This window comes from Pantherophis guttatus, chromosome 2 (assembly GCF_059756535.1).
Source record: "Pantherophis guttatus breed Tessera chromosome 2, ASM5975653v1, whole genome shotgun sequence".
In the NCBI taxonomy this organism is placed as follows: Eukaryota; Metazoa; Chordata; class Lepidosauria; order Squamata; family Colubridae; genus Pantherophis; species Pantherophis guttatus.
Genome location: NC_142064.1, coordinates 105,081,969 through 105,608,346, shown reverse-complemented (window position 1 = coordinate 105,608,346; position 526,378 = coordinate 105,081,969). Strand labels below are relative to the sequence as shown.

The 526,378-nt window shown below is 39.7% G+C and overlaps 13 protein-coding genes, 1 long non-coding RNA gene and 1 pseudogene across 30 annotated transcripts; 6 read left to right on the top strand and 9 right to left on the bottom strand.

Moving 5' to 3' along the window:
• Window positions 1–10,212: 10,212 nt before the first annotated feature.
• GPR156 (G protein-coupled receptor 156) lies at window positions 10,213–43,712 on the bottom strand. Its single transcript, XM_087888370.1, has 10 exons — window positions 43,460–43,712; window positions 42,704–42,862; window positions 35,573–35,709; window positions 34,384–34,519; window positions 31,701–31,811; window positions 29,707–29,832; window positions 22,892–22,987; window positions 20,622–20,858; window positions 14,171–14,332; window positions 10,213–11,465 (listed from the first exon to the last, which is right to left on the bottom strand). The coding sequence occupies exons 2-10, from the start codon at window positions 42,836–42,838 to the stop codon at window positions 10,236–10,238; spliced, it is 2,370 nt and encodes a 789-aa protein (XP_087744496.1). The 5' UTR covers window positions 42,839–42,862; window positions 43,460–43,712; the 3' UTR covers window positions 10,213–10,235.
• LOC148115239 (uncharacterized) lies at window positions 36,610–39,320 on the top strand. The gene has a single exon (XM_087888364.1). The coding sequence runs from the start codon at window positions 37,073–37,075 to the stop codon at window positions 38,420–38,422; it is 1,350 nt and encodes a 449-aa protein (XP_087744490.1). The 5' UTR covers window positions 36,610–37,072; the 3' UTR covers window positions 38,423–39,320.
• A 20,441-nt stretch (window positions 43,713–64,153) lies between the features above and the next one.
• Window positions 64,154–79,477, bottom strand: LRRC58 (leucine rich repeat containing 58). The gene is made up of 4 exons (XM_034411145.3): window positions 78,443–79,477; window positions 73,083–73,211; window positions 69,331–69,608; window positions 64,154–67,283 (listed from the first exon to the last, which is right to left on the bottom strand). The coding sequence occupies exons 1-4, from the start codon at window positions 78,904–78,906 to the stop codon at window positions 67,075–67,077; spliced, it is 1,080 nt and encodes a 359-aa protein (XP_034267036.1). The 5' UTR covers window positions 78,907–79,477; the 3' UTR covers window positions 64,154–67,074.
• Window positions 79,478–87,648: 8,171 nt separating this feature from the next.
• On the bottom strand, window positions 87,649–129,165 carry FSTL1 (follistatin like 1). Its single transcript, XM_034411144.3, is given in 12 exon segments — window positions 87,649–89,082; window positions 93,190–93,284; window positions 100,490–100,600; window positions 101,453–101,565; window positions 101,852–101,970; window positions 102,669–102,799; window positions 105,858–105,890; window positions 111,650–111,779; window positions 113,301–113,405; window positions 128,822–128,884; window positions 128,982–129,057; window positions 129,059–129,165. Coding segments are annotated over 12 exon segments (1,113 nt in total). The 5' UTR covers window positions 129,151–129,165; the 3' UTR covers window positions 87,649–89,037.
• A 22,410-nt stretch (window positions 129,166–151,575) lies between these two features.
• NDUFB4 (NADH:ubiquinone oxidoreductase subunit B4) lies at window positions 151,576–156,263 on the top strand. Its single transcript, XM_087888369.1, has 3 exons — window positions 151,576–151,826; window positions 152,363–152,509; window positions 156,112–156,263. The coding sequence occupies exons 1-3, from the start codon at window positions 151,584–151,586 to the stop codon at window positions 156,172–156,174; spliced, it is 453 nt and encodes a 150-aa protein (XP_087744495.1). The 5' UTR covers window positions 151,576–151,583; the 3' UTR covers window positions 156,175–156,263.
• Window positions 156,264–159,426: 3,163 nt separating this feature from the next.
• On the bottom strand, window positions 159,427–205,449 carry HGD (homogentisate 1,2-dioxygenase). The gene is made up of 14 exons (XM_087888365.1): window positions 204,973–205,449; window positions 192,459–192,530; window positions 190,857–190,945; window positions 181,613–181,718; window positions 180,280–180,339; window positions 179,426–179,517; window positions 178,305–178,339; window positions 177,677–177,756; window positions 176,246–176,345; window positions 172,834–172,958; window positions 163,240–163,344; window positions 162,857–162,983; window positions 161,475–161,656; window positions 159,427–159,692 (listed from the first exon to the last, which is right to left on the bottom strand). Exons 1-14 carry the CDS (start codon window positions 205,006–205,008, stop codon window positions 159,567–159,569), a joined length of 1,335 nt encoding a protein of 444 aa, XP_087744491.1. The 5' UTR covers window positions 205,009–205,449; the 3' UTR covers window positions 159,427–159,566.
• Window positions 205,450–206,375: 926 nt separating this feature from the next.
• On the bottom strand, window positions 206,376–228,642 carry RABL3 (RAB, member of RAS oncogene family like 3). 4 transcript variants are annotated; one of them, XM_034411133.3, is made up of 9 exons: window positions 228,487–228,642; window positions 226,213–226,304; window positions 224,421–224,550; window positions 222,041–222,155; window positions 219,970–220,120; window positions 217,519–217,644; window positions 215,964–216,035; window positions 212,499–212,537; window positions 206,376–209,164 (listed from the first exon to the last, which is right to left on the bottom strand). In XM_034411133.3, the coding sequence occupies exons 1-9, from the start codon at window positions 228,530–228,532 to the stop codon at window positions 209,099–209,101; spliced, it is 837 nt and encodes a 278-aa protein (XP_034267024.1). In that variant the 5' UTR covers window positions 228,533–228,642; the 3' UTR covers window positions 206,376–209,098. The 4 variants fall into 4 exon arrangements, with proteins under 4 accessions (XP_034267024.1, XP_034267026.1, XP_034267027.1 ...); XM_034411135.3 differs by lacking the exon at window positions 217,519–217,644 and having other exon boundaries at window positions 228,487–228,636; XM_034411134.3 differs by lacking the exon at window positions 212,499–212,537 and having other exon boundaries at window positions 208,642–209,164.
• Window positions 228,643–228,687: 45 nt separating this feature from the next.
• GTF2E1 (general transcription factor IIE subunit 1) lies at window positions 228,688–243,007 on the top strand. 7 transcript variants are annotated; one of them, XM_034411129.3, is made up of 5 exons: window positions 228,688–228,810; window positions 229,766–230,222; window positions 231,581–231,782; window positions 233,779–234,020; window positions 240,412–243,007. In XM_034411129.3, exons 2-5 carry the CDS (start codon window positions 229,775–229,777, stop codon window positions 240,840–240,842), a joined length of 1,323 nt encoding a protein of 440 aa, XP_034267020.1. In that variant the 5' UTR covers window positions 228,688–228,810; window positions 229,766–229,774; the 3' UTR covers window positions 240,843–243,007. The 7 variants fall into 7 exon arrangements, with proteins under 7 accessions (XP_034267020.1, XP_087744492.1, XP_034267021.1 ...); XM_087888366.1 differs by having other exon boundaries at window positions 228,709–228,810; window positions 229,688–230,222; XM_034411130.3 differs by having other exon boundaries at window positions 228,710–228,867; window positions 229,773–230,222.
• A 4,157-nt stretch (window positions 243,008–247,164) lies between these two features.
• Window positions 247,165–331,231, top strand: STXBP5L (syntaxin binding protein 5L). 4 transcript variants are annotated; one of them, XR_015732762.1, is made up of 27 exons: window positions 247,165–248,955; window positions 253,747–253,844; window positions 255,249–255,330; window positions 257,719–257,819; window positions 272,253–272,387; window positions 280,319–280,382; window positions 284,697–284,780; window positions 287,792–287,915; window positions 289,053–289,131; window positions 289,867–290,021; window positions 293,219–293,291; window positions 296,390–296,537; window positions 297,572–297,639; window positions 301,225–301,265; window positions 302,100–302,314; window positions 303,875–304,041; window positions 305,889–306,014; window positions 315,967–316,118; window positions 316,690–316,758; window positions 319,382–319,552; window positions 319,862–320,101; window positions 321,310–321,664; window positions 322,713–322,878; window positions 325,499–325,610; window positions 326,207–326,265; window positions 328,022–328,236; window positions 329,150–331,231. XR_015732762.1 is itself a non-coding variant. In XM_034411125.3 (26 exons), exons 1-26 carry the CDS (start codon window positions 248,773–248,775, stop codon window positions 329,189–329,191), a joined length of 3,465 nt encoding a protein of 1,154 aa, XP_034267016.1. In that variant the 5' UTR covers window positions 247,165–248,772; the 3' UTR covers window positions 329,192–331,231. The 4 variants fall into 4 exon arrangements, 2 of the variants coding, with proteins under 2 accessions (XP_034267016.1, XP_034267017.1); XR_004590156.3 differs by lacking the exon at window positions 329,150–331,231 and having other exon boundaries at window positions 326,207–326,305; window positions 328,022–328,162; XM_034411125.3 differs by lacking the exon at window positions 326,207–326,265.
• A 2,095-nt stretch (window positions 331,232–333,326) lies between these two features.
• Window positions 333,327–398,737, bottom strand: POLQ (DNA polymerase theta). Its single transcript, XM_034411123.3, has 30 exons — window positions 398,332–398,737; window positions 396,162–396,344; window positions 394,834–394,964; window positions 393,720–393,876; window positions 391,381–391,489; window positions 388,748–388,964; window positions 387,043–387,184; window positions 386,818–386,964; window positions 381,671–381,883; window positions 378,156–378,298; window positions 377,203–377,401; window positions 374,308–374,447; window positions 373,369–373,562; window positions 372,941–373,065; window positions 369,572–369,815; window positions 364,695–367,009; window positions 361,719–361,865; window positions 361,051–361,244; window positions 358,269–358,509; window positions 357,115–357,308; window positions 355,241–355,378; window positions 353,644–353,818; window positions 353,171–353,291; window positions 351,993–352,108; window positions 345,308–345,492; window positions 341,130–341,241; window positions 338,863–338,987; window positions 337,495–337,648; window positions 335,026–335,141; window positions 333,327–334,123 (listed from the first exon to the last, which is right to left on the bottom strand). The coding sequence occupies exons 1-30, from the start codon at window positions 398,609–398,611 to the stop codon at window positions 334,010–334,012; spliced, it is 7,071 nt and encodes a 2,356-aa protein (XP_034267014.2). The 5' UTR covers window positions 398,612–398,737; the 3' UTR covers window positions 333,327–334,009.
• On the top strand, window positions 376,646–382,690 carry LOC117661879 (uncharacterized). Its single transcript, XR_015732763.1, has 4 exons — window positions 376,646–376,850; window positions 377,249–377,417; window positions 379,562–380,395; window positions 381,698–382,690. It is a non-coding gene; the product is annotated as an uncharacterized LOC117661879 (long non-coding RNA).
• A 2,506-nt stretch (window positions 398,738–401,243) lies between the features above and the next one.
• Window positions 401,244–464,021, bottom strand: LOC117661876 (tumor necrosis factor receptor superfamily member 1A-like). 2 transcript variants are annotated; one of them, XM_087888360.1, is made up of 11 exons: window positions 463,930–464,021; window positions 460,006–460,158; window positions 448,189–448,390; window positions 424,101–424,229; window positions 423,094–423,240; window positions 421,408–421,492; window positions 419,937–420,004; window positions 419,665–419,778; window positions 418,095–418,132; window positions 406,674–406,818; window positions 401,247–402,239 (listed from the first exon to the last, which is right to left on the bottom strand). In XM_087888360.1, the coding sequence occupies exons 1-11, from the start codon at window positions 464,005–464,007 to the stop codon at window positions 401,974–401,976; spliced, it is 1,425 nt and encodes a 474-aa protein (XP_087744486.1). In that variant the 5' UTR covers window positions 464,008–464,021; the 3' UTR covers window positions 401,247–401,973. The 2 variants fall into 2 exon arrangements, with proteins under 2 accessions (XP_034267013.1, XP_087744486.1); XM_034411122.3 differs by lacking the exon at window positions 463,930–464,021 and having other exon boundaries at window positions 401,244–402,239; window positions 460,006–460,193.
• CTC1 (CST telomere replication complex component 1) lies at window positions 463,692–487,649 on the top strand. 4 transcript variants are annotated; one of them, XM_034411114.3, is made up of 23 exons: window positions 463,692–464,193; window positions 464,819–465,062; window positions 465,757–465,956; window positions 468,327–468,471; window positions 468,986–469,288; window positions 469,414–469,542; window positions 469,844–470,067; window positions 471,836–472,010; window positions 472,085–472,288; window positions 473,197–473,320; window positions 479,092–479,203; window positions 479,781–480,240; window positions 480,907–480,996; window positions 481,183–481,308; window positions 481,471–481,535; window positions 483,187–483,293; window positions 483,478–483,643; window positions 484,685–484,762; window positions 484,857–485,013; window positions 485,216–485,280; window positions 485,995–486,160; window positions 486,266–486,380; window positions 487,396–487,649. In XM_034411114.3, the coding sequence occupies exons 1-23, from the start codon at window positions 464,120–464,122 to the stop codon at window positions 487,497–487,499; spliced, it is 3,633 nt and encodes a 1,210-aa protein (XP_034267005.2). In that variant the 5' UTR covers window positions 463,692–464,119; the 3' UTR covers window positions 487,500–487,649. The 4 variants fall into 4 exon arrangements, with proteins under 4 accessions (XP_034267005.2, XP_034267008.1, XP_034267007.1 ...); XM_034411117.3 differs by having other exon boundaries at window positions 463,706–464,193; window positions 469,498–469,542; XM_034411116.3 differs by having other exon boundaries at window positions 463,706–464,193; window positions 469,495–469,542.
• An 810-nt stretch (window positions 487,650–488,459) lies between these two features.
• Window positions 488,460–524,448, bottom strand: ATP6V1A (ATPase H+ transporting V1 subunit A). The gene is made up of 15 exons (XM_034411120.3): window positions 524,145–524,448; window positions 514,591–514,689; window positions 512,335–512,463; window positions 511,757–511,971; window positions 505,150–505,287; window positions 504,393–504,544; window positions 503,132–503,294; window positions 501,526–501,634; window positions 500,214–500,336; window positions 499,994–500,108; window positions 499,154–499,217; window positions 497,477–497,680; window positions 495,946–496,040; window positions 492,730–492,901; window positions 488,460–490,139 (listed from the first exon to the last, which is right to left on the bottom strand). Exons 2-15 carry the CDS (start codon window positions 514,670–514,672, stop codon window positions 490,047–490,049), a joined length of 1,854 nt encoding a protein of 617 aa, XP_034267011.1. The 5' UTR covers window positions 514,673–514,689; window positions 524,145–524,448; the 3' UTR covers window positions 488,460–490,046.
• LOC148115236 (uncharacterized) lies at window positions 507,726–509,374 on the bottom strand (annotated as a pseudogene).
• Window positions 524,449–526,378: the final 1,930 nt, after the last annotated feature.

Below are 526,378 nucleotides of genomic sequence, written 5' to 3'. Positions count from 1 at the left end.
GAGAGGAGGGAAGGAGGGGAGAGATAGATATGTCAAAAGGGTTTTGTGGTTCCTGGTGTTTTTTGACAACTGGTTCTCTGCCCTAATGACCAGCTGGGTAGGCATGGCTGGGAGGGGGGTCATGTGACTGGTGGAAGTGAGTGACATCGCATTGGCCACACCCACCCAGGTTTTGTGGCTCCCGGTGTTTTCTTTTCTGTGGGAAACGGGTCCAAATGGCTCTTCGAGTGTTTAAGGTTGCAGACCCCTGGACTAGCCAAACCCAAATCCTGCAGCCATTCTTTATATTTTTTTAGTCTCCAGGCCTTATCATCTTAGTTGCTCTGCTCTTTGAACTTTTCCCAAAGTCTCAACATCATTTTTGTAGTAGTATGGTGACCAAAATTGGTTGCAGTATTCCAGGTGTGGTCTTAAAAGAGTTTTATAAAGTGGTACTAATACTTCACGTGATCTTGAATCTATACCTCTGTTTATACAACCCAGGACTGTATTAGCTTTTTTGGCGGCGGCTGCATGCACACTGCTGGCTCATATTCAAGTGATCATCCACTAGGACTCTTAAGGTCTACTGTTTTTGAGCCAGGTCTCGCCTAATCTGTACAAATATCTTTGATTTTTCCTGACTAAATGTAAAACTTTGCTTTTCTCCACATTAAAATTCATTTGGTTGGATAGGGCCCATTATTCAAGTTTGTCAAGATTTTTTTGAATCCTGAGCTTGTCTTCAGGGGTGTTGGCTATTCTTGCCAGTTTAGTGTCATCTGCAAATTTGATGAGTTCCCCTTCTATTCCCTCACCTAAGTCATCTATGAAGATATTGAAGAGTACTGGGTCTAAAATGGAGACTTGTGGTACCTCACTGCTTACTTCTCTCCATGTATCCACATATCACCTTGTTAGTTTTCAAGTAGAAGATAGGCATATGAGTGCCATGGCTCATAAATCACATATAGCTTGAAGTGTCAGGTAATTACAGTACATCTGGAAAGAATTGGCCATGTTTAGGTAAAGGCTTAGAATGTCTCAATTGCTGCTGGAACTACATCTCGTTACAACCCATACTCGTATGCCGCAGGCTACATTTTTCTTCTGATTCCTTAATCATTTTCTTCATCTTATCTGTATTTCTGCCTTGTCCTTTGAACCCTGATTGGAATGCTCTATTGGTCTCCAGGAATTTTTCATCCTTTACATCATTTTTAGCCATGGTGGTGCACTGGTTAAAATGCAGTATTGCAGACTAACTCTGTTGACTGCCAGAAGTTTGATCCTGACTGGTTCAAGATTGACGCAGCCTTCCAACCTTCCAAGGTTGGTAAAATGAGGACTGAGCTGTTGGGACCAATATGCTGACATTTGCAAACCACTGAGAGAGGGTTGTAAAACACTATGAAGTGGTATTTAAGTCTAAGCACTATTGCTATTGACTAACAATGCTTGCCTTACCTTTTGAAACCAATTCACTGGTAGGATATCTGCTTTAATTCAGACTGAATTGGGTAAGTCTTGCCTTACAAATAAATTGTGGTTGATTGTTTAATTAATTTATGATTTACTTGAATCTGATAAGCAATGACAGACATTAGAAGTCCTTGCAAGATTAGTTATACTATGGAAGACAGGAAGATAACAGTACAAGTTTGGTAGTTGGCAATTTGCTGCTACAGGGAATCAAAAGAAATGTATTGGACCAATTAGCTTGTGAGCACATTGTCTGCCTGGAGCAAGGACGTGACAGAACTATTTCCAAGACTTACCAGGTACAGTGACAGTTTCCCTTCCTGTTAAATTTAAGTGGGAATAATGACATTGCAAAGAACACCCCAACCCTATTACCATAGTCTTTCTTTCTTTGACTTTGAAGAATTTCAAAACTCTGAAGGCCTTGGTAGCTTTTTCACCCATTTTTCCAGTCCAAGGAAGAAAGAAAAGGAAGAATTCTGCAAACTCAGACTATGTAAATAGACTTGATTTCTTAAACCATGCTATCAGATGATACACTGTGGGAGAGTGACTGAATCAAATGAGAACCTATGAATGGAAATGATGGAAGCTCTGAGAGTATCAGTTCAACCAACTCTTAATGTTATAGAAAACATTAAGTAATATTTTTAGATAAAGAAAATGCTTTTGCTGTATTGCCCCAGTGAACAATAGATTTATAAATTCAGAAAGTGGTGTATGCAAACTTGAAAGGTAACAAGTAATTCAACCTTCCATACACAGATCTCGTCTTGAAGGAAATAAACTTAGCACTGTTAACATCATTAGATCTGAATTTAGTTTCTCAGGTAATTTTTAAATACTATGCTTAATTCTTCACATGTATTTTTCTTCACATGCCGGTAGTCCTCAACTTATAACTAAGATGGGGATCAGAATTTCTATTGTTAAGTAAGTTGGTTAAGTGAGTTTCACCTGATTTTAAAACCTTTTGGTGGCAGTACTGATTCTGTAAAAGCTTTCAAAGGGTCTTCTCTGTTCATATGACTAGAGCATTTTCCATTCAGAAAATCTTTCACTAGTTCATAGTCAAGCAATTTGTATTTCTGAGATGCAACAACTTCCTTTCAACAAAAGAAATTTTCTATCAAATGGATAGTTTATTTTTATTAAACACAAAAATAAACAATATACAATTATGAAGAAAAAACTAAAAAAAATAGTAGTTAACATGCTGGTCTAGTAACCAGAAGACTAAGTTCTAATCCCACCTTAGTATGAAAAGCCGGCTGCATGATTGCATCAGTCACTCTTCCTCAGCCCAACCTACCTCACAAGATTGTTGTGAGGAAAATAGAATGTTTGCTGCCTTGAATTATGTAATAAAAACATGATTTAAAAAATATAATTAATATACCAATCCATGTTCCTTCAGTTTGGCAGGAACTCCAGAGAAACAGCAGAGATGGACCCCCTTGAGCTAGCAAGTGCATAATACTTTTCTTTCTGGGTTATTAGGGCTGGGCCAAGATTCAGCATCTGGGGACTTTTGACATCATTGGTCATCATTCGGATAGTTGACCCATTGCCAAGAATACAGGATTCCTAGCAGAGAACACCTAGGGATGGTGTGATTATGTATCCCAATTGTGTATCCACATAATTAATTTTATGCCAAATATATATGTAGATACATCATTATTTCCCGTTATGTCAGATTAGAGAACTCTTACTATCAATTGTTCCAAGTAGCAACACAGCTAAAAACTAAGAGAATTTATAATTCAGTAATGCAATTTGGAAAGCTTGCTAAGTAAAAAATAATTACATACAAATGGTCTCAGCTGGCTGAATAATCCCTTCTACACAGATGTATGTTATACAGGCAAAGAGAAAAAAAGGACCATGTCACTGTCTCCATGTCAATCTTCCATGCTACTAATCATAGACTTCAGCCTGTAATTACATTTTATATAGCCATATCACACTGATGACTCATCCTCATCTTACAAGACGTTACTACTCCAAGATATTTTTCACAACCAAACTAGATACTTGTCCCTGGATTTTTGTTTCCTAAATGAGGAATACTGCACTTGCCTCTGTTAAATTTCACTTTGTTGCTTTCAATGTATTTCTCAAATCTGGTAATTTTGAATTGTATTTCAGTCTTCCATGGTATTAATTCTCCCTTTCAATTTTGTATCTGCAATTTTAATAATTCTGCCCCTTCATCCAAATCTTTAATCAAAAGACTGAAAAGTAGATCTAGAAATGTTCCTTAGGGCCACTCACTTGATACCTGTTTCTATAACTAATCAAGAAAGACTTCTTGATAAACCATGCTGGTTTCTGGTAATTAACACATTGATAATAATTTGAGTTTGCTCACAAACGTGTTTCTTTTCTTCCTTTTGCACAAGCGTTATAAAAAAGCAATAAATGAATGAGTGGATTGATGGATACTAAACTTTTTAGAAGAGGTCTAGCAAATCAGAATTGAAATTGGTATTTTCCTGTGCGCTGCTCCCACTATCCATGCATGGGTTAATCCTTCAGTCTTTGGCAAACAACTGAGTGAAAAGAACAAAGGTTTTTCCCCTTTCCGGTTCCCAAGCCACGCCCTTGATCCCATGATCCCCCAGTCTTCACTCAGTTGTTGGCAAACACTGTAGTGATTTTTGGAGCTCCACAGTTTTCCTAAAGATATAGTGCTTCTGTGGGGTTTCTTTCTCTTTCTCTCTTATTTCTCCTAGTTGTTTTACTTTCCTCTTTCCATTAGGCGATTAGGTTTTGTTTTGTTGATTTTGAACAGCCTGCTTTTCGCGGTTTTTTCCTTGTGGCGTGAATCGCTATTCAGCGACCTCCAGCTGGAAGGGGGGGAGCAGAGCACAGCCACCCACGCGGCTTGCTTGGCTAGCCCCTCATTTTTAAACCACTATCTCTCCCGCCTGCGGTCCTGCCGCCAACGACCCGCATCTCTCCAGCTGGCTAGCGGGCACAGAGGAGCAGCCCGCCTATTTTAAACCGCTCGGCTCACAAGAAACAGTTCCGGGAGCCGAGCGGCTTTGCCTTCATCAGCTGGGCAGCGGATTCGGCAAATCCAGCTGCCCACGCCGCACGGCGCCCCCCCCTCCACCGCTAGAGCGATTCCGCTGGATCGACATCAGGGCGAGGGCGCGAGGCGCAACAGAGAGCTCAGCAGCCTTCCCTGCACTACAGAAAGAACTCTCACCAGGCAGTAGCGCGGCATTTGGTCGGACCCTCGGGCCGCCATTGTGAGTCCGTTGCCTGAGTCGGGCACAGTGGATCGCCTCACCACGTGCCAGCACCATATTGGGGGACCTTCAGGCCGCCATCTTGGCCAGACTCACAAGCCTGTGTCCCCATCAATCAGCAGGAATGGCTACAGAGCCCGCCCCACACCTCCTGGGGGCAATAAATTCTCCTCCTCCCCACCATCTGAGGAGAGAATCCGGGGCAGTTCGAGGCTCTCCTTGGAGAGATTACCCCTCGACTCATGGAGCTGCAGGGCAGGGGGTCTGCCCGAAGAATCCAGCGGCTGCAGCCATGTCTTGCTCCCCTCCGTCCTCAGATATGGAGCTGGAGCTCACCACCACCCCGCGCAAAGAGTCAAAAGGGGGGGAAAAGAAATCAAAGAAAAGGCATGAGAGCTCTGTCAGCAGGGCTGCTTCAGAAGGGTCCCTACCTTTCCAGGATAGGGACGCCTTAAGGAGGCACAATGCACTGGAGCGGCAGTAGGAGAGGGCTCACAAGGCAGCCTCAGCGACCCCATCCAGAGAGCCTGTGCCATTGGAGCCCACACAGGCCCCTCCAAGAGAGGCAGAGCCGGGAATTACAAGCGTGGCCAACATTGCAGTGACCCCAAGAACTCCAGACTTGGGCAGGGCGGGTCGAAGTACACCCCGCTTCGAGGCAGGCTCAGGGGCCGCACCAGGGATTTCAACGACCCCTTCACCAGCTCAGCATCATCGGTCCAGGGAAGCAAGTTCCACGCCATCAAGGGCAAACCCTCAGCCTCAGGGGGGGCCAGGAATGGGAAACCCAATGGATTTTCAGGCCATGTTCTCGGCGGCCCTGTCGTCCTTCTTCACTGCAACCTTGCAGCAGGCGTCTCAAGCACCTGGACAGGCCGCACCAGGCTAGGTGCGGCAACACCAGCTCCAGCCCCATCCTCTACTGGAACAGGGCCAAGGCTCCTCGTCTGAGGAATCAGACCACGCGGAGGAGGGGCCTGAGAAGGTGGAGTTATCAGAGGACGAAGGCCTAGCACCGGACACACCGGCGTTCACAGGGCTTTTTCGCCCGGCCCTATTCAAGTCCCTGCTCCACAAGGCTAGACTCATAACCAACCTGGGAGTGCCAGGGGACGTCACAACAGCCACCCCTTCAATGGTGGGCCCTCACGACGCGCTCTTCAAATCCGCAAAGCCACAAAAGGACTGCATTCCTTGTCCTCAGCTGTTTGCGGATGTGATCCAGAATCCCTAGGGCCAGCCAGCCTCGCTAGCAACACCCAGCAACCTGGATAAGAAACTCTACTGCTCGGCCCCAGAGTTAGAGGACCTTCTGGCGCTCCCTTCAGTAGACCAGCCGGTGGCAGCGTTAGCTTCTAGCTCGTTGATCTCCACTGACCCTCTGGACTCTCTCAAGGCAGAGGAGAAGAGGATGGAGTGGGCTTTCGCAAGGCTCATCAGGCAACGGGCTGGGCAATCAGATCAGCGACGGCAACTTCCTTCTTCAACAGAGCGTCGCTCATTTGGCTCCAGCATCTGCAGGACAGGCTTCCCCCTGAGGACACCAGACTGCATCAAGACCTAAATAAGATAATAGCCGCTACAGAGTACACAGCCGACGCTTCTCTGAACTCAGCCAAATTTGCTTCAAGGGCCCTGGCTTCAATCCTTACAGCCAGGAGACTTTTCTGGCTCCGGCCCTGGAAAGCCGACTTCAAAGCCAAGTGGAAGTTGGCAGCCGCCCCATACAAGGCACCAGAGCTGTTCGGCGCTGCACTAGAGCCCATGCTGGTAGAGGGGAAGGACAAGAGGAAGATCCTCCCATCAACGTACCGGCGCCAGGAACGCAGATACACACCTTACCCGCTCCAACAGCCCTTTCGTGCCGGCGCTGGACCCAGGGGGTCCGTCTCGCATCGCCCCCACTACCAGGGAGGTGATAGATTTCAGGACAGACAGCAGTTCCGAGACCGAGGACGAAACCAACAGCCTAAGCGCAACTTCCGTGGTGCCGGTCCTAAGCCCGCCAGAAGGGGGAAATGACTCCAGGCCACCAGGTCCCATAGGGGGAAGGCTCATCCTCTTCCACCAACACTGGGCCAGTTCAACTTCGGACTCCTGGGTAAGGCATACGACCTCTTCAGGATTATGCATCGAGTTTTCCTGTCAGCCTCCACACCGGTTTGTCCGCTGTCCAACGCCACAATCCTCAGAATTTCAGGGGCTAATGTCGCAGGAAATTGCCCACCTCCTGGCAATCAAGGCCACAGAACCAGTCCCGCACAGCCAGCAGGGCTCAGGCTTCTACCCAACCCTCTTTTTGGTACCCAAGAACTCCGGGGGCTGGAGGGGCATACTGAATCTAAAGCGTTTGAATCTGACTGTCCAATACTGCAGTTCAAGATGCACTCCCTCAAGTCCATCTTACCAGGGGTGAGACAGGGCGACCTCCTCCAGTCGGTCGACCTCCAGGAGGCCTACCTGCACGTACCCATCCATCCAGATCACCGTCAGTTTCTCAGGTTCGAGTACGCGGACCACCACTATCAATACCATGCAATACCATTCAGACTTTCGTCGGCCCCCCACACTTTTACCAAGCTAGTGGCGGTGGTGGCAGCCAGGCTCCGAGCCATACCGATCCGGGTGCTCTGTTATCTGGACGACATTCTGGTTCTATCGTCCACGCCCGGCCAGGCTGCCAGAGACATGAAGACGGTACTGGAGGCATTCCAGGATCACGGCTTCACCATAAACTTCGAAAAGAGTCAGGTCCAGCCGACAACCAGGCTGCTTCACCTGGGGGCGCTAATAGATTCAACCAGCGGCCAGGTATTCCTCTCGCCGGACAGAGTCCAGAGCATCCAAGTTCTGACACAGCAGATCCTGACAAGGAGGAGGGTTGCCCTAATCCACCTCTCATGCCTCCTCAGGAAGATGGTGTCCTGCTTCAGCATCGTACCGTGGGCACGCAGACACTCGAGGCCCCTCCAGTGGTTCCTGCTCCCCTTTCAACAAGCGGGCAGGGCAAACTCCAAGCAGGAGGTACGCCTCACTCTCCAGGTCCGCCGGTCTCTCAGGTGGTGGATATCGCCCTCTCTGCTCAAGGGGTCCAGCTTCCTAGAACCGGACCGGTTGATACTCACTACCGACGCAAGCCTTTGAGGGTGGGGAGCCCACCTCCACAACCTAGTAACACAAGGTCAGTGGTCAAGACGAGAACGACAATGCAGCATCAACCTCCTGGAGCTCCGGGCAATCAGACTGGCACTGCGCGACTTCCAAACAACGGTGCAGGGTCATCACATCTTGATCCTGACCGACAACATCTCCGCCAAGGTGCATGTCAACAGAGAGGGGGGCACAAGATCCCGTACCCTGATGTGAGAGACCGAGGAGCTGTTCAGCTGGGCGGAGAGGCACCTGCTCTCGATCAGGGCAGACCACATATCGGGGGCAACCAACGCCAGAGCGGACTGGCTCAGTCGAGAAACAATAGATCAGGCAGAATGGCAGCTCCACCCTCATCTGTTTCAGCAGCTCGCCTTACGTTTCGGAAGACCGGTGGTGGATCTCTTCGCAACCCGGCCAACGCTCAGCTCCCCCGGTTTATGTCACACTACCCAACACCACAAGCGGAGGACCACGATGCTCTGCGCTGCAGGTGGCCCAAAGGTCTGCTGTATGCATTCCCACCAGTCCTTCTACTCCCACGCCTCATCCGGAAATTACTGGCAGAGGAGGCCGATCTGCTCCTGGTAGCCCCGAACTGGCCCCGGAGACCATGGTACGCCGACCTAGTGGCGCTGTCCGTCGTCCAGCCATGGGTGATTCCCCCACAGCAGCTCGTTCTATGCCAGGGGGCGGTCACGTACCCAGACCCCCAGTGGCTTCAATTAGCCGTCTGGCATTTGAACGGGTCATCTTGAAGAAGGACAACATACCGGACAGCGTCGTTGCCACCATCCAGGCGGCTAGGCGCCTGTCTACGGCACGCATCTATGAGGCATCATGGCAGGCATTTTGTCGCTGGAGCGCCCGCCAGCATATCGATCCAACTTCGGCAGATATTCGAGATATCCTGCGATTCCTACAGGCCGGCCTAGACAAGAGCCTGGCTCCCGCAACCTTACAAAGGCAGACAGCGGCACTGTCGACGGTCATCTCATGCACCCCGTATCAATCACTCTCGCACCACCCACACATTAAGGGGTTCCTGCATGGGGCCTCTAACCTGCGACCACCCACGGTTCACCGCTACCCGTCTTGGGACTTGCCGCTCGTATTGTGGGCTCTGACCGGACCACCATTCGAACCTTTAGACACGGTTCCTCTCAAGCTCCTGTCGTTTAAAGTTACCTTTTTGCTGGCTATCACCTTGGCTAGGAGGGTCTCAGAAATAGCGGCCCTCTCGGTCCGCAAAGATTTGTGCATCTTCCGTGATTCCACGGTGACGCTACGCCTAGATCCGGCCTTCATTCCGAAGGTCAACTCGTGGTTTCACCGGGCCCAGGAACTCATCTTACCGGACTTCTGCCCTTCACCTCGAGACCCCAGAGAGAAGAGGTGGCACACACTGGACGTTCGTCGCGCAATCCACATTTATATCCGTCGGACTGCACCCTTTCACCGCACAGAAGGACTCCTGGTCTCCTTCAACCCGACGTCTATGGGACAGAAGATATCAGCAGCCACCGTCAGCAGACGGATTAAGGCCTGCATCGCCATGGCGTATGACCTGAACGCCAGACCAGCTCCTGGCAAGATACTACCTCATTCTACCCGCAGCGCGGCCACCACGGCAGCATGGGCCACTCAAGCCTCCGTCATTGACATCTGCAGAGCAGCGACTTGGTCGTCCCTCACACCATTCATCCGCCACTACAAGATCGACGCGTACAACTCAGCCGAGGCGTCGTTTGGCCGCAGAGTTCTCCAGAAAGTGCTGACAGACGAGGACTGTGGGGGCAGTCAGCCTCCCGCCCAGGGGGTTTGAGCTTGGGTATATCCCATGCATGGATAGTGGGAGCAGCGCACAGGAAAATGAACGTTGTCTTACCTGAACGTCCCTTTTCTGGGCGCTGCACACACTATCCATAACCTTCCCTTCATGGCTGCCTGCCCAGCCTATAACTAAAACTAGTTCTTTCCTGTTACGTTAAGTTGGTGTTAATAAAGTTGTGTTCAAAAAGTACTTCATGATTTGGTTCCTTGTCTGCTGCGCCTTCGTTCAGACTGGGGGATCATGGGATCAAGGGCATGGCTTGGGAACCGGAAAGGGGAAAAACCTTTGTTCTTTTCACTCAGTTGTTTGCCAAAGACTGAAGGATTAACCCATGCATGGATAGTGTACGCAGCGCCCAGAAAAGGGATGTTCAGGTAAGACAACGTCCATTCTATAGAAAATATGTTACTTGAGCTTCTATGTGATTAATTTTTATAGGCTCAAACAATTCACAGAAGAAGCCATGCTTTTGAGGATATTCTCATTTACTACTGAAAAACAGAAATGTATAGTAAATTCAAATTTTATTTTTATACGTAAGTGGGTTCCAAATCTTCATTGAAATTCACAATTTGTTTAGGTTTGCTGTAAAGTTTTGCATAATTTAACATACTATATTCAGGATCTGTGTCAATCATGCAGCTGTCACTAGAAGAAGAAAGACTGCAATGGCAAATTTCACAAGCCTGTGTGTGATGGCAATAGGTTGTCTCCCCAGAAGAACTGCTGCCAGAATCAAAGTAAAAATGCTGGAAGGGAGACAGGCCTGGAATAGCTCTTGTCAGAAAATCTTTCTGCTGATAATGAAAATTCTTCAAGTTTGTGGGATAAAATGTAGATGCACAGTTCCCTACTAGATGATTGTCTAGCAGCAAGCCATAGTCTTGATTGTATAATGATTCAAACCCACTGTCAGGCTTAGTTTCAAGTGGGTTTTTGAGCACCAATGATGGCAAAGGTGGAGGCTGATGCAAATAATCTCCATCCTTGGTGCATCTTGGTGCTGACCAAGGATATTCTATTAATCTGCTCATTCTTTGCATTCTGTTGGCTGATTTATTCACACCACATTGAATACCGGACGCCATGGAACCAGAAAAGTTGAAGGGGACTTCCTTCTGAATCTCCTTTGGTTGCAACCTTATTCTCCTTTCATAATTGTACTTGGGTCCCCTGGAAGATGGCTGCATTGTAGTAACATGATCCACACTCAGATCCTGAAAGTTTTCTTGAATTCTTTTATTGCTCGCAGAACTTACTTCAGGGCTTTGCTTTTGCTTCAGTGCTGAAAAATGTGGTTGCCTTGCTCCTTTGCTCAGTGTGCTGAAACTGTGTTCATGTAGCCTCTCTCTAGTAAGTAAAGTGCTGGATTGGGAAAACCATTGCTCTTCATCATACTTAGCACCTGAATGCTTCTTATTCACTAGTTTGCACTTAGCAGTAATGTCTAATGACATGTTTTCTTTATTTGTATGTTCTAGGTCATCAATAGACCTTTTTTCACTAAGTAATCCTGCTACATATTGTGAATTTGAGAGGTTAGAATTCTGCCATGGTTTCAGCTCCTGGCTAAGTGAAAAGGGTAGTTTTTCAATTGCCGCTGAAGAAAAATTAGCTGTCGAATGAGAAGGCAATAAAATGGAGGTTGAAAGAAATGGAGAATCAGCAACACTGTGGTTATCCTCTGTAGCCACCAGTCTCATCAACTTCTCCTTAACACCGTTCATTTGTTCTTGAAGATTTGCAATTGCTGTATCTTTCTGTTTTAAATAAACTATGATAAATACTTTAATTTAAATGCACCAAAACACAATTATAGTTCACATAAAATGAATATTTGAAAAAATTAAGACAGGCCTGCTAGGCAAAAGAATGAGCCGGAATAAGTAATAAATGTTATACTTCAACAAAAATTATCATGTTGGCTAATAATGATACACATAATAAATGTACATAACAAACAAGAAACACAGGAGGAGAAAAACAGAATATTGCTTATCAATCTTATATTAAAGGTCTTTGACAAACACAAAGCATTAACATTGTGTGCACTATTTTGTTAATGAAATGCAACTATAAACAAGATACAGTAGTACCTTGATACTCAGTTGGTTCTGGGAGGCTGGATGAGTACCAAAAATGATGAGTACCAAACATTTTTCCCATAAGTAATAATATAGTGAGTCACAAGGCAGATGACATCAACAAGTTCAAGTTTATGCGTTGAATACCAAACAATTAGGACAAAATTTTCACGTCAAAATGCATTGAATACCAAATTTGATGAGTTTCAAAGCAGTTGAGTACCACTGCACTTGTTCATTTTGCCTTTTAACATCAGTCTTCCAAATATTTGGAATATACTGGAGAATGTATTCCTTTCATCTGAACCTAATCTGAAATGCCACAAAATGGACTCTATTACTTCAGACTAAATGGCAAATCAAATGCTAAAATCTCCACTTAATATGTGGGGCTATGATTCCTCTTTATAAAGTGCTTCATTTATTTCATAAGCCACCTAGATTTGCTTGATTAAAGTGACATAAGCATTGATTATGGATACAAAAACCTATCTACTCAATTGTACTTTTTTAAAGGCAACTGGACTTGGTTTTTCCTTGTAAACATTTCGCTTCTCCTCCAAGAAGCTCCTTCAGTTCAGAATTGAAACTGAAGAAGCTTCTTGGAGGAGAAGCGAAACACCTTCAAGGAAAAGGAAAAGTCCAGTTGCCTTTTGAAAAAGCACCTTTGGGACAACCGTGACCTGGATGACTCAGAATCGCCATAGATAATGACTCAATTGTTTTCAGTATTTTTTTTAATTTTAAAAAGATAGGAACATCACACAGCTCACATGTAAGATCAGGTTGTATGGCTTTGGGGATTTCTTCCCACTAAAAATTATTCAATGTTCTTCTGACATGTTGCAACCAAACAAAGCCAAAGCATATTCTAAGAATGGTTCTACTTGTTCAGAACTATCTGTTTTACCTAGGGCTCTATACTTGGAAATGTTGCTGTAAAAAGTACCTTGCTCAGTGGTGAAATCTAAAATTTGTTACTACCGGTTATGTGAGTGTGGCTTGGGGGGGTAATGTGACTGGGTGGGTGTGGCCATTATTTTTTTTTTACTTTTAAAACCATTTTTTGAAAAAAAAATGCTTTCAAAAGGCTCTGACAATCAGGCAACTCAGCTTGGATCGTCAGAGGCATTTAAAAGAAAAAAAGGGATGTTTTTCTTTTTTAAAAGCCTTTGACGATACCAGCTGAGCCGCACGATCATCAGAGGCTTTTTTTTTTTTTACTTTTAAAAGCATTTTTTCGGCAGAAGAGGTAGAAAAAATGCTTTTAAAAGTAAAAAAAAAAAAGCCTCTGATGATTGTGTGGCTCAGCTGGGCAGGAATTTTTGCTACCGGTTCTCTGAACCACCTGCCTCCATCGCTACCGGATCGAGCGATCCGGTCCGAACCAAGAGCATTTCACCCGATTTCACCCCTGATCTTGCTGCTTCCTTTATTCCAAGGATTTTCTATCTTGTTAAGTGAAGATAGTTGGTAAAATTTTCAATGAATTGATTAAATCCCACCTTTAAATCTGCCAGAGAAGTGGCTATATTTAAACCGTTTCCATCATGGGAGCAAAAATCCATGAGAGTAGAGTATTTGCTGAATTCCTCACATACTACTGGAATGACAGTCAATGAACTATTTTTTCAGTATGCAATGAAAATTCCTATAAAAAGCTAACTTCAGTATTGGGAAATATGAATATAGTCCATCTCCATGCAGAGATAGGTGTGCACAGCAGCTGCCTTCTCGCACAATTGTTTATTCAGCAATTTGTATCTATATCCTCTTTGAGATGAGCATGTTCTTTTATGATTTATGATGTTGCAAACATCTAGATAGCAAAGAGATTTTTTAATAATATAGATTCCTGATCACCTGTATATTTTTCTGACCATTCTAAAATGTCTGGCAGGGAAAAAACACACCATGGACTATAATAGTTTCCCTCCCCCCCAAGGTCTGCCATATTTATCACTCCTGTTACTTGCCCCAGCTCCTGTCCACTTAACAGTTCTAAACCATGCAAATGCAAGTAGATAAATAGGTACCACTTTGGTGAAAAGGTAACAGTGTTCCCCTGCACCTTTGGCATATAGCCATGCTGGCCACATGACCACAGAAATGGTCTTCAGACAACTGGCTTCCTCGACCAAGAAACTGAGATGAGCACCATGCCCTAGAGTCTGACATGACTGACAGGGAAACCTTTACCTTTTAAATCAGTTTAATCCATTTTCTTGTTTTTATCCTATTTTATCTTATTTTCAGATCTGAAGCTCAGTTTTAATTCTATGAGATACTTTAATTATGTTCATATAGCATGTGAGAATGGTTGCATAGTGATGAGATGCTGTATTTTCATTCTTTCTACTAATTATGTAAATATTTCCCACCTCTACAAGCTGCTGTATCAAGGTATTTTTTTCCCCGAGCAGCTGGTATATCTCTTCATCACTATACATTGTAGAGTGGAAATTCTTGTTGGAACCTGTAAAATATTTGGCCATGTTGCTGGTATCAATTTCTTGTTTTTCAAAAGTCTTCCACTGTCTGATCTGCTGAACATTACAATAGAATTAGAGCTCAACCTAGTCAGAAGTAAGGATCAAGATAGAGTACAGTAGACAAAAAGTGAAAGCTATGGAGAAGTGGGGGGGCAAGTCTTGAAACTGCTGAGTTGTTTTGTCCTCATAGATAAAGATCTCACTCCCTTGTACACATGCAAACTTTTCACTTGAAAGGCAAGGTTCATTTTCTTTGTCCATGTCTCTGTCTCCCTCCCTCCCTCCCTCTCTCTCATACACACATTTTCTTGGACAAAATATTTTACTGCAGGCCTTTTCACTATTTAAAGAAGGAAGACAACAAAGCATGGAGCAGGTCACTTGGCAGCTATAGCATCAAAATATTTCACAGTAAGAGTACAAAATGTTTGAATCACATATGTGAAATAAACTCTTACAAATACCTGAGAATTCACCCATATTAAACAACCTCCTATCCCAAAGTTTATTGCATTTTACAGACAACGGGCGATAAAGCCAAATATTTAAGACATATTCAGATAAATAGGCCACACTAAAATATATGCACATGAACACTGAAATAAACTGAGGAGAGAGCCCACTGTTTCCATGAGGTTATCTGACAGTGACTTGGAATTGAACTTTCTTGCTGCCAAAGCTCATGTCCTCAATGTCCTCATTTAAATTGAGGACATTGATAAAGCCCCGGCTGGTGGGGCTTTAGATCGAGTCGTGCCTTTGCGGCCTCTGACCCGGTGCCGATCCCATGTGGCTCCATGGTTCACCGAGGAGCTGAGGGAGATGAAGCACCGGAAGACGCCTGGAGAGCGGTTGGAGGGCCAGTCTCGCTGAATCTGACTGAACACTGGTAAGGTCGCATATTAAGACCTACCTAGTGGCGATAAAGGCGGCAAAGTTTAATTACTTTTCCGCTCTTATTGCATCATCAGATAATCGTCCGGCCACTCTGTTCAGGGTGACCCGCTCCCTGTTACATCCGGGAGTGCGGGAGGACCCCCTGGAAGGCAGGGCCGAGGATTTCGGACAATATCTGTATGACAAAATCGCACAGATTCGGGGGGATTTGGACTCTGACTGGGTAGATTCGGGCAGGGTGGCGAGGAATAGTCTTGAGAATGTTATCTGGGAAGAGTTTGACTCTGTGACCCCTGATGACGTGGACAGGACTTTGGGGAGACTTAGTGCAGCCACGTTTGCTGGACCCATATCCCTCCTGGTTAGTACTGGCTTCCCGGGAAGTTACACAAGGCTGGCTCCAGGGAATTATCAACGCTTCGTTGAGTGAGGGTTACTTCCCCACGGCCTTGAAAGAGGCGGTGGTGAGGCCTCTCCTCAAGAAGCCTTCCCTGGACCCGGCAGTCTTAGCAAACTACCATCCCGTCTCCAACCTTCGCTTTGTGGCGAAGGTTGTTGAGAGTGTGGTCGCATGACAGTTTCCACAATACCTGGAGGAAACGTCTTATCTGGATCCATTCCAGTCGGGTTTCAGGCCCGGGTACAGCACGGAAACGACATTGGTCGCATTGGTAGATGATCTCTGGAGGGCTCAGGACAGGGGTTGCTCCTCTGTTCTAGTCCTGTTAGATCTCTCAGCGGCTTTTGATACCATCGACCATGGTATCATGCTGCGCTGGTTGGAAGAGTTGGGGATGGGGGGCACCGTGTTACAATGGTTCTCCTCCTTTCTCTTGGACTGGTCGCAGTTTGTGTTGGCAGGGGGGCAGAGGTCGACCTCGAGACACCTCATATGTGGGGTGCCTCAGGGGTCAGTCCTCTCGCCCCTTTTGTTCAACATCTATGTGAAGCCGCTGGGTGAGATCATCCGTGGCTTCGGGGTGAAGTACCACCAGTACGCTGATGACACCCAGCTGTACATCTGCACCCCGGGCCACCCCAATGATGCCCTTGAAGTGATGTCCCAGTGCCTGGAGGCCGTGCGGATCTCGATGGGGAGGAACAGGCTCAGGCTCAACCCATCCAAGACTGAGTGGCTGTGGTTTCCGGCATCCCAATATAGTCAGTTGACACCATCACTGACTATTGGGGGCAAGTCTTTGGCCCCCTCGGAGAGGGCTCGCAATTTGGGCGTCCTCCTGGATACGCAGCTGTCCTTGGAGGAACATCTAACGGCTGTAGCCAGGGGGGCTTTTTATCAGGTTCGCCTGATCCGCCAGTTGCGGCCCTTCCTAGATCGGGATTCCTTGTGCGCAGTCACTCATGCCCTCGTCACCTCTCACCTGGACTACAGCAATGCTCTCTACATGGGGCTCCCCTTGAAGAGCACCTGGAGGCTCCAACTGGTCCAGAATGCGGCCGCGCAGGTAGTTACAGGAGCTGCATGGTGCTCCCACATAACACCTCTCCTGCGTGAGCTGCACTGGCTCCCAGTGGTCTTCCGGGTGTGCTTCAAGGTGTTGGTTATCACCTTTAAAGAGCTCCATGGCATAGGACCTGGATATCTTCGAGACCGCCTGCTGCTACCAATGGCCTCCCACCGACCTGTGCCCTCCCACAGAGAGGGCCTCCTCAGGGTGCCATCGGCCAAGCAATGTAGACTGGTGGCCCCCAGGGGGAGGGCCTTTTCTGTGGGTGCACCTGCCCTCTGGAATCAGCTGCCCCCAGAGATACGAAGAATCCAAGACAGCGGTGCCTTCCGCCGTGCCCTGAAGACCTTTCTTATTCAGCAAGCCGGGCTGGTTTAACATATTTTTAAATGTTTTTAATAGGTTTGTTATTGTTTTTAATTATGGGGCCAAACGCATATATATCTTTTTAACTGTATTTTAATGTTTGTATTTATGTTTTTACTTTGGCTGTGCACCGCCCTGAGTCCTCCGGGAGAAGGGCAGTATATAAATCTGATAATAAAATAAAATAAATAATAAATAAAATAAATTGTATTTGCATTTTTTTCAGACTAAAAGAGATATTTCACCTTTGGAGAAATCATACTTCAAAAATGGGTAAAATTGGCTTCCAGTTGGTGCCGCCGTCGTCGCCAGACGGTCTTTCAAGACCACCAGCCCCGCCGCCTGTAAAGAGCCGCCTCTACAGCTGAGAGGCGGCTCGAAAAACTCCGTTTCTTTGAGGAAACGTGAGGAGAGCCGGCAAGAGCAGGTAGAGCCCCTGTGAAGTCCCCAGAGTGTCTTTTTTGCCTCTGGGGAGGAAGCAGGATGAGGCTCCCTATCCAGCTCGCCGAAGCTCCGGACTGCGGGGGAACTCTGCATGTAGCAGAGCCAGACGACGCAACCAATGTAATCAGCGAAAGTCAAAAGATCTATTAAAAATAAACAGGGTGAAATCTGGATCCGGAACTCAAAACTGCAAGTATTTATAATAGCCCTGTGATGGAATTTGAGAATGGAGAAAGAGAAGAGTGAAAGTTTAAAATGGCGTCCGGCTTCAGCGGCTTGAAAAAAGCTGAAAGCGAAAGTGGATTTGCCTGGCTGTCTTAGTACGCTACAAAGTATCTTCTCCCTTAGAGACTTGCTTAATTCTGAGAGGACTTTGTGGTAAAGGGAGAGAAGACTTCCTTTTTAAAAAAAGAGTTTCTCTGCGTGGCAGAATGGCTTCAAAGCCAGACAACAAAGCCGGGGGGGGGGGGCTCCCCCACTTATAAGTCACAAGAGCAGTTTTTAAGTTTGCAGATTCAGAGCCAGAGACAGGAGATTGATTTTAAAGATCTGAAGGAATTTATTATTCTGGCTCTGATGAAACAAGATGCGGTTATGGACCAGAAATTTGAAAAATTTCAACAGGAAATTAAGGAGGTGGTTCAAGAAAAGTATGATAAGATGAAGCGAGATATTTTGACAGTTTTGACTGGCTTTTCAGAAGTAATTGTCCAGATTGATAAAAAAGTGGAAGAAATTAGTTTAGAAGTAGAGTCTAAAATGAAGGAAGCTGATTATAAGATTTACAATGTGGATAATAAAATGAAAAGGATTGAAAATGAAGTGACAATGATGCAATTCAAATTTATGGAGTTTGCTATAAGACTGAGGGGGATAAAGGAAAACAATAGAGATTTGAGAAGGATTTGTGCTGATGCTTTGGCTGTGATGCTAAAGGTTAGCCCCGAAGAGGTTTTGTCCAAAATTGACAAGATTTACAGAGTGAATTCTTGGGTGGCAAGGCAAAGGCAATTGCCCAGAGATGTGGTGATATACTTCACAGATAGAAGAATAAGAAATGACGAAATGATTTACAAAGAGCTGCCGCCTAAGATGCTAAAAGACAGAAAGGATTTTGCATTTTTGGTGACTGAACTAAAGAAACATCAAATTCCATTTAGATGGGATGCTCCAATTGGCATAATATTGAGATATCAAGGAGAAAAATATTGATTAAATACTGTTGAAAAAGCGGAAGAATTTTATCTTAATGTTTTTAAAATTGGCCTAACATCTCCATGTACATCTTCAGTATTAGGAATACAGGAGGGTGATAAAGAAAAACAAATCGAACAAGAGATTGAAGTCCAGTGGAAGCAGATGGAGATGGAACCAATGGAAATACAAGGAACTACAAGGGGCTTTTTGGATGAGCCGTTCCCGGATCTTCCTTTAAAGGTTATAGGTGGACCACCTAAAAATACAAGAGAAGTGGCTTTGGATCTTGATTTGATGTCCTACAAATCAATTAAAGACCAGCACATAACTCGATCAGTCTATAAACAAATTCCAGAAAAACAACAACAGCAGAGGTTTAAGCCAGCACAAGGAAAGAAAAGAAGCAGGTTCCACAAAACTAGAAAATTTTAGATCAATATCTCTCTTGAATATGGATTATAAAATTTTTGCAAAATTATTAGCCAACAGATTAATGCCAGTTATTCAAGAACTGATTCATGATTAAGCAGGACTTATAGAAGACAGATATATGAAAGACAATGTGAGGCAAATTATAGATTTATTGGACTATCTTGAGAAGAATAAACAGATCTCTGCAGTGCTGGTGGTCTAGGAGGTGGAGAAGGCCTGTAATTGAGTGAATTGGAACTTTCTATTATAGATTTTAAGAAAGATGGATATCTGTCCGTTGAAGGGAATAGCCATGAGGCAAGAGGATTATGGAACAAGGGCATTGGCAGTTGATCTGGTTGTTACCCTAACATGCTCGATGGAATTAATACTCTAGATGAAAGACTTTATAGAAGATATCATACGGAATATAAATATAAAGTCACTCGGGGGGGGGGGTTATATACAGAAGTATTCTTCAATGATGGGGGCAGATGGCAACTAAAGACATTAAATACGCTGTTGGAAGAAGGATTTGATGTGACTGTTTAGATGTTATAAATTATTATATATGGTGGACCTGCGGGAAAGTGGGTGAAACAAAATTGATATGGTATATGGTGATAGGCTAGGTTACTGATTGTTTAATACTGGAAAAGGGATGTTATGTTTATTATTGAAGAATGGATTTTGAAGGTGGCCAGTGTCGCAGAAATGGTGAAGATATCAGCATACATAAAAGATTGGACCCAAGAGATCTATGTATGAGAGTGGAAGAAATGGATAGATTATGTGCAGAATAAATATTAAACTAGGAAGTACCAGATAACTTTTAGTTGAATGTTGTGTAGAAATGTATAGTACAGGGGATAGAATATTAGAATGTCAGGAAGAAATGTATACTACACAGGGGGTAGAGTAGATGGGCGGTAAAGTATTATATAATGTGATTTGGATTTGGATTTCATCCTGGGGAAGCCAAGAGGGGAGGGGAGGGTAAGGGAGGCTAGGGAGGGGAAGGGGGGGAGGGGAAGGGGGAAAATCTGTATTTGTAAAACTTTTTCAATTAAAAAAAAATGGGTAAAATTATATAAAGGAACAAGAACTAAATTTAAACTAATTAATGCATTTCCCCTATATTTCAATTTTTAAATACATTTTAATGAAATTCTAACATTAAAATTTAAAAAGTGTATAATATGAGGGTTTTTTATTATTCCTCTTATCATTCTACAACTGTCTATATAGTGCTGAAGTAGGCTATGTGGTATGGCACCCAACTATATAAATCCTTGAATCACTACACAGCAAAGCTAAGAAAAGTGTTTTTGCAAGTCCCAGTATGATGAGAGTCCTGTCATGAGCTTACAGGAAGCAGAATACATTTATTATGAGCTGAGGATATACAATTGCATTTTCTTGCCAAGTAAACTATAGTTATCAATGAGATTAACAATTTTTAATTAATTTGTATATTCACTTTATGTCAGGAATTCCATTTATATGCAAGACTCTGGGGAAAGGTAATTTGCAATACTGCTCATCTGCTTTCTTACCTGTGGGATAAAGATCAAACAATTTATTGAAAACATACAGACAAAGATTCCTCCTGAAGTTAATCCATACACCAGATTGTACCACAAGTTGAAAAAACTATTGACCACCAGCATAATTCCAATAAAGAGGAAAATAATGGCTACTGCACTTATGAGTGTCAGGGACTGATTAACTGGTGGGCAACTCAGATTATCTGTTAGACCTGCAAGATAAATTCCATACATCAGTAGGATTCCCTGAAAAATAACAGAGGAAAAGTTTTTTTAGTAGGTTCAAACATGAGTTAAGTCTAAACTTCCATTCTGTTAATGTAATCATACATTGATAAAAAGTTCATAAAATATCCTTACTGCTCACTTGATGCAAAATCAAGACGCTATGATGGAACAATAGCCATAATCTAGTATTCATCCCTGGATAATATTAGGAGGGATAGGCATCCAACTCACCTGTGATGGAGATGATGCTTCCTAGCACCCTATCCTCTTCACTGAAGTCTGCCACATGGAATGACTTCCAGATCACTTTGCAAGATTCTACTTCTGTCTGGTTCATACAAACTGCCCATACAGAGCCAAGACTTATGTAAATTTGAGCCACATTGTGGCAAAATATTGACCAAATTTTCATAAGATCCTGTGTGCAGATCTTCTAACTCTCAATCCCCAAAAAAGAAAGTTGCTATAAGGATGTGTCTCTGCCTTAATCACCTCCAGATAGGCACTTATACGCAGGTTTGGTCAAGTTCACTTCTAGTCTTTCTCCATCAATGCTCTAATCTCTTCATCCCTTTTATTTCCAAGTGTTCCTTATTGACCCAAGAATCCTCTCCAGAGTTATGGAAGGAGCGAAGCCACCCAGGAGCGTTTTCATCTTGCAGTCACAAGGATTAACTATGTGTTTGACAGAACTGACTGCAATTAGCAGAAAAACTCTCCAAATGCCTATCATGACCCTAAAGGGTCTGTGGATTTAATAGAACCTTCCAACTAGCATAGATTCCAGGCAACTATTTGCCTCAGACAAACCAGTGAATGATTTGAATACAGCAATGGACTCTCCATAATATCCTCTATCTTCAAATCACATAATAGATGCTCTAATAAAGGCCAGATCTGGAATAATGCCCAATACATGTGCTTAAGATAAACTAGTTCAAGTCTACGATTGCCATGAATTTCCAGATTATTTTAGAATACTGCTGAATACTCCTGAATGCCACCAAACCTCCCCTATCTTGGCATTCAAAGCAGATATAAACTCAAATGTGAGCAAGCACCAGGTTTTAGTAATACATGTTAGATCCATTTGTTCACTAATATGGACTTGGCATTTACTAGCATCAACCAAAATCCAGGACCTCCAGCAGTCTGGCCACCTGACCCTTGGAATAGGTCAGTGGGTAACTAGCAGCCAACTGAAGGTAGTCTTTTCATTGGAATGACCCATTTTTTCTGGTAAAACAGCATTCATAATGCAAAAATAATAAGATACTCTCCTTCAACAACCATGAGATGTGAAGCAACTCTCCAATTTGATGATGGGACATTGGTATGTTATTTGGGTGATAGAGGGCAGATTGGAAAGGAAATTACACTATGGTCCCATAACTTAATCCTTTTGCATTAAAATGCTATTTTACCAGAAAAAGATGGGTCATTCCAAGAGAAAGGCTACCTTCACTTGGCTGCTGGTTACCTGCTGAACCTATTCCAAGGGCCAGTTGGCCGGACTGCTGGAGGTCCTGGATTTTGGTTGATGGTGGTGAATACCAAGCCCATATTTGTGAACAAAACACAGAGTTTTGTCCCCAAATTTTCATGGTACAATTTGGGGGGCTTTGGTGACCTATTATCCCTCTGCCCTTTTATAAGATACATTATAGTTGAATGAAAAAGGTAGCAATTATTTTACATTTGTTTTATAAAGTTTTAGGATTTACTACAAGTTGCGTTGAATTCAATGTCCTTATAGAAGTAGAGGGAATGAAGACATAAGAAATGTTCCTCATCTTGAGGAAGCAACACAATCATCAATCAGGGTTCCATCTAGCTATCTTCCATGCAACAGGTGAATGCATTTTTCAGAGTTGTGGCTAAGAAATGTGATGTTTTTAAAAATATTTTTTTCAACTTTACATAATGAATGTATGAATATTTGTACAAAAACACTGTCCCTAAATTAAATAAACTTAATCTTTAAAGTATCTAGACATAACAGACAATGAGCTTAAGCTCTTATCAATGAGATACTAGAATAAATAACATACCTTAAATCCCAGAAGAAGAATAAACCAAAATTCAGAATAGAGAGATTTACAGATGTATCCATATCTCAATATGCAACTCAAGCCTTTGTCAGTGACCTGCCGAAGAGTGAAATATATAGCTAAGAATGTCTTAGTTTGCAAAATGTTGAAAATCCTAACACTTTATTTCCATTTTCCTATCATAGAATTTAATTTTAAGATATTATTAAAAGAAAGAAATTAAAAACTTGGAAAGGAACAGAGGTGGGGGTTACTTGGAGAGTGTCAGTAGTAGCTCCTCAATAGCTTGTGCACCAATGTTAAGTGCATTTTTCTGATAAGGTTTCAGAATGTTATGAAAACAGTCTTCTTGAAGAGAACAATTGGGCTTGTTTGAAGGCATGTTTATTTACAGTTTTAATAATGTTGTTTTATATTGGATTTTATGAGTGGCTTTTATAATATTATTTTATTTCATATGTTATAAACTACTTAGAATCAGAAAAGGAAGCAGCATATAAATTTTGGCATAGTAATTAATTTGTCAGCCCAAATTTGTCTAATCCTTTCCTGCTTCCCTTTCAAGTCAATGGACTCCTAGTCATTCTTGTCCTGTTGAATATTGAATTCATCTTGCTTCATGTTTACCTAACAGTTCTGTCTAATCTGAAAATAGCTAATCCCTATTTCACAATGATTCCATTTTTACATGTCTATGTAAACTACAGGCTTTTGTAACAGGTTGTAACATTCTTTTCACTCTTTTCCAAGCAGCTTTCCCATCCTCTTTCATGTTCTTCCATTCATTCTTTTGGATACAAATGTATCTCTTTCTTTCATTCACTCGTTTTTAAATCATAAACTATCAAATCAATTGAGACAACTTTATTTCAGCCACTGATCAACATTTTGTAAAATTGCTGTAAGATGTTACAAAATACTAATGAAAAAGCATAAGTATTTCTAAAATCTTAGAAATGAGTAAAATCTATAAAAATAAATGTATTAATACCATAGCACTATATATGCAGACAATACAATATTAAGAAATCTAAATATTAAAGCTATTTTGTGAATAAAAGATTGACATGTTGTGTACTAAGTACTGAACTACTGAGCATATATTGAGGCAGAGGGCTAGTAGGAGAGAACTTTTATAGCATGTTATAGAATTCTTTCCACTTTAGGCAGAATCTTAGTTTCTGGCTGAACCATCAGGTTGGTTGAAATGCTTGAAATTATTTTCCAGAAAAGGTGCATTTCTATCCTTTGTAGTTTGAAAAAGTTATTCCTAGTTGTCTGTACGTAGGATGTGTAAAAAAATTGATTCTTTTTATTCAGTTTTATAACCCCTTTTAAGATCAAATAGCTGATTCCTGAATGGGACAGTTACTGAATTTGTAACATTTGAAACTTATCATCAGATCTACCATAGCTTGCATGCAGTTCTAGTCTAGGGTTTCTCCCTAAGACAAAAGCTCACAAGGTGCAAATGTGTTAATAATGAACTCCAGAGGTTGCATATCAGAACATTATATTGGCTAATGCTCCTGAAGAGCCCATAGAGCTCAAGGGACCTATCCAAGGCAAGAAGCAGTTGCCTTGCAGTCTCTTCAGGCCATCTAAGCCTAAGAATGGCTGGACCCAATGTCACTGTCCCAAGCCTTTTGATTTCCAAAGAAATCAAAAGAGGATTAAGGCCCACAGGAAGAGACAGTGACAAATGATCCCTATCCAACAACAATCTAATTTTAAAGATGTTAGTAGACTAAAAACATTGTATGAAATTAAATTGTACTAGATAGAACCTTGTATAGTGAACTTCTCACTAGTGCCAAATCTGGCTTTCAAATTGCTTACCAATGTAAAACCAGTGTTAGGATAATCCCAAATAAATTGGGACAGATAATTCTCCAGTTTGTCCCATCCAGAAAGCAATCTATGAGAGGAAAGTTAGACATTTATAATTAAAAACTGAGCCTGACTGGCGCAGCAGACTAATGCTACTGTTAAAGGTAGTATTTAGCTTCCAGCTGCCTGCAATTACTGCGAGTTCAATTCTCGCCAGGCTCAGGGTTGACTCAGTCTTCCATCCTTTCTAAGGTAGGTAAAATGAGGACCCAGATTATGGGAGCAATAAGATGACTTTGTATAAATATACAAAAGTATGAAGGCTATTGCTTAACGCATTCTCCTGAGTCTCCAGGAGAAGGGCGGCATATAAATTTTAAATTTTTTTAAAAAAATTAAATTCAAATTAAAAAAAAAAAAGATTGACTCAGCCTTCCATCCTTTCTAAGGTAGGTAAAATGAGGACCGGTTTGTGGGGGCAATAAGCTGACTTTGTATAAAATATACAAAAGTACGAAGGCTATTGCTTAACGCCTTGTAAGCCGCCCTGAGTCTCCGGAGAATGGCGGCATATAAATCAAACTAAAATAAAATAATAAATAAATAAAATAAAACACTATGCCTGAGTCAACTGACTCTAGAAGCTATTGCTGGGTATTCACATGACTCCAATTATATGATCAGGTTCAAAAGGTTATTTGATATGAGTGTACAGATGTGGCACTTGTAATGGTATTTGGTAATGACTTGGGATACAGGGGAAGAGATTCTGTCTAGGGGATGGTCAGATAAGACAGGGCATAGTCTGCAGTTGTATAATGGGCAGATTAAGAAGCTCAGAAGTTTTCAGGCAGTAAAGGAGATGGCAGGAGATTGGTACTTTCAGGCTTACAAGATTCTGTTATTGCAACCTTACTTTAAAATAGAATTAGTTCATCTAGTCTGTATTTTTAATCTGGTCTATCTGGGACTGACACACCAGAGACAGCATTAACAGAATGCACTTACTAACCTTGTAATTCTGGGGGCTCTAGGAAACCAGATTTCCTGCTTTACTTTCCCTTGGACCAGTTTCATGGCTTGGGCAAGCTCTTCAATTTTAAATAATATCTGTTTATCTTTAATCATCATGCTGTAAGAGATAATCGGTTCCCTTTCAAAAGCACCAAGCAATATTTTCCTTGTGTTGGTGAAACATTTATCTACACTTCCTGGTATCAAGGTCAGAGATAAGGCAGAAGAAACCTGGCAACTGTCCAAGGTAGAGGAAGCATTTTGGAGTGTATGAGCTGATATAATGTTATTTAGAAAGGTTCTCACATTTTGGTATTGTTGGTTTGCTAAAAAAAACAACTGAATCACTGTCTGGCAGTTATAGTTCAATTTAATATGAACAAAGGTCAATGGCTATGAAATAGTTGGCTTAGAAAAAAGAGACAGTCTATGGAAATTCATCTTCCCACAGCTATACTGTTATTACAAAAAGCCAGAACTTACTGTATTTTATTATAGTGTTGTAAACTCATTTAGGTGAGATGGGCGGTATAGAAATTTAATAAATAAATAAGTGTTCATATTGATATATCAGGTTCCTTTTATTATCTGATCTTAAGGGAATACAACATTTGATGTTTACTGGCTGCTTATTAATTAGGGGGTTGGGAATCATTTGTATTTTTCTTGAAAGAATCCTCTAAAGACATCAAAAATTTTCTTCAGATCCTCACTTTTTACAGAAATAATCAAATAGTTACAAGGCAATATATTCTTCAGAATAGCCAGTGTGCAAAGGGTCCATAATTTTCATTACAGAGAAGAAAATTTGACATTTAATCCAATTGCTGGAAGAGTACTTTGTAACTGCTTACTGGAGATTGGCCTCAGTAGAAAACTTTTGAAATGAAGAACTCATTCATCTACAGTTGTTTTGTTGCTTTGACTGGTTTCAAAGCTCCAGAGCTGGTTCTGTGTTGTTGTTTTCCTACCCATAGTGTCAGATGCTTTTCAGTGGCAGGTCAGGAGTTTAAATTTATAAAATAGATAAAAGAAATTCAAATAAGATAAAATAGGATTTCAAGAATAAGAAAACAATAACAGAAGCTGAATAAAATGAATATATCTCCAGAGCTAACTAAAGAAGCTGCTAGTCCAACACCATTTTAGGGAGGGGAAAGCCAACCAATAATACTTTCCACTTCATTCCTTTTCCACATAGATGCCTGGACAGATTTTTGTTTAAATCATGCATTCAAAAGTCCTTTTTCTCATTTACAGTCACAATTCTCATTCATTCTTGGGTCTACAAATGGCATAATGACTTAATTTTTTTGGTATTATCTAGTTTTGTCATAGCATCCATTCATATCTTTTGAGTACTTTTTGGTTCTTTCATTATCATTCACTGGAATACAGCAATGCAACTATGACCAACCAAAAGATTCCTTCTTTCTAACACTCACAAGAACCTAGGTGACACCAATTTATTATTTCAAGCATATGTTTTTTTTTTGTTTTTGTTTTTTTAAATTTGATTTATATGCCGCCCTTCTCCGGAGACTCAGGGCGGCTTACAATGTGTTAAGCAATAGCCTTCATACTTTTGTATATTTTATACAAAGTCAGCTTATTGCCCCCACAAACTGGGTCCTCATTTCACCTACCTTAGAAAGGATGGAAGGCTGAGTCAACCTTGAGCCTTGGAGAGATTCGAACCAGCAGAAATTGCAGGCAGCTGTGTTAATAACAGGGTGCGTATACCACTGTACTATCAAGGCTCTTTTTGTTTAGCTCTTTCGTTCATAATTAAAGCTAAACCTACTCTTTCCTACATGTATTCAACCTCACTCCACAAGACCCGACTACCTACCTTCAGATCTATTATATTCTCTCCCTTTCTTTTAGATCTACAAACACTATTTTTCATTCATACTCCTTATCATTTACTTGCCTTACTATGTGTTAGTGGTTTCTGTAATTTATTATTAAATGCAGAGACAGAAAAACAAAACTAAGTACTGCACCTTTCATTTCAAAATGAAGCATTTTGTATTGTATCTTTTCTAGGCCAATTATCTCTAATAGTTACATAATGTTATTAAAATCATTCATTGGATTTTACAAAACTCAAAACTGGAAAAGGGAAAAAACTTTTTTTTTGGCTTTCTGTCTGCTATTGGAAATCCTCACAAAGAGATTTTGTGATTTACCAATTCTTAGCACAGAAACAGATATCTAAGCGCATTCCTTGGGTTCTTCCTCACTACATTCAAGAATGCAACTAGTCCCTCATCAAGCAAGATCATATGGCTGCTACTGAATTTTTTTGAGCTTGCTTCAAGTAATGCACAGCACAAATTGTTCTTGCAGTTGGAGGGGATTCCCTAGGATTATGCAATAGTGATTACATACCACCAGGTCAGGTTTAACTCTTAGTGATCGCATAGATATTCTCCATGAACTCAGTAATGACAGAAAAATCGATGTAAATATTAAGATCCAGAAAGTTTTCTGGGCATTTTCTTATACAACTGCTTCACAGATTCTAAAATTCCAGCTTAACATTCAAATTATTTTTCTCATGACTCCAATTAATCCTTTGGTTCTGCAAATCTTGGTTTACAACTGAGTGAAACTATATTTCATAATTAATAATTAATTTATTCTGGAGATGTGCAGAGTTTACTATACATATACTATACATATACTATACATTCTATATACTATTCTATACATTCATTTCTAGCAATTGAATTTCTTCACAATCCCAAACTTAAGAATGCAGGGATCATCATTAAAAGTCAGCCTAGTTGGACCTTTCTCCTTGAACATTTGATGGGACAAATTTATATGTTTGCTTCCTGGCACATGTAGAATTTGATGGTTAACTGGTTTTGTAATTGTTCTGGGGAAGGGTATTTTCAAAATAGGGATACTTGATCCAAAAGATCAAGTATCCAAAAGATTCTCATCTCCTATAGTCTGTAGCCCTACCTTTTTCCTGTACTGTTTCAAATGTTTTTCCCCCCTGAGATTAGCAATTATCTACGTGCCTTTTTAAAATCTCAGTGCCTTTTATACTACTTAAAAGAGAATTCTGATGAACTTGTAATTCTGTGAATGGGGTTTCCATGGAGATATAGCAAACCGAGGAAGGTGAATAGACAGGTTTTTGCAATCCAATAAAGATTGCCCACGTATGCTCCAGGCAGCTGTTCCTCATGAAGTTTTCCACAGGTTTGAGCACCAGGAGATAGTGGGATCAGTCACGTTGCTGACAATCACAGTGAAGCTTTTTAAATGCAAGTTTAAGTTCAATCACTTTTGGAAATTGCCTATTGATTATCTTAAAGCTATCAGAGACCTTTGGAACGACAAGTTTGAAAAGTCTTCATCAGATGAATTTATCTTCAACCTTGAACCAAAAAAATTAATTAAGCTTGCGAACGTAAAATAATTTAAAATAAACAACAAAAACCTACATATGTTTTTGATCTAGAAAAGTTATAAATGGATTAAGGGTCCAAATAAATTTGGGATATTTTTAATCTAAAGTTATGGAATTCATAGTAAAAATTAACAACTCCTCCTGCGAAACAGTTTTATTTTGGCTATTTTAGTATTGCAAATTATAACAAAAGTGATGATTTTAGAAACTGAATATCAGAGGTTACTAAAGATTTTAAGCAGAATACAAGCCTGATGTTAGCTAATACATAAAATAAATAAAATGTGGTATATTCTTAACTCTGTGTATGTGTACATGTCTTGCAGATAATTTCTGGTTTGCCTTGTCAATTTTTAACTTGGAAATTATCCATGAATAACTTGCATTAATTCAGAGATGCTCACATACGCATAGGGAGCAGAAATATCCCATTTTTATAGTAACAGACAATGTGTACATTTTCTATCATGATTCAAAACAAGAAGATTAACATTTATTATTTGATATTCAGTCCTCTAATTTTAATCTTTCTCTGTCTTACCTTCACATCTGCATTAAGATTTTGGAGACATTGGACTGGGTCCAAGGAGATCCATATTAAGAGCAGGATAATATCAGCCAGAACTAATAATGATAACATCACCAGCAGCTGAAAATCTTTGATAATCTGCAATGCAAATATTCAATATGCCCATTTCATGAGGTATTCATAATTTCTTTACAAAAAATGTGATATTTTTCTTTAGATTTGACAACTATCAGTCTGATTGTTTCTTTAGTAATTCAGTCTGCTTAAGGACCAATGTAGATTGTTCACCTCTGTGAAGCCCTCCTTCCAAATCCAGTCCCACTCAAGGTCAACAATCTGATGATGCCACTTTCTTTCTGCACAGAATTATAGAAGTTAGAAATATAGAGTGATCTAGCATAGTGGGATAAAATATAATTAACACATACAAAATATAGGATTAATAACAATACCCAAAACTGATGCAAGCATAACTACTCTCTTCCAAGGGAAAATATAAAGTACAGTAATAAAACTTGTTAAGTCAAGCAAGCCTTTGCAAAGGAACAGCAAAGTAAAGGAAAGATTGGAAATTTGCTTAGACAGACTCACAATTATATAGACTAAAGATCAAAACAATATATTTCCAAAATAGACAGAAATGAAACATCAATCTAAAATTAGATTGTAAGAAACAACTGTTGTTGACTTTTGCTGGAAATATTTTTTAAAATAATTTTTATTAAAAATATTACATAGAACATAAAAACCACCACAAACAAATAAAAAGAAAAACCAGTGGGGAAAAACACAGAAGTGCAGAAAGGAAGAACAAAAAGAAATAGGAAGATAAAACTTTGGATTGCCTTTCCAACAAATATAAGCACAATTACTAAATTATCTCTTACTCTATGATCACAAAAGAAAGCTCACTGTTTTCTATTATCCCATTTTTTCTAATCAAAACTACAAATTATAATTGCATTTTTCCACTTTATGTAAAAATTCTATAATAAGGACCGAATCAGTCATGACTTTTGCTGGAAATGTTGATGATAATCACATATATATGAATAAAATGGGGTATAATAAATAAAGATAAATGTAGAAATTAATTCCAATAAGGTTTATCAGACCATAAAGTTGTAAGAGATAAAACAGATGAAACCTAACAAGAGACCATACCACTTAGACATTGAACTAATGTTTTGGGAGTGGGGAGCAAAGGAATCTATTTCTATAAATTAGGTAAATGCTGGCATTTGATGCAGACCGTAAATATTGTCACTGAGGTAAGTTGGTATTCACCACTAATATGCCTCAAAGTCTGATTCAACACAGTGCTAACCAATAGTTTTCCCTCAAGATGACAATAGAAATGTTCTATAGGTATGTTTCACAAGGCATCTTGCTCTCACAAATGCCCGAACTCCTGGACTAACAAACTTTCTCCCCACCTTTCCAAAGAAAATTAAAATAAATTGCTAACAACCTTATTCTTATTCAGTATATTGTGTGTCCATGTATCTGTTCCTTTGTCAACATATAGTAGTATGAACTCTTATTATGGCAGGAAACGATTCTGCTGGGCAAAGCACTATTCTTGCTTCTTTTAGGCTTTCAACCAGGCACCTTTTCTTTTTTGCAACTACTCCAGTTTTGAAGAACACAATAGAGCCTTCCAATTTATGAGGGTGAGCAAAGTAATGGCTTGCTTGAACCAGTGATTGGGAGGAAGGATGAGGCAAAAAATGAATAATAAAACCACAACGTCTAATCATATCTGGTTTCTATGTGTCTAAATAGAAACCATGTAGAATTACAGCCAAATTTATTAATAAAATTGTGTGCATTTCCCCCCATAATAGTTGGGTTGCAGTAGATACTGATCAACTTTGTGCTCAGAAGTATGCTCAAGCAAGAGCAATTTTTAAAAAACCAGCCTGCATGCAAACTTCAGCATGGCAACAACAAGAACTATCACAAAAAAGTCCAGCTTTGCTCCTCTTTCTGTGTGCAAGACTTACCACTCTTTTGTCTGGAACCTTTTGAGTGAATACTCTATATAAACGCCAACTCTTTCCCAGGATAGGGCCCAAAGCCAAGGAACCACTTATGTATAATATACAAATTCTCACCTGTTGGAATGGGAAAGATCCATCAGTAAAGTGTAAAATTACATGGTAGGGGAGATTTGGAATGTTCCTGGATGAGTGATATGCAACCTATTCTAGAAGACACCACACATTTTCAAAAGAGCAAGAGTATACAAACAAAAGAGTATACAAACAGAAGATAACTGACCCAGCAAATTCATAATTAAAGCTCCAAGTTGTTTCTAAAACTCAAGCTGTAACCGCAACTGGATAGACAATAGATACTGTAATCTGTTACAGAAGAAGCCACATTTAAAAACTTGTCTTAAAAACACGTACACTTAAGTATCTACGAGGAAGGGAATGGGGACAAGGGATAAAACAGGAACCATGATGCCTGGGAGTGACCTATTTGCATCAGAACTTAAATATGAGGTGAGGAGCTGCATCATAATTCATAGCTGGCACATATATCTCTATCATCTGACTGCCTGAAAGTTTATTTGGGATGAAGAACCTACTGAACTACATTCACCCAAAGTACTAGGCCCCCATTATTTACAGAACAAAACCAGAATGACTGGATTCACATCAATTATAAATTGTCATTGCAGACTGTAGTGGCTATATTTATGTAACACCAAAACTTAATTTGTTTGGTTGTGGCCTAGTAAATTATCTGAACCTAGCCAATGATTTAGATGACCAGGCATAGGAAATGGCAGTGCTAATATAAACCTGTTTCTCTGATCACTTGCTAGGACAGGAGTTCTCCAACTATGGATTTGAACTCCCTCCCAAGAAACCAGCAACTTCAGCAAAGGGTTACAATTTTTTAAAATCAGATGAGGCTTCCCCAGACAGAGTGGGAATCGATCAACCTAGCTCTGAACTTTGCTCCTTACTTATGCAAATTTGAAATATGCAAATGCTATATTGCAAATTTAGAGAACTGAGATATACAGATTAAGGATTAAAAATAAGTGGTATGTTTGATTCTTGCCCAACCCCATCTCCAAAAAGATCATTAAAAATGAACTGTTCATATATATATATATGAAGATTTAATTTGTGCACCACCTACTGACTATGGCATAAACATACCATTTACTGCTGTGTCCGTTACTTCATCTCATCCCCAATCCACAAGTGGGAGAATCTTACATTCTCCTTTTTGTTTAAAGCCTGAATCTATATAGAATCTGCAGACTTTGTTACCCATTTCTTCAATGGGTGGAGGGGAAGGCTTTCTGCCCTTCTCACAAATGTCTGCACCAAAAAAGTGAGAACAGTTATGGTCATATATTGCCATATATCTACCCACATTGTGGATAGAGTGGACCATTGGTTTGAAAGAGGAGTAAAAGGTAATTTATGTTAACACTGAGCAACCCTATCTCAACAGAGGGGGAAGGATAAGACATCTCCTGTCTACAAAGCTATCCTTTTAGCAGTTCCAAGAAGATTTCACCCCATTTGCACTGTGATACAGATGACCCTGAGGGCACAGATACCCTAGTAGCCTCAAGAGCAGTGGTGGATTGCTACCGGTTCAGTCCAGATCTTGTGAACTGGTAGTAACGGCGGCGGGAGACTCCACCCATCTGCCAGGATGTCATCACAGACACTCTGCGGATGCGCAGAAGCTTCTGTGCATGTGCAGAAGCGCTGTGCGCAAGCGCTCCCATTGCAAACCGGTACAAAGGTAAATGTAACCTACCCCTGCTCAAGAGCTCTCAGGGAGAATGCTAATGACCAGATGACTGCAAAGAAATATGATCCTTCAACCCCCACCCATCTTGTCAGAACTAATCCTTCCATCATCCCCACCATCCAACCAGAACTGATTTCTCTTGGATGAGAAGCGAAACTACTTCTTCCTCCTCAGGGAAAAAAACAGTCCATTTGCCTTTTGAAAAAGCACCTTTGAGACAACTATGATCTAGATAATAGAATTTCCACATTTAGGATTACCATACTTGAGCTGCAACATTGCACATAAACACCAGATGGCAGCAGAAGATACAGAAAACTAAATGGAGCTAAACTGGGAAGGCTTTATTCCCAATTTTGTTATGCCAGAAGAGGCATAACAAAACCTCACTAGTACTCTTCCGGTACAAATATAGAGAAAACACTAGGCAGGCCTGATGAAAATGGGGCTGGGAGAGGAGGGTTCTCTGTATACCCGCAAATGTGGCTCTTTACCCAGTTGGTGTGATTATATGCTGTCAGATAGAAAAGTAAGAAACTACTCAGATTACTATTAAGCATATTTTACAAATGTCTCTCACCTTAACTCAATACACCCAAATTTACTTAGTTTTTGGAAAGGCTTTTTTCTTCTCTTTTTTTCCTTTTTTAAAAAAAAATCTTTTTTTTTTCTTTTTGCATTATGCTTATTGACAGGAACGTGGAATTCTAAATGTTAGAAACTTTAAAAAATGTTTAAAATGCTTTGGAGAGGTTGCTTCTGAAAGGAAAATATTGAAAAATAAAATCTTATTCATTTCCACATATTCCTCTGTATATCAGTAATCTGCTGTGTAACTAGATCACTAAGATCAATACATAATAAATCTCATGATTGTTCTCAAAATGTGCATTCACCCACTTGAATCAGCATCTCTAAGGATGGTCTGCTCAAAGGATTCTGTTTTTCAATTCCAAAGAGATACACACTACCGTAAGTCAAGCTACTCCCCAGGAGACTCACAACATTCAAGTTTGGACTAGACATTTTCACAATCCTGTAGAAGATAAAGGATAACAGAGAGAACATGAGAAAAAGAGTTATTGGAAGAAATAACTGCATTAGACTTTCCTTCCAATATGTACTACAAGAGTTTGTTTCTTGACACACTGTACCTGGATTTCACTACTCTGACTTTTCTTCCTGACTGAAAAAGTATCAGCCAGAACTGAAATGCTCCCTCCTTCCAAGTTAATTACATTTCCTGAAGTATCATCTTAAAAATGACATTTTCTTCCACTAAGAATGGAATTCCCTAATCCCCATCTCTAATTCTGGTGCAGAAGGATCCTATTGTCAGAGGTTTCTAAAGTTGTCAAGAAATTTAGGATAATTAACCATCATACTTAGTAGTTGTTTCTTCAAGCCTGAATTCTTTTAGAGCAACGATGCAAAAACTGTGAATTTTGTGCAGTCTACCAGCACCTCTTTTTCTTCAGCAGCGGTAAGGAGATAACTTTGTCATTCAACACCCAGGCTGTAAGGATACAGGTCAAACCATTGAACACCTGTTGCCACTACTCAGCATTTGGCCTGTGGGATGATTGGCTCATTCTGCTTGCAATGATTTCATATAATAGTTCATTCTGAAACTTTCAAGCCATTTTTTTGTGGGGGGACACTACCTTGGAAATTATTTTCTGCTATATATGTAGTTCAGAAATGTAAGAATTAATGAAATGTACTTATTGTAATATTTTCTCTAGGGAGAATAGGCAGAATAGTACAACTGCCTATATAAGTAAATAAATGAAAAACCCGTTCTTTCCTTAGTTTTAAATTTTCATTAGGTGAGCATTTATTGAAAATTTGGCCCTTAAAACTTCCAAGGCCCATGTATTGCTCTCTCATTGTGTTTGGTAGGTTTGACTTCACTCTCACGAGTGACAATAAGGAATCCACAGTCATGTTTACTTCAGAACCTGAAAGTCTAAAATGTATAGAACTGCTGTAAACAAAAACAAGATTCTTCTCTTGAGAAATTCTTGAATGACAAAGAATCAGAAGATCTTGCCCAGAGAGTAAAAACATAGGACTGACTTGGCCTTACCTATTTTTTCTGAAGCGAATTGTGAAGACGATGAAGAAAAAGCTGAGCAGAATTCCGCTGGTATTAAAGGCCCAGACAATTGCCAAGAGAGCCACTGAAAAGGAAGAGGTGTTCTTACAGCCGGTCTCTGAAAATGGCTGAAGAAAAAGTAAGGTAAAAGGAGTAAGAATTGCTTTGGAAATTTCTCTCCAAAAAAGATAAAGTGGCCTGCCTCATAAGAATTCGCTGTCTTTCACTGTGAATACACTAATATTTAATATCTCATATACCAAGAACAAAGTGCCTTTGTTGTAGTCATTTCTGGATAAGAGAAAAAATATATTTCATTATGAGAAATCCTATATTTTCTACTTTTAAAAATTACCTGTTTTATAACTGAGTCAACAATTCATATTATTTCTATAATACTGGATATGTTTCACGCAACTCTTGCATTTGTTTAGAATGTAGACTAAACATGATGTCATGACACAATTAAGCTAATCCCTAAATTGACCTGGTCAAAAACACTGAGGCAGCATGATTTTAAGTGATTTACAAAACAAAGCATGTTTTGAAGTCTTTAGGGCTTGATTATGGAGAAAATACTGAATATTAATTCTTTATCTCCTTTCCTTACGTAAGAGACCACATGCCTGTGAAGAAATTTAACAAATTCTCAAGACAGCAACATGTAATGCTAAAGGAAGATTTCTGCTGCATCAGTTATTTTATCTAGAAGCAGGAGGTCCAACAGATTTCGGACCTCTCTTGCTGGGAGATTACAATACATAGATGCTCCAAAAACTCCGTATTTGGCCCATGCTGTTTAACAACTTTATCAACAAGAAAAGAGAAAACTGGACTTCCGGTGGCACCGCAAGCGTTGGAAGACATTCCTTTGGAAGCGCCAGCCCCGGATCACGTTAAAACCGCTAGGACAGTGCAAATCAGCTGTCTAGTGGTTTGGATACTTTCCCCTCAGGAAAAGGGGGGGGAAGGTGAGCAGCCGGGCGAAGGTAGAGCTCCCCAAGACCCACAGGAACAATTCTGGGGTTCGAAGGGTGAGAGCTCCCTAGAAGCCTGACAGAGCTCCAGATCTGGGACGCTTGTGCTTTAAGCAGAACAAGACGCCGCAACCACCCCTACAACAATTTCTTAAAAAACATCGATTCAAAAGCAGGCAGAGCAAAGGCAGGAGTGATTATAACCGCAAGTACTAAACTTTAACTCTGATTGAGCTCTACTTCCTTCTGAGATCATTAAGAGGGAGAAAAGAAAAAAGGAAAGGAAGATGGCGCCGTAACTTTGAAGGGGTGTGGAAAAGTGAAAGTTAAGAGGAAAGTGCTCGTTAGCTCTGGCAGCCCGTTCAAAATTAATGGACTTTACTTCAGAAGAATTAAGATTTAAAGATTAAAGAATATAGTACTGACTTTTTACAAAATATAATATTTACAACTAATTGGACTTATTGGACTTGTTGATTTGGCTATGGAAAAAGTGCAATTTGAAATTTAGAAAATGGCTTCAAAGCAAATAAAAACTGGTGCTCCTAAAAGTGCTGGGGGATCACCAGCTTTACCATCTAAAATGCAGTCTTTGCCAGCCCCAGCGGATTCACAAACATTGACACTTGAAGCCCTTCAGGAGGCTTTAAAGGTGCAAGCCTCTGTTTTAGAAGGAAAAATCACATCTGTTCTCCAGGAGAAAATCAAAAACGTGTCTGAGGAGATGGCTGAAATTAAGGAGGTAATTCAAATTCAAAATAAAGAAATAAGAGAATACATTGTTTTGGCGCTTCAGGGTCTGGCAGGCCATACCGAATCGTTGGAGGAAAGGGTGGAAGAAATCAATCAATCCAATGTGAGTTTGGAGAATAAAATGGGTGAGGCTCAAGCCAAGATGGAAAAGGCAGACGCAGAAGTTACAATGATACAATATAGAGAGATGGAGTTTGCCCTGAGGGTAAGAGGTTTGAAAGAAAACAATCAAGAGAACTTGAAAGAGATTTTTGCAGAAGTCTTCACACAGCTAATTGGAGATTCAAAGGTAGAGATTGGATGGCAAATAGACAAAATTTACCGTGTCAATTTATGGCTTGCCAGACAGAGACAATTACCAAGAGATATTGTAATCTACTTCACTACGTGGAAGACACGAAATGAAATTTTACAGGTTTCTTATAAAAACAAATTTCATGTGGCGGGACAGGAGGTTTTAGTACTGAAAGAAATCCCCCCAAAAATGTTGAGAACTAGGAAGGATTATGCCTTCTTGGTCGAAGAACTCAGAAATCGCCAGATAAAGTACAGATGGGAGGCTCCAGCTGGATTAGTGGTGAACTACTCAAGAGAAAGATATCGTCTCAATACAGTTTGGAAGGCAAGAGATTTTTATATCAATGTGCTAAAGGCTGGATGTCCACCGTCTCCAGAAATTAGAAGAAGAAAAGAAGCAGAGGTGGCAAGAAAGGGGGAGGAAGAAGGACTTCAGGCACAAGCTCAAGGAGGGGCCTCGATTACTCAAGAAGATTTATCGCAACTTTCGGGTACTGTTCAAGTTCTGGAATTATTCGAAAAAATAGAAGAACCAAAGGATCAAAGACAGACTCGAGTGGCAACCAAACGAAAAGAAGAGGAATTAAAGATACAGCAAACTCAGTCTACAATCCAAGAAATTACAAATACAGAAGCAGTGGGAGGAGCAAGGCCGAAGAAGAAAATTCAGGAAGATTTTCAGTTGGCTGAAGTTGGCAGCTTCAAGGTGCCAAAAATCGCAACTAGATTTTTAACCTGGAATGTTAATGGCTTAAATTCACCGCAAAAGAGAAAAAAGTATTTCATTATTTTAAACAGTTTAAAAATGATGTAATTTGTTTGCAAGAAACACATATTAGAACAAGAGACCAAAAGTATTTAATAAATGCAAGATTGGGAACACATTTTGTTGCATCTGCTCCAGAGAAGAAAAATGGTATAGTTATATGCTTAAAGAAAGACTTAATGGCTAAATTAATTGAAGCAGATGTTCAAGGAAGATATATAGCAATTGAATTGTTAATAGAAGGGAAGAAAATACTCTTAATTGGAGTATATGCACCTAATCCACAACAAGAAAAATTTTATAAGCTTTTGCATACTAAATTAATACAATGGGATTACAAATCGTGTATATTACTGAGTGATTGGAATGGAGTATTGGATACCCAGAAAGACAAAAAAGGACTCTTGCAAAATACCCAAACGCGTGCTAAATTGCCCAAATCTTTTTTTGATATGATGGATGATATGGAACTGAGAGATATTTGGCAAGAACGGAATGTTGAAGAACAAGATTTTACATTTTTCTCTGACAGGCACCAATTCTTTTCTAGAATTGACTTTATATTAATTACTAATGATTTTTTTCTAGGGTGAAGAAGACGAAGATATGTCCAAGAATTTTAACTGACCATAGTCCGGTCTGGATGGAATTAGAACATGGCAAGGGTCTTAGGAGGTCTTGGAGGTTAAATGAAAATTGATCTAGATATGAGGAAAATGTGAAAGAATGTAAAAAGTTAATGAAAGAATTTTTTGTTATGAATATGTATAAGGGCACACCCATGGAAATGGTTTGGGATGCAAGCAAAGCATATATGAGAGGTATTTTAATATACTTGAACAATACATACAGATGTAGACAGGGATTAAAATGGATGGAGTTAGAAGAGGAAATAAAAAAGAAAGAGCAGGTGTTAATATTGAACCCAGCAGATAAGAAAACAAAAGAAGCAATTACACTATTGCAAGGGCAGTTTAATATGTTGATGGCAGATCAGGTTGCAACTAATTTGCAATATGCTAAACATAATACCTTTTGTAATGCGAACAAACCAGGTAGGTGGTTAGCATATTTGTTAAGGAAAAAACAAAAGTTACGTACTATAGAGAAAATAGAATACAAAGGTAAAGAGGTGTATCAACAAAATATGATTAAAAAAGCATTTTTAGAATTTTATACAAGGTTGTATGCTAGTGATAAAATCCAAGATATAGATATAGATAGATATTTACAGAGGGAGAATATTCCTACAATTACAGATGAGCAAAGGGAAAGATTGAATCAACTGATAACCTCCGAGGAAATTCTCTTGGTAATCAAGCAGTTAAAAGTTGGTAAGGCTCCTGGAACAGATGGTTTGACAGCTGTTTATTACAAAAATTTGCAGTTAGAAATGGTGGAACCACTTAGGAAACTATTTAGTAAAATACAATCCGGAGGAGAAGTACCCCCATCTTGGAGAACAGCCTTTATTTCTTTGATCCCGAAAGAGGATCAAGATCATAGTCAGCCAAAAAATTATAGGCCTATATCGTTACTTAACACAGACTACAAGATTTTTGCTAAAATATTAGCGAATAGGTTAATGTCAATCATGCAACAAATGATTCACAATGATCAATCAGGATTTATAAATGGGAGACAAATGAAAAGCAATGTAAGGCAAATTGTTAATATATTAAGAGTATTTGGGGAAGAATAACCAAGTCCCTGCAGTGCTTATATTTTTGGATGCGGAGAAAGCATTTGATAGATTGAATTGGCATTTTTTACTGAAAATAATACAAAAGATGCAGTTTGGAGAGTATTTTACACAATCCATTAAGGCAATATACCAGAAACAAACAGCACAAATAATAATTAATGGTAGCTTAACAGAAACTTTTAACATTGAAAAGGGGTGTCCCCTGTCTCCATTATTGTTTATTTTGACTTTGGAACTTTTGTTGAATAAAATACGTGAGTCAGACAAAATAAAGGGAATTAAAATTAGGAATTATGATTATAGACTAAGAGCATTTGCAGATGACTTGGTTGTTACTTTAACCCAACCAGTGCAATCAGCTATAGGCTTAATGGATATAATTAATCAATATGGACAAGTATCTGGATTTAAAATAAATACGGGGAAAACAAAGATAATAACTAAAAATATGACTATAAATCAAAAAAATGAATTAGAAAGAGTAACAGGATTTGAAATAGTAAAAAAGGTCAAATATCTAGGGATTTATATTACAATTTCAAATGTAAAATTATATAAGTATAATTATGAACCGTTATGGCAAAAAATTCAGAAAGAGATGGACAACTGGAAAAAACTACAATTGTCTTTGTTGGGAAGAATAGCAGCAGTAAAAATGAATGTTTTGCCTAAATTTTTATTTCTTTTTCAAATGATACCTATACTTAAAAAAGATGCAAATTTGAGGGAATGGCAAAAGGGTATTAATAACTTTGTTTGGGCAGGGAAAAGACCGAGAATAAAATTAAAAATAATGCAAGATATACGTGAAAGAGGAGGTCTTAAAATGCCCAACTTAAGACTATATTATGAAGCAGCAGCCTTATCAGCAATCAGTGACAGGATTAATTTAACAGAAAGAAGAATATTGAATATTGAGGGATATGATTTGATATATGGATGGCATGCCTATTTATTATATGATAAGAAGGTGGATAAGACTTTTAAAAGTCATATATTAAGGAATGCTTTATTGCGTGTCTGGAAAAAGTATCAATTACTTTATTAAATGATAAGATACCTATATGGGCAGTACCCAGACATGCCATAGAGAACATAAGTGCAGAACAAAAACAAGATGTGATTACATATAAAGAGCTTCTTAATATGGAAAGAGGTACGTTACAGTTAAAGTCTTTGAATGTATTAAAAGAAGAAATGATAATTCAAACATGGTTTCAGTATGGACAGTTACAAGCTAGATGGAAAGAGGATCAGAAAATTGGTATTATGCAAAATGATGAAAACTTGGTAAAACAAATCCGAGATCAGAGCCAAATGCATATAAAAAGGTTGTATAACACATTGATAGAATTAGATTCAGAAACGGAGTTAGTTAAAGATTGTATGATAATATGGGCACAAAATATTGAGGAGCCAATAATGATGGAAACGTGGGAAAAAATATAGGTTAGAAATGTAAAATTTACACAAGCCCAAAATTTGAGAGAAAATTTTTACAAAATGTTTTATAGATGGCATTTAGATCCTAAAAAGTTAGCTTGTATGTATCCAAGTTTGCAATCCAAGTGTTGGAGATGTGAGTGTGATGATGCCACGTATTATCATATATGGTGGACATGCAAAAAAATCAAAGCATTTTGGATAAAAATATGGTGGATTACACAAAATATTCTTAAAAAGAAGATAAAGTTTACTCCACAGCTGTTCTTGCTGGGTATAATTACAGATTGTACGGTTATAGAGACTAATTTGATTTTAAATTTAATAACCGCAGCAAGACTTTTGGTGGCGCAGTATTGGAAGAAGGAAGACTTGCCTACTATTGAAGAATGGACACTAAAAGTAATGAACTTAGCAGAGATGGCCAAAATTTCAGCGTATTTGAAGGACCATTCAAATGAAAGATATATTTTGGAATGGAGAAGATGGATTGACTATATTCAAAACAAATATCGGATTAAAAAGTTTCAAATAGTTTATGAATGAATAAAGAGACTTTAGAAAGTATTTAAATTTAGTCATGTAAAAGGGGAGTTAAAAGTACAAGAGGGAGATAGGAGTTTATAGATAGTTAGCATATGTTAGTATATGATTGTTAAATGCTATACCCTGTATTTTGCTCTGGGAAGTTGGGGGTGGGGGATGGTTGGAGAGGGAGGGGGGAGGTGGGATGGGAAAACATTTGTAAAATTTTTAAAAACTTTTTAATAAAAAAAAAGAAAACTGTGTCACATTTCATGCTGCACTTTTCTCTGGATGTTCTTACATTTTACATTGTATGTCTATACAGTATACACTGACTCAACTGTTTGATTTTTGAATTTATTTGAATGATGGTAATGTTTGGTACAGTTTATATAATGCCCATTCTATTCTGTCAAAAATGGCTTGTGCCCGAAGAGGAAAAACTCAAGAGAAAACCATCAGTATTATAACTCCAGAGAGGGCAGCCAATACAGCTGATATTTTCCTGTTATTTTCAGACTACATAGTTTAAAAGCCTGCAAGAACATTTTATTGTTCTATGAGTACTGCAAATTACTTGCACACACAATTTGAATGATCCAATTGAACATTTTGTGTGTGTTTGGCTTTATAGTTCATTATTCATAGATACTTACAATTGTTGAAGTACAGAGATCCTTCAGAATCAGTTGCTGTTTTTCTTGGCTCTCATTGTCAAAGTTATTGTCATATAACTTGGAATAATTGAACTCCATCTCCACACCACATTCTAAGCCTTGATTCAACCACATGATCTGAGCAGTGATTAGTTAGGTCTGGTATAGGAAACAAGGTTAATCTCAAAAACTGAGACTCAGATATATACAGTGACAGCTGAGAATTACTTGACAGAAATTTCTCTATCCTTAAAAGTCCTGAGTTCAGTGATAAGAATCATGAGCAAAATTATTAGACTGTAATGATTTAACTCGGCCTCTCATTTAGTATCTATCTATCTATCTATCTATCTATCTATCTATCATCTATCTATCTATCTATCTATCTATCTATCATCTACTCATAAATTTTAACATATGCATAAGAAAAGATTGAAAATAGCTGAATGAAGTCTTTGTTCACCCACATGGCACACTCACTACTATATCAGACTAGCTATTGTACATATTTATTTTAAAAATCCTGTGTTTTGTAAAGTGTGAAAAGTGAACTACAAATCTCTCTCTCTCTCTCTCTCTCCCTCCCTCTCTCCCTCTCTCTCTCTCTCTCTCTCTCTCTCTCAAACCAATATAGTTGCCCTTAATCTTGACTGTTGTTAATGAGTAAGCAAGCTAGAAATCGTGTAAACATATTTATAAAAATTATTTGACCTAGAATACCATGAGAGAGAGAGGAAAAGAAAATGCTGGCTTTACCTTCTGTAGCTGTACTCACTCCTGGGTTCAGTTACCGGTACATTTGGTCACAGCAGCCCTTGTCTGACATGCGAGGTTCCTCTGGTAACCCTTAATTCTGCTCCCTGCTGCAGACGTGTGTCCTGCAATTGAAGGTCAAGGCAGGAGAGCTCAGGTGGAGGGAAGTGTTTGGCCAAGCCCACTCCTTCTCCCTCTCCTCACCCTGCAGTCATAGAAAGGGTCTCCTGGAAAGCACCAGTCCCAGCCTTTCTCTGGGCAGGGGCATGTAACAAAACTGCAGAACTGTCCCTATTGGTCCCTACAATTACATACCTGACCTTGAGAATGTTGCTTATTATGAGTGTAGATGTGGTATCAGAAATAATCTTTTTTTCCTGCTGTTAATTTGCCCTGACTTGATGTTATGCGAGAATGGAGGTGGGGAAGATATTCAGACAAGGTACTGTAACATGCTAGCAGAAAAAACAAAAGAGAGTGCTGAGTGGTCCAGCATGATCGCTGAAACGAAGTTACGATGAAGAACTATAACCTTGGGAGAAACTGTGTTGCCAATCAACCCAGATTTGCAGGTTTGAAGGAACACGATCTCTGCAACATTGCAAAACTCAGGAAAGACGGGTCTCCGTCATCGGTCAACTCTTTCTTCCATTCTTCTCCACCCAGCCCAATTTCATTTTCTTTAGTTCGCTTGCCTGAAATTTGCTACGATTTCGTGGAACTTTCGCCCGCCTTATAGCAGAATTGCCTCTCTGCATTAGCTTTCTCTTCTAGCAACCTGGCTCCTCTTGCTTTGCGTCTGTCTGATATTGTATTGAATCGATAGAAAACGGAAAGGGCACGAACACCTCTTACTCGTCTTCTTTTTAAATGGGAAAAAATGGGGCGGGGGGGAAACATGCTGGTGGGAGGGGCAAGATTGGATTGAGTCTATTCCTCTCACCCTGCAAATCTGACCAAGCCGGCCAAGCGCAGGCCCGTGGATCTCCTCGCCGGTTCTTCCAGCCCGGGGACTGGAAGACAGGTGCTCCGCATTCCTCGCCTGTCCACCTCGTTCCGTCTGTGAACGAAGCTGCGTGCGCGCTTCGGCCAATCCGATCCGGCGATGATATTGCGGGCAGAGGCATCAATTGAACAAGAGGGGCTTGGCTCAAACTGCTGGGGAGCGGCTGATCGCTTCTTCAGAGGAAACCAATGGCTTCCAATGGGGTCTGGTAGAGTCAAATTGGAACATCAAGCCTGAAGCTGGGTTGCTAATCGAAGAGAAACGAGCAGCTTTAATAATGAATGGGACTTTCTTAGATATGAGTCACTTAGAATCGCGTTTGCCTCTTGTGTATTTTTATGACTAATGGCTGCCCGGTTTAGGCGCCACAAGATTTCTCTCCAAATAAAATGATTGGTTTTGTACATTCTTTCCCATGTGGTGATTCAAATGCCTGAGACGGAATGGGATTCGGAATTAATTAAATCATGCTTTACACCCCTCCATGGGCTCTTTCCTTACAAGACACTTTAGGAGCACATAATATTTAACCATTAAATGTTAAATTAAAAGACACTTGCTCCTGGGGAGGAAAGCTATGGCAAATCTAGACAGCCTACTAAAAAGCAGAGACATCACCCTGCCAAGGCTATGGTGTTCCCAGTTGCAATGTATGGCTGTGAAAGTTGGACATAAGAAAGGCTGAGCACCAAAGAATTGAGGCCTTTGAACTATGGTGCTGGAGAAGACTCCTGTGAGTCCCTTGGACTGCAAGGCGAACCAACCGGTCAGTCCTAGAGGAGATCAACCCTGACTGCTCTTTAGAAGGCCAGGTCCTGAAGATGAAACTCAAATACTTTGGCCACCTAATGAGAAGGAAGGACTCACTGGAGAAGAGCCTAATGCTGGGAAAGATTGAGGGCAAAAGAAGAAGGGGATGACAGAGAATGAGGTGGATGGATGGAGTCACTGAAACAGTAGGTGTGATACCATAACATCAATGTCTGGATTACCTCAAAGTGCTGACACTAGGTCTTTACCATCTCTGGTCTTGATGGGATTGTATTTCCCTAGAAAGAGAAAGTTTAACTGCATCCAGCAAACCCATTTTCCATAATCGTAGTCTATTGCTTCTAGTATTAGCTGAATTGTGAATTGGAATTGCTATTTTAATTAACTCTTATTCAGAGTCGTTGGAATATAAAACAATTTTATTGAAGTTTTGGAAATGCTGGTGGACCTCAACAGGTAAGGATTTCAACTGGAAGCGTCGCAGCGAGACTGACGAACCGCTGCCGAGGGGTCTTCGGACCAGAACTGTCTTGTAGGGATGAGGAAGAAGGAAAGGCACCTCGGAAGACCAAGAGGAACAGGCAAGTTCCTCGAAGGTCAGAGGAAACCATTGTGGCTGTCACGAAGCTGGGGCAACTGGACTAAGCATTCAGCAGGAGTGGTGAATGGAACAGAGTTTTTTGAAGCCGGGTGAGTGACAGCCAACCCATGGCTGAAACAACAATAAGGAAAAAAAAAATTAACTTTAAGACCCCTAGAGATAAAACAGCGGCTAATGAGCACAGGGGGAAGAAAAGAAGATTTTGAAGCGTAATCTTAAAGGGACAAAAACCAATGGAAAATTGACTTTTGAACAAAATTATTTGGAAATAATTTGGAAAATTTTAAATAACTAGAGAAATTGCCCCAAGATTGGTTAAAGGATCGGAAAGAAATAAATAGAACTTTTTTTTTCTCTTTCTTTTTCGAATTTCAAAAAAAACAAAAGAGAATGGACAATAAGCCCTATAACAGAAGTGTTGTATAAATAAAAGGAAAAAAGGAAAAAATAAGTGAGAAGAGCTGTTTCAATTTGGACTGGACTATAAAACTGATTTGATATTTTTAAAGCTAAAAAGAAAAAGAGAAGCTAAGTAAGATTGTTAATGTAGATTGAAACAAAATCGATATTTGTTAGACAATCGGAAATTGTGGATTGCATGAATTTACGAGACAGATCAGGGTGGAATGGGGATCGTTTATACATTCCAGAACTGCTTCGAACTACAGTTTTAAGACGGTGCCATGATGCCAAACCAGCAGGTCATTACGGTTTCCTTAAAACACTTCACCTGATTAGACGTCAATTTTGGTGGCCACGAATGCGTGGTGAAATTGAACGTTACGTTAAATTGTGCCCCACATGCGCGGCAGCAAAACCATGGTCAGGAAAACCACTCGGTCGATTACAATCGGTGGCTGATCCTAGTCGTCCGTGGGAGGAAGTGGTGATTCCTTCAGGAATAAAAAGGAATATTGCAACTTGGTCTTTGTTTTGGAAAATTGTGGACTTTACAGATAACAGCCATGAGAACTTTTGAGGAGGATTTCTTTGTCTGCAAGCAGCTTGACTTTGGGGGAAAAAAAGGAATACAACAGAACTTTTAAAATATTAACTCAAAAAGAATAAAATGGCGCAGGAAATTAGAGAAATTATTAAATCGATGTACTTGTCATGGAAATAAGAGAAATAACTACAATGTTACACGGAGGATTAAAATCTGAGGATACAAAAGCTGAGATGGAGCATATGCAAGCGGACAAGGAAATGAAGATGGACAAGCCAGACATAGAGGCTGAAAATAAAGAAGATAAAGACAATGTGATTAAATATGAAGAAGTAACTGAACATGTGGATAGTAATAATAAAAAGGAGGTTTTTAGAGATTACATTGGGATTAACAATGAAAAAAATAAAGAGGATGGAAAGAGACAAATAAGGAAAGGAGGATGGAACAGAAAGAATATAAAGAACTTAAATGATTACACTGGGATTTTCAGTGAAAAGATAAAAAAGAGAGAAAAAGGGTGGAAAATAACAGGAAATAAATGGCAAAATAGAAGAGTTCAGGACTTTGAAATACAAAATGATAATACTGGGATAAATAGTGGGATAAACAGTGGTGAAACAAAAAAGAGAAAAGAGGGGGAAAAACATGAAATATAAGGCAAAACAGGAGAGATCGGGATTTTAAGGTACAAAAGGAAAAAAGGGGAAAGAAAAAGGAAAAATAAAAAGGGAAAGGGAAAAAAGAAAGAAATTAAAGAGGAATATGATGTATATGACTAGAATTGAAATATGAATTGCAGTAAGAAATAATGTTAAATCATATGATGGTGAAAATGAATTGAAAAATAATTGGAATAATAATTGAAATGTTTTTAATGGTTTACGGTGGTGTGTGTACAAATGATTAAGTGATGATTTGGAATAATACAGGGGGAAAGCTATATGATTAGAGGATAATAGAACGCTTTTAAATTCAACTAAGTTTTTTTTTCTTCTGGTTCATATATAAATGAAAAAGATCTATATAATCAATTGATTTATATTAAAATGTTGGATTGTATTAAGGAAATGTATGTTATAAAATAAATGTGTTTATTATTAATATAAGAATTAAATAACTGTAACACCACATAATTAATTAATTTGATGATGGATATAAAAATTAGATGATAATGGGAAGGGGTTTAATATAGAATAGAAGGGGAAATGGAATTTGGTCAAAATTAGAGATGAAAATGAAGGGTAATATTGGTACAAAATAGATGAAAATAAATGTTATGGCAAAAAAGGAGATGTATAAATTGTAATTTTAGTTGAAAGGACTAAAAATTGTTTAAATTTGTTAACCAGCCGAATACTCTGTTTAGCAAAAATACATTGTATGTTTGTGTGTGTGTTCATGTAAAAAATAAAAAAACTTTACAAAAAAAAATACACACAGGTAAGAGATCACACCCAAATAATGAAATAACATACTTTTATAATCATCCTAACACCCCCCTCAGCTTACACCACATCCTTCCTTTCCAGGCCCATTTGATAGGCCCAGTCTGGTCACATGCTTTCTGACTGCCTATAAACTATCACCCCTAAATGTTTAAAATTGATCAAGCCCTTATTGTCATCCAAGCTTGCTAAGCATTTACCCCCCTCTCATGTCCCACTTCTTTGTTATTCCTTTATTGGTTCCTTTCACAAGAATGGAAAAGAACATTTCTCAAATGAAAGAAACATTCGAGAGAGAAAAACATCAAAGCAGATACATTCTCAGCCTGCCCAAAGTTGGCTTGACTATTTTCTTTGTTCATAGAGGCTTGAGAACAGCTAAAAATGCCACAATGTATTAAATGCTCTCCTGCCAGTCCTGGTCTCAAGGAGAGAGGGGGGGTGGGGGGGGGCGGCTTTTAAGGTTTATAGAAAATTCCATCAACCCATCAATCAAATTATCAGTAAGAAAATTTAAACATGGCTGTAGTGTGGCTATATGTTAAGATACTAACTCTAGGTAATTTGAACAAAGGATAAACATTATGTAAACTATAAAATATAGTATTAAATGGAAAATTACAGCTTATTATGTTATACCCCACAGTTTTCACTCTGTAAATTTGGTAGGCTACTAGAGTCCAGATGGTTTTAGGATGTAGACAAATTTAATAAATGAATGAATGAATGAATGAATGAATGAATGAATGAATAAATAAATAAATAAATATGCACAGTGGTTGTTAATTATATGATTCCAGTATATTGTACTGTCTATCTCTTCCCCCTTCTACAATCAAAATATACTCCCCGCTAGACTCTTCTGATTTGCCCATTCCATTTCTTCCTCTTAAAAAAAAGGTTAATAACATCTCACCAGCTTGCCTATGTTGCCTCTCCTTTGATACTAATACATAATTAAAGTAAATGGCTGTGAATATATTTCTTGACAAACAGGTGTATTAGTGGTGATACTAATAACCCGTTATTACAGACACCTCACTCATCTGTACAAAATTAATTGTCTCTAGTGATCTAGACAACACATTTGAATAGTTTAATATTAAAATTCCTGTAAAATCCCAGATTTGGATCTGTTTTATTTCTTTTTTGGGGGGGATAGGTTTGGGAGATGTAGGATTCCACAAGGTGCAAGAATAATGCTAACAAGTTTGGAATTTGTTGTATCCAATTAAATTCTTGGAGAACATTAAGAGGGATATACTGTAGTTATAATGGATGGAGGGAACATTCTGTCAAGCACAGGAAATAAGAAGTCAAGACATGAATATAAAGGTTTATTGCAAGTTTATGCTCTCTACAAGAATCTGAATTACTAATGGTCAAAGCAAATTGATAGTAGATAAGAGTCAATGGAATTCATGGTGGGCTGAATTTAGATGTTGGTGGATGTGAAGGGACTCAAGACTGATGATGTGTTTGACCCCTCCCTCAGCCTCAGCCTAGTCATGTACAGATTCAGGGCTTTGTTTGCCTTGTTTTTCTCTTACTGGTTATATCCTGTTTCAAACATTCATGAAAGTTAGATTTATTCAGTTATAATTTTTATGCATGTTTACTTTCCAGTTGGTTAAGTTTAGCGCAATTAGATTTTTTTGATAAATATATACAATATCAGAGTTCAGATGTATTGGAGTGTAAATTTTAGTAAATTTTAAAAGAATAAGAGTATTAACGGCAGTAGAATCAATAGGAACTAGTCTTGATGGCTTAGTTACGTTCACTATTCCAGACAGCAACTTGCCTTAAATACCATCTTCTGAGTAATAACAGGAACCTGGATCCTTCCTGTTTTGTGTGCAAGTATTTCAATAATTACTACAGACTTTTGATTTAATCTATGATGGTAGTTGGTTGATTGATTGGTTAAATAATTGAGACATTCACCCATCTCATTTCGATAACTCTGAGCAGGTACTTTAAAAAAGAATCCAAAGAAATGCAACATTACAAAAATATAGCTGATGTCCTTAAAAAACTTGCATCATGCAACTATATAGTGGACTTCACTCATCTTCTAGGGTGGTGGCTATTCCCCCCAGTGTGGTGTTGTCTGCAAATTTGATGAGCTCTCCTTTTATCCCCTCATCTAAACAGATTATGAAGAAGTTGAAGAGTACTGAGCCCAAGACAGAATTTTATGGTACTCTACTGCATGTTTCCATCCATTGAGGACTACACATGGAGTGTGGTTGGTCAGCCAATTGCGAATATATCTGGTGGTGATGTTGTCAATTCCACATTTTTCTATTTTACCAAGAAGTAGATTTAATTTAATTTAATTAATTCAATTTATATGCCGCCCCTCTCCAAAGACTCAGGGCGGCTGTTTGTGTTCAGATTGTGGTCTGCTTTGCCAAATCCCTTATTGAAGTCTAAGTAAGCTATGTCCACAATATTTCCCTGATTCACTGATTTAGTCACTTTGTAAAGAATGCAATAACTTTTGTCTGACATGGTTTTGACAAACCTATGTTGGCTTCTAGGGATGCAGTGGCTCAGTGGCTAAAATGCTGAGCTTGTCAATCAAAAGGTCGGCAGTTCAGCAAATTGAATCCCTAGTGCTGCATAACAGGGTGAGCTCCTGTTACTTGTCCCAGCTTCTGCCAACCTAGCAGTTCGAAAGCACATAAAAATGCAAATAGAAAAATAGGGACCAGCTTTGGTGGGAAGGCAACAGTGTTCTGTGTGCCTTTGGCATTTAGTCATGCCAGCTACATGACCATGGAGATGTCTTCAGACAGCACTGGATCTTCGGCTTTGAAATGGAGATAAGCACCGCCCCCTAGAGTCAGGAACGACTAGCTCATATGTGCGAGGGGAACCTTTACCTTTATGTTTGCTTCTAGTAAACAGCTTTGCTTGTTTCCAAGTGTTCACAGATCCGTTACTTGATTAACTTTTCCAAGATCTTCCCAGGTATTGTTGTCAGGCTGATTGGTTTGTAGTTTCCTGGATTCATTTTTCCCCCCTTTGAAGATTGGAACCTTATCCTCTCTTTTCCAGTTCTGGTAGTTCCCTGGTGCTCCAGGATCTTTGAAAGATATGGTTCAGTGATTCCAAGATAACATCTGCCAGCTTCTTCAGAACTCTGGAATGTAATCCATCTGGTCCTGGTGATTTGAGCTCACCTAGAATGGACAGGTGTTCTCTTACCATTTTCTTGTCTATTTTAACTTGTATTCCTATTCTGTCTTCTGTGGGAGTGCTTTTGATAGGTTGATATATTTTTCCTTTTGTCTAAAGACACATACGAAGAATGAATTAAGCAGTTCTACTTTCTTCCTGCTACCGTCATATTTTTACCATCTTCTCCCAGTTGTGGACCAATCATTTCCTTGACTTTTTTCTTGTTTATTACATGTTGAAAACTCTTCCTTGTTATTTTTGACATTTCTTGCAAATCTTACTTCATTTTGAGCCTTAGCTTTCCTGACTTCCAATCTTCCCTCAGATCTCTCCCCAGTCTTCTTTTCTATAGGCTAACCATACCCAGTTCCTTTAAATATGAGGACCCAGTTTGTGGGGGCAATAAGCTGACTTTGTATAAATATACAAAAGTATGAAAGCTATTGCTTAACGCATTGTAAGATGCCCTGAGTCTCCGGAGAAGGGCGGCATATAAATCAAATTTAAAAAAAATATATGTGCTATATAGGACTTAGTTTCCAAACTTTTCATCATTTTAGCAATTCTCCTTCAAATTTGGAACTCACTTCAGTCTGCCAATGTACTTTTTAGGCTTTGGTGCCCAGAACAGAGCTCACTGTTAATTTACCTGGTAAAAGAGGAATATACATAATTAAAACTTTCTTTGATTTCCATACTATCACCTCCTTCCCAGACTCTGTGAATACCAAAAAGCCTTCATCCAGATCATTAATAAAAACATTGAACAGCCTAGAATTGACGACAAAATCTGTAGTTCTCCACTTAATAAGATTCTCAAAGCTGATTATGAAATCATTTATGAGTACTCTGAGGGATTTCATTCAGCCAGTTATGAATCCATTTGAATTTGTATCATCTAGCCATATTTTACCATTTTAATGAGGATTTCACTGGAATTCATGAAACTCCTCTGATGTTAAGCTAATGACTCTTAAGATATGAAATAAGGTGTGTATGGGTGTCTTTGTGTGTTTTAGTGCCTTTCAGTCAATGCTGACTTTGGCAACTTCCTGGGCTGGTCCCTGCAGTTTTCTTGGCAGCATTTTTGGAAGTGCTGTGCTATTGTCTATGACATACCCTAAGGGTATGGAAACAATGTCTCCTAAATCTGTGTTCAAAATTTCTCTTTCTATAGAATCTATGATATTATTTTTTTAAGATACAACTAAGTGTGCTATACAAATATGAATGTTCCTTCTGGCAGTTTCTAAGATAGAAACTTTATTATTACACTATAAACATTGGTCTGAACAGCAATAATCTTTTCACCAAAAAGCCCATGGATGACTGTAAAAAACCAGCATGGTAAAAATGATTATTTTTCATTGTTGGATAAATATTTTTGATCCATTATCCTAAATAGAATATAAATTAAAAAGACAAAGATATCCTTTGGCATGCAATCTAAGGTATTTTAAAAATTTAAGAAATCAGAAAAGCCACTCAATTTTTTTAAAAGAAAGAGTGATAAGCATTAAGCAAGGCACATTAAAATATTCAGCAAGAAAATTGATTAAAATTTAATTGGAGGGAAATACAAAAACTTTACAAATTGCTTCAGGTATTGTCTCCAAACTTTCTGTACAGATTCTAAGGTGCTAATTTTTAATTTATAAACTCTCCCTCTAGCATTAATGAATAAAGAAATGATTGGAAAAAAACACAGCAAGAGAAATGAGGTCATTAAGGACATTCAGATTTGACATTTTTTTATGCCATGGAAAGAAAGAATCAAAACAAAATCTAAATAATGCTTTAATGAAACTTGCATGCCTGTGGGTGGAGCACATGTACAAACAATACAAATGTACAAACAATATTTTCAATCATAGTTTAGAATAAGATCAATCCATGTAAAAACCAGAAAATTTATATTGCCTAACTTATTATCAAAAATGCCAGATTAAACAAGAATCAATATTAGGTTTTACCTGTATAGGACTGACATGAAATAGTATCAAGATTCCATTAAACACATAAATCATTAATAAATTAACAGGAAAAAATAGAAATATTATACCAATAACATATATAAAATTCAGTTAGATTGTATCTTAATTGGAATCAACATAAATGTCACCAAATAATTTACAAACATTCTAAGTTCTCCAAAATCTTGAATTGGACTGATATAACATAAAACATTTAGAGGAAACTTCTTAGGGCTGAGAGAGACTGGTCCAAAGTCATGCTCTTGTCTTTGTGCCTAATGTAGGACTACAAAGTCACAGCCTCTGTTTAACCATTACACTACTTATGGCCCTTGGTCATATCAAAATGCAGAGTTCCAGACACAAATTATTACTAAAATCTGATAAAAACAATTTAAAATGGAATTGGATAAAATACAATTTAAAATGAAATTGGAATAGAATACGATTTAAAATGAAATTGGAATAAAATACAGTTTAAAATGATAGCTTTGATTAGCCTATAGGCCATATCAAAACACAAGGTGCAAACACATATCGCCAATAAAATCTTATACAAACAGTTTAAAATAAGAGTAGGGTAAAATACAATAGTTATAGGATAAAATACAATAGAATATAAAATAGAATAAAATTACATAAAATTACATTTCGGTGTCACCCTTATAATCTACCCCAATCAGCCCCATGTATGCAGATCTCAACCGAACCATTTTGTTTAAGTACTGTGCTGTGTTATTAAATGTTATTTTCAGGTTCTGGCCACACATAAAGTAAGTTGTTTTGATATGAGGATCCCAATGGGTCATTCGTTTGGTATATGGACCAAGGTACATGTCTCTCATCCCCTTATACAAGCAACAGTCAAATAGGATGTGAGCCAGGTTTTCTACCTCTGCCGCTCCGCAAATGCAGAGACGCTCATTGTAGGGGATAGAATGGAATCTCCCATATCTGACCATTGTGTCAAGCTGCTCGAATCTCGCTCGCGTAAATATCTCCCTAAGATGTTTTGGCAGTTGTAACTTCAAATAGCTGTCTACTTGAAATGTATTTCAAGTTTGTATTTCAAGTTTGTATTTGCTCAGCCATTTCAAGTTACCACCAAATCAGCTCTTGAGATAAGGTTAGGCTGGTATAATTTATTTATAAATCTACCATGCTGGCTTTTGCTATTCTTATTCAAGTGCTCACAAATATGCTGTTCAAGGATATCAAGCTGATAGATCTATAATCATCTATCTTCTCCTCCCCTCCCTCCAGTTGTTAAAGATAGGAACAACAACTGCTCTCCTACAGTCTTGTGGGAACTCACCAGTTTGCCAGCAATTCTTGAAGACTACTGAGAGCAGTTCTGCAATCATTTTGCTAGCTCCTTCAGTACTCGTCTAGAATGTAATTCATCTGGCCCTGGAGACTGAGCTCATTAAAACTTCAGATCGTCAGATTCCATCAGCTGCTGCTATATTACAGTTTATAATGTAAAAGAAAGAAGAAATTATTAAATATATGGGGAACAATCATGTATAAATAACTGTAATTAAACTTATATTGAATTCCTCATATCAAATTTTAACCGGTCATCTTTACTTGTTGGAATACAGCATGGAAATGCTTATGGTAGTTGCTAGACCAAATCAGATATTAATTTAAAAAAAACAAGAGTCTTGTGACACTTCAAGACTAACCAATTTATTATTTATCAGCTTTCATGGATCACATTCCATTTCATCAGGTGCCTGGAGGCTGGTTTTGAAAGGAGAAATAAGAGTCAGAATAAATTATTACTATTAATAGAAATGTGATAGTTTGGTGAGATATATTCTTGCACACTGACGAGCTAGTGGGATTTCTGGTGTTTATATTTTCTAATGAATTCTAGCTCAATTTAATAATGGTATAGGCTTTATAATTATTTTCCTGAAGGATTATTTCCTTAAAAGCAGTAATGGAGCATTGGAAGAATTGGAAGCCAACACACTTGCCAAACATCATATTGATAAAAGCTTCAAATGCCTGAGGTCCAGATATAGAAGGGATATAACTTATTCTTACTATACTCTAATGTGAAATTTGTATTCTTTAAATCCCAATGCTACAACTGCAGATATTAGAAAGTTTCCAATCTAAATAGGGTTCACATTCTATAGAAAAAATAATAATAATAATCAGGGTGCACCCTTCATGTTGTTCTAAAATAATGTGAATAGATTAACTTTTTGTTCTGCTTTGTTCTGAGCAGAACAGACTAATAAATATTTCAATAGATTAGCCACTTAAGGGGATCAGAAAAGAAAATATTACATTTCCTATTAATGAATGAATTAATGGATGATTCAAGTTTGCTATGAGAGGAAGAAAATGTTTTTACTCAACCCTTAGTAAATAAACATTAACAAAATTATTTTGAATAGTGGGTATCAGTATGCATAGATTAAATCAGGAGGAATATTCAAAACACTTTTTGGGAAAATATTTTTCTTTATAATTAATAATATGACAAACATATAATTGGAAGAATTATTTAATTTGAGGAAGTTGATACTGGATAAAGTGTGCAAAATGTATCAATCAAAATAAATATGGGATTAGAACATTAAAAAGTAGCGCTGGGTTTTTTAATTTAACTTAGAATTGATAGTGGTACATAATATTATGTATGGTATGAAATGTGGATAAAGAAAAAGTTTATCCCATTTTCAGAGTATCACATCTTAGGCCTTTAAAACCACAGTAATTTCAGGGAGTTTCAAGACCAATAGAAGAAAATGCTCTGGTACATAATATATAGTTACACAAGGAATTCACTGCAATCAGAAGTGATGATGATCATCAATACAGACAATTATGAAAGAGGACTGAAAAAAAATTAATGGAGGATCTTCATTCTCCTATCCATGATTCAAGCTTCCAAAAGATATATAGTTGGCTACTATATAGTGCAAAATGCTAGCCCAGATAGGTTTTGAGCAGGATTCTTTTTACTTTTGTAAGAGTAACTACTCAAAACATGGGCAACACTAGATTTTAGGCTATATTTTGATTTGAAGGGAGGAATTTACATGACAAGAGTGTGAATGAGTTTCTTTTAAATTCATGCTATTTCATTATGCCATCTATTTTATTGTTATAAAATAAGAAATCTTTCTTATTTTTGAAAACAATTATTGTTTAAACTTTAAGGATATTTCAAATAGAAAAATAGAACCCACGAAATATTTTTGTGAAACTCAAAAGGCAGTTCTCTATTTTGTAAGTTTGGGTTTGTCCTGATGGTTATTTCACTGACCTTTTAAATATAAATTCACAACAGTTTTACAGTGATTCTCCTCCTTTCTCCAGGCGCAGTTTCAATCAGTGCTCATTGATGGGGACAGATCACAGGGCCCTCCTTTGTGAGATCATCTGCTGGTTTGGGCCTGGTATCATCAGAATGCTGATGATATCCAATTTTATCATTTGACTTCAGGCCAGCCAAGTGAGGTGCCTGGAGGTCCTGTGGGTTTGGATGGGAGGAACTCTCCAGCTATCAAGACTGAGTGACTGTAGGGGTTTGGACCACCCAGATCCAAATTTTAGATGGAGTGGCACTTTCTAGGGTCTTCCTGGACTAACAGCTCCTGCTTAATGAGTAGGTGGCAGCTGAAGCCAGGAAGGCCATTTCACAGCTTCATCTATATAATATATATAAGTATAAGCATGAATTGAATACATAAAATAGATACAAATAGAGGAAACATTAGGACAGGGACAGTAGGCACGCTGGTGCTCTTATGTGTGCCCCTTAGAGACCTCTTAGGAATGGGGTGAGGTCAACAGTAGACAGTCTTAGGTTAAAATTTTTGGGGGGTTGGGATGAAACCACAGAGTCAGGTAATGTATTCCAGGCATTGACCACTCTGTTACTGAAGTCATATTTTCAGCAATCGAGTTTGGAGCGGTTCACTTTAAGTTTGTATCTATTGTGTGCTTGTGTATTGTTGTGGTTGAAGCTGAAGTAGTCATTGACAGATAGGACATTGTAGCAGATAATTTTATGAGCTACGCTTAGGTCATACCGAAGATGGCGTAGTTCTAAGTTTTCTAAAGATCCTTGAGACAGTCATTCATGCTCTGTTCACCTCATAATTTGACAGCTACAACATGCTGCACAAGAAGTTGCCCTTGAAGTTCATTCAGAAGCTTCAACTGGTTCAGAATACAGTCGTATAGGCAGTGATGAGCATGTCATAATTCAAGATGCTGATTGCTACATATAAAATCCAACTGGCATAGGACTTGGTTACTTTAGGAACTGCCTGTCTCCCATAGTATCTGCCCAGCATCTGCTGGAAGAATTTCAGGTTCCTTCTACTGTGTTTCCCCGAAAATAAAACCCTGTCTTATATTTTCTTGAACCCCGAAATAAGTGCTTGGTCTTATTTTCGGGGAGGTCTTATTATTTGGGGACGTGTGAAGCAAGATGGTGCTCCTCTTGCTGTCTTACCTGATTTCCTGCTTTGCATTTAAATATTTTTGGGGAGGGCTTATTTTCGGGGGGGAGGCTTATTTTAGTGCATGCGCTCAAAAGCCTGATTGGGCTTATTATCAGGGGATGTCTTATTTTCAGGGAAACAGGGTATTAAATATTGCTATATTTAGGACCCTGGAAGTGTGCCTTCTCTGAAGCAGCACCTGCCCTCTGTGATGAGGTTTCCTCTAATATTGGAATGTATTTTGGTGAGGGTGATTGAATCTCTTTTGGGGTGAGTTCCCATCTATTTTTGTCATTTCTGCCACTGTTATTCTTTTGTTGTTGATGATATGTTACTTCCTTGTTTTTAAATGTTTTGAACAATTTGTAAACTGTCCAGTCACTGGGAATCAGATGACATATACATTTAAATAATAATAAAAATAGTAACTAGCAATATAAATAAAGTCAACCAAATCCTGAGCCAAGCAGCTACAATCCTGCTGGTACCTCCAAAAAAACAAGAGATCAAAAGCATAAAGCAATGCTAATTTAATAGGACAAGTTGTCTTTTTTCTGAGTTCTATCAGAAAAATCATTGCAAAATGTGGTCTGCTCAGACTAGCACACCAATGACACTAGTGCTGCAAAAGTCTTTCCTGGAAGAGTCAGATTTACTAAACTGTAATGCTAGTTCTCTTGACATTTTCCTCTCCCTGCATCTGCCTCCAAATCAGGGATCAGACATATGTTTGAGGTGTTCTAAAAAATCAAATTTTTCTAAAAGTTTGGATTTTACATATTTTTAGAAGTTCAGATTTTTAAATTGGAGGACACTGCATGGAAACTGACTGCAATATTCTGCCAAAGCAAATAGATGACCATTCACAACCAGGCCAATGTCAATAGGAAAATAAACCCAAAGCTGGAAGACATCCAACGAGACCATTGACAAGCCTCTAGCTCACAACCATAAAAGCTGGATTCTCGTAAGGATCATTAGTCATTGCATGAAAAAAGGCAGCTGGCTACAGATTCTTAACTGGGTTTATATCAGGGGTGAAATTAAAAAAATTCTCGTACCGGTTCTGTGGGTGTGGCTTGTTGGGGAAGGTCATGTGCCTGGGTGGGCGTGGCCAACTCAGCATCACTCACATCGAGGGGTTCCCCCCTGGCCCCTCCCCTCCCACTCCTTGTCGCAAATGGCAGGAAAATGGGGAGGGGAATATTCCTGCCTACCATCCTTCCCTCAGTCTGTGCTGAGATTGAGGACTGGATGACAGACAGGAAAATCCCCTTCCCCATTTTCCTGCCTTTCACAAAAATTGCTCCATTCCATCTGCTCCCCCCCACCCCCTCCCTCCTGGGGACTACCTTAAAAGGGACAGGCTGCAGAAGCTCCTTTGTGAATGGAGGGAGAAAAGTTAACATTCTCTCTGCTGCATTTAACATTGAATTCTATGGCAGAGAGAATGATAACTTTTCTCCCTCCATTCACAATGGAACTGATGCTCCCTTTATGGTTCCCTCCTGGCCGCCTCCCTCCTGGAGATTACCTTAAAAGGACAGGCTGCATTCTCTCTGCTGCATTTAACATTGAATTCTGTGGAATATCGAGCGGCCAGAAGAGGTGAGAGGCGACCGGCCGGTCGTGGGTGGGGCCAAGGAGAGGTAATTGCTACCGGTTCAGCGAACTGATGCCCATAATCCCTAGTGGTTCGCCCAAACCGGTACGAACACATCACCTCCACTGCCTCACTGAACTGACAGGGGGTGGAGATATACAGCTGGGTATCATCAGCATATTGCTGATATCCCACCCCGTATCGTCGGATGACTTCACCCAGCAGTTTCATGTAGATGTTAAATAGGAAGGGAGAGAGGACTGAGCCCTGAGGCACCCCGCAAACAAGGGGCATAGGGGTCGACCTCTGTCCTCCTACCAACACTGTGACCGACCAGAGAGATAGGAGGAGAACCACCGCAACACGGTGCCTCCCACTCCCAACTCCCTTAGCCGTCCCAGAAGGATACCATGGTCAATGGTATTGAAAGCTGCTGAGAGGTCAAGTAGCACCAAGATAGAGGAATGACCCCCATCTCGGGCTCACCAGAAATCATCCACCAGCGTGACCAAGGCAGTTTCCGTGCTGTAGCCAGGCCTGAAACCAGCCTGAAAAGGGTCCAGATAATCCGTTTCATCCAATGATCGCAGGAACTGAAGTGCCACCACTTTCTCTACAACCTTTCCCACAAAGAGTAGGTTGGAGACTGGCCGAAAGTTCTTTAATTCTGCTGGGTCCAGGGAAGGCTTCTTGAGGAGGGGCCTTACAACCACTTTAATGGTTGCGGGAAGGACCCCTCCCTCAAGGATGTGTTAATTAAAGCCTGGAGCCAGCCTCGTGTCACCTCCCTGCTGGCCCAAACCAGCCAGGAGGGGGTCCAACAAACAAATGGAGGAACTCATCGCACCTACGGCCTTGTCCACTTCCTCAGGAGACACTGGCTCAAACTCCTCCCACACAATAGTACTAAGACCCGCCCCTGTCATCTCGGTCGATATTGCCCAATCAGAGTCCAGGTTCATCCGAATCTGAGCAACTTTATCCAACAGAAACTGCACAAACTCTTCAGCTATACCCTGCAAGGGATCCTCCGCTCCCCCTACATTAAGGAGGGAGTGAGTCACCCTAAATAGGGCGGCTGGGTGGGAATCAGCGGATGCAATAAGTGCGGAAACATGTGAACATTTTGCCGCCTGTATTGCAACTAAATAAGTCCTAATAAAGGCTCTCAAGAGTGTTCGGTCAGATTCGGATTTACTGGTCCTCCAGCATCGCTCTAGATGTCTCTTCTGGCGCTTCATCTCCTGGAGCTCCTCAGTAAACCAGGAAGCTTTCCTGGATCCACTGCCATTGAGAGGCCGCAAAGGCACAATCCGGTCCAATGCCCCAGACGTCGCCCTATTCCAGGAAGCCATTAGGGCAGCCACTGTGGACAAGGGAGTCAGGTATCTCCCCAAGCTCCTTCTGAAACCCTTCAGGATCCATTAGGCGTCTGGGGTGGAACTACTTAATCGGCTCCGCCTCCCTGCGATGGAGAAGTGGCGTCTTAAAGTCCAACCTCAACAGGAAATGATCTGACCATGACAAGGGAAAAACCTCTATACCCCTTAATTCCAGATCCTGTCTCCACTGCTCCGAGAGAAACACCAGGTCGAATGTGTGTCCCCCTCATGGGTCGGACCCTGAACTACTTGGGTTAGGTCCATGGTTGTCATGGAAGCCATGAACTCCTGAGCCACATCTGAGGATTCGCCAAGTGACGGCAGGTTGAAGTCCCCCAGTACCATAAGCCTGGGGAACTCTACCGCCAACCCGGCTGTTGCCTCTAGCAGCACAGGCAGGGCTGTTGACACGCAGCTGGGAGGCAGGTACGTCAACAAGAAGCCCAACTGAACCCATGAGTCCAACTTCAAGAGGAGAGACTCACACCCAACAATCTCCGGGGCAGGGATCCTGCGAGGACAAAGACTCTTTGGGAACCAGGTTTTGTGTCAACTTCCAAAATGGTGTCAGTTGAAGCCATGCTGACTTGCACTACATTTCTGAGGGAATTGGGGCAGCACGGAGGGGGATGAACCAGAGGGGAGTGAGGGATATGGTGCCTTTACCTAACTAGATTTCTGAGTTGTCCCACTTGGGGGGGGGATTGGGGCAGCACGGAGGGGGATGAACCACAGAGGGGAGTGAGGGATATGGTACCTTTACCTAACTAGATTTAACAGCAGCTGGAACCAGCGTGGGGATCAAAGACATAATGCCAAACATCTGCTGAGACCAGACCGTGGGAGGAGTTCCCAATGATTAACCTGCGTGACATGGAATACTTGGAGGGGGCGGGAAGTTCCAAACTTTCTTATGTCGCTGAAGTGTGGCAGTCCTGCAGAGCAGTGGTGGGTTCCTCCCAGTTCAGCCCAGTTCGGCCGAGCCACTAGCGGTGACGATATGACGTCACTGAACCGGTTCTCTGTTAGGGAGCAGGGCCCTTCCAGCCACCCCCGTGTTATTCTTACCTTTTATTTGGCCCCGCCCCCAATCTATTCGCTACCTCCCGAGTCCCAGCTGATCAACTAGAAGGGAAAAAAAACTGTTTAAACTCTTGCCGTGGGGCTTCAAAGGGCCGCCCTACAGCTGATCAGTGTTAAAAGGCAGTGTGGTGGTAGACCAGTATGCTCGAAAAACAAATGGGTAGACTGGTGCCTCCAAAAACAAATGGGTAGACCGGTACAGCTCTGCAAGCAGTTAAAAGCCTGGTAGACCAGTACCTCTGCTAAATCCTAAATAATTGTCACATGACCAACAAACCATGCCCACAAAATAAGCCACACCCACAGAACCAGTAGTAAAAAAATTTAGAACCCACCTCTGCTGCAGAGTTAGCTTTACTTCACTCAGTGCTGATGCTATGTACTCATTAAAGGGGCTTTTGAGTCTGGTCGGTGCATCAAGAGGCCTGATTTAATCGGATGCATTTCTCGGAACGTTAACACAGTGGAAGTGGCAGGCGAGCACACCAAGCTGCATTTGCGCAAGCAGCTTGCACACACAAAACCATCCCCTCTTCCACCACAGCTGCTGCCACCAGTCCAGAGCTGGAAAGGTTGGGGATCACTGATTTAGCAATAGAAATTCAGTCCAAAGTGTGGTTATAAATTTATGACTAGCTATAAATTATTCCAGAGTTTTGCTAGCATGTCAAGCTAATTAGTCTACCATTTACTCTCCCCCCCCCTTTCCACATTTGCATTTCTCAGTTCTTCAGGCACTATAGTGTCCTCCATGACTGCAGAAAGGCATCCCAAGATGACATCATAAGCGCCTTCAAGTTTCTGTAATTCACAATAGCCAACCTGCCTTGGATTGTTTCCTTTCCTCCTTGTTAGTTGCTCTGCTAGAGACCTTTCTGTCAAAAGCCTGAGGCAAAGGAAGTGTCTCCTCTTCCTGTCCCGTTGCTAACCAAATATAATCTTCTAGAAGTAAATTACCTCTTCATTTTTTGACTGATATAGCCAAAAGGGGACCCTTTGGATCCCTTTAGTTTTTTTGCCAGCCTAAGTTTTCGCTGTTTAGCTATTTTTTGCAGATTATTAGCTGCTTGCTAATATTTCCTATATCAGTTCCTTTTAATTTTCAACTCGTTTCCTAAGCTGCCCTCCATTTTTTCTAATAGGAATGTGTGTGACTGTAATTTCTGTATGTCATTTTGTATAAGATTCCATCTCTCCTGCATTCCTTTTCTTCTGAGGATTTCTGTCTAACATATTGCCTAGAACAGTGATGGCTAAGCTTTTTTTCCTCGGGTGCTGAAAGTGCGCGCACGCGTGTGCCCCCCCCATAATGCAATGCCCCCCCACTCGCAATGCCCGCATGCATGCGACTCCCCTGCTGCCCCCCCCCCCCGTGAATGCATGCGCAACCCCCCCTGCATGCTTGAGACCCACACACATCCCGTTTTGGGCCTAGCAGCCACCCTGAAGTCTCTGGAGGCTGGAAACAGCCTGTTTCCGGATTTCCGGTAGGCTTGTTTTTTGCTCTCCCCAGGCTCCGGAGGCTTTCCTGAACCTTCTGGGAGGACTGAAGGCCGGAAACGGCCTGTTTCCAGATTTCCGGTACTTCCAGGAGGCCTGGTTTTTGCCCTCCCAGACCCTCTGTGTGAGCCCCGTACTTTACCTGGCATCCAAAACATGCCATGTGGAGACTCCTGGGAGGAGAGGAGCAGTGTGGGCAGGGTCAGCTGAAAATCAGTGGAGCTGACCTAGGGCAACAGCTTGCGTGCCAGCAGAGATGGCTCCGCGTGCATGGCATGCGTGCCATAGGTTCACCATCACGAGCCTAGAACTTCTCTAAGGGTATTGAAACCATGTCTTCTAAATCTAATGTGTTCAAAATTTCTCTTTCTATACAATCTATGTTATTATTATTTTTATATACAACTAAGCGTGCTATACAAATATGAATGTTCCTTCTTGGCAGTTTCTAAGATAGAAACTTTATTATTACACTATAAACATTGGTCTGAACAGCAATAATCACCATGACTGTAAAAAAACCAGCATGATAAAAATGATTATTTTTCATTGTTGGATAAATATTTTTGATCCATTATCCTAAATAGAATATAAATTAAAAAGACAAAGATATCCTTTGGCAAGCAATCTAAGGTATTTAAAAAATTTAAGAAATCAGAAAAGCCACTTAATTTTTTTAAAAGAAAGAGTGATAAGCATAAAGCAAGGCACGTTAAAATATTCAGCAAGAAAATTGTTTAAAATTTAATTAGAGGGAAATATAAATATACAAAAACTATACAAATTGCTTCAGGTATTGTCTCCAAACTTTCTGTACAGATTCTAAGGTGCTAATTTTTAATTTATAAATTCTCCCTCTGGCATTAATGGATAAAGAAATGATTGGAAGAAAACACAGCAAGAGAAATGAGGTCATTAAGGACATTCAGATTTGACATTTTTTTATGCCATGGAAAGAATCAAAACAAAATCTAAATAATGCTTTAATGAAAACTTATATGCCTGTGGGTGGAGCATATGTACAAATCATACACATGTACAAACAATATTTTCAATCATAGTTTAGAATAAAATCAATCCATGGAAAAACCAGAAAAATTATATTGCCTAAACTTATTATCAAAAAATGCCAGATTAAACAAGAATCAATATTAGGTTTTACCTGTATAGGACTGACATGAAATAGTATCAAGATTCCATTAAACACATAAATCATTAATAAATTAACAGAAAAAATAGAGATATTATACCTAAGAAAAACAATAAAATTCAGTTAGATTGTATCTTAATTGGAATCAACATAAATGTCACCGAATAATTTACAAACATTCTAAGTTCTCCAAAATCTTGAATTGGGCTGATATAACATAACACAATTAGAGGAAAGAAGTATGAGACTCTCTCTCAAGATGGAAATTGCAGACTGAATGAATATATGCCTACATGCATCAGTTGTAACTATAATGCTAAAATGAAATAATAATCATGTTCAAGTCTGAAAACACTCCCTTTAAAACTATTTCTAAGCCTTAGTGAATGTATAGGAGTTAATTCTAAATTGAGGTTGCAATATTGATTTTATGGAAAAATCAATATGGGTTTTATTGGAAAAATCCAATAAAGGATTTTTCCTTTTGATCATTTTAGTAAATTAGATTATATTAACAAGGGAACATGGGGAAAATATATATTGCTGTTAAAAGCAGCATTTCTTAAATGCATATAAAGACATTCTTTGTAAAACCAGATCATTCTTGTTCTCTAGATGCTAAAGATCTTGCAGTACACTATTGTATTGTGGTTGGCTGAGGTTGGTGGAAACCAGAGTTCAATAACATTTGAATCTAAATATAAATTAATCTGATAGGGGATTCTGGCCCAAGATGCATACCACGTTCACTCTGTAAGATTTCTTTCTATATATACAGTATATATGTATGAAATCAGCCATTGAAATGGCTGGAATGGTTCTGAAATGAGCCATTTCAAAGACTTGTGAGTAAATGATATATATGTATCCATGCAAGTCCACAAACCAATCCTATCAAACAGAAAATCTTTCACTGGAGGCAGAAGCCACAATGGAAAAGCACAAATAGCTGTAGATCCCAATTTCTTTTACAAGTCTTGCAATAATCCCAGTAATAATACTGCATTCCTTTCTCCCTAAAATGCCGGGATCTTTCTGTGTCAGATTCCCTTCTCACTTATACATATAGATTTCTATGTAGCTGAGAGCATTCCAAACGTCATTCAGAAAAGAATCTGTCCATTGCAAAAGTATTACTTTTAATCAGCACTCAACATGTGATTACTATTGATAATATTCATTCAATATGCAAAAGAAATACCGCTTCTGGAAAGACTGAAGACCCCAAACAAACCTGTGAAAAAGAGCATATCTACTGTAAAGAAAGGAGAGTTGTGTGCTGAAAAATGATTGCATAACTTTATCAACACTGTCACTGATAAACCTAGTGATGCCTAATAACAGCAACTCCTCTGTGAATATTTATCTTTTGTAGACACTAGACATATCCCTAAATGTATGAGGTATCTTCAATACTTCAACATGCTTAGAAATGTGAGGCAGGAAATTTGGATCAGAGTCTTGCAAAAAGGCAATGCACATATGATAAAATCTAATGTGAGTATAAATAAGGGAAGAGAGGAAGCATATAATGTAAGTAACTTTGCAGTAAAGAGAACGGAAGAAATAAATGGATTGGTAAAAATCTGATTTTTATACTTATGTTAAACGTATGGCTACATAGATAATTACAAACCCAAGGAAGGCACTAATGATGATAGCATAATACAGACATTGGAAACTTTCCCAATTCTGCTGAACCATAACTTTCAAGAGCACTAGCCATAGGGAGCACTGCAGCAGCCCACTGAATTTAGCCCCTGTGGAAGAAATTGGGACAATTTAACTGGCAAAATAGAGTTTTTCTGTTTGTCAGTCTTTCACCATGCACACATTTCATACACACACCTATTTCAGTTTTTTGTCAAAAAATAGCAAAAGTGCTACCAAAAAAGCAATAATTTTGCTGCTATATATTTGGAGATACAATTTAGGAATGCACTGAAGGACAGAAAAATGGAGCTGGTATAAAAATATGGAAAGGCACATTAATGCTGTTATAGCATAGCATTTGATCATAGGCAGTGAAGCCAAATAAAGAAGGAAGTAACACATTTTGATATTTGTGCATTTTGGAGGAAGTTTGTTAAAAATAAATATATAAAGCCCAAGCACCTTTATGGGAAGACCAATATTCAAGTAGGATAGTTGCTTAACACATTACTAAAGAACTCCCACTCTGTATTCTTACATAAGTATTAGTGTTATCTCAGTGACTAAGATAATCCACTTCAAAGCCAGTATCAAAGATGAAGTTTAAAATATCTCTAACAAGTAACCAATACCAAGAATTCCTGAAACATCTCAAGCTTTAAGAGTATTCTTCCAGACAGCAAGCTGTAAGAAGTCTTTTTACTAATTTCTCCCTAAGGCATTTAGTGGCTTTCTTATGGATGCATTTTCTACAGGTGCATTTTCTGTGAATGATATAACATAGGCAAGCCCATTCCTCAGGACATCAGGCACTTGCTTCTTGTATTATCTCTTCTTCCTATCCCAAAAGAACCTTTTGCATCCTGCGTGCAGCAACAATGGCTTCATCTTCTGAATCAGATTCACTCTGGGAATTAGAACTCTGAGATGCAGAACTGTAAGGAGAAGAACACTCTGGGGAACAAAGGTAGTGCATCAGTGGAACGCGGTACTTCCCACAGAAGTCGACAAATTTTATTTGGCGGACACAGCTGTCAAAATAGACTCCTAAAAAGAGATGAAAGGATGTTCTTAAAATAGAGTTTGCGGTTATTGTATAAACATGGGCATACATCATGTTTCATGGTCTGCTAAACTGAATCAAGTCAATGGCACAGTTGTCTTTCTTGTTTGAGGGGGATCTATGGCTGGCTGGTTGGCTATAAGCTGTCGGCTACCAGCTTTTTAAACGTATCACTAACTTATTTCAATCCAGCTACACCTTTCTTTGAAAGATGCAAAAATTAAATTGCTCATCAATGTTTCAGATTGGATTGAGATATAGAGACTAAAAACCTATCCACTTCTATTTAGAAATAAACACCACTGAGTTCAATGTAAGCAACATGTTTATTGTACAAAAAAAATCAGCAGTTCCATAGCATCTTTTTTGACTAACAAGTTTTATTAAAAGGCATAAGCTTTTAACATGAAGGCACAAGTTACAAAAACATGCCTTTTAATAAAGTCTAGAATCTGACAGTTCTAAGTAACTGGAACACAAATTATAAAAATTGGCATTTTCACCCAGAAATGTTGATAGCCTTATGGCAGGATGATCGTTCTTGAAAGCAAGCCTGGATTTTATTTATACTTTTTAAAGCTTCTCTTCTGCTTTGCTTTTTATCTCTAAAAGTTAACCGGCTGATTAAATGCTGGTTTATTTTAACCCCTGCTGGACTTTATCTGTTGTCCTTTTGCTTTACATTTGATCTTTTTGGCTGTTTTGAATAATTCTTGCTTCCATAAGGAAGTAATGGCATATTTCTGGCTAATGAAAAGTGTTTGGACTTGATTTACATTTATGTGGGATATATATAGGGATTTTGCCTTTTATTAACTTGCAAAAAGTTTGGAGGGGGTTTTTTTATTTTTTTTATCTTGGATCAAAACATTCAAAAATATTCTCCCTGTCTCTCCATATTCTCACTCTGAGGAATATTACTTCAATGTTCTTTGTTCCCTGTCTCTGAGGAGTTTTATCTCTCATTGCTGTTACATGAGAGCATATTGTATCAGATTGCAGACAAGTAAATGTGGCTGGCCTTTGAAAAAAGACTGGTAATATACAAACCCAAGTTGAAAACTTTTTTAAAATATTTGACAAAATAATAATGTTGCAAAAAATGTCCAGATGCAAGTAACTGTAGTTAAAACACCTTCACAAATGGAATTTGATTTAAAAGTGGCAGATTCTGTGAAAGAGACTTACAGACTTAGAAATGACTGAGGGGATTGCACATGCCTTCCTGAAGTTCAGGCCTCCATTCCTTTATAACAGCAGAAAACTAACTGAATGGTAAGTGATCAATTGGTTTCCCCTAAAAACACTGAAGGAGATTGGGAATAGATTTATCATAGTCAGCCCAGAAAACAATTTCATCTGAACTTTTTTGGGAAGGTAGATCGACTTTGGAGAATGGATTTATTATATTAAACTGGATAACAATTGATAAATTGATAAAAGATGGTATTAAGAAACAAACGTGGATATTTGATTCAGGACAAATCATAATTATTTGTTGGAATTATCTGGGATAGATAAGAAGCTGTGGTAAACTTTCTACAAGTTGAATACAATAATAGTTTGTTAACAGAGGGTTTTGAAATTTTACTCGTCTTTTTTGTTGTTCTACCTGTTAACTGTTTTGCCATTAATATGGTAGATAAATGACAGGTTAATAATTTGCAAATAGAATTAGAAGTTTAAAAATGTTTTGGGCCTGTTTTGCAAGGGATGGGAAACTAATATTGTTGCAATATATTTATCAGTGTTCAGCGGGGGGGGGGGGCTAATATGTGTATATGTTTGTGTCTTTTTTTTAATGCAACTTTAAAATGTTTTGTTTTTTGTTTGTTCTTGTTAAAAAATTGAGTTTCATATTTTAACTTTTTTTAATAAAAATAAAAATTACTGAGTTATTTTGATTTTTTAAATTTTAAGCTTAGCACTTAGTAAAAAAAAAACCCATTAAAATGGTTCCCCAAATGTCTGGGGAAAATGCTATTGATTTCTAAACGTAATATTCTCTTAAAAGCAGAGAAAATAATGTACCTCCACATTTAGGATTAGGACAATTGCTGGCCAGACGCAAATATCGAAGGAGATTTCCAGGGAGATCACTAGCAATGTAAGGAATATTGCGAGTTTTGATAGTGCGTCCAGCCAGTTCTTGGAGGCTTGGAGGATTGTAGGTCAATTCACGGACAAACCTCACAACCAAAGGATTCCCACGCAAACTCAATTCTTCAAGCTGAACTAGATTCAGGATCTCCCGAGGAAGATATGTCAGTAAATTATTGTGGAGGCTAAGAGAGCGAAGTGAATGCAACCTGGAAATGAGAGACAGGAAAAATTATAAGACTCTACCATCAGGTATACCAAAATGAGCAACAAACTCTCTTTCAGGATGATAGATATTATCTACCTGTGAATTAAACAATGCACTTCCCTAATATGCATAGTGGAGCTATTATATAACTATGAACGCACAGAATGATTTCTCTGTGGAGTTTACAGTGCTAATATAGAATGTTTCTGCATTTTCTGAACACACTATATTCCTTATTAATTTTTAGAGTAATGAAACTGCTTTTTAAAGTAATTAAAAAACACACTTTTAAAAACTTAGTCATTAAAAAACACGAGTCTAATTTATAATATACCAAAATAGGACCATATACATGGCTCCATAACAAATATATGTACTTTTGAGTGTAATAGATTTAGGGCATTATCCTGATTACACTTATTAAATACTGCAATTTTATCAAAGGAGACAAAGTTGAACAGGCACAATGTATTTGCAAGAAAGTTTCTGTTTTCTTGCTAGTGCCTATTAATTTTAGCATGAAAATCCAGACACTTACCAACATGCTGTTTGACAATCTGGTCAAAAACTTGCCTACTGTAAATGTCAGTATCAGATCTGTAGTTTTCAAATCCTTCTGAAGATGGGTTTGCCTCCTCCAGTGTTCTAGGATTTCATATAACCTTCTGGAGTTCTTAAAGATTACTAAGACTGGTACTGCAACCACTTCTGCAAGTTTGTTCAGTACAGTGCTGTAGAATGTAAGCCAACTGGTCCTGAATTTGTTTAAATTATATGTAATCATCATTTAGCAACCACAATTGGTACCAGCTGCTCTGGCAAGCAATCATTAAATGAGAAATCACATCACTGTGAATATCAGGCACAAGCAACCAGAACCATTTGTGAATAGTCTCAAGCAGAAGCTTTATTTTAATCACCTATGTGATTTTTCCTTTCAAACAGTCAGATAAAGCTTCAGAAATTTTTGGGGAGGTCAGACCTGTGCCGTTTTTTTGAAGTGTAAGGAGTCTAAGCTCAGCAACCTCTTAACCCCTCCTTCCAGTTGGAGTTGGAGATTCCAGCACAATGACTCTGCTTTCCTTTTGCCCATTTCCCACCCTTTAGAATGCTGATGCTGGGATAACTAGCAAGAATGGAATTAATGTTTGTGTTTATGTTTGTTGGAGAAAGGGATTACAAGAGAGTAAGTAGGCTCACAATGCGGAATACACATCAAAATAATTGGCATCCCAGAGCACACTTGGAGCTAGGAGTTGCAAGTGCTCTACCCAAACAGCTGATGTATTTCCCTGCTTACTCTCTTGCTGATGTTTTCCTGTTTACTCTTGTAATTCCTGCTTAATCTTGTAATCCCTTTATCTCCAAACTTTCTGCTCTGCAGGTGGGAGCCACAGGACAATGTATACAGACTGTAATGATAATCGCATGACTGAGGGACACAGTGAAGATCATCAATGTGACACTGGTTGTAATTTTTTTTTTGCACCATGGAAACCAAATGGATACTGAATGAAGCAGTTGGTAAGCAAGTCTAAGGTCTCTTCTTGTTTATCCTAAATTACCCTTCTCTCATTCCCCTGCAGTATAATGACCAGCTAGGGCTCCATTTACCCTCAGAGGGAAAATAGACACAAAATAGGAGAAATTCTGCCTTCTCACCATTATGCATTACTGCTGCACCACTTTCTCTTTAAAAGTACCTTGTTTTACTTTAATGTCTAATGTACATAAAGAACCATTTTTATTATTTCGGGTATCTCTTGCAAGCTTCACCACATACTGAGTTTTAGCCTTTTACAGTTTCTTGACACCATTACCTCTTTGGTTATGTTTTCTTTCTTCCATTTTCTGTAAATTTTGCTTTTCCTCTGAAATATTTGAGAAATTGCATATATACACACTGGTATCTTTGAATTTATCCTGTTTTTCTGTTCCCATTTTCCTGAATACTTTTTTTGAGGAATTCAAACCAATGGATCTGATCCACCTTCCTTTAAAGTTCATTAAAATCCATTTTCGAAGTTCAGTTTTTAGGTGGCCCTTCTCAACTGCTCCTTTAGATATCATGAATTCAAGGAAAACTTTACTTTCAGTATATTTGATTCTGTGTTTTAGCTACATTTTCTTTTTATTCTCATTTGATATCCCCCTGATGAGATGGTGAGATTCCTTTTCAGGTTTTATAAGCCGTATCCTATCTCTTCTCAGCAATCCTTTCTGAAAATAGCAAGAGCCCTTGTCAACTTCCTGTTTGTTTTCCCTATTTGCTTGCTTAGTAAATAATGTGTACAAATTATTCTCCATTACTGCTGATAACGAATCCCACAACATAGTTGCATTATTCACTATTCGCACTATTTGAATTGATAGTTCTATGGAAAATAGGGTGCAAGTAGTCCTTGTTTAATGACCTCTTGTTCAGCAACGTTTCAAAGTTATAACAAACTGAAGGAAACTTATGACTAGTCCTTGAAGTCTGGCCATCCCAGCACCTCCACAGGCATGTAATCATATTCTGGGTGCTTGGCAACTCACTTACATTTATGATGACTCAAGGTCACATGATTGCAACCTTCCTTGAAGTCTTCCCAAAAGTAAATTTGTTGGAGAAGCTGGCAAGGTCACAAGTTGCTTGGGTCTTTCCTACCTACCCACTTCACACAGCCCCTCTGCGCCTGTGCTGCATCTCCCCAGTTACTCACACACCCTCCTGAGTCTTGTTGAACTTATGCTTCATCTCCCCAGCCACTTGCACACCCTTGAACACTCTCCCCAGGTGTTCTGCTACACTCTTGCTATGATTACCTGGCAACTCACACACCTTTCTTACCCGGCAGCAGCCATCTCAAGTCCAGTTGTCCATTTCCATCACATTTGTACCCTCCCTGAGCCTTACTGCACTTGTGCTGCATCTCCATGGCTACCCATACACCCAATCTCCCACTGAAAGTAGACTCTTACCTGCCTGTGGCCTGCTTACAACCCACTTAGGACTTGCAAAGAGGTACTTGCTTAACAAGCCACAATCCTCCTTTAGGGACTGCATGGATTGCCATCACGCTTTACATTATGACAGTATTGCTTACTAATGGAAATTTTGGTCCCAAATGCTGTTGTAACTCAAGCACTATCTGTAATCAGTTTCAGCTCAATTGAAATAGTATATATACCAATATTATAATAGTATATAATTTTCACTAAATCACTAAATCAAATATTACACTATTTGAGCTCACATTAATTGCAACCTACCAGTATTGTTTATAGATCAGTATGTACAATTATTGTACAATTTTCTGATTGTAGTGCTGCAATGAATTACACCTTTTCGGCATTGTGAGATTGTGTTATTATATTGAAGATATTCTCCTTTTCATACAAAAACACTTCAAAAGAAAATATCATCAGTTTTTTACACAACTAAATTTAGGACATAGATATCAGAAAGAGTAACATGGCTAGAAATACTCACTGTGCCAACTGAGGTGGAATACTCTGTATCCTGTTATCACAGAGGACTAGATAATTTAGTGAAGACAGGTTTGCTAACTCTGGTGGAATGGAAGTAATGAAATTTCCTCCAAGATACAAAAATTCTAAACTGAAAGAGAAACGAAAATCAATACCTAAAATTTGCATCCATTTCTGACAGAGTACTGATTCAGCATGTCATTTAGAACATAAATCAGTGGACATCAACCCTTTTATATATATTACAAAATGATTATATTAAAGAAACTTTAATAAACAAATAAACTTGAAAACAAAGTAAGAAGAAATGGTTCATCAGGTTAAGTTTCTCTAGATAAATTCCTTCAATTAAAAAAAATGCTATCAGGAAAATAATAATGATGAAAAATAATTTTTCTCCCTCTCCAAACTCTGATATGTGCCTCCCAAAAAGAATTTCTATCTGCCAGACAGTTGTTGAAACCACTCAGAAAATCAATACTCAGGAAAGTTTTACAAGGTGCTCAAAGCAGTCAGTGTCCGGTAAATGTAAAAGTTATGGAACATGCATTCTGAAGTCAGGAAGTGAACTCAGTCTTTGTATTTGTATTCCAATTTGGATACAAGTACAGGAGCCATAGTTTGCATTATGACACATGGTTTGTCATTCCTTTCCCATCCCTTTGAAGATGCTTGTGCTTAAAGCTGTACTACAGGAACATAGCAGAAGTCTGGATTGATGTATTTCTGATTGATCATAATCCTATTTTAGAGGAGGTTTCAAAGATTTCAAAGACAATAAAATGCCCTGCCAGTTTGCTGAGTGAGATGTGAGATGCCAAGGTGACTTTCATATCTTCTTTGTTTATGTCTGTTGAAGGATTTGGGAGGAGTCATTTGACACCTGATCCAGTAATGCCAGTGGTACATTGACATTGACAATATTGATATCAGGCAAATATGTTTTATTTTCCTCCAGAAATACAAAAGGAAAAAAAGAAAAATAAGTCATGGTTGGGCAAAGCCTATATAAACCCTAAGTGAGGCTAGAGAGCCAACTGCTGTGTTCCTCCTCTAATAAAGCTTATTGGATTTATTTTGAGTTCCATTTAGATTACTCCTTCATCTATTACCAATTGATAACTGGCACGAACCACATTGGCCCACATCAAATTATAAATAAGAAATTGTTTTTATGCCTCTTCAGTATGTGGGAGAAAGAGAACTTTGATCTTGAAGGGATACAGAGTATTTTTTTCCTTATAAGTACATTCTGTCTGCTTATAAGCTCAAGTCAGCACATAAAAACTAACTTGGTGGAAGCAATTGGCACAAGGTTACCTGTTAAATTTCACAAATGAATAGATACTTGGACCTAGATCTCTAAATGCTGCATTAGAGTGTAGTTAACTTTGTGGCAAAGCTTAGCTCTATTAACGATTCTTTATTAATAGTAACAATACTTTAATATTTAAACACATAACCATAATGTTCAGAAATTGTATGCCTCTAAATACACAAAATTAATTACCAGGTAATATTCAGCTTTACAGATTAACAGAGTTGGAAGGGACCTTATAGGTCATCTAGTCCAACCCTCATCCAAGCAGAAGACCCTACACCATTTCTGACAAATAGCAATCCAATCTCTTCTTGAAGGCCTCTAGTGATGAAGCTCCCACAACTTCTGAAGTCAAGTTGTTCCATTGGTTGATAGTTCTCATTGTCAGAAAATTTCTTATTTCTAGGTTGAAATTCTCCTTGATCAGTTTCCATCCATTATTCCTTGTCTGGCCTTTAGATGCCTTGGAAAATAGCTTTACCTAATAGTGGCAGCCCCTCAAATATTGGAACACTGCTATCTTGTCTCCCTTGGTCCTTCTCTTCACTAGACTAGCCATGCCCAGTTCTTTAACCGTTTTTCATGTTTTAGTCTCCAATCCCTAATCATCCTGGTTGCTCTTCTCTGCACTTTTTCTAGAGTCTTAACATCTTTCTTATAGTGTGGTGGCCAAAACGGGATGCAGCATTCTAAGTGTGGTCTTACTAAGGCTTTATAGAGTGGTTTATATATTTAGTATATGGCAAATACATGGACTTATAGTAGTTCAAATGTTAATGTCCAGTCCACCCAGCCATTCAAGGACAAGGTGGTCTACGTTGAAAAAAATCAAACATTGAGCTGATGTAAGCTCTTGATGGACATTTGGACACAATGTGATGGATATTTTGTCAAGGAGCACCACAGTCACACTGGGGGGTAGAGACAAGACCCCACTAAAACAATGAGTCCTGGCAGACACCATGTTGGGTACGGATTCTGTTCAGAGTTGACCAATGCTGGCGAGGAAGGTCAAAAACTGACACCTTTTGTGATGCTAGTTTGCGTCCTCGTGGTGCACTCTGGGTGTGAACCATTCGGAAGTGTGAACCGAATGACTAGCAACAATTGGCAGCCAGATTACATTGAAGAATTGTCAGTTAATGATAGTTTGCAGAACTCCTGGCTCTCTAAATACATGGCAACAAAATGGGCCTTTTCAGGCCTAAAGGACAAGATAGATTGGGGACATTGTCAGAATACAGAGTGGTATTAGTACCTCACTTGATCTTGATTGTATCCCTCTGTTAATGCAATTTAGGATTGTATTGGCTTTTTTGGCTGCCACTGCACACTGCTGGCTCATAGTTAACTGGTTGTCCATGAAGACTCCAAGATCCCTCTCACAGTTACTGCTATTAAGCCTGTACTTTTGATTTTTCTTGCCTAAGTGTAAGACTTTACTTTTCTCTACATTGAATTTCATTTTGTTAGATAGGGCCCAGAGTTAAAGTCTGTCAAGGCTGTTAGCTATTCCCGTCAAGTTAATATCATCTGCAAATTTGATAAGTTCCCCTTCTATTCCCTCATCTAAGTCGTTTATGAAAATATTGAAGGGTACTGGGCCTAAGATGGAACCTTGTGGTACCCCACTGCTTACTTCCCTTCATGTAGATGAGGACCCATTAAAGGACTACTCATTGAGTACGGTTTGTCAACCAGTTATGAATCCATCTGGTGGTGATGCTATCTATCCCACTTTTTTCTAGATTATTAAGAAGTAGGTTTCTTAAATTTGAAGGCAATGCCTGGATTACCTTCATACCAAAATGGAGAATACCAGCAGAAAATTAATAGACGGTGAGAAAAATATACTGACATGTTCATCTGCAAATCAGCTATAAATAATTAAATTCTAAAAGAAAATGGAATTGTGCAAAATATTAAACATATACTTATCAAATATTATTTCTAACATTATTCTAAAATCATTTTCAAGAGGATGTTGTACTATTTTTTCTAACTTTACAGAACCTCTTAAATATATATAGCAAACTGATCATACTAAGAAGGAAGAACATAGGAAACTACAATGAGAGATCAGAAGAGATTAAACAAACTATCCCTGGGTTGAAATATTGGCAAAGGTGACTAGAAAACAAGCTATAGACTAAAATGATGAAAACTGGAACAACTGTATTTGAACTGGAAGCTAGGCTTCCAATTGCACATTTGCACTCTCATTCCTGAGACATGTCCTCCCCTTCACAAAAATTTCTTTTTACTTGAGTGTGTCATGATTCTATGACTAGGACCCTTGAAGAATAAAAATTCCTGAGAATTGATGCACACTCAGATCCATTATACTCCCAAGAATCATTGTTCATGTCCCAGGCTTCTTATGGTCTCTCACTGATATTTCCTATTTTTTGCTTTTCAGTGTAATTAATATGCTTTATTTCCAAAACAGCAGAACAGAGGAAAAAACTTATTGTGACTGAACATTCCTAGCATTATAATATATAAAGCAGATAGTAGGAAGAAAATAAAAATAGATACTGTATAAATTGAGGACTAACCCCCCTCACTGTTTTCATTACAAGGCATCTATATGAACAAAATTAAAATCACAATATTCATTAAATATACAGATAAAGAGAAAATTCAAAATACAATAATAGATTAAACTAAACAAATTTGGTCTAAATTGGCCACAAATACTCTTCCCTGTCTGTTGAAAAAGAATCATTTTCAACCATTACTTCCTGAAGTGAGGCTGTATTTTTTAATTGAAATGTGAAAATATGGAAAAGAGGAAGAAACTTAACTTCTGCATTTCACCAGAGAAAAATTGATTCAAAGTAACAATTTTGTAGATGGCCAAATTGAAATTTCCAAATAAAAAATTTATGAATTTATTTTTAAACTACAATTCTCCTATAACATAAGCCTCCTATGAATAAAGGGACTAAAACAAAGCTCATAATCTAATATTGTATCTTTGTGAGTACGTGTGAATCTATCTAGCTATATCATGGAGCATTAAGTGGTGGTAATGAACCAATCCATTCATAAATGAAAGTAAAATTCAATTCTCAAACTCATCACAAGGACATTTCTGAAACTCTTATATTAAATCATAACTGAAGTCAAAATGAATTAAAGTGTTGAAATTACCTGAAAGATTGCCTATTTCCATACTGTAATGTTTGCTCTACATTCTTTTGTAGATTTTACTACAGATACAAGTTCAGCAGATTGTATAGTTATAGTTAACTAATATAGTTATGAAACAAGCTGCTGCAAGTTGAAAAATACAAAACTTTTTGAATAGCCTGAATGAAAAAAAAATATGAGAAAATCTATTTTTCCATCTAAGCTATTCAAAGAATGTTGTATTTTTTATAAATATTATCTTTGCACCGTTTGATATTTTTTAAAGCCATTCAAATATGTTGTATTAAGTGGCATTCAACCAAAGCTACAAAAACCCAGATGGCTACTAAATGGCCATGAAGGGCAGGGAGAAGTCTCAGCTCTCTGCTGCCAACTATTGGTTACCTATATTTTAGCAGTCCACAAGTAGTCTAATATAGAAGTTCTAAATAACCCAATAATTATAATTTATTAAACTTGTATCCTATCAGTGAAACAAAGAAATTACAACAAAATCAGTAAAAGATAAATATGGCAATGAAGGGAGGCCTCTCCCCCGCCAATAGCATGGTTGAAGAAGCAAATAATAAATTCACTTTTTGTTCAAGAGATTACTGGGAGTTTATGTATAGAACAGTCCCAGATTATCAACACTGAAGGAAAATACCGAATGAGTTGATGCCCCACTTGAAATAACTCGGTAGTATAAAATCACTGAGACCTCCTAAAAGATGCGTGCCTTGACTGAAGCAGAGCTCACAATTCGAGGAGCAGCAAAAAGCCCCGCGTTGTCTATCGTGGTGACTGGTGCACCTCCCACAAAATGCAGCCTAAGCTTTGGCTCGGAAGGTCGCCCGCGGCCGGCTTCCCCGGGGGCTCTTGGCCCCTTTTCCCAGCCGGCTCACCTGCTAAGCTCCTGGATGGCGGGGGGGATGCTCTGGAGCCGGTTGCTCCCCAGGCTGAGGCTCTGGAGGCGGGAGAGGCCCAGGAGCGAGGCGGGGAAGTGCGTGAACCGGTTGCCGCTCAAGTTGAGGACGCGCAAGGACCGGCCCAGGGGGGCGCTGGCCAGGCCCTTCGGGAGGGACCCGCGGCACCCCAACCGGTTGTTCTTTGCCAGCAGCGTGTGCAGATGCGCCAGGTCCAGCAGCTCGGGGCCCAGCACCGACAGCCCCGTCCCGCTCACGTCCAAGACCTCCAGGGCCGGATACCAGCTCCCGAGCCCCGCGGGCAGCTCGCCCGCCGGGGACAGCCATGAAGCGGGGAGCACCAGGCGCCGCGAGGACTGCTCCGCGGCGCCCCTCGGCCGAAGCTCGCCTTCCTCGCCCGCTCTTCGGGCTTCGGCTTCGGCCTGCCCTCCTTCCTCCGCCATCTCGTCAAGACCGAGCCCCGGAATCTGAGTACGACCGCGCTCGTGGGGCCCTGAGTAGCAGAACGTCAAGCCGCGCTTCGGCCGCTTTCTCCTGCAATCGGTCGAGACTTATACAGGTTCCCGGGCTGCTCCCGCAGGAACGGGCTGACCCGCTGACGGAGGGTGTTTCTGGTTCGGCTTTTCCGAGGGGCGCCCTGGAGGTCAGGGGCGCAATGTGCTGTCAGTGACTTCCACGGGCATTTTTCAACCGTAGGTCTTTGGCTGGCGCATCTTCCCCAACCTGCTCGACCTCTTTTTTCCTTGCAGTGTAAATTTGCTGTTCAGTATTTATTCCATTCAGAAACTATTGAATTTTACTTTTTTTGTTTTAGCAAGGTGACTTTTTCATACTGTACAGTTGACAATTTCGCATGGTTTTTTGTGAAAAATACTCCCGTACAGAAACATGGGAAGCCACTTTATACTAAAGAGGGTTAGGGATCCATCTAGCTGGGTGTTGGGTACATAGGCAATGCACCCAATTCAAAGGAACAGTTGTGGGCAGTAGTGAAATCCAAATTTTTTTACTACCGGTTCTGTGGGCGTGGCTTGGTGGGCGTGGCAGGAGAAGGATATTGAAAAATCTCCATTCCCACCCCACTCTGCGGCCAGTCAGAGGTGGTATTTGCCAGTTCTCTGAACTATTCAAAATTTCCGCTACCTGTTCTCCAGAACCTTTCAGAACCTGCTGGATTTCACCCCTGGTTGAGGGCCTTTCCAGGTAAAGCTAGTGAGACTCCAGTGTGAAACACTTGGGGTCTACTGTTAATCAGTACACAGGTACAGTGGTACCTAGCCACTCATCTGGGATTCGTTCCTAGAGATACAACTAGTACTAAAAATGGATATTGAGTAAACCATGTGATCCTTTATTTCAGCCCAAAGGAGTAGTGAGTCATGAGGCAGGTGACGCCAGCCAGTTCTACCTTGAGCGTCAAGTACTGGTAGAAAGATGAACATTGGGAAAAGATTTTTGCTTCAAAACACATTGAGTATTGAATTCGTTGAGATTTGAAGCATTCAAATACCGAGATCTGGCTGTAGTCCCCACCTTATAACCATTCATTTAGCAGCCATTTGAAGTTACAACATCTCTGAAAAAAGTGATGACTGGTTCTTAGGTCCAACACAGCATCTCCACGGTCACATGTTCAAAATTTGGGCACTTGGCAACTGTCATGTATTTATAACAGATGCAGCATGCCAGGGTTACCTGATCATCATTTGCAACTTTCCAGCTAGCTTTGGTCAAGTAAAGTCAGTGAGGTAAGCTGGATTTGCTTAGTGACTATATGATTCACTTAACTGCAGTGATTCACTTAAAAGGCTATTGCTTAAAGCATTGTAAGCCGCCCTAAGTCTCCGGAGAAGGGCGGCATATAAATTGAACCAATAAAAAATAAATAAATAAATAAAAACCATGACAAAAAGGGTGGTAAAATCAGGTGTGTCTTATTCAACAATCGCCTTGCTTAGCCACAGAAATTTTGGTTCCAACTGTGGTCATAAGTTGATGATTACCTGTAGTTTAGAGGCCTCTAACCTTTGGCAGGAATTCCTATGGGAGTTTATTCAGTGCATTAAGCACCCACCAGCAAACAAGCATCCACAAGCAAATATTCAAAATGCTACAAATTTCTGTGTTTGTTCCTGTCTTGATTTTGCATAAAGCAACAAGACCAGATTTCTTACTTATATATAGTAGCAACCAAATTCTGAGAATTTCCATCTCCAGTGTGTATACCAATACTAGTAATATTTATTCAGTAGCTAAAGAACTATAAAGCATAAACAGAATAAAAAAAAGTGACTGTATATTTTGGTTATCATCTGTTTCTAGAAGTGTTATTGGTTAGCTCAGGCCTGTCAAACTAGTGGCCCATGGGCCGAATGCGTCATACACAGGCCATGTCTATCCAGGTTCTGCAAAAAGCATCACAATACGCCATGATACATCAGATGTTGCGATCAAGTTTGACACCCTTGGGTTAGCTCTTTTTAAATAAATGCTTTGCAATGGGAAATAATGGCTCATGATTCCGTTGACAGTTGCAAAACAAAATGGCAGCTCAGAGCTGAAACTCCGAGGCTAGGAGGGAGATGTTTCAACATTTTCAAGAGTGTGGGCGTCAATTAACCATCCACAGACCCCCCTCCCAGCAAGCTGAGGTATTTTCGGCTCAATAGAGCTGTGGATGGAGCCCAAGGATAAAACCCGAGCCAAGCCCGAAGATCAGCTGTTTGTCAGTAAAAAGACTGAGGGCGGTGGGGAGAATGTCAACATCAAAGCCTGGCTGTCATGACCGGGTCAACCACTGAGTCTAATACAGCTGATGAAATGGTTGGCGAGACGGTGGCAACAGCGACTCCGGATAGGGTGTTGATAATGATGCCTGGGCTAATAGGCGCTGCATGTAGCAACACGGCGGCGATGATGTCTATAGCAAGGGGGATTACCACAATGGCGAGGGGAATGGCGCTAATGGCAGCGACGGCGACGGCAACACCAGGAGGCTGCAAGGAAGCCCTCGTTAATAGAGGAGAGGGCAATGCTGCAAAGGCTATAAATGTTAGGATCCCTTCAACCTCAAGGGATCTGTTGCACTCCTCTTTCTTGAAACTCTGAGGACTTATTAAATTAATTGAACTAAGTAGCCTGAGCAAGGTGATGGATAGGGACTGAGGATTACAAACAGGAGATGATGACTTACTCTCCCCCTCAACTGTCCCTCTCTCCTTTATCAGATCTAGATCTATTACGACCACTCAGCGTTAACTTGCAATTCTTAGATCGATCTGCAGCTTTATTTACCACCTATTCCCCAAGATTACCCTGATTATTTAACCCTAAATATTTTGTCCAGTGGCTCTGCCTTACTTTTTTGATCTAATCCTCGGCCATCGCTGGTATCAGGACTGGAGGAGATACAGACATCGAGAGTCTTGGATTATGGGGAGATAGACCACCTTCTCTTTGTTTGTTTCAAATGGTTTGGTCACTGTGAGAGGACGTCCCTTTGAGACCTCTATCCCCACCTCCTTTGGATGGACTTACTACAACCACAAGACTTCCCATCGTCGTGAGAGGGCGATGATGTTCCGATGTATTGACATTTGTAACATACTGGTCTCCCTTTTACATCTATTTCCTCCCTTATTTTAAATTACCTGTCTTAACCATCTCTAACACTCTTAGAAGAAAATGATCCTTCATCTCCTTCAACTCGCTCCTATCTTTGATGTATTCAACTGCGGAGCTCCTTGCACTGCGAGATTCCCCCCTCTCGCATGTCTGGCCCTCTCAGTTATCGAGGGCCGCCCTTGAGGACGGGTTTTGGAACCCTGAGAGGTGGTTTGCAAAAAACCGACGGCTTTGGGGTTTTTTAGATAAATCTTTAAGTTCTATTTTAAGGGGTTCTGGGAGGGATTGTGGGAATGGATCTGGGGGGATCCATAAATCCACTGAAAGGGGTAATGGGTCTGATAATCATGGTGGGGAGGATGGGGACAGAAATCTGACAAGGATGCAGGGGGATGAAGCGATGGGCATTAGCATAGTAAGTGGGAGGGGCAGATATGACGGCTGCAGGGGGCCATATTATGTTTCGGGAGTGCACACTCGTTGTTTACGAGCGATTGCCCACTCCGACCCCCAAAGCACTGCTCGTTTCCCGGGTTGTTCAGAGTCTCAGACCCTGGGTCTACGGCTGATGTTATGTAATGCCAGGTCAGTGGTAAATAAAGCCCCCCTCATTCATGATCTTATTTCAGAGGGGGGTGCTGACCTGGCAGGGATTACGGAGACCTGGTTAGGCCAGGAGGGAGGAGTTCCCCTTGTGGAAATGTGCCCGCCAGGTTTCCATGCATTCCATCAGCCAAGGACTCAGGGAAGGGGTGGGGGAGTGGCAGCAATCATTAGAGAAAGTCTTTGCCCGAGGGAGGCCACTGTTCCTCAGATAGCCGGATGTGAGTCCCTCCTTGTGAAGTGGGGTCGGGGGATTCAGATGGGCCTACTGATTGCGTACCTGGCTCCCTGCCACGTAACAGCGGTCCTGCCTGAGCTGCTCAACATTATAGCCGGGGTGGCGGTGGAAACCCCCAGACTTATTGTTATGGGGGATTTTAACCTGCCATCCACTGGTGAGATGTCGGAGACGGCTCGGGAGTTCATGGCTTCCATGACGGCCATGGACCTGACCCAGGTAGTTCAAGGCCCCACCCACTTGGGGAATCACACTCTGGACTTGATTTTTGTCTCTGATCAGTGGCTGAATGATCTAAGAATAGGGGATATAGACATCAAGCCCTTGTCATGGTCTGATCATTCTCTCCTTCACATGGACTTTCAAGTCACTTCCACCCACCGCAGGGAGACGGAACCAACCAAATGGTTCCGTCCCAGGTGCCTGATGGACCCCGAAAGGTTCCTGACGGAGCTTGGGCCATTTCCTGAGACTCTGGCTCACAACTCGACTGAGGACCTGGTGGTCGCCTGGGACAGGGCGGCTACTGGGGCCTTGGACCGCATTGTGCCTTTGCGGCCTCTGACCCGATGCCGATCTCGTCTAGCTCCTTGGTTTTCCGAGGAGCTGAGAGAGATGAAGTGTCGGAAAAGACGCCTGGAGAGCAATTGGAGGACAAGCCGATCTGAATCTGACAGGTGAGATCTTATATTAAGACCTACCTAGTGGCGATAAGAGCGGTGAAGTCTAGCTACTTCTCCGCTCTTATTGCATCTGCAGAGAACCGCCCAGCTGTGCTGTTTAGGGTGACCCGCTCCCTACTTCAGGTGGGGGTACGGGAAGATCCCTTAAAGGGTCGAGCTGAGGATTTTGTACAATTCCTGCATGATAAAGTCGCTTAGATTCGGGAAGGCCTGGACTCCGATTGGGTAGATCCAGGGGAGGAGACGGGGGCAGGTCTTGAGAGCGTTATCTGGGAAGAGTTTGACTCTGTGGCTCCTGAGGACGTGGACAGGATTCTGGGCAAGCTTAACGCTGCCACATGTTTATTGGACCCGTGTCCCTCCTGGTTGGTACTGGCCTCCCGGGAGGTTACACGAGGCTGGCTCCAGGGGATTATAAATGCTTCTCTGAGTGAGGGTGTCTTTCCCGCCGCCTTGAAAGAGGCGGTTGTGAAGCCCCTCCTCAAGAAGCCTTCCCTGGACCCGGCTATATTATCAAATTATCGTCCAGTCTCCAATCTTCGCTTTGTTGCGAAGGTTGTTGAGAGTGTGGTGGCGCGACAACTACCCCGATACCTGGATGAAGTTGTCTATCTGGATCCATTCCAGTCGGGCTTCAGGTCACGATACAGCACGGAAACAGCATTGGTCGCATTGGTGGATGATCTCTGGAGGGCTCGGGACAGAGGTTGCTCCTCTATCCTGGTCCTATTAGATCTCTCAGGGGCTTTTGATACCATCGACCATGGTATCTTACTGCACCGGCTGGAGGGGTTAGGAATAGGGGGCACCGTGCTTCGGTGGTTCTCCTCCTTCCTCTCTGAACGTTCGCAGTTTGTGTTGGCAGGGGGGCAGAGGTCGACCTCGAGGCACCTTATTTGTGGGGTGCCGCAAGGGTCAGTCCTCTCACCCCTTCTGTTCAACATTTATGTAAAACCGCTAGGCGAGATCATCCATGGTTTTGGGGTGAGTGTTCATCAGTATGCTGATGACACACAGCTATACATTTCCACCCCAGACCACCCCAATGATGCCCTTGCTGTGATGTCCCGTTGCCTGGAGGCCATGCGGATCTGGATGGGGAGAAACAAGCTCAGACTCAACCCCTCCAAGACCGAGTGGCTGTGGCTTCCGGCGTCCCGGTATAGTCAGCTGGTACCATTACTGACAATAGGGGATGAGATCTTGCTCCCCACAGAGAGGGCCCGCAACTTGGGTGTCCTCCTGGATTCACGGTTATCTTTAGAAGATCATTTGACGGCCGTGGCCAGGGGTGCCTTTTATCAGGTTCGCCTGATCCGCCAGTTGCGTCCCTTTCTGGATCGGGACGCCTTGCACACGGTCACTCATGCCCTAGTTACCTCCCGTATGGACTACTGTAATGCTCTCTACATGGGGCTCCCTGTGAAAAGCACCCGGAGGCTCCAACTGGTCCAGAACGTAGCCGCACGGGTGATTATGGGCACAGCTTGTTACGCCCATGTAACACCTGTCCTACAGGAGCTGCACTGGCTCCCGGTGGTCTTCCGGGTGCGATTCAAGGTGTTAGTTATCACCTTTAAAGCGCTCCATGGCTTAGGACCTGGGTACCTACGAGACCGTCTTTTGCCACCAATAGCCTCCCACCGACCAGTTCGTTCTCACAGGGAGGGACTACTCAGGGTACCGTCAGTCAAATTATGTCGACTGGCGACTCCCAGGGGGAGGGCCTTCTCTGTGGGGGCTCCAACCCTTTGGAATGAACTGTCCCCGGAGATACGGAATATCCCTGATCTCCGTGTTTTCCGCCGTGCCCCCAAGACCCTGATGTTCCAACAGGCGGGGCTAAACATACGAACATGTGAATGATTTTTTAAATGTTATCTAATTCTGGGTCTTATTTAATTGACCAAACTAAGTAATAATTTTAATTAGCAATTTTATGATGTTTGTGTGTCTATATTTTTCTTGACTGTACACCGCCTTGAGTCCTACGGGAGAAAGGCGGTATAGAAATATAATAAATAAATAATAAATAAATAAATAAATTTAAAAAGACAGCTGCTGCCCCTCCTGCAGATGCCTATGATGTCATGCTAAGCTAGAAGCTGTTTATCTTGGTGTGCTTGTTGCCCTACAAAAATAGCTTGGCTTTCAGTAGAAGTCTTTCCATAGACAAATATTACATATTTATTTGCATAGATATTTAATTGTATGAAATTTTACCTGAGTCTGAAATGATGCAGTTCAGAGATAGGTTTGGTTTTTCATAGAAAGCTATAATCTAAACCAAACAACCTTGCCTCTAATAGCCAAAATTTGCAAGGATAGAATCAGAAAAGCTGACTCAGAATGAATTAAGACTTGCAACAAATGCAAACAACAACAAAAAAGTTTCAGTATGTAAGGAACAAGAAAAAGGTCAAGGAAATAACTGGTCTACTAATGGGAGACGATGGCAAGAAAGCAACAAGAAGAAAGTGGAACTGCTTAATTTCTTCTTTGCCTCTGTCTTCACCCAAAAGGAAAAAATAGTCCAACCTAACAAAAGCAATACCATGGAGACAGAACAGGAATGCAGATCAAAATAGGCAAGAAATTGGAAAGAAAACACTATCTACTCTAAACAAGTTCAAATTGTCAGGAACAGATGGTTTAATCTGAGGGTTCCGAAGGAGATGTGATCTTGGAATCACTGAATGAAATCTTTCACTACTCCTGGAACATGAGGGAACTGCCAGAGGACTGGAAAACTGTTCCAACCTACAAAAAAGGGGAAAAGTGGAAACTAAAGACCAATCAGCTTGACATCAATACCCAAGAAAATCCTGAAAAAGATAATCAAGCAGTGAATTTGTGAGCATCAAGAAATTAACAAGGTGATTATCAGAAGCCAGCATGCGTTTGTTAAAAAGAGATCACTCCAGACAAACCTTATTGTCTTCTTTGATAAAGTGACTAAATTAATGGATCAGTGAAACATTGTAGATATAGTATACTTAGACTTCAGTAAGGCATTTGAAAAATAGACCATTGTAGAGAACTTCTTGGTAAGATAGAAAAATGTGAGATAGAAAATACCACCACCAGATGAAGTTGCAGTTTAGTGACCAACCACACTCCTTATGTATTCCTGAATGAAACTATTTCTACATGGAAAGAAGCATGTAATGGGGTACCTAAGATTCTGTTTTGGGGCCAGTGGTCTCTAACATCTTCATAAATGAACTAGATGAGCGGATAGAAGGGGAGCTCACCAGATCTGCAGGTGACACCAAGTTGGGGGGAATTGCTAACGCTTTGCTAAGACTTTGGATTCAAGATTCAGTAGGATCTTGATAGACTTGACACTGGGCCCTAGCCAACATGCAGTTCAGTGATGAGGAAAGTAAGGTGCCTGCCCTTAGGCAGGAAAAACCAAATGCAGAAGTACTAAGTAGGCTGTACCTGGCTCAGCAGTAGTAACTGTGAGAGAGATCTAGGTGTCCTAGTGGACCACCAATTAAGCAGGAACTAGCAGTGTGCTGCAGCTGCCAAAAAAGCCAATGCAGTCTAGGCTACATCAATAGAGGGATAACATTTGCTCCAATAGTACATAAAGAGAATTCTATCAAGATATTTAAATCTAATTATGAATAAATTATGAATAAATATTAAGACTTCAAACCACAGCATGCTTACAATGATACAAGTTAATGATCAGACCAAGTTAACGCAAGACTTCAGCACATATACTATTTGGCCATCCAATACGATTGCTTAACTTTTGAGGAAGAATAAACTTTTATTCAAGTAGTTCCCAAGGTAATTCTTTCATAAAGAGAAGGAAATCAAAAACACCTATCGCTAGGTGGACCTTTCTTTGGACTTTACAGTACATATGACCCAGAATGTAATCCTAATGATGAATTTCTTCAACATGATTTAGGACCTTGGAGGTTTTCTAATCCAACCTCCTGCTCAAACTATGCATTTGTACAGAAACAAGAGTCCAATTCCTTTCTTAAGCATATGCAAAAACAACAACAATGCTTTTGATGTTTGTTATAACAAGTGAGGAGACTGGATCTCCTGATTTTATTGCCAAAATTCCTAAACAGATCGATTTTGCATCAAAACATGCAATGCATTTATGATATTGTGCATTCTCCTTTTCTACTTAGGGACTAGTTGTCAAAAACCATCAGATGAGCTCTAAGTCCGCAAACCTCAGGCATATATCTTTCCCTTTGGGAATGACAGCAGCAGTGCCTCAGTATAAAGCACTAGATATGTACATATGTTTCTTGTTGATCTATCTTCCAAACAGCATAGGGAATACTTACTTCATGCTTGACAAACATTACTATTTCCTTCTATTTAATTAATAGGGTTGAGTGAATTCTTGAATAAAGTCAAGAATTGCACCTTTCTCCCATTCCTCACTTCCTTGAAAGAATGATGCTGTGGGAAGCTTAAGAGTATCTCTCTCAAAAACTCTGTTCTGCTCTGTCCATACATGAACCATACCGTTTACAGTGAAAGGTGCAATGGCAAATTTAGAACAGCCATATACAATCTTGGTCCCCTTGGTGCTGCACTGATTTTACTTCCTTGATACATGTAGCTATAATATAAAGCATGAACACAGAAGTACAGCATTTTCCAGAAGCTATAAACAATATAAATCAAAGATACAAAAAGCTCAGTTAAAAATCATTAATTAAAAAGAGTAAGAAGGTGATAAGAAAATATATTGTAGCACCATTGCAAAGAGAGGAGGAAAGAAAATGAGGTCAGTTTGAAACATACGGAGTTCTGTGGCTTCTGGTAGGGATAAAGAGCTTGCTCTATATTTACTAGGGACTCTCAATGATATGCACATTAATCAATGGCAGGGGTAGGGGGGATTCTGCAGGAACTGATTGAAACATAGAAAAAAATGATGGTTGGGTGAAGCACAGAAGAAGAAGGAAGGCTAAATATCAAAATGGAGTGCAGAAAAGTGATATGCCATGGAATATATGCATAGCTATTGCATTTTCTTTATTGGGCTCCTCCAGTTATAGTAATATTTGTGAAAAAGTATTTTAGGCTGCAGCAAGAGAGTCATAGGGCAATGCTCCACCATCAATACAACTTCCACAGAAGACACCATGATCCTAGTTTACAGTGATGCTTCCCCTGAGTTCTAGGAGCTCCAGAACTGGAGTTATTTGCTGTCCTCATTAGTCGCTATCAATTCAACTTCATATCCTTGCTATAGAAGCCATAATATTGGCGGGGAGGTTCTTTTAAATTTCAAAAGAATCCATTTTCCTTTACCTCCCTCCCATTGCTACACAATGTAAATATCTGTGACTGAGCAATAATTTCTAAACATGTTTGCATATTGAAGGAAGATTGGTAGGTGAGACAGGTAACACACTTTGCCTTCTGGTGTGTACCTCTCACATTTCTTTGGTAGTCATTTGCTTGATCTTCTCAGAGGTCTCCTAAGAACAATGAGAGGAAGAAAGAAAACAGGATTTAGCCCTTCTATCTGATATAGCCATCCTCTTCCACAAGCATGCAGCATCAGGAAGGATGAACATGGAACAGTAAGGGAGGAAGGAGACACTCTCACATTCAACTGTATCCACCAAACCAGCCCTGGTAACTAATGATATGACAGATATTGAAGCCAATCACTCTCCTGTCCAAATTAATAATGATTACTAAGGCTTTTCCATTCTGTCAAAATGTGCCATTATAATAATAAAACCTTGACTGAATTTAAATAGTAAATTTGGGACCAAGACACCCAAACTGCTATATCCAGTATTTCTTACCTCTGCACCATCCACCCGCTCCCAAATTATCCCTAGATATTCCAACATCTTTCATGCCCCATTCTTCTCCCTGCTCAAAATGGCATGTTATCCACTAGGGTGACAATGGATACACATACCAGTGTCTCTTATAAATTCTGCACTATTTTGATATAGAGGCAGAATCTGGATCACATGGATTGTTAAAGTTCCCACTGTACACTCAAAGGTGAACATATATTAAAAAACCAGTTGCCAAAAAATGTATTTTTTCTTATGATTAAGAAGTTAACACTCTCCTTTTCCCTGACTAATTTCCAGACACTTCCAAAAAGATTGCAACATTTATAGCAATAGCTTATTGAAGTAATTTGGTTCTTTCATTATGTTATTAAATGTTTCAGGCTTGCCTTGTAATTTTATTTCTTTTCTTTTTTTATTCACAGTACCGTATTAGATGTATTTTAACTTTGGGCTGTAAGTAAAATTGATTAGTATTTTAGGATGTTATTTTTTATCGCAGCCCCAGTTAACTTTGGCTATCTAAGAAAGCTTAACTAAAGCAAACCTAGTTAGAACTTAAATGGGAGGTCACCGAGAAGTTGAAAAAGCTGGCTAGATTGGGAAGTTGAAAAGCATGCTGGATGAATGCATCAGCAATGCACATTTGCATCATAGACAGAAAAGTACACAAATATGTGCAGAATATGTGCAGGATCTGGGATTACTTGAGAAAGTATTTATTTTTCATTTACAGGGTATGGTTCTTCCTGCTACATCTCAAGAGGGCTACTAAGATTTTAAGAGGACTGGATTACTCCTTTATGAGAAAAAGAGGAACGTTAGAGATTTTTTCCCATGTAAAATGCATAAATGGGAACATAACAGAGGCATACAAAATTATGCAATTTGTCTATTTATTTGTATAGGAGGGCAAATGTTAGAAAAAGCATGACATTGCAATGCAAATGATTTGTGTGTGTATATATATATATATAGGTCTTTGGTTATTCAGGTTTTCTCCCATGTAAAATTGGAGGTGTCTTGGCAACATTTCGACGAAGTCTCATTCGTCATCTTCAGGCTGGTGTTCTCGGCTTCGTGCTTCTAGGAGCAATGTGTGTGATCGCAGCTGTTTCTCGAAATCACCAACATCCTCTGCACCAGCAAGCCACCCAAAAGCAACTTACCCAAAGAGGAACAGACAGCACTACTTAACCTGAAAGAAGACACTAGCATAATAATCCTACCAGCAGACAAGGGAAACGCCACGGTGGTTATGAACACATCTGACTACCAAACCAAATTAACCAACCTACTCCAAGACTCCACATACAAACCCCTAAACACAGATCCCACCACCTACCTGGAAAAAACCACTAGATCCAAAATAAAAGCCTCCCCCATCAGCAAAGAGATCCAGCAAAGAATCATTCCCAGAGAGAAATCATCCAGATGCCCTAAGCTCTATGGTCTCCCCAAGATACATAAAGAAGGAATCCCACTTAGACCCATAGTCAGCTCCATAGGCTCACCTCTACAAAATCTAGCCAAATTTCTCGCCAAACAACTACAGCCCTATGCAGAATCCATCAACTCACATGTAAAAAACTCATTCCAGTTCATAGAGATAATAAAGAAACAAAATTTACAGCCCAGTGACCTACTCGTGAGCTTTGATGTCATATCCCTCTTCACCCAAGTGCCAATCAAAGAAGCCTTGACAGCTATCCAAAACAAATATAACCCCCCCAAGCACATCCTAGATCTAACCAACCACTGCCTATCCAACACATACTTCATCTATAACGGACAAAAATACAAACAAATAGAAGGAGCACCCATGGGATTATCCCTCTCACCTGTCATTGCTAACCTCTACATGGAACACTTTAAACCCAAGCTCTAAAAAAATCTGATCACAAACCGAAACTCTGGCTCAGATACGTAGACAACACCTTCATAATCTGGCCACATGGGAAAGAAAAACTGGACAACTTCCTCACACACCTCAACAGCCTACACCCCAAAATACAGTTCACCATGGAAACAGAAGCGAACAACCAACTTCCCTTCCTGGATGTCTTAGTCTACAAAAAATCCAATGGCTCCCTAGGACACACCATCTACCAGAAGAAAACACACACAAACCGCTATCTGCACGCACTCTCACACCACCACCCAGCACAGATCAACTCCGTAGCCAAGACACTCATCTCCAGAACAAAACGCTTAGCTGACGAACAACACCTAAAAACCGAACTACACACTCTCACTAACGTACTAACATCCAATGGATTCCAAAGAAATAAGATCACCAACCTAATCCAAAAAGAAACCCCCACTAAAATCCAAGACAGAGAACAAGAAAATGGCAAAGCCCTCCTCCCATACATAAAAGGCACCACAGACAGAATCAGCAAGATCCTCCACAAACACAACATCAAGACAGCATTCTGCACAAACCGAAAAATAGTCACCATCCTAAGAAACCCCAAAGACAAAATTGAGTTAGAAAATCAAGGAGTATATGAAATCCCTTGCACCGCCTGCCCCATCACATACATCGGACAAACCAACAGAAGAATAAGTGCACGCATTGAAGAACACAAGAACTCAGTTAGAAAAGAGGAACCAATTTCTTCCCTGGTCCAACACCTCAAAGCCGCAGGACATGATATTGACTTTAAAAAGACCAGAACTATCGCCAAAACTGAACACTTCAACAACAGAATGATCAGAGAAGCCATCGAGATAGAAAAATGTCCACACAGCATGAATAAACGAGATGATACCTCCCGCCTGCCAGCCATTTGGAAACCCGCCCTTATTGACAAACAAGTCTCTAACACAAAGAATGACACCAGACCCACACTCACGAGAGCCACACAGGATGTAACCACCACACATCCACGCAGAAAGCGGACTCAAACCCACACTGATGATGAGGCACGACCGCGGACCAGAAGCCAGACCACAGCTGCATCATTAGCCCCTTTAAACCCCTCCAATCCATACATGAAGCAGACTGACACCCACCATAAAGAGGTAGCACGGCCACGAACACGAAGCCAAACAACAGCAACACAGCTCACCAGCTCAAATCCCCCTGCTACTCAGCCTAACCCAAGCACAACCAAGCCCCCACCTAAACAGAACACACACCCATCCAATCAGAGCACAGCCAACCCTCCATCCAATCAGAGCACAGCCAAACCTCCAACCAATCAGAACACACCTCCACCCAATCAGAACACAGCCAAGCTCCCACCCAATCAGTTCACACCCCCACTGGCAGTTAAAAGGAAGAAACAGCTGCGATCACACACATTGCTCCTAGAAGCACGAAGCCGAAGACACCAGCCTGAAGATGACGAATGAGACTTCGTCGAAACGTTGCCAAGAAATCTCCAATTTTACGCGGGAGAAAACCCGAATAACCAAAGACCTACATACAAACACCCGCGAAAACCTCAGAAAACATATATATATATGATTTATGTACTTGCATCCAACATCAAAACACAAGTAAGAGTCTGAAGTTTGCATTGCAATGTCATCGTATATATTTCATCATTTTGAGGTCATCATGGTTGGTACCAAATGCCTGTGTTCACCTGTATGCATGCATTTGTCTCTATCAAATTTCTAGCTGTTTGCCAACATACAGTCCTGGTTTCAGATATATTAGCAACCAACAAATTACAGATTTAAACTATGAGGAATCTCATAGCATTTTAGCAGAATAAATGTACTGAAATACATAAGCTTGTACACATAACTCCTTCTAACCTGATGCTTCTGCAGCTCTTGAACATATCTGGCTAGCTCTTCTTCAGTCAGCTTCTCTTCAGGCTGCTCTTGAAAAGGGATCTTCTGGTTTTTACCTATGAGCAGAAACAGAGTTTATGATATTCAATGCACATTGAGTATGCATGTATTCAACAAAAGACCAATACAGAGATGTAGTGTGTTCTTTCACATTAATAATGGATGTTGGATCTTTTGGCAAAACATAAGGGAGAAATTTGCCATCTTTACCAGTGGATGGGGCAGAGAGAGAGAGAGAGAGAGAGAGAGAGAGAGAGAGAGAGAGAGAGAGAGAGAGGGAGAGAGAGGGAGAGAGGGAGAATCCCAGGTGGTTCACCTGTAGCTTCTGAAGATCTGTTGGAACGATAGGGATCTACAAGGGCAGCCCAAATTTTGGATCAGCACAGTTCTTCCATGTGAAAGGGATCAAGCCCTCCTTTTTGCCTTATTACCCAGCTTTAAAGACCATTCACTATATTTTTGATATTTTCCCTCCAAACCTTCTACTCTGCAGTTATAGCAATAGCAATACAGTAGCACTTAGACTTATATACCACTTCACAGTGCTTTACAGCCCTTTCTAAGTGGTTTACAGAGTCAGCATATTGCCCCTAACAATCTGGGTCCTCATTTTACCGACCTCGGAAGGATGGAAGCAGTGATAGGAATCAGCCGGTTCACACTGGTTCAGCCGAACTTTGTGTGCAGTTTGGCGAACTGGATGAATCACCATGCAGTTTACCACTCCCCCTCCCTGACACTCCTCACCTCGGCCAGCCTCTCCTGAGGCCATTTTGACATCTTGCTGCTCTTTTATCGCACACTGTTTTGCATGCGATATCTGCGCATGCAAAACCCCAAGGCAGCTCTGACAAGGCACTTGGAGGGAGTGGCTGGGGCTACTAAAAAGGCAGCCAAGTGCCTGAAGGACCTCATCTGTTACCAAGAGCCTCAGCTGGTGGCCAGGGAGGCCTCGGCTGGGTTCTTCAGAAGGCAACAGTCTTTGCAGGGGGCCAATCTAGCACCTGGAGCTAGCTCTGCCCTAAGGAGACTGGGGACGTCATTGGGGCTCCAGCGAAGAGGGGCTCAGGTCCGGTCTCCATGTGGCACCATGATCTGATGAACTGCTGCTGGCACTGTGCGGCTACCTGGGTGGCAGGTGGGCACCCCTCACCCCTCCCCTCCCCGCCACTCCTCACCTGGCCTGAGAAGGTAAGGGCAATGGTGGGAGAGGGAGACCAGCAGCTCCAAGCCTGCCATGCTCGACCTGTGGGGGGTACACGGCAAGGCTTGGCTGTCTGTATGGGCAGGCAGGCAAGCAGGAGCCAGCTGGCAGAGGGGTGATGTGAGCGGCACAACCTCATAGCCATAACTCTTCTATGCGCATGCCTAAGATGGCGGTTGTGCCCTGAAGCTCTGCGGAGGGATGGGTGATATCGGGCAGATTTTGGGAGCCCCGGGGCCGCTTTGACCATCTATGGCCACCACCCCGGTAAGCAGAACATTATGCCAGCCAGGAGAGTGTTGTAACACTCTCGAAATCCACGGTGCTGATGGAGGGGCGGCATTGAAGTGCAGCGGCTGCGGCGGCTTTATGGGCGGCGGTGGCAGCAGCAATAACAACTTGCTCGTCGGCTGCTTGTTAGCTGGCCCCCTGAGGCTTCCCAGCGAGAAGATCAGCTGGGGAGCTATGATGCCGGCAATTGAAGTAATGTCGGCTCCGGCAACAGCTGAGGCAGCGCCGGCATCGGCTGCGGCGGCAACAGCATGGGCGTGGGCGTCGCCAGCGTCGGCGGCAGCATGGGCGACTTTCTCTCCGTCAGAGCCGGAAGCCTCACGGGGGCGAGGACAACGCCGGATGGATGCGGGTGCTGGTGTGGGCGGCGCCCGGTCGATTCCTATGGGGGCGCTGACAATGCCATGGACGGCGGTGCAACAGCTGGCCGAGAGGATAGCCGGTGGTCTGGCAGCAGCGACCGACGATGATACCCTTCCAAGGCATGTTTATTGGCCTGAGGAAACGTAGATTGACTTTTCCTGGGCCTAGGATTGGCGTTATTTATCTATCTACCATCTTAACTATCTTGTTCGCTTACCGCATAGAGTGGGGCAACTGGGGATGTACTGAAGGAACTGGTTCAGAACTGCATTTTCATCACCGGTGGGGCCATTTCATCTGCTCCTTGGCCAAGTGGGGCCAACCACCGTGAGAGGGTGGCTATTGGACGCCTACCGGTTGGTCGATATGCCAAGATTCTTACCCACTGTAGTGAGAGGACAGTGGGGACTTATTTGAGACTCTTGAATTTCCAGTTACACCCAGGATTGCTTCCCCCTTTTATACCAGCATGGCAGACTCCCTAGCTATATTTATCACCGTCCCAAAGCTTGGGCCTATACTGGATGTATTTTACAACCGATCTTCTAGCGCTGCGAGACTCCCCCCTCTCGCAGGCCTGGCCCTCCACGTTATCGAGGGCCTATCTTGATGATGGGCTTTGGAACCCCGAGAGATGGCATGCAACGAAGAGGGGGTTGAGGGGTTTTTTAGCTAAATTTTTAAGGAAAATTTTAAGGGGACCCGGGAGGGAGTTGTAAAAGCGGACCTGGGGGGGTCCAGATAGCGACTGAGCGGGATGATGGGTCGATTAGCTGCAGCAGAGGGGTCGCAAAAGGAAAATTAACCGGGGAGCAGCGGGACAACAGGAAGGGCTGTGTAATTGAAATAATGAGTGGGAGGGACAGGTATGATGGGCGCAGGGGGTCATATCAAGTGTCGGGGGTGCGCATGCGCTGTCACCGAGCGATTGCGCACTCCGGCCCCCAATGCGTGACTCCTGTCCTGGGTTGTGCAGAGTCTCAGGCCCAGGGTCCGCGGCTGATGTTGTGTAATGCCAGGTCGGTGGCTAATAAAGCCCCCCTCATTTGTGATCTTATTTTGGAGGGGGGTGCGGACCTGGCAGGTATTACGGAGACCTGGTAGGGCCAAGAGGGGGGGTCCCCCTCGTCGAGATGTGCCCGCCAGGTTTCCGTGCATTTCATCAGCCAAGGGCCCAAGGGAGGGGTGGGGGAGTGGCGGTAATTATTAGGGAAAGTCTTTGTCCGAGGGAGACCACTGTTCCTCAGATAGCCGGATGTGAGTCCCTTTGGGTGAAGTGGGGCCGTGGGGTGCCGATGGGTTTGCTGACTATGTACCTGGCTCCCTGCCACGTGGCAGCAACCCTGCCTGAGCTACTCGTCATTGCCGGGGTGGCGGTTGATACCCCCAGACTTATTGTCATGGGGGATTTCAACCTTCCATCTGCGGGTGAGGTGTCAGAGGTGGCTCGGGAGTTCATGGCTTCCATGACGGCCATGGACCTGACCCAGTTAGTTCAAGGCCCCACTCACATAGGGGGACACACTCTGGACTTGATTTTTATCTCTGGTCAGTGGTTGAATGATCTTGGTAGAGGGGACCTAGATATCAAACCCTTGTCATGGACAGATCATTCGCTCCTCCACTTAGACTTTCCTACCGCCTTCCCCCGCCGCAGGGAGACGGAACCGACCAGAAGGTTCCGTCCCAGGCGCCTGATGGACCCTGAAAGGTTCCTGACGGAGCTTGGGCCGTTTCCTGAGACTCTAACACACGACTCGACTGAAGAGCTGGTGGCCGCCTGGGAAAGGGCGGCCGCTGGAGCTTTGGACCGCGTCATGCCTTTGCGGCCTCTGACCCGATGCTGATCTCAATTGGCTCCTTGGTTCTCTGAGGAGCTGAGAGAGCTGAAGCGTCAGAAAAGACACCTAGAGAGCATTTGGAGGACTAGTCAATCCGATTCTGACCGGACACAGGTGAGGTCTTATACCAAGACCTACCTAGTGGCGATAAAAGCGGCAAAATCTAACCATTTTTCCACTCTTATCGCATCTGCAGAGAACCGCCCAGCCGCCCTGTTCAGGGTGACCCACTCCCTTCTTCGGGGGGGAGTGCAGGAAGATCCCTTGCAGGGTCGTGCGGAGGATTTTGTGCAATTCCTGCATGATAAAGTCGCTCGGATTCGGGATGGCTTGGACTCCGATTGGATGAGTCCACGGGAGGAGACAAGGGCAGGTCTTAAAGAGTGTTATCTGGGAGGAGTTTGATCCTGTGACTCCCGAGGATGTGGACAGGGTTCTGGGTAAGATTAGTGCCACCACGTGTTTATTGGACCCGTGTCCCTCCTGGTTGGTACTGGCCTCCCGGGAGGTTACACGAGGCTGGCTCCAGGGAATTATAAGTGCTTCTCTGAGTGAGGATGCCTTTCCTGCCGCCTTGAAAGAGGCTGTAGTGAGGCCCCTCCTCAAGAAGCCTTCCCTGGACCCGGCTGAATTAGCCAACTATCGTCAAGTCTCCAACCTTCTTTTTTATGGCGAAGGTTGTTGAGAGCGTGGTGGCACGACAACTTCCCCGGCATCTGGATGAAGCTATCTATCTAGACCCGTACCAGTCGAGCTTCAGGCAGGGGTACAGCACAGAAACGGCATTGGTCGCGTTGGTGGATGATCTCTGGAGGGCCCGGGACAGGGGTTGTTCCTCTGTCCTAGTCCTATTAGATCTATCAGCGGCTTTTGATACCATCGACCATGGTATCATGCTGCAGCGGTTGAGGGGGTTAGGAATAGGGGGCACCGTTCTGCGGTGGTTCTCCTCCTTCCTCTCCGACCGCTCGCAGTTTGTGTTGACAGGGGGGCAGAGGTCGACCTCGAGGCGTCTCGCATGGGGAGTGCCGCAAGGGTCGGTCCTCTCGCCCCTCCTGTTCAACATTTATGTGAAGCCGCTGGGCAAGATCATCCGTGGTTTTGGGGTGAAGTGTCATCTGTACGCTGATGATACTCAGCTGTACATCTCCACCCCAGACCACCCCAATGATGCCCTTGATGTGATGTCTCGCTGCCTGGAGGCCGTGCAGGTCTGGATGGGGAGGAACAGGCTCAGACTCAACCCCTCCAAGACCGAGTGGCTGTGGCTTCCGGCGCCCCGATATAGTCAGCAGGTGCCATCGCTGACTATTGGGGGTGAATCTTTACCCCCCACAGAGAGGGCTCGCAATCTGGGTGTCCTCCTGGACACACGGCTGTCTTTAGAAGAGCATATGACGGCCGTGGCCAGGGGGGCCTTTTATCAGGTCCGCCTGATTCACCAGTTGCAGCCCTTTCTGGACCGGGACGCCCTGCGCACGGTCACTCACGCCCTTGTTACCTCCCGGTTGGACTATTGTAATGCTCTCTACATGGGGCTCCCCTTGAAGAGCACTCGGAGGCTCCAACTGGTCCAGAATGCAGCTGTGCGGGTGGTTATGGGCGCAACTCGTTGTGCCCATGTGAAAGCCCTCCTGCGCGAGCTGCACTGGCTCCCAGTGGTCTTCCGGGTGCGATTCAAGGTGTTGGTTACCACCTTTAAAGCACTCCATAGCATAGGACCCGGGTATCTTCGAGACCGTCTTCTGCCACCAATAGCCTCCCACCGGCCAATCCGCTCCCACAGAGAGGGTCTCCTCAGGGTGCCATCGGCCAAGTTATGTCGGCTGGCGACACCCAGGGGGAGGGCCTTCTCTGTGGGAGCCCCAGCCCTGTGGAATGAACTGCCCCCGGAAATATGTAAGATCTCTGACCTCCGGGTGTTTCACTGCGCACTGAAGACCCTGTTGTTCCGCCAGGCTGGCCTATCAACATAATAATTTTAAATTGGGGTATTTTAAATTTCTGGGGTTTTAAATTGAGCCAAATCTATTTAATCATTTTAATTTTTAACTGCTGTTTTGTCTTGTGTTTTTAAATAGGCTGTACACCGCCTTGAGTCCTTCGGGAGAAGGGCGGTATAGAAATAAAATTATTATTATTATTATTATTATTATTATTATTATTATTATTATTATTATTATTATTATTATTGCCGTTGGCCACCCGCATCTGCTGGCAGCTGCGGCAGGTGAAGCCCAGCAGCTGCGGAGAGTCCACGTTCTGGCCAGTCCCCCGGGGACCGTGCCTCTCTCTCCATCTCCTACCTCCATGGGAGACCACGAACCACAGAAAGTGAGGCTCTCCTGGATGGCCACCTCACACATGCGCCTGGCATTGCACTCTCCCAACACAGGGAAGCAGCTCCATGGCGACCTCCGGGAGCTGCAGTGGGAGCAGCTGCTGGCCAGAGAGCAGCTCTGGGAGCAGGAGCCTGCAGCCTCAGCAGGCCAGTGGTGGAAAGGCCCTGGCCCCTTCCCTCACTGCTTTAGGCAGGCTTAGAAAGTCTGCCAGGCTGAGGGAAAGTGCATGTGCCACATGCTGCAAATGCCCCACACTTGGCTTCCCTCCTCCCTCCATCTCTTCAGTGCTCACTCACTTGCTTGCATTCTCCCTCCCCAGACTAGCTTGACACAGGCAGCAGCTCACAATTGCCCTTTGCAAGCCTGCTGTCGATGAAGCTGAGCGCCAGTGGGGGCTGGCTTTTTGCCTAGGTTTGTCCAGCTGTCGGGGGGGAAATGGATGGGGGCCTGGGGAGGAAGCTGTTTCCCCCCCCCCGACAGCGAACAAACCTAGGCAAAAAGCCAGCCCTCACCGGCACCCATGCTTCCCCAACAGCGGGCTTGCAAAGGGCCTGCGTCAAGCTAGTCTGTAATATCAATTTTCCTTTGCTAATCAATAGGAGGCCCAGCAAGTTTGGATTTCTGACTGGACACTCTGATAAAGATAAAGCAATCTTTTCCTTAAATATTGCAAAACCTCTTGTCCCTAATTTTGGCTCCTCCTCTCCAGTAATATTTAACTATTACTTACTGATAACTATGGCTTACAGATTTACTAGATCCTAAACAAACAAGTATCATATTCAATTCTTCAAGGTCTTATGAACCGTCTCAATTATAGATACCCATAAGTGGAAGAAATTCAGCTGTCAGTTGTAGACAGGGGATTGTTTCCTTAATAGACAAATAAATGATCAGTGTGAGACAGTGAATTAAATGAGAAAGCTATGACCCTGGCAAGCTATTCATCAGTTGTGGAATGTATTATTTCTGTTGCCTTCTTTATATCAAATAAGTTCTTTACCCCAGAAAATCAGTTCGTTTGATCAAAAATGGATAATCTGTCTTGATGTGCTATTAGTGAGATCAATATGTTATTCTACCTCTTTTTCTTTAATCTGTAGTATTTTCATTTATTTAGTCAAGCCACTTGTTGAATCAGAACATGTTTTTCTTTGAAAAGTGGGGTGAATCCTTCTAAAATGACTAAATTATCCAATTGCATAGACGATAGACCATACCTTCACAGGTCATGGCGGTGCACACCCAGTTCCCACAAGCACAGACGCAGCGGTTACAGTTCACTTGAGTCTCTGCTCCATCTTCATATGATTCGTCTTCTAAGGCACATTCTAAATAGAAAAAAAAATGCAGTTAATGTACATGGGAAGAAATATAAAGATAAAGGTTTCCCCTATCCACTCATGTCTGACTCTAGAGGACAGTGCTCATCTCTCTTTTTATTCACAATTTGGGGAAGAGTCAGAGCGACTGGATGGAGCTAAGGGTTTACTGGCCAGATGCCTTTCCTGATGCCACACAAACTTCGCAGAATTTTTTTCTTTGCACCCTAGGAGAGAAACATTTGCCATTACCTAGGATTGAATTCTCAACCTTCCAAGTGGGAGGCCAGCATCTTCATCACTAGGCCACCATGTCATTCTATAAGCATATGCAATACATATCTCAAAATGGCAGGGTGGCAATTAATCCCGTTCTGCTTTTGGGTAATTGCACCTTGATTAGAGAATGGATCGTGGCCTTTCCTTGCAAGTATACCTTAAGAAAATAAACCCGAAGATATATTTTCTAAGAAAAACTCATTTATTTGTTATAAAGAAAATAAAACATCTTACTAATCTAATTAGTTACATCTTGGCAAAGCTTTCCCGGCCACCTCTCTTGGCCGGAGAACAAAGAAAGATAGAAGAAAGTGAAAGAATGTGGATATGCGCAGTTAGCTTACTGATAAGAACTTGGCAAGCTATGGTAAGTCTGAAAGTTCAAAAATAAGAGCTCATCTGATAAATACAAAAACGCAGTGACACAAAACTCCAAATTTGGGCAGAAATCCAAATATGTTGCAATTCGTTCAACTACATTTTGAAACAAATGTGCACATATTACTTCTACCCTACTATATTCAACTTTCCCCATTCTTCTAACAACTCCAGGCCCATTTTGTGCAGACACAGAGCTCCTACTTTTTTCTGGTGGATTGAAGGTTGGGTTGAGGCACTTCAGGAATTCATTGAAACTCAGCTTCCAGTCAGCATTTTCATCAGAGAGCTCAATGAGAGCATCTACACAGAGTCCCCTGAAAGACATACAATACACAGTTATCCAATCAAGAAATGACTCCCAAACACATCACAGGAAAGTGTGAATAGTTAATATTTAAATTATAAATTGCCGTCATGTCAGATCACTTCATATGAACCAGACTTTTGGGCTGTCTACATCCTGTGGAAATGGATTTTTCCTGCGGCATACATCTTATTTCTAGTACTCAGGAGAAGCAAATTTCTCAAGAAAGAATTTCATAATTCATTATCTTTTGGAGTCATAGTTATATATTCTGATGTTCTTCTGCCTGAAGCTACCTGAGAAGCTTGTTCGTCTCTTGATTCATATAAGTAGAAATGTTGACAGCTGACTCATTTTGTTCTACAAACTTCAAGAATTCGTTGGAGTCAAGGCGGGAATCTCCATCATCAAAACTCTGTAAAATCACAAAAAAGCATTTAAGAAATGTTAAACTACCTGGAGTTTCCATCAGCTCCCTTTCCCTGAAATAAACTGACAGACTTGATAATCAGTGATTTTTTAACATGTTGGAAAATCTGAGATTTCAGCACTCTGCACTCCCTGTCCACAAGAGTGCGGCCCTGCACACGGACATCCAACTGCATACATCAGCACAATGGCACATTGCTCTTGTTTTTTTTTTTTAATAGCTCAAGCTGTTCTTATTTGTAGTCATACAAGTTTTCACACTCCTTCCAATGTAATACATATTAGTTAATTTATTTATTGTTTATTGGATGGATGTGCTGCTCATCTCATCTGGAGGCGACTTTGGGTGGCTTACAAACAATGCTTTACTGAAATTCAGGCTAAGCTTATTAAACTTCCTTTATCAGAAAGTTAGCATTAAAAGTTTTGATACTCTGAAAAGAGGAAGATCGATTATCCCTTAGTGTCTGTTTTTTTCATTCATTCATTCATTCATTCATTCATTCATTCATTCATTCATTCAATTTCTTTAGCTACCCATCTCAATCAATGTCTCTGGGTGTCTTATAATTCCAAAATATAAAAACAATTAAAATAATAAAAAGCAATTTAAAACAGTAAAAACAATTATTCATGATCCCGTAAGCTACATTAGATGCAGTACTTCAACTACCTCATTCATACCTTGAAGTACTTTTCCAAGATGTCTGTATAGTTGCTGCCTTTGGAGAACCACCCATCAGGAATGATTTCAGCTTCAAGCCACTGGATGACACGACGCCGAAGTTCATCACGATCAGTCTGATAGCAGACCACTATTGAATGGGGAGGCGGGGAGGTAGGACCAAGAATGTAAAGCAGAAGAAACAACAGAGAAGGGGGAAATGGTTTTTTAAAAATGAGGTTATTGAGAACACTTTTATTTTAAACCCTGTGTTTCCAAACATTGTGACCCCCCTAGGGGTTTATGAGCAACTTAAGAGGGTGAAGTTGCAAAAATCTGATCAAGCTTGTATAGGCAAAATTTAAGTGCTGTCCAAACTCACTTGGCGCTTTGAAACCTGCTTTGTCTGTGTAGATTAAAAGTGGAATTATTAAAAGTGACCAATTATACTTCTTGCCTAGCTCTGATCCCCACCCCCCAAATAACCAATTTTTCAAAAGGGCAAGTTTCACAAATTCATTTATCACTTTAGGGATCATAATAGAGCAAAGTTTGAGAATCTCTATTTTAATTTTTAGAAGAAAATGGTTTGGAATATATTTATTTCCCAATATTTGCTTTACTCTTTAGGTGCATGACATATCTGAAAGAAACTACTTTCAGGGGGAAAAAGCCTTTCATTGCCTTAGGGAGGGAGAGGGACTCAACACTTTGCTGAGTCCCTTATGGATTTTCAATTACTTTGGTTTAATAGACAAATGAATTTCTTGGAAGATATTGTGGCAAAGAATGCTAATATGAATTTTAATCTATATACAGAAATAAGATTATTAAAATACTACATCCTATCCTAGTGACTCAACTGAACTAACACATTTAGACTTCTCTCTACAAGTGATCTGAACAATTAATTGTACTTCAGTGCTATGACTGCATCGTATTAGAATGGAAAAAAATTGCTGAAAGAATTAGGGAAAGGGGAGAAGAGAAATATGATTCCCCCACCCCCCTGTCTTCAGGACATTCAATAGTTTTGTTTTAAATTACTCCAAAAATCAGGATCTGAGGATGATGAAGAGACAACTCTTAAGAATGCAGCACTTCCTATTAAAATACCAAAAGATTTTAACAAAGGATTCAAATTCAGTATAAAATGTAAAGTACTGTCCAACATTAAATGGGAAAATGTTAATGTTCAGTTAATATATTCAATAACAACACAGTTTATGATATGTACCACTTAGGCATTTTCAACTTCTCCCAAATTATTGATTGATACTTTACATTTTAAAAAACCTTCCATTCTTTTTCAAAACAACATTTATTCAGACATATTGATTCTTCATTTGCAAGGAGCAGGACATTGCAGGACACTGAATATGATCAGTATGCAACAGGCAGAAATCTGTCACTTGTAGTTGTAGTATTCCACCTATTCAATTTCCATCTATTTCATTTACTACAGTAAAAATAATCTGAGGGAAATATATCTTAATAGATATAATGGTATGTGAGTATGACCTTGAGGGATAAGGGGAAGAGGAAACAATCAAACAAGAGAAGCAGGGGTCCTCAGTGGTTTAATAGTCAGAGAAAAAACTTAGGAAGGACCCATAGTAATGGATCAAGCACTTAAAAGTGGTAGCGGCAAGTTTATACTTTCAGATTTGCAAGGTTCTGTTAATGTAACCTTACAATAAAGTAGGATTAGCTCATCTAGTCATGTTTTCTGTCTGGTTTACCTGGGAGGACTGACAATAGACGATTTGGTTATAGATTCATCCAAGGCAATGGCTAAAGAACTTCTACCTATTTGGGTTCTCTGGTTATATCTTCTTTTCTTCCTATGTGTTCTTCTTTTGAGGGGCTTTGTAAGAGAAAAGCCATCTTAGTCTATGGGCAAAATGTCAAAAAAAACCTAACAGTACTTTCCTAACAAATTTTATTTCTTAAAATTTTAAAAAATGTTTAGATATTAAACAGTTTATGCCTTTAAAAATTGGAATTAGTTGGAAAAGCTGTTGTCAATCTTCTGAATATTAGGAGTGGGGTTTTTTTTAAATGTAGGATCACTTTTCTTTATATTAAATACATTTTGGAATCTGTATGCGAAAAAAAAGACAATAAATAGAGTATCTATTGATAGAGTACAGTATTTTGGAAAGGAAGAGACTCTTCTTGAATGACCAGGGGGAGGGGCTTAAGGAGAACCATGGCTCTTTAGGATTATCACCCTATTGTTAATCCTGGTTCTGTTTCTTATGGCTGCAGTCATGGGTGGGCTTCCCTCGAGCTCAACTGCTTTAATGAACATAAACTGTCACTGCTCATCATCCCTCCCCTTGGGGAATGGATATCCACACTGATGGTCCCTGGAGGCAACTGGATGGTCAAAGCCCCACCCCTTTTTAATGTGCCAGATGCATTGCCTGCATGTCAAAAGGGTGCTGTTTTGGTTACCCAGCCATGCCCCCTGCTTTGAAACCAGTTACTGTTGCCGAGGATGCTCTTCCATCAGATAAATAAAATATTCATAGAGGTTATTACGGTTATCATTATAACTACTGCTGGTATCTTTAGAATGATTGCCTGCCAATTAATTAAAATTTAGGCCACAATCCCTAATCCTAACAAGCCACTCAATCCCTCCATTTCTTACATCTATATTAAATAAATAATTCTGGGCAAAGGAAACCCAAACTCTCTTACTCCTCAATCCTCCGCTTGAGGTTAAAGCTGTATTCCCTGACTAAATTCACAGGACGCACAGGTTAGCCATCACATTTTAGATTGCTGTGTTGTGTAAAATCAGATTTATTATGGCATATAAATCCAGAAAATTGGGTGGAGGAAACCGTTCTTAAAGTTTACATGGATAAGCATACAATACAAACATAACTTCAAATAAAAAATATACACTGCATTCCATTTTTAAACTTTATAAAATGTTAAATGTTTAATGAGGAGCAGAGCGGTAGAATATGATAATCAGAATACGGTAGATGTTTCAGGAAGATAGTTTCAGACCATCTAGGAGCAGACAATCTGCTCTTCAAAACACTTCTCCAAATATCAGGCCCATCTTTCCAAACCCTATTACTGTGTAATATACTGCATTTTTTCTGTGTCATAAAAACTGAACAAATTTAATAATCAGAATGCATAATAAAAATAATAAAAAGTAAAATACATCATATAAATGTATTTACCTGGACTTGCAGCTGAATTCTCAGGCTTCTTCTCTATTAATAGGAAAAGATATGGTCATTTGATCAAAATTTGGATGCTTAGCAACTGACTCATATTTATGACTGTTGCAATGTCCTTGAGTCATGTGATCACCTTTTGCGATCTGACAAGCAAGAGTAATGGGGAAGCCAGATTCGCTTAATAATCATGTTACTAATTTAATAGCTGAAGTGATTGATTTCACTCTTGTGGCAAGAAAGATCATAAAATGGGGCAAATTCACTTAACAACTGTCTCATTTAGCAGCAGAAATTTTGGGCTCAATTGTGGTCATAAGTCAAGGAGTACCTGTAATTCTGCCCCACCCCTTCTAACCAACAGCCCCTTAAATACTTGAGAATAACGTCTCTTTGCAGGCTTTTCTTCTCCAGGCTAAAAATAACACTTCCAAATATTCCATGACATTATTTTCTTCCAGGTGCCTTGTTTAGCAGCTACCTCATTTAGCAACCATTTGCAAATGTGATGGTAAAAAATATTAAAAATCATTGTCCAAACAACATGTACCCTTACAATCCAATTTCATGCACTTGATAACAACACGGTAGTAAGATTGATGCTAGCATATCCATATGAGAAAACTTTATTTGAATTCTCTCTCCCTCTCTCCCTCTCTCTCTCTCTCCATTTTTCATTTAAGACTATTTTGTTTCCAATTTAAGGAACGGATTGTAGTAGCTAAATGAGGAGAAGATGTAATTATATTTTCTAACTGTCATTGAGTTTGTTTACTGAACAGCAGAGGCCCCAGTGTAGAAACCTTTATTGGATCACTTGACTCTTTTAGCTTGACACTGAGCCACCAATGTACAATCACTGGTATCAGTGTTCAACCAGGTATGTCTAACAGTAATTCAGTCCACCCTACATATTTTCAATATTCTCTCTTTTCCTCAGCCGTGCCTTTTAATAAGAAAAGTGAAGAAATCACCACTTGTGTCTCCATTTTCTTCACCTTCTTATCCAGTGTTTCATAATAATGAAGTGCTGCAGTATTTTCTTTATTTTTTTTGTAAATATTTTTTATTTATTTTTTCAAATTTAAACATAAAAACATAACTTTCAAGAGCAAAAATCTCGATCCGGTCATAGATGGTTACCACGCTTACATTCCTTTCACAAGCTCAATTCACAATTTCCATTACATCTTTTATAAATAAACAAAAAGAGGGGGGAAAAAAAGAAGATAAAAAAGAAATTCAAAACTTAAGAAAAAACCAATTTTACCTCAAATTTCACATTTTCATCTATATAAATCCATTATATCTATCCAAAATTAGTTTCAAATTCACTTTCACTCATTTTTACATCTGCATAACAATTCTAAACATATCTTTATTCTTCTTTACCTTATATCTTATACAAGTAATATCAAAATAATTTTTACAATATTCTAACCTAAGTGTTTACCTTACAATTTTATCACCATTTATTCTTAGTTTCAATTCAATACCACTCCATTTTTATTATATTTTATAAAACAACATTTTATCTAATTTTAATCCTTTGACCCTTATCCTCAAATCAGTTTATCTTAGGTTTTTTTTCCCAGTTTACATATTACACAGATTTCTCTCAAAGGCATATTTTATTTACTCCAATTTCTAATATATTTTCCACTATATCTCCCTCTAATATTTAACTATCTTCCATCTTGTTCTATTTGATTAATTCTCAGCTTAATCCCCTCCAAAACACCAACTATTTAGTTGATTTTAGAATAGTTCCTCAATCTCCTCCAACTCTCCTCCTATTTGTTTGACTGTTTCCAGCATTTTGTGGGCTGATTTCCAGCACAGTCTCCTCCTTGACTCCCTCCATTGTTTGGCTGATTTCCAGCATAGTCTCCTCCAACTCTCCTCCTATTTGTTTGGCTGTTTCCAGCATTTTGAATTAATTTCCAACGTATTTCCACCGAGTCTCAAACTCTTATCTAGTTGGTATCCATCCCACACATTTTAACTGTAATATAATTATCTGTTTTATATCATTTTTCCATCCTGCTCTTTCAATTTAAATCTCAGTATATTTCATAATAGTCATCATTTCCAACTTGTATTACCTTAATTCAAGACTAATCACTAGCATCTGTGTATCTTGTATTTTATTCAATCAATCCTTATTCATCAGTTTAACATTTGTTTGCAAATTAAAATTAAAACGCATTACATCAAACAGTACATTTTCTTAAAATTTTCCTGCCTCAAAATATATTCTTCTTTATTATTTTTATCCCCTTGATATCATCCACTATTTTAATAGCCACCTCTTATTTTCTATTTTTATTATTTCACAACCCTTCCTGTTTTTATCCAAAAATCATATATACCTAGGCTTTTAAACTTTATCATATATACATAGGCTTTTAAACTTTACATTTCAGTTAGTCACATTTAGATTTATCCACTTTAATTCTTCCTTTTCTTCCTTTTCCTCTCTGTCCAAAGTGCTCTATTTCAAGGTTCATCAGTTCAAAGTAAAGAATTTCTGTATGTCCCTTTAAAACTTTTAAAATGTCTGATCCAAGCGTAGTGCATCAGCTTCCTGTCTTTGTTAACTACGCCACACCTAGTTTTGTCAGTCTCCATTGTTAAAATCCAAAATGTTCTTTCTTTCTTCTTTCTTCTTTCTTAAAATCATCTGGGACAGAGTAGGAATCTCCAAAATCCTTATATCCAATATTAATTTCAAGTAATCCAAGGTAAAAAGCCAATTAACATGTTTCTTTTCCACCCGGAAAGGGAAATCTCTTTAATCCACTTCTCTGTTTAATCACTGCAGACTCCATGGCTATTTTGTAGTCATCCATCTCTATCTTCATTAGCTTCATTTTCTTTTAGAGGCATTAATTTTCAGGAATATCCATTTCTCCTCTCCACTCCAGTTAAAGGCGCAGTCAAATTTCAGAAATTTATTAATACCAAATCATCCAGTTTAAGTTTACTGCAACAAAATTCAACTTGGGTCTTTTACCCATTTTTTTTCCTTTTCAATCTTTAAGCCCCGCAGTCCAATAGCCGCTTTTAATTTGGGGGTCTTATTTTCCAGTAATTCCAAATAGGTACGTTATTGCCTGGGTTGGTGTCACTCACCCAGCTTCTTGATTTTTGTTCTTTCTTCATCTTCTTCCTCCAGCACAATCCTTGTTCCCGGTTGCCGCAGTTTCAGGGCAGCCACCATGGCTGCCATCCCGCTGCCGCCGGCGTGAAGGAGAAGCCTCCGGCCCCGAGGAACCCGCCCGTTCCTCTCGGCCGCCCAAGGCGTTCCTTCTTGTCCCCCTGTCCCTACAAGACAGGGGAGGTCCGCAGACCTATCGGCGGCAGCTTAGCAGAGGGGATTTGGCAGGGCTCTGCGGAGCTCGCCATTTCCCCGTCTGTGTCCCCGCGGCGCCAACCGGAAGTCCCCTAAGTGCTGCAGTATTTTCAAAAGATTTATCTGATGATATCACATAGAATCATCAAATGAAATGGCCAATATAGAAATTTAATAAATACCATTTTCTTTCACTGTGGGTAGGTAGAAGTGAATTATTTGTCTGTTGCCTTAAAAATTCTTGGGAGCCTTTCCCTTACATTCAGAATGTGAGCTCCAGGAAGGCAGCAAACTGCTCTAAATAGACTGTCAAACTGCTTCCTGCCTCACAACAGTCTTTGGTCGCTATCATTTACTGCCAGAACTTTGGGATAAAGGCAGGCATCCTCCCCTTTGCAGAACTTGTAGAGCAATGTTTCTCAACCCTGGCAACTTGAAGCTATATTGACTTCAACCCCCAGAATTTTGGAAATTGAAATCCATACATCTTCAAGTTACCAAGGTTGAGAAACACTGTTATAGAGTCTTCTTCAGTCCCTAGAACAATGGCATTAATTACCTAATCTGAAGTGTTCTTTTACATTTGACCAAATTCTTTTATACCAGGAATTGTGCTTAGAGAATTGTTAAGAAATTGATACTACTGATATTTCTTTATATTTAATTTCCTTCACAGCTTTTTTATACAACAGCAGAGTGGAGGGGAACACCAGATCTTGGAGGGGAACCTCATTCTAGAGGGTAGGTGCTGCTACAGACATTCTGGGAGATGACATTGTTTAATTGAAGAAGCTCAGAGCACACCAACCCTACAAGATCAAATTGGTCAGGCAGATATACTTTTGTGTGCTTCTTTTTTTTCCTCCAATGTTTTTCTTTATGTATTGGCAAAAATATTTTTAAAAAATTAGATGTATTCTCAATACAGAATACAGAAGACTTTCTAACCCGAACTTTATGGTAGAAAGAAGCTGGATTTTTCTGGAATGGCTTCTTAAACTAACTAATTAAAAATGAGAAAGAACATTGGCTTCTAAAATTGCAAAGTTTTTCTTTCATATGCATTGAAGTCTTCTGTGAGAAATAAATGAGTGAGCTCTTGGTACAAAAGGGAAATAAATTTAACAGAGATCAGATGATATGACTACAATAATTTGAACATAGCAATTAAGCAATGTTGTTTGTTCAAAACAAACAGTACATTACTGTAAAAGTATTCATTCCTGCTTAGAAATCCAGTTGAATGAACCTGGAAACACTGTAGAGAGCACGTGGATTCAATTAGGTGAAGGAATGAATAAAATGCTGCTGATGTCTACTACTGTTTTCCCAAGCCAAGAAGATGTGGCTGATCCTTTTCAAAAGATGATGTCAAGAATTGGGTGACAGAATCACAAAAGGGGCTCGTTTTTCATCAGAATAAAAGCTGCTTGATCAAGGTGACAAAATGCACAGATCTACTAGAAGCCACACTGTGAAGCAAATTGTTCAAAATAAAAGCTAGTAATAATTTGCACCCTAATTTCCAAAAATGTAATATTTATGTTTCATTTCTATTACATTTCTGTTTGAGGCAGCAAGAAAGATCGAACATTGGAAAGACAGAACCATTCTGAATTTATAATGTTTCACCTTGTATTCATGAACTGGTTCTTCATAAATCTAATGAAAAGGTGGATTTTTCTATGTAGTCAAGATTTAAAGATATATTAAAGGTTTACATTTCTTATAGGCTAATGTCTTATTTTCATTTCTTTTTTCTATCCTATCCTTGAATATTGTTTCTTTTTTATATTTATATATATTTACAAAGCAAAACTTTTCTTAATGTTTCCATTATTCAGTGTTATTGAGATGGCAAGAGAACTGTTTCCCATTCCTTTGTGTTAGTTTTCAAATGTTAAATGTCGTCTACTTTTTGTTTTTAGTTTTTGTGGATTTTTTTACATTAAAAAATGTTTTTATTATTTGAATAACATAGGACATCAACAGTAAATGAAAAACTTTTTACATTAGCTTTTTTGCCTTAAATAAAATGTTTCCTTGCATGATGAGATCTTTTTCAAAAATGCATTTAGTCCCATAGAAATAACATTTTACAATAAGCAAATGCACTTTAACAAAACTGTAAACAGCTTAGATGGTCCAAGTGGAACCCAGAACACCCTGTGCTCAAAGTTTAATCAACTTGTTTTATTTACATTCTTGTTCAGGAGCTTGCTCAGTCCTTGCTGGCAGAGTCTTCAAATCTGAAATCCCATATTATACAGTAGCTTGCTTTGCTATGTCCAGCCTCTTTTTTCCCCCAAGACCTTCATCAGCAGAAGTTTGAAACTGATTAATTTTAATTGCATGACAAGATTTAAGATTTGTTGTCCAGGCCTCATAGAATTCAGTTTACCTTAATGGAGCCCAAGGTGCACCCAGGTTTCTTGCTTACCTTTACAATGGCCATCATAGTCCACCTGAATCTTGGAACCAGTGAGGCAAGCATCACGGTGCAGCTCACAGTGGTTCAGGTACGTCTTACCATTGCTGCCACATACTGGCCTCTTGTGGGTTTTACACTTCTATAAAAGAAAAAGCCAGGAAAGAGGTCAAGGAATTCATAAAGGAAAGTCTGAGTTTAATTTTGAAAATTGAGTCCTTATGGAATAACTTGATCAATCTACTTTTTTTAGCATTAGATTCTAATTTGGTAATTTCGTTATCTTGAATGATATGGACTGATTAGATTATAAATGGCACAGAAAAGTCATGTAGGTATTATAAAACTGATTTTGCCTGGATTCAGACAGTGCACTTAACCATAAAATACTTTCCTTGGCTTAACTATTCTTGTATGAAATTGCCCATTGTGGTTTAGAAATGATTACCTTATCTCATTGAAGAACTTTTTAAATATTTTGCATGCTTCAGAACATTTTGACCAAACACCACAAGATTACTAAATGCAGCCAATTCTTCATTTAATATCTTTTATAGATTGCAACCAATTGATTGCATATTTTTATATATTATGCAATTTGAAGGTTTGCACACATGATTTGATTTAAAATTCCCTCCAAACGAATACCTGAGAACAATCATTGGATCTACTTTAATACAGCTGTTTCTTTTATTATGCAGTGGCATGTTTACAGTTAAATTAAATTCTGCTATTAAAATAATATTTTTAAAATTAAGCTGAATTGTTTTTCGGTAACTAATTGCATGAATTTATAATATAAATTATTTATTCCTGAAACAATTTTAATCAAGACAAGTATATAAATACAGTATATACAGTGTAGCCTTTCAACTTGGCATAAGTATGGAAACAATAAGATTGTTCCATGCTACACTCTAATGAAAACCATATTTGAGCATGAAAATTACTTAACTACATCCCCTTACTTTTTGGCAGGAATTCTTTAACCCAATTAAGAATATTGTATATAGTTTTTTTTCTTCACTTGATGGTTTTATAGGAAGATTCTATTTATGGAAAAGGAGGTTCTTGGATAATCTACCCCCCACACACACACCTACAATTCAGACTTAAAAAAACGTTGTTGGAAATTATAGTTCAGCAAATTTGGAGACCCATATGGTCCTAATCCTGCTTTAAAGTCTGCCTAAGCATTTCATGGCAAGGATCTAACTTTGAACCATAGAATTCTTCAGGCTGATTAAGGTTGATGAGAGTCAAGCCCAGACCAATAGAAAACATTAGGTCACCTACTGCTGTCATAGCAACAGTGGCTACTGATTACAATGACATAAATGCTTACACATAGTCAGAAAACTGTTGGGAGTTCTTGGTCATCTCTGAAATTAGTTGTTTGCTTATAAATGTTTTGTTACCAAATATGTGACATCATTAGTGCAAATGAGTATGGTGTTTGATTTCTGTTTATATACAATAGCTTGCCGTGCCTCTTTTGAATGGTATGTAAATCTAGTTTATCTCTATATGTCTACTGATGGCTAAGAAGAGTTTGCAGGACTATATGACTTACAACTGCCACAAGCAAAAAAACCCCAACAAGTTACTCACAGAAAAGTTTATGCTATAAAAGAATTTTTGCTGTTAATAGTCTATATCATACCTCAATGCACAAGCAGGTTGGCTCACTCTTTTCTGTTACAGCACATTCCCGGCCAGCTCCACAAAAAACATTGGCACAGATTTTAGACTTGCTAACTGGCTCTTCCTATAAGACGTTAAAACAAAATACATTGTTGAAAGAACATAATTCAGAAAAAATTGTGCTTTTCAGATAGACTCCCTTATATTATTGGCTATAATAGTTTGGTGTTTTTTCACACGTTTTCTTTAGAACATATAAACTATGTGTAGCAAATAGGTATACAAACCATAAATTGCACTAAATGAGAAGGCTGGCACAGATGAAAATATTTCTCCTTCTGCATTCAAGCAAGATATGAATCAGAGTAGGGATGTCTTAAAAGCAGAAGTTTGCAAAAATAGTGAAACAGTGAGTGGTGTTGATATAAGTAAGTTTGACTTAAAATATTTTCTGTCTTTCTCTTGCTCATTATTTTTTTATCTCATGCTTTATGTAATGCTGCCTACTTCAAAAATAAATAGCATAATAGACATGCATAAATGTGTGTATTCAAGCAATTGCAATCAAACAAATACGAGCGATATATGCCTATGATTTTGTGGTTTTCCACTGATTACCCTCTCCCATGGTTAGTCAAGAATGGAAACTGTCTGATTGTTTTCTACACCCATCTGGCCAATTAACTGAAGCAATCTACAAAGTTTCAGCATTGAAATGTTCACTTTTCTTAAAGATTTTTCTGCATGTCTCATATGCTTCCATTCCTTTCTACAGATCAGCCAAACACAGCTGCAAAACTCATCCCTTGGGAGGAAAGAGACCATGCCCATTCAATCAGAGCAAGTCTCCAGGAGGTTAGGCAATTTGGACATACCAGAATTATAAGGTCAGAGTAGTTGAAATCATTTTAAAAGCAGCAAGAGCCTCCCTAAGTTTCTGGCAATCAAAAAAAAAAGCCTTCCAATTCTGTCAGAAGATTAGAATGCCTTTAATAATACTGCAAATGTGTACAAGACAACTAACAGACATTTTTATGTCTGCCTCAGCTGCATTGAAACTTTTCAGTGATAAAACAGAAATGCCATAAAATAAAAAAGGCATCCTCTATAGTTGCTGGTATAACAGAAGGATGCCTGAGATAATAGTAAACTTGTTTACTGGACTTCTGAAAATGTGTGCAATTTTACACTTCAATTGCATATTTCTGTTTTCAAATTTCAAATTTCCATTCTTCCAAACATAAATGACAATACAGGTTTTGTTTCAGGCTAAGGGGAAAAAAGTTCAGGAGAACCAGCATAATACAATTCTTTTCTTTACTCCAATACTGAAAAGTCTGACTATGAATACTGTATTGCTTTTTCATAAAGCTCTTCACATAGCACCATCAATTACTGATATAATTATACCGTTCTTGATATATTTGTTAAAACAGTCCTCAAGTGAATTCCATTAGAAACCTTCTGGAAAAGATTTCTCTACAGATCAGTTGCTGCAAAATGGCACCCCAAAAATTCTTTGCTATTGCAGGAGGAGACTTAATTTCTGCAATAAAGTCTTTTGCTAATAGAGGCATCAAGTCTGTGCTAGAACTGTATGGTTTAGCTCTTCTTTTCTTTTATTTGAAGCTCTTTTCATCTTAAACATATTTACAGCCTTATCAGCTAGGTTTGCATCAACCTGCTTGGCTTCATCTTGGATGGCACTTTCCAAAAGAACATTTTCCTCCTATTTTTTCCCCACAATCTTCCTTTTTCCAGGCAAAACTTATCCACTATCTTCAATCAGTCCTGTTAACTGGCCCTTGTTTGGTTTTTCCTTCCTGTCTTCTTTGGTTAGCTGTTTCCATTGGACACATTCCATTTTACCAACATGGTGCCAACAACTTAGATTATTCTAGGTGCAGTCTGATGGGTGCAAAACAGATATGGATGTTCAATAAATATTGGTTACTCTACTATTGACAATATAACTGAAGAGTTAAACCCTACAGTTTTATCTGGTGTATTATTATTGAATTCAGTGCTGGCATCAACATAACTGTGGATCAATGCTGTATGTCAAAGCAAGTGTATGTTCTTCTTTGTTATATCCCTAGTATACATAATCATATTTTAAAAATTGTGGGTTTTTAAAGAATAGTTATTGGATAAAAGAAACATTATACAGCACTAGAAGGAGAAATCTATACTCTTGTTTGGTTTGTAAGAATGGATCACTGATGACTTACTAAATTTATAGTACAGCATGTGTAGTAAGGGCAGAAACAGGAGTCCATGCGACTGGCACTAGGGCCTTGTTGAAGACTGTTTATTATTGGTTGAGAATAATCGAGATGGAGGAAGGGGGGTTACCAAAATTAGCGCTAATGGAGCAGATTATCTCAAGTAATAAAAATAACTGGTTATCAAGAGTTCTGAAGCAGGTATCTAGCTCTGGTATCCCTGTAAATTGGCAGCAGTACGACTATAGGCAGATCCGAAATTGGATTGCACAGAGATTTAAGGACATAAGTGCCCAATCGGATATTGCATAGGTGACAGCAGTAAAAGTTTGCCCCTGGTTATCAGCCAATAAACAAATTTTCAAAATAGAAAAATATTTAGCTGTGCCTTTGTTTCCCGTCCTGAGAAGATTCTTTACAAAATTGAGGTTGGACCAACTTGGAACAAATATGCTCTGGGGTAGATATAAGGGTATTCCTGTAAGGGAAAGGGTCTGTCTATGTGGGACGGGGGAAGTCGAAACAACGTCCCACGTAATTTATGATTGCCCCCTATATTCAGACCTGAGGGAACATCAACTGGGCAGGATCTTTTATACCAGCACCCCTAAGTCTAAAGAGCACTTTTTGCGATATTGTTTGTTAGGTTCCAACTTGCAGTTGGTAAAATGGATTGCTAAATTTGTGGTAAAGTTGATGGGAAGGAGGACAAAGTTGGTGCAGCAAAATGCGGTAGATTGTAAGAATGATCACTTGATCTAACAATGTAATTTTAATAGCAGTTAACACTGATTGGGTAGATGCAGGGGCGACATTATAATATTTTAATTATATTTAAATGGTACTTTAAATTATTATATTTTATTTTATTTTAGATCGTATTTTATTCTAATTGTATTTTAATTGCGAGTTATTCCAATCTTACTTAATTTGTTTTACCAAACCTTTGTAATGATTTGTCTTTGTAATTCTGCACTTGATATGGCCCAAAGGGCTAATCAATAAATAAAAACTGAATTACTGAAGTGGCTTTTTTCAGGAGGAAAAGAGGGAGATTTCTGAGCTATATGGTCAGATTATTCTTTTACTGTAATGCAAAGAGCTCCCATTTTTTGTTCATCAATGGTGCTTTCTTCACTCTCACAGCCCTGGCAGTAAAAGCAGATTGGTCTAAGAATCCTACATTATTATGGATATCAACCAATATTTTTCCAGTTTTCTGTCAATATTTTCCTACTATATGACACCCAAATACATTAAGGCTACTCAGCGAATTTTATCTTTGCTATCTACCAGAAATACTTTGAATAAACAGCTCAGGTGAACTAATGAAAAGCTGTTTGCTAACTTGCAAAACAAATTAGAGGCATTTCTTTTTACAATTTTTTTTTTATCTTGGAACTTCTGCAATCAGTTAAACAGTCCAGATTTTTTAATTAGCTATACATATAACAAGAACTAATAAAACATGGTGTTAGGCAAAACTCTGTTCTACCAAGGAACTCTGAAAGGCATTAAGAAATCCCAATAGATATAAGCATAAGTCAGATCTGAGTGCTCAATGGACTACTGGAAGAGTAACCTCTTATACATGCACTTTAGGTTAGGTCCTGTACCAGCTTTCACTGGTACAAAGAATAAAAATGACAATGCAGTGAAGGCATGGTGAACACAGAGCAGAGTTTGGGAGCTATTCTTAACCAGACATATTGTGCAATCTCATGATTTTTGCTTTTATTGTTAGGGTTAGCTTGCTGAATACGCCTACATTTATGGTTTGTAAAGTAAGGTTTATAGATTAGTATAATTGTGGTTTATTCATAAAGCCATCAATGATTTGGTAGAGTGAATCATAACCATTCCCAAATGTAAACAAGCACCCACTATAGCTGGTTTGTCCAAAGGTTTTTTACAGTTATTCATCAGCATAGACAAAGGATAAGAAAAGTTACTGATTTAGACTTTAACTAACTAAAGAAGAAACATGAACATGTTTTCATCAGCAATTTAGGCAGTTTTCCAGAGGGTTCTGCACCAAGGACCATTTTTTTCATAAATGATCCACTATTAGGGAAGAGTAATTAAGTGACTACTGGTATCTGCAGAAAAATTATGCAGCAAATTATTCAGAGTTATGAAAACCAAAGCAGCTTCTGATGAGCTCTAACAAAGTATCTCCAAATTAAAAGAAATGGATCATAAATGGTTTAATAATGTATTATCCCATGACTAATAATGAGAGAGGCAGAATATTAGTTTTGCCTTCTCTATTTCTCAATATTCGGCATTGCCATACTATGAAACTGAGAAGGCTTGTATTAAAAAAAAATATTTAAAAAACGACTCTCAACATAACCATGTCCCCCCCTCCCATATTCATATATTATATATAAATCACACACATTTCCCCCAAAAATAAGACCTATCTAGAAAATAAGCCCTAGCGTGTTTTAACGTGTGCGCCTAATATAAGCCCTACCCCCCAAATAAGCCCAATTTAAGAGCCTGTGCAGCCCGCCGCCTTCCCATTCCATCTGGCTGATCATGGTGCCATGGCCACAAGGCAAAGCGGGGGGTGGAGCTGCTCCATGCACCTCGTACCAATTTACTTCAGGATCCCTGCAGCCAGGCCATCCACGCCCTGACACCTGTCTTGAGGCAGCAGCACCAGCAGCCATCTGCAGCAGCCCATGTGGCTCCCAGACCACTTCTGCTTGCTTGCAGTTGCAATAGAGCAAAAGGCTAAGCAGTGTGCTGGTGCCACAGCCACAAGGCAGGTGTCAGGGTGTGGATGGCCTGTCTGTGTAGGCCCTGAAGTAAGCCATGTGGGGCACATTGGGCAGCTCCATCCACCCCACCTCACTTTATGGCCATGGCACCGGTCCATCGCTCAACTTTCTGCTCTGTTGTGCCACGCGCAAGCAGAAGCAGGCCGGCGGCCATGCAGAGTCCTGCTAGATGGGGCTGCCAGAGCTGCCACTGCGAGGTGGGTGTGGGTGGTTTGGCTGTGGGGACCCTGAGGTAAGCCGGTGTGGGGTGAGTGGGGAAGCTCCCCCCACCTCGCAGCAGCAGCACTGGTGTGTTATGCGGTTTCCGACCCCGCCGTGAGCAAGCAGAAGAAGTGGGCCTCCCATACATGGGGGAAAAATAAGACCCCCCAAAAAATAAGCCCTAGTGCTTATTTTGGGGCCCAAAAGAAAATAACCCGGTCTCATTTTCAGGACAACACGTATACATATATCCATACATACATGTATGTATGTATGTATGTATGTATGAATGAATGAATGAATGAATGAATTGGTCTGAACCTGCAGATGCTAACCAGTAACGGGATTTTGAGCTTGTTTTTTAAAAAGTCACAAAATACTATCCCCGTATGTAGCACTTGGGAAGAGGATAAATAGTTGCATTTATATGAACATATGGGACATATCAGCAAAAGAATACAAATAATTATAATACAGAAACATAAGAATGAACACTACTGAGTTGCCAAGTAGTCTCTTTTCTCCTTTTGACGATAAGAGCAGTTTTTGCCTTTCTCCGGGCATCGAGTAAGCCAATTTGATGTGCAGCAGTGGTTAAGGCATCAGACTACAAACCAGGAGGCTGTGAGTTATAGTCCTGCCTTAGCAGTGGTGGGTTGCCCCCGGTTCGCACCGGTTCTATAGAACCGGTAGTAAAACCGGTGGGAGGCTCCGCCCACCTACCCCGACGTCACCAAAACGCTTCTGCGCATGTACAGAAGAGTGTACGAGAGAGAGAGCGAAGCGAGCGCGCGGCCCCGCTGCAAACCGGTAGTAAAGGTAAGTAGAACCCACCCCTGTGCCTTAGGTACAAAGCCAGCAGGGTAACCTTAGGCCAGTCGCTCTCAGTCTTTGGAAAGAAGCAACGGCAAGGATGCAAAATGGATTAACCCAGACAACATTGATAGAGGAAAGGGAGTACTGGCAACACCAGATTAAATTATTAGATCAAGAGGAATTAGCAAATAAACTAAAGTGGACTAAACAAAATTTTTTTGAAAGGGCGAATAAAACAGGAAAATGGTTGGTTTACCGGCTTAGAAAGGAGCAGGAACAACGGAGAATAGAAGGGCTGAAAGATGTAATTGGGAATTTCCATTGTACTAAGGAAGGCAAGAGAATGGTAGCTCAGGATTTTTTCACACAGCTTTATCAGAAAGGAGAGGAAAATATCTGTGAAATTCGGAAATATTTGGAAAAGACAGACTTGCCTAAAGTCTCGGAAACAATGAAGGAAATTCTTAATGCAGAATTTACGATGGAGGAAGTAGAAACAGTTATGAAAGCACAGGCGAATGGCAAAACCCCGGGTAGAGATGGCCTTCCAGTTGAATTATACAAAATAGTGTTTGACGTGATAGGAAGACACATGACGGATTTATTCAATGCGGTTATGAAAGAGGCTCAGGTTCCAGTATCTTGGACTGAGGCTTATATTTCTATTATCCCAAAAGAAGGAACTGATCTATCTCTTATTAAGAACTATAGGCCAATATCATTACTAAACTCCGATTATAAGATATTTGCGGGGGTTCTTGCAGCTAGCCTTAGCTGCTTCCTTAACCAATTCATTCACTCAGACCAAAACGGCTTCCTTCCTAATAGATATCTACGAGATAATCTTAGAATTATCATGAATACATTAGAATTTTTCGAAAATCGCCCGGATAAACAATTAGCCCTAATTTTTGTTGACGCCCAAAAGGCATTTGACAGAATCAGTTGGGAATTTATGATTTCTCAATTGGAATATATGGAGTTTGGTGGGAATTTTATTTGGGCAATTCGAGCTATCTACCGGGAGCAGACTGCAAGAGTTCTCATAGATGGAGAGGAGACGGAGAGAATTCAAATTCGTAGAGGTACAAGACAGGGATGTCCCCTTTCCCCATTGCTATTTGTATTAACTTTAGAGCCCCTGCTTAGAGAAGTGAGAGGAAACACGGAAGTAAGAGGAATGAAGATTAGGCAGGAGGAAGTTAAAGTTCAGGCTTATGCAGACGATCTTGTATTTATCTTGGATCAACCACTGGACTCGGGCCTGAAATTATTATGCTTGATTAGAGAGTATGGGAAGGTAGCGGGGTTAAAGATGAATGAAGAAAAAGCTAAAATCCTAGTGAAAAATATGACTCAGATGCAAAGGCAACAGCTGGAGCAGTTAATGGGCTTAAGAATAACAAATAAAATTAAGTATCTGGGTATATGGTTGACCGCCAGATGTTCCTCCATAAAGGAGGATAACTATCTTCCTCTTTACAGCCAGATGCTCAGAGACTTAGAAAGATGGAAAAATCTCCAGCTATCAATTTTGGGAAGGGTGGCAACCATTAATATGTGCGTGTTACCCAAATGGTTATTTCTATTCCAAACAGCCCCGGTAAGGTTGAATAAAGAGTTTTTTACAAATTTGGATAGGAGTATATCTAAATTTATCTGGCAGGGAAAGAGGCCGCGGATTAGACTTAAAATGTTACAAGAACCCAAAAATAGAGGAGGATTTGGACTCCCAAATTGGGAGCTCTATCACCAAGCAGCGAACTTGATTTGGGTGAAGGAATGGATGGTCCTACAAAAGAGACGACTTTTGACATTTGAGGGAGCCGGTCTTCAGCATGGCTGGCACTATTTTCTATGGCCGGGAGCATCCGGCCGTCCTAGACACTTTGATGATCACTATTTACGTAGGACGCTTGGGTACACTTGGGAAAAGGTTAGAAGAAGAGTATATACAAAAGTTCCATGTTGGATTTCGGCGCAGGAAGCTCAGGCTTACCCGACATTGTATAAAGGGGAGAAAACCTTGACGTATGAAGGATTCTTGGATGTTCAGGGTAATCCAAAGTCACGAGAATTATTAACTCTTCAAGGATATAAGATAGACTGGTGGTCTTATTCGCAAGTGTACTCCAGGTATAAAAAAGATTTACATAGTGAAGGAATCTACAGTAAAAGACAAGAATTGGATAAGATCTTATTAGAAGGAGGGAAAGGGATATTATCTAAATGTTATGCATATTTATTGTCTCTGCAGATAGGACAGGATGTAGTGAAGGATTGTATGATAGCATGGGGGCGAAATTTTGGATATCCCCTTGACTTCCAGCAATGGGAACAGATTTGGTTGAAAAATATGAAATTAACCATGGCCTCCTCATATAAAGAAAACATATATAAAATGATCTACCGGTGGCATCTACCCCCGGCGAGATTAGCTAAAATGTTTCCCGGGACATCTGCCTGCTGTTGGAAGTGTGGTTACAGCAATGGAACCTATTTTCACCAATGGTGGACCTGCCCGCAGGCGGTTAAATATTGGAAAAAAATACGGCAATGGATTTTGGAAATTACACAGATTAATTTGGAATTAAGACCTGAGATTTTCCTATTGGGGGCAAAACCTTTGAATGTTAAGTCAGATATATGGTTCTTGTTGATTCACATTATCACTGCAGCAAGATTAGCGTATGCGCAGGAGTGGAAAAATCAATACTTACCGATAGATTTGAAAATAATATATAAAATTAATGAGTGTGCGGAATCAGATAGACTAACTAGATTGATCAATGGTAAAAAAGATTCAGAATTTTATAACAGTTGGAAAGTATGGTACGATTGGGTCCAGAAAAGGTGGGATAGAATAGACATATGATGATGTATATATATGATGGCAAATATGTATGTATAAAGGAATGATTTTATACTTATGGACAATGTAATCATATTATACCATGGTGGCAGGATTGTATATTTTATTTGTGTATTAGTGTATAGAATATATTAATAAAAATTATATATTAAAAAAAATAATAAATAAATAAATAAATTAAAAAAAAAAACCTTTACCATAAAATAGGGCTGTATTTCTTGCCATTTCATTTGTTGACTTAGTCCACAGTGATGGCTGCAAAGGGCTGATGGCATAGGAACTGGGTGAAAGTAGATTTGTTTTGTTTGGAAAGAGGCTAGTAGACCCCAGGAAACAAATTATATTGCCAAAATGCTAAAATTCCAAGTTGTGGCATCCCCTCCAGGGACCTCCTATTAAAACTAAACCCATCTCTAAGGCAGTGATGGCGAACCTTTTTGGCACCAAGTGCCGAAAAGGTCGCGCGGAAATGTCGTGTGCATGCGCACCAGGCCCACACTCCAGAAAAGCTGAAATTCCGGGTTCAAGTGGGCATGCCGCATGCGCAAAGGACAGCTGCATGCATGCCAGAAACCCAGAAGACAAACAGGCAAGGCTGTGCGTGCCGGGCGACATGACTTTGTGTGCCACTTTGGGAACGCGTGCCATAGGTTTGCCATCATGGCTCTAAGGCTTAGCTGGAGAGGAAAGGTGCAAGGCCAGCATAGCCCTTGAAAAACTGAAATCATTTCACTATTTTTTCCTACCCTGTATATCCAGCAAATGTTTTATTTATTTCTCATTGATATGACCAGTTAGGGTATATAATGGAAACCATATGTGTATGTGCATTTGTGCACCATATATATATAGACAGACAGAAAGAGTGAGTGACATAACAAAACTGTTTTTGCTATTTATTTTATCAAACAATGTAAAATAATTTCCCAGATATCCTCAACATACCAAGCCAAGATCAGACCACATCTGCATCCATATTGGTTGACCATGATCAAGCTCTGATTTGGTACATTTGGGTCTACGATGTAACTCTGTATTTGTCTTGTTAATGTCAGTAGGTAAATCATTTTCTCTACTCTCATGTCTTCCAAATAACCTGGAATATATAGTCTTTAATTTATACCTAAATTAAGAATTGGCACCCATTTTATAAAATACATCATAAAAGTTTTCAAACCATAATGGTTTGAAAAATGCGGATTAAAGCATATATGTACATATTGACATACATACTTATCAATTACACTATTTCCTTTGAAGGTAGACAATATTGTGCTAAGTACAATAATAGAGAGCCAGTTTGGTGTAATGGTTAAGGTGCTGGGCTAGAAATCAGAAGACTGTGAATTCTAGTCTGGCCTTAGGCATGAAAGCCAGCTCGCAGGGTGGTTGTTATGGGGAAAATAGAAGGAAGAAGGAGGTAGTAGGTACAGTTGAGCTACTTACATAGTAATAAAGGCAAAATAAAAATCTAATAATAAAAATAATGAAAGGCAAAAGATAAAAGAAATGAAAATAAAATCTAATTAAATGTAGTTTACACAGATTACCAATAACTATATCTCTTTCATATCTTTTTATTCTGCAAATCATTCTTGGTTCCATCACAGCCATAAAATCATTTATACATTGCATTTTATTTTTTCTCATCATCTTTTAAGGATCTCACTAACCACCCAATCCTGATTTTTTTCCCTCAACAAATGCTTAACATTTCTCTGTCCATTTCCCCATTTTAGTAAACATTCAACCAAGATATTTGCTCTAGTTTTTCACTGTTTGCATTTGTTCACTGTATTCTTTTTGTCCAAGATAAGTATCTTGGCTTTTAATTTTCAGATACATAATCTATTGTATTACATCAGTGGTGTCAAACTCAAGGGTGTTTAAATCCGGTCCCCGAGGCTGGCCTGGAAATATCAAAGGATTGGCCCACAGTGCCTCTGCTGGCTAAAACAGGCCAGTGCGGGGGCCCTGCAGCCTGTTTTCGGCCTCCACAGCCTCCTGCAGCATTCTGCCAGCTAAAAACGAGCTGTATAGAGACCTCTGAGGTTTTAGCCGGCAGAGGCACCGGTTTTGGCCCGGTTTTGGCCGGCAGAGTGCTGCAGGAGGCCATGGAGTCTCCCCCCCACCCCCTGCCAGCCCATGGAGAACTACAATGCTGATCCAGCCCTCGAAGAAATCCAGTTTGACACCCCTGTATTACATAATCTACCTTCATTTGGATACAGCATTATTTATATACAAAATATCATACATGTTCACATTCACAACATCATAAGTGTTCCTTATACCATATTCATAAATATATTAAACAACAATGGGACATCACACATTATTGTCTTATTCCCTGCTCACTGTTAGAAAGGGAAATATATTTTTAATACTTCCCCCTAGTGAAACTGTATGGTGTTTGTAACAGTTTTCACTAACTTTCAATCTACTTCTGGGTTAATCTTCCTTACGTACATCCACCTTTCGCGGACCTTTCTTTTTCTTTTATAAATAATTTTTATTAAACATATTTCAACGTTTACACCACATTTCCACTTTTTACATCCACCTTTCATTCATTCTGTTGGGAGGAAATTGAATTTGCTTTTCTTGAGTATCACCATTCATTGAATCATAACAGGAAACTATTACCAAATTATACTTTCTTCTTTCATATACACCAAAACAATCTAGATGACACCAAGACATATTTTCTGATACATTTTAGCTCTTTCATTCATAATAAATCTACAATTCCACTTTAATTCAATTATATTACATCCTTCTTCTTTCTCTTAGTTTCACAAACATATCGCATACTGTTTTTCTTTTTTTTTTTCATTTTATTATGTCCTTTACTACATCCTCCTTTTATATTTCAAGTCACATATATTATTATTATAATAATAATTATCTTTTACCAAATTTGTATATCATGGAACTATTATAGCTGATATAAAATAAGCTGTAATAAAACATCTACTCTAGATTACCAATAAATGAGTCCATGAAATACACTATTGTCCACCATAACGTAACATGACTTTGGTTAACCAAGGCTTTTACATACAATAAAATATTTTATTGTATGTAATACTTTAAGTAAAATAAAGAGTATACGCCATTTTCAACCTTAGTTGCTCCCAACCTACATGGAGCCTTTGCTGTTAATAGCAAGGAACAGTTTGTGCATATTTATTCCAGCTTGCTAAAATCCAGACATTCCCCCAAGCATGCTGATGCTATTACATGCAAGCTAGGATTGCTAATCCAGATACCATGTTGCATGCTACTGTTGTATCACTTATATCTAACACCATCCAGGAGGCACAGATTTCCCTGAATACCAGTTCCTTCCACTTATTGTGCATTTCCTCAAAAGTCATTCTTTGGGCTTCCATGCCTTTAGAAAATCAAGTAGTCTGGAACCTAAAGTTCATAGGACTTTCAGTGGATTTGAAATTTTCTTGTTACAGAGGTTTGCCAGATAATACTTTTTGCTAAATTTGTTGATATGAAATCACTGCATGAGGTTGGGCTCTCTAATAACAGGGGCAGGGGCATAAATGTGACCTTTCTATGCACTATTAACTATGTTAACAACACAACTTTCAGAAAGTTGCATTTCTGTCGTATAAAGCTCTGGTCAGCAATATTATATATATTTCAAAGAATGTTGCTGAATCTTTAACAGGCCTGTTAAATATTTTTTAGAAAAGAAAACTGGTAGCTGGTATAGGCAAGCTGCTCACAAAAAAAGACAAAACAAATGGTGCTAGAAGATGCTAGAGACCATTCTAGAAGGCTAGAGGGGAGGTTTATCGGAATGTCTTATAGAAACGGACGTTTCGTGGTTGTTCCTCTTTGGCAGCCATTTTGTTAATGGACAGCACTGTTGTTTCTGCCTAGCCTTTGAGCATAAGTGTCTTGTTTTCAAAATTCCAAATATATGCACTTGCTAGATACTCAGCTTTCTACTTTTACCACCTTCTAAACATGATATATACTGACTATCGCAGAATTATCACCTTTCTGGCTTGTCTCCATCACTGCTCCTTTGCTCCCTCTCATCGTGGCACCATAGCATCCATATTGCTTGCTTTGAGAAATCTTCAGAATAACAGCCAATTAGATGCCATGGTTAGGGGTCAGTTTAGGATTGGAGAGATCTGGGTTCAAATCCAATCCACCTTCAGCTATGGAAACTCATTGAATGACCCTAAGCTAAGGATCACATATCTTACATGGTTTTTGTTGTAGGGATAGATAAAAGGGAGAACCCCAGCTACGTAAGTAGTCTTGAGCTTATGGAGGCGAGGCAGGATATAAATCAAACACATACATACAAACATACATAAATTTAATAAAGGGTGGGAAATTCAGAAAGTTGCAGAAGTTTAGAATACCTGCACTTTTCAATAATTGCTTTGAGGAATCCTTAGAATGTTTTTAAGGTAAACTCCCAAAGCAGGAGATCTCAGAGTGAGGTAAAATTGCTTACACCACTGTAACATAGGCCATCTCTAAGACCACCATATTCAAAGTGAGAAAGAGTTGTTCGGATAAACCAGACAAAAGAAATATTCCTTACAAATGTAACTTTGATCAATATCAAATATAACAGTTCTGCAGTTAATATAAAAGGAAGGGAAAATTGTGTAAAGGACAGCATGGAACTCACCAGAGATTTTTATAATGGATATTTTGATCCTTTGCCTGAAGCAGCTTGAATTTTGTTTGTTTAAAACATTTTCTATGGCAATTATTAAGTGCTTAGTCAATGACTTCACTTTTAGGGAAGCTTTAATTCTGGGAATTCAAGCACTATTTCTGATCCCTATTTCCAAGAGTAATTTATTAATATGCATACAATAAAATAGTGAAGCGGAAATCCATAAGTTTTCAATAAATTTATGCATCTTTATAAGGCCTTCCAGACATTATTCCAGTCATTATAATTTATCTAGTTAATTTCTTAAATTTAATAAGAAATTATTTCTGCAAGCCTAAAATAATCCGTTTTGTTTCCAGACGAGGATGACTCATTTGCTGGGAACATAGAATAAAAACTACTTTTTTTTCATGTTTTTTATTTGGTTGCACTTCTCCCAGAGGGCTTTTCCTTGCATCTCTTTAACATGTAGACTTCTTCACTTTAACAGACTGGGACGGGATGGGTGGGTGGGGAGGAATCCCCTTCCTCAGAATAAATTATATTAAATTGATTCTTCTGATTCAGTCAGGATTCACATAGTTGATTAAAATGATATGGGCCATCTGGATATATGGACACAGATGGCCAGTAGTCAATTATTTCACATTAATTTTAAACTAGCATGCACAACACTTAATAAGAGCTCAACAGCCACTTCTTTTGCTTTTGAAAACATCAAGACAGAGATGAGAGGCTAAACCAGCTTTGTCTGTATTTTAGGGCAATTTTTAGCAGTCATCTACAGAATGCTCATCAAGCATGTAAAAGGAGAGAAATACTATATGTGCTGGCCATTAATTAATTCTAATTAATTCCATGTAAGTATACATATTGGGGAAGGAGAGAGAAAGAGAGATAGAAGGAGACTGAGAGATCTGCCAATGTAGTACTTGGGTATCAGTCATAGAACTCACAGGCAAAAGCTTGATGTTATTGAGAAATTTGATTTGAACTGACTGAATCTCCTATATCACCTTTGGGAGCTTTTAAAATGCCCTGAATACGATGGTACTATATCTGTTGCCCACTCTTAATTCTCTCCTCTTTTTTGTATTTTATTTTCACCTACTTAAATATCTGCCCCTACAGTCTTCTTGAAAGATGGTTCAAGGCATTGCTCCAATTAAAACCAAAACAGTTTTGTGCATTGTTTGAAACATTAATGACAGTTTATAATAATGCCTTTGTAAATTGCTGTATGACTTTTCTACCATTACTTTGCTCTATGTTCATGGTCTAATAGCAAGGTTTAAAATTTAGATGTGGGTGAGGAGGCTGGGAAGCATGCACATTTAGGAGCGTCACAGGACTACATTCTCAAAAGTAGTTTAAGGACAGGAAAAAAGTAATTCAATTTATATTTATATATAATGAATTACATGATCTTCCCTATACAACCATTTCCTCCTTCTGTCATATTAAACATCATATTTGGTGGTGTATTCTGGAGGGGCTCAAGAGCCCAGATATAGTTCCAGAGCTTCAACATTGTGCATCCTTGTCAACTCTGCAATTGTAGGCTTCTTGGAGGAAAAGAAACTTTCTCTCTCTCTCCTCCCCCTCCCCCTCCCCCCTCTCTTTTTTTCTTTCACAAAACCCTCACTGGGTACAACATATTTTCCGTTACAACAAAGCAAAACTTTTTGCTCCACGGAAATGGCAAAACTAGCTATTTCTGTCTCTCTTAGGTGCAGAACCTCTATTTTTCAAGAAGACCCTTTTGTTTCCTCGGGTGAGGGGAGGACGACTCCTCCGCCTCCCAGAGCTGGCAAGAGCAGAGGCTCTGGCCTGAAGCAGGCCGTGCTCTGGAATTCGCCCCGGAGTCTCCCTCCTTTCTTTCCATCCCAGTCCCGATGCCGAATCCTGGGAGGCATCATTCCCCTAACGGCGGCTGCGCCGATAAGCGGCGATCGAGGACGCATCTCTTACCGAAGTCCGGAGCCCCAGGGCGATCCCCGTCACAACGACGAAGATGAAGAGGTGGTTGCACAGCTGCAAGGGAGACAGAGAGAGGAGAGCTTAGAGAAATCCGCTTAGTCCCCTAACCTCAGAGCCAGCCCCCATCTCCACGTCGGCCGAGCCCCCTCACCATCTTGCTGGTCTCGCTTGCGGGACTCGCCAGGATCTCGTCTTCGTCTGGGAAATGAATCCGAGGGTTCTCGGGATGGAAGCGCGGCGCGGCCAGCAGCTCCACCCAGTCGCTCCGGCAGCTTTTTGGCTTGCTTTCCTTCCTTCCCTCTAGCCCGCCCACCATGCATCACAGACCGACAGGGCGGAGGAGGGTCGTCTGTGAAGTTGGCGGAATGCGCGGCTCCCCCAGCGAGTCCAAGCGGGCCGTGGAGACCGATGCTCTGGGCGGAGGAAAAAAGCTTTCGTGCGCAGCAGGAAAGGAAACTGGTTCCATTTCAAACGAGAGCTAATATGAGCTTCCAGTAAAACTTGAAAAAATGTACACGACGTAAATTCATTCATTCATTCGATTTGATTTTATTTGTAACTGCCCTTCTCCTTCACGCCAGTAAAAGAACAGAACGAACACTAGATGCAATACAATAATCCAAACATCTGCCTTGAAAAATAATATCAACCCCTTTGGGACAAGAATAGTTACTCTGGAACACCATCAGTTTAGCTTATAACTTTTTTGCTTGTGCTTGTTTCTGCTTTTTTGCAGCTGCTGCACACTGCTGGCTCATATTTAAGTGATTGTCCACTAGGACTCCAAGATCCTTCTCACAGTTACTTCTATCGATTTGATGTCAAGCCCTTACAGCAATGACCTTCAAGCATTTTGCAGTAGTTCTAGCTGATAGAACTACACAAAATGCTTGACATTAGGCTCCCTTGAAGGTAACTCAGTAACTCAAGGTGGTCTGAAATGTAGCAGTCCAACTGCTGATAGAAAAACAGAAAACAGAATAACAGAGTTGGAAGGGACCTTGGAGGTCTTTTAGTCCAACCCCCTGCTTAGGCAGGAAACCCTACACCACTTCAGACAAATGGTTATCCAATATCTTCTTTAAAACTTCCAGTGTTGGAGCATTCACAACTTCTGAAGGCAAGTTGTTCCATTGATTAATTGTTCTAACTGTCAGGACATTTCTCCTTAGTTCTAGGTTGCTTTTCTCCTTGATTAGTTTCCACTCACTGCTTCTTGTCCTGCCTTCAGGTACTTTGGAGAATAGCTTGACTCCCTCTTCTTTGTGGCAGCTCCTAAGATATTGGAACACTGCTATCATGTCACCCCTAGTCCTTCTTTTCATTAAACTAGACCAGGGGTCTGCAACCTTAAACACTGAAAGAGCCATTTGGACCCGTTTCCCACAGAAAACAAAACACCGGGAGCCACAAAACCCTTCCTGTGCCTGACTATTTCTTGAGCGGCCACGAAACTACCATATGTAGTTGAATTAAACGTTCTGTTTAATTCTGAAACTTTTCTTTTCTTGGATTTATCCAGGGGTTGAAAAGTTCAATAAATCGCATGCCGGCGGATGTCACACATTGGCGGTTGCGACACATATTTTGAGTGACAGGGAGCCGGAGCAGAGGGGTGAAAGAGCCACATGCGGCTCCAGAGCCACAGGTTGCTGACCCCTGAACTAGACATATCTAGTTCCTGCAGCCAATACAATAGGAGGTTGTACAATACAATATAGTAGGTTATATTGATTACCTACCAATAAGCTTCTGCATCAGGCTTTTCAAAGGGTTCATTTGAACCTTTAAAATCCTACATAGCTTGGTCTCTGCATATTAATAGAGTGTATACTGTCTGTGTATTTTCCTGACCAAAGTGATCCAATCCTGTGCTTCCCAAGAGGGGCTGCTCTGAGTCCCCGCACCATGTGAAGATTGGAGATGGGGTCCTGAAGTCACATTATTAAGATATCAGTCCTACATTTTGGAACACTTTGGCCACTAAGGTGATGGTACATTTTTGTATTATCAAAATCTAACTAAGCCAAGACATATATGTCACTCTTCTAGAAATTAGCATCAGTCTTGATTTCAGGGTTGGATACTGTATGTGGGGTGGAACTGGTCCATTGTGATAGCTTATTTGAGAGTAGGCTCACATACCATTATACTTACATTATTAAAAATGTATGATTATCTTTGTGCTAGGTTGTGCCAGGAGTTTTCCTGGTGTACCAGCCACTGTGCTCACCATCTGGATCTTCCTCTGATTCCAGGACCTGGTTGGTTGCCAGTTGGGTATTGGGAGACTTCAACCTTCATATTGTGGTAGCTGGGGATTTACAGTCCAGGAGTTCATGGTTTCCATGGAAACTGGGGACTTGTCATGGTAATCTTGGACTCAGCACATGTAAGTGGTCATGTATTAAACCTCAGTTTTGCATTGGAGCAAATATCCATGTGATTTGGATATGAAAGGTATTGCTACCATTCAGTGGTGAAAACTAAAATTTATTACTACTGGTTCTGTGGGCGTGGCTTGGTGGGGGGAATGTGACTGGGTGTGGCCAATTTTTTTTTTTTTTTACTTTTAAAACCATTTTTTCCACAACCTCTTCAGGGAAGAGGTTGTAAAAAAATGCTTTCAAAAGGCTCTGACGATCCCAGCTGAGTTGCCTGATCGTCAGAGGCTTTTTTTCTTTTAAATGCCTCTGATGATCAGGCAACTCAGCTTGGATCGTCAGAGGCTTTTAAAAGAAAAAAAAGGGGTTTTTTCTTTTAAATGCCTCTGACGATCCAAGCTGAGTTGCCTGATCAGCAGAGGCTTTTTTTTTTACTTTTAAAAGCATTTTTTTGGTGGAAGAGGTTGTAGAAAAAATGCTTTTAAAAGTTAAAAAAAAGCCTCTGATGATTGTGCGGCTCAGCTGGGCATGGGGGGGGGGCAGGGATTTTTGCTAGTGGTTCTCCGAACTACCCGCCTCCATCGCTACCGGATCTGGTGATCCGGTCCAAACCAGGAGCATTTCACCCCTGCTACCATTGTTTTATCTGACACATAAGGAGAAGTAGGGGCAGCCATGACTAGAGGAGCCTTTGCACAGGTTTGCTTTGTGCACAAATTGCACTCTTTCCTGGACCAGAGATGCCACTCACATCTTAGCTACCTCTCAGGTGGATTATCACAATGTGCTCTATATGGAGCTGCCCTTCAAGACAATTTAGGAGCCGTAAATAACTCCTAAATACCCTTGTGTTAGCTGATTCCATACGGCCCCTTGGTTTTCAAATATCTTTTTGGAGATGAACAGCAGAAGCAATTCTTAGAGAATAGGTGGAAAACAAAGAGTGAAAGCCTCTGAAGATGGGTAAGTGCCAATGATTCAGGCTTACTCCATGGTGATAAGAAAGATGGGACATTCTTTCTTCCCTTACTGCATCAATGGGCTGTCATCCAGTGGCCTTACTTAGGGTGGAACCCAGATGTACAAACTTCTCCCTGGCCCCTCTCACTAGTTAGGACAGCATTTTGCAACTAAAGTGATTCAGATTTGCTTGAGTCTTGACTCCATAGGGCATTTACTTGCCAGGTTATCTGGGATTCTTTTTGACCTGTTGCCTCCAAGGAAATGGATAGGGTGTTCTGTAAGATTTCCTCTGCTGTCTGCTTTGTCATGCAGCTGAAGAGGGAGGAGTGTTTCCTGGCTCTGGGATGGGTTATTGCTGACAACCTTGACATTTTTGTCTGTGTAAACCATTGAAATTTGTGATATATGAGGGCAGTATATTGCAGTAAATAAATAAAAGTGAGAACCCACAAAACATTACAGTTTCTGATTTCTTAGTTATATGCTTTACTAATCCTAGCTGAAAGTCTTCACAATTTTAAATGATAAACGGAAAGTAATAGTAAATATATTTAGAAAAGGGATGCCTTTATGGCTACTGAGAAAAGAAAAAGATATTTACAAGAGAATACACTGTCTTTAATACAGATTTATTGGATGACTGACACAAGCAATCATGACTAAGAAGGGAACAGCAATGTTAGAAAACAATGTTGTTGGTGTTTTATTACCATACAGTATTTGAATGGTTCATATCCAAACCACATGAATTCAGCAGTTAATTCCCTGCTTAGAAAAGGGTGGAGAAGTAATTCTCCTAGGAACTGAGACTATGATATCATCTTATTATAATGCAACTCACTCCCCTTTTTTATAAATCTTGTTCACTAGGGGATGGGTAGTACTGTTAATTTCACACACTGATTTGAGCCAATTATGTCATTAATTCTTGATTGCTCCTTCATGCCTCTTCCTAAGCTTGTCTTTTTTGCTCAGGTTAAAATGTCTTACTACTTAATTCATATTTAAGAATTAAAATTGTTTAATTTAAGATAGAATTTGTTGTTTAAAATAGAATGTATTCTCTAGTACTGTGTTTTGTACTAGTGCGTTGAAAAGCAAGTACATCACAAAATGCATCATATATTTTGCATCAAGGCTATAAAAACCTTATTCAATATTATGCTGGCTTTTCATTCAAGTTGGGATTTTGTTTGGACTTATTCTTTCAAGTCAATAATGGGTTTGGGAGGAATACATCTAGAGAACATCTAGACATCAACAGAACAATCCTCTCCAAATACTTCATAGAGATGCCCTTGGTGGAATTACGCAGATTCATCTATATATTATAATCCTTCTCTAAAACCAATATATAATAATTGCAGTATGCAGTTAGAAATCAATAGAAAAGAATATTCATAGATCGGGGTTGAACTGAGGGAGTCCTTGGTGCTCTCTGAAATTGGCTGTTTTCTTGTTACCATTTCATTATCAAGCTAGGTAACATCATCAGTGCTAATTTGGTAATGGAATGTCTGCAAGAAAATACCAAGCTTAGAGAGCACCAAGGATCCTGCAGTAGTTAGGAATCTAAGAAATTTATTATTTAATACTGTTGTCAGGGTTCCAAGGAACACCCCCAACAAAATAAAGCTCTGAATCCTGAGGTTCCTCAAAGTTCCAATTTATTAGAGATGTCATGTTGGCACATCTGAGAAAACCTGAATTTGAAAGCTTCCAGGTTTTCCACACCCAGCTGACAGTTCACAGCCCTGCCCCACACCCACAAGTTCATCACATTGTCCAATCAACTTTTCACACTCAACTGGATACAATCTTTAGGCAGTCTCCATCAGATGGAGGCAAAAGTCCTTGAATATGGAATGTTGTTACGACTAACTTTCTACCGCTCCAACAACAACCCCCTCCCAACTTCCCCAGCTAAAATATGTGGCAGTTAAAAAGCAAAAAAGAAAATTGTCTTCCAAAACTGACAGGCTTCCCCCCCTCAGGAAAGGAATGTATCCTGGAACAAGACTGAAGTCAGGGGTTAACACAATTAGCACATTAACCACTTCTCCCCCCCCCCAGGAGGACCGTTAGGCTTATCAGGGAATTTATCATGAAATTGCCTAACTAAGGTATCTGCCTGAACATCCCAACTCTTCACCCAGATGTCTGCCTGAACATCCCAACTCTTCACCCCTTCACAGACAAGGGGTATCCCTTCCAATGAACCAAATATTGCAGAAGTCCCCTCTGCAATCTAGAGTCCAAAATCTTCTTCACCACATAATGAGTCTTACCCTGCACTACAATCGGCTTGGGGGGAACAGCAGGTTGAGGTCTCAATTTAGATCCCACAGCAGGCTTTAACAGGCTGCAATGGAAAACAGGATGAATTTTTCCCAGTATGCGGGGGAGATTTAACTGTACAGTCACTGGGTTAATCACTTTCACTATGGGGAAGGGACCTAAATATTTCAGTTCTAACTTCTTACTCTTCAAATTCAAACGTATGTATTTGGTGGAAAGATATACACGATCTCCCACCCGAAAGGGGGGGAGTTGGAGAGATCAGTTTGCCTGCTTGCTTTTTGTATGCTTCGGCCGCTTCATTCAGGGCTTTTTTGGTATTCTCCCAGCCTTTCTTTAATGACTCCATCCATTCATTCAGAGTCATGGAAGAAGGCTATTCTCTTGGCAATTCTGGCATAGGGACAAATTCCATGCCACTCGTAATCTGAAAAGGCATCAGTCCCGTACTACTATGCACCGCATTATTGTATGCCACTTCTGTGAAAGGAAGCAAATCAGTCCAATTATCTTGCTGGTAATCCACATAACATCTGATGTATTGTTCCACCATGGCATTAGCGCATTCCGCGGCTCCGTTCGTACTCAGATGGAAAGCAGAGCTAAGCACCTGAGATGACCCAATGGACCTCAGGAACTCCCTCCAGAACTTAGCGGTGAACTGAACACCTCAATCGGAGATCACCCGTCGTGGAACTTCATGCAGCTGGTAGATCTGTTTCACAAACATCTTGGCTAATCTCTTAGCCGAGGGAAGTCCAGAACAAGGAATAAAATGGGCCTGTTTGGAGAACAGGTCTATCACAGTCCATATTTCCGCCACTTTCCAGGATCTCTACTATACAGTCCATAGCTATTTTTTCCCACAGGCGGCTGGGATCAGCTACCTGTTGAACCAAACTGGGAGGCCTCCCCGGTCTTGTCTTATTGCTGGCACATGTGGCACAACTTTTTACATAGTCCTCCACATCAGCTTTCATCTTTGGCCACCAAAACTGCCGTCTAATCAGATGAATCAGATGAAGGGTCTTTAGAAATCCAAAGTGACCAGCCAATTGAGAATCATGGCTACGCTGGAGCACCAGGAGTCTCATGCTGTTGGGGATGTAAATTTTCGAACCTTTCCAAGCTAATCCATCACGGGTCGTCAAAGTGTCTTGATTGTCAGCTAGCCATGGATTAGTAGATAGTGCTGCCTTCAAGTTAGCAGTTAGCTTCCCATCGATGGGGTCAATCTGCCTGCTGGCCTGATTCCGGGTAGTGACTTGCACCGCACTCTGCGTGTCTAGGATGATGGCATGGACGACATCCTCCCTCTGGCTGTCATATTGGGGTTTCCTTGACAGGGTGTCTGCAAGCAGGTTCTTCCCCCCTGGGATGTATTTCAGCTTGAAATCAAACCGCTTGAAGTACTGCGCCCAGCGGGAGAGCCTTCGTGGGGTCTTTAAGGCTTCGAGGTTTTTATGGTCTGACCATACCTCAAAGGGGATCTTGGCTCCCTCTAGGAAGTGCCGCCACAATAGAAGAGCCCAACTAACAGCAAAGGCTTCCTTCTCCCATACTGCCCATCTCCACTCGGTGTTCGTGAGTTTTTTGGACACATATGCACAGGTAAGCAGCCATCCTTGGGGGTCTTCCTGGAGGAGCACTGCTGCCACTGCAACGTCACTGGTGTCAGCCTGGACAATGAACTGCCTATCTGGGTTTGGGTGCTGAAGGATGGACTCCTCTGCAAACCGCTGTTTCAAGCTTTCAAATGCTTTTTGACAGCTTAGCGTCCAGGCTAGAGGCTGCGTCGACCATGGCTTTGTGGGGGAGGGTCCTGTCTTTAGCAGTTCGGTAAGTGGCAGAGCCACTTCCATGAAGATTGGGATGAATTGCCGGTAGAAGTTAGCAAACCCCAGGAAATTTTGCAGCTGTTTCCTGGTGTGAGGGGGCTGTCAGTCAAGTACAGCTCGCCCTTTCCCGGGATCCATCTCTATGCCTTCGTTCGACACTCGGTAGCCTAGGTAGTCCAGAAAAGTTTTGTGAAACTCACATTTGGACAGCTTCGCATAAAGTTTTGCGGCTAACAGTTTCTTTAGTACTTGTTGGACTAGTTTCATATGTTCTTCTGATGTCTCACTGAATATGAGAATGTCGTCCAAGTAGACTAGAACCCCTTTGTATAAATGTTCATGCAGCACTTTGTTAATCAATTGCATGAATACCGCAGGGGCTCCTTGGAGACCAAAGGGCATGACTTTGAATTGGAAGCTACCTAGTGGGCAGCTGAAAGCAGTCTTCCATTCATCCCCTTCCTTTATGCGCACCCTGTAGTAGGCTTCTCTCAAGTCAAGTTTGGTAAACATTTTGCCTTTTGAAAGGTAGTTCAGTAGGTCTTCCATGAGGGGAAGGGGGTAGGTGTTTTCCATGCATATCGCATTTATTCCACAAAAATCCATGCAGAGCCTCATCCCCCCCATCTTTCTTTTCCTTAAACAGCACTGGGGCGGCTACTCTGGATTTTGCAGGTTGGATGAACCCTCAGGCTAGGTTAGTATCGATGTACTTCCTCAGCTCAGCCATCTCTTTTGGGGTCATTGAGTACATCTTTGGTTTAGAGAGTTTGGCCCCAGGCTCAATCTCGATCGCACAGTCAGTGTGGCGATGGGGGGGAAGGATGTTACATTCCTCCTCACTGAATGCTTGAGCCAGGTCCCTGTATTCCTTGGGGACCTGGGGAGTCCCAGATAGGACTTCAATGGCTGTTGTGGCCACCTCTCATTGGTGGGGCCCCTGAGGGCTCGTCTCAGTGGGTTCGGCTTCAGGAAGGACAGATGGCAAGGGGCCCACCTCATCATGACTTTTCGGTAGCAGTCCTCCCATTTGATTGTAGGGGCCCATTTGTCTAGCCAGGTGAGTCCCAGAATGATTGACTCTGCCATTTTTGGGGCTACTACGAATCGAATGAGTTCTGTGTAGATCTCCAGTTCCAATCTGACAACCTCAGTGATCCATGTAGCAGAGGTGCCACCTATTAAGCTCCTGTCTACTTGCTGAAAGCGTATGGGGTGGCTTAAGAGGTGTGTCTTTATGCCTAGCTGCTCAACAATGGGGAAGCTAATTAAGCAATGGGTGCAGCCGGTGTCTATTATTGCTGCTACCTCTCTCCATGCACCCCTGTCTCTGGCACTGTCAGCTTGACTTTGACCGCAAAAGGGTGGATGGTCCCACTTACCATCGGGTTGTCTTCGCCGCTGCTACTGCTGGCCGGCCCAGGCAGCAGGTCTTCGGTTGAGGTCTTTTCACTCTCTCCAGGGGAGGGGAAGTCTCTCTGCTGGGCAATTCTGCTGGCATCCGGGGGCTTTCATGGGTCCCTTCTGCCTCAGGCTGACGTGGCGGGGCGTGGTTGTGGAACCGGCAAAGGTGCCAGACACTCCACAGCTCGATGACCCACTTGTCTGCAACGGTAGCATTTGATCACCCCTGTAGACTGAGCAGGAGGGATTTCAGTAGGGTTTGTCAGAGGATGTCTAGCCAAAGTTCTCCCTGGGGACTTCTCAGCTGAGGGGTTGTGGCGTGAGTGAACTTCTATCAAGAGCTATTGATATGGTATACCAGTCTTGCAGTCACTCTGGCACCTCCCCAGATTCCACAGGCGGTTCTGACTTCTTGATCAATGGCTTCTTTCAAATAATGCAGAAGTATTCTGTCCGGCCAATGTCCAAGGTTCCCCGTGATCCATCTAAAGTCCCATATGAAGTCCTTTATTGGTCTATTTCCTTGACTCATCACCTTTATCTTGGCTTCATTCTCGTTGATTCGGTCTCGGTCTTCGAATCTGGCCCAGAGCACCTCAACAAAACCTTCAGCATCATGTAATTCAGCAACCCCTCATTATGCAGCTGGGCTATCCAGTCAGCAGCATCTCCCTCATTCATCCCCTCTGAGATTGCAGATACTAATTTGCGATCTGTTTCGTATTGCTTTCCATACTGATCTATATGAGTCCATACTCGGCTGAGGAAATAGGCCAGTTTGGTAGGCTTACCATCAAATGTCACTCTAAACCGTGGTGGCGAGATCCTTGCTGGCAGAATCGCCATGGCGACTGGAGATGGGGCAGGGACCTGTTGGGGTGCTGCGGCGGGCAGTGGGGTGAATGCCGGCGGCTGAACTGGAACCTGCGGTGGCGGCACTGCTAGCTGCTGGATCTGACCCCATTGCAGAACTGAGATTGTCAGGGCAAAATGGGCCCATGGTGATCCTGTAAGAGGGGGAGCAGACGGCACTGGCGTCCAGTGGCACTGGCGTCCAGTGGCACTGGACTCACCCCTGGCCAGGACAGAATCCCCAGCCTGGGGGCATAAATTCCGCAGGGGGTAGCATGAAGGCAGGTTGACGAGGGCTGTATATGGGACGACTCCAGGCAATCGTTCTTTCAGTCCCATCTCTGGAGTTGGATCAGGCTGGCAACTTCTCCCAGAATCCATCTCCGTGGACCGAGCGCCTAGGCTTTGCATCATCTCTGCAGCTTCAAGGCCTCGTAACACGCTTTCAGAAGGAGAATACCGGGTCTCAATAAACCTTCCAGTATGTGTTCCCATGGCTCCCTCTGCAATCTCCTTTCTGTTTTCCATCTTCGCTGAGTCTTCGCACAACCCAAGCTTTAGATTGGTGCTGGGGCTCAGCACCCCATTCAGCCCCCTTTCGGGGTGCTGCTTAGATATTTAGGGGATTTGGGTTAATGTCAGGGTTCCAAGGAACACTCCCAACGAAATAAATCTCTGAGGCCTGAGGTTCCTTAAAGTTCCAATTTATTATGTCATGTTGGCATATCTGGGAAAACTCGAATCTGAAAGCTTCCAGGTTTTCCACACCCAGCTGACAGTTCACAGCCCCCCCCCACACCCATAAGTTCATCACATTGTCCAATCAACTCTTCACACTCAACTGGATACAATCTTCAGGCAGTCTCCATCAGACGCAGGCAAAAGTCCTTGAATACGGAATGTTATTATGACTAACTTTTTACCGCTCCAACAACAACCCCCTCCCAACTTCCCCAGCTAAAATATGTGGCAGTTAAGAAGCAAAAAAAAAATTGTCTTCCAAAACTGACAACTGTTTTTGTTATCTATATTAATTTTAAATAAAGCTGTACAAAATAACCTGGAATCTTGGCAAATATAAATGAAACCACTAAAGGCACAGAGATCCTAGGAACCATTTAGAAACTGAGCTCTTCTCAGCACAGAAATTCAAATTAAAGAGTCTCCACATTACCTCTATCATAGTCATTAGAATATTAACTATTATACCCCATTTTGTATCCTCTGAAAATCTGATACATTCTTTTCACTTTCCTTTCTTGATGATATCAGAAATCTTAATATTTCACTCCAAGTATGGATTTCAGTTTTCATTTTTGCTTATCTACCTCATCATTCATCCAACTCAGTAGTTTGCCAATCACAACATTCTATGGTGCTTTACCAAAGATTTGCCAAAGCCAAGCTTTCACAATCTAAGTAAGTAAGTAAGTAAGTAAGTAAGTAAGTAAGGAAGGAAGGAAGGAAGGAAGGAAGGAAGGAAGGAAATCAGTCTCCTAAACCTTGTTAAAGTCATGTTCACTTCCACTAAGCTATTCCATTATTTTCATGCTTCCAGACTAATTGCTTTATTGTTTTAGATGTGGGTTCTCTCACTTGTGCCAATTGTTCATTAGTGTACTTGACAATTCTTTTGCTGCCACCAGACTTTGTACACAATTGTTATTATTTTATAAAATGGGAAACAAAACAGTAGAGATGGACACTTTGATACTTGAGATTGGGGAAGTTAGAAGCTTTAAAATCAGGATGATATTATATATATTGGCAGGACTAACCTGAGCATGGTCGGAATTCACTAGAATAACTTCTCTTAAGAGATTTCCTCAAAACTCTACTCTTTCAAATCAGATTACTCTTTGCTTTTGATATCTACTATAATCAGTAGCAAAGTTAAATTAAAGCTGAATAAGAACCACCCAAGAACTAATGGGTGGAAGGTCTGCAATGAGAGAATTCCTAATTTGAACCAAGGAAGAGGTTGGACTAGACGACTTCCAAGCTCCCTTCCAGCCCTATGATTCTATGATCTAATGGTAGAAAGGAATTCACCTGCAAATAATTGAGTTCCCACGTTTATGGCAAGTCCCGGAGCAAAGTGCTCACACACACCTCCAGCAGCCTCTGGCTGTGAATAGTCCAGCAAAACGCCATTAGCCCGATGGCTTCAAGGCAATGAGTCCAATGAGGCAAAGGAACAAGGAAGCAACAAGACAAGGAGTCCAGCGAACCCCAGACATCGACAACGGCACATGAAACTCCATAAATTCAGTGCTTGTTCCTGACAAGTGTCCCTCCCCATGGTGTCTCCTTAAGTCTCAGTCCCCAGGTGTGCCATGTGAAGAGGGGCAGGGCACTCTCCTCCTGAGTCATCTGGTCGGCCTGTGCTGCTCCCGCCGCCTCTCTACTCTATGTACTCAGGGATAGGAGGGGGCACTCCTTGCTCGTCGCCTGAGCTCCGTCGCTCCTCCTCTCCACTGCCTGCCCTCTCTTCCCCCCTCTCTCAGTCATTCTGCCCCCATTCTTCCCTGCTGGCAAGCCGTCCCAGGCCCGACGGCTGCCTCGTCCTGCTCCTCCCCGCGTTCCTCCGGAGCCAACAAAGCTGCACCCTCGACCTCCATCGGCCCCAGCTCTGGCTCATCCTCCATGGACTCATGCTCCGACAGGGCCATGACAGGTAACCTGACATAGAACAATATTGATGTAAATATTCTAGTAACACCATTAAAATTTGGGTTCAATAAAACATAAAATTGTCAAAGCCTTTTTCTGCACCAAGAAAAGTCACAGCCATTGTTTAATTTTTTATTTAACTTGTCAATAACATTAAAAACATATCTGATATAACTTCTCATACATCCTGCTTGGGTGGGGGGTTGGACTAGATGACCTACATGGTCCCTTCCAACTCTGTTAATCTGTTAATATATCCCTTTATCTAATCAGGATATTTCACTTCAGTCAGTAGTTTATTCTGTTAGCAAGAATTAATTTAAAATGTTTATAATCTATATTCACTATAGGATATACCATAAATCTAAATAACTCTGGATGTTTCAAATCTTGTTTTTTATAAATTAAAGAAATAAAGACTTCTTTCAATGATTTTCATTTTCCTGAATCCCATTCATTGATTGAATTAAGGCTCGACCAGAATATTTACTGTAATATAATGTATAAATACCATTAAATTCTGGAGTCTTATTCAATTAAAACTGCCTCTTAGTTTTATCTTCTATTACGGGTTAAGAATTCTTTTTGTTAATTTGTATATTTTGTGAATAATATTTCTTTCGGATATTCTTCAATCTTTTCTAGATCAGATTTGTGTTTACCATATAATTTGGAATAATTGGCAAATAGCTGTATCATTTTTTTAATTGTAGAAAATTGCTTTCATCCCAAATAGAAGTAAGTATACTTTCATCTGTCTTCTTATGGAACTGATAAACCAGCAATTTGTCTGACTTCATGGGTGGATTAATCAAGGAAAAAATTTCCTTGATACTTCCATCTATTGAGACTGCAGTTAAACCATGGTCTGGGCCACGGAAGAACCAGGGAAGGTGAGGTTCGTAGAACCTGTGAATATCCCACTGATTGAGCACTATCATGTTGCCAATCTTAAGCAATATCCAATCAGGCTAGAAGCCTGATTACAACCAGTTGTGGAGCTGTTTGTTAAATTTGGTCTTATAAAACCAACTTGTCTCCTTGGAACACACCTATCCTGACAGTATAGAAGCCAGATGGCCCCTATAGATTTGTGCATGATTTGAGGCTGGTTAATAACAATACTCTGACCCCACATACACCTTAATGGGACAGATTAATCCAGAGGATGAACAGTTTACAGTCTTAGACCTAAAGGATGCTTTTTTTGCATCCCATTAAATGATGCAAGCCAACAGCTATTCGCCTTTGAGTGGCAGGACTCTGATACCAATCAAATTAGGCAATATACATGGACCAGGTTATCCCAGGGATTTAAAAACAGCCTGGCAAAGGATTTATACTGCCGTATATGGGTGAAAGATGATACCATTTTGCAATATGTGGATGATTTCTTTTTGGGACCCCAAACACGGAATGATTGTCAGGATCTATCAAACTACTTAACTGGTTAGCCACTTATAATTGCAAGATATCTAAAGAAAAAGCCCAATTGGTGGAGCAGAAAGTTAATCCTAGAAATGCAAAGAAACCATGGATGGGTATACAGGCCAAAGGTCCATGTATAATCCAGGGGCCATTTAGGAGGTGGATTTCATGGAGTTACCCTGTAAGCAGACCTTTAAGTATTTGTTGGTATGTGTGTGTACCTTCTCAGGCTAGGTCGAGCCCTTTCCATGTAGGACCATAGAGCTAAGGAAGTGGTGAAACTATTCAATTATTTACTCAAGGAAATTATGCCTAGATTTGGCATCCCCTGAAAGACTGGGTCAGATAACAGGCCCCATTTTGTTGTATAAATAGTACGCATGTACCCTTTCCTTCAAGGACCTGGTGGACAGGAAACCATAATAAGAGATCAATATCTTAAAGATTATTTGGTCCAACTCTCTCTGGTGGTGGAATCTTTATCTCATTATTTACAGGAGAACAGTCTACCCTGCCTCGACCAACCAGTACATAAAATTCATTCAGGGGACTGGGTACTGTGAGATCTTGGACCGCTGGATGCCCCTTGGAGAAGTGGAAGGGACCATTCCAGGCATTGCTAACCACATATACATCAGTGAAGGTTGATGGCCTGAGGTCCTGGACACACCACACAAGGCTTAAGAAAACTTCAGAACCGAACCAGTGGACTGTGACACTGGCATCCTCAGACCCTGATGATCTAGAACTGAGATTTCTGTTTAAAAAAATTAAAAGGACTTAGCTTGTTGAAGGTAGGGTTGGACTGATTGGTGGTTCCCTAGTTCCCAAGGTGGTGACTATGTGGGCAATCACTGAACACCCTCTTGACCAGATCACTAAGAAGCAACATGGACTGGGATCTTTTGACTGTATCCTCAACCAATCATTACGGCCTCTGTATATGTCAACAAAAAACCCATTGCATATGAAGAGCCACTAGCCACAGGCAGTCGCTTAATTTGTATACAAAACATAGCCTTTCTACCCCCATCAAGTATAACCTTTATTACAGTCAAAAGCCCTATTGGACACACTGATGGGAACAGCTAATGCGAGATGCAGGTCTCATATGGTAATTTCCTGTTGACCCTTTTTTGTTACATCAGGCAAAAGGCATGCTATGGAATGGCCACAGTAATACCCTTTTCAATATGGTGCAAACAGTGGCAGCTGCGTTCAACCTCTCCCAATGCTGGCCTTGGAAAATGGTGCCACTGGACCCTAAGTATCTGGCCCTACCACCTAGCTACACTCAAGTGAAAATAAATTGGACTATTACTTCTGAAGTGACCCAGATTAAGGAAGTAGTGCTTCTGAATAGGATGGCTCTTGACTAACTTTTAGCTGCCGAAGGAGGGGTTTGTGGAAAATTTAACTGGACTAATTGTTTGCAAATTGATGACCACCACCAAGTTATTTTATAACTTACCAAAGGCATCCGACAAGTAGCCCACATACCTGTACAAAAATGGGACAACTGGAACTGAGATTGGTTTACTAGCCGATTTCCCAATTTTTCATGGCTGAAATCTCTTTTTTTCTTACTCCTGACTATTTTTTTCATTTTATTTATTTACTTGTTGCGATTGGCAGTGTTTACTCTTATGTTTTCCAAACCCTTAAGAACCAGATACTGGTTATTGGTGAATCTTGGGGAAATAATTTTTTCCCAGATTCAAAGGGGGGAAACGATGGCTCATCTATTAAGAATCAATACACCGCCATCCTAGGAAAGAATAAATACTTAGAGAAATATAACTGTACTATGTGTCCAAATAAAGGAAATGTAACAACACTGCCGTCTATAGGGAAAATAACATGTATACTCAGGTGATACACAACTCCACAGACAAACAGACATGTATGCTAAAAGCAAGGTAGAACTCCAAAAAAGGTGATAGTTCTGTAAAATTTTACTTCCCTATTTCTTGAAAATAACTGTACAGTATAAAAGATTATGCTTCACTATTGTTCAGGGTCTCAGCTCCCTTAGTGGTTAGGATCCTTTTTCTAGAGCGCTTTAATAAAAGTTTTTCCAAAAGTCCGTCTCTCGTGTCTGGGTCTGATTGGCTTTTGCACCAAGCTAATCCATTTTCAGACAACAAAACTGTAGCTGTACATGACTGTTCATGTTTTTTCACTGTCTCTATCAGTGATGTACAAAATGTTCCCTGCATAATGTTACATATCGAAGAGGTGGTTTCTGCTGGTCTCTGCCCAAATGCTGTAAAATGGACATTTCAGATGTGGTCTATGCATCGAACAAAATACAGCTGTGTGATTGTCAGCATGGGTTACTGGCAATTTGGTAATTACCAAATTGGTCAATTTCCAATTTAGTTTACATCCAGCACACACCCAGTCAATCCCTATATCAGAGCAAACACACACAATACTCAGATTAACTAGCAAAAATATAGCTTGATGTTTCTGTATTAAACATTAGCAAACATCAAATTAGTTAAGTGGTAAAACAGGATAAAAAGCAGGGGAAACAGGGCAGGGAGGAGAGAGAGGAAGATGTGAACAATAATCAAGAATTTATACTATATCTTATCTATGACTTTCTCTTTTAAAAGGCACAGAACTTTCAAGAGCCATTGGGAACAAAACTGTGGCTAATTAGCATGAACAGTCCTAAAGGCAAGCATTTGATTGTTCTGATTGTAAACATGAAATGTACCTACCAGTAACAGCAGCAGAATAGAGATGGAAATAGAAGTAGGACATCAGGTACCTCTCCTTTATTCTGCATTACGAAGGAAACACTTTGATGTAAGAAATGATGTATTCAACATAGATCAACAGATTCCTGATTTAGGTATAGATGGTGTAGAGAGGAAGATGACAAAAAAAAACCTTGCAAAGACATCAATAGTGATCATAAATGAATGGAGGCAAGGAAGGAACAGGATACTGGGAACTCTGAAGGCAGATGGATAGGAAGGTAAGATAAGACATACTGGAAACTTAACACTGGCAGCAATTGAGAAGAGGAAGCGAGGGAAAAACTGGGAAAGATGAGGGGCAAGCAGAGTAGTGGAATAGGCTAAGATATAATGGCTTAAAGAAGTAAAGATACTTGGACAGTGTTTTTTCAGCAATTTTAAGGTGGCTGGATTTCCAGAATTCTGCAACAAGATGCTAGCTGGGGAATTCTAGGATTTGAAGCTCACCCATCATAAAGTTGTTGAGATTGAGCAACATTGTACTAGGAAGATTGAAAGGCAGACAGGGAGCTGCTGAGCAGGAACTGCAAACAAGAGGAGGGGGTGATATACACCCCTCTTTCCCCTGTCTAAATTTTGTTTTGTCTGAAATTCAGAACAGTCAAAACATTTTGACTTTTGGTTTTGCTGAACCATAGCTGACCTGAACGAGTTATGCAGAATGAGTTTGCTTTCTTCAGGTTTGAAACCATTTTGTGCACACTGTTAGTTTACATACTAATATTCAGAGTATGGCAATAAGCAAAATGGGTCAAGGTTTTATTACCAAAAATCAGATTTGATTTATTAGGTGAAATGGTGAAACCGGATTTGATGATTCCCCTGACTGAAAAACGAACAGGAAACTACTTGCTCAAAGCAACAGAGGCAACAAAAGCAATATAAAGGGAAAGAAAATGTATTCTATGTTAAAAGATATCTCCCAAATCCGCAAGAAAAAAATCTGCGCAATGATGTCAAGAGCACATGGACTAAAATAAGTGAAAAATATTCAATAAAATACTTGTTTTGCAAAACTTACTAGTACATTCTCAGGACCATGGATCTTTTTGTCCACACTCATAGAACATATAATCATAAGGCAGGAAAGAACCTTGGAAGTCTTCTAGGCCAACCCCCTGCTCAAGGCAGGAGACCTTATAGCAGCGGTTCTCAACCTGGGGCTCGTGACCCCTTTGGGGGTCGAACGGCCATTTCACAGGGGTTGCCAAAGCCCTCTCTCGCCCCCCCACCCCTTCACTCACCCTCACTCTCTGCTCTGTTGGATCACCGGCCGTTCGCTTACCCCGCCCACTCCCAATCTATTGCTGCCTCCAGAGTCCCAGCTGATGGCTAGAGGAAAAAAAAACTGTTCAAATTCTTGCTGCGGGGCTTCAAAGGGCCGCCCTATAGCCAGTGGTGGGATTCTGCCGGTGCCCCGCCCCTCCGCACCACTATTTATTGCCAATAAATAGTGGTGGGTGAGGGGCGGGCAAGTCAGCAATTTAACAAATGGTTCGGTGTTTTTTTGTAATTTTATTGGCCCGCAGAGCTTCAGCATAGGCTAATTAGCCCTTGATTAGATCGGCTCCCGGCTCTCAGCTGATTTGCTCAGGGCTCTGCTGCTTGTTTGCAAAGAGTGCTGGAGCAATTTTTTTCCCCCTAGCTATGCTGAAAAACGAAACTGAAACTGCTTTGCTGTTGCTGCAAGGTTGGAAAATTAGGCAGGCAGATTTCTTTTCTTTTTCCTCACCAAAAAAGGTAGGTGCAAACAATGGGAAATTTAGGGGAAAAGAGGAGAGTTCAAGATTTTAAAACACAAAAGAAAAAAAGCTCTATTTAACTAGGGAATTGTAATAATTGAGATACTATTAGCTGTATATTTCTGAAAGCAGAAATGGTTAAATTGCGGTTTGGAGGAATATATGGGGGAAATTATTTGGTTTATTATTATTGGTAAATATAATTAATTGATTTGTAAGAAATTGGATTGCATGGAAATAATTGGAATATTTATGTTCATATTAATATACAAAAAAGGTAGTTATATAACTAATTGATTTATATTAAAATGTTGAATTTATATTAAACAACTTAATTACATAATTAACCAATGTGAGGATGGATATAAAAATAGATGACAATGGGAAGGGGTATAATATAGAATAGAAGGGAAAAATTGAATTTGATTAAGATTAGAGATGACGATGAAGGGTAATATTGGTTTTTTACAAAAATAGATGAATAAATATGGCAAAAAGGAAATATAGAAATTGTAAATTTAATTGAAATGACTAAACACTGTTTAAATTTGTGAACCGGCCAAATACTCTGTTCAAAGAAAATACATTGTATGTTTGTATGTGTGTTTCTAATTATTGTTATTTATTCATAATTGTTCTCTTTATTCTTTAAAGTTTAACAATTCATTCTTTATCTTAATATCTTTATATTTGTTTGGGGTTGGCTTTCTTCCCTTTCATCTTTTTTATTGTACAGCAATCTTTCTCCTCAAACCTACCACCTCTCTCTTTTCTTTCCTTCTTACTTTCTCTTCCTCCCCCTCTTCTTCTCCTCCCTACTTCCTCTTCCTTTCTCCTTCTCCTCCTCTCTTCCTCCCTCTCTTACCATCCCTTCTACTCTAATTTCCTTTCCCTTCCTTCATCCCTCTATATTGCTGTATCCTTTTATGCATATGGACTACTCAGAGGGCTGAAAAAGTTATTTTTGACTGGTCCTCGCACTTTTGACCAGTCCTCGAACTTACGACTGTCCTCACATTTTATGTTTTTGCCCTATCTTGTCACCATGGTGAAGAGAAGCAGTTGTGAAATGAGTGACACGGTTGCTAAGAATGCTGCACGGGCATAAATGTGAGGATGGTCATAAGTGTGAGGACCAGTCAAAAGTGCGAGGACCTGTCAGAAATGACTTTTTTTCAGCCCTCTAAGTAGTCCCTATACACATAGCCATGGCCATCCGGTCACATGATCAGCTAGCCACGCCTACCCAGTCACATGACCTCCAAGCCACGCCCACAAAATAAGCCACACCCACAGAACCGGTAGTAAAAAAATTTAGAACCCACCCCTAGTTGGGGGTCACCACAACATGAGGAACTGTATTAAAGGGTCGCGGCATTAGGAAGGTTGAGAACCACTGCCTTATAGTCTTATACCATTCCAGTTAAATGGTTGTTCAATCTACTTTTGAAAACTTCCAGTGATGAAATACCCATAACTCCAAGAGGCAAGCTATTCCATTGTTTAGTTGCTCTCACTGTCAGAAAAGTTCTCCTTACTTCTAGGTTGGATTTTTAACAAGCTTTAACAGGTTTCCATCCATTACCTCTTATTCTACCTTCCAGTGCTTTGAAGAATAGATCAACCCCTTTTTCTCTATGACAACTCCTCAAGTACTGTGGAACTGATATCATATCACCCCTAATCCTTCTGTTTGTTAGACTAGACGTACCTACTTCCTGCAACCATTAATCATTAAATAAATGTTTCACAAGAGGATGAATTTTGTGGCATTTGGGCATTGGTGGAATTCAAAATTTTTTACTACCAGTTCTGTGAGCATGGCTTGGTGGGTGTGGTGTGGCTTGGTAGGCGTGACTTGGTGGGTATGGCAGGAGAAGGATACTGCAAAATCCCCATTCCCTCCCCACTCCAGGGGGAAGGATATTGCAAAATCTCCATTCCCATCCCACTCTGGGGCCAGCCAGAGGTGGTATTTGTCAGTTCTCCAAACTACTCAAAATTTCTGCTACCAGTTCTCCAGAATCTGTCAGAACCTGCTGAATTTCACCCCTGCATTTGGGGAATGGTCTAGGCTCAAATTAGTTTTGGAAGGTCAGAATGTTGAAGTCAATATAATTGGTTTAATCTGGAAGAAAATAATTTTCTTTTCCGGGAGCATTTTGTCCCCACAATTGTAAGAGTTATGCATTTCTAGAAAAAAGCAGCTCCTTTCTTACTGTTCTGTACAGACCACCCAAGGAAGAAAGTATCAAATTGCAGATTTTTCAAAGAGACATGAAGTACCAGTAATGGGAAACTTTAACTACCCCAAAATTTGTTGAGAAACAAATTCTGCCACATATGGCTCTTCCATTAATTTCCTGACCTGAAGGAAGGAACAAGAGGATTTGCTATCCGTGACTTGATCCTAATCAGAGAGAAGTTAATTAAACTTTATTAAACTAGGGGGAAGAGATAGAATCCTTAAGCAAAAAATGTGTAGAGCCGTTAGCTTATGGCAAAAACTCAGTTTGGAAGCAATTTTACTAGCTAACAAATTTTATTAAAAGGTGCTAGCAAACTCCTGATAATTTTTTAAATCTTAAGAAATTAATTTAGAACAATGATAACTAACATTCCATGGCAGGAGACATTAATGGGAAAAGGAGTCTAAGGTTCTGGTGACTGTTTGAAATAGCAAATGCTGAAAACCCTGAATCACAAAACATTCCATAAGTTTATGTGAATAACCTAACATGGGTAGTGATTAGTCAGATCAATTAGTTATAGTAGTATTTTCTCTGGTGCTGTCTCTCACAGTAATGGTTCTTTTATTACCATCTTTTTCTCCTACTTAATGGAGAGCTTTGGGTTTTTTGGTCCTTGAGTTTTTTCCGTTAATTTGGAAAACATAGGATAATAGAATTATCTTGGTTGGCAATTGTTTTTCATGTCCAGAGCCTCAAATTGGTCACTTCTGATACTATGAACTTTCTCCTAGTTCATCCACTATTTACTTCTGCAATGTGGGTGCCTTTTCCTACCTGGAGCTTTCCTCATGTCTCACCAGCTCCATTGTAGAAATCTCTTATTATTTTGCTTCTATTCACTCACTCTACTGTGGTTGTGAACTTAGCTGTCTTCTTTTTTTTTCTAATACCCATATCCTACCCTCTATTTTCTATGTTAACAAATGATATATTTTACATTTAGAGGAAAAATTTATTGGAGACATCTCCATGATCTTCCTTGCTGAGCTCCTGTTAGTTTATCTGTTCTCATTCTTCTTGGAAAATGGCTGCCTTGTGTCCAAAGTGAAAAAAGAGTCAATAGGCTGGAAGCAGAGGCTACAGAATATTCCACAGGCTTGTCTATGGAAATTCCCAGTCATCCAGGCCATGGTTATCCCAAAGATGCTTTTTCAAGAGGCAACTGGACTTTGTTTTTTCTCTGAAGACATTTCGCTTTTCAACCAAAAAGCTATTTCAGCTCTGAAAAAACACCTTTGGGACATGCCACAGACTCATTGCTGGTGTGGGATTTAAAGGACCCTCCATTTCTTTCATCACTATGAAATCTCAGAAAGTTCCACTGGCTGCGATCTTAAGAGCAATATCACCATATAGTGGCACAGTAACAGAGGCCATTGCAGGAATGCAAGATTGCAAAGCCAGATCCCTTGGAAATAATCCGAACTAGTATCATTATTTGCCAACTTGGTACGTAAGATTAGAGTGCCTTGCCTTTTGTATTGTTTAACAATGTTTGACATTTATCTTGTTGCCCCCATCCAAGAACCCTCGCATTGCTTGAGATACCCAGGTCTTTTGATGTAGCCTACTCCATCACTTCTCATTTTGCCTCTCCCCTTTGCAATTCCAAACTCAATACCTGGATTACTTAAGCATCTATATGACATCTGTACAGCCTCAGATATTTGCCTCCTCTTGCCCAGAATATTTACAACGAATAACAGCATGTAGGAATATCATACTCTGACCTGGAATTTGAAATCCTTCTAGTCCTATATGAAAAGAGAGTTTGCTGCAACTGGCCAGGAAGGCGTCACTCTTGACAGTGTGCCTTGTTCTTGCATAGCTTTTTAAATGTATAATAAAAGGTTATAAACCTGAAATAAGGTTCTCAGATTGTCTAATAATAGTGTTCACCAACCTTGCAAATTTTAAAATATGCCGACCTAAACTTCCGAATTCTCCAGCGAATACAGTGTACTGGGAGTTGAAGTTCACCACGTGTTAAATTTGCCAAAAAAGTTGAAAAACACTCTTGTCTCCCATTTATTACTGCAACTATAAAGGGATTCGAGGTTTCACAGTCGTTTTTGGGAATTCCGTGCATGGAGTTCTCCACTTTCTTAGTTCTGTGGCGCAGATGAAGGCAAGGCGCCGTGCCTGCGCATGCGTGGGAGAGCAAGCCGAGCCTATGTTTTGCCCTCGGCCATGGTCGTGTCCTCTGTCTCCCGCTTTGCGTCCCAATACCGCCCGGCGCCTCTGGCGAGGTTGCCGCCTCAGCTGGACCCCAACGAATACCAATGGAGCCCCGAGAAACGCCGTGCGGAAGCCGAGCGGGTCGCTCTCCGCTCCCGCATCAAGCGCGACTTCTTCCTGCGGCTTAATGACCCTCGACGGACGCAGCACGTCGTGAGTCGCGGGCGGGGCCGGGCTGGGCTTCCTTCCCGGCGGGGGTCGGTCGTTCTCCTTTCTCGGGTGTCGATCGGGTCGAAGGAGAGGCGCCTACTTCCAGGAGAAGAGCCTGCTCCCAGAGCTTGTTTCTTCTTCCCCGTCGAGGGTAGGATGGAGGTGGTTGCAAGGTCCAGGGAGGTCAGCCCGCTGCGCAAAGTAAAACGGAACCTCGCAACAAGCGGCACCCGGAGTCCCTGGGGATGCCCGCCCCCTCGTTTGGCACATTTTCCATAGGGCAGAGGCAACTCCGAACTCGGCGACTTTGTGGACTTCAACTCCCAGGATTCCTCAGGCAGCCAAGTTGGTTGGGGAATTCTGGGAGTTGAAGTCTACAAGTCTTAAAAGTTGCCGAGCTTGGAGACCTCCGATTATAGTACGTGGTGCAGAAAAAGCCACGAAAGGAGTGATAGCATTAAGGTGGGGGCAGGTGCTTGCTGCCATAATTGACTTCTTTGGTTGTGTAACAGGCCGATTTTTCATTCTCTTTGATTTAGGAAGATCCTGCTATAATTCGTTGGGATTATGCCAGAAGGCAAAATGTGTATCCTAGTTATCGTTTTACTCCTAAAAGCTCCCTATTGAGTCTTCTTTGGGGAGTAGGGCCCTTTGTTTTCTGGTACTATGTCTTGAAAACCACTAGGGTAAGTTTAAAAAGTTTACATCCTTACTTTGCATGAGTATATCAATAGTTGGGTTTGCTGATAGAAGTGACTTTCTGCCTGTAAATGCTTCCAGTGTCTCTAAAGCCTAGGGAATGACATGATGCATAATGCAGCGTGTCCCCTTTACTATTACTTTTGTGATAGCTACCCTGTTTAACCGAAAATAAGACCTCCCTGGATAATAAGTCCAATCAGGCTTTCGAGCACATGGGCTAAAATAAGCCCTCCCCTGAAAATAAGCCCTCCCCGAAATATTTAAACGCATGCACAGCCGGTGCCCGCCATTTCCTCTGGTTGCTTGCCGCACAAACAACACAAGGTGAGAAGGCGAGGCCAGAAGGGAGGGAGGAACATGCCCCAAACACCCCACACACCCTTACCTAATGGCCGCTCCCACAACACTAGCCACCATGCCCCTTCTGTCACGCTAATGGCTGTCGCAAAAACCATTAGCGAAGAACAGGGAGGCAACAGCGGTAACGGGAAATCCGGTTGCAGCCGTGTGGCCGGGCCAACGGCATGGTGCAGAGTCCTGGGAAGCATGGCTGGAAGCGCATGCATGGCCTCGGGCAAACTGCTGATGAGCGGCTGTGTCAGCAGCAGCCATGAGGTGACCACGCTCATCGCCTCCTGCACCTCAAAAATAATAAGACCTCCCCGAAAATAAGGCCAAGCGCTTATTTCAGGGGGTCAAAAGAAAATAAAACCCTGTCTTATTTTCAGGGAAACACAGTATTTTTCTATGAGGGGTCTTTGGTGCTCTCTGAGCTTGCTTGTTTTCTTGCAGATATTTCATTACCCTAACTAGGTAACATAATCAATGCTAGTTAGCAGTGTTGTTTGCTGTCAGTTTATATTCTGGCATCTTGGCTGTCTTGGGGGATGGGTCATAAGAGATTTTTTGGTTGGGCTGTTTATTGATAGCTCTTTGGAAGCTTCTTGATTGGGATATTGCTTACTTGATTGTTGGTCTGAAGTTCTGCCAGCCTCGTGCCTGTTTGTCCTACATAGTGTTTATTGCAGTTCTTACATTGTATGTTGTAGATGACTCTTATTTTTTCTTGAGTCTTTTCCTGAGTCTTTTGGTTTGCTTAGGATGTTTCTACCAGGAGGAGCATCAGCCAAAAGATCCAGCAATCCCAGAAGAAAAAACAGGAGTCATCTACAACATACAGTGTAAGAACTGCAACAAACACTACGTAGGACAAAACAGGCAGAAGGCTGGCAGAACGCATCCATGAACACCAACTGAAGACATGATGAAAATTCTTTAATTTCACAACATATAGACAGATTTAACCATAGTTTCAATTGGGAAAATGTGATTATCTTAGAGACCAGCCAAGTCCAAAAATGCCAGAGAATTTCTAGAAGCCTGGCACTCTGACAAATCAATAGACACATAGACATTAACAACATCTATAGACTATGCAAGGGACAGTCAACCAGCCCAAATGAGAAAAAGACTCCAGCACTTCTCCACCAGTAATCAGCACTCAGATCAGATTAACTCCAAGGTCAACTTCAGATCAACAATTAAATAAGCAATACCCCAATCAAGAAACTGCCAAAGTGTCAGGGTTCCAAGGAACACCCCCAACAAAATAAAGCTCTGAGTCCTGAGGTTCCTCAAAGTTCCAATTTATTAGAGAGATCATTTTGGCACATCTGGGAAAACCTGAATCTGAAAGCTTCCAGGTTTCCCCCACCCAGCTAAGAGTTCACAGCCCTGCCCCACACCCACAAGTTCATCACATTGTCCAATTAACTCTTCACACTCCACCGGATACAATCTTAATACAGTCTGCATCAGACCAGGGAAAAGTCCTTGAGTACGGAATGTTGTTATGAGTAACTTTCTACCGCTCCAACAAAACCCCCTCCCAACTTCCCCAGCTAAAATATGTGGCAGTTTAGAAGCAAAAAGAAAATTGTCTTCCAAAACTGATACAAAGAGCCAGCAGTAAACAGCCCAACCAAAAAATCTCTAAGACCGCTCTCACTCACACAGACAGGCAAGACACCAGAACATAAACTGACAGCAAACAGCACTCCTTACTAAAATAGCACTGATGATGTTACCTAGTTAGGGTAATGAAGCTGTGCAAGAAAACAAGCAAACTCAGAGAGCACCAAGGATCCCTCATTTCAACTCTGGGCTAAAAATATTCTTTTATTGCTACTTTTCTATGAAATTCTGTGCTTGGAAATATCTATATGGAAGGTGCTTATCTCATTGGGCTGAAAAGTGGAAGCCTTTTGAAATCCAGGTCCCTCTGACAATTGATACAATTCATTTCTGAATTTAGAGTTAAAGAGACTCTTCACTGACATTGGAACCCACCTTGAAAAAAATCCTTGGTGTATGCTTCCTCTGATTCATAAAATTATAGTTCACCTATACAATGATCTAAACAAAGAAAAGGGCATTATTTCTTTTTTTTGGCTTAGAAATAAATCTTATTAAATTTAAAAGAAAAGGCCATTAGGCATATGTTTTGAAACTCAAGAGACCTGGAAATTTAGTTGTAGGTAACCAAACAATGAATTGTCTTTAGTTATTGCTGCTGCAAAAAACAAACCACATAGAAATAGGGTAAATACCATTGCTGTTAACTATTTTTATGTCTTTTTAACAATTGCAGTATTTTTATTTCTTTAATCCTTAAAGTTACAGTTTTCTAGATTTCTGATCTATTTACAGGTAGTCCTTGATTTACAACTACAATTGAGCCCAAAATTTCTGTTGTTAAGTGAGAGATTTGTTAAGTGAGTTTTGCTTCCTTTTACGACCTTTCTTGCCTCAGTTGTTAAGTGAATCACTGCAGTTGATAAGTTAGTAACTAAGTGGAAGACTACCTGTATTTTCTGGGGAAGTGTTACCATTAAACTACTTAAATAATACAGAAGTAGCCCTGTGCTATGCAGCATGCTGGTTTAATTTACTTAAGTGGAATTGATAAAATGAATTTCTAACTTAAAATACAGTTTAATTCTATTTGAATTCAGTCCTGAGAAACAAGCACTCAGTACTCCCAGTCTTGATCAGTAACATGATTTACACTGTTAGTTTTATTTAGTTAAATCGATTTTTCAAATATATTTGTCATCATCCTTATTTGTTGTTTGACAGGCAATTGGACCATGTGAAAATAAACATTAAAAATGAAGAACAATATCAACACATTATAGCTTAAAGTGTCTACATTTAGTTTATTCCTACACATGTTTAGTACTGCGATTTTTTTAAAAACTGCAATGTTAAACAGACTAGTATAAAATATTTTAATAAAACAAAAAGCTAACTCATAAATTTGCATTATTAGTTGGATTTTCTCCAAGTAAGGATTGCTGTCTTATTCTGCAGAAGTTGTGGGCGCTCCATCATTGGAGGTTTTCAAGAAGAGATTGGACAACTATTTGTCCAGAATGGTATAGGTCTCCTGATCGAGCAGGGGAATTGGATTAGAAGACCTCCAAGGTCCCTTCCAACTCTATTACTCTGTGATTCTGCTTGGTGCTTGGAAGAAGATTTTTATTTTGAAATGACTTTAATCCTTGCAATTTTTGTTTTTGTGCAGGCTTATAAAGAAAGACTCAAATCAGAAGGCAGATATGAAGAGGGGTTCCGTACTGGCTATTAAGTCTATCTGTGAAACTATGTATGAAAATCTTGTTGGAGAAACTTTATTTCTCTGTAAGTCTACTTTCAAAATAAAGCTTACTAAATAAATTATGGTTTATTCCATGTCAAGAGTATTATTTTATAATGAGGCCTGTTGAATTAATAACAATTATTTTTTAAAAAACAAACTATTTCTCCTCCCCAGTTCCCATAATGGCCTGTAATTATGCCATTGAAATCCAGCCCTTATATGATTGATTTTCCATATCTCTATGAATTTTTTTAAAAAAAATAATTTTAACTGTTTAGACAGTTAACATAATGTTCCTCTCATTTCTTATTTCAACAGGATGTGGGTATTTTCATCTTGAACTGTTCACATCATAATTTATGGGTTTGTTTCAAGTATCTGATAAATTCCTTTCTCAAAAGTTCCTACTGTATTAGTGACAATGGAAAAAAATCCATTGTTGCATCGTTACATATCTGTATGATAGATCCATTTCTTTTTTTAATGTGTTCTGAACTTTCTCTAACCTGGTTTGAATGATGTAAAGGAATTCTCACAGAAATACTGCACTGTGCTGAGTATTTTGAATAAAAATATAACTGTAGAGTACTTCAGATTCAGAGTCATAAAGGCTCCATGAAGAGGAGCCAAAATGGTGACAAACTAGCAGCTTCAGAAATAAGCTTCCAGTTGTACTTCTGGTTTAATCCAGCACTCCAAAATGCTACACAAGGGCAAGAAAAGAACCAGACAAGCCCCAGCAAAGTTACTGGAACCCATAAATCTTAACAAGCAAGAGTCATAAAGTGCGTTGGAATCCATGGAGCCAGGAGCATGGTATCTACCTGCAATTCATTAAAGCAGTCATGCCTTTTCCTGGGATTATTTGGCTGCCTTGCAGTTGCTGTGCAGTTCCTGGGAAATGTGTATTTGTTTTAAGTAATTTTGACAAGGGCTATGTTTGCATTTCCATGTACTATGAGCATCCAGACGCTTCAAGTGGTACAATGTGGCAGTGAGGACAATTCTTGGGGCCCCTAGGTGGCCCATGTAACACCACTACTCTGTAAACGGCCTTGCTGTGGGTTTGCTTCCAGGTACAATTCAAGGTGTTGGTTATTATCTTTAAATCCCTGCATGGGACTTAACCTGGCACAAGTCCAGATTACTTGATGAATTCTCACCCCATTGGAACAGGCTCACCCACTCACACTGGCAGAGGAGGTATGCTGTGGGCCCAGTCAGTCAGCCAAGGAATCCCAGTTGGCATGGTCCAGGAGACGAGTCTTCTCTGCTGTGGCTTCTGCCCTGTGGAAGATTGTGCCACTTGAGATGAGATTGGCTCCCTCTTTTCTCACCTTCTGTCAGGGCCTGAAGACCTTGCTTTGCTGAATGGCTTGGTGCCCCAATAGGGGAGCATCACACTGCAGGTGATTGATGAATTAAAAGGCAATCCCACTTTCCCTCCTGCACATCCTGTTCCTTCCTTTCCCATTTTTAACTATAATTCTATTTTTCATTGTAGTTTCCATTTTTCTTGTCTTAGAAATATTTTTCTTTTACGATTTTAATGTTTTTAATGCTGTAAGCCACCCAGTCATTTTGAAGTGAGATGGGCAGCGAATAATGTTAATAAATGTGTGGGTTTTTCAGTCTGTAGCAATATATAGCCCTAATAAACACCACTTTAATTTGTATAATGGGCATGGTAGTAGTTAAGACAGTTTGTCCATATATAAATCTTTTTTAAAAACATGAATTAACACAATTGTTGTTCCTTTGTTTGCATCTACTTTCCTATATTCTGATTTCATTTACACCCCAGGATAAGCTTTCATGTGGAAATACCTCTGAGGGCTTAGCAGTGCGTGAATAAACTTATCATCCCTACTATTCCCTAAACATTCTAGCCTACTTAGCTGTTTCCTAATGGCAATCAGAAAGGCAACATCTCAACTCTACTTACAAAACATCTCTCTCTACTTACAAAAGTAGAGAGACCCCCTCATTCTCACATTCTGGGAAGAGAGTCTTCATCAGTGCACTCTGGCTGCCATCTGGAGCACATTTTAATAATCTCCAATCCAACCATGTAGATCTCAACTTAAATAATGTTCTTGCCCAACCTCAAAGTCACTTCTCACAGCATCAGTTTTAGCTAACTGTCCAGTGCTGGAATGCATTGCAGAAAGTTTTTGGGGAATGTTTTTTCTCTGCAGTCCTTGTCTTGATTGAGCCTATTTTCAATTGTTACATGTCTCTCCTCCATCCCCAACCATACACTTGACCCTGTTCTGTTTTGGAGTTATCTTATTGACAAGCAAAATTGTAATCCCCTTCACCTAATCTTTTCCTCAAATTCTACTAGGCTAGAAATAATTTTTAAAAAGGCACATATAATATAAAATATAAAAAGCAAGTAATTAAAAATACATTCAGGTGGCCTAGATTTATAGAGGCTGTCATGAAAGCTAAAAGTCAGAACCACTTAGAAATTAACAAAGGTCAATAAAAGGTCAAAAAAAGGCTCCTTCAGATACATTTAAAATAATAAAATAGAAAAAATGGTATTCCCGTAAACAAATTACAAAGTAATTTGGGGTAATAAAGTAGAGCTGTTCAGTTCCTATTTTAGCTTGATCTTTCTAGCAAGAGTTCCACCAGCAATTGTGAAAAGCAGGATTCCAGATGACGCTTAATAGAAATTTAGGGAACATACAGTAACCTTGAATTAATATAAAGTTCCAGATTACATGGACTGTATCATATGTTCCTGATATCTCTTCTCTCTCCACATTCCCCCATTGCATTTTGGTCTGCTATTCGGATTCTGTCTGTCTCCTTTTTCTTGCCTTATCCTTTCCAATCCATCTTTTCTGCAACTTTCGGCAATAGCACCTTTTTCTCTGAATTTTGATTTATTGTTTAAGCAAACAATATATGTTTCAAGAAGAACCAAAAATAAGCAGTTTCTCTCTTTTACCACCCCAATTCTTCTTCCTATCCTCTGCTTTTTCCTAAAAAATAAGTGAACTAGTAGCCCTGAAAATGAGCCTTGTGAGTTAATAGCATTCTTTGCTGATGAAACATAAATTACTGCTATTTTTCTGATTTTCTTTTGCAAAGGAGATAGGCAGAAGTCTACAGTGTTAAACTTAAGTTTTCTTGTGTTGGAGTGTTTTGTTCTTTTTTTATATTGGATATGATATGATGGACTTACAGATATTCCCAATTTCATAATGGACAGTTTTACATGAACAGTTCACATTAGTTATTTTAATTTTTCAGCTGCTAGACATTCATTCTTTCAGATTTTCATACAAGATGGTTAAGACATTGTTCCATGATTTTCTTGAAATACTTGGGAATGAAGAAACTGGATGTAGATACTTCTGGTATCTTCATTTACATTTGGCATTAAAATTGATCTTCAGTGCTTCCCAACATTTGTAGTAATTTTTATCCAAGCTGGTTTTCAGCCCCCACTTGGTCACAGCCAAGCTAAAGGAAGATTCAAACATGAAGGCCTTGGGAAAAAAACAGAAAGCATATTGCAAGAGTAAGTAGAGCAGCATTTGGTTTGAATGAAATGGACAAAAAAAAATATACTGCTTTGCCTATTGTACACTATTCTATGAGCTCAGTGGACAATAAGCATTCACATGAGAATTGCAAAGATTTGTAGTTTTGTAGCAGAGTTTAAAATTGTAACAGGAAATATTTTCTTTAATAAATTTGATGTTTAGAGTGTCTACTGTTTTACAGTAAAAGTGATGGTTTACATACAATCAGAGTTAAAGTCATGCATGTTGAAATAAACTATTAAAACATTTTACAAATATGTATTTAGGGTCTTATGAAAGAGCAAATTGTTGGTTTCCTCAGTTTAGCACAAAATGAGGAATATAGACAGATTTCCTCATTAGAACTCAGAAACTAGCTGTGTTTCCATTCATGTGTACAGTTCTCTTCAGGATTGTCAACACAACTGCTACTATCTATTTCCCCCATTTTAATATTCCAGTTAGTTATGAGATTATAAACTTTGCTTAAAAAAATCTGAGAAAAGAAAAGGCTCTCAATTCCAGTGTGGGCAGGATGAGTTGCTGCAGATTTTACTCTGCTCATCATTGCCAACTATAGGGGGTGGTGCTCATCTCCATTTCAAGGGCCACTGAGCCAGTGCTGTCCAAAGACATTTCTGTGGTCACATGGCCAGCATGACATCACGGAATGCTGTTACCTCCCCACCGAAAATGTACCTATTTATCTACTCGCATTTGTATGCTTTCGAACTGCTAGGTGGGCAGGAACTGGGGCAAGTAACGGGAGTCACCCTGTCACATGGCCCTCAGGTCTTAAATCGGGTTGTCAGCTTACCAGCCAACAAGCCCAGCATCTTAACCGCTGAGATAGTGTGTGTAGCTGTCATAGCCCCAGCGGAGTCCGGTTTGGAGGAGGATGAGTTGGAACCGGTAGCGTTCGACGAGGGTGGCACATCTCCCTTGGCATGTTTGGGAGGCCAGGGGCTGAGGACGATGCTGTCCCAGGCACCTTAGGCATTGGAGGAGATGGTCAACTGGAGGGAGAGCTGCCTGCCCTCATAGACATAGGGGAGAATAGGCTGCTGACAGGCAGTGGTGCTGACAAGCAGCAGATTCCCTCTGATGAGGAACAGCTGCCTCCCCCACTCAATCCAAGGGCATGGAGAGTGGAGTGTAGGCAAGCTCAGAAAAGGGCTATGAAGTTACTCAGGAAAAGGTGGCCCCATCCCTGACAAGAAATACCTAGAGTGGATTGACTTAAGGAGAAGCCATGGAGAGTTAGTCTGCCAGGAACAATAGTTTGTTTCGGCTTACACTTCTCTGGCTTTGACTAGTGCCTTTTGTCTTGCCTTGCTTTGAGGATTGCCTTTTGCCTTTCCTGTCCTTGAGAACTGCTTTTTGCTTTGTATCTTATCTTTGCCCTGAGGACTGTCTTGTGCCTTGCCTTTGCCTTGTGGACTACAGTTTGCCTCGTGGACTCACTTAGCCGGGTGGACTAGACCTGGGACCCTAGACCTTGCCCTGTGAGTGTGCTCCTACTCTGTGGACTTTTTTGTTATATGCAGGTTGTTGTTTGGGGGAATGAGGCGGACTGCTTTCAGGGGAATGTGGGGTAGAGCCTTACTGGTTGTTGGATGGCCATTTGTTGGAACATTTACTTAGAGCAATCAGGGCTCTCTAGAGGCCTGCCTTGCCTTGATCCCCTGGGTCATAACAGCAACTTCCACATTAATGTGAAAATTCTTAGATTTTCCAAACACTCACCATAGTTCCCTCTGCAATTTTCTCAGGCTCCTGCTTGCTTGTGCTGGCCTTCTTAAAACATTCAGCGTCTGGTCCATGCGGTATCATCATGCTGTGCAGAGTAGCTCCTCCTGGTAAAAATCCTTGTTCCTTTGCTTCATAACTCCCCTTGATCAAGCCCATAAATTCACTCATACAGTTTCCTGTGGATTTTTTAAAAAATCTTTTTAAATTTATTGAGATTTGACCAATTAAATTTTGGTAGCTTAAGTCTGGCATGAATTTGAAATATAAAAAAGACCAATATAGATTTGGTATTTAGCGTTTAGTCATGCAGAACCAGAACTGTCCAAAGTCCCACTGGGTGTTGTTTTTCAGAACAAGCAAACACCAGGGTATTTGTTCCCTCCCTTCACTTTAGTATATACTGTATTTCCAAAAATTGGAATTTGCAGCCCTTTATCAGGGATCTTTCAGACATCTGGCCTCGTTATTAAATTCTGTTAGTAAGTCTTCTGTATCTTCAAATACAGATAACCCTCGATTTATAACAATAACTGAGTCTGGAATTACAGCTGCAAATTGTTGGGTTGTAAATCAAGGCAGCACATGATTAGATTTGAAATTACTACCATTTTTTTTACAGTTCTTAAATGAATTTTTTTGCTAAGCAAATCCATTTCTCCCAATAGCTCTTTTTGCCAGAAACTGGAAGTAAATGCCAGAAATTGGCAGAAAATGTCACAAAATGTGGTCACGTAATTGTGGAGCACTGCAAATGGCTATAAAGGTGAGGTAGTTGCCAAGCATCCTAAATGCAAATATGTATGTACAGCTGATATAACTGAAAACGAGTCATAAGTAGCTTTGGTGTAGGACAATGGTATCAAACTCACAACGGACATGTCATCACGTGACTTATTGCAACTTTCCCCCCCCTTCACTAAAGCGGGGGTGGGCATGGCTAGCGCATGACACATCCGGCTTGTGGGCCACAAGTTTGACACCCCTGGTGTAGGAGAAGAAGAAGCAGAACCTGGGGGCACTGTCGAGAGGAATCAGCTTGGAATCATAGAGGTGACCATTGACTAGATTCTTAGGCAGGGGTATCAAACTCGTGATGACAAGTCATCATGTGATGTATCGCAACTTTTTTCCCCTTTGCTGAAACGGGTGGGCATGGCCAGCATGTGATGAATGTGCCCCTGGGCTGGGAGTTTGACACCTCTGTTTTTAGGAATAGGTATAAGCAATAAAACAGCTTAACTGGAACTTAACACACAGTCCTGATTCTTTGTTCCTAACATTTGAGGTGGTCTGTCATAACTTCAAGCAATTGTTAAGTGACAGTAAGTCAGAGACTATCTGTATGTGAAATCACATAGCAAAAATGACATACATACTGTGATAATAAGGTGGACGGAAAGTGTTGTTGGCCACGACCCAACGGGGTGGAAATATTACAAAATCTGCAATTGCCACTCCAGGACGGGTTGATTTTGCTGTTAAGACAGTAAAGATGGAAGGATCCTAAAAAAAAGTGGGGTAGGGGGGAATTGGTCATTATTAAAACGGTTATGCTAATCTGAAAAATCAATTACATTTAAGGCAAATTCAGAGTCATAACTGTAAATCATAATTAAATTGTTTGAGTTCCGTGTAAATTACAAAACAGAAACTTGTAATTTATTTCAGGCTTTCTGAAATCAGAAGTCAGCTTTGTTTAATTCAAAAGGACTAACCAAAGTACTCTTAAGATCAGAACTAAGACCTAACAAGAACTTACTGCATGATCAAAAGCCACAGAATTTATGGCCATGAAATTGCTGAGATTGTACTTGTATGGTGTGTAATTCCCATGCCAAGCCACAACGTTGAAGGGAGAGCAGTTCTGTAAGATTAAACAACACAGCTATCTTCAGACATGGAAAGTATCTAATAACCAAAACCCCATTAAAAAAAAATCATACGGGGTGGGGGGTGGGAGGTGGGGGTGGAGAGCTTAGGAGCTGACAACATAGATAAAGCATACAGTAAATTTATAATACAAATTACCATTACAATAAAAGTATAATGAAATACAGCAGTGAACACCCATATTTTCCACTTTTTCCAAAGGGACTCCACCTTGGGAGTGTATTTTTGTATTTTCCTTAAAAGCATTATCTGCCAGTAATGCTCCTCATCCATTGGTAATTGACCAGCAAAAGCAAACTGGAAAACAGCAACTCATTTTGCTGACTCCCATAGTTCCAATAAAGGTGCAATAAAAGTTTTAGATTTTAAAAAGAGGCAGCATAGTCATACTCCACTCAGTATCAAGGATGCAGCTGTAGAGATGGTCAACAGTATTAAATATCCGGGGGTGCAGATAACTTAACAATCTGAACTGCTTTCTCCACACATCATCCTTAGTGAAGCGTGCAAACCAGCGTTTGCATTTCCTGCGTCATATTAGGAGAACACATCTTTCTCCTTCTGTCCTGGCCACTTTTTACAGAGACATGATTGAGAGCTTTTTAACAAACTGCATCACTGTTTGGTTTGGTGGTAGCAGTGCCTCAGATAGAAGGTCCATACAGAGAGTGGTAAAGACAGCCGAGAAGATTATTACAGATTAAACACTCTGCCTGAAATCTGTTTTCTCTCAGATTACAAATTAATTAATTAATTATAAGGGACCTTATAGGTCATCTAGTCCAACCCCCTGCCCAAGCAGGAGACCCTATATCATTTCTGACAGATGGCAGTCTAGTCTTTTCTTGAAAGCCTCCAGTGATGAAACTCCCACAACTTCTGAAGGAAGTTATATTATTATATATTATTATAGGAAGCTTGCTTCCTGTTATTCAGGATACTGCTTATAAATAATATGTGCTCTGGCCCCCAGAAGCACCCGTTTTTGGCCTGCAGAGTGCTTTTGGGGGTTGGGGAGGGCGAAAATGCGATGCGCGGAGCAGTGGTTTATTAACCATTAAGCAGACTAGGCCAGTGGTGGGTTGCCCCTGGCTCGCACTGGTTCCATAGAACCGATAGTAAAACCGGCAGGAGGCTCTGCCCACCAACCCCAACATCATCAGAACGCTTCTGTGCATGTGCAGAAGAACACAAGTGAAGTGAGCGCGCGCACACGGCCCCATTGCAAACTAGTAGTAAAGGTAAGTAGAACCCACCCCTGGACTAGGCACGTGCTTAGGGCACCAGGCCCAAAGGGGGCACTACAAAGTTTTATGTAGCCTAAGCTTGGCTTTGTACAGTATGTACAAAGGAGGGGGGCATCAAGTTTTGTCAGTGCTTAGGGCACCAGTGAGCCTTAATCCACCACTGTCATGGAGGGTTCAGGAGCCTCAAAATGGGCCCCTTTTTGGGAAAAACAGCCCCGTTTTTGGCAAAAATGGGACATGTGGAGCCCTGCAAAGTGCTTCTGGGGGCCGGGGAGGGCAAAAACACAATGCACAAAGGATTTGGGATCCCAAAAATGGGCCTGTCCTTGGAGAAAATGGGACGTGCAGAGCACTGCAGAGTGCTTCTGGGGTCTGGGGAGGGGGAAAACATGACACACAGAGGGTTTGAGACAGGGGTGAAATGCTCCTGGTTCGAACCGGATCGCCCGATCCGGTAGCGATGGCAGCGGGTGGTTCGGAGAACCGATAGCAAAAATCCCTGCACCCCCCCCCACCATGCCCAGCTGAGCTGTACTATCATCAGAGGCTTTTTTTTAAAATTTTAAAAGCATTTTTTCTACAATCTCTTCCGAAGAAAAAATGCTTTTAAAAGTAAAAAAAAAAAATCACGCGGCTCAGCTGGAATCATCAGAGGCTTTTCAAAGCATTTTTTTCTGCAACCTCTTGGCCAAAGAGGTGGTAAAAAAAATGCTTTGAAAAGTCTCTGGCAACTCCCAGCTGAGTTGCCTGATTGGCAGAGAGGTATTTTTTAAAATGCCTCTCTGACGATTCCAGCTGAGTTGCCTGATTGGCAGAGGCTTTTCAAACCATTAGAAAAAATGCTTTGAAAAGTTTTTTTTTTTTTAAAAGTTGGCCATGCCCACCCAGTTACATTAACTCCCCCCACCAAGCCACGCCCACAGAACCGGTAGTAACAAATTTTACATTTCATTTGGTTTGGGAGCCCAAAAACAGGCCTGTATTCGGTCTATAAGACACATCAAAATTTTCACCCACTTTTGGGGGGCAGTGCTTCTTATACTCCGAAAAATACGGTATTTATTTATTTATTTATTTATTTATTTATTTATTTATTTTTATGTAGTGCATATTGGAGGTGGTGACCCTTTGAGAGCTGTACGCAATGAAATTTCATTTTAATGTATGCCAATTAGTGTACATTCAAAGTGACAATAAAGTTATTCTAAATTCCACAACTTCTGCCTAAATAATCATGGCTGGGATCTTAAGCAGCATGCAGAAAACTCTCGCACAGTAAGGCAGATAAACTACTAACTATTTTGTTAGGAGATACAGGATTACCATTTAATTCCATTTGCATTTTCTGTTCTTTAAAGACACACATTTTAATAATTTAAATACCATTTATTAAACTTGTATGTCACTTGACTACCAACAAGTCAATGATTTTTCATTTTTGTCTTCTATTTCTTATGGGTAGGTACATCAAGCGCTGTTTATATTGCCATGCAGCATGCACACATCCTTGTCCTCCCTCGCTGTAACCTAAGATGTATACTACCTATGAACTTCTTGCGCTGCGAGATTCCCCCCTCTCGCAGATCTGGCCCTCCACATTATCAAGAGCCTACCTCAAGGATGGGTTTTGGGACCCAGAGAGGTGGCATGTGAAAACCAGGGGGTTGTGGGGTTTTTTATCAAATTTTTTAATTAAACTTTTAAGGGGTCCCAGGGAGGGGGAGGGTCGAATTAGAACTCGGGTTGTGGGTTTGGGGGAAAACCCACAAGGGGGAGGGTTCGGTCTGGCCTCGAAGTGCGGCGGGGGGGGTGGGGGACCTGGGGTCGAGGGGGGTGTTAGAGCTCATCCGGATAGTGTTTCAAACATCAGTACTGTGAGTGGGAGGGGTAGATATGGTGGGAGCAGGGGGCCATATCATGTTAGGGGAGCGCGCACCCGCTGTCTACGAGCGGTGGCATGCTCCGGCCCCCTAGGCTCCACCCGTTCTCCAGGTTGCATAGACCCTCAGGGCCCAGGCCTTCGGCTGATGCTGTGCAATGCCAGGTCCGTAGTAAATAAAGCCCCCCTCATTTGTGATCTTATTCAGGAGGGGGGTGCGGACCTGGCAGGTATTACGGAGACCTGGTTGGGCCAGGAGGGGGGGGTTCCCCTCGTTGAAATGTGCCCACCAGGTTTCCACGCATTCCATCAGCCAAGGTCACAGGGGAGGGGCGGGGGGGTAGCGGTTATCATTAAAGAAGGCCTGAGACCGAGGGAGGCCACTGTTCCTCAGACGGCCGGCTGTGAATCCCTCCTTGTGAAATGGGGTCACGGGGTTCAGAGGGGTTTGCTGATCACGTACCTGGCTCCCTGCCACGTGGCAGCAGCCCTGCCTGAGCTACTCAACGTCATCGCCGCGGTGGCGGTTGATACCCCTAGGCTTATGGTCATGGGGGATTTCAACCTGCCGTCCGTGGGTGAGGCGTCAGAGGTGGCTCAGGAGTTCATGGCTTCCATGACAGCCATGGACCTGACCCAGTTAATTCATGACCCTACCCACACGGGGGGAAACACGCTGGATCTGGTTTTTGTCTCTGGACAGTGGTTGAGTGATCTCGAGATAGGGGATATAGTCATCAAGCCCTTGTCATGGTCTGATCACTCTCTCCTTTGTCTCGATCTTCGAACCGCTACACCCCGCCGCAGGGAGGCGGAGCCGGTAAGATGGTTCCGCCCCAGGCGCCTGATGGAACCTGATAGGTCCCAGATGGAGCTTGGGCCATTCCCTGAGGCTCTGGCACACGCCTCGACTGGAGACCTAGTGGCCGCCTGGGATAGGGCGGCCGCTGGAGCTCTGGACCGAGTCGTGCCTTTGCGGCCTCTGACCCGGCGCCGATCTCATTTAGCTCCTTGGTTCACTGAGGAGCTGAGGGAGTTGAAGCGCCGGAAAAGATGCCTAGAGAGCAGTTGGAGGGCCAGTCTTTCTGAATCTGACCGGACACTGGTAAGATCTCATATTAGGAATTACCTAGTGGCAATAAAAGCAGCGAAATGTAACTATTTTGCTGCTCTTATTGCGTCATCAGATAATCGCCCGGCCGCCCTGTTTAGGGTGACCCGCTCCCTGCTCCACCAGGAAGCGCGGGAGGACCCCTTGGAGGGTAGAGCCGAGGATTTTGTTCAGTATCTGTATGACAAAATCACTCAGATTCGGGAAGATCTGGACTCCGACTGGGTAGTCTCAGGGGGAGGGACTGGGGCAGGTCTTGAGAATGTTATCTGGGATGAGTTTGATCCTGTGACCCCTGAGGACGTGGACAGGATTCTGGGTAGACTGAACGTGACCACCTGTTTATTGGACCCGTGTCCCTCCTGGTTAGTGCTGGCTTCTCGGGAGGTGACACGAGGCTGGTTCCAGGGGATTATAAATGCTTCGTTGGGTGAGGGTGTCTTTCCTGCCGCCTTGAAAGAGGCGGTGGTGAGGCCTCTCCTCAAGAAGCCTTCCCTGGACCCGGCAATGTTGGTAAATTATCGTCCGGTCTCCAACCTTCGTTTTGTGGCGAAGGTTGTTGAGAGTGTGGTTGCGCAACAGCTCCCCCAGCACCTGGATGAAACGACGTATCTGGATCCGTTCCAGTCGGGCTTCAGGCCCGGGTACAGCACGGAAACGGCATTGGTCGCGTTGGTTGATGATCTCTGGAGGGCTCGGGACAGGGGGTGCTCCTCTGTCCTGGTCCTGTTAGATCTCTCAGCGGCTTTTGATACCATCGACCATGGTATCATGCTGCACCGGTTGGAAGAGTTGGGGGTGGGAGGCACTGTGTTGCGGTGGTTCTCCTCCTTTCTCTCTGACCGGTCGCAGTCTGTGTTGACAGGGGGACAGAGGTCGACCCCGAGGCCCCTCATATGTGGGGTGCCGCAAGGGTCGGTCCTCTCGCCTCTCCTGTTCAACATTTATGTGAAGCCGCTGGGCGAGATCATCCGTGGTTTCGGGGTGGAGTACCATCAGTACGCTGACGACACCCAGCTGTACATCTCCACCCCGGATCACCCCAACGATGCCCTTGAAGTGATGTCCCGGTGCCTGGAGGCCGTACGGATCTGGATGGGGAGGAACAGGCTCAGGCTCAACCCATCCAAGACCGAGTGGCTGTGGTTTCCGACGTCCCGATATAGGCAGTTGACGCCATCACTGACTATTGGGGGCGAATCATTGGCCCCCACGGAGAGGGCTCGCAACTTGGGCGTCCTCCTGGATTCACGGCTGTCTTTAGAAGAGCACTTGACGGCCGTGACCGGGAGGATTTTTCATCAGGTTCGCCTGATTCGCCAGTTGCGTCCCTTTCTGGATCGGGACTCGTTACGCACGGTCACTCATGCCCTCGTCACCTCCCGCCTGGACTATTGCAATGCTCTCTACATGGGGCTCCCCTTGAGGAGCACCCGGAGGCTCCAACTGGCGCAGAGTGCGGCCGCGCGGGTGGTAATGGGAGCGACGTGGCGCTCCCATGTGACACCTCTCCTGCGCGAGCTGCACTGGCTCCCGGTGGTCTTCCGGGTGCGCTTCAAGGTTTTGGTTACCACCTTTAAAGCGCTCCATGGCTTAGGACCTGGTTATTTACGGGACCGCCTACTACCACCAATAGCCTCCCACCGGCCAGTACGCTCTCATAGAGAGGGACTCCTCCGGGTGCCGTCAGCCAAACAATGTCGGCTGGCGACCCCTAGGGGGAGAGCCTTCTCTGTGGGGGCACCTACCGTCTGGAATGAGCTCCCCCCGGAGATACGGAGGATCCCGGATCTGCGCACCTTCCGCCGCGCTGTGAAGACCTTTTTATTCCAGCAGGCGGGCTTGGCCTAATCTCTTCCCTTTTAAATATGTAAATTTTAATCTGTTTTTAAATTATTGGGGTGTTTTAATCTGTCTGGGCCAAAATAATTTAATTTGATTTTATCTGGTTTTTAAATTTTTTATGTCTATGTTATTTTATTGTTTGGCTGTTCACCGCCCTGAGTCCTTCGGGAGTAGGGCGGTATACAAATCGAATAAATAAAATAAAAAATAAAATAAAGTAAGGTTACTAGAAATAGAACAATTTTCACCATTTTGGTTGATTCCTGAGAACTACAGAAGTATCCAACTCCAAAGCACAAATTCATAAAACAAGACAAAGAGACCTTCTTTGAGTAAGATGGGCTATTTAGAAAACAAAATATAAATAAATAGATAATTAACAGTTACCGTATTTTTCGGAGTATAAGACGCACCTTTTTCCCCCCTAAAAGGGGGTGAAAATTTAGATGCATCTTATACATTGAATGTAGCCCTGCCCACCCACTGGCCCCCATCCTTTGGCCTGTGCCTCGCAGCAGTTACCTCCTTGCAAGCAAACAGCAAGAAAAAACAGCTCCTTTCAGCTTCAGCATAGGCTAATTAGCACAAGTTGATTAGATTGGCCTCCCGACTCTCAGCTGATTTGCTCTCAGCTGTTTTGCGCAGGGCTCTGCTGCTTTCTTCAAAGAGTGCTGGAGCAGATTTTTTTCCCCCTTGTGCTAATCAAGGTATGATGAAAACGAAACTGAAAGTAAAGCAGGCTGTTTGCTGTTTGCTGCAAGGAAAAATTAGACAGAGGCAGAGAGAGATTTCTTTTTCTTCTTTTTCCTCACTAAAAAAGGTAGGTGCAAACAATGGGAAATTTAGGGAAAAAGAGGAGAGTTCAAGAGTTTAAAACATACACAAAAAAGGAGAAAGAAAAAGGCAAAAATAAAAATGGGGAGAAAAAGAAATGAAAGAGAAAGATGTTATACATATTTAGAATTGAAATATGAATAGTAGTAAGAAATAAATGGGAAATCATGATTGTAAAAATGAAATGAATAATAATTGGAATATTTGTCTTTGTATTTTTGAAATCTAGACAATGATAAGTTTTTATTTTTTTTAGAAATATGAATAAGTATAAACTGTAACAATTGAAATACCTTTAATGGTATATAGTGTTTAAAGTAAAAAGGATTAAGTTGTAGCTTGGATAACGGCTGGAACATTTTTAAATTTAATTAGGGAAATTGTAACGATTGAAATATTTTTAATTTTATATTGTGATGAAAGTAGAAATGATTAAGTTGTGATTTGGAGGATTATATGGGCAAAACTATTGGGTTATTGGGGGAGTTTAAGATGTGAAAATGAGTAACATAAGGGGAAAGCTCTATTTAACTAGGGAATTGTAATAATTGAGATACTATTGTTCAACTATTGTGTTGAAAGCAGAAATGGTTAAGTTGTGGTTTGGAGGAATATATGGGGGAAATTATTTGGTTTATTATTATTGGTAAATATAATTAATTGATTTGTAAGAAATTGGATTGCATGGAAATAATTGGAATATTCATGTTCATATTGATTAATATACAAAAAAGATAGTTATATAACTAATTGATTTTTTTTTTAAAATTTGATTTATATGCCGCCCTTCTCCGGAGACTCAGGGCGGCTTACAATGCATTAAGCAATAGCCTTCATACTTTGTATATTTATACAAAGTCAGCTTATTGCCCCCACAAACTGGGTCCTCAATTTACCTACCTTAGAAAGGATGGAAGCCTGAGTCAACCTTGAGCCTGGTGAGATTCGAACTTACAGTAATTGCAGACAGCTGGTGTTAATCACAATGCTATCAGTCTGCTGAGCCACCAGGCCCTTTTTATATTAAAATGTTGAATTTGTATTAAACAACTGTAATATTACATAATTAACCAATGTGAGGATGGATATAAAAATAGATGACAATGGGAAGGGGTATAATATAGAATAGAAGGGAAAAATTGAATTTGATAAGATTAGAGATGAGGATGAAGGGTAATATTGGTTTTTTAAAAAAATAGATGTGGCAATAAATATGGCAAAAAGGAAACATAGAAATTGTAAATTTAATTGAAATGACTAAACACTGTTTAAATTTGTGAACCGGCCAAATATTCTGTTCAAAGAAAATACATTGTATGTTTGTATGTGTGTTTGTCTAAAAAATAAAAAAAAACTTTTTAATAAAATAAACAAAACAAAAAAGGTAAGTGTGTCTTATACACCAGTGAGTCTTATACCCCGAAAAATACAGTAGTTAAATAATGAGTATGCTCAGCAGCCTTCAAATGTTGGGTATTTGCTGAAAAGAAAACAGAATATTGAGGGAAAGCAGAGCACCCTACTTGAAGATAATAATCAGAGCATTTGTGGTAAGAGATGGATGGACTTCAGTATTTTGTTGTAAAACTCATATCTTATTTCTGATTGACAAAAATAGAGTAATGATTAATGCAAAGATGCATACATACAGGAAGACATAAGTAATAAAAGTGTCAATCGAATTTAGAAGTAGGAAAAGATGATTTATTTCAATGTACATAGATGCCAATCTCACTTATGTGTCTGACTAGAATCATGGAGCTGGGACATGAAGCCAGGTGGTGAGGTACAGGGCAGCAATTCATATTAAAGCATCGTAGACATACATAGACAGATTTGAACACATTCAGCGAAAGGGACCCACCACGGGAATAACTGGTTGCACTGTCATACAGATAGACCTCAATTTGAGTCCAAAATTTCCATTGCTAAGCAAGAGAGTTTTTAAGTAAGTTTTACCCCATTCTATTACCTTTCTTGTCACAGTTGTTAAGTGAATCACTGAAATTGTTAAGTTAGTACTGGTAACATGGTTGTTAAATGAATTTGGCTTCCCCATTGACTTTTTTGTAAGAAGATTGCAAAAGGTGATCACATGAACCTAGGATAGTGCAACCATCGTCAATACATGTTCCTCTTCCATCATTGATGCTATTCCAGTTATACTGGCTCTTTCTGCAGTTAGTCACAGATTCTGCTTTAAACTTGACTGGCACCTCACCCGAATCCCCTGCTTTTACTATTAATTATGTTAAATGTTATAAAAGCAAGCACTTCAATTTCCCTGAATAAAATATACTGTGTGGGGTATAAAATATACTGTGTATTTTTCTATCAGTTAAAGCGGAAAATGTGTGGTTTTGATATTTTTTAGTTCCTCCATCCAAAAAATGAATTTCAGTGTTGAATTTCAGAAGTGTTCAGCTTTGTTTCAAGTTAAAAAGTGCTTTGAAAAAACATTCACTTGTTTGAAGAAAAGCCTAGTTGTGGGCCTCTCTAAACTAATTTTTAATGAAATTCTTAATTCTCTAAATTCTAACTTCCCACCTGTTTTGCCTCAAAGAGTTTCCCTTGATACTTGGTGATCACTGTGTAACCCTCAGCTGTTTGGGCATCTTCATACCAGGCAACCGGCACAAGGAAGTCTCGTGGATTAGCTAAACCATTGGCTCCTAAAAAAACATAAAGGCTTTGTAACCAATTGTATATTTGAAATTTGTGATCGGTCTAATCATTGTCACTGATAGTTTACCATTAGACACATTAAAAACACAACTTCAATTAAAGAATAAAATCATAAAAACTTGTCAACTGCAAGGTCTAAAATTCAAATAAAATTCATATAAAACAATATGAATTAAAATACAGTTAATAGCCAGTTGAAAATCCAGAAAAATAAGTCTTATTTTAATGTGAAGACCAGTTAAGCCATCCATAAATAGGGTGCTCCTACAGAAAAAGCTGTCCCCTATCAAGAGGGCTTCATTAGATGGTCTTAAATTCCAGTTAAAGGTTTTAGAAGAAAAGGAGGCCCTTCGGGTAATCTGGTCCTAGCCATATAGGGCTTTAAAGGTCAAAACCAGCATTATGGCTGTTCCCCCCCCTCGCTGTACTACTTACCTTCAAAAGGCTCCTTTTTCTGCGCAAAGCATGCGTTTGGTGTGCACTGGCATGCTTATGCGTGCAGCATGCGCACGTGCAGCGCGCATTTGGTGCACACCACACATGCGTCGGCAGCGAACCAGTGGCAACCTGTGGAGAATTTCTCCACTGAATAAAAGTCATCCAATAGCGCTCTCTCATGTCAAATGATTAGACAGCAAATGTCCCTATCTTCAAAAGTCTTAATAGTTCCCCATAAATTTTGAGAAATTGAATTGGCCATCACAAGGAAGAGTCGAATCTGTTATTTCAGTATTTTCATTAATTACTTGACTAAAATAGTAAAGGTAACGCATATCAAATTTGAGAATGACATATATGGATTGTTTTGTATCCTTGAAAACAGGAATACACTTCATAACTATGTACATAAAGATTGGGCTAAAAGTAACAGAATGAAAATTGTTGATTGTACACTGAAATCAATATGATATAACTGCAAAATATAAATGCAATTTTATGCTGCATCAATAGAAGTGTAATTTTCAATTCATAGAAGATGGCTAAGCTTTTCAGCACTGAGTGCCCAAAGCGTGCATGTATGCACGCATCCCCAAAATGCAATGCGCGTGTATCCCCGCACATGCATGTGCCCCCCGCATGTACATGCATCCCTGTGCATACACCCCATCTCCCACACATGCCTGCACATGCCTGCACATGTGCCCCACAGCATGCATGGCAGAGACCCAAAGTCCAGTTGGCTGGCAGGAGGCATGTGTGTATGCGCGGAGCTGAGCTGGGGTGACGGCTCATGTGCCCACAGAGAGGGCTGTGCATGCCATCTCTGGCATATGTGCCATAGGTTCGCCACCATGTGATCATGCTTTTTAACTAATATAAATAATGTGGAACAGCTGATCATCAGATATATCAGTTTGGATGAACTGGTAGGTTTTTTTTATTACCGGTTTGCCCAAACTGGTGCTAACCGGTAGCATTTCACCTCTGCTTTTATTCTATCACATACAGAAGTTCTATGGCAGAGATTCCACAGAGGGGATCCAAGTACATCCTTTCCAGTTAGTGAGTGTTGTGCTTCCCAATCCTTCTGATTGAGGAAATATATGCATTTTTAAAATATATTTGTGATTTCATATTTTTATACTTATGGAGATATGTGTGCATATGGAAGAGAAGTACAGGTAGTTTTCATTTAATAACTGTTGCTAAGAAGCTGTTGCTAAGCAATGTGACAGAAAAAGAAAATCATGCCAGTGATTGGCAAGATCACATGGTGGCGAACCTATGGCACGTGTGCCAGAGGTGGCATGCACAGCCCTCTCTGTGGGCATGCGAGCTGTCAGCTCAGCTCTGCGATTGCGTGCATGCCTCCTGCCAGCCAATGGTCTTTGGGTCTCTGCTGCACATGCTGTGGGGCACATGTGCGGGCATGCATGCATGTGTGGGGGACGGGTGCATGCACAGGGACACATGTCCATGCGGGAGCATGCATGCATGTGCGGGGATACACGCGCATTGCATTTTGGGGATGCGTGCATATATGCACGCTTTGGGCACTCAGTGACGAAAAGGTTAGCCATCACTGGACTATGCTAACTTGGATGGCAGTTCTTGTAGTTCTGGTTGTGGTCATTAAGCAAATTACACATGGTCATTAAGTGTGAAGTCACATGGCCACAACACTCTCCTTCCATTCTGCCATCAGCCATGGGAGGAAGGTAAAGTCATGGGACGAAGAAAACTGCGGTTGTGGGGGAAGAAACGGAGAGATCACGGGGCCTCTGAAGGAGGGGAAACACCCGGGGCAGAGGTAAGCAAGGCGATTTGGTGGGGCAGTGGCAGTGGGGAGGTGTTCCTCTAGAAAGGCAGGAACTGGTGCATCCCCCAACCCAAGGCAAAGGGCAAGCGGGTGGTATCCACCTGTAGGCCCCGGAGAAGGCCAGAGACAGGTACTGGCACCTTACCTTTGCAGGAAGCAGTGATGAGCATAGCGGGCAAGGTGTGGAGATCAGCTGGGTCGCATGGCAGGCCGTGGCAAAGGCAGGCAAGTGGGCGAGGCACGGAGTTCATCTGGGTCACAAGCAAGCAAGCGAAGGAGCCAGAGTGTAGCTGGGCATGAACATGACTCTAGCAGGTGGGCAAGGCGAGATAGGGCGGTGGACGGTGGGGCAGCCAGTGGTGGGATTTACCAGTTCGCCAAACTGTGCAGTAACAATCTGTACGCCTGAATCGGTCTGAACCGGCAGCAGCCCAACTCTGGTTTTGATTGTTTCAACCTCTTTATTTTATTGCCCTCTCTCTTAGAGATGTGGAAAATAATATAAAGTAAAAGTGTGGTTGGTTGCAATCAAGAGAAATCAATTGGAAGAAACTGGAAAATGAATTCTGAGAAATTGCAGCAATGTTGACACACTCAGGAGAAACCGAAAGAACTATAAATGTGCATATTTTCATTCAGTGCATAATATCATCATGTATATCTGTCTTCCCCAAAGGCTATTTAAATTGCTATTCTCAAAATTCCCAGCAAACAGCGAAAGTATTACAGTTATGTTATAGCTAGTACTGGTAGTTGTTTTCTCAATGCCTTTATTAGCGCTATGAAGGACAGAGATACTCATCCATTTCTTTGAACTAGGTTTAATACCCTCCATACCTTGGGGCAGAACTTTACACTTTTTGTTTTTGCTGTCATGAATCATTTGTCATGTGCCTTATAGGTAAAAACATAAATGCATGTTAGGAGTGTTAAATAAATATATATTATTACACAGTCCTAATAAAAAATGATATAATTATTTTTGGAAGCAGAAATAGTATTAAATATATTTACCAATAGGTCCTAGATCAGGTAACTCAAAATGTACACCATATATTTCTAGGATATAGCCTCGAGTTTCTCCAAATATTTCCACATTAAAACGCATTCCTTTCTAAGGTGGAGACAAAATACGAATGTAAATATCAGGACTAATTATTATTGTTCCAAATAAAAATACACTATCAGAGAATATATCAAATTCTAACTTATCTCCATTAAGTTCTTCCTGAAAATATTGCAGTTTGCATTGCATTAAAGTACCAAAAAAGTTCTATTAAAGGTAGCCTTGAGATAAAGCTATATTTGTTTATCAGGTGGTGGAGGTAACTTTACAAAAGCATCTGAATTTCTGTTACAAAAACTTGTAGCTATTTATTTATTTTCTTTCTATGTTATCATTCCTGGAGGTTGTCATAGAATAGTAACTCCCAAACCCCAAGAGCATAGATATAATCATGACAAATGACAAAATCAAGAAAGATACAAACATCACTTATCCTATCCTCCAGGGCAATTTTCCTAAAATCCCAGAGGAATTAAGAGTACCTACCATCTCTCTGCCAGGAGGGAGTTCCAAAGTGAAGTGGTATCAACTGAAAATGACTTTCCTTTTTGGAAGCCTTCCAATTTCATAACTCACATTTCTTTTATTTTTCTCCTAATAGAATTGTTTTGAGATGATAACTACTGAACACTTACCCTGAGTGCTCGCTCCTGAAACTTTTGCAGTTCCACTGTCTATACAAAAAATATTTATCTTAATTTGACAAATATGCTAATTTTTGAGCTGACCTTGAATAACTGTAAGCCACCTGAAGTAGGAACAAAGACTGCAATATGAAGAAGTTCCCCTCAAAGCAGGCAGACATTTTGCCCAAACTTAGATTCAACTGTAGGATATGTTATGAGAAAGCAATAAGATATTCGAGCCTATGTTATGCTTAGAGTGGTGGTAAAAGAAGCAAAGTCTTGACAGATACATGGAATTTATTTTTCTTCCTAGCATTTTCCCACAAATACAGGGTCCAGTTTTTTTGGATCAACCTGAGCCCTATGTCATGGACTGAGAGAGAGTGCTGGCCCAAAATTATCCAGGAGATTTATATGCCTAGGGCTATAGAACATCTCCTGATTTGTGTGTGTGTGTGTGTGTGTGTGTGTGTGTGTGTGTGTGTGTGTGTGTGTGTGTGAGAGAGAGAGAGAGAGAGAGAGAGAGAGAGAGAATATATGGGATATTTCTAAAATGATGCAGTATTAGTCTTGCACGTAAACAATCAGAAGGAACTATATACTTAAATTTTTAAAAAGTTACACATGGGTATACAATTACATCTTTTTAGAAAAAGCATAACAAACATGGATACACATCAGTGTTCATCTGTCCATTTCACTCAGGAGTTGTGAGGTAAAGAGTGAAGAATAGCCTATGGCTCTAGTGCTTACCTGAATGACACAGATCTCATTCGGTTCCACTAATAGCTTGCCAAACTCTGTAGTGATGAGCAGTTTGCCTTGCTGTGGTACTGGATAAAGAAAAAGCAAGCACAGAATTATATTTGTTTACCCCAGATAATATTGTGATACAAAAAAAGTCACTATAGTAAGTAGCATTAAAATGGGAGAAAAGCTGGACTTGGAATATCAAGAACTTTTATCTGATGCCTATAGAATTTTTCTATCCCAAACTGTTTAAAATAATACTTGATATTTGGGTTTCCTTTTTTCAAGTCAGACTGATTTTCCCTTTTTTATCTCTGGTTGCTTGGTTGCTAATAAACTTTCTATGAAATTGCTATGAAATAGGATGATTTTCTAAGCTCCTGATAAACTTTCCAGTTTGGATGTCAGAGGATATCCTTTCATGAATTATAATATGGAAAAAATATTGGAAGAATATACAGTATTTAAAGGATCTTGTTCTAGGAAACCTGTCTTTGCAAAACTTTATTTTATTTGATCATCTGACTGTGCAATTAAGATTCTTCATATTCTTTCATTAGCCCAATTAACATTCCAGTTTGTAAAAGAAACAAAGATATACAAACTTTCAGAGTAATAGTTCGCAACTCACCAATCAGAAAGTCTCCATCGGAATTACAAAAACATCTATATTGAAAAAAAAACAAGTGATTACACAATTTGGGGGAATATATTATGAACTCTAGATTCTAAAGTCATAATCTGAAAAAAGTTCCAATCCTTGTCCGGAGAGGAACACGCCAGCTCTTCATTCCACTCTAGTCATTGACAGAACTGTTTTCAGTCTGCCATTTCTTCCCTGGAAGGTCGATGAAACTTAATTTTCAAGCAAATTCTTACAAAAATTCCATGCTAATGTGTGCCTTTCATTTTTCTGCTACATGTTGTTTGGGGTTCATATATAGCTGCCAATCCTAGATTTCTGAATTACTTTTTACCGCATATCAGTAACTTCCCATCTAAAGTTAAAAAGGTCTCATATAACCTTTAAGAAGGTTAAAAGGAAGAACTGTTTCTATTAAACAGACAACAAGGTTTGGTAAATTGGGAATCCCCCCCCCCCGTGTTAACCCTATTAACCCTCCTTAGCAGACTACTCATCAATTTCCTGGTTCTATTGCTAGAGAATATGCTTTTCTTCTTACAAAGTGAAATTCCAATATTTCCAGCAAGGTCAATTGCTTGTTGTAGTGATGCATAGATTTCTAAAAATTCTCTTGTCAAATAGATTGCTATATCTTGTTTCAGACCTATTGAGAGAAGAATATTCTTGTACAGTTCCCTCTGCCTATTGTCACTTTTACTTTTTTGTTATATTTACTTGAAAAGAAGGTGATTTTCTGAAATAACCAGCCCAAATCTGAAATCAGTAAAATGTTCTGTTTAACTTTTTTTTCGGGGTGGGGGAGAGGTGTATGAGGCTAAATTTAAATTTAGGGTCTTCTTCTAAGTAGACAAGGCTTGAATCAAGGTTCATCAAAGTTGTAATTAAATTTGCAATATTTGATAAAGAAACATAGCTGGAACCCATCTGCCCCATTTTGTGACATAAACCTTTTAATTGTGCATAATATATAGATGAGGAAAGAAAGGAAAAGTTCCTTAATAGTAGTCAAATCTCAATGAATAGTCAGGGCATCTGGGCTATCTCCATATATCCACACTTTTAGAAGTTTAGATAGAACCCATGAGATACTCTGACTCCATACAGACCTGTTAATCATGGAGTCGTTACAGATGAAGATGTGAATTGCCAGCCCATTCCCTGACTTTGGCTCACCAACACCGCACAAAGTATATAGTCCCTATGAAAAAATTAATTATAAGAAAACACAGGTATAATCATTAGAATCCCTTTGATTTCCTTTGGTTACCATCATAATGCATGGCAGAACTAGAAATTCAGAACTTAATACAGTTTAATGAGCTGTCTGTTGGGGAGAAGTTTAACTATGGGGCACTGATGTTTGAGCAATTCTGCTTTCCTAAAACTACAGGATATGGATATTTCTGGATTTAAGAGTCAAGGTTTTAGCTTGCTGTTTCAGAAGAATTGAGAAATTCTTTAACCCAAGGTTTAATTGCCATGAGCTTCCTGGGTTATAGTTTACATAGACGTCTATTGGAAGACTTTGACCTGACCTTGTAAAAAGTTGAACAGCAAAAATGAATTGGCAAAATGTTCGTAATTTGAAAAGGCACAGGGTGAAATTGATGTGGAGAATATTACCAAAGTTAATTATCAAGGAGAGTTTTAAATATTGAAACATCAATTTATTTAGTACTTTTTGTATAGGTATATTCAAAAGAGTTATCTGCCATTGTAGTAGGAATTGGAAGTCTGTAAAATTACTGTCATTTTACAGTAATTAGCAAGTGGTCGCTAAACAAAACAGTTATAAAATGAAGACTACAAATAGGTTAATGTGTATGCATGCAAGAATTAAGATTGGAGGTAGGTCTACCATGACCTCAAGTACCTTCTCTTCAAGCTGAAAACTCCATTCTTACTCATTTCAGAAAGATCAAGTGAAAAATGCTTTTAACGCTTCTATATGGTTACTTACAGTTACAAAGTCCAGCTTTTTTTGAAAGATTGTAGGGATCTCAAATGGCTTCCATCTCAACTGAAAGACAAACATCATTCTAAAATAATTGATGCCAGCTGAGTTATTTTATACTACAATAAACATATTTCTTATATAAAATGTCCAGGTTTGGTCATCATAGTACAAGAAAGTTGCTGAGGAACTGGAAAGAGTGCAGAGAAAAGCAACAAAGATGGCAAGAAGTTTGGAAGCTAAATCCTATGAAGAACTGTGTGTTTTGCCTAAAGTAGATAAAACTAAGGAGGGACATGATAGCAGTTTTCTGATAACTGATGTTACAGGGAAGAGAGATTTAGTCTCCATACAGCCTGGAGAAGGGCAAGAATTAGTAGGTGAATGCTTTGCAGAGCAAGATAATTTCCTGAGCATAAAAGCTATGAAGTAATAGAACAGACTGTCCCCTAGAATCATGAATGTTCCATCACTGTTGGTTGTTTTTTTAAAAAAAAAATTTTTTGTCTGAGATGGTTTGAGAATTTCTTCCCCGTGCAGAGGGTAATATTTGAAGACTTCCGAGATTGCTTTGAACCCTATTGTTCTATATTACGGTAATCTGCTTGATATCTCACTTCTAGTTTTTAGGATGAGGAACCACTAATGCTCACTCTTTGAGTAGGAGTTTTGAAACAGCTGTAACCAGGAGATTTAATTTTCAGCCATTACCTTAATAAGATTATCAGATTTATTATTAATTTATTGGCCACCCAACTTCAGTGGACTTTGGCAAATTAATAATGGTATCTTGACAAGTACTTTCTTGAAATCAAAATACATCTGCTAAGAAATTTAGAAGATCAAAGCAAGAGATAAATTTAAACTCTTAGGATTTGTTCTAATTAATTCATGCTGATTTATTGGCAAACTGTTTATTGATTGAGTTCTCTTCCCAAAAACTTTCCCAGATATTTATGTTTGACCGCTTGATAAGCAATTCCTCAGTCCATTTGTTCTGCACACTTTAATACAGGGATAATGTTTGATGAGATTCTTTCAAAGCAGGTCACAGAAGTGAAAGGATTTGTTTTGGGAGATTTTAGTTTATCCAGTATATGGGAAAACACTTAAATAAAAACTTGTAAAAAACTGAACCAGAGGTGGTTCTTAAAGCACAAGTGATTCCAAAGTGAACTAGATAAGGAAAATGGCACTCAAGTGGAAAATGGCACTCAGAAAAATATGAGAACAGCAGCCAAGCTGGCTCTGGCTAAGCCTGTTGGGAATTATGAAAGTGAACAACAACAATAACATTCTGAAGCCAATATACAGAAGATTCCTAGCTAGAAATGATTACCTGGTTGGGTTCAGGTTCAGTTTCATTCCAGTTGTGTGTCAGATAACCCTGATCAATAGACTGGAAGGGCTTATGGCAAGCAGAAGGCAGAATTCTATATAGCCAGCTAGGGAGAAAATAAATGCAAGAAAAGAGGAAAATGTGATTATCCAAGGAATGGTAATATTCAGTACTTTGTTGATCTCTGAAATAAGCTACAACTCTCTCTATAAAATCTAGAAAATGCATCTTCCAAGTAATTATATTAGAGCAATAGGGGAGGGAAAACCCCTTAAACATATAAATCTGTCTTCCACTGTGGAGTCACCCTTGGTCCCTTAGCTCTCTCTTGTCTCCTGTGCTTTACACTGAACTCTGGGAACTCAGCAGCATGGTATCCCCAAGAGGCAGGGCAGGGGCAATCCATATCCAGTACCCTTGAAACGGGGGCTAGTTAATGTACAATAATGGCCAAATGAACAATTGTTTATGGTCTTGATTTGAAGGGTAAAAGGAAAGTCCTAGGAAATTGGATTTAAAGAGAGTTTCCCTTTCATTGGTAGGAATTCAAGATTGGTGAAAATACTCAGACAGTGCACAATTGAGAAGTACAGATAGTTCTGGTTTCTAGAGATTGTGCCTCCCTGCTTTAAGAGCTATGCCAGGGGTGTCAAAGTCGCGGCCTGAGGGCCAAATGTGTCATGTGCTGGCCACACCCACCTCCATTTTAGCGAAGGGGAAAAAAGTTGAGATACATCATGTGATGACAACATGTTGCGAGTTTGACACCTGTGATCTATGCCATCAATCTAAATCTCACTTGGAAATTTAATGGAAGTAAAAGAATCTAATACATGAATATAATCCATGTACATTTAATAAGAATTATGTTGTCTAGAGATGGCAACCAGTGCCTTGAATGATACTCAGAAATAGCAATGGTGCAACATGGAGACTGACAATAAGCATACTGTCATTGTCACAGTTGCATTTTGGACCAGCTGAAGTTTCTTAGTGATTTTCAAAGGCTGCTTTATATTGGTGTAATGTAAACCAGATGTTCAAGTCTCTTATTACTTTTTCTATAACACTCCTAAATCATGAATGGCTTTAAGACTGCTGTAATCAGTTCTTTCATAATTGTTCAGTCTCCCTCCCCAATACTGGACTGTGTGCATGTCCTGCTAGTTGAACATTTATGTGTAGGGAAGAAATGGATGAACTGCAGCACAGTCATCTTTTCCAGAAAGACAGCTTTACTGATTTTGTCAAAAAGTGTTACTAAGGCAATTTTGAGCTTGCAATTTTTTTTAAAACAAACTTTATTAAACATAAAAAGATAAAATATCAAATCAAGTACATACAAAATACATTTATATTCACCCCATAAAATAGAAAAATACAAAACGAAACAAACTAGATATATATATATCTATATATAGAAAGTGACTTATTACATCATTTATCTTATTGACGGTGCTTGTTGTTAATTTTATTTTCTTGTTTTCTTATGGCAGCGGTTCTCAACCTGGGGGTCGCGACCCCTTTGGGGTCGAACGGCCATTTCACAGGGGTTGCCAAAGCCCTCTCTCGCCCCCCCCATGCCTTCACTCACCCTTACCCTCTGCCGGATCGCTGTTCACTTACCCCGCCCACTCCCAATCTATTGCTGCCTCCTGAGTCCCAGCTGATGGCTAGAGGGAAAAAAACTTTAAATTCTTGCCGCAGGGCTTCAAAGGGCCGCCTTACAGCTGATCAGTGTTAAAAGAAAACAAATGAATAGACCGGTGCCTGCAAAAATAGAAAAAACAGCCCCTTTCAACTTCAGCATAGGTTAATTACCATAAGTTGATTTGATCAGCCTCCGGACTCTCAGTTGATTTGCTCTCAGCTGTTTTGCGCAGGGGTCTGTTCTCTGTTGCTAGCTGCAATGAGAGCTGGAGCAGATTTTTTTTCCCCCTAGCTATGCTGAAAAAGCGAAACTGAAAGTAAAGCAGGGTCTTTGCTGCAACGTGACAAAATGAGGCAGAGAGAGAGATTTCTTTTTCTTTTTCCTCACCAAAAAAGATGGTGCAAAACTGCAAACAATGGGAAATTTAGGGCAAAAGAGGAGGTTCAAGATTTTAAAACACAAAAGAAAAAAAGCTCTATTTAACTAGGGAATTGTAATAATTGAAATACTATTAATTGTATATTGTATTGAAAGCAGAAATGGTTAAGTTGTGGTTTGGAGGAATATATGGGGGAAATTATTTGGTTTATTATTATTGGTAAATATAATTAACTGATTTGTAAGAAATTGGATTGCATGGAAATAATTGGAATATTCATGTTCATATTGATTAATATACAAAAAATATAGTTATATAACTAATTGATTTATATTAAAATGTTGAATTTGTATTAAACAACTGTATTACATAATTACATAATTAACCAATGTGAGGATGGATATAAAAATAGATGACAATGTGGAGGGGTATAATATAGAATAGAAGGGAAAAATTGAATTTGATTAAGATAAGAGATGAGGATGAAGGGTAATATTGGTTTTTTAAAAAAATAGATGAGGAATAAATATGGCAAAAAGGAAATATAGAAATTGTAAATTTAATTGAAATGACTAAACACTGTTTAAATTTGTGAACTGGCCAAATACGCTGTTCAAAGAAAATACATTGTATGTTTGTATGTGTGTTTCTAATTATTGCTATTTATTCATATTTGTTCTCTTTTATTCTTTAAAGTTTAACAATTCATTCTTTATCTTAATATCTTTATATTTGTTTGGGGTTGGTTTTCTTCCCTTTCATCTTTTTTATTGTACAGCAATCTTTCTCCTCAAACCTACCACCTCTCTCTTTTCTTTCCTTCTTACTTTCTCTTCCCCCCTCTTCTTCTCCTCCCTACTTCCTCTTCCTTTCTCCTTCTCCTCCTCTCTTCCTCCCTCTCTTACCCTCACTCCTACTCTAATTTCCCTTCCCTTCCTTCATCCCACTCTATTGCTGTATCCTTTTATGCATATGTACTACTCAGACTACTACTCTGAAAAAGTTATTTTTGACTGGTCCTCGCACTTTTGACCAGTCCTCGAATTTACGACTGTCCTCACATTTTACGTTTTTTGCCCTATCTTATCACCATGGTGAAGAGAAGCAGTTGTGAAATGAGTGACATGGCTGTTAAGAATGCTGCACGGGCATAAATGTGAGGATGGTCATAAGTGTGAGGACCAGTCAAAAGTGCGAGGACCTGTCAGAAATGATTTTTTTCAGCCCTCTGAGTAGTCCCTATACACATAGCCACGCCCACCCAGTCACATGACCTCCAAGCCACGCCCACAAAATAAGCCACGCCCATAGAACCAGTAGTAAAAAAATTTAGAACCCACCCCTGGTTGGGGGTCACCACAACATGAGGAACTGTATTAAAGGGTCGCGGCATTAGAAAGGTTGAGAACCACTGTCTTATGGAATTTTACATTTACTCTCCTTTCTTTTGATTTGTCCAGTCGTACATCTACTCCACATGGAAGAATGTGCCCTGTGCTTGTTTACATTTCCAACAAGTTGGATTTAAGTTCTGATACATCTTCGCTAACCTCGATGGGGCCAGATACCATCTATACCACATTTTATATTGATTCTCTCTATAAACTACTGATTTTGTCATGATATAATTAGTTTCCCATGCATTTTCCCAGTCTTCTAATTGTATGTTATGTCCAATGTTTCTTGCCCATGCTATCATTTGTCCTTTTATTAATTCCAATAAGTATTTGTAAATTTTTGATATTAATTTTTCTTCCTTGGCTTCTAACAATTTATCTAATCGGTTCAGTTTTAGTTCAATTTCTCCTTCCTCTTGATCCTTTTTATATCTTTTTTTTATCAGTAAATAGGGCCACCAGTCTATCAATATTCCTTGTTCTCTAAGTTCTTCTTGTGTTTTTAATACTCCCTGGGAATCCAATATTTCCTTATATCTTATCATTTTTTGTAGTGCCAATGTGTTGGGGTGTATTTGCGCCTCCATTGTGGATAACCATTCGGGAACTTTTATATAATGTTTGTTTTTAATTTCTCGCTATGTACAGATTAGTGAATCTCTTAATATATGATTACTGAAGTTTTTATATGTTTTGTTTCCGGTGTTCCATAAGAAGGCGTGCCATCCCATCATCAAATCATGTCCTTCTAGTTTTAATATTTATTGATTGATTGATTTGATTTGATTTCTATACCGCCCTACTCCCGAAGGACTCAGGGCAGTGCACAGCCAAACAATAAAATACATACATACAAAATTTAAAAGTGGAATTAAAATCAAATTAAATAGTTTTGGCCCAGACAAATTAAAACCCCAATCAATTTAAAACCAATTTTAAAATTTGAATATATAAAATACTAAAAAATATTTAAAAATTAAAAATCTTTTATAAAAGAGGGAGAAAATTAGGCCAGGCCCGCCTGGTGAAATAAAAAGGTCTTTAAGGCGCGGCGGAAGGTGCGCAAATCCGGGATCCTCCGTATCTCTGGGGGGAGCTCGTTCCAGATAGTAGGTGCCCCCACAGAGAAGGCTCTCCCCCTGGGGGCCCCCAGTCGGCATTGTTTGGCCGACGGCACCCGGAGGAGCCCCTCTCTGTGGGAGCATACCGGCCAGTGGGAGGCTATTGGTGGTAGTAGGCGGTCCCGCAAGTACCCAGGTCCTGAGCCATGGAGCGCTTTAAAGGTGGCAACCAAAACCTTGAAGCGCACCCGGAATACCACCGGGAGCCAGTGCAGCTCGCACAGGAGGGGTGTTATATGGGAACGCCATGTCGCTCCCATTACCACCCGCACGGCCGCACTCTGCGCCAGTTGGAGCCTCCGGGTGCTCCTCAAGGGGAGCCCCATGTAGAGAGTGTTACAATTGTCCAGACGGGAGGTGACGAGGGCATGAGTGACTGTGCGTAACGAGTCCCGATCCAGAAAGGGCCGCAACTGGCGGATCAGGCGAACCTGATGAAAAATCCTCCCGGTCACGGCTGTCAAGTGCTCTTCTAAAGACAGCCGTGAATCCAGGAGGATGCCCAAGTTGCGCGCCCTCTCCGTGGGGGCCAATGATTCGCCCCCAATAGTCAGTGATGGCACCAACTGACTATATCGGGACGTCGGAAACCACAGCCACTCGGTCTTGGATGGGTTGAGCCTGAGCCTATTCCTCCACATCCAGATCCGCACGGCCTCCAGGCACCGGGACATCACTTCAAGGGCATCGTTGGGGTGGTCTAATAGTCTTTGATTTTCCAAATTCACCCATTCCCTAATCCATGTTAGACTTGTTGCTTTGTAGTATGTTTCCCATGCTGGTAAACCGAATCCACCTCTAGTTCTATCGTGCTGCAATATACTTAATTTGATTCTTGGTTTTTTCCCTTCCCACACAAATTTTGTGGTTATTCTATTCAAATTATTGAAGAATTTTTAAACTAATTTTACTGGAATTGTTTGAAATAAATAAAGGAGTCTCAGCAATATGTTCATTTTTATCGCTGCAATCCTCCCTAATAGAGATAATTTCAATTTTCCCCATTTTTCTAAATCTTCATTTATTTTTTGAACCAATATTCCATAATTGTTTTCCTTTATAGTTGCATTTCTGGCTGTCAAATTTATATCTAAATATTTCACCTTTTTTACCACCTGTAATCCTAATTGATTAACTAATTCTTCTATTTGTTTTGCTGTTATATTTTTCATTAACATTTTAGTCTTATCTTTGTTAATTTTTAAACCCGCCACTTTTCCAAATTCTTCTATCTCTTTTATTAAAATTGGTCCTGTTTTTAACGGTTCTTCTATGAAGAATACAAGGTTGTCAGCAAATGCTTGGACCTTGTATTCCTCTCGTTTTACATTTAGTCCTTTTATTCCTTTATTTGACCTAATTCTTATAAATAAATTTTCCAATGTTAAAATAAACAAAAAAGGTGAGAGTGGACATCCCTGCCGTACTTCTTTATTTATTTCAAAGAATTTAGTAGAGTCTCCATTTACTAATATACTTGCTTTTTGTTTTCTATTTACAGTATAGAGGCTATAATTTTTTAAATCTCTCCCCAAATTTCATGTTTTTAATTTGCTGAATCATAAATTGCCAATTCACCTGTGCTACCTCCCTCTCTGGATATACCTCATAATATTCTAATATGTTGATTACTGTTCTTATATTGTTTTTTATCTGTCTCATTGGTAAAAAGCCGTTTTGATCTGGGTGTATTCTATAATTCAATAATTTTTTCATTCTGTTTGCCATTATATTCATGAAGATTTTATAATCAGTGTTTAATAGAGAGATCGATCTATAATTTTTTATTTGTGTTGTATCTGCTCCTTCCTTCGGTATCAGCAAGATGTATGCCTCTCTCCATGAGTCTGGTAGCTTTGCCTCTGTCAATGCTTCATTATATGTTTCTAATAGAATCCAATTCAGTGTCTCTCTTAATCCTTTATAAAATTCAGTTGGTAGACCATCTGTCCCTGGGGTTTTATTATTTTTTTGCTTCCTAATCGCTTCCTTTAGCTCTTCTATGGTTATATCCCTATTTAGTATTTCTTTTTCTTCCTCTGACAATGCTAACATTCCCTCCCCACTCAGATATTGATTTATTTCTTCTGTTGTCACTTTGTCTTTCTCGTAAAGTTCTTGAAAGAATTGCGTTGCTATCTTCTTTTTCTTTTCTAAGCTCTGTTGCATTTTACCCTTGCAATTTTTTAAAGAAGCCTTTCCACTGCCCCTTGCTGGTTGCAGAGAGTGGCAACATTTTGGTGCCTAGAGCTGCGGATGACCAGAGCTGGTCACCTGTATGGTACATACCAGTACTTGATACTACTTCAGTGGTGGGTTGCTCCTGGTTCTCACCGGTTCACAAGAATCGGTAGTAAAATTTTTTAGTAGTTCGGAGAACTGGTAATAACATTTGCTGGCCACACACCCGAACCGGTCCCCAGTCCGGTCGCTGCTTGCTTACCCTGCCCACCTCATCAGAGGCTATTTTTTTAACTTTTAAAAGCATTTTTTTACAACCTCTTTGGCTGAAAAAATGCTTTTAAAAGTTAAAAAAAAAGCCTCTGATGATCGCGCAGCTCAGCTGGGATCTTCAGAAGCTTCTGAAAACATTTTTTCTGCAACCTCTTGAGCTGAGGAGGTTGTAGGAAAAAAAAACCCTTTAAAAGCCTCTGCGATCCCAGCAGATTTGCCTGATCATCAGAAGCTTCTAAACACATGTTTTCCTGCAATCTCTTCAGCCGAGGAGGTTGTAGGGAAAAAAATCCATTTAAAAGCCTCTGGCAATCCCAGATGACTTGCCTGATCGTCAGAGGCTTCTAAAAGCATTTTTTCTGCAACCTCTTAAGGTTTTAGAAATAATGCTTTTAAAAGTAAAAAAAAAAAGTTGGCAACACCCACCGTCACATTACCCCCCAAGCCACGCCCATAAAATAAGCCACACCCACATAACCGGTAGTAAAAATTTTTAGAACTTACCCCTGTACTATTCCCTGCCAGAAAAAGATAATATTGCAACATTAAAATGTTGTTCCAAAAAGCTTTGTCAGGGTTCCAACCAGTGCCCTAACGCAATTAAGAGTCTCAAGCCATCTGGCAATAAAAATCCAGTCTTTTATTAGGAGCACCATGTCAGCATTACCTAGGTGAAGCCAACTCTGACTTCACCCCTTCATGCCTTGCCTTTGACTCTGTTTCCCCCTCCCCCCAAAGTGTGTCACCCGGTCACATTCCCCAATGAGGTAATTTCGAGGGTTGTAGAAGTCATTCCCTCCAGGCATTGCTGGTATCCTCAGAGATGGCCTTGACTTGTTCAGCCAGAATGCATCTTGTTATGACTGAGGAGTAAATTCCTTGGTGCAGCTGCGAGGCATGATTTTCCATCCCACTGCCTATGGCAACTCGGGAGCAGGTCAGGGAAGCTTCACAAGTTGACAGGCTTTTTATTATTAGGGATACATAGCAACAATTTAAATTTGAAACATTTTGAGGGTCAAGTGCCTCATTTTGTCATTCTGAAAATCTGTTTGAAACATCCTCCCTTCCAATTCAAAATTAAACATCCCTTACAGAAAAGTTGGAACAATTTATTTCAAATTTAAAATGGAGTATTTTGAGCTAAAAATATTTCAAATTTGAAAAGTTTGGGATTTTGTTTTGAATGATACTTCATAATTTATTACTTTTAATAAATAATATATCTCATCTTTGCATGGGTAAATAAAGAATACTACCAGACACCATTTTGGAGAATTGGGTTTTCCTGGGTGGGAGTCAGAATTTAATATAAAAGAAGCACAAAGTTAATGCCAGACTCTAAATCCAGGTATCTAGAGGTACACAAGAATTCAGTGTAATTGTTGAGATTGATTTTGATCTAAAGAATTTGATCTAAAGATGTGGTAAGCTTCTTTGACTTTTCTTTTTTTCACATTTTTTACACTCATAGAAAAATCTTTTTTGGGGGGACAAAGCAAGAGCCATTAAAGTTAGCCTAGAACACAGATGAACACACATCAGTTGTGTCAACTGATTGCATCATTCATTGTCATACAAATAAGTTATCATCTTTCAACAGGAAATATGTACACACCAACTTTTTCCCATTTAGTGGGAATTCATAGAAGGGAAAAGGCACACAGTGCTATTCTCAGATATAAAGGTTCAGTTTTTGTGTCATGTTGAGAAAAAAGGACGTATAAGAAAACCCTTTGCCTCAGCCCACACATCCTTCTTTTGTACTAAAGTCTGATTTAACAGACTTTTGCTCTTCTCCCTTCAACTGTACGCTATGGAAAATGTGTTTGTTCTGTTTAGTTGCAGCATCTGTCTGTTTCTGCTCTTTGCTTACTTCGTTCTCACAAGTGAAACTATCATTGCATGGTGTGATAAGTAGTTTTGTTTTTTATCCAGCTTATTTTGGATGTTGATTTGGCATGAGAGGGAGTGACTGGCTCAAGGCCATCCCATTAGCTTCTATGCCTAACAAAAGACCAGACCCTGGGTCTCCATGCTTCTAGTCCAGTACCTTAATGGCTTACATTTTGTTCTGATGGCTAAGCCTATCACTAATATAGGCATTTTATTTATTTGTCACATTTCTATGCTGCCCAACTCCCTGGCATAAATAAGCCAAAGTGCCTTTCTGTTTGAAAGAATATTTCAGTGGATTCTATGGACAATATAACGATGCTATTTCTCCTAAATTCACACATACCTTCTCCTATTGGAGGACCGCGGACAGGTAAAAGCTGAACCTGAGAGCTGTTCAGCATACAGACCATATGGGCAGACCTGAGGATTATTCTAAATAAATAGAAATAATTAATTAGAATTTTTTTCTTTAATATGCAATTACATAAAAATTATACTCCTCCTGGATTCAACTGAGAGTGATGACATATTTATGTCATATTTTGATAGATTCCACAAGAACACTTTGCATTTTCTTTCATAGGATACTTCTGAATTTCCAGTACAGAGCAGTAGGTCCTGTAAACCTATTCAAGGATACAACTGTAAAAATGCAGTTTCTATCCTGAGGTTTATGAACAAGGATATATGAGCCAGTCTGGCTCTATCTAGTTGAACATTACCCAATTTTGCTTCTGTTGTAAATAACAAATATAACTTTAGACAGTTATTGACAGTCATGCTTTTGGAGAGTATCTTTGAACTTAGATATGAAAAATGACTGGCAGAAGCTAACTATACTCAGGACAAGAGTAGCTACCTTAAAAGTTTGTTTTACAAGAAGAAGGGAAAGATTTGAATTTAGACTGAGGACTGAGTTCTCTGCAAGAGGCAAATGACTTCACAGGTTGAACTTTGAGCCAGGCTAAGATTCGATATTGGGATAAAACTCAAATATTAGAAATCCAAATCTTTGGTCAAGACAGAAGTGCCTCTCCCGTGCCAAGGTGCTGAGATGACAAACGGTATTTGACGTAGGTACAGAATTGTAAAAGGGCAAACTGACCCTAACCAGATACATTCTGTTGTTTAATGTTTATTGTACCCCAAATGTCATGTAGATTTCAGAGAGAAAATACTGTTTCCCTTACTGTCCTCTTTACTGCTTGTGAGGCGTCTTTTAGCCTCTTATCTCCTTTTGTTATGTCTTGAGCTCCGGAGCTGAAAACCTGAGCCTGTGGGAACAGGGCTGTTATGTCTTTCCTAGAGATAGATTAAAGGGTAGCTTCTACGTGTGAAATGCATCACTCTCTGTAATAATTTTGCCTTTAAACTGTATAAATACATGGCCAGAAGAAGCCATCGGCGTTCAGACCCTTAGCTGTCTTTGGACTGTTTGAACCTTGCGCAAATAAACTCTTTCCTGCATTGAAGAGCTTGCCCAGTCCGTTATTTTGTCTACAACAACTTGAAGGAAGTTCCTTCTGATGGGCAAAATCATGGAAACAACTTCAAGTACAAAGAAGTCAGTAGAAAGTCTCTTCACCTTCTCAAGCAAGGTTGTCTAGGTAAGATGAGCTCCCTGGTAAAGGGAATGTAGGGACTGAAAATGCTGTTCTCATCGCCAGGTAACTTTCCTTTTATAGAATTACTTTGTTAGAAACAAAAGAGGTAACCCCATTTTTAAAATTGATGACTCACTGTGTTTCACACAAAAACCATTATCATACAGAAATACATTCTTCTAGTTATGTTGGCACTTTGGAGGGCCCCTCCTTTGTTTGCCTATCCCTCACATGTAGTTTTATTCATAGAGTGACGTCTCTTAAATCTTGCCTTCTCAAAAGGCTAGGCTGAACAATTCTCTGGTCTTTTGGTTAAATCCATTTCCCAATATTTTAAATACCTGTCCTTCTGGTAAAGCTCCAGGGCAGCGTGGATCTTCAGAGCTGAATTCATTACCAAATCCTGACATGTACTGCAAAACAAAAGGACATGTTATGCGAAGAAATATTTCCTACCTTGTTGAAAAATTATAGTTTTGCTTTTTTAGATTTATCATTAGATGGGCATGTCAGCTTCAGTTACAAATTGGATTCTAGATTTCGGAATTCAATTTCTCTTGCGGTCATTTGATCTGTGCTGGAGGAAATGGAAAGAAACTATTTGTCAGCCTCAGCTTTTGCCTGCTTCAGCTGCCATAAGAAACGGGGGAGGGATTAGTTATAGGACGAGGGGTGGGGAGATGCAAGATTTGTTTTTTCCTTGTAGGATGTGTCTTCATGAGAAACGAAAGTGATTCTTCAAAGGGGACGGCTGACCAACTGCCCTATATTCCTGATGAATGACGCTGCCAGACGTGATGCCACCTGACCTTTGGAAGACCTTTGGATTGGCTGATGATATATGGACAAGGGGGGGGAGATGCTTAGTAGATGCATTTCGCACGTTTTGCTTGCTTCCAGCTTTATTTATTTATTTATTTATTTATTTGTTTAAATTTCTATACCGCCCTTCTCCAAATAGGACTCAGGGCGGTGCACAGCCTAAGTAAAAACAAAGCATACAAAATTTAAAAAACAGTATTAAAATAATTAAATATTTACCTGGGTTGTTAATCATTTCATATTCAGTAAAAGTACCAAATTCTTCAAAACGCTTGAGTTTGGGTTTTTCTTTCCTGGATACTGAAGGAAGCATACCTGACATTAAGCTGGAAGTCACAACCAGTCATCCCGGACAAAAAACCGAGGGGACTGAAAATCCAAAGTATGTCAGATCGAGGGAGTGATGAAGAAGGGAAGATGGGGGCAGCGAGTTCAACCGCCCTCCAGTCGGAAAGAGAAACTGCAGAATGGTTGGAAAAACTCCGTTTGGAGCCGGAGGAAGCTAGATGGTCCAAAGAAGTGGGGAGACTGCCGGACTGGGGGGAGAACCCCCGGGGAGTGACGACTTCCAGACCCCGTAAAAAGGAGGCAGTGTGGATGCAACAGCAGAAGGAACGTCTCATGATAGACCAAGCCTTGCAGCTTATCCGTGATGTGGAAGAAAGCAGAAAAAAACGTGAGTCTTTTGAAATTCCTGTGGAGAAGGGGGAAGCAGACCCCAGGGGGGAGCCCGAAGAGACAGCCTGTGGGGGAGAGGAAGAGTTTGAGGAGGGAACATCCCAGGCTTCGGCAGCTCGAGGAAGAGATGCAGCCGGCCAGAGAACCCCAGCCCTGCAGGCCCCCCCCCGCAGACGTAAAAAGCCAAAAATCCCCCCCCTTCCTGGGAAGTTTGATGGGAATCCTAAAGCCTTGGGATTTTTCCTGACCCAAGTGTGGAACCACATGCAGGATTGGGGGGAGGACTACGAAACAGAGGCGGCTAAAGTCAGAAGCATTGCGAATGCCCTAGAGGGAGTAGCGGCTGAGTGGATGGTGGTTCTCCACAATAACAACTCCCTCTTGCTGAGAAATTACAACCAGTTCATGAGGGCCCTTAGAAGGCGTTTTGAAGACCATTTAGCTGAACGAAAGGCGAGACTCAGAATGAAGAGCATTCAGCAGGGCCGGAGGCCGGTGGCAGAGTATATCCAAGAGTTTCGTGAACTGGCACCCTATATGACAGGCTGGTCAGAAATGGCTCTTTTGGAGAGTTTCAAAGATGGATTGAATGAAGAGATATATCGAGACTGCAGGAGCATGGGGGTCCCTGATGATTTGGATAGATGGTACATAGTAGCTGAGGATGTGGAGATCGAGCTGAAACGGAGCGAACTCCGAGGAAGGCGGATGGGGGACCAGTCATCCTCTTTCTACCGTAAGGGGGCGGCCAAGATGACTGGCGGGAAGACCGAATTCAAACCCAAGTCAAAGCCCTTCACCTGTTTCAAATGTGGGAAGGAGGGTCACCGGGCGGCCGAATGTTTCTCCAAACCACCGCCAAAAGCCACCGGGGCCAGCCAAAAGAAAGGCGATAAAATACCTGCCAAAACCCGCGGCACCGCCCTGAAAGGAGAAGTTGTTGAGTTCACTCCCCGGAACCAGGGTGAGTTGGGAACTCCGACCAACGATGACGACAGCGAGACGGACTCCGACTCCGACACCGACGAACGGGTGAGTCACACGGAAGAACCCTTACTCATTCCCGTAGAAGTAAGGGTGCCCTCCACAGGAACTCACGCGCAATTGTTAGCCCTGTTGGACTCGGGGTGCACTAGGTGCATAATTAGCCCCAAAGTAGTGGAGGAAATGGGACTGAGACTGAAAATTTTAAAAAGACCCATTGCATTTTGTCAATTAGACGGGTCGATTGCAGGAGGAGGCCCAGCTAATTTTATGACCGAACCCCTTGAACTGCAGTTGGGGAATCATGTAGAGAAGCTCAGCTTTATTGTAGCACCTGGCATGGAAAGACCCCTCATTCTAGGACTGCCCTGGCTTCGTAAATGGAATCCACGAGTAAATTGGAAAACGGGGGTCCTGCGCATCCGTACGGCAGAACCAACTCCGGAAAAGGAAGCCCCCCCCCAAGGGATGACATAAGGCCAGAAAGGGTGGCAGTAGCCATTAACTATATTGAGGGAGAAGAAAAAATTCCTAAAGAATATTGGGACCTCAAGGAAGTGTTTAGCGAAAAAGCATCAGATGCCCTGCCTCCCCACAGGGCCACTGACTGCACCATTGAAATACTCCCTGGGGTGAAGCTTCCCAAACCAAAAATTTACCTCATGACACTTCGAGAGTTGGGGGAATTGCGGAATTTTATCGATAAAAACTTAGAACGGGGATTCATCGAACGAGCCAAACCCAAGGTGGCAGCGCCAGTAATGTTCCGCGAAAAGAAAGATGGATCCTTCAGATTAGTAGTTGATTATAGAAACATGAACGCCATTTGCGTAGAAAATGTCTATCCCCTCCCACTCATGAAGGACATGTTAGCCCATTTAGGGAAGGGAAAAATCTTTACCAAACTTGATTTAAGCGAGGCATACTACCGAGTGAGAATAAAAGAGGGAGATGAATGGAAGACAGCATTTAATTGCCCATTGGGATGTTTCCAGTTTAGAGTACTCCCTTTTGGACTACAGGGGGCCCCGGCTGTATTCATGCAGTTGATCAACGAAGTGTTGCATGAGCACCTATATAAGGGGGTGTTGGTCTATTTGGACGATATTCTAATTTATTCTGACAACATGGCCGACCATGTAAGACTGGTTCGAGCGGTCTTGAATAAACTCAGAGCAGCTGAACTCTACGCCAAACTTTCTAAATGTGAGTTCCACCAAGACAAAATTGACTATCTTGGATATCGTATATCACATGATGGAATAGAGATGGACCCGGAAAAGGTCTGGGCAGTGATGGAATGGGCCGCACCACGCACCCGTAAACAATTACAGAGTTTCTTAGGGTTTGCAAATTTTTATAGACAATTTATCCCCTCTTTCGCGAAAATCGCACTGCCAATTACAGATTTGCTAAAAACCAAAGGGGAAGTAAAACCCAAACCCTCGAAACCACTAGAATGGACTATGGACTGTCAAGCTGCTTTCGAGAAACTGAAACGACTGTTTGCAGCTGAACCGGTACTCAAACACCCCGACATGGAACAACCTTTTGTAGTACAAGCTGATGCTAGCGACGTCGCTGTAGGAGCAATACTCTTGCAAAAGAATGAGAACGGGATATTGCAGCCTTGTGCTTACACGTCCCGTAAACTATCAGACACGGAAAGGAGATGGGCCATATGGGAGAAAGAAGCGTTTGCAGTTAGATGGGCGCTGTTAACATGGAGACAATTTTTAGAACGGGCAAAACACCCTTTCAAGGTGTGGACTGATCATAAGAATCTAGAAGCATTAAAAACACCATGCAAACTATCACCAAAACAGGCTCGCTGGGCCCAACACTTCAAGCATTTCAATTTCACTTTACGGTACCTTCCTGGTGGGAAAAATTTCATGGCGGACGCACTTTCCAGATTGCCACAGTACAACAGCATCAAGAAGGAAGTGGTTCAACCAATGATCCCATTGACACAATTAGCAACACCTGTCACTACCAGAGCTCAGCGTAAAGCCGAACCAGAACTCTCGGGAGATTTACTTGAAAAATTGCGAGAAGCTCTAAAAACCGACGAGTGGTTTAAGAATCACTCAAATGAATGCACACTTCGTGACGGACTAGCTTGGGTTGGATCGAAATTGTATGTTCCAGCAACTTTAAGGACAATCGTATTAACATATGCTCATGATGCTAAGGCCGCAGGACACTTTGCGTTTGTCAAGACTCTGCATCTTGTTAAGAGACAATTTTGGTGGCCTGCACTTAAAAAGGACATAGAGGCATATGTGGCTAGCTGTCCAGTATGTGCCTCGGCTAAGAGACCTCCAGGAAAATCCCCTGGATTGTTGCAAAGTGTGGCTAGACCAAACGCCCCATGGAAGGAAATATCTATGGATTTTATTGTGGATTTACCAGATAGTGAGGGCTGCACTGTCATTTGGGTAGTAACTGATTTGTTTTCCAAACAAGTACATTTCATCCCTTGCTCAAAGATCCCTTCAGCAAAAACCCTCGCAAAACTGTTTATTAGGCAAATTTACTGACTACATGGATCTCCGAAAAGAATAATTTCTGACAGTGGGGTGCAATTTACTTCCAGTTTCTGGAAGGAGTTTTTGAAATTGATAGGTTCAGCACAGGGGTTAAGTTCCAGTCACCACCCTCAGACAAATGGGGCCTGTGAAAGAACCAATGGGGTACTCAAGCAATACCTGAGGTGTTACGTAAATTACCAGCAAGACAATTGGGTAGACTTGTTACCATTTGCAGAAGTGGCATATAACAATTCTGTACACAGTAGCACCGGATTCACCCCTTTTAAGGTCGCATCGGGCCAGGATTTTGTACCCATTCCCGAGTTACCACAAGATGATCCTCAAAATCCTTCCTTCATGGATTGGATTGAACAGCTAAAGAGCACATGGGCAGTGACTCGGAAGGCATTGGATGAGGCACACCGGGCTCATAAGGCCCAAGCCGATAAGAAAAGGTCCCCAGCTCACAAGTATAAAGTGGGTGATAAAGTCTATTTGTCTACCAAATACTTACAGACTACCCAGAAGTCCAAAAAGCTGGGGCCTAAGTATGTGGGACCATTTAGTGTGATTAGATTGATTAATCCAGTAACAGTTGAATTGGAATTGCCAAAAACCTTGAGACGAATACATCCTGTATTCCATGTTAGTTTATTGAAACCTGAACACTCATCTCCTTTAAGGGCTGATCAAAGCACCCCTCCAGTTCCCATTCTCATAGAGGGGGAGCAACATTTTGAAGTTAAAGAAATTTTTGACTCGAGAAAACACCATGGTAAAGTCCAATATCTGATTGCCTGGAAACATTTCCCTTTATCGCAGGCTGAATGGGTGAATAAACGAGATGTCCGAGCTCCCAAGAAAGTACAGCAATTCTATACCAAATACCCAGATAAACCATAATTATTATATATATTCTGTTTCTCTCTCTTTTCTTTCCTTTTACTTAGGAATAACGTCTCTTCTGCAAGGGGGGCCGAATGTCAGCCTCAGCTTTTGCCTGCTTCAGCTGCCATAAGAAACGGGGGAGGGATTAGTTATAGGACGAGGGGGGGGAGATGCTTAGTAGATTTGTTTTTTCCTTGTAGGATGTGTCTTCATGAGAAACGAAAGTGATTCTTCAAAGGGGACGGCTGACCAACTGCCCTATATTCCTGATGAATGACGCTGCCAGACGTGATGCCACCTGACCTTTGGAAGACCTTTGGATTGGCTGATGATATATGGACAAGGGGTGGGGGAGATGCTTAGTAGATGCATTTCGTGCGTTTTGCTCACTTCCAGCTTTACCTGGGTTGTTAATCATTTCATATTCAGTAAAAGTACCAAATTCTTCAAAATGCTTGAGTTTGGGGTTTTCTTTCCTGGATACTGAAGGAAGCATACCTGACACTATTTCTCTTATCCCAATACCATGGTGTGGGTTTTAATGGAATAACTTCATTCGCTTAAGCCCTACCTTGATGTCACATGGCTTGCAGGACAAGTGGATATTTGGAGCTGATCTCCACTCTGGTTTTTAATCATCTACATTATATTCATGATTTAATAAATCCTAATGTTATTTTTAAATCACTGAACTACCTCTAGAGTTAAAAGTGATACAGACTGTTGTCTATTTCTTAAGAAAGAATTCTATTTCTAGAAAAAGTTTAATGCCGCATGAGAGAGGAATATAGCCATCCTTGAATCTGATAAAGAAATGACTGCAGTCAAGAAGTCTGTGTGTTTAGCTGCAATTTTCATTCCTATTGTCTTCTGTTTTATTGATTCTACAGAGTTGCATAGCCTCTTCATTACAATTGATAAAGAGAAGGTTGGCTAATTTTCAGATTTTAAAAATCTAATTGGGAAATAACTTTCAGGCCACCTAAATACTTCGAAGAGGAAAATTTAAAACTGAGAAGACGCTTCCAACTTTTGGCACCACTATGCCCCAACGCTATCAAAGTACGTGAAGCAGTTCGACTTCCAGCAACAGCTGCAGCATGAGGGAGAATCGATCAGCGAGTACGTCGCTGCCCTGCGCAAGGCCGCAAACCAGTGCGAGTACAGAGACCTCGATGAGATGCTGCTAGAGCAACTAATCTGCGGAGTGAGAGATATTCGCTTGCAGAGGAGGTTGCTCGCAAAGACAAATCTCTCGCTAGACATCGCACTGGACGAGGCGAGGGCTCAAGAATCCTCATCCAAGGCAGCCGAGAGACTACAGGGGACGATGCAGAGCAGAACGGCACAGAAGTCTGCCCCGGTTCACCAGGAAACCGTTGGAACGGGGAGCGAGGGAGAGTCAGATGAAGAGGTCTGCAGGACCGAGCAGTACCCGCAGGACCGGTGAGGTCAGCGAGATGCCTGTGCGAGTTGTGGGGGACCCCATCCATGCCAGACCTGCAAGTTCCGAGACGCCATTTGCCGGCAATGCGAGCAGAAGGGGCACATCGCCAGAATCTGCAGAGCCAAGCAGAACCCCCATTACAAGCCGCGGAGCAACGCTAGCCAATCAGAGGGAGCGCAGCGAACGAGAACCAATCCGAAGGGCGGCTGCAGGAAGAGTGTGAAATCTGAGGATCTCGAGGCCTGCACCATCAGAATTGGCCGGACCTGCACATCTCCCAGGGAGAAGACCTATACGATGGTCGACATCGAGGGGCAGGAGTGCGTAATAGAGATCGACACCGGATCCCCAATTACCATCATGTCCTGGGACAAGCTAAAGAAGGCCGTCCCCAGCATCCAGAAATGGCAACTGTGGCACCAGCGGCTGGGACTGCGCGATTACCAGGGGAACCGCATCCCTGTGGAAGGAATCCTTCAAGTGCATGATCGCAGTCCCTTCCGTGGAATTCTTGGGGTACCGGGTAGACGGAACCGGCATACACCCCACCGAAAGCAAGATTAGGGCGATTCGAGAGGCTCCCACCCCCAAAGATAAGGCGGAACTACAAGCGTTCCTGGGACTATTGAACTTTTACACAATTTTTCTAAGGGACAAGGCAACGGTAGCGGAGCCCCTGCACAGACTGTTGGCCAAAAAGTCCAAATGGGTTTGGGGGAAGGCTGAAGCTACCGCGTTTGCTGCTGTAAAGAAACTCGGCCGAGAGTTTCCTAATCTAGTACAATTCTACGCTTCCCTTAGTGCTAGTCTGTGACACGTCTCCTTTTGGCGTGGGGGCCGTCCTGAGCCATAGACTACCAAATGGTCTAGAGGCACCCATCGCCTACTACTCCTGGACTCTTTCAAGCACCAAAGGAACTACAGTCAACTTGACAAAGAGGCCCTGGCAGCTGTCTCAGGAGTCAAGAAGTTCCATGAATACCTGTTCGGCAGAGACTTCGAACTCATCACAGACCATCGCCCCCTTCTGGGTCTCATCACAGGGGACCGACCCACCCCGGCAGCCCCATCTCCCAGGATGACACGCTGGCATCTTCCTGGCAGCATACTCCTATTGCCTGGTACATCGACCAGGGGTGAGCATGGGCAACGCCGACGTCCTCAGTCGTTGCCCATTACCGGACAGGATAGAGGACCCCACACCCGGAGTTCCAGTCCTGTTGATTGACGTCTTGGACTCGGGGCCCATCACTTCAGCAGAGGTGGCGAGGGCCTCAACCAGAGACCACATGATTAGGAAAATCACGAGTTGGGTCATGAGGGGGTGGCCGGAAAAGACTGAGGGCGGGGAATTCAAACACTTCGCTAACAAAAAGGGCGGGCAAGGGTGTTGTCTTTTGTGGGGCAATCGGGTTATTGTTCCCTTGTGCCTAAGGGAAAAAGTTTTAAATCTATTGCATGAGGGACACCCCGGGATTGTGAGGATGAAGGGGTTAGCTAGGAGTTATGTATGGTGGCCCCTAATGGATAAAGACATCACTGAGTGAGTGGGGAAGTGCCAACCCTGCCAGGAGTCTAGGCCAGACCCCCCCACAGCACCGGTTAGGGAATGGGAATGGCCCCAGGGTCCGTGGTCTAGGATCCAGATAGACTTCGCTGGCCCATTCCATGGGCAGGTATTTATGGTCATCGTGGACGCTTTCTCGAAGTGGGTTGGAGATCAGACTCATGAAAACCACTACCACCGACACCGTCATTAGGGAGCTAAGGCAGTTGTTCGCCACCCATGGCCTACCGGACACCTTAGTCTCAGATAACGGGCCCCAGTTCACGGCCACGCAGTTTGAGGGGTACCTAGAGAGTTGGGGATCAGATATGTGCCATCCACTCCATTTCATCCGGCTAGCAATGGATTGTCAGAGAGATTTGTGAGAACGGCTAAGGAAGCCATCTCAGGCCTAGGTCCCGGGGACTGGCAGGAGAGGATAGATAAATTCTTAATGGCCCAACACGCCACACCATGCACCGCCATAGGCAGGAGCCCGGCAGAACTTCTGATGGGGAGAAAGCTCCGAGGAGTCCTACACAGGCTACACCCCAGTTATTCCCCTGACAACTTCTGAGGGGCGGAGAAAAGACTTAGGGAGTTCACAATAGGAACGCCAGTATTTGCTAGGAATTACGGGAATGGGCCCCTCTGGGAAACCGGGACAATCACGGAGGTAACTGGGCCCAAGTCATATAGAGTAGACATGGGAGATGGGAGGATTTGGTGCCGACACATTGATCAGTTACGGAAGCGTTTGGCCGCCGACACAGAAGACATCTTCGACGATGTCTTCGCTCCCTAGCTACCAACAGAACTCTCGACCTAACTCAAACCCGAGTCTAGCGGAGGACGTAGCTGTTGGCCCCGAGATCCAGCACCCCCCCATTGTGGAAGATCGACCAGCCGCAGAAGTCGCCGCCCATAACGAATTCTCGGAGGTTCCATTGGCGGAGCAGGGAGAAACAAGGAGTTCCTCCGACCTGCTCGACGCCACACCTCCGACTGAACTGCGCAGGTCAACTAGGGTGTGGACACGCCCTGGTCACTTGAGAGACTTTGTATGCTAATGTCCACCCGAAGTGACCTCTGGGAGGGGAGGAGTGTTATGTATGTAGATTTGGGCGGGCAGTTTGAATTAACTGACCATCAGCTGATTGGCTGACCACCACAGCTGCAAGGTATATAAAGGGAGCTGTTTCCCCTGGTCAGTTGCTGGGTTCTCACCCTACAATAAAGAAATGTTGTCACTCACTGCCTGGCTTGCTGCGTCCTCATTTACCCAACTTAACAGAAAGGTTTGGACTTATTTCGTTTGTGGCTAAGAAATGACCCTAAATTGATCCCTCTTTTTACCTTTCCCCCTAGTTCTGCCAATCCTTCTCCTATATTCATCCATTACTGAAAGGATGAAAACATGTCTTATCTTAAAGAAATGAAGAAAAACCTGACTGTAATATTTAGATTAATATCCTTTTGGCCTATCCATCCTATATTGAACCTCCCAGTCTTCCCTCCCAGCTACTACAACAATTACTACTGCTGAAGTCCCAGCATATATAATATATCCCTGTCTACTTAATCTGTTTACTAAACTGATGTCTGTTAAATGAAATTGTTTGCTGTGATTGAAAGTAAACTGATTTAAACAAATTGCTGTTGGAAATTAGTAAGATTTGGCTAGATATGCCTCATTTAAGCTGAGTATTGTACTGTGAGTTCTGGTCCTGCCTTAGACACAATGGCAGCTGGGTCACCTTGAACCAGTCACTTTCTCCCAACCCTGTGAAGAAGCCAGTGGCAAACCAATTCTGAAAAACCTTACTAAGAAAATTGCAGGAACTTGCCCAGGCAATCTCCAAGAATCACAATTGAATGGAACAACAAAAAATAGTATGAATATAACTAAAGTCCTGAAATGTATTTTGGGAACTTAATTCACTATTTTGAAATTTGGGAAAATACTTCCGTTGTTTTTCAATCAGAGCTTTTCAGTTGTCTGTTGATTCAAGCTTTTATCATAAAGAACTTTAATAAGTTGGATGTGATCAATTAATTTGTCTAAAATGAATTTTCCCCTGCTAATATTACCTAAAAAACAGGATTGCATTCAATACTCACTCACTCACTCACTCATTCACTCACTCACTCACTCACTCTATCATCTATCTATCATCTATCTATCTATCTATCTATCTATCTATCTATCTATCTATCTATCTATCTATCTATCTATCTATCATCTTCTATCCATTCATTCTATTTCTGTAGCTGCCCAACTCAATCAAACTGAGCAGATTGCAATTGTACATGAACATTATGGGAATTTTAACCTCGAAAACATTTAAGGCACTTTTTTCATTTGACAACCTGAGTGGAATGTGAAATGCATATTTTAGAATAATTAATAGTATTAGCTGATCATTTTCATAATACAGAGAGCTGTCAAAAATGTACAGCCTGGCAATGCCCTTAATTAAAACATTGTTTGATATGTAGATGTGGCCAGAGGCCTTAAAGAATTTAGAATAGAATAGAATAGAATAGAATAGAATAGAATAGAATAGAATAGAATAGAATAGAATAGAATAGAATAGAACAGAGTTGGAAGGGACCCTGGAGGTCTTCTAGTCCAACCTCCTGCCCAGGCAGGAAACCCTACACCACTTCAGACAAATGGTTATCCAACATCTTCTTTAAAATTTCCAGTGAACATTTAATATGTTTTCTACACAATAACCCAATAATGATTACTTTAAAAAAAAAAAAAAGTTCCTCCAATACATAATTAGATGTCCAAGATTATAAGAAGGCTTTAAGTAAAAAACTATGATATCTTGATTCATGAAAATCAATGGAGGGGCATTTTTATTGCTTCCATACCAGTAAAATTTTAATTTCAGAGAACTAGTGAAAAAGAAATGACACATAATATGTATCAACTGTATTCTTACCGATTAAAAGGATAGAAAGAAACTTTTCAGAGGGCCTTCAAATTAGGATTTTTCAAGTGAAGTGTAGGTAGGTTGAACCTGGTTAGACTGATGGATCACCAGTTCTAGAACTCTTTCAGAAACAATGAAAAAGCCATTCCTCCAGCTGCACTGATAAAATATGTGTGCAATTAATACATTTAGTTTGCTTGATGAGCTAGCTGAGACATAACTTTTCAACAATTTGTTAAAACATGAATTTTGTGGAATGGTCAGAATATATTTTCTCCCCTGACTTAATGAATCAGTTATCTCTTAGCTCTTTATAACTGATGAAATTTAACCTTCCAGATAGTTTTCTAAGGGACAGCTATTAACAGTTAATGGAATGAAGTTCTTATTCAAAATCCGTTTTATTGCATCAGACCCTCTTGGTGAAATGGTTTGGTTTCATTCATTTGGAAATTATTATGCAAAGCTGTTTTGGATTATCCTCAATATTAAGAAACTTATAAAAGCATGATACTGAGTAATGCTTGTTAAATATTCTTCTCATGTGTTTAACACATTTTATATAATTTTAAAATAGCTCTTTATAAAGGGGTGTTGTAATTCCTGTTTCCCAGCATTTTCTAGATTTAGATCTAGTTTTAAACATGTTAAAAATCTAACCGTACAGCAGTTAGATCTGCCACAATCTAAATTTGAAAAGGAATTAGAAAGAATGAAAATTTAAATATACAGCTTTAGGTGAAAAACTTCTTACTTCAAGTAAATGACCCCATGAACATCAGCAATCAAAGCTGTAGCAAACATCTGAGGCTGGTTTGTCTGCTCATAGAAAGCATTTGTATATGCAGCAAGGGTTCTCTATAAAAAAGTGATTTCACCAGTTCATCTCAAAAATGATGAAAGCATTCTAGAATTCTACTCTGTTCAGAAGTATGTTAATGAACGGGAATGAAGAAATTCTGAAATCTTTTAGTCAAAGCAACAGGATAGAGATTTTCACTGCTAACTTACCTTTAACTCTCTTGTTTCTTCCATGTTTCTTATCATTCCTGAGGATATTGCAAAAACTAAGTGTGTTTGGTCAAATCACTGCCAAAATGGTCTCCAAAATTATTTTCTTTAGCAGCAACTGGAGAAAGTTAAAATAGCACAATGGCAACCAAGCTATTCTGCAAGTGAGAAAGTCCAAGAGAGATTTCAAACTATTTACTCAGTGGAGCCTGGGTTTAATGAGAAACAGGCTTCTCTTCTGGAACCAGTGGAAGGATCTCTGCAAATCAACAACCAGGAAAAAGGGGGAGGAAAAAGCTGACTTGTTTTTGTAATTTTATTTCAAACAATGTTAGCAATGGAACTCAGACATGAGTAAGAAAAACAGCATTTCTATCCCTAAACCTTCAAAAATACACTAAGAACAAGGAGCAAAGAATATCTAAGTGGTGCAGAGTCTTATTGCTATTCATTCCCACTCCACAGGAAAATGAAACTAAAGAAATTATGTGTTTTTCCTTTATATTACGTACATTTGTCTCTAAGGCATTTGTGCCTTAGACTAGGTTGTGAGGGAGAGTGGAACTGGAAAGACATTAAAGCCTCCTTTATTTGTAAAAGGCTTGCCAGTGAGGCTGAAATCAAGGAAGCAGAGTAGAAAAAACCTGGCAGGTCAGAGGAAATGCTATGGAACTATTATGGTTGATGTTAGCCTCATTTTGAAAAATGTTCTTTTTTTATTAATAATGCTCTGGTAATTAATGGACAAACTGGTCTCAGCTTTTACACTGATTTCCAAAAAATGGGTGTTTTACAAAAGGCTATCATCCATTCAACTCCTGCCTTAGGCATGAAAGAGCCTTGGTAGTACAGTGGTCTAAGGCACCCTGTTATTAAGCTGGTTATTAAGACCAGCTGCCTGCAATTACTGCAGGTTCGAATCTCGCCAAGGCTCAAGGTTGACTCAGCCTTCCATCCTTTCTAAGGTAGGTAAATTGAGGACCCAGTTGTGGGGGCAATAAGCTGACTTTGTATAAATATACAAAAGGATGAAGGCTATTGCTGAGCACATTGTAAGCCGCTCTGAGTCTCCGGAGAAGGGCGGCATATAAATCAAATTAAAAAAAAAAAAGCCAGCTGAATAAGCTTGAGTCAGTTACACTCTCAGCCCAATTTGCCTCACAGAGGAGTTGTTGCAGGGAAAATAGGAGGAAGGAGCATTAGATATGTTCACCATCTTGAGTTTATAAAAATAATAAAGGCAGGATATAATTTTTTTTTTACTTTTTGTGTCATTAAACCCAGCATCTGTTTCAGCTCTCCACCCCATCTGTGGTCTACCATGTTACTGCTACCAATAACAGGAAAGATATCACTGCACCTCATCTTCAGACCTCTACATCAGTAGGCAAATTGGAACAATATTCTTGTTTTAAAAAAATCTTTATTCTTTGTCAGAGGGCTTTGCATATAAGTTATCCTCATCTTCAGAATACAATTGATACTTTGGGTTTCTGCTCACAGAGTATAATCACAAGGGATAACAGTTGTAGTTGCATAATGCTTCAAATTCAATTTCTAAACTGTGCTTTATAGTAGGCAAGTGCCAGATTTGTCTGCATTCTTTAAAACAGCAGGGTTTTTTTTAGTGAGCCTCATGGCAGCTGCTAAGAAATAGATGAACTTTACCAAAGATGCTCTCTCTATTGCAGACATCACCAATACTTGCAACTGATAATCCATTTAAACAATGGCAGAAGGACATTTCTAAGTTTATATGGCAAGGGAAAAAAACTAGAATTTGATACAAGTTATTGCAAGATGCTAATGAAAGAAGGGATTTAGCAGATTTGAAATTGTATTTTGATACATGCTGTTTGGCCTGGTTAAGAGTGGGTGAACCTTCAGAACAAGAGGCTACTTGATTTAGTACGCCATGAATTAAGGTTTGGTTGGCACGGTTATCCATGGTATGACAAAGTTAATTTTAATAATCGCTTTGCTAGACATGCTATACTAAGAGTTTGGAATAAATATCAAGTAAGGTTTTCTATGGATTTGCCTCTTTTGGGTGTCTCCCGAGGAAGCTTTTTTTTACAAAAGATATGGTGACAAAGCCAGATGGGTGGACCTATGGTACAATAATATCAACTCTGGTGTCCCTACCCTAAAGTTGAGGGAAGAGCTAGAATTAGGTTACATTTGCCATTGGTTTATATCAGTGGTGGGTTTCTAATAGTTCGCCCTGGTCCAGGAGAACCGGTAGTGGCAGGAGGCTCCAATCACCCACCTCAACGTCATCACGGACACTCTGCGCATGGGCAGAAGCGCCGCATACACTCTCCCGATTCTGAATTGGTAGCGAAGGTAAGTGGAACCCACTACTGGTTTACATATCAACAACTGAAAGATTTAAACTAGATAGAGTTATGGGTTTGATTTTGTTAAAAATGAATTGGAAATCTTACTGTGTGGTAATGATGAACATATTGCTAAGATTTATAAAATGTTACTGAAATTGAATTTGGAAAGTGAACATGTAAAAACATATGGTTCAGTGGGCAAGGAATTTTGGATATAATGTAATGCTTGAACAATGGGAATATATATGGATGAAAGGTTTAAAATTCACACTAAACTATAATTTAAAAGAAAATTTTTATTAGATGGTGTACTGCTGGTATCTAACACCAGATAAGTTATCTAGAATGTATAAAGGTATTCCAGATGAATGTTGGAAATGTAAAAGTAAAGAAGGCACCTTTTATCATTTATGGTGAACATGTGATAAAGCAAAGACATTTTGGAGTAAGATTCATATTTTAATACAGAAAATTCTTAAAATGAAGATAAAGATGAAGCTATAAACTTTTCGTTTGGATTTAATGGAAAAAGACTTAGAAAAAAATTGGAACTTTGATTTTTTAAATGTTGACAGCAAGACTATTGTCTGTATGCACAAAAATGGAAGGACACTTTGACTCCCACCATGGACGAATGGCTACAGAAGCTGATGGAGCTGACAGAGATGGCTAAATTAACTGTTTCGATCAAAGAAAAGAATATCAGTACTTTTGTTGCTACAGACACTGCTTCTGGACTTTGTGCTTGAGGTGGAAAAAAATGAAACATTGATTTTGGGTTTTACTGATTAGATTGATTCATTGTTATAGAAATGGCTAGTTTGTATTATTATGAAAAGAAAAAAGTTGAGGTTCGATGTTAATGCTTTATTCTTCTGCAGAGTCGGAAGTCAATACTTTTCTTTCTCCCCTTCTCACTTGTCTTTCCCCTTTTCTTCCTCACTGTATTTTATAATTTGCTTTTCTAATTTATTCTATAATCTAAGATTATATTTTATAGTATTTTATTCTATAATCTAATAAAATGTGTAAATCCAAAAAAGGAATAGATGAAATTGTACCCAGCTCCTATGGGCAGGCTCTAATAGAATTTGAAATATTGCACACCCCTAAAATGTACATAAATTTTCAGACTCTTCTATCTGGAGGACAAGATTTGATTATGTCAAAATGTAGAGGATACCATAAAACAGGAACACAAAACATTTGTGGCCACTGAGTTGTTTTTTCTTCTTCCCCAAATTTTCTTTGTATATTTTACCATATAATTAATGACACTTAGAAATTGTATGAGAAGTAGAATATACTATTAAATAGGTATGCATGGTTATTTTTAAAGTCTTGAATTGTATCATTTATTTGCAAACTTGCTTTGCTGATACTATTCCTTTGTGTTTGAGCCATTATTATTCATAGATATGTTTAAGTCAGAGATCCCTTATTCCACAGTATCTGCTAGAATAAATGGGAATGCTGTTAGTATAATTGTTGTAGAATCTCTTTCCTAGCCATCCGTTCATCAGTAACTTGTTATTTGTTAATAGCAAATTAATAATAATGAAGAAAAATGTAATATGAGACAGCATACTCTACAACAAACCTAGGTACTCATTATGTTTCTTGGATAGTGAATTGCAGCTTCTTTCTAAATAAATCTGGGAAGACACAGTTCTGTACACTTTGTGATTAGGATAGAATCCGATTTTGCTTAGCACCAGAACGCTGCATTCAACACACGGCAATTCATTTCATTTTCCAACGCTCTATAGATGGCATGCAGAGAATCAGTCATAGTGAAAATTCTTTACAAAGCCACTTCCCATTCTTTTTTTTTCTGAGAAGCTTGGGATCTATTGATGGATAAAAATGTCTACATTAGAATTCACAATAATTGTTTTTAAAATGTTACATAACTTATACAAATTATACAAATTACATAACTTATACAAATACTTCTGGACATATGTTTGCATAAAACAGTATTACAAATTTTAAAAACCCAATCAATCAAAAGGCAGATATTAGGGAGAATTAGCTGTTGGGAAAAATAGTATATAAAATACACTTGCAATCTCTGATTGCTGGAGTACATAGGGGCCATCATAGAGAAGGCCCTTGTCTATGTGGCTACTAAGTGGCAATCTACCAACTACAGCAGAGGTGTCAAACTCGATTTCATTGAGGACTGGATCAACATTGTGGTTGTCCTCCAGGGGCCGGACAAAGGGGGAAAGGGAGTGGCCAGGGTGGTCATGGCTAACTGGGCGTGGCCCGGGGCAAGGCTAGCTTGACATTGCTCGCAAGGGTGGTGCCTGTGGGGTTAGTGGGATTGCCTCTCTCTCTCTTTCTCTCACACAAACACAGGTTTGATAAGATTATCTCGCTCTCTCAACCCACCTCATGGCACCAGCCATGCTCTCCACGGCAAACTGCACTACTTTGTCCTCCACCCCACACTGCTTAACTTTGTGGCCGCTGCACCAGTGCATTGCTAAGCCTCCTGCTCCATTATGGTGGCAAGCAAGGAGAAAAAGCAGCGAAGAACAAAGAAGAAAGAGAGGCAGTGGGAGGGGGTGGAGGACAAAGGAAGGGCAAGGGGTGAGGAGCTGCCCCACATGCCCCACACCGGCTTACCCGAGGGCCCTTCAGCCAGGCCACCCATGCCAAACCCTCACTCCACCCATTCACCCCCAGGGCAGCCCCATCCCTTCACTAACCTGCTTTCCAGCTCCGTTCCCCGCTGCTGTGTGCAGGGCAAGAAAAGTAGTCTGTGGGACTATGGTAAAAAAATAGTTCAGACCTTCCAACTTCTCAAAAAAAAAAAAAAAAAAAAAAAACATTTCGTGAAGTTGGAAGGTCTGAACAATTTTTTTAATGCACTCCCTGCCTTGCTTTGTCCTCTACCCACCCCACTGCCTCACTTCGTTCTTCTTTATTCTTTGCCACTTCTTCTTCTTGCTTGCCGCTGTAATGGAGGAGGCTGAGCAACACACTGGTGCGGCGGCCACAAAGCGAGGCGGTGGGGGGGATGGAGGACGAAGCAAGGTGGGTGCGCAGAGCTGCCCCCCATGCCCCGCACCGGCTTATCTGAGCACCCCACAGCCAGGCCAGCAACATCCTGACTTCATCTTGCAGCAGGTCCAGCAGCCCAGTACAGGACTCCATGTGCGGCACTCAGTCTCTTGCTTTGTTGCAGCAGCAAGCAAGGAGAAGCGGGCTGGCAGCCACGTAGGGTCCTGGATGGGATTTCTGGAGCCACCACCGCCCGCCTCCTTCTTGGAGGGCCAGCTGCGGAGTCCCTGCTGCCGGACACCTCCCCCTGCACGCACACACATCCCTGAAAGGCCGGAGATGCTGGTGTGGGTGTGGCACTTATCTTCAACCTGGTGGCATCCATGCCGGGCTGTGGTCGGCCGGGCTGAGGCAATGTGCATAGGCCAGGATAGGATGGGCTGGGCCTGTGCATGTATGCACCCGCCTCCTCCTGTGTGCTTGCACGCTGGGATGGCATGGGATGGCCCAAAGACATGCGGGCCATATCTGACCTCATTGTGGGCCGTATCCAATCCGCGGGCCTTGAGTTTGACACCCCTGAACTACAGCATGGAAAATGTTATTGCCAACAAAGATAATAAATGCTTATAATCTGAAGATTTTCTTTCAGGGTGATCTGGTCCTGGGCTTTCAAAAGCTGTTTTGTCAGCCAACCAATGCAAAACTTTTAGCACGAGTCTGATGTGTGAGAACCTTCTTGATCACTATTAAATACACAGATTGCATCAAAGTAATCTAACCAGAAGTTAACAAAGCAGCTTTTACTGAGGTAAAACATTCCATGTTCTGAAATAAGCATATTTGCTTAGATAGCAATGTTCTTCTAGTCAGAAGCCCAAACTAACCACTATAAATTGTACCTTAAAGACTCCAAAAAGACTTCATGTCTTCAAATACTTATGTGACATCTTCTAAACTGCCTTGTCCCCCCAAAAATACTTGGGCAGGGATATATTTAGTCTTAGATCGCCAGCATTCAAAGTCATTTTCCAATCTGTTTAGCTGCTTCTGGAAAACCATCATGCTTACAACTCATAGCATTGCAAAGATCACTCAGAAGCAATCAGTGGCCCACTGTATCTCTAACGCTAGACAGATGAGATACAGTGGGCCACTGATTGCTTCTGAGTGATCTTTGTCTGTACTTCAGCTGCTGAAATATCAGTTACTTTATTCAGAAAGCTATTCAATTGATAATTGTTTGATTGATTCAATTGATTGATAATTCAATTGGTAATTTTTTTCACATGTAGCTTGTATTTGCACAGCCAATCTGTCTTTCCCTCACTTCCTTCTCCCACCTCACAGTACTTTAAATCTCCTATCAGTCTAGTCACCCTATGCATCTGATGAAATGAGTTATAACTCATGAAAGCGTGAGCCTTTTAATAAAATGTGTTAGTTGGAAAAATGCCACCAGGCTCCTCCTCGTTTTGGATTTCACTTGGAAAGGATCTGGTCATGATAATGCACTTACTATAAATTACTATAAATTTACCTGTGTTGAAATTAATGCCATCCCTTGGGGCAAAAACCTGTGCTATGCCTTGTTCTACTGATGACATATGAGATAATCATACTGTGTTCCCCGAAAATAAGACCCCATCTTACATTTTTTTGAACCCTGAAATAAGTGCTTGGCCTTATTGTCATGCACTCTTTTGGGGGAAACAGGGTATAGCTGCTATGAACTGAAGCAATCTATCAGCATTAGGGATTCTGTTGCTTGAGCATTAAACTAGGAATAACCCTAATGGGCCTACTGTGTTTTGTGATTTTCTACTAGGTCTCTATATCCAGTATTTTTATAACCTTTCCTCTTTCTCAATTAATTGCAAATAGCCCAGCATTTTGCAGTAACTGCAGGGTATTAACCTACTTCAAGATCCATATACAGTGATTTGCAATAAATTTGTTTAGTAGTTACAAATGCAAGGATTAAATACACCTAATTCCTGGTAAAGCACACTCATTGTGACAGAGACCACTTGTACCTCCACCTCTTTCTTTTTACCTAATCCAATGAAATTATAAAATAATCCATTGTACAAAGAAGCTTGCATTTAAAAGATTTTAAACATCAGCTCAACTCATGTTATTTATAAAATAAAAAGGGGAAAGGACATATACCTGATTACCATCTCGTATATAGTATCTCTTTTCTATAACCTAAAGCACAGAAAAAAGAAACATTATTAAATGTGATCCATCCAGAATACTGTATCATATAGGAGACAATATTTACTTTCCAAAACTGGGTTTGTGCAGGTTGGAGACAAGAACATGCCCCCTGATGACTCTGTGGAGGAAGTAGGTGATTTAGAAGTATAAATGGCTGGAAACAAAGCAGAGAGGCACAGCACAACAGCCATCTTCTTTTCTACAGCAGCACCAACAGTCCTGATACAAACTTTTATCTTTTCCCACTGGGAACAGGGAAACATCTAACAGCAGTTCATGGCTGATGTGCCTAGAAAGCATCACTTAGCAATCAAAGCAGTCAAACCTTGGTGCTGAAGGGTTGTAGAACTTAGGATACGGAGAAAATGACCTAAGTTTCTCTGCACAATGGAGAGACAATCAGCTTGCCCTGATATTTAAGACAGGCATGGATGATTCAAGCTTATCAGAAGTTGAAAAAGTGGAGAAGAAAAAGATGTTTATAGAAATTCATAGGAACTACAATTAAAGAAGAAGTAAGAAGAAACTTATAGAATAAGATACATAGTAAATAAGGTTTGGAAACAAACTTGTACTGTATGGATAAATCCACAGAAAATTCACACTATAAAATGTACAATAACATTTAGAAATAGATCTAGAGAGAGAAATACTCCCGGTTTTCTTTTAAAACATTATTTTTATATAATGGGTCCACCTGCAACAAAGGAGACCAAACTTCAATTCTTATCTGTAGTCTGTACTATTTCCCCAAAAGACCCTGTGGTAGTTAAACGAGGGTCAGTTCTCATCTTAACATGGTTCATAATTTTGGGAACATTTGTTTTTCAAACTTTTTCTCAAGTCTTAGTGTTTTCTGTTAGCATGCTTCTATGTCATACAATTACAATAATAATCATGGTTAGTTCTATATAACGAAATAATTCAAATAATTCATTTAATTCATATAGTTCACATTATATTGCAGTTTGGATTGTAGCAACAAGCTAAAGTTTAGCATTATAGAACCTTTACAGCCAATCTCCATAGTGAGGACTATAAAGAATATGAATGAATGCTTAGACTATTAGTTAAAGAACCTGTTATAATAAGAGACCAAATATGTGGCTTCTGTGTATCACATATATAAAAGAATAACAAGATTACCATATAGAAGTGTTCATTGGGTCACATGGTAATGCCAAAAGATTCTCATGTCAATTAGCTAACAGAAAAGATGACTGGAAATTCACAAGCCTTGGGGCCAGTACAAGAAGTAAAAAGGTTTTCTGAAATGATGAAGTATATTCAATGTGGAACGTGGGTATATATAGATATGAAGCACCCATTGCATGTCGACTGATGAGTTAGGAGAAAAGGTTGGCAGAGCAATGCCCTGAGCCAGAGAGAAAGTAGTAATTATCTTTGGCAGAAAAGAAACATCTGGTCAGAGTATAACTGTCTTTCTGCCAGATGAGATAAGATGGATCAATAATAAGGGCACAAAGTTCACCAGCACGATGCATAGTAGTAACTGGCAAAAGCAAAATACTTTCAATGTAAGCAAACATTAAGAAGAATAGCCTCAAGTACTTTAAAAGTCAACTAAGAAACTACTGAAATGTCCCAAGAAAAAGCCCATCTCAGAAATGGGAAGATACATGTTAAATTTAACAAAAAGAAAAAAAGAAAAGAAAAAAGAAACCAAACAAGAAGAAATGTTGACTAATTCTGAATAGAAGAATGAATAGTAAAAAAGCCATAACAAACTTGCATTGATGGCCTTTCACAGAAAGTGGAAAGAGACAATTGAAAAGAAGCCCATGTAGAATTAAAAGAATGGAGAACAGAAGGTTTCTGAGAGGCATCAAGACTTCTTGTTCTGTAGATGGCATAAGATAGGCTTCCAGGCTGTCAGACACATATCCACAAATCTTGTTACAGGGGGAGATGACCAAAATGCCATTTGCCCTCAAGAGTAGTTTAGGAAATCAGAACTGATTGCACCACCAAAGAATCATGAGCGTGCACTGCTTTGATTGTAACAGATCTTGGCAGGAGTCCTGGAGAAATAAAACAATGCAACACAATATTTAGCAATGTGTAACACTTAATGTTCAGATGTCACAGTTGCCATTTTAGTGCAGAATATCTAACTTAGATTGCTTGAAAGTTCTGGTATCGTTGATTGTTTTTCTAAGATGCCCAGGAAGTACGTGCACATTCAGGCATCAACAGAACAGTGATGTCTCCACAGCATACAGATCAGACCCTCAAATTTAATGGGTTCCTTACAAGTAGTCCTTGATTTACAACCACAATTGAGCTCAATATTTCTGTTGCTAAGTGAGATATTTCTTAAGTGAATTTTGCCCCATTTTATGACTTTTCTTGCCACAGTTGTTAAATGAATCACTGTAATTGTTAAGTTAGTCATATAGTTGTTAAATGAATCTGGCTTCCCCATTGATTTTGTTTGTCAGAAGATCACAAAAGGTGATCACATGACCCCGGGACACTGCATCTGACATAAATATGAACCAATTGCTAAGTGTGTGAATTTTGATCCCATGACCATAGGGATGTTGCAGTGGGCATAAGTGTGAAAAACAGTAATAAGTCACTTTTTTCAATGATGTTGTAATTTCGTACAGTCTCTAAATGAACTGTTGAAAGTCAAGGACTTCCTGTATTAACAAGAAAAGGAATTTTCTTGAGCCCTTTTGTTCAATATTGTTTTTTGAACATGGAGATTAAAGGTGTAGTCTTGTCATAAATTCTTTTAGTGATGGTAACAAACTAGACAGACTCTTTTGGTTCTTACTGAGTAAAAAATGCTTTATCATCAAAACAGATTAAAAATAAATTAAGTGCTTATATAAACAAGAATGTGATTTTGTTATACTTTTAAACCTTATCTTTTTATAATTTTAGGAATTGGTTCTTCTTTATCCTACAGTAAAGCCATGGGAAGGCTGACTATCTAAAGGAAGCATGAAAACATAGGGTACAGATTGAAGGCTGCATCAGGGTTATGTTTGACCTTGGTGGGCCGGGGTGGGTGTGGCCAGGGTGGGCATGGCCAGCTCGACATCACTCATATCGGGGACACCTGTGGCAGCCCGAGCACTCTGCCAGTGAAAATGGGCTCCCGAGCTCTGTTTTCAGCTGTGACGGCCTCCTGCAATCCTCTGCCAGTGAAAACAGAGCTCAGAGGGCTGCGAGCGGCCCTCCTGAGTCTGTTTTTGCTGGCAGAGGCACTGCAGGCCAATCCTTTGCTGTTTCCAGGTCGTCCTGTGGGCCAGATCTAAGCACCCCACAGGCTGGATCTGGCCCTCGGGCCTCGAGTTTGACACCCCTGCAATAAAGCCTGTTTAATTTAGATCAGATTGTAGAAGTTTTTCATTCTGTATGCTGTCAAGAATAAAGGCTTACCTTATCAAAAAATCTGCTGAGCTTGACAGCATTGGAGGAACCTGCAGCCAAGTAACGGGGACTTGTACAATCCTGAAAGATCAAAACATCAATTTTGTCTTTAATTTCTTAATTTGCTCATTGGTAGATAGTCCCTAAAAAGTACAGAGTAGTTTTGAAGTACCATATTTTTGGTATATAAGATGCACCCCCCCACACACAAAAAAGTGGGAGGAAATGTCTGTGCGTCTTATACAGTGAATGTTGCTGAAGCCCCACCCACCCACCAGCCCCCAGCCTTTGGCCTCTGTCTCCCAGCAATTTACTTCCTTGCAGCAAACAGCACAGCCTGATTTAGCACAAGCAGCTGATTGACAGTTGGATCCTGGAATACCGCCTATCAGCTGTTCCAAACTGCAGGGATTGCCTCTGCCCTTCACTGCCACCCATCGCTGCTGCTGCCTATCGCTGCCTCTGCATGCCCCATTTTCTGCCTCCATGCATCCCATTTTTGGCCTGTTCCAGGCAGTGGGGATAGGCAGTGGCGGCAGAAATCCCCGCCCCTGGAACAGGCGAAAATGGGGCACATGGAGGTGGCAATAGGCTGCAGCAGCAATGGGTGGCGACGGCAGCAATGGGTGGTGGCGATCCCTGCAGCCTGGAACAACTGAAAGGCGGTATTCCGGAGGCCAATCCAACCGCCAATCAGCTGCTTGCGCTAAACCAGGCTGTGCTGAAGCTGACCAGGCTGTTTGCTGTATTCATTCCACCAAATACAAGCTGAAGCAAAGTTTTATTTTCACATCCAATGGTAATCGTCTTTCTCTCAACATAATCAGTGTTCTTTCCTTTGGCAGCTTAATGTATCTATCCTATTGCAATCTCCCTCCCACCACTGCTGTATTGTAAATCATTAGTCAGTAGCAATCAATACATTTATTGCCCCAGAAGTCTGAAAACCTGAAGTCTCCATCCCAGAATTACTTGTCAAAGACAGAGCAAGTGTATTTATATACCACCATGTTTTTGAGATACTTATTTAGGCACCTGTGATGAATGATCACTCTTCACCCAGACAGCCAATTTGGGGTGGTGGTTAAGGCTTTGGATTAGGAATGGAAATATTCAGTTCCTAATCCTCCCTCAGGCATGGAAGCTCACTGGATGCCTTAGGCCAATGCAGTCATTCTCTGAGACAAACCTGTCACAGAATGTTGTTGCTGTAGAACAAAGTAGGAGGACAGGTGTTGACAGCGAGACCCAAGATTTAAATGCATTGAAGCAAAGTTCGCTTGGATAAAGGAATGAGTGACTTTTCTGCCTGGATCCCCTTTCTTGTAGATCTCCAGTGTGGTTAGAGCGTACTGATCTCATATATCGAACAACATTCTATACAAACTAAAGATGGTCTTGACGAAAGTCATTCAGTAGAAGTTGTGCTACAGCCTAAGGTTTGCAGACTTGGATTTCTCAATCCTGGCATGCAGCTATAAATATGTTGGGAAAAACTGTTTCCTGACTAAAGGGATCAAATCGGTCTTCAGGGTTATGAAGGTCTTCTGGGCTAGTTACCTACTTTCATCCTCTCCATGTTAAATCTTGCATAATACACACACTTAGAGCAAATGGAGGAAAAATGTAGAGATCTTTGGGCTCTTTTGAAGTTCAAGATATCTGATGCTATGGCTCCCTCTGTAGGTACCTGGAAGACAAACTGGCTCAGCTTATAGTTAGCTGGAAATACAAGTCTACTAATGGGGCTTTAAACCTTCTGGTGATCTCATAACAATCTATGAATGAAGAATTCATTAATATTATAAGATATAGTAATAGCACTTAAGACTTATATACTGCTTTACAGCCCTCTCTAAGCAGTTTACAGAGTCAGCATATTGCTCCCAACAATTTGGGTCCTCATTTTACCAACCTAAGAAGGATGGAAGGCTGAGTCAACCTTGACGAGATTTGGATCTTTCCATTCCTAGATGGTGAGATTTGAACTACCAAATTGCAGGCAGCCGGCAGTCAGCAGAAGTAGCCTGCAGTACTTCACTCTAACCACTGCACCACCATGGCATATAGACTCTGGATGTGTTTTGAAGAAGTTGAGACTCTGGTCATTCCAGTATTCTTGAGGTCTTCCTCATGAAGGATTGGGGCTCAATTCTACCATGTTTCCCCGAAAACAAGACATGTCCTATGCGGACATAAGCTCAATCAGACTTTTCAGCGCATGCGATAATATAGCCATCCCCGCAAAATAAGCCTCCCCACCAACTACTTACATACATGCGCAGTCTGTCCCATTTCCTCTGGTTGCTTGCCGCACAACCAAAATGAGTTGAGAAGGCAAGGCTGGAGGAGGGGGGGGAAAGGGGGGACATGCCCTCCCCTCCCTTTTCTTCATGCCGACTAAGCGGCCCAACACATCCCACCTCACCCAAATGGCAATAGCAGCCTGGCTGCTTCCCTTCCCCGCCGTCTCTTTATTGAGAGAGGTAGAGGTGGGGTGGGGGAGAATTCGAGAAGTTTGATTGAACTCGCGAGAAGGCTTACTTTTATAGTATGTTTCCCTGGACATAATGGCGAGGAATGCGACGGATCTGGAAAGGTAAGACGCGTGTCCCGCTTCTCACCCGCCCTGCCACTCCCAAATTGCATCCCTAAAGGGGGTGGGTGGTTAAGCGAGGGGATGGAACCCTGTCATGCCCGGCGAGGGGGGGGAGAAGAGACGGCAAGGGGAGCCACGTCTCGCTCCACGCGTCTCACTTCTCCCCTGCCTCCCCTGCCACCCCTCTTGATAAAGAGACAGTGGGGAAGGGAAGCAGCTGTTGCCATTGGGGTGGGGTGAGACATTTTGGGCTGTTCAGTTTGCATGAAGAATAGGGAGAGGAGGTGACGGCAGCGACAGGACATCCAGTCCCACATTCGCCGCCTCTTGCACCCCCAAAATAATAAGATCCCTGATAATAAGGCCAAGCTCTTATTTGGGGGGTCAAAAAAAAATAAGACCCTGTTTTATTTTTGGGGAAACACTGTACTTAGATAGAAAAAATGAGCTTGGGCAGTATTGTGCTTTGTCAAGGACAAACACAGTAGTATTAGAGGCCTGAATTCAAGATTGGCTAGTCCAATCACTGCTAATCACGAGAAAAATTTATACTGTGTTCGTAGTCTGTTATTGTTTAGGAACCTTGAAACATCTAGCCAGGCAGTCACACACCAAGAAAACTTATTTTGGTGGTGTTTAGGATGTGTGCTGACACTTCCCAAATGAATTTCTAGCATCTAGGACTTCTATTATCTGAAGGACTATTTCAGATGCAAATTTAACTTTATTATGATGCCCCATTTTCATAACTTTATGTAAGAGAAAGAGTGCTTGCCATGGATAAATTCTATAAGATGGAGCATGAACTGAGTCAATGGATAATGTTCTGGGAGGTAGGTCAGGATTGATTGTTTGGCACATGAGACATTGATCTTAGGTCATACATCTTTTGAGCCAGATGGGACTTGTTTGAGAGTCAGAATGTCTCTGAAATTCTCTTTCCTTTTAGTTTACACAGAGAAAATTATTGAAAATTCTGCTGGTGGAATTAGTTTTATGGCCTTGATTTTTAGCAGATGACTGATCTAAATCTGAAAATCCTTTTCTGTTGCAACTTGAAGGAAAATATAAATGTTTACGTCTTGAAATTCTGTGGCATAGGCATAGGCAACTGTGAAGCAGCAAGTGTCTATGATGAGAGTAATTTGCAATGGATAGACTTAAATAGTCCCTTACTGCTGCCCCTTTACAAAATTGAGAAGGATCAAAGAACTGGCAGGAAAGTTGCTGTGTGGAGTTAGAGGTTCCTAACATTCTTTGATTCTGTCTGCAAGGGAAAAAAATAGCTTAAGGGTACCCTCCAGCAATAATGGAAAATGAGCAGGATTTATTTCAGGGAAATGACTATTCTCTGAAATAAATTCATGGCCAACAATAGGATTAATCCAAGCTGACAAAATAAAGGATAACACAAACCAGATTGATTTCTTCTGCACTGAAATCCTCAACCAGAAAAGCAGTTCTGCTCAAGACCTCATTGCGTTTTGTCTCTGGGATTTGGTCTAATTTTGTTCCTATGACAAGCAGTGGAATCTGGTTATCAGCAAACTGTTCCCGATCATAGTCTCTGTGAAGGAAAGTGAAGATATAAAGCATAAAGATATAAAGATATAAAGTTTATGAAGTATTACAGGTGGCACATTAGCTACAGTTTCCCAAATATACTTCTTTGCCACAGCCATGTATTAAGATTTGCTCTTTCTTGGAGAATGCAACCTCATCTTTAAAATGCTTCACCTCAATCCCTGAGTACAAAAGTATTTCCATCATGACTGGATTTAATTTCAGGATGGTGATCAAGCATGAAATGTATAAAGTATCACTAAGGAAGGTGACAGCAGCAGCACTCTTCAAATTAGCACAAAACGTATTTTAGTGAAAGTGTAAGGGAATTTTATACCGGATAGGAACTAAATCTATTTTAAATCGTTTATTACATGTTTTCCCTGCTTAAGATGTCTTACATCACAATATAACAACAAACAAATCTAGGATGGATATGGCAAATGGAAAGTAGAGATAATATACATGTACACCGCACGTTTATGAAAATCCAGTGTCAGGCCTTCAAGGTAGGCTAGATCAAGAAACAGTCACTGCAGGAATTCCAAAAATGATACTTTTGTGGCAGTATATAGCAGCATAATTTTGAAAGCCAGCCCAAGTTTCTCTTAGTTCCATCTTATGCTAAACAAAATCAAGATGTGGTTATTTTAAATTTCTCTCTCATGCTCCCTTCTATCTCTGGATTGAGCAATCTCTTGACAGCTCTTTAACAGCTATCTCATATCTGCCCTAAGGTTAGTTCTCTGGTCCTTTATATCAACATTCATCCCAAGTTTTAGAAAGCTACATGTATGTTAAGTCTTCCATTGCAAAGGCAGGATCTGAACATCTTGGAAATGTAGCTACAATAGTAGAATCCAATTTTATACAGTCTCTTTAAACTACCCAAATACCCAGAAAAAAGCTACCATTTGCACTAGCATTCCACATGAACGTAGAAGATTAAAATGGGGCAGATCTCTACCCTCCTACCTTTCACAAAGCATTGACCTGGCTTTCCTCCCAAGGGCTGGGATGAGCTGTCTGCCTATTGGAAGCTTGACTTCATGCCAGGTTTTGTATTTGGTTGTTATAGTTTTAATATGATCTATGTTGTTTTAATTTTTGATTGGGAGCCATACAGTTTGTTGTAAGATAAGGATAAGGATAATTTTATTGGGATGGGAGAATATAAAAATATTTTAAATAAATAAATAAAGTCAAGTTGATTTCATCTCTAGTTTTCAACATTCTATAATCTGACAATGGGATCAATGGGTTACTTTTTTTCCGATATGTGCTCTTTAGCACTTTAGCAATCTCCTATTTTCCTATCTTCAAATCCCCCAAAATCTGGGGAAAAGAGCCTGTTTCTATTATTTTTAATTATATATTTTTAATTATTAAAATGTATTAACTGCAAAGCTATGAATCATTTTAATGAATTAGGTGTTCAGTTTGTTCAGGAAATAAATTCTGACTAGCCAAAATTGATGTATTTATCCCAAAGGTATTTTTCAAATGGCAACTGTACTTTGTTTTTTCCTTGAAGACATTTCACTTCTCATCCAAGAAGCTTCTTCAGATCTGACTGAATGGTGTGAAATTGAAAACACCCTTGGACCACCATGACCTGGATGATTGAGAATTTCCATAAACAATATATTTTTCCTATTCTACTTTGTAAAGTTGAATATATTTAGATGTATTTTTGCTATTAAAACTGTCGATCACTGCTACTCCTTATATATGAAACACATACTATGACTTTCACACAGCCTTTAAGGACAGATTTCTAAAAAGAATATTGCTAGACGAGGTGGTCCTTCTTTTTTCTGACAGAAAAGAGCCTACCCATTTTCAAAATCTTACAACATGTCATCCCTCCAATTCACATGGTTATCACAATGATAGTGGATGGCTGTATATTCTGCCTACTTACCCATTTGTCACCAGGACGCTAGATGGAGTCACATCTTTGTTGAGAGCTTCCAAAGACCATCGATACAAGTTTTGTGAGGACTTTTTGTTGGTTAAATCATGCACTAAAATGATTCCTAAGTAAGAAAAGGTTTTTTTTTAATTTTTTCCTAAAATTACCAAAATTATTTTGAAACACATAGCAATTATAGAAACAAAGCCAGGTCTCAAAAGAGCACAAAAATGAGAATATTTATTCAACCTCTCATTAAGGACAGAATCAGAATGAAAGCTAACCATGTTTAGAAGTAAACTATTGTAGAAGACCATTAGAAAAGCCAGTTTTGCCTAACAAACAAGGTTATAAAATCAATTAAGACACATTATGAAGCAATCAGGCATCATAAAGCAATCAGCTAGGGCAAGGGAATTTGATGGATTAGTTGGAAAATAAAAAAGAATTATGTAAGGAAATGGTACTAATGCCTGAGCTGGAAGGATTTTGGTCTAGATATGATAGCACTATATAATGAACCATAGAACTGAATGCTGCAATATAATTATTTTCAGTTCCTTGATTACTCTTCCCTAACTGACTTTCTTGAACTGAAAGGACTATAAGCATGTTCTCTGTTTTAATAAGCCCCCCCCCCCAAGTTTTTGCACAGTATTGCTTTATGATCCTGTTTCCTGGTTATTTTTGGGTTTTGTTTATACCTTAGTCTTAAATTCCCACAAAAAAATGAAATGTACTTAGGTCTAACCTCCTGGAAAAATTCCCGCTTCTAATTTCCAATCACTTCAAACCAAACGCTATTGGCTATAGAATTACTAGATACTGTGCATGGATTCAATCTTTTTCAGATGTGGATGCAACTATTTCAGCAATAAAAGTTATGTAAAACTAAACAATAAAAAGTATGTAGGATTTATTCTAGAATATTATAAAAATGAAAGAATAGTTTTAAAAACTTTGTTAAAATGATTAAAGAAATAATAGCAACAGTTACTTTTCCTTCCCCATCTTTTGTTTTGTTTTGTTTTAGTTTAAGTCTGAGGGACTTTCCTTAATTCTACTTTTATAATCCCCAATAACAGAAATTCTCAAAGTTATGTATTATAGTTAAAACATTCAAAAAAGTAAGCTATGTAAATCGATGTAAAATACTTCAGAGAAAACAGTACAACATACAAGCAAAAATCACAATTCAAACTAAAGTAAAAATGTACAATAACATGTTTGTACCAGAGATTTTTAGCACCGCTGGAATTTTACTAAACGTGGGATCTAACTTACAACAGATGTCAGCAATTTATTTTCAAAGAAATAAAAGGTACAGAAATAAAAGAAACAAAGACAAAGAATAGGAAAAAAAATGTGAGAACAATCTTTTCCAAATTTAATTTAAGGTGGCAGGAATACATATAGCTGGAAATTCCAGATAAAGAGAAGACCACATTGCATCACTGAAGACAGGACCAGACACATATATATCTGAATGGATTTCAGTTGAAAAGATATCAGAGAACCCAGAGGCTCATTCACAAAGTTAAAAATAAGCGAAGGAACAGCAGATAGTGGGAAACAGACCTTCTTGCGGCTGAGTTGCTTGATTGTCAGAGGCTTTTAAAAGCATTTTTTTCTGCAACCTCTTCAGCCGAAGAGGTTGTAATAAAAATGCTTTTAAAAGTAAAAAAAAAAAAGTTGGCCACGCCCACCCAGTCACATTACCCCCCACTAAGCCATTCCCACAGAACCAGTAGTAACACATTTTACATTTCACCACTGCCTCTGGGTGATCATCAATGGGTGGTGTTTGATAACAATTCACGTGCTAGTCCTAATTCAAATTTAGAATAGAATATCTTTAGCTCCACGTATATCTGCCTAAAGATTAAGGCATCTGATAGGAATAGTTGGTATTCTACTTTGAAACTAGTATTGGTTATGCATTATTTCATTATTTCATGAATATAATTAAAGAATGGCCCAGAAATCTTTTAAGGTACATATATGTGGCAGTGATACAGATACAAAATATATACAAGTTCATAAATTGCCTCCAGGCAAGATGGGTGGCATGTAAATTGAATAAATAAATGTAAATGAATAAATAAATTTAATCCATTGCAAACTAGAATGTACTGGTTTTCAAATAAACATAATGAATAATAAATATACCCAGAAACCTGTTCAGGAAAAAAATTAAAGAAATTTGTTGACACTTGCAAATATACATTGTATCTAAGAAAGTAAAGTATTTGAAATTGAAATTCAGCCAATAACTGTTCTTTAATGTAAAATTCTTGTTTGCAATATTTACGGAACATGATCTACATAAATCAAACCAAGTTCTGTAGTTCTGATCTGATGTAACAGATCTTAAAAATGCATCCATTACCATTAACTGAATTGTAGAACATAAGACGTGTGCTTTTCACACTACTAGCACTGCCTACAGAACCACCAACATCCCATAATTCGATGAAATAGATCTTTTCTTCTGGAGTTCCTTCTTTGTAGTCATGAATCTGGCAACAAGAAACCAAATAACATAAATAAATTTAAAATAACAGTAAATTAAAATCAGCATTCCATTACACAATGAAGTACCTCTATAGAACATAGGAAAGGTGGTCTAAGGAGATAATTAGTTAGGTTCAGCAATGAGTTTCTAAGAATGCAGCTGCTTTGGCCTATGCACGCTATACAGTAAGGTTTTTTTTTCTTTTTCAAATGGTAATGAGGATAACAAGGTGACATATTTCTTAACGGGAAAAGCAGAAAATAAGCACTTTCCTGAAAATACTTGCTGTATTATATTTACTTATTCTGATGAAAAAATCCAAACATGTTTTTTTATGGAGAATGAATTATCTGCATTTAGCTTTTATGGGGAGAAAGAATGTATACAAAATATCTGGCACATATATCAATATAGGAGTGTGAGATGTATGTACACACAAAACTTACACACAGACATATAGGCTGCATAAATCATTTGGAGAAATCATTTAACTTGGCAGTCCCTTTATTACCAATTTTGGTGGGGAAAAAAATAATTGCATGAATATACATATGAAGATGATCTACAAGAGCCCTCAAAGCAGCTGCATTAAATCTTCAGGTGGATGCAACCATTATGACATCTGTTAAAAGCCAGTTTACTTACAATTTGCTCAAATACACCCCAAATAGTTCACATAGATCTAATTAATTTTTGCATGCATGATAATACTACAGATAAATTAAAAATACCATGTCAAAGTATAATAAGCAAAGAATACACTACAAAAAAACCTGTACCATAGACACAATTTCATGATCATTTTTTCCTGCTCTTTCTATCTCCAGAACTCTACTCAACAATTAACTTAGCAACTTTTCTATTTTCTGGTCAGAGAATGCTTCAAAAGGAAGCCTGGTTAGTAGCTATTCATTATTTGCCCCTAAGAATAATTTTGTATTCAGAAACTTTTTTTGAAATAAAGATGGTTAAATATGTCTTGGCAGCCAATCAGTATAAAAGATCATCTTTCAAAAATTACCTGACCACTGTACTCTCCACAAGAACTATAATAAGGAACACAGAATCATAATATTTTTGCAAAAATCTGGAAAGATAATTTTCCCACTCTTTGGCCAATATTTTTCTACTTTTATTCAATTCCTATCCCACTGACTGATACAGTACATGTACATCTCTTTTACTAATTTTATTGCATATTTTTGCAAAGATGCAGAAGAAGACAGATTATCAATTATAGAAAACACTTGCAAGTCTATGAATATTTAAATACCCCCTAGGCCATCATATTTTAAGTTTAAACGTGCCTGGGATAAACATATGTCCATCATCCAACAAAAATTAAAATAATTAAACATAATAAATTAAATTAATAAATTAATAAATTAAAAAGTAAACAAAAAAACCCTCAAGGGGTAGACCGGATGAACCATTAGGTCTTTTTCTGTTGTCCATTTTCTGTTTCTATATTTCTATATTGCTTTCCTTCTCACCTCCACCTCTGACCATGTTAGAGTTATCAATAATGGGTAGTGCTCATCAACTGAATGATATTCTTACGTTGCAATTATGCTTTACTTCTGCAGTTAAATGTCACTAATTTTCTGTATGTAAAATATATTATTTCAAAGACAATATTCACAAATTATCAGGTGTTTCCACATACACGGACATCAACAGAGCAGCCCACAGTCCAGGATGGGTTTCCTAGCATCTGATTGTGACATAATAGGTGAACAAGTGATGATTTCCCCACACCTGAAACAAAATAATAAAATAAACCTTCAAAACTAACAAACATGTCTGCTGTCATTTAAGTTTTGCTATATAACGGAAATTAAATAGGAATAAACCACCCTAGATAGCTGTTATAGTGTCTCCTACTTGAGCAGGGAGTTGGACTAAAAGACCTCCAAGGTTCTTTCCAATTCTGTCATTCTATGTTCTATGTAACAAGTGCAAAAATTAGATTCAGTATTGTACAAGTTGGATTTTCCAAAAAATGATAGACTAGATTGTTTCTCTTATATCTTCAAATGATTGGAATCTGATCTTCCATGTTTGACATATTTATTAATAGCATTAGAGGAGTATGTCATAACTGATGGCAGCCTGTAGGTAACTTGGCTTATCTTGAATAAATCTAAATAAATTTGGTCATTAATCCTTGAACAAATCATCACAAAATCAAAGATCTGTGGTGGAATACACCAGTAAGAGAATGCGGTGATGTTGGAACTGCTGCCCAGAAATTATTTACACTTTGACGGTTCAAGCCTGGCTCCATAAGATGGGGTGATCTCCCGTTCCTTGATCCCTAGCTCCTGCCCATCCAGCAGTCCAAAAGCATGCAATATTATAAGTAGATAAATGGGTACTATTTCAGTGGGAAAAACCTAGCTGCGTTCATGTATGCAGAGAGCAGAAGCCAGCACTGAACCTGGCCAGACATGAGGCATCGTGACACGGGGTGAGGTGAGGCAAGAGCAGAAGAGTCTGGAAGAGCCAGTAACCTGAGTGCCATTGGTTAATTGATGTAAAGCTAGTTTGCCCCCTGCAGTGCTTCAAGGATAGATGGGCAAGTGCCAAACAGAATAAACTAGCAATTTGGCTGTCAGGACTGCTTTGTGTCTAACGTGTAGATTTCCCTGCCATTGTACGCTAAATAAATAAATAAACTGCTAAGTAAAAATATGGTCTGTGTTTGTACTCTATTCTCTTTTGTTGTTTTGTCACTGTAATTAAGATTGATTTGACTTAATATTCAAAACCAGTTGCTGGGAGGCGGGCACCATATAAATTTGATATATTATTTCTGTTCATAATAATCATACTTTAGCAGTTCCTGCAGTGAGTAAGGGGCTGGACTGATTATTTCTGTGATCCCTTCTAACTCTGGGATTCTATATTCTTGATAGCTTTAATAGGGAAGAAAAAGACTAAATGAAATTTAATACAGACAAATGCAAAGTTCTTTACTTCACTCAAGTATCAAATACACAAGCATAGAATGACATATGAAATAAATTACAATAGGATATCATACATTTTATTTTGCTGAATGAGTTCAAGCGAAGGCTAAATAGCCATCCAATGGAAATGCTTTAATCTAGATTCTTGTACTGAGCAGGAGGACAGATTCAGTGGTACAAATGGCTCTTTCCAATTCTGGGATTCTATTGCACCCAGAAATATCTTAACAGTTCTCTATGTCCTAAAAATGGGGGGGAGGGGGAGATGCAAGAGTACTATTATTAATTAAATTATATGTCCCTCATCATGCCTAAAGGTGACTCTGAGGCTTACCAACCAATAAAATATTTAAATTTTAAAACAATATATAATCACATTACACTTGATTTAAAATTGACAAAGATGGGGAGGAAGGGAACAAAATGCACATGGGGAGGAGCTGGGGTTTTATCTTAGTCCATTAACCTACTGCAGAATGATGACACCCACCAATAGTTATTGCAAACACGCTATACGTAAATATGTTTGTATGAGGGGCTAATGTTTCTGCAACTGCACCTCTGTAGTATGTTAGTTCGAGAAACAAACAGGTTAACTAAGTGAGATCGTAGAAACATTTTTGAAACTCTTACACCATCGACTGCTATGGCCTCATTTACACACCCAGCAGAGCATAGATCTAAAACTCTTGACTGCACTAGACCAATTGAGACGGGAAGTAGAATATGGATGCGTTAAATAACCACACTTTCTAGAAATCAGGAAAAAAAAATAGCTGTATTGTCTGTTACACTGTTTCTTGTTCTATTTTCCGAAGAAACTATTTTAAGCAGGAAAGGAATTCCAAATAACAGCCAATTTGGAGTCCTGCTATATTATTTCTCCCCCTTGCCATATAGAGCGGCAGAGCGTGGCTCTTCTTCGTGGAGGACGGCTGCGGTCGCTCCTCACGCCCTCACCCACTCACCTGAATCACCCAACACAAGCACCTTCACCCTTTCTAAGGCAGCCATTTTTTTTTCTCTTCAGGGGCAATTACCAGAAGAAGCTACCGACGTAGGCCACCTCTCCACTTTCATTCTTCCTAAAATAGACCAATCAGAAATCGATTCGTACAAGCCTGTCTTCTATTGGCCGATCACACACTTTTCATTCCAATTGGCCCCAAGAGCTGCGGGGGTGGGGAGGCACTCTTAATGAGGTAGGAAGTAGAACACAGTGCGTCGCACGGTAGTGACGTTTCGCGACGGCCGGACTTTCGTTTGCAGCCGCCTCGAAGCAAACTTGTGAGGTGAGCGGCAACGGGGAGATTTGTCCGGGAGCTTCGCATGTCAGTAAGACTCGTTGGGTGAGACGGCCTTGATCTGTTTGTTTCCGAACGCGGAGGCGATTGGGAGTGAAAGGAAGCCGTCGTCCCTCCTGTCTAGTTTCACTGAGGGGTTGGGCTTCGGACTGGATCCTCCTCCATGTAACGCGGTCGTAATAGCCCGTTTTCTGCAGGTTGAAATGTAGGATGCCAGGGAGAAGGGTTCCATTTGCAGTTGGCTCCATTGTGCATTTCCGTTCTGTTGGCAGCATCGGGAGTCAAGTGCGTCTGCCATAGCACAAACATGGATTCTATTCCATTTCATTGTTCATTGACTAAATAAATTTACTGGTTGGTCATTCATCCACTCATCACACCCGAAGGAAAAGGTGTGACTTTTCCTTTGGAAAGAAGTATATAAGTGGTTGAAGCAAAATACTCCCACATCTTGCAATCTTGCAATCTTTCAAAATCTTTTTCTTCCTCCCATTTTGTTCGAAGAAAGATGCTTAGTACCATGGCTCAAGCTACCGGATGTGGGCTAAAAAAAGCAATCTAGAGGCCATCAGGAGGTTTGCAGCTCACATTTGGTAGACAGAGTAATAGTCCATGGGTAATACAATCTTTCACCTGTTGGTCCTCTTAATGAAACATTGTGCTATATTATATGCTATATGCTATATTAATTGATACAGTCTTAACATACTTTTAGTTCTTGTACAGACTGGAAGACAGGAATACAATATATTTTTTCTGCATGTATAAGAACAGGGAAGAAGGCAAGAAGATTAGAAGTAATGTTATTTATGCATTTCTAATTTTCTGTTATTTATTATTTATTATTTATTTATTATGGTTATAGTTAATTATAGTGGACAGTGGATTTGATACTGCTAAGTGGAAGAAAACAAGAATTTGAATATAATATTTGTTTTGCAAGATAACAGCTATGACAGATCCAGACATTCTCACAGAGGTCCCAGCTTCTCTGAAACGCCTTGCTAAGTATGTAGTACGTGGTTTTTATGGTACTGAACATGCTTTGGCCCTGGACATTCTAATTCGGAACCCATGTGTAAAGGAGGAAGACATGTTGGAGCTTCTGAAGTTTGATCGGAAGCAGCTGCGAGCAATTCTCAACACTCTTAAAGGTGACAAATTTATCAAATGCAGGATGAGAGTGGAGACAGCTCCAGATGGGAAGACCACCAGGCACAATTTCTACTTTATTAATTATCGTCTACTGGTCAATGTGGTGAAGTATAAATTGGATCATATGAGAAGAAGAATTGAGACAGATGAAAGAGACTCCACCAACCGAGCCTCTTTCAGGTGTCCTATTTGTTGCAGTACCTTCACAGATTTAGAGGCAAACCAGTTGTTTGAACCTAATACAGGTAAGATACAAGAATTCCTCAAAGGGCTGAAATAATAATTTGCCATCTTATCTGGTAGAGTTGATTTGGGGATAGAAAAAGCCTATATATTTGGTTGTTCCAAGTTATTTTTTAAAGAAGGGTTGGGGAGGTCAACAGTTTTTATGACAATTGAGTTAGCAAGACATTAAGACTTTCTAGGAATGAATATAATGGAAGTATATTTATAATATAAATATTGGGAAAGTATTAAGAGAGAAATATTACAGAAGCATGTAACCAAGACATGGTCACAATGCATATCATAGGCTTAGTAAACATTGAGAGCTACACCAAAGAAAATGCATCTGGGAGAAAATGCCTCATTAGGTTAGTCTAGTTGCAATCTTGCCCAAACATGTAAATGTATCATTATTTAAGAGAGAAGTTATTTATTTATCAGACTTATTCAGTTGCAAAATTGGAAAGATTCAAAACAGATTATATTAAAAACTCAGGAAAACAAACAATTAGAATGCAAAAGGTATAAAAACTAAATGATGCAATGGGGAAACTACATAAAAATTAATTTTGGTTCGTCCAATGAAAATGCTTGGCTGGAACTCAAAGAACCTTATCCCTTGTGTTTTTAAAGTAGAGTAGCGCCAAATGGACCTTTGTAGGAATGATGTATCAGAGGGCAGAAATAGTATGCTTCTGGGATCCTGCAAAATTGCATTTTTTTTAATCTGTAAAAGCTTTCTTGCCACAAGGCCATATATCAGAACATGTTGAGGACTGCCTGATAGCAGATGAGAACTGGACTAACACCATAATCAGAGCTGATATCCTCTTCTCTACCATATCCTTTGCACTTCATTCTCTGTCACGTTCACATCAGACTTCTATACATTTTTTTCTCTCCCATGTGTACACATTCCTGAACTTGGAGGCCTGGCATAAGGGAAAAAACAATAGCCCTGCTGACTTAGATTAACTACCTATTTTTTCCAGTATTTTGTGGCCCTTTGGCCAACAAACTGCTGACAGGAAGCTCGGGAGCCTAGCCAGGAGAGCAGTGGCAGCTGCTATTGAAGGAAGGTTGCTTCTGATTCAGAAGATAAAACAGTTTTCAAGTCAGTTAGCCACTCACTGACTGATTCTCCATGAATTTGTCCCGTCTTCTTTTAAAACTGTAAATGGGTGGAGTCATCAGTTAAGTAAATTTACTACTACCTAAATAGTAGGTAAAATACTTTTGCCTTCTCTCTGTTTTAATTTATCGCTAAATAAAATGCATCTTTTCTATGATAGTTTTACTTTGCACAACCCATCAAATAATTTAACAGTTAATTAGCATTTTATATTTCCTAATTTTTACTGATTTATTTTCTGTATAGGAATATTTCGCTGCACATTTTGTGAGACTGAAGTGGAAGAAGATGAATCTGCAATGCCTAAAAAGGATGCAAGAACTCTTGTAGCACGATTTAATGAACAAATAGAACCTATTTATGCATTGCTTCGTGAGACTGAGGATGTTAATTTAGCTTATGAATTACTTGAGCCTGAGCCTATGGAGATTCTTGCATTGAAGCAGAGGTGGGCCAGAGTATTAATTTGTCTGAATTTGGTAGTCAACGGTTGACAGACTTCTCAAATTCTGTTTCTAAAAATATATGTCATTAGATATGGACCTTTATGATTTAGCTAGATGTCTACAGATGATGGCTGTATAATTCCAGTATGATATTAAACACTTTTGCCAGCATAAATATCTGACAAATTTTAATAAATTGGGTGTAATCATATGCACTCACAGAAAAAAACCATATTTAACTGAGCTGGACTTTTAGTTAGAATGCATGGAATTATACCTTTAGACTTTATATAAGGTATATATAAAAACAGTATTTCATGTTGTTTCTTCTCTGTAGTTCATTTTATTGTGATTTGAACTTAAAGTACAATGTACAATGTACTTTGATATTGTTCTTTACAATGTACAATGTACAATGATATTGTTCTTTAATACAAATCTCAACATAGAGAAAAAGTTAATATCTTGTGAAATTAAAAGAGTCTTGAGGGCTTTTTAAAAAAGAGTTCTTAGTATCTTCAAGACTGAAACTTTTTCATTGCATATCTGAAATCCTATCCATATGTACCTGAGATTCAGTTCCACTAATTATAGTAGTGCTTGCATCCGAATGCATAGATTCGATTACTAAGCAATGTTAAGCAATAATACATCAGGGACATTTTAATATTAACATACAACTGTAAGAGCAGATTAACAGACTGAATTACTGAGAGTTCATAGGCTCTTCACTGCAAAATAATCTGTTAGGCTTTTTAAATAGGTATTCTGCAGTAAGCAGGAGTTCAATCAATCAATAATATTTATGTTATCAATGACCAGAAAAATGTAAAAGAACAGCAACTTAGTAAAGCAAATAAATGCAGTAATGTACTAGTAAATAAGTCACATAATATATAACATTTTACAATGTTAATACAGTTGTTACCTGATTGACAGTAAGCAGGGATTGGATCCAGTAACCTACAGGCCCCTTTGAACCAGTCAGGATGCCTATTCCACTCTGTACTCTACCTGACTAATATCTTTTAGATTATGTTAAGTAAAAAAATAAATGGGAAGCTGTCATGTTGCAGAGCACCAGCATTGATGGTGGTTCTCACTTAACGACCACTTATTCAGCAATTGTTTGAACTTACAATGGTGTTGAACAAGTCCTCATACTTAGGACGGTTGCAGCATCTCCATGGTCACATGATTGCCATTTGCAACCTTCACTGATGGTTTCAACAGGCAAAAACTGGGAAAGCCAACAGGAGTGTTACAAATGGTGACCACATGATAATTGTGTTTAGCAATGCTATGGGGTTTGTTTAGCAATGGAAACTAGAAGTGCTAGAACTGTGTTGCTAAGTGGCTCGGTCATATGATTTTACACTTTACAGACATGTCCCTTAGTGATGGAAATTCCAATTCCAGTTATCGTCATTAAGTGAGGACTACCTTTCCAGGAGTGCATAGGTGGCTCTCAGAAGCGTTTTTAGAAAAGAAACATTGGAGATAGCTATAGTCACGTGTTTGTCTGGAGCTGTGTCTTTATTTGTACAAAGAATTCCTCTGTTAGGGAGATGTGATAAATAAAAAATACGTAAAGTCAAAAGTAAGCTTATGGACAAAAATGGTAAGGCTGCAATATCTCCGAAGTTTATATACATACATACATACATACATACATACATACATACATACATACATTGATTTGATTTATATGCCGCCCTTCTCCGGAGACTCAGGGCGGTTTATAATATTTCCATTGCTTCTAACATTCCTCTAGAATTAATGGCATTTCTATAATCCAGCTGTAATAAGTGTGTAGTGCTTTTTAAATCCTTTAAAAATGAGTATCATTGATGATCCTGTTGAGAAGTCTTAATGACCTTTTACAATATTGAATAAACTGTATGTATTAGCTTTTAAATTGTACTGTTATAAGAATTTTATTAAAATAATGTACAATGTTTCTCTAATCCAAACATATCTGTTTATGATTGTGTGCAGCAAAGAACGAGCTGCTGGTGCATTGGGAAACAGTAGTTTACCAAGTGGGCAGCACAGAGAAGCCTGGACAACAAAAGGGCCTTCTTATGGGGACATGTACACTCAGAATGTAATTATTAACATGGAGGATCAAGAAGATACACATCAGCCAGCAAATGAAGGGAAGCTACCCAGAGAGAGACCAGTTTGGCTGCGGGAAAGCACAGTGCAAGGTGCTTATGATCCTAATGAGGTCACTGAAGGTAAGAAAGCTATAAGAAGAAAAACATTATGAAATCCAAAAGGATGTAAATAGAGAAGCATGTACATTATGAGAGGTACTCAATTTATGATGGCAATTGGGATTGGAATTGCCGTCACTAAGCAATGTGGTTATAAAGCATGACCACATCACTTAGTGAGAATAATCCATGCAGTCCCAGTTGCCATCGTTAATTGAATCCCATCATCATTGGGTGAAGTAGCTTCCTGCTTGACTTCGGTTATTACCAAAGTCAGTGCGGAAACCAGCAGGAAATAGCAAGTCCCAGGCTCGCAGGCATTTAAGTGGTTACTGCTGGATGAAGGATGGAGCAAGAGGGTGTGAGGGAGTGTCAAGGATGGTGTGCAAGAGATGATGCACAGTTTGGGAAGGTGCACAAGGAAGGAAGGGAGTGCATAAGTGGCACCATGCTGGTCAGGGAGGGTACGTAGGAAGTGCCATCTGGATCATGGAGAGGGCAAGACCTGGGAAGAACACCTTCAACACCTAAGCTTAACAATGGATTGTATAGGAAAAACTGGCTTAACCATAAACCCAAAAAAGTGCTATCTAGGAAACCTGATATTGGGGGTTCATGGTTGGTAAGAAAGAGATAAAGCCTGAACAGGGAAAGGTAGAAATCCTGAAACAGGTGGAAGTCTCCAAACAAAGATATTCATTCTTCCTGGGTTTGGTGGGTTATTACCAAAGGTTTATCCCTCATTTTTCTACTATAGCTCAATCTCGTAACACACCTAATGAGAAAAACAGAGCCCCCCAGAGTACAGTGGTCTACAGAATGCCAGGAAGCATTGGAGAACATAAAAGATGCTTTATGTAAGAAGCCAGTACTAAAAGGACTGGATTTGTCCCAACCATATGTTATACAAATAGATACATCTAACATATGCTTAATACTCCTTTAAGGGATGGACCACACTGTGCTATACTTGTCAAAGAATCTTCTCCAGGGAAACAAAAATGTAGCACCATCAAAAAAAAATTCTATGCAATGAAGGAGGCAGTCGCTGTTCTGTGTGTGTAACTCTGGCATTGGGAATTCACTGTGATAATTGACTACCAACCACTCACCTGACTGCAGCTGTTGAAGGATACAAATTCCCAGTTAACCAGGTGGTATCTGACAGTGCAATTTACCACTTCAATATTATGCAGCAGGTGGGACAGCAAAATTTCATCACTGACTTCCTTTTTTTTCTCAAATATTTTATTTTATTAAAAAAAAGTTTAAAATACAACCCTCCAAAATTTTTAAACTAAAAAATTAAACTAAAACAAAAAACCACAACATTTTAAAAGTGCATTAAAAACACTAACACATATACACATATTTCTCCCTAGTTGAATACTGATAAATATATTACAAGGAAATTAGTTTCCCATGCCTTGCGAAACAGCCCTCCCTCAAATTTTAAACTACTAATTCTATTTTCAGATTATTAACTTGTCCTTTAACTACTATATTAATGACAAAACAGTTAACAAGTAGAACAATAATAAAAAAGCAAGATTTTGCTTTGCTTTTCTCCACCCCAAGCTGAGTATCATCAGTGTACAGATGGCACTGCACCCCAAATCCACGGATGATCTCACCCAGCGGCTTCACATAAATCTTGAACAGGAGAGGAGAGGACCGACCCTTGCGGCACCCCACAAACAAGGTGCCTCGAGGTCAACCTCTGACCCCCAGCCAACACGGACTGCGACTGCGACCGGTCGGAGAGATAAGAGGAGAACCACCATAGAAGGGTGCCTCCTACTCCCAACCCCTCCAGCCGGCGCAGCATGATACCATGGTCAATGGTATCAAAAGCCGCTGAGAGATCTAATAGGACCAGGACAGAGGAACAACCCCTGTCCTGGGCCCTCCAGAGATCATCGACCAACGCGACCAATGCCGTCTCCGTGCTGTACCCAGGCCTGAAGCCGGACTGGAACGGATCCAGATAGACAGTCGCACCACCACACTCTTGACAACCTTCGCCACAAAGCGAAGGTTGGAGACAGGACGATAGTTTGCCAAAACAGCCGGATCCAGAGAAGGCTTCTTGAAGAGGGGCCTCACCACCGCCTCTTTCAAGGCGGGTGGTAAGAAGCCCTCACTCAAAGAAGCGTTTATAATGAGCCAGCCTCATGTAACCTCCCGGGTAGCCAGCACCAGCCAGGAGGGACATGGGTCCAATAAACATGTGGTTGCGTTCAACCTTCCCAGCATCCTGTCCACGTCCTCGGGAGTCACAGGATTAAACTCCTCCCAGATAACAGTCTCAAGACCTGGCTCAGACACCTCGCCTGAATCCACCTAGTCAGAGTCCAAGCTGTCCCGAATTTGAGCGATTTTATTGAGCAGATAACACGCAAAATCCTCAGCACGCCCTTGCAAGGGGTCTTCCCCGCTCCCAGATGGAGAAGGGAGTGGGTCACCCTAAACAGGGTGGCTGAGCGATTATCTGCCGACGCGATAACAGCGGAAAAGTAATTACACTTTGCCAGTTTTATCGCCACTAAGTAGGTCTTGATATAAGACCTCACTAGTGCTCGGTCAGATCCAGAACGACTAGCTCTCCAACTATTCTCTAGGCGTCTTTTCCGGCGCTTCATCTCCCTCAGCTCCTCGGAGAACCAAGGAGCTGGGCCGATTCGGTGCCGGGTCAGAGGCCGCAAAGGCACGACCCAATCTAAAGCACCAGTGGCCGCCCTATCCCAGGCGGCCACCAGATCTTCCGACGAGTCGTGAGCCAGAGTCTCAGGGAATGGCCCAGCTTGATTTGGAACCTATCAGGATCCATCAGGCGCATGGGGCGGAACCACCTGGTTGGTTCCGCCTCCCTGCGGCGGGGTGTAGCGGTCAGGAAGTCAAGTCTAAGGAGAGAATGGTCTGACCATGACAAGGGTTCAATGACTATATCCCCTGTATCTAGGCCATTCAACCACTGACCAGAGACAAAAACCAAGTCCAGAGTGTGTCCTCCTATATGAGTAGGGCCATGAATTAACTGGGTCAGGTCCATGGCTGTCATGGAAGCCATGAACTCCTGAGCCACCTCCAACGTTTCACCGATGGACGGCAGGTTGAAATCCCCCATGACCAAATGCCTGGGGGTCTCAACTGCCACCCCGGCTATGATGTTGAGCTCGGGCAGGGCCGCTGCCACGCAGCAGGGAGCCAGGTACGCAATCAGCAAGCCCACCTGCATCCCATGGCCCCACTTCACAAGGAGAGACTCATATCCAGCTATCTGAGGTACAGTGGCCTCCCTAGGATTGAGACCTTCCTTTACAATAACCGCCACTCCCCCACCCCTACCCTGGGCCCTCGGCTGATGAAATGCGCGGAAACCCGGTGGGCACATCTCAACGAGGGGGACCCCCCCCTCCTGGCCCAACCAGGTCTCTGTAATACCCGCCAGGTCCGCTCCCCCCTCTTGAATCAGCTCACAAATGAGGGGGGCTTTGTTGACCACGGACCTGGCGTTGCACAGCATCAGCCTAAGACCGGGGCTCTGAGACTCTGGACAACCCAGGGAACGAGGTGAGCATTGGGGGCCGGAGCACGTCACCGCTTGAAGACAGTAGGCACATGCCCTCACAACATGATATGGCCCCCTGCTCCCACCATATCTGCCCCTCCCACCGACAGTCCTGATGGAATCGCCCTCCTCCATACCAACACTAACCCGCTCCACTCCCCGCTCCGCACCTCCCCTCACATGACCCTGTGCCGGGCCTGGCTCCCCCCTCCCTCCCTCTCCCTCGCCAAACAACCCTCCCCCCCCAAAATCCCTTAAAAGATTAACTAATGACAATTTTAAAAAAACCCCTCAGCCCCCTCTTCGCTGCGTGCCACCTCTCGGGGTTCCAAAACCCGTCATCGAGGTAGGCCCTCGATAGAGTGGAGGACCAATCCTGTGAGAGGGGGGAATCTCGCAGAACAAGAAGCTCAGCTGCCGAGTACATTTTGCTACAAGAGGATGAATGACCATGTCCCAAAGGTCCAGATGAGGAAATAAAGGTCCAGGGGAGAGCAAATAAACAAAATGGGAGCATCCAAAATCCAAGGTCCAAAGTCCACTGTCCCCTCACAACAGTGGGCAAAGTCTCCTGCCAAGTTGACACAGTTCAAGGGGGATACGATCCAACCACCCTCTCACGATGATTGGTACATGAGAGGACACTTTTAAAAAAAAAAATTGATTTATATGCCGCCCTTCTCCGGAGACTCAGGGCGGCTTACAATGCGTTAAGCAATAGCCTTCATACTTTTGTATATTTATACAAAGTCAGTTTATTGCCCCCACAATCCGGGTCCTCATTTTACCTACCTTAGAAAGGATGGAAGGCTGAGTCAACCTGGTGAGATTTGAACTTGCAGTAATTGCAGGCAGTTGGTGTTAATAACAGTGCTTTAGTCTGCTGCGCCACCAGGACACTGCCTACAAAATGGCCAGCACTTTTGCTGCTGTTGCCATGTCTCTTTAAGGCCCTTTCCTAGTGAACATAGTAATTGCTGGCTATAAAAGCTGAGCAGAGAGGTAGCTGAGGGTGGTGGTGTTTGGAAGATAGGGAAGAAGGTTTGTGTGTTCATGAGGAAGACTAAAGTAGATAAGAGATACTGTTCTCCAGCAATAGGACTCATAAGAAGTAGTAGTTGGAGGAGCAGGAGGAGGAAGTTCGGTAGAAATAGGAAAGTGTGGAGTAGTGAGTAATGAATACTAGCCTTTCAGTGTTTGTATGTGTGTTGCCTAGAGACCTGTATGGTTGTGATGACTCTCTTGTGTTTTGGAGTCCATTGACTTGGGTATACTAAAAAGAATCCATGACACATTATGTGTTAACATTTTTTTATTTTGCTGCAATGTAAATTCTTGTGATATGGTATTTGCTCCTATTACAATTTACAGCTTCTGTTTTTTTCTCTTGTAATGTCAGCTTTTTTAGTTTTGTAGTGATTTTTTTCTGTTTGTGTAAATGAGGCACTTGAATTTTTACAAATTTCCGCTCTAGTCACTACATTAGTACTTCTTTCTTCTGTTATATAATCACAGTATGCAAAAGTCAATAAATAACTTACATGGATAAAACAGGCCTTTTTCTTGAGGAAAAGTTTTTATATTTTTAGAATCTACTGTTTTTATCTTTTTAAAGTAACTTTGCAATAATTTCAGAAAAAATGTATATTGCAGCAAAGCCAGTCCTTAATTTTCTGATTCCTGTTGCATTCTGTTTGTCATTAACCAATATATAATTTTGCTTATATACATTTATATTCACATAAACTCGTGGTTCCATAATTAGTAGAATTTAAATTTAAAGGATTGTATAATTAATATTTTTTCTCTTACTCCTCTTCTGTTTTTGCTATCTTGTTATAGTTTTGCTATAGTCAGTGCTTTATAGTAAATTGCTATATATATATATTAATTTGATTTATTCCCTTATTGATGTTTTAAATTTTAGGCATTTTTTAAAATCCAATCCAATCTTTATTAAAATCATAGTCCAGTATAAGAGTGTGAGATAATATCACCAAAAAGAAACATAAGGGATCTAAAAAGTGAAAATCTAAAATGAATTATTAAAAGCTTGAAGATATAAAAGCTAGATAAATTAAAAATACACACTTAAAGTTAGAATCTAAAAGGGACGGTAACATTAGATGGGTGTAGGGGAGCATAAAAAGTTAGTTTTTGGACTTTGTCGAGGTATAAAACATCTTAATATGACTAATTAGATGCACACTGAATCTAGAATGTAACTTTATTATGATCATAAACCAGCAATAGACATCACTGTTTACAACATATTAAAAAATAGTACTGACATTAATAGTGGATAATAACATCCCTGTTAAGAAAATACATGTCCTCAAACAGTTAGGTTCACTCCCTAGTTTATGTGAGTGGAGAGCCGATACGTATGTGAGTAAATATAATTTTCCAAAATTGTAAGAGATATCTCCAAAAAATTGGCACAAGTTGACAGCTATAATTCTGTAACCAATTTTTTTCTTGTGGACATTGCAGCCACACAGAATTTTGCCACTGCACATGTGATAGCTGGGTTTGAGTCCTGGAGGAGAAAGCCTACATAAAAATTGTCTGCCCTCCCTGGCAATCTCTCTAATAAGGGGAGAATATACACTGACCTATAAACTCTGTATAACTCACAATACAATAAAACATGTGAGATATCTTCAACTTCTACACTGAATCTACTTTACAATGCTGAGTCCCAACTACAAGCCATACATCATTATCCAATAAATTTGATTGCATAGTACCTAGCAACATTGTCTGTTGCAGCAAAGTAAGTATCTGCATACTGTCATGTCCAAATGAATATAATTAAATTATTTAAATACTTTCTTGCAGGTGGTCAAGACATAAACATGTTACATGAAGATGAAGAGGGACAGGCAGCACTAGATAATAACGAAGAAGTAATGCGTGCTCTGCTCATCCATGAAAAGAAAACCTCCTCTGTCTCTACGGCTGCTATGGGAGGGATTGCTCCTTTATCTGCCACAAATGCCAGTGATTCCGAGAGTGAGACCAGTGAATCGGATGAGGACTCTCTTCCTTGTGCAGCCACTGCTCCCACAACGCTCTATGGGCTGCCAGATGACAATGATGAGGATGAGTTTGAAGTAGTAACTGAAGACCCCATTGTTATGGTGGCAGGGCATCCATTTTCTTACAGTCAAGTAAACCAGCGTCCAGAGCTTGTGTCACAGATGACTGTGGAGGAGAAAGAGCAATATATAGCTATGGGCCAGCGTATGTTTGAGGATATGTTTGATTAACTTCTGCTGCTGGAATAGCAGTGATAGATGATCTTCAACTGGAAATTCTGAAAAAGCAAAAGAATTAGAACCAAATAGAGGAGTCAAAGATCAGAACGTAGGGAGGGAGCTGCTACAAATGCAACAAGGTGTGAGAAATCTGCAGTCAATCCAGATATTTCTCCCATATTTGCACATGTGCACACACCGCTGTGTTTAGTGTACAGGTTTTCCATTGCATTATACTTGATTTTTTATTTTTATTTTTTTTTTGCCTGGAAAATATGAATGCTCTTTTGATGGCTTATTTTTCTTCCTTAAAAAGAGGATTGTACTATAGAAGGCACTATCTTTACTTTACTCTGAACATAACTGCTTGTATCATATAGTTGAAAGAACTTACTGCCTTGCAAGCATAGTGACTATATGGGCTCCTTATTTCCAATGGGTTGACAAGCTAAATGCTTGCCTGCCATATATCTCTGGCGAGGGTGGGGAGAAAGAGAACCTGTGGCCGAAGAGAGTATAAATACAATCATGTTAAATCAGTGAGTATTGGGGACTATAGTGTACATTTTTTTTCTGCAGAAGGCATGCTGAAGATAGTTATTGTTAAAGGACAAACAAAAAAACACAATCCAGCCACTGCAATCTTTTCAAATTTATCTGATTTTTAAAAAATAATATCAGTATGTGACTCTTCTTTGCTAATTTAGTAGATTTAAAAAAATTTCATTTAATAATTTTGTCTGCAGTGCTAAAATTTCCAAAGAGGTGACTTTGTTAAAATATAACTTGGATCTAATTTTTTTTTTTTTTAATTTGATTTATATGCCGCCCTTCTCCGGAGACTCAGGGCGGCTTACAATGCGTTAAGCAATAGCCTTCATCCTTTTATATGTTTTATACAAAGTCAGCTTATTGCCCCCACAAACTGGGTCCTCATTTCACCTACCTTAGAAAGGATGGAAGGCTGAGTCAATCTTGAGCCTTGGAGAGATTCGAACCAGCAGAAATTGCAGGCAGCTGTGTTAATTACAGGGTGCACTAAACCCCTGTACTATCAAGGCTCTTTTTCTTACCTTTTCCAGAAGTGGTATTATTCATCCCATTTTTGGATGGTTTATTTTGTTTCAATGAAGCCTCACTTAGTTTCCAGAAAGATTCATCCCAAAATGTGGACTGTATGTATTTACATGTTACATAATCCATGAGGAAAAAGGCAAAAACAAAAAAAGTTGCCTCTTAACAAACAAGAATAATGAGGAAAGCAAAATGTTGCCTTTGATAAAACCTGGATTCTGTCCAGTAAAATATATGTGTCATGACTATGATAGTCATGTAAATGGATAGTCATCCAAGTAAATGGTGGGAAAGCAATATATTGTTTTAATAGAAATCTAAACAGCTTTAGTACTTTAAAAAATTATGCAGACTTTAGATGCCACTACAGAGCATGACAGAGTCTATTTTAATATTTCAGTGGTACCTTCATAAATTCAATTTTGTGACATTTAACTTTCTAAAACACATGGTTTTTTTAAAAAAAATCATTGTGCATTTCTTTGGAATAGTGTTAGACTACAGATAAAATAATTGTATTTCAAAGCACCAGCATTTATTGCATATTCCATTTTTATATATCAAAATTGTACAAGTTAACAGACTTGCAAATTGAAAAGCAAGTGACCATGTGTGTTGCCTTTTATAACTTTCAGATACTTCAATAGAGTCAAATTTTGTTCCACTTTAAAATAGAAATAAAATAATGTGATGCTTCCATTAAGGACTATTGTTTTTAGATTACAAATAAGCATTTTGAACAGCTGGTTTTATTTTACTTTAATAATATTATTTGAAGAATTACTGAACTATATACAGTTGTTCCCACAAAATGCTTGTCTGTCCATCACAATGTCCTTGTCCTATTGTGTATTTGTATTTCATATTAAGGCTGTATGAATGAGTAGATCAAAAGTACGTCTTGCATTCAAATACCATTGGGAATGCAGATCTTCTGGAGAATTTGACCATGATGTATTGTATTGATAGTTAAAAGCAGTCTTCCAACTTGGTTGGTCCCTCTTTCAAATGGAAGAAAGAAATACACAATTCAAGGGGAAGGTTGCTCACCACTAAATGTCACTGCATCAGAATTAAATCATTATGATACAGATAGTAACAAACCTGAAGTGTAATTCTTTATATATATAGTATATTTAATACTGAGCATGTAGACAAAAAGTATTCATAGACACAAAGGCTTGCCTCTGGATGTGGTGGATGCTGGAGGTTTTAAAGAAGAGAGAGGACAAACATTTGTCCAGAATAGTATAGAATCTCCTGCTTGAGCAGGGGGTTGGACTGGAAGACCTCCAAGGTTCCTTCCAACTCTGTTATTCTATATTCTCTGTAAATGCAGCATTTTAGATTCAATTGCAAAAAAAGACACATTGGATCATACAGTGATACTCACTTAGCTCCTCTCTGCCTAGTGTTTTTTCACAGGACTGTGTGGCTTCCTATCACAGCTACAACATGATCTTAGAAGAAGATGAAATGTATTTCATGTGCATCCCACGTGGCCTGAATTACTTTTTGAATTTTGAATTTGAAGCTTAGCATGGGACTAAAACCTTTTTGGAACTTAAGAAATTCCTAATTTTATAGAAAAATGGAATATTGCAACAACTGCTAACATAATGACAGTGTGACTATACTATATGGGCTGAGACTTTTCTCATGTTCTTTTGTACCTTTTCTCTGCCATGTCTTGGACCCTATTTAAAAATATATTTCATATAAGACCCTATTTCTAATTTTTAAAAATGCCACTGTCTGCCTTTTAGAAAACAAAACTATTGTTTTAGTAATAAAAAGTTGGATATTATTACTAGAATCATAGAAGGGGCTACTGAGTCTCATCCAAGCCCAAGACGATACCACAGTGGTCTCTTTCCCTGGTATTTGTTGCAATCTTTTTTTCTTCCTCATCCCCAACTATAAAAAGAAGAATAAAAAAGGGAATGCATCTTTCCCCTTTTTTTAACAAAAAGGATGGGGTGAAACGAGCACAAACTCTACAAATCCAGCAATATACACTCAGTTTGCAGAAACTGATGCCATCTGAAGCATGTTACCTGACAATATGGAGTCAAAATTGCTTAAAATAATTATTACAAAATATTTAACTGAAAAAAAACATAGATGAGTGTTGGGTTTAGAGAAACAGGATTAGATTCAAAGAGTAAATGTTAACAAAGCTAAGCTATTGAAGATTCAGCTTTGGAGAAAATAGTAAAAAGAATCAACCCTCTTCTGCAATACAGTCTAGAAAACAAGGTGCATTGGATTTACCTTAAAATCCTGGAATACTCCCATTCACCAACCTGGAGCTTCTTTCCTTTTCTTCTGAGTTACATAATTATTTTTTTTAGGATTTAATTAGTATAATTCCTGGCCATATTGGATAAACAATCTACTTGATTGTAGAAGTGTTTATTCTGAGCTGATGCAGTGGAAATGATTTTAACGGACAGTTGAGGTATTTTCCATACTTTTACCCTTTGGACCCAGACATTAAGATGACTAGATCTGCTCAGCTCCTCCTCTTTCTTTTCTTATATTCACACATATATTGGGGGCTGTTCACTAAGTTCCTTATACCATTGTAGGGTGAGCTCCATGTTGGAAAAGGCTGCCCTAAACAAAGACTGAAGTACAGTAACTATGTAGCATCAGAATAAAATGGTGAATGTGGACTCAATTTCTAAAAGCAAGTGACCCTGTGTGGCATACAACAAAGCTCAAGCAATATCAAATACCATTATTTTTTAAAATAAACTAAGAACAGAGCTAAAATCAATAACAGATGAAGTGATGTTAATAGTAGTGGAGCCACCTCATTAATTCACTGGCCCTTGGGGTTCCCAAGGCCTACTGACATCACCAAGTCTTGAAATCAGAAGTTTGGAAGTGATAAGGCCACCTCGGGGGAAGAAGATTCAACCACATGGACCTCACAATAGAAAAGGCCCATTACCTAGGGCCCACCAAATGTAAGTTCCTAGAAAACAACCTATAACCTAGCCCACTTTGCAGATTAAATCACTGACAGTCCCTCAACCCTATCCCATGCCTTGTAGGGGTTTAAAGGTCAACACCAGCACCTTGAAATGAACCTAGAAACACACCAGTAACCAATGCAGCCTGTGAAACAAATGTAACGTGTTCTACCAGAAACACATAACTGCTTGCATTGCTGCATTTTGTACCAACTGAAGTTGCTGCCCCTTCAAGGGCAGTCTCATGTACAGCAAAGTTTACAGATTCTGCTAAGGCAAATCCAAAGAAGTCACATTACGAATTTGTACAAGTGAATTCAGCTGTAACCTTTTAATATAATTTAACAGCTATTCATGTTTGAAGGCTGCAAGGGAAAAAAATGGAATTGCTTTCAGCAGCTTGCATTGTTGGCTATTAATCATGTAAGGCAAATAAATTTGAGGCTGGCTAAGAGTCCCAGTCAAAAATAAGTGAACATTTTGTTTCAGAATATACTACAATATTAGGTTATCCTTAGGTAGTTAAAACAGCACAAATTTATACACATTGTTTGGGGCAGGAGAGCAGGGAAAGACTTGAGAGCGCTGGCCACAAATTTGTTGTAGCTAGAACTAGAAAAAAACCATACAGTATTTACACTCAAGCTGTATTATATCTTCTCACAAACAATATCACTTTGATATCTTCACACACAAAAAATTGTCACTGAGAAAAAAGATGAGAAAGAACAAACATTCGTGATAATATATAGCCAAATTGCTATTATCACTATTTTCAGTATGATTACTTTTGCTACCTTAATTATTCGTAAATATTTTGCCTGGTTTTATTATATTCATTCTCAAGATTGAGAATGTATATATGTATAAAGCCCAAGCCAAACAAACTGCATATTGGCCTAGTTATTATGGCATGTGAGCCATGGTGTATCATACAATGCAATATTGTGATCTCAGCCTATGTATATTATACACACCTTTGTTGGCTAGTGTGATGCATGATGAGGCAAAGGAATTGGCAAATAACCTCTCCACTTATTTCTTTCTATCTATTGCTTTTCTCATCCTCCGCAACTTTTTCCTTCATCTTTTAGTGGCTTCTTTACAGCACTATTTACCAAATATCTGCCTTATTTCCTTTTTTTCTTCTTTGTGATTTTCTGTCAATAATCTTTATAAAATACTTATTGGAGTATTCAACATTTCAAAATGTGGAATTCAACATTTCTTTCAGTAGGAATCAAGTTAACTTTTTTAATTGAGACATGCTTCAAATGAACATTATTTAAGTGAAGATAAAAATATACACCAAAATTGTAAACAACTTGTGAATAGTTTATTTATTTATTTGCAGATTCTCTTCCATTTGAGTCACTTGAATCAGTTTTCATCCAGGTTCAGCTTCCATTCTGTATTTGAGATTATGGTGATTTTATAACTCTTTAAGATTCACTGAGAAAAATAGTTATTTAATAAACACATTACCACTCCAAAGAAAGTGGCGGCGGTGGGGGGGGGAACGAAGTACAATAAAAACAATTATACCACCATTGCCAAAATAACTGGAACATAATGCAGGATCTCTCCTGAACTGGAGATAACATTTTTAAAGCCTTGCTATCATGAAAATTTGTGGAAGGGAGGCAACATATTATATCATCATATAAATACCATCACTTCTTGCATCAGACAGAAGGTAACCTTTTAAGAATGGTATGTGCTAATGTCACTGTGGATGTGTTGGTAGTTTGCTGTGAACAGCGCTACTTGCTATGTTTTTAGTTCCTAGAGTTAATTAGTATTAAAGTTACAGACTAAATTTTAGTTTTGCTATAGTCTCTTGATAGTGCTAATCTAACAACACTTATAAATCAATGCTATTTTAAAAGGCAAAGTCTCTCGGCAGCTGAGTTCAGCCCCTATTGGCTTTCCTCCCAGCAATTTCAGAGGTTTCAGAAGCAAACTCCTCTGGGTTTTAGTCCCATTCCCCATGGAATGCTCAATTGATGCTTACGATAAATTTCAGAGTTCGATGAATGTTGTTATCTCTGAGGTACTTCACGACTCCAAACTGCAGTCTTGAGTGTTAAGAGCATCGGATCCTTTTAAGTAGTTCGATGTTTTTCTCAGCCCCGCCTTTAGAATGGAATCAGAGAAGCTAGCAGGGTGGAAGACAGCAGCGCCCCCTCTAGCTCACCTCTGGTCAATCAAAAAGGACAATGACATGGCACCAGGTACCACCCGATGAGGCTATGTACGGTTGCGCGCGCACGCGCTCTAGCTGTTCCCACTCACTCCCCTCTCTCCGATAATCGCCGGCGTTTCCTCTTTCAGCCATTTTTTCCCCAGCGCTGTGAAGGAGGAAGCGGCAAGAAGGTTCCGGATCCGAGCTGCAGCATTTTGCTCCTTTTGCCATTCTTCACTGGCCAACCTTCGGAGACTTCTGTTTAAGCGGAATCAAAATCGGAATCTCTGAGTTATGTTTTAGTTTTCCTCTAATCTCACCTCCTTCGGTCTATCGCAACATCTTCTGAGTTGAGAAGTTCTTTCTTTCCACGATTCTTTTGCTTCGTTCTGGTTTCTTTCAACTCCGCTTCTTTTCAAAATTGCAAGCGGATTATCTAATAGTGAGCTCGTCGTTCACCAGCCTTTCCCTCAGCGAAACAATCCTCCCTAGTTTTGGCGCGCGAGCCGGGTGAGTCTGGAGGAGGAGTCACTGCCGCCGCCGCCGCCGCCTTCGCCTGTGGTTTCAGGACCTTGGAGAGCTGCTTGGACGGATCGGTCGGGGAACTGCGGCACCACTCACAGCTAAGCGACCGGAGGATTGCGCAGTCCTCCCTCAATTTGCGGACGATGCGTGCCCGCAAATCATGAACTTGTGATCCTACACCCTCTTTTACATCTACTAGTTGTGACCATCCTGCTGGGATGCAATTTATGTCCAGGCGCAATTCGTGTTCCTCCACTTTTCATTGGTTTGGATGTTGTGGATCAACCCCATAGCTGATTTCATCAAAACCTAATTGGGAACCCTACTTTTTAAGGCCTCTTTGCAGAGAGGGTAACTGTGTATCCACAACTTACTTGCTAACAAAATAATCCTTATTTGGTTTTGTTTCGATTTAATTAGAATATGAGTGGGTACATCACAATTAATAAACTGTGGTTTTCTTCTGGAGCTGAACAGTATAGCAACATTGCAATCAGAGTGGGAGGCTGGTATTGTGAGGGAAGAGTGTAGTTGTGAAGCAGGAGAAAATATCTCAGATTGCAAGAGAATGACATTTATTTATAAAGATGGAGGTTAACTGAATACTGAAGAATAGTTAAATACTCACTCTAAAGACTCTAAATATAAAGGTTATCAAGAAAGATAAAGAGTCTACAAATGTTCCAAAACATGGACTATCTAGGGTAGAAGCGGGGATTTTAGAAAGCGAGCAAATGGACAGTAGCAACCAATTCTTCAGAAGAATCATATTTAAGATTATAATAAAGTAATTGACCAAAGACGTTGGCTTGCAGGACTCAATTACTTAAAAATAAATATATATTTCCAGCAAGAAAGTGTGTTCTACTTAAATCTGGATTACTAGTTTTATAAATCTTAATTTTTAAAGAAGGAGCCATAATTAATCCCTTTTAATTAATTCAGTTTTTTCTTTCCCTAATGTCATTTTAGAATATCCCTTCTTAACATGCCTTCTTTTTAAAACAAAATTAAAATGTTATGTATTTCATTTGAGTTAGCAGAAAATGCCATACTGCTATATCATTGGAACATTTGAGAGATTCTTTGTGAGAGGAAACAGTCTTTGCTGAATGTGAAATTATCAAACCCAAGGAGTTCTCATAAGTGAAATTAATCTTGAGACTTTTTCTACAAAATGAAGAAATTTAGTTTTCACAAAGTTTTAGATGGTTTAACTTCATCCCCTAGTGGAAACTGCAGTAATAGTAGCAGTGGTAGTGGGCCTGGAAGGAACTCTGGGAACTCTGGAGAGGCTGCAGGGACACCCAGGGATGAAATTCAGGAAAGGCTGACTGCAGACTACTTTCGGTTAAGCAAGGTAAGAGCTGAATGCTTTCTGTAAGAATCAACATTCAAAAAAGTAGAAAGCTATAAATCAGTTGTAACTTACCAATTTATATTATCTTAAATATTGGCTGCATTTTATTTTTCTCACCCCTACGCCCAGTTTTATATTTTGTATAATAAAATCACAATAAAAACAATTATGGGTTTATTCTAGTTGGTAACAAGCCTGAGACATGATACAATATGCTCAATTTGATTTCGCATATTGATTGAAGTTTCACAGGTGGGGATGCCTCCAGTCCTTCAGTTGCCCTAGGTGGGCTATTATATGCTTAGTTGGATTTCTGGCTACATTCTACGGAAATCCCTCTTTTAGGATAGACCCCAAAAGGGTATTGGATACAGTTGGATTTCAGGAGGCAATGAAAGGGTTTTTGTTGTCTAAGTGGAATTAACAAACTCATGGCCCATTGCATTGTTTTTGCTTGTGAGGAAGTTGACTCATACAAGACCCTCACAGGCCATGTATTTGTGACTGTCTCTGAAGGATTCAATTAGAAATGGTGTAATAATGTCTTCCAATAAACCAATATTTGTCTAGGAAGGAATGAAAGAATACTTGTCTACTTGTATAGCTAAAATTGCCGGATCAGATAAGAGTCTAGAACTGATAGAGAGTTGTATGAGAACTAGAAGGGAATAGGCATTCTCACCTTGGGATTAAGATGATATAATTAAAATTCACAGGATCATGAATTTTGTCTACATATACAATCCTCTGCAAAGCCTTCCTTCCTACAGAGCTTCATGCTGAATGCAGAAATTGCTCATAAGGGACCGTGCAAAATGTTCAAAGCAGAATTAGCAGTTTCCAATGTCCAGTTTAGCAACACTGAATAGAACTTGTGAGAATATATAAATAAACAGTTGTAACTGACAACATAAATGAAATATTTTATACATCAGTTAAAAAGAACAGTCCAAAATAACAAATGGAAAGGGTAGAAGAACTATTGTGCCACATTATAACAAGTATCTTGACATAAGAATGCTCCTGCAGGTTTTATTTCCCGTTGAAATCTTAAAGGAAATCTTCCTTAGTTTCCATTGCTCATAATGTGCCCTCTCTTTCCCATTGTACATCAACAGAACTACCCAACCTTTTTCATCCTGAAAACCGCACTTTCTCTTTTTGCTATAGTAGATTGGCTATTTCCCCCCCACACACACACACACTTTTTAGAGCATTGAGCGTAAAGTCTTATAAAGGCTTACAAGTGTCGCTTTGTTCCTTTAAATCTCTTTCAAAAATGGGGGCATATGTGTGAAATCATTGTCATTCTGTATGGAGGATTGAGGTTTTTAATAGGCATGCTTTGGAAAAAAAACTAAAAATCCCCCAAACACTAACATTAAAAAAAAAAAAGAAAACCAGTTTGATTTGAGGGATCTCTAAGGGTATCGCACACAGCCTGTCATCAGTTACAATATCAAATGCCTCATCTGGCACTTAAGGTTCTGATAGACGATGAAAGAAAAAAGGCAGTATATTATCTTCAATCACCCTCCTGAGAAAGTTAGGGGGGAAATCCCAAGGAATCTTTGCCAGAAATCACGCTATCCTTTCCTATTCTCTAACATCTGAGCTGAAGATAGAATTCATATCTGGTAATAAAGCATAACGAGAAGGACCTTGACAGACATGTAGGAATCATTATCTTGGAAAAAGGGGCTCAAACATTACTTTTGGATGCAGCTCAAGTAGACAGCTCTCTAATTCACTGAACTATAAGGAAGAGGATGAAATATGCACAGTCAGATTTGCAAGAGTCTGGCATTATAGTCAATAAAAGTAGTTTCAGCCTACCTGTGGAATTGATTTCCTTAACATTTGTACTTTAAAATACTTTATCCGATTCCTATGGCTTCTTATGCCAATTTTTCCCTATTCCTGTTAATTAGAAATGATGTGTGTATTTTTTAAAAAAACAAACTAAATTGAGAAGTTATTTACTTATTGCAAACTAATTTTACATTTTCTGATATAGAAAAATATGAAGAACTTCATAGAATAATTCCATGTTTTATTATAAAATGTCTACAGAAAAAGGAAATGCTTATACATAAAAATTATTTTTAAAATCTCAAAAATATGAGCTTACAGAATATGGCAATTGAATCAAGGAGTGGAAGGGGGAGGAAGTCTTTTAAAGAAAACGGTTTCAGGAGGGATTGATTTGTTAGATGTTTTCAGCAAATGCCACAAAGAATCTTATTGTTCTATGATAAATTTGCTTTTTCATCAGAAGCCACAAGGCTGTTCTGTTGATATGACTCAGAAGTCTGGATGGCTGGTTTGCTCAGGTTTGCACATGCAAGATTTAAAAATGCATTGGAGGAAAGGCTACGTAGTATGTACCCTACCCAGCCATGGCCCTTCTTGACTCACAGTCCACATTTCTGTAAATGGGAGATGGCTCTTTGCCATGTATTTGCTCAGATTACCCCTCTGGTGGTTTCTTTGTTAAAAGAGAAACAGAAGTACAGTATGTGGAGAAGGAAGGATAGGGAAAGAAGGGTGTATTTATCATCCACCTGCATAGTAGCCTTTGATTAATGTTGGGAATCTAAAATGTTAGAGAAGACCGAGAAATTACCTAACTTCAAAAATATTTCTCTTCTGTAGAAATAATAAATACACATCACCGGGAATTTGCTCTCAGATTCTGATTCTGTATGTGCCAAGCAAATCTGATCTTCTTTATGTCTCTGTACAAGTTATGATATTGAGTATTTAATTTTAGCTTCCATTCATAAATCTGCCATGAAGTAATAATTTTGTTGTTAAAATCTTCTGGATACCTGCTGTCATATTTTAAACTGTGCAATTTCTGCAGAGATATCTGTTCATTTGAAGCAAATCTTGTAGTCTGACTGAAATATTGGATTCATTTATTTTATTTAATCACACATATAGCCATCTATATCATAGTAAAGTGATCTTAAGTGGCTTACAATAAAAATAATTCAACTACAACTACAATTAAAAGACATCAACAATATTATTAACTACAAGATAGTGAAGAAAATTGGTGTTAAAAGCAGATGAAATTATTTGCATGTGGAACCCAAAGCATACCTCTTCCACAAGACCTAATGGAATGAGCAGATGTAATCAGGTCTTCAGATATCCTGGTCCCATGCCATGAAGGGCTTTAAAGGTCAAAAACAGCATCTTCAATCGGACCTGCAAACTAACTGGCAACCAATACAGCTTTCACAGCAGAAGTGTAACGTGTGCACATATAACTCTATCCACGTCATTGCATTTTGCACCAGCTGAAATTTGTGGATGCTCTTCAAGGGCAGCTCTGTCTAGAGTGCATTACAGTAATCTACTCTGGAAACAATGAGGGCATGAGTAACTAAGAGCAGAGCCTTTTCTTTTTCTTTTCTTTTGTTTCCTTTTTCATAATTAATTGGTGAGCAAGTATAGTACAATGAACTTCAGAAATTTGGTAATTATTGACTTCTGGCTGACATTGTGGTGAGATTGGACGTGAGGAGTGTCTCTCTGTGCTCCTGCGCTGAGTTCTCCCCGTTGGAAGGTTCCAAAAGGAGCTAAAGCCACCCTGTAGGGGTGGCGAAGAAAAGAGGTGCCCTGCAGGTCACGGAGAATTGCAACTCTCCCGTTTGACCCAGGGCTTCCTTCCCTCTCATCCATGATGAGGAGTAGAGGCAGCCATCATGGCTGCCATGAAGCTGGGACAGCCGAGGCAATGAAGAAAGTGTAGGAGCAGTGTAGATGAACAGTGATTGGAACTGGGTGAGATGATTTCTTTTTTACCTAGAACCTAACCCTAAAAGGAAAAAAAATCCAGGAAAAGAGACTATCTGCTAAAGCAGCAAACAACTACTTAGAGAAAAATCCCAGACCCGAAAGAAAGGAATGAAGGAGAGAAAAGTAAAAAACCTTTAAAACATAGAAAATTGGACTTTTAAACTGGGTAGGCGCCATTTTGGAAAGGCATTTTAAAATGCTGGAATTATCTACTTAAATAACTGACTTTGCTTCCATAAATCAAATTAAAATTGGATTAAATACTTGTCAGATTTGAGACAACGCTGAAATTTGAGGCCCCTGAGGGCGCCACCTACTGATGAATGGAAAATATACCATACTCCTACAAGCCTGGGGAAATTTCTGATAAACAACATTTATCTGGAGGACTGTGGTGATACCTACTGTTCTATATTTATCTACTTTATGATTACTGGAGGTTCAACTGCAAGAACAAGAAAGATGTCTAAGTAAAGCGAGTCTTGAATATTAAGATATACGACTAAACTTATAGAGTGGGCTTAAGGAGGTATTTGGAAAGCTTCCTGAACTACCTAAATGGAACTGATTGAATAATCTTGGGATATAAAGAACTATGATTATTGTACTCTCTGAGGAGCAACATTAGGCCTGAATATATGGTTTTTGGACTATTGAGCAAGAGTGGGACTTACTAAAATAAGATGAGATGCTCCACCAGGGCAAAATGAGTGGAATTTTAAAAGAAATGACGTCATGCTTCAAACTAAAATTTAAATTTAGTCTTATGTCGAAGTTTGCAATATGTATGTGCATGCATACAATTTATCTGGTCAATGCATTAAAACCTATATGATTAGTTAATTGATTTTTTATCATTGAGTGGCCCCTCAGCTTTTTATTTGCTTTAGGAATTAAATTAAGGAAATTAAGGAAGTATAGAAAACATATCTAGGAAGTACAATTATTCTTCCCAACTAAGATTTATATTTTCTATTGCAGACAGTTCGTCATGGATTTCCATATCTGCCCACTGTCTTAGCTTTTGACCCAGTTCAAAAGATTCTGGCTGTTGGGACAAGAACAGGTGCAATACGAATGTATCCTTTGCTGTTGTGCAGTTTGATAGTTTCAACTACGTTTTACATTTTTATCAGTTTGTTTCATTTCATCTTTATTCAGATAAATACAAAATAATTTTAAAACTATGCTTGCTATTGTTTTTTGTGACAGTATAAACCAAAGTTTGCTTCTGGTTCTATGTGCAAGTGCTGATTCTGGGACCTCACTTCGTTTCATAATTATGGACTTGATCTTTTTTTGGAACTAGTTTTGTCTCAGCCACTGTGGAATCTCTGAAGGATGAAGTCTGCATTCAAGAACTACAGATGGCATCTAGAAAAGATCATGATTACATATCATATCATTGGGAAGAAATAAGCATTTTGAATGAGTAGTGGGAGATTATTTTATCATGCTTTATACTCCACATAATCCACATAAACAATTGTATCCATTTTAGTATTTGCCAGATTTCCTGCTTTGGAACAGAGTGATGCTATCAATATCCAGACATTTGATTATTTGATTTAGATTTTTATTTCAATTATATAGAGAACATCTTCATCCATAATTCTTCCCAAAGACTATTCTCATTCAAGTTAGAAAGTGCCAGCTGAAATTGGACTTCAGTCTGGGTTCCAGTCCTTTTGGCTAACTTCTGAATCACTGTAGTTGTCAACATCTGAGATATACAAAACACTTAAAAATACCAACACTGGGCAGTAATGTATTCCAGAAAAGTCACCTTAATAAGAATCAAGGATGCTCAGTAGCTCTAAGAGCTATAGGATATTACTTGTTCAATGTCCCAAAGGTGCTTTTCGGGAGGCAACTGGACTTTCTTGTTTGGTATTTTATTTTTTGAAGACATCTCGCTTCTCATCCAAGAAGCTTCTTCAGCTCTGACAAGATAGTGGGGAATGGAAAGATTTATATTCCTTGCAGACAGCTGATAATTTCCATCCTTTTAGAGGATCCTTGAAGCACTTGGAGGTTTATCTGTGTCCTCAGGGTCACCCGAGAGTGCTCCTGGTTCCTGTAGTCTGCATTTTTTCCTCTGGAAATCTATTCTTACTCCCACACCATTCAAAGGGTGTTCATCCCAAATTATATAGCTAAAAGTGTATAGAGATTTTTAGTCATCCAGGTCATGGTTGTCCCAAAAGCACCTTTGGGACAACCATGACCTGGATGACTGAGAATCTCTACATACTTGTTCAATGGAATAATATTACTAATATTGGGGTAGGGTGAATAAATTTATCTGTATGAATCCTTAGGACTCATAATCTAGGATGAAAATAAACTCTAGAAATCTCTAAACCTTTTCACAGTCTGCTTTTAATTAGTAAAAGCAAAGATTAATTCTGCTTTAATTCTGTATTTCTCTTATTTCAGCAATCAACCTAAGCAATCTGATCCTTGACTATGGTACTTAACAGATTGGGCAGGCCAGGTGTTGATTGCTATTGTCAGCATGAAAGTGGTGCTGCTGTTCTGCAGCTTCAATTTTTAATTAACGAGGTAAGGCTTCATTAATAAGAATTGTGCTACAGTGACACAGTTTTAGTCACTGTGTCTCAGAAAATAAGTCTTTGAAGTAAGAAAGATATTAATGAAAATGAAATCTTGATCTAGATTGCCTATTATTCACACAAGTCTGTTTCTTTGGCTTTTTACTGTTTATAAATGATAGCTAATGCTATCAAAATTTAGGATAAAAATTTGAATAGCTCATAATGGGCAAGTATACTACAGATCTTTTATTTCCATATAAATTCTACAATTCCATTGTAATTTTTTTATTTATTTATTTATTTATTTTTTGCTGTAAGTCACCCAAAGTCATTGGATATAAGACGGGCTGCAAATAAATTCCATAAATAATAAACAAAAAATTAATTATAAATATAATAAATATTTAAATTCAAAATAAATGCACAATAAATATATCCTAAATGTGTATCAGTACACCACATATACCTCCTAGATGGTGGGATACAGATAATAATATTTAGGCTTTCAATCTAGAATCTAAATTAGAGACACTAGATTAGTGGGAGAAATACTGGGCTTCAGATGAGCTTGTGGCATTCTTCTTAAAATGTGCTACAAGTGATCAGTATTATCCTTGGGGTTTTTTTTTAGCAGGGAATGCTGCATGTCAATGAATATTATGAGGTATTAGTCTATTCCTTCTCAGTCTGATTAAAACCATTCAAAGCTTTGATTGACCAAAACTGTGGTGGGCAGCAGAGCACAGCATATATTATGAGCCAATCTATGATCATCATGACTTACAAAGAATGTAACTTGGAATATAAGAGGAGAAAATTTAAAGAGAATGAATTAATTAACATAAAATGGGGAAATAAATAATAAGATTTCTACCTATGACAGAGGAAGCGTATATTGAAGGTGATTTGATGTTATTTATTTATAATTCATGCTTCTTATATGCCTATCTCAGAGAATGGCTCTGGGCAGTGGGCAGTTACCGAGCCGTGTTAAGTAGAGTTGAATATGGTGAATATAGAGCCTCGGTGGTGCAACAGACTAAGTGCTGTTAAGTGCTAGCATTTAGCTGCCAGCTGCCTGCAATTAGTGCGAGTTCGAATCTCACCAGGCTCAAGGTTGACTCAGCCTTCCATCCTTTCGAGGTAGGTAAATTGAGGACCCGGATTGTGGGGGCAATAAGCCAGCTTTGTATAGAACAACACCACTTAGGGGGGGGCGAAAGCCCTAATAAGCAGGTATATACATAAAAGTATGCAGGCTATTGCTATAATGCATTGTAAGCCGCCCTGAGTCTATGGAGAAGGGCGGCATATAAATTGGACTAATAAATAAATAAATAAATATGCAAAAAGTGAAGGATAGTTACAATGAACTAAAGGACTAAAACGTATATCCAAAAGTATGAATCAATCCCATCTGGATTATTCTGGTTGTATATGAAAGGAGAAATTTTTAGGCTGTTAATAGTTACATTCTATACTCCAAGGAACTATGATAATTAAAAAATTACATATTGGTTTTGGAGAAAATTGTGGGGGAAAATGTGATCTAGAGGAAATACTCTCATTAGGTGAATGGATGGTGAAAATTAAATAAGAGGATATAGACAAAGTGAGCCATTTGGAGACCCCAAAATGAATCGAAGTGATTCTTTGATGAGCATCTGGTTGGTTGGTCTGCAGGTTTCAAATTGACAGTTTAAGCATGAAAGCTGACTGGATGACTTTTGGCCAATCACTCTTTCTCAGACTTTCCATCCTCACAGGGTTGTTGTGGGAAAAATACAAAGAGGAAGGAATATGAGGTATGTTTGCCACCTTACTTATAAAGTAATACAAATACTTCTTGACTTACAACACTCTATTTAGTGACTGTTCGAAGTTACAACAGCACTAAAAAAAGTTACTTCTGACTGTTTTTCACACTTATGACCATTGCAACATCCCCATGTCACATGATCAAAATGGGTTTGAGTACGTGGGGATCCAGGATCTGGGACTTTGTCATCTTTGACTCTGGATGGGGTGGCACTGCCCCAGAAAGACTCAGTCCGCAACTTGGGGGTTCTCCTGGACCCATGACTCCTGTTTGAGGAACAGGTGGCAGTTGTGGCTAGGAGAGCCTTTGCACATCTTCGTGTTCTACACCAGTTGCGGCCTTTCCTAAGCCAGGATTCCCTGTGCTCAATCATTCAATCCCTAGTCATCTCACAACTGGACTATTGTAATGCACTCTACATGGGACTACCCTTGAAGAGCATTTGGGAGCTACAGCTGGTGCAAAGTGCAGATATAGAACAGCAACATATGTTCCAAACTACCTTTTTAAAATTGCCATTTTCCCAGGAAAGTCTGCATAATTATAATAAAACAAAGTATGTTCTTTTCTCATTAGGGTGCTTTGATTAGTGCAAGTTCAGATGACATGCTTCATTTGTGGAATCTAAGACAGAAACGGCCAGCAATTCTTCATTCCCTGAAATTTAACCGAGAACGGTAAGCTCCAAAAGTTTTTGAATCTACTTATCTGATTTGACTTTTGGGATACTGAAACCTTATTCATTATATTTATGCAGGTAAGCTTAAGCAACATATGGGCCAGATGAACCAGGGGATAAAGGGGCCCATGAGTCCAAGGACCCTCGCCTCTGACCTAATTCACAATTTTTTAAAATCTTCAAATAGTACTATTCTTCAAATAGTATAGGCACTATTCTGTCCAAGCATTTTGCATAGAATGAGCCAGTTTCCACTTTTCACATTCTTTGTCTGAAGCCATCCTTGACAGATTTAAGTATAGTATTATAGAAATAGCATAAATAAGTGTAGCCTTCAGAAGGACATCCTAATTTATTCTGAATCAAATTTCTGCTCTATATTGTAGAAATAATTTTAATGTTGCTGAAAGGTTAGTGCAGCTTTGAATGTTAATGTAGTTGTGATTTGACAGTAGAAGATGCAGCCCACAAATAATAGTTTTCATCCCAGCTCAAATTCAGTGGCATATAAAGCAACATTTTAAAATGTAGTTCATAAATACTAATCTAATTATTTAATTATTTATTTAATAATTTAATTTTCTTTGGGCAAGCCTGCCTGTCTTGATTATTTGATAAGCAGTAGGGCAATGTCTGCAGGAGTGGGGACTGTAACTTTGCCTTCAGAATTTTTTACATAAACTCAGGAAAGAAACTGGTGACTGTGCTTTTTATTTTTAAATATAGTTTATAGTAATGGCTTTAGTATGGGTTTATATGTTTGTTGTTTTTAGTTGAATTTGTTTACCATGCTTGATGTTGTTTTTAATTGTTGTGAACTACTTAGAGTTACACATATGAGATGGGCATCTATATGAATTGAACAAAGCATAAAATATATAATAAATAGTAAACGTAAGTATGCGCACGTGCACATACACAAGGAGGTGAGGCCATATAGATCAATTCTGATCTATATGGTCTGTAGATGGCAGATTCCACTTGCATCAAATCATTCCAAAGGTAACATGGTCCCAAGATATCACAGCCTTGACTTGGACCCAGCAACCAATGCTGCAACCCAGCAACCCAGCAACTCCCCCAAAATGGGGAGTTATTTCATGCTGGGCTCCAGCATGAATCCAAAAGCTCAGAAGTCAAAACTTCTGGTCCCAGTGACCAACCCAAATTGCACCCTGCAACATTATCCTAGGACACATATATTCGCCTTGATTCATTATTTTCCTTCTTTTAGGCAGGCAGATGCATTCCACAACAGTAGTTTCTACAGTTTTCGAGGTTAGACTCATGTAAAAGTGATTTGTAGAGTAAGCTCAAGTTCACAAATGTGGACAAGGTTCTTGGGAAATTTAGCCAAGCACACCGTGTTTCCTCGAAAATAAGACAGGGTCTTATTTTCTTTTGAACCTCAAAATAAGGCCTTGGCGTTATTATCGGGGGGAAGGTGTCTTATTATTTTGGGGGTGGAGGAGGTGGCGAGCATGGGACTGGGTGTCCCGTCATTGCTGCCTCCTCCCCTCCCTGTTCTTTGCACTGGCTGAGCTGCTGGCCGCCGCTGCCCTGAAGCGTCCTGCCGCCGCCGCTACCTCGTGGAGCAGGACTCTGCAAGGCTTGTTGTGCCATTGCGTGAACTGCAGCATCGCCACAAACTTCATCATATTGGCACAGCTGGTGTCCTGCCGCTCGCGGCTGTGCCGGTATGTCAAATCTCGTGGCAGTGCTGCCATTCATGCGTGCAACGGCACAAGCCTTGCAGAGTCTTGCTTCGCAAGGTGGCATCAGCAGCACAATGAGTCTCACAAAGACTCATTTCTGACAGGTGGGGTGGGCGAGAAGCGAGATGCGTGAAGCAAGACATGGTTCCCCTTGCCGTCTCTTCTCCCCCCCTCACCCCCCCCAAGCAAGGCTCCTTCCCCTTGCTTAGCCACCTCCCCCCTTTATGGATGCAATTTGGGGGTGGCAGGTGGGGTGGGCGAGAAGCTGGACGTGCATCTTACCTTTCAAGTTCTGTGATGTTCCTCGCCGTTGTGTCCAGGGAAACACGTTGTAAAAAAACCCCTTCTTGCGAATTCAATCAAACTTCTTGAACTCGCAAGAAGTTTTCTTTTACAGTGTGTTTCCCTGGACAAAACGGCGAGGAACACCACGGAGCTGGAAAGGTAAGATGTGCAGCTTGTGGCCCAGCATGTCCCATCCCACCCCAATGGCAACAGCAGCCTGGATGCTTCCCTTCCCCGTCATCTCTTTATCAAGAGGGGTGGAAACGAGATGCGTGGAGCAAGACATGGCTCCCCTTGCTGTCTCTTCTCTCCCCCGCCCCTTGCTGGGCATGGCAGGGCTCCTGCCCCTTACTTAGCCACCCTCCCCCTTTAGGGATGCAAAAAACTTTATTGAACTTGCGAGAAGGTTTTTTTTTTACATCTTTCCCTGAACAATGGCGAGGAATGTGATGGAGCTTGAAAGGTAAGACCTGCATCCCGCTTCTCGCCCGCTCCACTTGCCACCCCCAAATTGCATCCCTATTGGGGGTGGGTGGCTAAGCAAGGAGAAGAAGCCCTGCCATGCCCGGCGAGGTGGGGGGAGAGAAGAGATGGCAAGGGGAGCCACATCTCGCTCCACGCGTCTCACTTCTCCCCTGCCCCACCTGTCAGAAATGAGTCTTTATGAAACTCATCGCACCGGCGCCTCGTGGAGCAGGACTCTGCAAGGCTTGTGCCATTGCACCCACAAATGGCAGCACTGCGGCGAGGTTCAACATACCGGTGCAGCTGCGAGCGGCAGCACACCAGCTGTGCCAGCATGATGAAGCTTGCAGCAGTGCTGCAGTTTGTGCATGCAATGGCACAACAAGCCTTGCAGAGTCCTGCTCCACAAGGCGGTGGCACTGGCGCGATGAGTCTCACAAAGACTCATTTCTGACAGGTGGGGCGGGGGAGAAGTGAGATGGGACACGTCAGGGCAGCGGCAGTCAGCTGCTCGGCTGGCATGAAGAACAGGGAGGGGAGGGCATGTCCCCCCCTTTCCCCCCTCAGCTTCGCCTCCTCACCTTGTGTTGTTTGTGTGGCAAGCAACCAGAGGAAATGGCAGGACTGGCTGCACATGCATGTAAGTAGTTGGTGTGGGGCTTTTTTTTGGTGGGGGGTTTATTTTAATGCATGCGCTGAAAAGCCCGATTGGGTTTATTATCCAGAGAGGTCTTAATTTTGGGGAAACACGGTATGTGTTTTGGACTCTTGTCTGGATTTGAGAAGTTATAATTTCTTTCTTATGAGAAAGAGCAGTTCCAGTCTTGATACCATCTACAGTACCATGATAAATTTCTGGAAATACTATCTTTGGGCAGGTAAGCTTTGCTGTATTCAGATCATTCTTGAATTACCATCTAGAAAAGATAGTTTTGAGAATTTCTGTTCAAGGCCTTATAGAATGCTCTCTTACCCTTTCTTTCTCCCATGTATTTAGTTATAAGAAGTTGCCAAGTGAGGTCAATTGAGGATATATATTGCCACATCATTAATTTACAAAAGACTCTGCCTCTTTTTTTAATCTAATTTAGATGAGCCACTGAAATTGCTTACTCACCATTCCTGGCTACAGTGATAGAGTGGATGAAAGGCAAGAAGCTGAAATTCAGTCTAGAAACAAAGATCATATTAGTCTATGGTCTATTTAACTAGATGAATTATGTTCAACCTGTTCTGGATTAACAGATTTATATAGTGCTTTTAAATTAATTATTTCCATTAAAAGGACAAGCACTCTCTATAGGATAAAGCACCCTTTCTCAACTAAGCTGTGCATCACCAGTTGCACTTCTTGGAAAAGGAGTGTCTTGTTTCAGTCGCTCATGCCCTGATAACATTTTGTTTTGGTTACTGCAAGATATTTTACCTGGAGGTGAGTTTGACCGCTTGACCTATTGAATCATCCCCTGATTCCCAGTTAATGTTTGGGCCCAATACAAAATGCAGAATTAACCTACAAAGTTCTTCCACGTTCAGCATCATGTGTCAGGAAAAAAACAGCTCTTGTATAGGTTCTTCTTTAGACCTTGAGATCATCCCTGTGAACCTGCTCCAGGTGCCCATTCATGCCATGCTGTGGAGAGTGGCTGATCAAGCCTTAATGGATGTCTCATTTATTTTACTTTAATGCTAGGCAAAGGCTTTAATATTCTCTGAGTTCAATTTTCATACCTGTTAGGTCTACTTTAAAATAATTTTAACATTTAATTTTTTTGTTTAATTTATCTATGACTAGGAAATAATAATTTTTACTCAGCACCCAAAAAATAATTCCATCATCATTCTAGGTTTTTTTAAAAATCTGAGTTTGGGGAAAAAGAACTATACCAACTATATCCATATTCTAGAAGATTAAAGTTAGAATTAAGATTGAGCGATTGGCATGAAACTCTTCTATTTTAAATGATTATGAAAATGATGAAACAGTGCATTAGTAGACATATAAAAGGAAAAAAAAGTCCTACAAAAGATAGATAACTCAAGGAAAGAAAGAAAAATAGATTTTTTTTTCTAGATTTCAAACTGGACCTGTGATGACCCGGGACATGGCACAGAGATAACACAAAATAGCTGGCAGTTCAAACCGCCCCTTTATTGCTCCAAATTTCCCCAAACACTCCCACATTTCTGGCAAATCCCAGAGTAGAGTGATAACAAATTCCCAAACACACTTAAAGCAGCCTCTGGCTTCAATTATGTCAGGGCATTTATTAATCCCATGTTTGGCTCTGGGACTAATTACCCTGGTTTAGAGGAGATGTATCGTGGCTTATTCCAAGTTGCAATAATCTGAAAAGAAACGCGAAGGAAGGTTTCTAATAAAACTCATTTATTTGTTATAAAGAAAATAAAACACCTCACTAACTAAGAAAAGTTAATTGTTACATTTTTGAAAGTAATTCTTGCCGGCTATCTGAGCCGGACCTCTGGCAAGAGAACAAAGGAAAGAGTGTGTGAAGAGCAAGTGAAGGAATGTGGGTGGATACGGAAACACGTAGCTTACTGATAAGAAGTTGGCAAAGCTACGGAGAGTCTGACAGTCCAGAAATAATGAGCTCAGCTGGTAAATAAAATAACGCAGTGACATTCCCCTTCTTTTGCCAGTTGAGCGAATATCAGTACATCATCAAATAAGGCACATCTTCTTGCGCAGATACTCATGTTGAGCTGCTGGAAGTGGTTTGTTGAGCATATCAGCAATTTGATCATGTGTAGATACATATTGCATTTTGACAAAACCTTTTTTCACTAAATGTTTTATGTTTTGGTAACGGATGTCAATGTGTCTGGACCTAGAACCTGTAAAATGTGATTCAGAAATATAAACCACCGATTCATTGTCTTCCATCACGGTGATCGGTTGGATCGGGTGTGTCCAGATATCTGTGACTAAAGCATCAAACCAAGTTAGGGAATTACATGCATCTGAAACACAAGCATATTCAGCTTCAGTAGATGAACAAGAAACAAAATTCTGTTTACGTACTTGCCAATAAACAGGACATCCATTTAAGAACATCATATAACCTGAAGTACTTTTACGTGATTTCTTATCACTTGCCCAATCAGAATCTGCATAACAACATAATTCTGCATAATCAGTATGTGTTGGTTCTAACAATAACTTCATGTGTTTGGTGTATTTTAGGTATCTCAATAATTTCTTAATACATGTCCAATGAAACTGTTTTGCCTTACCTACGTATCGAGATAAGAGATTAACACTAAGTGCAATGTCGGGTCTGGTCCAACTACTAATGTATAACAGTGACCCAATGACTGAACGATAAAGTGTTTGATCCTCGAACTCAGGACTTTCTTCTTGTGTCAAGTTGTGAAAATCTGTTTGCATGGGTGTCTTTGTTGTGTTAGCATCTTTCATGTTGCAATGATGCAAAATTTGTTCAATTTTATCTTCTTGTGAAAGACTAAACCCCTTCTGTGTTTTTTCAATCTGAACACCTAAATAAGTGCTAATGTGACCTAATAATTTCAATGTGAAGTATCTCTGCAAAGCTTTGGCAAAAATCTCACTCATTTGCTTATTTGGACCAATATAAACAATATCATCAACATAAACAAGAACTATCTCATATGCCTCGTTAGATCTTTTTGTGAACACGCACTCATCAGTTTCGGACTTAATAAAGCCCATTGAATTTAGTTTGTCAGTAAGACATAAATACCACATTAAACCAGATTGTTTCAGACCATAGAGACTTTTGTTTAGAAACCAGGTATCCCCTTCTTGCTGTCGGAACCCTGGAGGACTTCTCACGTAGATCTCTTCGTCTAGGTCTGCATGTAGATAAGCCGTGTCAACATCAAACTGGAAAACTTCTAAACCAAGGATAGTTGCAGTTGCTAAAGCAATTTTTACACTCTCAGTTCTGACTGTCGGTGAGTAAGTATTTGTGTAGTCCTCAGGATAACGTTGAGCAAAACCCTGAGCTACAAGTCTGGCCTTGTACAGTGACTCACCATTTGGTTTCTTTTTGATTCTGTAGACCCATCGAGTGCCAATGGTCTTTTTGTTTGCTGGAGGTTTTGCAGGTGTAAATACCTTAAGTTTCTTTAGACTGTTCAACCTGCATTGCATCATACCATTTGTCTTGCTCTGAATCAGGGAGCTGCTTGATTTGTGTGAAATTATCAGGTGGAAGTGTGACATTGCAAATCAAAGGCAAGGGTGCTTTTGTCAGTTGCCAAGAATATCGTTGTGGAGGGATCCCTTTTGTGGCCCTCTTGGAACGTCTCGGAACAACTGTCCAATCTTCTTCTGCTTCGTCCTCGTCCTCACTTTCGTCGCTAGCGTCAGCATCCGCGGCTTGCGAAGACGGAACATCGGGTTGAGAAGAACCAGTGGAATCTTGATCATCAATCTGCGTGACATCAGCAGTATCATCTCTAGGAAAATAAACTCCAGGATCATTGGAATGAATCCTGGACCAGTCAATATCTTCTTCAAAATTAGCAGATTGGGAAATCACAATTGCATGTTTAGAGTCAATAAATTTGCTCCATTTTGAATTATCATCAATACCCATAAATCTCAGTCTCTTTGCTGCTGGACTTCCTTTTCTTCTTTGAGCTAAGGGAATGTTCACCATAGCATATGAACCAAAAATATGAATGTTTTTAAGATCAGGCTTGTAGCCATACAACATGAAGAAAGGAGTCTGATTTGTTACACTGCTCCAAGTATGGTTGACAATGTAATTTGCATACTTGATAGCTTCACCCCAGTATATCTTACCAAGGTTGGCGTCTTCTAGGAGACAACGCATCATGGTTTGCAGTACCCCTTGTCTTCGTTCTGCGACTCCATTATGAGCCGGTGTGTAAGGCGCCGACGTCTGATGAATAATTCCATTCTTACGCATCCAGTCCTGGAAACGCTGAGACATGAACTCGGCACCACGATCACTCTGGATTCTGGCGATGCGAACTTGGTGTTGGGTAGAAACAAGGGTTGCAAAGTCTTTAAAGATCTGAAAAGTCTCTGATTTTTCTTTCATAGGATATACATATCCATATCTAGAGTAATTATCAACAATTGTTAGAAAATATTTTCTACCACCAAATGATGGCGGGAAAGGACCAACTATGTCAATGTGAACCAAATCAAAAATGCGTGTTGACAGGCGTGTAGCGCGTTTGGGAATGGCTGCTGCTTTGGATTTGGCCTTCTTGCATACAGCACAATCCAAAAACACCTTACACCCCTTTAGAGCCAAACCTTTTGCGAACTCCGGCATCTTCCTAAGAACACGGAAACTGGCATGCCCCAATCTTCTATGCCATTTGTGGATACACCTGGAATGCAAAGGTTTACCTGTTAGTGAATTCTCAACATTAACATTTTTATGCGGAACCTCAGGCTTGCTCTGAGCAACCTGTTTACCAATTCTCTTTTTGTTGGCTTTAGGAGCCTTAGGAATAGCAACAGGATCTCTCACTGGAGCATCTCTCTCTGGGCCTGTGCATTCCCTTTTTGGAGTTTGCATACTTGCCTGTGTTTGTGTTTTAGGCTTTGGCTTTAAGTAATAAACACCACCAATTAATATGGTTTCAGCAACAATATCTCCATCTTTAACTATGTAACTTGCTTTTTCAAGGTGGTGAACTTGGAACTTTAACATTCTAGACAAGTGACACTGACTAAGCAAATTACTGGTTGCTGTTGGTATGTAATAAACATCAGGAATGAATGCATCAAGCTCTTCAACATAAACAGTTCCTTTTCCTTTGATCTGACAAGGATGATTTGAAAAAGAGTAAAGTTCACGTAGTTCTGGTTCAGGCTCGTGCATCTCTGTGAAAAGTTCCTTTCTGTAGGTAACATGCAATGCTGCACCACTGTCCAAAGTCCACAGGAGTCGTCTGTCATACTCTGGTTGAGGTTGTGGATCATTGGTTAAAGCCAATGTGGCGAGTGGAGTTTGTGGATCACGCCGGGGACCACAACGACCTTGTCTACCGCCTCTGCCTCTGGAATCTGTTCCTCTGGGCTGGTATGTGACGGGAGCTGGAACTCGTTGGGGACAATCCCGGGTGGCATGTCCCACATGATTGCAGGTGTAGCATCTTGGCATCCTTGGAGCGTAGGTCCTTCCTCGGAAGGGGCGTCTAGCTGGAGCTCTTGATGCGGGTGGTCCTCTCAAATGTGGCGTGGCCAACATGAATGCCTCTTCTTCAATTAAAAGTCTACAGACATTGTCCACTGTGCGTTGAGCAATTGGGACTTGGTTAATTTTTGTAACAGCATCTTTCCATTCATAATTCAAAGAGTTAATAATGATGCTGATCATTTGAATATCTTCAATGTTATGGCCTCTTTCTCTCAATTCTGTTCTCAGACCTTTCAGTTTGGTCAAATGTCCTCCAATTTGTTCACCAGGTTTCAATCTCGAACCGTGGAGTTCAGACATGAGTAGACATGAAGATTCAATTGAGATAGGCCTGTAGCAATTTTCCAATTCAGCCCAAATTTGTCGGGCTGTTGTATTTGGTGGAAAAGTGACCTGCAGTTCAGTATCCATGGACATCAATAACGTTGTGCGAGCCCTTATCTCTAAATCTCTTATTGCAAAGTCCCATGGTTGAGCAGGTGGGTTAAATACCATACAGTGACTGCCTTCTCTAAGAAGCAATAGTGTAATCTCACTGACCCAGGCTTTGTAATTGTGTCCTGACATTTTTAGTTTTGACTCACCAGTTAGTGGAGAGACAGAAAATGCCTGGTAAGGAGCCTGCACTTGGTATGCTGGCTGTGCTGGCAGAAATGCCTGTGGTATTTGCTGTGCCTGTTGTGGACCTAAAAATGGTCTTGGTTGTGCCATTGGAGGTGGGCCAGGAGGTGGCCCTATTTGCACTTGTGGCTGGGGCACATATGCAGGCATTTGTAGCTGCTGTGGCTGATGCACTGGAATCTGCTGTATTCCAGTTGCCATTTGTGCTTGAGCTGCAATATTGGCATGACCTGCTAGAGATGCAGTCATTTGCCTTTGCTGCATAAAGTTTAATTGTGTTCCATCTAAAAGGACACCAACACCGCCAGGGGGTGTTTGAGTTTGGGCCTGTGGAAACACTTGTGGCATTTCAGCTTCCTGTAGTAAATTGCTTTTGCCAGCAGATGGTGCTGCACCTTTAGCTTCGGGCAGCTTTGCATACGGGGCATTGTATGCTTTAGAGTAGGAGTGGTTATGTAAGACATGTGTAACTTGATCAGGGAGACTTTCATGTGACGTATGCAGTGCCGTCTGTCTTAATTGGCCTGACACAGGATCCACCAGGGGGAGTGTCTTTGGCTCTGAGCAAGAAGACAATATGGCGCTTTTTGAAAAATTTAAGTTATCTCCCATATCTTGCTCAAGCATAGATATAGCCATTTTTGCCTGGGATAGCTGCTGTTCATAGAGTTTTATACGGTCACGATAGGCTTTCATAGCCATCTCACGCTGGGTGAGCTCAGGGCTTTGAGAAGAGTAATGAATTGTTTCTCTCTCTGTGTGGGAGGAATTTTGCTCGGTAGTGTGCTTTGGCCTTGCATCGAGCGTTACAAATTCAGAAGGTTCTGGGAAGACTTTTTCGGAGCTTGGAAGATCAGAAGAAAATGTTACTGACCTCAGTCGTAAATCATCATCTTCAAAAACAGCTTCTGTCTTATCTGTCTCCATTTCTGTTCCCACGGCTTTTTCTTGTTCCAGGCGTGTGGCTGTAGTAAGGGGCTGGAAATCTGAAAATCTCCTGTCTGCCACCTCTTCGTTGGAAAGATCAATCAAATCATTTACGAAGAGTGGTCTTAGTTTCATTTTGCCTTTTTTTTTCTGTTTCGGCATCTTAGCAATATAATTAGCGTACCTCAGTAGCTAAAAACTAATTGCCTATGCGCTCTTATCAGAAGTAACAAAACAAGGAAAAAGCCATAAATCAAACCATCCTCTGCTACCAGAATGTCAGGGCATTTATTAATCCCATGTTTGGCTCTGGGACTAATTACCCTGGTTTAGAGGAGATGTATTGTGGCTTATTCCAAGTTGCAATAATCTGAAAAGAAACGCGAAGGAAGGTTTCTAATAAAACTCATTTATTTGTTATAAAGAAAATAAAACACCTCACTAACTAAGAAAAGTTAATTGTTACATTTTTGAAAGTAATTCTTGCCGGCTATCTGAGCCGGACCTCTGGCAAGAGAACAAAGGAAAGAGTGTGTGAAGAGCAAGTGAAGGAATGTGGGTGGATACGGAAACACGTAGCTTACTGATAAGAAGTTGGCAAAGCTACGGAGAGTCTGATAGTCCAGAAATAATGAGCTCAGCTGGTAAATAAAATAACGCAGTGACAAATTAGTCCAGCCTAGTGCTGTGTACACCAGGGCTGCACAGCAATAAATCCAACAGGGCAAATCAAGGAGTTCAAGAAGCAAAAGATCCAGTTAATTAGTCCAGAATGCCAGAAGGAATGCAAGGACTCTTGGAAAGTTCAAACGTCGGCACTCAACACTTCAGGAACTCAGCGTTTGTTCCTGACAAATGCCCCTCCCCACAGCATCTCCTTAAGTCTCATTCCCCAGGTGTGCTTTGTGAAGATGGGCGGGGCACTCTTCTCTCGAGCAGTCTGCTCAGTCTGCGCTGTTCACGCCTTGTCTCCACTCTCCAAGCTCTTGGATCAGGAGTCGGTGGTCCTTGCTCCTCACCTGAGCTCTGTCTCTCATGTCATCCTGCCCCTGTTCCTCCCTGCCTACAAGCTGTCCTAATCCTGAAAGTCCCTGGCCATTCCATTTTCTTCCGAAGACAACGAAGCTGCCCCCTCAATCTCTGTTGGCTCAGGTTCCAGCTCATCTTCCCCGCAGATTCAGGCTCTGACAGGGGCATGACAAGACCTATGCTGCATGTCAAGCAAGTATTATACCCACTCTACAAAAGACATTCTTGAGGAAAAGCTTAGGGGGGGGGAAATGCAAGAAATGAAATTTCGTTTTAAAGATGGTTGTCTATGGAGCTTCTCAGTCATCTATGTCATGGTTGTCTCAAAAATACTTTTTTCCAAAGGAAACTGGACTTTGTTTTTTCCTTGAAGACATTTTGCATCTCATCCAAGAAGCTTCTTTAGCTCTGACTTTAGAGCTGGTTATTGTGCATTTTGTTGCTTTCTCTTTAGATATATAAATTTAATCTAATTTAATTTAATCTAATACATGTATGCACAGAAAATAAAGCCATTGGCAAGAGCTTTTCTGGAACAGAAAATGTGGAGGCTACAGGGAGATTACCTAATGGAGTGCTGGAATAACCTGTAGCTTGGACTAAAATATCCCTTGCCAGCATTGTCTTGGACTGGTCAGATTTTTCTTGCACTGTATTAATGTGAAACTGGCATTAGCACAGAAGAGTACCATAAGGCTACAGTGTATATATATCCATCACAAATGTGGACCTGGAATGTGCCAGTGCTGATTAGGTTAACGGGATGAGAAAATTAAATAAATGTATGACAACCTCACAGCAGGATAAAGTGGTACCTTCCAGTTTTCTGAAATGTTGCATCTTCTCTTGAAGATCCAGGAGAGCAGAGGTAGATTGTAGGAAGTGAAGAGCATTTGATTTCAGTGATTGACCAGGAGCCATATGCAAACATGCATGTGATATGAAGAGAGCCAGCAAGTTTATCTTTTCCCCTGAAGAGGTCATGAGGCTCCCTACTTCTTTGGGAATGTGTCTTAGCACTGAAGCAGAGTGCTATGAATCCCTCAATGTCAATGTCCTCCCTTGTATTATGGTAAAAGGATCCCTGTTGTACCGAAAACTTCTGTATTTCATGAAAAAACAGCAGTGACCTGAAATAAGACACACTTGTGATATTGGTGCAAATATATCTAGACTGGGTATTTTATAGCTTGTCAGCCCAATATTTTGGTTTAGCTCTGGTCTTTCATGTCTGGTCTAGGAAAGTAATGGACAGATACTCCTACCTCCTTCATATTAATTACACTCAGGGGCCAAAATATTGCAAGGTGAAAGAAGCTAAAGAAAAAAGGTAGATGTGGATGAAAAGTCACTCTCAGAATGCCAAATCTTCCCAATAAGGAAAAAAAATGAAGAAGGGATGAATGTTTGTTGATGTTCTAGAGAAGCATGGTCCTGAGAATCTTAACTTTCATTTATTACAAACACAAAGACACACACACTAGATATGAGGTAAAATGTGTTGTCACTGCTATATGTTCTTATTCCAAAAGAGAGGCGTTTCCACCCTTTTTGTTCAATTTTACCAATGTACAAATAGCAATCACTGATATATGTGGTGTTCAGAGAAGGCTATTTTGAGCTCTTGCCAATATGTCTGGATTATATATGCAGATGCTGCACAAATCATACCAGATGTTGAGCAATTAAATTAGCTCAGCTACAAGACAACCCAGTTGTTGTTATGTTCATTTTGTGACTGGGAATGATAGTGGAATCACATTGGAGTTACACTGAGAGTAGAATCTTTTTTTACATAATGGTGTCCTTATTCTGTATTGGGGTCTTTTAGTCCAAAAGGCACTGATGCATGAATGATCATGAATAGTTTGCTGACAATGAAGATTCAAAACCTTCACTAATAATTTAGGCTGATATTTGTTCACTCCTTAGGAATAGACTTTAATTCAAAACTATGACCTGTTTTTCCTACACTAACAGTTTAACAACCACTATTTCATATGATCTGAGATGAGAAATGCAATATGTTGTTTTTAACTACATATATATAATGTAATTGTGATGCTCAGCTGAGACCTTACTCTTCTTTATCTCCTCTGGAAAAGGTGCATCCAAATTCCTAATAAGAGCCATATTTCAGGTAGTGTCCCAAATGTAGCACTACGGTGGGAGGCAGAACTATCTAAAGTCAAACCTGGTGCATGGTCTTACAATTTAGCACATTGATTAAAACTACTCTTTTCCCCTACAGGCTTGAGTTCTCTCCTTAGAGGAGATAGTTTTGAATCAGTATGGTTCAGGACCATCACGTAAAAACTCCAGTATCTTGGTTTCTCCAGGGAAGTATTTTTGATGATGGGATATGATGTGCACTTAGTGCACTTAAACAACATATTAAAGACCTGGAAAACCAACAAAATAGGGCTACTCTTCATAAGAAAGTTTTTTGTGCAGTCAATTTCCCTTTTTAAAGTAGTGAGATACCTATATCAAATAACTGTCCCAAAAATTTGAAGGGTATTAACCTTAGCACCCTGCAATACACTTCCCAAAGCTGATACAAAAAAATATGAGCTGAGATTGTGCCCCTGTGGACAAGGAGCCAATGAAACTAAAGCTCACAACTTTATACTGCATCTTCTATAAGGACTTATAGACAGGGGTGAAATCCAGCAAGTTCTGACAGGTTCTGGAGAACCGGTAACGGAAATTTTGAGTAGTTTGGAGAACCAGCAAATATCACCTCTGGCTGCCCCAGAGTGGGATGGGAATGGAGATTTTGCAGTATCCTTCCCCTGCCACGCCCACCAAGCCACACCATGCCCACCAAACCACTCCCACAGAACCGGTAGTAAAAAAATTTGGATTTTACCACTGCTTATAGACTCACTTTATAATACCTCAACTAATAAAATATCCGAGAAATACTGATCTCTTTTATGTACAACTACTGTTATTGGATCAGTACAAAGTAGTTTCTCTGAATGTGGCCAAATTTTGTTATACTGTATGCAAAATTAGGTGGACTCTAACTGCCCACTAATAATTCACCACGAATCATAATATATTATTTTGTCAAATTTTTATTTTTATTTTTCATTATTATTGTTTCTAATGCTTTTATTTGTACTGTTGGTCTGTGATTGTAATAAAAACTGATTGGTTTATATAATGTGATTGTCTTTTCTCCTAACACAGGATTACCTTCTGTCATCTACCTTTCCAAAGCAAGTGGCTCTATGTTGGAACAGAGAAGGGGAATACACATATTGTAAATATTGAATCCTTCATACTTTCTGGATATGTTATCATGTGGAACAAGGCAATAGAACTGTGAGTTTTGAATTGTTCACTAATTTTTCATTTTATTGCTATTCTGTAAAATGAAAATCAAATCCTCTAATCTACACCATAAAATGCTGTGGTGTTGTTTTTAATAATTCTCAACCTGATTTTTACTACAGTATTTGACTTTTTGCATTGTAGCAATGTATTCTCCTGAAAGCAAAGTACTACAACCCAGTCCCAATCTTGCTGCTGCAAAGTGAGAAGACAGAAGTTGCCTACCAAATGCTTTTTGTTCCACTATCTTTCTTTCCTTAGAACCTTGCAAGTTACATTCATGATTTTTGATATCACAAAGCCTACTTGTCCATGACCCCTTGAGCTACATAAAGATCTTAATCTGCAGAACACATTTAGGAAGCAGATTTTAGGAGAACTTAAAATGTCTGGAAATTTAATATGTGAGAGGTGGGTCCATATGACTCACTGCTGCTTTGGAGCATGATTAGATGCCAGATGTAGTGAGTAAGTCACTAGTGAGATAATTTTCTCTGATGAACTACAAGATCACTGATAATGATAAGCATGGAGCTCTGCTAACCAGTCCATCAAGCTGTAGAGAGGGTACTGGGAATAGTAGCTGTCTGGCATAAGATATGGCTCTCAAGTTGAAAAGACTGTTTACCTGCAATATTAAAAGTTTGGCTTCCAAGTTGAACATAATCCAGCAGAGGGTCAGGTGCAGCCCACAATGCATCCTGATCTCCACTATATTTCTTTCTGTTGCTTCTGTTGCTTTTCCACTACTATGACCTCCAAATGTTAGTTTTTTTCCTTATTTGGCTCTGTTTCTTTATCTACTATCTACTATGCTTACATTTGTGTTCCAAGCTGTTTTACTTGCTCTGCATTCCTGCAATCATTTCCCCCCTCTCTGTTTTTCTTGGTTTTTCTGAAGAGGGGTGGGGGGTTTTTTGCATCCTAATCGCTCATCTGTAACCAATTCTTCCTATAAAACAACCCTTCACCTTCTTTGCCCCTCAGGTACTGAAAGAATATTATTATTTTTCTAAGACAATAGTTCTGAAGACTACATAAATCCTGTTCTCAAATTATATTCATAGGACTTAATCTGCAATCCCTTGTTGCATTTTTCCACTTAATCCATCTGAATCTTTTTTTTAATGTGCAGAATTAAGTACAGTACTTGAGTGGGATATGACCAATGCCAAATATAATGGAATTATTCCTTCCAATGATTTAGAAAGTTTACTTCTACTGAACGATCCCAAAATTACATTCACCTATTTAGGAAACATACTGCTCTACTAATTTATACAGTATTTCAACTTGTGATCCATTACTAGACTGGAACAATTTCCACTTGCTTTAATGATTTTTTAAATTTATTTATTTGTCAAGAACGTATTAGATAATAAGTATAAAGATGGATTGGATACATAAAATAGATACAAATAGAGGAAACATTAGGACAGGGACGGTAGGTACGCTGGTGCTCTTATGCACGTCCCTTACAAGACCTCTTAGGAATGGGGTGAGATCAACAGTAGACAGTCTTAGGTTAAAATTTGGGGGGGTTGGGGATGAAACCACAGAGTCAGGTAGTGTATTCCAGGCATTGACCACTCTGTTGCTGAAGTCATATTTTCTGCAATCGAGTTTGGAGCGGTTCACTTTAAGTTTGTATCTATTGTGTGCTCGTGTATTGTTGTGATTGAAGTTGAAGTAGTCATTGACAGGTAGGATATTGTAGCAGATAATTTTATGAGCTATGCTTAAGTCATACCAAAGGCGGTGTAGTTCTAAGTTTTCTAAGCCCAGAATTTCAGGTCTGGTGGCATAAGGTATTTTGTTGCAAGCAGAGGAGTGGAGGACTCTTCTTGTGAAATATTTCTGCACACGTTCAATTGTATTAATGTCCGATATGTAGTGCGGGTTCCAGACAGATGAGCTGTACTCGAGAATTGGTCTAGCAAATGTTTTGTATGCTCTGGTTAGTAGTGTGATATTTCCGGAGAAGAAGCTACGCAAGATTAGGTTTACAACTTTTAATGCCTTTTTAGTGATGTTGTTACAGTGGGCTTTGGCACTTAGATCATTAGATATGAGTACTCCAAGGTCCTTGACAGAGTGAGGGTCATCTACAAGGTTGTGTCCATTCAGTTTGTATTTTGTGTTCTGGTTCTTTTTGCCAATGTGTAAGGCAGAGCATTTGTTGGTTGAGATTTGGAGTTGCCAATTGTTTGAGCATTCCAACACAAAGTCAAGTTCTTTTTGAAGGGCAGCAGCATTGTCTGTGGTGTTAAATATTTTTACATCATCGGCAAAGAGAACGCAATTGCTTTTAATATGATTGCAAAGGTCATTTATGTATAGTATGAAGAGTGTTGGTCCTAGAACACTGCCTTGGGGAACACTGCTATTAACAGGTGCAGGATTTGATAGAGCGCTCCCCATTTTTACCACTTGTTTTTTTTTGTTTTTGCTTTAATTTATATGCCGCCCTTCTCCGGAGATTCAGGGCGGCTTACAATGCATTAAGCAATTAAGCAATAAGCAATAGCCTTCATACTTTTGTATATTTATACATAGTCAGCTTATTGCCCCCACAATCTGGGTCCTCATTTCACCTATCTTTGAAAGGATGGAAGGCTGAGTCAACCTTGAGCCTGGTGAGATTCGAACTTGCAGTAATTGCAAGCAGCAGATGTTAATAACAGTGCTTCAGTCCACTGTACTACAGGCTCTGTCTTGTTATCTGTTTGACAGGAACGCAGCTATCCAATTATCTAGGGGTCCAGAGATGCCATAGGATTTTAGCTTTAGAAGTAGTTTGTCATGTACCACTGAATCAAAGGCTTTACAGAAGTCTATGTAAATTGTGTCTATTGCTTTGCCCTGATCGAGATTTGTAGTCCATATGTTCTTGCAGTGTAGAAGTTGTAGATAACAGGATAATTTTTTTCTGAAACCAAATTGTTTATTAGAGAGTAGGTTGTTTGTTTCTAGGTGGAGGGTAATGGAATGATTAATGATTGATTCCATGACTTTGCAGGTGATGCAGCATAAAGAGATTGGTCTGTAATTTTCAAGTACGCTGGGGTCTTCCTTTTTGAAGATAGGGATGACCGTGGCTAGTGAACATAGTTTGGGTAGGGAGCTGGTCCTGAAGGATTTTTTAAGGATTATGCTTAGAGGTCCTGCTATAGTAGTGAAAAGCTTTTTTAAAAAGTATGCACATAGTCCATCAGGTCCGATAAATAGAGATGGTTTTAGTCTGCGTAATGCCTTTTCAACGTTATCTTCTGTGAAATCTATTTGTGTTAGATCGTTGTAGTTATTTGTGATATGACTAGGGAATGTTGGGCATGAGCCATTGCTGTTTACAAAGACTGAGCCGAAGAATGTGTTGAAGAGGTTTGCTTTAACTGCTTCATCATTGCATTCTTTACTATTAGGTCCTTTTAGGGGTGGGATGGATCTTGAATCTTTAAGTTTGTTGTTTACAAAATTATAGAAGGCATGGTTGGATTTCGTGCGCAGGAGGTTCTCTTCTTGTTTGGTGTGGTAATTGGTGCTTTCAGTCTTTATTTTTCTTCTATGAAAACCTTTGCATTTATCTCTATTAAATTTCATTTTATTATTTTCACTAACCTATGAAGATTATTCTCAATGGCATTCCAATCTCCTAGAACTGAGGTGCAAAAGTGCTATTTGGGGGCTACATGTGGTCTGTCCCTTTTGTTGTTCCCAGATCCCCCAGTGTAAAAGCCTCATTTAAAAAAAAATAGCCCAAAGAGGTCCTTAAGCCTTTCAGATTCTTAAGACTCCAGTTTCATCCCCTAACATTCCTGAATGCCCTTTGCTCTGCCCTCTTTGAGAGGACAGCCTAGGCCTAGGGTGACTTTTAAGCTGATGGGTTTGTGAAGGAAATTTTACATGATTAGCTTGCCTATCCAATTTCCTATCTCCTTCAGATTTGATGAGAATTCGGTTAATCTTTCCAGCTCATTAAAAAACATTGGAAGAGTTCTATTCTCAAAAGAAGACCCTGTTTGTATCACACTTGAGCCCTTGTTATGACTTCCCAGAGCAGAAATAGCCATCAAGTGAAAAGTTGTTTAACACTTTTCAACTTCATTCTGTGAGAGGCACAGATTATAATTGTAGGATTGTCTTCCACATAAGTATGGGATCAAATGTGTGGGTCTTCTAAAAGAAGTTAGTGTTAATTATTCAATTATTTCAAGACCAGATTATTTGAAGGAGATTTCTGGAGAGAACTCAGGCAATTACCCCACACAGTTCTATCTTCAGTAGCATCTGTTCAGACTTGCATGTATTTGTCTCAGAGAAAAAAACAGTGTGACATAGAGCAGCCCACACATATCCATCAAAGGTTCAGCCCACTCCCTGTTGTTATGCATTTCCTGCTCTTAAATTTAAAATATAAGGGATGTAGCTTATCAAGTGCACTTATAGACATGAGCTTCAAATTTGATTCCCATAGTCTTACATTTATTTCTCCTAGCCCTAATGCAATTTTTCAGGAGCTTTTTACATGCAAAAATAAATCTCTCTCTTAAAATGGAGCTGTTAGTGGATAGGAGTTAGTTTTAAGGAGCCTGTTAGATAGTCCAGAGAAATTACTTTTTGGTCTGGGTCCAAAATAAGCACTATGAATTATATGCCTTCTCCTGGGAACTTTTAAACCAGCTGATTTATAGTTGCTTGTTATTGAGTCTGTGAGCAGCTTCCATTAAAATATGGAATTAATAAAATAAAATATTCAGCAGACAGGGATATTCACAGATAGAGAAATCAGACTGTCTGATATAAGATAGTCAACAAATGTGAGCAACATCCTGGACTCAACATTTGAATTCTGTCCATTTGCTAAAAGTTTGTTACTGAAGAGTATTTTGATTTGTGAAAGATTTAGCTGGCCAAAAAAATGCAATATAAGAGACAGATTCAGCTAAAGCCAGGAGAGTGTAACTCTTTTTTTTTTTTTTTTGCATTAAGCAACAACATGTTAACCAGCATAGTTTAAAGGATTAGTCTGACCAGGATTACTTGTGTGCAGGAAAATAAAGGAAGAGAAACCAAGCACAATGTCATTTATAGGACCTACCCCCACCCCCCACAATTTAAAGCTAACCATCCAGAGGAGGCATTATCATCCTTATAAGCAGTCAAAGCAAAGCGTGCTGTTCAAGCTGCTTGGGAACAATTAATTGTAACAGCAAGAGCTAAAGAGCAAGCCATGTTGCTAGAGATTTGCAGCATCTTCCTAGGCTCCTGTAGCCTGCAAGTATCTAGGAGAACCATTTCTCAGAGCAGTCTGTGGAAAAATTTTGCATTACCCCAGATATCTCATTAGCTACCAGTCAGTTTCAGAAAAATACAAACTAATTAGGCAACAGACATTTCAAAAGCCCCTAGGAGGAGATTTAATCCCTCCTGAATTGATTCTGAGCAATAATTGTTGGATTCACTCTTTACTTATATTGATAGATTACTTTGTATACCTAAAGAGAGGAAACTAGCTCTTATTATCCTATTTTCAAGAAGGATAGAAATTCCACAACAAAATTCTGTGGTAAAAGCTGCTGCCAGGCTAGAGGGAGAGAATATCTGAACAGCTGAACAGGCAGGCTTTAGACCAGCCTGGCCCACTTTGGTTTGGGCCTTCATGTTTTATCATTAGATCTAAAAATCCATGCTGTTCTCTAAAGCAGATTTATTTTCTGCCTTTGTACACTCTGAGCAGGCTTTCAGTTCAATATCTAGGACAGTGTTTTTCAACCTTTACGTATCTTTACGATATGTGGACTTCATATCGTATTCCCAGAATTCCTCAGCCAGCCATGTTTGCCCTCATAGAGAATGGTTATCTAGCTAGTTCAATCGGATTTGTGATAAATGGTTAAAATTTTACACACATTCAAATTAAGCCAAAACCCACATATGAAGAAGACGACCATGTGAAGTCTTCCTGACATTCGTGTATGCCAATGTGGCAGGTGCAGAATAAACATCTCAATGTGTTGCATAGTTCAGTTTCCATGTCAGCATCTTACAGTTAGCTATCTCTATAAATACTGTGTATTTGCAACTAAGGTATTTTGTTTAATTATTTTGAAATTGATTAGTGAGAACCATAAGTTTGGTTTGATTTGGTTTAAAAATCGAGTTTGGCTTGAGAGCTAGTGTGGTGCAGATATTAAGGTGCTGGCCCAGAAATCAAGAGACAATGAATTTGAGACCTCTTCTAGGCATGAAACTGCTGAGTCATGCCCAGTCCCCCTTTCTCAGCACAACTCACCTCGCAGGGTGGTGGTTGTGGGGAAAATAGAGGGGCAGGAGCATTAGGTACGCTTCTTGCCTTGAGTGATATATAAAAAAGGTTGGATAAAAAAGAATAGTATCCCAAGGTTAAATACAGTGCACATTATAATTCTATATAATTTAGATTCACATGTATATAACTTAATAACATACAACCCATTACATTATATATGTGTACAAGACAAGCCATTTTCCAAAGGTCACAGAAAAAGACTTGCTCTGCTTTCAGCACTGGGTTGTCTACCCTTTTAGTAATAATGCTTAGAGCCCAATCCTGTTGAGCTCTGTGCAAGTGCCACAAAGTGGTTCTGATGGAAAAGGTGTAATTTGAAATGGTGGTGGGGGGGGGAGTGATGAAGTTAAACAGAAAAAAATAGCAGATAGAATTGCAACCATTTGTCTTGCATCAAATTCATCAAGCAGAGGCATGCCAGCTAGCCTGTTTGGCCTAATGGTTGAGGAACCAGGCTTGGAACTAGGAGACTCTGAGTTCTAGTGCTGCCTTTGGGCCAATCACTCTCTCTCAGCTGAACTCACCTCAAAGGGTTATTGATGGATGCTGCAGGAGCATGAGTATCATACAGACTTGAGATGAAAGATTTTGGTTGCTCATTCCTGGATAATTGCTTTATTGGAATCCCTCTTCTTTCTAGGTTTACTTTTGCTTAGAGCAGCCTTTTATAATTTGGCATCCTTCAGCTGTTTTTTACTCTAACTCCCTTAATCCACAGCCACAGTCATTTTTGGCCTATGTGAACTGTTTAAGTATGTGAATTTTTTAAAGTTAAATCGCTTGGGAATATATTGTGCATATCTCTGAATCAGCCCTATTCCTAGCTTGTTAAAGAAGTCTTTTCTCCTAACTTAAAAATATCATTATTTTATAAAACATTTATTGTAGTTGTAGGATTCTTTTGGGCATCAGTTAATTTTTTAAAGCATTTATATAATTGAAATATTCATAAGTATGGCTGTTTCAACAGTACAATCCTATGCAAACACCAATGAATATATGAGAATTTAGTTTCACATAATTCCTATTTTGGTTCAGTCCTCTACATCAGGCAGTTGTAAAGAACAAAAGTTTAAAATTGATAGAAAATCTTTAATATTAGTACCTAGGACAATTCCAAAGCTGATCATTAAAATATGTTCTGTGAGCAAAAATATGCTAACTCTATCCATTTTTTATTCGCTAGTTTCCTTAATAGACTTGGAATTCTGTAGATTGTGTCTTTAGCAAGGTATTTAACAAAGTACTACACATCATTCTGTTTAGCAAGCTTAATTAAGTATGAAAATTAAATGCGTATAGAATTCATTAAAAAGTCATATTAGTGGAGCATTCATTAGTTCCTCATCAAGTAGACTGAAAAAGATATTCAAAGACCTCTACTCTCTTCCTGGATCCTGTTTCTCTTTTCCTACTCTCTAATAATTTTAATGAGCATATTTCCTATTTTCTCACTGAAAGTAGGATCATATTCAGTTTCATTATGTAATAGTCACCATGGCTTCTTAGTTGACTTCCTCTAAAATTATCTGCTTGGGTTACAAAACAAAAATAAATTGTACTTGCTTTTTATAGTCTCAGTTTTGATTTGCAGATCAACGAAGACTCACCCTGGGCCTGTTGTGCATCTAAGCGATAGCCCAAGAGATGAAGGGAAAGTGAGTAAGAAGAACACAAGTATTTCTCACTATTTTTGTTTTAGCAGTTTTTGCCCTTTTGCTACAGTTAATTGGACAACTTAAACACACAAACATCCATAAAAAGCAGGGGTGAAATCCAGCAGGTTCTGACAGGTTCCGGAGAACCAGTAGCAGAAATTTTGAGTAGTTCGGAGAACCAGCAAATGCCACCTCCGGCTGGCCCCAGAGTGGGGTGGGAATGGAGATTTTGCAGTATCCTTCCCTTGCCACGCCCAACAAGCCACGCCCAACAAGCCAAGCCCACAGAACCGGTAGTAAAAAAATTTGGATTTCACCACTGATAAAAAGTATGTAATGCTATGGACAATACAATATTATGGGGAAAAAATAATGTATACTCCTTTTGGGTAAGGTTAAACAACTTTTTAGTAAACAGAAATTTTACTGACCTGAACATACAAATACAGTAAATACTTCTGAACTGTGCAATGTATATATTAATATTTTGTAAATAGGCTGTTGGTTCACTATATATTGAAAAATATGTATTTTCAATCAGTTTATTTTGTTTTGCTTGATGCAATGCTGTTTAATTGATGAATAAAATATTATAATATGATTCAATATAAATATTGATTTAAATTATTATTCCACTTCCCCTTAAGAGCAAAATGTCAGTCAGATCAGAGATGCTGCCTCTCCAAAGTCAGAAAGACAGTCTCCAATGGTCTTCCAGGGAAAAGTAAACTGGCCTCTGGGCTACCTGGAGAGACTCCAAGAGTCCAATTAAAGAAGGAAAACCAGAACTCTGCATCTCTGTCTTTCTCGGTAGATAAATCTTTAGCTCCATAACTAGTAAAAATAACTTGTTTCAGCTTCATAACTAATGAAAAGAAAAGGCAAAACATCTGAAAGAAAACTATTTGTTTAAGTAGATATACTTAAGTAGATAAGTGAATCCCTGAATTCTGTAGCAGTAGAAGTTAATGAGAAAATTACCATGAAAAAAGTCAACTAACTGATCTTTCAAACAAAACAGGCTTCTTTTTTGCCTATCTTTTCCACCAGCTGAATGCCTAAACTTAGCAAGCCAAGATGGCACCAGGAGTCCCAGGCCACACCAGAAACTGCTCCATTACCACCTACTAAAAACCATGTATTCAGCTAAGCCATTCAATCATTAAAGATACCTTGAATTCTCCATACAAAGTATCCATAAAAGCATTTGAAAACTGGCAATAATTAAGTATCTCTTCATATTTAGATCATATTCAAATTCTAAACTTGAGAAAAATCTGGGTATCTCCTGGATTTGCAAATGGATGTTTCGTCTAATCAATATCCTGTATTCACAATCCTTTCTAAAGCTTAGCTAAAATGGTGGACCAGAATACTCCCTATCAAAGACTTATCAAACCAAGAACCAGACTACATCATTTTCATGATGGATACCAAACTGAAAGAATGAGAAGCTTTGAAAGTTTTGAAGCATCCTTGCCAATTTAGATCTGAATACTTCATACCACTAAAAAGTTGTGTGCTATTACAGGATGTATATGCCTTCCCAATCACAGATTCTGGGAAGCTTTGCCATTGCCTTCTAGGCTTCATTTTGAAATACCTTCTCTTAGATAGATTGACTTTTATACTCCTTATGCAGGTGGCTAGTTAGATTGATTCCTGAGAGTAAACACAGGTCAGCGGACAGAGACTGCTGCCTAGCTAATTTCTAGAAATTTTCAGTCATCAAATGATATTCACCAGATGACCACCTTGATTGAAAATGTATTATGAGGATGGTTCCTTTAATTGTGAACCCATTTGGGTGGGCTTTTTAAAAGATGTAATAGACTTCAAAGAAAAAGACATCTAGCAAACTTTCAGAAGAACTGAAAGCTACAATGTTTATGAATATGGAGTGTCATTTCTTACGTGGCTGAAATATAGTTTTAAAAAATACATCTGTGGATCTCATGATTTTTCTGTCTACAAATTTTTATTCTTCAAATTATAATTGTAAAATTACATAATATGAGAGCTTCTTTGCAGTTAAATTATAAAGATGGGCTTTAACCACAAGGCAAAGTAATATTTGGAGACCAGTCTTGAGGATATTATAAGATGTTTTTTTATGGTTTCCATTAATATCCTCAGTAATTATTTTTTAAGTATGAACCCTTTCTAATACTAAGTGCATAGTCCTCATCCCATACGCACACATTCCATTCCATTCCTTTACAGAGAAGAGGTACAATTTCATGACCTAGAAGCAAGTTGTTCCTGAATATCCTGAGTTTCATCTCAGAGTAGATTCTGGATAGGCCTCATTTGCCAGACAAGAAATTCATCCAGATCACTTCCTAATCCAGTTGAGACTGGAAAAGCTATTTTGATTATCTGAGGGCTCCCAAGAAGCCTTGGAGAGTATGTGGGGAGTTTCCCAAAAATCTGCCAGCACTTGTCTCAGTTGCCTCTCCAGTCTCTGGGTCTTGACACAATCATTCCCAATTCACCAATCCAAAGACATGGAAAAGACGAAATGTTGCCTGGAACACAAGTAGAGAAACACTAGAAGTGAACCTGCAAGAATATGGATATATAATATAAGAAAATTATCCATATAGAAAATTGTCTGTGAGAAACCCAAAGCTGAACACCTCGAATTAACATGCCTCTTTGAACTTTTCACTGTTCAGTGACTCGTTCAGCTGCACTAAGTTAGTTAGGGGAGGAAAGACAGTTCCCTTCTTTTTAAATTTATTTTTACACTTAGAATAATTTTAAGAGGACTGTAATCTGATGGTGTGTTAAATTTTGGAATGGTGTGCTAAAAGCCATTAGAACATACATACATACATGTATATTCACTACAGAATCCTATTTTTGTCATGGGATCTGGGTGGAAGGTATAGACTTGCTGGGGTATGGGAAAACCCACATCCCAAAGGGTGGCACCACTTTTATTCTGTTAATTATTTTAATATCACATTGCTTTATTTTTTATGCATTATTCTTATTCATTTTAATACATTTTTGTTATATTTAGTAATTATAATAGCATTATAAAAAACATTAGTTTTTGCCCATTAATACATCAGTAAGATCATTTCATTATCTTCTCTACCAATGACAAATGTGCTTCTTCCATCTGTTACAGAAGTAGGGGAGATGCAGAGTTTGTTCTAATTAGCAGAGAAGGCTTTGCTAAAGAAACAGATTATCCCCCTCTCCTGGAGAAGTTTCAGTATTTCAGCAGAAAAGGAAGAGGGAATTCAGCACAGGGAAGCTGGAGAATAGTGGTGAGCTGTCTAGAAAAGCTTGGATGAGAATTGCAGGAAGTTGAAGAGACAGAATGTGCTGGGAAGAATCAGGTAGAGGATGAGGAAAGAGTGCCAAGCAGCCAGGGTGATGCAAAAGAGGAGCAGCCAAGCAGAAAGGCAGAGATGCAGTGAAGGAGAAGTGACTAAGCATTTAAGAACACAGAGGGAGGAAATGGAAAGCAAAGTGAAAGAAGACCTAGATAAGGATGGGAGAGAAAGGCAGCGTTGGAGGGGAGGAATAGAAGGAAATCTGGAAGACAGCCAGGCAATAAAGCTGGTGGGAAATGGAGTGGCAAGTGGATTCAGGACAGGGAAAATGTTAGGGAATATGAGGGGCAACCTAAGGTATGGTTGCTTTGGGGAATAAATCGACCCCTCTTTCCTGTGACAACCTTCAAGTATTGGTAGACAGCTATCATGTCACTCCTAAGCCTGCTCTTTGTTAGGCTAAACATACCGAACTCCTTTAGCCGATCATATGCTTTAGCCTCCAGTCTTCTTATCATCTTCGTTGCTTTTCTCTGCATATTTTCTAGGGTCTCAGCATCTTTTTTGTATTGTGGTAACCAGAACTGGACACAGTATTCTGAGTATGGCCTTACTAGTGCAGTATAGAGTAATGCTATCACTTCTCATGATCTTGATGTTGTCCCTCTGTTGATGCAACCTAGGATTGCATTGGCTTTTGGCAGCTGCAGCACATTGCTGGCTCATATTTAAGTGGTGCTCTACTAGAATTCCTCTCACAGGTACTGTTGAAGGAGGTACTATCTATTCTATTGATTTACCTGACGATGCTTCTGTTTGCATATCTTGTTTACTGTAGATATATTTATTTATATAAAACTGGGTGATGTCAGCATCTCTGACTCCATTTGGACACTGGCTATGCAATTCCCTGACATATTATTGCATATGTTACATTTAGCTGCATGTACTTTATAATAAATATTCTTAACACATATTAATTTGATAATTTGATTGTGTTTTCTTTCCCCACCCTCTTCCCCAGTTATTAATAGGTTATGAAAATGGGACCATAGTATTATGGGATTTGAGATCAAAAAGAGCAGATTTAAGAGCATATTACGATGAGGTAAGCTATTTCTGATTTTTTTTTTTTAAAGCACAAAGTATGTACAGTTTTCTGGTTTCTAAAATATATACAATGATTAATTAATGTCTTCCATTTGCCTCAGACATGATGCATATGAATGGATGGCAGCAAAAAAGAAATAAAAGTGCAAAGTTCAGATGTATATGAGATAATCAAGATCAGCCATAATTGGGTTATACTTGCTATATTCCTCTATTCAATTTATTAAAACCACATTGCCATGTTACTTTAGGAGAGTCAGTTCCTACAAGGCATTTGCTTCCAACCTAGTCATAGCCGCGTTCTCAAGAAGAAAATTGGATAATCACATGTCTAAGCTCTGTGCTCTTTGAAAGAAGAATGAGATATTGAATAAATATTTATTTAACATTATCTCAGATTTTAAATAGGCAGAAGGCATACTTTAGAGCTAATGTTTATTAATGTGTGAAACCAGGTCCTCTTATTATATACAGTAATATGACGATAAGAAAGAAAAAAAAAACCTTGTGAGTTCGAGGAGTTTGATTGAACTCTCGAGAAGTTTTTTTTTTACCCTACAACGTGTTTGCCTGCAGACAATGGCGAGACATGCGATGGAGCTGCAAGGCAGGTAAGACATGCTTCTTGCATTTTCCCAGCCCCCGCGAGTGGGGGAGAGAAGAGACGTGTCTTGCTTCTCCCCTGCCCCACATGCCACCCTCCTCAATAAAGAGCCAGGTGCTATGGAAAAGGGAGCTGGGCGGGCACAGGCTTTGGGCGTCTGGGGCTGCCGGGGGTCACTGGTGGAGAGGCGGGAGCGGGGTGGGAATTTGCAGGTGAGGGGGATGGATAAATGGATGAATGGGAAGTGGGCGAGTGCCAAGTACGCCGGGAGTTTCCCACCTTTGGTTGCCCCAACGAACAGCTGATGAGCAGCTGTGTTGCGCTGCCACAGCAGCAGCCATGAGGTGGCTATGCTCACCACCTCCTGCACCTCCAAAATAATAAGACCCCCTGATAATAAGGCCAAGTCCTTATTTCCGGGTTCAAAAAATAAAAGACAGGGTCTTATTTTCTAACCAGGTTCTTCCTACGTAAACCAAGATTTTTCTGCAGCCCTAGTTCAGTGAAATCCCAATCCACCAGTTTTTAGCCTTTTGGGATTGTGGATTGGGATTTCACTGAACTAGGGCTGCAGAAAAATCTTGGTTTACGTAGGAAGAACCTGGCTAAAGAGAAATACACATAAAGACCTACGAAAAGAAAAGAAAACACACACACACACACACACATTAAGATACAGTATACAGTATTGTGAAAATCTTCTTGAATCTGAAGTAGATTTACCTAGAACCGTGACGGCAAACCTATGGCACTCATGCCGGAAGTGGCACACAGAGCCATCTCTCTGGGCACATGAGCCATCGCCCAGTGTTCTTCCGGGTTTCAGCGCACCAGCCAGCTGGTCTTCATGCGCGCAGTAAGAGCCGTTCGTTAATGGAAAAGATTACCACATGAACTGGCTTCTTCACTGGAGGCTTTCAATCAACTGGATAGTCATCTAGTAGGGATAGGGTAGTGAATCATATTAGTGTTTAGTGGACTGGACTTGACCGCTTAGATCTCTTCCAACTGTATGATTCCATGATTTGTTTGTTGCATGATGATTTACTGAGTGATTGAAAAGATTTTTAAGCTTTAACCTTAATCACAAATACCAAATCTGCTGCCCTGCTCTCTGCACTTGGCAGAATAGAACTAAATCTTTATTGAACAGTTATGCAAAGAACTGGCCTCTAAAATTTCTTTTAGAATAGAATAGAATAGAATAGAATAGAATAGAATAGAATAGAATAGAATAGAATAGAATAGAATAGAATTTTTTATTGGCCAAGTGTGATTGGACACACAAGGAATTTGTCTTGGTGCATATGCTCTCAGTGTACATAAAAGAAAATATACGTTTGTCAAGAATCATAAGGTACAACACTTAACGATAGTCATAGGATACAAATAAGCAATCAGGAAACAATATCAATATAAATTGTAAGGATACAAGCAACAAAATTACAGTCATATAGTCATAAGTGGAAGGAGGTGGGTGATGGGAGTGATGAGAAGATTAATAGTAGTGCAGATTTAGTAAATAATTTGACAGTGTTGAGGGAATTATTTGTTTTGCAGAGTGATGGCGTTTGGGAAAAAACTGTCTTTGTGTCTAGTTGTTCTGGTGTGCAGTGCTCTATAGCGTTGTTTTGGGGGTAGGAGTTGAAACAGTTTATGTCCAGGATGTGAGGGGTCTGTAAATAGTTTCACAGCCCTCTTTTTGACTCTTGCAGTATGCAGGTCCTCAGTGGAAGGCAGGTTGGTAGCAATTGTTTTTTCTGCAGTTCTAATTATCCTCTGAAGTCTGTGTCTGTCTTGTTGGATTGCAGAACCAAACCAGACAGTTATAGAGGTGCAGATGACAGACCTATTCTATTCTATTCTATTCTATTCTATTCTATTCTATTCTATTCTATTCTATTCTATTCTATTCTATTCTATTCTTGAACAGTGAAGGAGAAATTGTTTCCTTTATCAAATTGGTCTTACTATTAGATTTTTTCTTCCAGACTTTTAGTAACTTCCTGTTACTTAAAGCCATTGTTCCCTGATTTCCCCACATAAAACCAGAGTATCACATTAGCAGAAGGAAGTGAAGGAGGATGGTGAAAGTATTCACATTTAATTAGAAACCCAAAAGAATGAAGTTTTTAAGAAGCTTCTCTTGTTTTTTCCTACCCATTTCCTCATGTATTCTTGCTCTTCAAGAGGGCTTAGTAAGTTAATTAGGTAGACCCTGAGCATTTATCACTTTTCATGTTCCTGGTGTTAAACTTTGGTGAATTCATTCTACATAAATTTGATTTCTCTAGAGGTGGTCTCAATAGGCATGGCCATTATATGTATTCTCAACAATAAAGAAAAGAGGATATCATTATTTCTGGGAGCTCAAGGTTCTCTTTGCGATTTATTTTTTTGTTTAGGCTATTCACTCGATTGGATGGCATCATGAAGGGAAGCAATTTATGTGCAGTCATTCTGATGGCAGTTTAACTCTATGGAATCTAAAAAGTCCCAGCCGGCCTTTCCAGATAATCATTCCTCATGGTAAAATACATCCATTGTTGCTGGTATACTTAAGTTACAATTAAAACATTCAAGTTCTGACCTAAGCAATGCACTTTTGTGTTGGCCCTGACTGAGCAATGGACCTTGCTAATTTCAAGATAGAATTGTAGCATTTGAGTCTGGGATCTATTTATCACAGCTTTCATGATTTTTTAATTGGAACTGCTTTCCATAATCTAGCCTATTGTTGTGAATAATGTGGCAGGGGACTCACTATTCTCTTTTTCTCCAGAAGTCAAAAGCTAATAGAAGACAAGATCTATACTAGGGACAAATCTCAGTTAAGGGTAATGTGCCTTAGGGCTAAGGTTATCTGGATTAGCCAGAGATCAGCTTGGTGGATGGGCAAACCAGAAAAGGGCAATCTTTTAATGTGTGGACTAATTTACCTCTTGTCTATCCAGTTGAGAAAAATGTCCCCATAGTTCTGAATTGTTGCCATATGATGACAATGGATACTGATACAATTACTTACTGTGTAAATAAGGTGAAAATGTCTGAGAAATTTTTTTTTTCCTAAGGATACCCTCCAAAACTCAAAGAACGAAAGAAACAAGAGGGCATCCTTTTTTGAAATTCCTCACTGAATAGGAAGATGAGCCAAATTTTAAGGAGAACTGGGATAAGATTTTGCCTAGACTGCCAAAATGTCTAGAGCCAATCCTGCATGAAATATCATGAATATTATGAGACTAAAGACTAAAGATGAGAAATTCTTCAGAAAGAAAAGGTTGTCTAGAAAAATGAATTGTTACCACTGCCTGAGATGTGCTTTTAGGAGCAAGCTTGCTCTCTTTGCCAGCTGCCTAACACTGCCTTATTCAGCAAAGGCTATTTATTACTAATACTAATTTATTGCTTAGCCATTAGGCTGCATCTGAATCACCTTAGTGTTTCAGTCCTTTTTGATGCCATAGCCCCAGATGAGCTCATGAAGTGCATTGGGATATTGTTCTTTGTTGTATCCCTGAGGTCATCTCCAATCCACGGAGGTCCCTAGAAACATGATTGTTTTAGTCTTGTAATTGTTTGTTATTGCTCAGAACAGCCATAGCAACTCTTTCTACTGGCATTATGGGAAAATAAATGGGTCGTTTCTAAACAATTCCTTTACAGGTAAGATTCAGCGAGATGGGAAAAAAGTTGAATCTTGTAAGCCCATTCTTAAAACAGAATACAAGACCTGTAAAAACAGGTACGTACTCTTCTTGATCACACTAAGGAGGCAGCTATAATCCTGAGACAGGGCCTTGTACCTGTTGAAATGAGGCCACTTATGCGATGAGGCTCACTTTTCTGCCTCTCTCAACTGTGAACATGTACAGCACTGTTAATCAATGTGACAGTTTCTGCGTATACCTGTACAGGATCTATAAGAAAAACAGAGACCAGAAAAATGGTTTTGGTTCCTTTTAAGTGTTTCAGTGAAGGATATAGAGACTGACTTCACACATTGCAATCAGGTGTAATTTATTCATCCTTTGTTTATTGAATAAGCCGTATATTTTTGATATCAGTGGGGAGAGAGAGGTACTATTTAAAGGAACTTTCTTGCCTTCAGCAAGTGAGCAATGCATTTGTGATGCAGGAGTTCAGTATATACAGTAATGATCATCTGTACCATAAGAGAGCCCACCTCCTTCAGCATTTGCCATTACTTCTGGATTGGACAAGCAACTGAGGTTACTGTTTTGGTTGGCTGAAGCTAAGGAAACAGTGAAAGCTGCACAAATGACTACTTTAAACATCACAGTTATAAGAAAGAAATTTGATAATCTCATGAGTTTTAGAAAGATCACTTACGGTAGAAAGATTATTACTTTTAATTACAATTTGGATATAATCTCTTCATCTCAACTTGCAAAAATTGCTATTTCAGAGTCAATGAAAAAGTGTGAACTATAATTATTAATATTTTTTTTTAATATAGTGATCCTTTTATCATTTTTTCTGGTGGACTTTCTTATGATAAACCTTGGCGAAGGCCAGGTCTGACAATCATGCATGGAAAAGCAATTACAGTGCTTGAAATGGATCACCCTGTGGTTGACTTTTTAACTCTCTGTGAAACTCCATACCCAAATGGTAAGTATGTGCAATAAGTTTACATAATAAATAACACAACAAACGAAGAATAGTAATCTATATTGCATGACATTGCCATGAAAAATTCCATAATCCTTTTACTAGGCCAACTGAAATTTTGTAACAGTTTCAAACTTTGTTTTTTGTTTTTTAAACTCTTCATGAAATAGATGTTTAAAAGCCAGGAAAGAAAACAGTGAAGCAGGAAGGGGCTGATTAAGGGTTCTAAAAAATGGGAAAGCTGGCAATAATTATAAAAATTCAGTTGAGCCAATTAAGGTACTGGCTCTCTGTATTTTTTAATATTACAGGTAATCCATGACTTACAACAATTCATTTAGTGACCGTTCAAAGATACAACTTTGAAAAAAATGACTTATGACCGTTTTTCACACTTACAACTATTGTAGCATCCCCATAGTCACATGATTAAAATTTTGATGCTTGGCAATCGGCTCATATTTATGACAGTTGCAGTGTCCCAAGGTCATGTGATCATCTTTTGCGACCTTCTTAGAAGCAAAGTCAATGGGGAAGCCAGATTCATTTTACAGCCATGTTACTAACTTAATAACTGCAGTGATTCACTTAGCAACTGTGGCAAGAAAAGTTGTAAAATGGGACAAAATTCACTTAGATGTTTCACTTAGCAACAGAAATTTTGGGCTCAATTGTGGTCATAATTCGAGGTCTACCTATATTAGGTATTTTGAAACAGAAATAAAAACTAAGAAGAACTAATTTAAAGTAGAGGAAAGAAAGAATCACTGGTGATGGGGCGATTGCTGGGAGCGCAGAGTGTTAGGGAGCTTTTCTCTAAATAGCAACAAATGGTGAAAGACTAAATGCAGGTTCATGGGGGAGGAATTGCAACCAAAAAACTACAATGGTTGACTTGTCAGATAATCTTGAAGAACCCAACAAATAGTTTATTTTATGGTCTTATTGAGATCAAAAACTTGGTAAAGAGCCAGAATTTATCTCCTTCAGCTATCAGTGGCCCTTCCTGTCAATGGGCATCCACAGATTTCTCATAGAACTACTTTGCCTGTTCTCGTTGCTGTTTCAATAGGGTTTGTGCAGCAATTTCTTCTTATAAAAATCCACAGTTCCTGGGACAGAGCTCTCCTCCTTAGGGTTGTCTGGTAAAGCTCTTGGGTGTGTCCTGTACAAAGCTTGAAAGGGGGTTACTGTAATTGATATGTGGAGAGAGTTATTATATGAAAACTCTGCTAGTGGAAGCAGTGATGGCTGTAGATGCACTAGGTTAGTTTTCTTCACCTCACCATTCGTGGCTAGGTGATGGGCTGTTTACTTGAACATTCAAAAGTTGGAACAGTGCTCTCCAAAACTAGGATTGAAATTGATTGCTCATGTTGGAAATTAGTCTGTACACCATGCCTCTATAGTGAAAAATACGACTGAAAAAAGTTGAGCTGTTTCTTTGGCAGTGGACAATCTCTTCCAAGCAGGGGTGGGTTCTAAAATTTTTTACTACTGGTTCTGTGGGTGTGGTTTATTTTGTGGGTGTGGCTTGGTGGTGGGTAATGTGACTGGGTGGGCATGGCCAACTTTTTTTTTTTTTTTACTTTTAAAAGCATTTTTTCTACAACCTTAAGAGCTTGCAGAAAAAATGCTTTTAAAAGCCTCTGACAATCAGGCAACTCAGCTAGAATCGCCAGAGGCTTTTAAAGGCATTTTTTTCCCCTACAACCTTTTCGGCCGAAGAGGTTGCAGAAAAAAATGCTTTTAAAAGTCTTTGACGATCCCAGCTGAACCACGCGATCATCAGAGGCTTTTTTTTTTTACTTTTAAAAGCATTTTTTCGTCCGAAGAGGTTGTAGAAAAAATGTTTTTAAAAGTTTTTTTTTAAAAAGCCTCTGATGAGGTGGGTGGGGTAAGCGAGTGGCGACCGGGCCAGGGACCGGTTCGGGAGTATGGCCAGCCGTTATTACTGGTTCTCTGAACTACTACAAATTTTTACTACCGGTTCATGCAAACCAGTGCGAACCGGGAACAACCCACCACTACTTCCAAGGGTTGAAGAGAGACATCTTGGTAAAAAGATCCTCCAAATTTAGTATATAATCATTGACCGGGGGTAAATCAGTAATCCAGAGAGAGTGTATGACATGGGTGAGGGATGGGTGCGTGTAAAGATGGATTGTAACAGCTTCAGATAGTAGGATTTGGCCCTTCTGCAATATGCCATGTAGTCCTTGATGTCTGCTGCCGTCTTAAGCTTCTTTTAATGTTCTATGTAGCTTTTTGAACACTCCCCCATGCCCCAGTGTCTGGTTATCGTGGCAAAACTGCAAAACTCTTATCTCAAAGGTTGGGAACTACAATCTTTCTGTTTCAAGATCACTCCCTCCACCGTGAATGGGGTTATGGTGGGAATATGGTGTTTCTTGGAAGTCATCCATCTGGGCCCACAAGAACTGGTCCAGGGGTTGTTGTGCCTTGATTCTGGTGATTAGATTGTGGTGTGATTGAGTTGCCCTCAACATTTTTTATGATAGTGGATCTAGTTACTTATCAAAAATGGAAAGATTTTAAAATACTGGTTGCCACCAGGGGATAATAAATTTGAGAATACTCTGGTTTGCAGCACAATGGATCTGGCATCACGTTCTTTGAGCCAGGGTTGTGCAGTCATGGTCATAGCAGAACAAGATAAACTGAAGTAGCATGAGAAATCTCTCATTTAACTTTTTTCAGTCTTTTAAGCATTTTTCAGACTCTGTTCTGCGTAAATTGATTATCATGCCTTTTCCATAAGAATATGCAAACAGAAGATTTACACATAACATTAATTAAAAGTTAAGTGTTACTCAATAGACTTGTGTACGCCCCCCCCCCCTTCCCGGCAGTATATTTGCTATAAATTGGAATAAGGGTTTGAGAAAAAATTATGTGGAAGTATTATTCTATCTAATACTGCATGTTTATTGGAACAATATTTATGCTTAATCTCACATGAGGAGACACCAAACCTACCATCAGAATAACATGAATATCTCTTTCAGTGTTCTAGGAAAATCTAATATAATCTATCGAAACTGAACTTCTGGGTTTGGAAAATTCTATATTAGGATTATATATAAATTCTGTATTTGTTCAGAACAATGGTTAAATGGTCCTTATTTAATATCTAATTCATTAATATTTATGTTTATATTTTTATTTGTATATAGAAATTCAAGAACCCTATGCTGTAGTTGTACTATTGGAAAAAGATCTAATTGTTGTTGACCTGACTCAAAGCCAGTAAGTATAATTCCATATGGTGCTAACAATAATTCGTGGGAGAGAAGCATAGATTGGTTGTTGAATTGGAAATATAAACTAATATCACAAACCAAAGCCAAAATGTTTTCAAAACAAACAACTTGACTATTCATTGATACTAGGATTAATATGTTAGGTATCTTAGCTGTCTGTTTCTTTGTTAAACATATCCTTCCAAAATTATGGATTCTAGTAAATTATCTAATAAAGATTATAGCTTTAAAAGATGCTTCTCCATTCCCCTATTTTTCTGTATTCACTGATTTTAATCACCATGCCTTATTTTTAAAAAAGTTATTTCAGAATCACCTGTTTCAAAGTCTCACTAATGGAATCCACTGATCAATTTGCCTAAAGCAAATACTTTGCGAACCCTAACCCTAACCCAAACAATCAACAATGTCTCAACAATACAGTTCATATAATTGTATACTAAAATACAATTGTGGAGTTTTTGATGTTCTCTAAGTTTGGTTGTTTGCTTGCAGATGTTTTGTTAGCAAAATAAGTAGCATATTTAGTGTTGTACTGCATACTGCATCTTACAGGAAAATCTAGAAGCAAGCAACCAAGCTCAGAGAGCACCAAGGACTCTACCATTCAAGCTTGAGCTACATATATTTTCTTCTATTGGTACTAAAGTAAAGCAAGAAGAGAAAAGTATCTACATTGTGCCATATTCAAACACAGTCAAAGATTATTCCTTTTTCTCCATGATAACTTGGTGACAAGGTCAAAAGACTCATAATTTTTTTAGAGGAGGCAGCTTAGTTCATCAAGCAAGCATAAACATTCTAGAAAAAGGTCTTTATTCAAAATGCCTTTTCATAAAACATAATTGGAAGGAGAGTTATTGGGAACCTTTTCACATCTTCTTTTTGCATTGTTTCTTAGTACAAAGAAAAGGAAATGGAATCAATGCACAATATTATTTGATTAGTCCATCTAATCAAAGATCTAATCAAACATTGAGAGAAAGGGTTAACCAGTTAGTTCAGCAGTCACCAAATTATTTGCATTTTTTATATTGCACTAAATTAGGGATCTTTAAACTACACTCCCTGGGTGGGATATGTGCAATGGACGTTTGTGTTGCTGCAGAGAGTCTCCCGCTTCTGGGTTTTTTTGTGTGGGTCGGAGTGGGGCAGAAATTCTGACTTGGGGTCTGCTTCAGCCTCCTGGTGCGGAGCTTTGGGCAAAGGCTGGAGGGAAGTGCTGCTGGTGGCAAAGAGCCGGAGGGCCTTGTTCCAGTGGGACTGCATCATAGTCTGGAACTGGCTGGCCATCTCAGCCCACTGAGCCTCCAGGCGCTGGCACCTGGCCTTGCACTCCCACAGGATTTCCCTCTGCTTGGAAAGCCTATGCTCATAGTTCTCAGTGAGGTGCTTCCTTCTCGGCCAGATCCAATTTGAACTGAGCCAGCTGTTTTGCCAACTCTTTCTCATGGTGGCTGCTTAGCTCCAACAACTGCTTTCTGTAGGGGGCCTAAGGAGTCCAGGTGGGCAGGCGAGGAGTGGCTGGGAGGGGAGGGGCAGGTAGAGGCCGGCGAGGTGCCCCTCGACATGAGTGATATTGAGTTGGCCATGCCCACCCAGTCACATGACCACCTAGCCACGACCACCCAGCCAGTCATTAGACAGATCATATTAGTAGTCCGTGGGACTTAAAATTATGAATTTAGTGGTCCCTGAGATCCAAAAGGTTGGGGACCCCTATTCTAGTTCACTGATTATTTATCTTTTGTTGCTTCTTTGCAATACATGAAGTAGCTCAGAGTTGTATTTTTTATTAGATTCCACCATGATTGAGGATATTTGGAAATGCTATTCATTAAAGCAGCCCACCTTTTCCCAGACCATTCTGTGAGACTGTAAAAAAAAAGAGTGTCTGTTTTAAGGAGCTGCTGAAAAAAGCCAAGGTACTTGACTTCATAAGAGAGAGTAAATGCTTTCCAGATGACTTTTTAAATTGGATAGAGTGCGACACGTTAGGGTGAGGCTTGTCTGCACCATTTGCCACTTGTACGTCAGTTAAACTTTCATCACCCCAACAAATGAACATTAGGATCATAATTATACAGATGTTGATTTATTTTATACTTTTTTTCCCTTGCCCATTTAATCTGAAGCAAATCTTTCCAGTTGTTGACAAGATTAAGTACAATGTCCTCTTTCTAAAACAATTCCCTTTAGACTAAAAAACCAGCATAGCCAAGGGCCTAATTTGTACCAAAGTGGTAAAGGTGTGTCTGGGTTATAATGTCGAATCTTGCTTGCTAATGAAGCATCTTATTGGAAAAACAAATACTGTGGAGCCCTTCTTCCTGACATTTTCATCTTCCAGGTGCCTTGAAATCCTTGAGTCAATCCTTGATAGAATGGACATTCTATCTCCATCAGATTGATTATCTTTCATTGAGTGATGCCACAGCAAGAGATGAACTGATTTAATCTTACTCTGTTGTAAGATTCTGTAGAAGTGGCATCTGCAATCTAAAATGCCATATTCACTAACTCAGTGAGACAGCTAAGACAACCAAATAACTGAAGAGAATCATAAAAACCATGATTCTCTAAGAGATGAAGAGAAAGGATTTGAGTCCCATTTATCTGGTTGAGTTAGGAGAGCTATAAAAGCCTGGGAAGAAATCCAGTAGAACTTGGGATCTCCATCCTGGACTGTGTTTGGATGTTTATTGTTCCTTGGTCATTGCATTCTTCTTTATAATTGTTCTCAATTATTGCTTTTCTATTATTATTGGTTTGCCCTTTATTAAATTGTGTTATTCTTTTCATCTTCTTAGTATTAGAAGGAATGTAGGCTGCTCAGAGTCTCTCTGGTTTGGAGTGGTATATAAGCCCCAATAAAGAACATTTAAGTTTTTAGTATGTACTCATCTTTAATCTAATTGGCATACAAATAGTCTTAATTTTTATCTCACTGTCTACATTTGTGTCAAGAATTATTAAAAATTTTTGTGTGTGTGTATACTTAGTAATATGTTTCTTTTCAAATAATTAATGTATTAAGTAAATTTGTCTTTAAAGGGTATGCTAATACATGTTTTTCTCACTTAGTTTTCCCATTTTTGAAAATCCTTATCCTATGGATATTCACGATTCACCTGTTACCTGCACAGAATACTTTGCTGACTGCCCTCCAGATTTGATTCCTGTGCTATATTCTGTAGGTGCAAAACATAAAAAGCAAGGATATAGCAATAAGGTAAAGAATAAAAAAGGGAAAGTGTTATTGAAACAGCACTAATTACTAGGGTTCATGGTTATGCTTCATAGTTCTTTGCCTATAGTATTTATGATATTGTGGTAGGGGTACTGTGTCTTAACAAACTCTTATGTTGGGTCTGTCCTGTCCCTTTGTGCAGATTCCTACCCTCTTTCTCCCTCTCCCTGTATCCCCATCCCTTGTTTCTGAGAAGCCCTTGCTCTTTTTCTAAGAGACAAGAATAGAAATAGAGATGGCGAGTAGAGATGTCACTTCCAACCTCTTGTTATCTTGTCAGGTTATTATTAATCGGCCTTATTTTTGAACCCACAGCAGTTTAAAAAATGTCAAATGTACCCCAAACCCCAAATTTGCCTACCTTTGTCATATTTTATGTAGAAACAAATTATTGTTGATATTCAGCTACCATAAACAGGAGGCAAGGATTTCTAATTCAGGGGTTGAAGTTGATTCAAATGGGAAGCAAGCAGCTGTGAATAATATATAATAATATAATATAATAATAATAAAAATGAATCTGGCTGTTTTCTAAAAGATTGATTCAGAGTCCAGACTGAATCTGTTAGTTGGAATACATCTCTGCATGTAGTTAAGGGTGCCTGAGTTCTGAATTCTATCTGAAATATATATACAATCACACAAATGGAATTACAGGTTTCTTAATATTGGATCAGATTCATAAGCTTGCAGAGTGAGAGTTAAACATTTATTTTTGCTTTAAATACAGTTGATTTCCTTAGATAAATTGTATTCTATTTTACTCATACACCAAAAAAAAAAGGGGGGGGAACTACCATGGTTAAACATAATATAAAACATAGCTTAGTTATTAACTATTAAGTGTTTTTCTTAAGCTTTTGTGTACCATGTAAATACAAACAATAATTTGTGAATATTACATTGTCATTGAACCTATAATGAAGTGGCAAAAACATGCTAATGCAGAAATAGATAGATAGATAGATAGATAGATAGATAGATAGATAGATCAATAAATATTTTTCTTTTTTTAGGAGTGGCCTATCACTGGTGGAGTATGGAACCTAGGATCACAAACATATCCTGAGATTATTATTACAGGGTAAGGAAAGTGCTGTTATAAGATACTGGTTGTTGCAAATAGTTGTAGGTTTGTTATTTATTGCTTAGAATTTTACTCCATCTTTCTTTACTGTGTGTCTTTAAGGTGAATAACACCAAATATAAAAGTACAAGTAAAAGAGTAAAAAATTACTCCAAATCAAAAGGCATGATTGAAAAGTCCAGTTAATAAACAAACTAATATCTAGACAGCCAATTTCCAATTTGCCTTTGAAATATAAGTGATTTTCCAACAGAGAACTGGGTGACTTAGCTATTAATAGGATTGTTGTTCCCCTTACTCTGTTGTAAGGAAAAACTGAGCGTGAAACTAGAAGTAGATTCAAGAAAATAGAAGTCCATGTGAGATAAGCTCAGAATTCTTCAAACACTGTGGTAGCCATGGAGAAAAATGTATTATATTTATATTATATTTCTCCTTAGGATAAAATTAATTTTACAACACTATGTCCCTCATGGAAAGTTTAGAACTTTAGATAACTTTCTATGATAATTTTTCAGAATTTGCACTCAGTAAATTGTTCACATCAGCTCTGATGTTCTCTCCATCACTGTATGAGAATTTTAAAGGTATCAATGTCTTCATCTGAGGAAAAAAAATTGAATGAATTGTTGTTTTTGATATCCAAGAATACCAATAGGACCCATGGTTCTCTATTCTTGTCTTCCTCACCCATCCCATGTTGCATGACACATCTGGCCTGCGGCCTGCGAGTTTGAAACCTCTGATCTAGACTCTTCCGGTCAGCCTCTAACTAGATGTAATGGGATGTGAGAATAACCTTGGAAGACAGGAGGAAGGCCACAGTCTAGATAATAATCTGATAACAGAAATCTGAATGCAAAGGTGATGGAAAGCTCCTCAGAATGGGCCCTCCCTACATATGATAAACAGTTAAGGGAACTAGGTATTTCTACCCTAACCATTATGGGGTGGAAGGATAGCTGTTTTACAGTACTTGAGGGATGACACTGAGAAGGTGTTGGCTTATTTTCCAAAGACCTGAGGGCAGGGCAAGAATGGGTAGAAGCTTGTTAAAGAGAGAGCCAACCTGGAACTAAGGAGAAATTTCCTGACAGTGAGAGCAATTAACCAATGGAACAGCTTGCCTCCCACAATTGTGGATGTTCCAATGCTGGAGGTTATCAAGAAAAGATTGGATATCCATTTGTCTGGGCTGGTATAAGATCTCCTGCCTTGGCACGGGGTTGGAATAGAAGACCGCCAAGGTCCCTTCCAACCATATGATTCTATGTTTCTGAAGGCAAGGATGGGGAGAAGTGCTTTGAGTCTTGCAAGATCCTTTTTAACCAGAATTCTGCTATTTTCCTAGGCATATTTGATAAACTTACTTAGAAGCTAACATGTGTTTGTCAAAAACAGAATGCCAGACAAATCTTATTGCATTCTTTGGCAAAATGACTAAATTAGTGGAACAGTGAAATGCTGTAGACATAGTATACTTGGACTTCAGTAAGGCACTTGACAAAGTAGATCACAACCTACTTCTTGGTAAGATAGAAAAAGCATTACCACCAGATGAATTTATAATTGGTTGACCAAATGCACTCAGCATGTAATCCTCAGTGAAACTGTATCTACATGGAGGAAAGCATGCAGTGGGTTTAGTCTTGGGCCCAGTACTCTTCAACATCTTCATAAATGATTTAGATGAGGGGATAGAAAGCGAACTCCTCAAATTTGCAGACAATACCAACCTGGGGGAAATAGCCAACATTTTAGAAGATAGGCTCAAGATCCAGAAGGATCTTGACAGAGTTGAACACTGAGCTCTATCCCAAAAAATGTAATTCAGTGCTTAGAAAAGGCATATAGTAGATATAACTTTCACATACACAATAAATAGGTCACATAGGAACTCCATAAGTAAATAATGTCCATATTTTGCACCTTCTATACTTCACAATTTTTCAACATTCTTACAGCATTTGTGACTTCCTTCTCAATATCCTTGCATGCTAGAATGATGTACCATATTTCTCTGTCATCCTGCATCTCTTCTTTTATATCATCCCATCAAATATCCTTTTTCATACTTGTTATTGCCATATAATATTTTTACACTTCTCTGACACTTTATAATATAATTCTTACCTTTGTTCCAAGCAGCTTCCACATTCTCTTTTCTTTTAAGCAGATAGTCACTAAACAAGAACAGTTCTAATTAATGCTTGGGTCTCCAAATGTAGCTATTCATTGTAACAAAATAAGATTCCTCCAGTGTTGTATTAATTCACAGCATTGTACAGTTTTATCACTATTAATTATGCAGAATTATTACTTCACTGTAACGCTAACATGGAACTATCATTAACCTATGGATTTCTATATCTATGCACATCTAAAACAATCTATATGACATGAATTTATACCTTTTTTATACATTTATACTTTTTAATATATGTGTTAGCTCTTTTATTCATATTTCAACCCGCACTTTTTCTTCCCTGTATATAATTATTTATTCCACTGCATGAAAATGTTAGAAACCTTCAATCTAATATATTACATACTTCTCGCTTTTCTTAGTTTCATAAACCTGATCTATCACTTTAAAATTTGTATTCAGCCTTTATTTCCTCTTACAGTCTAAATTATGTTCTCCATATGTCATGATCATTACAATATTAGATGGGCCTATGGATATTGAATTCCACTCTCTAATGAGTTTGATAAATTGAGGCTTTCACTTTACACTTTTTAATAACATGTCTATCAGGTTACCAGCTTTTGTTACCCTCATGCCACATGCATCTTTTCAAGAACAGGAGACTTACCTATTTGAAATTAAGTCTTAGTTCTGAAGAAGAGGGAGGTAGCTTTGGAATGCTCTTTCTGGTTAAGTCTGTTTTTGTTAATAGAGGGGAAAAATCTGCTTGTGGAGATACTCATCTCTATGCAGGGTTGTTGTTATGGGGAAAAAAGAAAGAAGAAGGAGAATTCCTTATGTTTGACACCTTGAGCTTTTTATAAAGTAACAAAGGCAGGATAAAACTCTAATAATAAATAAATAAATATTGGCTTTCAGTAGGTTACAGCAAAAATCATTTACAAAGACAGCATGCAACCAATGTTTGAAAAAGCCACTTGAGGACAGAATCCATTAAAGTAGCTGGAGCTTTCTTCACCCACCCACAACCTGGCTGCTCTTTATCATACTTCTATTTAATTTTAGTTAGTGTAAGAAATCTCTCTTCTACAGTACATTTCAGATGAGTTATGCAGCCACTTCTAGTATCTCTCATCCATCTTATGAGAAACTACAGAGAAGATAAATGAATTGCATCCCCATTAATTAAGTCCTGATACCCTTCATTCCTTAACAAAACTAGGACTTCCTTCATGATTCTGACAGGCAATGAAAGAAGAAAACTGCTGCTGAAAAGTTCAAATGTCCCCAGTGATTATAGATGGCAATTGAGATTTGTCACCTGTGCTCTTATATCAAAGGAATTGAAACCAAGTTCAGTCTTGATAGAAGTATATGATGATTATAATGTTATTCTACCTTGTTTTAATTGGCCTTTACTATATTCTTTTAAGTCATGCAGATGGATCAGTAAAATTTTGGGATGCTTCTGCCAGTAAGTTTTTACATTTATTTCTGCATTATAAATGCATGTTACAGATTTGAAAAGGAGTGAATTGATTGCAGTTATTGAATCTGTTATTCAAAATACATTGAAATTGGTACAGCGTAATGAATTCCTGACAAGTTTTAAAATATTATTTGAAAGAGAAAAATAGTAGCAGAATGTGAATGAGTAGGAATGAGTAAGAGTCAAAACTGTATGCGTTCAAAGGGACTAGAAATCTAACACTAGTTAGATTTCTAGTATGGTTTGTTCTTCATGTGATCGTTTTTCTGATTCTGCAGTTGATCATTAAGAGGCTTCCACTTCTGTTAATTGTGTATTCAAATGATTAATGAACAATTGAAATGATTGAAAGAAGACTGGAGTACGATACATATAATGTATAATGTAGTCTATATAATGTAGTCTGTTCTTCCATTTAAGACAGGGGGCTGCACAAAGTGAAGCCCCTTGAGTCATAAGGAATCTCTTTCCCTTTCCCTGCTGCTCAATTCATCTGCTGCCCATCAGAAACAGATTGCTGATTATATGCTACAAGATAATATCTGAAAAATATAAGGGAAGGTTCAGTATTCTTTTGACAGTACAGGATGTTTAGCACTGAACTTTGTCCTTCTCTTTTTAAGCTTTTTTTGGTAAGCACTAAATACCAGGGCTTTAGACTTTTTACAGTGTGCCTGTGCTTTCGATCAGAGGGCCCCAAATAATAAGAATCCCAAAACAGTGAAGATAATAGAAAATACAGATTGTAACAATACAATTTCTTTCCACTTTCCGTTTTAACAGCAAAGTAATATAATAGATCATTTCAATTTTTTCTAGTCACACTGCAAATGCTGTACAAGTTAAAAACTTCAAAAATATTTGAAAAACGGAAGTTGGAAGGCAAGCCATCAGCAGATATGATAGAAGAGGATCCTTGTGCAATCCATTTAATGTACTGGTGTCCTGAAAGTAGAATACTTTGCATAGCAGGTGTCTCTGCATATGTTATTGTTTATAGATTCAGCAAACATGAAGTTAATACTGAAATATCGGTAAGTTTGTATGAGTGTTGCTTATACACTGATTTGCTTACATTAATATATCAAAAGTTTCCCTTTAATCAATTATAGTTACCAATAAACATTAATATGCTTACCATGCAGTCGTTACAGTTGAAAGTAACAAATTCAAAAACAATATGCAGCTAGCTATTATGGCTTTCCTATATATTTTAAGCATTCAATGGAAGCTGTAATAAGCATACTTTTGAGGATGATTTGCATGGGAAGAATGTCAAAACAGACTTTTTTGAACCAGCAGGTTATTTTGATGCTACAAAAATGATATTTTCCAACTACAAACTGAGTCTGTTAAAACAAAGCATTTTATTGAATGCTCCCATTCTGAAAGTCAGTTTTTATTCTTCTGGATCTTTCTCTCTGAAGAACTGTGTAGTCCTTGGTGCTCTCTGAGCTTGGTGGTTTTCTTGTAGATGTTTCATTATCAAACTAAGTAGCATCATTACTGCTGGTGCAGGCATAGGAGAATATATGTGCAAGAAAACCACCAAGCTCAGAGAGCACTATTCATCCCCACAATTCATCCCCGAGCTTCAAATATTCTCTTCTATTGGTCTCAGAAGAACTTGTAACCATTTTTCCTCCTCATAACTCATGCTTTTAAATCAAGAGAATTTGCAGTTTTGAATTTGTAGTTTATGAATTTTCTTTAACTCAATTACTTCTCAACGGTCCTGTGGAGTTCCTCACAAACAGCTCCAGAAAAAGTTGGAAGTTTGACAGCCTATGCCTTTCTCCACAGGGAGACCTAGCAGTCCTTTAAATCAGCACAAGTCCTGGTCCGCCATCTTGATCCCAACATGTCTAAAGGAAATAAATAGGTTTTAGAGTCTAAGCCCTTGAAAGGGAAAGGGATGCCTTGGATACCATAGCTCACACTTTTTAGTGATCTACTGAGACTTATTATTTATTTAGAAAATTTATATAACCATGGACCAAAGAACCCCAAATTCAGAACCACTTGGTCTTACCAGGATTCAGTTTCAACCCATTGCTCCCCATCCAGCCCCTAACAGCCTCCAGGCACTGTGAGTGGGAGGCCACAGCATCATTTAATTAACTACTTACATATGTTTGCAGAAATTTGCAAGTCTACTTTGCAGGTATTCATTCCACATGATCATAAAATAGATTAGGAAACAAATTCTGGGAAGGTATTTACTCTTCCTTAATGTCTAGGTTCCTATTGGTCATAGAAATCTCTACAAGGAGCTGGAATCACCTTCATGTTTAGATGAGAACAGAAAAATATATTCTCTGTTTCTGTTTCCAGGAATCTAGACCACAAGACTAATATGGTACAGTAGGAATGCACTTTAGGATACCTTCTTCCTCTGCTTTGTTTTTGAATTCTGCTTTACAATTGACAGTCATAATTTTAATGGATTCCTTCATACTTAGCCTGGTTTGGGAAGTTTGCAGTTTCCTGGCATGTAGCTAACATTCTGGAATACTGTGAAAGCGGATTGGCTTCACATATTCAATCTCTTAACTATATTTCTAAATCTAATCTGAGTTTTAATTTTTAAAAAGTCTTTAGAGGTACAGCTCCAGAGTGAGATAGAAGATACCATTAGTCCTGAAGCAGAAATCATGACTCCATTTGCTGATGCCTCTTCCGATTTTTCATCTTTAAAAGACCTCTCAGGCAATTGCAATACTCCATCTGAGCGAACAATGGATTTTAGTCCATTAATCAGGTAAAGAACATAGATTGATTTAATTTTTTTTGTTCTCTGTTCTTTTTCAACATTTCTAACAAAATTTCTTCAACATTTATATCTTTTCTGCTAAGATTGTGAAGTATCATGCATATTGATACCTCTATATAAATAGTATCTCATGAGTTATTTTCTGTTTTTGTACTAAAAAATTGTTACAGATAGTTCAAATAAGTGTAGTTGCTCACCATTGTACTATTTCTTTATTAAGAAAGACTGTAGAAATCATTCCTCTCATTTGAAACTCATCTCAGCACATCTGATTTAGTAGCTACCAATAACCATGTACTGCAATAGATTCCTATCACATCTAGACTGGCACACCCAGTCTAGATGTGATAGGAACTGGGTGTGCCAGTCTAGATGTGATAGGAATCTATTGCAGTACATGGTTATTGGTAGCTACTAAATCAGCTGTGCTGAGATGAGTTTCAAGGATCAAAGGTTCCCTTGAGGACTAATGTTATGTTGACAGTGAATATCAGAGTAGAAGGTGTTTGAATGCTGAATGTCCCAAAAGAAAAAGAATGCTTGAGTCTGGGGAGGAAAGAGGAAGGGCAAACTGTGTTCTCCAAACCAGTCTTACTCCATCAGCCCTTCTTCCTCCTCCTAAAGAGACTTTGATGGCTTCTCACTTATGCTAGATTCTCACATACTGATGAAGCCCAGCTTCTCAATTTCTGAAGAAGAAATGCATGACCGGTTACTCTGGACTGGAGCCCAAAGTAGATTTCAGTACTGATGTTTTCCAGAATTACAGAATTCATGACATTTTGATTGGCAAATTAGTTAGACATGGGTTAGATGATTATTAGTTTAATTTGTAGCTAACATATAAACTGTGTAGTTATCAGTAGCACTGTTGGATACCATGGGGTTGGTTGTTGGCCAAATATCCTTTGATGTCCATATAAATAACATGAACAAAGTGACCAAGAGGATACTTATAAAATATTCAGTATATAAAATGAGGAGAATAGCTAATCTTCAGAAAACAGAAACAAAATTTCCAAAGAATTTGGATAGTTTAGAGAAATGAAATGAAATTAACAAAATTGGGATAGATCCAGAATGGGATAAGGATAGAGGCAGGAGACAACTTAGCATCTTCTCTTATAGTCATAGAATTTTGTCATGTTATATTTTTAGACCCTGTATTAATAAAACATTTACAATTTATAGCAATAAAACACTATTATTCTTCCATTCTATTGCAGTGACTGAGTTTTATTGAGAAAAACTGAATTTCTTTATCTGTATTTAGTGCCATACAGTTAAGCCACCATAAGCAGCATTAAATAATTATTCTGATTGTTACAAAGTGAAGAGTGTCCTGCTCTTCAGTTCAACACCATGAAATGTATCAGGTGATGATAAAAAGTAGGGAGATAGAAGAAGTTTAATCTTGCTTTGTTCCACAATAGAAGGGTGAGCTAGGTTTATTCCAATAGCTCTTTAACATTTCTAATCAGGGAGCTACTGTAAGATTGCATTCTTGCTTTGGATGAAAAAGCATCACAAAATTTTAATTACCCTTGCTTCAAGAATCAAGAGAGACCTAATATTGAGATAACACTGATTTGTTTTACACAGAAGTTACTATTGGAAACAATTGGGATCAGGCAAGCAGCTGAGAGGAAGAAAATGTCAATCTATACTATTTACACATTTATACACACTCTATGATTGTCACCTGCTCTTCTCCTTAGAAACTATACAGCAGTGTTTTGACTATATTTTCTCGCAGCCAGTTTTCTTATCAATGCAAGTGATTTCCAATTGGGTAATCAGATCATTTTGATAATTGTTTCGCCTCTTCTTCTTAGTGTGAAGACTCATGCTGTAAGAATGCCCCCTGGTTATCAAGCAGAACTTGTTATTCAATTGATGTGCGTAGATGGTGAGCTTCCTCAACAAATAACCAGCCTAGCAGTGAATTCAGCCTATGGATTGTAAGTTATCCCGTTATGTCTTCATTTGAATTTAGTCAGTTTGGCTGGCTGGGAAGTGGGAAATGTGAGGCATCTTCAGAGTGGAGGTCTGCCTGGAACTAGTAATAGAACCTGTTCCAGGGAGAGAAAAGCATATTATTCCTAATAGTTTGTCTTCTTTTGATGGTTTGGGAAAAATGACAGAAAAGGTAGGACCAAGATGCAGATCCCTATTATTCCTTATGTAAGATTCAAATGAAAGTACTATCAAAACAACCATTTGCAAATAAGCCATAACAATCAAAGGTCTGGTGGTTTTTGATACTATCTTAAACACAATTTTTGGATCCTCATGGATGTTCTTGAGTTTTTCATGAAAGCTATCTGAAGCTGTCAAACCATGGAGGAAGAAACATTAGAGTTCTAAAAACTGTTACAGCCTGTGTAGTTCAAATCAAGGCATGGATTTCACTTATTTTTCCACTGGGGTCAGCCATCATAAATTATTTTTACCCCATCATGGAGCAATACAAAATTTTCATAATCTCAACATTGTTGGCATACCTATGAACAAAAAACAAGTATTTTGAGGCAAATATATTAATAGAATATGAATCCTTCATCCTTCCATCACCCTCACCATACTGCCCCCCCCTTCCACAGAGAAAAAACAGTTCAGTTGCCTTTTGAAAAAAAACCCTTTGAGACAACTATGACCTGGATTACTGAGAATCTCCACAGACATTCATAGATTATAGAATCATAAAGTTGGAAAGGACTTCACAAGTCTTCTAGTCCAGAGGTCCCCAATCCCTGGTCAGTGGCCTGGTATGAGGCTGGGGTCCATTGGGAACTGGGCCATGTATTGTATTGTATAGTTTATTGAATAGCCCGAAGGCCTTTTCAAACAAAACAGAAAAGAAAAAGGGAAAAAGGTAAAACGGTTACAAAAATAGCAATTTAAAAATATATGATAGATGACGTTAAAATTTTACAATATCAATTTTCAATAGCCAAGACTAGATAACCCAAATAGGATAGCTCCTCTCTAACTGAGCTCATCTTCCTTACAATCGATAAAATGTTTTTTGATATAACTGGCTCGTATTGCTGTCATTTTTTTAAGATATCGAGTGATCGCTCTTACCAGGGGAGGAGAGTCAGCCCTCAACAGAAATGCTAGTTTTTGGCTTATATTCCAGTGGGGAAATTTATTTATAATTGGGGACAGATATTGTTTTCTTACTTCTTGATAGAGACTACATTCGAATATTATATGCGCCGTGTCCTCCACGACGTTTACCCCACATATGCATATTCTTTTGTCATACAGGATTTTCCGATAACGGCCGAATCTAACGTTTGTATCTAGAAGTTCGAATCTAAACTTAACAAATAACTGTCTCTCCACTGATGGCATTTCTAAATGTAAATACTTTTCCAGAGTGAAAGTTGTTTTAACTGCTGTCAGCAGTTTAAGGGAATGATTAGTTGAAAGGGTTGCCATGTCCATTTGCCCATGTATATCTTTAATCCGTTGTTTAACTTGGTTCAGTGTGTCACACAACGGGAACCCTACGCCATATCGGTTCAATATTTCTGACAGCCGGGTTAGCCAGGAATACCTTTGAGGATTTGAAATCTGCTGTTCCTCTAGACATATTTTTGGGAGTCTGCTGGCATCCATCTGGGTCATTTTTAGCCAGTAGGCTACCGCCCTAGTGATTGTATAGGTGTACAGTGAGAAATGTCCCAATTCAGCTCTGACGGCTGCAGCTGAAGTGGAATTGTTTACCCCAAGCATCCTCCTTAACAAATTATTTTGAGTTCTCTCTAATATGGGGGCCTCTGTAAGACCCCAAATTTCAGCACCATAGAGCATGATCGGGACAAGTTTAGCCTGAAAGACTTTACGAAGAGGTAAGATGGAGGTTGGTTGGATTTGTTTACTTAATTTGGATACAAGGCTTGCTCCTGCTCTGACCTTTTGAGAAAGGTGTTGATGGTGCGGAGTCCAACCTCCTGCACTGGAAAAAACAATTCCAAGATAAGTATATTGGGTAACTTGCTCAATTTTTGTGTCATTAATCTGCCAATTGTGCTTTTTATTCTTATTGCCAAAGACTAAAACTTTTGATTTAGCTACATTTATAGTCAAGTGGCTTGCAGTACAGTAACGTGTGAGCTTGTCAAGAAGTCTCCTCATTCCTATTTGGGTTCTAGAAAACAACACTAAGTCATCGGCATACATTAATACGTTAATAAATCTAGAGCCTATTTGGGGGCTGTGCGTCAGAAGATCATCCAGCTGCGCTGGGATATCATTTATATAAAGGTTAAAAAGAGTAGGGCCCAGCAGGCAGCCCTGCCTCACTCCTCTAGTTGTCGGTATGCTGTTTGTTGAGGCCCCATTTGCTGCATATCTGACTCTAATTGCCGTATTAGTATAGAGAATCCTGATCAACAAAATAAGTCTGGGGTCCATCCCCATAACTTGTAGTTTCCTCCACAAGTGGTTCCTATCTATAGAATCAAAAGCAGCAGTAAGGTCAATAAAGGCAGTATACAGCTTTTTCCCCTGGGTCTTGTATTTATTAATTAAGTGGGAAAGGACAAAACAATTGTCTATGGTAGACCTACCTGATCTAAAACCTGCCTGCTCATTTGCCAGAATTTCCTTATCCAAGCACCAGTCCTCTATTTTATTTAGGAGATGTTTCGTATACATTTTTGAAATTATATTAAGAAGACTGATGGGTCATTAGTTGGATGGGGCAGCTCTGTCACCTTTCTTAAAAATTGGAAAAACTATAGCTAACCTCCACCCTTCAGGGATTATCCCTACTTTATCGATATAAGTAAACAGTGCTACCAGCACCGGTACCCAAAAATCAATGTTGGACCTAAAGAGTTCAGGAGGCAACAAGTCCTCTCCAGGGGCCTTCCCGGCTTTTAAGGATTGAATTATATGCTTAACTTCGGTAGGGGTAACTGGTGTCTATTCCGGACATTTCCTTAATTCTTGCTGGAGGATATCCAATTGCAAGACATTTGTTGTATTGTTACCATCAAATAAAGCAAGATAGTGCTTCTCCCATTTTACTGCTGATATATCAGTGTCCATAAATGGGGAACGTTGTTTTAATATACTGGCTATCTTATGCCAAAAGATCGTAGGGAATTGGGATTTTGCTGCCATTTCTACCTCTTTCCACATCCTGGTGTTATAGCTACTTTTCTTGTTTTTCAGTAGGGATTTGTATGCTCTCCTGAGTTGAACCATATTTGAATAATCACCATCCTGTCTGGATCGGTTAACTTTCTTAACTGCGGCTCTTAGATTTGACCTCAAGTTATGGCAATCATCATCAAACCACTTTCTAGAGATCCCATCTACTTTTCTATCGTTCTGGATCATTAAGTTCCTAAGAGTAGAAGTTAGCTCTGTATAAGCTGGCATTGGAGTGTTGTCTCCGGGCTTAGATTGGGAGATTTCCCTTGCTAGGTGTCTGGCTTCGTCTGAGCCCAAATAAGTGGTGACAGATTTGACATCAAGTCTGTGCCAATATAGCCTTTTATAGTTATAAACCCGGGCGTTTGCTAAGGTGTCAATTTCCTCTCTTGAATGAGGCCTAACTTCTGAAGAGAGTGAAACCAGAGCCGTGATGGGAAAGTGGTCACTTTCCTCTCTAAATATAGCTCTTACTTCTGAAAAATGGTGTACTAAACTAGAGGAAGTGCAGATATAATCGATAGAGGTTGAGGTTTTGTTGGACGAGAAAGTATAGGGATATATATAGCCATCACTCGAGCCACTAAGTACTTGCATATCATTCATAAACAGCAGGGAAATTAACCTCTGGGCATATTTATTGGTCCTTTTGTCCATTGAGGACCAAGTGAACTCATTATATAAGTAACCAGTTGGTACCAGGCCTCGGTTAGCATAGCTCTTCATTGAGGGACCTAGTCTTGCATTAGTATCTCCAGCTAATATAATTTTTGCTTGGGGAAAGCGTCCCTTTAAGGTAGCTAATACTGAATCTAATTCATCCCACAAATCCCTTCCTAAAAGGTGGAATGAAAATGGAGCGATATATACATTAATTAAGATTAAGTTCATCCCCCTGAATGTACATCTAATAGGCAGAATATATTGGAATTGAGGATCTAAAGAAATTTCTTCACCCTTCCATCCCGTATCCCTTTTGACCAACGTGGTTAAACCCCCAATTGCCCTCCCTCTTAAATTGACTTTGCCTGCCGGTTTATGCCATGAGGCAAAACCCGGTAAACTGATCTGTGGATCATTAGTAGTCAGCCAGGTTTCTTGAAGGAGGATGAGATGATGTGTTGAAATCAATTTTATAAAATCCATCCGGTTTGCAATGCCTTTCCAGCCCGCTATATTCCAGGACAGGAGGGAAAGGCTAGGGATATAAGATACCCTAGTTGTTGGCCATTTGTTGTTTAGTCAGTCACCCCGAGGCACTACTCCTTGTGTCTCTTCCTCCACCCTTCTGGTGGGGGGGGTCCGGAATTACTACCACCGCCTTCTCTGGAGTGCCAAAGGGGTCAAAAGTGGCCTCTGTTTGTTGCGGAAGTACCTCCTCCGTTCTTAAGGAAGATGAGACAGGTGAGGGCAGTTGCACTGTTGGGGGAGGGTGAACTTCTGCCGCTACGTTCATGGTCTTTGTTTCTTTGAAAAGACTTTGGCCTTCCCTTCTATCCCGCTGGACGGACTTAACGACTTTAGGCCTTGTCTGCACATGCTTTCCCCGTTCTTCCGACTTGGATAGCCTTCTCGTTGAACTACACGCTTGTGCTAGCAAAGATCTTAATAAATCAAATTCAATTAACATCGACCTTTGCTCCTTTGGAGACAAGGAGACAAATTCGCTGATTATAGCATCCTCTGGTTTGTCGGTGCTTGCCTTCATATGTGGGACCTCCCTGATCTGACCTGCCTCCATAGTTTCTCCGGATTCTGGAGGAAAGACCCTGGAGGTAGCAGCGTGGTTCTTGGGTACCATTTTTGATGTTTGGTTAAGTCCTTGTAAAAGCGGTTTAATGGGCCCACTTGAGAAGACTCTTGTAGGAATGACTTCAAATCTGAGCAGGGATCCTTTTCTTTTCATTACAGCGTTCGGTATAGTATTGCTGTCAAAATGGAGTATTAGTCGGACACAATTGCTATGCTGGGGAAGTTTTTCATATCTGAGTAGATCTATTAATAAAGGATCAGATTTCAATAGCTGTGCAAGTGAGAGGGTTATCCTTTCCTTTGAAGTCCATCGTCCTCTATTGCATGGGATTTTCCTTATCCTTAAAGCGATTTGTTTCTTTAACAACCTTCTTCCTTGATGAGGGTTAGCATCAGTACTTGCAATGCTTTGTTGTTTGGGTTGAGGTCTTACACCCTCCCACTCTCTCCGCGCGTCAGGACGGTGTGCAATCTCACCCTCCTTAGCTGCGGAGTGAGGGCCATTTAAGAATTGGAAGATCCTCTCGATGTCTCTTTTGATCGATGTCAGTAAGTCATATATTGAATCTACTGTGTGCGCAGTTAACATACTCTGAGTACAGACCATCTCTCTGAGGTCTGAATATGTCGGAACTTCTTTTAAGCAGCTAGGAGTAGGAGAGGGGATAGAGCTTGAAAAATCACCCATTCTAGCAGGGGAGTTTGAATCTGAAATCCGGGAAGAAAACTCCCCTTCTGTATCTCCCCCTCCCAATGATACAGTCGACAGAGACAAAGTTCGAAGTTCAGATTGGGGTTCTGGATTACACCTCTCCATAAAGTCATCCAATTTAAGCTGTTTAAGAGGCTTGGAGTAATTAAGTTCCGTCATAGATTTTGGGGAGAGAGAGCAAGCTCTCTGCCTCTTACTTTTCTTTCCCATTCTGGTAGATAGTTGATCCAGTATCTCCCAGCGAAATTAAATATCGCAACAATTTATCCTCCCTCAGCAATCGTAGTTAAGGTAGGCCTTAATGATGGTCTCAGCCGAGGCACCACAGAGGTAAAAACCAATCTCCTTTCCAAACAACGGCTTGTCTTTTACTCCCACTTCTTTGCTATCATCTATTTTCAGAATTGTTTAAATTGTTTAAATTATTTCACAAGGGAAATATGTGGGAGAAAGAGACTAAAAAGCTGATAGAGTTTCATTAAAAGCAGGCCTACCGGGAGTGTCTGCAGCCAGCCAGTTCCTTACTGTACTCGTTCCAAAAACAAACAGCTCAAAATCCCCTCCGAGGTTAGGGGCCTCCACTGAGGTTTGTCAACAAGTCCGGTAATCCGAATTTCAGGCCTTGCAAGGAGAAGTCACAGGAGTAGCCTAAGCCAGGAATGCAGGTTGTAGTGTTGTTAAAATATGTCTAAAACAAACAGTAGCCACACTATATGTGCTTTGTAAAAGTCCAGTATGAATAAAAATAGATTAAAAATGAATTAAAAATATAAAAATACTTTAAAAACGTTAAAAAAGAAAAACCTAATTTGGTTTTGGGAGAGCTCCTTACAGCCGTTGCTCACCTCCAACTGGGCCATGTATGCGGCAGGTGAGCACGCAAGCGTGCAAAGCTCTATTTGCACAAGCAGCGGGCACACACCTGATACCATTCCCTCTCCCTGATCGCTGCTGCTGCCAGTCCGCAGAGCTGGAAAAGTTATGGACCAGTGTTCTAGTCCAACCCCATGCTTAAAACAGGAGATCTTATACCATCCCTATCAAATGGTCTTGAAAAGTGTGAAAAATTTCTTCAAAACTTGCAGCGATGGCGTATCCACAACTCTGGGGGCAAGCTATTCCACTGATTAATAGTTTTCATTGACAGGAAATTTCTCAGTTCTAGATTCTCTCTTTAACAAGCTTCCACTTATTACTTCTTATCTTGTCCTCTGGTGCTTTGGAGAATAAATTGACCCCCCTCTTCTCTGTGACAGCCCCTCAAGTACTGGAAGACTGCTATCATGTGACTCTTATTTTAATTACTTTCATTGCATTGATTATTAGAGGATTATTAAGGAAACAAACCTAAGTAGCCTGCTGAATTCACTAGTTTTCCATTATGATACAGTATTTACTTATTTAAAAATATCTTGCTATCTTTTACATACATTCGAGCATCTCCTAAATATGTGTGATCATGGTGACAGTATAGTTATCAAATGCTATTAAATGTCTGTATCGTAATGGCACCCAAAACAAAACTCAAGCATAATAATTCTAAATTATTTGTTTTATGTCTAGAAGGCAAATTACATATTGTTTATGCAACAATAGGTGTATATATTAGTTCCTTATTTAATTAACTTGCTAGTTAATTACAATTATTTACATATATATATATACTTTCAGTGTGGTTATCAATAAGAATCTGCCATTTTCATAAGAATTAGGGATTAAAGGTTATCCATAAGAATCTTGCATGAAAGCTGAGCAAGACTATTGTGACTCTTTAAGGATTATATTATGTCATTATGGACTAAAATTCAGTTTATCAGAAACATCATATATTGTTTCCAGTTCTTGTGAGGTGCAGTCTATCCCTTGCTAGCAGCCCTTCCTCTAGGTAATGCAGACCATGGTGTAGGAAGCCAAAGTTTTGTCGACAACACCAGTTTTTAAACCAGTGGTTCATTTCTAAAACCCTTTGTTCCCCCATTGGATTTTGGCCTTTTGTGGGAAGTATAGATGAAAACACCACTCCTAATTCTTTAACTTTCTTCCCTAGCTGTTCGTAATCTCTTGTTATTGTTTTCAGATTCATTGTTGTGTCATTGGTCCTCACATGTAGGAGAAGAAAGGGGTAGTAATCCATGGGATTGATTATTTTAATAAGGTACTCAGTTACATCTTTGATTTTTACTCCAGGGAGACAGTATACCTCCCTAGATTGACTGCATGGTCTGCAGACTACAGTTTCTGTTCCCCTAAGAATTGATTCTCCTATCATCAATATTCGCCTTTTTTCCCCTAGGGAAGTCTGGGATATTTTTCTTTCTGTCGCAGGAATGCTGGGTTGCACCTCTTTTTTAGAAACTATTGATGAATGCTCTTTTGTGAATATCTGTATATTTTCTTCCAGGGGGAGGCTATGAAAGCGATTGTTCAGTTCCATAGGGGCTTCATTAGAGTGGGCTAGGGTAGATAGTAGGGGCTTTGCTCTTGGTTGTTTTCTTCTAAGAGTGACATGTTTCCATTGGTCTTGCTCTTTAGGTACATATGTAGGCCCATTTTTTACGGAAGCTGTTTGTTCCCTATTGTGTTTGATTTGGGTGTATCGGTTTTCTTCTTTATGTTCATATATCGGGTCATCATTTTTTAAGAAGCTGTTTGCTCCCTATTGTGTTTTATTTTGGTGTAGTCTTCTTGTTTAGGTTGGGATTTCTCGCTTTGCTCATTGAATTTCAGAGTGGGTAGGAGTTGCCTTTACTTTTTCTTCTAGTAATTCAAGTAGTTTACATTTGAAACATACATAGTTTGGGTCTTCTGTGGGCATAAACTGAAACATTTGGCACACTTTGCAAGTCACTATAAAGTCAGTCTCTATTTCCATGACTTTTTTCTTTGTTTGTTTGCTAAAAAATTAAAAATTCCTGAAAATTTAAATATTTGTCCTGTTGCGGAGTGTCAGATTACAATAGTTTACAAGAGTTCTTGATCTTTTCTTCTCTGTCTTCAAAAATTCATCACTCTCTTCCCTGTTTTAAGAGTCTGTCTCTATTTCTGTGGTTTTTTTAGATAATTAAGAATTGAAAAATTTCTAAAGATTAAAATAAGTAAACTGTTTTTTAAATGTTTAGTTGAAAAAAGAAATTGCAAAATTGCAAAATATGAAAAAAGAATTTAAAATGGAAAGATTTAAAAATTGTAAAAAGAACTTACAATTAAAAATAATATTTAAGAATTGAAAAAAGATTAAAATTTGAACAAAGAATTTTAAAATTGAAAAAAGAAATCAAAAAATTGAAAAGGATTTTTTCTTAAAAAAAGGAATTCAGAGATTTTAAAAATTTAGGATTTTACAAGAGTTTTTGGCCCTTTATGAAATAATATGCATGTCAGAGCCAAATTGTTCTCATTCCCATCCTTATAAGCATATTGTCAGTGTTCCAGAAAAACCCAACTCCAATTAAAAACTCTGAGCCAGGCATTTTCTCAAAGTTCCATTTATTAGAGTAAGTATATTGGCACATCTGGGAAAACCCAAATCTGAGAGTTCTGGGTTTTCCCTCAGTAAATCAAAATCCCCAAAACCATTCCTTCACTCATCAGTCCATCACATGGTCCAATCACCATCCATCCCATCTCGAGACATCAGTCCAACCACTCCTTCTCCAGATGCAGGATTGTCCTGACCTTGACCGAAAAGAAGAATGCTATTTTGTCTAACTACATTCCCTCTACTAAGTCCCTCCTCCTACTTTCCCACATACAAGAAGGTGGCAGCGTGGAAGCTTCTGTTGCTAATATGGCTTCCAAAGCTGACACATACTTACAAAAAAAGTGACCATATGTGCTAATGCCAAAATTTGACCATATCACTGATGAATGTCAGCGGCCTGGTCTTAGGGCACTCAATATGACGTTCTATGAACTATATGACACCTGTAGGCTATGAGTAGCCCACCTACCCACGGCTTAAGCCAGCTCTTCTTGACAAGCAAGGCTCCCTTTTCAGTGTCTGTCATGAAAGCAAAGGTGAATGACCCATCATCTGATCTGGTTCTTAAAATGAGCTATATTTAGATGTAGATATCATCTGACTCCAGATTTCTCTGGGGCTCAAACTATAAGAACAATAAAAGACAATATGTGTGATAAAAAACAATCGACGAAGAAAAATAAAAATTAAGAACAAGGATTACCTTATATGAATGCTTCTTTGTTTGAAACCTGTTCCAGTTTTAGTACTTGGAAGAGAGAACTCCAAAATATTTAAACCATATTTCTTTTCACAGAGTTGCATTTGGAAACTGCAATGGTCTGGTTGTCGTAGATTTTATACAGAAGATTAAACTGCTGAGCATAGGACACTTTGATCTCTATGGATCGAGTGATCCCTATCAGCGCCAACCTCGTTCTCCTCGCAGAAGCAAGCAGTTTACTGCAGGTAGCAAATACAGTGAAAATTAATTTGAACAACATTTCATAGTCCCAGTCCATTGAATTGTATCCAGCGATTGAATTCCAGGGAGCAAAATGGCATTCATTGCCAGAATACAATTGTACAATTCCATACCTGTACTTAAATCTGTTCTTGTGTGGGTTGCAGACCACCCAGAGTAAAACGTGAATGTGTATGTTCAGACTTGTAAGATTCTGTAATAGATGTTCTAATAAAAGTAGCTGTAGGTCTGCATCTCTCCGCTTTTTACTTTGGGTCTACCTTATAGGGCCGACATCAATCTTGCAAGTCCAAATGTGCTTCCTTTCCTTCCTTCCTTGGGTGGTGAGAAACTGACTGAGAAGTTTTTGCAAATCACTTTCTTGCCTTGGGATCAAATTTTGTCTATCTGATCATTGTCCTGGTACTGGATCTTCCCTCTGTCCATCAAGCCATCTTATTTATTCACTACAGAACGGAATGGAAAAGAACAAAAAGAGGTCTTTTGAGGAAAAGTCTGCTTATAAAATGTTGATTGCAATAATTATTAATATTTTCTAATTTAATATTGTAATAGGTCTCACAGAGGTACCGGATGGTCCACTTCCAATGGAGCTGGAGCGATGCAGGTCCCCCACAGCTTCAGGTATTATTTGGGGCCTAGTTGCCTTTAGATTTAGCATCTCAGAATTTCAATCTGATCTTGCTGCCTTAGAAACATGAAATCAAGTCAGAACATGCTGAATTACAAATAGTTCCTTAGAAATAGTTTTCATTTTGGACTTATGTAGAAAATTTGCAGATTTGTTTACCATCATGTCTCTCAAAATCTTTTAAATCCATTTCCTCCTCTACCAACAGAACTAAACTGTCAGCTCATGTCTAACCTATTGGGAATTTGATTATATTAGTTCCTGATGGAGATATGAAAGAGCACACATGAAGACTGGTTTAATAAGGCAAATCATTCATAAGGGAAAGGCATGTGAAGCCACTCACTCACAAACCATCAGACAAGGGCAAAAGAAAAAAAAAGCACAGGGAAGGGTAGGAAGTCAACTTCTGACCTCTATTTTCTGAAAGTTTTCTTAGACACGCAAGATGTCTAACCAGGGCAATCTATTCTTTATGCCCAGACATTTGTATTAGCTTTGTATTAAAATTAATCTTACTTTTGTCTTCCTGGAGCCATTTATAAAGAAAGATAGAAAGGCATCGTTACCGGGAATTGCAAGAATAGATAAAATTAAGTTTTTCTTTGCCTGAATGTTATTCCCATAATTCTGCTTTGAAGAGTAATTTCTCTCTCTTTTCCAAACAAACAGTTGATGTGAGAAGTCATGTTGGAGCAGGGACTGTGAAATGGAGAACAGAGTTTTAATTCTTTCTGCCTTCCACAGGGCTGACTGTAACCAGCTTATTATGTCCAATTTATTATGCCCATGTTTGCAATAAGAGGAAATTTCCAGTGTAACATGTTGTATTGAGCGGACTAGCTTCAAATGCCAGTCTACCCAGTTTAAAATGAGAAGTGTACCCAGTTGGGCCAGTCTTCAAAAGTTTCTTTAGGGGCATTATGAAAATAAATAGTTAAAACCAATATGATTTGATATTTTGGGTAAGAATTATTGGAAATTAGAAATGAAGGCATTGTGCCTTTAAAATTTTGGATATATTTTGTAGTTTGAGTGGATAAATGTAAACAGATGTCTGTTTGCATAATTAAACTTTTTTTTTCTCGGTCCCCATTGCAGCCCTGTGGTTTTCTAGTCTGGTCTTACATTTAAAAAAAATTTTTTTTTTAATTTGATTTATATGCCGCCCTTCTCCAGAGACTCAGGGCGGCTTACAATGCGTTAAGCAATAGCCTTCATTCTTTTGTATATTTATACAAAGTCAGCTTATTGCCCCCACAAACTGGGTCCTCATTTAACCTACCTTAGAAAGGATGGAAGGCTGAGTCAACCTTGAGCCTGGTAAGATTCGAACCTGCAGTAATTGCAGGCAGCTGTGTTAATAACAGGGTGCTTTAAACCACTGTACTACCAAGGCTCTTTTTGAGGACAAGTTAGGGGAATTGGAGAATCATTCCCTTCTACTTCTATTGACTGTTAATAGAAACAGCTCCAGCAGCAAACATCGCACTGGGTTATAATACAGTACTCAATTGGTACTCAATTGTTAATTGGTTCCAGGAGGCGTGATGAGTACCAAAAATGATGAGTACCAAACAATTTTTTCCCATAAGGAATAATGTAGTGAGTCAAAAGGCCGTTGACAAATTCTAGCTTGTGCATAGAATACCAAACAAACAATGAATACCAGGACAAACTTTCCACATCAAAATGTGTTTACCAAATTCAATGAGTTTCAAAGCAGTTGAGTACCAAGATATCAGTGTAATTATATATTTCTTTAAAGTTTTTCTTCTTTATATTGGTTTTTTTTTGTCTGGACTTTATAACTGAATGGCTAAGACACAGTAAATAATTGTGAACCCTCTTCAAGTACATATGAGGGGTGTTGGGCTGTTCAACTTTAGAACCAAAATAATGATAATAGGATGCTCAAACATAAGTTATAAAGTTTTTATTCCCTTTTCTAAGTGCCTCAGAAAATGTTCAAGTTATAATCCATTGGACATATAATTTAGGAGTTTGGTCACATGCTTTGGTCTTATCCTATTATTGTGGTTTGGGCTGCCATCAATAGAACTGTTAAAATGATTCTGTACCAATTGTAACTTCTGAATATTTTTCAAGGGTAGCCCCATGTAGTGTGTGTTGCAGTAATCTAACCAAGAGATGACCAGGGAATAAGGGAATGAGTAATGGCATGAAGGGCCTATATAATTTACAATATCTTCTATACAAAAAAATTGCATCGGATCTTCAATTTTGAACAAAATTTTGGTATTCATTAAAAATATAGGCTATTACAATATTTTCCATGTAATAGTTAAGAGAAATATTAATGTAGATTTTATTACTGGCAATAGATTGAATAAAGTTGTTCTCTTTCTTAATTAAAAATTTATATTATATAATATGTTTTGTAAAATTCTATAATATAATGCCTACCTTTTCTAGTTTTGGTAGAATATAGAAAACAAATAACAGTAAACAGACAAATTTCATTTTCTCAAAAGACAATACAGTATTTTAAAAATGTGTAAGAAGTATAAGTTGAGAAGAAATTGTCAAATAACAGCAGCAATAAAAGCAACCTCTTTTTGATCTAATGAAAATTCTAATGTAATCTCATGACAGATTCTGTAAATGGACACTGTACAAATCCAACTTCCCTAACTTGCAGTTCTGGAAAACGGCTGTCCAGTGCAGATGTTTCCAAAATCAACCGTCGCATTCCTGGGAAGCCTCCATTTAGGAAGGCACAATCCGCTGCTTGCATGGAGATCTCTTTGCCTGTCACAGTGGAAGGTGAGTTTCCATTTACTGTAGATATTTCTATTTTCACCTTTTAACAAAATTTAATTACAATCTATACATGAATTAACCATGTCTTTAGAGTTCTAAAGCAATAATCATGGACAGAATTAAAAATTAAAAGTCTGTGAGAAGTCCTGCTTAATGTCCAGATATTCTAACAAACAGAATCACAGATTGCCTTGAGAGAGGAAGAGATGGTCACAGAAAATATATTTCTTTTAACTGGATAATAGCAAGACCGTAACTTGTCTTGGTAAATGGCAACTTCATATATTAATCTGTCTTACTTTCCTTCAACAGAAAACAAAGAGAATTCATTCTGCCCTTCTCGAAGTTCTAGCATCTGCAGTATTGACAAAGAATCTAAGGAAGCAATCACAGCTTTAAATTTCATGGAATCATTTTCACGGAAAAATGACACATCTTTGTCTCCTTGCCTCTGGGTTGGAACAAGTCTGGGTGTAGTCTTGACTCTTTCCCTTCACCTTCCCACTGTCGATGAATTAAGGCAAACAGAGCCAGTAACAATTTCGCTCAGTGGTAAGAATTTCAGATTGCTGTAGTTGCTGAAATATGTCAATTAACCCAAAGTCTAATTAGACTATGTCTTTCTGTGCTCTTGCCTTGGGGCTGTTAATTGAAATAGAAAAGAAAAAAGGAAGGTCACTAGTATACCTCTGCTAACCTCTGGGATTGCCTATATGTATACTACAGAGTTTGTATATGTCTGTGCATGTCTACATGTGTATGTGTAAGGGGAGAGTAAGGTCATTTGAATACTTACAAAAAACTGAAAATAACACAAGTCTATTTCACGAATGAAGACAAATATACATGTCCCAAGATAATGTTGCAGGATCCAACTTGGGTCGGTCACCAGGACCAGAGGTGCTGTATTCCAAGCTTTCGGGCTTGTGCAGGAGCCCATCTTCAGGGAACTTCTCTTTAGCAGAGTGCGTGCTGTTCTCTGTGTGGTATGTATAGTGCCTGTTGTATGTGGCTTTTTAGACATTGATTGGGGTGTGTTGATGGATGGCTTTTAAGTCATTAGCTGTCATTTGCTTGTGCTGCCCAGCCCTTGCCTTCTAAGTACTTGATAGGCTGGTGGTAAATCAACACTCCTGTTGACTGACGGGGGCCTATTTCCCAATCTTCAATCACTTCCCTGGCTGCTCATCCAACAATCTTAGTAGCTCCAAAATCAAATTCATTGGTAGCCTCACACTGCAATGAACAAGGACACACATTCAATTTTGCAGATAGTAAGATTGTTGGATGAGCAGGCACAAAAACAGTCAGGGAAGTGATTGAAGCCTGAGAAACAAGCCTCTTGTCATTCAATTTTTTGTACTTATTCCAGAGAACATAACATTATTTCAACATTTTTCATCTATAAGGATTATGAGCACATTGTAAGCCGCCCTGAGTCTTCGGAGAAGGGCGGCATATAAATCAAATTAAAAAAAAAAAATGAGGGGAATATACTAAGAAATTGGGGAGTGGGGATGGAATTCTTTGACCTGATTGAGTACAATATATCTAGATTTAGAAGTCTGACCCTGTCTTGAAATCATATAATGATATATGCTGAAATGGTATAAGCTGGGAAAAAAAGTGTGTGTGTGTGTCTGTGTGAAAGAGAGAAAGAGGAAAGGAAGGAGAGAGAAATTTTATAACATAGCTAATATGTACTGGCACCAGTATAAGTGGTTTAGAGATTAATAAATCCTATGAATTCTGTTTTATAGGTACAGTTCTATCACTAAAGGGAGCAGTGTTAACCTTTGCTTGCTTGGACTGCATGGGAACTTTAATACATCCTCCCTATGAAGCATGGAGAGATCCAAACACCACTGAGGATAGCGAAAGAACCAATAAAAGGAAACTTGTCCTTCATTCTTCATGCTCCCAGAACACAGGAGATCACCAGTTTGCCATTATCTGCTCAGAAAAACAAGCCAAAGTATTTTCATTGCCTTCCCAGATATGCCTCTATGCTCACAACATCACAGACACATTATTTTTGCGAGCAGATGCGGTGACCCTCTGTAACAGTGTTTGCTTGGCATGCTTTTGTGCCAATGGGCATATCATGATACTGAGGTACTTGATACCATTTCATGAATGTAAGCTATGACCCTTTCTTGCCACACACAATCCTTGAGGTGAAGAAGGAAGTGGCACTCTTCGCTAATTGCTGAACAACAAAGTCTGTAAGGTGATGGTAAAGATGGATCCCTCTGAAGGAGGAATCCAAGGAGATTCTGTTCAAGATAATGTTTTAAGAAAACACACACATCAAGAACTCCAAATTCTATGCAATTTATTTACTCAAATTCACAAATCATCTTAAAACATAGCTAGAACCATCCAAGTGATTTCTAGGCCTTTGGGGAGAAATTTCCTGTGTTGATCCTGCTAATTTCAACTTCTGATTGCTTACTTGTTAACCTTGGAAATTATCTTCACAGCTCAGATTATTATATCTAGTGATCTTCTCCCAAAGAATAGAATATATGCCTAAGGAAAGCTTCAATCATTCATCTAATCTCTTAACCTCTCTCCAATACCCAGACAAACATATGATCCAAAATACCATCCCCAGCTATCTACCTTAAGCAGGGCATAAACACCACATGCATCTCACAGGTTCAAGAAGATGGACTATCTATGTCCTTATAGCTACAGAAGTATTTTATAGTATTTAGATCATTCTCTGTAGTTGGCAGAGCCTGGTTGAGTCTGAAGTTTCCTTATTCTTTTTAGTGGCTCACAGAAGTGACTTTATATGCAAGTTTAATTTACAAGTGCTAGATAATTTAACTTTGCTTTTGTACAGCATTTGAGTACAATATAATCCAGGAATTTGAACAGAGGATGAATCCCTACCTTGAATTGCTAAGGCAATTACATGCATTTTCTAATCTAATCTTGAGGTTGATAACATATGTTGATAACTGTATTGCATTTAATATGACTTATTCCCAAATAATTATTCATAGATTTACAGCCAGTCATTCTGATTATATTTAAATGCATAATTTTGTTTTGTGTGCTTGAATCACAGCTGTGACAATATGGTAGTCAATATATACTGCACAGAATATTGTGTTAAAACCTGTTTCTACAGAATCTACCTATTTATTTTCAGTTTACCCAGCCTCCGCTCGCTGCTAGATGTGAATTACTTGCCTGAAACAGATACAAGGATTGCCCGGACCTTTTGTTTTACCAATGAAGGACAAGCTTTGTATCTTGGTTCTCCAACAGAAGTCCAGCGACTGAACTATAGCCAGGAAATGTTTGACAATCTGCAGGTAGATGTTGACATCTAATGACAAACGTAGCTTCTGTGCAGTAAAAGTGCAATGCCAAAAAAAAACCAAGTTTGTTTCCTTGAATCCAAAGTGGCTGAGTTGGAGATGATTTGAGAGTCTGAGAATGCAGACTCTCAAATGCAGACAATACTCGTGACATGATAGCTTCAGCTCTCTTTCAAAACAACAGCTCAGTGGCTGCCAGGATGAATGAGAGTCTTAGGGAAATCCTTTTGAGAATAGTGTTCTTTATAGGCAGGTATTCTTTACGGTAATCCCTGGATGATGAACTCAAATCCTCTTGTACCAGGGATTTTTCAGGGGAGAGAGTTTTGGATTATGAGTGGACTGATCATTAGGAACAGTCAGATGGGTTTGTGACAGGCATGGAGATTGCATGATGACCTGCCTGACTAGAGCAAGGACTGGATATCACGAACTTAAACAATGGATAGTGCTTGGGATGAGGCAACTTTGGTACCAATGGCATTGTAAAATGTAGTTCAGTCAGACCTGGAAGCCAAATTTAGTTTGTTAATTTGCAGATTGAAATCCAGGATTCCCAAGTAATATTCTCCCAAATGCTACCTGTTCTGCCAGTTGGACAGGTGAAGCGCAGAAGTCCCATTCCATGAATGGAGGTAGGACTAAGACACATTAAGCACTGAGGAGCCTGTGGGGTCCATGGTGCTCTTGGAACTTGGTTGTTTTCTTGCGGACATTTCATTAGGTAACATCAATGCTCGAAGGGAGCGAGGTTTGCTCTGTTTACATACAAGTGGCTTATCCTGTCAGTGTTGTTGGGACTGCTCTTGGTTCCTTGATTGAGGTAGTTTACTGCCTGATTGTTGGTCTAGTCTAGTATTAATCTTGGTGTTAATATCTGCTTATCTGGTTGTTGATTGCTGGTGAAGAAGTGTTTTGGTCTTTTTATTTCCTTTTTAGCTTTTTGATTGTCTCTTTTGAATAATATATAGAGTTGTTTATTTCTGGCTGGTTGTCTAAGTGCCAGACTTCAAGGAATTCTCTAGTATTTTTGGACTTCACTTGGTCTAGAATGCTCATGAATCCCCAATTGAAACTATGGTGAAGTCTGTCCATGTAGTATGTAATTAAGGAGCCTTCTGACCGCTAGTTGGTGTTCAAGGATACACTCTGCTAGTCTTCTGTCCTACATAGTGGCTGTTACAATACTTACACTCTATATTGTAGATGATTCCTGTTTTTATTTCTGGGGCTACTGGGTCTTTCAGTTTACTTGGGATGTTTTGGAGGGCTTTAGGTGTGCTACGATGATACCCCATAGTTATAATAGTTTATTAGATGTTTCTGAGCTGTTTTTGATGTATGACTATATTATCTTTTTCACAAGTTGTGCTGATTGTCCTGTAATGTATTGAGTGTCAGTCACTTTTTGATAAAATTGTGTGGGTGTTCATTTTATTGGAATATGTATAGATCAAGTGTGACCAACCTTTTGGCTTACCTGGGCCATAATGAATAAAGAGGAATTATCTTGGGCTGCATATAAATATATATAATATTGTTAATGTATATAAATAACAAACTTCTTTTGTTTTAAAATATTTTTATTACCATCTTGTGGGGCCACATTACTAGTTGTCCAGGGCCACATGTGGTATGTGGGTTGGACATGCCTGGTATATATGATCTGTTTCCTTTGCTTGATGTTCAGGATTGCTGCAATAATTTTCTGCTCATTTAGTATTCTTACATAGCATTCTTGTGAGAGGCTAGGTTATTACTTTTGTAATGAAAAAGAGCTTATAACACCACCACCTTTTGAAAAAAAATAATTGTGTACTGATGTTCCTATAGCAGTGCTAGAAAGATGCATGGGGTGAGGGCAGGGGGCACTGTGGTTGGCAAAATCCAGTGGTGTGCTGGCTCACAGTGGCTTATGAAGGCCAGTTGTTCAATTCTCCGGAATTTTGTGAGCCAGTTGACAGCAAAGGTATCAGAGTGGCCACCAACTTAAAGGTGAGCGTTAACACCTGGCATGCCAATTAAGCTGTTTTACAGTTAATGGCCGCAATGGAGTTGGCAGAGCCATTTTTTGGAACATTTTAGCAGTACATCATTGGTAATCTTACTATAAAAGTATAGGGGGATGTGCTGTTGTACCCCTGAATGTTAATCATGACTTGTCATGAGATGTAAAGCTTTGTTTCCATACATGCCAGCAGGGTTCAACATAGTCATATTGGTTACTAAAGGTGAAACAAAAAAAAAAAATGAGACGCTCATGAAAAAGATAGAAAAGCCAGGGACAGAGTTTGCCTTAAATTGCCCAAAGGTTCAGCTATGTGTACTGTATCCCACAGTATAAAAAAACATCTACTAACTCTAGGAAGGAACTTTTCTGACCAAGAGAGGCTTTTGTGTGATCCATCAGAGTTCTCATTGTTGGGAAGATTATTGATTATTCAGAGATGAATTTTTCATCTGGCTTCTGGCAACCAGCAGATAAATTTATCATTTAAAATTCATCTGTTGGTATATCCTACATACAGCCTAATAAACATTCAGGAGCTTCTCTTGTGAAGTTTGGTTGAAAAGACCTGAAATGGATTGTTTTTTTGTGCTGTTGTTTGAACAGGACATGCTTGGTGATTTGTTCATTCCCATGGACACGCCAGAGGCCCAATACAGAGGTTTTCTGAAGGGGCTGTTTGGTGGAACTGGTGGAACACTTGACCGAGAAGAACTGTGTAAGTGTTTTTCCCATGCAATGTATCACAAAAAAAATAGGAATCAAAGTAAAATATAGAAAATGGAAATAAATTGTATAAAATTGTGATAGTATGACACTGGCCTTTCTGAAATGGTTGTTCAAAACTAATATTTGAACAACGTTGCAAATGTTGTTCAAATGGATAATTTAAATTATACCATTTCACTCCAAAATGTGAATGTTCTAGAAAGTTGCTATGTCTCTCTGTGCTAAAGGCTACAATGGAGGTACTGAATAATGCCTATTATGTATCCAAAGATAAAAATACATTGTATGAATATCTCAACCGATGATTCCTACAAAAAGGGAAAAAAGATCGACCCAGATATATGCAACTAGTATCTTATTGTACTAATGTAAGGTCAATCTGAGGAGTCAAAAGCCATCAGTTACTTGCATGAACTTAGTAAAGTCTCATTGTCTGACATCAATAATGCCTACAACTTTCTATTGCATTCAGTATATCCCATTCATCTTAAGACTGACAGACCTCATGGCTGAAACACCTGGCCTAATTTTTGGACTTTCTTGCTTCTCCATTCCCTGCTTTTTGTTACATGTTGCCTGATGAAGAGTTCTTGAGAACTTGAAAGTTTGCACACTCTTCTGTGCCATTTTGGGACAAAATAAAGGTATTACTAGACTCTGGGATTTATTTCATGGACGATATGGGTATGTTTGCTTTTTATTCTATTGAGGTTGTGGGGGGATTCATTGTATGTTGTAACCTTAACTTACTGCAATATAGTATTAATTGCATATACTTGGGTTTCTTGATTACAAAATGATCTGATAGGTGCACAACACATGTTTTCTCCATCTATTGTCTCTATTTTCATCATGAATAGTTTCCCATAAAATGAAATTGGGCCTTGGAAAGATTACTGAAACTGTTGGTTGTCTTCTACCATCTGGGAAGAGCCAGTGATTCAAGAAGTATACCTGCTAAAATTCTCAAATGACCTGAATAACTTAGAGGGCTCTATATTGGGGAAGATTGTTCTGCAAAATAAAATTCTACCAATGAGAGTTATCCCATTCAGAATAATATCTTTTCTGAGAATGGAAATGTTTTCCCATGGTAGCCAGGATTTGTGATGACATGAAGCAGTTCTTTTGCAGATATTCCCAAAGCATCTCAATAAATAGTACTTATTTTGTACAGTTTATTTTTTATACTATAGTCCAAAAATAATGGGGTTCTTAAAATAAGTTATTGAAAAAACATTGCAAACAATTCCAATGAAGAAATAAAAAAAGGAAGGCATCAAAAGAAGTCAAAGCACAAAACTAAAATAAAATAATATTGGGTAAAAAGTGCGTGTTAATAGCACAAGAGCAATATTTCAATATTTCACCAGTCCCCTGGGCTCTGGAAATCTGCTAAAACAACCGGATCTTAAGGGACTTCCGGGGGTGGGGGGGAAATGCCAGCTTCACTTTGAGAAAAAGATGTTAGATAAAGCAGGGGCCACAGCAGAGAAGGTACCTAGGACCCACCAAATAAAGTTCTCTAGCTGAAGGGACCCACAGCATGTTGGATCTTGTGGTATTGATAGATGTAAATGGGAGGTGTATCAAATATCTCAAAGTTAATAGTGAAATGGGTGAAGATAACCATTACATTTAACAGTGACAAATCACATAGGAGACAGAAATATAAACCAATATAGAATTGGAAAAATATCAGTATCAGGATTTGGAAAAGCAATCTTGGAACAGTAGATGAGTACAAACTGAATATGACTCAGCGGTGTGCGGCATAGCTACCAAAAGGAAAATGCAATTTTAGTCTGTATCTAAGAGAAGTATAGTTTTTAAGTCATTGGGAGCCATAATGACGTATTATTCTACTTTGTCGCACCTTACCTCCAGTACATTGGCCAGTTATGGACATGCTTGCAGAAATAGTCACATAAACAGATTCAAATATGAACAGCAGAAATGAATAAGGGACTACCCCTCCTACCAAGGATTGAAAGCACTGAGAATTTTCAATCTTCAGAACTGGCAAAATATAGAGTTTTGAATTATTTGAAGACATGCCAAATGAAAGTAGAAATTTGATATCTACATCCTGGGAAGACAGGTTCCAAATTTCATGTTATGGGGAAAAATAATCCTAATCTCAAGTGGAACTAATTATCAAAGGAACTCCATTTGAAGGGATACATTCAAATGGAATTTAGACAGCCATCTGTTGGAAATGTTTTATTTTGGATTCATGATGGCCTAAAGTATTTCTTCCAACTTTACGATTCAATAATGCTTTGATTCTGTGATCTGAGTGAGAATTCTTTCTATAATCTACTTCATCTGTTGGCGTAGACATAGGCAGGAAGTTTCAGGAAACACAATAAAATGCTTTTAATTCTGTTCCATTTCCAGTTGGTGAAGCAACATCAGGAAAAGCATCTCGTACTCTTGCTCAGCATATTCCTGGATCAATTGAGGGTATGAAAGGAGCTGCAGGAGGTGCTATTGGCGATCTGGCTCGTGCACGCCTTGCTCTTGATGAAAGGGGACAAAAACTTGGAGAACTAGATGAAAGGACCACAAGAATGATGTCAAGTGCAGAGGCATTTTCCAAACATGCACATGAGGTGGGTGTTGATTCCAGAGTAACATTTCTTGCCTTTACTGTGCATTGAGATGAGGGATACCTTTGAACTGATTTATTCACTCCATTAGGCAGATGATATATAAATCAGATTTGTTTGAGACCTTACCTATTTTGGGCCATATTTAGTGCATTTAGTCTTTTCCTTATTCCAGCAGCAGTGATTGTGGTGGACAAAGGTAGTTACGAAAGAGAAATTGTAATAAATGAATGACTGACAAGCTAGAAACTGTTTTAACTGCACTGATTATACTTTTCAAAGTAGTTTTTTTACAGGATTAAATCCAGTTCTTTCAGTTGGCTAATCTGACTGCTACTAATCTTTTCTTCAGCTTTCTGCTGAGTAACTTCCAGGGGTGCCAGAACCTCTGTGCTGCCTGTTATAATCATACATTTTAAATCTGATTGGGAATTGGCTGATGCGCTGCCCACAACTAACCCACGCAGCCTCATCCATTGTCTCTCTCAAACATTCAGAATCACTTGGAAAGATATATGACTCTTTGGCAGAATTTATACAATTGATTGCTTTCACTCCTTAATACCTCCCCAAACAGAAACTGGCTAAATGTTTGGAGAGGTTCAATGAAGGGTACAGTGGTGCTTTAAGCCTCAATTGGTAGTAAACATGTCTTTTGTCAAATATTAGCAACCCCCCAGGCACCCCTCCCCCCTTTCCTTTATGGCTCTAATAGCAGCAGAATTCCTGGTCCTGGTCAAGACATGTTACATCAATTCCCCATATTTTCAAATATCTGCTCCAGCATAGTTTACAAGTACCCAGATAGGCAGTCTCTGGAAGTTGACGTTTAGGGTTCATACTGCAGAATGTTAGTATGAAAGGAAAACATTCATATCTCCATGTCACTTGAATATTATTATCTCTATTCTTTCAGGTAATGCTCAAATACAAGGACAAAAAATGGTACCAATTCTGATTTTCAACCAGGAAGCTATCCCTGAATGTGCTGTATTGAGAAATTAGTGGGACAAGCTTCAACAGATCAGCCTCTTAGCAGAAGCAGCTCTTGTTCCATGCTGTTTCCTCTTCCCCTTTCCTGTCCCCAGAGAGTCAAAGAAGAAGGTAGTTTTCTAAGGCCACTGCATAGTGGATTCTTTCCCAAATGATCAATATCTAACAAGCAACATTTAACTGGCTTTGAATATAAGCTGTGGAAAGGATAATTCCTGGTTTGAAGCAGCATGTATATATTAGAATGTTAATGCAGTTACATGAACAAAATTTTGCATGATTAACTGGCTTCCTATACAAAAAAAGCAAAGCATGCTATGACTAAGGAAAGGGGTTTTATTGTTATGTTCCACAAATACACATAGACATTTTAAAACATTTCTAGCATGTTGCTTTCAGCTGAAAATAAACTTCATTTCTCTGATTTGACATTCTTTTTTCTGTAGGGCAAGTTTAGTTTGAAAACAGTCATGCATTTCATTAGTTAGCAAATAAAGTCACATAAAGTTTAGTGGCCAAACCTTTGTGCTTTCTTTATGGGATGTCTAGCATTTTTAAACAGATGTTACTATTGTATCCAGTATTACATATATTCCTTAAGTTTGTTCCATCAAAGTTCCAGATAATTTTGCAACTTTTCTAAAGTTCATGGGTTATATGCTGCATTATTATCCAAAATCACCCATTTTTGTCTTAAACTTTCCTTAAATCTGCACATTTTGTAAAGTTTTTGAGCTGAGAAATATCTTGATGCAGATTGTGGTGGATTCTTTGAATTATGTTTCTGGTTTCAATGGACTTGAAAGAAATCTGATGGATTTCTCCAATAATGAGAGTCTTTGCTTCTATTTTGGGAACTGCAGCAAAAATTTATAAATAAACTATACAAATTACAACTAGTGTTGCTTTTTTCCAGTAATTGTAGTAGAAAACATATCTGGTAAGCAGGTTATATTAAGACATAAATTTCATTGATAAAAGAGATTGCAAGTACCTCTTTTGGGAAATCCCCAAATTAGATCACTGGGTACTAATATAGCCAAGAATGAAGTGCGGGTAAAAAGCCTTTTTAAAAACACAGGAGCACACTGCATAAAGGGTTGGATAACAAAGTTGATGTCAAAACACTATCCCTTCCACAAAAAACTTCGTTTGATTGAGAGCTTCCTGATGCATCTACCAAGGAACACCTAGTCTTTCCGGAGAGTAAGGCAGGTCTGAGACAAATAGGTTTATCTGCCAGTCAAAGATGCTGAAGTTACTGAAAGCATAATTCCAGTTAGGAAAAAATGGAAGAGAAACCATGCTGTCTAGTCAAAAACTTAGTGAATGAATACCTACAATTCATAAAGCCTATAAGTGATAAGAAAAGGAAAGGGTCGCCAAGGAAGACTCTGAAAAATAACCTGGAATTCTAAGAAGTCTAAAGTCTGAAATGAACTGAGGCTGATGAAACTTTCAAAACAAAAGGAAAAGCAACACTGAACCAATTACTCAATGAACATAACACAAGGACAACAAAATGATGACAGGTTAGGGGAACTGCTCTACTGTTTAAAGAAAAGGGTATGAGGGTGTAAAATAGTTTTATAAAATTGTGCATAGATTGGAGAAACTTATTAAACAAAATTGTCCAGGTTTATTACAGAACCAGAGAATGATCTACTATCACATTTGAATATGCAGTTAAGCATTATATGGTATCTAAGCCAACAAATGTTGATGTAAATTCTTAGCAAGAGTTTTATGCTTATATAAGAAAATAAATAAAAAATGAATTTATTATTTACCATTTAGTAAATGAAAATTATGATTGAGAACTTGGTTATTGTTACTTTAATTTAGGATGTGCTACAAAATTAGGGAACTGGTCTGGAGGCAAGACAAATAGAAATTAAAAATGTTTCTTTGTACAGTTTAACTATGGATTATACTATCATAAGTTTGGATGGTGATCATAAAGGTTCCTTTAACAAAAACACTTTTAATAAACAATAAAAAGAAAGGTAAATTGTCATTATTTCAGTGTTTATAGGTTTTCCATTCAGTAAGACAAATACTGGAAAATGCTTCAAATCAGTGCTTCTTAATTCAGTTCATGAAGGTACTTATTCCAGCTGTGCTTTGGGGATATTTTCATCATGGGCCAACATGATTATTTGTGTGCTTTGAAAATTATTAAATTGGGTTGCCCTGAGCAGATTCTCTCACTGGGCAATTATTTCCTGTTTGTGGAGGAGTTAATTTTTAAGATTCTGTCTTCTTTGTCTAAGTTACTCTACTTTTGATCAAGCATAACTAACCTTTTCTTTAGTGGATCTCCAGAATTATTCTGTGACTCAGTTCACTTATTTCTCTATCCCTCTATGAGCCTCTGCTTTTTCCAGAAAGATGCAGATTTCATGGTTACAGAATTGGTGACAGCAACCATTGCTCACAGATTTTCTAAACCATGGTTCATTTCATCATGGTTAACAATAAGCCACAATACACTAACATGCAAAGCAAAATTGAGATAAATTCTATTTTGTGAGCCAGCCAGTGAATATGAATGTGTGTGTATTCACACTGATTGGTTAATAGGAACAATTGTCCTCAAATTTTGACCTAAGTATATCTGTCTAAAGAATAGCACATTATCTAATCCTAGATGTTCCATCATTTCCAGTAATGTGAATCAGAATTTGAAATCAAGAACTAATTTAATTGACTAATGTAAATCACCAGATGGATTTGCACTTGGCTGACCAACTATACAACTACAGCATTTTGTCCTCAATGGAACTACATCTATATGGAGGGAAGCATGCAGTGGGGTATCCCAAGCTTCTGTTTTGGGACCTGAACCCTCCAACCTCTTCATAAAGGTGGTCTAAGTGAGGGGATAGAACGGGAGCTCATCAAATTTGCAGATGACAGCAAGCTGGGGGGAATTGCTAACACTTTGGAAGAGAGGCTCAACATTCAAAAGGATCTTTACAGACTTGAGCATTGGGCCTTGTCCAACAAAAAGCAGTTCAGTGGTGAGAAAAATAAGGTCCTGCACTTAGGTAGGAAAAACCACATGTACAGGTATAGAATAGTTGACACCTGGCAATAGTAATTGAAAGAGGGATCTAGGAGTCCTAATGGACAACCACTTTTTTACTTGATGCTGATATTTGAGCCAATAATGTTGTCTTCTTTCACACCAGCTTCTATTGTAAATTCTGTTCCCAACTTTTCCTTTGCAGGTACAGTAGATCTCAATTAGTGTGAATAAGAATCCCACAAAATGGTACCATTATTCAAATTCTTATTATTCAAGGTGGTATTTTTATAGAAAATGTTGTAATTGGTGCCAGCTCAACGGAAAGTCAGTGAAAAAATTTAAACCTAACTATAAATATTGCAATAAAGGATAAAAAGAATATATTAATGATTTCAATTTATGGTTCACAGAATAGTTATAGAAAGTAAAATGAAAGTAAAAAAATCTGCCAGAAATCCAGGCATTCCAATATCTTCTCCAGTTTTAGTATTGCTAGGACCTGTCATATTCAATTATATCGAAATTTTGCTCTAAGAAGCCTCTTTTTTTTCAAACTTGCAGTTTTTCCCTGATAGACTTTTCCTTTTGTCCATTTTGCATGAAGATTAGCAATGTCTAAAATCTTAATCACAATTGCATATGTTCTAACATCAAATATGCACGTGTTAACTAATGTTAAACTTTAATTAATGTTAAACATTAACTAAATTTTGGGTTGCATTTAAATGCAATTTGGTATCAATTTATAATCTGCACTAAATTATGACTTACTTGTAATCAGATTTTTTATATTAACATGTTTTCATTTCTTTTTTCTGTATAATTATCTTCTATACTGACTTTTTGATGATCAAAGTGAAAGTTCCAAATGCAAAGTTAATTTTCAAATGCAGCTCAAGAGAAGAAACATGCCTCTATTTATTTTACAGTAAGTGATGAAGTATATTATGGAACAAAGTGAGCAAATTCATTGACTGATTTCACATCACATAGAAAATATAAAGCAGAATAGTAAGCTACACTATGCAGGATTTGTCAGATGAAAAATAAAACAAAGGAATGGACTGCATATTTTTAAATATAAAACTATATTGTATTATATCAAGGAACATTCCAATCACCCACCATGTCCTGTAATAGACAGATATCTCATGCATGTGCTACATGGAATAAATTTACCTTTAGCAGGGTGCATTTCATATTTTGTACTCTCCTTTATATATAAGAAAACTCATAAAGATCATATATATATATATGGTTATTACCTGGCATATAAAAATCATGGAATTATTACAGAAACCTGAGATACAGATACTTCTTATATTCAAATTACACACAGCAAAATAGATTAATTTCATTTTATTATTCATATATTTTATTATGTAAGTGAAATAAATTAAATATATATTCTTCATAAAAAAGCTGTACTAGTAAAATATAACTCATTCTTCTAGCTGTTCCTAACTGCATTGCATTTAAAAAATAATCTTATATTAATATTTTAACAGTTAAATATGGACTTTGGAATCACTAAGATATTACCAGGAATTAATACTATTTAGTGAAATAATTTCATAGTGATTTTTAGTTATATCATGACATCTGAATTATTTTCTTAACAGGATTAAATTCAGGGGGTTTAGATTTTTTTTCTGAGATATTAAAGGGATGTATCAGTGTAAAAAAAGAAAGAAATATGTCTAAGTGTCCATTTCCTCATAGAATTGTGCATTACAAACGTCTGTTCATCATTCAAAATTCCAAGTCTTGGAGATCTCCCCAGCTAGGCCCAATTTTGATCCTTACTGAAAGCTTTACTGAGAGTTTTACAGCATTTTCCATTTCATGTTTAACAATCTGTGCCACCTGAAAACAACAACAATATAGGCTTAGAAAAATAACTGAGTGCATGGTTACCATGAGATTCATCAAATTTTCTTTTTTACTAGTTATCAAAGTTGAATAAATATTTAAAGTGGGTCAGAGTATCTTTAATATTAGGGCAGGAACAATGATTCAGAGAATCTGAAAAGGTAATTACACAACTGACTTTCAAAGAATCAATCCATTTTATGTCATTAAAAAAAATGCAGAACCATATACTCATGAAACTCAGCCCAAGCATACATGAACGGCATTTTGTAATCTGAAAAATCAGCCAATTTCAGGGCTGAAGAAGCTTCTTGGATGAGAAGCGAAATATCTTTAAAGAAAAAATAAAGTCCATTTGCCTCTTGAAAAAGCATCTTTGAGACAACCATGATCTGGATGACTGAGAATCTCCATCAGACATTCAACCAATTTGCACTTCATTCCCTACAGCTCTGAATGCAACTTCTCTCTAAAGTGACTTTATAAGATGTAGACCTAAACATGAGGACAAAACTGGATTGGAGTCCAATAACGATTTTGAACAGTTGCTAACTTCCCTTTGGGTTTTTACTGTATTCTTTGCAGTCAACTTGATAACCATACAGATAACAACCAGTCTGTAAGGATTTCAGGGAAACTCTATAATCACACCTGAATTATGCCCTCAACCAACCCATGCAAACCGCCTCCCCCCAATGACTGGAACTGATGTAATCTCTTTATCACAAGACCCATCACAAGACCCTCACTTGACACACCCACACCTGAAGCCTTTATAAACAGAGGAACACTGACACTGACATCCCCTAAACTCCACTGAAGATGTTACTTAGCCTGGAAATGAAATATTCGGAAACCAACCCACAGGCTTGGGGAATGAAACCTCACCCTCATACCTGAATTATGTTGTCTTCTGCAACTTCATAGAGAAGTTCATCATGCAATTGGAGTATGAAGAATCCTCCATGTTTGGGATGAATAACCTCCCTCTTTTTCATCCTCTGCGATTTTCCTAGAAGAATAAACACTGCATATTTAAACATTAAAATAACAGTTTCAAAGGACATTAAAGTTATAAATTGTCATTATTGCTACATGAATAGAAATATGTTGCCCTCCAAAGGAAAGCAGTGGTAGTGCTTAGTGAAGAAAACCCTGAAATAATTGGGAAGTAGAAGTCACCAGGAGAGTTTGTTAAGCCAATAGATTCAACAAAGCTACATTCGTATTAAAAATGAATATAGAAGCCTGTAGAGAAATAACTGTTTTGTTCTAACCCGCATTAGTCAGGACGTGTTTAGAGTAACATATATTATTTTGGCATTACATTTTAGCAAAACATTGATATCTTAAGAATGCTGAAATTAAAAAAAAACAAAACAGGATGATGAGGAAGCTGAACACCAGGTATATTTTCCTGCCTCTGAAATATTTAAGCAAATGCTGCACAGCTATTGTGATATTTTGCAGTGTTATACTGGACTTAGCAGAGGAAAGGCTGGTTCTATCAGCTACCATGTCACTCTTCCTAAGTTCCTTTCTGATTTTTTCTGATCTATGGCATTTGATTCTGATGCGCACTTTGAAGAACTTGGCTAGGCAAACAAACTGTGTCCAGCTATGATCACCTTCCTGAAAAAGCCATTGTATTTTGCCTAATGCCAAGTGCTTTCCAACTTTCTCATTTTGATTATTTTTTCCATTACAACAGGGGTGTCAAACTGGCGGCCCGGAGGCTGGATGCATCATGCACAGGCCACACCCACCCTAGCTCTGTAAAGGGAAAAAACGTCGTGAAATGCCACGAGGGCAATGTGACATCACAAATTTGACACACGTGCCTTACCATTTCTGATTGAATTCAGAATTCGGGAAATAGAACAGCCAAGGGTCTGATTTTAATAAAAGGGGACAATGCTTATAGCAATAGCACTTAGACTTATATATCGCTTCACAATGCTTTACAGCCCTCTCTAAGTGGTTTAGAGAGTCAGCATATTGCCCCAACAATCTGAGCCCTCCTTTTACCCACCTCAGAAGGATGGAAGGCTGAGTCAACCTTAAGGCTGGTGAGATTCGATCTGCCAAACTGCTGGCAGCCAGTGATCAGCAGAAGTAGCCTGCGGTACTACACTCTAACCACTACGCCACCGTGGCTCTATTATATTATAAATGTAAATTACTTTCCAGGCTTAGGAATCACTATGAAATTAAAAATAAATGTAACACTTTACAATAATAAAGAATGTATTTCTTTTCATTATTTGAATTCATTCTTTATTGTTCTATATTTTTATACCAGAACCAGTATTATAGATTTATTTTGTTATTACCCCAGTGTTTTTATATTACATTTTATTCTTTTTTTGTTCTGTTTGATGGATTTGTAAAGAATTTGTACAGAATTTAGAAAGGAGTGGTTTTTATTTTTCTATTAACCCAGTGTTGAGTACTGTATTTTCATAAACTGTTTAAATCAGAATAAAAGGGGCAATTTCATCACTTTCAATGCCTGTGTAAAAGATGTAGGCAATCACTTTCTGAATCTATATAATGGTTATTGTTAAGGATAACATGCAGATGTGGGATACAAGGAATCCTGGAATACGCCTCTTGTTTCCCTTGTACTTTTCTTACAAAGCCTGAAGTTTATTCAGATGGTTCTTACTGACGTTAAAAATGTAAGAAGAGGGAATATTCTAAAAGATGGATATCTTCCTCTCCTGCATAAACAGAAAAAATATTTTCTTTTCTTGATTAAAAATTACTTTTCATTTTGTTAGATGTCTAACTGATGAAAAGCAGAGACAGATATTAGACCTGCCTCTTTCCCCAGAAGTTATGACATAAGTCAGATGATGAGAGAGAGGGGCTATTGGCATCCCTCACTGTCTCTGAATTCTGAATGAACATTGAGGGAGGACATCATTTAAGGTCCCGTGGGTCAAATGTATCAGCCTGGTGACCCATGGTTTTCCCCAAATCTTACTTGTTAAAAAGTTTTTGTATCCTAATGATGTTGTCCAAAAAATAATAGAAGACTTGACTATTTTACTTTCTTGAAACAGCCTTAGAATATTATCCTTACTTGACTACATTTTTCATCTACAAATGAAAATGTAATTGAGCATTGATTTTAACTGATACAGAACCCAAGAAAGCCAACTTGAAATGTCTGCCAGGAATATTTAGTGTTTTGAGGCAGGCTAAAAGCAAAACCTAATCAGGAATATATATGGCAAAAGCTATGAAAAAGGAGCAAACATTTTATGACCTTCTTATATGAAAGTAGGTGTTTCCCATAGTTTTAAAATTTAGAACATTTGATACTAAATATAAAGACAGAGGAAGAAAAAAAGACTGACCTGACAATATTTTGGGGGATGAGCTCTCCAAATGTCCAAAAGATTTTACTGTTGAAGGTAAAGCTTCTAGCTGTGCCTGTATATTCACTGTGGCTGCCTTAACAATATCTGCAGCAGAGCCTTGGATAACTGTGTTTACAGCTTGCCTCTCTGCCTAAAGTTCATGAAAATCACAGTGCAGAAGTGAAAACAAATTAATTGCTATAAATAGGCAACATAATCTATATTCACCTGAGAATGTTAATTTTTTTCTTGGAACTCTCTCTCTCTCTTTCTCTGTGTGTGTCTCTTTCTTTATAACAACAGCCTGAAATAATAATTGAGTTCCTACAGCATTTCTGTGTTCTGTAGTACAGATGAAAACAGACAAATCTAAAGAACTAATACCTACAGTATTAAGTGAGTACAAGTATAATAATCAAGCAAGCAAACAAATAAATAAGGATGGAATTTTAAATTAAAAAAGAGAAAGAAGAACAATGAAGAAATAGTTTTGCAGAAATAGTTTGAAATAGTGATTTGGCAGTTAAAAGAATAATTCTGTAGTAAAGCAACACAACTAAACTCCTCTATGCGGTACTTTTACTAAGGAGACCTGGGGCATTGCATTTTAGGATAGGAATTTTTTTTTTAAAAAAAATGGTGAGCTTATCATATTAAAGAGAATATTAAAGAGAATTCAAATCAATACATACAGTTGGCATTAAAATCCATACATTTGGGTTGATATAATTTTAAAACTTAAAGTTGGAAAGGTGTTTCTTTTTAAGTGTACATCAAAAACAAAAAATGCAGATAATTTGTTAAACTGAGCAAGATATAAACAGAATGAAATATATTAGAATCAGAAGCCTGAACTGATTTTGAATAAAAACAGATGGCTCACAATCCTTCAATATATAAGGATTAGGCAACTGACATATCTAGAATTGCTCTTCTTTCCAAGGCAACGCAAAGCCACCAGGTTTTTCATTCTGGTGTTTACATGCTTCATTTTGGAGGGAATGCGCTGAAATAAATAACAAGGCTGAGTACTAGAAACAAGGGAAGTTACTTCTACATCTCTATGGAAGAATGAGAGCTGAGAATTATATTGATAAGCCTGGACTTCACTAAAATCAATGTGAGCTGCAAGGAAGATACAAAATAGTTCATCAAGATGTGGATCCTGAGTGGGTAGAAATGGTTTATATTGCAATTTGATTACAGCAATGACAGGTCAACAGGGAGAAGAAATTAGGAATACAACAAACAATGCTTGAAAATTAATGGTAAGATCACACATAAGTATCCAGAGAACAAGAACAGCACCACTAGGAAGGTTGAGTACAGAGATGTAGCAATTTAACAAACTGTTTCTCACTATACCTGAGCCTTCTTGTAAGGATTTGTTTCCTTAATTGCTGGAAGGTATCTACGCCTTCCCATGATTGTCTGCACAAACCCATCCCGGGTACACTTCTTCACTGTCTCTCTCAGGAATTTCTGAATACCTACATGAAATAATATGTCATTTCTGGTGTCAGCTATCAGTTCATCATATAAATCCCTGGTTGAGTCCACAGATATACTGCTAATTTTTAATAAATATCATTAATTAATTATCATTATCAATATCATTTACTAGCAATATCATTTTACTAACAATTCCTTATCTTAGCAACTGTTATTCAACACTCAGACTTCATAGATCTAAGGAATGTCTTACCTTACACTGCTTCATGCTTAAGTCTTACATTTCATTATTATTATTATTATTATTATTATTATTATTATTATTATTATTATTTAATCTTTAGTGAGATTCACAGCCTTTGAGGCTGGTTAATAGCTCAGCAGCTCGAGTCCTAACCAAGGACCTAAGAACTGTTAAGGTATCGTCGGAGGATGTAAGCTATTCCGAGTAAGGTGGTTTTTTGTAGAGTCAAAATGTTCAAGTTCGGCAAATTTAGAATTTCTAAATAGCGGGGTAGCCCTTTGGGTATTGCTCCAAGGGCTCCAATTACAATCGGGACAACACACGATTTCTTTTTCCACAGTCGCTCAACTTCAATTTGCAAGTCCCGGTACTTTGTGATTTTTTCTTGCTGCTTATCTTCAATCCGTGCATCACCAGGTATTGCAATGTCAATGAACCATATTTCTTTCTTTTCAACTATTGTTATGTCAGGTGTGTTGTGGACCAAGTGCCTGTCAGTCTGAATCCTAAAGTCCCACAAGATCTTGAGTTTCTCATTCTCTAAAACTTTCTCAACCTGATGTTCCCAGTGGTTTTTGCTGTACTCAAATCCAAACTTCTGGCACAATTTCCAGTGAATGATCTTAGCAACACGGTCATGGCGTTGTAGGTAGTCAGTTTGTGAAATTTTGCTGCATCCACTGATCAGGTGGTCGACTGTCTCATTATTTTATATATATATATATATACGCACGATATCAGACCTCCGGACGATATATATATCGTGAGATATGCACAATATCAGACCTCCGGACTTTTCGTCGGGCCCTGAAAACACACTTATTCCATCTAGCTGGGCTGGCTTGATCCCATCCTCTCAGTTTTTAATTGAATTCGGTTTTAATTGGGTTGTTTTAAACTTGGGCCAAAATTATTTAATTGTTTTTTAAATTGTTTTTTAAATTTTATATGCTATGTTTTATCTTGGCTGTACACCGCCCTGAGTCCCGCAGGAGAAGGGCGGTATAGAAATAAAATAAAATAAAATAAATAAATAAATATATTTGTTTTCTGATGATATATGATGATATGTTTTCTGATAATATATTTATTATTATTATTATTATTATTATTATTATTATACAAAGGGCATTATTGCAGTATTACTGTTTCCATGTGCGGATCTTTAAAAAAAACCCCACTGTATTGTTTTCACGGCCACTGTCTCCCAAACATGGGAAACAATGCTCTGTCAAGAGGAAGGAGGTAAGAGGTGTTTCTAGTGGATAAATAGCGTGACCAGAAGTTTTCTAGAGTTGTTTCAACAGAAAAAATTAAATGTGCTGCATTTACATACACATAGAGGCACAGCTATTAATAAAGAAACGCATGTCCTACGCTCTGTAACATAGTGAGAACAAATGGTTCCAGAGCTGATTCCAAACTGCTATGAAGATCTGAATCTGTTGATGTATCTCAAATTTCCAATAATTGTTTACTGAATAGCAGCAGCAATAACTTGTTTTCCCCAGAAATGAAGAAAGTTAACCAAAACAGATCTCCCTTCACAACTTTTCCATACAAAGTGTCCTATCGTTGCATGCCCTTAGTTCATTCACACATAAATAAATGAATGTGGGATTTCCCAGGTATCACGCCCTTATGCTTCCACTATCTAGGAATTCTGTGAACCAGACAGTTTGATGTTTCACAATGCAGTTTTATTTATAACACTTTCAGATTTTCATTCTCTGTCTAACATGCACATACACAAACAGGATAGCAGGAAAGACAGCTTCATCAATATATATAGTCTACCTTGCTGCATCACTTACCGATGGTTTAAGTGATGCAGCAAGTGAGGACTACTTGTCCATGAAGAACACTGAACCATCACTGCATTTAGTAAACTATTGAACAAGGATGCCAAGAAGAATAGATCACTGGCAATCTTTACCTGGATATCTTGATTTGAAGGACTCAATGAAGCACAAAGCATCAGTTTCTTGAACACCCATCTGCTCCCCTAAGGATTTAGCTCCAATTCCATAGATTATTCCATAGCAAATCTAGAAAAATGATAACTTTCTAATTTACTAATGAATAACCAACAAGATTCAAGAATAAGACATTTTACTGGCACAAAACTGCTATTTCATTTGAAATATTAGATTTTACTTGCTGAATAATAGTTTGTTCAGCTTTGTAATTTTAAGGGCACTATACAGTGAATTATAGGGACGCAGTGGCTCAGTGGCTAAGATGCTGAGCTTGTCAATCAAAAGGTTCAGTTCAGCAGTTTGAATCCTTAGTGCTGCATAACAGGGTGAGCTCCCATTATTTGTCCCATCTTCTGCCAGCCTAGCAGTTCGAAAGCAGGTAAAAAATGCAAGTAGAAAAATAGGGACCACTTTTGATGGGAAGGCAACAGTATTCTGTGCGCCTTTGGCATTTAGTCATGCCGGCCACATGACCACAGAGATGTCTTCGGACAGCGCTGGCTCTTCGGCTTTGAAACAGAGATGAGCCCCATCCCCTAGAGTCAGGAATGACTCGCACATATGTGCGAGGGGAACCTTTACCTTTTTATACAGTGAATTGTTATTTAACTCTGTTTTACTTAAAAGTCTTTATAAAAGGGAAGACAAATTCCTTCCAACTGAGTTCCTTCACAATGTTTACTTTTGCATCAAAAGATTGAAGGGAAGGGAAGCAAAATGGCTGATGGAGAATAATTTTCCTGCCACAAATTGAGGTTTTGATCTGGGGCAATGGCTGGCTCACTAAACTGTGAGATCACAATTTAAAAGTTTAGTTTCATATGACATGAAAAAAAAAGAATCTTGATTCAGAAAAGCAGAAGGATGATTATTTATTTATTTGTTTATTTACCAGTATTTATTAAACCAATTTACATAGCCACCCATCTCACAAAAGATTTTGGGCAGCATACAATATTACATTTTAAGACAATAGAGGCAGAAACAAAAGTGCCAACACACAGAAGAGAGGTAAACAACTTATTAGTGCTGCAGAAAACTGCAATGTTTTCTATAAATCCACCCAGGACAATAATTAGAAGAGAAGCAGAAAAAAGCCAACATTGTCTCCTTGGGGACTTACATACGCAGAAGCTCCTTTCGATGTGGTAGAATGTTAGGGTTCATTTATTTAATTCATATCCTTCTCTTATGCCAAGAAATATATGAGAAAGCTTGTCAAACATTCTTGGCATTTACAATCTCAATCCATACATTCTATTTTGGAATCTAATTAATTGTAAAACTCAAATTATATTTACATTTTCCCCTCTTCATTTCGTCTGCCTTCTGTCAGCCTCTTCTAAAGATTTTGAAATTTCTAAACTTTACACAATTGCTACATATGATAAATACCTAACAAACCTAACAGTGTTGACTATGGTAAAAACCCACTTGTTTTTATAATATACTTCATACTCAATATAGGGCATTTATATCAGCATGAATCAATTGCCCATCTGGTAACAATGGAAAATTGCTATAATATTCCTTATCAATATTTCCTTTTTCACACAGTGAAGTTGAAACTATGATTCATATTATAGTCTTACCCTAATTGTACAGCTGACATCTTCAGCTCTAGTCTAGTTTTCTGCAAATTTTCAGACCAATCTCAACTGGCATTTATTCTACTATTTTAGGATTATTGAAATATATAGGAACACTGCAAAATTGAGCCTCTTTTTTGCAATCCACTGTAGGCAATCAGGATGATGCAAAGTCAGGACAGGGTACTAAGTGCCACATACAGAGAAGATAGGCCTTGGAAAGACTCCAGGAAGAAGATCAGTAAGCTAATGATGGAACTATGGCTACCCTTGACCTGACTCAGCAGTTCTCCCAGAAACAGTGAGGCTTTGTTGCACAGACCACACAACTGGCAGCCTGAAGTTTCTCACACCAGCAACACCAAATTCCAGGATTCCCTGTTGCTCTAATAGGTTCCACAACATCAGGCTTTTCAAGCAGGGGAATGTGGTGAAAGAGGAGAGTTGGACCTGGCCACCCTGCCATGAAGATCTCTCTGCTCTCAGAGACTGAGAAAGATGATCAGCCAGCAAGCAAGAGTTTTCTATTTAAGGAAAGGAAGGACTCTGCCAGCTGAGGAGACAGAAGAGAGAAAGGTACTGGTGGTACTTGATTTATAACCACAATTGGGAACAGAATTTTGATCACTAAGCAACATGGTGGTAAAGCATCATCATGCAACTGCATTGCTTAGCAATGGTAATGCTGGCACTCATTTTTACTTGTTGTTTACTGAATTCCATCAGTTGATAGCCAACAGCCCATCCCAATTCAAGCCATTCCAGGTTTAGTTCCTCCCAGCCTCAAGCACTGATAAGTAAGGGACTGCCTCCTCTTCAACACCCCCTCCCCATCTTCTCCCTGTCCATCTCTGCCCTTTTAGCGATCCTGCCCTTTGCCTCGTGGGCAGCAAGCAGCTCCAGAACCCTGTGGCTCTTCCATGCTGTGGCTCAGAGGCTTCTTGGCATTGCTACAGTCTAGGGTTGCAAGAAACCCCTGAGCTGCAGCAAAGACTCAGCCCCCCCCACCCCACCTTTTGCACCAGCAGTGCAGTGCAAAGCTCCAGCCACCCCAATTACTTGGCACAAAGATGCAGGGCCTTGGGAAGTTCCAGCAGCACAGCACAAAGCCATAGTTTCCCAGGAAGTTCCAGCCACTCCACTAGCACAGTGTAAAACCACAGCAATGCCTCAGCAAATCCCAGCAGCATGGTGCAAAGCCACCATACCCCAGGAAAGCTTAGCTGCCCAACCCAGTCCTAGCCACAGTTGCACTCCACCACCTCAGTTGACCTTTGCTGTCTTCTTCTTCCTGCAGCTGCGGAACTGCACCCAGCTTGACCCTATAACAGGCAGCTGCCAGCCGTTCCAGGCCTTCTTCTTCAGGCCACATCCAAATCGTGTGAGATCTTCTTGCCATGCTTCAGAAGGCCTCAGAAGCCTTCTAAAACATTGTGAGAAGGCTGTGTACAATTTGGAAAAAGCCAGGTGTGGCCTTCTCTGAGGCTTTGTTTGACCTCTTCTTTAGCTCCAGTTCTGCCAGTGTGGGGTGGTCCGGCCAGGATCAGAGGTGTGTGTGTGAATGGCATGCGCATGTGCAAGCTCCATTGGCTCAAGTGGCAGACATGTATGCCCTCCACTTGTGCAAATGGAGCTTCATGTGTGAGCGGAGGATGCTTGCACTGATACGCAAAGCTCCGCTCGCGTGAGCTGCATGCACTCGCACGTGTGCTTGTGAAGCTCCACTCACGTCAGTGGAGGGTACTTGTAGTCGTGTGTGAAGCTCCATCAATGTGAATGGAGTTTCGCATACAAATGCCCTCCGCATGCGCGAGTGGAGCTTCACACATGAGCACAAGGTCCACCGCTCGCGCGAGTGGAGCTTCATGCATGCGTGCTTGACCACTACTCCCGTGGCCCGGTAGTGAGCTGTAGTCCTGGGGTTGGGGACCCTTGGGGTAGCCAAAAGATCAGAAATTGGGGGGAGGGGAGTTGAGAGGAATTGAATGCTCCTGCGGTTATAAGGGCAGGTGAGATGCCACCCACCCAAATTTTGATCATGTGACAGTGGGGGCATTACAATCTCAGTCATAAGTCCCTTATTCATTGCCACCATAACTTTGAATGGTCGCTGAATAAATAATAGTCAAGGATTATCTGCATTAGGAATTGGGCAGTTCTTAATGGGATAGGTTTCCTAGATTTCCTAAATATGATCTTGAAAAATATTACAGATCAACCCAGTAATAAAATACAATAGAGGTATTCTAATTAATGAAATACACTCCCAGCTTAGTGGCCAAAGTAAAATGTCTATTTCACAGCTCTATTTTGTAGTAAAGCTGTTTTTTAATTACATTAAATATTAAATGAAATACCATGATGCTTAATTTTCAACTATGATATTCTTAATTTTCAACTTACTAGAAATTTCATATACACCAAACATGATACAAAATTTATATTATATACCTGATTAAATATTTAATCATGGGCATAGAGAAAGGTTTAAAAAAATTGTTCAACTAAATTGATATCTCAAGAAAAATGTATATTTTCAAAATTACCTGTTTAGCTTGTTGCCTTAAATCATTCCCAACATCTTCAGGATTAATCTTCTTCCACTCAGCTGCAATGCTTCTAAAGACATCAACGTTGTTACCAAAGGCCCGGAGCAGCCGATCATCAGAACAAAAATGTGCAAGGATTCTTAACTCAAGCTGAGAGTAATCAGCAGCCAAGATCAAGCCACCTATGATCAATCATGCAAAATAATTTCTAAATTAACTGATTTCCTTGAAATCACAAATAAGGGCTTCTTTCTCTCCCTTACTAATCTTTCAGTGAAAGATACAAATACAAATAAATTTGAAATGTTACTCTTTACTAATGATGAACATCTGATAGCCAAGGTTTATAAAAGGTTGCTACAATTAAACCTAAAAATTGAATATGTTAAACATTGTTTAATTCAGTGGGCAAGACGTTTTGGTATAATATATAACTAGACCAATGGAAAAATATGTGGGTTAAAGCAGGGTCCCCAACCTTTGGGCCGTGGCTCATTTGGAACTGGGCCGTGCAAGAAGTGGGCAAGCGTGCACAGGCAGCTCCACTTGTGTGAATGATGGGCGCACTTGCAAACAGGCGAAGCTCCATTTGTGCGAGCGGAGGGTGGGTGTGACCACCACTCACACAGAACCATTCCCTCTCCCCTCCATGCCCCGCTTTTCAAGTTGGAAAGGTTGGGGACAGCTGGGCCAAAACTGAATATAATTCATATTGAATTATAATCTTAAGGAGAATTTTTATAAAATGATTTACTGGTGGTATTTAATGCCAGATAAACCAGCAAAGATGTATAAGACTGTTGCAAATAGTTTGTTTTTTTTATTTGATTTATATGCCGCCCTTCTCCGAAGACTCAGGGCAGCTTACAATGCGTTAAGCAATAACCTTCATACTTTTGTATATTTATACAAAGTCAGCTTATTGCGCCCACAATCTGGGTCCTCATTTTACCTACCTTAGAAAGGATGGAAGGCTGAGTCAACCTTGAGCCTGGTGAGATTTGAACTTGCAGTAATTGCAGGCAGCTGATGTTAATAACAGTGCTTTAGTCTGCTGCGCTACCAGAGCTCTTTTAGTTGTTGGAAATGCAAGTGCAAGGAGAGTACTTTTTATGATATATGGTGGACATGTGACAATGCAAAGAAATATTGAGTAGAAATCCATGTTTTAATTCAGAAAAATTTAAAAATGGACTTACAATGGAAACTGGATTTTTTTCTTTTTGGACTATTAGATAAAGATATGGGGGAAAAAATAGAACGTTGTTGCTACACATGTTGATAGCTGCAACAATTTGTCCAGAAATGGAAAGAAGCATCAACTCCCACAATGGAAGAATGGATTGAAATGAAAATAGAGAAGTTGACTATGCTAATTAGGGACAAGAATAAAAATAGTTCTGTTGTAACTTGGAAACTACTTTTGGACTTTCTGTGTGAAAGAGAAAAAAATAAAATTTTGCATTTGGGTTTTGACAATTAAGGGGGTTATTGCTATAGAAATGGCTAATAGTTACTATTTGGTATAACTAAAAAGCTGATATTATAACTTCATTATGAATCTTTCTGCACTAGAAAAGTCACTGCTTTTTGTTTTTTATCTCCTCCCCTTATTCTATCCCCTCCATCTCCTTTGCTTTCCCTTTTTTCCATTGTCTTTATTTTTATTTGTATTTTATACTAAGAATTTTTTTTAGTAAATAGATATTTCAAAAAATGCCCCTACATGTGTTATTATTAATCCAAAATTTTATATTGTGAAACATCAACATGTGGCAGAGGCACTAATATATTAAATATAACTACTAATAAAATGTCATTAATAATATAATTTTCATTGTATTATTGATAGTTTTTATAGTTTTTATAGTTATTATTAAGATAATAAATTATTATAATTATTAACAGTACAAAAATTTTATTGGGTGAATTGATCCTGATAATAAATAGTGAAGTTCCTGAAAAACCTATCACTCTGTTTCTGAAAAATATGGCTTTCCACATGATTCAGAGTTACAATAAAACTTTAGTGACTATTGTGTGCAGCCCATGTTCTAATTATATTATTAGAATTTTATCTTGCTTTTTTAATACTTATATTTCAAGGTGGCAAACATATCTAATCCTGCCTCCTCCATGAGAGCATGACTTGCCCGAACTCACACTACCGATTTTCTTGTCTACGGAAGGCCTAGAACAGTGATGGCTAACCTTTTTGCCATCGTGTGCCAGGAAAGGAGGGCGGGGTGTGTGTGTGTGTGTGTGTGTCACGTGCGTATGTGCCCACACCCATAATTCTATGCGCCCCGCCCCCCGTGCATGCGTACGTGACCCCCCCTGCTCCTGGCACATGATGGCCCGGTAGGCCCGTTTTTCTCTCTCACCTGGCTCCAGAGCCTCTCTAGGAGTCTGGGGAGGGCAAAAATGGCCTCCCCCTGCCCCGACACCGAAAAGGGCCCATTTGCCAACTTCCAGTTCCACCTTTTTCGTCTCCAGAGGGTCTCCGGGGGTGGGTGGGGGGGGAGGCCGTTTTCGCTCTCCCCAGACTCCTAGAAAGGCTCTGGAGGCTGGGGACAGCAAAAAAAACAGGCCTTCTGGTCCCACCGGAAGTTGGCAAATGGGCCGTTTCTGGCCTCTGGAGGGGTGGGGAAGGCCGTTTTGAGAAGTAAGTTTTCCAAGGATCTTGCCCAATAATCACAGACACGATAGGCTTTGAGTTTAATGTATTTATTTACTCCATTTCTTTCTATTCAGGTACTCATTTGGAACTGGTCCTGGACTTCTGCGCACAGCCTTATATATGGAGGAGGTGGAGTCAAGGTAAGGAGGGGTTATGGGAAGGGCTAAGTGAGGGAGGAGGGATCAGTGGGTCAGTCTATGCAATGGTGTATACACAGTTAGGCATTTACTTGTAACAAATCCCCCTCTAAATGCCTAACATTCGGGGTTGATTCTGTACCCGGCATGGTCACCCCTAGTTTTGATGTGAGATATGTGTGTTGCTTGTTTGGTAATGGTTTCGTTAGAATGTCCGCAACTTGCTCAGAGGTTTCACAATGTACGGCCCTAATAAAACCTACATTTGATAACTGCCTGACATGCTTATGCTTGATGTCGATATGTCTGGACCTCTGACCCACTGCTTCTGCATTGGAGATGTCTATGGCTGCTTTATTGTCCTCGTGGATAGTTATAGGATAAGCCGGTTCGGTCCATATTTCAGAGAGCAGGTCATCGAACCACACTAAATTGTTAGCTGCCTTTGATAGGCAGATGTACTCTGCTTCTGCCGTGGATGTGGCAACCAGGTTCTGTTTGCCAGTATACCAGTGTACCGGGCAGTTATTGATGAGGAACACGTAACCTGATGTGCTTTTCCTGCTCTTGGTATCACCTGCCCAGTCAGCGTCCGCATAGCAGGTCAGCGCCGGTTTTTTGGATTTGGATGGTTCCAGGCATAGGTACGCGTCTATGCTATGTTTCAGGTACCTGATTACTCGCTTCACCCCTTCCCAGTGGTATACCTTGGGTTCACTGACATGTCTGGATAATAAATTAACAGCTAAGCTGATATCGGGCCTTGTCCAATTGGCAATATACAGGAGGGATCCAATGACAGATCTATACAAGGTGTTGTCCTTAAATGACTCCCCCTCTTCGTGCATATGTTTCAAGAAGTCTGTTTGCATGGGGGTTTCGCATGGTTTAGCGTCCCTCATGTTGCATCTATGTACAAGTTCTAATATTTTCTCCTTTTGAGAAACCTTGAACCCGTTCTCTGTTTTCTCGATTTGTACTCCTAGATACTTATTGACTTTCCCTAGGGTCTTGAGTGTGAATTGTTTCCCCAGTTCTCTGGCGAATTTATCGCAATTTTGCTTGTGCTGCCCCATGTACAGGATGTCGTCTACGTAAACGAGTGCGTATTCGATCAATGTGCCCTCCCTCTTGGCGAAGAGGCAGAGGTCTGCTGATGTGGCGGTAAAACCCATGTCCCTGAGTGTTTTGGCTAGGCATTCATACCATCTTTTCCCGGACTGTCTTAAACCGTACAAACTTTTGTTTAGTAGCCAAGTGACTCCCTCTTTCGCGCCTTTCTCTGGGGGTGCCCTGACATATATTTCTTTGTCTAACTTCGCATGGAGGTATGCGGTTTGAACGTCAAATTGGTAGACTTCTAGGCCTAAGATAGATGCAACTACTAGGGCGCTTTTGACACTTTCTGCCCTAACTGTGGGTGAGTAGGTATCCGTGTAGTCGTCTGGATACCTTTGGGCGAACCCCTGAGCTACGAGTCTAGCCTTGTAGAGGGCCTTGTTGTCTTCGAGTTCCTTGATTTTGAAAACCCACTTCGTGCCTATGAGTGTCTTATCGGCTGGGACCTTAGAGGGGGTGTACACGTTCAGTTCGCGCAGGCTAGCCATCTCCCTTTCCATAGCTTGCTCCCACTTATCTCTCTCTACCTGCGGCAGACTAATGATTTCTTCGTATGAGTTGGGTGTTGTTCTATTTGGGTGAATGGACATGACATAATCTTTAAACCTCTTGGGCATTTTGTTTCTGTTGGGTCTGATAGGTCTCATGGGTCTTGTGTCGGTGTCATGCATGTATTTGGCCTCCTTCTCTGTGACCGTGTCTACCTTGATGATGGGGTGGTCTTCCTTCCACCCTTTGGTGGCTACCTCATGGTGTCTTGGTCTTTGTCTGTCTTGTGTATTTGCTTCTAATGTGATGGGTTTGCTTTCGTCCCTTGATTCGTTTGTGTCTTCCTATCCAGCTGCATTATAAAATTGTCCAAGCTGGAGTCCAGGGAGTTGATGACTATGCTCTTCATGCTCTCTTCGGATATATCCTCCCCCCATCGCTGGGCGTCCGGATCCATGCAGGGGGCTGGAGAGAGGGGAGGAGGCGAGGCGGTCGTAAGTCGAGGACTTCTGGGGTTCTGAGGTGTGGCGGCTGTGGTGGGCCCCGATCCTTGATTGCTGGTCCCTGGGCACATGAGTAGGCCGGGCGGAGGCCGCATGGGGGTTGAGTAGCAGGTGTGGCCTCTTCCCCTCGGGCCTCTTATGCTTGGTGCTGTGGGTGCTGGGTTCGAGTCCTGCCATCTGCATGATTCAAGCATGGTTGGTGCCCTGCGGTTGTCTTCGTGGGGGTTGGTCATCGTGTGGAGTATCTGGGTGTGTGTGCTATCATCGATGGCCCCCCCATAGCCCCCTCGGTTCGCGGCGGTGTCTCTGGGGTGCGTGGCTGGCGTGGAGGGGTTGCGTGCAGGGTCTATCACGGCTGCTGGGGCCTCGGGTGTCTTTCTGGCTTCGAGCTTGGGAGGTGAGCTCCAGATGCCTTGGTGTGTCCCTTCTGGGGTGCCTTTGGCTGTTCCCCCATTTGTTCTGGGGTTTCTTTCATTTCCCGCCATTGGATTTGAATCCTGGCTCCCTATTGGTCGGTGGCCATCCCAAGATGGCCGCCCAGAGCATGGCACGAAAATGGAACCGTTTGGCTCTTGGGCCTCTGCCAGGGGGTATCTCTGTCTTACCGGTCTGGCAGCCTCGTGGTCTTGCTCCTGGGGGCTCATCGCTGCTCCCTGGTCATCTAGAAGGTCCTGGAGCTTCGCAATGAGTTCATCCTTGCATATGGCGGCGTCTATCATTTTCTGTATGATGTCCTTTAGTTCATCTCTCTCGGGTGATCTGTCTCTGGCGTGCCTGGCTGCACTTTCTTTTGGCCTCACGCTTCTGTTTGTTTGGTCCAGTTTCTCCATCTCCAAGGCAGTTGGGATTCTGGCGGTGGCACCTTCAGGTTCCCCCAGCTCTGCCATCAGCCTGGTGGTGGACCTTGTGTTCATCCTTCCTTCCATTTCCGATTTTGGTTCTGTTTATTGGGCATAACCATCCTCTGCTACCATTTTGAGAAGTAAGTTTTCCAAGGATCTTGCCCAATAATCACAGACACGATAGGCTTTGAGTTTAATGTATTTATTTACTCCATTTCTTTCTATTCAGGTACTCATTTGGAAAACTGGTCCTGGACTTCTGCGCACAGCCTTATATATGGAGGAGGTGGAGTCAAGGTAAGGAGGGGTTATGGGAAGGGCTAAGTGAGGGAGGAGGGATCAGTGGGTCAGTCTATGCAATGGTGTATACACAGTTAGGCATTTACTTGTAACATGTTTTCACCCTCCTCAGACTCCTAGAAAGGCTCTGGAGCCAGGGGAGAGAGAAAAACGGGCCTTCCCCACCACCCCCCAAGGTCCTCTGGAGGCAGGAAACAACCTATTTCCCTACTTCTGGTGGGCCCAGAAGGCCCAAAAATCAGCTGGCCAGCGCACGCATGCCCACTGATATAGGTGACATAGGTTCGCCATCACGGGCCTAGAACATCTGTGATAAAAAGAATGGGCATCTATTTTATAGAAAAATGCTTGATGGGATTTCTGTTGTGGAATTCTAAGCATTGAAATTTTATTAAAATCATGAACAAATGCAAACTTTTTTTATGAATGTACAAAAACAAAATAATTGATTGCCATCAAAATTATGTTTCTTCTTTTCTAATGTTAAAGGGGAAGGACTGTTAAAGTCTGACAGACAGGAAAAGTGATTCAAGCAGATGGCAGTTGCTGTTGTTAAGCAAATCCTGCATGGTCATTAAGTGCAATGAAGTCAAAACAATTTTAAGGCATTACCTGGAAATGGTACAAAGGCATGTCTCATGCTAACAGAAAATAGTATTTTCTTCCTGTTTGATATTTCTTCAGTTAGAATCTTAGGTCCGCATGGTAACACAGAATGTTTTCCACATCTATAAAATATGTTTTAAATTAAAGCGTGGCTTATTATTTATTTCTATCTGATTCAATAAGTAAATTAATATGTGTGGTGAATAAATGCAAAACATACTCGCTGATTACTGTCATTAACATTCAAATCAGCAGTGGCAAATCTTTTCAGTTTGTCTTCTCTGGGAGCCACAGCCCTATGGAGCATATTGCATCATTTCTCTGGATGGATGAAATAGAAATTTTCTTTGGTTTTGAGGAGATTTAAGGGATCAAATAAGTGCCCCTCCAAATTTACAGGGATTTTTAAAGGAACTATAAATGGCTTTCCTCAAACTCTGATTTTCAGGGGGGAGGGGAGCATCCAAACTAGAGGTAAGCAAATAGTACTTGCTAGCCTTCTTTCTTGGCTCATGAAGTCACAACCTTAGCTGGAGGATAAGGAGCTCAGAGCTCTTTTCATGAAGCTTCCCTTCCCAGAGGCTCTTATCTACTGGGCTTCTGTCACACACTTCTTAACTGACTTCCAGTCCATTCAGATTGGTCCAGTCCATTCTGAATTTCAACCAACATTTGGTTTTTCCCTCTTCTGTATCCCTAGTGATTAAACTGGTGAAAAGGCAGTCAAGAACATCTACTCTCAGGCTCTTCACACTACCAGCATTTTCAGATTTCTGGTTCTCACTACCACTGCTGCTCTAGATCTTCTTTTCTAGATTACAGAAACCATCTTATATTAGTCAATCAAATCAATCCATCTTTTAGTCTAAGGGTTACTGGTCTTAAAAGTGGAAATATTTCTACATCTTTTGATTTTCAACTGTTCATCAATATACCTTCTCACAATACTAATTCTAGCTGTTTTCAGCTCCTTTAGACAAATTGCTATCTCAGATGTATTTCTGGGTGAGGTTCTAATAAAAAGGTGAGATATAAGTGTAGTAAGCACAATCAATAAATGAAAGCAGAATGTGTTTCTAATATCATAGTAAGTCTGATAGCTCATGTCTTTTCAGAAATGTGACCCCCAAAATCTAAGAACTGAAATTAAAATTTCAAGTAGAAATAATGTACTTTATTTTTACCTGCTTCTTAAAATACGGTGTTGTTTTTGAAAAGGTGGGCTCTCTTCAACCATTGTTGGCATTTCAATCTCGAAATCTTTAGGTACATTCTGTATATTGGGTTCTCTGAAGCTTATGCGACCTACAAACATAGAGCAAAGATAACTGTAGGCTTGGAAGATGAAAGATGGTGTCATGGTTGTGTCAGACATAGAAACATAAAAAAGTGAGTTTGTGATGGAAATATGGATTGCAGGCTTACATTGTGCAAGGAGATTTCGTTAAAACTTTTGATGGTAAGAGGTGATAGATTTTGTATTTTAAAACTTTTATATGCTTATTTTTAGAGACTGTTCAACATTTTATGCATTTTCAAACATTTCTTGCCTCAAAATTACCGGAAACCATGCTATCAGTCTTCAGCAACTAAAGTTGGGGGGTGGGTGCAGAGTCCATGGATAATTGTTAAATTTGCTAAGATAATAACTTGCTACCTGTAGCACTTTGAAATTGAGAAACAGGATAGATCCTTTCCATTCCTAAGACAGGGTTGAAAAGTTTCTCCCTCTGTAGCGGAAATATCACTTTGGTTATTGCATTAGTGATCTTTCTCCATTCTAAAATCAGGCCAGGTAAAGGGTGCAATTTCTTCAATTTTTCTAAAACATCCTATAGAAATAAATAATAAGTTAAACCAATTAAATGTGTTTCTGTTTACAAGATTATTTGAAAATTTCACTACCATTTACTTGGGACAATCATTAGAATACTATTTTTCTAAATTACTGCATAACTTGAGGAAATACATATTCTTTCTTTGTACTGAATATACCTACCAGTCAAGATTGAAGGTTTGTCATTTTATTTATTGCTAAGTAATAAAAGTGCCTTTTCTTAATTAGCAAATATTAAAATAAATTATACTTTTCTCTCATGGAGGATCAATCCCCTTTGCAGAATGCTTTGACACTCTGTCAGTCTGTTCACTGAGGGAATTTTCAATATATTCTACAAATATAATAAATCTTTTCCGTATTATATTTATTTATTTATTTATTTGTTTGTTTAAATTTCTATATTGCCCTTCTCCAATATAGGACTCAGGGCGGTGAACAGCCAAAGTAAAAACAAGACATACATACAAAACATACAAAATCTAAAAACTGATTAAAATAATTAAATATCTTGGCCGTAATTAAAACTGTTCCAATTTAAAATCAATTTAAAATTTGACTCAAGCCAGCCCAGCTAGTTGAAATAAATGGGTTTTCAGGGCCCAATGAAAAATCCGGAGGTCTGTTATTGTACGTATGTGTCTCCCTTTTGCAAGCCAAGTATAGGAAATACCAACGGAACTGGCAATTCTCTTAGTAGTTATGTGAAATGCTTACTGAAAAGAAAAAAAAAAAATTCATGTAACAGGAACAGTTAAATTAAACTTGGGGATAATGATAGGAAAGTGCGAAAAGCATTGATGATTGAGAATATTTACATGTAAGACACCTGAATTTTATTTGTTTATTTATAAATCAAGCACTTTGTAAACAAACAAACAAACAAAGAAAGAAACAAACAATGAATGAATGAATGAATGAATGAATGAATGAATGAATGAATGAACGAACATTATTGGCCACCCATTTTACCATAGGGTAACTTTGGGAGGCTTATAGTCACATAAAATCTAGAACATGAAAAGTTAAAAACAAACATTAAAACCAAAAACACATGGGGGAGGGCAGGGGCAGAGTTGGGATCTGTTTACTCAATCAACCACCTCCATCATGCTAATCCCCCACTGGGGCCCCAAGCCAAATGGCAGAGCCAAGTCATTACGAAAAGGTAGGAGGGTATTACTGTAATCCATTAGAATTTAAATAGGCAATTGGATTGCTTATGGAATTCAGCTCTGAAAGACTGTTCTTCTGTTAAGAAACAGAATTCCTCCACGATTTTGAAGAACCCTATCTTGCAAGAATTCTGGCCGATGAATGATAATGTAAGTTAGAAATTATTAACAAAGCAGAAATATAGTTCCTCTTTTGGGGTAAAATGGTCTTTCCACAAAGTTAAATCAAATAAAAACTATACCTTTGTTGTACTGAACTGTTTACTCAGCCTGGCCCGATTCTTATTTGTTGTTGCTTTTCTAGTACAACCCAACACTTTCTTGCCTCTTTGCATTTTTAGTTCTCCGTCTGATGGCAACTTCTGCTCCAGAAATAATACCTGAAAGAGAACACAGCATAATGCAATTGCATCTTATCTTAATGCTCAACACAACTTTTCAAAAAATATTTATATTTTATCCCTCAATGAGCAGAAAACAGAGTGCCTAATACTTTATCCTCCAGTTTTAATTTCCTCTTTAAGAACTTCTGAGTAGACTAGATGGTTTTCTGCTCTGTCCAAAGTCATCCAGGGAAGTGTGCTCTTGAACACTAAAAACTCTTCTTAGTCCTAGTCCAAAACTTCACCAGCTATTTAAACACTTTCAGGTTTAAATAGATTATCATCACTGAAATGCAAAGAGATATATAATACAGAAAATAATGATGAGTTGCTTTCTTAACTTTTACTAAAAGTTCTATTTATGCATTATTGTAAATCTGTTTTAGTTCTACAATACACAATGCTAAAACAGGCTAAAATGAATCTCTTTACTTTAGGTTAGCTTTGGGAAAGGGTCCATGTAAGCTTCCCACATGTTAAGATCATGCCATCAAAAATGGCTGAATTTCAGCAGTAAGATTTTAGACTACTTTGGCACAACAATAAGTACTTCTGTAAAAGACTGGAAACCTTTTATGGACTTTTTGGAAAAATGGATAAAAATGAACTGGTGATTTCTGGATTTGCTGATTGAAAGCAGTTGAATATGCAACAAAGGTGTACAATATAGTTCTAGAAGGGGAGAAAATATTAAAATTATTTAAATTGTTTGTAACCGCTGTAAAGAAGATCGAAGCTGCTTCTTTTTTTTCTTTCTCACTGTATCTGTTTTTTTCTTTTTCTATTTTTCTTTTACATATTTGTGCTATGAAAATATTTAAGCTATTTGGGGAAGTTGTAAGAAATAGAAATTGAGTGATTTGCCTTCCAAGGCTTCCCACTATCGTTTAAATGTTTCCAAAACTGGGCTAAAAAAATACTAACACACACACACATCCTGGAGATATCAGAATGTCACCTGATGTCCTTCCATGGCCCTTCAAAAATCAAGAGACAGAATTACAATCTATTTTAAGCTAATATTGAGGTCTTGCATCAAGAATTTTAAGGAACTGACAGTTTTAAACATATTTTAGAGGTTTTAATTTTAATAATTAAGTTTCAGGCTTTAAATGTTGTTTAAATGAACTGCATCACTGTTTTTAAAATGCAGAATATGAATGTAAAAGAATAAGAGAAAAATAGCTCAGATAGCAAAAAGCATTTTGGAAAGACTCTGGCATCAGACCAAAATTATGGCTGGGTTAAGATACAAAATAAAATGAAAATTAGCTGGTGATGGCACGCGTGCCCACAGAGAGGACTCTGTGTGCCACCTCTGGCATGCGTGCCATAGGTTCGCCATCACGGATATAGTCTATGGAATGAATTAATGGGCACAAAGAATGGGCACTTACCAACAATAGTCAATAAATTTGGGGTCAAGAAATTAAGCTTATAATTATAAGAAATTAAAAGCTATTAGAAGCATTCCATGAAGTGTTTTATTAAAAAGTTGTCACAAACTGTGATTTCAGGCAATATTTATTCTACTTTAGACACTGCAAGATTGACAGAAAAATGTGAGCAAACATTTAAAAAATAATTTTAAAACTAACATTGAGAAAACATTTTTTTCAAAAGCAGTTAGAATTTTACTGGTTGAACAGAGGCAACAAACTTCTTTCTATCAAAATTTCATTGATGATGTCTGGATCAAAACATAATTTGTTCATGTAAGTTCATCACAATACCTCAGCAATATCATCAGGACAGGTCAAGGAGAAACTGTGACCTGCCAGCTGGTATATCCGATTCTCAATCTCATTCAATTTTGCTTCCATAACATGTTTCTGGGCCTCAGATTCTACTGTGCTAAAACCTATTCCATTGAGCTCCAGCAAGGCCAAGCAATACTGATTCGGCATCTCCACTGTATGAAAAATACCTATAATAATGACAAAAGAAGCAAAACACAATTTTAGTTACATTCTGCAAAATATATATTAGCATTTTAGAACATTTAAATGAAAGCTGCTACTTGCTTCTATTTTTGTCCTGCCCCTTCATCACCCATCAACCCCTCAATCATGTATTCTGCAGATCATGCGTACAATGCAGAATGAACTTATGTTCCAAAGAATGGAATGTTAACACATTATTACAATCTCAAAAAAAAAGTAATCAGGAAATTAGAAAGTTTGTTGTTGTTAGTTGAGAAGTCGTGTCTGACCCATCGCAACCCAATGGACAACGTTCCTCCAGGCCATCCTGTCCTCTACCATCCTCTGGAGTCCATTTAAGCTCACGCCTACTGCTTCAGTGACTCCATCCAGCCACCTCATTCTCTGTTGTCCCATTCTTCTTTTGCCCTCAATCTTTCCCAGCATTAGGCTCTTCTCCAGTGAGTCCTTCCTTCTTATTAAGTGGCCAAAGTATTTGAGTTTCATCTTCAGGATCTGGCCTTCTAAAGAGCAGTCAGGGTTGATCTCCTCTACGACTGACCGGTTTGATCGCCTTGCAGTCCAAGAGACTCTCAGGAGTCTTCTCCAGCACCATAGTTCAAAGGCCTCAATTCTTTGATGCTCAGCCTTTCTTATGGTCCAAAAAACTAGAAAGTTAAAAGCTAATTAATAAATAACAAGGTCTAAATCTACACTGACCATAAAGAACAATTGGCTTTAACTGCTGTCACTCAATTCATTTTCTTTCATTTTCTGTTGATGCTTATAGTGTTCTGATGCTTCAAAATCAGACACGTGATTGTCTGAAACCTTTACGATAGCAAAATATAACATTGTGACACAACAGTCTACAATATTTACATGTATTATTTTGAAGCTCAGGATGAATTTTAATCATTTAATGTTTTTCGTTAAATGATAGTGTCAATCTATAGCCTTTTTACCTTGCAAGTTATCCTTATGCAGTATAATATGGAGTTTTTCTATGATATGAAAGACAAGAACAGCCTCTACAGATGCCCTGTAGCGTCCAGACTGATCCGTACTGGCACTGAGACCAAGGCTCTGATTTCCGTGACCTGCTCCAATTTTGTCTAGCAAAAATAAATCCTGAGGAAGGAAATTGGCAACCATATTGTGAAAGGAATCTTCTTTTGATTCAGGGTCCATTAACCAGCATGCTACCTAGAGTAAGAAAAGAATGTTCAGTATTCACAAGATAATATGGAAAAAGCACATTTCTCACAAAAATGCAACATAGACAAGACTTGCAAAAATGTAAATATGTTGTTGACATATCTATATCCCACTTCAGAAGTCAGATTTATAGGATTACTGGTTCCCAGAATTCAATAGTAGAAGCATGAGTTCCAATGGTCACACTGTTTTACAGATCTTTACATTTAGCAGCTATTCTGTGCTAATACCATAGACCATAGTCTTCGTCTTTTAAACATTTATTCATGTGTTAATATTTTAATGAGGGTGCCAATATGAATGGCTGTATTGCTGGTGCCTGATAATTGTGTGAAGTGCCTTAATAGTATCTGAACATCGTAGTGCAAAGCTAGGTTTGCGTAGTGGGGAAGTAGGTGGATATATTCTGGTTATGATATTTTGAAGGAGGTACAACGCAAGGCACAAAGCTGTTAGGGGTGAAGAAAAAATGACAGTTTAGTGCCAATCTCCACCTCCATCCTAGTAGCCTCACACCTACATCCTGTGGTGGGCTTATGTGGTAAACACCAAATCTGTTTCCAATAAGACCATGTAAGTCCATGACCTGTTGGAGATGAACATGAAGAATGGACATGCATTATTATGACCTAGATGGATGAGGGATGGCTCTCCCGTCTCAAGAGACTTGCTTCCTGTGATGCAGATCCATCCTAAGTCTCAAAGCCAGGGCTGGGGAAGCAGCGGTATGTACTGACTCTTGCCTGTGAGAAAGGGTTCTGGTTCTGAGGGGGTAGGGCATGAATGTCTTTATATCAGGCCATGTAGATATGTTTGGAGTGCTCTTGATGTACTGGCTGTTCTGCTGGATCACTATACAAGCTAACTGGCTTTATCTCAAGACCAGTGTTGGAGTATCAGCCTGTTCATATTAATGATTTCGATATCCAGATCTTTGTAAGTGGCAAGGGAATTCATGGCTTTCAGAGTGATTGACCCAAGTACTCCTGAGTCTGACATGTGTAGGCAGTCAATGCTTGACCTCTAACCCTTGGAGTAGTTATGAATCACCTGGACATGGACAACATTTCTCTTAGCTTATTACTATGGACAAATCATTCTCAGATCCAGATGATATTAACTTCCACTTGTGATTTCTAAACATAATGGTCAAGGTATTCTACATTAGGCACTTGATGGATCTTCATGGCTTCTTGCAGACGCTTGGAGATTTTTCCAGCAATATTGCAGGTAGTTTGGCTGAGTGCCTGACTAGCTACTGGCAATGAGAGGTAAATCAGGTACTGGGCATTACTGCTCCTGAATGGCCTCTCTGTGGTTAACTTTGGATGGTTCCCTGATTCACAAAAAAACTCTGGAAGATGAAGCAACTGAAGAAACACTTAGAGCACAGTGAAGGCAAAGGAAAAATGAATCTGAGTGGACATGGGCACAAGCTCATACCTACACTGTGATGATCACAAAGATGAGACATCATTACTTTGTGTCCTGTGTGGTGGGCTGTCGAAATCATTCCTGGGGAATAGGCAGCAGTCAGGTTCCCTGCCTGGCTGCTTTGATCATTTTGCACAACCATTTGCTGTTAAAATCAACCACACTTCCTACAAGCTTTAAGATTGTAATTGCATTGGTTGTTTTGGAGACAGCATTGGTTGCTTTTGTTGATGACATTTGTCAACCCTAGATAAGAGGGTGCTTTTCCAAATCTTTTTAACATTTCTTGGCAGCCTTTGGTACCAATGATCACAGTAAACCTTTTGGGTTATCTGCAAGTGTTGGGGATTGGAAGCACTATTTTATGATAGTTTAATCTTCCTTAGTGAGTGGTTCAGTCAATGGCATTATTGAAGAAATGATTGATCCAGTGAATGCTTGTGGACTGCCACAAAGATTCTTTTCCACCTGTTTTTTAATGTGCATATGAAGTTGTTAATAGAAGTCATCTGTCAGTTTAGGATACAGTTCTATTATGGGAACGTGCATGTCAACCTCTTCACTATGTTCCTCTGATAATAGCAATAGCACTTAGACTTAATGCCACTTCCCAGTGCTTTATAGTCCTCTCTAAGCGGCTTAGAGTCAGCATATTGCCCCCAACAACAATCTGGGTCCTCATTTTACCGACCTTGGAAGGATGGATGGCTGAGTCAACCTTGAGCTACTGAGAATCAAACTGCCAAACTGCTGGCAGCAGGCAATCAGCAGAAGTCGCTTGCAGTACTGCATTCTAATCACTGCACCACCAAGGCTTTAATGATAATCTTTCTTCCATCTAAGAGAAGCTCTATGAACTTGTGGTTGTCCAAGTCATCTTGGAAGTGCATGCTTGAACTTGCACTGATTCTTATATGAAGTTGTAAGAACTAGATGGAATCTTGACAAAGACCTAAACTTGCAACAATTAGTATAAGAAAACTCCTTCCTCCCCACAACATCTTCCTTCTCAGGTTATGCTCTCCCTTCCCCATCTTTAGTTTATTTAGTGCCATTATAGAAATAAAAGAATTATAAGAAATGAAGTTAGCAAACCTTTGGGTCCTCAAAACATCCTGCCAATGAGATGCCACAGGCCTTCAGGAGAATCTTGTAGTGCTGAATAAAATCGTACACAACAAGTGAAAATGCTCTCTTAGACTCTTGCAAACATAGCTTAAGATGTTGCAATCTTTCTGCTACAGGTAGGTCTTGATCCAATGGAGGCTGTGCCAAACTGGGACTTACTTCTAAAGAGACAAGAAATGCATACATTAAAGACAAGAGAGGGGAAGAAACCATGACAGCATGTGTTTGTATATAAATGTGCTTTGTTATACAAGAGCAGAAATCTTCCTTGCCTCTTTCTATTGCAAACTGTAATGAAAGAATTTCTCTTTCTCTTTCATTTCTACATATACTTTTCTTTTTGTCACCTGACTCAGATCTGCCTCACAAAGATATTTTCCTCTTGTTGTTTAGGGTCCATGCTGGGCTTTTTGGCCCAGGTAAACCATTTCCTAATTACTTTTTAAAAACTGCATAATTTGCAGGCATTCTATAAAAAAAATTGTTCCATGTAAATTAAAAACAAACAAAACCCAAGTTCTTTCTAACAAAGCTACTAACTTTAACTTAATTCATTAATATGAAGTTACTACAGTACTACATGCATATACTACATTTATTGCATCCTTGGAAGTACACAATAAATACATTCTTACCAATCTGGCTTTGAGGGTTCTGCTGCAATGAGATGTAGTAAGCATCCTTTCTACCCCAGCACACAGCTAAGCCAACTACCAGCAAGTCTTCGCAGGCATGAACAGGAAATCCATCATTCTCACAGAGAATTTTCTGATATGTACTTCCTACAGAGCAATCATAGACATACAGAAACAGCCTACAATAATTTTAAAGTTTCAATCAGCCATATAGAAAACAGTCTTTCTATTTTGATATTGTTTAACCTTTTAAATCTATAGATCAGGGCTGTCAAACTCAATTTCATTGAGGACCGCATTAGGGTTGTATTTGACCTCAGGGGGCTGGGGTGGGTGTGGCCAGCTCAATGTTACTCGCGTCGGGGGCGCCTCTGGTGGCCCAAGCACTCTACCAGCAAAAATGGGCTCCAGAGCTCCATTTTCGGCTGCAACAGCCTCCTGCAACCTTCTGCCAGCAAAAACGGAACTCCATTTTTGGTGGCAGAGGCACTGTGGGCTGGTCCTTCACTGTTTTCAGGAGGCCCCGTAGGCCAGACCTAAAGCACCCCGCAGGCCGGATCCGGCCTCGGGGCCTTGAGTTTAACAACCCTGCTATAGATAAACTATTAGGTTCTGAGCATTCTAATGTACAAAGATGAATTTCAAGAAGACCGATGGCATCAAGGAATAGTGTTTTTGCCATGCTAAATACAGTGTTCACAAATATTAGGCAAATGAGTATTTTGACCATATCACCATTTTTATGCATATTTTCCACCTCCAAGCTGTATTAAAATTGAATGCTTAATGGATATAAGCATACTGTATCAGGAGATGTGTATTTGTGTAATGAGGGAGGGTGCGGCCTAAGGATATCAACACTCTATATCAAGGTGTGCATAATTATTAGGCAGCGTCTCCCTCAGGCAAAGTGGGCTAAAAAAAGAGATTTAACTGACTCTGAAAAGTAAAAAATTGTAAGAAGTCTTTCAGAGGGATGCAGCATTCTTGAAATTGCTACGATATTGGGGTGTGATCACAGAAACATCAAACATTTTGATGCAAATAGTCAACAGGGTCACAAGAAACATGTTGAGAAAAAAAGACACACATTAACTGCCAAAGATTTGGAAATAATAAAATGTGAAGCTACCAGGAACCATTATCCTCCAGTGCTGTCATATTCCAGAACTGCAACCAACCTGGAGTGCCCAGAAGTACTCAGTGCTCAGAGACATGGCCAAGGTAAGGAAGGCGGAAACCCAACCACCACTGAACGTAAGTTGAAACGGCAAGACTGGACCAAGAAATATCTGAAGACAGATTTTTCAAAGGTTTTATGGTCTGATGAGATGAGATGAGAGTGACTCTTGATGGACCAGATGGATGGGCCTGTGGCTGGACCAGTAATGGGCACAGAGCTCCATTTCGACTCAGATGCCAGCTAGGTGGAGGTGGGATACTGGTATGGGCTGGTATTATTAAAGATGAGCTAGTTGGACCTTTTCGGGTTGAAGATGGACTCAAAATCAACCTCCAAACCAGTTTTTTAGAAGACGCTTTCTTCAAGCAGTGGTACAGAAAAAAGTCTGCATCTTTCAAGAAGACCATGATCGAAGTTCTGCTTTACTGGATAGCCAGTAAAGGCCTTAAAGATGACAGAATAATGACATGGCCCTCTTCCTCACCTGACCTAAACCCCATTGAGAACTTGTGGGCCCTTAAATGAGAGATTTATGGTGAAGGAAAACAGTAAACATCTCTGAACGGTGTCTCGGAGGCTGTGCTTGCTGCTGCACAAAAAGTTGATCGTCAACAGATCAAGAAACTGACAGATTCCATGAATGGAAGGCTTATGACTATTATTAAAAAGAAGAGTGGCTATATTGGTCGCTGATTTTTGTTTTTTAATTCATGTTTCATTTGCAGTTTTCCTTTTACACCATACATATTTTGTGGACGGTGTATTGACTGGGTCAATATCCTTTTTTAACAATGCTAACAATAATCATACAAATAAGTATGCATAATCCTAATCTTCCAACTTCAACAATACCATTCTCTCTTTATAATTCTTTATCATTTTTCCCATTAATTCATTTAAACATAAATAACATTTCTTTGCACCATGTATTTGTTATCCCCTACTAAGTCACTAATATTTAATATTTTAAAAATTACTCATTATTCCACCATAATTTCAATATCCCAAATGTCCAGGACTACTAATAAGGCCAAATATTAACAAAATTTAATCAATCTCGTCACCTCCCGCCTGGACTATTGTAACACTCTCTACATGGGGCTCCCCTTGAGGAGCACTCGGAGGCTCCAACTGGCGCAGAGTGCGGCCGCACGGGTGGTAATGGGAGCGACATGGCGCTCCCATGTAACACCCCTCCTGCGTGAGCTGCACTGACTCCCGGTGGTCTTCCGGGTGCGCTTCAAGGTTTTGGTTACCACCTTTAAAGCGCTCCATGGCTCAGGACCTGGGTACTTGCGGGACCGCCTACTACCACCAATAGCCTCCCACCGGCCGGTACGCTCTCATAGAGAGGGGCTCCTCCGGGTGCCGTCGGCCAAACAATGTCGACTGGCGGCCCCCAGGGGAAGAGCCTTCTCTGTGGGGGCACCTACTATCTGGAATGAGCTCCCCCCGGAGGATCCCGGATCTGCGCACCTTCCGCCGCGCTCTAAAGACCTTTTTATTCCACCAGGCGGGCCTGGCCTAACTTTCTCCCTCTTTTTAAACAATTTTAATAATTTTAATATTTTTAATGCTCAAAGTTTAAATTGTTTTAAATTGATTGGGGTTTTAATTTGTCTGGGCCAAACTATTTGAGTCGATTTTATTTCTGCTTTTTAAATTTTGTATATATGTATTTTATTGTTGGCTGTTCACCGCTCTGTGTCCTTCGGGAGTAGGGCAGTATATAAATCAAATAAAAGTAAAAAGTAAAGTTGATCTACAATATTGATCCACAGCAGACTACTCACCTTGCTTGAACTTTGCACCAATAGCAGATCTGTGAGACAGGGGGCTTTTTGTCTTTTCACAAGCTACAGATATAGAAATTTTTGTGTGTGTTTTCCATTCTTTAATGAACGTTTGAAAGAGAGTTTTATCATTTGCCACATCAATTATTGAGAAATTATCAGCACTGCAAGATGCTGGAGGAACTTTTTCTTGAGATAAATGGAGTGAAAAATCTTCACTTATCACTGAATTATCCTCAAGATTAAGTTCAACGTGTTCTGAATTTTCTGGTTGATGTTGTAACACTTGTTCCTGTATGTGTAAATCAGATTTATCCTTCTGTAAAAACTGAACAGATGGAACTTTAACTGTAGAAATTGCGTTTTTTGCTTTTGTCACAGCGGGTATTTCTATGCATTGTGAAGTAGACTCTATGACATTCAGTGGTGAAGGAGGCATTTTGTTCCCATCTATCCAAGAAACACAACTTCCATTTTTGTTCTTTTGATCAGCCTTCCTTCTCGTTACACAATTTCTGCCAAAATCTTTGTGCAAGGATAATTCACTTTGACCAGGAAAAAGGGCAGGAGTTCTTGAATCTTTAGTATTCTTAGAAAACACTAAATTCATTTTGTTTTTTGGCCCCATTTCAAATTTATCATTTGAAGGGCTTAACCCTCTGTCTAAAACTTCCTGCATTCCTGGACTCAAATCAAATAAAACATCAGATTTGTTCATTTGGTTATCATTTTCTTCTGTACAATCTTTCTGTGGAATTTCACTTACATTCTTTTCACTACTTTTTAGCCTTTTTATTGTCTTATCTGGGTTTTTAATCTTGCTGTTTTTATGAAAAGGAGGTACAACCACACGATTTAATATTTTTGCTTCATGTAGAGAACTAGTACTGGACACTATAAAATTACACCCCGTTGACAATTTTTGGTTCATAGTGTCATTTGATATAGCTTTATTCGGTCTTGTTTTCAATTCACCTGAGGCATCATATTTTAAAGCACTTTTGAATAAAGGAGGGATCGCCAGCTCCTGTGGAATTGTCTCTACGATCCTTTCACTGTTATCACCATCCTGGGAGCTATCCATGTGGTTAAAGTCTCCATTAAACAATAAACTATCACTGCTATTTAGATTTGCTTCATTTATATCCACACTGGATGAGTACTGGCTGAGAGAAAAGGAAATATTGTGTGGAAGAACAGTGAGCTGTTGTTCTATTAAGTTTGGAGTTTGATAGTCCCGTAAGAAGCTGTCCAATTGGGAATCTGAGACAGAAAAACAGTTTGTTTCCAAGCAAATTGATGTTCCTGGGTATTTCTCAGTTTGAGGCAATCCCAAATCTGATACTTTACTAAGCAATAATGCTGAATATGCTTTTCCACACTCTAGTTTATCTTTAACAGATATAGCATTTGTTTCTGACATATTGGTACCATTTATACCAATGCAGTTTTTCTGTGTTAGGCTGGCTACCAGTTTTTTGTCTTTGATTTGTTGCTTATTAACAGTTTCATCTGTCATCTGTTGTTGTAATAGTCTATCTGTTTGGGTATCCAGCTGGAAGCTTTCTTCAAATTCTTTGAAGACAAGATCAGGAGAATAACCATTCTTAGTACATTCTACATTGCTTGACAAACTGCAGGTATGAGTATTCACTTCATCTATATTTGCAACTTGTAATATCCCATTGCGATTTGTATTTGTATTTTTATCCATTCTTTGTTCAAAATGAAGTTCAATGTTAGACTTAAATCTAGTTGCAACATCATTTTTTATGCCTTCTTTCAAGCTTCTCTTCATGTCTTCAGCACTTTCTACTGTTTCCTTAGCATCCAACATCTGTTTCACATGTGAATTTATCATATCTCTGTTTAAATTCATTCGTTTCTTGGCACTAGAGTATATGTCATTTCTTCCCTCAGTTTCTTCTACTGGAGCCTTATTATCAATCTCTTCTGCTGAATTACGATCCAGCTGCCTCTTATTTTTTTGTTTAACAGACGATGTATTTTTAATTTGTGAATTGACACTTGTTTCTGATAAAGTCATGTTGTGGTTATTTTTCAGTTTCCGGTGGCCTTCTGTAACACTTTCCTTTGTGGAAAATGTATAAGACGTATCCAATAAAATTGAGGTATTGGGGTTCCATTGGACTCCCCAAACAGCTAAGTCATGCTTTAAAAGTCTTTTAGCCTCCTCCACAATCAGACGGGCTGCTTCACCTTCAGTTAAGCCCTTCATTCCAGACATCCACATAAAATGGGTATTAAGACGTTCCTTGGCAGCTTGCTCATCTTCATCTACTGCTCTGCGAGTGCTGAAGCAAGCAAAACACAAGCTAGTTTTATTAAAAAAATAACTTTCATTTTTAAATATATCTAAGGAATTCATACAGTATCTCTTTTATCTTTGACTAACACAGGAGATCTTTTTAGGCAAAGGGAACACTTGACAGAAGACAGATACCTCCCTTCAGACCACCTGTAAAAAAGGAATGAGGAAGATGGACTGATAGGCCATCTACAAGGGAAGTATCTGCAGACTTGAGGGAAAGAAATGCTAGAATAAAGCAAGAATGACATTTACAGATTGAATGAGTTTAGCAATCAAGCATGATCAGTCACATGCTTTTGACAAAGAGGGTTAATAAATGGGGCAACAACCAAATGAAAGTAAAAAAAGTTGGGAGGGAATGAATGCAGTCCTTTCAGCAGGCCCAAGAAGGTTCCACACCCATTTGCACTCTGATTCAGGTGACCCTGAGGGCACAGATAATCCCCCACGTGGCCTCAATGACTCTTCCATTCCCCACCACTTAAGTTAGGACTGAAGAAGCAATGCACATAAGCATATTACAGGACCTCCTCCTTTAAGAACCATTCGTTCAGCAACCATTTGAAGTTATGATGGTACTGAATGAATGGTACTGACCAGTCCTCAAAGCTGCAGCACCCCCATGGTTACATTATCAAAATGGGTGCTTGACAGCCTCCGCACATTCCCCCCCCCCGTACTCCGCCCCTCCATCTCTGCCCTTTTGGCGGCCCTGCAGTTAGCTGCTTCTGCTGTCCCAACTGATCTTTGCCAGTTTTTTCCTCTCACTGCTGATAAGGATTGCCCAGTCTGGCCCTCCACAAGGCAACTGATGACTATGAGGCCTTCTGAAGCCTCAACAAGAAGGTACACATGGCCAGCAGCCGTCTAGTGAAAGACCAAACCAAGTTCAGAAGAGCAGCGAGGGCATGTAGGGCAATGAGGGGTGCACAAGGTGGTGGAATGGAGGATAGCTCAAAGGGCATAGATGAGGGAGATAGACAGATGGGGAAGTTGCAGTGGAGGCGAGTGCGGTAGGCCAGAAGAATGAGAGCCTGGCCACAAATGGGACTACTGAAACTGCTATCACCAAGTGATGCAGTCATGTGATGTTACACCTACAACTGCATTACTCAGTGATTAAAATTCTGGTCTTAATTAGTGGAAATTAATTAGGAACTACCTGTAAAGCTTTCAAGCTACCGCTCTTTATACAAGACTCAGGAACATGGAGCTGAAATGGAGTTTAGAGAGTCAGTTTGGTCTAGTGGTTAAGGCACTGGGGCAGAAATCGGAAGACCCCCTGAGTCTGGGCCAGTCATTCATTCTCAGCCCAACTCACCTCATAGGGTTGTTGTTGTGGGGAAAATAGGAGGAGGAAGGTGTGTTGGATATGTTTCCACCTTGAGTTATTTATAAAAACAATAAAGATAGGATACAAATAAATACATTAAAAGAAAATAAAAAATAGTTTATATTACTGATAATTCATGAACTACAAGGGTATAAGCTATTTTGTAATACATAAGTATCACATTGCAGTGGATAAAGAAAGAAAGTGGGAAAGCATGAGCTAAATATTGTAAATTTTGACCTACTATATAGTCAGCAAGGAACAAGTCATTAACTCCAACTTTTTATAACATTTTTTATAATTTTATGTTCTTTCAGAATAGAATACCTTGGAATGATTTCATATATAAACATTTTAAACAGAAAATGGCAACATATTTGAGATGGACTAAGGTGTGGATGTTTTTGGACTTTAAAGTTAATGCTGACTTCTGGATAAGTTCTTGCCGTTTTCTTGGGAAGATTTCAAAAGTAGTTTGCCATTGTCTGCTTCCTAGGGTAAGGGAAGGTGACTGGCCAAGGGTCACCCAGATGCCTTTGTACCTAAGGTGGGGACTAGAACTCATGGACTCCTGATTCCAAGTCTGCCTTAGCTGCTACACTAAAGTTGTTCTCTGGATTAAGTTAACATTGAAAAAAAAGATAAGAATCAGTAACCAAAGGACTGTGGAAATAATAGTAAAATCTCTAATTAAAGTGTTCATGTATGGAATTGCTTTCTATATATATCTCATACACACCTATCTTCTCTTCACTAAAAAGACTTACTTATTTCCCAGAAAATTGATTTTTCATTTTGTCAGTAAACCAAATTGTGCAAGTAGGAAGTGATTGTGGACAGCAATATCTTTGGGTGGGATGGCAAGGAATTCCTAATTATCTGACCAAAACAGTGAAAATCAAAGTGTTAAAAAATATATCAGCTAAATGGTTCCAGAATAAAAGAATAAAATGAAGAAAAATATGTTGCAAAGGGAAACCTGTTAAGTTATTTCTTCCCTCCTTGAAGGAAGATTGCAATTATGCTGAACTTGGCAGGAAGAGGGACTTCAGCATCTTTTGTACTTTTCCCGCTTGCTGTAATCTCTCACTGATGAAGAATCCAAGAGTTTTTGAATTATACCCAAACAATCTATTATCCAGTAACTTAAACTTTCTCAAGTTACACTACACAAAAAGAATAATTTTCAGCAATACTGAAATATTTTCCTACCTTCTGAATGGTGCTGCATTCCTGAAAACATTTTCCACCGCCTCAAGAGTCCCTTTAGCTACATCAGCCACTGTGATGAAACCAGCATTATAAAGAGCTCTAGCACACTGTGCATTTAGCAAATATATCCGGACAAGATCACAGAGTTCTCTTTGAATTCCAAAATTAAGGCGACTTTGAAACTGTGACAGCAACTGTTCCATGTTGTGCCATCCCAGCCGGTTGCAAAAAATAGTAATCATCCCTAGAATATAGAAATATACGTTTAAAAATATAAATAGAAGAGGAAAAAGGTTGAATCTGCCATTCCATATTAGTGAATGGTCTGTCTGAAAATTCTCACACTCCCTTGGTGTATGTTCTCTCACATGAAAAAATCTGTGTTTAAATCATCCAGCAAATGCAGCACAACTCAAGTCAAGAAAAAAACCTTTAATGCATTAAGACGCAAGAATGGATGCCTTTTGAACAACTTAACGAATATTGAACTTTCATATTGTCTGGCTATGCTAAGAATATCTTTCTGTGAATTAAATGATCTAAAGATAAGTTATATACTGCGTTTATGTTCAATCATTACTAGTGTAACCCTCTATCTTCACATTTATTTGTTTGTTTGTTTGTTTGTATCTGTTAATGAGTTCAGCACTATTTCCCTCTCCTAGGTGGTGTCTTTTAAAATGAATAATGGGGCTTATTAACATTTACAAAAATTCACTCAGAAAATCTTGTACTGACCAAGAACGGACATTTTATCTAAAATGCTAATATGAAGAAAACTGCAGCCTTGGAAGAACTGGATATTAACTTTCATTTTCACCCCCACTATTATGGTTCAAATGTTAACCTCTCAACTCAACTGAAAGAGTGGCAAGAAAAAAAGGCCAAATTTGGGGTTTTTTCTTTAAGGATATTAACAAGGTTGAGGATTTTGTGATAAAAAGAAAGGATTACAAGTTTTTGATTCTTCCAAAGAAGAAAAAGATTTTACTCCATGAAGATAACTGGAAGGAGTGACTTAAACTTAATAAATTAACTGGAATCAGGATGCATTTTCTCTGTCTGATATGTGCAACCGAAAGAAAGGTTTAACTCAAAAACTGAAAATGTATTTTTTAATATTTGTTTTATATATTATATAATGTTTAAGTAACTCTTGAAGTAAGCAAAAGCTATTGTAAATGTATCTGAGAGTACCTGTATTAAGAGAAAGTTAAAGAAAATGATGCACCAGTTTAAAGAAAAGCTCTGTATGTTAAAAAGGATGTTTATAAAAGAAAAAAATATATATAAGGGTAGTTTGGAGGGAGGGAGCTAAATGCAATATTGAAGTTTGAAACTTGCATGTTAAAGTCAAAGAATAAGATGTATTAGAAAGTTTTGATTTTAAAAAATGTTTTTTGTTTGTTTTTAAAAAGTTTAGTACTTTGAGGGAAAGGGGAGGGTAAAAGAAAAAAAAAGGTTTCCCCCCTTCAGTAAGGCCAAAGAATCTGAAAGAATGCAATAAATTTTGTAAATAAAAATGGTGACAGTTCACAAAGATTACTAGGTGTAAATAGAAATATATACTATTTCCATAGCAAAGAAGATGAAGCAGAAATGGTTAAATTGAATACTTTATTTAAAGAGGAATATATGTTCTTATTTGGATATCATTTCTGGAATTTGTGCTTGTGAAGAAAAAAATTGAAACTTTGATTTTGGTTTTGTTGATTAGAAAGATTTGGTGTTAAAGAAATGGCTAGTTATATATTAATATGTAAAAGTAAAACATTTGCTTTTGGTTGGAATGTATTTATCTTGTACTGTGCTAGGAAGAATTGGAAGTCAATGCCCCCCTTTCTCTCTTTTTCTCTTCTCCCTTGTATTAAGCTTGAATGCTTAGTGGATATAAGCATATCAGGTGATGTGTATTTGTGTAATGAGGGAGAGTGTAGCCTAAGGAGATCAACCTATATCAAGGTGTGCATAATTATTAGGCAGCTTCTTTTCCTTAGACAAAATGGGCCAAAAAAGAGATTTAACTGACTCTGAAAAGTCAAAAAGTCTTTCAGAGGGGTGCAGCACTCTTAAAATTGCTAAGATATTAGGGTGTGATCACAGAACCATCAAACAGTTTGTTGCAAATAGTCAAGAGTATCGCAAGAAACAAGTTGAGAAGAAAAGATGCCCATTAACTGCCAAAGATTTGAGAAGAATCAAACGTGAAGCTACCAGGAACCCATTATCCTCCAGTGCTGTCATATTCCAAAACATATTCTGGAAAGACCAATCAGCGTCCAATATGATATTATGGGAAAACCTTTTCAGAAGATGTTGTGTGCCTCCGGAGGCACATGGCCTTGGAAAAGTCCAAACAATTCCACTCAGTTGATGCAAACCTCCCTTCCAATTCTCAGGGGAATACTTCCCACCTTCTCGACCCCAAATGCCAACGCCTCCTCCCCGTTTCTATGGCAGCCGAGGGCAAGCAAGCTGCAAACCACACTGGAGAGCCAGCTGAAAGTGTCCATATTTCCTTTTCTTTCACTAGAGGATTGGGAGGGGATTTAAGGTTAATAGATCAATGTCAAAATAACTTTTAATCTAAAATGTCTAATATTAATATTTAAGTTGGGGACCATTGATGAACTATAATTGCATTCAAAGACTTCTGCCACATTTAAAACATTAGATTCTGACTGATTAGACACAAAGTTACTATTTCATATGTTAGAATTTTTTGCTAATCATTATATTAATAACTTAATCATTGATAATTCTTATCAACTTCGCTGTTTATGTTGATTTCTGATTTGAAATTAAAATTCTTACAATGCTAAATTGATATTTTAAAAAAATTATCTGTTCCAATTCATTGTGACCTGCAAAAATTATATAGCTGTTTCTTTTTCTTTTACCATCTTCTAAATTCTAATGTAATTTTTCTGCTTTGTAAATCCTCTATATATCTTTTCTATTTTTTTCCTACAAGTATTCCTTGGGTTATGATGACAATTAGGACAAGAATTTTCATTGCCAATCAATGCCATCATAAAAACATGTTCAGTAAATCTTGCTCAGTCACAGCTACTGGTATGTTGTGAAAAGAACATTCTATCTTAGTTTTATTGTACAAATAGTCCTTGCCCCTACTTTAATCTTTACCAGGGCTCCATAATGGAAGAATGAGAATGAATGTAATGATAATGATGTAAGTATGGAAATTTTTTCATCTTTTCAGTTTTGCTTGCTGAGAAAGTGCATGCATAAAGTACCTACTTAATACCAGTAAATTAAATTGGAAAAATGGAAATTGATTTATTAAACCAGTCTGTCACTTAAATTGTTGTTCATTACTTATTTGGAACATTATCAGTAATTTCTTACCAGCATATGTAGCAGCAGACTGTTGTAAAGACTGAAGCTGTCCACGACTACAGCCGTATTTCTTAGCAACATCCTTTAAAGGAATTTCATTTATTAAATCCAGAAGAGCCAAGCTTGTAAAAAATCTGTATTAATAAAATTAAGATACAATGATATGATTATTTATTTCTGTGAAAGAAAGCAAAGTAAGCAAATAGATATTTGATAAAGAGAAAGAAAAATTGATAAAACGGGAAGAAAAAAGGTAGACAACCGTATCCTAGGTGACTTTTCTATATGGTGAGAAAAAAAAATTATAAAGGTACTGCTAAAATAACTCATAAGTAATAATTGTTTCCTGCTAAACAAGCAGAAATTGCTTGAAATAATAGACAAATTTTGTGGCACTGTTACATATTATACATCAATAAATAAAAAATTCTTATTACCTTTTGTGGATAGCCATTTGCCTATATTGCTTCTCTGTTTTAGCAATGATGTTGCCTTTGATGGAACAGGCCAAAAAACTTTCTTCAATCCCCACAAGTTGTGCTACTCTTCTCAATGAGGCAGGCAGCTTCTCCCACAAGCAAAAGAATTGGTACCAATCTATTTTGGTCCAATCTTCATAAACAGGTGTGACCTACCAAAAATCCAAACTAAGTTAGTTTTCAAATTACAAGATCTTAATTTCTTTAGAGAAATGTTGAGCATTTTTCAGAATAAAAAGAAATGGGTCTTACGTTGACTGAAATTGTGTTTTACTAATATGAGTCCTAATTTAGCTCTAGGATGGTAATATTCATATGAGATTGCCCTTTGTTTTTTAATTCATCCGTCTGCTAGAATATTGGGGTGTGCGTTAGAGAGGGAAGAAAGATTTTTGTACTCCACTTACAGTGAGTGAACACTATGTTTACTGGGAAATGTATCTGCAGCCATGTACTTGATTGAGGCGCTGATCAAAAAATAATCTAGACCTAGAAATTAAATAAATTTGCATACTAGGACAAATAATCTTGCAGAATATCCATGTAGCTGATGCAAGGCCAAGTAGGAATCATGATCTGGAATCATGTTGTGTAAGTGAATCTGAGGAATCTCCAGTGTGCAAATACATAATATTCTTCTGATAAATCCTTAACACCTATATGTTGCCTAGTAAGACGGCTTCCACTTCTGATTTTCGTGTCCTTCTGTACCTTCATCTCAATACTTCAAGGTTCAGGATTACTTTATACTCCCCTGTTCGTCTTTGGAATGGTGAATAGAATGGAGAATTCACTTTATTTCTCTATGCTGCATCTTGACTATCAAACAAAATATGTTTGATACATACATTAAATCTAATCCAGTACTGTCATAAACACACACACACACATTCCTACCAAATAAAGGCTGTGCAGATCATTCTCTAAAACAAAGCTCTTCATTGCTCTCTGGAGATCAGCAAAAATTTCTAGTGCTGCGGTTGGGGAAAAGGAGGAAAACAGTGTAGCAGAGCCAAGATGTGTCGGACGATATATTTCTGCCAAGAGAAAAATGAAGCACTTATATGCAATGCAACCACAGCCTAGTTTTAGAGTCAGAATATTGATTTTGCTGCAACCAATTAATGTTGCTCATCCTTTGAAAGTTGTGTTTAATTGGAAATTGTATGAACGTATTATGTATGTACTTGTGCAAACCAGGAATCTAAGATAATAAGGATCCATGATTAATTACTTTCTGACCTAATAACGACAAAGTGTATACTTTATGATGATTTAATAATAGATCCAGCCACCTTGTATAGAACTACAGTCATTTAGGCAAATCAAGTCCAAACAACAGCTCAGTGCCAAGTCAGAAAATTGGTTTATCTCGCAACATGCTAGCAAGGATATTCTGCCAATAGCTCCAGTTAGAAAAGCGGGCTCTTTCTTCTGTTGCTTTTAAAAGACACCAGCCTGTTTCACAGTAGAAAGCAAACTGTATGATTATTAAAAGGGTAACATTACAGATAGTCCTTGCTTACTGATCATTTGTTCAATGATCCTTCAAAGTTGCAAAGGCACTGAACGTGTAGGGGAAGGAGTGGCAGAACTGGAGGCAGAGTTAAAAGAGAGATCAGTTTAGAATCTCTAGGGACCATAAGCAGTCTAAGTCCAACCTCCCTTGAATTCTGTTGACCTTTATTCTGTTGACCCATGCAGGTGCTAACAATTAGCTGAGAATATTAATGTTCAACTAGAGCCCTGGTGGCGCAGCAGACTAAAGCACTGCTATTAACATCAGCTGCCTGCAATTACTGCAAGTTCAAATCTCACCAGGCTCAAGGTTGACTCAGCCTTCCATCCTTTCTAAGGCAGGTAAAATGAGGACCCGGATTGTGGGGGCAATAAGCTGACTTTATATAAATATACAAAAGTATGAAGGCTATTGCTTAACACATTGTAAGCCGCCCTGAGTCTCCGGAGAAGGGCGGCATATAAATCAAATTAAAAATACAAAAACAAAACAAAACTAATGGTTAGCACTTGCTTGAAATTGGCTATATAGGGATTCTTAACTCTGCCCTTCAGGTTCTGCCACCCCTTCTCCAACAGAATGAGTGGTACTTACACAAGTTCTGGCTCTCAAAGTACCCTAATAGTCACAGGAACAAAATTTGGGCTCTTGGTAACCCAGCTAACACTTATGATGGTTGCGGTGTCTGCAGTGTGCACACAGATCATGCACTGTGACTCCTACTCAAGGCCTCCCTGTGTTCACAAAGACTTGCATCCTCCTTTCCTCCACCTCTCTCCACTCATCCACAGCATCCTGTCTTCCAACTTGGGTGTGGCCTGCACAGCGCTCCCCTACCTGCCTGTGCCACCCTTATGCTCTTTATCTGGGACTCCTGCTGCTGCTTCCCAATTAATCACTTGCACATTTTGGGATTACAGTGGCAACCAGGGCTAACAACATGCTTTACAACTGCATTGCTTAGCGATAGCAATTCCAGTCCAAATTGCCATCATAGTCCAAGGACTATCTGTACAGGTAAATAATGTTTTTTTTTCTTTTTGTGGTGCCAATGCAAATATATAAATGGGGGGGGGGACCAACTGTTTAACAAATAGAGGAGCCACATCATCCAGCAGTTTTATGAGACACACGGCAGCCATGAATACATGACTTCATGCTTCCTCTAGAAGACAATTTTCATAAACTAGAACAGATCAATATGAAAGCCAGTTTGACAGTTTGAGAGCTAGTTTGGTTTAGTGGTTATGGCACCATGCTAGAAAGCAGGAGACTGTGAGTTCTGGTCCCACCTTAGCCATTAAAGCTGGCTGGGTGACTTTGGGTTCAGAGTCACTCTCTCTCTCAGCCCAACCCACCTCACAGGGCTGTTGTTGTGGGGAAAATAATAGGGGAAAGGTGTGTTGATAGTTTGCTGCCTTACAAAAAAATAATAAAATGGGATAAAAATAAATAAAATATTATTAAATACTAAATAAATAAAATAATAAAAAAGTTTTAAAAGTGGGAGAAACAAGAGCTGGTGCAGTGAGATGGAGAACACACAATGAAGGGTTATGTGTTAAAAAGGCAATGCAGAGGGAGCTGCTTTGCCTTGTTTGAAACCTGACCTGGAAGGCAAAGATGCTCTTTCCCTCTCCCTCTACATCACTCTTTTAACACTTAACCCTTCATTGTCTGTTCTCCGGCTCACTGGACCATGCTCCTGTTTCTCCCACTTCCTTTTAAAACTTTTTTCAGAGGAAATATAGAAACTGCAAAGCACAAACTGTGGTTTATTATCCTGTTTTGAGTTAAAGAGGCCATGCAGAAAGGCAGAAGGCAAGGGAAATGCTGCTTTGCTGAGATCAGTTTGCAAACGGCTGCTCCATGTGGCCAGTGAGAACGGCCCACAATACTGAGTTCTGCAGATCTCCAAAAGGTAAGCAAGGATTGTGAGGGGTGTAACAGGGGGACAAAGCAGGCCCAGTACCTTTGGGAACCCGGCAGGCAAGGATGGGGGGTGGGAAGAGATAGGTGGGTGGGTTTCAGCATCTCTGCAAAGTTATGAAGCTGCCTGGTCATTCCTAAGTGTGAATGAGCAAGATACCTTTTGTAAAATTCTTATCTTCGAATCATGGTGGTACACGGCTTTTGGGAGATCTGTTGTAACTTTGAACAGTCAATAAAAGATCTGTCGTAGCTCGAGGATTATCTGTACAAATGTTTCCTGATCTACATTTTCTTAATTGTAATTAAAAATACTCAATTCATATACAAATTAGCATTGTTACCTTTGCCAACATCTGATACTGAAATCATGATGAATTCCTTCTCAAGCAGCCACTTCACACAAGTCTCAATAGATCCATCACAAATTTTCTCCTGCTCTCTCCTACAATCCTGGAAGTCTCTCAAACTAGCTGCAAGGAGTGTGAAGGATGCATAACTCTGGATGTCTTCTGAAGAGCTAGCTACTCCACTTACTACGATCTATCAGAATAAAAGGGTAATAAACATACTTGAAAAAAATGTAAGTTACTTTTGAAAGTTACCTTTTTAGGTCGGTGCAGATATCAGGAATAGTTTTGTATATTGCATACATTTTAAACACTGACATTTCTTCAAACATGTATAGATCTCTGTAACTGTAAATATTCCCTTAGGAAATATATACAGAAATGTATTGACATTTGAGTTTTTTCATACCTCTCTAATCTTGAAACTGTTGGGCTATGTCTTAACCATGAAATGCCTATGCTATACGTTTTTATAACAATAAGCAATAAACGTAGCATGGATAAAATAAAACAACCAAAAAGTGATAAAATTAGAAAGTAACATCCAGGCCCTTTTAAACATATCTGTTTTAATAATTTCATAAATCCTAACACAGTAGGATCTGATTAGACTTTAGGGGACATTTAAGTTCTGGCACCACCACAGAAAAATGATGCTAGCAGGCCTCTATCTTCTAATCTCTGAGACTACTAATACCACCACCACCCCCTCTTTTTTTTAACCATTTCACTTTTCAGAATCTCACCATCCCTTTTTTTTTACATGAGCAGTTATTTTGTCACAGAGATTATATTGGTAGATAACTTGAGCTTGAATTTATGTTTGAGACAATTTGAAGAGAATTCCTATAAATGCATTTATAGCAGCTTCATAAAAACAGTGCAAAATCTTGTTAACAAATAATATTTATATTATGAACGTTTCACTCATTCATTGCATTACATACCTCAAGAATTGCCCGTAACATACTGGAGGTGATTCCTTCTCCCTTGAGGCTAAGCAAACAGCTACACAGTGGCTTCATACCACCATGGAGAAGAGCAATTCCTTTTGATTTTTCAGAGGGCTTACATACCAAAATACTCTCACCTGTTACATACAATGTCATAAATTAGAAAAAAAATATATTGGTTTAACAGAATTCCCATGCATAAATAATATTTGACTACCTAGGCTGCAAGCATATTTATCCAGGACCTGGCCACTGTTATTAAGGAGCAGACCTATATTTGATAATTTACATTCTTTGTTCCCTAACTATAGTGTAATTTTTTTACATAAAAAGTACTCTTCTGAAAATGCTGTTCAGTATTTTAATAAAGATACATGAAAACCTACAATAAGCTTACTTGGATTTTGGTGATCTGTCCCCGTCCACACACACACACAAACACAGCCAGCCGAGGGTTAAGGAAGCACTTGGCACACACCCAGGTCTTTATCTCCAACTTGGCAGCGATATACACACCAGAAAGATAATATACTCAGCGTACAAGAGTCCAACAGAAATAATATTCCTCTCAGCAGTTTCGGACGAGGCTTTAGTGACTATCCAAGGTTTATTTTTGTTCGTCACAGGCATCACTGGCACCCTCTATTATATAGTCTCTGGGGTGTGGTCCAGTGACTCAGTTCTAATCCCTAGCACGCCTCCTGAGCTGCTGCAATCGTTTATCACGCCTTCGGAGGCGTGCATCCAGGAATGACGTCTCTCCCTCACTCTCATCTGAGACACCTGTCTCCCGGCTAATCTCCTCTCCCTCGGCCGGCTCCTGAGACAGTGCCAGAGGGGAGGGGCCTGGAGAGGGAGGCCTGGCTGACTCCTCTTCCTCATGCTCGGAGCTTTCTTCCTCTGATGGGACAGGCTCAGAGGGCGGGGCCACAACATTTGGATCAATTTTAGTATATATATAGTTATGGCTCAAAATTAGGGTTGAAACCTGGTCATTATCAAATCAGTAAAACATTTATTATCTTGACTATTTTTCTAATCAAAGCACTGATCTGGCTGCTGTTTCTTAATAGCAAGAATACATGACATTGTCCTCTCAGGCTCAAGGAGGACTTAGCTGAGGGAGGATCACATGAAAGGACTATCAATGGCAACTAATCCTCTCAAAGTTATGGAAAATAACATTGACTTTTTGTTTTTAGGACAGAGATAAGGAGATACTAAACTGCATCTCTCATTTATTTATTCTACCATCATGGTTGATGGTGAGAAATAATGGAAATTGCAGTTCAGCAACAACCAGAAGACCAGATATTGCTCATGCAGATGTATTGTTCTACTTGGCCTAACAAGCACTCTGCCTAATCTTATTTTTAAAATTACACCTCTCCTTTCCTCAGGGATTGTGGTGGAAACACCAGCTGAAGAACAGGGGCCCATCCATATTGATGTTGGTGGTGGAGGATCTTTTCAGCAAGACGGCACATTTCATCTGGATGCCTTCCGTTACAGATGAATGATTTATAGAGCACTTTCAGATCACAGAAGTCAACTTAGTTCCATGATTTGAAAGGCATTATTCCACCTTTTGAAGGTACAAATCAGTTTGTCATCAGCCCACCACCCTGTTACAAACAGGGAGGCTAAGACTAACCAGATGCTGCAACACTATTTAAAGTGTTACTGTACATACAGCCAGGACAATTGAAATGACCCTGTTCCAGGCCTTACACAGGAAGCACCCAAGGGTTTTACCTGCGACCTCACAACAGGTTCTCATCCTGGAGCCATAGATTTTTCTACAGGAGCAATGTGCTGCTCAAGCACTGTTGAAAGAATAGCTAGACCAAGCTAAACAGTCTTACAAAAAGTTTGCAGACTTCCCTTGGCAAGAGGGGCTGACAAATGCAGAGGGAGATAATGTGTGGCTGCCTACCAAATTTTTAGCCTTTTCTTAGCCCTGTTAAGGCCCTATGACAGGTCAATATTGTGGCCTTTCTTTGTAATTGCCACAGTCAATGAAAATGCACCCAGTTTTCAGCATTCTTTGCTGGTGAAGGAAGCACCACCAAACACTTTGAAATCACAACAGCATCTACCTCACCCTCACCCCATGATTGTCGAAGGCAAAAATGAATTCAAAGTGGAAGAAATATTGGAGTCAAGGAGGCAGGAGAAAGGAATACAGAATTTGATTCACTGGAAGGACTACCCAGTTCATGGGAAAATGTAAGGTATGTGCATGCTCCAAAATTAATACAACTGTTTTACCAGGCTTCCCAGACAAAACAAGACCCTCCATGCTCCCAAGACTGAATTCAATCCCAGAATCTAAAGAGGAATCAATTAGTGAATGGGTTAGGCATTCAGAGAGGGACCCTCTATAGGGAGACATCATGAGTGGCAAGGCTCTGCCTTCATCTTCACTCTATGAGGGAAAGGGGCAAGGACCCTTCTAATTGTCTATATATGTTGCAGGAAGAATCACCTACTGGGAGGATTCATACAATCAGGATTCCTCTGACTTGGATAGCTCTTTTGTCACATCATCGCTAGCTATCCCCACTGCCCAGTTCCCATTGCAAGGGAAATAGCTGAGCTGAGCTGTTTAGAGAGGGGCTGATGTATGGGGCCCTCAAGGGGGAGTAGAGACATTCCAGCATGAAGTTGATTTGGGGGATGAAACATCTGAGAGCAAACCCTTAAATCTGTCTGCCATTTCCCAAGGAAAGGCAGTCAGTCTATAATATTTTTGTAAATGGTACTCAAGAATAAATGAATTGCTTTGACCTATTCATGAATTTGTTTTAGTTGCTTGTGCTTGACAGGGATTGAAAAATGGAGTACCTGGCCTTTCATATAACCTCCAAGCTAGATTAGACTGACAGAAAGTAACCCAATGAGCTCTATTAGTAAGTGGGACTTAAACTTGGGTCTTTTAGATCCCGAAAGCTAGTGATTCAAGCTTTATGATTTACTTTTTTTCGGTGTTAATAGAAATGTGTTTCCTTACTGTAAAGATTATTCACTTTTTTTGTCTCTAAACCATTATAGAATTGTAAAAATTGTAGAAAAAATCTATCTTTCTATATCTTTCTATCTGGGTCATTGATACATCTTATAGATTGCATCCTAGCAGAATTTATTCTACAATAAATGTTTTGAACTTTAAAGTATCATAAGACTTACTGTTGCTCTATTTACAAACATAAACAGATAAAGGGCTCTAGAGCCTTGATAGTACAGTGGTTTACACACCCTGTTATTAACACAGCTGCCTGCAATTTACTGCTGGTTCGAATCTCTCCAAGGCTCAAGGTTGACTCAGCCTTCCATCCTTTCTAAGGTAGGTGAAATGAGGACCCAGTTTGTGGGGGCAATAAGCTGACTTTGTATAAATATACAAAAGTATGAAGGCTATTGCTTAACGCATTGTAAGCCGCCCTGAGTCTCCGGAGAAGGGCGGCATATAAATCAAAATTAAAATTAAAAAAATTAAATGCATTTACCTATAGTATCTACTCCTTTCCTTCCAGCTCTTCCAGCCATTTGTTTGTATGTCAAGATATCCAACAATCTGCTACCAAATACAGGAGTTCGGATAATTACCCGACGTGCAGGCAGATTTACCCCTGAAGAAAGTGTCGAAGTTGCTATTAAAACTCGTAGGACACCTTGACGGAAAGCTACTTCAATTATGTCTCGTTCATCAAATGTCAAACCTGAAAAATAGTTTAAGATAAATATGCTTTATAAAATTAATATATACCACTTTTCATTTTCATTAAAATTTCAATTATCTCAGGGATATCAAACTCAATTTCATTGAGGGCCACATCGGGGTTGTGTTTGACCTTGGGGAGGCATGGCTGGGGAGGAGTGTGGCCAGTTCAATGTCACTTGTGTTGGGGGCACCTGTGGTGGCTAAGTGCTAAGGCAGACCTTCCCTCAGACCTTCCCGCCCTCTAATTATAATCTCCTTCCTTCCTCCACCCCCCCCAACTCTGTTTTCACTGGCAGAGGCACCGCGGGCCGGTCCTTTACTGTTTCCAGGGCCCATGGTCTAAGCACCCCATGGGTCGGATTTGGCCCACAAGCCTTGAGTTTGACACCCCTACCCTATCTGGAAAACAACTTCTTCCTGCCTTTAATTTCAAACTTACTTGAAAAATGTGTGCTGTTCTTAACATCCCACTCTAACCTCAACTCATTCTGAGGTTTTGCTTTTCTGATACCTTCTGTACTTTCAGAATTACTTCTATGTACTTTCTTTAGTGACATATCGCTCTTTCCTTTTTTTATGTGTTGTTCTTTTCAATTTGTAGATATTCACTTAATGATTTTTCTAACTACATTAGTTTTTGCTATCCTCCATTTTTTTTCCTTTTAGGACATCCTTTTGTGGCTTTATTATCTCTCCTTTTTTTGTAGCCATCTATTTTTTTGTTCCTTACAAACAACTTTGGTTACATGGAATCCTACTTTTAATGCTCTGACTTAATTAAAGTGTATAATCTCAAGGTACATGCCAATATATGCACAACAATTCTTAATATATTGAGAATTCCAATATTACATGCGCCTTTCTGCTTAAAATTCTTACAATTTTCTGAACTGCTTATTGTGTTCATGACAAAACCCATGTGATTCTGCTGAGACATTGGTTTCCTGCCTGGGGAATAGTATTAATAGTATTAATCCGGTCCCGAATGCTTCTCTCGTTACCCAAGTAGCACAGATCCTCAGGGTCTGGGCCATCGGCTGATGTTGTGCAACGCCAGGTCCGTGATAAATAAGGCCCCCCTCATTTACGACCTTATTCAGGAGGGGGGAGCAGACGTGGCGGGTATTACGGAGACCTGGCTTGGGTCTGGAAGGGGGGGTGCCCCTTGTTGAAATGTGCCCACCAGGTTTCCGGGCATTCCATCAACCAAGGGCCCAGGGTAGGGGCGTTGTGTGTGTGTGTGTGTGTGTGTGGCAGTTATTATTAAAGAAAGTCTATGTCCGAGGGAGGTCACTGTACCTCAGATAGCCGGATGTGAGTCCCTCCTTGTGAAGTGGGGTCGTGGGGTGCAGATGGGCCTGCTGATTATGTACTTGGCTCCCTGCTGCATGGCAGCGGCCCTGCCTGATCTGCCTGATGTGATAGCCGGGGTGGCGGTTGATACCCCCAGGCTTATGGTTATGGGGGATTTCAACCTGCCATCCGTCGGTGAAACGTCTATGGTGGCTTGGGAGTTCATGGCTTCCATGATGGCCTTGGACCTAACCCAGTTAGTTCAAGACCCTACTCACATGGATTTGATTTTTGTCTCTGGTCAGTGGCCGAGCGATCTGGAAATAGGGGATTTAGTCATGAAACCCTTCTCATGGTCTGATCACTCTCTCCTTCACATGGACTTCTACACCGCTACCCCTCGCTGCAGGGAGACGGAACCAACTAGATGGTTCCGTCCCAGCCGCCTGATAGACCTTGATAGTTTCCTGACGTAGCTTGGGCCATTCCCTGAGGCTTTGGCTCACGGCGCGACTGAAGAACTGGTGGTCGCCTGGGATAGGGCGGCCGCTGGAGCTCTGGACCATGTCGTGCCTTTGCGGTCTCTGACCCGGTACCGATCTCAATTGGCTCCCTGGTTCTCCGAGGAGCTGAGAGAGATGAAGTGCTGGAAAAGACGTCTGGAGAGCGATTGGAGGGCCAGCCGCTCCGAATCTGACCGAACACTGATGAGGTCTCATATTAAGATCTACCTAGTGGCGATAAAAGCGGCAAAATCTAATTATTTTTCCGCTCCTCTAGGGTCTGCAGAGAACCGCTCAGTAGCCCTGTTTAGGGTGACCTGCTCCCTCCTGCATCTGGGAGCGCGGGAAGACCCCTTGCATGGCAGGGCTGAGGATTTTGTACAATTCTTGCATGACAAAGTCACTCAGATTCGGGAAGGCCTGGACTCTGATTGGGTAGATTCGGATGGGGTGACGGAGGTGGGTCTTGAGAATGTTATCTGGGAGGGGTTTGATCTTGTGACTCCTGAGGACGTGGACAGGATTCTGGGTAGGCTTAGCGCTGCCACGTTTATTGGACCCGTGTCCCTCCTGGTTGGTGCTGGCCTCCTGGGCAGTTACACGAGGCTGGCTCCAGGGGATTATTAATGCTTCTTTGAGTGAGGGTTTCTTCCCTCCCTCTCTGAAAGAGGCGGTGGTGAAGCCCCTCCTCAAGAAGCCTTCCCTGGACCCGGCTGTATTAGCGAACTATCGTCCAGTCTCCAACCTTCGCTTTGTTGCGAAGGTTATTGAGAGTGTGGTGGCGCGACAACTTCCCCAGTACCTGGATGAAGCTGACTATCTAGATCCGTTCCAGTCGGGCTTCAGGCCGGGGTACAGCACAGAAACGGCATTGGTCGCATTGGTTTATGATCTCTGGAGGGCTCGGGACAGGGGTTGTTCCTCTGTCCTGGTCCTATTAGACCTTTCAGCGGCTTTTAATACCATCGACCATGGTATCATGCTGCGACGATTGGAGGGGTTGGGAGTGGGGGGCACCGTGTTGCGGTGGTTCTCCTCCTTCCTCTCCGACCGTACACAGTTTGTGTTGGCAGGGGGACAGAGTTCGATCTTGAGGCGCCTTGTTTGTGGGGTGCCGCAAGGGTCAGTCCTCTCGCCCCTTCTGTTCAACATTTATGTGAAGCCGCTGGGCGAGATCATCCATGGTTTCGGGGTGAAGTTCCACCAGTACACTGACGACACTCAGCTGTATATCTCCACCCCGGACCATCCCAATGATGCCCTTGACATGATGTCCCGGTGCCTGGAGGCCGTGCGGATCTGGATGGGGAGGAACAGGCTTAGACTCAACCCTTCCAAGACTGAGTGGCTGTGGTTCCTGGCGTCCCAGTATAGTCAGCTGATTCCATCGCTGACTATTGGGGGCGAGATCTTGGCCCCCTCAGAGAGGGCTCGCAACTTGGGTGTTCTCCTGGATGCACGGCTGTCTTTGGAAGATCATATGACGGCCGTGGCCAGGGGAGCTTTTTATCAGGCTCGCCTGATACGCCAGTTGCGTCCCTTTCTGGACCGGGATGCCCTGCGCACGGTCACTCATGCCCTCGTCATGTCACGTCTAGACTACTGTAATGCTCTCTACATGGAGCTCCCCTTGAAGAGCACTCAGAGGCTCCAACTGGTCCAGAATGCGGCCGCGCAGGTGATTATGTGGGCGACTTGGCGCACCCATGTAACACCTCTCCTGCACGAGATGCACCGGCTCCGGGTGGTCTTCCGGGTGCGATTCAAGGTGTTGATTACCACCTTTAAAGCGCTCCATGGCTTATATGGAGTATAAGCCATGGAGCGCTCCAGGGTATATATGAGACTGCCTTCTGCCACTGACAGCCTCCCACCGGCCAATACGCTCCCACAGAGAGGGGCTCCTCAGGGTGCTGTCGGCCAAACAATGCCGACTGGCGACACCCAGGGGGAGAGCCTTCTCTGTGGGGGCACCAGCCCTCTGGAATGAGCTGCCCCTAGAGGTTCGTATGATCCCCGACCTGTGTACCTTTCGCCACGCCCTGAAGACCCTTTTGTTCCAACAAGCCGGGCTGGCCTAATATGAATTTTATAATGGGTGTATGTTAGTTTTTTAATTTTGTGGGCCAAGTTTTTATATATTTGGTTTTAAATTGTTTTTAAATTTTGTAAATCTATATGTGTTTTAATATGGCTGTACACCGCCCTGAGTCCTTCGGGAGAAGGGCGGTATAGAAGTCCAATAAATCTAATCTAATCTAATCTTGTAAAGACCAGGTGGCATTAAAACAAAAGTCACCAGTGTTTATACTTTTATTAGTTCTTCTGGTTAATTTAATACAGATCCTCTTAATAGTGCTACCAAGTTCATTTCCTTGGATTTCTCTTCAACAGAGAGCCCTGGTAGCGCAGCAGACTAAAGCACTGCTATTAACTTCAGCTGCCTGCAATTACTGCAAATTCAAATCTCACCAGGCTCAAGGTTGACTCAGCCTTCCATCCTTTCTAAGGTAGGTAAAATGAGGACCCAGATTGTGGGGGCAATAAGATGACTTTGTATAAAATATACAAAAGTATGAAGGCTATTGCTTAACGCATTGTAAGTTGTAAGCCGCCCTGAGTCTCCAGAGAAGGGCAGCATATAAATTAAATTTTAAAAAAATGAATTATTTTTAACATGCAAGGCAATTCTTCCTCAATTTCCGTTACTTCTGTGGTATTTGAATAAATGTATTCCTTCAATTGTTCTATTCTACAGTAATCATAAGAAGCTTCTAATTATGTTCATCTTATTTTATTTCCATATTTTATTATTTATTATTAAAATTATATATTATATCTTATTATTTTATTATATAGACCACAATAGCCACAATCTGTAAACTTTTTTTCCTATATTAATTTAGTGGCTTCATAATTTCAGCATAATTACTACCTCATTTCCTTCTATCTGAACAGGAGTTTATCTGAAATTTTTTACACCTAGTTTTATTTCCATCATCACCAATTTAAGGCCTACAGATCAAACTCAATGTGTTTAAGACATATTCTTTTCCATCTTTACTTGGTCACAACCATGCTTGAAATTTCACTCTATCTATGCACATATTGAGAAGTATGATAACAAAAAGTGTACCTGCATGGTGAAAAGCAACTCCCCATTTGATGGTCCGGTGAAGCACACTGTCCAAGCCAGAAGACGACCGCTTTAATTGAATCAACAACTTTTCTATCCCTTCCTGGCACAGTATAACTGGTGAAAGGGTTGACATCTTTTGAAGATCTTTAGAAAGGAAAAGAGCCTTAAAGTCTTATGGATTCTCTCCAAATCCCTTCTCTTCTTCAATCCCTCTTGACTTACTCTTTTGTTGAATACTGCAGAATTCTCTGGCAACGATGTCTGCTAATTTCTCACACCAATTCTTTGTTGGGCAAAATACAAGAACTGAATGGCCATCCTGAACTGTCTCATAACACAGAGTCACCACGTGGTCCTCATCTCCCTAATTGTAGAAAGTGACAAGTACATATTAGGGCTATGGAAATAAAATGAAAGGTTTAAATATAAAATTCTTCAAGACGCAAAAGAAAGAGGATTGCCTGCGTTGTATTTGTAAATTGTATTTCGCAGCCTGATATTTGAGTAGAGGGTGCTGTTGAGAAGTAAAAGAATATTATAATTAGAAGAACACAATCTGAGATTTGGGTGGTTTTGCTTTTAAATGTACAAGAAAGCTAAAGTAAATGTAGACTTTAAAAATCACGCTAGGAATGCCCTTCTAAGAATATGGCATAGATATAAACCCAGGCTGTGTCCAAAAATGTTTTTATAGATTTCAGCACAAGAAGCATTTTATAGAAAAGAAACAGTGAGCAAAGACAAATGGTTAATATATCAAGATTTGCTAGTACAGGACTATGCAGAACTTAAGATGAAGTCAAAGAACAGTTCACTACAGCAGGAGTTAGTTGTCAATGGTTTTCATATATATAAAATTTACCATACATGTGGGACTTGTGAAAAAGTTAGATAGATAGATAGATTATATATAGATAGATAGATAGATAGATAGATAGATAGATAGATAGATAGATAGAGTTTACCGAGACACCTGGTCTACCCCAACATGTGGGAGGGGGTATTCTGCTCCCCCCCTTTTTTTTTTTTTTTAATTTGATTTATATGCCGCCCTTCTCCGGAGACTCAGGGCGGCTTACAGTGCGTTAAGCAATAGCCTTCATACTTTTGTATATTTATACAAAGTCAGCTTATTGCCCCCACAAACTGGGTCCTCATTTAACCTACCTTAGAAAGGATGGAAGGCTGAGTCAACCTTGAGCCTTGGAGAGATTCGAACCAGCAGTAAATTGCAGGCAGCTGTGTTAATAACAGGGTGCTTTAAACCACTGTAGTACCAAGTACCTTTTGCCTTTCAGCTCCAACCCAGGAGCCCTCAAGCAGTCACATTCACGACAAACCCGTGCAGGAAGCCCAAGTTCGAATCCAAGTAAGGGTATGGCTAGCTGATGAATGCTAAAAAACTTGAAATAGATCTATACTAGTCTCCCTTTATTTATCAGCAAAAATATAAATTTGGTATAAAATGGTTTGTCGTGAATGCGACGCTTGAGGGCTCCTGGATTGGAGCTGAAAGGCAAAAGGGAGCAGAATGCCCCCTCCCACATGTTGGGGTAGACCAGGTGTCTTGGTAAACACTTAACCTTTCCCCTGGCTCAAGCTGATGAAGGGAGGAGAACTTGTGGCTCAGAAGGTTAATTCAACTGCCTAACATGCAGGAAGCCCAAGTTCGAATCCAAATAAGGGTATGACTAGCTGATGAAAGCTAAAAAGCTTGAAATAGATCTATACTAGTCTCCCTTTATTTCTTTATCAGCAAAAATATAAGGATATATATAAGGATACATAGAATTTTAAAGACAAACATTCAGATGAAACCAGAACTTCTTTTATAATGGTATAGGCATATTAATATCCATAAAATGTTGCCATAATTTTAGATAGAAAAGTGGCATTGTATCAAACTAATTTTTAGTATGGCAATTACCTTAATATTCAGTAGAGGTTGAATTTCTCTCACAACTGCATTTGAAGAGTCATAAATCTTGTTGCCAATTTTTACTTGTTCCAGAAGGGGTACTGGACGGAAGTCTGTATGGTACAATTCTGCATTTAGCCAGGAAGCCAGAAGATCCAAGTTAGGAAGGGTGGCACTCATTCCTATGATTTGTATTTTATTACAAAAAGACTCTTCCATGTTTTGTCTGCAGGAATAAACAAACCTATTTTGAATTTTGAAAACTGATTCCACTTCATAATTATTTATAGAATTAAAATATAAAATTATTTATAGTATTAAATAACATTGATGTGATGGTCATTAGTTTTACAAAATGAACTCTGTGTATACTGTCTATCAACAATTATTACTTCCTACTGACAGGAGTGCATGGATAGTGGAGATGGATTTATATACTGGTATTATCCATTTATATTGCTGCCTATCTTGCAATTACAACACTGGTTGATATACACGGGGTTAAAAAACAAAAACAGCAATTACTAATAAAATAATATTGTCCAAGCAGAAGCCCAACTCAACTGTAAAGAATACAAAATCATACTGACACAATCTCCTAACCTTCAGAACTCATGCCAAGGGAACATCTGGTCTTCAAGGACTTAAGAAATGCTACCAGGGTTATGGCCCTGCAAATCTCAAAGGGCATGGTGTTCCAGAGGGCACACATTATGACAGAGACAGAATGCTTCCTGAGTCCTTCAAAAAGGCATTGGTTAATAGAGAGGGCTGGGAGCAATGCCCAATCTACTGGACATAACGGGAAGAAACTATCATGGAGAGTTGATTCTGAAAACAACTTAACTCCTATCACAAGGAGCTATATGGACAGTATCTTGAAATTCACTTAGAAGCCCAATGAAAACTAATGCAACTTGTGGAGCAGCAATGTAACATGGAAGCAACTGCCTGTACTGCTGTGTTCTGGATAGGTTGTAACTTTTGAGGGATCTTCAAAGATAGCCCTTTGTAGAGTGACCATAGGGTGCAAAACTTGAAGTCTTAAACTTCTCCCAAAAACTATCTACTAGCCTACTTAGTAATTTAGCAGTTTCCTTTGCCATTACACAACTTCCACAGTACAACTCTTTTGGCATCTTCTCCCTAACCCTGCTGTAAGAGAGAACAAAACATTTTTTTTAGCAAGGCTGTATTAGAGGGATATTTCCCCCGCCACAGGTCCTCATTGTGGTGCAGAGGTTTCCTAGGAGGGATTTGCAAAGAACACTAGGATTGTATGCTAACAGCTAAAGCAAGCAGCCTTCTATAACGGGCAGCAATGATACAGAAAGATGTTGGAAGCAGAAGATCATTTTCATGACAATGGCAAAGTCATTTCATACTGCTTGGGAGAAGGCAGTGGTACTACACTTCTAGTTTACCAAGAAAAATACTTGAGTAGATAAGATAAAGCAATTAAGAATATAGAGTTGGATGATAAACTCTTCAGATTAGATGGCACTCAACATGCTATTGAGGAAGAAGTAAGGTTGGAGTACTAATGATGTTATGAGGTAGCTAGATTAAAGCCCTTCAGTTGCTGATGTTGCCATGCAAGAAAAGAAAATCTGAAGCTGCAAAGATAGAACTAAAGTGGGAACATGGAACATATTGTAAGAAGCATAAAAAAGATGGAAAGGCTCGATATGGTGAAAACTGAAAAAAAAATATTGACTTTTTAAGTAACAGCAAAAGACTAGAATTGGTCTTTTGCTGTTGAATTGAAAAGACTAGAATTGGACATTTTCAGTCAATCATAGTTTATTACTCAAGACACAAAAAACAAAGAATGGTGTAGACAAATATGCAAGAAAGATGTGTTGTTTATGGTTGAGGACTACAATGTCAAACTTAGAAACAGCAAGGAAGAAAGTGTAATTGGACTGCATAGCCTAGAAAACTGAAATGAAGCAGGAGGATGACTTATCAGTTTCTGTCAATCTCTTTATTTCTAATAGTCTTCAAAGCAACCAAAGGAACATGAACATAACCAGACAAAATACACAAAAATCAAACTGGCTATATTATTGGTAAAAGGAGGTAAAAGATCTCAGTTAAAACAGGAAAGTGGGTTTTGATTATGGTCACTACATGAAGACTACCTATATACAGTTTTTTATCATTGGCCTCAGCAGGTGTTACTACCTGGCTAATCTCACAAACTAAACAGAATTGCCTAATTAAGACTGGGTGGAACATCACCAGATTATATCAGGGTGTAGATATAAATAAAAAGAAAAGTGGATTGTAATTTATTGAATACTTATTTATATAAAGTGAAGAGGCATTCTAAGTGAGAGTCAAACAATCCTTCAAATAATAAACAACAAAATATATTAGGGACAATTCCTCTTAAACAAATATATATACTTAACAGCTTTCCCAGAATCCAAGTTAAACACATTAAGAGTATATCTAAGCAATGATGCATCCATGATTTAGATATTCATTCCAAAATAAGTCTAATTAGAAGTGATCATTAAAAAGTGTTTATGGCTGCTAAGCAAATTATTTAACATTTTAACAAAATTCTTAACCCCAGATAGGTTTGTTTTAAAAGATCAAACAGTAAAGAAATCATGATTTTTCATGCTACCTACTTGTTCTTTATTCTTTTAGTCAAAAAACAAATCTTTGCCAGCAGAAGTTCTAATAAATATCCTCTTTGAGAATCTCCTAACATGTGCAATTCATCCACAACAACTATTCCTATAAAAAGGGATGTAGAGATGGGAGAATGGAATATGCGTATTTTAATTAGTCTCTATACCACTCTTTGTCAAAGTAGATTCCAAAACAGCATCAATTATAAAAGGAAAAATAAACTATCAATTACCTTAAAACAAACTGTATGTACTGTATTCACTACAAAGTCACATTTTTCCCTTAAATAAGGAGAAATACTTGGATTGCGTTCACCAAATGGAAAATACTATTGTAAACAATAATGTAAGCATTACATTATTGTAAACAAGGGTAGCAAGTAAGATGCAAATAATGCAAGTAGCTGACAGAAAACACCTTCAGTTCTTTCCATCCTACTGAAAATGAAGATTCTCATGTTTTAAAATGCACCCTCTAAAAAAGCTAGAAGTTGCTTAGAAGCATGGGAAGCATATTCCATGCGTAGGAACCATTCATATGCATGGAAAGTAAAAAGATGGAATGGCACTAGCAAATTACATTCTATTTCCTCCTTCAATGATTATGCTGTGGTCTATGGCAGAATTTCATGAAAAATAGACTAGAATTCACAAGACATCTTTAAAAAATCATATTTTCATGTGAAAAATGAACTACTTTCCATTTTAAATTTTTGACTTTTTCAAGATAAACATCGAGTCTTTGCTTCAATAATATTGGTAAAGGTATCATGCACAATATACTATATTTTTTACACTGTAAGATGCATTCCCCCGCTCCCCCCCCAAAAAGTGGCAGGAAATGTCTGTGCTTCTTATGGAGCGAATATTGCCTATCCCTACTGCTCACCGCCGCCTATCGGGGGTTGGATCAGCCTCCAGGAATACCGCCAATCAATTGTTCCAGGCAGCTGGGATCACTGACGCCTATTGCCACCTGTTGCCACCATCGTTGAATGGCAGTGGCGGCAACAGGAGGCAATAGGCAGCAGGGATCCCCGACACCTGGAACAGCTGATCAGAGGTATTCCAGGAGGCTGATCCAACCACCGATAGGCAGCGGCGAGCATCAGTGATAGCCAAGGAACGCTGGCAAAGGCTCCAGCATTCCCCGGTGCAGTCAGCAGACACAAGAGGAGGCAGCAATAGTGACATTTCTGGTCGGCCAACCCGCTGATTGGTGGGGCTATGGGAGGCCAGGATCCAGCTGTCACTCAGCTGACCAATGGTGGGAGCAATGGAACAGAGCCCTGACGAGCCACGTGCTGGGGCTGGGAGGCAGATTTTATGTTTTCCTGTTTTCCTCACCAAAAGCTAGGTGCATCTTATGGTCTGGAGCGTCTTATAGTGCAAAAAATACAGTACATTTTGTAGTCCATTGTGCAATTTAAATAAATATAAATACACATTTCTCAAGTGGAAAAAGTAAATAATGACTAAAAACAACCACCCTACAATGGAAAGTTCTGGAATGACCAAGACAAACTCCAGCTCTTAATCCCATTAAGATATTGCAGGGTAATTTGAAATGGACTGTGGCTGTAAGAAATCCTTTTTTAATGTTGCACAGGTGAAAAAATTCTGAAGCAGTAGGAACAAATTTCTCCCAGTTGACATCAGGAACTGTTAGACAATTATAAGAATTTTTTTGAAGATTTTTTTTATGACAAAGGGGACAATGCGAGATATAAGATCCAAGGGGGTACTTACTTTTTCCACAGAGGAAATGATATATGGTTTTTTTTCTTGAAAATATGATTGGAAAGTGAAAAATTGACTTTACTTGTTCAGTTGCATCATCTTTATCTTTATAGTTTGAATGAAGATAAAATATTGATATGTCCACATGTTAAAAAAATATTTACATGGAACATTCTTGCTTTTTCACATTCCTGTACAGAGAGCAGGCATGCACAGGTTATTCCAAATCATTTTCTTATTCCAAATCATTTTCAGAAAAAAGTTTTAATTTTCTCTCCTTCCCAATCTAGCTATCCCTTATTTATACTTCTACAATATTCTTTTTCATATTTTTGTCTTTGCTAGAGGGTATGGGATGTATGTGAATATATGTGTTGTCTGTTTGCGAGGGAAAAACTGGCTTGTGTGTGTGCGCGTAAAAAATAGAAACGTCAAAGATATAACATATATATTTAGTGTATAATTTTTTAAAGCCAAATCTTTTGATTGTAAACAAAATGTGTTACAGAAATGGTTATCATGCAGAAAAAAGGATGTACCCAAGTAAACAATTTGTTTCTCATTATTTCTCTTTAAATTAATATTTGTCAACTTACCCAGAAAGTCAAGAGTTTTCTCATCTATGAGTCTATTGACCAGACCGTTGGCTCTCTCAATAGTACAGACTGCAACATCCAGTGCAGAAAAAGGGACTGAAGGAGAAACACTGCCTATATAACCTTCCACTTGCACACCCTCTTCTTGGAACATAGCCTATTTTTCAGAAAGAAGCATATACATACAGGTAGTGTTCAAAACCAGCCCTACATTTCATTCTAAAATTATTTACAACCTATAAATAGAATGTTAAGATGGGGTTGTTTCAATGTTGATACTTATAAACTGCCCATTCTTTGGCAAGTAAATAGACAATAAATCTCATTAAATAATTACTTTCCTTAACTCTCAAATGAGAATATATGTGACCTACCGTATTTTTCAGAGTATAAAATGGACCTTTCCCCCCCAAAAAAGAGGGTGAAAATCTGGGTGTTTTATACTCCGAATGTAGCGCCCCCCCCCCCCCCAGCTTCTCAAACGGAGGTTTCAGAGGCTGGAAAAAATATCAGAAACGAAGCTTCAGAAAAGAAGCCCCCACACAGAGCTTCAGAGGTTTTTTTTCTGAAGCTCTGTTTCGGAGGCTTTCAGAGGCAGGAAAAAGAGTTTTTTCTGAAACAGAGTTTCAGAAGTTTCAAGGAACCAAGGAACCTGTTGCTAAAATTCACCTCTGGGAACAGCTGATTGAGGGTATTCCAGGAGGCTGATCCACCTGCCAATCAGCTTTTTTCTTATTTTCCTTCTCAAAAACTAAGGTGTGTCTTATACTCCGAAAAATACGGTATGTTGCTTCAAGATCACTTTATTTTATTTATTTTATTTTATTTATTTGATTTGTATACCGCCCTACTCCCGAAGGACTCAGAGCGGTGAACAGCCAACAATAAAATACATAAATACACAAAATTTAAAAACCCGATAAAATCAAATTAAACTTTTTGGCCCAGACAAATTAAAATACCCCAATAATTTAAAAACAGATTAAAATTTACATATTTTAAAAAGGGAAGAGATGATGTCACAACATCAAGATCATTGCCCCATTCCAGTTTTTAAGAACAACATGCAATCCATAGCAACTAAGCAAATTCTCACTGCAATTTTAAACCACACCTGTAAGTAATATTTCTTCTCTTTTGCCACAGAGATAAAAGGGAGAATGAACAATGCTTTCTTCCGTGTTTCTAAAACTCTCTTCAATATGAGTAATTCAGCAACAAGTGTTTTCCCCGCACTGGTAGGAGCTGAAAGCCATTGGAAAAAAGGCATCAATTTACATAAAAAGATTCACAGCTAAGACTTTTTTTTTCATTCAAGAACTTCTAAAATTATAGACTGTTCACAGAAAAACAAAAACTTGTGATTTATATAATGATGGTTTCATTAAAGACTATAGCAGATTAACCTGTATGGGAAATTGATATAGGGATCCGGAATATAATTTCACTTAGATATACCGTTTCCCACAAAATATGATATCCCTTGATAATAAGCCCAATTGGGCTTTTGAGCGCATGGCAATAAGGCCAAGCGCTTATTTCAGGGTTCAAAAAAATGTAAGACAGGGTTTTATTTTCAGGGAAACATGGTACTAAGTCCTTCTTTTCTTTGAACAAAGACGCTTTCAAGATTATATTATTATAGTATCATAGCTTCCCAGAGTTGGACAGCAAGTTTGATGAATGAATAAATAAGTCTATGGAGATTCTCAGTCATCCAGGTCATGACTGCCCCAAAGGTGCTTTTTTCCAGGTAATTTGAACTTTGTTTTTTCTTCGTTTTTTGCTTCTCATCCAAAAAGCTTCTTCAGTTCTGACCCAGAACCACAATGATCCAGAACTGAAGAAGCTTCTTGGATGAGAAGTAAAACATCTTCAAGGAAAAACAAAGAATCCAATTCCCTTTGGAAAAAAGCACCTTTGGGAAAATAAATACCACATAACAAGAAATTAGGATTCCAGTAGTTCTTGTGGTATCTGTTTTCTGTTCTCCCTTCGTTGAAGAACTGATATCCCTATGAATATCCATTGGAGCATTTCTCTTTATCTAATACAATATTTTTTTCTACAGCCACTAGCTTGGAAAACATACTTATCAAGCAACAATGTTTTTTATAGAGTATTAACATACATCTTGTCCTCAAACTTTCTGTAAGAGTTATTCAAAAGTTGGAAGAATATTAGTATCGTTTAAGAAATAAATTTTGTTCATGTTTTTCCAACTTTCCCATGCTTAAAATGTAATCCAAATCCATGTCATTTGACATTACCAAAGAAACTGCCATTAAAATTAATTTATAATAGAAACAGAAAGGGGAAGCATACTAAATAGTTCAGTAAAAATAGTCTAAATTGTTCTTCCTTAAATCCTATAATTAAAAAAAAAACTGCAGAAAAAGGGAAAAAAATAACAGTAAATATTTTTATTAACAGCTCTCTTACCTGAGTAGACTAAGTTCCTTCCTTCCAATACTTGATCAACCATCAAGCACTCTGCTTGCCATTGGAACATACGAACTACTCCCAAATCATGATATTTCTCCAGGACTGTTTTGGGAAGCCCCCAGTTTGCTAACAATAGTTTGTCACTATTGTCATCAGGAACATCCACATTTTGACATGGTCCTAAGTGGAAATCCAGCATTACATTAGCACTTTGCTACTGTAGGTAGAACACACAGTATAGGGGATTAACAAATATGAAAAAGTTGTAGTGATTTAAAAACTAATCAATTATAGTTTATAGTTGCAAGATCAATAAGAACTGACTTTTGCTCCTTGGATAGGATAGTCATAAATATCCATAGAAAATAATGGGAGCTGAGAATTACTACAGTATTACATGACAAGGCTTCCTGGTAATCAGTGTGAGTTACTGATATGATAACACAGATAACATTTAATTGTTTTTCACAGAAATTTATGCAATTTTTGAACTATTTAATATGAATAAATATCAGAGGTTTTAGGGGAACAATATTTTTGTTGGTCGCGCAGGAACCAAGTATATAGATTAGATTTGGCATGTTTGTCCACCTATCAAGTCCCTCCCAAGGACCTGGAATAGGCAGATCTTGTTTGGCAGTGTTAAGGGGTATCACAGGATGTAAAGCTCCAAATAAAACTGTCTTTTGCAATTGACTGATGGTGATTTTATCAATGTATTATTATTTGAATTATTGAAACTGTTTGAATGGAGATGCCTTGAGAAAAAAATAATGCCTCCATTTTACAAAATTACAAATGAAAAACAACAGAAAATTGTTAATATGCAAGCAACTAGAAGTAACAACAACCAATATATTATTGGAAACAGCAAAGTCACAAGTAGGCTCACAACACTTTCTGAACAATTTATTTAAAGAGAATTAAAATAAAAGTGCTGGCTTGGTATGAAATTCTTCTAAACTTCATGTGAGAAAGTATGAACTCACTTCCCAAAGTCCTAGGGAAACTCTTCCCTCCATCCAACTGAAAACTCACTAAATTTATAGAAGAGAATCAATTGCTGTTTCTCAGTGCTGAAACAGGACAAAAACGGTAATGTGACTCAAAGTGGGAATGTTGAGACAGACATAATTAAAGCTGCATAATTTAGTTGGCACCCTTCTTTATGATCCTGGTTAATGCTGTTGTGGAAAAAAAATCTTTCTCCAAAGATTCCACTACAGCTGAACTAGCTAGCATCTGTATCTTCTGAGCAACTGCAGTTGCATCAAGGTATGGTATCCTTGTGTGCATTTGTTCTTTTTCTATGTATGCACATGTAAATATGCAATCTCTAACTCACAAGGCACTTCATATACTGTATCCTTTAGTTTTGACAAAAGTGCCTATCCTGAATCTATGATAACCAGTTGTTAGAGGGATGCAAAATAAATCTGACAGATAAATATATCACATAATGCTTTTGTTTATCAACTAATAGAACAAAATGTTTTCCAGAGTATGAATTAGTTCGATAAAGCAGAATTTAGAAATTATTAAAGAGGTTTAAGTACTGTAATTCATTTTGAATTGAGGTGTCTTTTTAGATGCGATAACATAAATACTGCATAAATGATTTTTTAAAATTCAATTTTAAGTCATACAAAGGAGAAACATAGTTAGAGCAGAAATCTTATTTAATGGTTAGAAATTTGCCCATAAATGATAGTTTCAAAGATAAATCTTCTGCCTTATTCAGGAAAATGTGTGATACGATAAGAAAAATAAAATTAATTAATTAAATTTTAAATAAAATTTAACAGCTATCATTTATTGGATTGATTTAAGAATTCCCATGTGTAGAAAACAGTAATAGTTTAGAGCTCTCTTTTAGGCAGCTGATGCTCCAGAACACGTGTCTGCAGTCCCATTCTGCACAATGACCATTTGACATTTTAAGTCAGCAAAAATTGTAACCAAAAAAATCATCTCTGGCTACTGCATGCTTTATTTGCAGCTCAGGCTTAGCATGCATCGCCTGCAATGAAGCCTAACTAATAAACCTTTATTCTAGCCATTATTTTTTCCCAGGCGTTCAGCTCACAAATATATTTCTTATATTTCTCATCCCTTTGAGACTGAACTGAACTGAACCCGCCCGGCTACGGGTTCAAAACTTGCTTGCCTTGCAAGCCGCGAGTCCGGCCTCTGGAGCTCTCTAAACCGGCAGGTGGGGTGAGCACTGGGCCCCTCGTGGCCTCTTCACAGGGGGAAAAGGGGGCCGGGACCGCCTCCAGGAGCCACGGCCTCGGTTCTTCCACGCAGCCCCTCTCCGCCGCCATCCTCCCGCCTAACCGTTCAAACCGCCCGGAAGTGTCGTCCTTTACTGGCGACTCCCCATAAAAGCCTCGCCCAAATACTTCAGGAACGGCGGACACGCATCTCATTCGCAGTTGCGCATCCATAGAGATATCCGAGGGGATCCGGCATTGGATCTAACCCGCGACTTTGTCTCTCCCCTTAAACTTTGCTGCTCACATAAATTCGGATTCAAAAGCGTTGCGGACGCTAGATCGGCCTCCTGCAAACTCTCGTCTCGAGGAGCACTCGCTGAAGAGGCACGGGAAACTTTGCCCAGGCTCCTCAAGAGATGAGAGTTTGCAGGAGGCCGATCTAGCGTCTCCAATGGACAGCAAAGCCAGGGTTAACTCCGGCTGCTTCTCTCTGCTGTAGTGCTTTCTGGACGCGGTTTACCACTCCGAGCCTCAAGCCCCAAGCGCCCCATCATCAGTCCCCCGCAGCAGCTCCCCTCCAGCCGGCAGGTCGAGCCCAGCGCCAGCTCTCGTATGCCAAGCCGAGCCCTTCGTCTATTTCAAGCCATCCCACATCAGGGGGACCCCACCAAGTCCTCACCACCCCTTCTATCCTTCTGCCCCCAGCCAGCCTTTTGGATGAGGTGGAAATACTGGATCTTCAGAGGTTGGGTGGCTACGGCCAGGAAGAAAAGGAAGAAGAGCAGCAGCGGTTCCAGGAGTAGGAGGAAACCTCCTCCTCCTCCTGGAAATATCCTTGAGGTATCTTTTGCCCAACTTTTCCAGACAAAGCCAACTGGCTCTTTCCCTTTCTTTCCCTGTGGCTCTTTCTGGGGGGAAAAAAAGACCCCTTCCTCTTTTTGTACCCAGCTGGCGCTTTCCAAAGCTGGCTTTTCCAGTGTTAGCTGCCCAAATCCCCTTTGATTGTGATTTTTAAAAATTATTATTATTTACATCAGCCGACCCTTTCGGACATCTCAATTTTTCTCATTGATTTCCTCCCCCCAACCATTACTTTCCCAAGTCCTCCATTTGCTTCCAACCTTTTTTTTGCCTGTGCGATTTAAAAACAAAGATTTAGAAACGCCGGGCTTTAAAGACTTCTCTTCGTATTGGATTGATGGATAAATCTCAGGCATGAATATGCCTATGCATTTAAAATGGGAATGAGTAGAAATTTTTAAAAGAAATTTAGCATGAAGTGGGGGGACTGAGATTTGTTAGCTTTGCTTTCTTTGCTGCATTTCCTTGATTATGTTGTGCAAAAAATAATAATGGTGCACTGCTTAAGATTCTACGTTGATGCTGATTAAATTTAAAATAGGACAGTTATGAACAGTGTACTGTAATGTAGGGAAGAAATGATAAAATGGAAAAAAGCTGTAGTGCTTCCTGTATGCGGTTTACTGCTCTGAGCCCCAAGTGGCAGGAGACAAGGACTGCCTTGGTGCCACCAGCTGGCGCAAATATACCGCAGCAAAGGCGGAATGCTGATATCACGCAAATGCAAGTAGCGCTTCGCTCCCGCACCTTCCAGCCATCGCCACTGCTGCTTCAGCCCGCTTGGGTCGCCCCCTTCCCTTCTGCAACAGCACCATTATCTTGTTCCGGCCAGCAAGTGCTGCACTCCTTTTTGCATGTTGCACCACCTGCAAAGTTGTACATTGCATGTGCCACCCCCTATGATGGAGATTTCCAGCCCCACCATGGGCCGGTCCCATATTCCAGAGCTGTGGTAGTCACAGAATTGGCCCTTTAGTCATCCCGGAGCAGCTCCAGGATGACTAAAGGGCCAGTCCTGTGACTACCACAGCTCTGGAAAATGGGACTGACTTTACCACCAATGTCAGCAAGCCACCGTCAGTCTGCCCGTCTTCTTCATTTTCCTTCACTCAGATTGACCAAGCTTCTTGAGAGAAGGAACACAAAAGAGGTTTCCAGAAGCAAACAGGTTGGCCCGAAAGGTGGCTGAGCCTCCCCCCCCAGTGGTCCACAGGATTTAAAATTATTGGTCCCTGAGGTCCAAAAGGTTGGAGACCCCTGCTCTAGTTTCCCTGTAGGTCTTTCACTGTCAGAAGAGAAGTGTTTCTATCTGTAATAGCCACCAACTTGCAAGGCTTTCACCATGCCTTTCAGCTGTGTGTTCTGGGAAAGAAGTGACAGTTCCTCAATGGTAATACAGATAAAAATAGGGCACCTCTTTGAAATTTCACTGGGATTCCAGGCCCTCTCCTTCAAGGTGCTCAGGTTCTCTAAGGTGTTTTCATATTCTTCAGGGGAATCCTTTGAATGACAAGAATTCCCCTGTGGCCACTCAAAGAAGTTAAAAAGAGATTCAGAACTGCTATTTCCATGGAATCAATTGACTTTAGAATAGAGAGGACTAATCAGATTTGAGGCATTATAAAGTGTATTAACACTTAGTGTGATCTTGATTCTATATCTCTGTTAATGCAGCCTAGGAGTTCATTGGCTTTTTTGGCAGCTGCAGCCCACTGCTGACTCATATTTAAGTGATTGTCCACTAGGACTCCCAAGATTTTTATTATATATTATATATTTATATTTAATATATTTATAATACATAACGCTCTGTCTCTCTCTCTCTCTCGTGGATTTAATACTAATTGTATATGCTGATTTGTAAAGTGTCTCCAGTCTGAAAAATCCTAGATACCAATCCTAGATATGGGGTATTGTGTACCCTATAGTTAGCTTTCCTAATGAAAACAGTGTGCATGCAGTTATTCAAGATAAGCAAGCTTAAGAAACAGGCACAGCAGAATTCCAGGAATGTTCTTTATTGTTGTAGGGAAGAAAAGCAAAATCTTGAAACTTGCCAGAGTTTCTCTCTAACCCATTTTACATGATCCAAAATCAAGGTAGTGTTCTTTCATGTTTCTTTCTTATTCTTTCCTCTTCCTTAAAATTGAATAATCTTTTCTGAAAGTTCCCCCCACCCCCAATATATTCCTTCCTTCCCTGTTTAAGATTTATATTAAGATCTATAATATAAAGATCTATATTCTTTCATAAGTATACTGGGTACATGAAATATATACAGTAAGTAGTACACAAAAGTAATGATGTGCATTAAAAAACAAAACAAACATGAGTTTTGCTTTATGGTGGATGAATACTTAATAGGTAACTGTTATATTACAAAGTGTCATTTAAACTACAAAGCATCTGATGAAATTGCCTACATTTTCCCTGTGGTATATACAAAAGAACTTTAAAAAAATAGAAGGCTAACAAAGGAACTGGTCCAAATACATCTCTGGGAAAAAGACCAGGACAACATGATAGAGATCTTTCGCTCTCTCTTTCATGTGCACACACATGTAGACACACACACACACACCTTAATTTATTAAAACTGTATTCCATATGTTAAGAGATGCACAGTATATTTTAAAAATTCTATTTATGTTACAAAGGGAAAACAAACTTGAAGATACAGTAACTGCCTCTGTGAGTTCTCTTTAGAAAGGAAGCAAATAATACAATGTCTCTCACTGTTTGGCCAGTGCTTCCTGAATATCCTCAATACATCCACTTAGGTCCATTTTACTGAGAACCTGACTGATGCGCTCCATAGTAGCGTCATGGTTTGCCAATAGTCTCCATTCTTTTAGTGTCTCATATTGCGCATCCCGCCTATGCTGATGGTCCAAAAAAATCCTGTCAATTGTATTTTCACTCAGTCCCAGGTACCTCATAAATTCCTTCCATCGTAACACTGGTACAGCATTCATCACAGCATATAAAACCACAGGACCTGGGGTGGGGGGAAACATACAGTTGAAAAAATGCATCTAACATTTTTATTCTTTCTTCAGTACCAGATTCTCTATGGTAAAGTTTTAGGTATATATAAGTATATTAGAAATAGAAGGCAACAACTTGAGCTCCCATATATTTATCTGAATAGGACAATTATGCAATAAAAACTTAAGGTGGAAAGATTAAATCCATTCCATTGACATTTTAACAACCCCCTCCCCACATTAATTATCTATACAGTATTCAGTATTTCTACCCAGATAAGTAATTCCAGGGGTGTCAAACTCACAGCCTGTGGGCCAGATGCGTCACACACTGGCCACACCCACCCGTTTTAGCAAAGGCAAAAAAAGTCATGATACATCACGTGATGACATGATGATGCAAGTTTGACACCCTGAGTTATTCTATAGCCATTAGCAAAACTATCTATTAGAAAAAATATTATTAATTTTAAAATGTCCACTATATTTGTCTGTTGTAGGATTCCTCAAGATCTAGATTCTGACAGTTTTTTAGCAATTTTTACTTTTAAATACCATTCATTCAAGAAATAAATAGTACTTGCATAAATGTGTTCAACATAACCAGATGAGATTTCTTTTCATAGCTGCAAAATTACTATCACAAAATATTGAAAAACTAAAGTTCTTCATCATTCCTCTCATTGTGTTAGACACATTTATCCATGTGCTTAAAATGAATAAAAAGGAATTTCAAAGAGGAGCTTGAAACATAAATTGGGGCAGTGGATTTTAGCTGCTTATTATACATAAGGAATGTGTCAGGGAATTACACAGCCGGTGTCCAAATGGAATCAGAGATGCTGACTTGAACCAGTTATATATAAATAAATATATTCACAATAAATAAGATAGGCAAACAGGAGCAGGAACATCATCAGGAAAATCACAGAGAGCACACAGAGGAAAAAAGGCAGGAAATAAGGAAACTGCCCCTTTACTCTCAGCAACCAATCACAACTCATATTCCCTCATGCAGTGGCCACCTCTCTTCAGCCAATTAGCTATAACTTTGTGTTCTTACTCATTGTCCAACCCTTCCCTGCCCTAGCTACTAAATTCTAACAGAATGGTATTGTCCTGACAGAATCTAATACTAATTAAAACTGACTTTGCTGAACATTTGAATTCTTAATCACGGGTATCAAACTCGCCACGTCACTGTCATCATGTGACATTTTACGACATTTTTCCCATTCGCAGAGCTGGGGTAGGCGTGGCCTGGGCGTGACACACCCGGTCTGCGGGCTGCCAGCTTGACACCCCTGTTCTTAATTATATGAATTGATTTAACTGAGAAGTGACAATAATGTTTTAATTCGGTAAGGTTTTGTTTGTACAGGTAATCCTCCAGTTACGAATGTAATGGAGCCTGCCAATTACATTTGTAACCCAAGGATTCGTTGGGATGTGCAAATCACATCAAATGAACATGATCACTCCCTGCTTTCGCCCACTCATTAGCTAATCAAATGCGCAGGTCGTTAAGTACACATGAAGTATCTCAGAGTGGGGAAAACCATGGGAGGCCTAGTGATGGAACTAGGCCTAGTGATGGAACATGCTTCAGACCACCCAAGGCCTCTTACAACCCACTGAGATACTTCATGCTCCCTCCCTTGGGGGTCCCCACAATTGCTCTCCCCCCACCATCCTACCGAGCCAGGTCACTTACCTTGTGAAGATCTATCAAGCTGTCTCTTCTCCAGCCTCTCTGCCATGGTTCCTTTGCCTGCTTGCAGTCTCGGCATGAAAAGCGTTTGCAAACTGACAGACTTTGGGACAGTGAAATCACATTTCTTCAAACCTCCCATTGGCTTGCAAACACTTTTTGCGCCGAGACTGGAAGCTTCTGGTGACTGTGATCTTATATGAGATCACGGCTCCCAGAAGCTTCCAGTCTCAGTACAAAAAGCGTTTGCAAGATGATGAGACTTGAAGCAATGCAATTTTGCTGCCCCAAAGTCTCGTCAGTTTGCAAACGCTTTCCAGCCGCATCTGGTGGACACCTTGGTTTGCTGAGAACAGAGGCAAGTTCTTAGCATACAAAGGCCTGTACCAGCGGCAAAAGGTTTTGCAAATGGACGGAAGGCCTCTCTGCAAAGCCTTTTGCCACGGATTTCGTGTAGGCCTCGGTTTGCCAAGAACAGAGGCCTAAAGTACTATAGTGTGAGATCACGTGAGATCAGTAGAGCGAGATCTTGCGCTACTGATGTTGCATGATCTTGCAATACTTTAGGCCTCTATTCTCTGCAAATGTACTGAATCAAGCAAAGGAATCAATGGCTCGCTAAATCATAGCAAGGAAGAGTCTCCACAGGCCAGTTCCTGTGGAGTTCCTGTAGAGACCCGGGGGTGGGGGGAATAGCCAGGGCAAATATTGAAGTGCCTCTGCAGTTGTTCATAAGTGTGAATGACTGCTGTGGTGCTGCAACATTTGTAATTTCGGGACTGTGTCATAAATACTTGGGGGGGTAATTACTTGGGAGGTTATGTTGTAACTTTGAATGGTCGCTAACTGAAGTCAAGGATTACCTGTATTATATCACTATTTAATCTTTCTACAGTGAAATATTTATATTTTATTAGAACCAAGTAAAAAGAAATGGAACCTGGGAATGTTTGAAACAAAAAACAGTTAATGTAAATTTAAGAAGAGTACTATTGGCCCCATTTTGAGAAAAAGAAGCTATTATTTTGATCATTTTAGTAAAAGAATGATGGATTATCTGTTAACTGTCCTGGATGTTTTAATGGCTTTAAACTCACTCTATTGCCTCTCTGGATTTGCAGAAGTATATGTTACACTGCCTAGACCAGGTCAATTTAGTACTTTAAAATCTTCCTATACTGGCTAATATAGTAGTTCTTCAGAGTACAATACACCCTGTTCACATTCTAGATTTCATCTAGATAATACAAAGACAATATGATAACCATAATTAAAAAAGCACAACAAAGAATGTTCTTCCTGCATCAACTCAGAAAGCTCAAACTGCCCAAGGATCTGCTGATAACACTTCTACAGAGGAATTACTAAGTCTGTCATTTGTACCTCAATAACTGTCTGGTTTGGCACAGCAACCAAACAAGACAGGCACAGACTTCAACAGATAGTTGAAGGACTGCAGAAAAAACAATTGCAACCAGTGTGCTTTCCATTGAAGACCTGTATACTGCACAAACCAGAAAGAGGGCTGAGAAAATATCTACAGAGCCTTCATATCCTGGATATAAACTATTTCAACTCTCCCCCTCAGGATGACGCTGTAGAGTATTATATGCCAAAACAACTAGACACAAGGTTTCCCCCATCCTATCACTCTGCTGAACACTTAATTCCCACAGCATTTTCTTATTTTTCATCTTTTTTCATCTTCTCATCTTTCCTATCTTCTCCTATTGGTTTCTTATGATTTATCAATTATTTTTGTAACTTATGGTTAATGATTGTAACTATGATATATGATCTATTACTTGCTGTTTATATATACACTGTGAGCTTATGCACCAGAGACAAATTCTTTGTGTGTCCAGTCACACTTAGCCAATAAAAAATACAATTCAAATCAAGTCTAGTCTAGTCTAGTCTGACCTAGCCTAGCGTAGAAAAAGGCTTCCCATGTGCTTAAATTCTGGCACTGACAGATATTTGTGTGAACATCCTCTATGTTGATTAGTTATTTATCAAAGGGATCACCAACCTTTCCAGCTTGGTGGCCAGCAGTGGGGAAGGGAGAGGGAATACTTGTGTGGCCTGATTCTGATGGGCCACAACCCAGTAGTGGGCCATGGCCCGGGGGTTAGGGATCCCTGATTTATCAGTTTTGTAGCCACAAATATTCCAATAATGATCAAATGGCATAAAATATGTAAAGTGCCTAGTGTGAGTAATGTCTTCTCTTTTCTTTTGAATCAAAACATGAGATCCCTCTGTAAACCTGAGGCACTGTAGTCTGGAATCCTAGGAGGGAGGGGCTGCCTACAAGAGAGCTAAGAAGCAGCACAGCTTTGATGTCTCGGAGGCAGGAAGAGGGCAAAGACAATCCTTTCTTAGTAGTTTACAGAATATACCTATAGTTATGTGGATAATATAGTTATATACCTATAGTTATGTGGATTACTTTCATCTGGAAAGATTCTGTCTGTAGATGAACAACAATAAAGAAACTAATCAGAAGTAACTCCATGTGTCATTCTTAGTTCTTGGGCCTCACACTACCTATATTTAAGATTCTCTATACTTTTTAATATTTAAGTAAGATTTATTTCCCCCTGCTTTTTGGTCTTTTGATTGGCAGCCATATTCCACATACTCCATATGTCATCTTGGTAGATATACTGCACAAATATTTTTTAATAGCACCTGTCATCCACTCCAGTTTCTTAAAGGAAGTTGCACTTACTGTCAGAAATCCGTGTCTCTCTTGCAGATTTTATGCAGTCTGGCAGTTCTTGACCTTGGGCTTGACTTAATGGTGGCACTTGCATGGTAGCCGAGATCATTTCTTCTTTAATGTCCAAAAGAGAGTTTTTTGTTTTATCTGCAGTCTAAGAACAAGAGGGACACACGTACCCTGTTAGAAGGAATAACTAACATCACGTAGACCTCACCTTGTGGAAGGCTGGATTATAGGAATGGTGAAAGGCTGGATTATAGGAATAGTGAACATGCCTGGAATTCCATAACTATGTACCCTGATGGAGTGGTGTAAGAAAAGAGCAAGGTATTTATTTTGTCTCACTTGTTTCCTGGCCCTTCCTAGAAACCGATCTATGGTTTTATGCAATCCATTAATCATGAGGCAGCTAGAAATCAAAGCTAGAAATCAAAGTGATGAGGTACAGGAACTGCAGGATAAGATCTTGGGCAGTCTGCAGAGAATCTTTGGCAAGATACATCTTTGCTTGTCATAAATTTCTTTACATCCGAGTTCCTCTAAATTCAGGGGGTTTGCTTCAAAAAGAGTTTAAACACAAGTTTGTTGTATTTATTATTTTTGGCCTGAAAGGGAAGAGATAACTGAGTCCGAGTCAGCCCTTCCTCCTGGAGAGCCAGTATGATGTCATGTTAAGATGTTAAATTACACCATGATTCAGTACCACCCTCAACCCTGAAAGCACACTCAATGACTTTGGATCAGCCACTCTTTCACAGACCAATGTACCTCTTTGACACCATACATATATTCCCTTTTATTTATAAATAATGAAATGAAACACTACCTCTATGCACTGGCAATATACAATATTGGTAACTGAATTCATAATTCATTGGCATTGCAATGAATACTTCCACAGGAATATCAATGCACTAGCAGTATCAGAACATATGTCATCTCACTACCGATAGGAACCATCAGATTTGATTAAACATTGTTCAAGTTTAGTAGTAATAATGATTAATATCTTTATCTGGTTTTTTTTACTAAATTCATTGTGGTCTCTTCATTGAAGTCTTACCACTAATAGCCCTAGTGTTTAAAACAGCTTACTGAATATTAAGAAACTGATACCCATGCTGGTTGTGTTTATTATTTTATTTATTTTATCCCACCCTTATTTTTCTAAATAACTCAAAGCAGTGATCATACCTAATATGCTTTTCTCCTTCTATTTTCTCTGCAACAACAATCCTGTGAGGTAGGTTGGGCTGAGAGAGAATGACTGATCCAATGTCACTGAGCCAGCTTTCCAGCCTAGAGTCTAAACCACTAGACCAAACTGGAAAATTTTATTTTATTTTATATCTACATCATTTAAGGTTTAGTGATTGAAATAATGTCACTTAAATGCATTTTACATATATTCACTACTTTTCTTAAGTTTTCTCTGTATCTCATCTCCTCCATTGTAGGACACATCTCAAAAACCTCCACCTTAGCTTTCATGAATGCAGTCACAAATTAAGGAATAGGGAGCCGTGGTGGTGTAATGATTAGAATGCAGTATTGCAGGCTGACTCTTCTCACTGTCAGGAATTCGATCATGACCAGCTCAAGATTGACTTAGCCTTCCATCCTTCCAAAGTCGGTAAAATGAGGACCCAGATTGCTGGGGGAAATATGCTGTAGACCACTTAGAGAGTGCTGTAAATCACTATGGAGTGGTATATAAGTCTAAGTGCCATTGCTACTGCTAGTACAAATCTAGGGTAAGAGTTTCCCCTTTAGTTGGAGTGTTGCAGGAATCTACAGCAACATGAATGGTTGTTTTTTCAACTTTAGATCTAAATGTGATAACAAAATGACCCAGGAAACCTGGTACACTATTGAGATAGTGGTAGATGGTTTCAGATCAGGTGTACTGGAAGCTGAAGCTGGGGAAGAAAGGGGAAGACTGAAAGGAGATCTTGTGATATTGGTTTCCAATATAAGAATATAAATCCTGTTTGATAATCTACATTTAAATAATACACACTGACAGTTGCTGTCTACTTTCACTATATCTTTTTAGTGATTAGCATACAACTCTCCAATTGCAGTAGATGGTTTTCATAACTTGGGAATCTATGAAAGAAGTTGGATCTTCTATCTGCTTTCAAGGATGCTTTATAGTGATGGCAACATTAACACTAAAATAAGATCTGAGTATGATTTTCTGTATGCCAAATTTTGATGCTGTTCTCCTACATCTGAAATGGGTGTACTGTACTCCCTCTGGTAAAATGGTCAAAGGATATGAAATCAGTAAAGGGTTTCCCTGTGGCTCAGATAATCTAACTGTCTTGATAATAATTTCCATGGCACATGAAAGAAGGCATTAATGCTGAGGTGATTGCCCTAGTAATCCTTATTATCCTAACCATAATACTTGGTTAGCCTGTATTCTTTGGGATATAAAAAGGATTGCATTGTGCTGCAGAACCATATTCTGAACACTGAACAAGGTAGGTTGAGTATCTATTGTGCCCTGAGAAACAGAATATCAACAGCAATGTACCTCTAGCATTCAGAAGACCCAAAATAGAGAACGGTTTTATATTGATATGTTGGAATGCTTTCGTCATTGCCATTGTAGAGGAAAGCATAAGAAAATGCCTCTATGAAACATCTCTATCACTGTAAAGCTAAGCAATAGTGAGCACATTTTGCTACAATGCTTGTTATACAGAGCATGCATAATATTTTTATCTTACTAATGCTCTTAAGACTGTGAGAGCATGCTAATCAGTTATATTGGAAAATGCTTATAATCTCTCAATAACATGCAAAATGCCTCTGTTTTGTAATACAACTTATAAAGCTGGAATTATTTAAAAAACAAAGTTTGCAATCTGTAAGATAATACCAGTAATACATAGTTCTTAATATTCCATATACTACAGCTAAACTGATGCTACATTTCTGATTAGTTTTACAATGTAGCTTATTAATTTTAATTATAGGTTGTATCTTGCAAACTGCATTTTAATGCTTACAGAGCTTAGTATTAATATTACAATTTTATTCACAGAACTTAATAGTGTTTTTCATTACAATTCACTATGAACTTGGTCATATTACATTTCATTTACAGCTGGAAATGTGTGATCCTTATACCTGTGTAGTTTTAAGTCAATGTATTATGGTCTACATTTGAAATAAAGATCCTATGCGACACAGCACCACAAAAAACAGATTAGAAACACAAATTAAAATAGGGAAGAAAATGGTAAGTGAACACCTGTCTACCCTAGACAGGTTCAAATCACCAGGACCAGATGAATTACACCCCAAGGTTCTGAAGGAACCGGCAGATGAGTTCTCAGAACCACTGAAGAATATCTTTCAAAGATCCTGGAGCACAGGGGTCGGGTATATCATCGCCTCTAGAGGGGAAAGCCAAATCGGAGTCATCAGGTAATATTTATTTCTTATTCGATCCCAAATAGTCATCAAAACCTTTCAGATGAAGTGATCCATAAAATATTTATGTTTTGGGGCCTTTCCTGACTCAGATAATAATGCCACCCCTGTTGCAAATTGTGGCCTTCCAAAATGAGGATTCTCCTCCTCAAAGCAATCCAGTCTCTGATCCAATTTAAGACAGCTGCTTGATGGTAAAACTCCCATTTAGGTAGGCCAAATCTTCCCCTGGAAAGGGATTCTTGAAGCATTTTCAATTTGATCCTTGGTTTTTTGTTCTGCCATACAAATCTACGTATACATTGATCTAAAGATTGAAAAAAAATTGTATCTAATAAAACTGGAAAAACCCATTTAGTCAAGATATACGTCTTGACTACTGCAATTCTACCTAGTAATGATAACTGTAATCCTTTCCATCCTTCCAACATTTCTTTAGTTTGACCAAGTAGTTTCCGGTAATTATCCTCTTTAATGGTTGAGCATTTGGATGAAAGCCAGATGCCTAAATATTTAAGTTTTTAAACTATCTGAATCCCTAATTCTTCCTCTAATTGCACTTTTTGATTCTTCGTCATATTCTTAATTAGGATCTTGGTTTTATCTTTATTTAATTTGAATCCCGCTACTTTCCCATAAGCCTCCAACTCCTGGAGCAAGATTGGTCCCGATTCCAAAGGTTCTTCCAAAACAAATATCAAATCGTCCACAAAGGCTTGGAGCTTAAACTCTTCCCCTCTGATCCTTAGCCCTCTAATTCCTTGGTTCTGTCTAACCTCGTTCAATAATGACTCAAGGGTTAAAATAAATAAAAGTTGAGATAATGGGCATCCCTGTCTAGTATCTTTACTTATATAAATCTTTTCGGACTCCTCCCCATTAATAAGTATTTTCGCTGTTTGTTTCGCGTATACTGTCCAGATCGCCCTGATAAATCTTTCTCCGAATTCCATTTCGCTCAACTGTGCAAAGAGAAAGTTCCAGCTCACTCTATCAAAAGCTTTTTGGGCATCCACGGAGACCAGGGCCACCTGTTTGTCAGAATTACATTCATAATATTCTAATATGTTCAATATAGTTCTCACATTATCTTTCAGTTGTCTGTGAGGTAGGAAGCCATTCTGGTCTCTGTGGATGTACTAATTCAAAAAAAATTTTAGTCTCTTCGCTAAAATTGCGGAGAATAATTTGTAATCGGCATTAAGCAGGGAGATCGGCCGGTAATTTTTAATCAGAAGCGGATCTGTTAAATTGGATGAATGAGGACACAGCAAGCCAGGCAGTGAGTGACAACAGCTCTTTATTGTAGGGTGAGAACCCAGCAACTGACCAGGGGAAACAGTTCCCTTTATATACCTTGCAGCTGTGGTGGTCAGCCAATCAGCTGACGGTCAGTTAATTCAAACTGCCCCCCCAAAATCTACATACATAACACTCCTCCCCTCCCAGAAGTCACTTGGGGTGAACATTAGCATACATAGTCTCTCAGGTGACCAGGGCATGTCCGCACCATAGTTGACCTGCGCACTTCAGTCGAAGGTGTGGCGTCGAGCAGGTCGGAGGAACTCCCTGTTTCTCCCTGCTCCGCCAATGGAACCTCCGAGAATTCGTTGTGGGCGGTGACTTCTTCGGCTGGTCAATCTTCCGTGATGGGACGGCGCTGGATCTCGGGGCCGACAACTAAGTCCTCCACTTGACTCGGGCTTGAGTTAGGTCTGGAGTTCAGTTGGTAGTTAGGGAGCGGTTCGTCGAAGATGTCTTCTGTGTTGGTGGTTAAACGCTTCTGTAGCTGATCAATGTGCCACCGCCAAATCCTCCCATCTCCCATGTCTATCCTATAAGACTTGGGCCCGGTGACCTCTGTGATTGTTCCGGTTTCCCAGAGGGGCCCATTCCCGTAATTTCTAGCGAACACTGGCATCCCTACTGTGAACTTTCTAAGCCTTTTCTCTGCTCCTCTGAAGTTGTCAGGGGAATAACTGGGGTGTAGCCTGTCTAGGACTCCTCGGAGCTTTCTCCCCATTAGAAGTTCCGCCGGGCTCCTGCCTATGGCGGTGCATGGTGTGGCGTGTTGGACCGTTAAGAATTTGTCTGTCTGTTCTTGCCAGTCCCCGGGGCCTAGGCGTGAGATGGCTTCCTTAGCCGTTCTCACAAATCTCTCTGCCAATCCATTGCTAGCTGGATGAAACGGGGCGGAGAGTACGTGTCTGATCCCCAACTCTGCTAGGTACCCCTCAAACTGCGTGGCCGTGAACTGGAGCTTGTTGTCTGAGACTAAGGTGTCTGGTAGGCCCTGGGTGGCGAACAACTGCCTTAGCTCCCTAATGACGGCGTCGGTGGTAATGGTTTTCATGAGTCTGATCTCCAACCACTTTGAGAAAGCATCCACGATGATGGAATGGCCCCACGAAATCTATATGTATCCTGGACCAGGGACCCAGGGGCCATTCCCATTCCCTGACCGGTGCTGTGGAGGGATCTGGCCTAGACTCCTGGCAGGGTTGGCATTTCCCCACCCACTCAGTGATGTCCTTATCCATTAGGGGCCACCAAACGTAACTCCTAGCTAACCCCTTCATCCTCACGATCCCGGGGTGCCCCTCATGCAATAGTTTCAAAACTTTTTCCCTTAGGCACAAGGGAACAATGACCCGATCGCCCACAATAGACACCCCCCTTGCATTGTCAGTTCGCCCTTTTTGTTAGCGAAATGTTTGAATTCCCCGCCCTCAGTCTTTTCCGGCCACCCCCTCGTGACCCAACTCGTGACTTTCCTAATCACGTGGTCTCTGGTTGAAGCCATCACCACCTCCGCTGAAGTGATGGGCTCCAAATCCAAGTCGTCAATCAGCAGGACTGTGTGGGGTCCTCTATCCTGTCCAGTAACGGGCAACGGCTGAGGGTGTCGGCGTTGCCCATGCTCACCCCTGGTCGATGTACCAGGCGATAGGAGTATGCTGCCAGGAAGATGGCCCAGCGTGTCATCCTGGGAGATAGGGCTGCTGGGGTAGGTTGGTCCCCTGCTATGAGACCCAGAAGGGGGCGATAATCTGTGATGAGTTTGAAGTCTCTGCCGAACAGGTATTCGTGGAACTTCTTGACTCCTGAGACAGCTGCCAGGGCCTCCTTGTCAAGTTGACTGTAGTTCCGTTCAGCGCTCGAAAGAGTCTGGGAGTAGTAGGCGATGGGCGCCTCTAGACTGTTCGGTAGACTATGGCTCAGGACGGCCCCCACGCTGAAGGGGGATGCATCAGAGACTAGCACTAGGGGAAGTGTAGAGTTGTACTGAATTAGAAAACTCTCGGCCGACAGGAGTTTCTTTACGGCAGCAAACGCGGCAGCCTCAGCCTTTCCCCAAACCCATTTGGACTTTTTGGCCAACAGTCTGTGCAGGGGCTCTACTACTGTTGCCTTGTCCATTAGAAAAATTGTGTAAAAGTTCAATAGTCCCAGGAACGCTTATAGTTCCGCCTTGTCTTTGGGGGTGGGGGCCCCTTGGATTGCCCTATTCTTGCTCTCGGTGGGGTGTATGCCGGTTCCGTCTATCCGATACCCCAAGAATTCCACAGAAGGGATTGTGATCATGCAGTTGTTGCGTTTGACCCTGAGTCCTGCACTTCTGAACTTCCCTAGTATGTGTCTCAGCCTCTCCCCTAGTTGCTGTTCGTCTTCTGTGGTGACGAGCACATCATCAAAATACGGGACCACCCTGGGGATCCCCTGTAACAGTCGCTCCATAGTGCTCTGGAACAATCCCGGAGCTATGCTGACTCCGAATTGGAGTCTGGTACACTTGAAGGCACCTCTATGCATTACTATAGTCTGTGCCTCTGCGGTAGCGCCATCTACCAGCAACTGCTGATACGCCTGCGCAAGAACGAGTTTAGCGAAGATCTTGCCGGGCCCTAGGGAATGCAACAGATGGTGTACGATCGGAACCAGGTAAGCGCTCTGTTGGAGAGCCTTATTGATCGTACACTTATAGTCCGCGCAAATGTGCACAGACCCGTCAGGCTTAACGGGGGTCACAATTGGGGTCTCCCATTGGGCATGATCGACTGGCACTAACACCCCCTGCTCTCGGCTTGTCGTTCGTTCAGAACTGCGATAGGAAATAATCACCAGTAACGCACAGAGAATCAGGGTTTACTTTGGCAATGATAAGCTTGCAGTCAAAAGTAAAGTACAAGTCGGTGTTTTGGTTCAAAGTCAGCGCTGGGTGTAATCACACCACAGTGCTATTTAACAAAAACTCAGCCCCTTAAACATACATCCGGTGATTATCAATCAAGCACCCCCCACTCCCTTAACAGTAACAGCTGCGAGCACCAGAGCAGCGAGGACAGCAGAATCGGAGAGGCCCAGCAACGTCATCAATCATCGCCCTGAATGCTGCTATCCAGGAACTATTTGTGTGTTCGCTGCGGCTGCTTATCTCCACTCCTTTTCCTCCCACACCCTCCATTGATGGCGAGCTCCGGTAGGACTCGACACCTGCTTTATCAATTTATCCAGTTCCACGTCGATCTTGGGCTTTAGGGCGAAGGGCAGCCTCCTGGGTTTCAGCCGGATGGGAGCAATATTGGGGTCAAGGTTGAATGAAATAGGGGTCCCCACATACTTGCCGAGCCGCTCGTCGAACACGTCCTGGAACTCCCGCATCAGGTCGTCCTTCAGGGTGCTTCGCACATTGCGGACTCTAGTGAATCCCATGCCCAGGGCTCTGAGCCAGTCCATGCCCAGGAGGCTTGGGAGCTTTCTGCTGACCAGGGTGAGGGGAAGCTTCTCCCAGAATTCCCCGTACTCCACCTGGAACTTGCCGATTCCTTCCACGGGGATGCAGTTCCCCTGGTAATCGCGCAGTCCCAGCCGCTGGTGCCATAGTTGCCGTCTCTGGATGCTGGGGACAGCCTTCTTTAGCTTGTCCTAGGACATGATGGTAATTGGGGATCCGGTGTCGATCTCCATTACGCACTCATGCCCCTCGATGTCAACCGTCGTGTAGGTCTTTTCCCCAGGGGATGTGCAGGTCCGGCCGATTCGAATGGTGCAGGCCTCGAGATCCTCAGATTTCACGCTCTTCCTGTAGCAGCCCTTCAGATTGGTTCTCGTCCTCTGCGCTGTCTCTGATTGGCTAGCGTTGCTCCGCGGCTTGTAATGTGGGTTCTGCTTGGCTCTGCAGACTCTAGTGATGTGCCCCTTCCGCTCACATTGCCTGCAAATGGCGTCTCAGAACTTGCAGGTCTGGCACGGATGGGGTCCCCCACAACTCGCACAGGCATCTCAGTGGCCTCGCCAGTCCTGCCGGTACTTTTCGGTCCGGCAGACCTCCTTGTCCGACTCTTCCTCGCTCCCTGTGCCTATGGTTTCCTGGTGAACCGGGGCTGGCTTCTGTGCTGTTCTGCTCTGTGTCATCCCCTGTAGTCTCTCGGCATCCATCTTCCATCTCTTTATTCTGCAGGCTCCTCTCCATAATATTTTCAACGGGCTATGGTCTGCCCAGTCATTAACTTCAATTGCCACATCTAACACCTGGTCACATAACCCTACAGTCATCCAGGCCATATATAATCTGTACCAGGAATGATGTCTGGGGGAGAAATAAGTACCCTGTTTCTTTCCCAGGTTTCTGTCCCTCCATATATCTCTCAGCCCTGTTACCTCTCTAATCTGTTTACAAATTTTTGGCAAAAGCTTCCTCCTCTTTTTCCTGGCTTTACCTCTCTCTGGTATATAATCCAAATTTGGGTCTACTACTGCATTAAAGTCCCCGAGCAGACAAATATTGGCATAGTTTACCTCTAATAGCTTCTGATATAATTTCCCGTAAAAGTTTACTTGGTTTCCATTTGGGGCATAGATTCCAACCAACAAGGTACATTATCCAAACTGTATCAATTCCTCTTAATGGATTGGATCGGAGAGGAGGTTATCAAGGACTCAATGATTGCCTGGGGGAGAAATTTGGGATATTCAATAGAGCTTGAAAAATGGGAAGAAATTTGGGGGGAAACCCTAAAACTAACAATGTTGGTTTCCTATAAGGAAAATACATATAAAATGCTGTATAGATGGCACCTCCCTCTGGCTAGATTATCGAAGATGTTCCCAGGAACCTCCACAGTTTGTTGGAAATGTAACGCCACTATGGGAAGTTATTTTCATATTTGGTGGACCTGTCTCCGAGTAAGAGAATATTGGACCAGAATTAAAAAATGGATTTTAGAAATCATAGGATGTAGGATAAAATTGAACCCAGAAATGTTTTTACTAGGCATGAAACCAGAGAACTTAAACAAATCTAATTGGTATCTCGCTCTCCACATCATCATTGCAGCCAGGATCTCGTTTGCGCAAGAATGGAAATCCAAAAATATCCCATCGGAGGCTATGTTAACCGCAAAGATCATGGACTCTGTAGAGGCAGACAAGCTTACCGGACTTTTGCGAGATAGACAAGAATCGGGGCTATATATGAGTTGGGATCGGTGGTATGCTTGGCTGCAAAAAAGAAATCTTAAGAAGAATGTAAAATAATAATCTTAGTGTGACTGTGGGTAAATATTTATAGGAATATTGCATGGCAGAAAAAATTCTTTTTTCTGGATAATCCTTTTTTTGATGATTTGGTTTAATGGAGGTTTGTACTATTTCTAGGCGAAAATTGATGCTTTAAAACTCTATATGTATTATATCACTCTCTGCAATTCTATCCATATTGCTATATTTTTTTCTGTAATTTTTAATAATTTTCAATAAAAATAAAAATAAAAAGTAAGGTTCTATATTTAGGGAAGAAAAATAAAACGCACAGGTACCGTATATGTGGTACCTTGCTCAATAGTAGTAACTGTGAGAGGGATCTAGTGGACAACCATTTAGATATGAGCCAAGAATGTGCAGCAGCTGTCAAAATAGCCAACACAGTTCTGAGCTGCATAAACAGAGGAATAGAATCAAGATCACGTGAAGTGTTAATACCACTTTATAATGCCTTGGTAAGGCCACACTTGGAATATTGCATTCAGTTTTGGTTGCCACAATAAAAAGATGTTAAGGCTCTAGAAAGAATGCAGAGAAGAGCAACAAAGATGATTAGGGGACTGGAGGCTAAAACATATGAAGAACAGTTGCAGGAACTGGGTATGTCTAGTTAATGAAAAGAAGGACTAGGGGAGACATGATAGCAGTGTTCCAATATCTCAGGGGTTGCCACAAAGAAGAGAGAGTCAAGCTATTCTTCAAAGCACCTGAGGGTAGAACAAGAAGCAATGGGTGGAAACTAATCAAGGAGAGAAGCAACTTAGAACTAAGGAGAAATTTCCTGACAGTTAGAACAATTAATAAGTGGAACAACTTGCCTGCAGAAGTGGCGAATACTCCAACACTGGAAATTTTTAAGAAGATGTTGGATAACCATTTGTCTGAAGTGGTGTAGGGTTTCCTGCCTGGCTAGGGGGTTGGACTAGAAGACCTCCAAGGTCCCTCCAACTCTATTATTCTCTTCTCTTCTCTTCTCTTCTCTTCTCTTCTCTTCTCTTCTCTTCTCTTCTACTGTATTACCTAATTCAATGGCTGTTTTTGACACTGTTTTTGTCTATCATGAAGGAAGCTTAGAAGCTGCCTCTTCTTGTTTCTCCCTCAATCCTCTCTCTCTTTTCTCACTTTGGAATGCTTCAGTATATAAATCATTTGGGGGGGAGGGGAAGGATAGCATATTTATAGATAAGTGTTGTTTGAACCAATGGTAGCATTAAAGAAGAATACATACTGTAGGATATGAATGTTCATTAAAAATGAATCAATGATATGAAAAAAGGATTGATGGCTAGTGATTTAAGAAACAGAAACCTATAATTTATTCATAAATTTATCAGGATCTAAGGACTCCTAATCTATTTTACTTTGCAACAATGGCTATAGGAATATTAAGTTAATCCTGATCTGTGTGGAGATATATCTGGGGAATATTAGACTTACCTTGGATGCAAGTTGCTTTTTTGACTGTTGACCCGAAGCTGAAAAAGTAAAACCAAAGACACAAAAAATGTGTATCATTTTCATCAAACTGATTATTATTTACCCAGGTTGATGCTGAACTAATAGATAAACAGCTGAAATTATGCTAAAAGTAAACATTTCTCAATATATATAGATGAATGGATGTTAGTAGCTACTTGTAAATATAGTATACCTAACAGACAAATTCTTAGATTAGATAACAAAGTTGCAACAGTATGGATAGAACATGGCAAATCAGACTGGCTGGGTTGTAACATGTTAGTCTGGGACTATGCTATGCAAATCCAGGTTAAGGCATGGTGAATGCTGAATCTGAAGCACCTTTCCAGTTTCAGCTGTATAGGCTCATCCCTGCTTTCAACAAATAGGTGTTTTAATATTAAAATTATTTAATATCTAAGATATGGATTTTAACAGAGATAAAACACAGTATTATGTTTATTTTACTGGTGGAACACGTCATCAAAGGCTGAATTTACAAAACATGCTATGTCAAAACCATGGTTTACTGTCCATAAATTCAAAGAAGATGCTAAATCATAGACCAAGCACATGATGGGTTGACATACTGGTACAAACTGCTCCCAGGGCCATATGTATTGTCACTTTCCTCCTTACAGTTAAGGAGACAGTTAATTCAAGGGATTTGGGTAATAATATTTATTAGGGCTGTACTTCCAAAGGCAAATCCTTCCATAAAAGTAAGTTAGGGCAATATATCTGTTGTCCATTTTCTCCCACATTTCCTTAATAGAGGGCTGGATGTGTCCTTTATAAAAGATGGACAATCCTCATCTGCTCACTCTTTTGATAACTGTCACTCCTATCAACTCTCACAACAATGCACAATTACATATTCTTTCTCTAAATCCGATAACATATAAATTTTGAAATATTAATAATATACTGAAAAGTTAAAAAATGGTCTTAATACTTGGTTTCCAACTGCGAAGTGACAATCAGAATTCTGCCAAATACCTTCTCAAACATTTTAGCATATATAGTAAATCTCATTGCAGTTTGTGTATGCTCTCTTGTTACTATTCCCAATTTCCATGATTATTTTTAACATATAAGCCACTTAGAATTCAGTGACTGAACTAGCGTGTGCCTTCAGTACTTAAATAAATACAGATTATTACTTTCATAAGCAACCATAACAATCTATAAGATAAAAACCCATACTTTATGAAATAGCCTTTTCATTCATGATTAAACCTTCACTTTCTTGCATATATTCATCAATACCACAAGAATCTAGCCAGGTAGCTATATTTTTATTTACCTCCCTGGAGTCTGAATCACCTGTTAAAGTTCAATAGAAATATGTATCTGATGACACTACACATTGCAATTTCTCATTCAAAAACCCAGAGTCTTTGCAATCTTAAATTAATGGGACAAATATGAAAAAAGAAGTTGTGTTGATAGCCTTTCAATGTGTCCAATTCTGATTCATTGCTTTAGATCTGTAATTATTTAATGAAATCAGTCACTTTGCACCTAACAGGCAATTAATGATACTTACTACAGGAGGAGAAGTTCAGTCTTTCTGGAAAATATTTCTTGATGGCTTTGAATGTTAACGCAAGAAAACCAACTGCGAGGATGATAGTCAGGAAACTGAGGACAGATATGACTTCTAAATGAAAAAAAACCATGTTGGATGTTGTTGATTTGAAAAGATACAAAAATAAATGTTAATGAAAAAACAGAATATTAGAGCAAAGATGAAAATGTGATACAAAGAACATGGTGGTAATCAAGTTAAAATATTAAATAATTTATTTCAAATCTCACCTGTGGAATTTGATGGACTTTTAACCATTTCTGTTCCACAGCGTTCCTTGCAATCTTCCTTATCGCAGCTAGAAGATGAAATCAGAAATTTCTGTACTTACTGATAACATTCAACAGCATTTCTTATTTTACTATCCTTTGAATCTATACCCAGAATTAGAAAATAAGGAGAATTAAATTACTCAAATTAAGCCATTCAATTGACCCTTAAAATGTCAAAAGAGAGTGGAAATGTACATAATCTTGGCAAGCGCATGTTTCTGAAAGCAAGAGCAAAAGAGAATTAATCCTTCTCCAGTCCCACAAGATTTGGGCTTGAGTCCCATTAAAGAAATGTTAGATGAAAAAAAAGATTAAAATAAGAGTAAGGAGTCATTTGTGTGTGAGATTGTGTGTGAGAGCTAAGAAGTGCTAAGAATTCTAGTCAGAACTGCTAATCCCAATCAGCAAGTATTGCTCTCCAGGTTTGCATTTAGAATTAGGAACCCATATTTCCTTCATTATGTGTAGCTAGACCCAGAATAAAACCCACTAGTTGCAAGTGATTATGCTATAGAAATGTAACCCCTCTTTTGACAGGAAGGATAGGCATGTGTATGGCAATTGGCAACAGTAGAGTCAAGGCTTCAGACTCCTCTGTGTCTGTCTCACATTTGTTTGCATGCAAAAAGATATACATGGCTCTTTTCTGTCACACTTTTGCCCCTATTTTGGGATTGGCAAATTTAAATTACAGCCGACCTAGTAAAATAAAACAATGTAAATAATGTAAACTGAAACAGCTGGGCGGTACAGAGGAGGGAAATTCAAAACTGGAACTCAGTAATTCCATAATGTGCATTTTCACAATTTAACAACAGATTAGGATGAAAAACAGAGAAGCATGAAGCTCCCCAACTATTTTTAGCACCACTACTCTGGAGATTTTTCAGAAGAGACTGGACAACCACTTGTCTGAAATGGTATAGGGCAGGGGTGTCAAACTCGATCCCATTGTGGGCCATATCAGGATTTTGCCCTTGGGGGGCTAGGGTGGGCGCAGCCTGGTCATCACGGCCAACTGGGTGGGTGTGGTTGGGTGGCCCAGGCTGGTCCCACACTGTGTCTGAGACGGCCCTGCAGGATAACTCTGGGCCTATTGTGGGCCAGATCTGGCCCATGGACTGCGTGTTTGACACGTCTGGTATAGATACTCCTACTTGAGCAGAGAATTGGACTAGAAGACCTCAAAGTCTACTTTCCAACTCTGTTATTCTCTTAACTGGTAAGCACATGATGACACATCCATTCCACTGTACAAAGGATTAGAGCAGAGATCATCTTGGAAGCACAATGATAAGTCAAGACCCATTGGAAATGAGCATGGAAGCAGGAGGATGAATCAGCTGAGAGTGCAGAGACAAGACCTACAGTTACATCTAACCCAGGAGTTACTCCCACAGGTATTACAAGATAAATAACATTTCCCCACCTGCTGCAGGGAAGACATTTGTTCTGATCTTCCTTAAGAAAAAATCCTCTGTGACATTCGCATATTGTATCACTATCAGGCGTGCCTAGAATATAGCAGAAAAAGCAAATAATTATTAGGTGATAATAAGATGGGGCCAGGGGTGAAATGCTCCCGGTTCGGACCGGCTCAGGCGAGTAGGTAGTTTGGAGAACCGATAGAAAAATCCCTGCCCCCGCCCCCCCATACCCAGCTGAGCCGCGCGATCATCAGAGCCTTTTTTTTCTTTTAAATGGCTCTGACGATCCAAGCTCTGACGATCCCAGCTGAGTTGCCTGCCGATCAGGCAACTCAGCTGGGATCGTCAGAGCCTTTTGAAAGCATTTTTTACATGGTTGTACATGTAAAAATGGTTTTAAAAGAAAAAAAAAATTGGCCACGCCCACCCAGTCACATTACCCACCACCACCAAGCCACGCTCACAGAACCGATAGTAACAAATTTTAGATTTCACCACTGGATGGGGTCTTTAAAATCCAAATAAATACTCAACCTGACATGGTCCCAAAAAGTTAAACAGACAGTTCTGATTAACATTTACATGACATGAACCAAGAAACAAGGTGTAGGCTAGATTGGGAAGTAGTAACTTCCAAAGAAAATTGGAAATAGTTTTCATGGAGAAAATAGCAGGAGCATGTGATTAAGTGGAAGAAATATTAATATTTCTATTAAAATATAATAATAGGTATCATGATAGCTTTGATTTATGGGGTCATGCTCTTTGTTTTCTGGATGAAAGAAGTTTGAAGTAAGGTGATGGGTACTATACAGGGACTGGCTAGAAGATGTTTGAAAAGACAGACAACTTGAAGAAACAGTTTAGAATTAATTATGAGATGGGGACAAAACCAGAGGAAAAGATTAACAATGATATGAGAATGGCATTGAGAAATAATGAAGCACAGAAGGTCTGAAATTAGAAAATATAAGAATGCTGAAATTTAGTATGAACTGATATTGTACTAAAAATTATAAAAAGGGAAGGGGTCTTCCTCACAAATATTCAAAATAACAGAAAGAAAAAACGAATACTTCTTTTCTGCAGCTAATGATAGCATTTGGCTTTCATAGTTTGGACTCAAAACTTAGTTATCCAGGCTAGGATGGAAGACTACCGAAGAATTTCATCACTGCAAAGCCAAAAAGCATCCCTGAAGATGACGGTAGTAGTAGTATTGTTACCAAGAAAATAAAGGAGTCCTCAAGACTTGAGTTCTCCAATGCTTTAAATCAGCTGCATCTTCTCCCGGAATTTCACAGCTGCAGCATGATCCCAGAAAAAGATTCCTTTGATTTAAAGGGTTGCAGACAGATGCTACATGAGAACTTCCAGAGGCTTTGTTTTTGTTTCTGTATAGCTCTACCTTCATTCCTTACTAATTACACATACTTTGAAGTTATCTTTTTCTATAAAACTTTCTCTGATAAATGTTGTTTTTAATTCAGTACGTAGTACCATACAATGCATGTTAAGTGGTAAAAGTTGGATCACAGATAAAAATAAGAAGGAAATGGGAAAAGATCAGCTCTGACAACAAGCAAATACATACACTGAATAAAAACATATTGTATTAGTATAGATAACATGAATGAAGATGGAGTCAGGTTTAAATTGGTATATTGATTTTTTGAGTTTATGCTTACAGTCTTTTCTGATTTTTCCATTATGACAGTCGCTGCAATTCTTGCAGAAGAATTCCGCATTTCTGGTAGTCTTATATTGATTACTGTCACAACCACACAAAGTGTTTTCCCACTTGGTACAATGGAACTTTATTATTTGCTGAAAGCCTGGGAAGAGTGAGGAAAAGCTGAGTATTTCTATTGAGATCATACTGCTGTTTATAATAGCAGAATAGTCTGAACATCAAACCAAACTGGAGGGCTTTTATTTTTGTATACAATGCTTAATTTGTAAAACAGTTCTAATGCTTACATTTCATATCATTAAAAATATAAATTTACAAGCCAGTTTGGTGTAGTGATTAAAGTGTTGGCCTAGAAACCAACAGAATGAGTTCTAATCCCACTTTAAGACATGAAAAATGGATGGGTGACCTTGGCCAGTCACTCTCTTTCAGTCCAACCTACCTCACAGGGTTGTTGTTGTGAGAAAAATAGAAGGAGGAAGGAATATTATGTGTGCTCACTGCCTTGAATTATTTTTTAAAATAATAAAGGTGGAATAAAATCTAATAAAATAAATAATATAAAAACGTATTTGAATTTATAAAAAAGATCCATAAAACTCCATATAATGGTTCCTCCTCCAAAAATCTGTGCCAATGAGCCCACACTGACAACATTTTTAGCAGACTGTTGTAAAACATGATTCCTGACCACTTTATCTTTATCCGTCATTTTAATCCAGCTTTAGCCCTGCCCTTAACCTCCCCCTTCCCCTCTCTTTCCCGATGTATAAATGTAATTTATAATTTGGTTTTATTGTACAGGACTCTGTATCCAGAACAGAACATAAGGATGCAGATATTATAATAAAACACAGTAAACCTAATGAATAACATTAATAATAATAAAAAATATACACACACCAACAGCTATACGTACACAAATAAATACATAAAGTTCTAATGCTTACTTTGTTCATTAGTGCTCATTTTTAATCTAACCATATACAAAATTAAACTTACTTGTGCGGCAAGGTTGGCACGCAAAACACTTTTGTGAATAATTTTCTGTGGGCATATATGTACCTTCGGGACACACAGAGCATGTAGGTGCCTTATCTGGCCCAGAACAATGTTTTGAAAGATAAGTTCCTAGAAAATAAAAGGAAATCACCAGTGAATAAGAAAACCGCTGATACTGAAACTTTCAAATAATCTAAAAATGGAGGATGTAACTGTTTATTATTATATTTAGATATACTGACTCTATCAAGGACACTTTACTACAATTTTATTTATTTATTTATTTATTTTATTAAATTTCTATACCGCCCTTCTCCTGAAGGACTCAGGGCGGTGAACAGCCAGAAGATAAAACACAGAAATACAAAAATTTAAAATAGATTAAAAACAAATTAAATAATTTGGCTGAATTTAAAATACTCCATAATTTAAACAGATTAAAATTTATATTTAAAATTTATATTTAAAAGGGGAGAAGATTTAGGCCAGGCCAGCTAGATGAAATAAAAAAGTTTTAAGCGCGCGACGGAAGGTGCGCAAATCCGGGATCCTCCGTATCTCCGGGGGGAGCTCGTTCCAGATTGTAGGTGCCCCCACAGAGAAGGCTCTCCCCCTAGGGGCCGCCAGTCGACATTGTTTGGCCGACAGCACCCGGAGGAGCCCCTCTCTATGGGAGCGTACTGGCCCGTGGGAGGCTATTGGTGGTAGCAGGCGGTCCCGTAGATAACCAGGTCCTAAGCCATGGAGCGCTTTAAAGGTGATAACCAGAACCTTGAAGCGCACTCAGAAGACCACTGGGAGCCAGTGCAGCTCGCGCAGGAGAGGTGTTACATGGGAGCTCCACGTTGCTCCCATAACCACCCGCGCAGCCGCACTCTGCGCCAGTTGGAGCCTCCGAGTGCACCTCAAGGGGAGCCCCATGTAGAGAGCGTTACAATAGTCCAGACGAGAGGTGACGAGGGCATGAGTGACTGTGTGTAGGGAGTCCCGATCTAGAAAGGGACGCAACTGGCAGATCAGGCAAACCTGATGAAAAATCCTCCCGGTCACGGCCGTCAAGTGCTCTTCTAAAGACAGCCGTGAATCCAGGAGGATGCCCAAGTTGCGAGCCCTTTCCGTGAGGGCCAATGATTCGCCCCCAATAGTCAGCGATGGCACCAGCTGACTATATCGGGACGTCGGAAACCACAGCCACTCAGTCTTGGATGGGTTGAGCCTGAGCCTGTTCCTCCCCATCCAGATCCGTACGGCCTCCAGGCACCGGGACATCACTTCAAGGGCATCGTTGGGGTGGTCCGGGGTGGAGATGTACAGCTGGGTGTCGTCAGCGTACTGATGGTACTTCACCCCGAAACCACAGATGATCTCGCCCAGCGGCTTTACATAAATGTTGAACAAAAGGGGCGAGAGGACCGATCCCTGCGGCACCCCACACATGAGGGGCCTCGGGGTCGACCTCTGCCCCCCTGTCAAAACAGACTGCGACCGGTCGGAGAGAAAGGAGGAGAACCACTGTAGTACAGTGCCTCCCACCCCCAACTCTTCCAACCGGTGCAGCATGATACCATGGTCGATGGTATCAAAAGCCGCTGAGAGATCTAACAGGACCAAGACAGAGGAGCAACCCCTGTCCCGAGCCCTCCAGAGATCATCAACCAACGCGACCAATGCCGTTTCTGTGCTGTACCCAGGCCTGAAACCCGACTGGAACGGATCTAGATATGATGTTTCATCTAGGTGCTGGGGGAGCTGTCGCGCAACCACACGCTCAACAACACTCCAGTTGGAGACTGGACGATAATTAGCCAATACTGCCGGGTCCAGGGAAGGCTTCTTGAGGAGAGGCCTCACCACCGCCTCCTTCAAGGCAGCGGGGAAGGCACCCTCGCCCAATGAAGCATTTATAATCCCCTGGAGCCAGCCTCGCGTCACCTCCTGGGAAGCCAGTACTAACCAGGAGGGACACGGGTCCAACAAACATGTGGTCGCGTTCAATCTACCCAGAATCCTGTCCACGTCATCTGGGGTCACAGGATCAAACTCGTCCCAGATAACATTCTCAAGACCTGCCTCCATCACCCTCGCTGGACCTACCCAGTCGGAGTCCAAACCTTCCCGAATCTGAGTGATTTTGTCATGCAGATATTGAACAAAATCCTCGGCTCTTCCCTCCAAGGGGTCTTCCCGCGCTTCCTGGTGGAGCAGGGAGCGGGTCACCCTAAACAGGGCGGCTGGGCGATTATCTGATGACGCAATAAGAGCAGCAAAATGGGTACATTTTGCAGCTTTTATCACCACTAGGTAATTCTTAATATGAGATCTTACCAGTGTCCAGTCCGATTCAGAAAGACTAGCACTCAAACTGCTCTCTAGGCGTCTTTTCCGGTGCTTCATCTCCCTCAGCTCCTCAGTAAACCAAGGAGCCAGGTGAGATCGGCACCGGGTCAGAGGCCGCAAAGGCACGACTCGATCCAGAGCTCCAGCGGCCACCCTATCCCAGGCGGCCACTAGGTCTCCAGTCGAGGCGTGTGCAAGATCCTCGGGGATTGGCTCAAGCTCCATCTGGAACCTATCAGGTTCCATCAGGCGCCTGGGGCGGTACCATCTTACCGGTTCCGCCTCCCTGCGGCGGGGTACCGCGGTTCGAAGGTCAAGGCGAAGGAGAGAGTGATCTGACCATGACAAGGGCTCAATGACTATGTCCCCTATCTCAAGATCACTGAACCACTGTCCAGAGACAAAAACCAGATCCAGTGTGTTTCCCCCCCTGTGTGTAGGGCCATGAATTAGCTGGGTCAGGTCCATGGCCGTCATGGAAGCCATGAACTCCCGAGCCACGTCAGATGCCTCACCCGCGGACGGCAGGTTAAAATCCCCCATGACCATAAGTCTGGGGGTATCAACCGCCACCGCGGCGATAACATTGAGCAGCTCGGGCAGGGCTGTAGCCACGTGGCAGGGAGCCAGGTACGTGATCAACAAGCCCATCTGAACCCCATGACCCCACTTCACAAGGAGGGACTCACAACCGGCCGTCTGAGGAACAGTGGTCTCCCTTGGCCTAAGGCCTTCTCTAATAATAACCGCTACTCCCCCGCCCCTCCCCTGAGGCCTCGGCTGATGGAATGCGTGGAAGCCTGGTGGGCACATTTCTACCAGAGGGACCCCTCCCTCCGGCCCACAATCCAAAACAATTAAAATTTTCACAATAATAACATTAAAAATAAAATGTTTATGGCTGAATTTAAAATAAATGTACTAAATATTATCACAACTCATGATAAATGGACAATTATAAATTGACCAAGGTTTTATAATAGACAAGAAATACATCCAAACCACCACCACCACAGCCAACACAGGTCAGGAAGAACTCTGTTTTGGCTATCTTCTGGAATGCTATTATAAGAGAAGGCAATCTAATTGGGTGGGGAGGGGGGCATGCCATAAAAGCAAGGTTCTAACAGCACTACTGCCCTGACTTCACAGAAATTATGAACAACCAAGACTTTCTCCCTTGATGAACATGCCAAGTAAATTGATTCTGGTTGGAAAGGGTGGTCCTGTCCTGGGGCCAAGCTGTGCAGGGCTTGATAGTTCAAAACCAGCTGTTTGAATTTCAGTATGCCTGGAAACATATTGGCAATCTATTCCAGCTCACAGCACAAGTGTTAGGTGCTCTTTTATGTCAAACCCACCAAGAACTGGGTTATCATATTCTACACCAAGAGCGTTTTGAGTGGTTTTACAGGCAACCCCAATAGATCACGCAGGTAGTGATGACTGCATGAACTACTGTTGTGAGGCAAAATATAGAAGCTAGCAGCTAGTGTTATCAATCAAAAACTCTTGAGCACCCCCTCAAGCATCTTTTGTGGCTCTTGGGACTCCTTCAAAGCATAGTAGTTGAAAATCAATAATAGCGTACAACAGTGGTGAAATGTAAAATTTGTTACTACCGGTTCTGTGGGCGTGGCTTGGTGGTGGGGGGTAATGTGACTGGGTGAGTGTGGCCAACTTTTTTTTTAAACTTTTAAAAGCATTTTTTCTAAAACCTCTTCGGCTGAAAAAAAATGCTTTTAAAAGGCTTTGATGATCCCAGCTGAGTTGCCTGATCGTCAGAGGCTCTTGTTTTCTTTTAAAAGCATTTTTTTTTTTTGCTTTTAAAAGAAAAAAAGCCTCTTGACGATCAGGCAACTCAGCTGGGATCGGCCGAAGAGGTTGTAGAAAAAATGCTTTTAAAAGGCTGTGACAATCCCAGCTGAGCCGCGCGATCATCAGATGCTTTTTTTTTTACTTTTAAAAGCATTTTTTGGGCCGAAGAAAAAATGCTTTTAAAAGCAAAGAAAAAAGCCTCTGATGATTGCACAGCAAAGCTGGGCATGTTGGGGTGGGGAGCAGGGATTTTTGCTACCGGTTCTCTGAACCACCCGCCGCCATCGCTACCGATTTGGGCAATCCGGTCCGAACCGGGAGCATTTCACCCCTGGCGTACAGCTACTTTGAAGTTGGAAACAGAAAAAACTATTATTTGATAAACGGGGGAAAGAAGGATGGAGGTAGCCTTAATTGTAAAAGATATGTTAATATTTACTGACAAACCTGAGTCTTTCATACAGAGATTAAACAAATAAATTGAACATTTGGGAGTCCTTTCTGACTATGAAATTAAGACTTAATCTGAACTGAGCACTCTCTTTCAGCCCATCCCACCTGACAGGGTTGTTGTTTAATATATTTCTTATACAGTCAAACATGTTTCCTCTGTAGGCTGCCATTTTTTCCTCCTTGGAATTGCTGTCATTATATTTCAATATCTGCTGAACAAGGTTACGATCAGGAGAGAACTGAACTATGTATTTACCCAGTTCTGAGGCCAGTGTATTTTCCAATTTCCTGACAAGTGATCAGAACAAGCCAATAGAAAATCCCTGTCTATGTAAGGCTTCTAGCCAATAAATAACTCCTCCAGCAGAACAATGCCAGGGATTATTAGTTTCCTCTAACCTAAAACTGGCAGATTTTAGGAGGGGAGGGAGGGCAAGAATGCTTTAGTTGTTAAGAGCACATCTATAAGCATATGTTCCCACATAAGCTCTCATCCATACATCTATTCTTACAAACAGTCCCAGGTGAATCCATACCCAGACTGGGTTAACACATTGCAATAAGTGTGTTTAACTATTCAACAAACAAGACATGGCTGGATTTATTCATGTCTGTATTCAGCTACAAACCATAATTTACAAGTCATGAGACCGGGTTCACATAACATTATATGCAAATCAGAATCAAATACATTTGTTTCCCCGAAAATACAATCTACCCTGAAAACAAGCCCTGGCTCAATTTTCATGCTTGTGCCTAAAGTAAGCCCTACCCCAAAATAAGGCCTAGTTAAGCCCCACCCACCATCTGCTTCTCGAGGTGGGCCATAAAAATCAAGCTAGGGCGGGGGTGGGAGGGTGGAGGATGAAATGAGGCAGGGGGTGCGGAGCTGCCCCATGCATCCTGCACCGGCTTACCTGAGAGCCCTGCAGCCAGGCCATCAACGTCCTGACAACTGTCTGGCCTTGTGGTGTCAGCTCCACAAACCCCATCCAGGACCCCATGTGGCTGCTGGCCCGCTTCTTCTTGCTTGCAGCCGCAAGACGAAGCAGTTGTCAGGATGCTGATGGCCTGGCTGCAGGTCGCTCAGGTAAACCAGTGTGGGGCAGCAACACCCCCTCCTCGCTTTGGCCTCCACCCCACCAAAGCCTTGCTTTGTGGCTGCCACACTGGTGCGTCGCTTAGCCTCCTGGTCTGTTATAGCAACGAGCAAGGAGAAGTCACGAAGAACAAAGAAGAAAGAAGAACGAAGTGAGGCAGGGGGACGAAGCGAGGTGGGGGGGTGCTGAGCTGCTCAATGTGTCCCGCTGTTCTGCCCCAGCTACGGATCCTAAAGAACGCAGCACACACAAAGTCCATACAAACCTTAGTTTACTAATTAAGGACTACTAATGAACTTTCTTAGTAGTTGTTCGAACAAAGTATAGTTTAAATCCATCTTTTCTGAACAAGGCTGTTAATTTAACTTCATTAACAGCTAACAAGAATTCAAAGAATAATAACTCAATTCTGAGGCACAGTATTGCAGATAACCGTAATCTTACTGTGGTTGGCAGAATGCCCAGAAGCAATTTGCAGGAAAACTGACAAGAGATAAACAAGAGCCGAATCAAACGTTTCTGGAATCAAGATGCGAAGGAATATGAACGAAGTTGTTTCCTGCAAATTGCATCAGTCGTCGTCCTTCCTTAAATAGGCTAGGGGAGTGGCCAATTAGCCCCAAGCCTTACTCTTGAGACCTCTTCCTGAAGAGCCACTCCTGCCTTTTAACAGCTCTGAACGCTCGTGCATCGAGAAGAGGCTCCTCCTCTTCTTCCTCTTCACTTATGGGAGCTTCTGGAGGTTCTGAAAGCCGTGGCTGAATCCCCGCCTCCGGCACCACATCTTCTCCAGCCTCCTCATTGTCTGACTTGAGTGCCAGCTGCACAGGCTGCTGGCGCAGCACCATACCAGACTCCTCTCTGTCAGAATCAGCTACTAACTGCACAGGCCGCTGACGGGCCACAACACCCATGATGGTTTACCTGACGGCCTTTCAGCCAGGCCATTCATGCCAAACCCTAACCCCACCCCACCGCAGGGCAGCCACATCCCTTCACTAACCTGCTTTCCAGCAGGCTAAAATTTCAATCAGACCTTCCAACTTCGCGAGATCTTTTTTTGTGTGTGAGAAGTTGGATGATCTGATTGAACTTTTTTTTTTACCATAGTCCCACGCTCTCATGTGACCCCCCTCCTACGCGAGCTGCACTGGCTCCCGGTGGTTTTCCGGGTGCGCTTCAAGGTTATGGTTACTATCTTTAGAGCGCTCCATGGCTCAGGACCAGGGTACTTACGAGACCGCCTCCTGCCACCAGTAGCCTCTCACCGACCAGTTCGTTCCCATAGAGAGGGGCTCCTCGGGGTGCCGTCAGCCAAACAATGTCGACTGGCGGCCCCCAGGGGGAGAGCCTTCTCTGTGGGGGCACCTGCCATCTGGAACAAGCTCCCCCCGGAGATACGGAAGATCCAAGACCTATGCATCTTCCGCCGCGCCCTAAAAACGTTTTTATTCCAACAGGCTGGTCTGGCCTAATTCTCTCCCTTTTAAATTGGCCTTTAAATTGCTTTTAAATTGGTTTTTTAAATCTCTTTTAGATAAATTTAGATGTTTTAATCTTTGAACCTAAACCTAAGTGATTTAATCTGTTCTAATAGTTTTTAACTTTTATATGTCTTTGTATTTATTTATGCTGTTTTTATACCCTCGGGAGTAGGGCGGTATACAAATATGAAAAATAAATAAATAAATAAATAAAACTACTTTTGTTGCCCTGCATGCGGCGGAGTAATACGGAGCTGGAAAGCAGGTTAGTGAAGGGATGTGGCTGCCCTGGGGTGGGGTGGGGTATGGGTTTGGCATGGGTGGCCTGGCTGAAGGGCCCTCAGATAAGCCGGTGTGGGGTGCATGCAGTGGTGAAATTGAGCCGGTTCTATCCGGCTTGGGTGAACTGGTAGCGCCGGCGGCGGGAGATTCCGCCCACCCGCCTGGAGGTCATCACGTCCCATTTTTGACCCTCTGTGCATGTGCAGAAGGCTCTGCGCATGCGTGGAGGAGGCACGTGTGAGCGTAGCGAGCGTGCATACATGCTCACATTTGTGAACCAGTAGCAAAGATAAGTAAATTCAGCACCGTGAATTTGCTGATGACCTCAAGATCCTTTCCATTTTTGTTACTATTGCAAGCCAAGAGTTCTGTAAATCCCCCTCCCTCATCTCCCTTGGTGCCTGGCTGGAGATTCTTAAGCTACCTGGGAGCCTGCCTTTCCCAGAATCCAGGAGGACTCTTAATGAAAATGCCACAAAACCATTAAGAGAAAGAACTTCAGGCAGCCAAGTCCCTTGTAAAAACAGCAAATCATAATTATTTATAAATTTAACAAAGCATCCTCAAGACCATGAAATGCATGCTAAAGATTGGTGCTGAGATGAGCATCATTCTGCAATGTCTTGTATCAATAATTTATATAGGAGCCTAGAGAGGAAGGGATGTGCAGTGATCTTTTTCTAACAAAGAGGAGTGTCTCCAAAAGTCTTTGTTCCACTGCCTGCAGCAATAATCTTGTTTGGTATAATAAACTAGAATTATCATTTGTTATAATCTGTATCTGAGTCAGGATAATTTCTACTTTATTTGTTAAGTCCAGGGTTTCTGAAGTTAATGAGACATCAGTGTCGGTACTGCTGGCAACTTTGAAATTATCCAAGTCTTTTAAGAATTATCCAATTTGCTGGAAATTTGGCAAGATTTTTAATGCAATAAAATACATGCAGTACAGTGGAATAATAGATTGACAAAAGAGACAAGTCTTCTTGTGGGTAATTTGTTGGAAAGGGATTCATAACAAACCAAGTCAATATTATGTCGAGAATATGAAAAATTTGAAGTATGGCTTCAAATTTTTTTGAAGTATGGCTTGTTTTTCTGCAACACTGAAGTATGGCTTGTTTTTCTGCAACACTGACGATGAGGGAGGACCTGGCGTGGAAAGGAGATAAACTGTATGTTCCAGCCAGCCAGAGGACCCAGATCCTACAAAGAAGCCACGAAGTAAAGCCGGCTGGTCACTTCAGGTTTGTAAAGACCCTTTGCTTGGCAAAAAGACAGTTCTGGTGACTTATGATGAAGAAAGACATGGAAAACTTCGTAACCAGCTGCCCGGTGTATGCGTCTGTGAAGCGATTGCCAGGGAAGACTCCTGGGTTGCTACAGCTGGTGGCAACCCCAGCAGACCATGGGAGGAAATCACCATGGATTTCATTTAGTGGAATTGCCGGAGAGTAATGGGAGCATCGTAATTTGGACTGTGGTTGACTTGTTTTCAAAACAAGCACACTTCATTGTCTGTCTGAAACTTCCCTCAGCCCAGAGTCTGGTCAAAATGTTCGTGCAACACATCTACCAGCTGCATGGAGTCCCAAGCTGTATAATTTCAGACAGGAGATGCAGTTTACAGCAAAGTTCTGGCAGGAGTTCCTAAAAGCAAATAGAGTCAGCTCAGGGACTTAGTTCGGGGTTCCATCCGAGCACCAATGGCAGAACGAATGAATACAACAGTGGAGTAATACCTACATTGCTATGTAAACTATCAGCAAACCAACTGGGCAGAGCTCCTACCTTTCACAGAAGTTCTTATAATAATTTGGTGCATAGTAGCACTGGATTCACACCTTTTAAAATAACCACAAGATTTGAGTTTGTATCATAGCCAGAATTTTCGAGAGAATCCCTCATAGCCGAATGGATGGATACCTTGAAAGCTGCTTGGGGAAATGTGCAGAAAGCCCTGAATAAAACCAGTGGATTACGAAAAAAACAGGCAGATTGGAAGAGAGCAAACCAGAAGGAGTTCAGGATTGGGGAGAAAGTATCCCTGTCTACCGTGTTTCCTCAAAAATAAGACCCTGTCTTGTATTTTTTTGAATCCTGAAATAAGTGCTTGGTCTTATTGCCATGCGCTCAAAAGCCTGAATGGGCTTCTTATCAGGGGATGTCTTATTTTGGGAGAAACAGGTACTAAATACTTGAAGCTGAACCAACCTTGTAAGAAATTGGGTTTCAAGTACATACGTCCATTCCCAATTGTTCAAATTATAAATCCAGTTACAGTGGAATTACATTTTCCTAAAAGACGAGTCCACCCAGTGTTCCACCGTAGCTTGTTGAAGCCCTTCCGAAGATTCAAGTTAAGGCCAGTTGAGGAGACGCCTTCGCCTCCTGTGTTGGTGTGTGTGGGGGGTGGGTGGGAGGAAAACACTATGAGATAAAGAAGATACTGAACTCAACGTATTTTAAGGGGAAATTACAATACTGGAAGGGATATACCTAGCTAATGCTGAGTGGATAGGCGCCCACAATATTAGCACAGAGAAGTTAGTAAAAAGGCTCCATACAAAATACCCTCAGCAACTGAAAAGATTAGTGAAAGCTAAGACCACCTAAATGACAATAATTAATCTATGTTTAATATTTTCCTGGTGCTCTTTTCCTTCAGGGGGCCAGAATGTCAAGATTGAACCACTTTGCTTCTTTCAAACCTTAATGCTTTTCAACTTGCCAATGAAGTGGGGGAGGGAAGGGGGAAATGGAATGTGGCGAATGTATGTGGAGATCGTGAGAGCAGGGAAGCCATCAAAGTTACCATTGCAGGTGCTTGAGAAAGAGATGGACTGTTCCCACAACAAAAGGACACCTCATAATTGGACAATGTTATCACCCAGGGATGGGGAGAAGGGGAAACTATTGTTTAACTAGGCTGGGTGTTGGCAACCTGCGGCTCCAGAGCTGCATGCAGCTCTTTGGGCCTTCTGCTGTGGCTCCCTGCTGAACCCACCACTGGTTAGCCCCCCCCTCGCCTTTCCCTCCCAGTCACTCCTCACCTGAGAAGGTAAGGACGATGGCGGGGGATGAAGAAGCGGCCAGGGCAGATTCTCCGGTGCCTCATTTCTTGCTGGAGCTTCTTGCAGCCGTTGGTGCTGAGCATGCCTCAGTCGCTTGGGGAGATACACAACCTGCTCTCCACCCCGAACACTGGCCCAACCCAGCCACAACCAACACCGGACTCACTAAAATGAAGGCTGGAGGGTGGGAATGGGATCCAGGATGGGATGATGGAAAGGGGGATGGGCCCACAGTTCCCAGCCGCGGCTTTAAGAAGCTCAGGGCAGCAGGAAAGGGGGCTGGCCCCACTGAACCTCACACGCCCACCCTGGGGATCAGGCTTGGAGAAAGCCAGTGCGTCCTTGCCAAAGACGCTCATCAGCTGGTCAACCCGCCTACCCTGTGCATCTTTACTGCGCTTTGGCTGAGCCCAGGCGCTGGCTTGAGGAAGATCTCCCTGCTCGTGTGTGCCATCCCGGCTCTGCCACAGCTGGCCAGGGGATCATGAGAGGAGGAGGAGGAGGGTTGCCGGAGCCTTAGTGCAGGAGCAAAGCGGCCCTGTACTTGCCTTCGTGCCACCTTTGCTCTCAAGCAGCCCTCACCTCCCAATGCTTGGGGCTTGGAGCTGTAAGCCGCATCCTGTTGCTAGGGGCAAGTGGGGCAGGGTCGCATTATGGCTCCGGGTCGTAATGGGCTCCAGGAGGAGGAGGGGACCCCATCTCTCCCATTGTGAAGTGCGCTAAAGTTCACTGTGCTGCTAAGGCACTACGAGAGTGCCTCATGGCCTGCCTGACACCTCATATCAGAATCAGAGAGGGGGAAGAGAGGGGGAGGGAGAGATAGAGAGACACAGAGAAAGAGGGGAGACAGAGGAGGAGATAGAGAGGGAGAGAGGGGAAGAGAGAGACAGACATAGAGAGAGAGACACAGAGAGGGAGTGATAGAGAGGGGGGAGATAGAGAGGGAGAGGGGAGAGAGAAGGAGAGAGAGACATAGAGAGACACACAGAGAGAGAGATACAGAGAGGGGGAGAGGGGGGAAGAGAGAGAGACATAGGGAGAGAGATACAGAGAGAGATACAGAGAGGGGGGAGAGAGGGAGAGAGAGATACAGAGAGAGTGGGGAGAGAGAAGAGACACAGAGAGGGAGAGATACAGAGAGAGTGGGAGAGAGAGGGGAGAGAGAGGGGAGAGAGGGAGGAGATAGAGAAGGAGAGAGGGGGAGAGAGACATAGAGAGACACACAGAGAGAAATACGGGGGGGGGGAAGAGGGAGAGAGAGATGTCAAAAGAGTTTTGTGGCTCCCGGTGTTTTTTAACAACCGGTTCTCTGCCCTAATGACTGGCTGGGTAGGCATGGCTAGGGGGTCATGTGACTAAGTGGGAGTGAGTGACGTCGAGTTGACCATGCCCACCCAGATATTGTGTTAAGGGTGTTCAAGGATCGCGCCCAATAACTCCAACAAGCAGGTATTCATCAAAACAAGTAGTGTTTATTAACAAGGCATCTTATCATTGCAGGTACAGATCTGGAACTGGAGCAGGACCGCATGGCTGACCCTTAAGTATCCCCTGGGCGTGGCTAAGGTAAGGAGGGGTTATTGGGTTAGGGTGGACCTTGGGGGTTGGCTTGCCCAGCCCCCCTGCCTCTAGCTCTAGGTCAGAGGCAAGGCATTTATTCCTGACAAAACCCCCTCTAAATGCCTGGCCGAGGTGTTCTTGGATGGTGTGTACCTGAGATGTCGTTTTTGAGAGGACACCCAATTTTGATGTCAGATATGTATGCTGTTTGTTTTGCAATGGTTTTGTTAGAATGTCCGCTGTCTGTTCTTCTGTGTCACAATGTATAACTCTTATGAATCCTATGCTTGCAAGCTGTCTAACGTGTTTATACTTTATGTCGATATGCCTCGACCTCTGACCAACTGCTTCAGCCTTTGATATTTCCACAGCGGCTTTATTGTCCTCGTGTATGGTAATTGGATAGTTGGGTTCGGCCCATATGTCCGTGAGCAGGTCATCAAACCAGACCAGGTTGTTGGCAGCTTTGGACAAACATATGTATTCGGCCTCTGTTGTGGATGTAGCTACCAGGTCCTGTTTGCCCGTGTACCAATGTACTGGGCTGTTGTTGAGGAAGAATACATAACCTGAAGTGCTCTTCCTGCTTTTCACGTCCCCAGCCCAGTCAGCATCAGCATAGCATGTGAGTGTGGGTCTTGTGGTGTTCTCGGGCTCTAGTGATAGGCAGGCATCGGCGCTATGCTTTAGATATCTCAATACCCTTTTGATGGCTTCCCAGTGGTATACAGTGGGATTACCTACATGTCGAGATAGCAAGTTAACTGGCAGGACGATGTCGGGCCTTGTCCAGTTCGCAATGTATAATAGAGAGCCTATGGTGGATCTGTATAATGTGTTGTCTTTAAACGCCTCAGCCTCATTGTACATGTCCTTTATGAAGTCTGGTTGCATTGGTGTTTCACACGCTTTGGCGTTCGTCATATTGCATTTATGTAACAGTTCCAAGATTTTGTCTTTCTGTGATAGTTGGAAACCTTTGTCAGTCTTTGTAATTTGCACCCCCAAGTATTTATCTACCTTACCCAATATTTTCAGTGAAAAGTGTTTCCCCAGCTCACTGGCGAAGTCATTGCATTTGCTAGACTGATCGCCGATATACAGTATGTCGTCCACGTATATCAGGACATATTCGAGAGAGTTGCCTGACTTCTTGGTGAAGAAGCAGTTGTCGGCCGAGGTGGCTGAGAACCCCATGGATTTCAGAGTCTTGGATAGGCATTCGTACCAGCGTTTCCCTGATTGTTTGAGTCCATACAAGCTTCTGTTCAGGACCCAGGTTTCCCCCTTCCTGGTGCTTTGGCTAGGTGGCGCTCTCACGTATATCTCCTTATCGAGCTCAGCGTGCAGGTAAGCGGTTTGTACATTGAATTGGCGCACTTCTAGCCCAAGTAGTGATGCAATTACCAACGCACATTTTACGCTCTCAGCCCTGACTGTGGGGGAGTATGTTTCAGTGTAATCATCAGGGTATTTTTGAGCGAACCCTTGTGCCACCAGTCTAGCCTTGTAGAGGACTTTGTTTCCCTCTAATGTTTTAACTTTGTAGACCCACCTGGTGCCTATGGGCGTTTTGTCTGCTGGGACTTCAGAGGGGGTGTATAGGTTTAGTTCCCTCAGACTGTTCATTTCCCTTTCCATGGCTTGTTCCCATTTTGCTCTTTCCCCATCTGGTAACTTCAGTACATCCTCATATGTGTTGGGAGTTAATTGGTTAGTGTGGAGGCATAACACGTAGTCCCCTAACCTTTTTGGCGCTTTGCCCCTGTTTGCCCTGATTGGCCTGGCAGGGGGTGTCTCAGTGTCATGCAGATACCTAGCTTCTCTCTCTGTGAGTGAGTCCACTTTGATGCATGGGTGGTTCTCCTTCCATTCCTTCACTAGTATTTCCTGTCTCTTGGGTTTGCCCTTTTCCTGCTCTGTGTCCCTTCCTGCGTTGTGCCTTATCTCCTATTGGCCATCCCCTGGTCCGTCCTTGCTAAGGGACACCTCGTTGAGGTGTATCTTGGACCAGTTGGTATTTTCGTGGAAGACAGCTGTTCGTGATACCACAAACCTGTTGTTGCTGTCTATGAATCTGTATCCCTTCATCCCTGGTTCGTACCCCATGAACCTCAACCTTCTGGATTCTTTGTCTCCCTTGTGTCTCAATTGCTTGGGGATGTGCACATCTGCTGTGACCCCGAATATATGTAAGTGTGACACCTGTGGTTTCCTTTGGTACATCAACTCATATGGAGTTTTATTCAGTACGCTGGACCATAGCCTGTTCAAAGTGTAGTTCGAATAAATGCGACCTCATCATGGTCTGCAGTGTTCCGTTTTTTCGTTCTACAACGCCATTTTGAAAGGCGGAGAAAGGAGAAGTCGTGTAATGGACTATCCCGCCTTCAGCCATCGCGAGAAGTCGCTTGACAAAAATTCAGACCCCCGGTCTGTCATTATTTGTCTGATCCTGGTGTTGTGTTGTGTTTCCACCCTTGCATAGAATTCCTTAAATTTTTGGAATACCTCGTTTTTGTGCTTTGGAGTGTACACGAAGCCATAGCGGCTGAAATCATCCACTATGGTCAGAAAGAACCTCTTTCTGTATTTGATGGAGGGCCTTAGTGGCCCCACTAGGTCCATATGTATGAGTTGGAAGATTGAATTAGTTGTGCGTACTGACTTTTTGGGCCTGGGTTTGGTTCTTAATTTGGAGCTTTTACAAATAGAACACTCGAGATAGTTCTCACAATTCTTTATTTTTACGCCTTCGGAGCATTCCATCATTTTCTGCACCACAGGGAAGCTAATGTGCCCTAATCTTCTGTGTAGCAGGTGTGCACAGTTGTCATGCATTAGCTTCCCTATCACTGGCTTTTCCTTCCTGGGTGTCCCCTGCTCACTTGAGTCACTAGTGGTGTGTGTATGGCTAACCCCCTCTACTTCCTCACTTGTGTTGTCTGGGTTGTCGGATTTTACCTTCTGGTGGTTGTTTACCTTGGGTTGCGTGTCTCTGACTGGGTGGAAGAATGGCAGGTCCCCACTGATCACTGTTTTCCCTATGCTTTTGCCCCCTCTAGTTACATGTGCCTTTCCTTCTTTGAATGTCACCTCGACATTGTTGTCTTTGCTCAGTTTTAGTGTGGCAAGGATATTATAGGGTATATTTGGCACTAATAGCACCCCTTGTATTATCCCTACCCCTGGCACGTGTGCGTTACCTTTCCCTGTCACTTGCACATTGTTCTGGTTAGCCACTTTTATTATAAAGTTTTCTTCTGTAAATGAGGTTAGTAAATTACGGTCATATGTGGTATGGTTTGTGGCTCCTGAGTCCAGTAGCCATGTGCCTGCCTTCCTGTCCTGACCTTTGTGTTGTTCTTGATCTCCCAGTCCATACAGTGACCCAGTCTGGCTCTCCCTGGAGTTGTCCCTGTGATTTCTTCTGTCCCTGGGGCTAGGGGAGTCTCTGCGCCTGTGTCTGTCCTCTGGCGAGCGTCTGTCACTGTATCTTGCCCTTTGTTCTGGTCTGTCCCTTCGGTGTGGCCTGTCCCTGTCCCCTGCATTTCTAGGGCAGTCCCTTTTGTAATGGTTTTTTGACCCACATATGTAGCACTCTGTGTTACTGTGGCTCCTACCCTGTGGCTCAGTCCTTCTGCTGGGTCTCTGCTCCCTGCGGCTTAGTGAGCGGTCTTTCCTGATGCTGTCTTCAGCTATGAGTTTGCTTGTTAGTAATTCCAGTGAGAGTTTCCCTGATCCTAGGTTGTCTATCTGTGTGATGAAGGTGTCCCAGCTGGGGTCCAGGGAATTCACAATAATGCTTATCATGGTTCTCTCACTTATGACCTCCCCCCTTTGGGTCAGCTGGGCCCTGGTGGCATTTAGGGACAATAAATGCTCGCTCATTGGGGTCCCTGCTTTGAGTTTGGTGGCATAGAACTCTCTGGATGGTCTAGTGGTGCTTGCTACACTTTGACAGTAAAATAGTTTGTGCATCCTCTGTATTACCTCTAGAGCAGTCAAGTGGTGGCTAATGCTGGGGGTAATGCTGGCAATAACAATATAATATGCTTTATGGTGAGTGCAATCTAATTCAAAAGTCCAGGGTTTTTCTGGGGGTCAGTGACTAGGGATAATAGGTCTTCCTTCAGCAGGGTGACTTGGAGCTGCTGGTCCCAGTCCAGGAAATTCTCTCCATCTAGTCTTAGTTTGGGAAAGTCACTTGGCAAAGTCCCTGAATTGTAAGTTAAATTACTTACATTGTGTCGCTGTCCATGGTTCCTCACGTAAGAATACTCACAATAAGGCAGGGGGATGACTGTGGCAAGTCTGAACTGACTTGCTTCTATGTGCTTGCGTCGGTATAGCTCTATGTCTCGCTCCATTTCTCTTGCAGGGAGGCACTGCGCATGCGTGAGGTTCATTCCTGTCCAGCCGCCGTGGAGTGAGGAGCTCGTCTCGGCAGCACCCGGGTGAAGGCCCCAATCTTCCGGATGGGCCTTCGGTTCTTCCTTGGTCGGCCTCGCTTGGTCGAAATTGTCGCGGATCGCCGTCTGGAGCCTCGGGAAGCGGTGAGGATCGCTGGGGAAGGTTGGAAGTCCCGCTGGGGCCGCGAATGGTCCCGGATGGCCCGGCCTCGCGTGGGTGTTGCCTCTGGGTGTCGGGCCGAGTCCCCTGCCCGCCGATGGACGTCCCCTGCCTGCGGATGGTCGAGCGGGCCCTGGATCTGGTCCCGGTCGTCGGTCCGGTGGGTGGTCCCATCGCCCTCGGTGCCCCGTTCCCATGGGTGGGCTCCCTGGGAGTCCTGGGTAGTGCTGGGTCTGCGCGGTGGCGATCTGCTCCCCTGGGTGGGCACCGGTGCTGGCCCTTCTCGCGTTAGGGTCCCCTTTGCGCTTTGGCCTGGCACCGGGGTGTGTCCGGTAACTTCATTTTGTCCCCTAGGGCCGCGGTGATTAGTTCGATTGCTTTGTTGACCTCGGGCTTGGTAGGCGGGCCCGTAGGTTTAGGCTTTGGGCTTTCCTTTTTGTTGTGATAGTTTTGGGTGGCTACTTTGGAGTAGGCCCCGATTCCTGCCATGAGATTTAAATCTCGGGAATCTATTGGTGGTTGGTCGGCCATCTTTGGTGATGTCACCTCCCAAGATGGCCGCCGCAAAAAGGGCGCGAATTCTTCTTCGGCCTTTTTGGTGGGTTTCTGGTGGGGGCAGTCCTTTCTTACCGCATCTTCGTTGCTGTAGTCGGACTCGTCTTCATCTTCCTCACTCGCTGCTTCGCAGCCTTTGACCAGGCTCCGGAGTTCCGCGATGAGGTCGATGTTGCTTTGTGACGAGTCTATCAGCTTCAGAAGTTTTCCTTTTAGGTCGTGCATTTCTCCTGTCGGGCTCTCGTGTTTCTTCCACCCCTCGTCGCATCTGGTCGGGGTGCATGGGTGGTGGAGTAGGCCGCTCATTTCGGGTGCCTCTCCTTGCGCGTCTTCGGGTTGGGCAGGCCGTTCTGCCATCTTCTTGGTGAATGCCCTCGTATTCACCCTATCTGTCGTGGTCCTTTGCATGTTCTGGAGTATTAGAATTGGGCTGTTAAACCATCCTCTGCTACCATATTGTTAAGGGTGTTCAAGGATCGCGCCCAATAACTCCAACAAGCAGGTATTCATCAAAACAAGTAGTGTTTATTAACAAGACATCTTATCATTGCAGGTACAGATCTGGAACTGGAGCAGGACCGCATGGCTGACCCTTAAGTATCCCCAGGGCGTGGCTAAGGTAAGGAGGGGTTATTGGGTTAGGGTGGACCTTGGGGGTTGGCTTGCCCAGCTCCCCTGCCTCTAGCTCTGGGTCAGAGGCAAGGCATTTATTCCTGACATATTGTGGTTCTTGGTGTTTTCTTTTCTGTGGGAAATGGGTACAAATGGCTCTTTGAGTGTTCAAGGTTGCAGACCCCTGAACTAGGCAAGCATTTGCACGGGAAAACCAGAACTGGTTTTGTTTCTTCAGTACCAGTATGGTGTCTCCAATAAAGTTTTAATTTTGGGAGTTCAAATCTCCCAAGAGAGTTTTCTTGTTTTGGGCTTACTAGTTGGACAGTTTTATTTTTATTTTCTTTTGGATGCTCCTTTTAAGGCACTTTACTGTCAATTATTTGAGGTAGACTGAATCAGGAAACAAACTGCACAAGAATGGTAGTATTCTACTATACAAATATTGGCTAAAGTCACAGATACTTGAAAGCCTCACTGTGTTTTCCCCTTTCTCTCCATCTTAAGGCTAAGAGAGAGAACTAAGGATGAATCAGTTTCAGTTTCTTTTTAATATTTTCTACATTGCTCAGCATTAAAACGTTTTTTTGTATGTCACCACATGATTTCTCCAAAGTTGTTTCTGTGACTCTCCACATTTTCACTCACTATCAAAACCATTTTTATTTTTATCAAAACTATTCTACATTTTCTCATCCTCCTTTAATCTCAATAATTTTTTGCTGTCTTTAATTGCATTCTTTGCTATTATTTTTCCTCTGCATAATAATTATTTAGGTAATCCTCGACTTAGAACCATTTATTTAGTGACCATTTGAAGTTACAACAACACTGAAAAAAATGACATGATCATTTTTCATGCTTATGACCATTGCATTATCATGGAATCAAAATTCAGACACTTGGCAACTAGCTCATATTTATGATGGTTACAGTGTCCCGAGGTCTTGTGATCACCTTTTATGACCTTATAACAAGCAATGTCAATGGGGAAGCCATTTTCATTTAACAACCATATTACTAATTTAACAACTACAGTGACTCACTTAACAATGTGGCAAGAAAGTTAGTAAACTGGGGCAAAAGTCACTTAACAATTGTCTTACCTAGCAACAGAACTGTTAGGCTGAATTGTGGTCATAAATCAAGAACTACCTGTATCTTTCATACTTGTTTTTATAGCAATCCTCCGCCTCAAGCATTCTGTCACTTTTTTCCACTGAACTAACACTTCTGTGGCACTTCATTTTTGTCTTTTCTAAGCAGTATTCAAGTCCTGATTCTTTAACATTTCATTTCCATTCATTCTGTTAGATTAATCTGTCTTCTTATGCTTTTTCCTACAGAATTTTTTTTTCTGCAGTTGCTCTACTTTTATTTTTTCCCACAAGATCCACTCCTGACATAAGTAAATAATGATCAGTCCTGCATTCAGAATCTCTCATCATCCTTATGTTTTGTGTTTTTTGTGTTTTTAGACTTATTATTTCTTTTAGATTTGTCAATTCCTGCTAGAGTTATATTCATTTTTCTTCCATATAATATGTATGTACACTTAAAAAAATATTCCAAAATGATTATGCTTTTTCTAAGCATAAGTCAACAGTCACTATTCACATTCATTCTAGTATTTTCAATAGCCTAGTCTTTTCCCCTGGTTTTCTTTTCTTTGTTCTCTTTATACCTATTCCTGTCCCACCTAACAACAACCAGAAACCCCTTTTTTTCTAACATTCATTTAAAATGTTGCACAATTTCCCCCAAAATTCATTCTGGCTCTTTCATTACTGCCATTTATTGAAATGTAACATATTTATGAATTCCTGCTTCCATACACACTAACAACCTATAATATGAAACCAATTCATGTTTCCTGACATACTATTTATTTATTTATGTATTTATGTATTTATGTATTTATGTATTTATGTATTTATGTATTTATGTATTTATGTATTTATGTATTTATGTATTTATTTATTTATTTATTTATTTATTTATTTATTTATTTATTGGTTCGATTTATATGCTGCCCTTTTCCGGAGACTCAGGGCAGCTTACAATGCGTTAAGCAATAGCCTTCATACTTTTGTATATTTATATAAAGTCAGTTTATTGCCCCCACAATCCAGGTCCTCATTTTACCTACCTTCGAAAGGATGGAAGGCTGAGTCAACCTTGAGCCTGGTGAGATTTGAACTTGCAATAATTGCAGGCAGCTGGTGTTATCTTAACAGTGCTTTAGTCTGCTGCGCCACCAAGGCTCTTGAAATTTTAGCCTTTACATTCTTATTTATTTATTTATTTATTTATTTATTTATTTATTTATTTATTATATTTCTATACCGCCTTTCTCCCGTAGGACTCAAGGCGGTGTACAGTCAAGAAAAATATAGATACACAAACATCATAAAATTGCTAATTAAAATTATTATTATAACATAGTTTGACCCAATTAAATAGAACCTAAAATTAGATAACATTTTAAAAACATTCACATGTTCATATGTTTAGCCCTGCTAAACAGGGTTTTGAGGGCACGGCGGAAAGCACGGAGATCAGGATATTTCGTATCTCAGGGGCAGGGCCGGATTTAGATGCAAAGAGGCCCTAGGCTATTCCACTTATGAGGCCCTTTCACCTATAGTGAAAGTGTAATTTTAATTTTGCTAACAATTTGAATGTAGGGAATGTAGGCCCCTCTTGATCTTGAGGCCCTAGGCTGAAGCCTAGTTAGCCTATAGGAAAATCCGGCCCTGCTCAGGGGGCTGGAGCCCTCACAGAGGGTTGGAGCCCTCACAGAGAAGGCCCTCTCCCTGGGAGTCGCCAGTCGGCATAATTTGACTGACGGTACCCTGAGTAGTCCCTCCCTGTGAGAACGAACTGGTCGGTGGGAGGCTATTGGTGGCAAAAGACGGTATTGTAGGTATCCAGGTCCTAAGCCATGGAGCGCTTTAAAGGTGATAACTAATACCTTGAATCGCACCCGGAAGACCACCGGGAGCCAGTGCAGCTCGGGTAGGAGAGGTGTTACATGGACGCAACGAGCTGCGCCCATAATCACCCGCGCAGCTACATTCTGGACCAGTTGGAGCCTCCGGGTGCTTTTCAAGGGGAGCCCCATGTAGAGAGCATTACAGTAGTCCATATGGGAGGTGACTAGGGCATGAATGACCGTGCGCAAGGCGTCCCGATCCAGAAAGGGACACAACTGGCAGATCAGGCGAACCTGATAAAAGGCACCCCTGGCCACGGCCATCAAATGATCTTCTAAAGATAGCTGTAAATCCAGGAGGACACCCAAGGTGCGTGCCCTCTCTGTGGGGAGCAAGATCTCATTCCCAATTGTCAGTGATGGTACCAGCTGACTATACCGGGACGCCGGAAGCCACAGCCACTCAGTCTTGGAGGGGTTGAGTCTGAGCTTGTTTCTCCCCATCCAGATCCGTACGGCCTCCAGGCAACGGGACATCACAGCAAGGGCATCATTGGGGTGGTCTGGGGTGGAGATGTATAGCTGTGTGTCATCAGCATACTGATGAACACTCACCCCGAAACCACGGATGATCTCGCCTAGCGGTTTTACATAAATGTTGAACAGAAGGGGTGAGAGGACTGACCCTTGCAGCACCCCACAAATAAGGTGCCTCGAGGTCAACCTCTGCCCCCCTGCCAACACAAACTGCGAACGGTCAGAGAGGAAGGAGGAGAACCACCGAAGCACGGTGCCCCCTATTCCTAACCCCTCCAGCCGGTGCAGCAAGATACCATGGTCGATGGTATCAAAAGTTGCTGAGAGATCTAATAGGACCAGGATAGAGGAGCAACCTCTGTCCCGAGCCCTCCAGAGATCATCAACCAACGCGACCAATGCCGTTTCTGTGCTGTATCGTGACCTGAAGCCCGACTGGAATGGATCCAGATAGACAACTTCATCCAGGTATCGGGGTAGTTGTCGTGCCACCGCACTCTCAACAACCTTCGCAACAAAGCGAAGATTGGAGACTGGACGATAATTTGATAATATAGCCGGATCCAGGGAAGGCTTCTTGAGGAGGGGCTTCACAACCGCCTCTTTCATGGCGGCGGGAAAAACACCCTCAATTAAGTCTATACCTTCACTCCCCTGTATGTATGCTTCAGACTATAAGTTCAGACCATCTTTATTTAGGTTTATTAAATCTTTCCTGCTTATTGTTTCATTTTAGAAAATATTTTTGTTGAATTTTAAAGCACTGTAGTTTTTTTTCACAACACAAACAGACAGGTACACAGACACACAAAGTATAACTTTGATAAAATAACCAAAAGCTTAAAAAGGAAAAAAAGAAATTGAAAAAGAATAAAAGAACTAAAAACAAAAGAAAAAAGAAATAACACAAACATTCGAATTTCTAAATTCCACTGTCATTCCATAGTTTCAGAGATTTGGTTTTATATTAATACAAATTGTTACTATTCAATTTCTTAGACAATGTTGAATCCAACATGGGCATTCCTTCACTATAAAGCCAATTTAAAAAGATTGAGATGAATATCAATAACCTTTTTTATACATTTTCAGAAGGGCCCAATAAATCTGAAAAAACTTGGCTAAATTTATAAATCCTATTAAATGTTTCTTACAATTCTTAAAATCTTTAAAAAGCAAATGATATTATTTTTCTTCCAATATATTGTTGAAGTTAAACACTGAGCAATGCAAGATATTCCAATTCATTATACCAAATTTCTAGTATAGTGTCCAAAATTATTTTTGTACATTTTTAAAATGTATAATACTAATAAATTATGGTTTAAGTTCTCAGTGAATTCTTTCACAAACACACTGTACCTCTGGGGTTTTAGAAGCCATTGTGGCCAAATGGTGGGCATACCAAAGTGGATATATTATTATTCAGCATTTATAAAATGTATTTATTTATTCAATTTAGAAGTCAACTGATCCATCCAATTCTTCAGAAATATTGTCACTTATTAAGTGATTAAGAGTAAGAATTCCTTTTTTGCTTGTTTTTAAAAGCCTTATTAGCCAATTTAAAATAAAAATTACTTCAAAGCATTATTTTCTTATAAGAATTATAAACAATTTTAATATTCTGCTCAATAAAGCTGGAAAATTGATTATATACCAACTATTGTTAGGACCAAGAACTTGCCAGGAGCTCAAACATGCTAAATAAGAACTTTTAAGTTGAGCCCAATCCAATGGAATCAGTTTCGTTCCAATGCATAATTGAAGTTAAAAATGTATGCTCAATGTCATTGAGAATGATATTCTTTATAATTGGGAAAACTAAAGCAGCCATATAAGAGCTATAACTTGGACAGCAATGTCCTTGATGTTTCTTCCTTCTATAAAAGTTTAATATATTAATGTTCAAATGTGGATAAAAGAATTAAATGCAAGCAACAGGCAGTGCTTTCAGATTTGTATCAATCTTAACGCAATATTCAGGCCCACTATACCGATTCTTCCCCACAGATCTAGCATTTTTTCATCCACCTATTAAGATCCCTTTTCAATTCAAAATGAAATGGTCTTACCTACTAGAATGGATATTTTCACATAATACTTATGAATAAGACAGAGAACTTGTAGGTTAGTCATACCATGGCAAATACAGCATTCCTCATTTAAAGTAACCTGTCAGTTTTGGCATATTTGGGGTAGCAATGTCATAAGCATAAACATACCCCAAGTTTACCCTGAGGAAGTTTGTGCTACTCTGTACAAGCTAACACACTTTTGGCCCATCCCCTCAATATATAGTATACTAGCACAAACTCATAGCGTGTCCAAAGATGCAATTGTACAAAATAAAAATTTTAATAATGTTTTGTTGAATAAACCACAAAATTAATAGTTCATACATTACATTAAGTCATAAAACACTGCTTACAAACCACATAGGACAGGTTGTCACTTTTTCCATTGTTTTAACCAAATAACTATGCTATACTTAAATGTACTATAATGTGTGAACTCAGTCATACATGTATAGCTTAATAATTAATACTTAACATTTTCTCTTATATGATATACATACATAAGAAGGATACCACTATTCCTTCTTCACTGGAAAGCTGTCAGTTGTTACAAAAGACTTCCCCCCCCCCAATATTATACATGTGAGTTGAAGTTTAAAAGAAAAAAATGCCAGATAACATCTTTCAGGGGTAAGAATCCTGAAAATACTGAAATGCAAACACATGAATAAAATATAAATTAGAGTAATACCTTTGTGGCACTTAATACAGCAATGAGTTCCATTTGGATGAAGATAGTGCCCGACTTGGCACTGAACATCTCTCCTCTCTCTTCCGTTCAAGTGAATGAAAGTATGTTTCTCTGCTAAAACACCATGGATTCGCTTGGGCTCAGAAATGAGGGGTATTGCCAAGGACTCCCCAATTCTCAACTGAATTAGGATTAGATTTACCTGTGAAGAATAGCAGTACAAGTAAGGCAATTTTCAGCAAAGGCTGATTATCTCCTAATCATTTAGACCCTCCACAAAGACATATTCTTTAAGGCAATGGATTCTAGAATATATATTCTCAAAATGAAAGTAATAGTATTATTCAGATTGTTGATAATTCAGTTAAGGGATGGAGGATTATAAAAAGGGCAATTAAAAAATAAGCAGCCATCCTGTACATTTTATTCGTTTTTGTTGAGTTGCACATTATTCTCCATTTTCCAACAGGCAAATCTGGTTACTTCATTGTAACAATTAGCATATAAACTATTCTGACTGACCAGTACAAATTAAATTCAATTTGGGGGAAAAATGGACTGTTAAACCTAGAACACTCCTCTAATTAATATAACATCTGTCTTAATATTCTACAATTAGAATATTACAATGTAACAAAAAGAGAATTTATCAGCACTACACAACAAAATGGGCAACTGTCCTGCAGGTTGTATGGGGCCCCAGGCTGCAAAAGTATCATCTGTGGAGGAATAGGCAAATCAATTAAGTCTGGTGTGAACCAAGGCAAGAACACTAGGATCATAAATTTTGTAAAAACACTTCCTCATCTGTTTTATTTATATGGGTTTTCAGTTCATATCCAATAATGTAGATTAAAGTCATCTGTGGCTCATAATTAATCATGATTTAAACCAAATTTTGTTGAATTAGTCCACACAACATATTAAACCCGAAGTAAAAGAACCAAATTACAATTTAGCATGATACAGGTAGTCCTCAACTTACAACAATTCATTTAGTGGTAAGTTACAGTTGCACTGAAAAAAGTGATTTACAACCATTTTTCACACTTATGGCCTCTGGGGCATCCTCATGGTCATGGTCATGTGATCAAAATTCAGACACTTGGCAACTGACACATATTTATGACAGGTGCAGTGTCCCATGGTCATGTGATCATCTTTTGTGACCTTCTGACAAGCAGTCAATGGGGAAGCCAGATTGACTTAACAACCATGTTACTAACTTAATAGCTGCAGTGATTCACTTAACAACTATAGCAAGAAAGGTTGTAAAATGGGACAAAACTCACTTAACAAATATCTCAGTAACAAAAATGTTGGGCTCAATTGTGGTTGTAAGTCATACATTACCTACCCGTATTTTTCGGAGTATAAGACACACTTCCCCCCCCTAAAAGAGGGTGAAAAATTGGGTGTGTCTTATACACTGAATATAGCCCCACCCTTTCATGAAGAGGTGGCACGGCCACGAACACAAAGCCAAACAACAGCAACACAGTTCACCAGCTCAAATCCCCCTGCTACTCAAACTAACCCGAGCACAACCAAGACCCCACCTAAACAGAACACACACCCCGCCAATCAGAGCACAGCCAATCCCCCATCCAATCAGAGCACAGCCAAACCTCCAATTAGAACACACCTCCACCCAATCAGAATACAGCCAAGCTCCCACCCAATCAGTTCACACCCCCACTGGCAGTTAAAAGGAAGAAACAGCTGCGATCACACACATTGCTCCTAGAAGCACGAAGCCGAAAACACCAACCTGAAGATGACGAATGAGACTTCGTCGAAACGTTGCCGAGACACCTCCAATTTTACACGGGAGAAAACCCAAATAACCAAAGACCTACATACATACATATACATATATACATATATACATATATACATAGATACATAGATACATAGATACATAGATAGATAGATAGATAGATAGATAGATAGATGTATATATGTTTTCCCTACGTAACCAAGGTTTTTCTGCAGCCCTAGCTCAGTAGAATCACATCCACTCGATTCTGGGCTTTTTTCTTTTCTGGTAGCCAGCAAGTTCTTCCTGCTAGGTGGGAGACTTATATAGATCTATTTCTAGCTCGTTTGCTTTCATCAAACCTTGGTTACGTAGGGAAAACCTGGCTAGAGGAAAAATACACATAAACCCTACGAAGAAGTAAGAAAATAGATACTATACCTTTACAGGGAGGATACATAAGATGTGGGTGTGGCTTACTGATGAAAGCAAACAAGCTAGAAATAGATCTATATAAGTCTCCCACCTAGCAGGAAGAACTTGCTGGCTACCAGAAAAGAAAAAAGCCCAGAATCGAGTGGATGTGATTCTACTGAGCTAGGGCTGCAGAAAAACCTTGGTTACGTAGGGAAAACCTGGCTAGAGGAAAAACACACATAAACCCTACGAAGAAGTAAGAAAATATATATATATATATATATACATACGTTTTAAGCACTAAAACTAGTGCTTAAAAATACGTGAAAAAGATATAACAGAAAAAAAATAAATTCAATATATAAGGTATAATATAGGTTACAGACTTAAAACCATTAATTTAATCACAGTTTGAAATCACAACTTTAAAATTTAAAAAGTGACACTTTAAAAAAGTGACATGACTGTTTTTCACACTTATGACTATTGCACCATCTCAGAAGAAGAAAACACTTCTATTCCATACAATGTTAAATATTGTAGCCGAAGTCATTGAGATACACAGAATGAAGACAGATAGAATATGGTATTTGTCTCAGTGCAACATGTTAAAAATTCATTCTCATTATCTACCAAATCAATATTTCTGCTTTCATCCAATTTTTCCATATCACCATCTTTTCCCCAATTTTTAATGTTGAATTTCCCCATAAAATAATATAGCGTGGGAAAAGGATGTTTTTTATAATGTACGTATCTTTGTGTTTTGTTCTTTTTGTTTTTTTCTATTTGTGTTATTATTTTAAAAGAAATAATAATTATTTTAAAAAGTTAAAATTCTAACTGCCAAACCTTGTTCATTTTTTTCTGGCCAGATAACTTTTTAACTGTGTTTTAAGATGCTGAGATTGTAGCAGCAATTATATGAGATTGAGTGAGCAATTAACAGTTATTAAATTAATTAAAATTAACAATTAATGAGCTAAAGAAAACATCTGATGCCTACATATTCCTCTTTCAGGAAGTTTCTTATATTTTACTGACTTAACAGCAGCTTGGAAATTCTTGTGCAACTTAAAAGCTTCATTAAAAAAAAAACCTTTGCTCTCATATGCCAACATAAACAATTTGTTCTGTCTATTCTTAGTAACAGTATTAATACGGAAGATAGGCTTCTATAAGTCGTGTTCTTTTTTTCCTAACTTCTAACTTCCCTGCCAGCCTCATACTATGGGATCTGGGTCATGTCAAGTGTCTTTATGCTAAACAGGGAATATGTGAGGTAAAACTGTCAAGAACTCAGTTCTGCCAACAATGGACCTAAAACTAAAGATCCTACTAAAAACTTCTGGAATTCTCCTCATCCAGGTGCTTACTGACCATTAATCAATAATCATGTTCTGATTGGGAGGGGGAAAGAAAATAGAACCCCACAAACATTTTTTGTAGTAAGTAGAAACGAAAGTATAATGGATGTGCCAGAGGTCACCATTTAAAGAGGCCAGGAACAGTGGTCTCTTCCAATGCAGTTTTTAAAAAAGTTCAAGCAGCATATAGAGATACTTAAAGATATAAAGCAATATAGGACATCGTTTCAATTGCTTTTCTACTTATATTTTGTAATTGTGTTTCTGAACAAATCTCAGAATCAAGGCTTAGAAAGAGGGAATTTGACAATAATAACACAACAATGTCAGAATTGCCTCTAAATATTTCTCAGCATTAGTCAGTAAAACGTTATAACTAGTAGCCAGCACGGGTTTGTTAAAAACAGATCATGCCAAACCAGTGGTGGGCTCCAAATTTTTTAACAACTGGTTCTCTTCCCTAATGTAAGGTGACCAGATTTTAACATTGGTAAAGAGGGACACCATTGTAAGCGTGGCTTATTTTGTGGGCATGGCTTGGAGGTCATGTGACTGGGTGGGCGTGGCTAGCTGGTCATGTGACTGGGTGGCCATGGCTATGTGTATAGGGACTACTCAGAGGGCTGAAAGGTCTGACAGGTCCTCGCACTTTTGACTGGTCCTCACACTTATGACCATCCTCACATTTATGTCCGTGCAGCATTCTTAACAACCATGTCACTCATTTCACAACTGCTTCTCTTCACCATGATGATAAGATAGGGCAAAAAACGTAAAATGTGAGGATAGTCGTAAGTTCGAGGACTGGTCAAAAGTGTGAGGACCAGTCAAAAATAACTTTTTCAGCCCTCTGAGTAGTCCATATGCATAAAAGGATACAGCAATAGAGAGGGATGAAGGAAGGGAAGGGAAATTAGAGTAGGAGGGAGGGTAAGAGAGGGAGGAAGAGAGGAGGAGAAGGAGAAAGGAAGAGGAAGTAGGGAGGAGAAGAAGAGGGGGGGGAAGAGAAAGTAAGAAGGAAAGAAAAGAGAGAGGTGGTAGGTTTGAGGAGAAAGACTGCTGTACAATAAAAAAGATGAAAGGGAAGAAAGCCAACCCCAAGCAAATATTAAGATAAAGAATGAATTGTTAAACTTTAAAGAATAAAAGAGAACAAATATGAATAAATAGCAATAATTAGAAACACACATACAAACATACAATGTATTTTCTTTGAACAGAATATTTGGCTGGTTCGCAAATTTAAACGGTGTTTAGTCATTTCAATTAAATTTACAATTTCTATATTTCCTTTTTGCCATATTTATTCCTCATCTATTTTTGTAAAAAAACAATATTACCCTTCATCCTCATCTCTAATCTTAATCAAATTCAATTTTTCCCTTCTATTCTATATTATACCCTTTCCCATTGTCATCTATTTTTATATCCATCCTCACATTGGTTAATTATGTAATTATGTAATACAGTTGTTTAATACAAATTCAACATTTTAATATAAATCAATTAGTTATATAACTATCTTTTTTGTATATTAATCAATATGAACATGAATATTCCAATTATTTCCATGCAATCCAATTTCTTACAAATCAATTATATTTACCAATAATAATAAACCAAATAATTTCCCCCATATATTCCTCCAAACCACAACTTAACCATTTCTGCTTTCAACACAATATACAATTATTAATAGTATCTCAATTATTACAATTCCCTAGTTAAATAGAGCTTTTTTTCTTTTGTGCTTTAAAATCTTGAACTCTCCTCTTTTGCCCTAAATTTCCCATTGTTTGCAGTTTTGCACCTACCTTTTTTGGTGAGGAAAAAGAAAAAGAAATCTCTCTGCCTCATTTTGTCACGTTGCAGCTTTACTTTTGCTTTCGCTTTTTCAGCATAGCTAGGGGGAAAAAAATCTGCTCCAGGAACTCTTTGCAGCTAATTAACCTATGCGGAAGCTGTAAGGGGCTGTTTTTTCTATTTTTGCAGGCATCGGTCTACTCATTTGTTTTCTTTTAACACTGATCAGCTGTAGGGTGGCCCTTTGAAGCCCCACTGCAAGAGTTTAAACAGTTTTTTTCCCTCTAGCCATCAGCTGGGACTCAGGAGGCAGCCGAGACTCAGGAGGCAGAATGAAAAATCGGGACTTGTTAAAAACGCTGCGGGACGCGGGACAAATTGCTAAAAATCGGGACTATCCCGCCAAAAGCGGGACATCTGGTCACCTTACCCTAATGACTGGCTGGGTGGGCGTGGCTGGGTGGCGTGGCTGGGGGTTCCATGTGACTGAATGAGCGTGGCCAACTCTACATCACTTGTGGGTGGTACCTGTATGGGACAGGCAGGGTTGGGGAAGGAATCCAGGGGTCTCTGGTGGGGGGGGGGAGCAGGAGGAAAGAAGGATCCAACCTCTGTGTGTGTGTGTGTGAGAGAGAGAAAGAGAGAGAGAGAGAGAGTGCGTTAAGCTAGACTGGAAAAGCTGGCTGTGAGAAGAAGAGAAGCTGGGTAAACTGGACCCAGACGCTTCCCGAGTCCCCTCATCCCAGAAGCAACAACCTTGCACTCTCCCTTCTCTGCTAGCCCCCTTCTTCACATGGGATCACCTAGGGGTGAAATCTAAATTTTTTTGCTACCGGTTCTGTGGGCGTGGCTTAATTAGTGGGCGGAGCTTGGTGGTAAGGTGACTGGGTGGGCATGGCCAAGTCAATGTCACTTCTTTGCCCTTTTTTAACCTACAAAACACAACACAACACAACTGGCTCACCCACAATGTAAAAGCAGCTGTGCTAGGCTCAAAATGGCCCCGCAACAAGCAGGAACCTCACACAGCCACAAAAAGCCCAAAAAACCAACTTTCACACTTTACACACACAAAATTCCACATACAGCTTTGTGAGATTTTGTGTGTTTGTGTAGTTAGAGTGAAACACTACAGAAACACACTAAATCTCAGAAAGCTGCACAAATATTATTTTATTTTAATTTATTTTTATTTTTATATAAAAGCAGCTAAATTTAAAACTTCCTAAACTTTAAATGGCTAGGTCTAAAAAAAGAACAACTAAAAAAAACCCCAATTAACTATTTTTTTTAAAGCTCCCAAAGGGGAAAAAAACTTACCCAATAGAATAGGGATCTCCAAACTTGGCAACTTTAAGACTTGTGGACTTCAACTCCCAGAATTCCTCAGCCAGCTTTGCTGGGAGTTGAAGTCCACAAGTCTAGGCAGGAAGGCAGAAAGAGCTGCTCACCGATGAGCTTGATTGCAGGCAGGGAGATTCAGTTGCTTGCTGATGCATGGATTGCGATTCTCATGCGATCAGCAGCTAAGGTAAGCAAGCTGGAGGTTGGGAGAAGGGGGGGGAGAAAAAAAGAAACTTTTTTTCTTTTACATGGCTCTGGCGATCCAAGCTGAGTTGCCTGATTAGCAGGCAACTCAGCTGGGATGTCAGAGCTTGGCTGGTCAAAGCCATTTAAAAGGAAAAAAAGGCTCTGATGATCGTGGGGCTCAGCTGGGCATGGGGGGCAGGGGCAGGGATTTTTGCTACCGGTTCTCCGAACTGCCTGCCGCCATCGCTACCTACTCTCCTGAGCCTGTCCGAACCTGGAGCATTTCACCCCTGGGATCACCCAGCAGCAGAGACAGAGAGGGAAAACGGGGCAGCGGTGGCCACTAGCATTGAGGGGAGGGTGCCACACAGAAATTGGAGCACATAGAAACACTATCCCCTTCTCCCGTTCCGTCTCCGTTGCTGAGCGATCCTGTGTGAAGAAGGGGGCTAGCAGAGAGAGGAAGAGTGTGAGGTTGCTGCTGCTGGGATAAGGGGATTCGGGACACATCTGGGTCTGGCTCACCCGGCTTCTCTTCCTCTTGCAGCCAGCTTTCTTGGGCTGTTTTCAGACTGATTTTTGGGGCAATTTTAGCCAGAAAAATGGCCTGAAAATGGCCTGGTTTTGGACATTTTTGGGGCCATTTTCAGTATGTTTTTAGGCCAATTTTGGCCGGAAAGATGGACTGAGAACGGCCTGTTTTGGGGCGTTTTTCAGGCTGTTTTCAGGCCGATTTTGGCCAGAAAAATGGCCCGAAAAATGGGTGGAGGCACAGCCAGCCAGTAGTCCGATTTGCCAGTTCTCCGAACAGCACAGAATTGAAACCACCGGTTTGGGCAAACTGGTCTGAACCGGCATCAAACTCTGTGCCAAACCAATCATATCTCATTCTTTAATAAAGTCACTAAATAACTAGACCAGCGAAATGCTGTGGACATAGTATACTTAGATTTCAGTAAGGCATTTGACAAAGTAGACCACAACCGACTTCTTGGTAAGCTAGAAAAATGTGGAATAGACAACATAACCACCAGATGGATTTGTAGCTGGCTGACAAACCGTACTCAACAAGTAATCCTTAATGGTACTAAATCCACATGGAGAGAAGTAAGTAGTGGGGTACCACAAGGCTCTGTTTTACGCCCAGTACTCTTCAATATCTTCATAAATGACTTAGATGAGTGAATAGAAGGGGAATTCATCAAATCTGCAGATGACACTAAACTGGCAGGAATAGCCAACCCCCCAGAAGAGAAGTTCAAGTTCAAATTTTTTTTTGACAACCTTGAATCATGGGCCTTATCCAACAGGATGGATATTTAGGCAGGAAAAATCAAAGGTGTAAGTACAGATTAGATGAGACGTGGCTCAAAAACAGTAACAGTGAGAGGGACCTTGGAATCTTAGTGGATGATCACTTGAATATGAGCCAGCAGTGTGCAACAGTAGCCAAAAAAGCTAATACAATCCTGGGTTGCATAAACAGAGGCATAAAATCAAGATCATGTGAAGTATTCGTACCATTTTATAAAATCCTAGTAAGACCACACCTGGAATACTGCAATCAATTTTGGTCACCACGACGGGTGGGTTCTAAATATTTTTACTACCGGCTCTGTGGGCGTGGCTTATTTTGTGGGTGTGGCTTGGAGGTCATGTGACTAGGTGGGCATGGCTAGCTGGTCAGAGTCATTTCTGGAAGGTTCTCGCACTTACGACCAGTCCTCGCACTTATGACCCGACTTATTTGTTTGCTTTTAACACTGATCAGCTGTAGGACGACCCTTTGAAGCCCCGCGGCAAGAGTTTAAACAGTTTTTTTCCCTCTAGTCATCAGCTGGGACTCAGGAGGCAGCAATAGATGGGGGTGGGACCAAATAAAAGGTAAGAATAACGTGGGTGGGGGGGAGGGCGGGGGGGGGAGAACCGGTTCGGTGACGTCATATCGTCACCGCTACCAGCTCAGCCGAACCGGACCGAACCAGGAGGAACCCACCACTGGTCACCACACTACAAAAAAGATGTTGAGACTTTGGAAAAAGTTCAGAGAAGAGCAACTAAGATGATCAAAGGCCTGGAGACTAAAACATATGAAGAACGGCTGCAGGATTTGGGTTTGGCTAGTCTAAAGAAAAGAAGAATTAGGGGTGACATGATAGCAGTATTCCAGTACTTGAGGGGCTGCCACAAAGAAATTATTCACCAAAGCACTGGAGGACAGGATAAGAAACAATGATTGGAAACTAATCAAAGAGAGAAGCAACCTGGCATTAAGGAGAAACTTCCTAACAGTGAGGACAATTAACCAGTGGAACAGCTTGCCTCCAGAAATCGTGGGCACTCCATTACTGGATGTTTTTAAGAAGAATCTCTAGGGTGTCAAACTCATGTTGTCACGTCATCATCACGTGACATATCACAACTTTTCCCTTCACTAAATCAGTGGTGGGTATGGCCAGCACAGGATGCACCTGGCCCACGGGCTGTGAGTTTGACACCCCACTCTAGACAGTCCCTTATCTGAAATAGTATAGGTTCTCCTCCTTGAGCAGGGGGCTGGACTAGAAGACCTCCAAGGTCCCTTGCAGCTCATTCTATTCTATTCTGTTCTGTTCCTTTCAGTTCCATATTTACTTAGAAATTATAACTGGGTTATAATTCATGCTAAGAAATAGATACCTATTCAGCCTTCCATCCTTTCTAAGGTAGGTAAATTGAGGACCCAGTTGTGGGGGCAATAAGCTGACTTTGTATAAATATACAAAAGAATGAAGGCTATTGCTTAGCGCATTGTAAGCCACCCTGAGTCTCCAGAGAAGGGCGGCATATAAATCAAATTAAATAAAATAAAAATAAAATAAATAAAATTCAAACCATAATTTGTTGAATAAGTCAATGGGCTTGATTCATACAAAATAGTAAAAAAAGTGTTCAGATGACACTCTAAATCACTGAACTATATTAATCTTGCACACCACCACACTCAACCTTTAAACCAGGTCCTGGGTTCACCTATGTCTGCTGTTTCTAATTAGTTGGAACTATAATCTGAAGTCAACAGAGAAAATTATTTACTAGATTCTTCTCAGTCTCATGTTTGCAACAAGCTTTATCTTAGATTTTTTTCTCATATTTTTCTCAGAATCTCTAAACTAGGGTCTGCCTTGAAACCCAATGTATTGCTACCCACATGCCACCAAATAGGAGATACATTTATTATTTATTTTATTCCCCCCCTTTTATTTTTATAAATAACTCAAGGCGGAGAACATACCTAATACTCTTCCTACTTATATTTTCACAACAACAACCCTATGAGGTGGGTGGAGCTGAGAAAAAGTGACTGGCTCAAAGTCATCCAGTTGGATTTCATGTCTAAGGTAGGACTAGAACTCACACTTCCTGATTTCTAGGCCAGCATCTCAATCACTACATCAAACTGGTGAATGTAGTACAGTAAAGCAAATCATTATAACAGAATGGATACAAAGCAGAATGTTATTAAAAACAAAGATATTTTAATTCTCCACATACTTTGTCTAGTTGTATATTGAATGGTGAAGAAATTCAGGATCATGGAGACAACTAAAATATCAATTACAATATACTAAAACCAGGTAAAGAACATGAGCTTTATTAAATTAAGTGTCCATTTCTAACCACAGTGATGTCAGGATAATGAAATTTGCATCATACTTTCATAACAAAAAATCTTCCTTTTTATATTTGCACATATGTAAATTCACTTTTCCCCTGATATCTCTGTTGTTAAATCCTATAGAGTATTATTAAAAACACAAACATATTTATACATTTTGTAAAACAATATGGAAGCATACTACCACATTACATTAGTCTGGATTTTAAACCTTTCAATGATATCAAACTGCTGATTCTTAAGGAAAGCATTAAGTATTATATATGCATTCATACATTTCTAATGAAAACCTTTCAAATGCTTTATTTTGGATGTAAGTGCTATCTGGCTGTGACATCTGTAACCTCATTGATCACCAGTGTTGATTTCGCTCATCAGGCTGCCTAGGCAGGTATCCCCTTCCTCCCTCACTGTGGATATAGGAGTGTACCAATTTTCAATCAAGAGTATACAATAGGTCCACAATTGCAGACAGTTTAAGAAATATGTACTGTGGAAAGTTAATGGGCAGTTTTCCAGAGTATAGGCTGCTGCTATTAATGTGTTAATGCTTTTAGGTCTTAATGTAATAAGTTCCTTTATTCCTAAATTTAGCTGGCTAGCAACTGCAAATCTATATTTTGGGTTCTTTTAAAAAAATGAAATGCTTTTTTCCCTCTGGATGAACAACAAAACATGATTTCTATGGAACATTTTTTTAACCATTCTCCATTTATTTGTGTGACTGATTTAATTTGATTTTTTGGAAAGTATTCCCTGTTTGGAAGTGAACATTCACAGCTACTCTGTCCTATTTTGAATATCTCCTGGATGTTAATGGAGTTGTTAATAGTAATGAAAGGGCTAAAAATCATTCTCATTTATCTCTAACACACTCACCTCCTTGAAGTAATATATTAACATAAAATTAAAGAATGAAAACACATTATCCAAGCAAATAAAAATCCTCTATACTCATCAAAAATACCTCACCAACTAAAAGAGGTCCATACACTAAAATATTTTTTTCCGGAGGCAAAGTTTTATGAAGATTGCTGCCAAATCTTCAAGGGAAGAAGAATCAATCAACAGAGAAAGACAAACAAGGACAAAATTGAATGGTCTAACATCAGTATTATCTCCTATATTATGCCTGGCCCACAGAAACCACCCAATTCAGATTAACAAATACAAAATAATTAAAAATCAAATATAGTAGCAACTGGCGTTCTCCTTTGCCTTTAAGATCATATTCCCCGAGTTTCACTTTCTCCTTCAGCCATTTTCCTTAAATTTCCACTTACCAGAATTACTAAAACTTGAAAGAACCCCAGTGGGATCATAGTTTGGCCAGCTTGCCCCTTACATTTGCAGAGTGGGCCCCTGGCTGCGTGACCTTTGGCAGCTCTTCCAAAAAGGGAAGAGAGTAAAACTTCCGTGCCTGGTAATCCAAGTTCCTTATAAAACAGGAAGCCCAAAGTAAGGAAAGGGTGGAGACATAAATTCCCACCCACATGAAATATTAGTCCATCCACCCTATAATGTTCAAAGGAATCTACTCATAGCATATGAACAAGGCAGTTAACCCATTCATTCTCAGTAAACTAAGTCCTGCATAGAATCCCATGGAAGAAGGCTAGATTTTATTTTCAAGACTGCCTAATAAGATACTTCAGAGAAAACATTCTCTTAGCTAATTTCATCCTAGCTTTCCTCTTTTTCCCCAAATTCATTATAAAATGTCCATAATAAGATAAATTTAGAAGAAAAATCAGATTAGACTGTGATTTAGCATGTTAACACCAGGATTGTATATCTGATTTTAGATTTTATGTTTTAGTGTGGTGTTAATCCAGCCAATTTAGGTTTATTCCACAAACCATGGTTAACTATGGCACAATGGTGTGTGAAAAGTGATGGCTAAATATGGCTTTTTCAGGCTCGTGCTTCAGTGTGCATATTTTCCAATGAGACAAACGGAGACAGGAAGATCATTTTATTATAATTTATCAGAATATTCAGACAAAAGGGATTCCTCATTCAAAGTGGGAACCCCGATTTTTAGCTTATATCCCCTTTTATAATTAACATAACAAAGAAATCTGAAACAGGAAAGTTGATTGGACAGGATAACAGCATACATGTTTATTAAAATGAGGTCTGAAGGGAAATAAATTGTAAGGAGAAAGGTTGTGTAGGATTCACAAAAAAAGATAAGACAGACCCCAATTTGTACTAACAAACTTTTCTTATCAGGAGCTAGTCTCCAGCTTGTTTATCAGTTTAGGAATGTTAAAAGCTAATAAATCTTGAACATCACTTTAAAAGAAAGAATATAAATCAGATTAAAAAACAAAGTAACTATGTTAGTTAACAAATAACAAAACCCATGTTATCTGCCCCTCAAAAGTCAACAATACATAATTTTCATGCAACATGCCAACTGTAGCATGATTGCATAATCAACAAGCCAAATGGCTCAGTGCAATCCATGTGCACATGTAACTAAATGTTGCATTTGGCTGTTTCCCCATGCTGGAAGAAATGTCCATCTGGGTTCAGTTCCAAGTGGGAAGAAAGACACTGGAAACATGGAGACTGTTTGGAAAGATGGTTTAATGGTGGACAGGACCACATGGTTTGAAGTCCTGGGCAAAAAGAGCACATGAGTGAGAGAGGGAGAGAGATTTATACCCTCTCTTGGGCCCCGCCTTGGAGCTTCCTGTTCCTTGTAAGGAATGTACTCTGGTTATCAGACTCCCATGGGGCTATGCAGGGGTAACTTTGTAGGTTGTCTTGAGTCCCAGGCCTGGTTGAATCTTGCTGGGTGATGATGTAATGAAGGGGCTTTTGGGCAATTCCTATTATGGCTTAATGACTTTGTCCTGGTTTGGATCTTGAGTGAGGGCTAATCCTATCATGTCCTGAAGGCCATGTCTTTTGTGTTGTAGATAAGCTGGCCCAGCCTTTGTCTTGTAGATAGGTTGGCACCAAAATATCTGCTGGGGTGGGGGGGACAGGGAGCTGAGGCTCTGAGTTTGTCTTTAGAAATATGTTTCTCCTTTAGGGAAAATATAATATTCTGCCTTTTTAATATTTCCTAGAATATTTCATTTTCCTAGGAGACTGGTGGGTGCTAAGTTCCTACTCCCGTAACAACTTTTGCAGGAAATTCAAGTCAGGGACATGGGGGAGTGGAGCTGGCAGAAGATATAATTTCCACTAGCATTTTAAACACTTTTTAAACAATCACTGTTACTTGCCTTAAAAGAGCCAGTTTGGTGTAGTAGTGAAAACACTGGCTTAGAAACCAGGAGATTGTGAGTACTAGTCCTGCCTTAAATATGGTTGACTTTGTGACTTTGGGTCAGTCACTCTCTCTCAGCCCAATGCACTTACAGAATTGTTGTGGGGAAATATTAGGAATATTTGGGGGGGGGAATATTAGGGGAATCTTGGGGGCAATATTAGGAATGTTCACTGCCTTGAGTTACTTATAAAGTAATACAGGTAGCATAAAAATCTAATGAATAAATATATAAATAAGGCAACCTGTGCTAACAGAGAAGTCTGAAAGTATTACAAGGGCACATTCTTGAAAAAATAATTTCATTGTTTTTTGTAACCTCAACCTGCAACTTTATCAGCTATAAAGGAGAAAAGAGAACATATTGTCATTAGCAATTTTGATGAGTAGAGAAGAAAAACTTAATTTCTCTGCTTCTCAGAAAAGCTAACAAAGTGAATTTGCTGTTGTGTTGAACTCGACTCTGGGCCAAACACATGGACACAACAGGCAGGGATTTTGGCAATGAATAGGAAGTGATTTACCAGTGCTTATCTTCTATATCAGCAAAGTGGGCTGGCTGATGCCTTTAAAAAAACTTCAACATTAAAATCTGATTATACTGAATTTTTGCAACATGTATGTAGCTTTAATTTTATTTCACACTTGCAATATTCATAGTGGATTATATTAATAAATTATCAAAAACATACCTTTATGCATACCTTTAAATTAGAATTTTAAAATGTTTAATTCCTTTCATTTTATGACTCAGTCTAGGATTAACAATATTTTCTATTTAATTGGTAGCTTTAATAAAAAAATCTTGATGGAAAATAATTTATTCTCTATAGAAAATAATTTAGATAGACCCTGAATTCCCAACTTTTATCCAATCTCCCCACAGGCTCTTTCAGAATTTCCCGGGAAACTACAGATGCAGCAAAATTCTAAACTCTGCAATCAGCTTTAGAGGCAGCAATCAGTTCCATCTTAAGACAGACAGACAGACAGACAGACAGACAGACACACACACACACACACACACACACATGTAAACAGGGGGAAAGGAAACTAGGAAGTCTGACATGAATCTATGCTGAGGATAGATAAGAGATAAGGGGAACCTTAGAGATAGTAGAAACTGACAGCACGTGTATTTCTGTGCACTCGAAAAGCTGAAATCAATTGTTTCTTCCGTTTCTTTTGACGTCAACTTGCCCATAGACTAATGAAATGTAGAGACAACAATCCTATTTAGATAGGGGTGCTTTCCACCTTCTTGTTCGGGTGGAAGTGAAAGCTGCAACTTGAGAAAGACCGTTTTTCTAAGACAAATTTAATCCATGCATCTATTTTCAACTTTTATCGATTTTGAGTTGTGAAAGATAAATTTTTCTCTTATGTTTCTCTATCAATACTACCTTTAGACGCAAATTTGATTTGAGCAACCATAGTCCTACCTAGCTTCAACCACAATACACGAGCAAACAATAGATACAAACTTAAAGTAAACCGCTCTGTAAGGGGCGTGCATAAGCGCACCAACGTACTTAGCGTCCCTGTCCTATTGTCCCTTTTTATTCGTATCCATTTCATGTATTCATAATCATGTTTTATATTTTTATCTGTTATCTTACATATGCTTGACAAATAAATTAAAGAATAGTCTACGAAGTCCTCTGCTTTTGGCAGACCTGTCGTGAGTGACGACTTCCGGGCTGCAGCCTCCTTCGCTTTGCAATGTGTGGCCGAATGAATTGCGTGCGCCCTGGAAATTCCTAACCGCTATTTTTAAAATATTGAAATATGAAGCAAAAGTAGTATTTCACACAAAATATTTGGAGAGGCTGAGATGGACAGAATAGTATACTAAAAAGTTCAGTTGTTCCAGGTAGGTCAGACAGGCTCAGCCAAATTATAGGCATAGCCCGTGGCTTGCAAATATCCTTTTTGCCGGCTGAACTCCGTGCGGTTTAACAAGGAAGTCGTGAGCAGAAGCGTCCACGCGGAATAACATCCGTGGCGCCCTCTTCCGACGCCCAGAAGGGGCAGGCGGTGAAGTGGCCGCTCCTGCTTCGAGAAATTCCCGCCCCAAGTTTCCGTTCAAACGCCCTCGCGAGACTAACGAGATGGAGAGCGGCCACCGGCAGCCTTTGAAGCGCCCCCGGACCCCGGACCGCAGCACCGCCGCGCGTGCCAGCAGGTGAGGGGCACAAAAGGGGGCGGGCTCGACCGCGTGAACTTGGCCCTATAAGCTTGCTATAGAATAGTGTGAAACTACAAATAAAATTGTTTGGAGAACAGGTTATATGGTGTGATTCATTAGAGAATGTGATACTTAGGGAAAGTGCTAGTACATTCCTTTTGCTATTTATTGCTAGAACAGATATGCTGCTCGGTAAGAAATAAAGTGAAAACACAACAGCCATTATAGCAGTAAAAGTAAAAAGAACTCAACTTCTTACCAATGCATGAACAAGTCCATGTTGGTTTCTTAGCAATAGTATGTAAATGATCTGCTATTACCCTCTTCTCTGATTTTTTTTCAACTGCATTCCTGAGTTCTGGAGTTTCTAGTATTCTTTCATCCAAGCACTAATTAGATCTGACTCTACTTAGCTTTTCTAAGATCAGTAATGGTTAGATTCTGCCACCTGCTATGACAGTTTAATAAACCTATTGTTTATCATTAATATTTTACAGATATATCTAGTTTTATTTTCAAAGGTCAAAACAATTTATATGGAGGCCTTTATTTGTTCTAATTCTACAACAGCAACATTTATGTCTTCATTCTTCACTATAAATAACTTAATTATATTTTCCAGCATTATTTCTATCTCTGATCTTCAATCTCAGTGTATACCTTGCTGTAGTCGTTTAACCTCGAGTTCTGATGAATTCAGAGAATGGACCCACCAAAATGAAACTATTTTGCCTGACCAGAAATATTTTGAACAAACTCGCTTGATGCTCATAGGTTACTTGAGAAGTGAAACACCAGGAAAAAAAGATAAGATGATGGATGGAAGTGTTTATTTGCAAGATAACACTGGAGCACTTCCCTGTGTGGTATGGCATTAAGATGTTCTGCTGTTTATCTATCCAGCGCTGCTTAGGAGAGAGACATTATAGCTCTTAGCAGAAAATAATAAACTTAAAAGTGAAGACTGGGGGCCTTTAAAATCTTTCTCCTGTGCACTGGGATACATACTGGGTGTCCAGTTTAAATAGAATAGTGCAGCTGGATCAAGACCAAGTCTTTTAGTTTCTTGCAATCATCCACTAACTCTGGTGTGCTCACAAACAGGAGTTGGAGACATCCCTCCATGCTTAGCAACTGATTTTTGAACTGACATTGATTCCAAGATTAATAGCCAAATATAGTATTTAAAAAAAAACATATAAACCAACAGTTTGGAGGATCAAATACAGTTCTAGTTATCACATATAGTCATGATGCAGTTTGCTAGACTGTTTATTCACTTGTTTTCTTCTGCTTGGTTCATTCATGCTGCTAGTAAATACTAAAACTGGTATTCAAATGAAGGAAGCTGAATTTCCCTTCCTATCCAATAGGATTTAGCTAGAAACACTCAATATGTTGTTTTGGAGAGGGGCAAGTAAATCACTTTACTGTCTAGTAGAGTTAATTGCATTAAATCTGAATGGGATTAGCATGATAGATATTTCTATGTTTCTACAATTTTCAAATAAAAGGCTATTGCTTTTGTATAGCTAATGTCACTTTTTCTCTTTTGGGCAGTTCCTGCATTTTAAGCTTGATTGGCTAGAACATCTATCACTCTTCCCTAGTTGGATATACATTCCACAGAAAGGCGAGGGCACAAGTGGATATTTGGAGATACTAGAAGATCCAATTCAAGTACTTTCTGGACCAGAAAAAAATCTTAGTACCATCCCTGTTTTGTACCCTGGGACAGCTGCAGACCTGCTCAGTGCCAGGTAAAGATTTACTATTATTTAGGCTTCTTGATCACTCCTTTTCTTTCCCTAATCTCATCCATTTTCCTTAATTGTTAAGAAAGTGCTGGTGGAGACAGTCTTCTTAATTTAAATACACATTTTCTAGGAAAAGGTGTGGCTTCTTTAAAGAGATACAAATGGGTGCAACTTGTGCCACTCACAATTGTTGAAACACCTTTTGCACTTGGGAAAGTATTTTCCATTGAATAGGTACACATCCCTATCTGCAGGTATTCATTTTTGTGTAACTTTTTGAAGTAATCTACACATCCATGAATAATGGATGAACTTTTGATTGTCCCCCAAATAAGATGTGTTAGGATTGATGTTCTATTCTGCTGATTAAGTAACAATATTGATGAAGTTAGAGTGCATTGGTTCAATGTGAATCAGATTTAATTGAATTATTTATGAAATATGTCTATAACTTGAAACCAATCCTACTCTAGATAGTTTACAAAACATAGTAAAAATGCAATACAAAATCAGGATAAAGATGAATTAAAATAATTTCATTTAAATTCTCAATTAATGCTAAACAGGCTAAAATATGGAAAAAGGTGCTACAATTGAACACTAAAAGCTTTCTAGAGGAACCATGTTTTTATCTTCCAGAACTTTATGAGGTTGGGTGCCATTGGTGCTTCAAGAGACAGGCTGCTGCAGAGACCGTGCACCATTAGCTCCTCCTCATTATAGCTAATAGATTGGGAACCTTAGGTGCTCCTACTTAAATATTAATAGCAAAGTATATGAATTGGTCTGGTGGTGCTACTTTATGAATGGATTATAGTTTCACTACAGCAGGAACCAAGGAAGTGGGCAGAACTGCCTGGAATCTAGTATCAGCCACTTACCTGCCTATAGGCCTGGGACTTGCAGGTCCCTGCTAGCTTCCCATTGACTTTGTTGTGGGAAGTGGCAGGAAGTTGTTTCACCTGATGACCATGGGATTCAGTTAACAATAGCAGCTGGGTCTATAGGATTTGCTGTCAATATGTGATAATGGTTGGGCTGGTTACAACCATTTCACTTGACAATGGAAATTCCAATCCTAATTGCCATCATATGTCAAGGACTATCTGTAATGGAACAATAATGACCATCATCCTGTCCTGCTTAATGATTGCAATTAGGACTGGCAACTCTCACTAAGTGATAGTGAAAGCAACATATCATATGACCACGACTTGCAATTTTACAGTTGGTTTCTCTATTGACTCTTGTCTGAAGCCAGCTGTGAAACACATGAAAGGCGATCACTTGATTGTGGGATGCTACCACAGTCATTAGTGCAAGATTGTAAAGTTACATTCTCCTAATAAATTCAGATGGTATCTAAAAAGGACAGTGGTTAAGTGAGGACTACCTGTAATCTCATTAACTGCCACAAATGGCCATTGCTGCACGGTCAATCACCTCATTCAGGGAACAAATAGAGGAGACCCAAGCATTGATAAAGAGAAAAAACAGGACTTCCAGACTCTAGTGGGAGCTATTGAGCAATTGAGATAGAACTAGAGCAGGGGTGTCAAACTCAGGGCCCGCGGGCTGGATGTGGCCCACGATGTGGCCAGATCTAGCCCACGGGGCCATCCTGGAAAATGTAAGGGGCCAGCCCACATTGCTTGGGCCCGCTCTTCCCGCATCGCTTTGGCTTGATCTACCCAATGCGAAGTGAAAACATCGGGCCAGCATGGCTTCGGCCTAGTTTACCCAATGCGAAGAGGAAACATTGGGCGAGTGTGGCTTCAGCCCGGTCTACCCAATGCAAAGAGGAAACATGCCAGAAGTTTGGGGAGTGGCATCAAGCTGGCCACGTCCACCCGGCCCCCTGTTGTCAACCACAGCCCTGATGGCCCTCAGTGAAATTGAATTTTACACCCCTGAACTAGAGTCTGTGGAACTTGTGCAATAATGTGCCTAAAAGAGGAAGCATTTTTGGGATCAGTTGTCTCAGCCATTTGCTGCCAAGATTTCAGTCAGCTTGCTCTTTTATAAAACAGTGCTTTGTAGTTTCTTTTCATCAGTAGTAGAATTTGATTCGTATCAGCCAAGGGATTGATTTTATGCCCTATTATTTGGGAATAACCACTAAACATCTACATTTACCCTACATTTGGGAGGTAGGTCTCAACTGAGAAAGGTCCGGCCTGGAACTTAATAATGAAATTGTAATACTGGTTACTAACATTCATAAATCATAAATTGGGTTATAGTGAAAGAAGGAGATTGCATTCATGTCCACTTTGTGTGATTTTGCAGCATCTGGTTGGCCATGATTAGAAACAATGCCTTACGAAATGTACATTTTGCTGATCTGCCAGGACTCTCTTTTTGCTTTTTTAGGCCTCAGAATAAGAATACAGCAAAGGTGAACGTGGCAGGAGAACTAGACAGGTTGACTACTATTCTCTATTTCAACCAAAAGAGTTTCTTCTTCCTCTTCCTGAAGTGTTTTAGTTCTTCTGCTTGTGTTCCAGTGGTAATACAAGTATGTTTATTTACTGTATGTTTATTTTATCCTGTATTCAATAAGAGCTATGCCTTTTCTTAAATTACTGTAGAAATGTTAGTTGATGAACAACCACCATGACCAATTACGAGGTTCATAGGCTAAGATATATTGTACCTATTTTTGAGGAAGTAGAAGTTGAGTTGATCTGCTAGGATGTTTGGAGGAGGAGGAGGAGGATTTTGCTAATCATGCATCACAACCAGTGCAGGTTGGTTTTCTTCATGATTGGGCTTGGGAATAGTAAAGGTAGCATGGATTGCCTAACAGTACTGCTTGTAGATTACAGTGCTCTTTCCCTTAAATGAGTCCATACAATATATTGGAATATATTACAATATACAATAAAGCAGACTCCAGTGACAATAGGGTATAGGCCTTCATTGATACTGAAGTCATATGTACTTCAAGTGAATCAGGAAGAATTCCAAACCTCCACAGCCGTTCTTATAGGTGCTGAATTTTGATATTTTTCCTTATTTCTCTATCCTAGAAGACTCCCCATTTGGTTTGGCATCATGCACTACAACTGGGGCATAGATATGTCCTAACTGCCTTGAAGATATCTTGCCTCAAAAGTGCTGGACAGAGTGTTTTCAGAACCAGCTCTTCCTCATGCCTTCTGCCTTACCGCAAAGAACAAACAAAGGAGCAATGTCTGGATGTAACTTCACAAGGAAGATCAATGGTACCAGTTTCCATTATGCCTTCTATACAGCCTAAGAGCTTATTGAAAGTGCAGAAGGAAGAAATGATACTGGGTCCTCTTAGAAAATCCGAGCTCATCTCATATACAGTAAGTAAATTGTGACACCTATACAAAGAAAACTTTGTTTTGAACCTGCATTTGAAAATTTCTTCAGACGTGAGTCCAGTAAGCAGTACAAACTATCGCATAACCTTTCATTATTCACTTTTCAGGGTACTATCACTCAAGTGTTAAATGCCCAAGCTGGTCTCTATGAACTAGATAACAAACACGTACTTTGTCTTGCTTATCAGCAGATGTTGAATACTGGCTGTGGATTCCGACCAGGAGCATGCATAGAGGTGAGTTGGCTTGGAGTAGTTTACAGTCTCCATTAGAAAGTAGAGTGTTTGAAAAGAAGGTAAGGGGTTGGCGTTGTCATTCTGTTTCCAGCTGAAGTACAGTTATGACAAGAGAGCTTTCTGATTTAAAAGCAAGAAATCCTTACTGGAGAAGGATGTATTCTGACAAGGATTGTGTATTAAGTTGACCAGTGTAGTTTCCTGACTGACTGTAAAGCCAAAATGGAATAACTACTGTGAGAAAATTGTTGGAAAGATTTAAAAAAAACCCTTCAAATGTTTTTTATGCTTTACATGTTAGCTTCGAGATGTCCATCTTCTGGAGATGCCTTTACCTTCTATTCCTGCTGCTTTTGGAGCTTGTCTACATACTACCATTGTGCTAAAGAGTTTTTCAGCATATAGCATATTACATCAGCCTGTAAACTGCTTTGGAAATCATTATCTGCAACTACTCTTGCGTTACAATTTAAGCCTGTCGCTCTATCTTTATCTGGTCAACTTGCTGGAAATATTTGAACAAAGGTGTGTGTGATTAAAATTGATGACATATGATAATATGTATAACCTTTCTTCAGGCAAATATTTAAGGATTGGTGCTAGTTTTCTATAATATAAGATATCGTAATTTTCCCTGAAGTTTAAGACTAAAAGGGTGAATATGTGCAATCCAATGCACATATTCAGAGAGGCACATGTATGCACCTCTGCAATTACAAGTTGCACACATTCACATACAAACTGAATTCCCAGGAATAGCAGCCAGGATGCAAGCCTCCATATACTCTGGTCACAGGCTGTGGAACCCCCAACACTGCAAATACAGGCCCAAGAAATAAGGTAGCAGTTTCCAGACAGACAGCTCTCAGAGTGAGTGAATAGCACAATAGCAGCTGATTTTTGCCAGAGAACAGGTTGCACTTAAGAGAGTTTGAAGCTCTGAGAGGGAGCAAGGGAAAAAAATATTTTTTTTTTGTTTATACTTCAATTCATAAAACATCCAAAGGTGCTTTTTCAAAAGGCAACTGGACTTTGTTTTTCGTTGAAGACGTTTCGCTTCTAATCCAAGAAATATCTACAGTTCTTACTGAATGGTGGAGGATGGAAGGATATATATTCCTTGCAGTCATCTGGTCGATGATTCTGAGAGTCGTTGAGGGCACTTAGAAGTTTATCTGTGCCCTCAGGGTCACCTGAATAGTGCAAATGAGTGTGGAACCTTCTTAAACTTCTCTTAGTTGCAGACATTTCATTATTGAACTAGGTAACATCATTAGTGCTAGGCCTAGTTACCTGATGTTACCTAGTTTGGTAATGAAGCATATAAGACTATAGCCAAGCTTGGGGAACAGCAAGGGTGCCACAGTTTAAACCTGAGCTACAGAAGCAAAGATCTTTTCTTCTAGAATGCAGAATATAAAAAGTGGATTTAAATTATGTGGCAGTAGACTCCAGTTGAACATTAAGAAAGCCCTCCTAGAGCAATTTGGTAGCAAAACAAATTACCATATTTTTCAGAGTATAAGACTCACCTTATTTTGGGGGGAGGAAAATAAGAAAAAAAAATCTGCTTGAGAGGCAAAGGAGCTTCTCTTTGCAAAGGCAGCCTCTCAAACGGGTGGGCGGGGCTACATTTGGTGTATAAAATGCACCCAAATTTTCACCCTTTTTTAGTGGGGGAAAAGGTGCTTCTTATACTCTGAAAAATATGGTACCCAAAGGGACTATCTTTTATTAGTTGTGTCCAAGCATAAAACAAGCCTTATTTGGGGGTGTTTTTAATCTGGATTCCTCCACTGAGCAGATGGTTGGATTTCAGAGCCTTTGTGACCCTTTCCAAGTCTGTGATTCTATTCAAACAATATCCAAGGCCTAGAACTTCCCTACATTGTATACGCCCAGAAAAAGCACTTTTCTCATATGTTGGTGAATATGCAATGTCTAAATTATAGGAAAGTGATTATTATATACAGTACAAATATTAAGATAAATTTTGAGCACTTACCAAATCTCTAAATTTGTTTGATTTTAACATTCATTATTTTGGACTCGTGGTCACTGGTAATATTGGCTGAGTTTCTTAGAATTGAAATATAGAACATCTGAAGAGCACCAGATTTTTTGAGTACAAGGACTAAATAGGCTCAAGAAATTATGTTGAAAGTTACTTTGAATGTGTTCTTTGTCCTGTTTTATGTTCTTCAGATTTCCCCCCCCTAAATTTTCTTCATCTAAAATTCATTTTCCCTCATTATATCTTTGAAGAATGTAATGTTACCTTAAATCTTTCTAGGTTCTGTTGTTTTACTCAGCACCAAAAGTTGCTGCTTTGCTTTAGCCATCATTCTCAAAGACTAATAGAGAAGTTTATTGTTCCTATTCTGAATTCCCTGCTGGTACCCACGAAGCAGGAAAGAAACTTCCATGCAGAGATCCTGGCAGAAAAGCACAGTTGTCTCCTAGACCAGGTAATACCTTTTTCCATAATCCTGTGTATTTAGCTTCTATGTGGATATAACTTAACTCCTAAACCTTTTCCTAGTACCAGATTCTGGAGCCACCATGTCAGATTCCACATTTTGTTGAACTGTATAGTATGGTTGAGAGGAGCTGCTGGGAAAGCTGTGATCCATTACAGCAGTTGCATTCTGCCTCAAAAATCTGCAACCTAAATATCCAAGAACTAAATTGCAGATTGGCCCAGAACTACTGCATTTTATCAGCTGAATGTTTTCATCCTCCATTGGTAAGTATGACATTTATCTTCTGAAAGTTTGGAAGTAAGAATAGTTTTTTGTTGTATAGTAAACTCAGAGAATAAACATGAATTTACTCACTCCCCCTGTACTGTCTGTGTGTGTTGACTCCTGGCAAATGCAAGGACAAATCCCTGTTTTTCGCCAAGATTTCAAAAGTGATTTGCCCTTGCCTCCTTTCTAGGGCTGAGAAAGAGTGATTGGCCCAAAGTCAACTTTGGCTTTGCGCCTGACTAAAACTCAGTCTTCAGCCTAATACTTTCTAGCCTAATACTTTAATCAATATATTAAATTAGTTATCAGACTTGCCTCAGCTAGGTCCCTAGGAAAGAAAGACCCTTGATTCTATGTGATTGAAGTGATAGGTTCTTTTACTAAGGATTAGTGGTTGCAAACAAAACAGGCTAGAACTAAAGTTCCTGCATAAAAGATTAAATTTTTCTCCCTTCCTCCTGGCCCTTCCCCCTTGACCAGTTCATCCTTAACCAATGGTGTGCCTATAGGTGTTTTGGGAACTGCTCAGACGTTTGGTGCAATTCGCATTCCTTTCTCAGGCTCTGTGTCCTTGAAGCCTGGAACAAGCTGGTACTCACACCTCAGGGTTTCTGTCAAGCCTGTTATCCACTCTCCCTTTTGATCACCTCTACTTCTTACATGCCAATTGCCTATTTCCTCCCCCCACCCCACCCCAATGACTGATGATAGAATACCAGTGAAGCATCAAGCTGAAGAGGCAAATCTGACACTAGTTCTCTGGTACTGTAAAAAGTTTTGTTGTTTAGATACTCCTAGAAAAATAGGCAAAAGAGTATTCTTATAAGCATATAACATAATTAGTGAATATTCTTTTACTGTCGATGGCTAATAATAACCTTTTATTTTTGGGGTGGGAGGATAGCTGTTGCTTGGAGTGCTAGAATATTCCAGTAGTGGTTCCCTCCAATTACGAGACAGAAGTAACAGTCTTCCTTGTATAATATTCCACAAGGATTGTAGACCGTTCACTGACACATCACTAATAGGTATGTTCAATATTTATTTCACTTTTATCTATAATTTGGGGGAAATATAAAATAATGGCCACTTAATATTAATAGCAACTATATTTTGAGATTCTACAGAATATTAGAGTAGAAACTGCCAGTTCTTGTACAAATTCAAGATAGTATCTGTTCTGACCCAGCCTTAGCAGAACCAAGAAACACTCCATGTTCCAAAAACTGCCTCTTTATTTAGCTCCTGTGAATTACTGGCATTCACACACTGAAAAGTCCAGGCAATAATCCTTCAAAGGGTTAATTGCAGTAACAGACCTTATCAGTTCCTTGGGATATTTGCCAGGCGGGAGCTTCCAGTTGCAAAGCTGTAAATTAAGTTCTGGCAAGCAGTCTCTGAGGCAGGAACCACAATAAGCAAATCTTCTGAAAGAAATCCGAATGGTTGTCTCCTGCAACCATTCGGAGGGAGCATTCAGTGTGCCTTTCTTCCCAAGTCGGCTCCTTGTTCTCAGTTGTTCTCCTCTCCTAGCAGCTCTGAGCATGCGCACATATGGAACAGGCCCCAGATGTTCATCCTTCCCACTTATCTCCAACTCCGAAGGCAGCTGGGAAATGTCGGACAGCCCTGGCTCTGTCTCTGCTTCCTACACAGAGCATCCATCAGAGCCTTCCCCGGACTCCAGGACTGGCCCACGTTCTTCCCCAACCTCCTCATTGTTCGAGTCTGCCACCAGCTCTGCTGACAGCTGTCGGGCCACAACAGTATCCATCACTAATTACAAAAGACAGAGTTTTGAAAGAAAAACTATACTATTGCTATAGAAAATGAAGCTACCCATCAAGTTGTCTGTCTGTTAGTCCAGCGGCCCCCAACCTTTTGAGCACCAGGGACCAGTTCCAGGGAGAAAGGTTTCTCTGTGGACTGGAGGGGGTGTGGTTTTGTGTGCTACCTGCATGCCATGGATGGGGCTTCTCTTATTTGCACAACCCGGTTGCTGGCATGCTGCAGACCAGTGCCGGTTCATGAGCTGGGGGTTGGGGACCCCTGTGGTAGTCCATGCAATTTTAGCTGATAATCTTATTTTTTGTATTTCTATTTAGTTATTTGATATTTATCTGGAAAAGAGGGAAGTATCAGCAAAGGAAATACAAGTTTGCAGAACTGTAGAAAATAGTTTTTAAGGAAACAATTTTAACCAGCTCTGCCATAAATAAAATTATTTTATTTTATTTTATTTTTCATATTTGTATACCGCCCTACTCCCGAAGGACTCAGGGCGGTGAACAGCCAAAAATAAAATACAAAGACATACAAAAGTTAAAAACTATTAAAAAACAGATTAAATAATTTAGGCTCAAAGATTAAAACATCCGATTTATCTAAAAGAGATTTAAAACCCAATTTAAAACCCAATTTAAAAGCCAATTAAAAAGGGAGAGTTAGGCCAGACCAGCCTGTTGGAATAAAAACGTTTTTAGGGCGCGGCGGAAGATGCGTAAGTCTTGGATCTCCATATCTCCGGGGGGAGCTTGTTCCAGATGGCAGGTGCCCCCACAGAGAAGGCTCTCCCCCTGGGGGCCGCCAGTCGACATTGTTTGGCCGACGGCACCCTGAGGAGCCCCTCTCTATGGGAGCGAACTGTTCGGTGAGAGGCTACTGGTGGCAGAAGGCGGTCTCGTAAGTACCCTGGTCCTGAGCCATGGAGCGCTCTAAAGGTAGTAACCAAAACCTTGAAGCGCACCCGGAAGACCACTGGGAGCCAGTGCAGCTCGCGCAGGAGGGGGGTCACATGAGAGCGCCACATCGCTCCCGTCACCACCCGCGCGGCCGCATTCTGGACCAGTTGGAGCCTCCGGGTGCTCCTCAAGGGGAGCCCCATGTAGAGAGCATTACAATAATCCAGGCGTGAGGTGACAAGGGCGTGAGTGACTGTGCGTAACGAGTTCCGATCCAGAAAGGATCGGAAACTGGCGAATCAGGCGAACCTGATAAAAAGTCCTCTTGGCCACGGCCGTCATAAGCTCTTCTAAAGACAGCCGTGAGTCCAGGAGGATGCCCAAGTTGCGAACCCCATCTGTGGGGGCCAACGACTCGCCCCCAATAGTCAGAGATGGCGCCAACTGACTATATCGGGACGTCGGAAACCACAGCCACTCGGTCTTGGATGGGTTGAGCCTGAGTCTGTTCCTCCCCATCCAGATCCAAAATGAAAGTATTCTCTTTCTATTGTGAGATGATTTTGGAGAAAAAGCGCTTCTCTTGTGATCTAGGGACCTACACAAGCCTTAGATTTTATTTAAAGAGATTTTTAAGATAAATTTTAGTTGACAGTTGGAAGCCTCTCATACTGTATATAAATAAAATGTTTATCAGCTTTTTAATGTTGATGCTCAACAGTCAGCAGAGTTCTTCTGCAAGCAGTGTGCTATTTGCACAGCATGCTATATGGAAGTGAAAGTAGCTGCTTCTGAACACTGATGAAGAGGGAAAGAGAGGCAGAAGAAGTTATTTGGGCAATTGCATCAACGGCATGTGCAGAAGAGAAGTTTTCCAATCATTGCTGAACTTCTGGGTTGTGGGAGACCCACTGTGCACTTTTCATCTCTGAATCCAGAAACGAGATACAGAGCACAAATGGCCCTAACAATTAACTCAAGATAGCACTTGTTTTACTACAAATGCTAAAATTCTGTATTACATTGTTGAAATGAAGCATTGCTGATATTCCTTTAAATCAAGCCTTTCAAAGAAAGATATTCTCTAATAGTACATAATGAATATTTTCATCTGATGAGGTTGGCTTGTTTTCTCTAATCAAAACAAAAGATGCTTCTAATACATATGCTCAGTAGCTACAAGCAACCCCAAACTTATTACAATAGGGATATGACAAGACTGGCCATTTTTTCCTTTCTTTTTGTTGGCATTAGCTAACAATATCAAGAGAGTAAAATTTCAGAAAATAATAAAAGCATAAATTAAATATAAATATTGATGATGAAGGATCTAAAGAACTTGCCTCCTTCAGAATCAGTGGTGAAATATATACAACAGTATAGTTCAATATCAGGATAAGAATCAGATGATAAAATTAACGGAAGAGGAAAAACTTCTGAAATAACAGCAGGGTTTAATTATAATATTAAACCAGTGAAGTACTTGGAAATTTACTGAAATAGAATAAAATATTTATTCAAAAATCTTTACTAATCTGGAAAAATATAACAGCTGGTACTTTAAGATGGAGAAAGTTAAGGCTATCTTGGTTAGAAAGAATTTTGGTAGTAAAATGAGCTTCCTACAAAAGTTTCATTATTTATTTGAAATTATTCTAATCAAAATTGAAGAAGGGATATTGATGAGTGATAAGCAACTTTATGTGCTCAAATTAAAATCCCAGGATCAAACTCACAATTCTGAAAGATGCAACATTTAATTTAATTTATTTGATTTGACATTACCACCCACTTCAAAAGACTATTGTGGCTTAGAAAATCCACAAAAAAGTAAAACATTTAAAACTATTGAAACATAGCCCTGACTAAACAACTAGAATGAGACACAATAGAAAAATTAGAATGACACAGAGTAGAAAAATACAAAAGGTCCACCAATAGATCATACCCACATTAACTCTGGATGGGCAGAAACAATACGAGGTAAGCATTTTTTCAGATAATCAGGCCCTATGCCATGAAGGGCTTTAAAGGTAACAACCAGCACTTTGAGTTGCACTTGGAAACCTACTGACAGAATATGCTGGTTGTGTTAAATTATACTATCTAGCTAGTTGTTTGATCTGGATTAAAGATTGTATTGTATCACCATATGATTGGACTACAGTGGAAGGAGCAGGACTCTCAGGAGGTCTGCATAAATATTTCTGGTGTGACATAAGTAGAATTGTTTCTATGGCATAAAGCAATTATAAATAGCCTATTAAAAGTATGGGGAAATTTAACTTTTATTAAAAATAAGCTCTTTTGAGACTTTTTCCCTAAAATGGTCAGAAATATTCTAATTGGTTTCAGTATCTTTAAACAGTGTAGTTCAGAAATAAACTACATAAACAAAGTGATTTTTTAGAGATTTGAACAAATTTGAAACATACATTTGCTAGTTTATATGCAAGTTGTTCCTGAAATAGGATGTATTTCTCAGCCACATCTATCATAGGGATAGAGATGTAAGGAAAATATTAGAGAAAGGAAGTGCTGCACATCATCTTGAGCAAGTTGGAATATAAATTTGATAAATAACCCTTGACTGTTTGGATCTGAAGTTCAGTGAAGTGTTCATCCTTTCTAATATGAATGATGACTCTTTTATCCTCCAACTCATCATTTCTTTTAAATGAGAGTCTTTATACTTATCTTTTATACCTTTCTGTCCTTTGGAAAACAGATGTCTGTCTTTATCTTCAATGAATAGAGATAGGGAGATTGCAGAGTTTATAAGAGCATATGACGGCCGTGGCCAGGGGGGCTTTTTATCAGGTTCGCCTGATATGCCAGTTGCGTCCCTTTCTGGATCGGGACTCCCTACGCACGGTCACTCAAGCACTTGTCACTTCCCGCCTGGACTACTGCAATGCTCTCTACATGGGGCTCCCCTTGGGGTGCACCTGGAGGCTGCAGTTGGTCCAGAACGCGGCCGCGCGGGGGATTATGGGAACGACGGGGCGCTCACATATAACACCTCTCCTGCGCGAGCTGCACTGGCTTCCTGTGGTCTTCCAGGTGCGCTTCAAGGTGTTGGTGACCACCTTTAAAGCGCTCCATGGCTTAGGGCCGGGGTATTTGCGAGACCGCCTTCTGCCGCCGATAGCCTCCCACCGGCCGGTTCGCTCACACAGAGAGGGCCTCCTCAGGGTGCTGTCGGCCAGGCAGTGCCAGCTGGCGACCCCCAGGGGGAGAGCCTTCTCTGTGGCAGCGCCTGCCCTCTGGAATGACCTGCCCCCTGAGATACACACGATATCAGACCTCCGGACTTTTCGTCGGGCCCTGAAGACACACTTGTTCCATCTAGCTGGGCTGGCTTGATCCCATCCTCTTAGTTTTTTAATCGAATTTCGGTTTTAATTGGGTTGTTTTAAATTCGGGCCAAAATTATTTAATTGTTTTTTAAAATGTTTTTAAATTTTATATGCTATGTTTTATCCTGGCTGTACACCGCCCTGAGTCCCGCAGGAGAAGCGCGGTATAGAAATATAATAAAATAAATAAATAAATAAAATAAATAAATAATAGTGTGTATTAAAGAAATAGCAAGAAAAGTCATAAGTAAATTATTCACTATTTGCGAGGAATGAACTATTTTTCTTCTTTCTTACTTTAGCAAAAGTGCCTCTGATTAATTCTAGCTTCAAGTGTAATGACAGAGAAATAAGGAATTGAAGCTTAGTAGCTCATTATATCTGAAGCTAGAATTGGTCAGAGGTACCTGTTAAGTGCCAAACAAATCGGGAGATCCAGATGGTTCAAATGGGTAAAAAGATTTATTGCAAGCTTAAGCTTGCTACGAGAACCTGAACTACTAACAGCTAAGGGAAATTAGAGGATATAAGAGTAGGAGGAATTCAAGATGGGCTGGGCTTAGATCTCTTGTGGGCATGAAGGAACTCATGAAGGCTGATGATGTATTTGACCCCTCCCTTGGGCTCAGCCTGGTCATGTCCTATATCATCTTTGCTAAGGTGGGTCTTGAGGAGAAATTGTTTCTTCTGCTTTCTCTGCTATGTTTTGTATAGTAGTCAACTTTGCTTATTAACTGATTTTATTTTTTTCAACTACAGGGTGCCTCCTCCAGGTGAATATTTTTCAGCTTATTACAGAACAGTTTCCTCAAAATGACTTATCTTCTTCACAACAGCCAATTACAGCCAATCATATAAAGAAAAAGAAAAGGCAGGTATCCATTTGTTTAAACTTAAAAACAGCAGACCCATAGAACAAGTCAAAGATGCAGATGAAAAAGCCAAATGTAAAATATTGTTTTAGAACTATGAAGAAACCTAATATGAAAAATGTAGTAATATGACTCTTGTTTAGTTCACTGAATTTTGAATATTTTCCTTTATTCTGATTTTCTCTTGATTAAAAAAAAAGTTCCATACCAGTTATTTTCTGTTTGGTGTGGTCATGTGACATTGCACCTTATGACTGAATCTAAGCAACAAAGTTCCATTCTCAACTGGATCTCCATCTGACGAACATTCTGTTTCTCTAACTTTTTAATGAAAGTAGTATTAGATTCATAACTCTGGTTTCCTAGTCTGGTCTACCTTGAAGGGCTGACATATTGCAGGTATTTTACAGTAGATCTAACTGAGAATGAAAATGGAGGAGCAACCCATTATAGGATACACTTTCTCCAATACAGAAAAATCATTATCAGTCAAGTGTCCTAATTCTGCAGTTTGTGTTTCTTTCTCCCTATAACATCTCTAGAGCTGCACTCATGCTACTTTTTTGCTCTTCTCAGGCTTTATGCACAGTTTTATTTTGAGGATGTGAAAGTTCTTCATGTTCCTGAAAAGAGAGCCAAAAAAAGCCCTACCATCTATCAGCAGACCTCCTGTGATGTGAAAGACAGTGGCAGCTCAACAACTGATCTGAGACCCTCAATAAGGAAAGCTAAAAGGAAAGGAAAGGAAACAGAAGAAGCAAATACCAGGGAGCCAGAACATTTCAGAAACAGTACTGAGAAGATCACCTATGTATCTCGTCTGTTTTTGCTGATTCAAAAGGAAGGACTTGCATGGCGCAACTACCTCCACAGTTCAGAAAGCAAGTCTGAAAATGGGCAGACAATGCAACTCTGCTTTCAGGCCACAATTTTATGGATGGGCAAACCTAAGCTATGCCACAGTCTTGGAGAACGTGAAGAACAGGAGGAGCTCAAGATTATTGCTTTTGAAGAGACCAGCGAAGCCCAGCAGAAAGTAAGGGTAAAGCAAAGTGGAGAAATGGCACATGATTGCATTCATTCAGAATGTTGCATGCCTGCTGTTCTTCCATAATCATCATTGTGTAATGTGTAGTTATCATCAGTTCATGAGATCCAGAACAAACAGAATGACATCAATTTGTACTTTTCTTTTATACTGTAGTGCTTTCATACAGAATTAAGCCTATACCTCAAAATATATTAATTAGCTCAAGATTGGACTATCTTCAGTCAGATCCATTAATCTGCTCTTGCTCTTAGTTCCAGAAATGTACAATTTACCCTTGTCATTTTTTGTATTCTCTGTTTTAAGTCAAATGTTGTGATTGTCCTTAAATGGACCCATGGACATTGTCCTTTGCTGCTTGTCATGGTTTCACAAAAGGTGTTTTAGTTAAATACTAAGTTATCAGCCTTTGTTGTGCCCATACAGCATTCACTACAAATAGTAAAGACAGTGCCAATCAGTTTTGGCACCATTTGGCCACTATAACACAAGCCCAGTTTTACCCCCAAGGTTGTATATGCTATTCTACGCAAGCTAGGAACTCTAATCTAGAATTTAATCTTGTCAAACAGCATACTGTTATATCTCACCACCAACACTCTGATGGTAAAATTTGGGTTTCTTTTGTTATGGACTTCTCAAATTACTCTTCAGGTGTTGTTACTGTTTCTGAAGAACTCTCTGCACTGGTTCCCATTTCTACATGTTGACCATTTGTACCAGCTCATTCTACCTCAGTGCACGGTAAGACTAAAAGAAACTGTAAAATTTATTGCTGGGCTTTTGCTGATTTACTCAGGAAGAATAAAAATCAGTGATTGGGCCTTCTAGTCCAATTTTTTGTCTTTCAAATTTCAAGATTCCTTGTAATGGTGGTGTCTGAATACTGTTTGATTCTATGGTAGGTCTCAGTTCGCTATGTTTTTTCAGGATTTGGATATTTTTGATAAAAAGTGCTCCACACTGGCTCCAGGAAACAAATACAACTTGAGCTGTTCCTTTTTTCTGCCCTTCCCAGATGGGGCCTATGTGCATCATGTGAGACGAATTTCTCAGGTACGAATTTGTTTCTATTTTGATTTGGGAAGAAAATGAACTAACAGGCTAATACAGAGTCCTAGGCATGAGTAGAAGTGAACAATTTTAATGCCAATACAGTAGGTTCACGATGTGAAGAGGCAGAGCAGTGGATTAATATATTTATTTTTTCTTTTTCAGCCCATGTCAAACATATTAAAAAGGGAACAAAAAATGTTCTCCATTGCAGAAATACTCAATCTGAGGTAAAATATATTTTCTTTTTGTTTACTGAGAGATTTACTGTGGAAATTGTAATTATGGTCTTTAAGGAAATGAAATGGAATATCCTTTGCTCTACTTTTTAAAAGTCATACTCTTCTGGTCTGTATTGTTATCTTGGCTAACAATATAATATAAACTAATTTTGAAGCACAAGATGGAAAAGAGTTGGAGAGAGACACGAGGCATATCCAGGCTGGTTGTTCATACTAAACCTAGTTTGCTTTAATTCAGTTAAAGCAACTTTTTTCTTGCTTTTTGAGTGCACAAAATCATAATTTAGGATTTAGCTATCATTTACAGCTAGTACATAATGGGATTCTTGAGTATTCTGACAGACAAATGAAGTCTTTGCAAAAACTACAATTGAAACACTTAGCTAAAAATAAGCAACCCAAATTAAGTGCTAGCCTGCCCCCTGCCATTTTCCCTTTCTTTTTATTGCTGGAAAGAGAGAAGATTCTTTGAATGTGTGCATGCATGCACATGTTTTCATGTGAGAGTGATCTGTGTATAAGAGAATATTTACACAGAGAAGGATCCATTTACTAAATGGGTTTTCTTATTTTATAGGGAATTAATTTTAACAAGTAGTTTTTAATTCAGTTACTATTTCTCAGGGTCTGTCTTTCCTTGGAGTGTGGCTTCTAACACATATATAAACATGCATATACATATGACATACACAAGTATATTGGATAAGGAAATGGCATCTCCAGGATGGGTTTCCATTTGAGTTAGCATTTTATCTGCATTTATTATGGCTTTCTTTAGAGGACGCTTAAGTATGTGCTCCTTTCAGGAAAATTTCTGTTTCTGTTCAGAATCTTCAAAGTTCCAGATAGTTTTGCTAATGGTATTTAAAAATCTCCTTTTTCTTTTATGAACATGCCTAATTATTGAGGCTGTTTTTGGAGGCTGTCCTGTGTCTGGTAACAATTGAGATCTGCTTGCTGGGAAAAGATAGAAGGCATTTTCACTGTTGGAATTGGCGTCTGAGGAATCTCTATTTTACTAATGAGTTGATTCCAGAAATCGCTGCAGATCTTCCCTTTTAAAACATAGTTTTGCAACAGAAATGATGAAAATGTTTTTAAATGTATGGGCACAATTCAAAGTGATAACAATACCCTGATTGCTTAATGTTAATTTACTGGAAGACTATAGAATGAACTTAGTTTTAAGATCTTTAGGAGAATCCTTTCTATCCTTCTCTCTCTGAAGGATAATCTGTTCCTTGATTATCTAGTAAGTATTTGGTAGGCAAAGTCACTTTTCTTCAGATAGTGTTAATATCTAAGAAGCCAAAATTTAGTGCTTCTAGTGAATGAATGAGATTGGCAGCAAATTCTAATTTAAATAATTGATATGTTAACTATCTGTTCTTTTTTCCGTGTTTAAAACTAGGATCCAGACACTACCTTGAAAAACCTTTTAAATTTGTTGTTGAACTGAATTTTAATTTAGAAGATGCTGGTATCTTACTGATTTATTTTATTCGTTATTTTTAACCTTGAGTTAGTGTTTTTAATCTAGTGTTATGCTTAAAATTATAGTTTATACTGACCAGATTGCCCTAATCTCTGTTTTGGATGAAAAGCAGGAAATGTAGTAAATTAAATGTTCCCTCATCAGCTCCAAAGGTTCTCTGGTCTCTTTTTCTGGAGAAATAATGGAAAGAACTTTGTGTGACTCTCATTCTGGAAAGAAGACAGAAGCAGATGCCTGTGTTCAGAAAAAAGGTAACTATTTGGAAAATGTGTAAGTTTTTATAAGCATTGCTGAGACAACACATATAAACTAGCCAGTCTATTCAGAATATATTGGTGAGAATTACTCTGCAAGAAGAAAAATGAATTTTCTATAGCCTAGAGCTAAAATGATGTTAGGATCAACCTGGGAGGAAACTATCTTCTACCTATTTAGGTGGCCGTTTGCCCTGGAATTATACTGTGAAGCTGAGCGTAGCACCTGCACATGATTCTTCAATTCTTCTGGATATCTATATTCAAGCCGCTTTTGTGCCATATCTTTGGGGTTTGTTGCCTGGAGCTAGGATTTTGTTTCGGGATCTACAGTGCAAAATTTCCAGGTATGTCTTGAGCCCAGAGGTACTGAAGCATCATGTTAATATTCATCGTATATCATGGCATAATTGATACCTGCTAATTTTTATAGGATTTGCTTCACTGCTATTAGTGAAAAGGGCTCAGGCTTTGGTCTTTGATGTCCAGACTATCATGCTGAAGTTTTTACTAACGTCTTGTATTGACCACCATTTGGGATATCCACTGAATAGAAAATGTGTTTTGTTTCACACACAAAATATACTTTGACTTAGAAATCTAGTTAAGACTATTCTGAGCTGGTTCTGATTGAATTGAAACTGAGTTGTTCTGGGCTTTGGCATAGGTCTTACAGGATGAATCAAGCAAGACTAATGCATCTCATCTTTTTCTCCCTTTCATAGCCTGTCCTCTAATCTGTCCAAATTTATCAGCACGCCTTCCTTCCTCCCACCTATCTTCTCTTGGCTGCCATTATCACTCTTGCATTCAAGTATGGTGTGCCTGATCTTCTCACTTGCTCCCCTTGCCAGTCTTCTCAGCCCATTTCTTCTCCAAAACTGCGACAGTTCTTCAGGTGCAGTGTATCAAAATGTCCTACCAGCTCCTTTCTCTGCCCTTCTCAGTTACACTTCGTTAATATCACTGGAAATTCCCTGGATTATTGATTACATTACTGACTAGATATGAATGGGCTGCCTGTTACTAAAAATGCTGTTTTCCTTCCTTGAGCTGCCAAAACACTGAAGCCACACAGTATTTTCAGGAGCAACATATTTTTAATATGCACCATTTTCATCAGTTCCTAAAAATATTGCATAACTTAAGCTCTTCATTGGCTCAAGGAAAGACAATGCCATCTGTCATTTTTAATAGGCAGCCTGTTTGTAATTAAGAATTCCGACTTAAAATTCAGGTTAAAGACAGATAGGGAACCAAACCTGCTGTTAACTCAATACTGTTCGTACATCCTTTTTTTTTTGCTTCTCCACGACCATTCTCATTGGCTCTCTAATCTATCTCATTTAACTGTACTAGTATCCAAAATCCATCTTTTTTCATTACAGATTTGGAAATATCTATTGTGTTTTTATTACCTCTAGTGATGTGTGTACTCTGACTCCTCCACCTCACAATTCTCCAAAGTGAGTATCAACCTCAGGAGTTAGCTTGAAATTTTTTTACCTTTCATCCAACTGCAGAATTTGATGAAAGCTCCTTTTTCTTTTTTATTTGCAGACATCTGGATTCCACTGCTAAGTTTTCAGTAGGTTATTTATCCAATATAACACTTCAGCCTCTTAATCTGGGCCAAGCACAAGTCACTTGCCATTTGACATGTATCCTATCTTTATCCATGCAATGGTTTTGTGATCTCTGCAACATCTCCACAGAGGTATCTAGTCAGCCATATTTGAATTTGGGAATTTCTAAGCTTCTTTCCTTGTGTCATAATTGCTGTATTGTATTGTTTTATTATTTTGCATGAAGTAACATATGGTCATTCAAACTTCACACCTGTAATCTGAAATAACTGCCATATAAATTTTTATACTAACACGATCACAATTTCGTCAACATATTTTCTCCCTTCCTAGAGAAGGCCCAACGAATGTAACAATTCTTGCTCGTCACATACAGGAATGATTAAAGCTATAGCTAAGTAAGTACTTGGAAAGAAATGTATACATTTATCTGGGGGGGAAAGCACTTCAACTGATCATAAAAAAAATATTGTCTGTTATAACTGCCAATAATTTTTATTGTCCCTATATAAATAGCATATAAGAAAAAGCAATAACACATGTTCAAATTATATAATATAGAATGTTGAATAGTTTGCTCATTTTGTCCATGTATTTAATCCTCAAATCTGACAACTTTTTGCTGAACAGAAATTATTTTTTGACCAAATATATTTAAAATCAAAATGAGTACAGGGTAATGACCAACTTAATCATAAGTCATGATGATTGTAAAAATGGCTGCAATGTAAAGCAACCTCTGGCCGTAAAGTTAACCCATTGTTTGCAATGGAAGGATTTTGCTGAAAATTAGAAGTAAATGCTGGGTTTTGGCAAAACTTGGCAAAACATTTGCATGCCTGCAAGGTACTGCACACAGCCATAAATGGAGGTTGTGTGTCCAATGTGGTCATGTGACTGGGGGAAGGCTGGCCATTGCAACTGAGCCATAAGTAGCCGAGGGGGGGGGGCATCTATAATAATTTTGAACAGTTGCTAAGCATCCAATTGTAAATCAAGGACTTCTTGCTATTCAGATTATTACTTTATGGCATACAGAATAGAATTACAGATATCCATTATTCTGAATGAGAATGTGAAATATTTATTTCAAATCCCACTTATTATCACAGAATCCTAGTAGAAGATGGAACAAGTGAGGTTATGGTATTTTGCAAGAACCAACAGGTGCAGCAAGTGTTGAGTTTGAGCCCCAAGGAATGGGAGGTCATGCAAAATCATATTCGGATTAAGGGAAGTGTCTGCATTCAGCATAATGAAATTAGCACAGGAGCTAGGGTAAGTGGTTTATTTTGAATTAGGAAATTTGCTAATTACTTGAATTAGGAATTTTGCCTAATGATTTTGAGTGTAGGTCAAGGCTAATTTATCTGATTTTGACAGATACTGGAAGAGCAAGATCTGCTCACACAGTATTTGAGAAACTTATGCAGAAGTCCAGTTGTCTGTCGATCCATAGTGTTGGCCTTCAGAGTGGATAGAAAATCTTTTAAGACAGGTATGTTATATGCCTTCAACCTCACACAATGCTTTCAGTGTTAAGAAGCCATTTTTTTTAGAAACAATGGCAGCTATTCAACTTACTATTCCTGCGATAAGTTGCTTTGCTATAATCAATACAGAAATTACTTGTTAACAATATAGCGATTCCGATGCCTCTCTTTAGTCCTTAACATTGCTTACAAATCCCAGAAGCTTCAAAATAGATGAATGAAACGCCCAAGTAAGCTGCTAAATTTACTTCAGTATGCCAGATGTTCCATACCTAAAGCAGATACCAGTTTAATCAACACCTGCTAGCAATTAAATTGAGATGCTTAGAGGAAAAATTCTAGGAACTAGAGGCTGATCTGTATTACAAAATGGCTCAAGAAAATCGTTCTTATATTAATTGGAATATCAGCCAAGAGATGGAGAATATTGATCACTGTGTTTTGACTTTTATGGAGTTGAAATCTAATCTGATGGGCAGAAGGCTGATTTATGCAAATGGGGACCATTGGTATATTGTAAAAAATACTGTGTGCTTCTGTTCAGATGTAGGCAAACACATTTCCTGATTTTTCTTAGAGATTTTAATAAAGGCAACAATAAATGGAATTCTATCGCACATCTTAATTAGGCAAGCATAAATATGAGGGAGATGAGCTGTTAAGAAATATGAAATTGCTTAATGGCTATTGCTTAACGCATTGTAAGCAGCCCTGAGTCTCCGGAGAAGGGCGGCATATAAATCAAATTAAATATATATATATATATATATATATATATATATAAGAATATATATACACCATATACCAAGTATTGCACTTGTGTGTTCCTCCACTTGTACTGATTTCCTTGTGACAATAATGACTCATTTTAAAAAAACCAAAAAGGGTCCCTGTTATATCTTCTCTATACCCTTCTCCCAAAATTAGAAAAGACATACCCAGGAGCTGGCTGAGATACAGTGTGTTGGTGTTATTTTTAGTGAGAAAGAGATGGATTATAAAGTTCTCTTTTTTTAATAGGATCAGGACAATTGAGGAGGTTTTTCTGTAATGAATTAGAGTTCTTAAGCCGAATGAGGAATCGACCAAACTTGATATGTCTTAATATCCAAGAAACAATCTGAAGAACAGGAAGAGGAGAAAGTGTAATTACTCTGGAGGAATTTGTGTAATTCCAATTTGTGTATGTATTTCAGGTTTGGAGATATTATCATTCAAGTATGAAAGGTATTGTTGCAAACATTAAAATGTGAAAATATTTTTATATTAAAAAATCAAGCTTGTTTTTCTTTGTTTCATTCATTCTTTTCAGTAAAATACAAATCAGTGTTGCCTTATAACTAAAAGGTTTGTTATTTTAACATTTGATTAAAGCATATTGTGTTGCCATGATTTTACTCTCTGCACTGAGAAAAGTGCATCTTAATCTAAAACAATGACTATTTTTTGCACATACTAAAATTTAGGAAAGGTATAACAGATGATCAAGCAAAAGATAGACAATTTCCCATTCATTTCACCTCTGCTTACACCAGATAAGCATTTATCCCAATTGCCTTTGCAGTATTGTTTTCCTAATAGCATATTCCTAATATGCTATTCCTATATTATTAATAAAATCCCCCAGAACAGCTAGGAATCCATCTATGTTTATTACATCCCAATTCACAGAATTTAGAACCAAATACAACCTAATTTGTATGGTAGTTTCTCAAGGCCATGAGAAGAGACATCATTCACTATAGAATGAACTTTCAAGAAGAAAAAAAGCTTTCATTCTAGAGAAGGGAATTAGAAAAATGCTGGCCTTAATCACTCAATAAAAAGCATTTCCAATAGTCCCACAGATTCCAATTCCAAAGAATATAGACTACCAACATCCTAAAGCTTGAGAATAGATGCTTCTGAGTGATTATTTAAATATATATAATCCTGAATCTCAATATAATTTCCAATCAGCTTTAAGATAATAGTCCAATATAGGTAACATAGGCAGAGTTTAAGTTTACTCATTTTTATATTACTAAATTCTGTAATGTCTTGTTGACACAAAGCACCAATTAAAAGGCTAGAAACTTTTACTCTGATGGGCAAGAATAGTATATTATCAACACAATTGTATTCTTTTAAGATTTGAACAAATATACACAAAGCTACATAGATACAATGCCGTTCTTCCCATCAATTCCTCCTCTTTTGGAACCATTGAGTTTGTAATATCATGACATGAGTATGATTTTTCTAACACTGACACAAAGAGAATTTTTTATTTTTATCCAAAAATAAATTGCACAGTGAGGGAGATAGGGAACAAAGCAGCATAATACACTTATGTAAAGTGATAGTAGTTAATCAGTTTCCTAGGCATAGAATGCTACAACATAATACAATCAATAAGGATTTCAGCAAAAGAAGCAAAACTGTTTTGTGCTAATCACTGATATATCATGTTCTGCAAACAGCATAAATGAAATTACCGGTAGCTTTCTGAATATAGAACTCAAAAGAATTGAAAATGCAGTTATCAAATTTAACTGGTATTGCCTAAATGAGGAAAAAGCATGTTTCTGAAAGGCTCAAAACTGATATTGAGTGACATACCAGAAACAGAAGGGTCATCAATTCTATAGTTATAGTGGTCAGGAAGAGGAAATATATTATTACTTGATTATAATATTTAGCAACCTTGTTTCCAGTTTCCATTGAATCATATTTATAATCCATACTTCATATTATAATACATTTACAAATGTGCAAGGAAACAGAATCCAGAGAGGATTCTTTTTAAGATTATCTTTCACATTATTTAAATTGTAATTATGTATGAGCATTAAGGCCTGCTGTTAATATGCTATAAGAAAGCACTAGACATAATGATCTTTACAAGAAGAGGTGAGAAAAAGGATTAGCAAGCAGCTTTTTTATAATTAAAGCTTGGGGTTTTAACATTCTCTTCCTCAGCAAATTTAAAAACTTTTGTACAACTATTCCATGGTTTTTCATTTTTTTATAAGTTTATAGTGTTACATTTGCTCAAATAAGGATACTTACTGTTCTAAATAACAAACATTGCCAGAAATAAAAGGTTGATCTTTTCTGGTCCATATTTCCAAGCATAGAAAGCAGAAAAAAATAATTTAACAAGTCACATGTACATTCAAAAGACATTTCCTCAAATAATAGCTGAGCATAGACTTGTTGGGAATCATTTTTGCCCATCAGTTCTAATCTTGAAGATTTTTCAGCACATTAAGAATGGGGAAGAGCTTTTGCACCGAAGTATTGTGATCTATAATTCTGATCAACTCTATTGATTATAGACACAACAGCAGCATTAAAGAATAAGCAAAACTACGTTTGAAGCATCATGCATGACCACATGCAGTAGAAAACTGATTTAACTGCCTTTTTCCTCCCTGAAGAAATCTATACTTTGACAACCTTAATCCTCTTCCAAAGAGAAAAACAGTTGAAGGGTTAAATTTGGTGAGAAAACTTCAAGCCTTACTGGGACTTTAGCAAAGTCTGTTTTATATTTGCACAAAGATACGCAACTATCAAACTAAATTGGAATGTTTTTCCAGTTATTAGTAATCTTCATCACAATGTATATCTTCATCTTCTGCTGGAAAAAGAGAAGATTGAAAGGAGAAACACTGAAGTGGGAATTTCTAGTCCTCCAAACTGCGGAATGCATTCTGCATGTCTTCAAACAGCTGGGCATAGTCTGCTTTGATCTTTGCCTCTCCATCTTTCATGGGGTCCTGAAATTCAACAGAGCGAAACTGGATAATCACTCAAAAGGTTTAGAAATAGCAATTCCTCAGAAGATGTCATGAATATCTTAACATTGCAGAATTCCTACCAAGGGTGCAGAGGGAACTGGTCCTTTGATATGCCTGTTGAGATCTACCTGTCCCATGAAAAACAACAGCCAGCAGACATACCAGTGGTGAAATGTAAAATTTGTTACTACCAGTTTTGTGGGCATGGCTTGGTGGTGGTGGTAATGTGACTGGGTGGGCGTGGCCAACTTTTTTTTTTTTAACTTTTAAAAGCATTTTTTTTACAACCTTCGGCCGAAGAGGTTGTAAAAAAAATGCTTTTTTTATTTTAAATATTTTTTATTAGTTTTAAAAGTAAAACAATGGACATTGCTCAATGTCTCTGGTTTCTAACATTTGCATCTAAATCAAGTTAATAAATAATCTCTATTCCTTGATCTATATACAAATTTACATATCTCCTATTTCATTATATATCAAGTATGCAGTATTTTACTTCCTAAACAACTATGCATGTATTTAATAAACCTATATTACATTCACAAATTCAATATACATTGATATATTGATATACATTGATATATACATTTCAAGACATTTGTTATCCCTTGTTTTTGGCATTCTTCCTCTTATCTAACAAATTATAAAATGTATTCCAGACTTCATAGTATGTTGATTCACTTTTGTCTTTGAGTTCTAAAGTGAGTCTGTCTATCTCTGCACAGCTGTAAATTTTGTGTATAACTTCTTCTTCTGAGGGTATTTCTTTACACTTCCATTTTTGAACAAATGCTACTCTGATACTCAGAGGCATTTTTTTCCTTTTAAAAGCATTTTTTTTTTTTTTGCTTTTAAAAGAAAAAAAAAGGCTCTGATGATTGGGTGGCTCAGCTGGGGGGCATAGGGCAGGGGCAGGCAGGGATTTTTGCTACCGGTTCTCCGAACCACCCACCGCCATCGCTACCAGACTGGATTGTCCGATCCGGGAGCATTTCACCTGAGACATACCTCCAACTGATAAATACCTCCTCATGTAGCAGTGTTACTATTTTCTCTTTCACTTCTGCTATAATAATAACATCAAATAGAAATCTGCATGTGTGCCAAGTTTCATATTCAAAAAGAAATTGGAATTGTGAAATGCTTCATCCTCCTTCCTGAATCCAGAGGTGATACAAAAAACCTAGTTACTTTTCTTTGTACATAATTTGAACAGGTACCAGAAGATAACAGAAATAGACTTTGAAGGTGGTCTGCAGCCAATTAATGTCAACCATGAAGCGGTTTTCTGGCATCATAAGAGAACAAAGCCATCCACTTTGTTTTATCAGCAGCTCAAGTTATAGAAAAGCAGGTGTTCTACAATTCTGCCTAAATCACATTACAAGACTGGAACTACTTAGAGTAGACCTACCTCTTGCTTCCTATTAATATATTGACGTGACTATCCTTAACAGTCTTGCAGTTTAATTAAAAAACTAAATACTCTTGTCAACCATGTTTTTTATCAATGGCAGTTAGATTAATAGAATATTAAAGGAACAACAATCTTATATTTGTTTGATTTGGGATATGAACAAGGGCAATAAAAAATTAAGAAATTGCTTAATATATAGTTTGTGAACCCCACTGGATTTTAAGTATTTCTGTCTAAATATGATCTAAAACATGATCAGATCTCCATACAAGCTTAGCTGCTGCACAGTCTTGAAATCAGTCACCTCATTGCTGGAATTGGGTATGTCTAGTCTAGTGAAAAGAAGGACTAGGAATGACATGATAGCAGTGTTTCAATATTTGAGGAGTTGTCACAAAGAAGAGGTCAACTTATTCTCCAAGCACCTGACGGCAGGACAAGAAGCAATGAATAGAAACTAACCAAGGAGAGAAGCAACGTAGAACCAAGGAGAAATTTCCTGACAGAACAACTAATCAGAGGAACGATTTGCCTCCAGAAGTTGTGAATGCTCCAACACTGGAAGTTTTTAAGAAAAGATCGGGCAATCATTTGTCTGAAATGGTATAGGGATTCCTGCCTGAGCAGGGGATTGGACTCCAAGGTCCCTTCCAATTCTTATTCTGTTATTAGTAGGTGCTGTATCTGCACTCATGCCCATGCCAAAGCACTCATTTTGATTGTACTGAACAGAAACCATTGCATAGTCATAGACAGTAGCTTTCTGCATTTCTTCAAATACAAAAAAACAGGATCAGAAACAAACCACCCACTTTCCTAGCATTGCTTTATTTTGTTTGCAATTTAAATACTAAAGGTAGTCCTCAACTTACAACTTTTGGCTTAATGATGGCTTGAATTAATGATGGCTCATATTTATGACTAGTTGCAGTGTCCCACAGTCATATGATCACAATCTGAAACATCTTTTGTCAGTTTCCAGCAAAATACATTGTTGGTTAAGCTGGATTCACCAGACCACGACTCAATTTATAACCACAGTAAAAGGATCTTAAAATTGGATCCGGTCACATGATTACTCAACTTTGTGGTCGTACTTTGAGGACCCCTTGTACATATGGTTTTGTTATAATCCTAATGCAGGGTACATACCTTGAATTTCATAGAGGTAAGTCGGTAGAGGATTTCACTCATGTTCTCTTTGATAATGGACCATGTAATCTTATTGTCACTTTGGGCAGTAGTCTCAACTGCTCGGCGTGCCATATCATAAAATGCAATCATGTTGGATAGCACCCCCACAGTCTTATAAAATGGGCAGAACCTAGTGAAAATAGTAGCAAAATTTATCTTTCTCAGAATTAAGGAACTTTTTAATGACTAAATTGTATAAACAGGTTAGCAAATATTTATATTTGATAATTAACATTTGTGGAAGAATTGACAGATGCAAAACAGTTGCCTATAAAATTCAGCTTTCTATAATAGACAATACATATACGGAAACAGAAGGTGAATTTTTTCTATGAGCTGAATAAGCAACTTCCATAGTTTTTTATCATATCTTTAGTCCAGCAATTACACAAATCTGAATAGCACACGTAGGTTATAGAACAATTTGCATCAAAGCACTGTTTGATATAATATTTAGGATAGAAAAATCAGCTCCTACTCATGTGAAATGTGAGTTGATTTTTGATATCTATGAAACAGTGTTGGCCAAAGGTAGGCTAACTCCAACAGTGCCAGGTGAGAAGAAAATATAGCATAGTGTAGTTAAAATAGGGGTCTAATCAGTTTACTAAACTGCTAGGGAAACAAGGAAAACACTACCAAGTAGGAAGAAGTTGTATGTCAGAGTATACTTAGCATGCAATAAAGCCTTTATTACCAGAGATCAAGACATGTCTAATAATTACTATCTCAGTATAGAAGCTAAAGGTCCAGATCCAGTTCATCCTAAATGAAATTTTAGAATATTCACAGACTGACATTAGAAGTAAATCTTAACTTGTGACCTGTCAACTAGGAATCCTACTATACATTACAATTATATTAACATTAGGCTGAATCCTAGCCCTTCATTCTGGATTTTTAAAAATTCCCTGTGAGAAAGATACCAATTTTTCTGTCTATTCCCTGCAACAATAAACATTTCAAGCTTTCTAAAATAACACTGAGGAACAAAGATCATTTTAGCCCACAGAAACTACCAGCTAAGAGGTTACAATTTTTTTAAGCCAACACTTTTACTATGAAGTTTCTTTAGGGGAATGCCAGCATTGTCTAATCAGTTAATCTAGAAGACACTATAAGAACATTAAGAGAACTACAGGTAGTTCTCGACTTATAACATTCATTTAGTGACCATTCAAAGTTACAATGGCACTGAAAAAAGTCACAACCTTTTTTCATATGACCGTTGCAACATCCCCATGATCATATGATCAAAATTTGGATGCTTGGCAACTGTCATGTACTTACAATAGTTGCAGTATCCTGGAGTCATGTGATCACTTTTTGCAAACTTCTGCCAAGCAAAGTCAATGGGGAAACCAAATTCACTTAACAATCGTGTTACTAATTTAACAACTGCATGGTTCACTTAACAATTATGGCAAGAAAGGTCATAAAAATGGGACAAAACTCACTTAACTGTTTTGCTTAGCAACAGAAATTTTAGGCTCAACTGTGGTCATAAATTGAGGACTATTTGTACTCCAAGCATACCAAGGGGCTTTTTAAAAAATGAAAGATAGTTATTAATGAATATTTTTGCAATGAATGGAAATAGAAAATGGTATACAAAAATCATTTTGTTCAATTTCAGATTAGGAAGAGCTACATCAATTTTGTGTGCCTTATTCTGCTTTTGAAAAAGAATATTGTGAATTTCAAATTCCAGGAAAGATTTCATGAGACATGAAGATTTATTATGGAAAATCCACATCTATACATCAGCAATTAAATGGCACCATTGAACTGTTGAGACTGCATTCCTTATAGTACACCAGTCTTAGATATACGCCATTAGCAGTTTCAATTATCGTAAGAAGTTCAGATGAATCCCCTCCTGGAACAATTATAGGTATTTGCAGCTACTGTGCTTCTGTATATATGAGCCTATCATTAATAGAACCTTTTCCCTTTGTGGATTGGTGATGTTATACGATCAGCTGCAAAGTGTTAGGTAATGTTTGTCCTTTGTTAACAAGCACACCAGTAACTTAACATTAAGAACAATGTAGCAAAAAGATAACTAACATGTGAAAATGCTTAATGATCTGAAGGAGCACATGGAGATGCTTCCTTTGACTGAAAGCCCTGTTAGAAAATGTCATCTAAATAGAATGTCATATATGGTTCCTTCAGCTTAAAGCAGAGAGTGTATCAGCTCCTCAAGCACAAATGTGAACAGGGCTCATCAAAATCTTTTAAGTCCAACATTAAATTAATAATACTATTACTTTTATTTTAATCCATTAACTGTAACCTTTTAAATAATATATATTAATCCCAATCATCTCACATCTCATTTTATTCCTAGGTTTAATATAAATTAAAAATATAGCGAACAGAAAACAAATCCTGCAATCACTTTACTACTCCCACTGATACCTTCCCCTCTGAATTCAATTCTGAAGTTTATCAGTAATTACTACCACAAAGAGAAGTAGTAACAGTTTGTTAATTAACCTGTTTGAAAGACTACTTGTTATGTATCAATTGAAACAACTCTGATTTGCAGTCGTAAGCAACAGGAAGAGAAAATTGGGTGATCTGAAAAAGCAAAATAAAATGCTGCAACCAAACTGCACAACCAAGCAAGAAGTGAGAATGGGGGGAAGGTTGCAAAATGTTAGCTGCTTCAAAATTCTCCTAACATCTGAAAAATTGATATAAATCCCCCAGACAGGACTTAACATGCCAAAACATTCCAGGTATAGAATATGTTTGAACACAAAAGCGTTCAGGCATATTCTATATCTATTTTCTTTATCTATTTTCCATAAAAAATAGCTTCTATGGAAAGTTGAGAGAGTACTGTAGAGTATCCATTAACAAGAGTAAACAGTTTCAAAACAACTTCCATAAAGCCATGGAAAAATGTGATATGAAATAAAGAAAGGTATCAAAATATTAAGTTTCCTTTTGCCAAGATAGAGTTATCTATTTCACTTCAAATTATCAATCTCTGGGAAATCAAACAAAAACTATCTAACACTGCAGTATAGCCGATAACCCCTGCAAATTGTCGGTGGAAAAGATGAAGGAGGTGGATTCTTCAATGTGCAGAAGTAGTTCTACCCAAGCAATCTCTGCAGACAGAATTTCCCACAGAAAAAATCCAATTCCCCATGGCCATACCTGTCATATGGGGTATAACCATTCTGTTGCAGGAAATCATCTTTAATGAGCTTGGCAACTTCCAGTGTAATTTTGTCTGTTTCTGCCAAAGAAGCCTAAAGTGAAAGAGAAGAAAAAGTCTTTTAAAAGAGTGATCCAGATAACTAGGCAATCAAAATTTAAGAATTGGTTGTTATGAATACATCATGGAAATCTTCACAGAAAAACATTTACTTAGCTTTTTACTTACTTAGACATCTCTCCCAATTGGCATGAGAACAAACGTTGCTCTAATATTAACACTGAAAATCACTGTTATCAACCATACTACAGGTAGTCTTCGATTTACAACAGTTCATTTAGTGACTATTTGTGTGACCATTTTTCACACTTGACTGCTACAGCATCCCCATGTCATGTGATTTACATTCACACGTTTGGCAACTGACTCATATTTATGTTTGCAGTGTCTTCTGACAAGCACAGTCAATAGGGAAGCAAGATTCACTTAACAACCGTGTTACTAATTTAACAACTACAGTGATTCACTTAACAACTGTGACAAGAAAAGTTATAAAATGGGGCAAAACTCACTTAACAAATTTCTCACTTAGCAACAGAAATTCTGGGTTCAATTGTGGTTGTAAGTCAAGGACTACCTGTATTATTACTCTTGCCTCTAAAAAATAATTGTGTCTCCAGTCCTTTCTGTTCTTTACTACTTCTCTTTAATTCTCTTTAATGACCAATTGATGATCTGCTTGCTACCCCCTCCTCCAGCATCCTAAGAGTATGCTACTGTTTTGAAATTCAGCAACGAAGTGGCCAATATTGGTGGCGCATTTTTAAATGTTTTTATTCAACATTTAAGAAAGAATGGGATCAACGCTATGATACCCATTCTTAAATATCCCAAAATAGTTACTCTGATGCTGAATTCAGCCTAATTTTAGCATCGCGACAGGATTTTAGGATAGATACAGGAACAGGAGATTGACCATCCCCAAACGCACCAAAATTGATTTGAAAAATGGCAATTTTGAACCATGAATAAGGGTGAGAATAAGAATATTTTGCTGGTCCTGTCACCTTTGATGGTATCACAAACAGATGTCTTTTGCAGCTCACTGGATGGTTGGGAATATGAACTTGCCTATGTTGCAACAACTTTCACTTCTATTTTGCCTAAGGAAGTATTTAATTAGGACTGTATTACTTTAGATTATGTATAGCACCTAACAGCAATACTAACATTGTGAAAATGTTTAAATACCGGTAGTAAAAATGTCATGTCTCCAACATCTTGAAACTACCACTGACACAAACACACAAGACACCATCTCTGAACACATTTTCTTAAATCTCATCTGCACATATCTCATCAGATTTTCAAAAATTGCCAATTGGTGTAATTTTAACATTTGTTTGTACATTTTTTTGGAATCATTTTAATAAAAAAGGCAATGCATTTTATAACTAATTAAATAATTAATGATTCCAAATAGCTTCAAATATAGAAATCGCTCCAAAAAAGCAATGTTCCTTCACTCACCTTCCCCACCAACTGTACAATCTCTGCAAGATCCTCCTCTTCCTGCAGTATCTCTTTTGCTTTAGTCCTCAAGGCAACAAACTCAGGGAAATGCTTGTCATAGTATTCATCCAAAGCACGTGTGTATTTGCTGTAGCTAATGAGCCAATTCACAGATGGAAAATGTTTACGTTGAGCAAGCTTCTTATCCAAGCCCCAGAACACCTGCCCCAAAAGTAACAAAATGTCAGTGAGCATCCTTGATGAACAGAACTGCATTTGCTTCAGAGTATTTCTTCCAGAAGGACAAGGCCACAAGAAGGACAGGGTTTCACACTTGAACCTTAAAAGGATTCTATGGACATTGTAAATTAAACTCTCAGAGTGCAGTTTGACTAAGAATAGCCAATGAGTTTCAAAACTGAAAAGGAAAGTGAATACTTTGTTCTGTGCAGACCATTAACTTGTGTCTAATAGCTAAGAAGAATTTTTACATCAAGGGCATAGCATAAAAGGTTGTATGACAACCTCCCGAATTAAAACTCAGTTATTACAAGTTGTCTCTTGTGATTGAGATCCAAGTAAACCAAGAATTCTTCAAATGATTCCATGTTCTTCAAGCTTGATATATCTAATGAAGACTTCATTCTAAATGAATCAGATCTCTCTTTTGGCACATTCCTTACAGCTAAGGATCGGCAAGCATATCAATTTCCTTTTGTTCACTTCTTCATTTTGCCAACGTTAGCCATATCCAATCATACTTTTTGCATGTTTTTAAAAAAATAAAAACTATTTTGCTTGCATTTTTCTATCATTTCCACAAATGTATAGTTTTTTACACTTCCTCAACATAAGTATACCATATTGGTTGATGATATGCATTACATTTTGAAAAAATGTTATTATACAAGTATCATAATTCACATTTATATTAGAGTCCAGTTGTTTCTGCACAACTGTGTCATTAGATTGAGTGAATTATCACAACTTGTTTAAAACAGTAATTGACCCCTCTCCTCCAAAAAAGAAATAAGCATTTGAGATTAATATTGAATTGTGTCAAATTACGTTATAATACTATAATTATACTATAATATTATTATACTTCAAATAATCACGGTTCAACACAAAAACATAGTTTGCTTACAATTCCAGTTCTCTTCAGTAACACAGACACAGTTCCTTTCAGCAGTTCAACCTTCTAATAGCAGGAGCAGAAGTGAATGAACTTCCTGCCTTCTTTTATGTCTGCTTAGCACAGCCAATTAGTCATCTTGTAGCAGTTAAATTTACAGAACATAGTTTTCTATATATTACCTACCCAACCATAGGATAAGCATCCAACAGTCTCAGTATAAACTGGTACAAAAGATGGCCAGAATATTACAGAACCATTGTCAGAAGAAGCAGTACTATGTTAGATGGATTAATCATCAGATGTTGGGAATAAGAAGTCCCTGGAAAGCTGGACAGCAAACTAAGTACCTCAGAACCAGAATAGTAGCCTCTAATTAAGGCATATGGTGAATTAATGCATTTGCTGCAGGCTGGCCACTCAAACTCATGTGCCTAAATATTTATAAACAGATTAAGAATGACAACACCGAGTCTTTCATAGTAACAGACTCACCAACTACATTCAAGAAGCTTTTATTAAAGCTTACATTCTAATCAGAGAGCAAAATTATTGCCTACCTGAACAATACCCAGAGTAGCAGAAGTAACTGGGTCAGAGAAGTCACCACCAGGAGGAGATACACTGAATAGAGATAGGAGATAGAAAAGATGGAAAGGGGAAATCACAATTAGTAGTAATACTTACATCAAACTGAGAAGGACCATCAATTGTACAGTATGTTTGCAATTCATTCTTTAGGTTTGGATTTCCTAATTAAATGCATCTTTTCAAGCAGAACTCTGAGCTGCTAGTTTAATGTTGAGAATGTTCCATTGCAACCCCCAACAAAGGCTGAACTTTTAGCTTTGCCCTCTCTAGCGATCTTAGTAAGATCACCAAAGAAAAATCTTTCTCAATCATAACAGCGGTTGTCAGAAATGATATTCAAAGTATGAGTTTTGCCACTGAAACTATGGGGTCCCCCCCCCCCCGGATTTAATTAATTCTTATAGAATCCAGGTAAAGAATAAGTTGGAAAGATATTGAGAAAATGAATATTTAATCAAATATAAATGGGCAGAGAAAATACTTAAATGAACAATTTGTTTTATCATTGTAGTTCCTAAAATGTACCAGAGACATTGCATAGTATTCATAGAACAATATCAAGAAAATGACAACTTTAACAATTAATTTGCAGACTGTTCTCTATAATGCTGTCTTGAAACAAGAAATGTCTTTTTTATTTATTTTATTTATGTAATGCTCCCCATTATCTCTTTTCAGTTTCACTTTATGAACAAGCATTTTTAATTTCAGGGAACGTTTTCTATATACCAGATGGTCAGATAACAGACCATAGTGCAAAATAATATACAATGTGCAGAAAAAGAACATCTTGTCATTAATATACTCACGCTCCAACTATGCTAATGCTTCCTTCTCTCTCTGGATTCCCCAGACACTTCACTCTACCAGCCCGTTCATAGAAAGAAGCTAGGCGAGCACCAAGGTAGGCTGGATACCCACTATCTGCAATCACCCAATAAAATGCAAGTTAGCTTCTCTAATGACAAGAAAATTCAAGACTTTTGAATCAGTTTTTTCCCCAAAAGTTACAAAGAAGAAAATGCTTACCAGCAGGCATTTCAGCCAGCCGCCCTGAAATTTCTCGAAGTGCCTCTGCCCATCGGGAAGTTGAGTCAGCCATCATACTGACATGATAGCCCATGTCACGAAAGTACTCAGATAGGGTAATCCCTATGATCAATAACAATTACAAGTCAAATATTACATAGAAAGAACTTCACCTGTAATGGCTTATGAAAAACCTTGCAGAAGAATTCCAGAATCTAAGATTTGTATCACAATGTACAATTGATTGTTAGGCATAAGAAGAATATTCAATTGCTCCTTTGAGTTCTTCCTTTTCTTCATTTTAATTAAATGCTGGAAACAAAGTATGTATTTCCCATTTTGTTGCACATACCCAAAACCAGAAAATGGTCAAGTTTGCAGAGAACCCTGGGACCTCACACTGGATGCTGAGGGCAACATGTGCTCTGCTGGCTGCCCTCATTTGGTCTAAAATACTGAAGTGCTTGGGGATGTTTCATGATTTACTTCTTCTCACCAACCATTGTACTGTATCTTGGAATTAACTTTCCTTAGTTTGCGTTTTCCTTGAATTGGGTTCTTGCTCATTACAAAAACTCTTAAAGAGTTGTTTTTGTAAAAGAGGCCGTCTTTAGTCATGATTTTTAGATGCTTATTTGTTTAGGTTTGGCTTTGTGTGAAAAAATCCCTTTAAGGGATTTATATGCAATAACAAGCAGTTTAAATCTGACTCAATATCTATTGAGAGCCAAGGTGCAATCTTATAATGGTATATGGGAAAGACTGTGGGAGACAGGGCAAAGACATGCTGCCTAGGGAACAGGCAGAAAAGAGACAGCATAGTCCACAGCTGTAAAATGGGCAGAGCAAGAAGCTCAGCAGGGACCTTCCTTAAGTCTTGGGCTGTAAAGGTGACAGGAGGAGAATTATACTTTCAGACTTGCAAGATTCTATTAAAGTAGTTTTACAATAAAGTAGAATTAGCTTTTCTGCTTGTGTTTTCTGTCTGGTCTACCTGGTAAGGCTGTCAAATCTATAACTAATGACCTCAGTGTCTTTAGGGCCTCTACAAGAGAGATAGCAAATTAGATCTCTATAAGATTCCCTTGCTTGCTCAATCAACTTCACTTGGCACCAAGACACTACTATTACAGTTCTGTTTTTATTCTACATTAATGGCAGTTCTTGAGTATAATCTTTAGTGACACAGATCAAAGGTAAATTTACAGGCAAATTGTTATAAGCACCTTTTAAATCGGAGAAAGCCAGCAATAGCTAAAAGACCAAGAAACAAGCATTAAGTCAATACTATCTTTGTTTCCACATTTCTTACCAGTGTAGATAGAGGCTTCTCTGGCAGCAACAGGCATATTGGAAGTGTTTGCTACTAGAGCAGTTCTCTTCATTATACTTTCTATCTTACCATCAACTTCCATAGTCAGCTACAAAGACAAAAGAAAAATGGAAACAAAAGGGTATTGGTTTTCTGAAGGAAAAATAAAAGTAGATATGGGAATGATTTACAAATTTTGACCCCCGAACAATATCATTATCCTAGTACAATGCAAAAGACAATATTTTTGCACAGATTTTTTTAAAAGGGTTGATATGCCAAATTTAAGATCCTTAATCATTGAAATATAACAGGTTCAATTATGATAATAGTGAATCTATCCTCAAAAACTGAACTCAGCCAAATATTGATCAACCATTTTGATAACTGCCTAAAAATTCAATGCAGGATGTATAGAGATTCAGAGGGACTACATGAAATATAGTCTACTTAAAACTCTAAGATCCTGCTAAAATGAGTTTGTCAGTATTTAAGGTGTCATAACACTCTTTTCTTAAATAAGAATTATCTTTAAATTCATTTCATTTAAATTCAATTCTAAGAACAGAACTGCTGCTTCTGTTTCTGAATTTCTGTAAGTTTAGATGATTACTAGACTTTAATATTTAACTCTCCTTTTATCAATAATCTCAAGTCAAGATACAAAGCAGAAAAATAAAACAAAACAATAATACACCCAAATGATTCTGTATTTTTTACCATTTTTTAAAACCAGCCACTTTTAAAACTATGTCACATTTTGAATCAAGTTGGGGGCTTTTCCTGGACCTGGGGACTGCACATCTGCTTAATAGTTTTGGATTTATAAAGGTTGTAAAGTATACAACGATGTAACTATAGAGAATGGGAGCCATTAAAATTGGGTTAGGGGCTCCACTAAAATAAGGTGGGATTACATCTAGCCTACAGGTTGCCCATTTAAATGTTTCTGTGAAAACAGGTTCTTAAGGCAACTCTGCTCATATTGAGTGGATAGCAATAGCTCCATAAAAACAGTAATAAAATACTGTTAAAATTGTTACATTCTAAATCTGCTAAAATAGGATAGGATAGCATAGGATAGGATAGCATAGAATAGAATAGAATAGTTTAGCTTAGCTTTATTTGGCCAAGTGTGATACACCAAGGAATTTGTCTCCAGTGGCAGAAGCTCTCAGTTTATTTTCTATTTAAAAGATTTTAAATAAAAAAAAATTAATTTATTTTTTTCCCAAGTTTTATTATTTAATCAATAAACTTCAAGTACTAGAAACAAACAGTAACAGTCTCTCAAAGTAACAGAGTTGGAAGGGACCTTGGAGGTCATCTAGTCCAACCCCCCGCTCATGCAGGAGACCTATACTAGGGATTTGAACCGCCAACCTTTCTGATCAACAAGCTCGGTGTCTTAAAACCAATATGGATATTTCAATTATTTTTTTAAGGGAACTAAAAAACCAATATATTTTTGAGGTGGCTTTCAAAAATGTTTTTGATTTTTTTTTTCTGGAAATCAACACAATTGCTTAAATTGAATTGCAACATGGAGCCAGAACCTCCCTCCTGAACTCTCATTTGCACAGTATTGCCAAATGCCAGTACCAACCTCTGGAAAATCTCTGAGCACTTCTGACATTTCATTTCCCCGTTCACCACAGCCTACATAGATAATAACATCACTATTGGAATACTTGGAAAGGGATTGGGAAATAACTGTCTTTCCACAACCAAACGCCCCAGGAATAGCAGTAGTACCTCCTTGAACACACCTAGATTAAAAAAAAAACATTCATGTTAAATCAGAAGAAAACATCATGGAAAGTGCTGTGTAACAGAGAGCTTTGTAAAACAATCAGCAACTCTATAATCACACTTGGCTGGCTCCACCCCATTTCTTTCCCGTGTTTTGGAAGGCATTCTAGTTCTTCCCATTCCAGAGAAAACTGCTGTAGTGACTCAACTGATATTCCATCCCAAAAATCTTCTCTCTCCAGGATAGAAGATAAATAACCTGGGCCTATAAAAAGTGAGCAAATTATATCTTTATCAACATAACGAGCTTAACCCTGAAGAACTCACTACTAAATTCCTCCTTCCCTTTGCGTTCAGAAGAAAGTTGGAAGGGAACCCTTACTTCTGGATATAATAGTTCCAGAAAATTCAATTTTATTACAGCCCTGAGGGCAGATACAAATAAGATATTGAATAAAAGAAGTATTACATCTTTCTATATATATGTATATGTGTTTAAGAAGTTATCTTTCCAAGATTGGTAAAATGAGGACTCGGATTTTGTTGGGGGCAATATGCTGACATTTGTAAACAATTCAGAGAGTGCTGTAAAGCATTATGAAGCAATATATAAGTCTAAGTGCTATTGCTATTTATAAATTTATAAAAGATTTCACATATCAACTGAATACTTAGTGACAGAGTAGATAGAGAAAAAACCCAGAAAATAATGGTCTTGGAAAAAAAGAGAAAGGAATACACTCCCTTTAAAACATAAAGTCACTCTTTTCTCTGAAAGTCAACGTTTTATCTGAAACTAAAATTTACCAAGATGCAAATTTTACAGTGGGAATTTGTTTCATGTTTCAATGATGAAAGAATATGCGTGTTTATAATTTATTTTTGGCTTGCTCAATGTTTTTCCTGCCTCATCAGTCATACTCCCTTTTCTCACTGCAACTACAGTGTGAGGCAACCTGGAAATGAGAAATGGCTCTGAGAAATAGCTCACTCAGTGAGCTTTCAGGCTGAGAAGGAATCACATTGTGTTATAAAATAATTGTGATACATGAAAAAGAAAGAGCACAAATGATCACTTTCAACAAAAAAAACAGTCAGAAACAACTGACACTTACGGAAACAGTGCATCAAGGACTCTCTGACCAGTTAAAAGAGGGTGATTTGCAGGTAACTTTTCTGTGACAGGACGGACCTGACGTACAGGCCAAATCTGGACCATTGAAAATTTCTCCTTCACATCCTCAAACTCCAGCTCCAACACAACATCCTAAATGAAAGCAGCAAAATAAAGATCAATGCAAATGACAGAGACTGAAACAAACAAACCTTTTAAATACAAGACTAAAGCTAACTTCACTATTCAAATGAGAACTATGTTAGTAAAGTGGGGAGTCAAGAATTTGTGCTGAGCAGAGGTAGGAGGGCAAAGAAACAAAGATGTATATTTCCATAAAGCTATGTACACCATAGCAATTCAGGGCACCATGAAAGCTATCTATAAAGTACTAATAATTTAAAGCTATTGGTTCATTAATACTGTAAGGCTCCACACAGTCATATTGTTTCTCATCAGAATTGGTTCAGCTATACACTAATTTCAGTGGAGTATATAGATAGATACATATACACACATACAAACATACACGTGACTGTCAGGGAAATTAGAGAGGAAGGTTGTTATCTATATATTTCTGTAATTCTTTTTATCTCAAATTTGTAGCAACCCTACAATTTAAGCAAGGATTTATACTGAGAAAATGCAAATAATGGGAGGTGTTTTCCTCCAATTTGGTACCAGTCTAAAGCATCAAAATCCATATATTATTTAGAACAGGCAACAGACAAGCAAACTTAATTAAAAGAAAAACTTACAGATGCATCATAATTTCCAGGTGGAGCAATGTACGTTATTGTACCCCTGTTTCGTGGAGGCAACATGATTTTGTGTTTGATAAGGGAATTCTCATTCACTAGGCCATAGATATCGCCACCTGTAATGTGGCTACCAACCTGCAATTAAAAAGAAATTCTTTAATTACAAATACATGCTCTATATATGAATGTCTACTATAAGGATGAGTTACACATTGAAAGTCAAACACCACATTCCTTTGGAAAAGGTGGTTGAGGACCCTTATATTGACAAGTCAACAAATGCCTTTTCTCTTTCTCTAATAATAAAATGTAGAGCAGGGCTATCAAACTCAAGGCCTGCGGATTTGGCCCATGGTTTACTTAGATCTAGCCCATGGGGCTGCCCTGGAAACAGCCAAGGACTGGCCCGCAGTGCCTCTACCAGCGAAAATGGAGCTTGGGGACCCCCTTCTCCTCCCCCAGCTCCATTTTCGCTGGCAGAGGGTTGCAGGAGGCTGGCCTGGCTGAAAACAGGGGCCATCAGCAGCCCCCCTGAGCTCCGTTTTCACTGGCAGAGGGCTAGCAAAACAATCAAAACAAAAGGAGAAATATTTCCCCTTTTGTATTTGAGCCTGCAAGAAGGGACAGGAAGGGAGAAAGGGAAAGAGGAAAGACAAAGAAAAAGAAAAAGGAAGATAGGAAGAAAACAAGGAAGGAAAAATAAGGAAAGAGGGGAAGGAAGAAGAAAGGAGAATGAAGAGGGAAGAGGGAAAGAAAAAGAGAAGGAAGGAAGGAAGGAAGGAAGGAAGGAAGGAAGGAAGGAAGGAAGGAAGGAAGGAAGGAAGGAAGATTATAATGAGTGAGGGAGGGTCTGAGGGAAGTCCTGCCTTAGCACTTGGCCACCACAGGTGACACGAGTGATGTTGAACTGGCCACACACCCCATGGCTATGCCTGTCCCGCCCCCCCTCCCAAGGTCAAACACAACCCTCAATGAAATCGAGTTTGACACCCCTGACATACAGCATTCCCTTAATACAGATAATGAATAGCTTAAAAATGTATCATCACAAGTATGGAGATATAATATAAAGAATATGCAGTACATATATCAACAGTGAAAACATACACATAATACTGAACATATACTAATGTAGCTCTATAATCCATTAAGACAAATCCTTGTTTCGGTGATACATAGCTTTTTCTCACACTAATGGTAAATTTACCTTTTATATCAAGAAATATCTTAATATTTCAGTAAATATAACAATAATCTCCTATTCCAGTAATAAATGATTACAACACAATCAGACTTCTTCACATAATAAACAAAAAGCATTTCAGACCAAATAGTTGGTAATGTTGTAAGTAAGAGCTTGCAGGCAAAGAAGACCAGGATGTTCTTTGGCCTTCCTTCATTTCAGGTTGTACTCTATGCAATTAAATTATGACAAAGAAGGTAGTTCTTCTGACATAAAGGTTATACTTTTTATAAAATTAATTCATGGTGAAATGTTTAGCTTCTAAAATTAATTCTGGATGAAAGCATTAATCAGGTTTGTTGATAAAAGGGAGACAATTTGTCTCTTCCAGTTCTATCTGTCATATTATGCCATTGGTGTAGCAGAAAGCAGGAAGATGATGACAATGATTTCTACAAATTCCATCTTGTTGACTAGGAGCTCCATCCAAGGGTCTGGCAATGTATGTTACTGAGCTGTTTGGATGGTGAGGACAATGTAGGGATATTGGCACATCAGATTCCATTACCATTTATACTCTAGCCAGCCACTGTGAGAGGGTGGCCTTGGACATTATTTCCTTGGTGTTCTTAAATAACATAAGACTCCTCCTACTGTTATGAGAGGACAATATAGCTTATTCTACCAACATCCAGATTTACATCTTCCTTCTCTCCAGGACTTTCAGAACTTATGTCATCTTCTTGGCCATTCTAAGATCACTCCTTGGTCACCATATGTACTCAGCGGCTGAACTTCTTGCTCTGCGAGACTCCCCCCTCTCGCAGACCTGGCCCTCCACATTATCGAGGGCCTACCTTGATGACGGATTTTGGAATCCCAAGAAGTGGCATCTTGCAAAGAAGGGGTTGAGGGTCTTTTTATCTAATTTCTTATCTAAAATTTTAAAGATTTCTAAAAAGGGGGTAGATGGGAGCGGGGTGGGTCATGTGGATTTGGGGGGCAATCCACAGAGGGAGGGGTTAAAAGATGAATTTTTAAAGAGGAGGCCAGATCCAGCACAGAGTTATACCATAGGATGCGCGGAGGTGGGAATGGAGGGGCTTAACACTTGTATGGAAAGGGGTTGCTCCATCAAGGTCATGGTTGGGAGGGGCAGATATGGTGGGAGCAGGAGGCCACATCATGTTAAGGGGCACGCAACCGCTGTCTTCAAGCGGTAGCACGCTCCGACCCTCAAGGACAACCCCTGTCCCGAGCCCTCCAGAGATCATCAACCAACGCGACCAATGCCGTTTCCGTGCTGTACCCAGGCCTGAAGCCGGACTGGAACGGATCCAGATAGACAGCTTCATCCAGGTACTGTGGGAGCTGTCGCGCAACCACACTCTCAACAACCTTCGCCACAAAGCGAAAGTTGGAGACAGGACGGTAATTTGCCAAAACAGCCGGATCCAGAGAAGGCTTCTTGAGGAGGGGCTTCACCACCGCCTCTTTCAAGGCGGGAGGCAAGACACCATCGCTCAGAGAAGCGTTAATAATCCTCTGGAGCCAGCCTCGTGTAACCTCCCGCGTAGCCAGCACCAGCCAGGAGGGACACGGGTCCAATAAACATGTGGTTGCGTTCAATCTCCCCAGCATCCTGTCCACGTCCTCGGGAGTCACAGAATCGAACTCCTCCCAGATGACATTCTCAAGACCCGCCTCAGACACATTGCCTGAACCCACCCAGTCAGAGTCCAAGCCGTCCCGAATCTGAGCGATTTTATCGTGCAGATAACATGCAAAATCCTCAGCACGCCCTTGCAAGGGGTCTTCCCGCGCTCCCAGATGGAGAAGGGAGCGGGTCACTCTAAACAAGGCGGCTGCGCGATCATCTGCCGACGCGATAAGAGCAGAGAAATAGTTACACTTCGCCGCTTTTATCGCCACTAAGTAGGTCTTGATATAAGACCTCACTAGTGTTCGGTCAGATCCAGAACGACTAGCCCTCCAACTATTCTCTAGGCGTCTTTTCCGGCGCTTCATCCCCCTCAGCTCCTCGGAGAACCAAGGGGCTGGGCCGATTCGGCGCCGGGTCAGAGGCCGCAAAGGCATGACCCGATCTAAAGCACCAGCGGCCGCCCTATCCCAGGCAGCCACCAGGTCTTCCATCGAGTCGTGAGCCAGAGTCTCAGGAAATGGCCCAAGCTCCATTTGGAACCTATCAGGATCCATCAGGCGCCTGGGGCGGAACCACCTAGTCGGCTCCGCCTCCCTGCGGCAGGGTGTGGCGGTCAGAAGGTCAAGTCTAAGGAGAGAATGGTCTGACCATGACAGGGGTTCAATGACTATATCCCCTATATCAAGACCATTCCACCACTGACCAGAGATAAAAACCAAGTCCAGAGTGTGTCCCCCTATATGAGTAGGGCCATGAATTAACTGAGTCAGGTCCATGGCTGTCATGGAAGCCATGAACTCCCGAGCCACCTCAGACGTTTCACCGATAGACAGCAGGTTGAAATCCCCCATGACCATTAGCCTGGGGGTCTCAACCGCCACTCCGGCTATGACGCCGAGGAGCTCGGGCAGGGCCGCTGCCACGCAGCAGGGAGCCAGGTAGGCAACCAGCAGGCCCACCTGCATCCCATGGCCCCACTTCACAAGGAGAGACTCACATCCAGCAATCTGAGGTACAGTGGCCTCCCTAGGGTTAAAACCTTCCTTTACAATAACCGCCACTCCTCCACCCCTACCCTGAGCCCTCGGCTGATGAAATGTGCGGAAACCCGGTGGGCACATCTCAACGAGGGGGACTCCCCCCTCCCGGCCCAACCAGGTCTCTGTAATACCCGCCACGTCTGCTCCCCCCTCCTGAATTAACTCGCAAATGAGGGGGGCTTTATTGACCACGGACCTGGCGTTGCACAGCATCAGCCTAAGACCAGGGCTCTGAGACTCTGGACAACCCAGGGAGCGAGATGAGCATTGGGGACCGGAGCACGTCACCGCTTGAAGACAGCGGGCACGTGCCCCCACCACACGATGTGGCCCCCTGCTCCCACCATATCTGCCCCTCCCACCAATAATTCTAATGGAATCGCCCTCCTCCACACCGGCACTAACCCCCTCCACACCCCGCTCCGCACTTCCTCGGACACAATCCCGTGCCGGGCCTGGCTCACCCCCCATCAAAACACCCTCCCTCCCCCTAAAACCCCTTAAAAGATTACATAATGACAATTTTAAAAAAACCCTCAACCCCCTCTTTGCTGCGTGCCACCTCTCGGGGTTCCAAAGCCCGTCATCGAGGTAGGCCCTCGATAACGTAGAGGGCCAATCCTGCAAGAGGGGGGAGTCTCGCAGAACAAGAAGCTCAGCTGCCGAATAAATTTTGCTACAAGAGGATAAGTGGCCATGTCCAAAGGTCCAGATGGAAAAAAAAGGTCCAAAGGAGAGAAGATAAATAAATGGGAGCATCCAAAGTCCAAGATCCAAAGTCCACTGTTCCCTCACAACAGCGGGCAAGTCTCCTGCAATCGACACAGTTCAAGGGGGATACGATCCAACCACCCTCTCACGGTGATTGGTCTGATGGTCAGACCCCTCTGTTGGTGAAATGGAAGTAATGAACCAAATTACAAAGTCCACACAGCCCAAAGGGGGATTGAAGTCCACACCACCCTCTCACGGTGGCTGGTCAGATAGTAAGCCCCCTCTACTGGCAAAATGTGAATAGTGGGGTAAAAACCAAGTCGCTTCAGCCCAAGGGGCACAAGCCAAAGCCACCCTCTCACGGTGGTTTGTCTGATGGTCAGTCCCCTCTGCTGATGAGATGGAAGAAATATACCGACCCCAAAGCGTCCCAACATATTTAATAAACCCTCCAACGGTCAGGGGGGAAGAAAAGGCTCAGATGGAAATAGGCCATAAAGACAGATGTCAGTGTCCATAAACCAAATCGGGCAGTGATGTTAATACGCCAGTGGGTCAGTGAGTCGGTGGTGGTGGCAGCCGGTCCATGATTGCCATAGCATGTAGGGGGATGATGGAAAACCCCAGCCCCCGCACAATCCAATGGGGGCTCCCAATGTCTGCAAGGAGCTGACCCATCAATCGGGCAGCCCTCATACAGAACCTGGCCAATCCTGGAGCAGTGGATATTGCCTGCCACGTTGACCTCCTCTGCCCTCTCAATGGGGCTCAGGGCAGACCCTTCCTCACTGCCATTTCCTCCGCCGTCGTCAAACGGTGCCATTCCAGCGGCAGTCGATTATCGCTGCTACCGCTGCCGCTGCCTTGCAAAAAGTCCTGGCAGCGTCCCAGAACTCAGCAGGGAGCCCGGCGGCCCCCAGACACCCACCGGAACAAACCTCGGGGCTCAGGGAATGCCGCCGAGCCGCAGACATTGTAACAGCCATCGGCCGCCGCTGCCCTGACCACCGAAGACTCCAGCGCAAGGAAACGCCGCCACCGCCCAGCTGACACAAAACACCGCCCCCGGACTTCACCAGCCGCGCCGAGGACGCCAAAGATGCTGGAGACGTCGATGCCGCTATCTTCGCCCAACCACGATGTTTAAAGGGGGCAAAGCCCCCAATCGGCTGGCGAAGAACTCCCCCAACCGGGCCAGGGGTTGTAGATCTACCAAACGACCCCCAAACGGACCATCAGCAAGCACAGGCCACCCGCCTCCATCGCGATTCAGGCAGGTACCGCCATCTTGGACATGCGCATGCTGAAGATTCTTAACCGATGAGTTTTTTTTTATCCAAATTGGTTTAATTATTTTAAATTGCTTTATTTCACATTTTATATGTATGTTATTTTGACTGTTCACCGCCCTGAGTCCTTCGGGAGAAGGGCGGTATAAAAATTAAATAAATAAATAAATATTGTGTATCACAAATATATCTACTGAGATTGCTCAGTCATGAGCCACTCAGAATTGCATGCCCATTCTGTTGACTACAGACCTTCCTAAATATATTTTTCATGCATTTGAATAAGGCAGGCCACATGCTAAATTTGAAAGTCTGAAGATGAAGAGAGTTCTTTTCGTTTGGATTGACATGGAAACTCAGTCTCAGTTAAAAACTTGCAAAGGGCGAAGGATCAGTTAAAATGAACTGATAGATCCAATGTTTCCTGAATGAGTTTGGGAAATTTTCCATCTCATCTGAAGGTAATTTGTTGAAGTCATATGGGAATGTGCAAAATATTTGAATCCAAACAATGTGGATTTGAACCATCCAGAACAGTAACTTTGATGATTTTGAAAGTATTTCATACTCAAGATGCAATGTTTAACTTAGGGAAATATAAGTACAACAACTAATGGATGCTAGTATTCTGGTTTCCATTTTAGTGTGGAAAATCCTTGTTCAAATATGTGCCAAACATCTACTAAAATATTTCAAAGAATCCAAAATAACTTACCCGCAGGTTTTTTATAGGAGTGAAATCCCATTTGATATCTCTACTCAAAGCTGTCACATTTACTCCTCTGGGAATGTATATACTTTGAGTCCGGCTACTAATGTCTGTCAAAGGTCTTTGGATACCATCAAAAATGGCTCCCATGATACCTGGGCCAAGTTCCACAGAGAGAGGTTTACCAGTGCGAAGCACAGGATCTCCAACTGAAACACCAGCTAAAAAATTTGTTGAGGAAATTACTCTGGAAAACAGTGTCAAATACAACCTGTGCTGGTATAAATTTTTTTCTGATGATGAGCCAAAAGAAATATTGTTAACATTCCAAAAATTCATTATTAACCATCTAAACCAAACACTTCATACATAATTCATGTTTGCACTTACAATTTTCTAAATTCTTCAGCTAATGAATTTTAATTTTTGTTAATTGATATTATGCATAAGAATATTATTAAATGCTTATAGTTTAACTATCATTGTTAAACCAAGCCATATTTTGTCTTTCCATTATTTTATACCCTCTAAACTCATATCTTAAGCTAAAAAAAATCTAAGTTGCATATCAGCTAAAAGGATACAGGTTTCCTCATACACCTGGATAGTAGCCATGTCGCCCTCCAACCGGATAATCTCTCCTACAAGCTCACTATTGCTAACTCGTACCAGTTCATACATAGCAGCTCCTGCCATGTTGCAAGCAGTGACCACTAAGAAAAACAAAGAAAAGGATTATATAGATTGAATTATGATTCTAGCTAATAGTAGCTTTATATTTTCTTTATTATAAATCTTTGTCATTTGGCCTGAAAGAACTAAGCATTATTTTAATATATAAATGTGAGGATAGGATTCACATCTAGTGTTTCCTGAACACTAGCTCAACTAACAAATATCAGACATGAACAAATAAAATAAAATAAATAGTAATATCAGAAAAAAGATGAAGTCACTTTGAAATACAGAAACTCTTCTATCTAGCGTTCTTCTTCCTTTGGGAACAGTAATGGACAAGAAATTTCACCTCTCTGCTCAGCTTTTCAGCCGCCAGCTCAATTATTTAAAGTTCCCTAGGAGTCCTATTGAACTCTTTACAGTGCTCAGTTAAAATGCCCAATAAGCAGGTAACACAACTTTCCACAAGGTAGATCTAAATGGGCTACTAAGGGATCTACATCAATCTTCTGAACTGATAATGTTATTTATTTTGTCATTTATCATAGAAATTAGATAGAATCCTTCAGTGAAGAGAAGAACTTCTGAAACTTGGATCAGACTGGATCCTGACTGGCTTGCTGTTGTAGCCAAATCTATAGTGAAGAACTTGAATGATGCATGTTTGAGAGAGAGTATATTAAAAAATTTGAATGAAAATACATCAGTATGACCTTTAGTAACGTGCATCATTGTAGTTAAAAATTCTGGAGAAAACTAAAAAAAATACTTCCATGTTCTTTTTCTTCATTCATTCAGTATAATATAAACAAGTGATTGACAAAGATAAGCTACACCAGCCATACAACAAAAACACAACTACCTGAGATAATTAAAAGCAGGTGAAAGAAAAGAATCTAGTAACAGTAAGAAAAAAATAATGGTTTCTTAATCTGAGAAATGTATGGCTAGAGTAAATTACACTAAACAATAAAATAAATATATATCTCAGTTTACGTGACAGTCCTTTGATGTTGCTTTCTGAAACATCCTTTGTGTCAAATTTTATGTTAGTACATCACCACTATCTTCTCACTTCTAATTATTGCAATATTGATAAAAATAATTTGCTAAGCTGTTATCCTATGCATATTAATATGAACATGAGTAAACACGCATAGAACGGTATTAGTCTCTTTAGAATGATATACTCTTTATCTGAAACAATGGGTTTTTGCCATCTGTGAATCTGCATTACCAGATCATTATGCCAGAAGGTTTCAAAATTGAACTGCCTATAATTTCTATATTTTCACATAGAACAATGTAAGTTCTCAGTTCCATTCCAATAACAGTTCAAAAGGAATTACATCATCATAACAGGATTGGAAGAAAGGTTGTGTCATACTGTAGCTCAGAATCAGCAAATGAGTCTTTAATTGGAAGAAGGGAAGAAGGACTTCTGAGAAAGGTAAGGACTCCAAATGAAATACCAGTACTGAGACTAGGAAATATATTAAAGCAAAGGTCTATTAATCTGAAAAAGAATTTTATGCAAGTATAGTTTATGTATGCATAAAATAAGAATCAGGATTTTACACATGCTCTGAAGCATATAAGTAGTCCTCAATTTATGATTGGTCATTTAATATAAATGTAATCATAAAATGTTGCACCCCATCCCCCCCCAGTCACGTTACCACATTTTGGGTGCTTGACAAACTCTTCGCATTTAAAATTGTTGCCCAGTGCCTTGTAATCAGTGATTGCCAACTGATTCCAGTCATTTTTTGTCTGTCATTTGCAATCTTCTCTGCCAGCTTCATCAGAAAGTCAATGGGGAAGTTGGCAGGGAAGGCTGCAAATAGAGGCAAAGTTGGATTTGTGGCCAAGTGCACCAAGAAATTTCCCTTCCCCTCCATGCAGGGAAGGAAAATCTTCCCATGTGCTAGAGGAATGGACCGCAAATCTGGCAAAAACACTAGTGAACACCATCATTCTAGAAGGCTCAGAACAGCAAAAGGCGAACATTTAGGACAGAACAGTGCTCTATTCTGTTCATGTCCACACAGATAATAATACCAAGTATAAAAATATCTCCATCATAGTGAGAAATTCTCATAATGTTTGCTATGTAAAAGAGGAAGGCAGAGATTACTCGAAGAGAACAAAGCACCACTTACCAGGCCCTGAGACTCCATAGACATAGCCAAAGAAGTTTTCTCTATCTTCATCATGGATTTTGGGGAGTTTAGAGAAATCCATCTTAAATCTTCAATAATCTGGAAAATGAGTGCAGATAATAGGGCATGGGGGGGGGAAGAGAAAATATTTAATATTCAAATTAAATCAAATTATCTTGGTCAGTATCTAACAAAGCAGAATGAATGCCATTAATCATTACCACCATTAGACTTTCTGAGCATAACTTACTTGTGTGGTAACAAATAATGTTACTTGTAACATTCCCTTACTTGTGAAACTGTAAATTAATGAACTTGCATTCTCTTCCTATGTTCACTTAATATTCTCCTTAACATGTATGGAATATGATATGACTATCTGAGTGCATAAGTATTTATATCTGTACCTGCATCCTCTCAGATCTGTAGTCTTACAAATTACACATCTGAGTATTAAACTATATAATGTGTGAGGCAATGCATCCTAACAAAATAGATGAAAGTATAGCTATCCAATTATAGCATTGTCTACGGACAAATAAATATATCTGCTGAGGCGCTCAAAGAATTATTAGCATTTCTTTTTGAACAGCAATTACCCTTCTCAGAAATGGAGAAAGCAAATGCATATATTATTATTGCTGACAACCAGAAAAGACTGCATTGTCTGATGCAAGCCATACAAATGATGCTGCTGCTTTAACTATCTGAAAAGATTCTGCAAAACATTTCTTTTCCATTGTCTGCACAGCCCTATAAATAAGTCAGCATCTGACTATCTTCTGATGGAAAATCAGTGGCAAAAAGTACATTTTGCACTTTTGTTTGGAAACTTCTAAGAAGCAACTACTCACCTTTAAATGTACTATAGGTAGTCCTCGATTTACAACAGTTTGTTTGGTGACTGTTCAAATTTACAACAGCACTGAAAAATGTGACTTATAACTGTTTTTACAGTTATGACCTTTGCAGCATCCCCATGATCATGTGATCAAAATTCATATGCTGGGCAACTGATTCATATTTATGATGGTTGCAGTGTCCTGAGATCACGTGATCAGCTTTTGTGACCTTCTGGCAAGCAAAGTCAATGGGGAAACCAGATTCATTTAACAAATGTATAACTAATTTATTAACTGCAGTGATTCACTTAACAACTGTGGCAAGAAACACTGTAAAATGGGGCAAAACTCACTTAACAAATGTCTCACTTAACAACCAAAATTTTGGGCCCAATTATGGTCGTAAGTGGAGGACTATCTGTACAAGCAGGTGCACCAATTTCAAACGTTCAATTACTGATCAAGAAGTATGAGGGAACAGGTTCTCTCTCTCTCTCTCTCTCTCTCTCTCTCTCTCTCTCTCTCTCTCTCTCTCTCTCTCACACACACACACACACACACACACACAATCTGTCTCTATTCTCTTTAGATAATTTTATAAGAGGACATTTCTCCATTCATACAGTCAGTGGTAATATTTATTGAGAACTCCAATACATCGTTACGATCTGAGGCTCAAGAAGCCTCGGTGGCTAGAATTTCCTTTCTTTTAAGTTTAGGATAATATGTCACCCACAACCTTGTGGAAATAAGAACTTCCAACTATCAGTTATCTATATTTAGTCTGGTGTGCTAAACTGTGGTATGTGACTGGCTACTTTTAAAAATGCTTGAAAAGTTCAGTGCATTGAAAATAAAATAAAAAGAAAAGAAAATTAATTTATAACAGTGTGATGAACAATCAAGTGGTGCTACAATTTCTTCCCAATGACATTAGATCCTAATTCATTTCCAAAGAGTTAGTATTGACTTTAATATCCTGAACAGCTTGGAATGATTCTAGAGTAAGGCCTCTTTCTTTATGTATTGACCAAAATCCTTTCAGTGATGTTTTATTATTATTGAGGATTTAGTTTTAATCTATTTAATCTGCCAAGAAATATTTTTGATAATAGCTGAATTAAATCAATCATAAAGAAAACAGACCTTATCTTTTAGTGGCCTTTTCATTTCCCTTTCTTCCTGAAGGAGATTGAACAAAATCAGTAACTCAATAAATCAGCCAATTATTACTGCTACATATAAAGCCTCATTGGTTTGAACATATGAGCATCATATGAGTATGATGCAGCACTAAGTACCCTCCAGAACGGCACAGATCAAGAATATGTTCCAGAAACAGAAAAACTGCAAGCATTACAATGAAAGATTCAATTCTAAGAAGAAAATAAAACACAGTAATTAATTCTGCTTTTGTCTGTGTTATCCTTCCTACAAATTTAGAAATTTTCAATATTTTATCATACAATTCTCTAGCTGTAAATTCTACATCTCCAATACATGCATAGGAGCTGCAGAATAAATACATATGTCTTTGGCATTCTTTTAAAAATGCTACCACACTCATTTAAAATACATTTATGTATAACATGACATGTTGATTGCTCCAGGTCTATTTTAAGTAAATTAAATAAAAAATAATTTATCATACAGTGTTCCAAGAAGCATTCTAATATAAACTATTCTCCATTTAGGATTTTCCTATCTCAAGGTTGAAAGTACTACTTTGTTTAGATATTATTGTGGGATAATATTGTGATACCTAACATCATTTGATCTGATATTTTAAAAGATTGAAGCTTTTATAGTAGTGGAATTATGTTTCTCAATTATAATTCACTTCAAAATCAATCTCTTCCAAAGAATTTTATAGTAAAAATACAAGCTAGATCTTACCTTAAATAATGAAAAAAAATATCCACCAAGATTATAAAGTTATAAAAGGAGCCTCTTAAGTAATTAGAAACTGGAAATAATTTGCTTTGCCTGAAACTCTCATAAATATGTCAAAAAAAAGTTTACATACATACAGCTGAGAAATAATCACTTGACTTGATGACTCATCAATTACTCCACTAGACTGTTGCAGTTGCAAATATATTGTTAGAGGACCAACTAGCTTCAATGTTTTTAAGACTTTAGAACACTATATGTAATCCTCAACCTACAACCTTAATGGAGCCTGACCCCCCCCCCTCTGATCAGGTTTTTAAACACTGTGTGAGTTATTAAGCACAGCTTGAGGTGCTTCAGGGGTGGAGGAAGTCCCAGGAGGCCTAGCACAGGCAGAGATCCACCTTCCTCGACCCTCTCAAGACCTCTCCCAACCCCTGAAATACCCTGTACTCTGCTTCCTTCCCCTCAGGCTTCCCACAGCTCTTGGACCTGTTTCCCTCTCAATGGAACCCTGAAGGCCTTCCCCCTGCATCAGGTCCTCACAGGGCTTGGGCCCCCTGCCCACCCCAATACCCATTGCAATAACACAGTCTTAGGGAAGCAGAGTAGATCATTCCATTCCCGGGCTGTATGGTTTAGGGATACTAAGAGATAGAATGGCCTTCCTTCCTCAATATGAGATTGGGAGTTTTGGAGATCTTCAGAAGATAAGTACATGATGGATGTAAGGGGATGGGGACCCAGTGGGAGGGAAAAGCAGGCACAATGCTTGTAGGGACCCAGCAAAGCGGGATGGTAGAAGGAAATAGGTGGTGGGTCACTGTTACATCCCTGCAATTGGTTGTAAAGGTGAACCACCGGGGCATGGCAGCAGCCATAACTTTGAAACAGAGTCGTAAATACCTTTTGGGAAGTCTCTCGTATCTCTCAATGGTCACTAAGCAACCAGTCGTAGGCCTAGGACTGTCTGTACACTATAATAAGATCTACCTATCAAAAGCAGGATAAATCTATCATAAGCTCAATAAGAATTTAATAAGTGTTTTACTATACAGGCCCAGCTTTTGTTACCTTGATTTAAGTCCAAAGTGGTTTTCAAATCATAACAAAATAATTTACTGTATCTTTCTTCTTCACAGGTAAGAGCTAATAGTTGAATAAGATATTTTTTTCACTTTGAGAAGGCATCTATCTACTTCTTAGCAGTGCTTATTATATTTAGTTATGTTGTGATGGTCCAATGACATCAGTATAAAACGGTAATCCAGCTATGATAAAATTAGACCCACATTTTCACATAAGAAAATATATTTCAGACACACAACAGATATGAACATTGTAGCAAATGACACAATATAACAAGTCAGACCAAATAAGTAGCAATATTCCATGCTTTTGGACATACCTGGAATCAAGTGTTTTTTTGCATAGATTTTGAAAATTCAAAGTCAATTGTTATAAACTAGTTCAACCTACTCTCGCAGATGTTGCTATTCTGGTTTTCAACATGATAGAGCTAAAATTATGAAATTCTGTTCTATAGTTGTTACCTCTGGGAAACAACTACCGTGTTTCCCCCAAAATAAGACCCTATCTTTTTTTTTTTTGAACCCTGAAATAAGCGCTTGGCCTTATTGCCATGCACTCAAAAGCCCGATTGGGCTTATTATCAGGGGATGTCTTATTTTGGGGCAAACAGGATATGTGCTGATATTTCACTAATCATGCTGCTCTGTTCTTCAGAACTGACGTAGAACTGAAATTTGCAACAGATGTTATATGCTTACATAATGCTTGTGTTCAATGGACCAGATTGCCCACCAGGAATTATTAAATGCCATATAAATGACATTTGATAAGCTTTCCATTTAAATACTTATATTTATAAATTATAATTTTGTAATTAATATAAATCCTTGCTTTAATATAGGAAATCTGTATAATGTACTATTAAAACTGAAACAAAAGTTTAAGTTTGAGAACTGCAATATAAGCATTTTTCTCCATTTCAAGTTCTTGGGTCCTGGCTTCATTCTCTCAGAATTTTACTTACCGATAATTCTATGTGTTTAGAATACATTGACACAGTATATTTTATACTATTTCAGTATTAAAATTTACAATTGTGAAAAAAATCCAATTTTCTGACAGTCATGTGATATTCAGTAACAATAACAGAGTTGGAAGGGACTTTGGAGGTCATCTAGTCCAACCCCCTGCTCACGGAGGAGACCTATGCTAGGGATTTGAACTGCTGAACTACCGACCTTTCTGATCGGCAAGCTCAATGTCTTAGCCGAACTTTTTAAAGTTATTAGAAGATAACTGTGGATTGTTACTATTTAAAATAATTGCAGCATAATTCAAATTTAGAATCTTCTTCCAAAAATCATCTTATATTAAATGGAAAGAGAAATACTTTGAAATACCAGACATCCATTAAGATGATTAAAAAGCAGATTACCTGGCATGTTTAAAGGAGATCAATCAATTTTTATTACGGTCACAGTCACAGACTAGCATTACAAATAAAAGCATTAAAACAATACTAATAGTAAAAAATAAAAATAAAAGACAGGCAGAATAATGTATTGCTTTTGGTGGTGGTTTAACAGTGGGCAGTTAAAGTTTGCCTAATTTTACATATAGCATAACAGAATTTGGCCACATTCCGAGAAACTATTTCATGCTGATCTTATAACAGTAGTTGCCCTGTAAAAAAGATCAGTATATCTCGGAAACATTGGGTAAGATGTTATAAATTTATAATATAAATCCCTGAGCCCTTAGAGAAAATGAAGTATAGTAGGATGTGAACTGTAGTTTCAATGGCTCTTTGTCCACAGGGGCACAGTCGCAGCTCATATGGTATTCTTTTTGTACTGGCCCTCCCAAACTGCTGTGGGAAATGTGTTACAGGACACTAAGGTTAATGCCCTTCGTATTTTGGGGAGAGTTGTTTGATATAAATACCTCACTACTTTAAAAGGGGGAATTTGATTGCTCAAATAAATATTTGTGGGAAGAACAGCCCAATCTTGTTGGATTTCCAGATCTTTAATACGTTGTTTAAGTGCGCTAAGCGCACACTCATATCCCATCATCAAAAGCACTGCCTTGGAGAAACCAAGATATTGGAGTTTTTTGTGTGGTGATCCTGAACCATACTGATTCAAAATTGTCTGCTATAAGGAAAGAACTCAAAATTGTAGGGGAAAAGAGTAGTTTTAACCAATGTGCCAAAATATAAATTCATGCACCAGTTTCAATTTTGGCTAGTCTTGCCTCCTTCTTTAGTATTACATTTGGGACGCAGTGTGCTGCCTGATATATGGCTCTTATTAGGAATTTGGATTGCACCCTTTCCAGAGGAGTAAAGTCCCAGCTGAGCACCACAGAGTAATTGTACATGAGCCTTTGCTAAATATAACTTCAGTGCTCCTGGATTATATTGTGCTCCTCTGGAAAAATAAAAAAATAAATGCTACTGCTGTGTTTTGGGCATTTTGGATGACATAGTTTTGATGTGCACTGCGTTTAGTAAAGTTATTGGTTAAAGATGTTTTACTATACTAGAATTTCTTCAGAATTTTTTTTTCTAGTACAATGGATTGTTTGAATTTCATACCATGTGTATTGCAGAAATGCTAACATATAAAAATATTTACAGTTCAGTATTAGATACCTGACAGCTGTCTCTCAAGAGAACAGAAATAACCATGCTGATTTATTCATTCTTCCCACCTCTGACACAGACAAACTAGTTAAAAGAGAAAAAATGATTAACAGTGAAACATCCACGAATGATCTCTATCTGTCAGATCCTCTGACTGAGTTGTTCCATTCTACTAAATGATAAACTACCATCAAGGTCAGTTTTCCAAAGCCAAATTAAGAGAAGAGTTTATGGATTTTATAACAAAAATTTCCATAATCTAATAAGTACCGGTATCTTTGGAACTAAATTAAATAAGCGGAACATGGAAGTGAAGTTGCCATTTCTAAACCCAGCAACAGGCTCTGATCTTCAACAAAGCTACCTGTTACTCTATAGTTTCAACTTAAGCAAGTGTAAGATGTGTGGACCAACTTCCAGATTTCCCCAGCCAGCATGCTGAAGTCCACATATCTTAAAAACTAGCAAGGTTCAAAAATGCTGTTCCTTAAGAGTTCAATGGCATTTGGAATTTCCAAATATTCCACAAAAAGTAATAAAATACCCAAGTCACAGAAGGGAAACCACTGATGCTCAAAAATATTTAACGTGGACAAAACATGGATCTTTATTAACCCACAGATACTATGAAAGTACAATACAAAAACTATAAATACCATTGAAACATATAACCATCTCCGTGCACAATAAACTTGCATAAAAAGCCAGATTTATATGTCGGCATCTTAAAGAATCCAAGAATATACAGCCCATTAAAACCAATATATGGATAACATGACTCTACATTTATATAAAGTACAGTCTCCCCCAAAAAGACAACCATGTGAACACAATACTCCACATAAATAAAAACGATAAACATGAACTTCCAGTCCATTACAGAATCTCAGAAATTCTAAACAATGTTGACATACCGTCATGGTTTACTGAAAGAATATAAATGGCTGGATTCATACAGCATACTAAGCCATACAGTATTGTTTACAAAGTTCAATGGCTGGATTCACACATACACAAAACCTTAGTTGCATGGTAATTCTTCAAATCTAAGCAAATCCCTCAACAAACCAAAAGCACACTCACAAATACAAAAAAAAAAAGTATTTTGACAATGCTGGATTTGAGGAGATATCCTCTGGAATATCCCCTCAAACTAAGATAAAATAAACCTAGAATTGATTTTATTAATTTGTAAGATGATTATATTCATCTACAAGGATTGTGCAACACACATTATAACACTAGTGACTAACCAATAGTTAATACAGCCATTGTTTACTACCTTAGAGGTAATGCTGGGATTTACATAGAATATGGAATTATAAATTAATTATCTAGATTTATACATATTAATAAACCACATTTTAGCTTAAGATGTTCTATGAAGTGAGCCTCTAGACTCATGGTTTATTAAATGATTAAATCAACTCCAGTTGGTTGATACACACAGCACTGTAAAGCTAAATCTTACAATGCTGTAAGACTGTAAATCTTACAGTGTTCAATAACACTGTGCTATAATAAAACTTGGCTTAGTTTACAATTATGCAAACACTGCTCTAGACTTTCAAGTTAAGCAGGAAGGAAAAGGGGGTTGCAAAAGATGATCACATGACCCCAGGACACTACAATTATCATAAATCTATGCCAGTTGCCAAACGTCCAAATTTTGAACATATAACCATGGGGATGCTACAATAGTCATAAGTGTGAAAATGGTCATAAGACACTTTTTTCAATACTCTTGTAACTTCAAATGGCTACTAAACGAATAAAATGCTGAAAAAAATCTCACAGTATCATGATTATGAAGGAAAAAACAAAGAGGTAGAGTTAGGTTTTACTTTTGGCAGGGAATTAATTTTTCTATTATAGAAAACTAATAACCATGAATAAAATATTAATGCATAATATATTAAAATAAAGTTAAGGAAAAAATAAAAAGCATCCTATACTTGGAGCTTGGTCTTTGTCCTGTTAAAAATTTATGATATGGGAACCCAGTCAGAGAAGTTAGACACCTAAGATACAGAAAAAGAATTATTGGTCTTGCTCATACAGCATGCTTTGTCATGATGTGGCTTGATTAGTTTTAGTTCCCTCTTTCTGTTCCTGTAGTGACACTAAGAGCATGACAAAGAAAACCCATGGGGTTTGGGAAGAAGGAATACTGTTTGGAAAACTGATAACAGTATGAAAATGGGTTACCTAATACAAAGATAAACATTTTAATAAACTATCATTTCAAACCTGCTCAGTTATTCAAAAGTGACTTCGATCCTATTTGACATAGCCGGCTCCAGTCTCACAAGGATAGCATTCTGTTCATTTGATTATATCATACTCAGTAATCTGGTGAATCAACTGGAGGGAAAATTTCATGGGACTCTATTTGCAGAGACTTTGCCCTTATGGATGCATTGCTCATGTTCTCACATGGTATCCTACCCAACATGTACTCTGATTTGCCCAATTATCTCCAAATCTGAGGCTCACACTGAGGAATTTTATATTTATTTTAAAGCATGTTAATACCACACTCAAATATTTTCAACAAACCATTGTGGAAAACTTTAATTGGAATCTGAACTAAATGGTAGAAAATCTGCATGTTAAGATTATTAAGCATATTAAAACCAAAAGAGGCAAAACAGGACGCAAAGGAAACTTCAAGGACAAGAACAAAATAGGCTATCTGGTATGCCGTTCCTTCGACCATTTAATCTCCTTTTTTGTTTCTCTCTTGTTATAATGACAGATAAATCTCAGCAATTAAAAAATTATCAAGGAAAAATTTCCTGGGCAAAATATAAATAGCTAAATGCAGCTTTATTCTAAATTAAAGGCAAGAACAGCCAATGAATAAATCTTTAGACTATTAACTATCGACATATTTTTCTAATTGTAACCTTAGGAAAAAAAACACACAGAAAGCTAAAGCTTAATAGAATCAGTTGGACGTCGCTTGGGTTATTAAGAATAAAGCTGAAATACAAATAACACAACACAGAAACCAACGGAATCAATGCGAAAGGAAGGAAATATTTCCCATCTTTGACTACAAAGGCAACGACACACTGCGGAGGAACGGGCTTAAAGGTATGAATGAACCAGAACCCTTTTGTCACCAAGAGGCTCACCGAGACGGTAATTTGCTCTCCGAGGAGGGGAAAAAATCTTTTGGTCAAGCGCAGATGTCAGCTCCGCCCAGAGAGTGAATGGAAAGAAGAGGAACCTCCTGCTCCGGAAAGCTCCCCTCCCTCGACGAAATTGCCCTCCGGGGAAGAAAGCGCAACCTCCGTCAAGACACACGCCCGTTCCGCAGCGCCGGCAGCAGCTGATCGACCTGCCAACCAATCGCGGCGACCTCCCACTCCCCTCCCCTCCAGAACGACCTTCCCCGGTAAGTCCAATGCGCTTGCGCCAGAGGAAGTGACGTCACGTGTTTTCCGTTTGCGGTGGTCGGCGGTACCCGTAGGTCGCGCCCGTGTTTTGCATAATAACGAGAAAGCTGTTACGCCGGTACATCGTTGTCATCGTTCCTTGTCCTTTTAAATGAACAGCGACAGGCAGAGGACGGGGATGAAAAAGAGCGGAAAGAATTCGCGCGTGCACCCATTTTTTTAATAAAATAAACCGGAATTCCATGACTTTGTATAGCACGCTAAACTTGATTTGCAAATAATCATAGCACAAATTAAAGCAGCACGTGGCTTGAAATATCGCGTGAATGCAACTTAGTCCTACAAAGAAAACGAATGACAGTGCAGAGGTGGACAATCGTTTTATTAATCCAAATGTCACAAAAGGTACAATATGTCCAGAATTCTTTCTTGTTTTAAGAAAAATCAAAGGCGGCAAATACGTCTACAGTTTGCATGTTGTGGCTGTAATGTCTGCAATTTCAACTTATAACATGCATTGTGGTTATACATGGTGTTATTCGTTCCTTTCATTATAGTGGAGTAGTCCTTCACACAAAAGCAGTTATAATTCACACATAAGAGTGAACGGTGGCTTAGAAATCACTCCTAAATTTTAACATGCTGAACTAAACAAACCAGCTTTAACTGTCATATCAACTTTGACATAATGTGGTTTGTTAAAATGGAATATTATCTTTGGAAAAAAACTAATAGTAAGGAATATTTACTTTCAGTGAAGAATATGCAATATGTGAATTAGATCTGCTTTTAAAAAGAGAGATACAAATAGCCTAAATTCATACAATACACTAAACTCCAAATGGGCAAACCAAATTATGACTTCATTATTCATTAAGCCTAATAACTGAAGCTTCACTTTCACAAACAAACCTTTGAATTATCTTATGTGAATACAATTGGATTTGAGATGAAACCCAAGCAAACCAGCTTTTTTGGCATATGTGAACTAGGTCAATGACGATTTGTGCAACATTTTAAGCATTGTTAAAGAATAGGAGATACCACTCCAGCTAACTTAGATATTTAGGATTTGTAAATCAGTGTGTTTGTAATTAAACTTTTAAAGTTTAAGACACTGGCTTTATTATGTTTTATTGTTTATGTTTGCATTATATTGAATTCCAATATGCCGTGATCACTCTCATCCAAATTTCAAATCAATCATTTCTTCGCTATTGGTAAGAATTAGATCCAGTTTATCTTTCCCTATAGTTCTCTCCTCTATCTTTTGGATGATAAGGTTGTCAGCTAAATTGGTTAAGAATCTGTTCAATCTCCCACTTGCTGCAGAGTTTGTCTCCCAGTTGATATCAGGGTAGCTAAGTCTCCCATTACTATGGTGGCATTTTTCCTACATATATTTCTTAGTTGTTTAGCTAAAAGTTCATCTATTTCTTCTGCTTGGTTGAGTAGTGTGTAGTATACGCCTATAGGAATGTCATTCTTTTTTCCTTTTATGTTGACCCATATAGATTCTAGGAGGATCCGCAGTTATTTTCTCAACCCCAGCCTGGTTTGTGCAGTATACAGATCCTCGGTGGAAGGCAGGCTGGTTGCAACTGTTTTTTCTGCAGTTCTAACTATCGGTTGAAGTCTGTAACATGTCCTATTTGGTTACTATGCCAAACCAAACAGTTATTGAGATACATGTGACAAACTCAATTCTTCTGTAGAACTGTATCAGCAGATCCTTGGGCAATCTGAGCTTTCTGAGTTGATGCAGGAAGAACATTCTTTGTTGTGCTTTTTTAATGATGGTTCTAATGTTAGGTATCCATTTCAGGTCCTTGGAGATAATAGAATCTAGAAACTTGAAGGTCTTTACTGTTAATACTGTATTGCCTAATATTGTAAAAGGTGGTAGAATACAAGAGCTTCTTCTGAAATCTATCATCTTTACAATTTTAAGAGTGTTCAGCTCGATTGTT

Bases quoted from the DNA above. Each gene is read 5' to 3' on its own strand.
- NDUFB4 (XM_087888369.1), top strand. From the start codon at position 151,584: ATGCGTGGGAGAGCAAGCCGAGCCTATGTTTTGCCCTCGGCCATGGTC. The intron at 151,827-152,362 runs GTGAGTCGCGGG...TCTTTGATTTAG, and splicing joins CTCGACGGACGCAGCACGTC to GAAGATCCTGCTATAATTCG. The intron at 152,510-156,111 runs GTAAGTTTAAAA...GTTTTTGTGCAG, and splicing joins ATGTCTTGAAAACCACTAGG to GCTTATAAAGAAAGACTCAA.
- GPR156 (XM_087888370.1), bottom strand. From the start codon at position 42,838: ATGTGGTTGAATCAAGGCTTAGAATGTGGTGTGGAGATGGAGTTCAAT. The intron at 29,833-31,700 runs GTAAGTCTTGCA...TTTGCATTGCAG, and splicing joins AGGTTCCAGACAAAAGAGTG to ATTATCAAAGATTTTCAGCT. The intron at 14,333-20,621 runs GTAAGAAAGCAG...AATGTTCAGCAG, and splicing joins GTTTGATCTTTATCCCACAG to ATCAGACAGTGGAAGACTTT.
- CTC1 (XM_034411114.3), top strand. From the start codon at position 464,120: ATGGAGAGCGGCCACCGGCAGCCTTTGAAGCGCCCCCGGACCCCGGAC. The intron at 465,063-465,756 runs GTATGGCATTAA...TCTTTTGGGCAG, and splicing joins CTGGAGCACTTCCCTGTGTG to TTCCTGCATTTTAAGCTTGA. The intron at 480,997-481,182 runs GTAAGACTAAAA...ATGTTTTTTCAG, and splicing joins TCATTCTACCTCAGTGCACG to GATTTGGATATTTTTGATAA.
- GTF2E1 (XM_034411129.3), top strand. From the start codon at position 229,775: ATGACAGATCCAGACATTCTCACAGAGGTCCCAGCTTCTCTGAAACGC. The intron at 230,223-231,580 runs GTAAGATACAAG...TTTTCTGTATAG, and splicing joins GTTGTTTGAACCTAATACAG to GAATATTTCGCTGCACATTT. The intron at 231,783-233,778 runs GTGGGCCAGAGT...GATTGTGTGCAG, and splicing joins ATTCTTGCATTGAAGCAGAG to CAAAGAACGAGCTGCTGGTG.
- LOC148115239 (XM_087888364.1), top strand. From the start codon at position 37,073: ATGGCTTCAAAGCAAATAAAAACTGGTGCTCCTAAAAGTGCTGGGGGA.
- LOC117661876 (XM_087888360.1), bottom strand. From the start codon at position 464,007: ATGTTATTCCGCGTGGACGCTTCTGCTCACGACTTCCTTGTTAAACCG. The intron at 424,230-448,188 runs GTATTACTCTAA...TTTATTTTCTAG, and splicing joins CTGTATTAAGTGCCACAAAG to GAACTTATCTTTCAAAACAT. The intron at 418,133-419,664 runs GTAAGTATCATT...TTACTTTTTCAG, and splicing joins ACTGAACTTCTCCTCCTGTA to CTTCGGGTCAACAGTCAAAA.
- ATP6V1A (XM_034411120.3), bottom strand. From the start codon at position 514,672: ATGGATTTCTCTAAACTCCCCAAAATCCATGATGAAGATAGAGAAAAC. The intron at 504,545-505,149 runs GTAAGTTTTTCT...GCTTTCATTTAG, and splicing joins CTGGAAATTATGATGCATCT to GATGTTGTGTTGGAGCTGGA. The intron at 500,337-501,525 runs GTAAGAAATGTG...TATTGATCATAG, and splicing joins AGAAGCCTCTATCTACACTG to GGATTACCCTATCTGAGTAC.
- STXBP5L (XM_034411125.3), top strand. From the start codon at position 248,773: ATGAAGAAATTTAGTTTTCACAAAGTTTTAGATGGTTTAACTTCATCC. The intron at 290,022-293,218 runs GTAAGTATGTGC...ATTTGTATATAG, and splicing joins TGAAACTCCATACCCAAATG to AAATTCAAGAACCCTATGCT. The intron at 316,119-316,689 runs GTAGCAAATACA...ATATTGTAATAG, and splicing joins AAGCAAGCAGTTTACTGCAG to GTCTCACAGAGGTACCGGAT.
- HGD (XM_087888365.1), bottom strand. From the start codon at position 205,008: ATGATAAGAAACATGGAAGAAACAAGAGAGTTAAAG. The intron at 190,946-192,458 runs GTATTTAAAATA...CTATTTATTTAG, and splicing joins GAGCTTTACCAGAAGGACAG to AATAATCCTCAGGTCTGCCC. The intron at 178,340-179,425 runs GTCTGTATGGAG...TTTTCAATATAG, and splicing joins AACGACTCCATGATTAACAG to ATGTTTTTGTAATTCCGATG.
- POLQ (XM_034411123.3), bottom strand. From the start codon at position 398,611: ATGGATGCGCAACTGCGAATGAGATGCGTGTCCGCCGTTCCTGAAGTA. The intron at 369,816-372,940 runs GTAAGAAATTAC...TCTATATTCTAG, and splicing joins GTCTGCTGCTACATATGCTG to GGATGATTACTATTTTTTGC. The intron at 352,109-353,170 runs GTAAAAATAAAG...CATATTTTATAG, and splicing joins CACCGTATTTTAAGAAGCAG to ATGTGGAAAACATTCTGTGT.
- LRRC58 (XM_034411145.3), bottom strand. From the start codon at position 78,906: ATGGCGGAGGAAGGAGGGCAGGCCGAAGCCGAAGCCCGAAGAGCGGGC. The intron at 73,212-78,442 runs GTGAGCCGGCTG...TTTCTCTTTCAG, and splicing joins GCCATCCAGGAGCTTAGCAG to TTTAGAATTTTTGTATCTTG. The intron at 69,609-73,082 runs GTGAGTATTTCT...TCTCATTTCCAG, and splicing joins ATTCCACCTCAGTTGGCACA to GTTGCATTCACTTCGCTCTC.
- RABL3 (XM_034411133.3), bottom strand. From the start codon at position 228,532: ATGGCTGCCTTAGAAAGGGTGAAGGTGCTTGTGTTGGGTGATTCAG. The intron at 226,305-228,486 runs GTGAGTGGGTGA...ATTTTGTTTCAG, and splicing joins GCTTGTGTTGGGTGATTCAG to GTGTGGGGAAATCATCACTT. The intron at 217,645-219,969 runs GTTTGTGTTATC...TTTGTCTTCCAG, and splicing joins GTGCAGAAGAAATCAATCTG to GTACCTACAGAGGGAGCCAT.